Source organism: Oikopleura dioica, chromosome 1, assembly GCF_907165135.1.
Source record: "Oikopleura dioica chromosome 1, OKI2018_I68_1.0, whole genome shotgun sequence".
NCBI lineage: Eukaryota > Metazoa > Chordata > Appendicularia > Copelata > Oikopleuridae > Oikopleura > Oikopleura dioica.
The window spans coordinates 1,221,849-1,639,407 of NC_137291.1; the positions used below are offsets into that span (position 1 = coordinate 1,221,849).

At 40.3% G+C, this 417,559-nt stretch overlaps 112 protein-coding genes, 10 long non-coding RNA genes and 1 other non-coding gene across 136 annotated transcripts; 60 read left to right on the forward strand and 63 right to left on the reverse strand.

The window, feature by feature from the left end:
* Positions 1 to 12,612: 12,612 nt before the first annotated feature.
* LOC145710989 (uronyl 2-sulfotransferase-like) lies at positions 12,613 to 19,862 on the forward strand. The gene is made up of 11 exons (XM_081788704.1): positions 12,613 to 12,733; positions 14,296 to 14,365; positions 14,465 to 14,672; positions 15,650 to 15,756; positions 16,258 to 16,428; positions 16,925 to 16,963; positions 17,156 to 17,175; positions 17,314 to 17,377; positions 18,299 to 18,396; positions 18,828 to 18,909; positions 19,433 to 19,862. The coding sequence occupies exons 1-11, from the start codon at positions 12,723 to 12,725 to the stop codon at positions 19,574 to 19,576; spliced, it is 1,014 nt and encodes a 337-aa protein (XP_081644830.1). The 5' UTR covers positions 12,613 to 12,722; the 3' UTR covers positions 19,577 to 19,862.
* Positions 19,863 to 23,407: 3,545 nt separating this feature from the next.
* On the forward strand, positions 23,408 to 26,750 carry LOC145695857 (solute carrier family 28 member 3-like). Its single transcript, XM_081772891.1, has 9 exons — positions 23,408 to 23,587; positions 23,715 to 24,077; positions 24,125 to 24,334; positions 24,375 to 24,720; positions 25,192 to 25,316; positions 25,358 to 25,652; positions 26,136 to 26,385; positions 26,426 to 26,502; positions 26,546 to 26,750. Exons 1-9 carry the CDS (start codon positions 23,441 to 23,443, stop codon positions 26,713 to 26,715), a joined length of 1,983 nt encoding a protein of 660 aa, XP_081629017.1. The 5' UTR covers positions 23,408 to 23,440; the 3' UTR covers positions 26,716 to 26,750.
* Positions 26,751 to 26,778: 28 nt separating this feature from the next.
* Positions 26,779 to 27,943, reverse strand: LOC145699733 (uncharacterized). Its single transcript, XM_081777005.1, has 5 exons — positions 27,735 to 27,943; positions 27,482 to 27,657; positions 27,198 to 27,439; positions 26,925 to 27,157; positions 26,779 to 26,880 (listed from the first exon to the last, which is right to left on the reverse strand). The coding sequence occupies exons 1-5, from the start codon at positions 27,877 to 27,879 to the stop codon at positions 26,789 to 26,791; spliced, it is 888 nt and encodes a 295-aa protein (XP_081633131.1). The 5' UTR covers positions 27,880 to 27,943; the 3' UTR covers positions 26,779 to 26,788.
* Positions 27,944 to 31,234: 3,291 nt separating this feature from the next.
* Positions 31,235 to 31,704, reverse strand: LOC145711358 (uncharacterized). The gene is made up of 3 exons (XR_014135160.1): positions 31,672 to 31,704; positions 31,555 to 31,628; positions 31,235 to 31,374 (listed from the first exon to the last, which is right to left on the reverse strand). It is a non-coding gene; the product is annotated as an uncharacterized LOC145711358 (long non-coding RNA).
* Positions 31,705 to 31,876: 172 nt separating this feature from the next.
* Positions 31,877 to 34,024, forward strand: LOC145708119 (uncharacterized). The gene is made up of 5 exons (XM_081785745.1): positions 31,877 to 32,622; positions 32,784 to 32,978; positions 33,143 to 33,223; positions 33,285 to 33,407; positions 33,453 to 34,024. The coding sequence occupies exons 1-5, from the start codon at positions 32,446 to 32,448 to the stop codon at positions 33,585 to 33,587; spliced, it is 711 nt and encodes a 236-aa protein (XP_081641871.1). The 5' UTR covers positions 31,877 to 32,445; the 3' UTR covers positions 33,588 to 34,024.
* Positions 34,025 to 35,241: 1,217 nt separating this feature from the next.
* Positions 35,242 to 35,732, forward strand: LOC145711346 (uncharacterized). The gene is made up of 3 exons (XR_014135157.1): positions 35,242 to 35,328; positions 35,373 to 35,447; positions 35,491 to 35,732. It is a non-coding gene; the product is annotated as an uncharacterized LOC145711346 (long non-coding RNA).
* Positions 35,733 to 37,383: 1,651 nt separating this feature from the next.
* On the forward strand, positions 37,384 to 43,813 carry LOC145711242 (uncharacterized). Its single transcript, XR_014135138.1, has 3 exons — positions 37,384 to 38,448; positions 40,337 to 40,419; positions 43,733 to 43,813. It is a non-coding gene; the product is annotated as an uncharacterized LOC145711242 (long non-coding RNA).
* Positions 43,814 to 43,956: 143 nt separating this feature from the next.
* LOC145705043 (uncharacterized) lies at positions 43,957 to 45,607 on the forward strand. The gene is made up of 5 exons (XM_081782494.1): positions 43,957 to 44,073; positions 44,900 to 44,985; positions 45,027 to 45,110; positions 45,157 to 45,318; positions 45,573 to 45,607. The coding sequence occupies exons 2-5, from the start codon at positions 44,925 to 44,927 to the stop codon at positions 45,605 to 45,607; spliced, it is 342 nt and encodes a 113-aa protein (XP_081638620.1). The 5' UTR covers positions 43,957 to 44,073; positions 44,900 to 44,924.
* Positions 45,582 to 46,315, forward strand: LOC145711186 (uncharacterized). Its single transcript, XM_081788917.1, has 3 exons — positions 45,582 to 45,734; positions 45,777 to 45,959; positions 46,020 to 46,315. Exons 1-3 carry the CDS (start codon positions 45,669 to 45,671, stop codon positions 46,194 to 46,196), a joined length of 426 nt encoding a protein of 141 aa, XP_081645043.1. The 5' UTR covers positions 45,582 to 45,668; the 3' UTR covers positions 46,197 to 46,315.
* LOC145705100 (thrombomodulin-like) lies at positions 46,271 to 47,118 on the reverse strand. The gene is made up of 4 exons (XM_081782556.1): positions 46,874 to 47,118; positions 46,757 to 46,830; positions 46,484 to 46,712; positions 46,271 to 46,286 (listed from the first exon to the last, which is right to left on the reverse strand). Exons 1-4 carry the CDS (start codon positions 47,116 to 47,118, stop codon positions 46,271 to 46,273), a joined length of 564 nt encoding a protein of 187 aa, XP_081638682.1.
* Positions 47,119 to 49,822: 2,704 nt separating this feature from the next.
* Positions 49,823 to 51,345, forward strand: LOC145705166 (uncharacterized). Its single transcript, XM_081782625.1, has 6 exons — positions 49,823 to 50,015; positions 50,093 to 50,530; positions 50,570 to 50,744; positions 50,785 to 51,005; positions 51,045 to 51,176; positions 51,219 to 51,345. Exons 1-6 carry the CDS (start codon positions 49,823 to 49,825, stop codon positions 51,323 to 51,325), a joined length of 1,266 nt encoding a protein of 421 aa, XP_081638751.1. The 3' UTR covers positions 51,326 to 51,345.
* Positions 51,346 to 52,551: 1,206 nt separating this feature from the next.
* On the forward strand, positions 52,552 to 54,377 carry LOC145710844 (ammonium transporter Rh type A-like). Its single transcript, XM_081788548.1, has 3 exons — positions 52,552 to 53,385; positions 53,477 to 53,962; positions 54,006 to 54,377. Exons 1-3 carry the CDS (start codon positions 52,618 to 52,620, stop codon positions 54,327 to 54,329), a joined length of 1,578 nt encoding a protein of 525 aa, XP_081644674.1. The 5' UTR covers positions 52,552 to 52,617; the 3' UTR covers positions 54,330 to 54,377.
* A 1,641-nt stretch (positions 54,378 to 56,018) lies between these two features.
* LOC145705234 (uncharacterized) lies at positions 56,019 to 57,056 on the forward strand. Its single transcript, XM_081782696.1, has 4 exons — positions 56,019 to 56,117; positions 56,159 to 56,386; positions 56,761 to 56,900; positions 56,948 to 57,056. Exons 1-4 carry the CDS (start codon positions 56,070 to 56,072, stop codon positions 57,054 to 57,056), a joined length of 525 nt encoding a protein of 174 aa, XP_081638822.1. The 5' UTR covers positions 56,019 to 56,069.
* Positions 57,057 to 58,834: 1,778 nt separating this feature from the next.
* On the forward strand, positions 58,835 to 59,246 carry LOC145695572 (uncharacterized). Its single transcript, XR_014133752.1, has 3 exons — positions 58,835 to 58,908; positions 58,950 to 58,997; positions 59,109 to 59,246. It is a non-coding gene; the product is annotated as an uncharacterized LOC145695572 (long non-coding RNA).
* Positions 59,247 to 59,355: 109 nt separating this feature from the next.
* On the reverse strand, positions 59,356 to 61,279 carry LOC145705276 (uncharacterized). The gene is made up of 5 exons (XM_081782735.1): positions 61,263 to 61,279; positions 60,702 to 61,036; positions 60,491 to 60,655; positions 59,905 to 60,440; positions 59,356 to 59,777 (listed from the first exon to the last, which is right to left on the reverse strand). Exons 1-5 carry the CDS (start codon positions 61,277 to 61,279, stop codon positions 59,388 to 59,390), a joined length of 1,443 nt encoding a protein of 480 aa, XP_081638861.1. The 3' UTR covers positions 59,356 to 59,387.
* A 1,972-nt stretch (positions 61,280 to 63,251) lies between these two features.
* Positions 63,252 to 64,254, forward strand: LOC145711320 (uncharacterized). Its single transcript, XM_081789041.1, has 6 exons — positions 63,252 to 63,297; positions 63,342 to 63,511; positions 63,556 to 63,665; positions 63,709 to 63,958; positions 64,003 to 64,063; positions 64,106 to 64,254. Exons 1-6 carry the CDS (start codon positions 63,252 to 63,254, stop codon positions 64,252 to 64,254), a joined length of 786 nt encoding a protein of 261 aa, XP_081645167.1.
* A 246-nt stretch (positions 64,255 to 64,500) lies between these two features.
* LOC145705286 (uncharacterized) lies at positions 64,501 to 65,864 on the forward strand. Its single transcript, XM_081782746.1, has 2 exons — positions 64,501 to 64,741; positions 64,789 to 65,864. Exons 1-2 carry the CDS (start codon positions 64,501 to 64,503, stop codon positions 65,862 to 65,864), a joined length of 1,317 nt encoding a protein of 438 aa, XP_081638872.1.
* Positions 65,865 to 65,924: 60 nt separating this feature from the next.
* On the forward strand, positions 65,925 to 67,028 carry LOC145711001 (uncharacterized). Its single transcript, XM_081788716.1, has 3 exons — positions 65,925 to 66,244; positions 66,287 to 66,742; positions 66,782 to 67,028. The coding sequence occupies exons 1-3, from the start codon at positions 65,976 to 65,978 to the stop codon at positions 66,960 to 66,962; spliced, it is 906 nt and encodes a 301-aa protein (XP_081644842.1). The 5' UTR covers positions 65,925 to 65,975; the 3' UTR covers positions 66,963 to 67,028.
* Positions 67,029 to 70,669: 3,641 nt separating this feature from the next.
* On the reverse strand, positions 70,670 to 71,786 carry LOC145702784 (uncharacterized). Its single transcript, XM_081780092.1, has 4 exons — positions 71,436 to 71,786; positions 71,172 to 71,391; positions 70,931 to 71,062; positions 70,670 to 70,889 (listed from the first exon to the last, which is right to left on the reverse strand). The coding sequence occupies exons 1-4, from the start codon at positions 71,634 to 71,636 to the stop codon at positions 70,825 to 70,827; spliced, it is 618 nt and encodes a 205-aa protein (XP_081636218.1). The 5' UTR covers positions 71,637 to 71,786; the 3' UTR covers positions 70,670 to 70,824.
* Positions 71,787 to 71,827: 41 nt separating this feature from the next.
* LOC145702978 (ubiquitin-conjugating enzyme E2 variant 2-like) lies at positions 71,828 to 72,507 on the reverse strand. The gene is made up of 4 exons (XM_081780317.1): positions 72,362 to 72,507; positions 72,224 to 72,317; positions 72,067 to 72,172; positions 71,828 to 72,020 (listed from the first exon to the last, which is right to left on the reverse strand). The coding sequence occupies exons 1-4, from the start codon at positions 72,439 to 72,441 to the stop codon at positions 71,881 to 71,883; spliced, it is 420 nt and encodes a 139-aa protein (XP_081636443.1). The 5' UTR covers positions 72,442 to 72,507; the 3' UTR covers positions 71,828 to 71,880.
* On the reverse strand, positions 72,454 to 73,297 carry LOC145702879 (uncharacterized). Its single transcript, XM_081780206.1, has 3 exons — positions 73,060 to 73,297; positions 72,750 to 72,970; positions 72,454 to 72,704 (listed from the first exon to the last, which is right to left on the reverse strand). The coding sequence occupies exons 1-3, from the start codon at positions 73,127 to 73,129 to the stop codon at positions 72,480 to 72,482; spliced, it is 516 nt and encodes a 171-aa protein (XP_081636332.1). The 5' UTR covers positions 73,130 to 73,297; the 3' UTR covers positions 72,454 to 72,479.
* A 124-nt stretch (positions 73,298 to 73,421) lies between these two features.
* Positions 73,422 to 77,745, forward strand: LOC145702519 (uncharacterized). 2 transcript variants are annotated; one of them, XM_081779788.1, is made up of 17 exons: positions 73,422 to 73,802; positions 74,133 to 74,193; positions 74,273 to 74,375; positions 74,416 to 74,579; positions 74,659 to 74,782; positions 74,829 to 74,909; positions 74,951 to 75,081; positions 75,795 to 75,999; positions 76,044 to 76,106; positions 76,329 to 76,426; positions 76,472 to 76,683; positions 76,724 to 76,797; positions 76,842 to 76,925; positions 76,965 to 77,097; positions 77,144 to 77,253; positions 77,294 to 77,378; positions 77,480 to 77,745. In XM_081779788.1, the coding sequence occupies exons 1-17, from the start codon at positions 73,697 to 73,699 to the stop codon at positions 77,494 to 77,496; spliced, it is 1,851 nt and encodes a 616-aa protein (XP_081635914.1). In that variant the 5' UTR covers positions 73,422 to 73,696; the 3' UTR covers positions 77,497 to 77,745. The 2 variants fall into 2 exon arrangements, with proteins under 2 accessions (XP_081635914.1, XP_081635990.1); XM_081779864.1 differs by having other exon boundaries at positions 73,432 to 73,802; positions 77,294 to 77,372.
* Position 77,746: 1 nt separating this feature from the next.
* LOC145702682 (uncharacterized) lies at positions 77,747 to 79,101 on the reverse strand. Its single transcript, XM_081779978.1, has 5 exons — positions 78,699 to 79,101; positions 78,538 to 78,654; positions 78,199 to 78,491; positions 78,034 to 78,127; positions 77,747 to 77,991 (listed from the first exon to the last, which is right to left on the reverse strand). The coding sequence occupies exons 1-5, from the start codon at positions 79,039 to 79,041 to the stop codon at positions 77,780 to 77,782; spliced, it is 1,059 nt and encodes a 352-aa protein (XP_081636104.1). The 5' UTR covers positions 79,042 to 79,101; the 3' UTR covers positions 77,747 to 77,779.
* An 89-nt stretch (positions 79,102 to 79,190) lies between these two features.
* LOC145705422 (uncharacterized) lies at positions 79,191 to 79,883 on the reverse strand. Its single transcript, XM_081782899.1, has 2 exons — positions 79,639 to 79,883; positions 79,191 to 79,598 (listed from the first exon to the last, which is right to left on the reverse strand). The coding sequence occupies exons 1-2, from the start codon at positions 79,843 to 79,845 to the stop codon at positions 79,191 to 79,193; spliced, it is 615 nt and encodes a 204-aa protein (XP_081639025.1). The 5' UTR covers positions 79,846 to 79,883.
* Positions 79,884 to 79,955: 72 nt separating this feature from the next.
* On the reverse strand, positions 79,956 to 80,680 carry LOC145705216 (uncharacterized). The gene is made up of 4 exons (XM_081782672.1): positions 80,525 to 80,680; positions 80,431 to 80,488; positions 80,203 to 80,388; positions 79,956 to 80,162 (listed from the first exon to the last, which is right to left on the reverse strand). The coding sequence occupies exons 1-4, from the start codon at positions 80,572 to 80,574 to the stop codon at positions 79,995 to 79,997; spliced, it is 462 nt and encodes a 153-aa protein (XP_081638798.1). The 5' UTR covers positions 80,575 to 80,680; the 3' UTR covers positions 79,956 to 79,994.
* A 112-nt stretch (positions 80,681 to 80,792) lies between these two features.
* On the reverse strand, positions 80,793 to 81,669 carry LOC145705205 (uncharacterized). Its single transcript, XM_081782662.1, has 5 exons — positions 81,599 to 81,669; positions 81,473 to 81,562; positions 81,237 to 81,435; positions 81,007 to 81,192; positions 80,793 to 80,968 (listed from the first exon to the last, which is right to left on the reverse strand). Exons 1-5 carry the CDS (start codon positions 81,655 to 81,657, stop codon positions 80,801 to 80,803), a joined length of 702 nt encoding a protein of 233 aa, XP_081638788.1. The 5' UTR covers positions 81,658 to 81,669; the 3' UTR covers positions 80,793 to 80,800.
* Positions 81,670 to 81,881: 212 nt separating this feature from the next.
* LOC145697847 (uncharacterized) lies at positions 81,882 to 82,514 on the forward strand. The gene is made up of 2 exons (XM_081775059.1): positions 81,882 to 82,033; positions 82,078 to 82,514. Exons 1-2 carry the CDS (start codon positions 81,923 to 81,925, stop codon positions 82,330 to 82,332), a joined length of 366 nt encoding a protein of 121 aa, XP_081631185.1. The 5' UTR covers positions 81,882 to 81,922; the 3' UTR covers positions 82,333 to 82,514.
* LOC145697836 (secretory phospholipase A2 receptor-like) lies at positions 82,440 to 84,866 on the reverse strand. Its single transcript, XM_081775050.1, has 4 exons — positions 84,745 to 84,866; positions 84,316 to 84,703; positions 82,676 to 84,273; positions 82,440 to 82,635 (listed from the first exon to the last, which is right to left on the reverse strand). Exons 1-4 carry the CDS (start codon positions 84,854 to 84,856, stop codon positions 82,472 to 82,474), a joined length of 2,262 nt encoding a protein of 753 aa, XP_081631176.1. The 5' UTR covers positions 84,857 to 84,866; the 3' UTR covers positions 82,440 to 82,471.
* Positions 84,867 to 85,284: 418 nt separating this feature from the next.
* Positions 85,285 to 86,963, forward strand: LOC145705450 (uncharacterized). The gene is made up of 9 exons (XM_081782930.1): positions 85,285 to 85,382; positions 85,424 to 85,552; positions 85,598 to 85,753; positions 85,930 to 86,009; positions 86,079 to 86,292; positions 86,331 to 86,398; positions 86,442 to 86,645; positions 86,692 to 86,779; positions 86,821 to 86,963. Exons 1-9 carry the CDS (start codon positions 85,289 to 85,291, stop codon positions 86,961 to 86,963), a joined length of 1,176 nt encoding a protein of 391 aa, XP_081639056.1. The 5' UTR covers positions 85,285 to 85,288.
* A 240-nt stretch (positions 86,964 to 87,203) lies between these two features.
* Positions 87,204 to 89,029, reverse strand: LOC145705468 (carbohydrate sulfotransferase 11-like). Its single transcript, XM_081782952.1, has 7 exons — positions 89,005 to 89,029; positions 88,648 to 88,878; positions 88,455 to 88,604; positions 88,054 to 88,414; positions 87,697 to 87,840; positions 87,430 to 87,653; positions 87,204 to 87,385 (listed from the first exon to the last, which is right to left on the reverse strand). Exons 1-7 carry the CDS (start codon positions 89,027 to 89,029, stop codon positions 87,222 to 87,224), a joined length of 1,299 nt encoding a protein of 432 aa, XP_081639078.1. The 3' UTR covers positions 87,204 to 87,221.
* Positions 89,030 to 89,298: 269 nt separating this feature from the next.
* On the reverse strand, positions 89,299 to 97,410 carry LOC145699144 (uncharacterized). Its single transcript, XM_081776399.1, has 6 exons — positions 97,110 to 97,410; positions 95,994 to 97,040; positions 95,841 to 95,916; positions 90,234 to 90,488; positions 89,702 to 90,187; positions 89,299 to 89,660 (listed from the first exon to the last, which is right to left on the reverse strand). Exons 1-6 carry the CDS (start codon positions 97,369 to 97,371, stop codon positions 89,471 to 89,473), a joined length of 2,316 nt encoding a protein of 771 aa, XP_081632525.1. The 5' UTR covers positions 97,372 to 97,410; the 3' UTR covers positions 89,299 to 89,470.
* A 460-nt stretch (positions 97,411 to 97,870) lies between these two features.
* Positions 97,871 to 100,997, forward strand: LOC145705490 (arylsulfatase I-like). The gene is made up of 6 exons (XM_081782976.1): positions 97,871 to 98,086; positions 98,131 to 98,183; positions 98,257 to 98,555; positions 99,561 to 100,004; positions 100,043 to 100,645; positions 100,717 to 100,997. The coding sequence occupies exons 1-6, from the start codon at positions 98,048 to 98,050 to the stop codon at positions 100,995 to 100,997; spliced, it is 1,719 nt and encodes a 572-aa protein (XP_081639102.1). The 5' UTR covers positions 97,871 to 98,047.
* A 74-nt stretch (positions 100,998 to 101,071) lies between these two features.
* On the reverse strand, positions 101,072 to 102,895 carry LOC145705509 (uncharacterized). Its single transcript, XM_081782990.1, has 5 exons — positions 102,769 to 102,895; positions 102,487 to 102,706; positions 101,950 to 102,276; positions 101,408 to 101,701; positions 101,072 to 101,229 (listed from the first exon to the last, which is right to left on the reverse strand). Exons 1-5 carry the CDS (start codon positions 102,871 to 102,873, stop codon positions 101,072 to 101,074), a joined length of 1,104 nt encoding a protein of 367 aa, XP_081639116.1. The 5' UTR covers positions 102,874 to 102,895.
* Positions 102,896 to 103,217: 322 nt separating this feature from the next.
* On the forward strand, positions 103,218 to 106,582 carry LOC145695903 (uncharacterized). Its single transcript, XM_081772956.1, has 11 exons — positions 103,218 to 103,396; positions 103,471 to 103,709; positions 103,756 to 104,040; positions 104,183 to 104,353; positions 104,392 to 104,662; positions 104,710 to 104,808; positions 104,852 to 105,038; positions 105,082 to 105,239; positions 105,278 to 105,649; positions 106,279 to 106,400; positions 106,442 to 106,582. The coding sequence occupies exons 1-11, from the start codon at positions 103,252 to 103,254 to the stop codon at positions 106,481 to 106,483; spliced, it is 2,091 nt and encodes a 696-aa protein (XP_081629082.1). The 5' UTR covers positions 103,218 to 103,251; the 3' UTR covers positions 106,484 to 106,582.
* A 352-nt stretch (positions 106,583 to 106,934) lies between these two features.
* Positions 106,935 to 107,467, reverse strand: LOC145705530 (uncharacterized). The gene is made up of 2 exons (XM_081783012.1): positions 107,116 to 107,467; positions 106,935 to 107,014 (listed from the first exon to the last, which is right to left on the reverse strand). Exons 1-2 carry the CDS (start codon positions 107,465 to 107,467, stop codon positions 106,935 to 106,937), a joined length of 432 nt encoding a protein of 143 aa, XP_081639138.1.
* Positions 107,468 to 107,716: 249 nt separating this feature from the next.
* Positions 107,717 to 109,155, forward strand: LOC145699186 (choline-phosphate cytidylyltransferase A-like). Its single transcript, XM_081776453.1, has 8 exons — positions 107,717 to 107,872; positions 107,919 to 108,161; positions 108,232 to 108,330; positions 108,373 to 108,444; positions 108,492 to 108,665; positions 108,709 to 108,761; positions 108,805 to 108,944; positions 108,985 to 109,155. Exons 1-8 carry the CDS (start codon positions 107,824 to 107,826, stop codon positions 109,022 to 109,024), a joined length of 870 nt encoding a protein of 289 aa, XP_081632579.1. The 5' UTR covers positions 107,717 to 107,823; the 3' UTR covers positions 109,025 to 109,155.
* Positions 109,078 to 109,905, reverse strand: LOC145705540 (uncharacterized). The gene is made up of 4 exons (XM_081783023.1): positions 109,748 to 109,905; positions 109,520 to 109,671; positions 109,296 to 109,476; positions 109,078 to 109,252 (listed from the first exon to the last, which is right to left on the reverse strand). The coding sequence occupies exons 1-4, from the start codon at positions 109,837 to 109,839 to the stop codon at positions 109,078 to 109,080; spliced, it is 600 nt and encodes a 199-aa protein (XP_081639149.1). The 5' UTR covers positions 109,840 to 109,905.
* Positions 109,906 to 110,996: 1,091 nt separating this feature from the next.
* LOC145705567 (uncharacterized) lies at positions 110,997 to 113,066 on the forward strand. Its single transcript, XM_081783052.1, has 7 exons — positions 110,997 to 111,168; positions 111,208 to 111,479; positions 111,666 to 111,997; positions 112,040 to 112,184; positions 112,351 to 112,698; positions 112,749 to 112,842; positions 112,890 to 113,066. The coding sequence occupies exons 1-7, from the start codon at positions 111,127 to 111,129 to the stop codon at positions 113,064 to 113,066; spliced, it is 1,410 nt and encodes a 469-aa protein (XP_081639178.1). The 5' UTR covers positions 110,997 to 111,126.
* Positions 113,067 to 114,908: 1,842 nt separating this feature from the next.
* LOC145699177 (plasminogen-like) lies at positions 114,909 to 117,715 on the forward strand. Its single transcript, XM_081776443.1, has 9 exons — positions 114,909 to 115,270; positions 115,480 to 115,557; positions 115,772 to 116,127; positions 116,173 to 116,266; positions 116,316 to 116,431; positions 116,975 to 117,188; positions 117,246 to 117,368; positions 117,410 to 117,501; positions 117,643 to 117,715. The coding sequence occupies exons 1-9, from the start codon at positions 114,938 to 114,940 to the stop codon at positions 117,674 to 117,676; spliced, it is 1,440 nt and encodes a 479-aa protein (XP_081632569.1). The 5' UTR covers positions 114,909 to 114,937; the 3' UTR covers positions 117,677 to 117,715.
* A 26-nt stretch (positions 117,716 to 117,741) lies between these two features.
* Positions 117,742 to 124,165, reverse strand: LOC145705588 (uncharacterized). Its single transcript, XM_081783074.1, has 5 exons — positions 124,008 to 124,165; positions 121,893 to 121,998; positions 119,889 to 119,942; positions 118,538 to 118,893; positions 117,742 to 118,060 (listed from the first exon to the last, which is right to left on the reverse strand). The coding sequence occupies exons 1-5, from the start codon at positions 124,163 to 124,165 to the stop codon at positions 117,811 to 117,813; spliced, it is 924 nt and encodes a 307-aa protein (XP_081639200.1). The 3' UTR covers positions 117,742 to 117,810.
* A 4,307-nt stretch (positions 124,166 to 128,472) lies between these two features.
* LOC145705609 (uncharacterized) lies at positions 128,473 to 134,880 on the reverse strand. The gene is made up of 7 exons (XM_081783096.1): positions 134,807 to 134,880; positions 134,525 to 134,729; positions 134,392 to 134,479; positions 134,232 to 134,341; positions 134,135 to 134,184; positions 128,670 to 128,955; positions 128,473 to 128,623 (listed from the first exon to the last, which is right to left on the reverse strand). The coding sequence occupies exons 1-7, from the start codon at positions 134,838 to 134,840 to the stop codon at positions 128,473 to 128,475; spliced, it is 924 nt and encodes a 307-aa protein (XP_081639222.1). The 5' UTR covers positions 134,841 to 134,880.
* Positions 134,881 to 135,300: 420 nt separating this feature from the next.
* Positions 135,301 to 136,794, forward strand: LOC145697057 (uncharacterized). The gene is made up of 5 exons (XM_081774205.1): positions 135,301 to 135,447; positions 135,575 to 136,212; positions 136,254 to 136,372; positions 136,416 to 136,554; positions 136,616 to 136,794. Exons 1-5 carry the CDS (start codon positions 135,328 to 135,330, stop codon positions 136,680 to 136,682), a joined length of 1,083 nt encoding a protein of 360 aa, XP_081630331.1. The 5' UTR covers positions 135,301 to 135,327; the 3' UTR covers positions 136,683 to 136,794.
* Positions 136,795 to 136,884: 90 nt separating this feature from the next.
* On the forward strand, positions 136,885 to 137,605 carry LOC145697064 (uncharacterized). The gene is made up of 4 exons (XM_081774216.1): positions 136,885 to 136,962; positions 137,020 to 137,160; positions 137,206 to 137,407; positions 137,452 to 137,605. The coding sequence occupies exons 1-4, from the start codon at positions 136,928 to 136,930 to the stop codon at positions 137,587 to 137,589; spliced, it is 516 nt and encodes a 171-aa protein (XP_081630342.1). The 5' UTR covers positions 136,885 to 136,927; the 3' UTR covers positions 137,590 to 137,605.
* Positions 137,606 to 140,387: 2,782 nt separating this feature from the next.
* Positions 140,388 to 141,516, reverse strand: LOC145711093 (methanethiol S-methyltransferase 2-like). The gene is made up of 5 exons (XM_081788821.1): positions 141,348 to 141,516; positions 141,178 to 141,291; positions 140,995 to 141,125; positions 140,575 to 140,952; positions 140,388 to 140,532 (listed from the first exon to the last, which is right to left on the reverse strand). Exons 1-5 carry the CDS (start codon positions 141,370 to 141,372, stop codon positions 140,389 to 140,391), a joined length of 792 nt encoding a protein of 263 aa, XP_081644947.1. The 5' UTR covers positions 141,373 to 141,516; the 3' UTR covers position 140,388.
* Positions 141,517 to 142,591: 1,075 nt separating this feature from the next.
* Positions 142,592 to 144,049, forward strand: LOC145701132 (uncharacterized). 2 transcript variants are annotated; one of them, XR_014134256.1, is made up of 5 exons: positions 142,592 to 143,018; positions 143,068 to 143,184; positions 143,234 to 143,602; positions 143,647 to 143,907; positions 143,951 to 144,049. XR_014134256.1 is itself a non-coding variant. In XM_081778363.1 (5 exons), exons 1-4 carry the CDS (start codon positions 142,922 to 142,924, stop codon positions 143,562 to 143,564), a joined length of 348 nt encoding a protein of 115 aa, XP_081634489.1. In that variant the 5' UTR covers positions 142,592 to 142,921; the 3' UTR covers positions 143,565 to 143,602; positions 143,647 to 144,035. The 2 variants fall into 2 exon arrangements, 1 of the variants encoding a protein (XP_081634489.1); XM_081778363.1 differs by having other exon boundaries at positions 143,234 to 143,332; positions 143,530 to 143,602; positions 143,647 to 144,035.
* Positions 144,050 to 144,202: 153 nt separating this feature from the next.
* On the forward strand, positions 144,203 to 145,751 carry LOC145708123 (uncharacterized). The gene is made up of 4 exons (XM_081785760.1): positions 144,203 to 144,430; positions 145,121 to 145,364; positions 145,412 to 145,585; positions 145,627 to 145,751. The coding sequence occupies exons 1-4, from the start codon at positions 144,371 to 144,373 to the stop codon at positions 145,701 to 145,703; spliced, it is 555 nt and encodes a 184-aa protein (XP_081641886.1). The 5' UTR covers positions 144,203 to 144,370; the 3' UTR covers positions 145,704 to 145,751.
* Positions 145,741 to 147,613, reverse strand: LOC145705618 (arylsulfatase B-like). Its single transcript, XM_081783109.1, is given in 4 exon segments — positions 145,741 to 145,926; positions 145,965 to 147,226; positions 147,266 to 147,407; positions 147,476 to 147,613. Coding segments are annotated over 4 exon segments (1,728 nt in total).
* A 1,504-nt stretch (positions 147,614 to 149,117) lies between these two features.
* On the reverse strand, positions 149,118 to 153,001 carry LOC145711016 (uncharacterized). Of its 2 annotated transcripts, none has more exons than XM_081788730.1 (8): positions 152,839 to 153,001; positions 152,623 to 152,702; positions 150,570 to 150,819; positions 150,395 to 150,523; positions 150,210 to 150,351; positions 149,799 to 150,165; positions 149,479 to 149,752; positions 149,118 to 149,432 (listed from the first exon to the last, which is right to left on the reverse strand). In XM_081788730.1, exons 3-8 carry the CDS (start codon positions 150,755 to 150,757, stop codon positions 149,228 to 149,230), a joined length of 1,305 nt encoding a protein of 434 aa, XP_081644856.1. In that variant the 5' UTR covers positions 150,758 to 150,819; positions 152,623 to 152,702; positions 152,839 to 153,001; the 3' UTR covers positions 149,118 to 149,227. The 2 variants fall into 2 exon arrangements, with proteins under 2 accessions (XP_081644856.1, XP_081644855.1); XM_081788729.1 differs by lacking the exons at positions 152,623 to 152,702; positions 152,839 to 153,001 and adding exons at positions 151,201 to 151,590; positions 151,802 to 152,077.
* Positions 153,002 to 153,138: 137 nt separating this feature from the next.
* Positions 153,139 to 154,083, forward strand: LOC145711017 (EF-hand calcium-binding domain-containing protein 10-like). Of its 2 annotated transcripts, none has more exons than XM_081788731.1 (4): positions 153,139 to 153,270; positions 153,490 to 153,587; positions 153,633 to 153,775; positions 153,871 to 154,083. In XM_081788731.1, the coding sequence occupies exons 2-4, from the start codon at positions 153,492 to 153,494 to the stop codon at positions 154,022 to 154,024; spliced, it is 393 nt and encodes a 130-aa protein (XP_081644857.1). In that variant the 5' UTR covers positions 153,139 to 153,270; positions 153,490 to 153,491; the 3' UTR covers positions 154,025 to 154,083. The 2 variants fall into 2 exon arrangements, with proteins under 2 accessions (XP_081644857.1, XP_081644858.1); XM_081788732.1 differs by lacking the exon at positions 153,139 to 153,270 and adding an exon at positions 153,331 to 153,419.
* Positions 154,084 to 154,374: 291 nt separating this feature from the next.
* On the forward strand, positions 154,375 to 156,909 carry LOC145705797 (centrosomal protein of 78 kDa-like). Its single transcript, XM_081783292.1, has 6 exons — positions 154,375 to 154,774; positions 154,821 to 155,142; positions 155,454 to 155,654; positions 155,863 to 156,212; positions 156,276 to 156,434; positions 156,477 to 156,909. Exons 1-6 carry the CDS (start codon positions 154,396 to 154,398, stop codon positions 156,566 to 156,568), a joined length of 1,503 nt encoding a protein of 500 aa, XP_081639418.1. The 5' UTR covers positions 154,375 to 154,395; the 3' UTR covers positions 156,569 to 156,909.
* Positions 156,910 to 156,938: 29 nt separating this feature from the next.
* LOC145711193 (uncharacterized) lies at positions 156,939 to 158,986 on the forward strand. Its single transcript, XM_081788926.1, has 7 exons — positions 156,939 to 156,972; positions 157,475 to 157,627; positions 157,710 to 157,877; positions 157,918 to 158,158; positions 158,207 to 158,456; positions 158,543 to 158,674; positions 158,766 to 158,986. Exons 1-7 carry the CDS (start codon positions 156,942 to 156,944, stop codon positions 158,829 to 158,831), a joined length of 1,041 nt encoding a protein of 346 aa, XP_081645052.1. The 5' UTR covers positions 156,939 to 156,941; the 3' UTR covers positions 158,832 to 158,986.
* A 379-nt stretch (positions 158,987 to 159,365) lies between these two features.
* Positions 159,366 to 163,978, forward strand: LOC145696335 (uncharacterized). Its single transcript, XM_081773360.1, has 6 exons — positions 159,366 to 159,528; positions 160,491 to 160,915; positions 161,379 to 161,755; positions 162,009 to 162,291; positions 162,753 to 163,033; positions 163,077 to 163,978. Exons 1-6 carry the CDS (start codon positions 159,450 to 159,452, stop codon positions 163,087 to 163,089), a joined length of 1,458 nt encoding a protein of 485 aa, XP_081629486.1. The 5' UTR covers positions 159,366 to 159,449; the 3' UTR covers positions 163,090 to 163,978.
* A 14-nt stretch (positions 163,979 to 163,992) lies between these two features.
* On the forward strand, positions 163,993 to 166,918 carry LOC145696347 (tyrosine-protein phosphatase non-receptor type 1-like). The gene is made up of 10 exons (XM_081773371.1): positions 163,993 to 164,098; positions 164,263 to 164,342; positions 164,386 to 164,557; positions 164,606 to 164,800; positions 165,012 to 165,225; positions 165,268 to 165,439; positions 165,480 to 165,729; positions 165,976 to 166,041; positions 166,368 to 166,469; positions 166,652 to 166,918. The coding sequence occupies exons 1-10, from the start codon at positions 164,053 to 164,055 to the stop codon at positions 166,774 to 166,776; spliced, it is 1,422 nt and encodes a 473-aa protein (XP_081629497.1). The 5' UTR covers positions 163,993 to 164,052; the 3' UTR covers positions 166,777 to 166,918.
* A 178-nt stretch (positions 166,919 to 167,096) lies between these two features.
* On the reverse strand, positions 167,097 to 167,821 carry LOC145705826 (uncharacterized). The gene is made up of 3 exons (XM_081783326.1): positions 167,526 to 167,821; positions 167,310 to 167,486; positions 167,097 to 167,269 (listed from the first exon to the last, which is right to left on the reverse strand). Exons 1-3 carry the CDS (start codon positions 167,707 to 167,709, stop codon positions 167,097 to 167,099), a joined length of 534 nt encoding a protein of 177 aa, XP_081639452.1. The 5' UTR covers positions 167,710 to 167,821.
* A 739-nt stretch (positions 167,822 to 168,560) lies between these two features.
* Positions 168,561 to 169,520, reverse strand: LOC145705837 (homeobox protein Hox-B9-like). Its single transcript, XM_081783337.1, has 5 exons — positions 169,399 to 169,520; positions 169,213 to 169,318; positions 169,044 to 169,172; positions 168,674 to 168,813; positions 168,561 to 168,621 (listed from the first exon to the last, which is right to left on the reverse strand). Exons 1-5 carry the CDS (start codon positions 169,506 to 169,508, stop codon positions 168,561 to 168,563), a joined length of 546 nt encoding a protein of 181 aa, XP_081639463.1. The 5' UTR covers positions 169,509 to 169,520.
* Positions 169,521 to 172,414: 2,894 nt separating this feature from the next.
* Positions 172,415 to 180,989, reverse strand: LOC145705858 (uncharacterized). Its single transcript, XM_081783360.1, has 9 exons — positions 180,780 to 180,989; positions 180,394 to 180,739; positions 175,944 to 177,496; positions 174,054 to 175,409; positions 173,710 to 174,006; positions 173,132 to 173,664; positions 172,993 to 173,059; positions 172,720 to 172,951; positions 172,415 to 172,672 (listed from the first exon to the last, which is right to left on the reverse strand). Exons 1-9 carry the CDS (start codon positions 180,928 to 180,930, stop codon positions 172,480 to 172,482), a joined length of 4,728 nt encoding a protein of 1,575 aa, XP_081639486.1. The 5' UTR covers positions 180,931 to 180,989; the 3' UTR covers positions 172,415 to 172,479.
* Positions 177,907 to 178,994, forward strand: LOC145700159 (ceramide synthase 4-like). The gene is made up of 3 exons (XM_081777416.1): positions 177,907 to 178,117; positions 178,499 to 178,617; positions 178,798 to 178,994. The coding sequence occupies exons 1-3, from the start codon at positions 177,921 to 177,923 to the stop codon at positions 178,992 to 178,994; spliced, it is 513 nt and encodes a 170-aa protein (XP_081633542.1). The 5' UTR covers positions 177,907 to 177,920.
* LOC145697603 (ceramide synthase 2-like) lies at positions 179,199 to 180,208 on the forward strand. Its single transcript, XM_081774824.1, has 4 exons — positions 179,199 to 179,455; positions 179,671 to 179,791; positions 179,833 to 180,027; positions 180,068 to 180,208. Exons 1-4 carry the CDS (start codon positions 179,266 to 179,268, stop codon positions 180,117 to 180,119), a joined length of 558 nt encoding a protein of 185 aa, XP_081630950.1. The 5' UTR covers positions 179,199 to 179,265; the 3' UTR covers positions 180,120 to 180,208.
* Positions 180,990 to 182,497: 1,508 nt separating the features above from the next.
* LOC145702293 (uncharacterized) lies at positions 182,498 to 183,870 on the reverse strand. The gene is made up of 5 exons (XM_081779515.1): positions 183,839 to 183,870; positions 183,504 to 183,755; positions 183,315 to 183,430; positions 182,859 to 183,269; positions 182,498 to 182,788 (listed from the first exon to the last, which is right to left on the reverse strand). The coding sequence occupies exons 1-5, from the start codon at positions 183,860 to 183,862 to the stop codon at positions 182,650 to 182,652; spliced, it is 942 nt and encodes a 313-aa protein (XP_081635641.1). The 5' UTR covers positions 183,863 to 183,870; the 3' UTR covers positions 182,498 to 182,649.
* Positions 183,871 to 184,075: 205 nt separating this feature from the next.
* On the reverse strand, positions 184,076 to 185,838 carry LOC145710594 (uncharacterized). The gene is made up of 5 exons (XM_081788380.1): positions 185,641 to 185,838; positions 185,396 to 185,598; positions 184,549 to 184,935; positions 184,352 to 184,505; positions 184,076 to 184,311 (listed from the first exon to the last, which is right to left on the reverse strand). Exons 1-5 carry the CDS (start codon positions 185,747 to 185,749, stop codon positions 184,103 to 184,105), a joined length of 1,062 nt encoding a protein of 353 aa, XP_081644506.1. The 5' UTR covers positions 185,750 to 185,838; the 3' UTR covers positions 184,076 to 184,102.
* Positions 185,839 to 189,404: 3,566 nt separating this feature from the next.
* Positions 189,405 to 192,622, reverse strand: LOC145711189 (uncharacterized). 2 transcript variants are annotated; one of them, XM_081788921.1, is made up of 9 exons: positions 192,190 to 192,285; positions 192,056 to 192,115; positions 191,843 to 191,998; positions 191,647 to 191,780; positions 191,126 to 191,488; positions 190,918 to 191,080; positions 190,629 to 190,696; positions 189,604 to 189,747; positions 189,405 to 189,552 (listed from the first exon to the last, which is right to left on the reverse strand). In XM_081788921.1, the coding sequence occupies exons 1-9, from the start codon at positions 192,206 to 192,208 to the stop codon at positions 189,469 to 189,471; spliced, it is 1,191 nt and encodes a 396-aa protein (XP_081645047.1). In that variant the 5' UTR covers positions 192,209 to 192,285; the 3' UTR covers positions 189,405 to 189,468. The 2 variants fall into 2 exon arrangements, with proteins under 2 accessions (XP_081645047.1, XP_081645046.1); XM_081788920.1 differs by lacking the exons at positions 192,056 to 192,115; positions 192,190 to 192,285 and adding an exon at positions 192,422 to 192,622.
* Positions 192,623 to 192,640: 18 nt separating this feature from the next.
* On the reverse strand, positions 192,641 to 193,709 carry LOC145711196 (uncharacterized). 2 transcript variants are annotated; one of them, XR_014135131.1, is made up of 4 exons: positions 193,573 to 193,709; positions 193,488 to 193,527; positions 192,995 to 193,238; positions 192,641 to 192,793 (listed from the first exon to the last, which is right to left on the reverse strand). It is a non-coding gene; the product is annotated as an uncharacterized LOC145711196 (long non-coding RNA). The 2 variants fall into 2 exon arrangements; XR_014135130.1 differs by having other exon boundaries at positions 193,488 to 193,698.
* A 699-nt stretch (positions 193,710 to 194,408) lies between these two features.
* On the reverse strand, positions 194,409 to 208,907 carry LOC145711188 (uncharacterized). Its single transcript, XM_081788919.1, has 11 exons — positions 197,637 to 208,907; positions 197,310 to 197,590; positions 196,868 to 197,142; positions 196,372 to 196,827; positions 195,916 to 196,298; positions 195,428 to 195,872; positions 195,190 to 195,381; positions 194,974 to 195,146; positions 194,805 to 194,934; positions 194,632 to 194,761; positions 194,409 to 194,586 (listed from the first exon to the last, which is right to left on the reverse strand). The coding sequence occupies exons 1-11, from the start codon at positions 208,872 to 208,874 to the stop codon at positions 194,481 to 194,483; spliced, it is 13,809 nt and encodes a 4,602-aa protein (XP_081645045.1). The 5' UTR covers positions 208,875 to 208,907; the 3' UTR covers positions 194,409 to 194,480.
* Positions 208,908 to 209,203: 296 nt separating this feature from the next.
* On the reverse strand, positions 209,204 to 211,850 carry LOC145705878 (uncharacterized). Its single transcript, XM_081783383.1, has 5 exons — positions 211,761 to 211,850; positions 211,452 to 211,711; positions 210,416 to 211,149; positions 209,753 to 210,359; positions 209,204 to 209,705 (listed from the first exon to the last, which is right to left on the reverse strand). The coding sequence occupies exons 1-5, from the start codon at positions 211,848 to 211,850 to the stop codon at positions 209,204 to 209,206; spliced, it is 2,193 nt and encodes a 730-aa protein (XP_081639509.1).
* Positions 211,851 to 213,092: 1,242 nt separating this feature from the next.
* LOC145705911 (uncharacterized) lies at positions 213,093 to 215,581 on the forward strand. Its single transcript, XM_081783415.1, has 5 exons — positions 213,093 to 213,362; positions 213,407 to 213,781; positions 214,798 to 215,133; positions 215,181 to 215,479; positions 215,525 to 215,581. Exons 1-5 carry the CDS (start codon positions 213,152 to 213,154, stop codon positions 215,579 to 215,581), a joined length of 1,278 nt encoding a protein of 425 aa, XP_081639541.1. The 5' UTR covers positions 213,093 to 213,151.
* Positions 215,582 to 216,537: 956 nt separating this feature from the next.
* On the forward strand, positions 216,538 to 216,939 carry LOC145695449 (uncharacterized). The gene is made up of 3 exons (XR_014133725.1): positions 216,538 to 216,586; positions 216,636 to 216,721; positions 216,773 to 216,939. It is a non-coding gene; the product is annotated as an uncharacterized LOC145695449 (long non-coding RNA).
* A 1,133-nt stretch (positions 216,940 to 218,072) lies between these two features.
* On the forward strand, positions 218,073 to 218,933 carry LOC145711312 (uncharacterized). Its single transcript, XM_081789035.1, has 3 exons — positions 218,073 to 218,477; positions 218,523 to 218,606; positions 218,761 to 218,933. The coding sequence occupies exons 1-3, from the start codon at positions 218,405 to 218,407 to the stop codon at positions 218,913 to 218,915; spliced, it is 312 nt and encodes a 103-aa protein (XP_081645161.1). The 5' UTR covers positions 218,073 to 218,404; the 3' UTR covers positions 218,916 to 218,933.
* A 1,406-nt stretch (positions 218,934 to 220,339) lies between these two features.
* LOC145711190 (peptide chain release factor 1-like) lies at positions 220,340 to 222,772 on the forward strand. 2 transcript variants are annotated; one of them, XM_081788922.1, is made up of 5 exons: positions 220,340 to 220,733; positions 220,810 to 221,536; positions 221,574 to 221,967; positions 222,042 to 222,401; positions 222,451 to 222,772. In XM_081788922.1, the coding sequence occupies exons 2-5, from the start codon at positions 221,334 to 221,336 to the stop codon at positions 222,628 to 222,630; spliced, it is 1,137 nt and encodes a 378-aa protein (XP_081645048.1). In that variant the 5' UTR covers positions 220,340 to 220,733; positions 220,810 to 221,333; the 3' UTR covers positions 222,631 to 222,772. The 2 variants fall into 2 exon arrangements, with proteins under 2 accessions (XP_081645048.1, XP_081645049.1); XM_081788923.1 differs by having other exon boundaries at positions 220,810 to 221,531; positions 222,451 to 222,768.
* On the reverse strand, positions 222,773 to 224,188 carry LOC145711192 (uncharacterized). Its single transcript, XM_081788925.1, has 3 exons — positions 223,282 to 224,188; positions 222,963 to 223,198; positions 222,773 to 222,922 (listed from the first exon to the last, which is right to left on the reverse strand). The coding sequence occupies exons 1-3, from the start codon at positions 224,076 to 224,078 to the stop codon at positions 222,828 to 222,830; spliced, it is 1,128 nt and encodes a 375-aa protein (XP_081645051.1). The 5' UTR covers positions 224,079 to 224,188; the 3' UTR covers positions 222,773 to 222,827.
* A 293-nt stretch (positions 224,189 to 224,481) lies between these two features.
* On the forward strand, positions 224,482 to 226,288 carry LOC145711191 (uncharacterized). The gene is made up of 6 exons (XM_081788924.1): positions 224,482 to 224,638; positions 224,678 to 224,856; positions 224,898 to 225,094; positions 225,135 to 225,362; positions 225,417 to 225,493; positions 225,877 to 226,288. The coding sequence occupies exons 1-6, from the start codon at positions 224,585 to 224,587 to the stop codon at positions 226,267 to 226,269; spliced, it is 1,128 nt and encodes a 375-aa protein (XP_081645050.1). The 5' UTR covers positions 224,482 to 224,584; the 3' UTR covers positions 226,270 to 226,288.
* A 166-nt stretch (positions 226,289 to 226,454) lies between these two features.
* LOC145711318 (uncharacterized) lies at positions 226,455 to 229,011 on the forward strand. Of its 2 annotated transcripts, XR_014133668.1 has the most exons (5): positions 226,455 to 226,895; positions 226,938 to 227,022; positions 227,076 to 227,336; positions 227,787 to 227,846; positions 228,388 to 229,011. XR_014133668.1 is itself a non-coding variant. In XM_081789375.1 (4 exons), exons 1-3 carry the CDS (start codon positions 226,481 to 226,483, stop codon positions 227,320 to 227,322), a joined length of 747 nt encoding a protein of 248 aa, XP_081645501.1. In that variant the 5' UTR covers positions 226,455 to 226,480; the 3' UTR covers positions 227,323 to 227,336; positions 228,388 to 229,011. The 2 variants fall into 2 exon arrangements, 1 of the variants encoding a protein (XP_081645501.1); XM_081789375.1 differs by lacking the exon at positions 227,787 to 227,846.
* A 65-nt stretch (positions 229,012 to 229,076) lies between these two features.
* On the forward strand, positions 229,077 to 231,240 carry LOC145705478 (lysosomal protective protein-like). Its single transcript, XM_081786567.1, has 7 exons — positions 229,077 to 229,214; positions 229,448 to 229,843; positions 229,888 to 230,087; positions 230,132 to 230,404; positions 230,452 to 230,649; positions 230,694 to 230,825; positions 230,869 to 231,240. Exons 1-7 carry the CDS (start codon positions 229,196 to 229,198, stop codon positions 231,052 to 231,054), a joined length of 1,404 nt encoding a protein of 467 aa, XP_081642693.1. The 5' UTR covers positions 229,077 to 229,195; the 3' UTR covers positions 231,055 to 231,240.
* Positions 231,241 to 231,763: 523 nt separating this feature from the next.
* Positions 231,764 to 232,546, reverse strand: LOC145695567 (uncharacterized). Its single transcript, XR_014133781.1, has 2 exons — positions 232,041 to 232,546; positions 231,764 to 231,997 (listed from the first exon to the last, which is right to left on the reverse strand). It is a non-coding gene; the product is annotated as an uncharacterized LOC145695567 (long non-coding RNA).
* Positions 232,547 to 233,089: 543 nt separating this feature from the next.
* LOC145711195 (E3 ubiquitin-protein ligase NRDP1-like) lies at positions 233,090 to 234,949 on the reverse strand. 2 transcript variants are annotated; one of them, XM_081788927.1, is made up of 4 exons: positions 234,684 to 234,949; positions 234,562 to 234,642; positions 233,983 to 234,520; positions 233,090 to 233,712 (listed from the first exon to the last, which is right to left on the reverse strand). In XM_081788927.1, the coding sequence occupies exons 1-3, from the start codon at positions 234,752 to 234,754 to the stop codon at positions 234,352 to 234,354; spliced, it is 321 nt and encodes a 106-aa protein (XP_081645053.1). In that variant the 5' UTR covers positions 234,755 to 234,949; the 3' UTR covers positions 233,090 to 233,712; positions 233,983 to 234,351. The 2 variants fall into 2 exon arrangements, with proteins under 2 accessions (XP_081645053.1, XP_081645054.1); XM_081788928.1 differs by having other exon boundaries at positions 233,096 to 233,575.
* Positions 234,950 to 235,111: 162 nt separating this feature from the next.
* LOC145695308 (uncharacterized) lies at positions 235,112 to 235,559 on the reverse strand. The gene is made up of 2 exons (XM_081772307.1): positions 235,342 to 235,559; positions 235,112 to 235,295 (listed from the first exon to the last, which is right to left on the reverse strand). Exons 1-2 carry the CDS (start codon positions 235,525 to 235,527, stop codon positions 235,134 to 235,136), a joined length of 348 nt encoding a protein of 115 aa, XP_081628433.1. The 5' UTR covers positions 235,528 to 235,559; the 3' UTR covers positions 235,112 to 235,133.
* A 163-nt stretch (positions 235,560 to 235,722) lies between these two features.
* On the reverse strand, positions 235,723 to 237,013 carry LOC145702884 (uncharacterized). The gene is made up of 6 exons (XM_081780180.1): positions 236,782 to 237,013; positions 236,678 to 236,739; positions 236,481 to 236,568; positions 236,142 to 236,440; positions 235,985 to 236,102; positions 235,723 to 235,925 (listed from the first exon to the last, which is right to left on the reverse strand). The coding sequence occupies exons 1-6, from the start codon at positions 236,939 to 236,941 to the stop codon at positions 235,750 to 235,752; spliced, it is 903 nt and encodes a 300-aa protein (XP_081636306.1). The 5' UTR covers positions 236,942 to 237,013; the 3' UTR covers positions 235,723 to 235,749.
* A 307-nt stretch (positions 237,014 to 237,320) lies between these two features.
* Positions 237,321 to 238,110, forward strand: LOC145705942 (arylsulfatase B-like). Its single transcript, XM_081783448.1, has 3 exons — positions 237,321 to 237,496; positions 237,578 to 237,647; positions 237,689 to 238,110. Exons 2-3 carry the CDS (start codon positions 237,608 to 237,610, stop codon positions 238,108 to 238,110), a joined length of 462 nt encoding a protein of 153 aa, XP_081639574.1. The 5' UTR covers positions 237,321 to 237,496; positions 237,578 to 237,607.
* A 528-nt stretch (positions 238,111 to 238,638) lies between these two features.
* On the forward strand, positions 238,639 to 239,339 carry LOC145705963 (arylsulfatase B-like). Its single transcript, XM_081783471.1, has 2 exons — positions 238,639 to 239,055; positions 239,094 to 239,339. The coding sequence occupies exons 1-2, from the start codon at positions 238,729 to 238,731 to the stop codon at positions 239,337 to 239,339; spliced, it is 573 nt and encodes a 190-aa protein (XP_081639597.1). The 5' UTR covers positions 238,639 to 238,728.
* A 170-nt stretch (positions 239,340 to 239,509) lies between these two features.
* Positions 239,510 to 240,251, forward strand: LOC145696760 (uncharacterized). The gene is made up of 2 exons (XM_081773849.1): positions 239,510 to 239,628; positions 239,667 to 240,251. The coding sequence occupies exons 1-2, from the start codon at positions 239,516 to 239,518 to the stop codon at positions 240,235 to 240,237; spliced, it is 684 nt and encodes a 227-aa protein (XP_081629975.1). The 5' UTR covers positions 239,510 to 239,515; the 3' UTR covers positions 240,238 to 240,251.
* Positions 240,252 to 240,293: 42 nt separating this feature from the next.
* On the forward strand, positions 240,294 to 241,333 carry LOC145696751 (uncharacterized). Its single transcript, XM_081773838.1, has 5 exons — positions 240,294 to 240,422; positions 240,465 to 240,532; positions 240,604 to 240,791; positions 240,834 to 240,978; positions 241,037 to 241,333. The coding sequence occupies exons 1-5, from the start codon at positions 240,327 to 240,329 to the stop codon at positions 241,284 to 241,286; spliced, it is 747 nt and encodes a 248-aa protein (XP_081629964.1). The 5' UTR covers positions 240,294 to 240,326; the 3' UTR covers positions 241,287 to 241,333.
* Positions 241,324 to 242,019, reverse strand: LOC145696771 (uncharacterized). Its single transcript, XM_081773861.1, has 4 exons — positions 241,999 to 242,019; positions 241,678 to 241,866; positions 241,493 to 241,639; positions 241,324 to 241,452 (listed from the first exon to the last, which is right to left on the reverse strand). The coding sequence occupies exons 2-4, from the start codon at positions 241,755 to 241,757 to the stop codon at positions 241,347 to 241,349; spliced, it is 333 nt and encodes a 110-aa protein (XP_081629987.1). The 5' UTR covers positions 241,758 to 241,866; positions 241,999 to 242,019; the 3' UTR covers positions 241,324 to 241,346.
* Positions 242,020 to 243,871: 1,852 nt separating this feature from the next.
* LOC145705994 (uncharacterized) lies at positions 243,872 to 244,458 on the reverse strand. Its single transcript, XM_081783505.1, has 3 exons — positions 244,229 to 244,458; positions 244,082 to 244,185; positions 243,872 to 244,036 (listed from the first exon to the last, which is right to left on the reverse strand). Exons 1-3 carry the CDS (start codon positions 244,320 to 244,322, stop codon positions 243,872 to 243,874), a joined length of 363 nt encoding a protein of 120 aa, XP_081639631.1. The 5' UTR covers positions 244,323 to 244,458.
* An 82-nt stretch (positions 244,459 to 244,540) lies between these two features.
* On the reverse strand, positions 244,541 to 244,996 carry LOC145711395 (uncharacterized). Its single transcript, XR_014135176.1, has 2 exons — positions 244,809 to 244,996; positions 244,541 to 244,768 (listed from the first exon to the last, which is right to left on the reverse strand). It is a non-coding gene; the product is annotated as an uncharacterized LOC145711395 (long non-coding RNA).
* Positions 244,997 to 245,150: 154 nt separating this feature from the next.
* On the reverse strand, positions 245,151 to 246,832 carry LOC145706041 (solute carrier family 35 member B1-like). Its single transcript, XM_081783557.1, has 5 exons — positions 246,472 to 246,832; positions 246,223 to 246,430; positions 245,836 to 246,168; positions 245,561 to 245,743; positions 245,151 to 245,517 (listed from the first exon to the last, which is right to left on the reverse strand). Exons 1-5 carry the CDS (start codon positions 246,550 to 246,552, stop codon positions 245,192 to 245,194), a joined length of 1,131 nt encoding a protein of 376 aa, XP_081639683.1. The 5' UTR covers positions 246,553 to 246,832; the 3' UTR covers positions 245,151 to 245,191.
* Positions 246,833 to 246,924: 92 nt separating this feature from the next.
* Positions 246,925 to 249,368, forward strand: LOC145710301 (uncharacterized). The gene is made up of 4 exons (XM_081788040.1): positions 246,925 to 247,095; positions 248,504 to 248,781; positions 248,941 to 249,115; positions 249,160 to 249,368. The coding sequence occupies exons 1-4, from the start codon at positions 246,993 to 246,995 to the stop codon at positions 249,351 to 249,353; spliced, it is 750 nt and encodes a 249-aa protein (XP_081644166.1). The 5' UTR covers positions 246,925 to 246,992; the 3' UTR covers positions 249,354 to 249,368.
* Positions 249,369 to 252,418: 3,050 nt separating this feature from the next.
* On the reverse strand, positions 252,419 to 253,806 carry LOC145710942 (uncharacterized). Of its 2 annotated transcripts, none has more exons than XM_081788656.1 (4): positions 253,693 to 253,806; positions 253,199 to 253,508; positions 252,911 to 253,155; positions 252,419 to 252,784 (listed from the first exon to the last, which is right to left on the reverse strand). In XM_081788656.1, exons 2-4 carry the CDS (start codon positions 253,506 to 253,508, stop codon positions 252,611 to 252,613), a joined length of 729 nt encoding a protein of 242 aa, XP_081644782.1. In that variant the 5' UTR covers positions 253,693 to 253,806; the 3' UTR covers positions 252,419 to 252,610. The 2 variants fall into 2 exon arrangements, with proteins under 2 accessions (XP_081644782.1, XP_081644781.1); XM_081788655.1 differs by having other exon boundaries at positions 253,592 to 253,748.
* Positions 253,807 to 254,505: 699 nt separating this feature from the next.
* On the reverse strand, positions 254,506 to 255,523 carry LOC145706050 (uncharacterized). The gene is made up of 4 exons (XM_081783569.1): positions 255,518 to 255,523; positions 254,967 to 255,445; positions 254,696 to 254,862; positions 254,506 to 254,651 (listed from the first exon to the last, which is right to left on the reverse strand). Exons 1-4 carry the CDS (start codon positions 255,521 to 255,523, stop codon positions 254,506 to 254,508), a joined length of 798 nt encoding a protein of 265 aa, XP_081639695.1.
* Positions 255,524 to 257,855: 2,332 nt separating this feature from the next.
* LOC145711198 (uncharacterized) lies at positions 257,856 to 259,582 on the forward strand. Its single transcript, XM_081788931.1, has 3 exons — positions 257,856 to 258,374; positions 258,966 to 259,387; positions 259,436 to 259,582. Exons 1-2 carry the CDS (start codon positions 257,879 to 257,881, stop codon positions 259,106 to 259,108), a joined length of 639 nt encoding a protein of 212 aa, XP_081645057.1. The 5' UTR covers positions 257,856 to 257,878; the 3' UTR covers positions 259,109 to 259,387; positions 259,436 to 259,582.
* Positions 259,583 to 268,590: 9,008 nt separating this feature from the next.
* Positions 268,591 to 269,529, forward strand: LOC145711007 (uncharacterized). The gene is made up of 2 exons (XM_081788721.1): positions 268,591 to 269,109; positions 269,151 to 269,529. The coding sequence occupies exons 1-2, from the start codon at positions 268,653 to 268,655 to the stop codon at positions 269,507 to 269,509; spliced, it is 816 nt and encodes a 271-aa protein (XP_081644847.1). The 5' UTR covers positions 268,591 to 268,652; the 3' UTR covers positions 269,510 to 269,529.
* A 2,029-nt stretch (positions 269,530 to 271,558) lies between these two features.
* Positions 271,559 to 274,172, forward strand: LOC145706122 (uncharacterized). The gene is made up of 4 exons (XM_081783644.1): positions 271,559 to 271,801; positions 273,371 to 273,582; positions 273,742 to 273,799; positions 273,843 to 274,172. The coding sequence occupies exons 1-4, from the start codon at positions 271,559 to 271,561 to the stop codon at positions 274,170 to 274,172; spliced, it is 843 nt and encodes a 280-aa protein (XP_081639770.1).
* A 4,073-nt stretch (positions 274,173 to 278,245) lies between these two features.
* LOC145711067 (uncharacterized) lies at positions 278,246 to 279,488 on the forward strand. The gene is made up of 3 exons (XM_081788793.1): positions 278,246 to 278,757; positions 278,803 to 279,302; positions 279,341 to 279,488. Exons 2-3 carry the CDS (start codon positions 278,992 to 278,994, stop codon positions 279,447 to 279,449), a joined length of 420 nt encoding a protein of 139 aa, XP_081644919.1. The 5' UTR covers positions 278,246 to 278,757; positions 278,803 to 278,991; the 3' UTR covers positions 279,450 to 279,488.
* Positions 279,489 to 282,268: 2,780 nt separating this feature from the next.
* On the forward strand, positions 282,269 to 283,211 carry LOC145711221 (uncharacterized). Its single transcript, XR_014135135.1, has 3 exons — positions 282,269 to 282,691; positions 282,734 to 282,946; positions 282,989 to 283,211. It is a non-coding gene; the product is annotated as an uncharacterized LOC145711221 (long non-coding RNA).
* Positions 283,212 to 283,402: 191 nt separating this feature from the next.
* Positions 283,403 to 284,045, forward strand: LOC145710876 (uncharacterized). Its single transcript, XM_081788583.1, has 3 exons — positions 283,403 to 283,572; positions 283,617 to 283,817; positions 283,858 to 284,045. Exons 1-3 carry the CDS (start codon positions 283,434 to 283,436, stop codon positions 284,025 to 284,027), a joined length of 510 nt encoding a protein of 169 aa, XP_081644709.1. The 5' UTR covers positions 283,403 to 283,433; the 3' UTR covers positions 284,028 to 284,045.
* Positions 283,841 to 284,611, reverse strand: LOC145710877 (uncharacterized). The gene is made up of 4 exons (XR_014135095.1): positions 284,568 to 284,611; positions 284,384 to 284,527; positions 284,296 to 284,343; positions 283,841 to 284,224 (listed from the first exon to the last, which is right to left on the reverse strand). It is a non-coding gene; the product is annotated as an uncharacterized LOC145710877 (long non-coding RNA).
* Positions 284,612 to 284,764: 153 nt separating this feature from the next.
* On the reverse strand, positions 284,765 to 286,360 carry LOC145700588 (uncharacterized). Its single transcript, XM_081777886.1, has 6 exons — positions 285,949 to 286,360; positions 285,545 to 285,765; positions 285,396 to 285,499; positions 285,229 to 285,353; positions 285,060 to 285,183; positions 284,765 to 285,013 (listed from the first exon to the last, which is right to left on the reverse strand). Exons 1-6 carry the CDS (start codon positions 286,288 to 286,290, stop codon positions 284,835 to 284,837), a joined length of 1,095 nt encoding a protein of 364 aa, XP_081634012.1. The 5' UTR covers positions 286,291 to 286,360; the 3' UTR covers positions 284,765 to 284,834.
* Positions 286,361 to 287,384: 1,024 nt separating this feature from the next.
* Positions 287,385 to 288,837, reverse strand: LOC145706141 (uncharacterized). The gene is made up of 7 exons (XM_081783667.1): positions 288,722 to 288,837; positions 288,552 to 288,682; positions 287,866 to 288,507; positions 287,769 to 287,824; positions 287,628 to 287,716; positions 287,507 to 287,587; positions 287,385 to 287,442 (listed from the first exon to the last, which is right to left on the reverse strand). The coding sequence occupies exons 1-7, from the start codon at positions 288,835 to 288,837 to the stop codon at positions 287,385 to 287,387; spliced, it is 1,173 nt and encodes a 390-aa protein (XP_081639793.1).
* Positions 288,838 to 290,767: 1,930 nt separating this feature from the next.
* LOC145706164 (uncharacterized) lies at positions 290,768 to 295,760 on the reverse strand. The gene is made up of 9 exons (XM_081783689.1): positions 295,728 to 295,760; positions 295,598 to 295,661; positions 293,672 to 293,996; positions 293,354 to 293,613; positions 291,900 to 292,150; positions 291,622 to 291,701; positions 291,261 to 291,578; positions 290,943 to 291,223; positions 290,768 to 290,897 (listed from the first exon to the last, which is right to left on the reverse strand). Exons 1-9 carry the CDS (start codon positions 295,758 to 295,760, stop codon positions 290,854 to 290,856), a joined length of 1,656 nt encoding a protein of 551 aa, XP_081639815.1. The 3' UTR covers positions 290,768 to 290,853.
* A 1,170-nt stretch (positions 295,761 to 296,930) lies between these two features.
* On the forward strand, positions 296,931 to 298,844 carry LOC145708929 (uncharacterized). Its single transcript, XM_081786625.1, has 5 exons — positions 296,931 to 297,066; positions 297,591 to 297,697; positions 297,739 to 298,026; positions 298,072 to 298,532; positions 298,576 to 298,844. The coding sequence occupies exons 1-4, from the start codon at positions 297,033 to 297,035 to the stop codon at positions 298,387 to 298,389; spliced, it is 747 nt and encodes a 248-aa protein (XP_081642751.1). The 5' UTR covers positions 296,931 to 297,032; the 3' UTR covers positions 298,390 to 298,532; positions 298,576 to 298,844.
* A 621-nt stretch (positions 298,845 to 299,465) lies between these two features.
* On the forward strand, positions 299,466 to 302,440 carry LOC145706175 (mannosyl-oligosaccharide 1,2-alpha-mannosidase IA-like). Its single transcript, XM_081783699.1, is given in 7 exon segments — positions 299,466 to 299,851; positions 300,182 to 300,304; positions 300,348 to 300,849; positions 300,891 to 301,458; positions 301,535 to 301,888; positions 301,951 to 302,097; positions 302,140 to 302,440. Coding segments are annotated over 7 exon segments (1,794 nt in total). The 5' UTR covers positions 299,466 to 299,845; the 3' UTR covers positions 302,234 to 302,440.
* Positions 302,441 to 303,901: 1,461 nt separating this feature from the next.
* Positions 303,902 to 305,321, reverse strand: LOC145706192 (gap junction alpha-6 protein-like; the record flags this gene model as incomplete). Its single annotated transcript, XM_081783724.1, has 7 exons — positions 303,902 to 304,001; positions 304,046 to 304,280; positions 304,324 to 304,454; positions 304,600 to 304,683; positions 304,723 to 304,858; positions 304,901 to 305,084; positions 305,121 to 305,321. Coding segments are annotated over 7 exons (1,071 nt in total), but the record flags the coding sequence as incomplete, so codon positions are not given.
* Positions 305,322 to 309,377: 4,056 nt separating this feature from the next.
* Positions 309,378 to 310,607, reverse strand: LOC145700834 (uncharacterized). The gene is made up of 4 exons (XM_081778162.1): positions 310,452 to 310,607; positions 310,026 to 310,164; positions 309,758 to 309,986; positions 309,378 to 309,650 (listed from the first exon to the last, which is right to left on the reverse strand). The coding sequence occupies exons 1-4, from the start codon at positions 310,540 to 310,542 to the stop codon at positions 309,444 to 309,446; spliced, it is 666 nt and encodes a 221-aa protein (XP_081634288.1). The 5' UTR covers positions 310,543 to 310,607; the 3' UTR covers positions 309,378 to 309,443.
* A 714-nt stretch (positions 310,608 to 311,321) lies between these two features.
* On the forward strand, positions 311,322 to 312,613 carry LOC145700844 (uncharacterized). The gene is made up of 5 exons (XM_081778172.1): positions 311,322 to 311,473; positions 311,514 to 311,644; positions 311,689 to 311,880; positions 312,196 to 312,381; positions 312,464 to 312,613. Exons 1-5 carry the CDS (start codon positions 311,448 to 311,450, stop codon positions 312,490 to 312,492), a joined length of 564 nt encoding a protein of 187 aa, XP_081634298.1. The 5' UTR covers positions 311,322 to 311,447; the 3' UTR covers positions 312,493 to 312,613.
* A 1,743-nt stretch (positions 312,614 to 314,356) lies between these two features.
* LOC145706214 (beta-1,4-galactosyltransferase 1-like) lies at positions 314,357 to 316,121 on the reverse strand. Its single transcript, XM_081783739.1, has 6 exons — positions 316,020 to 316,121; positions 315,858 to 315,979; positions 315,496 to 315,665; positions 315,050 to 315,456; positions 314,727 to 315,006; positions 314,357 to 314,568 (listed from the first exon to the last, which is right to left on the reverse strand). The coding sequence occupies exons 1-6, from the start codon at positions 316,105 to 316,107 to the stop codon at positions 314,421 to 314,423; spliced, it is 1,215 nt and encodes a 404-aa protein (XP_081639865.1). The 5' UTR covers positions 316,108 to 316,121; the 3' UTR covers positions 314,357 to 314,420.
* Positions 316,122 to 316,177: 56 nt separating this feature from the next.
* LOC145700823 (uncharacterized) lies at positions 316,178 to 318,194 on the reverse strand. Its single transcript, XM_081778151.1, has 7 exons — positions 318,025 to 318,194; positions 317,639 to 317,880; positions 317,380 to 317,597; positions 316,736 to 317,335; positions 316,539 to 316,689; positions 316,363 to 316,494; positions 316,178 to 316,320 (listed from the first exon to the last, which is right to left on the reverse strand). Exons 1-7 carry the CDS (start codon positions 318,134 to 318,136, stop codon positions 316,234 to 316,236), a joined length of 1,542 nt encoding a protein of 513 aa, XP_081634277.1. The 5' UTR covers positions 318,137 to 318,194; the 3' UTR covers positions 316,178 to 316,233.
* A 132-nt stretch (positions 318,195 to 318,326) lies between these two features.
* LOC145706256 (uncharacterized) lies at positions 318,327 to 321,056 on the reverse strand. The gene is made up of 6 exons (XM_081783742.1): positions 321,035 to 321,056; positions 320,723 to 320,944; positions 319,201 to 320,375; positions 318,979 to 319,158; positions 318,674 to 318,935; positions 318,327 to 318,629 (listed from the first exon to the last, which is right to left on the reverse strand). Exons 1-6 carry the CDS (start codon positions 321,054 to 321,056, stop codon positions 318,412 to 318,414), a joined length of 2,079 nt encoding a protein of 692 aa, XP_081639868.1. The 3' UTR covers positions 318,327 to 318,411.
* A 335-nt stretch (positions 321,057 to 321,391) lies between these two features.
* LOC145695743 (glyceraldehyde-3-phosphate dehydrogenase-like) lies at positions 321,392 to 323,654 on the reverse strand. Of its 3 annotated transcripts, none has more exons than XM_081772760.1 (7): positions 323,420 to 323,654; positions 323,092 to 323,349; positions 322,735 to 322,922; positions 322,479 to 322,639; positions 322,241 to 322,426; positions 321,736 to 321,838; positions 321,392 to 321,610 (listed from the first exon to the last, which is right to left on the reverse strand). In XM_081772760.1, the coding sequence occupies exons 1-7, from the start codon at positions 323,458 to 323,460 to the stop codon at positions 321,483 to 321,485; spliced, it is 1,065 nt and encodes a 354-aa protein (XP_081628886.1). In that variant the 5' UTR covers positions 323,461 to 323,654; the 3' UTR covers positions 321,392 to 321,482. The 3 variants fall into 3 exon arrangements, with proteins under 3 accessions (XP_081628886.1, XP_081628885.1, XP_081628884.1); XM_081772759.1 differs by having other exon boundaries at positions 322,184 to 322,426; positions 323,092 to 323,346; positions 323,420 to 323,652; XM_081772758.1 differs by having other exon boundaries at positions 322,184 to 322,426; positions 323,420 to 323,651.
* Positions 323,655 to 325,015: 1,361 nt separating this feature from the next.
* LOC145706272 (sodium-coupled monocarboxylate transporter 1-like) lies at positions 325,016 to 327,479 on the reverse strand. Its single transcript, XM_081783743.1, has 7 exons — positions 327,199 to 327,479; positions 326,313 to 326,959; positions 326,066 to 326,268; positions 325,724 to 325,956; positions 325,507 to 325,641; positions 325,226 to 325,469; positions 325,016 to 325,178 (listed from the first exon to the last, which is right to left on the reverse strand). The coding sequence occupies exons 1-7, from the start codon at positions 327,443 to 327,445 to the stop codon at positions 325,016 to 325,018; spliced, it is 1,872 nt and encodes a 623-aa protein (XP_081639869.1). The 5' UTR covers positions 327,446 to 327,479.
* A 280-nt stretch (positions 327,480 to 327,759) lies between these two features.
* LOC145706337 (alpha-actinin-2-like) lies at positions 327,760 to 328,962 on the forward strand. The gene is made up of 6 exons (XM_081783748.1): positions 327,760 to 327,954; positions 328,002 to 328,106; positions 328,155 to 328,459; positions 328,603 to 328,684; positions 328,739 to 328,820; positions 328,862 to 328,962. Exons 1-6 carry the CDS (start codon positions 327,760 to 327,762, stop codon positions 328,960 to 328,962), a joined length of 870 nt encoding a protein of 289 aa, XP_081639874.1.
* Positions 328,963 to 329,524: 562 nt separating this feature from the next.
* LOC145711334 (olfactomedin-like protein 2A) lies at positions 329,525 to 330,761 on the reverse strand. Its single transcript, XM_081789056.1, has 7 exons — positions 330,696 to 330,761; positions 330,423 to 330,515; positions 330,277 to 330,377; positions 330,092 to 330,233; positions 329,850 to 330,046; positions 329,745 to 329,810; positions 329,525 to 329,700 (listed from the first exon to the last, which is right to left on the reverse strand). Exons 1-7 carry the CDS (start codon positions 330,708 to 330,710, stop codon positions 329,604 to 329,606), a joined length of 711 nt encoding a protein of 236 aa, XP_081645182.1. The 5' UTR covers positions 330,711 to 330,761; the 3' UTR covers positions 329,525 to 329,603.
* Positions 330,762 to 330,804: 43 nt separating this feature from the next.
* On the reverse strand, positions 330,805 to 333,952 carry LOC145706559 (uncharacterized). The gene is made up of 4 exons (XM_081783980.1): positions 333,625 to 333,952; positions 332,397 to 332,970; positions 331,520 to 331,829; positions 330,805 to 331,449 (listed from the first exon to the last, which is right to left on the reverse strand). The coding sequence occupies exons 2-4, from the start codon at positions 332,625 to 332,627 to the stop codon at positions 330,908 to 330,910; spliced, it is 1,083 nt and encodes a 360-aa protein (XP_081640106.1). The 5' UTR covers positions 332,628 to 332,970; positions 333,625 to 333,952; the 3' UTR covers positions 330,805 to 330,907.
* On the reverse strand, positions 331,856 to 331,941 carry TRNAY-GUA (transfer RNA tyrosine (anticodon GUA)). The gene is given in 2 exon segments: positions 331,856 to 331,891; positions 331,905 to 331,941. It is a non-coding gene; the product is annotated as a tRNA-Tyr (tRNA).
* Positions 333,953 to 340,661: 6,709 nt separating the features above from the next.
* Positions 340,662 to 343,924, reverse strand: LOC145706716 (72 kDa type IV collagenase-like). The gene is made up of 7 exons (XM_081784186.1): positions 343,813 to 343,924; positions 342,423 to 343,773; positions 341,872 to 342,382; positions 341,617 to 341,833; positions 341,444 to 341,579; positions 340,963 to 341,278; positions 340,662 to 340,920 (listed from the first exon to the last, which is right to left on the reverse strand). Exons 2-7 carry the CDS (start codon positions 343,580 to 343,582, stop codon positions 340,750 to 340,752), a joined length of 2,511 nt encoding a protein of 836 aa, XP_081640312.1. The 5' UTR covers positions 343,583 to 343,773; positions 343,813 to 343,924; the 3' UTR covers positions 340,662 to 340,749.
* Positions 343,925 to 344,108: 184 nt separating this feature from the next.
* LOC145708907 (DNA damage-regulated autophagy modulator protein 1-like) lies at positions 344,109 to 348,992 on the reverse strand. The gene is made up of 8 exons (XM_081786636.1): positions 348,875 to 348,992; positions 347,095 to 347,247; positions 346,841 to 346,891; positions 346,554 to 346,705; positions 346,103 to 346,305; positions 345,766 to 345,959; positions 345,581 to 345,718; positions 344,109 to 345,158 (listed from the first exon to the last, which is right to left on the reverse strand). Exons 2-8 carry the CDS (start codon positions 347,147 to 347,149, stop codon positions 345,040 to 345,042), a joined length of 912 nt encoding a protein of 303 aa, XP_081642762.1. The 5' UTR covers positions 347,150 to 347,247; positions 348,875 to 348,992; the 3' UTR covers positions 344,109 to 345,039.
* A 961-nt stretch (positions 348,993 to 349,953) lies between these two features.
* LOC145708727 (uncharacterized) lies at positions 349,954 to 355,609 on the reverse strand. Of its 2 annotated transcripts, none has more exons than XM_081786531.1 (10): positions 355,384 to 355,609; positions 354,594 to 354,947; positions 354,486 to 354,552; positions 354,300 to 354,394; positions 354,041 to 354,258; positions 353,859 to 353,999; positions 351,042 to 351,094; positions 350,687 to 350,999; positions 350,555 to 350,648; positions 349,954 to 350,359 (listed from the first exon to the last, which is right to left on the reverse strand). In XM_081786531.1, the coding sequence occupies exons 2-10, from the start codon at positions 354,817 to 354,819 to the stop codon at positions 350,136 to 350,138; spliced, it is 1,431 nt and encodes a 476-aa protein (XP_081642657.1). In that variant the 5' UTR covers positions 354,820 to 354,947; positions 355,384 to 355,609; the 3' UTR covers positions 349,954 to 350,135. The 2 variants fall into 2 exon arrangements, with proteins under 2 accessions (XP_081642657.1, XP_081642585.1); XM_081786459.1 differs by having other exon boundaries at positions 349,955 to 350,371.
* Positions 355,610 to 355,664: 55 nt separating this feature from the next.
* Positions 355,665 to 362,512, reverse strand: LOC145708625 (uncharacterized). Its single transcript, XM_081786355.1, has 6 exons — positions 357,458 to 362,512; positions 357,252 to 357,418; positions 357,027 to 357,209; positions 356,274 to 356,984; positions 356,040 to 356,229; positions 355,665 to 355,996 (listed from the first exon to the last, which is right to left on the reverse strand). Exons 1-6 carry the CDS (start codon positions 362,427 to 362,429, stop codon positions 355,866 to 355,868), a joined length of 6,354 nt encoding a protein of 2,117 aa, XP_081642481.1. The 5' UTR covers positions 362,430 to 362,512; the 3' UTR covers positions 355,665 to 355,865.
* Positions 362,513 to 363,806: 1,294 nt separating this feature from the next.
* On the forward strand, positions 363,807 to 365,526 carry LOC145709018 (gap junction alpha-4 protein-like). Its single transcript, XM_081786739.1, has 8 exons — positions 363,807 to 363,954; positions 364,027 to 364,195; positions 364,239 to 364,316; positions 364,786 to 364,841; positions 364,890 to 365,004; positions 365,048 to 365,122; positions 365,182 to 365,364; positions 365,410 to 365,526. The coding sequence occupies exons 1-8, from the start codon at positions 363,884 to 363,886 to the stop codon at positions 365,500 to 365,502; spliced, it is 840 nt and encodes a 279-aa protein (XP_081642865.1). The 5' UTR covers positions 363,807 to 363,883; the 3' UTR covers positions 365,503 to 365,526.
* A 1,830-nt stretch (positions 365,527 to 367,356) lies between these two features.
* Positions 367,357 to 368,399, forward strand: LOC145709129 (myosin light chain 3, skeletal muscle isoform-like). Its single transcript, XM_081786846.1, has 4 exons — positions 367,357 to 367,513; positions 367,664 to 367,780; positions 367,908 to 368,126; positions 368,172 to 368,399. Exons 1-4 carry the CDS (start codon positions 367,480 to 367,482, stop codon positions 368,303 to 368,305), a joined length of 504 nt encoding a protein of 167 aa, XP_081642972.1. The 5' UTR covers positions 367,357 to 367,479; the 3' UTR covers positions 368,306 to 368,399.
* Positions 368,400 to 368,470: 71 nt separating this feature from the next.
* LOC145706568 (uncharacterized) lies at positions 368,471 to 369,825 on the reverse strand. The gene is made up of 4 exons (XM_081783990.1): positions 368,980 to 369,825; positions 368,883 to 368,937; positions 368,777 to 368,841; positions 368,471 to 368,734 (listed from the first exon to the last, which is right to left on the reverse strand). Exons 1-4 carry the CDS (start codon positions 369,040 to 369,042, stop codon positions 368,471 to 368,473), a joined length of 447 nt encoding a protein of 148 aa, XP_081640116.1. The 5' UTR covers positions 369,043 to 369,825.
* A 375-nt stretch (positions 369,826 to 370,200) lies between these two features.
* Positions 370,201 to 371,367, forward strand: LOC145709240 (microsomal glutathione S-transferase 1-like). The gene is made up of 3 exons (XM_081786955.1): positions 370,201 to 370,349; positions 370,942 to 371,089; positions 371,129 to 371,367. Exons 1-3 carry the CDS (start codon positions 370,263 to 370,265, stop codon positions 371,335 to 371,337), a joined length of 444 nt encoding a protein of 147 aa, XP_081643081.1. The 5' UTR covers positions 370,201 to 370,262; the 3' UTR covers positions 371,338 to 371,367.
* Positions 371,368 to 372,539: 1,172 nt separating this feature from the next.
* Positions 372,540 to 390,317, reverse strand: LOC145709348 (uncharacterized). The gene is given in 7 exon segments (XM_081787064.1): positions 372,540 to 372,924; positions 372,986 to 373,272; positions 373,319 to 374,179; positions 374,226 to 378,061; positions 378,064 to 389,708; positions 389,796 to 389,957; positions 390,280 to 390,317. Coding segments are annotated over 6 exon segments (17,028 nt in total). The 5' UTR covers positions 389,939 to 389,957; positions 390,280 to 390,317; the 3' UTR covers positions 372,540 to 372,668.
* A 6,031-nt stretch (positions 390,318 to 396,348) lies between these two features.
* LOC145706621 (monocarboxylate transporter 9-like) lies at positions 396,349 to 398,094 on the forward strand. The gene is made up of 6 exons (XM_081784046.1): positions 396,349 to 397,043; positions 397,104 to 397,203; positions 397,244 to 397,532; positions 397,571 to 397,699; positions 397,747 to 397,939; positions 397,983 to 398,094. Exons 1-6 carry the CDS (start codon positions 396,868 to 396,870, stop codon positions 398,092 to 398,094), a joined length of 999 nt encoding a protein of 332 aa, XP_081640172.1. The 5' UTR covers positions 396,349 to 396,867.
* Positions 398,095 to 398,114: 20 nt separating this feature from the next.
* Positions 398,115 to 400,187, reverse strand: LOC145706662 (solute carrier family 22 member 15-like). The gene is made up of 4 exons (XM_081784092.1): positions 399,919 to 400,187; positions 399,309 to 399,874; positions 398,435 to 399,186; positions 398,115 to 398,394 (listed from the first exon to the last, which is right to left on the reverse strand). Exons 2-4 carry the CDS (start codon positions 399,567 to 399,569, stop codon positions 398,115 to 398,117), a joined length of 1,293 nt encoding a protein of 430 aa, XP_081640218.1. The 5' UTR covers positions 399,570 to 399,874; positions 399,919 to 400,187.
* Positions 400,188 to 405,808: 5,621 nt separating this feature from the next.
* On the forward strand, positions 405,809 to 407,151 carry LOC145711425 (replication factor C subunit 1-like). The gene is made up of 4 exons (XM_081789117.1): positions 405,809 to 406,397; positions 406,437 to 406,774; positions 406,842 to 407,058; positions 407,102 to 407,151. Exons 1-4 carry the CDS (start codon positions 405,809 to 405,811, stop codon positions 407,149 to 407,151), a joined length of 1,194 nt encoding a protein of 397 aa, XP_081645243.1.
* The last annotated feature ends 10,408 nt before the right edge of the window (positions 407,152 to 417,559 follow it).

The window sequence follows — 417,559 nt, forward strand, 5'->3', positions numbered from 1 at the left end:
TTTTCTTCGCCACCTGTGAACTTGACGCAAGAAACGGTATCCTTAGCTGTAGTAGGGAGGGACGATTGACACGTACCCCAACGGGATCGTCAGTTCTGTTGGCAAAATACGAAAGATTGGGACGGCTTAAGAGACTCGAGTGGATATAGATTGTTATCTCCTAAATTGCTCTCGGAAATATTTAAATATAGTTGTTTTTATCTCCATTTTGGTTTGGTATAAGAAGTTTTCTTAACATTTCGACAAAGTCTCTCATTAAATCGAGTAATTTTCGGTTGAATGACCGTCGATAATGACGAATTCAAGCTGCGAAAACGCAAGAAAACGAGGTTTTTTGAACGAAGAAAAATGGTACTTTGAGAGAATCGATGACTACTCACGATTTGGCAGTGAGATTTGACTAATGGAAGGACTCTTTTTGGAGAGGAGCTCTCCAAAGTGTTTATCGAATTAGCGAGGATTGAGGAGTGGGAGTTATGCGCCACGGTGGGAACATCTTGAGTAACTGTTCTAAATAGTTGGTCATCGAATGAGGACAGTTTCTTTCTAATCTGGACTTGGTGAGAGTGCCGCGTCACCTCGGACAGTCTCAGACGCTAGAAATAACGTGAACCTGACAGTTTCAAAAGAGGACACCGACCAAAATTTACTGCTTTGTGAACAAAAAAAAAATTCTTGCTCAAAAAGATGTTTTTCAACAAAGAAATAAAATTTTTAAAATGGAGATTTTTCAAATTTGATTTTTATTTTAAAGACTTTAAAATATTTATTAATTCAAGGCGATGGCACTTTATTAGCCCTAATTGAGCAGTCTGAAGGAGAAAATCAACCTGTTGTTATTTTAATTTTGGGTTCACAACATTCTTTGAATTCATGGCACTTTTTATGCACCTTTCGACTCTGAAAAAAAATGCGGTAAAGTTCGGTTCATTTTAGAGCTTTCAAAATCCCTTGTTTTCGCCGACCCGACCCTTCACCTTTCGTTGTTGAGAGTTCTTTTTAAAGACATGTATTAGCAACGTGGCTAAAAGTAGACCAAAAATAGATAAAGAGGACAGCATGGTTTGATGACACTGGAGCTTCGAGTACTTTTCACTTTCCGTTTGTTTTTTCATCACCGCAATAGATCGAAAAAGGGGACGCTTTTTTGAGTGACTAAGGCGAAAAGAGTCCTTTCTATTTATTTTTACTAAAAACATTTTTTATTTTTTAAAAAATAAATAAATATTTATTACAAAATTTTGAGTCGAAAAACTGATAATTTTTATTATTCGAAATCGACCAAAAACGGGATGTTTTCGTGCCTTATCTGATTTTACCCGAGAAAGTTCAAGCCAAAAAGCGACCGGAGTTATCCTAAAATTACAAGTATAAATTGCTCATTACGAAAAGTCACAGATTTCGGAAGAACCCAGTCTTTGTGCTTGATGCAACGTTTGACTGATTTCTTTTTAATGGGCGGCGTGGTTGACTCTTTTCGAGCTCCCCGCCAATTGTGGCTGGAACTCTCCGCTTCCTGCTCATACAATACGCTCTCATTCGTTTTTCATTTCGAAAAAAAAATATCATATTAAGAAAATTAAAAACTTAAATTTAAAATAAAAACAATATTTTATAAATTAAAAAAAATATTTTAATATTATATATAAATATATAATATAATAATAATTAATTATAATATAATATAATTATATATAAATATATAATATAATTATATAATATTGTTATAAATATAATTTTTAGATATTTTTTTTAAATTTTTTCTTAACTTTTTTTTCTTTATTTTTCTATTTTCTTTTAATTCAATTTTTAAATTTTTTTTTCTAAAACTAAAAGGCAAGCAATCAGCGAGTGAAAATGGTTGAGCGCAGCTGTTAGATCACATTTCTGATGAAACATTTGGTTGTGCAAATTAAGCAACCGCACGTGATAGTACGGATGGACAGAATCTGCCCAACGAGGTTTGTAACTGTTGATTTAGGCGAAGACTTCTCAAAATCTAGAATTTTATGGCTTTGGGAAAGACGCCTCTAAAATTTTGATAAGAAATATATTCGATAAATTTTAAAAGCTACGAAATTTAAAAATATCGTCTCTGAGGCTTTGCATAAGAAAAATTTCCCTTACATGAGGTCTTAAGTTTGTTGAACAGAATTTTGAAGGATTCTAAATCAAGAGTGTTCAGATCCTCACGGAATCACTTGATCTTTGCCGATGTCAAACATGACTTCTTTGACTCTTCTGTCAACCCTGGAATCCTTGTCGGATGACTTTTTCGAGATTTTCTTAATCTTGAAATCTTTAAATCATGATAACCCTAACCCAAAAAAGTTATCCAATGTTCAACTTACTTTTTCGCATGTTTCCGAGAACGGAGAATTCAAGCTGAAGAAAAGAAAATCATCTTTTCGGGGGCAAAAATGCAGTTGACAGGATGATTTGGCTCAACAGAATTTTTCAAATGCCTAAGGTACCTTGCGTCGTACTCGGCGATTTCCGATTACAAGGTGGCAGATATTTATAACACGTCAAAAACGGAATTCCCAGAACAAGCCTTTCTTACGAAGGAGTCGAAAGTTTTGTGTAAAAAGAGTTTTATCATTGCCAAAGACTTCGTATATTTTAATTTTACCATTTTTTATGATGATATTTTTCATTATTTTAGGAAAATTGGGGGTTTTCGATGAAAAATTCCGTGAAAAAAATTTTCAAAAATTGAAATTTTAGCTTTTTTAAGAAATAAATAAAGGTCTAAACTTTGTGGTTCCGAAGTAAAATAAGGGTGTCACAATGTAAAATTTTGAAGAAAAAGCTGCAGCCAAATGGCTATTCTTGACATCTACTACCTTAAATCGGGAATAATTTTTTATGATGGTGTTCTATTTTAGGTAAAAAATCTCTATATTTAAGGGTGCCCCCTCTTTTTTCTATAAACATCTTAAAAATCACTTCCGTAAAGATGCGAAGAAATCTAAGCCCGAGTTGTTTAATAAATTTTCTCAAAAGCGTGCTCGAAAAATCTTCTCAAATCACGTTTTTCGCGGAAGCTTTAGAAAATAACAGTCAGGTTATTCAAACTGATAAGAGCGCAATTTGTGAACGGAAACGAGCTAACCCGACGATTTATGTTCGCCACGAGGGTCTTAATTTAGAAGGAGGGCGTTTTTGAATTGCAAATTTGATGAGTTCTAGGGCATGCTATGTGAGTTCTTGAGCCACTTAAGGGGGTAGATATCAAGAATTGCCATTTGGCTGCAGTTTTTTCTCTTAAATTTTACATAGTGACACCCTTATTTTACTTCGGAAACAATAAGAAAAGACCTTTATCTATTTCCTATGAAAGCCAAAATATAAAATTTCGAAAAAAATTTTTCTTAGAATTTTTCATCAAAGATTACTAACTTTCCTAAAATACTCATTTTGAGGACAGCTACTAGACTAGGATTGTTGTACCTCAAAATCTCAAGAAATTTAAATATTTGGCTTCAATAGAAAATAGATAATTGTCTGAAATGATTTTCGAGCATAAAAATTAAGGGGGTCACTATGTTAAAATTGGAAAGTAGACTGCAAAGAAATTCTTGATATATACCCCTATAAAGGAAAAAATATTGTTGAAAAGATTCTGTATTGAAAAGAAACCAGTTTCGAATCAATTATAAAATCTTTTGCTGACCTTTTCTTTCAATCATCCAAAAAAAGCTGTCTAGAATTTTCAAATCTTACAAAATCCACCTTTTTTAAAAGAAAAAATTGTCCATTTTCAGCCTCAGCTGGACGACCCGGTCGACTTTTTCTGTGCTGATTTTGCGCAAAATTCATGAAAATTACACGTGTCTTTACGGAAGAGAAATTAAGGGTAGACCTTTCGACAGGAGCGCGGGGCCGGGCGTGGCGCAGAAATTAGGAAAGAAGATCAGACGTTAGAAGGGGCAATTTTTACTCATTTACGGAAACGAATAAATGAAAATGATACTTTCAGCAGACCGCAGCGTGGAGAAGTCTGGAGATGAAAAGGAGGGGAAATAGAAATCGCTCTCGGAAGATATTAGTTGGCACGAAAACTGCGCTTAGTTGGTGAATATATATTACAGTAATATATTTGGAGAGGGCCAAACTCAGGACTCACCTTTTGCTCTTGAAATTTTGCTGATTTAACCGCTTTTTCGATTTTGGCTATCGAGTAAACTCCCTTATCGAAAGCCATAATAGCTGCGGTAAGAGTTGTTGTTGAAAACGTGGGAGATATGATACGCTATCTTTGGTGATCCTTGTTCATTCGCTCGGGCAGTAGCACCCTCTAATGATCAAGTAAAAGCTCTTTTGATAAGAGGAACTTTATTTGTACTTTAGAAAAGGACCTTGAAAGGTCATTTTTCGAGGCTTCTCTAGGTATGCAAATCCTCCCCTTTCTTTGGCCCTTGTTATTTTCTTGAGGTCCCTAAAGCTTATTTTGAAACTCCGCTGATCCTTCTTTTCTTTTTAAAAAGACGTCACTTGCAACTTGCAAATCCCTCCTTCTGATTTCACAAATTTCAAAGTCGCAAAAAGTCAAACTCCAGTAATTATTCCTCCTCAACGTCATTACATAGTACGGTACGCATGTAGAGAGCATGTGACATGTGACATTCTGCATATTGACATTTGTAAGTTCTAGAAGTCGTTTCTCATCTTGGCGGAGACATCGCTGGAACATCTTCTTCCGAGAGAGGATGACAGGGCGGAATTATTTTTATTAGCAGAGGGTTGAATAATTAAGAAATTTGCTGGCAAAACTAGTCTCGATTTAAAAAGACTTAAGGACCCCCCGTCAGCTTTTTTCGAAAAATCTATCTTCGGAATTTTAAAATTCTGACCCCGGAAATGGATTCTACGGGTCAAAAAACGATTTTGACGCTTCATTTTTTGGGGGTCTATCTCGACTCTAACACCCTCAAAATCGCATTTGAAAATTGGACTTTTCGCCGAAAATTGACGAATTTGCCCCAATATTGGCAAAAATATTGATTTTTCTTGGTCGAAACTTCATCACATCAAGTTTTCGTAACAAGTTCAACCTTAGGACGCATTAAGGTGGTAGAAACAGCTTTTTTGAAAAAAGCCGATTTTTGAACAGCGCCCTAGCTCAGCCAACCTTAGATTTTTAAATTCTCTCGTCAATTTTAGTTAGATCTATCTTAGATCTAAAAGCATCTGTTTTGAAAATTATTTTTTGCTAAGACAGTTTAGCGCTAGAGAGCGAAACATCAACCCATCTCGTCAAAAGTCCCGATTTTTGCTCATTTTCAAGCACAATTATCTCGAATCATGTGATGGACCGAGAATTTCAAATTTCATTTTGAGATAGTTCAACCCTTTTTCTAGGAGCATCTATGATTGAAATTGCCTTTTTATAAAAATTGATAATGCAATCAAAGCGTTTGAAAATCGAAAGTCGAAAATCACGAATTCGTGAAAATCAAGGAAGAAAAATTCGAAAACCCGTTAACATTGTTAAATATAATTGTTCTTACGAATCAGATAATTCAATAAATATACGGAATATGCTTTCTTATCAAAAAAAATCGTAAAAATATGATTTTGAACGGTATTTTTTCACTGAAAAAACTCGCGCATCAACGCGCAACGCAGGATTCAATGAATCTAAAATCGATTTTTTCTCGATTCTGATTAGCGAACGAAAAAAGTTATAATGATAAGATTTGTTGTGCATGAGCTAAGCTTTCAGAATCGACAAAGAAAAATTTGTAAATCCTACATTCAAAAAAGCTGTTTCTACCCCCAACCAAAAATATGGTGTTTTTAAAAATTTCAATTTTTCGAACGAAAAAGCTGACGGGGGTCCTTAAGGGTGTCCCAACCGAGTTTTTTACTAGTTCAAATACATTGTTGGGGATACCCTTAAAAGTCATTTTGGGAGACCCTTCAGTTTAAAGGTCGTAGCACCTTTTATTTACGGCTTTTAAATCCCATCCTAAACCTCTCTCTAGCCGGTAGCAAGTAATTTATGCGCCTAAGTTTCGAGTGTCTCTCAGAAAAATACAGAAAACGACACGAGGACGACTTCCGTCTATTCACCAAAAAGAGAGTCAGCCTCAAAGTTCATTGGGTTTTGAGAGCTTGACTTGGTGATGTTTGAAGATTGGTCTCTTGAATAATGAGATCGGGCGAATTGAATATGTACGACCACGAAAAGATAAGGGCGTATAATTACTTCCAGAGGTCAACTTGAAGTTTCTAACGAATAAGCTTCAAGTTTTTCAATAAAGAACTCGAAAAGAAGGTTTCTTAGAGAGAAGAAATTGCAGTAAAAATCAAGATTTTGTTAATTTCACACCTTTTTTGAGACTTCGTGGTCTCAATTTTGCGGTGAGAAAACACCATTTTGCTAGAGCACCACAAAATGCCAGCTTTTCAAAAATTGATTCGAACACCGGCTTGGCCAGCATACGAATTAAATTTTTCAGAAAATTAAATTGAATCTTCGCGAAAGAATTTGTCTAATTGGATTTTCAGAAGTGCATCGTGAGTCGTTATCAAATCAAGCGAATAAGAAAACGACGATAATTTTTATGGGCGTCTCGACGATAATTGATCATTGGAAGAAGACCCTCGAAGACAGACTTGAAGTGTTATGTAATCAAGAAAACCGTGATAACTTCAAATTTGGGCGGTTTGTTATTTCTTAGCTCAGCTGATGGAGCCCTCTAGGAGATCGGCTGAGGGTCCACGTGGTCCAGCTTGTAATGAGCCCCCGTTATCTAAAGCACTCTTCCTTCTTCGCGGCGTTTATCGGTTGTTCTCTGTTTTAGAAAATCATCAAAGAAATCACCAAATTTAAAATTTCATAAGAAATTATTTCAAATTTTTTTTTCCTTGATCTTTTAATCAGAACCACTCATTTTTGAAAATTGATATTGAATCTTGCCTTTGAAGGTGAAGAAATTCTTCAGGTAAAATAGTTCCAATTCTTCAGAGACTTCCAAGGCGCGGGAATGTTTTTCTTGAATTTGGCGGTTTTCGCGTTCAAAAGGAAATTAACATTTTTCGGTTTTGACGGAACGTTTCTTTTCCACGGTGGATTTCGACCACGGCAATTGACCTACAAAGGTAAATTCAAAAATTGACCACATTGGTTTGTTATTCGCGGAAAACAACAAACGGTTGTGTTGAATGATTTGCATTATTATAATTTTGAGAATTTCAGAAATCAAAAATTCAGCATTTTAAGTGTTTCCAGAAAAGCTGAGGTGGCGAATAAGCAGATTTTGGGCCATTTGAATTGCTGATTATTCGGAAAAACTGAAGATATTCTGAATAAATTTCCAGCAAGCCATTATTTACAAACTACGAGCGCTGACTCAAGCTTAACATCTGAAATTCCGATCGCGCGAAAACGTGGGGTAATAATTTTCCACGATAAGAGTCCTTCATCTTGCCCAAAATGTGCATCGCGCCTCATTTGACCTGTTCAAGTATTTTCTGACGCACGAAACCTAACGAGCCTGTTTCACCACGGCGCCAGGGCTAATGGGGTCAGCTTTTTGTTGCCACGAAAAAAGAGGGGCAAAATATTTATCAGCAAAAATGAACCATTTTTGGCCGAATTCTAAGGCATTATTACCGGAATTTTTGGGTTGGGCGGATGGTTTTTGACCATGAACAGGAGAAGATCGGTATTTCCGTCAGCAAGAGGGTCTGAATAGCACGGAAATTCCGGTATCTTAGTTCTATTTTTAAACTTGTTTTCGAAAAATATTTTGTTTTTTTGAGGTTGTCTGGAACCGACAAAAAAAAATTTCGAGAAATTTTGCGTGGGCGGCAACTCGGCTGCTGATAAGCCGGTTTGCCGAATCAAGGTTTCTGATTGGTTGAAAATTTCCACGCAAAATTTGTCGAAATTTTTCGTCGGTTCCAGACACCTCCCGATTTTTATCGCAAAAATTGGTTGAAAATTCTTAAAAAGGTCAAAAAAACGAGAAAAAGAAAAAAATGTCAAAATCAGCATTTCTAAAAAAAGCGTGAAATTATTGCTCGTTTGTCGATTACTCGTCAGCTCGGGCCAAACACTTCAATTTCCTCGGGAAAGAAGGTTAGTGTATCCGATAACGCGACATCGTGGCATAAATATTGAAGAAAACGGGGTCATCTTTTGGTCTGTTTCTTGAGATCATCCTGGCCATGGTTTGTCATCGATCCAAAAATTACCTTTTTTCTAAAAATATTTTAGCTCATCTGTTCTCGAGGTCCAAACATTATTTTTAAGCTTTTTTGGGGAGGGCTAAAGATTGTAGCTAAAGACTGTTGATGTCTCCCCTTGGCTGATCTGGAATGAGTTCGATTATCTGGAAATATTTTGAGAAAAACTTACGCCGCACTTGATAACTTCATAATGTTTTTCGGGATGAGGGGCAGTTCCATATCTTAGCCCCTCACTTGCCGACATCGATTTTCAGAAGAGACATGCACAAGTGCAAGTGTTAATTTTTCTTTTAAAAGATTTTGTTGGCCAAATTTTTAGGGGAAATTTCCATAATTTTAAGGGTATCTGCATATAATTATATTTTGAATCAAAAATTGACGATTTGCTTTTGATAACTTAAGGGTATCAACAAGATGACTCATTTTAGCTCTAGAACTTTTCATGCGCTAAATAAAGTTAATAAAATCTTATTGGTTCCTAAGGGTATACTGGGAGAAAACGCTGTTTTAAAATTGCGACAAGCCGATGGAGCATCCTTAATTCCGGCTTCCTGAAAACCTTCTTCCCCAAAATCTTACGCGTTTTCCCCCGATCCAACGTTCAATTAGCCCTACCGTACCCAGCAGCTCCAACATTCGAAGCGGTTCTTTTTGATAAGACCCTTGTCGCCTTAGTGCGCATCCTCAGACTGACGCGGCGCGGTGCGATTTTCTTTCAATTTGTCGCCTCTTGACTTGAGCACCAATTTTTATATCAGCCGAGGAGAAAGTAACAGTAAGCGCCTTTGCTACGCCAGAATTTGGCTGAGACAGAGCTTTTTTAAAAGCGTGCTTTCTCGGAAAAAACTGGTAATGGAAGCCTTGAATAATAAACCGTTAGTTTCACATCAAAATACAGATGGAAAAATGGGCAAAATGAATAAGATTAACGATTTGGCAATGTTTGTATTCGTCAAAATAGAAACACGGGACAAGAATATTTTTTAAACAAGGGTGTTGCCCAAAAACATTCCGGCACAAGTTACTTGACTTGGCGGATCCAGGAAGTTATGTTTTTTATGACGACAAAATGGAAAGGTCGCGATGTTTACGACTCATGTCAGGGGTTAGGGTTAGTCTTACAAGTAGGGCTTTGAAGCTTTAGCTCCAAACAAATTATAAGGGTTGAAAAGAACAGGCAAAAGACATAGATTAATTTGTTGATTTTTTAGTTTTGAACCAATCAGATTCTCGAAAAATCAGATGAAAAAAGGGGGATGAGTGAAGAACCGACAAAAATCCTAATAAATTTTGCATCGAAATTTTCATTCAATCAGAAGCTTTGAATCGGATCACCAGCCAATCAGCAGCCGATGAGCCGCCCACGCAAAACTTGTCGTAATTAGTCGTCGATTCCTGCCGCTACCCCGTTTTTAGCCAATAACAGTCAATCAGACCCCATATTTTTCTAATACCAATCACAAGTGAAAATTTCTGTCCGCGAATTTCCGTATCAATCAAGTCTTGATTCACAAGAACATACTTAGCGCCGCATTTCCGTAAAACAACTCGTAATTCAAACCCTTTTAGATCACCCCGTTACTTGTAAATCGGTCATCACTTGCTCCGATTCGCTGCAATTCATCATAATCCCACGTTTTTCCCAGCTGCATTTTCGAAAAATAACTCTCACCTTTGAAAACCCCTTCTTCAATCTTTGTTTTGAGGAAATTTCACGAGAAAATTGCAAATTCGAAATTTCTTAATAACAGGGATTTTTTTAGAAGACAACTTCTTTTAGAGGACATTTGTTAGAACATTTTCTGGGCCGAGCAATTATGGTTTTTTGACTTTTTTTGTCAATTTCTGCGAAGTTTGAAATGGACCTCTTTGGAGCGCATCTGATCACTTCCGCAATTTTGAGTTTGATGGAGACTTCCTTCTGATGGACTTTTTGGAGAGTTCGAATTTAGAAAAACAGAAATTACGGAACTTAGATTTCAGGTGAAAAATAAAGAAGAAAGTGGATATTTAAAATATTGCAGTGCTGAAGAAATTCTCAAACGAGAAAAAATATTTTTCGAGCCGAAAAATTGAATGTTTGAAAAATTTTATCTTGACTTGTCTTGTCACATGTTTTTTTCCTAAAATATATTTGACCTTCTTGGTAATTCTAGACACCTTGGCAAAGATTTAAAAAAAAAGGTATTGTCACAACATTAGAAACACAGATAACCTTGTGATACCAAAAGATAATTCAAGCTCATTATATGATTCTCCGAAAATAAATTTTTCAGCAAAATGCGCCATCGGGGTTTTCTAATCATCAATTAGTGGTCCCTAACAGAGTTGCAAATTTTGTGAGCTCAGCTCAGCAATTTTGAGACGTGGGTCAGCTCAGGTCAATTGCTCTTCGAAAGCAGCCAGCTCAGCTCAGTCTTTTGAGCTGACCAAGCTGCAATTTGCAACTCTGGTCCCCAAATAGTACCAAAAAATAAAGTATAAGGTATAAAGTATCCAAAGAAAAGGAGGTAGTCTACAGGGCTTGTATTTTTAGGATAAATGAGAAAAAAACTTATTAATGACTTTAAACTTTTTTTTAGCTTTTGAAACTCATAATCTTTCATTTTGCAAAAAAACTTATCTCCAGGCAATTTTCTTCGTGTGAGAAGTCGCGAACATTATGTAATTATTATGTTTACGTGAGAAAATTGCCCTCTTCTAGGAACTTGGCTGATAAAACCGGGTGTAAGTTAGTTTTAGCGCAGCCAAAATTAAAAAAATAAAGAAGTTCTTATAGATAAGATTCGTAATAAAATAACAATACGGTAAGGCAATTACAAAAGTTACCTCACGTTTGGAGGATCAAAAGGGTTCGACGTGGCTCCTCGCTAACAGGAATCGCCGAATCGGCTTCGAAATGGGAATTGAGAGCGCTTTGCTGGGAACGTGCGCGGCGACGAATAAATTTTTGACTTTTTGAATTCATTATTAGTTTTAATTAGCTAAGCGGTTTTCTGCTTAGCTTGACTAGACGGGACAGGTAGAAGTTCTTCATCTTTTCAAAGAAGAAAATTTTTTCTCAAAAAAGCCGTTTTTCGGAAGAAAAAAAAAATAAACAAATTTTCTTCTAAATTTTTCGAAAAAATAATTGAAAAAAAATTTGAAATTTTGACTTCCACCTTGACCATTATTGATAATGGTGCGTTATTGTAACGTGACGTAAAATATTTCCAAAACCCCGACGAACACCAAAATCCTCTTTTGGCGCGAGACGGAATTCTTTGTTTTGAACACGTTTCTCAAACCATGGTGCTTGTCCTCGCTAGCCAAAGTGGCCATTTGAAAACAACGCGACTGGTTGTTGAGCCTTAATCGTCTCTTTTAGCGAGAACGAAAAAGTTTCATCTTTGACAAAATCATTGTGAATTGTCAGTCAAACAGAAAAGTTCAAATTTTAGAAATTATATTGCCTTTCTTGAAATGCGCAATGTTCTTTTTGTTTTGGGTCATTATTCTAAACCACTTGCACTATCTTTAAGGCCACTGCATAAAACTCTTTTAGTGGCTGTTTGTTGTTTTATTCTCATTGTAGTTCTGCAGCACGGAGTGACACATAAACCTTATTTTTGCCATAAACATGTCAAAACGGGGTTTGACCCCTCGGGTTTGCTCGTTCCTGGCAGAGCCATTTTAACAATTTTCGATTTTAGGGAATTCTAAAAGATCAATTTTCATCAGAAAAGAGTTCTGTTGCTTTTTAGTTGATGTACCCAATTAAGGGGGTGGTGGTCGAGAATAAGACCCGGTTTTTCTAAAAAATTCAAAAAGGATTCAGAAAATTGTTCGTGAAGCCTGTTGAAACGAAAAAAATTGCCTCTCACTCAGTTTCAGACCATAATTTTGACAAAAGAATATAAAAGTAGAGACAAAAATCCGCAAAATTCACTTTTTGGGGGAACTTTGAGCGATTTTTTCTCGAATTTTTTAAGGAAAATATAACCTAAACTCCACGCTATTGCATCGACTCAACCTTTATCTCTTCGAAAACTAAAGAAAAATATTCGTATAAAGGTGGTTTTTGCTCAATCTTGGTCAAAATGAACCCTTTTTCTCCTCCACCACCCCTTCAAGCTACATTAAATCAGGTACCTGAGGTATATTTTTATGTATATTTTAAAATTTCAGTTTTTAGCAGAAAAACTTCAATGGGTCTGATGATGTAGTTTCTGTTCCGAAAATGTCATGCCTACAAATAAACCAACTCATAAAGTACCCCGTTAATTTTGAGGTCTTAGGTCAGAAATCGACCCTGCTCTCTGTCACCATCGCGCTCGCGCTTTTCGAACTCACAAAAAACGTGACAGCGCCACCTAGTCCGTTGCGGATTCTAGGGCGCGGCGGCGCGGCGGAGGGCAAAATTTGTCGGTAAGCAAAACGGTCGAATATAGCGGAAAGAGCGCGAGAAAAAATACTCAGAAGACAAACTTTTATTTTTTTGTAATTTTTGAGAGAGACTTAACGATTTAAAAGAACCAAAAATGAAGATTTCAAGGATCGGTGACATGTTTTTTGACTAAAAATTTATCGGTTATAAGGGGAGGTAGCTAGAATTCTCGAAAATTTCGAAAAGCATTAAGAGAAGGGTCATCAATTTTCGGATTTTTCGAAACTTAAAAAAGCTGAAAAACCTAATTGAATAAAAGAAAATCGATTTTTCGGGTGAAAAGAAAAAGGTTCAAAAATTCATCAAAATATATAAAAATAAATTTTGTTGAAAAATTTAGTTAAAAATCGGGTAAATCGAGGGGGGCATTTTTTCGAAATTTCATCAAAAGGATCGATTCTTTTCAAATCTAAATGTTTGGTTCTTTTTCCGAAAAAATGCCTTAATCGCAGCCTTTGCTTCATCCATAGCTGTTCTAATGACAAAGATAATGCGTCAAAACATCTGCCCAAAATTTCTGGCTAGAACGTGCTGATGACTTTTTTACAATGCGCAATTTTTTCAGCCCCCTTTTTCGAGGGTCTTTCAAATCCTTTCATCCCAAAATTGAGCCCCTCGCTAAAACCCCTTGCGTCTTTACGTCACGTGGCTTGATCCGCCGTTCTTTCCGGCGCATGGAATCGTTATCATTTTTTGCTTCTTTAGGGGTTAAATGGCTTCAAAGTTTATTTTGCGAAAAACGAAAAATCCACTGTCCCACGTTGCATAAGCCATAAGCGGGTAGTTATGTGATTGTTGATAACAAAGGGAATAGAATGCTGAGGTACAAGAGAATGAAGCTGATTACAAACTAAGTAGGGGATTATCCCCTTTCTTGATAACATAATAAATGATTTTCCTAGCTGTCTAAATTCAAAACTATTAATAGAAAAACTATTTTACAAACGAAAGAGACTGTACCCAAAATTAATGTTGCAAAAATAGAAGGTTTTTGATAAAAAAAATTGGAATACAATTGGTTCGGAATTTTGAGCGTGTTGTAAAATCGCCTGTTAATAAAGTCCCACCCTTAATATGATTCAATTGATCGTGCGTTCGGATAAACAAAGAGGATGAAAAGTCACAAGAAATTTGAAACTGCGGGGCAGATCCGACAAGAAGAACGAACTCTCAGAATCTGGGTTCCGATTCGCCGAAAGGCCAAATACAGCAATCTTATTGGCGATCAAAGATTATATTTGAAAAATGGTATTTTCTTTATTTTCACCTCGATATTTTGGTTTAGACTAGAAATTGATATTTTGTATCAGAAAACCGAAAAAATGCGATGCAAAAATGAAAAGTGATAAGATAAGGACTGAGTTAGATCGGCTCGCATGACTGAGATAATTGCTACTTCTTTGGTCTTAGAACTTAAAAATAGGAAATTCATAACGACCTCTTCTTTTTTTGAATGTTTTCGAATGACGAGAAAATTCCAAAGAGCAAAGGGAAAAGGAAGAAAAACAGGATTTCGAAAAAAAGACTTTTTCAGAGTTATTTTTGTTTCGAGTCAGAAAAAGGGATCTAAGAGGGTTGGAATAATAAGGGTCATGCAACGTGGTAGAGGAATTGATTTCGGAATCTGATCATCATTTTTTTGATTTTTTTCAAATTGTCATCGAAAAAAGCCTTTTGCCGATTCTTTTTGGAACTTCAAACACAAAATTGACCGATGGCGGTATCGCACACCACAAGGTAAATCAAACAAAAGTTTTTCGAAAAAAAATTTTGTTGCAAATTTTTCTTTAAAATTTTTAAATAAAAATTCTTGATCTAATCTCTCGTTTTCTTTAGAATATTCTTGACGGAGCAGATTTGACTTCAATCATTCCGGCGCGATTGGAATATGCAGCAGCAGCGCGAAATCCCCTTCCAAATCCGCGTTTCATTTTCCACAATAAAATTCCAAAGTGCGGATCGACCACCATGGCGAATATTCTCGCAGCTTTGGAGACGACGAACAATTTCAATCTCATTCACTATCATCCCTGTATCAAATCTCGTAAGTATCGAATTCTAGGGACATTTACAGACATTTAAAGACATTCAAGGTCATAGGCTATTATTCATAAGGATTTGAGTCATAGGCTAAGACTCATATAATGAGTCATATGATATGACTTATCATAAATGAATCATCTCATATGATATGAGTCACAGTCTATGATAATATGACTCATTTTATATTTTAAATTATAAATGAGTCATATGAGTCATAGACTATGAATCATATGAGCCACATACGTAATGGACATCCATTTGCCCTTTTAGACATCATTACATCAAATGACATTTCGAGTTAAAAATAAAATAACCGTAAAATTCTCATGTTTAGTTAATAATTGATGACATCGTGAGTTCATTGCTTCTGATACGTTTTCGTTACTTTGTTTTATTTTCAGCAAACTGTCCTTGATTATTATCGCAAACTTGAGCGACCTAACACACAACAAATTTAATCTGGGTTTGGCCATGTGCTTTGTTTTGCGAAAAAACACGGTCGGTTTTCTAACGGGAAACTCGTGTTTTCTAAAACCAAGTTCGTCTTTTATTGAGTTTGACTACGGACTGACCACGTTGTATATTCCTTATCTAAAGACCTCAAACGAAACGGGAGAAAATTTTTGGTGGCAACGAGAATTGGTGTTTGCAAAAGTGGCTAGATAGGAGAGCATAGAAAAAATTGATGACTTTTCAAAAAAAGCTTTTAAAAATTTCTTTATGAAATATAATTTATTTCATTATTTTTTCAAAAAAAAATTATAAAATATCAAAATTATAAATATCAAAAAAATTTTTTTTTAAATTAATTATATAATAATTTTTTTTTTGGTTTTGATTATATTAAATTAGAAGTTCCATCCTTAAAAACCCCTTTTATCCTCTTTTTTGTCATCCGACCCGTTTTTTTATTCAACGTGAAATCGGCCCCGTTTTAAACCGCCATCAACACCCATTTATCATAACGATTTTGTTCAGCTTGTGACAAAGCACTCGACGGGCGGAAAAACAGCGATTACCTGGCGGACGAGCTTGCGCCCGAAGTTGAAGAAGCCTCAGCTGAAAGACCACTGGTCCTGGTCAAGGTAGGCATTAACGACTTATCCAGTTGAGAGACGAGCAACAGTTGTTTTTTCTTTGCGGGATTCGAGATTTTTATTCTTCTTTTTTTTAAACTTTCGGCGTTGGAATTTGCATCAGCAAAGAAAAAACTCGCCTCAAAAAACGTAATCAAACATTTTCAAAACCGCGCACTTAGATTTCTGGTCAAATTGACGCGCTCAGAACCGTGGTAAAGGCTCAAATACCACATTTTTGGGTTATAAAAAGATGGACGCAGCTGATTTATTGAAGACGTTTTTGATGAGAATCGACTTGTCTTCTTGATACTTAAGGCTCTCCCAATCCTAAAGGAATTATTTTTCAAATAGTGATTTCGAGGTGATACCCTTAAGATTTTTTAATAATTCAAGAAATTTTTTTTTCTCAAACAAATCTGATAATTCGAATTAAAAATCGGGGGCCGAAAAAAAACCGCCAAACTGGTCTTTTGACACAAAAAAAAACATGTTAAATATCTTGTTCAGCATCATCATTTCACGAATTTCACCGCTTACGATTTGGAACAACCAACGATGATCAATGTCGCCCGGGATCCAGTCAATAGGTTTGTCAGTTCATTCTATTTCAGACGCTTCGGCTTCAACAGAAACGAAGGGGTCAGACGAGAATTTATTGGAAGGAAGAAGCAAGAAATGGTAAGAAGAAAAATTTGTTGATCAAGATTTTCGACTCGAAAAAAAATGAAAAAATTGATTTTCGACTCGAAAAAAAAAATCCGATTTTCGACTCGAAAAAAAATGAAAAAAATTTTTATTTTTGACTCGAAAAAAATGTAAAAAATTTCATTTTTGATTCGAAAAATTGTACTAAAAAGTCATTTTTTTCGCTGTATAAGCACTTTTGCGTCTGTCAAAACGGACTTCTTAAAACTTACAGAATCACTTTATCGACCTGATCTCTAGAAAGAGAGGCGCTAGAATCTTTCGAGAAAGATAAGGAGCTTCTAAAAAGTCTAGCTGGTCTTTAAACTTTTTAATCCACGTGATTAGTTTTGATTTTTGATGTTGCACCAAGAGAGTACGTAGTTGGCCTAATTGAGCGAGCTAAGGAGATAAGCATCAGGTGCGATTCGTGATTCTGGATTTATCGGAGATAAGCTTTTTCTCTTTCAAAAAAATGATATATTTTTAGGGACTTGAAGAATGCGTTCTCAGCGAGGCGCACGAGTGCAGGAACGGGCATAATACTGAACCTTTTTACGAAAAATATTTTTAAAAATTTCATTTAGATTTTTTCTTGAATTTCTGAAAAAATTTTCTTAAAGATTTTTATAAGAAATTTTCCTTCTTGATTTTTATCAAATTATTTTCTCAAAATCTTTTTCAAAATTTTTAATAAAAAAATCAGTAAAAAACTCGAAAAAGCGAAGCAGGATCAAATCAAGGACCGGTTCAAAAAAGCTTACAATCCAATTTCAAAAACAAGGAGAACGAAGACGTTTTGTTTATAATTTGTGACTCAGTCTTGCTCTCATAATTAGGGATTCCCTAATAGGGAAGATTCAATTTTGAACCAGAAATAGCCTTTTTGGAATACATCTGCGGAAGCGACAAATTCTGGCCGGAATGTGGAAATATTGCAAATGTAAGTCAAAATTTTCATGGAAATTTTTAAGTCAATTTTCGACAGTAGAAATGTAAAAAATTTTTCACAAGAATAAAACGTGCGCGAGTCATATTTTCGCATATTCAAAAATCAAATCCGTCATCATCAAATCATTTTTTCATCACCTGGTTTCTCAGTACTTGAAAAATCAACTCGATCAATGAAAATTTGATAAGAAATAAAAAAAAATATCATCCGTTAATTCCTTTTTACTCGTCATTGGTGAGCTTTGCGTGGATTAAGGATGTCGACCCCAGATTCAAGAAAATTTTCAAATTTTTGGATTAAGAACTAAGCCTTTAAAAAATCTTCTATAACGTAAGCTAAAGATTATTTCTGAAGTCAGAAGAGAAATCAATCGTTAACCTCAAATTTCTCTCGTAAATTTTCTTTGAAAATTATCATAGTGAGACCCTTATTTTCGCAATTTTCGCGATTTTTTCTTTGAAAATATGAAAGAATATTTCTCCCTTTTACAGATTTTTTTCGTCAAAAGAAAGCTTTTCTTATCAAATAAAAAACCTCTTTTTCAGTGAAAATAAGGGTGTCACTCTGAAGAATCAGAATAAGGCGAAAAAGAAATGAATCGATAATCAGTGGAAAAAACTCGATTAGATTGAACGCGTCAACTTTCCGTCGCACCGTTAAATTTCATTGTCACCTTTTTATTCAAATTATTTCATCAAATTTTCAAATTTTTTTCTTGAAAAAGTGATGACATAATGTGAAAATTTGGCTCTGACGCAATTTTTCACTTTTTCAATTCAAGTCCTTTTTTAATTCAATGAATTTTAGAAACAGATTTGCGACGTGTTTTTAACTAATTTTTTTCCACCGTGTTGATCAAAATTGATGTCGTGAAATAATTTTCTCCGTTCCATTCGTTAATTCCTGTTTTAGCCAAAGTCGCGCGAGCGTGCTTTAGAAAGAGCGAAGAAGCACGTTTTGAACGAATACCTCGCCATCGGAATCCTCGAAGATATTGAAAACACACTCACGTGAGTATTACACGAAAAAGATGAAATTTTATAATCAAACAGCAAGTTTTGTTTATTTTTGAAGGATTTCAAGAAAAATAGAAAAATTAGGAAATATTTTTTTTTTATTTTTATTAAATAAAAATAATAATAAATAAATAGTAAATTATTTTAAAAAAATTTGAGAATTTTTATTATTCCCAAAAAAAAATTGAGAAATAATTTTTTTTTAAATTAAAAATTTAATTTGAAAAAAAAAATGGTAGAGATTTTTCTATGGTTATATAATCACGCTTCAAAATTCTTGAGGCGTTCAAGGAATTTTCAGCTGTCCCTCAGGAATCTTTATGTTGAGTCATTTCGGAATTTTTTCATTCTTCGTTCTCTTTTCTCTCTGTTTCCCGTTTCCTCATTTTTAACACCGTATAATCTCATTTCCTGACTTCTTTTAGACTCTTCGAGCGAATGGTGCCAACAGTTTTTCATGGAGCACCGGCGGTTTACCGTGCAATCGGGGAGACCATCACGAACCAGGTACGTTCATCCCGTTTTTAATCCCTTCTCTTGCGCGACCAGAGCGCGAATTAAAAGAATTGGTTTTCTGTGACTTAACCTCTTTTTTGCGAAAATCACTGTGAAAAAGCTTATAAAAGAAGAAGGCCCTTAACCTTTTTTGGCGCCCTTGGAAAGTCGCCGAATGTCGTTTAATGTCGCCTTATTTCGCTGAATGTCATCGAATGTCGCCAAATGTCGCCAAATCTTCCTTTTTCTAATAAAAATACAGACATTTGAAAACTAAGTGGCGTCATTCGGCGACATTTGGTGACATTCAGCGACATTTGGCGACATTCGGTGACATTTAGCGACATTCGGCGCTATTCAGCGACATCCAGCGATATTTAGCGACTTTGCCAGTGTCGCCCACCTTTTTTTGATAATTTTTGGAGAACATATTTCTAGCCAATAAAAAATAAACATTTTTTGTAGCAACCAATCAAAAATCTTCTCAAAATTTGAAAACCTCTCTTTTGCTTCTCTCATTTTAATCACGCTTCAGACTTCGACTGCTAAAAAAGAGCCCGTCTCCGCAGAAGTCCGGGAAAAGCTCGAAAAGGGCCCACTCCGCCACCAGGTCGATCTCTACAATTTGATCAAAGCGACTTATGAGCAAAAACTCCGCGATTTCGGAATCACAAAATAATCTGCTAAAACTAAAGAAGTAGAAATTACTCAAAACACAAAAGAAAAATTAACTGTACATTCATACAACTGTCGATTAACTGTACATATTTCAATATTTAAAAAAATGAAAATGTTCTTGATCGGGATGCCCCGAAATGACCTGTGACATTTTTGAAAATCGTTAACCTCACGAAGAGAGGTTGTGACTCATTATTTGCCTGTATGTCTTTTTTTATACACAAACTTAATATTTATCAATAAAAAGCATTTCTTTCCTTTGGAAAGATTTCTCTGTACAATCTTAATTTCCGCCATATTTCTTATTTTTTTATTGAATTTGCATTTAAGGGGGTAGGAACAGCTTTTTCCGAAAAAGGCGATTTTTGACCGGCGCTACAGACAAGAGAATCTTACATTTTCAAATTATCTCTTCAGGTTTAGATAGATACATCTTAGTTCTAGGAACATCTCTCTCGAAATTTGCTTTAGTCATCAAATTTTTGAGTAAACGGGCTCAGAAGCAGCTCATCTCTCCGAAATTCTCGATTTTCGCAAATTTTTAAACACGTATATCTCGAGTCCCCTGATAGTTAAACAAATTTCATTCAGATTTTTGTGAAGCTCAACCCTTTTTCTGGGAACATTTATGAGGAAATTCCGTGAACATAAATAAATCTTATGTTTTCTTTTATGTAGCTGCAGTCCAAAATCGAGGAAGCTATTTCTACCCCCTTAAGAGATTTTTTTAAATTTTCGTAGTGGCTAAGACAGAAGAGTTAAGGTTAGGTTTTCCCGGAAACGACTTTTATTATTGAAAATTCGAGCAAAAATCGTTCCCTGAAAGTTGTAGCGAGCCTGTCGATCGGACACCTTCATATGACGAGGGTTATTCTTAAGCTTAGGGACGGAATTATGCAATAAGAATTGGTACAGGAACAATTCTTCTAAAATTTGGCCAAGATTGGTATGATAACCCTAACCCTTGATCCTTATCCAGGGGGCTACGCACCCGGGACCACCAATAGTTACTCCCAACCCCTAACCCTATCCCCTAACCGAGAAGAGGTTTGGTATAATACCCATTCTAGCTATATTATAAAGAATTGGTCCTGTACCGATTCCAATTGGAGTGCACGCTGTTGGATTTGGTAATCCTAAGTCAGTGACATCATCAAAGTTGGGTTCAATTCCCATGCCAGGGACTTCGATGTTCACAGGATTAAAATTCCACATCAGCGCACACAACGTTTTTTGTGCTTTTTGTGCTCATGTGCTGAGAAATACGCTGGCTTTCTAGTATTTCTCATATAACGGAGAAGGACAAAAACGAGCATCTCGGAAGTTTGGACTTTCCCCTACCCTCGTCAGTTGTTTGTGCGCATTTAGCGTCTTGACAGCGCCCGATCAAGGGGATCAAGTGGAAAAGACGTTCTCCGAGGAAATTGGCATTTTTAAAACTTGATCTGCGCTGCCGAAACTACTCAGGCGGATAAACAGGACACATTTTCTCTCTCTTCAGACGCCGTCATAAAAATATTGCTCTTTTCAATTAAATATTTTTGGGGTTTCTCGAGTTCAGAAAAAAAGCAAAGAGTTCGGTTTTTTGAAGAAAAAATCAGTGGAAAATTACGAGAAAACGTGGTTAGCTCGTTTCAAACGAACAATTTTGGTATTATCTTCGGTCCATTTAGGGCGCGTCCAAATAATGCATCCGCTTTGTCGACAGCTTACTTAGTTCATACGTCCTAGCTCAATTCTTCTTACAGTTGTCATCCTCTCTTCCCGTTATTCTTCGATTGACGAATTTTTAATGATACAAAATGATGAAAAAAAGATGAGAGTTCCGGTGAAGGCTTTAAATTAAGCCGGCCGCAATATTTCTTTTCGACGGAAAATGAGCTTCTCCAGATAGTTTTGCGGTTTTCTTTGATGATTGGAGCTTGGTTTGAATGAAAATATTGATTTTGATGGGGGAGATAATCACTCATTTTGACAAATATAAGAGAAAAATTTTTATTGAATCCTTTTTTTATTTTTAAATTTAACCCTCACCCTAGCACTAACCCTAACCCTAACCCTAACCCTTACCAAAGTGTTCTTTTTTAGACGTAGTAGAAAGCTATTGTCGCAGAGTTTACCGAATCTGGCTATTATTTTCCCCGAACGGGTACTACGCATAAGCCAACATAGAAGTTATTTTTAAGTGTGCCCGAAAAAGATAATCCAAGACCGAGATTATGAAAGATGCTTTTGATGGCACTTTTTTCATCTTTAGATAGTTTGTTCTATCAAGATAACCAGGCGAAATGAACGAGTCTCTCTTCAGAATTGACTTCATAATTGATTTTCTTGGACGGAGAATTGCTTGTTGATCTTGATCAATTTTGATAGTCATTTGAACTACTTGTGTAGAATGGCTGAGAATGTATAGAAATAAACTCTCACATGAATACAAACAGAGCAATAAGGTGACAGATAGACTATTAACAATTCATTAATGAGATGATAAAAAAAGATGGCTAATTAACGATTTGAGTGTTTATTCGGAGATGACGAGTCGAGCCGACAAAATTTCGGTCTAATTCTATAAATGGAAGTGAATTTTTGATTTCCAATAAGATAATGTATTTTGCCTACCCTAATAAAAAGCCTTATCCATGAAATCAGTTTCATATTTTGGTTAAACCGAAAATTTTAGGACTAAACTAATTTTCGGAAGTGAATTCTTGGATTGCCAATAAGATTGCTGTATTAAGCCTACCATCCAATCAAAACCCTTTCCATAAAAATCTGTTCCAAAAATTGGTTCTACCCAAATTTTACGAAATTCAAATTTTTCGAATTTTTTCGAAAATTCGGGAAACACAATCGAGTTTTTCTGCCGATTGGTGCCACATGCCTTAAAATTCTTAAAACAAGTATCTTTAGCCTAACCTTAACCCTTACTCAGTAAGCTTACTGTATCAAGGAATAAAAGATGATTCCATCCAATTCTTTGTTTGATCCGCATCACAGTCGCTCAAAAGAAAAATCGCCCCATCATCGTTATCTTTTTGCATATTGAAGTCATACAGTAAGATGGCGCTCTAAAGAAACTGCGGTATAAATATTCTCGGAGAGGGCATGGTGATAAAGTGTACAAAAAAACTCCGATGAAGTGTGAAGCATTTTTCCTTCTCTTTGGATTAGGAAACAGTTTTTACGTCAAAGAGAAAAAAGAAAATGAAGATTTTTTCAAGGAAATTATTGAAAAAACGATGATTCGTTCGTTTGAAAAAATTTTCAATCACTCAAAAAGGTTGATCGAGTCCGACGAAATTTGCATCAAACCAACAATCGCTGGTATATAGGAAATGAAGAAGATTCGCTTGTTCTTCCAATGAATGAAAATGCAGAAGAAAATGATGGAGGGGAGCTGTATTTTCTTTTACTATAAAATTTTATTTTCAATATACAAAGTTTATCTATTTTTCCTGTTTTTCTACCTTGGGTGGGGGGTTGGTCAAGGGGGCGTAGCCCCCTTGGTAAGGGTTAGTGGCAGCTCGAATGATAACCCCGACAAACCCCCAGACTACCAAATCAGCGACCCTGGTTGAGGGTCCCGGGGGCGTGGCCCCTGGGTTAGGTTAGGGGTCGCTCGAATGATAAACCCCGACGAGCAGATTAGTCGGCGAATTTTGAGCTTCAGATGGAGACAACAAGGACATCTGAGTTGAACTTCGAGTTTTATGAAAAAGTCAATAAAGCCTCAAAATCTCGCGGCAGCGGAAAGAAATGCTCGTTGTTTGCATTACGAGCATAACTTTCTTGGTACACGACAAATATTCACTACCGCCCCAAATAAAGGAACCCCAGATTTTTTGTTTTATGAAATTTTAAAGAAATGGAAGGAGAGACAAACGACGCTTACGTCACTAGTTTTGATGATGTCGAAATTAATGATGACAGAGAAAGAGAGGGCCAAACAGGAAGTGAAACAGAGAAGATGGAAGAGGAGGATATGGATGCTTTCGAGTTCAATTTGATTACGGTAAAATTTGGCGATGAAAATTTTTTTTTTCAATAATTTTAAAAATTTTCTCAACCCTAACCCTAACCCCAAATCTAACCCTAACCCGTATCCAAGCTCTAACCCTAACCCTAAAATACTTTTTCAGGACTATCAAAATGTCGAAAAAGAAGACAAAAATCTCATCTTTTACCTCGTCATGCCTTTTTTGAAACTCGCCATTTTCATCAGCAATCATGCTCGTTTCTTCAAAATCGGAATCGTCCTTACCCTGATCGCTGGATTCATCATTTACACTGGCTTTGCCCTTTCGATAAATTTCGGAGAAGCATTGATTCCTCTCGTTCTGGGCTGTCTGGCAGTCTTTTTTATTTGCTGGGACAAGTTTATGCTCAAATATGAGGACAAGATCGGCGATTGGTACACGACTTCGACGAAGAATTCGCCTACTTTTTGGCGGCTTCTGAAGATTATTTCGGGCCTAGCTGTTTGTGGAGTTCTTTTAGGTTTGGTAAGGCAATGTCTGTTATATTTTAGCAAATTCGGTAAATGATTTAGCTTGTTTACGACATTTTCTTCGCCGAGGAAAAAATCAAGGAGAAGAACTTGGTCGCCTGCGCTGGAATTCTCGTCTACTCTCTTTTATGCATTCTCATGTCACGAGCTCCGCACAAGATCAATTTCCGAACAGTCATTTGGGCCTTTGGAATTCAAATCGTTTTCGGCATCTTTGTTTTGAGAACTACAGCTGGTTTCATCGCCTTTGACGTAAGTTTCTCTCCATTGCTTCATTTTTCATCAATTTCAGTGGCTTTCGAGTCAAATTCAAAAATTCCTCGACTATTCGAAATGCGGCTCCCTCGCTGTTTTCGGCAATTCGGAAGGCGATATTTCCTCTTTCGCCTTTTCCGCCCTTCCGACAGTAATTTACTTTTCCATGGTCATCGCGGTCCTGTACTACACTGGAATCATGCCGTATTTCATCAAAAAAATCTCCTGGATAATGGAAATCACGTGCGATGTCAGCGGCCCGGAAGCGATTGTTTGCGTTGGCAATATTTTCGTCGGGCAGACAGAGTCCCCGCTGCTGATCAAGCCCTTTATCAAGAACTTAACGCAATCGGAACTTTTTGTCGTCATGGTTTCTGGACTAGGTAAGATAAGAAAAATCTCGGGGCGCCCTGGGAAAGTAGCAAAATGTCGCCGAATGCCGCCAAATGTCGCTGAATGTCGCCGAATGTCGCTACTTTTTTTGAAAACAGGCATTTTGAAAGAAAATTGAGTGGGGACATTCGGCGACATTCGGCGACAGTCAGCGACATTCGGCGACATTAGGCGACTTTCCCAATGTCGCCCAAAATGTCTGGTAGAACCAAGAGAAGGAAGTGATTTCAGGGATCTGGGTTTTGATTGGTCGGTTGCCCAAATACAGCTAGCTCATTGGTCTTCAGAAAATGCACTTCCTTTTGATGGTTCTAGCCGAAATGTCCTCAGACTGTAGGAAAGAAAATAAACTTAATGGTAAATAAAAATCAAAAACAAGATTTTCGGATTCTTGGCTCTTGTAGAATTTGTTCTTTTTCCACTCAATCATGCCTGTATCGCCCCGTTTCAGCTGTGTTTAGCCTCGATTGCTGGATCAGTCTTCGGCCTATTCGTAAACATGGGAATCGACTCTACCGCCCTGCTGACAGCCTGCGTTATGTCAGCCCCAGGCTCGCTTGCTATCGCAAAGATGGTTTATCCAGAAGTAAATTCGTGAAAAAAAATTTTCGTCTCAACAATTTTCAGCTTCAAAAATCGAAATTTCGCGGCAAAAACAGCAAAAGCGATGAAAAGCAAGAGCAAACAGCAAACAACGCCCTTGAAGCCGCTTCCGCCGGGATCATTGACTCGATCCCACTCGTCGCTGCTATTGCCGCGATGCTTATTGGATTCCAGTCGCTGACCTTTTGGCTCAATGATGCAATTCATTGGATGGGAGAGTCGGTTGGATACGACAACTGGAGCTTTGACATTCTTCTCAGCTACATTTTCTACCCTTTCACGATTCTTCTCGGGCTCGAAATGTCGGAAGTTTTCTCTGGTAAGAAAGAAGCATTGCTAAGCCTAACTTAAGGTGGTAGATATCAAGAATCGCCATTTTCCGTCAGACTTTTTTCCCAAAGTTAAAATAGTAACACCCTTATTTTTCTTTGAAAACCAAAATTTTAGACCTTTATCGATTTTTTATGAAAGCCGAAATTTCAGATTTCAAAAAAATTTTTAACAAAATTTTTCGTCAAAGATTGCTAATTTTCTCAAAATCGTCATTTTTGCAACAATCGGAAGTGCCAGATTTGCATTGAAGCTTCTCAAAAACTCAATAAATCTAAATTTTTGGCTTTCATAGGAAATAGATAATTGCCTGAAATAAATTTTGAGCAGAAAAATTAAGGGGGTCACTGTACTAAAATTTTGAGAAAACACTGACAGGAAATCCGATTCGTGATGTCCACCCCGTTAAGGGTGTCAACATTTTTTTTGACGAAATCGACGTGAACACCCTTAATGGTAACGAAAATTTTAGTTGCCCTGATGGTTGGCCAAAAAACTTTCTTCACCGAAATCGTCGCCTACACAACTCTTCAAGAAAACATCGAAAACCGCGAAAAATTTCTCCCAAAGTGCGATTGCGAAGGAAATGTCATGTGGCTCTCGGAAAGGTCAGAAATCTTGACGACGTACGCGCTCTCGGGTTTTGCCAATTTCGCCAGTATTGGTATCGTCATTGGTGGTCTCTCTGGCATGGCGCCTCAAAGAAGGGGGATGCTGTCCAAGTAAGAGGGGGGAAATGAAAGGTTGTTGTAGTGATTTTAGGCTTGGAATGCTGGCTTTGTTGACCGCGACGATCAGTTGCATGGAACGAGCTTGTGTCGCTTCGATTCTTTACGCAGGTTTGCTCGATCTTCAGGTCAAACACCTCATTTCATTATCAAGAGGGTGAGAATCCCTTTCTCTGGGGCAGCCAAAATCTAAGAGGATGCGAATTCGTCGACAACGAACTCGGTTCCGGCTGCGGAGTCAGTTGCAATGGAGTGTTGATTAATTCGACAGAAAGTTGCGAAGTCTACGGCCCTGCGGGAGGACAAAGATCCTGCTTCGATTGAAAAAAAAAATATTTTTGTTAGAATAATAAATTATTGAAACGACATGTCTTTCTTATTTCTGATTGGCTGATTTTTATTGAATGTTTAACACATCGCTGTTTTGGCCATCGACGTAGCTGGAGTTTTTCATCAAAGTTTTTGCATCTTTCGACTCGACCCAATCGACTGAAAATTTCCATTTCATTCTGTCGGTTTTCAAAAGGGCTTACTTTGTTCGACGCCATCCAAATCATCATCATCTCCGTCCTCGTTGCTCTTCAGGCAGACCTTGATTCTAGCGCGCATTTCTGCCGGCAATCGCGCCAATTCGGCTTTGATGATTTCTTCCTCTTCTTCAGAATCGTAGTCTGGTTCGGTGTTCTTTCCAGCTTCGGGAATAAGGCCTCGAGCTCGCTGTTCTACGTATCGGGCGCGTTTTTCTAGAGCTGATTCTTTTTTCGACCTGAAATTTTATCGAAAAACGAAACAAAACCCGCTCTTACTTTTTCTGAGCGTCTGGTTGCCAAATACCCCCAGTTCGATATGTCTTGTAATCTTCCTCCATCTCTGGCGGTTCATCATCTTCGCCATCTTCTGGTTCTTCAACGATTGGTTCGGAAATATCGACAGGCTTTGGTGGTTCTGGATTGAGAATGCCCTCGTGCTTCAATTCTGGCGGACTCGAGCCGTGAACCTTTGGCCAGGTGATTTCCCCAGCGGTTTGTTTTTTCATCGAAACTTCGACCTAAAAATGATTTTGAAAGGGAACGGACTGTTTAAATCTTGCCTTGTTAGGAGACATCGTTAGAAGTGCTGTTTCGATTTTGACTTCATCATGAAAGTCTGCGATTTTCAAGCTGACCAGTCTCTTGAACCATCCAAAACAAGCAAATATCGTCAAATCTGAGCCAGAACTCTCGGCGTACGTTAAATTTGGATCGCATGTTTTGACATAAATCGTCACTAGAATTTAAACTAGAGAAAGCTTCCAGAATTTTTGTAGTCGAAAATTCTTTCAAAAAAGCAATCTTGAAAAAAACCTGTGATTTTTTCAGTTGATTGAGAAAAATCCCATCTCGGCATAAAGTTCGGATGTTCTGGATTTGGCGGTGGACCGACATTTAGTCCAATTTCTTCAAGAGCTTTTCTCAAAGTTGGTGTAACTTTATCTCGAATTCGGCCCATTTCTTTTTTTTTCTTTTGATTTTTTTTCTTTCTTTTGGTTTTTTGTTCGTTTTATTTTGAGCTACAGTGAGTCGTAGTGATAGTGCGTCAGCTGTGAAAATCCACAATTGCCGCGGCAGATCTCTATTTTTGGCAATTGACGCGATTTTTCGAGCTTTTTCGAGAAACAGCCCCTCTCTCGATCCAAAATACCAGCTCCAGTTCCATTTCTAAATTGAATTAGATGAGCACCACATCATCTGAAACATTTCCTTGGACACGCTTATTAATTCAAAATTCCAACTTTTAACTGGTCCACTAGCTGGCGTTTTCTCTATTTATTCATCTCAACAACCTTTTTTTCGCAAAAAAACAAAAAGATGAAAAAATTTAGTATTTTGATCCTCAATTTTATCAAAAATTCAAAAGCACAAATTCAATGGGCTCCGAATTTTACGACTGAAGACATAGAAGAGAAGAGTGAATCATCAAAAATCGTAGCAACCAAACCACTAGCGATTGAAAACTTTGTTGAAACTGTAGAAATGCTGGAGATACAACAAGAACTCTCGGAAACAGGAAGTTTTCAGGGAATCGCCCAGTGTTGGAGATGTACAGAAGCGACTTCATACGAAGGTATGTTTTTGTTCAACAAGGGTTGCCAATTTTTGAATTTTTTTCCGAAAAATTTTCAAAAAAAATGGCGATTTTTCTCATTTTTTTTGAGAGAAAATGCACTTTTGGATTACCAATAAGATTGCTGTACTTGGCCTCACAGCCAATCAAAATCCTGATCAGGAAAATAACTTCCATTTTTTGGTTCTACCAATTTTATTGTCAAAAAAATCATGCATTTTTATGATGAAGTTGGTTGCCGCCGGGTAAGAGTTTGTTTCCAATGAAGTCTTCTCGGCGGCGGTCGGGCTACTGGAATAATGAAATGCGCAATGATCTGGTCCAAATGCGCCATGTATCCGTTCACGGTGCCGAACTTGGTCAAGAGAGCTCGTTTTCGCGCTGCTGGGATTTCAGCATTTGCAGTTGCTATTGAATCGATCAGCTCGCAAAAATCTTGCATGCGTCTTAAAATCACGGTTCTGGAGAAATTCTAAGCGTGAACGGGTTTTTATTGAGAGCCGCGTGCGCCATAATCATCTGCAATTTCGTCGAGTAGATTTGCAAGGTCGAGGTCGTAGACGAAATCATCCCTGACTTCATAAGAGATGCCTCTCGCGACTTCAAGCGGATCTGGGCTGGGCTCGGCAACCTGTGTAGAAAACCTGAGTCAGGGTCAGAAAGATCTTTCAATTATAGATCTTTCACACCCTGACTCAGGCTTTCTACACAGGTTGCCGAGCCCAGGGTCTGGGAATGAGCTCGTATCAAGCTCATCATTTCCGGTGTCCTGGGTTCCTTGGTCTTAAAATACAGTGTTATCCTTTTCCCTTTGAATAATCCCACCTAAAGCTTGTTCTAAAATCATCCTCGCACTTTTTTGAAGCGTCCAAGCAACTAAAAATAAAAGAGGGCAAAACTAGATCATTGCTTTTTTTAAAAGTACTTATGAATTTCTTCTTGCAAATATTCCCCTCGATTGCAGCCGACTCAACATTCGAGAGAATCGAAGCTTGTTCCGCTCGTTCCGAAACATGAAGAATTCCGTTGTGTCCTCGGGAAAGGGTTGAACGAATCGCTTCGTGGACATTTTCGTCGCTGGTTAAAAATCGGCCCATAAAGATCAAATTCAACAGTTTTCCATCTTTTCGCAGTTTTTCGCCGACTTTTGGAAGGTTCAAAAAATCGCGATTTTGTCAACTGACCTTTTTTCTTTGCAGATTCTAGCGTCTCTGTTTCATCAAAGTCGACACTGTAACTTGCTTCAGAATCAGCTGTCAGAATTTTGAATCGAGCCATTTTTAAATTTATGACAAAGTTTCATTTTTTTCTTCTGGAGAGCAACCAACCAACGCTTCTTTATCGATTTCTAGAGCTTCAAAATCCTGTTCAGATTGCGCCACTCACGGAAAAATCGAAACATGCGCTGAAGATGCAGAATGCTACATCGAAGCAAGAATCAGATCTGCTTCTGTTCGTCGGTTTACCACCGGCTGCAAGCTGGCTAATGCATGCAACGATTTGAAGAATCAGAATTTCCGAGGGCCGAAGGTTTGGAATCAGTGCAAACCGGAAAATCATCAGGAAGAGAGCGATGTTTTTGGAGAGTCAGTTTGTCGGCAGTGTTTTAGGAACAGAATTAAAGACATTTTTAGACATTTTTTAGACATTTTTTGACATTAAACCGACATTTTTCAGACATTTTTGACATTTTGCCGACATTTATGAGACAAATTGGACATTTAAAGACATTTACGACATTTTCAGGCATTTTTTAGACATTTTTAGACAATTTTTTGACATTTTCAGACAATTTTAGACATCTTCTGACATCTCAAGACATTTTGAGACATTTTGAGACATTTATAGACATTTTCTAGAAATTTTCAGACATTTTAAGACATTTAAAGATAAAATATAATTCTTTCGAAAAACCTTGATAATCCTGTGAAAAGACCATGTGTTCAAGAAAAAGACGCCTCAAGATGTTTTCAAACAACAGGAGAAAATCTCGGAATCCCCAACTGGGACGATTTTGGGACGACTTGGGATGTTTTCGGCAATACGACGCGATGGTTTTGGACTTCAAATTTGCCGAAACGACAGTCTGAAAAATAAAAATTTCTTTCTACTTCTGTAAATAAAAGAAAATAATACAAGCATTTGTTGATTACTCATTCTTCGGGTCAGAGTTCATTTCCAAAATTGAGTTAAATTTATAAAGAGGATGAGATTTTTCAAGGTAAGCAGAAAATGAAATCTTCAAAATGAAAGAGTTATTTTAGCTTTTTGTTTATTTTTTCGGTGTTTCCTTGAGCCAAAATTATCAAAAAGGGCAAAAAGGGGAGAAAGGAGATCGAGGACCTCCTGGCCCTGCAGGAAATTGTCGAAATTTTCTCAAAAAAGATGAATTTTGAATTTCTTTTGACCAATCAAAAAGGCCATAAAGGCACCCAAGGAATGATGGGCGACGAAGGAGCAATCGGCCGGGATGGTGCTCCCGGATTGCCTGGTGATCCCGGAGAAAAAGGTTTCAAAGGAGAAGTCGGTCGTGAAGGACATCAAGGAAAACAAGGCCCGATCGGAAGAAAGGGAGAAAAGGGCAAGCCGGGAAAAGGAAGAGTCAAGAGAAGAGAAATCAGGGAGCTGGAGTTGCTGGTTATTGAACTGGGCTATCAACTTGAAGGTGAGCTACATTTTTTAAAGATGGCATTCAAATGCAATAAAAATTGTTTTATTAATTTTATGACAATAATAGTAAAGCAGGACTATCACATTTATTGGTAACTGTAATTATATTGGTGCATTTCATAAATTGTCATCATATTTCAAGTCCAACATCAAAATTATTTCGTCACAATTTCTTCCCTCCAGGCATTGATGTCGTTCTTATACCGCAGTCTAAAACAGATAAGCAATTGGTATTTTATATGCTACTCTAGTTTTGAGTAAAAATATCAAGGCAGAAATTTGGAAATAATTATTTCTTGAAGTCAGAAAAAAATTTTTTTTTTAGATTATTTTGTATAATTTATATAATACATATAATTTTTAAAAATATTAAAAAGCTTCATTCTTTACATTTTTTTGCGGTGAATTTCCCTTTTACGAGTTTAGTTCTTGACGCTCCATTTTATCTTTTCCTTCCTCTCAATCTAAAAGATCATTTTATAATGGGTCAATATGCAAAAAAATAACTCATATCAGTTGCTAGAGAGTCGTCCAAAAAAGAGGTAGCTTTTGAATGGTTTGAGTTGGAAAAAAACAAGTTTTACGCTCGAATGAACGAACACAACTTTTTTTAGGCCCACAAGGCATTCTAGTCGAGCTAGAACAGATAAACCTATTCGGTCGTCTTACCCTCCCGTGATGGATGGCTTACTCCACATTTGAGCGCTCTTGGTCGAAAATTTTGGCGCGCGGGAGAAAAAAAGGAGGAGAGGAATTCATTTACCGCAAAGAAAATTAAAGATTCTATAAAAATTAAAATGACTTTTTAGCTCTCGGCGTTGACATCGACCCAATCGACTTCAACGAGTAACAACCGACCAAGGAAAAAATCCAACTCCTGACCAAAAAATCGAATCGAAAATAAACTCTCACGCATTTTTTTTACTTGAGAACTCAATTAAAATCTTGCATCCGCGCTTCAGCTGCTTCCAGCTGACCAGATGAGTTTGCGGTTCGGGGGAGCATTTAAATCGCAATTTCTCACATGATTTGGCTAATTTCTATTTTTCAAAAATGAGAGGATCGAATTTAAATTTATTAGTTTTTGGAAGTTTGGTCGAAGCGTTGCATGGAGGAGGTGACCGGAGTGGACTTGTCAAGAAATCGGGCTCTAGAATTAAATTGCATTTTTTCGAGCATGAAATAATTAGAGACGAGACAAACAAATTCATTTTGAAAGAAATCATACATAATTAAAAAGCCCGAGAGCAGTTTACTTCTCAAAAAGTATGTCGAAATGCGATGATGGTAATCGCAAATGACTGCTTTCGGGACTGTCCATTTGACAGCAGCTCCAATCGATGTTATGACAACTGTCTCGCCGTCTTCAAGAACGTCCTAGCAGAGAGCAACTGCGATGGAATGCATCCATCTCATCACGTCGACCCTAAGCCGCCAAGGCCGACTTATGCGCCAACAGTAAGTTAAGCTTTTTTCGACCCAAGAATATGCAGTTATGTTTTTTTCTTTATAATGTTTTATTTTTGGCTGCCATAAGGAACGACATTTTATTGACGCAATTGTGCCTAATTCTTTGAATCGTCAATTCTCTTTTCAAAACCTAACCTTCCCTTTTCCAGATCCGACCGACGCGAACTTACCCATCTCCCCCGAAAACAACTCGACCGTCAAAATACCCGCAAGATCAGCAAGGCTGGACAACTCGCCCCGTCCACAACAACGGACCCATGCACAACAACAACCACAACAACGGCTGGTACAACAACAAGCCCTACACAACTCGGAAGCCATACTACACCCCTCCCTATACCACCAGGAAAGAGGCTCAGATCGGATAAGATCGGAGAAGAATCATATTTTCGGCTCATCGATTATTCCGAATTCATCACGTCCTAGTAAAAATACGAGGAAGTTTTTGAATTATTAAGTCGCTCAAGATCATGTTTTGTGGAACGATCGTCCTGAGTCTCTTTTTTAAAGATATCCTTATTATACTGACATGGATGCCATGTATGGCAGAATGGACAGCCAGCAAGAAATGACGACGTTTAGGGTTCAACTAAGAATCCACTTGAAAATCTACCTGAAAAGTGTTCAACCCTTGCAAGACTGAAATTCACACAACAACCTCCACAGCGACAACAACGACAACAACAACAACAACGACAAGCGTGCCCCTGATCCTCTCCGGCGTCCAAACACAATTCCCGAAATCTGAACTTTCTTCTCGCGGCTTCAAAAAGGCACAGTAAAACAGACGGGACAAAAAGCTAATTTCTGACGTTAAGTATTTCTCAGCTGATTTTTCGACAGGACGTGTCGGTCAAGGACTCAAGGAGATTCCAGCGGGCGCGCAGAACATTTTCGTCGGTTGTTTCAACCAAAAATCGGGGAATGCTGAGTTCCAGGGACGGCTCGATTGATGCTTTGTTATATTTTATTCTGCGAAAATAATGAGCCTTTAAACCAGGTTGGCGTTTTTGGCGACGAAAGCCTTTTCTTCGCCAGAAGCTTCCCTTACCAGCAGCAGACCACAGCCATCCCCGCGAACGGATTTTACAGTTACTACTCGAACAATGAAATCCCCGGAGAGCCCTTTGGTTTCGCCGCCTCGCCCGACATTTATCTCGGACCGTTTGACTTTTTCGGATCGTGTTGCGAATAAGCGTATTTTTCGTCGATATTAATTTTGCGAATAAGGTCGATTCTTTAATTTGAATCTAATGACATTCTCCCTGATAAGGTCTTGCAGACTATCCAAGTTCAAAATAGTGACCGTCACTTTTCAAGAAGATCGGATTTCCAGAAAAATAGACTGTTGAGATTCTAGAATTTTTTGGAAGGAATTTGTACAGGATTAATTATTCTATAATATAAAGCTAGAATTGGTATGATACCAAACCTTTTCTCAGTTTGGGATAAGGGTTAGTGCCCCTAACTTAGGGGGCAAGGAGTACCTACTTGAGGTCCCGAGAGGCGTACCCCTTAATTTCTTGGTCAAAACTTCTCCTTATCAGCTTTTCTTAGCGAGTTTAACCTTAGGACGCATTAAGAACAAAAAATATGGGGTTTATAGAAATTTCCATTTTTCGAAGGAAAAAGCTGACGGGGGGGGGGGTCCTTAAGGGGCTTCCCGGGGGGGGGGGCGTATCACCCTTGGTAAGGCTTTAGGGTTAGGGGTATCATACCAATTCTAGCCAAATAATAGAAGAATTGGTCCTGTAACAATTCTTTAAAAAAACTCTTTATTCTTCAAGAATCTGTCGAAAATCTACATCCAAAAATCTTCAAATCAACTTGAGAATCTATGTATTTAGAAAGCCTCTGATTATTGGATTCCGAACTTATTGCCCCCTCTTTTCCTTTCAACTAATCAAGCTAGCTATTCAAACTATTCGCAACGCGCGGCTAAGACTGTCAAATTCAAGCCGGACGATGGGATTGTCCGCCCGCTCAGCTCGAGAAAAGCCGCATGTCACTTTACATGAGTAAGCAAAGTTAATCTGTCATTTGAGATTTATTTTTGAAAGACTTTCCCTACTCGTCTGGATGGCGATGTGGCTCGGACACTGCTGCTAATTACGAATCCGCCACTGCGTTTAAAAAAGACTTTGTTCTTGAAGCCTGGTACAATTGATTCTTCTGAATAAAAAAAATAGCATTATTCAAAAGAAAAAAGTGTTTCAATCATTTTTGATTTTGATTGGCCGGTAGGCCTAATACAGCAATCTCATTGGTTATTAAAAATGGACTTCGATTTAGTCCAATTTTTCGGGTTAAACCAATTTAAAGAAGTTATTTTATGGATTCGGGTTTTGATTGCCCGGTAGGCCAAATACAGCAATCTTATTGGCTATTCAAAAATGCACCTCAATTAATTGCTTTAGCCCAATTTCTTCGTGAAAAAAATCCCGTTTACGTGGTTTCCTAAATTTTCAAAATTCTGTAAATTCAAATGGAAACATTCCTTGAACTCAGTTGTTTATTCCCCGACCTCCAGCGCCCTCTTGTCCATTTTTCAGGACAGTATAAAAACGGACTTGCATCTTGTCGTCTTCAGAAAAAGAAATATAAAAAATGAATAGACTATTTGGACTTTTATGTCTTTTTCAACTCGCCGCTGCAAATTATCTTCCTCTTCCGCCGCCAACTTCCGACGAAATGGTAAAACTAGAGATTTTTCAAAAAAGGAGTGGGAATTTTTTAAGGCTTTCGAGGAAAGTTTGATTGATTCGATGGCTGAAAACGATCTTCGCCAGTCTGATCCGACCAAATACTACCAGGTGCGTCCTTATTATGGTCAGATAGATGATGAAGGTATTTTAGATGCTTGGAGGGTTCTTTGGAGTGTGAAAAGAAGAAGAGAAGCAATCTGAAATCCTTCTCGAACAATGCAAATCTTATTCCTCCTCGTTCAAATAAAACTAGACAAATGAAAGTCGCTTAGATGGGTTACTTTCGTGTCAAATCTTTCCAACAAAACAGGTTTTGTTTTCAATTTTATTGAGCATTCTATTTGATTCAGTTTATGATAAAAATAATTCACACTCTTTCTAGCTCATTTTTTGTTGAGGGCAATATGTCATCAATTAGAGTCTAATTAGACGATGAATAAATGACAAAGAGTTTATGTGTCACCAATTATGTCAAGAAACTATCGAACTTCGTTTATTATTGCAAAATATGGGTCGATTTTCCACCCTGAATTGCTTTTATTAAGCAAGATAAGAATAAAAAAATAGAGTAAAAAAATAAAAAAATGACGGCTCAAAACTCACGTGTCTAAGAAAAATTTCAATATTGCTCACAAAAAAGTTTAGTATTTGACAATTGACTGATGCTATAATTTGTTAAAAGTATCAAAAAATTTGAGCTTCAAATCATACCCTATTGATGTTGACAGCCTTAAGGTGGTAGATATCAAGAATCGGATTTCTTGTCAGTGTTTTCTCAAATTTTTAACATAGTGACCCCCTTATTTTTTCTGCTCAAAATTTATTTCAGACATTAATCTCTTTCCTATGGAAGCCAAAAATTAGGATTTCTTGAGCTTTCGAGGTGCTACAATGCAAATTTGACACCTCCGATTCTCGTCAAAAAGCCCATTCTAGGAAAGTCAGCAATCTTTGACGAAAAAATTTGTACAAAATTTTTTTGAAATTCGAAATTTCGGTTTCCATAGGAAATAGATAAAGGTCTAAAGTTTTTGTTTCCAAAGTAAAATAAGGGTGTCACTATTTTAAATTTGGGAGAAAAGTCTGACAGAAAATGGCGATTCTTGATATCTACCACCTTAAATAGAAGGCTCATCAGAATCCAGCAAAACAGGAAGAATAAGCTGGCTAAAGTTATCAGCAATTGATTGAACCCCCTGATCGTTTTCAAGTCACGTCCACAGATTCTGCCATCGGCGGGAATTACTGAAATTGAGGACTCAGCTTTTTTTTAAGGATATAGCCTATGAAATTGAACTTTCATAGCGACTAAATGCGACGTCGGATCATTTTATTTCTTAAGCAATTCTATCTAAAAATGTGCGCAAAACTCGATTCTGGTACTTTTTTAAAAATTTTAATTTCAATTTTTCTCTGTAGAGCGTTTTGAAATCTTACGATCGTGATTTCTCGAAACTTTTACATTAAATCGCTAAAACCAAACCAGTGACTGTATTGACAGAATGCAAAACTAGAACATTGTGGCTGAAAAATTTTCAAACTCGGCCAAATTTTCATTCTAGTGTTTTCCTCTTTCTTGCTCTTGTTTTTCTTCCATGCGCGCTTTTTTTTGTTCAACCAATCAGAGCGCTCTTTAAAACGCGCACTTTCTCTCGGAAAAGAGGAGTCGAGAGATTGAGCACCCAGCGCAGCGCTTTTTACATTACTCACGCGCCGAGGAAGCCTCACGGAAATGGCTCTAAAATCGGTTTTTGTCGGGATAAGAGAAAACCGAACCCACAATTTTGTAGATAAGGGTCTAGAGTACCTTTCTATCGAAAAAACTCGACCGATTTAATGTAAAAATTTCGAGAAAACGCGATCGTAAGATTTCAAAACGCTCTACAGAGAAAAATTCGAATAAAAATTTTAAAAAAAGTACCAAAATCGAGTTCTGCGCACATTGTTAGATAGGATTGCTTTTGAAAATAAATGATCCGACGTCGCATTTAGGCGCTATGAAAGCTCAATTTCATAGGCTATATCCTTAACTTACCGTTTTCAACTGTATTTTTCAGAAGAAATAAACTTTTTTTTCCACAGAAGTTTTATATTTTTCAATTTTGTCAAAATTAAAAATAACTCCAAGCAAAAGCTGAAAAAAAAATAGATTTTTGGAAAAATGAACTCAGCAAGAAAAAGTTGAATTGATTAGAATTGTGGCCCCGCGGCGCCAAAAAACACTGAGGTTGACTGCATTCAAAATCTAGCCGCCTTGACTTATCTCCGCCGCGTCACGCGTTAATTTCTCAAGAAATGGGACATGAGTTCATCCAGTCGGTTTGTGACGCAGAGTACAAAGTAAATTTTCAAAGACGAAATTAATACAATAATAAATATATATTTCTTCGGACGTCATATTTTCGTCAATAAATAGGAAATCATCTGTAAACTTCTTTAGTCAGAACTTTCTGCTTTTTTTACGTTTTTCGCATTTTATTCGTAAGTTATTTTTTTAATTTTTGTCGTTTTAGATAAAATTGTATTTTTTATGGACAAAAAGAGACCTGTAACTCACTGTTTTGTTGGACGTAAACCCAAATAAAAATGAATTTTCGGATAACCAATAAGATTGCTGCATTTGGCTTCCCGGCCAATCAAAACCCTGATCCAGAAAATCACTTCCATTTATGCTTATACCCTTAAATTTTGCTTGTTGTCTCGCAGACATTCTTAAATTAATCCAAATTTCATCCTGTAATATCAATTTTATCCGCGCGATGCGAAAAAAAAGGCAAAAATAAGGGTTAACTTATTCGTAATTTTCAGCGAGTATTCTTGTGCCGGTTTCTAAAGAAGCTGGTTTGCTCGGTGATTAGGCAAAAGAGTCGACAGCAGCATCAATCGCGAGCCCCCCGGCACCGTCTGCTCCACTGTTAACTGCTTAGTTCAGGGGAATTGCAATTGGCGCTCAAGATACCAACTTATTCTCCCCGCTGAAGCCTGACTAGTTGACTTTTCTATCTTCGACACTGAACTTCAGAGTCATTCCAGAGAGCAGCTTCCAACTGTCAAGAATCGTTTTCAACAACTTCTTGAAAAATAATCTCAAAAAAAGAGAGAGATAACTGTAAGTTGGCTTAATTTTTAACCTTAGTACGATCTCGAAAATTTCATTTCCGAGCGAGTCTTAAGGGTACTACCTTCAATTTCACAGCTTAACTTGGTCATTTGGACAATCGAAGGTAGTACCCTTAAGTTCGTTTCCCTGAGAGTTGTTCAAATTCATTCGAATAAAACATGCTTATCAAGAGCCGGTCTTTATCAATGACACTCATACAGTCATCCTGTATTAGGCTTGATTCTCAAGTAAAGAGACAATAGAGTCGAGCGAACTGATAGATAGGTATTTTGGTAAGATAATCTCCAAAATAGCCAATCTAGGATATAAATTATATCATATTATGGAATAGACTAAGATAAGTCCATTTAGTATTAAATAGACTTGACTTGTTTCTAATGTTTTATGTAATAACAAATTACGACATTGACTTACAACTTGAGTACATAAAAAAAACCGCATGTGTCCGATGCGATTACAGTTTGTTGCCAAATTTCCGGAGTCCAAATTTCCGGACACTTTTCAGATTTTAAGGGGTTTTAGTGGGACACTAACAAATTGACGATGACCCAAATTTCCGGACTTTTTTTTCAAATTAAGGTGGTAGAAACAGCTTTTTTGAAAAAAGCCGATTTTTGAACAGCGCCCAAGCTCAGCCAACCTTAGATTTTTAAATTCTCTCTTCGATTTTAGTTAGATCTATCTTAGATCTAAGAGCATCTGGTTTTAAAATTATTTTTTGTTTCGCCAGTTTAGCGCTAGAGAGCGAAACATCGACGCATCTCGTCGAAAGTCCCGATTTTTGCCCATTTTCAAGCACAATTATCTCGAGTCATGTGATGAACCGAGAATTTCAAATTTCATTTTTAGATAGTTCAACCCTTTTTCTAGGAGCATCTATGATGGAAATTGCCTTTTTATAAAAATTGATAATGCAATCAAAGCGTTTGAAAATCGGAAGTCGAAAATCGCGAATTCGTGAAAATCAAGGAAGAAAAATTCCTTATTTTTTCCTTATTTTAGAATATATCTACTACAAAAAAAGTCTTTTCCTTAGTTCTTTAGATTTCAAAGCTTGTTTTGCTGTCCAAATCATTTGAAAAAAGTCAAAAAATCATAGCATGCATCAACACGCAACGCAGGATTTGATGAATTTCATTAACTAAAGTCGATTTTTTCTCGATTCTGATTGGCGAACGAAAAAAATTATAATGAAAAGATTTGTTGTGCATGAGCTAAGCTTTCGGAATCGACAAAGAAAAATTTGTAAATCCTACATTCAAAAAAGCTGTTTCTACCCCCTTAAGAAAAAAAATTGACGGTAGCTCATATTTTTTCTTCGAAATAAGGTACAAGAGGTTTAATACATCGACTTTCTTGTGTTTATCCTTGAGTTCTCCTATCAAACCCACTTTGTCGTCGTCTTTTTTGCGCTTAGACGACTTCTACACGGGTAAGTGACCATGTTTCGAAAAATTTTAAGGATGCTTGGTGGGACATTATTTTTTCATAGGAAGGCCAAATTTCCGGACATTTTTCGGAAATCTGGGGACAAAATTAGTCCGGAAATTTGGAAACATACTGTATAATTGTAATCTCTAGAAAATTCATCGTCAAACGCATCAACGGAAATTAAAAATGGGAGACTGAGCTCGGCCTTGCTATCTAGAGTCTAGATTCTAGAGTCTAGATAGTCTAGAACAAAGTCTAGATTCTAGACAAATATCTAGAGTCTAGACTTTGTTAAATCTAGACATTATTTGCTCTAGATTCCCAAAAATGGAGGTGCTCCAATTATCCAGTCTCGTTGTTTTGACCAAGCACATCTTTATTATTTTCAAGTAGAATGGGATCAATTTTGTTTTCGAACGCTTGTAGAATTTAATTGAATTTCTAGTTCACCAATGGAAGGCCTGCGAGTGAGCAAACTCTTCATTTACGATCCCGAAAAGCAGCATCATCAGGGCGTCTCTCCGCAAGGTAGCGATTCGGCCGACCATTATTATCGTTTTTATTATTGTACTTCTCTGGTCGCTAAGACTCACTTTGTATTTCTTCTTTTTTTGTTGCCGGCGGATTTTATGACAGGCGCTTTTAGATTTAGACAGAATTTTTATGAACACATCAATCTTTATTTTTGAAGCTTTTTCTCAATATTTTCGCTATTTTTATCATTTTGATACCCTTATTTATTTTTGCTCGTGCTAATTTTTATTTTTGAAGCGACACCCTTATTCTTGTTTCTTTTTATTTATTAATTTTCATAAAATTACTATCATAATTTTCAAAGTTTTGAATAAGGGTGTCACCAAAGAAAAAAATATTTCTTTTGAAAAAAAAAACGATTTTAGAGACTCATCCCCTTATTTTCCAGACTCTAAATTCTAAAGTTTTCAATAATTTTTAAGAAATTCCTTTTTCTATTTATTAATTTTTGGTTCGGAGGAAAATGTCAACATTCGTGTTGAGTGAAATAAGTTAATCACTGTCTGACAGATAAATTTTTGCCTCGGCAGGTCCCATAAAACAGAGAAACGCGCCCTGAACACTTGGCCGCATCCATTATTACCAAATTACAAATAACAACTCACAGAGAAATCCAAAGATCCTTTTCAACAGTGTTGGAAAAAACCCGCCCGCGAACCCCGCGGGGGCGGCGGGCGGGGGCTGCGGGCGCCCGCGCCCCCCGAACCCGCAAAAAATTTCGGATTTGGCCCCCGCGCCCGCCCGCGACCGCAAACAATTTCTGATTTGGCCCCCGCGCCCGCCCGCGCCCGTACAAAATTTTTTCAACCGCCCGGGGCCCCCGGGCGTTGTTATAATTCCCTTCCCTCGCCTTGAATTGAGCTTGACGGCCCAAATTTGGTGCCTTCGGGCCGTCTCAGCCCTGTTCCATGATTTTTGAATTTAAGGGGCTTGACGGCCCTTCGGGCCGTCTCAGCCCTGTTCCATGATTTTTGAATTTAAGGGGCTTGACGGCCCTTCGGGCCGTCTCAGCCCTGTTCCATGATTTTTGAATTTAAGGGGCTTGACGGCCCTTCGGGCCGTCTCAGCCCTGTTCCATGATTTTGAATTTAAGGGCTTGACGGCCCTTCGGGCCGTCTCAGCCCTGTTCCATGATTTTTGAATTTAAGGGGCTTGACGGCCCTTCGGGCCGTCTCAGCCCTGTTCCATGATTTTGAATTTAAGGGCTTGACGGCCCTTCGGGCCGTCTCAGCCCTGTTCCATGATTTTGAATTTAAGGGGCTTGACGGCCCTTCGGGCCGTCTCAGCCCTGTTCCATGATTTTGAATTTAAGGGGCTTGACGGCCCTTCGGGCCGTCTCAGCCCTGTTCCATGATTTTGAATTTAAGGGGCTTGACGGCCCTTCGGGCCGTCTCAGCCCTGTTCCATGATTTTGAATTTAAGGGCTTGACGGCCCTTCGGGCCGTCTCAGCCCTGTTCCATGATTTTGAATTTAAGGGGCTTGACGGCCCTTCGGGCCGTCTCAGCCCTGTTCCATGATTTTGAATTTAAGGGGCTTGACGGCCCTTCGGGCCGTCTCAGCCCTGTTCCATGATTTTGAATTTAAGGGGCTTGACGGCCCTTCGGGCCGTCTCAGCCCTGTTCCATGATTTTGAATTTAAGGGCTTGACGGCCCTTCGGGCCGTCTCAGCCCTGTTCCATGATTTTGAATTTAAGGGGCTTGACGGCCCTTCGGGCCGTCTCAGCCCTGTTCCATGATTTTGAATTTAAGGGGCTTGACGGCCCTTCGGGCCGTCTCAGCCCTGTTCCATGATTTTGAATTTAAGGGGCTTGACGGCCCTTCGGGCCGTCTCAGCCCTGTTCCATGATTTTGAATTTAAGGGGCTTGACGGCCCTTCGGGCCGTCTCAGCCCTGTTCCATGATTTTGAATTTAAGGGCTTGACGGCCCTTCGGGCCGTCTCAGCCCTGTTCCATGATTTTGAATTTAAGGGGCTTGACGGCCCTTCGGGCCGTCTCAGCCCTGTTCCATGATTTTGAATTTAAGGGGCTTGACGGCCCTTCGGGCCGTCTCAGCCCTGTTCCATGATTTTGAATTTAAGGGCTTGACGGCCCTTCGGGCCGTCTCAGCCCTGTTCCATGATTTTTGAATTTAAGGGCTTGACGGCCCTTCGGGCCGTCTCAGCCCTGTTCCATGATTTTGAATTTAAGGGCTTGACGGCCCTTCGGGCCGTCTCAGCCCTGTTCCATGATTTTGAATTTAAGGGGCTTGACGGCCCTTCGGGCCGTCTCAGCCCTGTTCCATGATTTTGAATTTAAGGGGCTTGACGGCCCTTCGGGCCGTCTCAGCCCTGTTCCATGATTTTGAATTTAAGGGCTTGACGGCCCTTCGGGCCGTCTCAGCCCTGTTCCATGATTTTGAATTTAAGGGGCTTGACGGCCCTTCGGGCCGTCTCAGCCCTGTTCCATGATTTTGAATTTAAGGGGCTTGACGGCCCTTCGGGCCGTCTCAGCCCTGTTCCATGATTTTGAATTTAAGGGGCTTGACGGCCCTTCGGGCCGTCTCAGCCCTGTTCCATGATTTTGAATTTAAGGGGCTTGACGGCCCTTCGGGCCGTCTCAGCCCTGTTCCATGATTTTTGAATTTAAGGGGCTTGACAATGGCTGGGAACTCTAAGTTGATCAATCTCAGTTTTGTCCCCAACCCCGCCCACACCCATCGTTTGAAAAATTCAAATTATCTTAGTTTATCACTCTATTATGGTTTTTATCAAAAATTATTTTTTTTATTTGCTGATTTCTGAACCCGCGGGGCTTGCGGGCGCGAGGGTTACGGACGCCCTCAACCCCCCGGGCGCCCGCGGGCGCGAAAATCTGCGGGGCCCCCGCCCGCGCCCGCCCGGCCCCGCACGAAATTTTTGAGTTGGCCCCCGCGCCCGCCCGGACCCGCAGGAAATTTAGGAATCGGCCCCCGCGCCCGCCCGCAACCGCGGAAAATTTTTAAATCGGCCCCCGCGCCCGCCTGCGCCCGCGGGAAATGTTGCGGGTTTTCCAACACTGCTTTTCAAGGTAATCTTTCCCGGAGATTTTAAGGACGATCCTCTATTCAATTTTTTCTTGGACGCCTTCGTCAAAATTTAAGAGGCAGAAGCGAAAATAAATGATTTTCTTGATCAGGGTTTTGATTGGCCGGCAAGCCAAACACAGCAATCTTATTGGTTATCTAAAAACATTTAAATTTTTTGTTTTAGTCCAATTTAGTCCGATTTTAAGGCCAAAAAAATTCGATTTTTCAACTTTGGAAACGCTTGTTCCATAATATTTTTTTAGGAACAGTTATGGAACGAAAACAAGAAATCGCGAAAACTGAGCCAGAAGAAACCCATTTCCCCAAAACAGAGCCGGTTTCAGGAAAATTGTTAGATTTGTTCACTCAAAATTCGAAGCTCGAGTAAACTTGTAATACCGTGCTAATTCGCGTGACATTTTTCTGTGGTCGATATTAAAAATCAGCGAAATTGAAAATGAGGTTTTCTAACACTTTCAAAAGACGAAGAATCACGAATTCAAGAAGATCAGCTGACCCCGATCGAAGCGTCGGAAATTATCCAGTCGCTGATTGAAAATCCTGGCGCAAATTTTGGCGCCACAGCGAAAAAGTTTTCTGTAAGGTAGGGTCGGCAAAAATATTTTTCCCTCGAATCGCTCTGAAAGTATCACCATCTGATTCGCGATGGTCAAAAACCTCTCTCAGCCAAAAATTACTCATATCCGACATCATCGTCGCCAGTGAGGTCGAAATTTTCAAAAATTGGGACTTTTTCAGGGGAAGACACTTCAAAAATTCAAATTCACTAGAAAACAGTCTTGTATTCTCAATCTGATATCAAAATATGAAAGAACAGGGTCAAAAATATATATCAGAAAAAGGAGAATATATTTGATCAGAATTAACCGTCCATTCCGTAGGTTTATTTTGTCACATGCTCATTATATTTTATTAAAGAGTTGCCTTTGGTTCAAAATATCTCCTTCAAACTTGTCCCATTCCAAATTCCGATATGTCCAGAAACCACGTTTTCAGGCCCCCAAAGCTGACTTTTAAATGACCATTAAAATAGTTTCCCACATCGGAGAGAAAACGAAGCATACCATGAGAATCAGCTCGTCGAGCTCTTTCTAAAGAGATATAAATCGTCAATGGGACAAGAGGTCAAATTTTTTTGCCGACCCTACTGTAAGGAAAGTTTTGACCTAGATCTTATCTTTTAGTAGAGCATAATGAGTTAACCTTGACGATAGTCTGTCAGTCAATTTACAATAGATAAGCCTTCTTTCGAGTAGAACTGGCGCTCAGACACCGGATGATCGGAACTTTTTCTTGCCAAGTTGACCGTCAACGAGATAAAATCGTAATTACGTCACATACTTGAGCTTAAGACTTGGCCCTTTATTCTAATGAGAAATATTCTTTTGGCTCAAAACTTCATAAAACAGATTTCATAAAACAGTGACTCACTCCATGGTCTACGACATCTACCAAGACTGGTGCAAACGAGTCAACTCCTCTGCCGGATCTACTGGTAATTTTCGAATCGAAAACATCCAGAAATTAAATTTTTAGTGAGCAACGAAGATAGCACAACAAGTTGTGATTTTCAACTCGTGGACGAGCACATTTTAAAGATCTTCGACGGCTCTTCTCAAGGTTCAGAATTTTCCCCCTTTCTTCGATTTGGAATTTCATGTTCTAGAGGAGTTGACAGCTCAATTCATCCGAAATCAAGCGATGAAAATAGCGAGCCATCTTGGTTTGAGCGATTTCAACGCCTCTTCAAACTGGCTTGCTCGATTTCTAGAGCGGCACAATCGATCCTCGGAATCGTTCCTCAACGAGTTGCGCCGGAAAAGGACTGGTTCTTCTCCTTTCCTCCTTCTTTTTCGGATCGAAAAGAACCTTGAAACAGAGAAAGCCCTTTGTCCGACTTTCCTTTGGCGAGAAACACATCATCTCGAAATTCATCATCGCGAATCCAAAACTTCCAGTTCGAGCCTACGCCGAGCACTTTTCGAGTCGATTGCGCACTTTCTTGCTCGTCATCCTTCTGTAACACTTGAAGAAACTGCCAGGTAAATTTTTGAAAACAAACAGCGATTAGATTTTGTTCAGATCTTTTCGAAGAAATGGGCAAAAAATGTGAATAGAACGCACATCGCCAGAATCAAGCAAAACTTCAAAACTGCCGAGCAGATTTTGCACGAAGACATGGTCGCTTCAATCACGGAAGATTATCATGAAAGCTCTTCAAGACCGACAATGGTTCCGCAATTCGTAAAGAAAAGCCAAAAACTTTCTTATCAAAAAAATTCCTAGAGCCACGAAAATGATGAGCGAAAATTGGGAGTTCCGCTGACCCACTGCCCAGTAATCAAGAAAAGAAAAAATTCGCTCTTACAAGCTGATCAACCGTCAACAGTGATCCAGACGATTTCAGACGACTCCGGAGATGAACAACAAAGACCAATCTTCAAATACGGACAGCCATATTCTCAAATGGTAAGATTTGGAAAAGAAAGTCTTCTTTATTCTTTCTTCTTTCTTTATTCTTGATTTCAGGTACAAACGAGCCCTCCAATCGACCAACAAGCGGCTCAAATACTTCGCTGTCCACAGTGTTCCATCATTCTCTCCTCTCCTGAAGAATTCTGGGGGCATCTACGCGAAAACCACTATTCAATCCTTTACTCAAACGCCTGCCAGCCTCTTCTTTCCCCGGATTCGAAAGGAATTTAAAACGAAATTCAAGGAAAAAGACAATCAAGAATATAGAAAAAAATCGCTGATAACTAACACAGAATTATTTACAATTATGCAAGCAACTGCCTAAATCACTTCACTTTTTTTCTGAATCAACGCTGCTATACCTAAATTTTTAAAATAAAAAAAATTGTAAAAGTCATTATTTTTGACTACATGCATGAAGATTCTATTGTGAGATAAAAAATGGGATAAAAAGAAGCATAAAATTGAACACAGTTCCGATTTGAGAACTCGTCGTTGTCTCCATCTGAATTTCAAACCGTCGCTCGGTGCATTTGTAATCGCGGATTTCCCCATCAATCACCACATTTTTACAAAACATGTCTTCGCCGCAAATGTTCGGGAAGCTATCACAAATCGATCCTTGAACGCAAATGTCTTCGACAAAAAACCAACCAGGCTGGTCACAGTGGCACTCGAAGCTTCCATCAGTGTTTTGGCAGCTGTTTCCGAGAGGACAAGGGTTGGAGTTTTCGCATTCGTTGATGTCTTTTACGAGTTTTTCTCTTTTATCTAAATTGGCTCGTTCCTGCCTTGGAGAAAACTCAGTCCTTGGCAATGTCCACTTTCGGATTTTTTAAATCCAGCTTTACATTCACAGGTATAACTAAAAACATCATCACCCCCCTTTTTCATTTCTCAAAAAATACCTGGCTGGTCCAGTAAACAAGCACTTTTCCGTCGCAAGATTGCATGGATCATTTTTGCATCGATTAATCGCGGAGCACGAGAATCCGTCTCCTTCGAAATTCGCGTTGCAAGTGCATTTTAGCGAGCTTGCTCCGTTTTGGCACTTTGCATCAGGGTGGCATTGGTCGGGATTAATAGCGCAAAAGTCGACAAAGTCGTCGATTTCGAGGGATTCTTCGACGGCTTCGATGATGATTTGCTCCATTTCGGCGAATTGATCCGCGATGCTTTCATGAGTTTTCATGATAAGATGCATCAAAAACTTATTTAGCCAAAATTCTTGATTTTTTAAAAACTCTGGTTATTGTGTTCCGAAATATTTCTTTTGTAAGCATTTGGATTGAATTTCATTTCTTCGTTTGATCTTGTCGGATAAACAGGCATCCAATCTTCGAGGGTGCCGGAAATGCCCTTCGTGAAGTAGTCGTAGGCTCTGATTGCCGAGGTAGATCCTTAAAACGATGCAAAAAAAAACGGATAAAAACGCTTACCAGCGACGTTGAAATAAAGCTGATCAATAGCAATTTCCGGCCTGTGAATAAAATCCACATAAGATTTCCCCAAATCTCTGACGAAGCCGAAAGTAAAGTCATTTGCCAAATCTCGATCGTAAAAAGTATAAAGAGAAGAAGGCTGTGACGTCCATTTTTGAAGTGGAGGATGTCGGGAAGACAAGGAATCGTGGTGGTAATCGATGTCGGTGAAAATGTGGACCTGTTTGATTGAATCGGGGTCCCAGTTGACGGCGGGATCTGTCATGGTGAAGATGATTCCGAGCAGCGGATCTAGAAATGATAATTAGACATTTTTCTGAGAAAAATGTGGAACCTTCTGGAGCATCACCGCCGCCATACATATCGTTTATCTTCGAAAAAGCTGAATCGAAAGAGCTTCCAAATGAGTACTTATCAACTTCTTTCAAAGCCAGTCCAGCCTGATAAACCTTGTTTGTCGACGATGTCATCTCATTTTGATTAAAAAATCGGTCGGCGAAGAATGTCATACCCATGCGAAACTCAAAATCGGCGTATTTGGGTCGTTTCTTTGAAGATTATTGAGAAATAGAACTTGATCCTTGAACGCTTTCTTTGCATCGTTTTGATATCCCGTGTAGGAGCCAGTTCCGTCGATGAGCCAGACAATGTCGATCTTTTTCTGCTCGCAGCGAAATCCGCCTTCAGTGTTGATACAGTCTCCCGGGTTCGAGCAAGTATTCAAATCAGGATCGACGCATTCGTTGACGTCCACACAGGCCGAATCTCTGAGTTCGAAACCGTCGGCGCAAATGCAGTTGAATCCGTCGATCGTTTCTTCGCATTTGTTCAACCCATGGCCGCAGGGAGGTGGGTTTTGGAGGCAGTCGTTTTTCGATGGACACGGGTACTTGAAGTTGATCTTGACAAGATCGGCGGCGGAGAATGGCTTGTGAAGATCAACAGGAGCGAGTTGACTTGGTCGGGAAGGGTGGTGGATGTTTGGCAAACCATCGCTGTCAAATTTCAGGCTCAATATATATATATATATATTATGGTATGATATATATTATATATCCCTGAGCTACTACTACATATGATCGATGAGACTTTTATTTCATGATTTTATCCTCAAGTAAAATTTCCATTTTAATCGTGATCGAATGATCTTATGGTTTCTCTAGTATAAAAAAATTGGATTTTTTTCTGATTGATTAAATTTAAATTCGTTTTGAGCCCTTATCAAGATACGCCGGGTGATGAAGAACTGAGTGGAAATCATAATCGACGTAGATTTCCTTTTCATCAAGAGGAAATTTGTAAAACTCCGTCGTTTTCGCAAATTTCTCCGTGACGCCCATGTGAAGATCTCTGTGATATCGGCTTGATTCGTGGGTGAAGCCCAAAATGTGCATGAAAAGATGAATAACTCCAGTTCCGTTGTTCATTTTTGGACAATCTGGCCTCATTTGCAGCGTCTGATTCCCTCGTTTTCCCAAAAAAGCAAGGCAAGGAAAATCCGGTTCCAAATTTTCGCCGATTTTGAACGCGTTTGGGAATGATTCCAACTCGGATTCGGAGATTTCCAAGAATTCAATGCAGGTGTTCTCCTTGAATTCTTGCGCCTGTTTTCTTACTTCTGCGATAGCAGAGTCGCCAAAAAAGATGTTTTCATATTCGTCGATGTACGCCGTCTCGTGGAAATTTTCCGAAAAACAAAATGGAACGATGTACTTTTTGTACTTTTCGTCCCAATGGTCATTCCAAAGAGGGATGTTTAGATGATCTAGAATTTGGCTGGGCAACCTGCTTGAAAATCTGAGTCAGGGTCCAGAAGGAGCCCGCGAAGGACCCTGAGTCAGGTTTTTAAGCAGGTTTCCGAGCCAAAAATCTGGAGTATCAGCGCAGATGACGTCACTTTTGAGCGCGGGAGGGATGGACCATCCGTTCAGCTCGAGAAATTTAGCTTGGCAGGGTTGAAAGAAAATGTCGTCATGGAGGACTGATGAAGGAAATTGAGCTTTGCTGGGCTTGAAAGTGACAACAATAAATAAGGTGGTCACAGAAAACTATACTAAAATTTCTCTACACTTTCTTCGATTTTTAGCCCTTCCTAAAGAAACAGCAAAAAGGAAATTTGTCGATCTCATCATTTTACTCTACTGACAATTTTGTCAAAAAGCTTAATTTATACCCCTCTGAAGACCACTTCAGCTCCTTTTCAATCGTAAATTGAGCGGCTGAAATCTGCATGAATTGCATGGTCAATGAATTTCATCAATAGAGCTGAGCATTTTACGAGAGCTCTTGAAATACTTATTATTTCGACCAAAATAATTAACAGTAATTTTATGTTTTCACTCGATTTTCCTTCGTGAGAAACGAACACATGGTCCTCCTTGATTCCAAAAAGCGATCATTTCAGAATAATTTAAAATGAAGATTTTTTTATCTTTCGCGAGTTCAATTTTCGCTCAGAACTGCGTTCGATATTTCGTTCCGGGCATAAAAACGACTGATGATTGTAGAGCGGTGTGTGATTTGTCAGAAATTTGCCACTGCTACTCGCTAGAGAAGTCCTATGGAAATTGCATTTTCAAGAACTCGGATTATACTGATGGATGTATTGGTAAGACAAGATGACGTAAAAAGAAGATTTTCTATATAATAAATTATTAAATATTTTTTTTTAATTTTAAATCTTAGAAACGCTGACTTGCAGAGAAGCAGATGCTCATTTCGACTCAGAATGCTTCTACAACGGTCCTGAAGATGGGCCAATCAAACCCGGCTGGATCGGAGTCTGGGAAAACACTTACATCACTGAAGGCGACGTTCCGAAATTCGAGGAAATTTCGGCGATCGACTCAAATTTGTTTGCAGAGTACATAGCTGTTCCGGTCGATTCAGTCGGAAAGTGCTTCGAAATTTGTCGACTTTCGTCAAGCTGCTCTTGCTACTCGTTTTTGAAGACTGGGGAGATGGAGACTGGACAGTGCTTTTTCAAAGAACAAATTCTAGAAGACCCGGAAAAGGGGTTCGAAGAAGGAAATTACATCGACGGAGCGGATTTTATCGAAAACGATGCGAGATTTATGTCCGGATGTGTCGATTTTCAGGAGCCCACAATTGGCCGAATTTCAGGTCGAAAAATCTTTCCTTTTCATTAAATAAAAAATCAAGGGGGTGATGTTTTCTGCTCACTGACAAGCCGACCATCAGATGTTTTTGAGAAGCTGATAAGTTATCTTGATTGGATGTTCTCTCACAATGTTACTTACCAAGAGATGGTCGACTGGGCCCTCAATTACTTCAAAAATGTCGCAAATGACCGCGTTTTTCTCATCGCTGCTTACAGGTTTGATCAAAAAGGGACCACTGTTCCGAATAATTTTCAGTACAAAAGATGGTGCCAACGCAATGGTGACAAAAAACTGCAGCTTGAATCCGGACGGAAAGTGTTTTCGGCAAATTTCTCCTGATGAGAGCCAGGAATTTCTCGTCATTGATGTCGAAATGAAGAAAACTGAGGCCTCGCCAGACTGGAGAGATATTATGTGGAAGATGAGATCTTCGGACAAGCATTTTTCCGATGAAAATGGCCTCCGAGTTGATCCAGGTAAAGCAACTTTTGAAGAACAAATTTTCAGTTTTCCAGGTTGTGAGTCGAGTCCGTTTTTCAATTCCTACTACGAAACAATCCGGGAAAAATCGACAGTCTACTCTGCTATCAGTTGGTGTGGAAGCTCGGTGAAAAATCACATGAGCGAATTCGCCATCGGTTTTACTCGTAAGACTTTTTCGTTATTTCCGCTTTTCCTTGATTTTTCAGCAAATTACTACACGATTTCGCCATATATCAACTACGACCGAAAATCTGCCAATTTCCAAACAGTTTCTTTTTCCACATGTTGCTGGTCATTATTTGTCAGTCCTTGAATAAAAACTTATAAAAAGAGGCAAAATTATTTTCTTTTTAACTTGAGAATCTCAAGGTTATCTCATTGTTGATCATTCTGACGAATGAACCGTGCAAATATACCGGTAAATGATATTTGTTTCTTGCACTTTCAATTTACAAAAGCTTTGAATCTATCAAAATCAGTTGTCTCTTGCGATTCCCGAAAATTGCCGATGTCGTCTTCAGAGTCCGACTATTCAGCGGAAGAGTTACTCGCTGATCCGGAAAAAATTTACCAGTCTTGTAGAGAATGCGGGTAGAAAACCATTTTTGGTAATTTTTAACTTTCAATTTTAAGTGACATGCCAAGATATTTTCATGAACATCTTATCGAATCATATTACCAAGAGTTCCGCAGACACGACATTTGCTCCGTTAAATTCTGCGATCCATGTTTTCAAGAAAAAAAGGCTTTGGGATGGGATTGTGATTCTTGCAGGAATTATTTGGACGATGATTCTATATCTCAATACGTAGAAGATCCAACATACCCAGCAAGAATGAAAAGAGGAGAGGTCAATGCTAAATTTTTAGCTGTTACCAGATCTAAAAACGCAGCAGAATCAAAAATTATTTCTTTGAATAGTGAAATCGCGAGGCAACGATCTGAGTTAGCGACACTCACGAAAAATTATAACATTTTACAAGATCTGTCCAAGAAGAATGAAAATCTGAAGACTCAGGCACAATCAACAAACCTTTCCTTGAGCACCGAAGTGAGAAGGCTAAGATCTGATATTGATGTTCTCAAAAAAGAGCAATCAACGCATCCAAGAGTTATCTACCAAGAATGAAAAAACTCAAAATGATGAGATATGTAAGCTTCGACAAGAAATCGACGCTCTCAGAGCAAAACAGAAAAAAGATGATGAGCAGAAGAATAAACTGAAATTTTTCGGGAAAGAATTCGAGGAACTGTCGAAGAAATTTACAAATTTTCTTGAATAAAAAATTGAACTCGTGATTTAATTGTTTAAATTCCGAAGAATAGCCTTTGGATAGCAATCAGCAATTAGCCTCGCAGTTAGTGAGCCATATCATTGCCTTGTGATCTACGCTTGTACGTCCAATATCTTCTCTGCCGATTGCGATCATAAAATCCTTTGAAACAGTCAATAATAGTAACTGAGCTAGAAATCAGATTTGATGAGCAGGGTATATAAGCAGACGTGATTCTCAGTCATCATCAAAAAACAAAAACCAACAAAAAAAACACTTCCAAAAGCCAAAAAAAACTTGAACAAAGCGGAACAAGAAAAACGAAAAAAAAATGACAAAAGTGCAAGGAATCCGCGCTTTAGCCGGAATGGGCCTCGAAGGCGCCAGCGTCCTCAACGAAGAAAAGAAAGCTCAAGAGCCGAAGCAATCAACCGTCGTCACCGTCGACGCAACCAATCCGGCGCAAGAGAAAAACTCCGACATCCAACTCTCTGGCACCAACTTTCTTCAACAAGCCGGGTTGCAGCCATCTGATTATCTCGGCCGCTTCAAGGAGAATTCCTGGCAATTCTGCACGACGCTGGTTCTCTTCCAGATCATTTTCATCATCCTCTTCGCGATTTTCGTCGACTACGATTCGCACGTCTACAACGATGAAACCTACATCAAGCTTCTTCAAGGAACTCCAGCAGAACAAGCCGAAGCGAAAGAGTTCTTCAAGAAATCCGACGAGCACCTGGTCCGCGACTACGCTTGGTTCCAAGACGTCCACGTGATGATCTTCGTCGGTTTCGGCTTCCTCATGACTTTTCTCAAGCGGTATTCCTGGAGCTCCCTTGGCTTCAATTTCCTCTTCGCAGCCTTTGCCATCCAATGGGGAATTCTCTGCCAGGGCTGGTTCTTTGAAACTTCTTCTCATACCGTCGACGCTACTGCTAACCACTGGACGAACTTGAAGAGCATTTCGATCAACATTCATTCGATGATGGAAGCGGAGTTTTCGGCGGGCACGATTTTGATTTCTTTCGGCGCTGTTTTGGGTGTTGCTTCTCCGGTTCAAGTTCTTGTGATGATCTTGTTCGAAATGGTCTTTTACAAGGTAACATTCTAGAAAAAAAAATTTTTTTTTTAAATATGAAATTGATCATTTTTTATATTTTTTTTTTGCCTCCTTCAATCTCATTTTATAGTTGAACGCATGGATTTTGCTCGATATCTTCAACGTTACAGATATTGGTGGTTCCATGGTCATCCACGCTTTTGGCGCCTACTTCGGTCTTGCTGTCGCTCGATGCCTCTTCAAACGCGGCCACATTGACAATCCAGCTGAGGGTGGCGAGTACCACTCGGATATTTTCTCCTTGGTCGGCACCGTCTTCCTCTGGATGTTCTGGCCTTCTTTCAACTCCATGCCCGGAAGCGAAGACGATCCCGGCCGATACCTCGCCGTCATGAACACTTACCTTGCTCTCTGCGGCGCTTGCATGATGACTTACGCTACTTCGATTTGGGCCACTCCTCACAAACGAATCACAATGGAGCATATTCAGAACGCTACGCTTGCTGGAGGAGTTGCTATGGGTTCTGCTGCTTCGATGCCTGTCACGCCTTTTGGAGCGATTATTATTGGCGCTGTTGCTGGTGTTGTTTCCACTTGTGGATATTCTTTCATCAAGGTAAAAAACAGCCATCAAAATAAGACTATATCATCATTTCTAGCCCGCTTTGGCCAACGCTATCAACCTCCACGACACTTGCGGCATCCACAACCTCCACGGTATGCCAGCCATCCTCGGCGCAATCGCCTCCGTCATCCGTTGCGCTGCTGGGTACCACACAACCGACTTTGTTTCTGGAACAGAAATGGCGAATTTCCAGCTTGCCGGTCTCGCCTGCACTCTTGGAATCTCCCTCGTCGGCGGAACCATCACTGGAATGCTGATGAACATCCCGCTTTGGGAACAACTCGAATTGGAAGAATACTTCGAGGATGGAAAGTACTGGGAAATGGAAGTCTACCAAGTCCCTCAAGAAAAAGAATAAACTCTTATTTTCCCTCATTCTCTGTTTTTTCCGACCATCTTAATTTCGAATAATAAACAAAAAATTAAACGTATTCTGAGAGTATTTATTTTTCTCAAGTTGCAATTCAATCAAGGCGTTTCTGAGTAATGAGATTATGAAAGAGAGAAAATATGAGGAGGATAAATATAAATTGGAAGAAGATTTTCATCAAGGTCAGCCAAGAATAATGAATTACATAAGTAATTAATTACGTGCTTTTTTTTAAAGTTAACGAAGTATTATTCGAATATGTATAAAGTGTGACCCATCAAATTGATGCTCAGAAGATTTTGAGTCATCTCAGTATAGATTCATTCAAAGAAACAAATCCAACCGCGGTCAAACCGATTGCCAAAACTACGAAAAAATGCATAATTTATGATTTATTTAATATTTTTTTCAGTTTTAAGCGGTTAATTTGACCGTGGCCGGGATTGATTCTTCTCTAAGATGATAGGGAATCTTCTGAGAATCAATTTGATAGGCCACAAGTTGCCCATACTCCCAAATTTCGATAACTTCCGGCTCAAGAATCGACCGGAAGTGAAGATTTCTGGAATTTTAAAGGGTTCTTGAAATTTTCTTCTGATTCTGAAAAGGTATGGTGTTCTGGGGTTTATACATGTAATCATAATTTATATGGCAGAAGTGGGCTGGAAAACTTCGTTAACCTTAAAAAAGCATGTCTTAGTAATCTAAAAATAATCTCTTCGACCGACAGTCACAGTGTATTCCCAACAGTACGTTTGACTAACAATTCAAGTTAAAAAGACAGCATGATTATTTAAAATAACATTAAAACTCAGTCTTATGGTGCCTTAAAATAACATTTTCTAGAGTTTTTTGAGCTCAATCTCACTTGCTTTGATCGTTGGATTATGCGCTTTTGGCGGCTATTTAAACCGCCTTCGTGGAGGACTCTGGCCCCATCGCCCCGATGACAAGCCAGAAGACTACTGGTTCAACCACATTCTTCCTCGATTTGTGGTCGGAGCTGGAGCGAGTTTTATTTCAATTATTTATCTAGACTACAGAGTTTCTATCGCTCTTCTTTTTCAAATCTGGTTTGGCTGCTACTCGGGCTGGGGATGCTGGTTTTTCGTAAGTTCATCAAGGAAAACTAAAATGGGATGTCTGTAGATCGAGAGCACGCACCCATGCGGCCGAGCTTCAGAGTTCGACTGGCTACTCGGCCGTCAAGATGTAGAAAACTGGACTCTTTCCAGACGAGTTGTTCTGGACTACGCGGGCATGGGAGTTCGCGGACTCCAGTGGACAGCGCCAGCTGGCTATTTCATGTGGCAGCGAGGATTCGGATCTCTTTTCCTCGTTGGTGGCTCTCTCATGGCGCCAGTTTATTTTCTCACTCAACAAGGGCCCATCGGCGGGACGGAAATTTCAGAATGGACTTGGGGTGGATTTTTATGGGCGTTTATCATTTTCGGTTATATACGAAACGTCTCCCTTTTTGGCACTCCTTCTAAATACCAACTTTCAACAGTCGAATTCAGAAGACGAGATATTCACCGAACCGCACTCGATTTCACATTCGGCCGGTTTTACAGAACCTGTCGAAGAGAGTTCAAAACCATCAGGAGAATTTACAAGGAAGGAAACAACTAAACCAAGACAAAAGAGGGAATAATTAAGTTGACTCCTCGAAAGGTTTTTAATACTACGCTTGTCTATAGTTTGTGTCTCATTTTCACCGCTTCGACGATGTTTTACGGTCTGATTGTACAGGAGGATATGCGCAACAAGGGCCAAGTACCATTCTTACTCATTTTTCATGGCGATAATTTATTCAGACGCTTTTTGGAATTCTTACTTCGTCGATTTTCCTTCTTGCTGTCGTGGTACACTACGAGTCAAAGGACTATTACATCAGAAAAATTCATGCAAAGATCACTCCCTCTCGCTCCAGAAGCAGTACGGACTCATCATCAGTATCCGAAAATTCTGGCGTTTCAATAAGGACGAGGAATTTTAAGGAAAGTGGGACGAGTATGATTCGAAGAATAGATCCAACTGCACAGGTTCATTATTCGCTTTATTTTCTATCCCGAACCCAAACCAAAATCAAGCCAAAGCCAAACCTCAACCAAAGCATCAGCCCGAACCCAAACCAGAACCCAAACAAAAACCCAAACCAAACCCATACCAAACCAAACCCAAAACCCAAAACCCGAAACCCAAAACCTAAACCCAAACCCAATCAAAACCAAAACCCAAACCCAAACCCAAACCCAAACCCAAATCCAAACCCAAACCCAAATCATTACCCGACCAGAACCCAAACCCAATCAAAACCAAAACCCAAACCCAAATCCAAACCCAAATCCAAACCCAAACCCAAATCATTACCCGACCCGAACCCAAATCCAAACCCAAATCCTAATACTTTCGTTAGATGTACGATACAGTCAGTTTCGCGAGTGAAGAAGAACTGATGGCTGAGCCTGTTCAAAGCGGATTCATTGTTTCCCTCCATAATTTTCTTTGGCAATGGACATTTCCTGGTGTTTTCCTCGTTTTTGAAGCTTTTCTCCGGTAATTCAATATTTGTTTGCTGATTTTTATTTTGAATTCGAATTCAGATTTGCGTCGATTGTGAATATTGTTTTGATTCTTGGGTTCACTCTGTTTTCATTCGTCAAGAATATTCATACTGATAGACTTCTCATTTCCGGCTGTCCAGCAAAATAAAGATAAGATAAGAGGAATTCAAATGAGTCATTAAAAATGAGAGTCCCAGGCAGATATGAGTTTCCATTTTAATTTTCTAAACTAGTCCAGACAAATAGTTCCATAATAGAAACTACTGTATAATTCAGTCTGGCTCGGCTGTCAGATTGCCTCTAGGTGCATTTACCCTCGAACAAAAGCATCTGGAAAAGCAACTATCAATATTAACAAAAGCGCGCCCCAGAATAAGAAATTATTGAATAATTAATCTGGCGAAGATATAAATGATCATACAGTTTTTGATCTGCAGAAAATGAGATTTTTACAGTTTTTACTTTTTAATGTCGGTTTATCAAGATCTTATAATTTTGACAAGATTATGGATAGAAATATGCACAGTTCAGCAAGCTGTAAGAATTCTTAAGGCGGTAGACGTCGATAAACTAAATTTTCAAGAAAATTGTTAAGGGGACACCCTTAATTCTCAAGAAAAACAAAGGCTTTAGGAAAATTGGCTTTATCGACGTCTACTCCCTAAGGGAGTCTCCCTTAAGATCTTTCCTCGCTCATTGCTTTAGTAAGATATCTTCTAGCAACTGGCTATTCTCCATTTGCAATAATGATGAAACAAGGCTACCTGAAGAAGAAGCGATGAGAAATGAAAATTAGAAAAGAATTTATAATAAATGTTGTTTTATTCAATTCTTTTGCTGAACAATTTTTTGAAGAAGCTTTTGGTTTTCTTCGTCTTGACAGTTTCCGACTTAGTTTTTTCTTCGAATAGGTTCATTTCTCGTAAAATTATTTCGTCGATCCAATCGTCTGGTTTTCCAGCGATGGGTGTTTCCGATCTTCTTTTATTCCTTTTCTGAGCGTTTTGAATTTGCTTCCATCTTTCATTCGAGAGGGAAAGGTAAACCCTTGGGCATTCTGCTCGCACTTGTTCTTCGAGTTCCTTTAGGGGGTAGACATCAAGATCGAGGCTTCCCAGAAGCGGAATCTCGATTTCACGTTAACATATCGTCGCGACACCCTTAAGGGGTGAACGAGCGTGTTTTCCTTGTGTTGCCCTCCACAAACTATCGAGCTGCAAACTGGTCAAAAAATATTTCAAAAATCTTGAGGGGATCAATCCGATATTCTTGTTTGAAAAAAGTCAATATCACTTGACGGAGGGATTCTTAGAGAAGAAAGTAAGTGAAATTTAAGTAAGAAAAATCATCTAAGAAATCGCGTTTTTTGATGTCAACCCCCTTGAGTCCCCAAACCTTGCCGGTTAGCAATGATTTTCTCTCCATTTTAAATGAAAAAATATCTAAAAATTCGGAAAGACCTCTCCTTTTTTCTATCTGCCACAATATCCCGCTAACCTGTTTGACATTTAAGCTAAAATACAAGCCGGGTAGAAAGCTTGTTTTCATCAAATTCATGGGCAGTATGGAAGATCAGAGTCTATGCTACAAATCCAGTTATCGAATTTTTCATCAACTCGAATAAATTAATGTCACGCGCGCCTTAATTCGATGTTGAAATTTGTGATTTTTGAAGCGTTGGTTTTCATCAGATTTTTTTGGTTTCTTGATATCGGGCTTCTCGAGATTTTCGAAAAAGAGAGAAAATATGGTTCATGCTGTGAAAAGATATTGTTTTTGCCAAAGGTACTTTATGCTGTTTTCCGCTAGGTTGATGAGTTTTTAGATGCTGTCTCCGAAGAACTCAGTGCATGGTAGGAATGGGTCCTTCATGTCTGCTAGACAAGTATTCGCGTAGGTAGAGTTTTCGACCCAAAAATAAGCTCAAATGGACAAGGCGCTGGAAGAACGAGACCCAAAAATGAGAAGAGGACCTCGACAGACTTTTTCATTCAAATGCTGTAAGTTATTCTTGTCTAGAGTCTGACAGTCATTCTTTCAGTCCATATTCGCATAAAACTTCGGTCGAGGAGGAAAAACAGCCGCACAGGTGAACCAAAGTTTGAGTTGAAAAACATCTTCAGAAACAATGTTAATAGAAACAACTAATCAAAAAAATATATTATCTGCTTTTTTGAACGAAAATAACAATCCTTTTCAGCGAGAAGCACAGGCCTGAGCGGAGAAATGCAACGTTTTAGCTCAAGTTTTTAGGTCCAAAATTTTGTTTTCTCATATTTTTTTTTGTTCATTTTTATTGACTCTGGACCTTTTTTCTCAGCACACGAGACGTTTCTGATATGTTACTGTAATTCACCTGTTATTTTGATAATTCTTGGAGTAAAATCGAAATTTGAAAAAAAAAATTTAGCTTGATTTAAAATTTGAAAATAGAAAGAGACGATGAAGACGATGACAACAGACATTTATTAAATATGAATTAAAAGCTTTGGGAGTTGTAAAATTTGGCTAGACTATTTGGCAATCTTCTCATTTCGCAGATTTCGAGCGCTTTCTCCAGCACTTCATCTTCCTTCAGCGCCCCTGTTACCGGACAAAGTTCTTCAACTGGCTGACACTCTTGTTCCGTCTTAGCCTCAAAGGCCTCGTTCACGTGATCGACGATCGCATCTGCTGCAGAAATCGCACTTGAAGCTTTGACGATTTCGATTCTAGCGTAAGTTGGTCGCTCGAAGCTGACTGAAGCTGCTCGCAGGGTGGCGTTCTTTCCGGGAATCTGTTGGGCGCCGAAAAGGGGTTGAGAGTCGACAGGTTTCGCGTCGAAATAGGGGATGAATGTTCGCATGTGTTCGATTGACCGTTGTGTTCTCTAGAAAGATTTTTATATTATATTATATTATATTATATTATATTATATTATATTATATTATATTATATTATATTATATTATATTATATTATATTATATTATATTATATTATATTATTGACTAGTTACCTTAAAAACATCCGCTTTGGTCCAACCAGAATTGATCTTCGTTTCAAACTTTTCATCCAACTTCGGTTGACTCGATTCTTCCGTCGACTTTACAAGTCCGTTTTTAAACAAGGTCACTTTCTCCGTCATTCCATGAATCTGAATCACCCCATCTGCATACGGCGTGTACTGGGCCATGCCGATCGGTGTTCCTCTCGGGCCGTGGAAAACGATCTCCGGCCACAATCCTGGCTGGTTCCATTGGCAAAGATAGGCGGCTTTGAATTCGACCAAGCGATCCGTTTTGACTTGACAGAAATCGTCGATGCTGCCGGTTTTGTAGCCGCAAGCGTTGATCAAATAATCCACGTGAGTTTCCTCCTCTCCATGGGAGATGGTGTACGTCCCATCTTCGTGCGCGATGACGTCATCGACGGTGGTCGAGCAGAACACCCGGGCGGACGGTAGCTTCGACAGCGCCAAAGTAGCACTGGCAGCTTGGCGGGGAATGCTCCAGCCGAGCTCGTTCACCATGACAAGAGGGAACTTCAACTGATCTTAAATTAAAACATTGATTATCAAGGATTTCAGGATTTGATCGACTTACCGAGATCTACATTTTTGACGACGGGAATGAGCCAATCTGTGAGATTTGCGGGCTCAATTGGTATTTCTTCGGATCTGAGAGCTTCGCAGTCTGCTTTCGTGAAAACTTGGTAGTAGTCGCTTGGGTCTCCAAGGACCATGTTTTCGGGATCGACGTTTACGAGCTCTAGAAATATGATAAATAAGAGGGTGGCTTTGAAAAACGAACTTACTGTTGTAAAGCGTCTGAAGCATTTCCAACCGTTTTAGGATCGTCTCCGGTTGGCCAGGATCTCTCTTTGGAATCACAATACAAGTCGGTCTATGATTCAACACATGCTTGTACATTCGCACCGTTCGGATGCACTCGTGCAGGAGTTGCACGCACTGGTCTTCTGAGATCTCGCGGTACATGTTGCCGCCCGCGTGCAGGTGGCAAAAGGGAGGGCCGTTTACCAACGATGATGACTTTTCAAAGAGCGACACTTTGAAGCCCTTCTCGGCGAGGCGGATCGCAGCGGTGGTGCCACCGACGCCGCCGCCGATGATGCCGATGTGTTTTTCGTTGCTGAAAAATAGTTGAATTTTCACGTCGAAATCTTTCATAAGAGTCAAAATTTAAAAATATTTTGAAAAAAGGCAAAAAATTTTGAAAAAACGCAAAAAAATTTAAAAATATTTTGAAAAAACCGAAAAAAATTAAAAATATTTTTAAAAATGCAAAAATATTTTTAAAATTAAGGGTGTCGACCCGAAAAAAACGATTTTTGTCGAAGTCAAAAATTCTTGCTTACCTGTTGATAATCACCATTTTTAATATAAAAAAATTTTACTTTGAAGAAATTTTTTTTTTCAAAAGTTATTTTCTGTCTCAAGATTTTCTCAAGTGAACTTTCTATCTCTTCAAGTTTTCTTTATATAGCCAAAACCGGCTCAATCTAAGTCGGTCTGGACTATTCCGTCTCTGTCCATTACGTCTGTCCTGAGCAACCCTCCGCATAGCCCAGGCCTGATTAAAAATTGAGCGAAGATTCGAGAAGAGATTTTATGTTGAAAAAAGTGAGCCCGAATGTAAAAACGGAGAAATGTTACGTCATCGTTGGCGTAAAAATCTCATACCCTCTATATTTGCCTCAGGGCTTTTTCATGGTGCGATCCGCTAAGAGGTCAAACTTATGATGAAATCTACAGAATAGAATGTCCTGGGCAGCAGTCTGCCGAACCCATTGAACTCTAGCGGAGGGTCGTTGTAATACGAACTATTTGTTCTGTTGGAGACAGTCTTCAACAATCGTCAATGACCACAAATTTTTTCGACGGTACTGAATATGTAACGAATGTAACGAATGTAACGAAAACTCATAAACATGTCTTTTTCTCGTTACATTGTCAGTAAAATTCTAGAGATTTTTTGTTTTTCTAATTTCACCCCCTTGAGTTTCCTATATTTTTACCCGCGGAGCGGGCGTTTTGAATCATTCAGAGCGGGTATGGAAAACGAATCTACCATATTTATGCTATTCTGTATCCTTTTTGGCTTTTTTTTGCTATTTTGGGTATGTTAAATTGTTGTATTTAGTAAAATTCCCCAAGATCGCTCTTTAGAAACAGTTTCTAGAATCAGCTAATAAAAAACAACATGTCTTCGTTTTCGTTACATTGTCAGCAAACTCGTTACATTCGTTACATTCGTTACATTCGTTACATATTCAGTATCGACCAATTTTTTTGCTGAACTCTCCGATAAAAAATTATCGAAATTAGCATTGTTGATTTTCTCTTAAAATCTTACCTCATGAAAACGATTCTCTACAAAAACTGCCCTCATTTTTCGTGAACGCTATTTCCGCACATTTTATACCGTGAAATAACAAAATATTTACTCGATATATATTTTCGATGGCCCCATTTTTTCAGAAGACTTCATCTGCTTATTTCCCAAAAATTATGCAATTCAGGAATTCAAGAAGCAAAAACAGCTATCCAGGCTTGAATGAAGAATCATGAACTTTGATCATCGAGAAAAAAAATACATCATATCCAAATGTACTCCAGTCATCCTGGCTCGTGATTAAAAATGAATACTGTATCCGCAAGTGCTGCTTATTATGAAGCTATCGGGATGAAGACATGTTGATGAACAGTAGCCTTATTTTTTCATAAATATTTACTGTACAGTGGCAGGTTTCATTACACAAAGGGGAGTATATAAAGCTGGTGAAAATAAGGAGAGGGAAAAGAAATTCTTTGAAAATGCGATTTTTTAAAAATATGATTGTTCTTTCTTCCTCTCTTGTTTTTGCTCAAACAGGTTCAAGAACAAACATCCGACTCTTTACCTCATTTTAGGCGTCGACCTGTATTCCTGCCTCAGAGCCGCCAATTTCGACCTGGAGCTTTCCAACGAGTGCTTCGACAACGCTTATAACCGAGCTAGTCCAAAAGGCAGGAAATCAAAAGATGCTAAATAGCTTACTGAAAGAGTCGAATTCAACATCTTTTTTGTAGATTTCCGACAGACGCGATTGCCTCTTTCCGTTCTTTTTAGCTCAAGAATTCTCAGATATTGAGCTGTCAAGAAATTTGATCAAAAACTGTTTCTTTTCTTTTTTAATAAAATTGTTATGAGACTCAAAATATTCATATTAACCCTAACCCTAACCCTTTCCTGTGAGAAAGATTTCCCTCTTTTTGAGCGTCGTTAAAATCCTAATCCTCTGCCATTTCAAAAGAAATCCGGCGTCTCTTTTTTTCCAGCTCAAAAGCGAGTCAAAGAGATAAAGATGATTTTGTTCCTGATCCATTTTCATGCTGTTTTCTCGCTGATGAGTGAGTTTTCTTCTTTTGTAAGCAAGGTTTACTAGGGAATTTAGACGGGCGCGATGCTTGGTTTCCTTCATCAGAAGGCTTCGGGTACGAAATCGATGAACAAGCAGGGACAATTACTTTTATCCTGGAGGATCTTGACCCGATGCCGTATTATCTTGGAATCGGATGGAATAATTACACTCACGACGAGAGCTACCACACCAAGACCATGACGGTATCTCGAAAACCTGAGTAGAAACCTGAGTGAGCTTTTTTCAGAACGCTGAGCTTATGATTTGGGATGGAGGATCAAAACATGCCGGTGAAAAATATTTGGGATCAATTTGGACCTACTTCGGAATTGAAAAAATTGGCCGTCCAAGTTACGAGTAAAAAAATCCTAAAAGAAAATAATCTAAAACCGGTATTTAGCGATGACGCGATGAGCCACTGGACAAGGACGCCCGGATCTTCGCATCCCGACGGCAAGCCCCGCTGGAGTCGAAGTCTCAAGCGCCCCGAAGGATGCAGCAAATGCATCGAAATCAAGAAGAATCAAGAGTACTGGGTCATGTCGGCGCGGGGCAAAATTTTCGACGGCGAAGCTGAAGTACAGAAGCAAAAAGATGATCCAAAATACGCCGCTTGGTCGAACTGGCCAGGCCCAAGAGCTGGTTATCATGTTTGTTTTATCTTTTTTTTCCTACTTTTTTTGACGATTTTCAGTACGCAAAGACGCAGCGCGAAAAAGTGATCATCTGGAAAGAACATGACTTGGACGACTTGAGTAAATTGAAATTTTTATTGATGGTTTTTGATTGTTTCTTAGATCACATGACAAATCATCACCCGGACAACTGGAATCAACGAGCAAGCCAAATTGGCCAGAAAGATTTGACGAATATTCCTCAGAATTCTGCAATTATAATTTCTGTTTTTTCAAGTCTCCTGTTTTTCTTGGGAATAAATTTACTCTAGAACGCTTTAAAATTGCCTCTGATTATTTTTTTTTATTTCTGATCGTTTGCTGTATGCCGAAATATTTGCCGAAATGCTCAAAAAGATACTTACGGATGTACTAATAATCGGTCCAGATTTGGCAAGTGACATAAATTTTACGGCTTGAGTGTATTAAATATTAACTCTGTTACTAGGAGAAGTGCTAGAAGCCGTATATAAATGCGCAAATTTTCCCAGAGTCAGCATTTTTTGAGAGCAAGAAAAATGAGCTCTGTCCGCGAAATTAACTCGTGGCACGATGCTTTTATTTTTTGTGCAAAGCCGGCTTTCAAAGATGATTTGTGGATTTTTATGATTTTTGCAGCGATTCAAGTTTCGCTCGCTGGCGTGAAGCTGCTTACCTTTTTTATTAACAGAAGACTTTCGGAGGAAAACAAGGACAACGTCGGTGATGCTCCTGCTAGTGGTGGGATCTCGATTTTGGGTGTAATATCGCTTATTGCAGGTAAACGAACTCAGATGATGAAATCTTCCTCTAAGGAAAAATCTAAGGCTCCCTGATTCTCGCAGTCTACTGCGAAGATGAACCAACTGAGAAAACCTTCAACATCTTCAAAGCTGGCGTCTACATGAACCTCTTCCTTTTCGCAATTACCCTGGTCTTCATCTGCGGCTTTCTTATCGCATTTATCCTTGATATTTGCACGAGACGCCGCGGGCGCGCAATCACTTTTCGAATGTTTCTCAGTGGAACTTTGATTTTGTCGATTACGGCTGCTTTTTTTGGCGCGACTGGTTTCCTTGGCCTCAAATACGTCCAAGACGAGTGCTCCCTAGAAGTAGAGCTGTATTTTCGAAGCAATTCTACCGATATTTATCTTGACCAATCAATGCAATTCGCCGCGGAAACCCTCGAAGGCAGCTATACCAAACCGACGAAGGAAAGTCTTTACTGGAATTACCAAGACAGGATGATTGGCGAGCCATATATTTTCGTCGTCGATGATACTGAAATTTCCCACGAGCCATTTTACGTTTCCTCAGTGGTATTTAATACGACCGACTCGCGGAAGAACATCATGAATATGCTTGTTCAAATAGCTCGCTACAGAGAAGTATCGACGGGAAAAATTGATCTGGTGGTTGAGTCGACTGATACGACATGCTTGGAAACAGGCTTGACTCTGGTCGGTGGTCTTTTGGCTTGCAAGATTCGATTTTCGACTTTTCAAAACGAAACTGCAAGATATGAAGAATCAACAAACGAAATCATTGAAATAAATAGCTGCGCTTATGAAGAATCGGAAATTTATTGCAACAAGAAATCTGCTTCCTTTCCTCTTTGCTGCGAGCAATTTGAGTCAAAATACACGGACGGTCAAGATGGAGATTGCTGGTGTATCAATAGATTTGACGATGCCAGCTGTGGTTTTGACAAAAATCTGCCACCAAGTCAGTGCCAGTATCGCGCGAATACTCTTGATCTGGAAATTTCTGATCAAAAAAATTACTATTGTGATGTCCTTGGGCAGAGCAGAAATGGATACTGTAAAAAAGAAAACGGAGCGCTGGTTTGGGACGCTTCCTGTAAAGATGAAAAAGATCTCGATGCGAAATACAGTAAGTAAATGCTGTTTTTTTTTGTTTGAGTCATCATTTTAGACTGTTGCAAAAATCTTGAAAGTTCCTATTCTTTCACAAGAACATGGAGAAAATACAACGAAAACCAAGAGACTGACATGACACCATCAACTTGCAAGCAGTTCAATAACTGCAAAACAGCAGATCAATTCTTTGGTGGATGCTGTGACAGCTCCTCCGGTGGACACTCTGATTGTAAATACTGCAAAGACGTAGATGAAACATCAAGCTCAAATCACAAGAGAGATTGTGGATATTCTCATTGTTTGACTAACGATAAAACGGTGGAAGAGAAGAAGTCTTGCTGTCTGGAAGTTGAAAGAGTTTTCGGATTCAAATTTCGAAAAGATAGTGAGTGCGGAATCGCGTAAGTATTTTTTCGATTTATTTTTTTTAACTATCCGATAAGAATAAATTATGACCCCTGCGTCGATGAGACAGACAGTCTAGCGTGCAAAGGAATCACAGACTATTGCAAATCAACAGACTTCTGCTTCCCTGACTGCTGCACTGGGCTAAAGTTCGACTTTGCCAACAAAGACACGATTTCTGACTCAATGAATTCCGACTGTTTCCAACTTGCTCCTGAAAGAATCGAATCCGCCAACGATGTCAAGGAATTTCTCGGGCACTACATTTACCATCACACTGGAAAATTCTATGGGCGAGAGTCTTGCAGCGCGGTAAAAGGAATCATTGATCCGAGCTGCTGCAATAGCGGATTCAGCTATCACGTCGAAGATCCGTGCTATTGTCATGGAAGGAATCCGTTAAGTTCAAGATGCGCGAGAGTTGATCCGGCTAATTGTCTTCCTGGAAATTCTGCTTACCCGCAATGCTGTTTTGAAATCGGCGCATTCTTTGCGTAAGTTCTTTATTACTTATTCTAACTGACCCTGTCTAGCCCTGATCACTTCTGCACCTGCCGACAAAATCAAGATCGATTAAGTCTTCATACTTGCAGTGATGTCCAAACTTCTGAACCCTTTGACTTTATTGAAAAATGTCCGAACCCATGCGCAGGTTATAACGCCCTTTTGACGGACGGTTCTGGAATTTGCAAAGAACCAATCTTTACTGTTTGAGAAAAACCTGAAATTCTCTGTCTTGCAGCTGATCCTTGATTTTCTACAATAAAATTTATTCTTTTATCTCTCGCTATTTGAAACAGCCTATCTCGATTTCAAGAGTTATGTAAACGATTAAATAACGTATTGTCCAAAGTTTGGACTCCAAACCGTATTGACAAAATGAATCAAGTTATTCGGAGTCGTAAAAGTGCCTCGTAAGAAATTCGCTCTAAAAGCGCATACAAAGCAAAAAATGCCGAATAACTCTTCTGAAAACCCTCTTGAAATAATTATGAGAACTATGCGACAAATAAGACAAGAAAACCAACAAACAGCGCAAAATGTTCAACAAATGCGTGAAGAAAACCGCCAAAATGTCGAATTGATAAGGCAAGAGACACGAGAGCTATCCGAAAGAATCAATAGAGTAGAGGAAGCTCAGGCAAGTATCAGAGAAGAAATAGCTCAGCTTCGCCGTGACAGAGATAGTCCGTGGAGCTCTTCAACATTCGAACGAAATTTCAGCAGTCCGCAAAATATTCCAGACGCCGTCCCTGAAATGATTCCTGAGAACATAGAAGTTCAGTCGGTAAATCGCGCTAGGTTTGATGCTCTTGAGTTCGAAGAAGATCCAAATTTCGACCCACGAGGACAGTTCCGGCGAAGATCCGAACTCATGGATCAAGAAAATTCCGAAGACCGAAATAATTTTTATAAATGGTCATTTTTTATCTGTTTTTTTCAATAAATTATTGCTAAAATTCAATGGACAAAATTTAATACAGTATTTGCTCATTCGTGACAAAAATCTTTCTCGTTTCAATTATTTACTTGGTTCCTGTTTCTTGAACTTAGAACTGGAACGAATTCAGTTTGAAACATGTTTTGAACGAGGATTGATAAGAATAGCAAAATTCTAGTGTTGAAGATAGTAAGGCTTTACTTAACGCGCGAGCGCACAAAATTTTTTTCCCGGTGAGCGCACGGCGGCCCGAACTCGGGGCAACCCCCTTTTACTGTTCTAGCGCAAAATAAGGTAGTATGGAAAAATGTTTCGGTAAAACTGCCGAAATATGGTGAGCTTATTTTCTGATTAATATTTCGGTAACAGCCGAAACTTTTTTCACTTTTTTCCACTGTTGTCATAAAAATATTTCGGCAGGCTACCGAAATCAAAGAATCTAAGTTCCCCCGACCACGGGGCTTCGCCCCTTAGGTCCTAAGATGCCGGGGTCTAGTCTAGGGTTACTTAGGGTTACTTTCAGTAACCCTAACGAACCCTAGCCTATCCCCCTCGGGTAATTTGTTCCGTCATTTTTGCAGGTGCCCCCTAACCCTAACCTTTATTTTAGCAAAATTTTAGCAAGATTACGTTTTTTTATCATCGGCTTACTTCATTTTTGCGAAATAAAGAATGAACCCAGAGATGATCTTCTGAATATGAGAACAGAAAATAACTCGAGATTTTTGAGGTGAAAATTGATAAGGCACACTCATTGAATGCACATACCAGCGCAAATCAGGATGATAATGGAAAAACCTACCGAAATTTTATTGCTCAAAAGACATCAAATTCTGATTTTTGTTTCGGCTCGTACCGAAATATTTTTCCTAAAAACGGGTCTTATTTGTATAATTCTTTCGGCTGCCTGCCGAAATATTTATCATATTTGACCCCTCGAAAGTGATTTATATTTCGGTCGCTTTTACCGAAACATTTTTCCATACTACGCAAAATAAATCTACTCTTAAATCAAAATAACACTTAAGCAAGTACTATTAGAAACTTATAAACAATTTTTAAAGTGAAAAATAGTAATATCAAAAGTTAAGCCGACTTGAATCCGATAATAACTAAAGTATCCATTCTAAGAGTTTTATGGTTGCAAAAACTGAGAAATATAAAAACTCTTTGTAAATCTAAACTTTTGTTTCTCCGGTAAAGATTCGGGTTTTAGTAAATATAAGAGTTTGACAAGTTTTTATGAAGAAAATAAGAAAATCTTAGAATTATTGTGTGTTTTTGCCCAATGTTGACTTTTCGTCTCAATACTAAAATCAAAAATGTTCAGAAAAATTTTTTCGACCTTAAAATCGTTTTTCTCGCAAAATTTGAGCCCCATAAAGACGGGGTCTCGAAAATTATTGTTCACGAAAAGTAGGAGAAAATTGTGGATAAGGGGCTCTGCCCCGAGTTCGGGGCGCCGTGCGCTCACGCGTTAAAAATATAATACTTCCTCAAAAGATTCTGAGCCGAGATATTATTAAAAGAACTATGATAAGAAATATTGACATCTACCATCAAGAGGTAGGTCGATTCGAGTAACAGAAATGAGTAGACCTTAATGATAACCTCGTGCTATGGTCATAAAAAATATTTACGATGCGAATCAGTGAAGAGAAGACCGTTAACCTCAAGCTTTTGCCAAAGTGAAGAAATTTAAGAAAACAGCAAAATGCCTGATTGGCAAGACTTAATGGATAGAATTGATGATATGCGTGGAGAAAACCTAAGCTTTCGAAGAGAAATAAGAAGCAATATAAATAATCTATCTGATAGGATCTCGGCTCTTGAACGCGATCTTCATCGGAATGATACTAATACTTCATAACTGCAACCTTATTTCAAGATAACGAATATTTCTTTTGAATAAAATCCATTGATGAATCACTGCTCGTGCGATTTAACTAAGCAGGCTTGGCAATCTTATCATAGGGTCAAGGCTCGAAAAATTTTCCTCGATATTTATTCAGTAAAACAGGTCAGAGTCAGAAATTTCACGCGTTCGTTGAAAATAGTTAATTACGAGTTAAACCGTTTGAGAGCAATTTTCGCCCCGCGTGCTCGTGTGATAACTTCTCGTAAAAAAATTAACGATGTGCGTCAGTCAAACAGAACCGTTAACCTTTTGCCAATGTAAAGAGATATTCAAATACTACACCAGGATGTCTGAGAATTCCAATCAGTTAGAGGCCGTCATTAACAATTTAGAAGAAATGCGTCAGGAAAACCGACAATTTAAAGAAGAAACAACGCAAAATATTCAAAATATTTCTCAAAGGATAACATCCATCGAAAATGAAGTGGCTCAAATTCGCCGTAATACTGGTAGCCCCATTTCGTCTTTAGGTTCAACATTCCAGAGCGGCTTCTCAAGCCCAGACCCAGAGAGTTGGGTCCTTGAAAATCCCTCTGGACCTGTTCTCGAAGATATAGAAGAGGACACTGGTATGGAGGTTTCTGAAAGTTCGGTTCAGGGAAGTTTCAAGATAACTGCTTTGAAAAGTGATTGGATAATTCTGCTCTTTAAATTTTTACCTAAATTTAAGATTTGCTAACTCTAAGGAGGTCTCTTGAAGCTCCATCAGTTAGAAGCTTTCCCATTTCAACAAGACCCGAATGATAATCCAGCAACGAGTGCAACTGGGAGCGTAGAAAATGACCGGCAACAAATAGCGGATCCGATAGAAGACGAAGACGTTATGTCAAATGATCAAGTTAATATATAGTTAAAAAGAGCACATGATCAAATGATCAAAAAAATCGTTTTTAAATAGTTAGAACTCCGAATGGATTATAATTTATAAATCATATCAAAATTGTTCGTGGAATCCTCATAAAAAATTATCAAATTGCCCTAACCCTGCTTTACTGAATAAATTTTAGTTCCAATGCTTGTTTTTGTAAAAAACGCGTGTCTGTTTGAAATGTTGAATTCTAGTTTTATTTGGTTCCTGTTTCTTGAACTTAGAACTGGAACGAATTCAGTTTGAAACATGTCTTTAACCAGGATTGATAAGAATAGCAAAATTCTAGTGTTGAAGATAGTGAGGCAAGAAAAAGCATCTTTGAAAAACAGCTGTTGCGTTGAGATGGTCAAAGATGGCTGGATGAAACAGGGATAAGTCTAGAAGACCGTTCTTGTCGGACGAGATAGGTATCTTAAAGAGGAGTAAAGAAGGGGAGGATTGAGGGAAAGTACCTGAAGGAATATAGGAGGCACCGCGTAAATAACTTCTGAGGTATTTTTTCAACGAGGCAAAATGGTTGTCGAAAATGTCGAAAACAAAGAAAAGAATGTAGAGCAGGATAGAGAATCTGTCCATATTTGCAACTTCCACAGGGTTGAAAAGGACCAAATACCTAGAAATACGCCCTCAAATAATGACATGATCTGCCGATTCTGTAAATGATTCAGAACTTGAACTACTTTCAACCCTTTCCTATAAGAATAACAGCGTAAACGATGATAGTTTTCACGATTCCTTCAATCATCATGACTGTAGTTGTCTCTGACGGAAGCGGCAGTCGTTTTCCATCGTGACAATCAGAGCCGTGGATGTACTTGACCATGTGGTGGTTCAGGATCCCCTTGAAAGCGAAGGACAAAACCCAGTGAAAGACACTTGCGGACTCGAAGACGCATAAATCGCCTTTAACATGCTGTAGAATAGGATTATATCAGGAAAATTCTGTAAATGTCTAACCGTAAACCAAGGAAAACATGGCAGATAGGTAATCGGGTCGTCTTGAATCGTCACTCTTGTCGAATTCTTCACGTAGAAATTGAAGAAATCTGCGAATGCCCTATTCCCCGCTGCTGGCGCGCCGAAGGTACAGCAAGCGACAGTAAGGTTGTCGTTCCAAAGGATTTCGTTTTGAATGCATAAGTCGGCCGCGTTTATCATCGCTATCGCTCCACCAAGAGAATGGCCGCAACATCGCACGGTCAAGGAGTTTTCTGATTGAGAAAGGTACTTCGAAATGGCTTTCAATGGGTGTCAAAGGAATGGTATTGCCAATACCGTATTGGATTGAGAGTAGAGCGCATCCGAAATAATCATGCATTCTAGGAACGGAAGGCATGAGGATCGACAGGTGCTTTTTAGCAGTTTTAATTTAGCCTAAGAGGAGGTATCTTTTGAACTATGATTACATGAAGGAAGAGCCCTCTGGCGGCTGTTTCAGTTTGAAGACGGTGCGATCTGTCATTTGCCGCCGGACCTCGCCGAGGACCGTTTTCATCGAGTAGCTGGAGTTCCACGGCCGCAAGGAGCTGATTTTGTTGATGTCTTGAAAGCAAAAATAAGAAAGGTAGAGGATTTGAGTAGTTATTACCGATGTTTCCACTCTTATCATTGACGCAAGGGAGGTTGATTCGATTGACAAAGGTGACGACTGGAGGCTGCGAGGGGTAGTTCTGGCCGCAGTGGATTTTCAAGCACTAAAATGAGACAATATTAAGACGAGGTAGAGCCTCAACTTCACTACTTACGTAAATTCGATTTTCGAAGGGAGTCTTCATTGGACCAAGGATCGTTCCGTTCCAATTTGTCAGGGTCATATCATCATCATCTTCCAAGCCCCAGCTAAAGAAGAGATACCGTTACGATGAACGCTTCTTTCTCTGTACCTGACAGTTCCATCCCCTCCTTTTTGACCCTCCTCGAGCTCCTCTAACAACCGAAAATTACGAGGCACCGTACACGACATTCAACAATAAAACTCTAGATAAAGAAAACATCAGCTTCTTATTTCTTCAAAAAAGGCAAAAAAGATGAAGAAAAAAGAAAGACACCCATTCCTTTTAGAATAATCGGCCGCATAGTTAAATATTTTCCAAGAAATCCAGCATGAAGACGAAGTCGGTTTCCAGGAAGAAAATCGCAACGAGTTAGTCGGAATCGAAGATCGTTGTAAAGATCGCGCAGTGAGAAGCCATCTTCTGTTGTTGCTTGAGTCCCCCGCCAGAGAATCTAAAGAAGAGCGGCTCAAAAAGACCGGGGCAAAACTGGGCTTACCCAAAGTTCATTGTCGATCGTCTCGACCAGGTAGCAATCCGTGTCTTCAATGGGCGAGTGAACATAAATCGGCGCAGTTCGAATGATTTTCAGAAAATCAATCAAAGCTGCGTCTCGGGCGTCTGGAAAGCGAGAGGGGTCAGGAGTACGATGCTCGCGAACGCAGGAGAGTAACTCGTCGACATCGTCTGGGCTCAGGTAGGCGAACCAGGCTGCGCGCGCTAGAATCAAGAGGGTAATGAGGATAACTTGGGGGTTTCTTAGGGTTTAATAATATTGTTTTCAAACTAAATATTCTTTGACTTCCTACCTAACTGACCAATATAATGGCCCTGTGGCATCCTATTCGCCCTTTCTCTTCTGGTTCTTCTGGTAGCCATAATTACAATCTTTATTTATCCAAAACGCGCCAATGTTAGCTCATCCGATGTCTCATCTCATTTCTCACAAGAATTCAAGGCCTCTTTTGTTTTCTTCTTCTGTCTCAAACGACCATTTTCTTCGTCCGATTTCTCAATTTTTTCTTTCTAAAAAAGTTAAAAGTAATTTTTCAGAAAGAAAATTCTCTCTCGGTCGAAGATTCTAGAAAGCAATTACACAATCAGAGAACTGTTTAAAAACTCAGTTTTTCTTTGAAAAAATTTCTCTGTACTCAAAAGCCTTTTTTAGCTTTCCCTTTTTCAACTTTTTTTTTTCAATTTTCGATAAAATTGGTTCGTTCTCGAACGCGCTCACTGATTGGCCGAATTTCACTTCATTTCTTCTTTTTTCTCCGAAAATCAATTCTACCCGTTTTCAACCCTTTTCTCCCTATTGCGTAATCCCATTTTATTCAACAGTTTTTTTTCTGCAAGAGAAAAAAATTTGTCTGTTCAGAATTTTTATGACTATCTCTAGAACATTTGCTTTATTTTTATCTGCTAAAATGGGTAATTTTGTTAATTTTAATGGCAAAAGAGAAAGAAAACGGGACAAAGAAAGTCCGTAGAAGACCAAGGGGCAAAAGGGGAGGTCGAAGAAGGTCCAAATCGGGGTGGGATATTCCTGCTACAGGTACTCTAGAATTTCCCATTTATTTGAATTACAAACGCAAAGGAGCATTTTTATTATTTGAATTTCAAAAATTAGTGGTATGGGGTCTTTTTCCTGGCCAAAATAGTTGAAATAAGAGTTAACCAATCAAATATCTCGATGAGAATGTTTGTTATCAGCTGGACCCACTGTAGTGCTTTGATTATTAGTCTAAGTTAGGGTACCGAAGGAGGTTTATCGAAAATCCACTCTGAATAGCTTTATATCCGAATCGTTGGGACTCCCAACTTGGGAGGCCGTTTTTCATAGAAAAACTACTTCGTTTATGACGGTATGAATTCTCGTTTTTAGATGTCGGAAGGATGAGTGACTCGACGCTTTATGGGGAAGACTTATCATTTGCTGATCAATTGTCACGGTCCAAAATTGTTTTCGTTAAATATGATATTTAAATTATCCTTCCATGATCCTTTTTTGACCTACTAAAGCTAGTTGGAGAAACTAATCGAGTTTGAAAAACGCGATAAAAGTCACCCCGAAGATGCCCTCGTTCTAGAGCCTTCTAGCGGCTGGCATCGATACATCGTCCACCAGGTACCTTCCTCATCCGCTTCAATTTCTACATCTTCCAAAGGCCGTGCTGCTTTTCGCGAAATTATGCTCGTTCTCGGTCGGAGAGGGCGCTAGAAGACGCCCTGTGATCTGCTTCGCCGCGAAATTCAAGAACAACGGCCAAGAAAATGGACACTCCAACTCGGCAAGCTCAAGAAGAAGGCCGAATTATGCACCGCCGAGTTCAAGGAACAGTTTTGAATGATCTTTTGCGCCTGAAACCGCCGTTTTTCTAGCTTTTTCGACCAGTCAAAAAACTCATTCAAAGAGCTGAAGCAAAAAAGCCGGTCGACGAGCGGCTCGCAGCACAGCTTACTTCGCGGAAAAACTTGCTTACGGCGTATTCGCGAGTTCCCGAGCTCAATCCCCACGCCCCTTCCTTTGTTCCCGTAAGTTTTTGACGCCGTTGATTGCTTTTGAGGCTAAATTCTTCAGGTTTTCAACACCAACACAAACAGCTCCCCACATGTTCCCATAATGCCCGTTCCACAGCTAAACAATCTTCTCAATCTACAGGTAACAGCTTCCTAACGTTTAAATAGGTATTAAATTTTCAGGCATCTTCTTTCACTCCTCGTCTGCCGTTCCCGCCGGAGCTGCTCAGTCAACTGCTGCCCAACACGATAAATTCACTTCCTGCGCCTAGTCCCGTCGCCCTCTCTTCAAGCCCAACTGTCCCGATTCAAAGGTAAAACAATTTATTTACAGTCAAACACAAAGAGCTCTGCAGCTATTTACACGTAGACAGGTTCGTGATCCTCAACATGAGCCTCATTTTGATGGTTCGCGAATTTTTGATAATCTTCTTGTGGCAGATTAAAGCGTACATGTTTTTCAAATTGAATTTTTTCAGTTTTAATCCCTCTACAAATCGGTTGAATCGCGAGTTTTTGATTCGCTTCTTCAATCTTGAATCCCTTCTCAATCCTTTGAGAAGTTCTAGGGCTCAATTGCACGTTGTTTATGACGTTTTTTGGGTTGTGGTAGTAGTGAAGATTTTGGGTAAAACGCTCTAGTGCTTCCAAAGTATCATCAAAAGCTGTTTTTCTCGTGTTTTTCGGCGAGGAAAGTATTCTTTTTCGCTTTTCTTTTGGGCTTTTCTTCTTATCTGCGCCCTTTTTCCGAGGAAGATCTTTTGAAGTCGGCATTTTTTGTACAATTTTATTGGTTTTTAAACGTCTCAAGGAACACGTCTTGTTTTTATAATGCAAAGTTTACCCCCGACCTTGATTTTTAGGAGTTCTTATTTGACTCTTGTGGCTTTTTTATGGAAAATTGTCACCTTGACATTTTGCTTGACGTGTATTTTCGAATGAACCTCGAGAAAACCCGCGTGAGGCAAACTTTCCGCGGTATTTTTCAGATTTGTTCTAATGAAGTAAGCAAAAAAACCTCTTTTAGAAGCACGGACCTGTCGCAATTCGTGAGTACGTTCAAAGAATTCGTCCCACTCTCGGAGCGAAAAGAGAGCTTCTCGCCGCCGGATAGCATTGATGAGGCGCCCTACTCGCCACCTTCTCAAGTTCAATCTCCATCTTCACAAACCGACTCCAAGCCTAAAGTACAGAGACCTGCGTATGTACCGCCGCATCTCAGAAATCGCAAGGTAACGAACAAGATGCCCAACTTCCTTTACCCTTTTTTATTAAGCCTGAACAACCGAAACCTGACCAAAAGCGTGACCTAACCGAGGACGAAAAAGATCGTCAAAAGGTAATTTTCCTCTCTTTTGAAAAATGACTGTTCAGTTGGACCCTTTCTAGGTTAGGGGCTAGGGTAAGGAGACAGGTAGTAGTTACTTGGGGTTCCCGGGGGGCGAAGCCCCCTCTGTTCCGTCTTAGGGAGCTCCCGGAGGCCCCGGGCTGCCCCCTACTACCGACTTGGATATTAACATTTGTGAACCTGGAAAATTTCCAATAGTAACCCGTTCTTTAGAATCGAGAGAGAAAAGAAAAAGCGATGGCGTTGAAAAATGAAGAAGAAAGACCTGCTTACAGTAGCTTCAAGCAGGATCGAAAGACAAGAAGAAATAGGTCAGGACGTCTCTTAGTCGGTCCTTTACTTCCGCTTCATTTCAGCTTCACGAAAAATCCCCAATCAAGGATGGATATGCCGCGCGAGCGCTCCCCAGTTCGATCTGAAACGCCTCCATCCAAGCCATTCACACTCGCCGACGATTACGAGTTTACTTCTGACGAGGATTTGGATAGAGACTGGGCAGATGATGAGATAGAGGACTCCGTTCTTGAGGAGATCTCTATTCTAGGGCTTAATTTGAAACGTTCTTACGGTCGGTAGATCATAAAGGATGGTCGTTGACTTTGATTTAGATATCGTGATACCGAATTATATGCTGGAAATATACGACTTTCCGAAATCAGTGAGGACAAGAGATCTTATTGCGGTACGTTTCATTTTACATACTGCATGATAACGTTAATTTTCAAGGCATTTTCTACGACATACGATGGCTTCAGCGTTAGATGGATTGATGATACTCATGCATTGGCGATCTTTAGATCTAAAAATCAGGTAGAAATCTTTCTCATCTCCTTTTTCACCCGATTCTAGTGCGAAGAAGCTCTCGCTCGAGGCGGGAGCGGCGAGTTCCGTGTCCGAGAACTGTCAAAATCTTCGGATGTTTCTCGAAGAAAAGCCGCTAGTGTCGCTAAAGAGCAGCGATGGGAAGCATCTTCTAATGCCGGTTTGAACCAGCATTTCTTCGCTGTCGTTTTAACAAAAAAATCTAGTGAGGCCAGAGATGAATCCCACGGTGGCGAAGCGAATGATCGCCGCCAACTTGGACTCGGTGATAGCGAAGCAGATCAGATCTGCGGAGCGAGAAGAAAGAGCGCTCAAGGTGAGCTTCATTTGAGACATCTTTTTGAAGAGTATTTTAGGGTGAATCATCTTCTCCTGTTCAACAAAAACCTAGTCGATCTACTAGCAGTCATTTCGTTCACAATCCGCTTACTGTAGGCCCGGGTCGATTTACTACGTAAAAACTCTGACAACCAAGTATTAAGAGGTTCTTACTGGGCTTTTCGACATCTTTTAAATCTTTTTAAAATCGACCCAAGACTCAGGTGGACCACAAAGCTAACGAAGGATAAATTCTTGTGAAAAAACACTCTTTCTATTACTGAAAATAACTTAAAGTTGAACTGTTCTCTCAACTTCTTGACCTTGCTTATTGAACTTCGAAAAAATCAACGAGGAAAATCGCTCCAAGCGAAGGATTTCCAAGTTTCTTTTTCGAATATTTCTGTTTCTTACGAGCGTGTTTCTTTCAAAGATCCGCTTTTTATTATTCTGAAAAAATATTCAAAATATAGAAAAAATCAGAATTGAATTAAGAAGTTTATTGGTTTATTTCTTCAGTTTTATTAAATTTCATCAAAGAGCGAATCCAGTTGGGCCTTAAGTTCTTCAGTTTCTTTTTTCTTCTCCGCGTGGCTCTTCCATTTGTAGTTGCTCTTGGTTTCTACCTCTGGTTCCGCCGCTTCCATGACGACTCCCATTTCCTCCTCGGTCAGGCCGTCTTGCATTTCAACGAGCGACTTGAGGCGGTTGTCTTCTTCTTCCAGCAGTCGGCGGACTAGGTTCCAGGTAAAAAGAGGATAGAAAAGGGGGGATTTACCGAGAGCAATTTGGTCGCGATATCGCATGTCGTTGAAGCCCTTGCATTCCTCGCAGTCTTCAGGAGCTTTTCCGGCCTCGAGATCTTCGTACATCTATAAATTTATTGAAGAAACCCTCTTTTTAGAGCTTGTCTGGAAAAAAATGACCCAAAGTCCGTCTTTACCTTGTTTTCCAGCGATTTGATAGTCTTTGCTTTTCTCATAATAAGCGACGACTTCGCAACTGGTCCCTTGATCTTCTTAACCATATCCGCAATTTCCCCCTCCATTTTTCTGATCCAAGTTCTCGTCTCCTTGTGGTATTCGTCCAACCATTCTTTATACTTTGGAAAGTTTTCATCAGCTTTAGCCAGTTTTTCTTGGAGTTCTTTGTAGTTTTTCTCGAGAGATTCTACTTGCTCGAGGTCGATATCGTCCATGGAATCCATGCAGATGGGCTTGTAGTCGTTGATTTTCGCTTGAATTACAATTTTGTCACTTTGAATTTGAGTTGACAAAATTACCTGTGATATCCTTGAGCTCGTTTCTAGCCTTCAAGTTCAGCACTTTCTCGATCTTCGCCGCCTGGAGTCTCAAATCGGCGAAATGTTGGGGGCCGATCAACTTTTTCACCCGTTCCACTGAAGAAAAACGTTAATTGCCAAATTGTTTAGTGTCAACTTACTGTAAGTATGCGGCGCAGAAGAAATGAGCTCGGCCTTTTCAGCAAGATCGACGACTTCGTCCACTTTTGGCTTGAGTTCCTTGAGGTAGACATCGATTTCATCAAGCTGCTCTTTGATCAAGTCAAAGTCCAGGGGCTCTCCAGCTTGTGCTTTTTCGACTCGAAGAAGTCCATAGAAAACTGCTTCGGCCCTGGTTTTCAGCTCCTCTGCCGTTCCATTTACCCGCTGCATTTCTTCTTTATGATAGTCGAGTGCGCCATCAAACCAGAAGTTTTTCACTTGCGCCGCGACTTTTGTAATTCGCTCCATTCCAACTTTGAAGAGCTGCTCATCATTGGCCATTTCACCGGCGTATTTGATCGCAGCAAAAGCTTTGTCTTGCTCAAGAATTTGATGACGAAGATTGCTTTTTTTGGTCTATAATTTTTAAAACTCAACTTGTTAAATTGTCCAAAATAATGGCTTTTGAACTGAAACAGGTTAATTTTTTTTTAACCAAGCCTGAATTTTGACTTCGTTTCTGACAATTTCTTCAGCGCCTTATCAACCAAATCATTATTTTCCGCTTGAGATCCGTCTTCTTTGATGACTTGGTACTTCCCCGGCTGCTTGATTAAATTCCCCTCCTCGTCGTACTGCGTTTCAAAGCTGAAAATCGGCTTGTCATTTCGCAGCGCGTCAAGAGCGCTGATCATCAAATCCTTCGCTTCCAGTGCGTATTTTTTCCCTTCTTTTAGTTGTTCGCGAATTTCGAGTGCTTCTGGCCCGGTTAGGTTGCCTGTTAGTTCTTGGGACCAAAGCGTGGTTGTTTCGAGCATTTTCTCGGCAAATGCTGCTTTTTCAGCGTTCCAGTGAGAATAGATGAAATTGGTGTGATCTTCGAGGACGTCCATTTGATCCTAGAATCATTCTTTTTTGGGAAAAAAGGAGCAAACCTACCTTTGCTTTTGTCAACCCTTCTTTTGCACAACTCATCACGCCGTAAAACAGCGCAATATTGAAAATTATCAAGCCAAAAAAGCCCCAATAGTCGAATTTTTCAATGATTTCAACTTCCTCATCTGTTTTCTTATTCGTTTTTACTTCTTTTGGCTTTTCCTCTTTTTGCTTTTCTGGTGCCGAATCTGCGGCTTTTTTCTTTCCCATCTTCGAAAATTATTGAAAAAACTCGGAATACCGGTTGTGAGGCGAAATCATGCCGGTATGACGCAGCGCCGAAGCACTGGTGATTTTTTGACCCGGAGAAAAAATGACTCCAACGATATATTTTTGTGATCTTTGTTTATTGTAAAGTGCTAGTCAAAATTTTGTCGGCATGCAAATGGCTGCTGTCGTTCGCAATTCATATCATTGAGCACTTCTTTCTCCCAGCCAAAAGTCGTGTACAAAGCGACGCATTCTTCCTTTTCGTTGACGAATTTTCCTGAAGGCTCGTATTTTCCCCAAGGAGGGATGAACGCACCCTGAAAATCATGAAAATAAGGCAAAAAGAGAAAAACAGACCTTGAATTTGTAGTCTTTTGATTCTCGACCTTGGCTTGTACCGTCAATCCATCGTTGTTGAATCTCCTCTGGTGTTTTTTCTCGAGACATTTGCAGATATTTCTCAAAGTCCTTTTGGGAATTAAAATAGGCAAGGGACATTCCGTCAGAATCGCAATACTCAGCAGCGTCATTCCATTTTAAATTCTTAACATGTTTCTGATTTTCTTCCTTTTTATATTTTCAAACCTGATTCACAAAATGAAAGGTGAAATTTTGCTCGATTTCTTCAATTGGTTCCGTAGATCTAAAATTTTCAAAAATTGCCCGTTTGACATTCTACCTTTTGAAACAACCCAAGCTCAGGCCAAAAAATGATGTGGCAAGCTTCATTTCTCGATTTTTTTTTGCTGGAAATGGAGCTGAAACTGTATTTGCTCGCTTCAAGTCCTGATTGTTTGCGAATTTTCGTTGTTTTTTTTATAGACGTCTGATACGATACTTCTCCGGGGCAGAGCACTATCACGTACCGACCTGCAATTTTGACAACTGGACAGATATGAGTCATATCATATGACTAGTAAAAAATATGAGAGATCATTATTTTATTCGAGTTTTTTTAATCAAAATTTTGTCGGCATGCAAACGGCTGCTTTCGCTCGCAGTTCATATCATTCAGCACTTCTTTCTCCCAGCCAAAAGTCGTGTACAACGCGACACACTCTTCTTTTTCACTGCCGTAGTAGCCAGTTGGCTGGTAATCGCCCCACGGAGCGGCGAATTTTCCCTTGAAAAGAGTAAAAGAGGCGGTCGATTTCGGCAAACCTGGAATTTGTAGTTTCTTGATCGTCGACCCTGGCTGGTTCCGTCGACCCATCGTTGTTGGATTTCTCCTGGAGTTACTTCTCGAGACATTTGCAGATATTTCTCGAAGTCATCTCTCGAGTCGAAATAAGCAAGAGACATTCCGAAGGATTCGCAATACTCAGCTGCATCATTCCATTTTAGGTACTAGAATCCCCGTTTTTTCAATCGGAAACTTGACGATTTCAAACCTTGTTGATAAAATGAAAAGTAAAGGAGTCCTCTTCATCTGGCATTTCTGGCCATGGTTCGGCTCCAGATCCTTCACTCGGCAACAAGCCGCCCATGAGCGTTTTGTAGGCTCCGAAATCTCCTTCTCTTGCTTCGATAAGCGCGAATACTAACGCGTCAATCGTCTCTTTTTGCTCCGCGATCTGTTCGGTCAGCGAGCTAAGTTGTTAAAAAATGCATAAAAATGATGTTTTACTTAATAATTTCAGGATATTCATGAGGCAGCGGGCCATCAATCGAGATTTCAGGAAGCTGGAAATTGTTTTCTTCGATCAATTCGACGTCCCTCATCATAATTTATGCGCAAAGAAAATTTTCTTACATGTTATCAGTCGGCATGCACGCCAAGCCAAAGCCAAAAAATGACAAACCAAGCTTCATTTTCAAGTACTTTTTCACTCAGAATGGAACTTAAACTGTATCTGCCGGCTTTTAGCGATACCCATTTGTTTATTTTCATCACATGATTTATTGAAAACTTCCAGGTTGATTTTGACCCGAGAGATGGGTCAGGCAAAAGAACTCAAAAATCGGAATGGTTCGATTACGAACGAACTGACTTTTGAGTTTCTAATCGATTTTTTGGTTTTATGGTTGGCCCTAAATCGAAAAGCAGAGATTCAAAATTTTGTATTTAGCGAGAAAAATGAAAAAGAAGGTTTTTTTAAAGGAAGCTTGCAAAATATGCGGCAAACTCCTCAATGCCAACAATCTCAAGAGACACGAGATGATACATACAGGCGAAAAACCATTCAGTGTAAATTCACTTCCCCAAGCATTTTAAATATTATGATAATTTAGTGTGATCTTTGCGACTACAAAGCTAACCAAAGAGCTTCCATTGAGAAACATTTGAGACATGTTCATAAAAAGATGCCTATCGAACAGAAAACTCCGAAACTCCAAGCAAGGGAGATAATAAATCAAGTCGTGCATTATCGAATCGATGAGGAAGGCGAAGATGGAAGCTTGAAAGAAAACTGGGTGCCAATATTCGAAGTAGAAGATTACGGCGATGTCGTCGAATTTGAGAAATTCATAAGCAAAGATCGTTGAAAAACGATTATCATCAAAAAAACTCTCTCGATTTTCTTACTTCGAAATCTGCCTTTGAAAGTCCATCGATGGTGCCCTGCAGAAAAACACGACGCAATAAATAAGAAAAATATATTATACTTTATTGTTATCAAAACTATTATAATGCCGTCATAAAAAATAATAAACTCATTTGATCAAAATTACCTGATTCGGATGGATCAAGAGAAGCAATTCTGAAAACGTCGTCCTGCTCATCTGGAGAATTGATCGAAACCAAATTTGCTCCTTGTCCTTCGCAAAATGATTGAGCTGCCTTCCACCCTTATTTTTTCATGAGAAAGGTCATTAAGAAAATGCTCACCCTTCTGATCAGAAGTACTCATGATGCACTTTTGCGAGCTTTCCAAAAACGTCCATCCGAAATCGCATTCTTCATGCGGCAGCGCTGTTGGCACAGTATTTGGATTTTTAGTCGTCGAAACTTGCACTGCTGGCTGCATGCAGATCGGATATCGTTTTTCAGCACAGTTGAATGCTCTCCAGAGCCCAGCCATTTCATGATTATCCAGGCCGGCAGCAAGTTCGACGCAAAACTTGTACGGATTATTTTCTGGCTCTCCATCGGCAAAGTTTTTGTAGCTCACGCTCGTTCCGGAATCCCAATCAATGGGCTGGCCGCCTGCATATGGCAATCCCAGCCCAAGCCAGCTCGATGCGAGTTGATGCTTGACGATGAATGCATTTTCCTCGTCGTTGAAAATTTCAACGAGTCTTGATCCGAGACTTTCGCAAAACTCGGCCGCCTCGTATTTTGTCAAATAAGTCGTGTTGCCGTTGTAGTACTTTGAAAAACTGTAGCACATGCCATTTTGCTCGTTCAAAAATGTCGTCATGTGCCAATCGTCGGATTTGATACATGTCAAATTTGAAGTTGGAGCTTCCGTCGGTCGAAGTTGAGCAGGAGCATCCATGAAACAGCCAAAAGCTTCAGTAGTCGAGCAACTTTCGGCCATCCAGTTGTCCGAAGTTTTCAAGACATCGAGATACGCGCAGGTGTGAGAGTTGACATTGCATTTTGGCTGATCATCCGCCCAGTAAGTAAAGCTCGGGTTGGAGTTGAAATCTGAATATTGCAGTCGACAGTCTCGTACTGGATCTTGCAGCGGCATTTCATCGTGAATGTTTGACAGATCCAGCCACATTCGCGTGACTCCTGCTTCCGCCCACTCATGTTGATACTGTGCGAAGATGTCTGCTTCCGCTTGGCTTTCGATTCTGATCTGTTGAGCTCCGAAGCTCTCGCAATATTTTTTCGCTTCATACCAAGGAAGGTGATAATTGCCATTGAGGAAGAATTTGTAGCATTTATTTCCAACATGACTGTCTCCTTTGTCCTTTATCTTCTGAAAGGTCCATCCTTCTGGGCAAGTTTGACCGACTGGTTTTTGGCAAATGACTGATTTCGGTTCATTACACCATCGAGCAGACCAAACAGCAGAACTGGTATCCTCAGCTCCCGGCTCAAAGCTAGCACAAGTCGCGGCAGGTGTTTGATCCAACTGACTATCTGGCGCGCCGTATTCCCAGTTGAGATAACCAGAACTATACTCCCCGGAGATCCAGGAAAAACGATCGGGCTGGTTTTGTGGGGCATTCAAATTGTTCAACCCGATCCAGGCGCCTTTGTAAGTCACAGAATCGCCCCAAGAATTGATCGCTTCTTTGAGTTTCTCAGCGATAAACTTATTTTCTTGCTCGTTTTTGATCGTGACCAAATCGCCGAAATAATTGTTCCCGAGGCCTCCTTGACAGTAGCTCTGGCCGAGTTCGAATTGTCGCTGAGTTGTTGGCTTGGGAAAGATGATACAGGATGGTTCACCGGTTCCGACGTCCATTTTGAACCAATTATCGCCACGGCAGTCGGCGACGCATTGAGTACTTTTGGCTTTGCAGATGAAGCTGAAGAAAGGAGTTGAAAACAGCGTGGAAAGATCATTTTACCTGGCAGTCTTGGTACATTCATTTTTGACCCAAAGGCCTTCCCCATCCCAAGGCATTGGAAAATCAGGGAGGTTTTCCGTGAAAAGTGCAAAAGTACACCTCTTGGACTGGTCCGAGTTATTTTCCATTCCCGGCGCCCAGTTTTTGTAATTATACGGTTTCGTAACATCTCCGTTTTGGTTGGTGTTGACCCATTCTAGCGTGTTGAACTGTTTGAGATTATTGAGCCCAATCCAGTAGTTTCGGAATCCTCGGTCTTTCCATTTCAGCGTATCGTAAATCAGGCGCATCTCGTTTTCGCTGTGAAAATCGACAAGATCAGCGCCAAAAGTGTTACAGTGAGATTGAGCAGCATTCCAGCTCTTTTCCGGAACTCCATCGATTCCCCCTTGAAAAAGAAATCACCAAAAATCTCCCTTGAAAAATTACCTTCAAAGGTCTTGTAAGAATTGTCACCGATGACGATCCAGTCTGACGGACAAGGCTCAGCATTTGAAGCAATAAAAAGCGTATTTATTACAATCAGTCTTGTGACTACCATTTTGACTGATTTTTTTTCGTTGAATTGAACTTTGTGAAACGCCCAAGTGCAATAAATAAGATAGAAGGTGTGACAAGTAGCACTTTTTGTTGACTAACTCCAGCGTGTTATGTTTCATTATTGACATGAATACTGGCTTTCATTTCTAGGGCCTCTTCTTCCTGAAAGAAAATCTTCCATCTTTTGGAAGGATTTTTCTCCTTTTCCAATCTAATTCGAGCTTAATTTCAGGCCTCTTTGAGTCAAAGTTACGGTTATTCTTCTAGAACTTTCAGATTGCCAAAAAGCCACTTCTTCTTTTCTTCGATCTCAGATAAAATGTCAATGCTCACGACACGAAAATGGCAAAGGGATTATATGTTATGGTTCTCCTCCGTAAACTTACGTCTTGCTCTCAGAGTATTTCTCCGCACATAATCAGTTGACTCTGCCATGAAAAAGCTCTCGTTTTTGTTTCTTTCCGGAGTTTCATGCTGGTGGTGGGACTATGATGACGGGTACACGATCCAAGACAACGAGTATTCAGGTTTGAAAGAGATGTTCTTTTTAATAATATTTGCGCCAAAGAAAGCCCTTGCTTCGACAAATCGCACCGTTGCCATGAGGAAGAAACCTGCGTTCCCGAAGGACAACATTTGTACGAATGCTGCCCGGACGACTGGAATCGTTTGAATGTACCGTGCAGAAAACCAATCGGTAGATCTCTTCCTTGATTTCTGAAAAAAAAAAGTTCTTCTTCAGAACATCCTTGCTTTAAAAATCCTTGCAAAAATGGAGAATTCTGCTATAGGAAGATTTCCCAAGGCGAAGAGAATCATGATTACGAGTGTATAGAGGAAGATGAGGAATGCCACGGCGTGGTTATGTGCGAGAAACCGATGTCAGGCTCTTGTTCAGGTTTTTTCATTTTTTTTCTGCTTTTCGGGCAATTTTTTTGGGTAAGCCTCATCTGCCCAGAAGCCTCATCTGCGCAGAGTCTCATTCTCCCAGAAGCCTCATTCTCCCAGGCTTGGCAGATAAGGCTCCTGGGAGAATGAGGCTCTGGGCAGATGAGGCTTACCCAATTTTTTTAGGAAATAATCGGCAAAAGCCGAAAAGAATCATCGTCAAGACCATCGATGATTGCTATAATATGTGTGCTGCTGCAGACAATGTAAGAGTTTTTTAAAAACATATGAAATGGAAAAGAATTGTCTTAACCCTAACCCTAAACCTATTCTAGTGCTCGGGATTCGATATCGATTCAAAAGGAGGTTGTTATCTCGCTAAAAAACCCTGCGATGAAAACGATCTTGAGGATTTACCTGGATTCGAAGAGCAAACAAAGGAAGTCAGCTATAGGGAATGGATTTATGATAAATATTATGGCTACTCTTTCACTACACAAAGACATCTAACTTTCACATATTATTCAATTGACAATTGCAAGGCTCCGAGTAAGTTTTACTTGAAATCTTTCAATCAATTTTTTAAGAGAGGTCTGAAAAATGCGATGAAATCCTCAAAAAATCAGCTCAGGAACATGCTTTGGAAATAAAAGACGTATTTGATGGCAAAAATAAGAGATTCTGACTTATTATTTTAGATTTTGACGATGATGGCTTCTCAAAATCAACAATCAAAGCTCGAAATCGAAGCTGGAATCTACGAAAACCACAAATCGTTGATGCAAAATATGCAAGATATTCATGAAAATACGGAACTTCTGAAAGCTTCTTTGGGACTCATGGCGGTTTTGTCCTTTGCGGTTTTCGTGATGATGTTTTTCAGGCTGAAGAGACAATGCTACGTAAGCTGAGATCAGAGCGGATTGCTTATTTAATTCTTATCTTCAGGGTGGGCCAGCTCGAAGACTTTCATCTCTCGTTTCAATTTCACCAAAGCCGCGAGCTGCTACTGCTCTCGAGATTCCGGCTAATCCAGGTTTGTGCAGAAAAAAACAGCGGTTTTGATCGCTTTTGAAGAAAAACTCGGGGAACATCATCAAGAAGGAACTGGGTCAATTCCGACTTACTCCAATCTCCATACGACGAATGATACGGATAATGACATGGCTGGACTGACTGTAAGAGGCTTTTCGAACAAATACAAATCTTTCCATAATTGAAATAAACTTAAAAATGGGAAAAACATTGTTCGAATTGAATTTTTTTTATTTTTCAGAGAATTTCGGAGGGGAACAACTGGTGGTTGGGGTACAGCTTCATTTTTTAAAAAATATTTCTTTCAATTTTGCAGAATCTGCCCTTTCTCTTTTTTATGTCTTCATAATTTCACACTTAGGCGGTAGTCAGTTCCGTAAATAGCGTTTCGAATGGAAAATTGGGAGATCAATCAGTATTAAGAATCTTTATTTTTGAAGAAATCAATAGCAAATTTCATGCAGGTACGATTGATTCATGTACAGCTCAGGGTGGTTTAGATTACTTCGCGCTTTTACAATATTTTCAAGACTAAGCACATCTGCTTCCGAAGCACTGTTGACATAGCGCATGCATTCTTCCGGGCTATATCCGAGTCCTGCCAAATCTTGAAAGAATAACCAATAAACCAATTTTTCCTTATCTCCTTACCCATGAAATAAATCATATAAATCTTCTTGGCAACGTCTTTCGGGACATTTCTCCAGTACCAGCTTGGATGATGCTTGGCCATTGGACTGTTTGCGTATTGTTGCCGAAGAACTGGTTTGATGTCTGCGATCTTTTCCCAAGCATAGTCATATTCTAGATCCACATCTTCAAGGTGCAGAATCAAGTCGTATTCGAAATGGCACGGGCTGCATTCCCAGTGAACTCTAGAATTCTCCGTAGAATTAATAATGACTCAATTAAACTTACGTTCTCCAATGCCTGTTATTCACAAATTCACTTGGATTCGCCGCCCTGGAGCTCGCGAAAGCCTCGAAAGAGCACGAAAACTGCTCGGGCTTTTCATAAGGCCCTTCAAAGACCCGGATGGACGGAAGAAAATAGCCCTGTCGTCTGAAAAAATGAATTAGGAACGATTTCCGCCGTCTGTATTTTGTTTCTAAGTTGACGCAAGTTTTTTGAAAAACGAGCCTTTTGCACAAGTGCCCCGGGTTAACTCCTAAGCCGAAGAAAAAACAGCTTGGTTTTGGATGTCTTGTGAACTAAATTTTGAACTGTGCTCTCATAAAACTATTTTCAGTTAAATTTGAAAAAAAAATGTCTTACCGTGGATTATGTTTGACATGAAATTTGTCTCTCCATGCAGAAACCAGTCTTTGAAACGGATTTCTTGTGTTCAAAACTTTCAATTTTGAAATTTTCTTTGCGAAGCTATTGTCCGCATAATCATCCGGATGCAATCTTGGGATCTGAGCTCTTCCATGCTTTCCGGTCAAACTTGCGAGGGCATTTTGCCAATTGGTCGTTCCGCATTTTGGAGGAAGACAAATCGTCAGGTTCAAATTTGGTTCGTGGAAAATATCCGTGTGGCTTTGCCGGCGACCCTTGATGAAGCGAGCTTGGTTCTTCTTTTTTGAAAAGCTTGGGGGATTGCATTGAAGTGGCGTCTCGTCATCTTTCGGGAGAGCTGAATGTATGAAGGGATGAAAATAGGCTTGAGAAAGAACCTTTATTGAGATCATATATCTGCTCATGTAATTTAAGCAATCCATCAAAGTCGTCTGCATCAATTAGGTTTTGAATTTTTCGGCGCATTTGACAGGTTCGACGAAGGTACTTGACGCGATTCTTCATTTTTTCGTCTAATTTTCTCCATGCTAAGAATCAAAATAGCGAATTCATAAGGAGAAAATGCCGTACCTTCATCATGATCAATTTTTGTCCCAGTGAGCTCGATTCCCTCCATAAAATCAGTCGAATTGCCATTTTCATAATCATCTACATCATCATCGTCTTCGTAAATGTAATCGTCAATTATCTTTTGCTCAATTTGCTTTTTCTCATATTCTTTGTAATAACCAAGACTTTCCTCTGTTTTTGAAAGCTGTTCAGCGATGAACTCCAAATCATACTCTTTTGCAACAAAAAAACCTTTATTCGGTTGATTCAAAGAATAAACTCATGCTTGTTTTCAGCAATTTCTTTCAATTTTTCGGTATTCTCCTCCAAAAATCAACCTTTTTCCTAAAAATCCAACAAGAATCAGTCCATAAATGCCCTTAACGGTGCTCAAAATCTCCATAAAACTTTCTCTATCTTCTTATTTCTTGAAATTATTAAAGCCAATCTTCAAGTCTCTACGAAATTGAGAAGGAACCGGCGATAAGGGTGTCCCATCTGGGATGTCAGCTTGTCGACATTGATGTGACACGGCGGAGCGCTACATTTTTCTGCTGCGCCGGTAAACCGCCAAGGGCGAACAAAGAACTAAAACGCTAGTTTTAAGAACTTCTCAGATTTCAAAGAGCAATAAGCTAGCTTGAACATTTTTCTTTAACAACAAAAAGAAAATACCGATGTCTTTATTTTATTGAAAATAATTCTCAGCGTCATCCCTCACAATCCTTTTTATAAGGATTGTTCAGTCAGTTAAGCAGACAAAGATAAAGCGAACTGTCTTGCAGTTCAAATATGCAGTAAAGATAAGGAAAGTATAAAAATATAGAATCTTTAGTGGTCTCTTTTAAAGCTCGAAGACAGGCTTCTCGCAAATAAGTGATTTATCATCAATGAGTGCTTTTTCACCATCGGCACATGGATTAGGACAAGTTTCAATGAAATCGAATGATGTTTCTGAAATTGTTACATCGTTGCAAGTTTTGTCTCCAGTATCCGAATGTTGATTTAATCGACACGTGCAGAAATGATCAGAGCTAGAATAAAAGTTATTATGCTTTCTTAGCATTAGTCATACCCAAAGAAATCTCCAATATCGAAACAGCATTGTGGATATTCTGATTGTCCTGGCAAACATTCCGAGTGATGGACTGTGTTACATTTTGTATTTTTATCATGAGAAGAATTATCTTTGCCATGGCAAAAGCATGGATCGTCAACGTGATATACATACTCTGAGTTACAGCAATCTTTATTGATGATTCCTCTGACAGAGTTGCACTTCGCTCTCTTCGGAACACTTGTTCTCTTCCCGGTCTGATGATAAATATACTGTCCAAGACTGAATTCAGATTTATCGGAATCGTGTTTTGCAGAGATCAGCTCTGAAGCAAGTTGGAAACAGTCGCTGTCGACAGATGCATGAATGGCGTCATCGGAACCGAAGTCAAATTTGAGAGCCCCGCAGCATGATGGAAAACAATCTTTTGAAATATTACATTCATTTGTCACGTCTCTGCAGGCGAGACTGTCAGTACTGCCCTCGCATGGATCGTATCTTATCCTTGAATAAAAATTAAGATTTGATGAAAATCATTTTGAAAACTTACCATTGGTCGCATAAAGTGTCTTCCTTAAAAGTAAGGGAGAAAGTTTCTTTCGCTTTAAGACAGCATTCTCGTTTTTCATGAATACTTCCGCTATTGTAACAATGGCTATAGCCGCATGCAGAAGCATGATCGGCCTGTTCGTCCACGTCAACAGTTTTTGATTTACAATAAGAACAACCCTTATTTGTGCTCGTGTCACAGCATCCTCCGAAGAAATCGGCGTTATTGTTGCATTTTGAAAATTTTTGACAAGCAACTGGAGCAGGGGTCTGGATTCGCTTAGCGAATTCGCTCATGAGCGAAGCGAAGCGAAGCGAAGCGAATTCGCTTCGCTTCGCTTTCGCTTTTTCTAATTTCAATTCGCTTCGCTTCGCTTTCGCTTTTTACCAAAAATTTTCGCTCAAAATTCGCTCAAAAGACTTCATTTCCTGAAATGATCAAGGAGAGATCTCCATCTGCTTTACTTCTTTCAAAGCAAAAATTACGCCGCTTACATCTACATCTCGTAGATAATTGTTATTGATGATAATTACTTCCAGATTTTACAGCTGCAAAGTTTCATAAAAAGGCGGAATGATTTCCTTTACCATCAAACCAAAAAACAAACAACAAAAATGACTTTTATTGTAAAATGCAAACATTGCAAATTTACTTGCAACCGAAACAGTCTTCATCGTCATCTTGTCGCTGACCACTTTATGGATAAAACAGTCAACGCTATGAACCACGTAGAACTCGACTGGGAGGATTTCGAAATGGACATCTATTTCAAAGGTGTCCGAGAAAAAAACGGAGAGCTGCAAATTCGAACGTTCTGGGACTGCGATAACAAAGACAAAGAAACCTTCCAGAAAACCTTCGAACCTTTCCAGAACTTCATTCTACACGAAAATATCTCCGACGCGATAGAAATTTCTATGAAAAAATCAACTGAGAAAAAAGCTGCGATCAAGCTTTCGAATCTTCTTCAAAGCGTCAATTCAGCAAAAGCCGCCATCAAGGACGATCCTGAATGTCAAATCTGCTGCAACGAAATCGACGAAAAAAACTTCGCTATCTTTATCACTCCAAATCTCACTGCCTGCCACACAAATATTGCTCACTTTGTCTGCAACTCTTGCCCATCAAATTTCACTTCTATCCCATCTTGTCCTTTTTGTCGAACAAATGGCAAGTTTGTAACTCTCCGAAAACCTCTCGAATAAAAGAATTATAATCTCAAAAAACTTTAATGATTTCTTCTTTTTAAAAAGGATTAATTCGATAAAATACTGGCTTCTGATTGGCTTAGGGACCAATTTTCTGGAATCGGCACTTATTTAATTATTATTAATTACTTTTCAAGCGAAGTTTTTTTTAACTGTTTATTTTCATAAAATACTGGCTCCTGATTGGCTGGGAGTCAAATTTTCTAGAATCGGCTGAAGTTTAGTTATTATAAATAACTTTTCAAGCGAACTTTTTTTAACTGTCTATTTTCATAAAATACTGGTTCCTGATTGGCTTAGAGGCAAAATTCTAGCATTAGGTTTCAACTTGTTATTATGGATAACTTTTTGCGCAAAATTTTCCAAACTGTTTATTTTTATAAAATCCTGTCTTCTGATTGGCTGAGAGCCCAATTTTCCAGAGTCGGGTGAAAATAAGTTATTATAGATTATTTTTTGCGCAAAATTTTCGATAATGTTTATATTTATAAAATCCTGTCTTCTGATTGGCTGAGAGCCCAATTTTCCAGAGTCGGGTGAAAATAAGTTATTATAGATTATTTTTTGCGCAAAATTTTCGATAATGTTTATATTTATAAAATCCTGTCTTCTGATTGGCTGAGAGCCCAATTTTCCAGAGTCGGGTGAAAATAAGTTATTATAGATTATTTTTTGCGCAAAATTTTCGATAATGTTCATTTTTATAAAATACTGGCTTCTGATTGGCTGAGAGCCCAATTTTCCAGAATCGGGTGAAAATAAGTTATTATAGATTATTTTTTGCGCAAAATTTTCGATAATATTTATTTTTATAAAATACTGGCTTCTGATTGGCTGAGAGCCCAATTTTCCAGAATCGGGTGAAAATAAGTTATTATAGATAACTTTTTGCGCAAAATTTTCTATTATGTTTATTTTTATAAAATACTGGCTTCTGATTGGCTGAGAGCCCAATTTTCCAGAATCGGGTGAAAATAAGTTATAATAGATAACTTTTTGCGCAAAATTTTCTTTATTGTTTACTTCTATAAAATAATGGCTCCTGATTGGCTGAAAGCTCAATATTCTTCCATAGTTCTTGAATTGGATGAGAAATTTCCATTTTTTGCGCAGAGTTTGTTGCCATATTGATGCTCCCACTTATTTCGAGAATCTAAGAATTTCTTTCATGATTCATATTGCGCAACGCTGGTCCGGATTGCGCGCCGACTCATACTCGATAAGGATGAAAAGGGAAAACCACTCTTAGGCTTTGCGCAGCCTCAGATTGCCTTTTTCACTCATCTCAAAATGCTGAAAGGGGGGAAAATCAATTTTCCTCCAAGGAAAAAGCGGAGAGCTGAGCCAGAAGAGATTAGCTCCGACGAAGACAATGAGCAAAATCCGGATGAACCCGGAACTTCAGAGAAAAAAGACTCGGTAACATGGAAGAGTCTGGAAAATGAGTACGCTGTCCAAAAAGCTCGTAGAGATCTCGACAAAACGAAGTTCCATTTCGACGGGGGAATTGAAGGCAAATTCGTCAATGGCAAGTACACCGGCGATGTGCGATGCCTTGATCCACGGTGTAAAGCGAAAAAAAAGGAATTCATCTGCCAAGATACCAAATCGCGCCAACCAATTAACTTGAAGAAACATGCTAGTAAGCTAAGCTTCTATAAACACTTGCGCATTTTTATTCTAGTCACAGTTCATTGCGAAAACAACCATGTCATCCTGCAGAATCAAGCCCCAATTACAAGTTTCGCGAAACCAAGACAGGTTCAAATCAAAAAAGCGACAAGGAAAAGCTGACGGAGATGGAGGCGACCATAATCTGCAAAGAACATCTTCCATTGACATTTTTCGCGAAGTAAGAGTTCTTTTTCTTCCTTGATTTCAAATTGCGCAATTAATAGGGAGTCCCTGAAGGCTTACAGGGCCCAACTTTTGAGTTCCGTCAATGTCGACCCGCAGTGTCTTGACCAGCTTCACTCCTCTAGCTATCACTACATCAAAGAGGACATGAAAAAGCAACAAGAGATTCTCCGAACTGTTTTGAAAAAGGAGTTGCCAACATTGCTTGAACAAGGTTTGTCGTTCACAAAATAATTTTGCGCAATCTTCTATTAGGTTTCTGCGCATTACAAGCCGACCATAAATACATCAAGTCGCGGACACATGAGGATAAGAAGAACGGTATGGCAGTTCTTGTCACCGTGAGCTGCGAAGAAATCTTCTCATCATTGATTCTGGACTTCCGCGCAACTGATTCGACATCCTATGAGTCCACAAAGAACGATTTCGAAGAAATATTAGACGTAAGTTTCTGAGCAAATTCTGCGCAAAAGTTCTAGGAAAATTTGCGCAGAATATGCTGTTCAGTCTTGCGCAAAATTAAAACAAAAATTAAGGAATATGGCTTGTTGCCATTATGGAGATCCAAGATGGTCGCCCTCGTTGGAGACTCAAAATTCGCCAAATTCGAAGACGACTCCGACTTCATGGTGGTCTGTCTCCTACATACCATCAATCGCATCGTCGACTCCATGGAAGAGAAGGCGTACATCTTTGGCATCTACAAGGAACGATTCAAAGCTGTTGACAACTTCATTTCTGCGATCGCCAAGTTGCGCAAGCCTCTTGAAAGTTCCTCTGAAGATTGTCCACGAACTGTGAACGCGTACCTGAAGAAACTTTCGGAGCAAGGAGTTCCCGCGATCGACAAGAAAAAGATTCTGAAAGGACGAATGCGATATCCTGAGAAGAAGCTGACAGACGCTGAAATCAAGGAAGATTCATCGGTCAAAAAATTTCCGAAGTTTAGAGTAAGGCTGCGCATTTATTTATTAAATTCTCATCATCTTCTTTTAGGACCATTACCACAGCATCCGTTTTGGCGCAAAAGCTGAGAAATTCGCAACTCTTTCGGCAAACATGCGCCAAATTGTTAGCTTGAAGCTGAATCCACCGCTTGGATATTCTCACCTTCTTCATCAAGTCTCGCTCCCAGAAATTCAATTCATCGAAGCAAATCATTTTTTGCTCAAAGAAATGATGTTTGTGCTCCGGCAAACTGAGAGGAATGATTCGAAGGTATTATTTTTGCGCAGATCTTTCAAAACTAACAATTCAAATAGGTTGTGCAGAGTCTGGTGATATACGAAAAGCTGATTATCTTCCTTGTTGGCGCAAAAATGCTGCTCTCGATCACGGTCAAGAACGCGCAGAAATCGTCGACAAGTTGGCAAAGACAGCGCTCCAGAAGACTCTCCGTCTCATCTTCGGGAAGTCTTATCTACCAGCCCACAAGAAAATTTCTAAAGACGGAAAGGAAACCTTCGTGGAAGCTGAAATAAAGACGCTTCATCAAGCTGAGCCTCCGCGGATTTCGAAGCCTCAGATCACGTCGCTCTTCCTCTACTGGCCAAACCGAAGAGTTGACCTCTACCGAGCCTGTGAAGCGATTAAAACAAGAGACAACGAAGACTTTTTCTACCAAAACAAGTTGATTCTGGAGGAAGCCGTCACCGACTGGCAAATAATCGCGAGAAACGAGATCCATCAACTTGCGCAAAAATTGCAATTGGGAGAAGAGCCGGCGACGGCAAGCCAAGTGACAAGAGCGGTAGCCAATCTAGATGTCTACGATCCACGAGATGCAGTTGCGCAAACTGAACCAGCAAGGCGATCAGAGATGTCTCTTTGGGAGAAAGTTGAGAAAGAAATCAACGAGTACTTCAACGATGGTGATCACTGGCGAGCTTGGCTGTCTGCGCAAAATGTCGACTCTCCCAATTCAGAGTCGGTGTTGTTCGAATTGTTCTGGCGGGATCAGAAGTCAAAATGGCCAATCCTCTCAGCCATTGCGCAAAAGGTAGAGAAATTGTTTTTAAATTTAACAAATAAATAAGTATGCTAACATGCCCGTTACGAGCGCGGAAATAGAACGAAACTTCTCCACCATGAGTTACGATTTGGAGAGTGGAAGATCAAGTCAGAAGGCTCAACACACCGGAATGGTAAATCAACGAGCAAACGCAGGCCCATTCGAAGAAGCAATCAAGGAAATCAAGAAGAAGCAAAACAAAAACTAGTTTGCGCATAATTATCACACTGAAAAATTGAAAGAATAAAAGATTTACGATAAAACGGCCGTTTCTTTTTGCGCAAAAATGTCTCTGTTGTTTGTTTGTTTTAAGATCACTTATTTTTAAACGAAAATTTCAATTTTATTCACTTTAAAAATTTCTTCAGAAATTTTCGCTTTTTTTCGCTTTTTTCGAAAAATTTTCGCTTCGCTTCGCTTTCGCTCACGAAATTTTGATTCGCTTCGCTTCGCTTTCGCTTTTTTTTAAAAAAAAAAATTCGCTTTCGCTTCGCTTTCGCTTTTGATTTTTGGCCGAAATCCAGACCCCTGACTGGAGTCATATCAAGACTTTGCTCCTCTCCCCATTTATACCATTCATGAGATTGATAAAGTCCAATACAACAATCTAATATAATCGATGAATAAATAGAAAAACATTTATAAAGTTTTTGATATTATAAAAGAGGATATTTTAAGAATTACCAAATGTTTCATCATCATTTCCAGCATTTTTGCATGTATCCTTGTAGTCGAATTTATCATTTGAATCCTTACTGCACCAGCCTGTGGTTTGTGCTCCGCAATAATACTCTCTTTGATCATCATTGTCAAGATTAAGAGTATTCCGTTTGTAAGAGCAATCTTTGTCCTTGTTAAATTGGCAGCTTGCATCAGAAGGATTATTGATACAGTGGCAATCATGCCATTTGCCATCAGTATAATCAGGTGTGAACTGATTGCAACAAAGAGGGTAAGAATCTGATTCAGCATTGCATTCAATTTCTTCTTCTTTGTGCAAGCATTGTGTCCGACCAACAATTTTTTGAGTTGCTTCTTCATATCTTGTGAATTCTTCTTCAACATGTGAATATCGGATTTTGCAAGTCAAGAGCCCATTAATTTCAGTAAAACCTTTAGCTGTCTCGAAACATCGCGCATTTGTTTCACTGAGAGCAAGTTCTCCATCGACGAATTTAGCTGTTTTGATCTTCATATTCAGAATATCTCCCCGTGAGGTTGTTGTATTATGCACAATCGAGACAACATAATACGATCCATCAACCAAGTCTTCATCTTTCTCTTCAAATATAACTGGTTTGCCTATTATTCTATCCTCATAACTAGCGTACAAGCTCTCAGCAGTTGGCTTTTCATCGGTTCCGAAAAGATCTTCTGCTGCATAATTCTTCTCCAATTGAAGGTATGCCATAGGTTGTTCTCTCAGCTTAAAAAACAGGTTGACTTCGTCGAAGCATTCATTCTGGACATATTTGAGACCCATGATACCAGTAGCACCAAAGAAAGCAGCAGCGATGGAGAGAACGATAGTTCCACCGAGGAACATTCGGAAAGTGATTGATCGACCACGTCGTCGAGTTATGATATCCAAAACGAAAGCAATAACAAGACCACAAATGAAGATCAAAGCAACAGCAAAGAGGAATGTGTTCAAATAGACACCCGCCTTGAAAACGTTGAAAGTTCGTTCATCGGGTTCGTCTTCGCAGTAAGCAGCAAGAATGAGGGCACCTTAAATTCCGTTTTAAGATGGCCTTCAAAAATTTCAAAAAGCAACTGAAGAAAAGAAATCGAACTTACCAGCAATAAGAGTCAAAACACCCATGATGGAAATTCCACCGCTAGCTCCGTCGTCTCCGACATTTTCTTCATCTTCGTCTCCGCTTCCAACTTTCGCACCTCTAGCCCATCGGTTGATGAAGAAGCTCGTTAGTTTGAGACCAGCGATCGAGACCTGGATTGCAGCAAAAATCATAAAAAGCCACAAATCATCTTGAAAATTTGGCTGCAGACAAAAAATGTAAGCGTCCTGCCACGAAGTAACTTCGCGGACAGAACTCATCTCGATTTAGTGTCTTTCGAAAAAAAGTAATGAGCGACTTGTGCCACCGACGATCGTTTTTATGCATTTCTGTCTCTACTAGCAACGCCATAAATAACCAAGATGTTGTTGCAAGCGACTGCTGTAGCAGTCGAATATTTGTGCAAACATTCCGAGTTCTTTAGTCCCACTCGACCTTTGACGCAAATCTTCTTTTGATACAACTGCATTTATTGCATCTTATTCTACCATCTTAGTCGGTTTTCTAAAGGATTCCAAGTCCTCAACTCGAGGTAAAATTCCTCAATGATTCTTCTTCGCGAAAAAACGCTCACTAGAAGGTTTTAGTTGAATATTTCGTCAGCCTTCATAACCAAATGTTTTCGTCTTTAATGAGGCAAGGTGGACGAATCATGCGTGAAATCGGAATATGCTCTAACTTTGTCATGGGTAATTTTATTCGTGGCTTATCATCCCCTTCCCACTCGATCAGTATAACTTCCAGGATATCAGTTTCTGTACAAAGTCAAATGAGAATATTCCCTTTTTTATTTTTTCCGATTTTTGTAAAAGACTAAGATTCGAGAATGGAGAGGACTATAAGAAGTTACAGCCAAATATCGTGTTTGTGCTTTTTGATGATGTTGGTTGGGCTGATTTGGGGTTTAATAATTTGAAGATAACAACGACTCCTTTTATGGACAAAATGGCCAGACAGGGGACCAAGTTTACTCAGGTAGGTTTTCCTTTTTTGATGATGAAAAATTGGTCGATTTTAAGTCTTATTCGACCCATCGCTGCTCCCCAACCCGCGCTGCAATTTTAACTGGAAGGTATCAAAATCAAAATTGCATAATTTTATGATTCGCACCATTTGTTGATCTTTTAATTTTGTTTGTTGCTAAGATATCCCTTCCGCTTCGGACTGGGAATGGATCCAATTCCTACGGCTTCCAACTTTGGACTCGACGAACGCGAAAAGTTGCTGCCTCAATATTTGCAGGAAGTCGGCTACTCATCGCACATAGTCGGAAAATGGCATCTTGGATACTGCAGGGAAGCGTATCACCCGCTATCGCGGGGCTTCGACAGTTTCTATGGCTGCCTGAACGGACAAGTCAACTATACTGATCACTTGACAACGAAAGCTCTTGACTTTTTCGATAATCGCGAGCCGGTACTGGCGGCACAAGGACTGTTTGAAAGTAAATACGATCCTATTCATAGGATTACTGTACTCAAATTCCTGGAAATAGCCTATTTCAAATAGGGTTACTTTACTAAGTAAAGTTGAATAGTATTCAATTTTGATTATTTCAAATAATAAAGCAATTTATTCAAGAAATTTTTAAAGCATTATTTTGAAAGGAATATTAAAATTTTTCGAAAAAAATGATGCCCGAAATTCTAAATTTAGAAAAAATTGGGTTCAATATTAGATTTTGTATCAAAATTTATTATGATTTTTTAGATTTAAAACGGATTTATGTCAAAATGCCCTTATTTTTGATTTTTTAAATATTTTAATTTAAGGGGGTAAAAACAGCTTTCTCGATTTTCGACTGTCGCTAAATCTAAGAAAATCATAGATTTATTTATGATAGCGAAATTTCCTAAAAAATGCTCCTTGAATAGGGGTTGAACTTCATAAAAATGTAAATGGAATTTTTTAGCTATCACGTGACTCGATATATTCGAGGTTGAAAATTGGCTAAAATCGAGATGAGTCGCTTTTGAGCCAACTAACTCAAAAATCTGTTGACTAAAACAAATTTCGAGGGACATGTTCTTAGATCTAAGATGGATCTATCGATACCTGTAGAGAAAATGTGATAATCTAAAGTTCCCTTATCTGTAACGCCAGTCAAAAACCGCCTTTTTTCAAAAAAAGCTGTTTCTACCACCTTAAGATTTTTTGCCATTTTTGATAATTTCTAAGAAAAAAAACACATGTCAAACAGAAAAATGAGTGCATAAAATTTCGCAGAGTAGAATTCCCAGAGGATTTAGGTGACTAAAACCATTGGTTCTTGAAGTTCTACTTCGAAGTCCCAACTGTAAATATCTTCGACTGGTTAAATTCTATTTGCTGAATAAGTCCGGCTTCACAGCATTATCTTTTTCAAGATGTCGCTTCCTTAGCAACAAATCTTGCCCGTCGACGCGCAAGTGATGTTTTTATTTACGCTTCACTCCAATTTTCAAACAAGATACAGGCAAATGGACGACGGATTTGTTTGGCCAGCGTACGATAAAATTACTTGATCAGAGTGACGAAAATGCCAAATTTATTTATCTTGCCTTCAATGCTCCGCATGAACCCACCGATGCCCCGGAAACAATCAAAAGGATAATTAGACGGGCTTATCCTACAGTTCCTGAGTCTCGAGTTGAGCATCTAGCTGCAGTTCATCACATGGATATCTGGCTTTCAAGAATTTTTCATCAATCAAGAAAGCTTGAAAGGGAGACCATCTTCATCGTCCAGTCCAGGGTGCTCTTTTTCCAAATATTTTCATTCCACTGGCAGATGAACACCCTGAAAAAGTCTGATAATGGCGGAGCAGTTCGAAAATACACCTGGAAAAGTGGGACCGAAGAGCCAAGAAGCTGCAACTTTCCATTTCGTGGGTCAAAAGATACGATCTTCGAAGGTAACCAAAATCGATTTCCCCCGACCCTCATTTTTTAGGAGGAACTTTGACACCGACTTTCGTCTATTCTTCGAAAAGAAAGCTCCCGAAAAGAAGCCGAAGCCAATTCTTCCATGTTGTCGACTGGCTCCCTACAATTCTCAGTCTTTCCAACTACACTTCTCCTCTTCCGAAAAATCTAGATGGAGTTGATCAGTCAAACCTCATTCTTTCCCAAGAAAACCAGGCGAGTAAGAGGAGGAAATTCATCTACGCCGTTTTTCACGAAAGAAACAAGGATGGAGAGTACGAAATGAAGTACACGGCCAGATTCGGGAATTTCAAATTCAGCACGATTGTCCATCGAAGTGTCGGGACTTACGAATGCTCCGGTGGATTTGAAAGCCCGTATATTGATAAGTATATCAAAAAATTTCACCCCGACCCAAGTTTTTACCAATCTCTCTTATTAAATTCAACAGTGAGATCTGACGAGCCCTTGGGAAGAGATCTGATCAAAGCTTACTCTCTCTATGATTTAAAAACGGACCCGGGGGAGTTGATTAATTTAGCAACCCCGGATAAATTGACGAAACAAAATATCGTAATGATCAACCGAATCAACAAGTGGGCGATGGCAGAAATCCAGAAAGAAGTGCGCCGCCCATGAAGGTGTTTATAATTATAAAGCCATCTAGATTGTAATTGACCAAATTGATAAACACGAGCACAGTGACATCACCCTCGAAATCGATCATTAAAAGGACGAAAAAGGCAATTTGCAAGAATCTCTACAACGGCGATGAATTTGCAATGAGATTGGCCAACGGGGACATAGAAGAGTTCCATCACAACAACACTGAATACCCCAAAATCAAGTCCATCATCGGATCAAAATTTTGCGAAGACGAAAACGACTTCAAAACCACTCTCCTGAAATTCATCAAAAACGATCCAAAAAGAGTGGAGCTGCAAAATGCCATGCTCTACCTCAACGAAGGCGTTTTTCATTGAAAAATATCTGTAAAAAACTTTTTGATAATTTTGCATTTTTAATACATTTTTTAAATAGAATGATGATTTAAAATTTATTCTTCGGCAAGCTCAAAACTAGTAGCACGAAGTTGCATTTCAAGAAGTTCAGCTTTTGAAAATGATGGTTTACTTTTTTCTTCTATTCTTCTTTCTGGTTCTTTTTCTTTTATCCTTCGAGTTGCTAGGGGAATGTTTTGTACTTCTTCTAGCCCTAGAAAGAGACTGTAAGATGAATTGTACAATGATGACTTCTACTAGCAATTTCTTCATCAAGGGGCTCTGATTGGTCAACCACAGGGCGCGAAATTCAAAAAGAATCGTCGCGCTCCTCGACCAATCAAAGCCACGGGATGAAAAATTCATTATACAGAGACGCGTCAGTAGCTTACCTTCATATTCCGTCACTTTGACATCCGAAATCGCCTCGACCAAATTCGAAACAAAATGTTTTTTCTTGTGTCTATTCAAATTCAAGTCAGCAATCTGCTCACTTCTTTTTAAATAATCTTCCAAAATATAATGCAGGATTTTCACGCAAGTAATCGCCCCATTCTTCGCGTTTGGATCTGTGTAAACAGTTTCGAGGAGTGTGCGGGACATGGCGGCGAAATCGAGGTAGAGAGTGTGGCGAAAGTTGTTGCGCACCATTACGTGGAAATTCGTGGTGTTGTGATGAGCGAGATCTGAAAAAGAAATGATATTAGTTGAGAATCAATGTTTTCTTGGCTGATTTCAAGTAGGCTCAGAAGAGCTGTGCCCACGAACCTGTGAAGAAAACCTGAGTCAGGGTATGAAAGGCATAAATGAGTCATTTAAAATGACGAAGCCGATTCGCGGCTACGTTTTTCAAAAGCCGCTGCGCGGCTTTTCATTATAGCTCTTCAAAACCGGACACAGGTTTTCTACTCGAATTGCCGCGCAGAACCCTTACCTATAAGATCATTATTAGCATATCTTGCCGGCGTATACTCGAGCCCACAAAACATCGACGACAGCAAATAGCCACAAATCGTCTTTTCTCCAACACTTTCAATAAACATCTCTCTCACTTCTTCATACGGCCTCCCGTGTTCCAGCAGCGTTTCAATCGTCATTCCCGTATTTTTCACGTTCAAGTCTAAAACCGGCGAGCGAGGAAGAATGTATTCGTCCATGATGACTCTGAAGAGCCCGTCGATGACGACGACTCGGGCAATTTCTTCTTCTGACTCTTCTGTCACGATGAAATCCATGTGGACGCCGCAATATCGAGATAAAACTAGAAATCAAAATATTTTTCCACTCAAGTAAACGAATTTGACTCACTTGCCTCGACAGCCTGAGTAGAAAACCTGTGTCAGGGTCTGAAAGAGCTGAAATGAAAACCCGCGCTTTCGTTTTTAAAAAGCCGCTGCGCGGCTTTTCATTTCAGCTCTTTCAGACCCTGACTCAGGTTTTCTAAGCAGGTTGCCGAGGCCGATTGACTCACGTGGTTTATATTTTTTGGCCAGCCAATTTCTCCTCTTTTTCTCGGCGACTTCCTGGGGTCTGTGAAGATTGTGGCTTTGCAGAACAGAGTCGATATAAGCTGGATCGGACTGCAAAGAATCGAGAATGATTTCGTCCGTGATTGAAGTCGTCACTTTTTCGTTTTGAACCAGCCGTTTTGGGGTGAAGTAGCATTTTCCGTTACGATAAGGAAAACGAATCTGAAACGAATTTACTCATCAAATAACCAAAAACCATTCAAAAATTAATATTTAAAACTTACATTTGTTCTGATCGCTGATCTTGCCAAATGCTGATTTAAATGTTCTAGCTGCGAATTCTTGATTCTTCTGCAAATTCTCTTTGACAGATCTTTTCTTGAAAGCATTTTTCTTTCTTCTCTTCTTGAAATTCTCACTGGAGTGATTCATCGAAAGGCGCGCTCCGCCAATCAGTGCGCGTTTTTCAAAAGCTTGAGAAAAATGTGAAAATTTGAGGAAAAACGAAAAATGGAGAAAATGAGAGAATTCTATGAAGAAATAAAATGAAAACGAAGGTCTCTAGACCGGAGAATTAAGTGTCCCCTCTGTTGACTGTTAAAAATACTTAAAAACTGTTATTTTTCTTCTTATAAAATGTTATTCTGAACTATCTATGGTTAGAAGCTCCCATGTTCTAAGAACGACAAGAGTAATCCTTGATAAATTGTTAATAAAACTGTGAAATATAAATCTAAACATTTCTAAAATTTCAGAAAACCCAAAATATGGGGCGTAAAGATTATCGAAAAGCGGACACAATCGTCAAAGGCCCCGGAAAAGCCGCGAAAAGACAGCAAGATCTTGGTATCTCCAAGAAGGCGACCCCAGTTTCGTCTCGAAGACAGAAGAAGAAGCAAAAAGCTCTTTTAGGTGAGTCAAAATATTTGAAAAACGGTTTCTCCATTAGAATGAAAAAACGAACAAGACCTAACTTTACTATTAAGCGCTGGAAGAAGAAACAAAAAATGAAGAAATCGCCCAAAAGATTGAAGAAACTCCTGAAGACGAAATCGTAGCCGACGAAAAGATGCTTTTCGACGATGATTCTGGAGATGAGGAGATGCCAGACGATTTCGGAGTTGGATCGGATGATTCCGACGAGGATCTCGATGATGATCCAAAAGACGATGATGAAGAAGATGACGACGAGAACCTGGAGAATAATTTGGAAGAAGTCGAAAAGGTACAAAGTTAGGGTTCAGCCGTTGACTTATCCTGGCAACTTGTAGTTCGTTCTTCCGTCCGGCCAAGAAATCGAAAAAGAAAAGTCAGCTCCTCTAGACGTCGCCATCATCAAGAGCAGAATCGAAGAAAACATTGCGGCGCTCAAGAACTTCAAGGAAAAACGTGAAGATGGAAAAACGCGAGGAGAGTATTTGGAGCTTCTCAGAAGTGACATCAAGTACTACTATGGATACAACGACTACTTGTGCGAGCGATTTACGGAGCTGATTCCGCTCGATCAGCTGGTGTCGTTCTTCGAAGCGAATGAGGTTCACAGACCTGTAACTATCAGGAAAGGGATGAAGAGAACGTTCTATGGGGTGTAGGGCTGCTGATAGGGAAACTTTGCTGTTTTTGACTAGTCTTTTAAATAGTATATACTGGACATACGCTGAACTCAGGGCTAAGTTTCGCTTGTTTTCATCCTTTGAAAGAACAAATACGCTGAAATGTCGCCGTCGAGAGTTAGCGCAGGCGCTGATCAACCGAGGCGTCAACCTTGATCCTGTTGGAAAGTGGTCAAAAGTTGGTCTCGTCATCTACGACTCCGCCGTTCCTATCGGTGCGACGCCCGAGTACCTCGCCGGTCATTACATGTTACAGGTAAGCGCCACTTTAAGATCAGCACTTCAAGTTTATAGTCCGCATCTTCGTTTCTCCCCGTCATGGCCCTCGCCCCACAAGAAGGCGAAAAAGTACTGGACATGTGCGCTGCGCCAGGAGGCAAAACGACTTACATTTCCCAGCTGATGAAAAATACAGGAATGGTCCTCGCCAACGACAAGAACAAACTCCGAATGAAAGCCTTGGTCGCGAATGCTCATCGTCTTGGTTGTTCGAATGTAGCCACTTGCAACTATGATGGAAGGAGTTTCCCGACGATTCAAGGCGGTTTTGATCGGGTTATTTGCGGTAAGTTGATTTAACAGGGCCGTCAACTACCGATATTTGCCTTTTAGATGCTCCTTGTGCTGGTACAGGCGTGATCGCTAAGGATCCAAGCGCGAAATTATCGAAAGAAGACAAGGATGTCCGAAGAATCGTTCATATCCAAAAAGGTACCGGCGCATTATCTCTTGTCGCTTAATATTTCGGCTCTAGAACTCCTCCTGGCGGCGATAGATTCAGTCGATGCAAAGAGCAAGACCGGTGGGTACATCATCTACTGTACCTGCTCCCTGTTGGTCGAGGAGAACGAATGGGTGGTCGACTACGGGCTCAAGAATCGAAACGTAAAGTTGGTCGACACCGGACTCGATCTTGGCGAAGAAGGTTTCACGAAATACAGGTAAAATCGGCTTGAGGGGGTTCGAGCTTATCATTTATTTTAGACAATGGCGATTTCATCCTTCGATGAATCTGACAAAGCGTTACTATCCGCACATCAACAACATGGACGGCTTCTTCATCGCCAAGTTCAAAAAGACGTCGAATGATATTCCAGAAAAGAAGGCCAAGCCCGGCAAGAATGATACTGTTCCTGGAGATGGTAAGAAATCACTCGTATTCAACACTAAAATGAACTAGAAAACGATTACGAAACAATGTCCGACGACGGGGAAAAGACTTCCGATCGCGATTCTGGAGCCGAAGTTGATGAGGAGGAAGCTGCTCCTGCTCAATCTTCCCAGCGAAAGAAAAAAGGCCTCAAGACGAAGAAAGGGCAGCTGTTAGTCAGGTCGAGCAATAAAGCTCCCGTGACGAAGCCAAAAGAGCAAAAGAAAAAGCCGGAGAGAGAAGAAGTCGCGAAAAAGAACGAATCGAAGCCAAAGAAGGAGAAGGAAACAGAGGTGAAGAAATCTAAACAGAAAGAAGTGGAAGCGAAGGAATTGAAGAAGGAGGAGGAAAAGGCGGCTGAAAGTATGGAAGTTGATGGAGAAAACAGTGAAAATAAGGACCGTTTGCATCTTTGAAATTTAATCAAAAACCAAGAAAAGTTGCTCTGGAATAGTTTTAACAGGTTTTTTTTAACGTTGCACCATTTTTGTGGAGCGCTTTTCAGTGGGTTAGAGTTGAGATATTTTGGTTATCTCTTTTGCAGCATGTAGGGGACGGTCTGTAGTATGTTAAATAAGCTTTTTGTGTCGGTAGCATTACTGGTGGTGGAGTAATGACGTCATTCATTGGGAATTCGCGGCAAAGCGCGAATGGTGGGAGAAAATTTGAAAAGTCCTTAAAAGCACCAGATATGTTTTTTATCATACAGGGATGTTTCCTACATGTATGCGAAATAATCCTGATAGTTTTTGGTGCCAGCACCAAGGTTGGTGCTAGAGTAATGACGTCATCAAGATTTTTTCCTATGATTTTAGTGTATTTTGGATGTCGTGATTACTCCACCACCAGTGATGGTGCCGACACCAAAAGCTTATTTAACATACTACAGACCCTCCCAATTAAGGTCCAAAAGAGAAAATTGAAATATCTTGAATCTAACACCATCAAAAACGCTCCACCAATTATGTGCAACGTTAAAAAAAACCTGTTTTTTTCATGTGTAACTTGAATTGCAAACCAAGAAAAGACAGAAACTCAAAAGAAAGGCCGCGGCGGAAAGCGCAACAAAAACGGCTGGCAAGACGTTTCCAACATGACAGAAGCTCAAAAGAATAAATACTTCCGTTCGAGAGCTATCCGAAAGTTCGCCAGAGTAAGACATTCAGCTTTTTCGCCCATTTTACGATTTTTTAGCTGAAAGCCGAAAAGAATAAGCAAAAGAAGAAATCCAAGTAATTGCTGCCAAAAAGCTTTGTTCACCTGCTCTGTAATTATTTGTTTCACACTGAAAGAAACCGAAAGTGACAACGAACTAATAAATTTTCTTGAAAGAGATATGTCCGAAAATTTTCTTGCCAAATGGATATTTTCAGGTGCAACTTTTATTTCAACGAAATTATTCATTCAATTTGATTACTTGACTCTGACTCCTCTTCGATTAACCTAAGAAGATCGAACTGAAAACTATAAGACATACAAAAAGATAAAACACAACGAGGAAGATTTTTAAACATTTCGGCATCGGTTCTTTCTTTTCTTCGTCGAGATAGGCATTGGGCTCGGCAGCCTGTGTAGAAAACCTTAGCCAGAATCTGAATGATCTAATAAAAATACCCAAAGTGTCTGTAGTCACAAATCTATTGAAGGTGTTATTTGGGCGTCTTTTTTTTTTGAGGGATCTTTCAGATCATGGCTCAGGTTTTCTACTCAGGTCGCTGAGCCCAGGATAACCAGGAATTGTATTGCTTCGACCAGTATCTTTGTAACCTAGAATGATATGTCCATCAAAGTTGTCAATTGTTATTCTTAGTTTATGATCATTTTACCTGTCTTTTTTTCTCTGGAGTCTGTATTTTGAGGAAACTTACCAGGGATTTCTTTTGATTCAGGAGCAAAGGATTTTGACGCTTTTTCTTCGGCCCCAGAAAAGGTTGATTTACTGATAGTTAGAAATCGCTTTTTCTTGAGAATTGGTTCTGGAGAAACTCTATTTTCAATCGGGACATGAATGGGTCCAGAATCAGGGAAACTTGTATTCGAAGCTTTCTCAGACTGATGTGGAGCTGGAACATCAGCTGAAAAATTGTTTGTTGGGGAGTGTAATGAAGACATAGGATTTGAAGCAGCTTGGTCGCTGAAGTAATATCCTGTCATGCTTGGTTGAGAAGAGTATGCGCTCCAGGGGTCGTCTTTTGGCTTTTCCTCCTGAGAGTTTGACATCGTATAAACTAATATTCTCGACCATGAGTAAATAGAGACTGAATGAGGCTCTAGAAATCCCAAAAGAAATGCCCAACGATGCACTTTTTATCAACAGACAATCATAATTATTACAAGTCCACTAACGAGTTCGCTTATTGGCCGCGGACTAAACACTGACCTTTCGAGTTGTGTAATCCGCATGTCCCGTGAATTTGTTTACTTGGTATACAGAATCTTCTACCTTTGGGCCGTCCAAATAACGCGCCATAATATTTTCAAAATTCCAGTCACACAAAGCGGTTTTTTGACAAATCAACTTTCGAACAAAAGATTTGCTTCAATTCAAATTGAAAAGAAAGAGAGAAATTAAGAAGATGGAAGGAAAGTGCCGAGACGCGCAGAACAACGACTGGAAACCAGTTGGTAAAAATCAGCAAAATTGAAATTTTGGTCCACAAATTTTTTTAAGTCAAATATGAAAATGTTGGCCCAGCGGAGTTTTTTGACCCGAAAGACTTTTGCAAGGGCGAATACAAACGAGTGACAAAAGAAGAAGCCCTCGCCGGCGCCCCTTGCCGAGTCTATGCCGATGGCGTTTACGACGTCTTCCATGCTGGTCACGCCAGGCAATTGATGCAAGCGAAAAATTACTTTCCGAATGTGACGCTGATCGTTGGAGTTTCAAACGATGGGCTTGTTCACAAATTCAAAGGCAATCGAGTTCAAAATCGTCAATTTTTTCGAACTCAAAGTTGAACTCAGCATTTGAACTCGTCAAAAAGGCCAGACTGTTTGTACAGACGAGGAAAGATACGAAGCAATTAGACATTGTAAATATGTTGATATTGTCCTGCCCGACGCTCCGTGGACTTATTCAAAAGGTAGTTTTTCAACTTTTTCGCTCCATAAAATTTCGTCTCTAGAATTCTTCGACAAGCACAAAATCGACTTTATCGCCCATGATGAAGCTCCTTACACTCTTGGTGGCCAAGACGGTAATCTTTTTCTTCGCTTTTTCTGTCCTCTTCTACGTTCTCTTTAGATTCGTATGCATTGCCAAAGAGTCTCAACATGTTCTGCCCAACTGAACGAACCGAAGGAATCAGTACGAGCGATATGATCACCAGAGTCGTGAAAAACTACGATGGATACATCAGAAGAAATCTTTCCAGAGGATACAATAGGAGGGAACTCAATGTTGGCCCTGTCCATTCTGGTAGAAAATTTAACTCTTTTCGACTAAAATGGTCTTTTTCTAGCGAGGCTGAAGACAGAAAATGTCATCAAAGAAGCAATCGAGCAAACTAAAGAGGTCGGGAAAATTATCATCATCGTCGATTTTCTAATGATTCTAGATTTACACGAATTTTAAAGAAGCTCAAGTGAACAGAATCAGAAGTTTCCTCGAAATCTACGTTCCGCATGTGCCAGATTTTGTTACAAAAGGACTTGACGCCATCAGCCCTCAAGGTTCACCCCCAGGTTCACCGAGAAGGTAAAATTTCCCCTGTTTGTTTTTTAACAATTTCGTCTAGAATGTCAGTCTCAGAAGATGCCTCGAACGAAGAGGAATAATCATTATTATTTAAGCAAAAGAAATAAAATCCTCAATTTCGAATGATTTTCTTTTATTCGGGTTTTGCTGATTTTTTCTCTTTATCTCTTCTCGATTTCTCCGCCTTGGCTCTTTCAAGCTCCTTTTCTTTCTGTTTGATTCTTTCCGACCGATTTCGCAAAAACCAGCAAATAATCACGATCGCTCCAAAGATAAAGAGACCCGTCAAAGTTCCATAACCGATATTTCTAAGGAAAAATAATGCTTCAAGCTGTTAAAAAAGATATTTACCTAAGGGTGTCTTTTGAAAAAGCTGCTTTTCGCTTTGGCAAATTTTCAGCAGTTTCATTTTTAACTGGAACGTAGTAAAGAAAATAATCGCCGCCGCAGCATTCGAAAAAGCCGATATTGCCGACTTCTGGAAGAGTTTCTTCGGAATTTTCGTTGAAACACTTGAAGTGAACCGGATAATCTATCAAGATATCAATCAAAAATTAGAAGAGTCTCAGATCTACCTTGAGAAAATGTCCATCTTTCCGAATCGAGGTCGAGGGAGAAGCAATTTTCACATCTATTGACCTCTTGGCAGCCGGCTACTGTGCACTTTTTCCAACGAATTTGACCCTTTTGAGTTCTATCGCAAGTTGCAAGCGTATCATTCATATTTCTAATAACGGTGTCAATGTGATACGAACATATATTATATTATATTATATTATATTATATTAACATGTTTAAATCACCTATTTTCCATTCGGTCTTCGCCATAAGTGTTAATTTTATGAATCGTTTTCTCGATCATCTCATATTTTGGAAAAATCATCAGTTCTGACATTTTCTCTTGAAATCAAGGAAGAGAAAGATCTTGATCAAATTTGCGAAAACCTATTTCTCTCGTTTGGAAAATGACTTTGCTCGATCGTAAACATTCTCAGACCTCACCAGGCGCGACTATAAAGAGGCCCCCTCTGTCTCATCGGCTCCAATTACTCTTTGAAAAATTTAATGAGCCAGGACCAGGCGATTTTCGGAAATTATTCAAAACCTCCGGCTAGAAGGAATTTCAGGATCTTGTTTTGAAAATTGCTTCTGTCAGCGCTTTTTTGAAGAATGATCATGACAGATGGGCGACGGATGAAAATTGAGTTAGTGAGGGATCAACGATTCTATTCAAAATCAATAGCAGTATATCTTAGAATAAGGAAAAATGAGACTTACAAAGCAAAGCCTTTATTTCTAATAATAAGATTAATATACTTGTCGCAAGTTTTTTCAAGATTGAGAAATGAATTCGACTCCGGATTTGCCATCAACTTTGCATATTGCTCGTTGTTTGAGAGAAGTCCTTAACATAAGGAACAGGGACACAGCAGAAAAGACATAATTACCTTTCATGCAATTTGTGTAGATGATATTCAAATCGTAAATCGTTATTGGCTTCCCAAAAGCAGAAAATACAAAGTTTAAAATCAGCAATGTGATCTTCATTCTAGATTGCTCTATTTTATTAGCCCTATTTATACTCAGACGGCTTCATGAAATAATTATTCGATAATATTTTGAGTAAAGGCCTTGCTTAGATTTGTGGAATTATTTTTATTCGCGAGAAAAACAAGGATATTGACAACCCCGCATTTCTTTTGAAGAACGATTTTCGACCAAGAAAAATCAATATTTTTGCAAAAATTAGGGCAAATGCGATTTTGGGGGTGAAGGAGTCGCAATAAACCCCCGAAAAATGCAGCCTCAAATTCATTTTTTGACCCGCATAATCCATTTCCGGGGTCAAAATTTTAAAATTCCGAAATTTGATTTTAAGAAAAAAGCTGACGGGGGTCCTTAATAAGTAATTTCAAATTAATTTTTTCAAACTAATTTGTCTAGGTAATATCATATCCTATCACAAGGAGAAAATTCATCCTCGTATTTTCGCAAAAGAAAATTGTCCCCTAGCTCGTAAATTCTTGAGCTTAGAGCAAATTCTCCTAGTGACCGCGCACAACCGTCTAGAAGCAATGCTACTAAGTCAAATAAGGCCCCTGAGAACGGACAGCTACTCCTACTACCATCACTTTTGGTCATTTATGTTTTTCAAAGAGACACAATTTAAATTTCAGCTTTTATGGAAGTCGAAAATCAGCTAAAAATTGACGATTTTTTACTTGTACGATTTCCCATTTTTCCCGTTTTAATTTTTTTCTAGAGCGTTTTTGAAGAAGAACCCACTGCGAAAAACCCGTATATTCTCGCTTCGAAAAGCAAAAAACTATTCATTAATCGCCATAGATGCCGAAAAACAGAGAAAACAGTCGAAAATGCGAAAGAAAGCGTTTTAGTTTGGAAAGAATTCATGGCGGAAGCAGATCAGATTTGCCACAATGAAGCGTATGATTTTGTTTTTGGGCATCTTTTTGGGGACGAGTTTTATTCGGATGGAATGGTGGGCGATTTTCTGTTCGAATTTGAAGAAACAAGGTAAAAAATAAGTCGAAATCGGGGTTAAACCTATTTTTGGAAGTGATTTTATGGATCAAGATTCTGATTGGCCAGTAGACAAAATACAGCAATCTTATTGGTTATCCAAAAATACATTTCCATAAATTGGTTAAGTCCGGAACTTGAGCTCTTTTCCAGCTAAGCTTGTCAAAAAACGCTTTTTAGCGAAGAAAAACTTGAAATTTCAACGCGAAAATCTTCGCCGCCGAAAATTTTGGTCAAAGACTTTTGGGAAGAGACGTTTGTTCTTCATGCTTCCTTGGTCCAATTCGACCCTTCTCTTGTCCAATTCTCTCTTTGCTTCCATTCACTTATCAACAACGAAGAAAAACGATACTCTGGCGGCGAAAACCGACACTTTCAAGTCTCCGCTCTTTTCCTTGATTCTAGCGGTGAAATTCTTTCCCTAAAATGGAAAACCATCAAACCAAAAGAAAAACTGATTTCCTTCCCGATCGAAAATCTGGACTCAGTCCATTCAATTGAGCTCAGACAAGGTCAGAATTTGCATTGAAAGAAGGTGAAATTTTATTTTCTAGCTTCCGTAAAATTGAATGGACCGGAAATAAGTTATGGACGATCAAACAAGATCTTTATTGATGGGCATTCAGAATTGCAAATAGCTGGAATAAAGATCGAAAAAGCAGACGAAGTTGTTAATGCTCATAAAAAGATTCAACTAAGGTCGGATTTTATTATTTTTTTTAGAATAATCTTGCCTCAAAAACCTGTTCAGATATCCTGACTCAGGGTTTTCGCGACGCGGCTTTTTTTAAAGCGTCGGGAAAGCCCTGACTCAGGTTTTTAACGCAGGTTTCCGACTCCCTGATCTTATAAAATCCATCAAAAGTTTCAGCAATTCAGCAAGGATACCCTTATTACCCAACCAATCCGACTCATTCACAGTCTTTGGAAGTTACAGTCAGCCAAATACAACATGTTCTCACTGTAGATGTTCCTTGGCGAAGTCACATGACTTCATTTTCCAGTCAAATTCGAGCGAAAAATTTGTCGATTGGAAAATTGACGAAAAGAAGGAGCCAAAAGAGGTGTTTATTTGGTCATCAACCGGTCAAAATGGAAATGAAACGATTTGTGGACCGGTTCATAAGATGAAAATTGACTCAATCGCGCTGGAAATTACCATGGCTGGAATTTTCTTCTCAATTTTCATTCTTTCTGTCGCCATTTTCGCCTGGTAAGCGACGAAAAATTGGAAATTTCTTTTTCAAAGGAGGTTTTTTTCAGTCTGTTTCGCTACGTCAAAAAGGTCAAAAGAAAAACGAAGTGTCAAAAGCCGAAAATCATAATTTACGAAGACGATTGTCGAAAAATTCAAAAAGTACCATTCATATCATTTTTTGAACTCCTTTTCTCATTTTTTTTCAGGATGAGAAAGAGTCAGAACTTCTGGATATTCTGCCGGAATCGTCGAATTTCATCCCGGTTAATCTTCAGAAGCTGATTTGGGGAATGTCCTCCTCAGAATCTTCGCTGGAAGAAATCAGCTCACTTTCATCTCATTCTGCAAACAACGATTATGTTGATTTCAATTTCGCCATGTGAATAAAATCAAAAACAAAAAACTTTTTTCTTCTTTGCTGACTTTTTTCCTTGAAATTTTGCGCGAAATTCCTCGTAAAGCGCTCCACGATCGGGATAACCTCTGACCCCCCTTTTTGTTGCCCTGAGTTTGTTTTTGGGGACTTAGGGCCTTTCTGTTTGAAAAAGGTTGCATCAGTGATATTTGTCGCCACCGAGTGTTCATGCGTTGTCGAGTTCAATAAATACAGGGGAAAAATCAACAAAAATCAAGAAATTTTCCGATTTCAAAAGCTTTTTAGATAATAAAAAGCAAGAAAAAACTCCTTTCTTTCCATCAACATGAAACTTTTCGTCGCGATTATTGCTGCTTCTTATGTGAGTTTTACAAAAAAACACGGTCTCATTTTTATTTCAGGCTCAAGAAGGATCTGGCTCACCACTCGTGCCTTTTCCGATCCCGGTCGGTTCTTGCTTCACTTGCAACTCGATGACGTTGGATGAGTGCAACCGAAACGGTCGCGTCGAACGGTGCATGGACAACGAGCAAGTCTGCGAAGTCGAGGTCCGCTCCCGCAACGGCAGCGTTCGAGAAATCATCATGGGCTGCAAGTGGGCCAACGCCTGCCAAGACAACAAGGTTCAAAACTTCGCGGGGCCAGATGGCGACCGGGAATTTGCCGAGTACCAATGCAAACCGTGGTCTTTGAACAAACCGTCCGTCTGCCGACAATGCTGTAATGGAGACAAATACTGCGGGCTCAAAGTTCTCAGAGAAGGAAGAAACGGATACGGGCCAAGAACAATCCGCGGCTGGCAGGAAAATTTGGCCGAGTCTGAATATTTGGTCGAAGTTTAAAACTTTTCTGTAATTTATAAAATCTGCTTTCAAATTGAATAAAATCCCGAAAAAAATCATTTCCCAAAAAAAATCCCGAAGAAAATCACGAAAAAATCGGGATAGTGTCTGGAACCGACAAAAAAATTTCGACAAATTTTGCGTGGGCGGCTACTCGGCTGCTGATTGGTCGGTTTGCCGAATCCAGGTTTCGTATTCGTTGAAAATTTCCACGCAAATTTTGTCGAAATTTTTTTTCGGTTCCAGACACCTCCCTAAAAAATCCCCGAAAAAAAATTCCGAAAAAAATCCCGAAAAAATATCATGTCCATTTTTAATTGAGAATCTTGTCGATCCCTTCCTTATTTGCGCAGTCTGACCTTCTGTAAATAAACAAGATTCAGTACTGCTCCAGAGTCTGGAGATGGCTCAAAAGAGAGAAAAACTAGAAAATGAAGCTTTTAAAAATGTTCTTGTTCCTGGGTGCATCCCAGGGGCAAGATACAGCCTGCCCAGCCGGCTGGACGCCCGGAAAAGATAAATGCTTCAAAGTCATTCCAGGACGAGGCGTGAAACTGAGAGACGCTGGTATTGCTTGCAAAGGACTTGGCGGCGATTCTCGCCTGTTTACGCCATCTAGCCCGAAAGAAATTCAAGAAGTAAAGACTCTCGCGCAGAAGCAAAGCTTTGGTCTCAACTGGGCGCAGATGTACGTCTGGGTCGCCTACAAATTGGAAAATTCTAGCGCTCGGAAATTTCCTCCACAGCTTCAGTTTGGGCTCGGCAACCTGAATAGAAAACCTGAGTCAGGGTCTGAAAGAGCAAAAATGAAAAGCCGCGTAGCGGCTTTTTTTAGAAACGAAGCCGCAAAGCGGCTTCGCCAGAATTTAAATATAAGATTGAAAAATAATCTTGCGAAGCCGCCTTGCGGCTTCGTTTCTAAAAATGCCGCTACGCGGCTTTTCATTTTTGCTCTTTCAGACCCTGACTCAGGTTTTCCATTCAGGTTGCCGAGCCCAGGATTCAGTATTTTACCGGCTCGGATGCCCCCGAAGCTATGACTGATCCGGGCATGGCCCGAGTCTGGATCCGAAAAACGAAGTCGCTGTTGAACGCTGGTCTTGTCGCGAAAAATGATATGAAGTTCATCCGAATGAACAAGGGGCAATTTCAGCTGACGAGTCCTTCGTTGAAGTCGTTTTTCGGAAAATCTCTTTGTGAAATTCCGAAACAAAAGATCGTCTGTGGCGATTCTAGATATTGCTATCAGCGGGAAAGTTTGCTCTGCGACGAGATTAAGTACGATGGAGAAATGGACACGACGGAGATGGGGTACAAATGCGCAGCGTGGAATGATGAAAGTGTTTGGCCACATGCCTACAAGGAAAATGTGAGGGAAAAAGGGGAAGGTGTCTGGAACCGACAAAAAATTTCGACAAATTTTGGGTGGAAATTTTCAACCAATCAGAAGCTTGGACTTGGCAAACCGGCCAATCAGCAGCCGAGTAGCCGCCCACGCAAAATTTGTCGAAATCTTTTTGTCGGTTCCAGACACCATCCCGTAAAAAGGATGAAGGAGATTGTTATCACTGATTTCAGGGGGCAACGCATAATTTCTGTCGAAATCCTACGAATGATGAAGATGGTCCTTGGTGCTACACTGATAGTCCTGATGAGAAGGAACAGTTTTATTTGCTAGTAACTCTAACCCAAACCCTAACCCTAACCCTCCAACCAAGGCCTTAAGGGTGTCAACATCGATTTTCGCATTTTTAAGAGATACCCTTACTCAATCGATGTTGACACCCTTAACCATTGTTTCTACCTATCCCGAATTCCCCAGTCCCAAGCCCCCTTTTTGTTCCGAAATTAACACTAAGAGAACTGTTAAAAGTGGGATAGATGCCCAGTTCCACAATGCAAAGAGCCCGAAAATGAGTTTCTCCGCGATCAAGCTGCTTGCGGAAAACGACCATTGAAGCAAGACGCGGAAAGAATCATTGGAGGCCGAGATGCCAAATTGGGAGAAATCCCATACCAAGCTCGCTTGAGATACAAGCAGCAGCTCAACTTTGGAGGACAAAGGACAGATCATCAATGCGGTGCGACGATTATCTCGAGTTGTTGGGTTTTGACCGCGGCGCATTGCATTCCGACAGAGGATTGGTTCACTGGAGGCAAAAATGTTGGTCAAGGTGGACAAGATTGGTTCAGAGTCGATGTTGGTTCGAGATTCTTCTACTCAGAGTAAGACAAACAATCGAAAGATAACCCGCTGATTAGATATTTTAGCGCTAATCTGGATGTCATCACAGAGCACCCCGAAAAATTCGAAGATGCCAAGACCTTCCAAAGCTTCCGTGTCAAAGATGTCATCATGCATCAGGTCTTTATCCCCGTTTATTGTGGCAAATACTGACAAATCACAATTCTAGCGATACAAGCATCCAAACAACGATTTAACACTCATCCAACTTTTCCCGAGCAAAGAAGACGGTACTTGTATTGTCTTCGACGATCACACTCAGCCTGCCTGTATCAATACTGACAAGTATGAATCAATAACCTAGAGCAGAGTCACCTCACCCAAGATTCATCAATTTTCACCCCACCTCACCTCACCTAAAAATCGGCTTTCACCCAATTTCACCTTGGTTCACCTATCATTCACCAAAAATTTTTCACCTCACCTCAACTGAAATTTTCAAAAATTAGATTTCACCCAAAGTCACCTTTAGGGGAAATATGGTGAAAAGTTTTCACCTCACCTCACCTCACCTAAAATTTTCGAAAATCGGCTCTCACCCAATTTCACCTTTGTTCACCTACCAATGTATTCACCTTAAATTTTTCATATCACCTTACCTCACCTGAAATTTTCAAAAATCGTTTTTGACCCAAATTCACCTTTAAGTGAAATTAGGTGAAAATTTTCACCTCACCTCACCTAATTTTTTTGAAAATCTGCTTTCACCTTAGTTCACCCAAAGGTGAAGTTTGGGTGAATCTATTTTACCTCACCCTTAGGTGAAGCTGAAAGGGTGAATTTGGAACTCTGACCTAGAGTCATCCTTGTTTTCATCTTTTTTTTAAGCTTCCGATTCGGAGAAGGCGACAAATGCTCAATCTCTGGCTGGGGCGATACAAGCGTCGAAACAGAAGGAATTCAACTGGCCCACACGCTGCAGACAGCGAATGTCGACATAAAAGACTTCAAAAACTGCGCAAAATCGTACCGTGATGTGAAGCGATATCTCAAGCCAAAAATGCACATGTGCGCTAGCGCTCCTGGAGTCGACACTTGCCAGGTAAAATTGAAAAATGGACTTCTCTTGCAGAGAAAAAAGGATTTAAACAAACTTCAGTCCGACTCTGGAGGACCACTTGTTTGCTACAAAAACGCCCAGGAATGCGAAGGAAACTGCGAATTCGTTGGCGACCGAGGATATTTGACCGGTGTCGTCAGCTTTGGAAATGGCTGTGCAAGGGTAAAATCTTCATAAAAAAAATCTTCTAGGAATTTTTTCAGGAAGACTTCCCTGGAGTCTATGTTCCTGTCTCGCAATACTACAACTGGATCAAGAAGGAGGTCGAAAGGGCAGGACCAAATCCTTACGAGAGAAGGAAAAGTTTCAAAAATTAATTTATCAAAATTTTTTTTTGGCGAAAAATTTTCTATTTTTTTGAAAATTTTTTTTTCGAAAAATTTTCTATTTTTTTCGAAAAATTTTTTTTTTCGAAAAATTTTCAGAAACTTGAGAAAAGAATGGTCTGTACGGATCCAAAATGCGTCTAAAACTGCACCTTTTTACACAAATAAAAAAATCGAAACCGAAGTTAATTTTTTGAAATCAAGGAAGAGAACATATATTTACAAATTCCAACAAATTGGCGACAAGAATAATTTATACACAGAAACAATCGAAATTTTCATCCCGAAACTTCATGCTCCTTGTTCTTCTTCTTATTACTCACAATTTTGATCAGCAATGCGAGAGGGATGAGAACGCCGACGATTCCAAGCCCAAGGAGGATCATCGATCGGTATTCTGCGAATTTACTTTCTTCTTCGGTAAGGACTTTCATTTGACGATGCTCGGTGTCTTCGATTTCTTGAGTGATTGAGTACATCATTTGATCGTTTTGATTGTTTTGGAGGTTTTGTTGGCGCATTGGTCGTCTGAAGTTTTAAGTAATTAAAAATTTCGGACTAAACCAATCTTTTGAAGTGAATTTTCGGATTACCAATAAGATTGCTGTATTTGACCTACCGGCCAATCAAAACCCTTTCTTTAAAAATCTGTTCTAAAAATTGGTTCTACCCTTAAATTTCAACCTTTTTTGACCAAAATTAATATTTTTGAGGAAAAAATTTTGATTTTTAGTAAAAAAAACGTCAAAAAGAGTGAAATAAAACTTTTTTTAGAGTTGTTTTAACCCTCGAATAAAAAATCTTTCTAAAGACGGGGAGATAAAAATTGTGCTTTTACGTACACTCGAAATGGTCAGTTTCAAGAGTCGATCCAGATCAGAAAGAGTGGGTCTCTTGACTGTTCAAAGTCGCGAAAAGTGCGCGCAAAGGGCATCACAGACAGTCTGGAACAACAGCATTCATCTTTCAAAATTCACCGCAAAAATTTTCACCCCAACTCGTTACCTGATCATTTTTTCGCCAAAAACTCCAACTGGGCTTCTCAAATTGTGTTTTTGTTGAAAATTTTGCTGCCCTTGTTGTTGCTGTTGATTTTGATTATTCTGCTGGGAGTTTTGTTGTTGTGAGTGCTGCGGTTTTTGTTGAGAAATCTGCGGCTGTTGGGCTTGAATTGCTTTCACAGGTCTGCCCATTTGGCCTTGCACTTCTGTTCCTTCTGTGCTGAAATCGTATTTGGAGCTAAGTTGCTTACCTTGCAAGTGCATCGGCACGCCTCTTCTCAGCGAGCCTTCGACGCCGAATTTGTAAATTATTCCGCGGTCGTTTCGCATCATGTCTACCACGGAAAAAGCGATTTCGACCTGAAAACTCTCGATTAAAAATCTTTGTCTCATTATTTATAAAATGTATGCGAAAGCGCAACCTAATAAAGAAACCCCAGCTCTCAGGCTGCAAATTGCAGTCTCGCAATGCGAAAAATTGCTAGTGAGCCTAAGAGATTATGGTTTTCTAAGTGCGCTCACGATTTTTCAAGCATGCTCTTATTTCGTGAAATACAAGCTCCGTGTCAGCTCATTCCGCTTTTTTCTTTCAAAATCGTATTTGTCTTTATCAATCCTCGAAGTTCGAATCCGCCTGTCAGTGGTTCATCGAGCTCGGAGAAAAAAAAAAAGATTTGTGACTTCAAGTTTTGACAGGGGCTATTCTAACTGTCAAATAGAGGCCCTAAAGTTTAGATAAAAAAGAACGCTTCTGGATCCTTAATTTTCCCGAAAATTATACCAATATATTTGATTATATTCAGAGTCGTAAACTTTGCTTTATTTCTACTGAGCTGAGCTGAGCTGAGTGAATATTTCTCTGACCTAAGCTGAGCGGGCTTTTTTGAGAAATCATTGAGCTGAGCTGAGCTGAGCTGGTCTTTTACAGAAGTCATTGAGCTGAGCAGACCGACTTTAGAGCTTAGCTGGTTGAGCTGAGCTGTTTTTTTACTGTATTTTTACTACTAGAATAATGTTATGATGCTCATCTGAGCTGAGTGACAATTGTGCGAGCTGAGCTGAGCTGAGCTGATCAGAACAGAGTCATGTCCAAAATCATTGAGCTGAGGTGAGCTGAAATGAGTGGTAATTGTCTGAGCTGAGCTGAGCTGAGTAGACGAGATCATTTATGAAAATCACTCGTCGCTCAGCTCACTCAGCCAGCTCAGCTCACTCAGCTTACCAAAACCCCAACTCTGATTATATAATATTATATAATATAATTTATTTTATTCAGAAAATCTTGAAAAAGAGCTAGAAAAACTCGGAAAATTGTCTTCAAAATTCTCTCCTGGGAAAACGTGAAAGAAGCTTACCTCGTTCGTTGAAGAGACGTAATTTGGAGGGCGTTTGTCGCCACAGTGAAATTGCTTTGAATAGGTTCTCGCCGCACGCTCGACAGGTGAAGAAGCCATTTCGAATAATTCTTCAATCAACTGCCTCTTTACCGACAATTTATTACGTGCAGGCAATTAGTGACGGGCCCAAGAAAAAGGAAGGACACGTTAAGTTCATTAATCGCTACCGATTTGGTCCCGTCAACCCCTATTGGGCCAGAAAATGGGCTGAGTTCTAGCTCCCGCGAAAAATTGTTTATGAATTTATAATTTGCAGACTTTGGCTCACAGACAGGGTTTTGGTTATTACAGTTGCACAATAGCAAAACTTACAATATCCAAATTGTTTGGTAAAGTATTACAGTATTTTCTTCCTGTAACTCGCCAAAAAAAATTTCTTATCAAAAGATAAAAATGCTGTAAACAGGAGCACCTTATGCTCTTTCCACGTGATCAATTTTTTTTATCAGTGCTTTTTTTACAGAATGTATCGTCTAATGAACCTTATCAGCGATATACATAATTTATCACGTGTTTTACAAAATATATCTCGGCGAAAATTTCAAAATACGCGGAGATTAGTGGAAAAACACGAAATGACTCGTACGTGGCTGCGAGGCTCAGCTCCGGAGGAATTTGAAAATAACAACTTGTTGTTCAAAGGTGCTCTGAACAACGCAACTGTGAAATAAAACAAAAAAGGGGAAAATAGTATCTTATTAAGGGCGTCAACATCGATTCGATCCAAGTTTTGAGGATCATTTAGGTGCCTTTCTTAAGGGTACTACCTTCGATTTCCAAAATGATGAAGTTGCGGAAATCAAAGGTAGTACTCTTAAGGGTGTCCCCAACGATTTTTTTAAAACAGGCTATACTTTGAGCTATTTTTTATAGAACTTTCTGAAGGCTTTTCGGCTAAAAGAAATATACTCACTATTATTTAGACCCTTTTCTATGCCATAAATTTGGCAGAATTTTGAAATTGTAATCTTTTAATCCCCTACCGCTTCTTCAAAGAGTTCTGATTTTTCTATTCTGACCAATCTTTGAGATCGTTTTTCTCGAGTTCTACAAATTCAATTTTTAAATTTCGAACAGATCCTGATTCCTTGAACGCTCCTCTATGCCATAAATTTGACGGATTTTTAAAATTTATCTGTATGCATCTGATACGATGCATTCTTTGAAGTAACGATTATGCTGAAGTTTGAGCTCGATTCTAGCGCTGTTCCTGAAATTCAATTTTTCTCATTTTTACAGGAATAATAGTTTGATCTATTTTCAGTCTCCCGGTTCGCTCATATTTTGCGTTGATAAGACCCTTAATCCCTTTTTCCGGCGCCAAAGTGCAGGTGTTTGCGACTTTTGGCGCACTGTTTGAAAGTGAAAAATTTGTGCTATCGTATTGATATAGGTATCATTGAATAGAGAATTTTTCAAGCTCTCAGAAAATATACAGGTCGATATATAAAATCGAAAGTTTGAAAATGACACTTTTTACAGTGCATTTCTATCGAGCCGTAATGCATTAGCGCTGTCATAGAAACAGCAATATCTCGAGAATCAGATGAGATATTTCAGATCTGAAAAAAGTTCTAGAATCAGCTTCCTTTAATTAACTGAAAAAAATTTGGTCATCAGACTAAGATTAGTCGAATCCGATCGTTGGGGACACCCTTAATGAAATAGTTTTTCATAAAAAAATTAACCTCTTGACACCCTTATTTATTCTGCTGATTTTCAGGCATATTTGATGAAAGCCTACTGATTTTCCAAAAAAAGGTCAGAATTAATGTTTCTCAAGAGTCGATTTTAATTCAGCTAGTTTGCTTAAAATTCAAGCACCTGTCAGCTAAAAGTCCCTCTTTTTACATCATTTTATAATTTTAAACCGCCCTAAACATCCCTATCGTGAAAAATTTAGGGGTAACAGCAGAATGTTTATGATTTGATGTGAGATTAGCGAGCGGCGAAACCATGTTCCTGTTGATCGCCATCAACTATTCGCACTTTGTTGCCTTCGTGACATCCATCTACCACGAAGCCGTACCACTTCAGAATGATTTTGTGTCCAGGCAACGTTTGCAAGCTAAAAACAGATATTCAAATGAATATTAAAAAAAGCGTTTTTAAAAAAAGAGCGTCGAGCAACCAAAATTCAGTTACAAATATCAGTTATTAGCTATTTTGTTTAAATTTATTATTTTATATATTTTGACTGAGTTTTTCTTAAAACTTTTATTTTTTTTAAACAGACTTCTTACTGGGGAGGTGTCTGGAACCGACAAAAAATTTCGACAAATTTTGCGTGGAAATTTTCAACCAATCAGAAGCCTGTATCCGGCAAACCGGCCTATCAGCAGCCGAGTAGCCGCCCACGCAAAATTTGTCGAATTTTTTTGTCGGTTCCAGACACCATTCCTTCTTGCTACCCCTATTTTAATGTGAAAAAGTACAGTGGATTGATAAAGAATGCAAATCTCGTCAGAACAACTCATTCTTCAATAACTGCTGAGCTTGTGAAAAAAGAAAGACCGTTCAGTTACTTTTGGAATGCAGCGTGCGGTCAGCCAGTCTAAACACTTCTGAACCCACAGCTGAAGCTATAACCTCCGCAAACCAGACTGTCCCTCTTTCAATTTCTGCGAAATCTTTCTTTAGAAAAAGAACTGCAGCAATTGAAGTGAACGGCCTCTAGAAAAAGCGAAAAGAAGGGGGTCCAATTTGACGACATTTTCGACAATTAGGCGTCTTTCGAAAGTTGAATGCCGTAGATTTCGGAGGTTGACGTGTGGTAGCGGGTTTTTGGATGTTTCTTGCATCAGAAATTTTGATCAAAAATGGGGGTGGGGGGAGGCTTATGCAACCATATTAATGGTAGACTCCATTTTTATCCTGTAGTGTTTTTACTGAAAATAAGCTCTTGTTCACACTCACCCTATTTTCGAACGAAGGGTACTTGAATCAAAGGTTCTTTTAATTATTAACGAAACGTCATTTTTCTAGTGCTATGACGTCACCTATATCATGTGACTTTTATTCTAGGCGTCGAAGTCTAAATTGAATAAAAACTTAGTTTTATTATGGTAAATATGGCCTGTCAAAAAGGGTTTTTAAAGAAAATGGACGAAAATGAATATTTTAAGAAATAATAAAGATTTCAACACGTGACTGATTCTTTAAGAAAACAACGCTAGAACGCGCTGACGTAAGCGTAACATGCTCAGCCCCCGCATAAGCTCATTTAGTCTCATCGTTCTTTAACAGGTTAACATTGCCGTCCGTTCGGTTAGCGCTTCTTGAAGAGAAGAAAAAAATTCTTGAGAATTCTAACAGAAAAAAAAATCTCGAATCTCGAGTGTCCGAAGAATTTGTCTGTCAGACGCAAATAGACGTTACATTAATCTACCTCAAATTCCAGAAGATAAAAGAACCCCGAGAACAGGGTAACACGAGAACCAGTTCTACTCGAAGCGCATGCTGTTATCAGTTCCTTATCATAAGCGCTTACGAAAACGAACGAGAAGCACCTAAATATCGAGGTGCTTAATTTTTGATAGACCGTTTTTTCGGAACCTCCGAGAAGTACTGTAAATATTTACTGCTTTTAGACCTCGCTTTTCGAAATTTTATTTCAAGATAATTTTAGGGTCACATTTCTTTTTTGTCGCTCAGACAAAATTAAAAAAAAATCAGACGTTTTGTCTGTCAGACAAAATTGCATTCCAATCCACGATTTTTTTGGCAAAAAAAAATTTTTCTTAGAAATTGTCTGGGATTTTTTTTTTAATTTCGAATTTTTCTTAGTTTCGTTTTGAGTCTTTTTTATTTCAAGCTTTTCTTCGCAAATCTGCAGAAGGTAAGCGAATCGGATCCGATCAGAAAACAAAATATCCAGATCGAGCATCTGAAATAACTCTGGATTTCCACGTGGATAGGTCTATTTTAGAACCGATCTTATTTTAGATAGAAAAGGGTTTGCGGGATCAGGGGATTGCTCAATTAGTAGATTACGAAGCGGGGTTAAGCCGCCAGATCATCTTTTCGTCGCCTTGATTATTGAATGAAAAAAACGATGACCAATAAGCTGAAAATTACCGTAAAACGCAATTCATGCCGGTGTTGATTTTCTTCGGGAAATTAGGTGTCTGGAGGATCTCTTCTCGGCCAGGCTGTACTTTGATGATCTTGTCGAGGATTACATTTTTAAAAAATCTCAAGCACCAATGCTTGATTGAAAACACACATTTATACATTCATCTAGTAATTAAATCTTTAGTATTTTGGCTCAAAAAGCTCACTGTAAAATCCTAAAAGGTTATAACTTATAAGGAAATAAAACAAGGTCGAAATTGAACATTTGAGAGGCTTTGAGCTTTTGTTATTCCTTTGCTGAAAGCTGTACTTTATCGTTTAAAGTTTAAATTTTAAACATTAACCTAAATAAAATTATTTCGCTGACAACTTTTCTCGGAGCAATAATACCCTTTTTGAAAAGGAATTATTTTAATAACATCATTTATAAAAGGTCATTAACCTCAATAAAGTATGATTACCTTATTTCGGGGATAAACTGACCTAATTTAACAATTGATTTAAATAAATTATTTAAAATAATTGTGAATAATTCAGAATAACGGGTTAGAAAATCATTGAAAAAGTGAAAAGGTCGACTAAGAACTTGAACACAAAAGCAGTAGGGTTGACTTTTCTTTGCAAATCTTTATTTTGTCAATGCAAGTCAAACACAAAAATATTCTTTTTGCCCTTTTTTGGGCAATTGAAAACCCTTTTTTAAAAGCGATTTTCTGATAATGGACGATAATCAAGAATTTGAGGATAATTCGGGGCTGAAGAAATTCCGTAAAACAAGTCAGACGAAGGATTCAAAAATGTGTAATCCATTCCTGCGGGCCGCAATTGAAAGGTTTTCTAGCGCCCTTCAAATTCACCATCGGCGTTCCGGCTTCATACTGACTGTAATCGCCAGTACTAGCAACCGGTGAATTCGCCGGTGGAATTTGAAAACCCGAGCCCGTTTGACCAAGAACCATCATCATTTTGTAAATCTTCATTTTTCTTCCTTTCTTTCTCTTTTTTTGTGATTATAGTTGAGACAAATGAAATACGAGTGTAGATTTTTATTCTTATTATTTTTTCTCGAATCTGCTGAATTGAAGTTATATTAGAGCAGCGCAGAGCGCGAAATTCTAGAATCGCGCATTCTCAGAGGGCGCGCGCGAGCCCCGCAGCGGTAGTACTTTTGCGAAAGACGCGACGCTTCCTGGAAGAACCATTCAATTTGATACAATTGAAGAAGTTTTGAAAATTTCGAGTCGAAAATTTTAGTCGAAATTTTCGATTATTTTAAATAATAATTAGATTTTAAAACAATAATTAAAATAATTAACTATTTAATTATGCAAAAAAATTGTTAAAAAAATCATTTATACTGGGGATACCCTTAATAAACGAAACCCAAAAATAATCAGAAATTATGATAATAACTCCTACTTCGTAAAGCTTTCCTCAAAAACTGTAGTTCATCTCAAACAAGATTCCCGAATGACGTCATTTCTAGGAGCACTTGATTTATACAAGAGTTTTTGAATTTCTAAATCATTCTTTTTTGCACCCAAAATCCCGTGATTCGTTTTCTTTCACTGTATACTATTGGCGCCGAATCCCAGATTCTCAATTGATCCTTTGTTTGACTCATTCATCCCTATGGGAAGCGCGCGTCACTTCCGTGCGCCGATTAAATGCGTCATAAAAGCCTTATCAGTTCCGCGCACCGCTTTGATGTTGCACTGATATTCTCATATATGATGGATCATGATGATTCCCAAGGATGACTCATTTCAATCTTTGATAAATCAAGATCAGTCAAAGCATGACTCATCGCGCTCTTACCGCCAACACACCAACAAGATTCTCCAACCAGATTCTCAACGATGGCGATAACGAGTCACTCAACAACGCCACCTTACTCTGTACCCCCACCATTCACTGACTATATAAAGCCTGTACTTCACTGTCGACATATGAGCTTATCAAAGACCTTCAACATCGGTCTAATAAAGCGCTATATAAACAACAATCTCTTTTTATCCTGCAGAAGCCAGCATTATTAGAAAAAGACAGGGAGTACACAATTATCCACGAGGACTCAGCAGAGTCCAAGTGGACTCAAGCCCTAAGGAGGCTTTATTTCCTTATTATATACCGTCTTCAATACCAAATTTGGAAAATTGATGAGAGAGAAAAGAAGGAATTGGAATTCGTGACTTTGAATAATTGACAGAGTCTCTAAGTGGTGGTATGCGGTCATGTGGGTATTATACCCGCGTTCACTGTTCCCCCCGAACGTGGGTATTTATACCCACGTTCACTCTTTCTTCCGAACATGGGTATTCGATACCCACGTTCACACTTACTGGCGAACGTGGGTATTTTCCAGGCGTTTTGAGAACAGTTCTGTTCTAGAGCCTCATCTGTTTCGATGAAGGCGGGAAACACACCGATTACCGGACGTACAAAAAGGTTCATTTTACAGCTCTAACTTGAAAAATTTTGGAGAATCCTTCAAGACCGACTTGAGAACCAGCTTCGGCCGCTGACCGGGCTGTCCTGCACTCTTAACGCTGGACTTGTCTTTTTGAGGTTAAAAGTTAGATGAATTTAAAAAACTTTTTGCAGGCAAATTTCTGACCTGGCCAGATTTTGTACCCTTATGAAAGCCCGCAAAATTTTGAGTCGATTCGACCAAACCGTTTTTGAAATTTTCTAGAGAATGACGTCACAAATGACGTCAGAAGGTCCCAAATACGCAAAACTTTGAGTCTTATTTTAATTGCCTTCCCGATAGAATTAAGGAGTTTTCTACAGCTCAGATGAAAGCTTATTAAAAATTGAACTAAGGTTCTTGAGGGTTTAAAAAAAATTTTGAAAAACTGGGCTCTAGAATTTCGCGAAAAAAAATTTTCAACCAAATAAAAAAATCTTGAAAACCTTAGTTCAGTTTTTCACAAGGATCAATTTGAGCTGTAAAACACCGAAAAATTCCTTCAAAAAAGCCTCTAAAAACTGACTCAAAGTTTGGCCGAAATCGCCATTTTTGCCAACTTCATACGTCATTTATGACGTCATCGTCTGACGGTTTAGGCCCAAATCTAGTCCAGTCAACTCGAAATTTTACGGGCTTTCTGCTAGCTATGAAAATAGGCAAAGTCAGAATTTTGCCTGCAAAAAGTTTTTTAAATTCATCTTATGTTTCTAGAGCAAGTTATTTTATATACCACCGTTCAAACAAAATTTCATTTATTGAACGTGGGTATTTATACCCGCATTCGGACATTTGAGCGAACGTGGGTATTAATACCCTCGTTCGAGAAATCACTGAACGCTGGTATAAATACCCTCATGACCGCTTACAACCCTCTAAGTAGCTTCTTGGACGATAAAGAATTCTAGCGGTGGAAAAAAACGTGATTGAAACTGTGAGAAAAATATCGCTGGAATTTCGGCTCGTAATATTACTTTCTAGCTCGATTTCGTAACAGTTCAATTTTCAGGCTTTTTTATTAAAATTTTTCATTTTCATAGTTTGCTGATTGTTCAATTTTCACTCAAAAATGAGTGTGAAAATCTGGCCCAATAGAACGCAGGTTTTAGCGATTCGGATTAGTCCTTCAAAACACAAAACATAACCAAATTCGCTAATTTTTAAGCTTCCGTTTCTAAAATAGAAAAGAGCATTGACCGAGAATCGTTTATTTTCAACAAAGATGAGAAGTGAGAAATAGTCAGTTTTTAATGGTCATCTTTGGTTATTGCGCAACAAGCAAGACGAGCGCCAGCTGCACCTGTTGAAGCTTTTTGGGTTTAGCAAAGATATATATTCAGAATTTTCAAAATTCAAAGAAAAGAAAAGTTTTTGATTGATTTTTCGAACCCTGGCCTGGATCGCGGTCGGGATTTCCATCATCAGGCGCGGCATGGAGGACGATGCCCCGGTCGCCGATGAAAACTGGACTTTCTTCGTCTAGAGAAAGTATCTTTTTGATGATTTTTTTGCCATATAATACAGAGTTGCAAATTTTGATTAATTTTTCTGAGCTGAGCTGGCCTATTTTGGAGGTCATTGAGCTGAGCTGAGCTAAGCTGGTCTTTTTCAGAGGTCATTGAGCGGAGCTGAGCTGAACAGACCATTTTTAGGAGAGTTGAGCTGAGCGGACCATAATTAGAGCTGAGCTGATTGAGCTGAGCTGAGCTGTTTTTTTACTATTTTTTGGGAGTAAACTTGTATTAAAATCATTGAGCTGAGCTGAGCTGAGCTAAGCGATAATTGTCTGAGCTGAGCTGAGCAGAATAGATCATGTTCAAAAAAAATTGAGCTGAGCTGAGCTGAGTGAAAGCTGTCTGAGCTGAGCTGAGCAGATCAGATCATTTTCCAAAATTACTGAGCTGAGCTGAGCTAAGCCACTGTTCAACTCACTCAGCCAGCTCAGCTCACTCAGCTCAGCGAATTTGCAACTCTGATATAATATAATATAATTTTTGTTCAACCAAGAACAAGATGGTCATTTCTAGGGCTATTTCTAGAGCACGAATCTAAAAATAATGTCTGCACGGCTTGAACCATTTCCTGATCAAAAATATCAATCGTCGCTGCGCCAGCATCAACCAAAATGTTTCCAAGGTCTCCAGCATGTCTAAAAATAAACTGATCCGGATTTTTTCCGACTACAAATAATGTACCGATCTGGGAGCGCGGCTATTGGAGGCCCATGAATTTGATCGGGATTGGAAGCAAAGTGGCCACCCGTAGCGGCGCATTTGTCAGATGGATCGCTAGACGAATGGACGTGGAAACCGTGGTCTCCGTCGACAAAAGCAGGGTCAGAGGAGAAAATCGTTCCGTTGATATGAACTCCTCGGAGACCATCAATCATGGTTTCTTGCAAATGAATCGTTCCGTTTACTTGAACTTGGCCAGGAACAAAATCGCAGCGGTATCTTGACAAAGCTGGAAAAGCTCCGTCATCTATAATTTTAGTGAGGCACGTGGCTTTGAAGAAATAAAACAAGGTCAATTTGAAAATTTGTTTTGAGACAGAAATCCTCGACAGAATTTGTGTTTATTCTGGCAAGGCTAAAAAACGAAGAATTAATGATCTTGTCATGCAAAAAATGACGTTCCCTGACAACTGTCAATCAAGGACTTCTTGTAGTGGTTTTCCTACTGTTTTCGCTTCGAAATATGGGATTCTAGCGCGCGTGGTCGACGTAATTATGCTCAGTGAGCCGTGACGCGCCCAACGCCAAGGCTTTCACTCCATCATACCTTGACAGCTCGCCCCTCTCTATTCCAGCGTTGGCGATATGGCCAACGCCGAGTTCATACGACCAAGTCTAAGTCCGTGCCACCGATGGGTGGTGTCCTACACTATAAAAACGACTGAACCTCTATAATTTTATCATTCTTTTCCCTGACTTCACAGGTATAACATAAAATATAATATATATATTTTACTATTTTCTGCTCACACCTATCAGGGTTAATAAACATATTCGAGATTGATTCCCGTGTTCCAATTACTTTCAGTATAAAACCACCATATATTTTGGTGACTGAATTAATCGGTACGCCCAACAAGAGAGATATAAAAAAGATACAAGAGATAAAACATCCGTAAATTTATCAATGACGATCCGTGAATACATACTTATTTATCATTTTTTATTCGATAAAACGGGCATTGTTTTGAATCCTTAGGCAATTTTACCCGATTTTCTCGATTAGTATGATAATAAGTTTTACTTCCGGAATAAAGTTGATATTTTTTTAATTCGAAAAACGGAATCTCATTGCTCTCAAATCCGAAAATCGAAAAAAAATCACCTCAACCGGAAATCAAACTGATGATCAAATCCCTGAAAACGACAACTTAAAATCAATGTGTTCTTCATGATAATTACCAATCAAATGATCGCTTATCTCAGAAGAAATCATCAAGGTCGTCATGTTCCAAATCCTGAAAGAAGAAATTCAAAGTTCCTTGATTTTAATTATCATTCCGGGAAGACTTTAGATTTGAATTCACATAGAAACTCATTCCAAAGAGGTGCCGAAATTCGTGTACGGTTCTGCTATGCAAATGAACCTCGGCCCATGGAACTGGTCAAACGGGAAATAATATTGCTCAATCTTCGAAATATTTCTCAGCGTGCTACAGAATGATCTATTCTCATTAACAGAATATAATAGGCGCTAATGATCAATCAAGAGTTTAAAGCTCAAAACATTCACAGCTCTGCTCGAAGCTCGAAAAATCGTCTTTATTGCATCTAATGATATAAAAAGAAGATATCAAAAATTATGAGACGAAGAATTAACCAAGAAATGATGAAGAAAAATGACGGACATTTCATCACAAGCGCAATACAAATTTGGTTTAAAACAATCTTGCTTAATGGACTCCGATATGCTGCTCATCAATTTTGGTTGCAGTAGAACAAGCATCCGCTCAGATGTTCCCGCTCTTCTACTTGCACCTCTTATCAAGAACCGTCAAATGTGCCACAAAAGTGTGCAAATTTCGACTCACTCATTGAGGCCACACTTCAATCTTCATCACCAAAGTAAAGCTGAACCTGCTCGTCGTTCAGAACCTCACATGTCCAATAATGTTAACGATCCCTGCTCATCAGATGTAATCAGAACGGAAAAATTGAGACTCTGGTAGAAATTATTATCTTACGTATTAACGGAAAGATGATCTATGCTCCAAAAAATGCCTTTCCAAATCTAAGATCTTTAGCTCTTTAAATAGGCAAATTAATAAGAGTTGATTTATAAGTGGATCAGAAAGAAGGCTATCTCAGCTCTAAGAAGCTCTTAGATAGAAACTGGACATACAAATTATGGCTACTGCTCGCAATGCCTGTCTACTCACGAGAAGTTTTTAACTCAAATATCACAAGCTATCTTTTCTCGTGATCAACTTGTTCTCCAATAATTGCACGTTGACGATTGAAAACGATACTTGCACATTGCTCACGCTAGAAATCATTAGCCAGTGCAACTGCTCAGAAGGTTTTTCGTCAATCATGGAAAGAGTCAGAACGATCACCTGCTCGTGTGATATACGCGTCTGATTACACCGCTCAAAGAACTTCGTCGCTCGCTCATAAGGACAGAATATTCGCTCAATTACCCTTAGAAAATGTCTTCATATATCAAGTCGATTATGCACAAACTGATTGCAATTAAATATCCATTCACGAAGAAAAATATCGGCGTCATATCAGTCTGATTCGACCGCTCAAACGAAAGACTGCCTTAAGAACAGAATTTATCAAGGAAGATGACGTGGCCGAATCACAAGGGAAAGTCCTAAAAGACGAAGTTAAGAACAAGTCTAAAGTTAACTCTCATAAAGATCAACCGCTCCTTGTTGATAGAGATGAGATCATTCCTGCTCAGAAGAATGAAAAGTCAAAAATTAGCTCTCATAAAGATCAACTGCTCCTTGTTGATAGAGATGAGATCATTCCTGCTCAGAAGAATGAAAAGTCAAAAATTAGCTCTCATAAAGATCAACCGCTCCTTTTTGATAGAGATGAGATCATTCCTGCTCAGAAGAAAAGAAATTCAAAAATTAGCTCTCATAAAGATCAATCGCTCCTTGTTGATAGAGATAAGATCATTCCTGCTCAGAAGAATGAAAAGATGTTAACGAGTCATAAAGATCATAAAGAGCCAAGTGATAGAGATGACTCAGCTCACGACAACAATTGGAAAGATCGTCTCCGCTCATGACGATAGTGTTGTCCTGTGATAAGCTGCTCGACTAATCCTTATAATGGTCTAGAAGTTTCGCTCATAACTCGACCTGTTCACAGATAGCTGCTCGACTATCTCGCTCTCAAATCGTCACATTTTCACGACGTGGTGGTGCTCAGATATGCGTTCCCATTATCTAGCCACCGTTCACTCATATTTGGATTGCTCGCTCACTCTGTAGTCTAAAGACCTGCTCTCACGACATGCATGTCAAAGGTTTAATTGGTTCCTCACAACTTCGGCGGTTCAATGCACAACTGGAAATTGGCTCACTAGAATATTAACTCCCCCGATCAAGCTCAAATGGGAATCCAGCTTACTGGTAATGCTCAACCAGACCGTTATTACGAAGTTTACATGCAGGCCTCTGTGGATTTTTGTTCTCATGACCCAGCTAATGTACTTATTAATTGGCCACACGATAAGTACCTCTTTTCTGAACTTTGGTCCAGCCTTCTGCAGATGTTTGGCAATGGGTGCAGTTGCCAAAATCACACACAGAAAGTCCATTTATGAATAATTAGGCATCTAACTCACAGGTTCCGCTCAAAGCTTTGCTCAATAGCTTTACATATTCTTAAGAATAGGGTTATTACTCTTTATCAATTCTAATTCACGCCCTTCTCGTAGGCCATATAAATCCCTATTACAATACTTTCACGAAGTTAACCTTGCTCAAGTAACCTATCGTTCTGTTCGCAGCAATTTTGCTCTATTGCTCTACTATTTTAATCACATGCCTAAAAGTTTATTGGAAGCAATATCGCTCACTTGCTTCAAAGTTTATCACAAGAGAGTATTTGTTATTCATATTTGCTTAAATATTCTAATCACAAGCAAATTATTCACAATCTCACAGCTCTGTTCACAGCTTTATATCACTCATAATGTAACACTCTCTTCTTGTTGGAACTCGCTCTTAGTTCTATATATAGTCTGTTAAGTTCTACTAGATTACTGGTCCGATAACAGGTACAAATTAACGATCACCTGCTCGTGATGATCAAATGCTCAATAATTGGCGCTCATTAACGATCTCCTGCTCGTGAAGATCATCCGCTCAAAAATAAAAAGGGGAAAGAAGTAAACAGAAAAATACCCATCACAATAGGCCCGATTCACGACTTTGACTACTTATCACTGGTCACAAATGTTCACAAGAAAAGACATCGGAATGACCTCACAACGTCCGGAAGAAACACTCGATGGCGCATTCTAGCCTTAAAAAAAATGGTTCTGAACGGAGTACTGGTTGGTCCAATACTCATTTTTAAAAGAGAAAAAAATCGAAAATGACCTCTCTTCAAAATGATTTCTTCGTGCTCAACGACGCTCCTCCAAAGCGGCTCATTCAACGCTTTATCATTCCTGCTCTCTTTGATGTCACCATTCCAATCCACTTCTTACCGAACTCAATTTCAAAAGAAAACTTGCAATCGCTGCTCGACTTTTTGCAAGAATTGAAAAACGAAGCTAAGTCCCTTAAAGATCACTTTCACTTTGATATCAACCACCTCCAGGAATTGCTTTTTGAAAATCATGACAGTTTGCTCAACTGGATAAGTGAGACAGCAATTCTCTATCAGCTTTTGGTCGATAAAAACACTCGCATCGAATTGATGAGACAATTTCAAACAATCTATGAAAAACGATATTACACCTCAAGGATCGCTTTCAAATTTCTAGAAGCCGATTCAAAATCGTTTTCCGACCAGCTCGAATACGCGAGAACTCACATCAAAATTTTCACAAATGATCTTGCTCACAAATACTCGACTTACCGAATCAATCATGCAGAAACTTCACATTCGGAATCTCTTCAAGTCGTAAACTCCATCCAGCACGACTCTCTACCAGAAAATGTTTTCGACTTCATCGAAAATCACTAAATTTCTACGCTCAACGGACGCTTCGCTTCAAAAATAAAAAGGGGAAAATATGTAGTGGTTTTCCTACTGTTTTCGCTTCGAAATATGGGATTCTAGCGCGCGTGGTCGACGTAATTATGCTCAGTGAGCCGTGACGCGCCCAACGCCAAGGCTTTCACTCCATCATACCTTGACAGCTCGCCCCTCTCTATTCCAGCGTTGGCGATATGGCCAACGCCGAGTTCATACGACCAAGTCTAAGTCCGTGCCACCGATGGGTGGTGTCCTACACTATAAAAACGACTGAACCTCTATAATTTTATCATTCTTTTCCCTGACTTCACAGGTATAACATAAAATATAATATATATATTTTACTATTTTCTGCTCACACCTATCAGGGTTAATAAACATATTCGAGATTGATTCCCGTGTTCCAATTACTTTCAGTATAAAACCACCATATTCTGTCCTTGTTGAGAGCTTAGTAATTTTAGTAAGAAACTTACTTGGTAGGCAAAGATTTCGATATGAATCTGGATCTTCAAAAACGCCAGTGCTAGGATCAAAACCAATCAATTTTCCTAACTACATGAATTGACCAACCTCGGATCGCACGATGCTGCCTGTTTATGGCGTTTTCCATCAGAGCATTTTACGTCGTAAACTATTGACTGATCAACCACCTTTTTCGTTTTCAGAAAACCGCCAGGGATCTATTATTTTGACGCTTGTACAATGTAAATGATTGAAATCCAGATTTTACCATTTTGCTTTCAGATTTTCTATCGCATTTGTTTTCAACGCAAAATGGTGTTTTGTCCTCCTCGTCACGTGGTGGTGAAATTTCGTATCTAAGAAATTTTTCCTCTTCAATCTTCTGTTTTAACCGTTCTTACTTGTTGATCTTGACCTCTCCATTTTTCTTGCACTTGGCCGTCGCGAAGTATTTGTTGAAAAGCTTTACTCTGCCTTCGCCACAAAGAAATTTGCACCGAATTTTCTTTCCTTTCTGCTTGCAAATCCAGCCATCTCCACTCTCCGTCGATCCGAATTCGTCAAAATATGAGTCCAACGAACACTTTGGCTTTTGACCCTCAATACCTTCAATCAATTTATTAATTCTAGAGCTGATAATTTATTATTATAATACGAAGTATATTTTTCGGCATATTTTCTACCCAAAATAATTGGTAAAAAACTCGAGATTTTCATGATTTCGTATCTCTTGTGACTTGAAATGAACCCCAAACGACCTCTTTCTCGGCAGTTTACGATCATCAGCGGTCATTGTTTAGCTTAAAAGCTTTGTCATAAAAATCATCATAATGAAATTTTATTGGGTTAACCAATGTTTATGATGTGGCTCTTCTGCAGACTCAAGTATGGTTGAAATCATGGGAGATTTTGGCGAGAATTTTTATATAACTTTTGTTTCAATTTTTGTTCTTTGCAAACTTTTCCGCGAAAGTGCCTTGTCAGTCAAATGCGGGCCGCGATCGGAAACATTAGAAACGCAAGTGGCATTCATCTTTGTTGTTGTTTCATAATCAATCTGACCAAAAGTGCTTAGTGATGGGAACCTCGCTAGAAAATCGGCGGTTTCGTGACCTTTTCCGTTTTTCTATTTAACCCTCTTTTGCATCAGAAAAGACATCTCACTCAGAGACTCTCGAGGAAAAATAACTACTCCTACAAAAAGATGAAATTGTCAAATACTCTTTTTGCAGTCGCTCTTGCACAGTATGATTACGACGGATTTGACTATTTAGCGACTTCAACCGGAGATGTTCAAACAACTCCAATTTCAATCGACCCTAATGTAAGTTTTTTTCTGATATTTTTCTGATATTAAAGAGACGAGTTAGCTAGAATCGATTTTATCGCCGGAAATTGCCAAGAAAACTTGAAAATAGCGCTCAAATCGCTGATTTACGGCTTCTTTTTAGTCATTGAGCGCGCTCAATTTCGACCTGAGTGAAGACCTAGGCCCCGAATCATCCGAAATCCTCTCCGTTCTCGCATCCATCTCCGGAAACGACGCTCCTCAAGGTCCGAGAGGAGGATCACTCGGTCGATCCCAAGGATTTGATCCTCGGCGAGTTCCACCAGGGTTCAACATTTATGACTACGTCGTCAATGGACAGCTTGATGTCCAGGCATTTCGAGCTGGTCTTTTGGCGGCGATTCAAGCTCAGAGAGAAGCAGAATTGGCTGAAGAAACAACCACTACTGGCACCACAACTACCACTTCAACAACAACTACAACAACAACATCGACAACATCGACAACGACGACGACAACTACTCGAAGCACTACAACTCCTCCTCCATCGCTTTCCTTCGAAGATCTCCTCAGCCAAGTCGATCTTTCCAACAGCCAAGCCGGCAGTCTACCAGACGCCTTCAATTTCGAGGACGACGCAGCTGCAGAAAAAGCCTTCGGAAATCGACCAAATATTCTCCCTGAAGCGGCTGAGAAAAACTTCGTCGTTCAAATTCCTCAAACTTACTGCCCAAAATGCGATGGCGTCGACTACGCGTCTTGCAGCGCTAGTACTTACGAAGCTTGCAATAATGCTCAGAGGTTCGATAATATAATCAATCTTCGTATTATGAAAATTCTAGCGCTTGTTTGGTCCAATATCGATATGTAAACGGCGCTCCACTCTACTGGTCCGGCTGCAAGTCTGAACAACCCTGCATTACTCAACAAGACGAAAACTTCCTCGGCGGCGCTAAAATTCGTAAGCTCTCTTTATCCCATTCTCTTCATAATTTTTTTGAAAGATGACAAATGCAAATCCAATCGATTTCCCTCTCGCTGGCTGAACGGAGCAGAATGTGCTTTTTGCCTACCAGCTGGTGATCCACTCAGCAACGACTATTTCCAAAGCGGCGGAAATGTTTATAAAACAGCAGTTATCAGGCTAGGGTTTTACTTTCCTCAGTACAATCCGTCGTTATACAAATTGAAAACCATAAATAAGCGCCGTCCTTTCTGATCCTGAACAATATTTGGACCCCGCTGCAGGAAGCTATCTCTTCAATCTCTAATGAAAATCCACTGCGAAAGAAACAGCGTAAGATTCTCGGAATCACTTACAATTTTACTGTAACAAAGAACTTTTTAATAAAAATACAGCGAGGCAAAAAAAATCTGTCTCATTTCCGTCTGCGATAAATTAACTATACAATGCGGAGAGCGCGCAAATAGTGATAAGCCACTTGAAAAAAACTTTTGTCACTTTTTGAGAAAGGTCACGATCAGTTTCTAGCGCTCAAGAATTCAAGAGAAAAAAATGGGGGATCATATCGTTTTCCAGGACAAATCTAAGTAAGAACGACAACAGGGCATTCTGAGAAGGTTAAACCCAGCTAACACTAATTCTAGAGAAGCTCGACCAACCCTAGATGCTCTCTTTAACGACTCGAAGCTCGACGAAATGGCGCAGCTGATCATGCTCCAGCAGCAAAATCCACCAGAAGCTCAAGAAACTCGCGTCGGATTTTTCTACGAAGACACTTTTGAAGGGTTCGAATTCATCTTTCTCTTTTTCAAGTGACATTTTTTGCTTAGACCAAAGCCGAATTACATCAAACTGGAGCTGAAATTCAACGACGATCGAACTGAGTTTACTGGCAGCGGGTTTCATTTTGCGAACAACCAAGCTTTTGAAGTCGTAGAAGGAGCAGTTAATAAAAAGACAAAGTATTGGAAATTCATTTGCGCGTATGAAAGTGGAAGAAAAAAGGCCACAGGAAGAAAAGAACTTGTTCAGGTAGAGATCAGAATCGACTTCAAATCACCTTTTGGTATGTTTAGTTCTGGGGCTGGTCGCATGGAAGAGTCTGGTGCGGCGGATACCACGAGCAGGGCCATGAATATCAAGATAAGAAGCTGCAGGCTTACGCGGAACAAGCTTTTATTTTCCCTGAACATGAATCTTTCGAATTTCATTGAATAAAGTCAAAACCAAAAGAAAGAAAATCTTTATTTTTTTTAGTTCTAGAAAAGAAAATGTCGATTCCACGGTTAGCAGTTATTTTTTACTTTTTAAATTGTTGTTTGTGCGTATTGTTTTGAACAGTTGAGGAAGCTTGAAGATGCAGAATTGAGAGAGAAAGAGTTCAGGAATAATTTATAAACAAGCCTAATAATAATCATTATCTTTCAAAATAACTAAGTCCAGCCCGAAACGAGTCTGTTTTGCCGTTCCACCATGAATCTTGAAAGCTCATTTCCCTGCATTGTCGATAATCTGCAGTAAGTGTCGTTTTCTTTTGCTTTTTGTAGCTTTGGGAGCGAGATCCAGTCTCCGGCCCAGTTCCTTGTTTTTAAGTTCTTTCAATTGTTCAATAAAATTTCAAATCTGAGCTGGACGAACAGTGCAGAAAACCTGAGTCAAATTTTGAAAAAGCTTAGATGAAAAACCGCAGAGCGGCTTTTTTAAAAACGAAGCCGCGAATATATTTCTATTTCAAAATTTGATATAGGAGCTTTGCGGCTTCGTTAAAAAAAAGCCGCTACGCGGCTTTTCATTCAAGATCTGTGAGAACCTGACTCAGGTCTTTTACACAGGTTGCCTAGTCCAGTTTACAATTCTTTAATTTATAAGCTCGCAATTTTTGCAAAATTGAAAAGCGCTTTCCTGAAGGGTCGGAAGCCATCTTGGCAGGCATCTGCAAGCTGCTCAGATTGATACTTTATCACATCAGCTCGACGTTGCACGATGTCTAGCCCTATCTCGTCTATTCTCGCCCAGAAGGTTCTGTTGAAATGCTCGTACAGCATAAAATCGGGATAGTTGATCACGCGCACCAATTCCTCGTGATACTCCTTCGCCTCTTGGCTGTGTTTTCTTCCGCTATTCATCGGCAAGTAGGCGAGCTCGGACGGCGGCCAGTTGAGCTCAAATGACAGAAGAGCCAGACCAAGATCGAAATATTCCATGATCAGGATTAGGTCAAAATGCCCGTGGATTTTCTCTTTACGAGGATCTTTTTCTTCTCTTCCTTGATTTCAATTCGGAAAAGATCCCCCTTCCTATGTAAGCTTTGACAACGTCTCTATCCAAGTTCATCGTCGCCACTTCTGGTCCAAAGAAGCTCCACAGCTGAGGCCTCAGAAAGTGCCTTTTCCACATGGAAGGGTCCTGCAAGAGCATGGATTTTTTGTAGAAATCAACTGGGTCTGATAAAAGCTCGTAAAGAAAAGAAATGCGTTCTTTTTTTTTATTCTCCTTTTTGAAAAGCGAAGCGAAGATAGTACGAACTTGCTTTCATAGCGGATGAGTTATTTTAGAGTCTAAAATTTATACAGTCTCAGGAGGTTTAAAGAAAAGATAGAGAAGGCAATCTTTTTCGATTAAGGACACCCCTCTCCTCCCCCAGGAAAAAGCTGACGAGAGGGGGTCGTTAAAATGAGGTTTGACACAGGTTGTCATGTCCACATAAGTAAATTAGTACTATTGTTAGTAAAGAATTTCTCCGCTTTCCTTATCCCCCATGTTTGGTTTGAAGTAGTACTTCCACGTGCTGGTCATGTGAGTGGAAGGGTGTCTCAAAATCGAGATCTTCTTTGCCGTTGGAAGATACTCGTCCGCGAATGTGAAATTGTACGTCATATGATTAGCGACGAAATCATATTGTTTTGACTTCTTCTGCCAGCCAATAATTCCAAGTCCGTCAGGATTCAATGGCTCAGCTAAATCCGCCTCCCCGCGAGGAAACAAATGCGCTAAAGATGCAATCAGCCCATGCCGAATCAAGTCGTATATCAATTCTCGTCTCTTTAAATTCAAGCACTTACATCCTTTATTTTGACTTGTCAAAAGCATCGACTTATTGTGAGTGTAGCAGTAGCGGGAGAATATTGTTGCGAGCGTCGAACTGCCAGTTTTGTATGTTTTCAGGAAAAATACACTGTCGGCTTTTTCGGTGGTCAACTTCTTTAAGGGGGTAGAACTAGATTTTTCGAAAGTGAGTTATTTTCTGGGGCCACTTTAAATATTATTTACTTAAAATAAAACCTGTTTTTACTTATGATAACGAAATTTCCTCAAAGATGTTGCTAGAAAAAGAGTTGAAATGTCTTAAAATGAAATTGGACATTCTTGGCTTATCACGTGTCTCGAGATATTCGAGGTCTAAAATTGGGGGTCTGGCAATTTGGGTAGAAAGTTAGGATTTGAAATAAAATATTTGATCCTGACTCAGGTTTTCTACACAGGTTGTCGAGCCTTCAATAAAGGATGTTTTTGTACTGGGGGTAATTATTGAATTAATTATAAAGTTCACTAAAACCACTTTCCTGGTTGGCTCGACGAACTTTTTTGCGGCAATCTTTTCGAAGGAGCCTTTGCACGAGGAAATTCGTCGGTGATCCATTGAAAGTCGAGCGACAGCACTTCGTATTCTCTTATGTACAACAAGAGCGATAAAAAGATGCAACAGGCCCAGGGAAGATATTTGTGGAAAAACTCCCACCTCCCCATCACTGAAATTTGACGATCTTTCAATTGCATTTTAAATTTAATTTCTAGTTGCAATTTTCTACCGCAACTATTGCCCGAGGCAATATCGCTGTACGTTTTGTTTGGGACCAAAATAGCAGCCAAAATCAGTATTGTTCCTTGAATAGGAATAAAGATCGAATAACTTTAAAGAAAACAAATTACATATTATAGAATATTAAAGAATAATTGAAGTGGGAATGCTCCGAAGCCGATTCGCGGCTAAATTAAAAAAAAAGCCGTTCGATTTATTCATCTTTGTTCAGTGATTTCTTTGAGAAAGGGCAGCTTTTCAGGAAAGGGATGAAAGATGGAGTCCTTTTCATGTATTCTTCGTAAGTTGGTCCGATTTCAGAGACCAAATCCGGCTCTTCCAAAAATTTGATCGCGAACTGAAACTCGACTGAAAATCATTCATAAAAAAATTTTCAAACCAAAATGTAAGAAGCAATAAAAGCAGCGATGAAGACCCTTCCAGCGGTAAATTCAACGATCGAAAAGAGCATCATGAAGAAACCAGTCATAATCGGGTGCCGAACGAGTCGATAATGCAAAATCGTCACAAATCCATCAGGCACAAATTTGAGGAGATTCCCCATTCCAAGTCCTTGTCGGAGGCCGAAAAGCTCGAAATGGTCGATCGCAAATGTAGAACTGACAAGCCATAAAACGCCAATTACGTATCCTCCGATCATGAAATTTTTCAGCATTTCTGGAGGCTCGAAAAGAACAACAGGCATTGATTGCCAATTTTTCAGAGCCTGGTGGAGAAAGAAACCGGATTGGAAGCAGTAGATCGGTCTTTCAAGCTCCTAAAAGGGATAATGATCAAGAAATATGGTCAAAAATCGCACCTTGGGCAAGTTCAGAATCTGCTTGAAACCTGGTCTGGCAAAAAGAGAGTGGAAAAACGCCCATAAGCCGAAGAAAAGAGCGTTGTTCATCATTTTGTCGCCTGTTTGACCAAAATTTGTTGATTCGTCATCTTAATTTTTTTTTCGAAGTTATGGCCTAACTTATCGATTAGAGGTAGTTACCGATTGAATAAGGGAAGATTACAGAAAGAGCCGGAGAGAATTTTTGAGCATTGATGAGGAAAAACGTGAAGGCAAATATTGACCACAGGCCGTAAATATATCCAGCCAAAGCGACTTAAATTTTTATCAGTTGAGTTAAACATTTGAAGGGAAAAGCAGTTATTTATTACCTGGAATACTGATTAGTCGAATCATTCAATCAGTCTTCTGTAATTTTATTTTAGTCAGTTGTCACTTCTCTTGCCTGTGTAAATAATGGTGACTGAATAAGCACAAAGGTCGAGGGGAGTGTCAGGCTCTAGAAATACCTTAAGGGGTGGTGGTCAAAAATGAGACTTTTTTTGACAAAATTAGTGGGCGACATGGTCTGAAAAAAAATTTCCACGGAAAATTGTCGAAATTTATCGTCAAAGTGGAGCTGAAATCGCGTTTTTCGAAAATTTTGAGAATTTTTTTCGATTTTTGCTCCTTTTTGGCCAATTTTCGGGGCTTTCCTCCAATTTTCATTCATCTTTGTACGGATACACAATCACAATAACCAATTATTCCGACGTATCACTTTAATTCTTCCTCTTTACGAAGAACTCGCTCAAAATAATGCGCAAATAGTCAATCATGTGAATCGATCCATAGAATGAAAGTGCCTAAAAAGTGCTTCAAATGAAAATTGTGATCAGAAATGATCTGGTTGATATTTCTTCTTTTCAGAGAATTTTCACTCGCTGGTCAAAATGGAGTCGATCCTGCTGCAGGCTTCAGATTTAAAAAGTTAAACGACACGGTTCTCAAATGTCCAAAAGAAGCGACAAATGTGGAACCGTTTTTGTACGAAGGATACGACTACGCTTTCGTTGAAGGAGTCGATATCGCGCCATACAACATTCCAACATTTGATCGGCAGTGGAGAAAAGGACTTACTTGCTATTATGCGTCGAGCTTTCTGACAACTAATCAGTGAGTTTTTTGCATAAATAAATTATATAAATAAATTCTTAAGACATCACAAAGCAGTTTGCGAAGAAGAAAAAAGCTTGGAAATAATCAATTATCGAGATCTCGATACAGACAGGGCTCAAATCAATTAGTAAAAGCCTGAGTCAGGTTTTGAACACAGGTTTTAACACAGGTTTCAACACAGGTTTTGAACACAGGTTTTGAACACAGGTTGTCAACACAGGTTTTCAACACAGGTTTTAAAACAGGTTTTCAAAACAAGTTTAAACACAGGTTTTCGACACAGGTTTCAACAAAAGTTTTCAAAACAGGTTTCAATACAGTTTTCAACACAGGTTTTGAACACAGGTTTTCAGCTAAGGTTTCAACACAGGTTTCAACACAGGTATCAACACAGGATTTCAACACAGTTCTATGAAACAACTTCGTTTGCGATCGTTTTTTGAGCCCTTTTAGCCGGAGCTGTTCTTTGGCAAGTTCGAAATTCGATGGATTTAGCCGCCGACGACAGCAATATTTTTTTGGTACATGAATAAAAACAATCAGTTGCGGTACGCAGAAAATGGGGAGCGAGAAAAGGTCCCGAATTTTCTAACAAAAGCGATTTCGATCTGCAAATTGAACATGGCGAAACCGTTTTGGACGGAATGGCATTGGAGTAATGATGAACGGGGTATCTGCCCACCATGTGCGGAAAAACCTTATGACGGTGCAGGAATGGTTTTCGGCGAAATAAGAAAGAATTCAAGAAGAAAAATCGAAAACCTCATTTTCAGGAAATAGAAAAAACATGCTTTATAGATACAAAGTACGGACCTGTTCTCAACCAGGCGCTTGTATAGGCCTTGGTGAGAAAAAACACGAGTGCAATTATATTCCTATGTGCCGTAAGTAATTATAAACAATATTATTACTAATTTCTTGCCTTATTTTCAGCTCAACATAAGCCCTGGGAAGAATGGACTCAATGCAGTCCAAGCAAATTCGAAATTTCACAAAACGCCACTGCTCCTGCTACTTGGACGAGAACGAGAGTCAGACCGTGCAAAAAATGTAAGTTATTTTTTTTGAGAGAATTTTCCATGCTCAAATTGAACCATAGATTGCGACAATGGAAGACGACAATTTGGAAAACTCCCAATTTACGAATTTGAACATCCAAATATCACGAAATTGACAGATATTGAAAACTGCACCGCAGGTTTGAAAAAAACTTTGACAAAAATATGGAGCAAAATTATGAAAAAAAAACAGGTTTTTCGGTCAAACAGACTGCAAGTTCAAACGAACATCGTGTTTTTTTATTGAAATGAGTAAGTAACACGACAGATTAGCGTTACTGAATTATAAATTTGTTGCGAACTATCCGCTTAATATAATATGAATCTTCGAATGAAGTTCCATTCCCTCTCGATTGGAAAAAAGGCCGATGAAAAGAGCTTACACTCTGAATATCGAGGACAAGTTCACCGTAAGTTTATCGTTTTTTTTTAATTTTTTTTTAAATTTTTCTAGTACAATGAAGAGCTAGAATTGGAGCGACTTTTCAATCAATACGAAGATTTTGGGAAACAAGAGATTCCGAGAATTGAATTGAGGGGAGAAAAAGAACACGATGCAAAAAGTGAAAATGGATTAAAACTGCTTATTATTTATAATCATTTGGGCAAGTTCCATCCATTCAAGAGCGGATATTTACTTAGTTGTCGGACTCGTTTTTGTGCTAATATTATTGCTTTTCATCATGATGATCTTGACGAATGCAGTAGTGGAATTGTTAGTTTTTCATCAAAAATACTGCATTATTCAACATATTCAGCTACAAAGGACTTCAATCGACCAAAAACAAGGAGGAAAACCAGCGACTTTTAAAATCACCAACTATCTCTCTTCGAGAAATGTAAATAAAGACTTATATGATGAATTAAAATTTATTGAGCAAAAAAAAAAAAAATTCAAATAATTTCCAAAAACACTTATTCAGAAAAAATGCATGCAAAGCTCTTTTGTGTGAGGGGTCATCTGCCATGCTGATTCATTGTTTCTATCACCCCCTTTCATCCAATATATTTGCGCGTCTGAACACAATTCCCTCTTTTTTTTCTGCCTTTTCAACAGTCTCAAAGGTCACAGAGATTTGCTCCTCGTCAAAAGTTTGTGAATATAATTTGAGTCGGCGCCGTTTGTGATTGTCGGGGAAATTATCAAGTTTCAAAATTTGTAAAGAGAGAAGAGGAAAATGGGGTTTTTGAACAAACTGTTGAGAAAAAAGACGCAAGAGGAAAAAGACGCGCTCAAGGTAAGATACAGTCTCCCAAGCAGGGCTGGATATTTTGAAATCAGCAAAAATTTCAAATCAATTTTTGTGTGAAATCTCATTTCTATCTCAAAATTTTGCACCATCTCAACAAATCTCAAATTTCAATATTATTGCAACTCCCTCGTCATAATTTTTCCATTCTTGAGATTGCTGAGATCTCGAGATCTCAAATCTCAAAATTTTGCAAACAGCGCAAGGGCCGCGGACAAACGTCGCGGGCTTAGAGCAAGACTTGTGATTGGTTCAGATGGACCTGAAATGCTTGAGATCTCAGAATTTCAAATTTCATTTCATTGCAACGCGCGTATCCAACTCGCGCCTTTTTTTGAGATAATTGAGATCTCAGCATTTCAAATATCATAATATTGCAAAATCGAAAATTGAGATCTCAGACAGAAAATTTTCTGAGATTGCATTTTTGAAATGGATGAGATGATGATTCATGTTTTTTTTCGGGGTTTGAGATTTTTCTTGATTTCAAAATATCCAGCCCTGCTCCCAAGGGGATTAGCAAGTTTTGATCTTTTTGCCGATTTAAGGACTCCTCTTGAAGATTTGTCTGGTAGACAAAGTGTCTAACAGACTTTTGCCTTATTTGTCTTGAAATTTGATTGACTATTTTTTCTCCGAAAACTTGGTTTTGAAGTTTTAACGAGCCCATTATTCAAGCCCGCGGAATATCCACCGATCGGAACAAACTGGAGCAACTGGAAAATCTGGGTTGAAACGAGCGACGAAAATGCTGTTGAAATGACACCGGATTTCTACACTCGCCTTGGCCGCTCTGGAATCAAAATCGACGACGAAAAGTATTACACAGTCGACGAAATTCTCAACCTTCGATTTGGTAATCAAGCGATGAGTGTTCAGCGGGAAAAGAAAGCGTTTGCGATTGCGGCTCTTTTTTCGATTGGTATGTTTTTTTCTCCCTTTTCCAAAGAATAATCGACGAAATCGTAGTCGTTGCTGACAAAACACACGAAATTCTTCACATCGGAAAAGATCAACGAAACAGGTTCTGGCATCCAAGAGACAAAAAAGCGCGAAGAGTCCAGTGGATCAAGTCGAACGGCGAGGAATTCGACCTTCAAGAGGCGCTCTGTAATTTTTTCGCCGAGCAAAATAACAATCTGGGTAAGCTTTTTCCTCGAATTACTCAATTTTCATCAATTTAGGAGCGGAAGATGCAAAACTCTTCTCGTACGAAGAAAACGAGTTCATTGTGCGAATTCTCGGCGAAACTGTTTATTGATACTGAAAATTTTGGATGAATAAATTTAGTAGAATTCTTATTTATCAACAGTCGATTCAAAATAATTCAAATCTGTTTCTCGAGCTTGATTATTTGAAAAAACAGTTTTCTTTCTGAGTTTTTCGTAGACGAATGTTTCTCTTTTTCTCCAAGGTCGCCAAACTCCGTCGATTGGGAGTGCAGCAGGGTCGGATGCTTCTTGTTGGGGCTTGACTTGCTCGTCCTGAATTTTTAGGAAGCAAAACTTTCAATAAATCTTACGTAGTAATCAGCTAATTTGAGAAGAAACTTGTCGACCAACTCTGGATACGAATCCGAAACATCATTCCTTTCTCCTTCGTCCTCCGTGATCGCGTAGAGCCTCACCAGTTTATCTTCTTCTACATCTTCGAGCGCAACTTTGTCCGGTTCATATTTCAAATTCTTTTTTTGCGAAAAAGAGCAGCCCCAGTGACAAGGGCGGCCGGTAATCAGCTTCCAATTTTCTGAACGGATGGCGGCTTTGACGGTCACGTCGAAAGTCCTGTTCGACAGGACTTGAAATTCCCGGCTGTCGAGTTCGCGCTTTGCCCTTTTGAGCGGATCCATGAAGTTGAGGAGGTGGGAGCGTTTTGGAACGGGTCGTAAATGGAAGAGATCTTGAGCAACGCCATCGAGAGGCAGCGTTTCAGGAGGAACTTCGCAGCCAGCAGATCGAAGGAGAGTCGGAAGCCAATCGGTCACGTGCATGACGTAAGGAAAGGACTTTCCCTTGAGACTTTCTGGCAGCTTGGGCGAGTGAACAAAAGCTCGACTTCTGATTCCCCCTTCGAAGATATTCCCCTTTTTTCCTCTCAAGGGCCAGTTTGAAGCTCCTTCTCTTGTTTGACCGCCATTGTCAGAAGTGATGATCAAAAGTGTATCTTTCCAAAATCCCTTTTCCTTCAGCGCTTTCACGATTTCCCCGATAAAGTGATCTACGACGGCGATTTTTCTAGAGAGCATTTTTCGATAATGCGTCCAAGGTGTTTCCTTGAAAAGGGTCGAGAACTCGGGAAGCCATTGCAGCGGACCGTGAACTTCTTGGAAAGAAAGAAATTCAAAAAGGGGTGTTTCAGGATCGAAATCATCGAGTTTTGCGATGAAATCATCCGCAATCGCCTTTGTCGAATAAGTGCCGTTCAGATCGAATCTTATTTTCTCGGTTCCATTACTGTAAACTTCCCTAAAATCAAAACCAGCTGGTCTGTATATTTTTTTCTCCATAAGTTCCATCTTCTTTGGCGGTCCTTCAATTTCGCCTCTGTAACACGGGGAGTAGAGATAGCAGTTGTTTCCCGAGTCGTGATAAAAATAATCCTGTGAGCCGAGATAGAAGCCGAAGAATCTGTCGAAACCTCGATTTTGCGGGCAATGATATTTGGTATAAAATCCAAGATGCCATTTGCCATGCATTGAGGTTTGATAGCCACACTGTTTGAATGCTTCAGGAAGGAGAGTCTCGGACAAGGGAATTGCTTCTGGTTCATCGGGCTTTATCACTCCTTGGGAAATATCATTTTTGGTTGAATTTGGCTTCGGACCTGATTGAAGACCATATCGAATATTGTACCGGCCTGTCATTAGAGCTGCTCGAGAGGGAGTACAGGAAGGTTGATTGTAATACTTGTCGATATGCAGTGCATTTTTCGCGAGGTAATCAATATTGGGACTTTTGACATCGGGGTTGACATAGCCTTTGTTCGCATTTTGCAAACCTGTCATCGTGAATTACCGATGCTCAAAAATAACATCCTTCAATACTGTCCTAAATCATCAAAGCCCAAATCATCGATGAGAATAAAAATAACATGTGGCTTTTTCGCGAAACTTCCGTGTCCAAAACATTCTCTAAGAAACAAAAATATCAGAAAAGGCAGAAGTTTTCGCATCTATTTTGATTTGACTAGCGGCGAGGGGTCTTATCATGCGAAGATTGCCAGATTATTCCTGACCGGTAATTTGAAGCAATCGAAAATTCATTATTTAAGGGTGTCAAGAACTTTAAAAAAAAATCAAGTCTGCTTGGCGATCAGAATTCTTGATATCCACCAATTTCGTTAAAATAATTCTAATCTGGCAGGCTAAAAGCATTCACGGTCAAATTTCGATGCAGTCAACGACAACGATGACATGCGTATTTGTGCTTATATTTCGCGCGGACCATCAGAAAAATAAATATTCCTGTCAATATTCGCCGTTCACCCTCAGATAAAAAGAGGTATAAAAAGGATTATTTGTTCATCCGCGGGGGAAGTGTCTTATAGAAACAGTATCGAGCGCGCCTAATCCAATTTGATATACGAACAGATACTCGATGCATGCGAAAAAGTATACAACTCTTCCTCAAAATAATATTTTTTATTTTGACCTTGTAAACCTTTCTTGTTCATTTTTGACCAAAAAACGATTGCACCAGAGATTCTTCATCATGGATCATGAGCTGGACCAATATGAATGTTTTTAACATCTTATTAAAGAAAATAAGTAAATTTGATTTGAAAAAATGTTAAAACGGGAATCAAGGAAGAGTTTGTCTGGAACGGTTTTCGCCACTTTCATCGAGCAGAAAAAGAAAGAAACGGTTCGACAGAAAACAGAGCCAAATGATCATTTATTCTTATCCCCAAAAATACCGCCTAAGAAAGTGCCACTTTAATTTATAGTGAAAAAAAGATCGTAGGAAAACACTCACGCGCCTCATTATTAAATACTACCTTTCAAACTTTTGAAACACTCACTCAAATTAAACAAGCGTCAGAATATGGCAAAGAAGGGTAGCAAAAACGGTATGTCTTGCGTCCGTGAATATTTCATAGAATTATGAATAAAGCTATGAAGTTCGCGCCGCGAACACATAGTTCCTAAACATATCATACTGTCAGATCTCGTTCGAACCGAAAGAGAAGTGGAAAAATGAAAAGCCCAGACGCACATGACCACGATTTTAAAAGAGTTCATGACTCCGCCCAGGAAAGATTAAGAAAATACCTCTTCTTTTGTTGCTTCTAAGGGACCTTGAAAAAATCTGAAAAAAGCACCGTGATGATACGCACGAGTTCAGTTACGATACAAACACAGAAGTCTTCAGCGTCCGATTTTTATTTGTAATCGCGCCTGTTTTTCTCATCATCTCCCTGCTCTGGCTAATGGTCGATTGGAAGGGTTATCTTTCTGCTAAATTTCGGCATACTTTTCATCGAAAGGTATTTGGACGAAAAATCCTTTGTTTTTATGAAGATTTTAAGGTGAGAAGATCGGTTTTGAAAAGCCCAAAGCTGAGAAAAACGGTAAAGCATTACAAATTCTAGACTGTTTTCTTTTCATATCTGCTCAATTTCATCAATAAAAGACTTTCATCCAACCATCAAAAATGGCTGAAAGAGCGAAAGTATTCATGTTCCAATAATAATTTATTAATCTCCAAAGACAGTCAGGGAGAGATCAAAAGTAAAAATGAAGAAAATGTGAAGAGTAACTTTGTCTAAATGGGAGAGAGGGGCTGTTTAGAATTGCACGTCTTTGGACCAGTCGTTCTGAGAAGCAGCTTGAGCATATCCTTGATTACCAGTTGCGCCGTAAATTTTTCCTGAAGCGGCTGGAGAAGTGCTCCCGCTGCCCATCGGCTTTGGCTTTTTGGAATCGTCGATGACGCCGAGATTCGGATCCATGGGTTTTGTTCGTGAGGGCATTGTGACTCCACTCGTTTTTCTAAAAGAATATCTTCAACCAAGGCTATTATTGAGGTCTTTCTTACCGAACTCTTCGATCAGGCAAAACTCCTCCCATGATTTCTTCCTGAGTCGGCGGCTCCTTATCAAATCCTCTCTCGATCCAAACGCTTTCGAGTCCGCCGCCTTTCTCTGGAGCAAACGTCTTGCCTTCAGTAAACGATCGTTTCAAAAGACGAATAAGAAGCTTTTCTTTGCGCTTGTTCGATTGAGACTCTGAGTATTCTCGTTTCGGTGGAGTTTTTTGTGCTGGAGCATCTTCAGTGAGGTCGATTGGGGCGCTATTCTTATTGACGACTTCTAAAAAAACATGGTAAGAGATCAACAGATCTTCTTGGTGACTTACTTGCTGGTCGATGTCCAGATTTGGGCACAACAACGGTCCCTGGCAGTGGCGGTGGTGGCTGATTGAATATTCCAGTAGGCCCACTTGGTGGCTGAGCCGGACTTGGCGGAAATTGAGGCAGCGTTGACAGTCCTGGAAATACAGGCGCCCCTGTGTATGGATAACTTGGCCCGCGCGGTCCACTGTGCGGTCCGTTGTGAGCCGGCGCGGCGGTCCGGTCCAAAAGCTGCTTCCGCAAAAGATCATTATTTTCGTTTGTGAGGCGGAGGCGCTCTTCCAGATCGGTAATTTGCGTTTTGAGATGGTGGGAGCTTGCTTCAGTCGCGATTTCCATCGTTTTCGTAAAGTTCTGGCGCTTTTTCTCGGCCTTAACGATTATCAGTTACTAAAGAAAAGTGATGGTTGGCTTACCTCTTCGAGCTTCGAAGATAATTCTGCGCATTTCTGCTCATACTCTTGTCTTACGAATTCAACTTCATCTTTCCAAGCGTCAACGGTTTCGCGAAACTGCGTTTCTCGGCGCTTGAATGTTTCAATTTTTTCTTCAAGCTCACTTAACCATCAGTTATTTCACTTTTTTTCGATCATGAACTAACCGGATTTGCTTGGTCTTCGCTCGCAAATCTTGAATTACAGTCAACTTCTCCCCTCCTGAAAGTTTCTCTGGATCATCCACAAGCAGCTTTTCCGCCGCACAGAGTTCTTTGATCCTCGCTTCCAGTTCCCTGAATCTATCGTTTTAGATCCTCAGAATCAACAACAGGTACTCACGCAATCTTTTTGCCATCAGATTCGTACTGAGCAGCCATTTCGACTTTGAGTTCTTCGATTTGCTGCTCTTTGATCGCTGCTCGCTCCTCTTTCATTCGAATCTGCTCATCTTTCAGCTGAATGACGCGTTCTAGCTCGGATATTTGACCTCTCAGCGAAAGATTTTGCCGGTCATCATTGTCGTCCATCGTAAGGGGTACATCATAGTTGTCGTAGATTGGATCAATCGCTGGCACAGGGACCAAGGCTTCTTTAAAATGAAAGTTAGGCAAAAGAAAATGAATAAGTATCACATCTTTAAGAAGGCTAAGATCCTTCGATATACGTTAATGGGTTTGAGTGATCTTATTGAAGTCACATGATATCGAATTATGCCATCTTCTCCATACTTTCCTTAGGATTTTTGTGACAGGCTTTCTTCCTGAAAAGCCCGTATCTATAGAAATTTATGTGAAAGAAAGCAGGCTTAGTTCTACCCGCTAGAGAGCGAGGATGAAAAATGAAGAAACAAGATTTCGGTCGAAAGCCCCTGATTAATGACAATTCCATCATTGAGGGTAAAATGGAGAATAAATGTACGAACAGCAAGATATACATATCCTAGAAGGAGAAAAGTAAAGATAGAAATTACTTGTCGTGGAAATATCTGAAGATCGTCGTTCTGGCGTGCGGCTGCGTTTCGATCTCTTTCGACTTCTGCTTCGCGATCTTCTACTGCGCCGATCTCTACTTCTCGATCGAGATCTTCGTCTTCTCCTGTCCCTCGAACGTGAGCGCGATCGACTCGATCGCCTTGATCGTCGCCGGTCTCTTTCACGAGATCGCGAGCGTGAGCGAGATCGTTTTTCGCGTAGGGACTTTCTGTATTCGCTTTCTTGTGGTGGAGCGATACCGGTTGGTGGAGGAATTCCAGGTGGAAAAGCAGGCGGAAAACCGAGGGGAGGAAAGCCGGGCATTCCGGGAGGAAAACCTGGTGGTGGTCCGGCTGGTGGATATCCTCCGAAAGATGGAGGTGGTACAGCTGAAGAAAATCAGTTATAAATGGAAAAAACAGTGAGAAATGGCCAACAAATGGCTTTTGGCTCAGCAAACTGAGTAGAAACCTGTCTCAGGGTCCTGATGAAGTTCGTACAAAACCTCGGCTTCAGATCTCAGAGTCAGATTTGTGCACAGGTTTCCGCCACAAACGCCAATGGTTGGCTTGAAATTATTTTTGCAGAAATTTCAGAAACCTGGATCAGAAGCTGTAGGAGGCGGGATAGAGCTTTGAGCCCGTTGAATTTCTTCAAAAAGCTGCTTATTTTCGTCGAAAACCTTCAGTGTCAAGCCCCCATGAGTAATCGATGAAGAAGTGGCTGTTTGTTGCTGCAAAGTTTCAACTTTTTGGTGATCAGAAGACTTCTTTCGCGGAACTCCGGCTTTGGGCAAGCCGAGAACATCGTGTCTTTTTACAGTGTTAGCGAAATTGAACACGCACAGGAGGCGTATAAATCAAAAGATAAGTTACAATGAGCGAAAACTGAAGAATTTCGTAACGCACGCGATATTTGGAGGCGGCGCCGGTGAACATAATCCGTTGATTTTTCGTTAGGGGCCAGTCGTCAGCGCTTGCGCCGATTTCCTCTAGCAGTGAGAGCATGGCTTTGCAAGGTTCAAATAGAAGGGGGGTGGTCCGGGTGGCGGAGCCCCCTGGGTCAGGATTAGGGTTAGGGGCAGCTCGAATAATAGCCCCCTACTACCGGTGGATCTTTCAATACAATCTCTAGTTGTCGTGGATCGTGAACCTTTAGCTTTGGCGCATTTGGACGAGCAGAGCAACGATCCGCACTCGCGGTATTTCTCCTCTGGAGCAAAGATATTTTCATTGAAAGAAATTCGGCAGAGAAAGCATGTTGTCATGCGTGCCGGTTTGGCTCGCTTGAAGCGAGCTGCGGACAGTTGCTTCCTAGAGAAAGAAGATGTTTTCTCGCTTTTTGAAACAGACAGAAAAAGGGGAGTTGAATGAAAGAATGAGAATAAGGGCGTTTTTTTCGATGGTAATTTTTTGACTTACACAAGTTCATCTCGTTTGAAGTCGGAGTATTCTTGGAAGTAGACGTTTGCGTCGAGCTCCAATGATTCGCATATTCTTTGCTTGGTATCGAAAATTGACAAAAAACGTGGTAAAAAGGCATTTTTCGCAAGAATTCGGAAATTCAAGAGAAAAACAGAAAGAAAAAATTTTGCCCAAAATCATGCCGAAACGGGCAGTTTGCGATCCTATCCTGACTCGTTCGTTTTTGCATTCTTCGGAGCAAAACTGTAGCTGCTTGTATTTCTGCGAATATCCGAGCTCCGGAAGAACGAACTGATCTTTCATCTCCTCCGTCAGAAGATCGATACATCCCGAACAGACTGGCCCTTTTTTCTGCATTTTCCCGCCGATTTCGATCAAATCTAAAATAGAGAAAATATTTAACTCAAATCATTTGATTTTTCCAAAAAAATGGTAAAAAATTCTGGTCCAATCAGATTACTCGGGCAAAATAAAAAACTTTTAGCCACTAAAATTTCCCCTATCGCAAAACTAAACGAATGTAACTCAATTTTTTCAATTTTCTAGATTCTAACTAACCAACATTATTATTTCCCCTCTTTCTTCAGTTACAGAAAGGAACCTCTGAAAAGAGTGAAAAAAAGTTTTTCTCAAAAAACCACAAAGGTAAGATTTGGGCGCCACTAAAAGTTCCCACGGCGAAGCGCTGCGCCAATTGGCTCAAATTGAGCTCAGAAATGCAGAAATTTGTGAAAATGAACTTGATAGAGAAATAAATGATTGATAAGAAATAATTGACATCTGAAATGATAACAGTAAGTTGAAATTAACTTGAGAAAACTTTAATTCGTAAAAGTTTCTACGTAATTTTTAAATTAACTTTAGTTATGTTGTCTCGAGAGCAAGAAACACTCGATTATGTGAAAGAACACAAGCTAGAAGGTCTGATGACCCAGCTCATAGAGCTCGCCACTTATCACCAGGTAAACGGATCAATCGTTAGAAATTCCCCTCAACTTCATTTCCAGCCGACAGATCTGCGTCAATTCATCATTGAGCAACTGAAACTGATCGTTGAAGCTCGAGAACTCGGAGTAGAACCGCCAAGTTTGTTGGACGTCACCAATTTTGCCTCGATTTTCGGACTTATCGACATTAACAACCGCGGAAAGTAAGTAAGAATGAAAACTTTGAGCCAGCAAGGTCGCGGCTAAATTATTAGTTTCTCGAAGCCGCAAGCTTCTGTTTATTAATTTATACTTTCAGAATCAGCCGTGAAGAAGCAATTTCGTCGCTGAAAAAGCTCGGAATCGAGGAAGAACTCTTCATCGGCCTGAATCAAATAAGCGTGGATGTCTTCGTCAAAGAAGCGCAAGAAGCTTTCCAGAAAATCAACTCGAACTACAAGCGTTCTCGTTAATTCAGAAACTGTTTCAAAATTTTTTTATTTTTGTATGAAAATAAAGTATTTCTGTTATTTTAAAAATCGTATATTTTATAAAAAAAAGCCTATTTCTAGCAAAATCAAAATCAGATTCGATGAGCTCAGGATTCCTGAGTCAGGACTCTGTATATAATATACAGTTATACTGTACTATTTGCTGTAGCAAACCTGTTATCCCCAAAGAGCTTCAATGAACAGCCGCGAAGCGGCTTCGCCAAAACAAGGATTTCGATTGATTTTATACCTAAGTCAGATTTTCATTATACTTTGGTCTGTTCCTTCACATTTCCTCGGATCGTCAAACCCTAATTGCAAAAAATCAGACTGTAGAATCGGAATTAAATGCGATGGAGTTTTCTTCAACTCGAATTCGAAAACGCGGCGTCACCGATTTCCTCACTTCCTACGAACACAACTGCATTCTCCAAGACACGATTCCACTCAAACTCGTCAAGGACTCCTATCAATCGAATTGCCTCGCTCTCGACGTTTCAAAACTCAGATACGAAGATTGGTCGCCGCTTTTGAATTCCCTCGCGACGGCGAAGACGATTCAAAAAATCCGCTTCAGCTCGAGCTGGCTCAATTCGAAGCCAGTTCCTGTCATTCATCAAGAAGCGGCACAGATTCAGACGCAAATTGCAAACTCGCTGAAGAAACTGTTTTCAAAGAAAAATGACCTGAACGAATTGAGCTTTGAGCATTTCCCGATCAAGGGCGCTTCAAGTAAGTTTTGCCAAAAAACGATTTGAGGCAGAAAGAAATCTTTTAGTGACTGCTCTCGGCGAAGCTCTTCTCGGCCAATTCTGCGAAATTTCGTCCCTTTCCTTGCGAGATTGCTCGATTGGCGATTTGGGCTACTCGCGATTGCAGAATTTTTTGCGTGGAAACTCGATTCTTCGAAAACTCGACGTTTCTTCGTGCGATTTGAGCGCCGTCGCGATGAGTATGATCGTCGATACGCTGAAGAGCCAGTTCATGATGGGACACGGAAAGAACTGGGAAGAGAACTTGCGGGAGGAGGAAAGAAATGTATCGAGCACGTATTCTTCTGGATTACAGACGATTAAAATAAACAAAAATCCAAGGGAGGGGTCTATTTCAGCGCCTAAGCTCGGCTTAAGCTTGGCAACCTGTGTAAAAAACCTGGGTCAGGGTCTAAAGGATCATTAACGAAAAGTTTGTTGCGGCTTATTTCAAAAATATGCCGCAAAAATACCTTTCGAATGTTCGGATTCCGGCTACGCGGCTTTTCATTCACGATCATTTAGGCCCTGACTCAGGTTTTCTACACACGTTCCCAAGCTGCACGGCTGTCTAAGGATAAACAGTCTGATAATTACTTCCTCGGCAAGAATAACAAAGACTATTTTTCTTTGCCAATAAAAGACATCCCTTTAAAAAGAATCGGTTCATCTGTGGTCGCCCTGTTTTCCTCGATCAGCGAAGACGATATCCGCTGCCTGGAGCGAGTAGAGCTGCGAAACTGCGGAATCCCATCGAACCGCGAAGTCGACTACGCGCTGAGAGAACTCATCGAAAACGTCCCCCAAAAGCTGTCTGTTTTCGATCTCCGCCAAAATCCAATTCTTGACAATGATACAAGGTAACTTTCTGTCTCCGGGAAAGGTCGAGGAAATGTGCTTTTAGCCGGGCGTTGGTGCAGCTTTTGATGGCGACACTGATAGAAAATCACCCAAATGATGATTACGAATCTTTGACGGGATCGAGAACAAGCTTTTCGCCGAAAAATAATAATAATAATAAGATTGCCTCAGGAACTGATTGTTAAAATTAGCATGGTCTCGGTATAGAGGGCACCTTTCCCTATCCCTTATATTGAACAACCAGTTTGAAGCAAAAATCAACACGAATCTGAAGCCAAGAAACCTCTCCGCGACCTACGAAGTCATCCCTGTCCCTTCCGCCAAACAGAGCAAAAGAAAACCCAGCGCGGCGCACAAAAAGTTCCCCAATTCAGCCGAGACCGGCTCGGACAGCGATTTATCCGATGATTTCGAATTGGAAGATATGGAATTTATTGATCTTCCCGGGTCGAGTAGTTCGAGTCCGAACAAGGCGGAGAAAACTGATTGGGAAAAATTATATAACGAGGAGAAAGAGAAAAGGAAAGATGAGGAGAGGAAGAATAAGCTTTTACAAGGTAAATCTTACAGTAACTGAAAGCTACTGTAGTTTACCCTTGCTCGTTAACAACCATTTTTAGATAAATTCCAGCTTATGTCAAAACGAATGACCGAAATGGAAGAAATCGTCAGCGCAAAGAACACCGAAATTCGCCACTTGAAAGAAGATCAAATCGGCCACGTCCTTGTCGACGAGAATTTTCTGGAAAATATCGAAGCTACTTTTAGCAAGTTCCAAGGTTTTTCTTTATTCTTACGATCAGGAACTTACTGCTTTCTAGGCTTTCTTCAGCGATTGAATAATCTTGGAATCTCAGAAATCCAGAACTTACCGGATTTTCAAAATCTAATCGAGCTCACTTCCGATCAATAATTGCTTACTATCACTTCATTTCATATTCACAGTCCTTGCAGTCGAAACCGAATAATTCTTACTGTACTTCCCGATCTCATTTCAACCCTAAAAAACTTCCACTGTTAAAAACTTTCAAGTACACATCACTCGACCAGTCCTAATGTTTTACGAATGCCCTAAAACATTCCAAAAATCTTTAAAAAAAAACGCTTTGAACACCTCACCATCTAAGGAGAGGGGATACGATATTTAAGTTATTTTCACTCAACTTTCATCTTTTGTTTCCGGTGTGCTTTTTTGTTTTTCATTTTTCAGTTCAGCTTTTTTCTCTATTTTTTATTCTATTTTATTCTATTCTATCCGTTATTGAATACTTTTTCTTCAGGAAAAAATGTCTTGGAGGGTCGATGTAAAGAAGCCCAAGAAACTGAACTAGGATCGACAAATGCCCCCGAAATCCGGATCGGGTTTTCATCGGATTTTCTTGAGCTCTGATTTTTCCGATCGGGTTTTTGTCGGGTTTTCGTCGGGTTTTTGTCGGGTTTTTTATCGGGTTTTTGTAGGATTTTTTTCGGGTTTTTGTCGGGTATTTTTCGGGTTTTTATCGGGTCTTTGTCGGGTTCTCGTCGGGTTTTCACAACACTGAAGTTAAATCAAATAAATTGAATCCAAATCGGCGAAAATGGACATAATTTTTGGCTAACAGAAGTTTTGGTGCTCTCTTTAAAGAAACTGATGAGTAGATACGATGAGAAACCCGACAAAAATACCCTACAAAAACCCGATAAATGACCCTACAAAAACCCGATTTTCTAGGGTCGCCAAAATTTCAACGTCGGGTTTTTGTAGGGTAGGCGGAATCCAACAAAAACCCGACAAAAACGTCGGTTTTCGATCGAGTGTCGGGTGGGACTTGTCGATCCTAGAAACTGAAGAAGCAAAAGCTTCCGACATTTTTCACAAGAACTGTGGTTGTTTGGGGCCTCACAGAGGAGCAGAAGACGGCTGAATTTGTCAAGGATCATCTGTGCACACAGGGAAAGATCGAAACGATAACAATTATCAAGAAAAAACAAGGTACAAATTACACAAATCGGGGAGGAGTACTGTCAAAAGCCCTCTTTTTCAAAGACTGACTCATAAAACCTTCATTTTTTAGCAATCAAGGTTCGATTTCGCCACCAAGACGACGCGATCAAAGTCCGATCGAACAAAAAACTCTTCAAAGAATGGCCAAATATCTACTTGAAATACGGAAAGGATGAAAGATCAGTTTCCATCGCTCCAAATCTTGACGAAGAACTCGCTGATTTAGCCAATTTAGCAGGTTCCGACAAAAGAAAAAATCTAAATTAAACAGTTTTTAGGGTCATTTTCTTTCGCCTCGGCAAAAGATCAAGAAAATGCTTCGACAAAGTCGCTGGAAGATTCGCTGATGCTCGACGACGCTGAGGAAATGTCGATCGCAGCGACTTCTGTGACGGGCTTGTCGGAACGAGGGGCGTTGATGAAGAAACTGCAGAAGCATTCGAAGATTCAAGAAAGCATGCAGGAAGAAATGGACGTTGCCTCGATGATAAGCTCGAAGATTAATGCACTGCCTCCAACGTTAGTGACAGAGAAGGCCTCTTTTGATTTCAAAATTATTCTTTTAAGATTCCACGAATTCACAGTCCCAGAAAACGAGCGCATCAATTTGGAAGAAATTCTCGCCGAAAAACTTCTCGATAACGAACTCATGGACGGAATCTCAACAGCGATAAAATGCCGCTTCGTCATTCTTTCTCCCGTCGCTTGGGTTCCCTGGATCAAAGCGCATCTTGGACTCGATTCTGACATGGTCCACGTGATCAAGGATCAATCCAAGATTTTCATCAGACTTTTTAGCTGGTCTGAATCAAGACAGGTACTTGAAGTTATATATTTATGAATATATGAAGGCTACGTGGCCTAAGTGACAAACAAGGCCACTACAAATTCCCTTTTTTCAAGATTGACGATGCATTCGACGGGATTCTTTTGGTAAACCACAACGACGCAAAGCCAGATTACACATTCGAAGCCAAGAAATTGCCAGAAATCAAGTTCAACGTCCCTTCCAACGCGAAAAACAACACTTTTGACAGGAAACGATCTTCAAAATTTTCAAATATTAAATGAATATTTTTTCGAATGAAAATTTTCACACAAACATTCAATAAAAAATCGTCAACAAAGCGAGCTTCGAAATCAATTCAGAAACACTCTTCGTCAATCCTTCGCGAAATTCGCTGCCAACTGAATTTTTTAACTATTTTCTTTCTCGATTCTTTTTTTTTTCATTTTTTCAGCCATTTATTTTGCCATCTTTTTAGTCAGCAAAAAGCGAGCTTTTAAAGCTTAATTCTCCTTTCTGTTCCTTTAACTCACTGATAACTATTTATAATAAAACTTCCATTTACTACGACAGTTTTTAAAAATATTTCTTGTGGGAATTTTGTAGGGGGGCAAGAAATCAATTTATTCGGGATGACAGCGCAAAGTGTCGAAAATTATAACAAAAAAAAATCGATTTTCACAACATTTTTTGTGATTTTTGTGAAAAAAATAAGGGTATCACTATTTTATTTCCGGAAGAAAAAGCTGCCGGAAAATGGTGATTACAGATGTCTCCCTCCTTAAAAAATAAATTGGGCTCAATTCTCATCTTTTACCAAATATTCTCCCCGCGGGCACGTCGATTGCAGCGAATCCCTTGAATTTCAACCCTTTTTCGTTGTCATCGCCTGTTTTTCTTCTTCCGCCAAAAAGAAGATATTTATTTATTTTAAAAAGTGACAAGTTCAGCAATGTCTTGAAATGAAGTCCACGAAGTTGCAAGTTTTCGTTTCGTAAGAAAAAAAAGAAGAAAAAAGGGTTGATGAATCAGAGATACGCAAAAGAAGCGAAAGGAAATTTGAATCGCAAACGCTTTCCGAAATCTGTTGTTATTGCCCATGGTAAGTCAAATGATCACGAGGTTCCTCGATATTTAATATTTTGGGGGAAATTGACAGGACTCCGGAAACTTTCGAAATGAATACGACTCGTGCAATGAGGGGAATATATTTTCCAATCATAATTTTAAGCCATCCGATGAAGATTTTGACTAGGCGGAAATCGCCCGTCTGGGCAAAATTAAGCTCCGGAATTTAGCATATGCGGAGTCTTCAAGTCAAACCACGAGACTCAAATGACTTTTGAAAGACCATCACATGAACAATTTAAAGAGCATTCCTGTGGAAAAAACCTGAGTCAAGGTCTTGAAAGAGCTTTGATTATATAAAGAAGAGCCGCGTTATACCCTAGGATCGACAAGTCCCACCCGACACCCGATCGAAAACCGACGTTTTGTCGGGTTTTTGTTGGATTCTCCCGACCCTACAAAAACCCGACGCTAAAATTTTGGCGACCCTACAAAATCGGGTTTTTATAGGGTCATTTATCGGATTTTTGTAGGGTATTTTCGTCGGGTTTTTCTTCGGATCTACTTATCAGTTTGGTTAAAGATAGTACCCGAAATTCTGTTAGCCAAAAATTATGTCTTTTTTCGCCGATTTGAATTCATTTTACTTGATTCAACTTCAGTGTTGTGAAAACCCGACAAGAACCCTACAAAGACCCGATAAAAACCCGAAAAATACCCTACAAAAACCCGAAAAATGCCCTACAAAAATCCGATTAAAACCCGACAAAAACCCGACGAAAACCCGACAAAAACCCGATCGGAAAAATCAGACTTCAAGAAAATCCGACGAAAACCCGATCCGGATTTCGGGGGCATTTGTCGATCCTAGGTTATACCAATCTTCTTTTGATTTTTGCGGCAATTCTGTTAAATCTCTTGCAGAACCCTAACTCAGGTTTCTATTTTCCCTATCTTCTGTCAAATGAGCATTCATACAATAATCTTGTCTTTTAGCGCGAACAAACTCTGCGAGTTCAACGCCGCGCTCGTCGCCAAACAATTCGCCGATGCTGATTGACGGGAGGAGCCGCGATGGATCACCATGCAACTCTCCGCGCCACAATCCATCGATTCGCAGCGTCATTTCCGTCACCAACAAAGATTCAAGCTCAGGAAGAGGCGTAAAGAGAAAATCAACGGATCTGGACCAGCCGCGGAAAAGGGAGAAAAGCTCCAAATCATCGAAAAAGAAATCGAAAGAAAAATCGAGCAAGAAGAGCAGCAGTTTTCATAACTCAAATAGTTCAAAAAGCGAGAGTAGAAATGGCCGTAGTGGCGGGTCGGATTCGAAGAGCCACAAAATGCTCAAAGAGATTAAGAGGGAAATTAACATGGACTCGCCGAGCAGTAGTAGATCTCCTTTGTCGAATATTTCTCAGGTAAAGAAGAAACATCTAAAAAAGGGTCGAAATTTCAACTAAAAAGCTACGCTAGGGAATCTGTGTAGATACCTGATAGTCAGGTCCTGATTCAGGATTCTTATAAAAGCTGGTGCAAATAGCAGCAAAAGCTTATTTAACACACTACAGACCCTCCCCAACAAGGTGCAAAAGAGAGAATCGAAATATCTCGACTCTAACACCTTCAAAAAGGCTCCACCATTTTTGGGCACACTTATAAAAAACCTGTTAATTCTACTTTAGTAGAATTAACTGAAAACCTTTGATAGAAATTCATGTAACTCAGGACCCTTACTCAGGTTTTCGCATATCGTGGCGCCCAGGTTAAACTTCACCGCAAGATTTACCTCTTACAAGAGCCTTTGCGGTGACTTTTAACGAGACGGTCATTCGGGTTCGCATATTTTCTATAGATAACTATCAAAACTCATACTTTTTTCAGCTCGCTGAGCCAGAACACTACACCGACAACGAGTCAGAGCCAGATCAGCTGCCATCGCCACCCGGAAAACCGGCAAAAGCCGCCGCTCCCAGTCGTCCCGTCCATCAAAAGCCGATTCCCGAAGCGCTCCAAAAACTTATCCCCCTTTCATCCCTGACCACTCTTACACCGTTTCAAATGGCGAATCCAGATCAATCGAAGATTTTCGGAAAACCGGTTGATTCCAACGCCGATTCGAACACTCGACAGAAAATTGACTTTCACACCCTCGCCACGGGAAAGTCCGGTTTGTTGACAAACGAGTTTGAGTCGAACGGACATGCGGGAGAAAATGGAATGGATGGAAATTATACGTCAGACTCGCTTGATTCTCTCAGGTAATTATTTTGCCACACATCGCGATTCAAGATGTTTTAAATTGATCCGAAATTATCATATACGAATCCCATGGGAGGAGAGAATTATTTGATCATTATGATAGAAGAATTTCTCTTCCATTTATATTCATGCAGTGATTCCTTTTTCTGATTGATTTTTCTTGCTTCTCTTCCCAAGTTGGGACGAAGATTAGTTGATATTCTTATCTGTTCATATTTGATGATTCTTCCCGTTTCTTATCGTAAATTCTAGCGATCTCGAACACATCCCCGAAGACGATCTCCAGCGCTTGAGCCTGACCTTCCTTAACCGCTACGCTGCCGGCGACCAACAATGGTGCGAAGACTACCCGGAGCACGGGATGCCTTGTCGCAAGTGCGGCCAGAAAGGACACACGGTCATCAACTGCACAAGTCCGCCCAGTGAAAAATGCGTCCTATGCGGCGCATACGATCATCATCATAATTACTGCCCAGATACGTGCGAATTGGAGTACAAGAACTTCGTCATTCCTTGCTTTCATTGTAGACAAGCTGTAAGTAGATCGAATTAAAAATTGTAAACAGAACGACCACCCTAGGGCTTAGGCCGCCTAGCTAGAGCTCCTAAGTCAGAGCACAATACGGTTAAAAATTTCAGCCCTTATAATAACGTCTTTGCGCCTTACTCCCAGGCATTAGGCGGCGTTTTACCGGCTCTCGGACAGTGGAAAAAATACACCCGGCATTCTGTGCTGGGATAACTAACAGGGGTGCCCAGTTTTCCTTCCGCTCTGATTCATGACAGATGCCAGCTATGGAAATACGGGTACATCAGGGTAAAGACAGGGGAGACCAGTTTGGTAAAAATTATCACGATCGTATGATACGTATCAATCCGTCAATCGCAAGCCATTATTTTTTGAATAAACCATCCAGATTAAATGCATTCCTTGTGACTCTCAATATTTAGCGTCTAAAAATCTCCATTTTTTCCTGTATTGACAATGATATTTAGGGGCATCTAGGGCGCAACTGTCCAGATCACTGGCGTCAATTCCACCGGACGACCAGTTCCAAATTCACCCCGTTCGATAACAGCGCGAATGCGAAAGTGCCGTCGTGCTACAACTGCGCAGGGCAGCATTACGGGCACGAGTGCACGCGCGAACGCATCAGCACGCACGGGCCCGTCCTCAAACCCACCGTTACCAAGCGCCTCACCGAGCACCAATCACAGATCTTTGACGAGAGCGGCAAGATCAAACGCGAAACAAGGAGGAGATCTAATAATAAGAGGTAAGTTCATGGTTTAAATCAACCCTTTACTCCCTTTTTTCAGAAAGAACATTTAATCCAACCCTCGCCGAAAACAAAGAACTTCTGCCCGATTTTATCTGCGTCGATTTTTTCCCTACTCGAATTCTTATTTTCTGTATCTGGTGCTATTTGCTCTTCCCAAATGCATTTCAGGCACACACTGCCTTTTTATTCTTATTTTCAATAAATAATTATGTTGCATCCACTGTTCAAAAATTCTCTTTCTCCCTTTTATTTCTTGAGTTCAAACTGAGTCGCTTTTTTATGATATTTTCTAATTCGCGAAGGAGTTTTTTCGAATAAAATATGCCTTCGCAGAAAAAATATGGGTATTGCTGGATAACTGGATGTTGGACTTGGCAACCTTTAAAGAAAACCTTACCAGTTTCCTGAAAGAGGCTCTTTCAAAGAGCTTAAAGCGCATCATTTGAATATGAATCCGTCAAGCTCTTTAACGACCCTGACTCAGGTTTTCTACTAAGGCTCGTGAGGCCAGAAGTATAGAGATAGTTTCTCTGTTTACCTGTTACTGTTACGTTATAATTGTGACCCCTCCCCATTTATATAGTATTTGCTACGACGATACTTTTTCCGTCATGATTCTCCTCGAGCACTGGTTTGTTAAATGATGATTATAAATGATCCTCATTTTCCTCCCGTTCTCATTTAGAAAAGATAGAGAATTATAAAAAGAGCGACTCATTTTCTCCCGTAAATTGAGTAATTATTAATTTCCAAATATCTCCTCCAGTCTCAAAGTTTTTTCTATCTCTTGACGCAGATACCACTTATATCTAAAACAGAAAAGTTTCAAATAAAATAATCTTGCCTTCTCTTTCAAATTTTCTGTAAGCAACCAAAAAAGTAAAACTACCAGTGTCCCTGATTTATTGATAAAAAACCCGACCTGAGTTTTGATAAAAAGGACTGTAGCGAATTTTATATTTTAGACCTCTGGTCAGTCAGATAACCTGGCTGGAAGTAAGCGAACACGAGATATGATCCAGCCCGCCGCCCAGGTTGACGGGCGGGGGACAGGAATGGGTTAAATGAACTTTAGGTAATACCTGTGGCATTTGCCATTATCTGGGCTCGGAAATGCACCTGAATATTTCGAAAGGGATAGGGATTTTTCTTCTATGAAGGGAGATTTTTTCCAATGTCAGATCCTAATTTGATAACTTTTTTTAACCTTGAACAAGAAGAAGACTCAGAAAATGACGAAGACTTATTCAACTTTCGCTCACTTTTTCGCCACATGCATGGAGAAGCCAGGCGGCTATATAGCGTTAGTTTTCTCCTTGGAATCCCCCTCTTATCCGTAAATTAAGGGCCTCTCCTGTGATATCGCCCGCTCGGAGCGCAATCTCCGCCTGAATCGCTACAGTAACGTAAGCCCGTACGATTCGACACGAATCATCCTTTCGGAAGTAGACGGCACCGACTACATTAATGCAAACCTCGCACATTCCAGCGCAGAACCTCAACTAACCTATATTTTAAGTAAGTTCCGAACCCCGGTTTTCCGATTTTTAACCTGTTTTTTTTCAGCTCAAGGCCCACTCAGATCGACAGTAGATGATTTCTGGCGAATGGCGTGGGAGAAAAACGTGACAAACATTGTGATGCTGAATAAACTCTTTGAAAATGGAAGGAAAAAATGTGAACAGTACTGGCCAGAGCTCGTTGGATTGTATATGAATTGCTCGGCCGGGCCGGACATCACTTATAAAATTACGCTCAAAGGTAAGCTCTACTGAAAGAGGGTGCTTTGACCCGAAAGAGTCAAGCGAACACCGGGCTGGCCCAGATTTTTTCTCCTGTTGTCACAACTCGGAATTCTGTCGAGCGGCTGGACTCTAGCCCACTTCCGTATGACATTTGAATGTCAATCCAGTTAGACTGGTTCATATTTTTCCATTTCACCCTTGTTTCAAATCATCAAATTTCCGTTCAGATGAAAAACACGACGAGCACGATCGCTTCGTGGTGCGTCAATTCGAACTCGAGCGGAGCGACTCTTCTCAAAACTCGACGGAAATGAGAACCATCACACAGTTCCATTACATCGCCTGGCCGGATTTTGGCGTCCCAGAAACTACCAGAGACTTTGGCGATTTCTTCCATCTTTTAAATAAACATGATTGCTTCAGTTCCGCCTCACGTCCTAGGTAAAGATTTAATCAAGGGAAAAAGCATTTATTCTGACTTAGCATTGTTCACTGCTCCGCTGGAATCGGTCGAACAGGGACGCTAATTCTTGTCGATTCATGCCTCAAGCTTTTGTCGAAGCAGAAATGTGACAAGGTCGAGCAAGCCGATCTCATTGACATGGCATATCGCGAAGTGCTCTATCTCCGACAATTCCGCGCTGGTCTCATTCAGGTAGACTCCTTTCTCGACTCCTAACTCAATCCACTTTCAGACAGCGGATCAACTAGAATTCTCAATCAGTTCAATCGAAGTCCTCTACAACGAGTACTTGTTAACTCTCAACGACCAAGTTGAAAATACTCCACCACCAACAACAACTGAAGATGCTTCAAACGGAAAACCGGAGGAACTTTCGGGCAAAGAAAAAATTGACTTTTCCTCATCATCAGAAACAACAGAAACTTCAGATGAAGAGCCAGCTACTTCAGAAGCTACTGTCGAAACTCAAGATGAAATTCAAGGTAAGAAATCTTTACGTTCACCGGGATACCTGCTTCTTATGGACAATTTATGCAGATCCTGACTCAGGAGTCCTGACTGAGGACTCCCACACTGTAGCTCTGCAAGTTTTCCCCGAAATCTGAGTCAGTAGGCTCCTTGCTTTAGCCCCTGACTCAGATTTCGGACACATATTGAGAGGGAGGTTAGACTGAGAGTCTTTGAAACGGGTATATAGCGGTGTTTATAATTTTAAATTTTTTGTTCAGGTGAAACTTCAATGACATCTCCACCCTGCGAAGCTGGCGACTCTCCAAAAAGAAAACCTGAACAGGGTAAAATTCGAAAACTTAACCCAAGTAGTAGTTGATACGAGCTTTTACCAGCACCCAATCAAAAAGTCACAAACTGAGAAATAGTCCTCCCTCCTTGTTTTTCTCGCTTCCTGTATCCTTCATGGCCTTATCAGCAGTTAATACAGTTTATTTTCGTTTACGGGTCTTCCTAGATCGATAAAAATATAAATGCGCTTCTCTCCTTACGTACTTTGCTTGCCCTAAGCTTCAAAAATCAAGAAAAAAAATAGCGACTCAATCTTACAACTGTCGAAATTGAAAAAAATAACGAAATAGTTTTAAGCTTTAACACTAATTGATTTTAGAGAAAATAATGGAGCTGCGAGAGCGCGTCGCCATGATCAAGAACAAAATGAGAGAGGTTGACCGACAAAGAGAAGAAGCAAAAATAAGGAGACCTAAACTCTGTAAGTCAGCTTGACCGGCATAAGGTTTCTTTGAGCTTCAAGCTCAAGCTTTCTGAGCGAGTGGAGCCCGTCGGCTCAATATAAGCCAGCTCTGATTGAGCTGAGCTCGCTCAAAATGCTCGATCTTAGCTCAAATCCGCTCAAAATTAGTTCGTTCTCTTTATTAAACTCCTTTTTTGCAGTTATTGCGATTGGCGTCGGAATAGCAGTCGGAATCGGCGCGTGGTACTGGTTCAACGGAAAAGAAGCGCCTTCAGTATCTGATGCAATCGACGAAAGCTACGTTTCGGTGGAAGTTGAACTCTAGAAACAACCCTCAGCTGCATATTTATTCGCCAACACAACTCGACATTGTCTTCAATCTCCTGAATTTTTTTCTTTGCACAATTCTCAATTCAAATTTAACCTGATTTTTACTTTTTTCCTTTTTCGAATAAAAAAAAGAAGGCTTGAAATTTTAAGGTTTTTTTACCCATATTTTCCTACAGAATCTCCATCTGATAACGAATATCTTCATCCAATCCTCTAATTGGTCCTTTCTGATAATTCTCTAAATCGACCAATCAAGGGATAGGATGAGGGCTTTCGTTGTTCTAGTATGGTTCTGTGGAGCTGAATTTGCGTTTTTCATTCTTGTTTTTCTTTATTATCAGCTCCGAAAGTCAGAATTCTCATCATCAGCGAATCCAGTCGATCAAAAACAGAAACAGGTTTACCAATCTTCGACAGAAAAGCGAGCGCAAACATAAGCAGTGCTTGGCAAGTGATGATCATATTTTTTCCTGGAGCAATTTCGCAGCCTTTCAAAGTCGTTTATTTTCAACTTAAGTTTGAAACTACCTGAGAGGGCGAAAACATGAAGTGAAGAAAAGAAAAAGGCCATTTTCGTAAAATCGCTTGGTGTCAGTTTTTCGATTTGCTTTTCTTGGGCGGAAGAAAGGCTCGATCCGAGATTGAGGATGAATTCACAACCCATAGCACCGACGAGGCCAAGGAGGATGGAGAGCAGCAAGTTTCCTAAAGCGAATTCACCAATACGCAAATGGATAAAAATACCATTATAGACGACGAAACCAATTTCCGCCGCATAAAGAACTTTCTTCGCCCGGAACAGTTCTTTGAAAAACGCCAGGATAAAAAGCGAAATTTTGTTGGAGCAAAGTTTTTCAAATGCATTTTCAGGAGTGAAGCAAATCAGCCACCAGGAGACGGAATTGATAAAAATCGTCCGTGCGGACATGAATCCAGATAAAATCGGATTTCTTTATTTTTCTTCAGGAAAAAAGCTTATAAATCGGACTTTTACTGGAAGAAAAATTTCCTGAATGTCAAAAAGTTGAGCAAAACTGAATTTCCACCAGCAACAAGAAGGAAGAGAACGAAAGAAATCAATGGAAACTTCCTTTTTGACGTTATTTTCTGACGCGAAATAGTAATCCGAACAAAAACACAGTTCCCAACGCCTCCCTGAGAGAATCCTCCGTCCAGGATTTTTAGCCATCTTGGCAGTCAAGATTCCATGGGCAATTTCCATTGGAAGCATCACCTTATACCGTTTTATTATTGTAGAAAATAGGGATGTACTTTCCTGGGCTCGGCAACCTGAATTGAAAACCTGAGTCAGGATCTGATAGAACTGAAATTAAAAGCCGCGTAGCGGCTTTTTAAAAGAACGAAGCCGCGAAGCGGCTTTGGTAATATAATATTACCGTTTTTATCTATGAAATATTCACGTTCGTTCTTAAAAAAAGCCTCTACGCGGCTATAAATTTCAGCTCATTCAGACCCTGACTCAGGTTTTCAACACAAGTTGCCGGGCCTAGGTACTTTCTGTTTGAAATCGCTTTGAAAACGAGTTCCTGAGGAATAAATCCAACGAAAACGTCGCATAAGGGCGTCACATAATCTTCAAATAAATCGTCCAAAAGCTCCATCTCTTGATTTTTATCAAAAAAGAGGGGCGTGCAAAAGAATGATAAGAAAACGTGTCTTATCGCCTTGTGGGTGCTAAACGATTCAATAAAATATCCCTTCATTATTAATTTAAATATTTTATTTTCTCAATAAATGTACAGAAAAAAGACCATTTTTTTATTCTTCATAAATTTTCGACTCGATTGATTTTCCTTTCTTTTCTCTTTTCCACTTCATTCTTTTGAAATGAAAAAAGTGAGTCTTCCTTGATTTCAACTTTTGAATCTTACCTTCTGTTTTGAAACCAGATTTTGACCTGTCGCTCGGACAATCTAGTGATGTTTGAAAGTTGAACTCTTCTGTCAGCAGTGAGGTAAGGATGGAGGCAGAATTCAGCTTCAAGCTCCATCAACTGACGGGAATTGTAAGGCTAGAAATATGAAAAGTTACTTTTCCTGATTTTTGGGCAAATTTTGGTTATTTTTGGTCGAATTTCGGAGAGATCAAAATTTCAATTCGAAAAAAATGTGGGTAGAGCGAAAATTTCGATTGTGTAAATTTTTGACTCAAAAATTTGACCAAATTTTTGTCAAAATTTTGGTTGCTTATATTTTTATTCAAATCGCCTTTTCTCAATTTCGGCAAAAAACAGATACTTACAGTTCTCTTCCGGCGACCACCAGCTTTAAGCCATTTTTGAGTCGGATCTTCTTCTGAATTCAACTCTTCATTTTGCGCTGTTTCCTCCGCTTTTTGCTTTGGTTTTCGTTTTCTTCTTTTGTCGGAGCCCTGAAATTTCGATTATTCAGAAGAAAAATATTGCTTTTACATTTAAGCTTCCAAAATTGGCAATTTGGTAAAGTTGCGCGATCGGCCCCGTCGGCAGCAAATATCGTTCCAGCGCCGAAGGAGAAGGCTGACTCTCCCAGTTCGAGCTGAAAAAGTTCGCGTGAAAAAAGTGATTGCAAATGAAGCACCTGAAGAGAGGTGCATTATCAGCTCGTAAATAAAAAACCTCATTTGCGAGAACTGCGGCAGATAGTTTGTAGGCTGCGGAAAGGGATGGACGGGGGGAAACGAGGCAGTGGCGGGATTGATTGCAACGTTCGCGTTTTGGCCGAGCATATTTTGCGCGTCGAAGATATACGGCCAGCAACTGTGGCAGAGTTCATTTTTTAGTTTTTACACAACTTTTGGTCTTTCGAAATATTTTCGGACTGTTAGCGATTTTAACGGTTTTTCTTAAAAAATAATCAGAATATTTTATTTAAGGACCACCCACCCCCGGCAGCTTTTTCCTCCGAAAAATTGAAATTTCTAAAAACGCCATATTTTTGGTTCGAAATGCGTCCCCAGGATAAACTTGCCTCAAAAACTTGATAAGAGGAATTTTTGACCAAGAATAATCAATATTATCGTCAAAATTAGGGCAAATTCGTCAATTTTCGGCGAATGGCCCAATTCTCAGATGCGATTTTGGGGTTGAAGGAGTCGAGATAGACCCTCAGAAAATGAAGCCTCAAAATCGTTTTTTGACCCGTAGAATCCATTTCCGGGGTCAAAATTTTAAAGTTCCGAAATTTGATTTTTTGAAAAAAGCTGACGGGGGGGGGAGAGGGATATTTATCTTAATAATCAAATCTTTTTTTTTATCATATTTATCGAGTATGTAAAGTACTTACTGACAAGAACGATTCTAGAACTCTGGCTTTGCGCCATATGCTGATTGAACCTGTGACTGTCCATTTTCGTGCCCGGAAATAAAAGTCAATAAAACAAACGACGCAATAAACAAATTTTATAGTTTGGTCTTCAGCTGCTCTCTTAGCTGCGCGAAAATTGGGGAGCACTTTGCAGCGAAACTCGTTATCAGATTGTTAAAAAATCATTAGCTCTGTTAGCAACTTGTAAATCAGCAATTCGCAAGTGGAGAAAAACGGTCAGCTGGTGCACCATCAAAGGGCCAGCGAAATCTTCAAGGGTATCATGCCGACGGCGTTATTTCAAGGATTTTCATTACGACTTTTGGAAATTAGGAGTTTGAAACAACGACGAGAGGTTCCTTTCATATTTTGTTATTTTCAAGTTGACGCGTGAACTACAGGATATTTTCTCCTGGGCAATGGACTCATTGATAATATAAAGTATTATATTAATAAAATGACAAAATGCGTTATTATAAACGAGCCGTTGGCTGCCAAAAACTAATACATTGATTTATAACAAACGTAACAGATAAAAAAGAAAAATGCAAGAATATTGAAAACGTCGTTTATAAGAACTGCGGCGATTTCGGGACCAGCCCAATCGATACTTGATGTTATTTCACTCGCACAAGTTTTAGCCCATATTTGCTGGCCAATAAATTCAACGCATCTTTCGTCATAGTCAAGGCATAAACATGATGGAGGCACACCTTTAATTCATTTACATTTTTGGAAAAAATAGCAAGTAGGTTAACCTACTTGCAAATGCAATTACCATTCACCCATTTTTGGTCGTTTGGAAGAAAAAAACAACAGGAAAATTTTTCTTGTATTGTTTCAACCAAAACTGCATCGTACACAGGATCGCCTAACATTAATTATAATTCCGCATAAATCGGTTGCTCAAATATGTTTACCAGTGAACGAACCTACAAATTCTGTGCTTCGGTAATTTAAGAACATAAGCTGAATACTGTCGACAAATTTCTTCCAATAATGAAGATGAATAAAAAGAAATGACTTGAAATATAACCGAATCTCTTTATAACACTGGATATTTTATACCTGCAAACCACCAAGTCCAAGAAAAATTAGAAGACAAAGTAATACCTTATAACAAGGATGTTTCACATTGAAGGACCTTTCATTTCTAGAGCAGGTGATCATTCACTAGGCATTAATTGGGCCAAACCAAAATCAGGAAGTATAAAGATGGGAAGTGACAAAAAAGGAAGTAATACTTTTGATATGGGTTTTTATTGGCCGGTAGGCCAAATGCAGCGATCTTATTGGTCTTCAAAAAATGCACTTCCTTTTTTGTCGCTTCCTATTTTTATACTTCCTTTTTTTAGTTTGTGCCCATTAATTTTCCCTTTATGATTGTCTCTCGATCAACAAGTAAAGGCCCCCCGTCAACAATTTTCGAAAAATCAAAAATCGAAATTTCATAATTTTGACCCCAGAAATGGATTTTCGTATTCCAGTAGTATTATGATAAATTTTTTTATGCCCTAATCTTAATTTTGCTTCTTTAACAATTCTGAAGATAGTCACCAGTTGACGGATAGTTAAATTTTTTATAAACTTGTAATTTCTAAAATAAAAGAAAAGAAAAAATTCGTAAAATGCATTTAGAGGAATGAAAGGCCCTACAACAATAACATTACAAATCATCACCATGAGCATACTTCATTTAATTTTATGGACATGATCAAAGTTTGATCTGGTTACAGTATTGACTAATAACTTACAAGAAATGGATTTTTCTGTCGATTCGAGACACCACCCCACAACTAAAGATGCTATTTTTTATGTTTACTCATTGCAATAAAATTTTCCTTATAATTCCGATCCAATGGATAATCGGAGTAATTACGCCCAATATCAAGACGATTTTCATTGATGTAAAATTTTCTTCGTAATATGCTGGTAAAGTTTTGCTAGCACCAACTCCAATTTTTTTCTCAATCGCATCAATGAATATTTCATAGTTCATTTTCGCAACTGTAAAATACCAAGCTACAAATCCTAATTGCAAAGCTGAGGTACTGATAGAAAGAGCAAAAATTCCATATTCTGCATTGTCATCCACTCTTTCAATACCATCGTGAATATAATCCATCTCTTTTTTCAGTGTGATACAGTCTAATTCTTCGGCTTGAAGGCCGAATTACATGTCTTTAATTCCATCACAAAGAATTTTTAGATTTTATGTAGTTACATAGATGGTGCAGTTGAGTGGTTTTTTTGACTGTCGACTAATTTTCGGGTTACGCCGTCACCAAATTCTTTTGAAAGATCGAAAAATATTCGTTATATCTGCATTTCGAATTTATTGAAGATAAATAAATGTTAGTCACAATATTTACAGTTAAAAACATTTGCTGAATCTAAACAAGGTGCAGCAAACTTAGAATTACAACCAAAATTGTAGCAATGAAGATTTTGTATTGAGAGCACGCTGTATCAGGCCAGATTTGCTTCTCGACAGGAGTTACTTTCGCATTCCATTGGCCGAAAATATCCCAGAGCATGTAGCAATTGATGATTTTTCGATTGACGCATCGCTCAAAAGTCGAAAAACTTCAAGAAAAAATTAATATTTTCGATCAGAAAATCAGGAATCTTACCGACAAGGACTGTCACTCGGCTCATCCCTTCCATCATCTGCTTCAACTAGGCAGTTATCAAACGTAAAAATGATTTCGGCAACTGGGCAGAAATCTTTGCCAGCCCGAAGCGCGTCTTTTGTACAAATCATTTCATCGAGTTCGAATCGCAAGTCATTCTTTTCGTCATTGTTCCAGAAAGTGAAAATTTCAGGGGTATCCTCGCAGTGCCCTGCGCGTATTTGAACGCATCCTTAATTTTTTGTCTCTGTAGAATGAGGGGGTTAAACTTACTGTCAAAGGAAGAATATCTACAGGAGCTTTCTGGATTGTCTGTCAGGGCACAGGTTTTAATTGCGTCCTGAATATCAGATTTTGAGGATTTTTCACAAGATGAAAATGTCCTTTTATGACTTATTTTTAAAAAACTTACCGTAATAGAGCCAATCTCGCAATTGACCCTTTCTTCGATCAATTCCTCGAGCTCCGGATTCAGTCCAGTTTCTTTCTTTTCCGGAATTCCTTCCCGCAACTTCACTTTTTTGATCGGCCGCCTGCTGATTTTAATCGGCGCTTTTGTCGTTTCCTCTTTCGGCTCCGTCGTCGTTGTTGTTTCATCTGTAGTGGAGGCTGTTGTCGTTGTCGTTGTCGATTTTGTCGTGATTCGATATTGTTTTGCTGGGGGAACATAAACTGTTGTCGTTTTTGTTGTCGGCTTCGTCGTCGCTGCTGGGGTTGCTTGATTGTTTCGAGGAAGACCCATCGATTCAGGAACGGTGAACGGGTTGGGAGGGATGTAAGGAGTGGCTTTTGTGGTTGTTATTCTGAAGATTTCCTTTGGATCAACGCCGGCTTTGATTTTTTCGATTTCGCGCTCGAGCTGCTCGAATGTGATTTCTTCGTCTTTTTGACCGGGAGAGATGTTGGAATAAGGACGCGACGGTAAACTCGGCTTGCCTGTATTTTCTGAAAAGTGAAAGATAGCTTATGTAGTTGACAGATAAAACGTACCTGGGAGAATATTTTTCTCTCGCATTTGATTGGATAATCCCGGCAAAGGATTGTAGTAGTAATCGGAAATGTCGAAATCGTAGTTTTGAAAGTCGTAGTCCAGTCCAGGAAGACTATCATAATCATCATAGTCGTCTAACCCCAAGTAGTCGTTCACAATGTCAGCTGGTAATCCTGCGTCATCGGAAGCGCCTGCCGCTGGCTGGGATGCTCCGTTATTGCATCTTACCCAGCCGATTTGGGGGTCGTAGCACATTCCGCCGGACATGACATCGTTGATTCCGACTTCGCTTTCCGCTAGAGAGCAAAATGTGATCAAATGATTGATATGAAAATTAGAAAACCTTTTGTTGAAATCGTAGAAGCTGTCGTTGTTGTCGTCGTTGTCGTCGTAGTTGTCGTGATACAGGGCGGCGGAGGATTCATCTCTAAGTACAGTTGAGCCGCCAGTGCTCCTTGATAACCAGCATTGTAGTCCAGCGCCACTTCTGATTGTTTATAATTCGAGCGCTCATTGTAGTAACGATCGTTAATATCCGGCCCACCAACAAGAGCGCCAAGGAGAACGTGCGGATTCGGATCAGGGCTCGTTTCTGCTACTTTCGTGCATGCAACTGGCTTGGGAGGACAAGAACTGGCTCGGTGGTGATATTTTGTCGGCGGATTGCGCCCCCAGCCGACGATGTAGGAGCGAACGTCTTTTCCGAGAAAGTAGTCGATTTGCGACTTGGCGAACTCGCGATAGCGGCAACTATTGATTCCGAGATCCGCGGCGATTCCACAAACAAATGCGATATTTGCCGCGTAGCGATTTGGTCCCCACTCTGCCAGGAAAAGCAAACCTTTTGGGGTGAAAGCTTTTCCGCTGTCCTTCATAAACTTGTCGCAAAACCGCTTGATTGGAATATCATAATCAGCACTGGCAGTCATGTTCTTGAGCAAAACTTGCGCTCCGATCGTCACGTCGTCCCAGAAATAAGCAAACGGATCAGCGGTGGAAAGCGCGAACTCTTCGTACTTTTTCTGCGCCGCTCTGAGATACCAACTGTCAGAAGTAGCGTAGTAAATCCAAAGCGCCGCCCAAGTTAGTTCGTCGCCGAAGCCAGAGGATTTGTAATACTTTTCAGCGTCTGGAATCGCTCGGTGGTAATAGTCGCGATATCGATCCGCGAATTCGTACAAGTCCCGAGCGTGTTTCAGGCATTTCGCGGCGAATTGAGGGTCGTCTTCTTGGAGCAAAATGCTCGCCGAAGCTAGAGCCGCCGCTGTTTGACCAGCTAGATCTGTTCCCGGCCGCTCGTCAGTAATCGCAAATGCTTTTCGCGCCCAAGTGATGTCTTCTGGTCTTCCCCAGCGCTTGTGGTCGATTTCTCCGATGCCCACTTGTCCGTAGAGCTTGTACTTTTCCGGATGACAGTTGATCAGGTACTCCGCTCCGTGTCGCAGAGCCTTTTTCAAATTATCCAGCTCTCCCGCCTCTACGTATTGTTCTCTGTACTGGACTCCTCCCCAAGCGAGCGTGGTCATACTGTAAGCCATCGGAAAATTGAATTTCATGAAATCACCGGCGTCGAAATAACCACCAGTTAAATCTTCGTTGTCATCGCCGAAATCTTGAAGGGCAGCGTCTCCGCGCCAGACGATCCGGGAGTCGCCTTTTTTCCCGGAGCGTTGGGCTTCGTAGAAGAGAAGAGAGAGACCTTTCATGGAATAACGAAAACGCTAGCACGAAAATCTCTAGATGCGGCGCATTAGAGCCCTGGCGCACCAATTTCGTGCTTCCAGAACATCAACTTTTTTCTCTAGATCTACCGGCTCGCTTGACAAAAGTTTCATTTCGACATCATTCTGCCTCAGCTCCGGCTGGGTAAGAGAAATTCTCCAACAAAGGAGAGGTCCGAGAGCGAGATTTTTACGGTCAGTACTGTAATAACTTATTACTAATAAGGATAGGTTACTAGAGATCTATTTCTCACAATATTTTTAGACGAGGGAGAAGAGCTGCGATGTTAGTAACCAGCGGTGGAACTGAGATCACCGTCATGGATTACTATGACGAGGACGGAATCACGGACGACAAAAAATTAGTGCCTTCTCATTCACTCACTTTAAGCCGAAAAAGGCTGGTTGAATCTTTACACTGTTCTGGCCACTTATCAATCCCTCATTTAAAATGGTTCATTTTAATAAAAAAAACACGTTCCGCTGTTTACCAAATGCTTCAAACATTCGTCATTCCATTCCTATCAACTCTCCATAGTCAGGTGCAAAAGTCCCCATCGCAAGCAACTTCTGCCCTACTTTCGAGTCTCCCACTGACAGCGTACTTTTGTCTTCAATCAGTGTTCCTTCGATTTCTAGCGTTAGCACTCCAGCGGCGAGGGCTGTAAATCCAGCGTTAGTGTTCAGCGTAACCGTCGAATGTTGGTAGTCGCTTCGGTCATCGAGAAACTCATCGAGCGGATTCGGACCGGCGACGACAGCGCCGTGCAAAATGTGAGGATTCGGGTCTTCCGAGTCTTTCTGCGCCCAGCCGCATTTTGCCGGTTTGTAGGGACACGAACTGGCCTTGTGGTACGGCCGCTGGGGGCCTCCGTTCTTCCCGTAGCCGACGACAAAGGATTGCCCGGTGTTTTCTCCGAGAACGTAGTACAGTTGCTTTTTCGCGAGAAGCCGGTATACATTCGGCCGGATGTTATTTTCCGCTGCGATGAGGCACAAAAAGCAGGAAGACGTCGTTGCTTCAAGAGTGCCCCATTCTGTCAGGAAAAGAAGCCCCGCCGGTGTGTAATCCGCCCCGCCACCGGGCAACAATTTATCGCAAAATCGAATGGTTGGGCCCCAATGCGGCTCAGCTTTCGTCAAACTTGCCAGCATCGTGTGAACAGCGATTCGTTTATCATCCCAGTTGTAATACTCCATCGGCTGGCGCTTGTTGAATTTTTTCATATGAGCAGTCGCTTTTTTGATCCAAATTGGCCGGGCCTCTCGATTTTGAACGGCCTTGGCGATCCAGAGCGCTGCCCAAGCGAGTTCGTCGTGAAAGCCGTTGTATGATTTGTAGCGATTGGCGGCGTCGAGGATCGATTCGTGATAACTGCCTTGGTACTGATTGGCGAATTTGTAGAGCTGCATTGCTTTTTCCATGCATCGGCGTTGGAATTTCTCGTCGAATCCGCGAAAAACCATGGATGTTGCGGCCAAGGCAGCGGCTGTTTCGGCGATGAGATCAGAGCAGGGACGCTTGTTCGTGCATTTGAACGAAATTTCGTCGAAAGCTTCGAGCATATCTTCCGGTCGCCCCCAGTACTCATTCGTGTCTTTTGTCTGGCCGACTTGGCCGTAGAACTCGAAGGGGTTAGTGTGGCATTTGATGAAGTAGTCTGCCGCCCATTTAAGGGCGTCCATAGCTACTCGATACTCGTTCGCCTGGACGTACGCTTCTTTAAACTCAACCACACTCCAGGCAAGAAGAGTCATCGCGCTGGCCATCGGGAATCCGAACTTGACAAAATCGTGGTCGACGAAATATCCACCGACGAGATTTACTTTGTGATATCCTCCGTCCGTCAAGCCGGAATCTTGGCGCCAGTCGATTCGTTTTGGATGCATGCTGAGTTCTCCGCTTCGCTGGGCTTCGAAAAAAAGAAAGGAGAGGTGGATAGCATGGGCGACATCGTGGACGTATGGAGGGGTGGTGGTCGTGATGACGGAAAAGGCAGTAGGGTTTGGTGGTGGAGGAGTGTTGACAGCGACGTTTGCGCCGTTGAAGACAGGGTTTACTCGGCTAGAAATCCATTGTTACTAATTTCTTCTTGAAAAATATTTTTTTATTTTTGAAAAATTTTTTTCTTTTTGAACAAAATTTTTTTTCTATTTTTTTCTTTTTTATTTTCCAAAAAAAGAAAAAAATATATAAATTATCCCTGAAGTGTCAAAATTTTCGCCTCCAAGAATCACCCTTCACTTCCTCTCCCCCTTTTGTTTCCTGAAATAATAAACTGTCATAAAATAAGCGCAAGCAATTCAACCGCGAAAACAAGAGGCCTTCATTCTATTCCAAAACGTTTAAAATTTCAACTGCAATTTTACAGTCTGCGAGAATCGATGTAACAATCGTACGAGTTAGTTTACACGCGTGTCAATATTGAAGTTTCTCGTTTTTAAGCCGACTGCGCTGGTCCCAGTCAGCAGAGATCTTCAAATCAGACATGAGCGACTTTTTCTGGAGCGATTCTATTTGGCTTCCGCCGGGAATAAAATGGACCGACTTAGAGAAATTTCAAAATGATGGAGGAAAAATCCCAGTTTTTGAAGATCTGTATATCATTTTTCCACTGTCGATAGCGATTCTTGTGCTAAGAAAGACCTTAGAGAAGATTGTTTTTAAACCAATTGGTCACGGATAAAAGATTTTTTTAAGAGAAAAAAATTAACATTTAGGTCTTCGAGTTTGATGAGCTTTTAGGGTCAGCACTGACCGCCGATTTCCTAGGTCAATTTGGCCGGTCATTTCGAAATAGGCGAAATCCATGGTCCGTTTGTTCGGTCGGGTCAGCTTTTGGTCGACCAATCAGACCCGATCAGGTCAATTTTTTGGTCAGTGCCGACCCTAGGTGAACTTTGAGTTTCACCAAAAAATTTTTAAAAATTCTTATCAATAATTTTAAAAAATATATTTTAATTTTTAAAATCATTGATAAGAATTTTTAAAATTTTTTGGAGAAAACATGAATAATATTTTTCAACTGGGAAGAATTTCTTATATCATTTTGTTATCCGTTAAAAGCCGCTATTTTGGCCTGAAAGACAGAACCCGCAAAACGAATGTGCCAAACGAAATCTTGGAAAAATATTTTCTTTCAAATCAAATCTTTCAAGAAAAAAATTTGAAAGAAGAGGACAAAGGTAAGTTCGCTTTTTATAAGCAATAAATTCACGGAAACGGGTCTAAATTCCAAGAAAACATTTCCCGATCAAATATTGAAATAAGCCCTCGCTAAGTTAATATCTTTAAGCGGTCAAAAGCGGTAAAAACTTTCAAATGGGCTTATAATTTTATGGCGCCATTTTTCTTAGATTTTTAAGCGCGAATTCTTGAAAAACTTGGAGAATCATGGGACGAGGGGAAAATCGAAAGATGGTTTCGAAATCAGCGAAGACTAACAATCAAGCCGAAAATTGGGAAATTTGGGGAAACCATGTGGAGAGCCGTTTACTACATTTTTGCTTTCAGGGATGTTCAGAAATTTTTTTTATGCTTGCATCTAAGGCCCTCGAACTAAAAATTGATTGAAAATCGACAATTTAGGAATTTCGCATGTAATTTATCAACAGTTTAAGAGTCCTTGCCTCCATTCTAGTGGAAAATTCTTGTGAGGGAATTTAGTTCTCTTCAAATACGGTATTATTTGAAGTGCTGTATTTGCTCACTCTGAGAGGAATGTTTAATCTTTCTTGAATCATTTGAACAACAAAAAGCGCAGCTACGGAACTAGCGTCGTCATCAACAAAAGTTGGTTTTGGAACACGATCGAATGTTGGGAAAACTACCCGATGCAGGAGCTCACGCCCGATGTCCAGAAATACTATTTTCTTGGCTGTGGGCATGCTCTGTCGCTTTGTCTGACCTTGCTGACGGATAATGTGAGGAAGGACTTCAAAGCGAAAATTGTTCACCACGCGGCTACGCTTAGTTTGTTGGTGTTTTCTTATGTTTGTGGGTATACAAGAGTCGGAGCGCTCGGTAAGCATTTCTAGAGACGCATATCAAAAACCGTAAATTTTATTACTCTTGTTCATGTTTTATCTTAAAATTTTGTCTAAGTTCGAATAGAAAATACTACCATAAAAAATCTTAGCAGCGAATGAAAAAGTTGTGACTAACAAATGTATTTGGTCCTTGATGAAATTTTAACGACGAGAGTCTCTTGTAGGAAAGAATGACAGCCAATTTTTTAGTTATGTGGCTCCATGATGGTTCTGATTTCTACCTCGAAATCGCAAAATCTCTCGTTTATCTCAAGAAACAGTTCCTTGCGGATATTTTCTTCACAATTTTCGCCCTCGCCTTTTTCATCAGGTAAAAACCCCCTACTTCCCCATCTTTATCATTTCTCTCAGCCGAATCGTGTACTTTCCCTTTGTCGTGATTCACACAACTTTGGTCAAACCCATCGGTCTTTTTGGCCTCTTTCCTGGGTACTTTATTTTCAACGCTTTGTTGGGTACTCTTTTATGTCTCCACCTTTACTGGTTTTATTTAATTTGCGACCTTGCTTGGAAACTGATCAAGGGAGACCAAATTGCGGATAACAGGTACTACCAACAATTTTACCAAGCTCCCTGACCCGTTCAGATCCGACAATGAAGAATCTTCATCAGAAGACGAAGCAAAAAAGACCAAATAAATGACCAAAAACTCGACCAATCTTCCCGAATGATTCATATAAAAACATATGATGATGTATTTATAATTATTTCACTGTCAATCTTTAGATTAAATCTTAGGCATCAATTCATAATAAAATATTATGCAACAAAACAAAACGAAAAGAAAGATTTTTGAAGAGCAAAAACGTTGAAGCCAAAAATTCCGTCAATCAAAAACAGTCTTACGTATCAGCAGGATCTGGCAAAATTCTTAACCCGATTTTTCGACCTCTTAATTCTTTGTTTTCTTACCTTGATGGTGTTGTATCGAGAGTGTTGCCAGTTCCGTCTCTTTCCAATGTTGTTCCGACTCTTTTCAGCGCCTCTTCTATCGTCTCAAAAGTGTTGATCAGCTCAATCAACAGAAGATCCGAGTTTGGCGGCCCGTTGGAACCATCAGGCTGCGTTCCGGTGAAAAACATTGACACTTCGCCTTGATGAGTTTGAAGTCGACCATTGTAGTTTTGATTTTTGAGGAGATAGACTTGTCCATCCGCGCTGACTTCGGCCACTTGAGCGTCGAAAATCTCAATCGAAGTGACAGGAGAAGTGAAAGTCAATTTCATCAGCCATCCGAATCTGATTTCTCTTTTGATGCCTAAAAATTGGTCAGCTTGGCCTTTGCCGGTTAAAATTACCGATGGTAATTTTCGCAGAAAATCCTCCGGGCCAAAACTGCGAAATATCATAACTAGTCGGATTTGTCAATTCTGCCTGAGCGTCTGTTTCTCTTATCAGCCCAAAGCTCAGCGCCAAAAAAGCGACTTTAGGGAAATTTGAAAATTTCATTTCTTCCTTTTCTTTTCCATCACTCTTTTTGAAAGAAGGCAAAACAGGTAAATGCGGAATTTGTTACTGACTATTTGAAGAATGAATGTCAAAAGTAGATTTGGCGCATGTTCCTTGCCCGCGGCGCTTTACAACTAATTCCGGGCAACGAATCACCCGCCGCGCCAGTCATCCCCTGCCGAGACGAGTGTTATCAGTGCTCCGTCAAGGGACGTAAACTCGCTTGAAAACTCATTATCTTTAATTTTAAATTGAAAAAAAAATAAAGAATAAATTATTATTTTAGTAAAATTTTAAATATTATCAAAAAAATAATTTAAATTTTTATTTAAAAAAAAATTATAATTGAAATGATAATTTCAAAAAAAATTTTTTTATCGAATTATTTTTTTTAATCGTGAATGTCGAAAATGGAAAAGTCAAGTTGAAAATCAACGTTGAATTCACCGAAAAGAAAAGACAGAAAAGCTCCTTTTCGAGCGGATAATCACGGGCTCAAGATTTTTAGTAAATGCTTCTGACTTAACGACTCTGACCTTCGGAAGAGCATAATCGTTCTGTCTAAGCGCTCATATTTCCAACAGCTTCAAAGAGAAGAAACAAGGTAAGTAACGGAAAGAAAATTCGGAAATTTACAAAAATTGAAGAAAAAAAATGATCGACTTTCAAAATTTGCTAAATGGAGAATCAAAATTCGTTTATTACAAGCAATGGCAGATAAATATTGCTATTGGTGTTTTTTGCGTTGCTACGACTATCTGTAGGTCTTTATTTTTCAACCCTTTTGGTGACCAAATAAGTTACGACTGTGATGATCTGGTGGATGCGATTCGGAGGGTACGAGAAAAACGTAATTATGAAAAGAGATCAGCTTCGCCGAAAGCTTCAAATCGTCAATGAAAGACTTGAGAAGGCTGGATCAGCTGTGTCTTACGGTAAGATTGAGGCTTGACATGTGAAGATAACAGTTTTAGAGAAGAAGTATTTGGATATTCGGGAAATTTTAAGTGAGCTTAGACTAAACTGAGCTTCGAATGAAATATTGCTTCGTGTAAATTTTCATTGAAAAGTTTTGACGGAATAATTTATAGCGATTGGTTAATTGTGAAAAATATATCATCGTTAAAATCGGATTTGTCCACTAGACATCATTTTATATGATCGAAAATTTCTCATCTTGAAAATTCAGCGAAAAAAAAAATCACGATATTTGAGAAGCGTTTTTATTTTCGGAAAATAAAGCTCTTCCTTGTTTTCAAAACTGAAACGACAAAGTTGATCATAAAAACATCCTTCCATTAAAACGCACTTCCATGTGAAAATTGAGTTCATTGCCGCGGAAGACATCTACCAATAAACATTTTAGAGCGACGATATCCGCCAAGGCCCATTGTTGGTGCTGGGTTTGAAAGAAACGTCTGGCAGAAACGATCGTCGGGGGTTTCAAGAGCATCGAGGATTCAAACTGGCTCGGATTATTTTGAAAGAACTTCGGATCGAAAAAGAAATTTATCTGTTATTCAAGAATAAAAAAAATTGATAAAGAATAAAAAATAAGAAATTTTTTAATGATGATTTATTAAGAAATATTTGTACAAAAGTTAAAAAGACAAGCCTCTCTTTGACTATTCAAAGATGGCAATTGGTAAAATAGCAGGTAAAAATGAGCAGGATTCACACAGCTTTCATGATATTTGAAAAATAATCTTCACGATAAGCTTAGTTTGATGGGATGTAAGCATGAGGATTGTCGGAGTTGGGATCGTTGACGACAACGGTTCCTCCTTTTTGGGGCTCGCATCGGTTAATGACGGTGTCTCTCCAGGTTGTCACTTGGTTGCCTTCGAAATCTTCAAGACTGAACAAAGGGGATAAGGAATGATTCAAAGGATTGCACAGGAAATTTAGTGGTCTTGCTTAAAACTTACGTGAATTCGCAGCATTCTCGTCGAGTATCATCATACGATCGTCGGTGTGGGTATCTTCCGCAGCACTGATTCTTTGCCTGAGAAATTCCTTCCAAAGGACAGTTGTTGACTCGATCAGTATGATCAAAGGTTCCACCGCCAGAGATGGTCTGGTAAGCGGCATTGTTGATGCAATAGGATTTGTTGTTTCGAAGTGGCTCGGTTAGGATGCCGGCATCGCAATTTTGCTTGGCTTGGACGACGGATTTGACGTATTCCAAGTCGCAGAGGCACAGATTTTCGCCAGAGCTCTGAGCGTTGCCGGAAGAGCAGTCGATCATTCGTTCGCCGGTGGCATCGGTGGTGAAGACGGCGGTGTAGGAGAGAGTGGTGTAGTCGGCGGAGTAGTCCAAATCGATGCATTTGTAGCATCTAGGGGAGAATGAGATGAGGTGGGGAATCATAAAGTGGTTTTACCTGTAGAGAACTGAGCAAGCTCGGTCAACCATGTCCTTAGTTCGTCCACCACCGAAAGATTGCGGATTTTCGGGACCGTTCGCCCAGCAGTAGCAGCCATAGCTCGTGTAGGTATCCTGAAAAAAATTATTTGAACGAAAGGGTTACGAAAAAATAAGAAAGATTTTTCCCTTATCTATAAAAACAAACCTCGATGGTCTTCAAAGTGCTATCGTTGGCAGGCTCTTGTCCGTCCAGCCCATCACCTCTCAAGTAAGAGATCATGGCGGCGATGGGGGCAAAAGTAGTGGTAGCTTGATCGGTGGCATCTCGTCGGATTCGACCGCCGAAGTTCTCGCTGACCCAGTTGCCCTGAATGTTTCGCTCGATTGCGGAGTCGAATCTGTCGGCGAAAGATTTTTCCGCAGCGGCGAGGGAGAGGAGGGAAGAAATTGTCAGCTTCTGAAAATGAAAAAAAAGTAATGAAAAAGACAATCTTCGTTTATGAATCCTAATCTCTCTTTTGATATAAAAAAGTGTCTTACCATGATATATTTTTTCAATATCATACTGTGTGTGTGATGATGAGTGCTATTAATCGCTGAATATTTATACGCGCTTAAGCGTTTTTATGATGGCGCTGCGGAGCAATCGTGAGCGCTCAGTGCAGCGCTCGCGGTTGGGAATTTTGACCGGCGACCTTTTGCCAGGTCAAATGAGAAGCGGAAACGGACATTTCAAAATTAACTCAGGAAGAAAATTTTATATAACAGAATTTTAGAACCGACTTTTAAATAAATTTATTGGTATTACATGTCGAAAGTAACATCGTTCTGCAGTGCTTCATTCATTGAAAAAGAGCTGGTCAGACTGAGGGAACTCGAAGCAGCGCTTATTTCGCTCTTTTCCGACTTTGATGCGTCAGAAATACTCGGCCAGCGCTGGAAAAGAAATGTAGATTTGAACTTCTGTCTGAGCGGCAAAATCAGCTCCTTGATTATTACGCCTTTTGGAATTACTAGAAAGGGTTGAGAATTCTTTTTTCTTGAAAAGGATACCTTTGAACATGTTTTCTAATTTTTCATCGTTGGCGATAATGTCGACGGAAAAGACATTTTTGACGAGTTTTCGAAAGTCGGGAGGGAGAAGGCAATTGGTGATGATGAGGCAATGGTTGATCACTTCTTCCGGGAGGATTGTGTCTTCATCTCTCTAATGAATAATATATGGGATCAATGGATTCTTTGAAACATACCAGAACATGAAAAAGATAATTGAGAATCCACATCGCTTGGTTTTTAAATTCGACCAGATCCAAATTTTGAGCCAGTTTCACCATCTTCTCATAATTCCCCAGCACCTTCAGCAATTTCAATTTTCTTCCGTTTTCGTCCAAATTGATGAGATTATCATCAACTTGTCGGTTTAGAAATTTCATCGCCAGCAGCATCTGCGGCTCCATGTCATAACCAGCGAGCATGGGGAGCATTGACATAAGCTTTTCGAAATCGCTGGTGGAGAGGAAGAGCGTTTTGCTTTTGAAAATGTAGGAAAGGAAGGATTTGAGAAGATCACGTGTATCGAGGGTTTCAAGCTCGGAGAAAATTGCAACGATAGTTATCACGGCTTTTTCAAATGACTCCTAAAATGAAATAAGTGGGAAGACTCTTTATCGGTGAGGGATTTACGAGGGATTTTTGCTTGGCCGTGATTGGCTGACGGGAAAAATCAGCTCTGTGATTCGCTAGAAAAAAGCCATAAGGAAACCCTAACCTTAACCCTTTCGAATTCGCTGGGCTGTGATTGGCTGACGCGAAAAATCAGGCCTCTGATTCGCTGTAAAGAAGCCATAAGCTAACCCTAACCCAAACCCAACCCTTATCCAATCCTAACCCTAACCCATAACTAAATCTTACCCTCTCTTTTGTATCAGGTAATTCTTCGTAATTACGATGTATTATTTAATTTTTTCTAGATAATTTTCTCAGAAAGTAAAAATATTGATAATCTTTCTCTAATCCAATCTTCGAGACTTCAAATTAAAATAAATTGGAGAAAATCTGATTTCGATTTCACGCTCAATTTTGAAATGAAAAAATTACCTTGTCAGATCTATTTTCATTTTGAGTTTTGAGCATCATCCACAAGTCTTCTTTCAGAACTTTTCTCAGCGATAAATCTTTCTTCAAATTCTTCTGAATAAATTCGCACAAAGAGGCGAATTGTTCCCAAGACGAGCAAATGCAAAAGGCGTAGAAAAAAGGGTTGGGGCTTCCAAGAGAAAGAAGGAGCTTCGAAATCGGCCCTAGAATTTGATTATTTTTGAGAAAAATTAATGAAAAACTACCATTAGAATTTTTGTCGATTAAAACCGCTTCGGAGGAAAATGCATATGCCAAGGGGATCATTCCAGAAGACGATTTCAAGTTGACCAAATCAGGATTTTGTCGAAGCATCAAACGAAGTTCCTTCGGGGGGCCCGGACTATGTCGTCGAATGTCGTCAATGTCGTCGAATGTCGTCAATGTCGTCGAATGTCGTCAGATTTTTCTTCAAAAATGGAAAAAAAATCAAAATTTTGAAAACATATCTGTTCTAGAGATTTATTTCTAGAGATTCATTGACGACATTCGACGACATTCGACGACATAGTCCGAGTCGCCCGTTCCTTCTCTCTTCGATCAATTGCCGCTAGATGGACTGCCGCGCGGCCTGATGGAAAAATAAAGCCGGAATCCGCCGTTTTTATCAAGCCGAGAATTGATTCACTAAAAGAATTTATTGAGGGGATAATAAGCCGTTTTAGACCAATCAGATTTTTGCAATCGGCGTGTAGGCCAATCAGATTTCAGAGAGAAAAACGTTTCAAAAAATAATTTTTTTCGCTCATCTTTTTACCTGTCATAATTTTCCCAGTCATTCAATTTTTCATAAAGAACTCTTTTTGGCTCAAATTCTTCGTCTTCATCCTTTTCTAGGTTTTTCATTTTCAATTTTTTTCTGAAAAGTACAACGATGATTCAACAGCATTATTCATCAGCTGTCAAAGCCACAGTCATTTCAATTAAACCTTGCTTATCAAAGAGCCTCCCGCTTTTAGGAGCTTTGAGCCTTATCGGCGTCCTGCTGAGTTCGTCCTGCTCATCTTCATTTTCCGACAAATTGGCTTTTTCGCGTCTAATTGTCGATCTTCTCGAGGGAAGGGTGAAAGGAGACTTGAATTCAAAAGTCGACTTCCGCATCAAAATTATTTAAAAAAAAACAACAAAGAAGACTTTATTTTCGCCAGAGATATAAATAAAATAGTAGCATTATTCTAGAGCTCAATAAGAATTGATTTGTCTCTCAACTTGAGAGTCTGTTGAATAATCATTTAGAAGAAGATAAATTCAATTCTTGGATTTTATCGTCGACCAAAAACCGCTTTTTGTTCTTCTTGTTTAACACGGTTACGATTTGGCACGGAAAATTGAAAAGAAAGCAGAAGCTTTAGAATAGGGCTCGCCATGAAATCTTGAAGTCGCGAGCGAGTATGTTTTTCTGATTCCCCATGTTCTAAAACCCAAAAGTCTCCATATAACCACACCCTTAAACTCAGCCAAAAAAATTTTAGAGCGAATTTTCGATAAAAATGGCTCTTTTTCGGGGTCTCATTGCTTAACCGAAAAAATAAACAAAGAAAACCTCTCAAAACTCCTTATATTTGATATTATTTTTTATCAATCATTTAATTTTTTTCGGTAGTTTACTTCGATTCTCCCCAGATCTGAGACTAGACTCTTGTAGAATGAAGCCTTGCGCTTCTTTCAAGTACTTTGCCTGGTCGGGAAAACTTGGGGAACTCGAGATATCCAAGGTTTTCTGGTTAAAATTAGGCCGAAAAACTGTGAATTTGAGGGATTTTTAGTAGGATTTTATTGGGATTTCTGGACAAAATCTTGATCCCAACTTCGTAAATAGCTTATTTAAAAGAGCAGAATAAGTTATCCTCGAAAAATTGAAAAAATGTTGAAATTTCCGGAGAAATGACGTGATGGCACGTGATCGAAGTCCCAAAAACAGGATTTTGGACCTAGCTCTAGAATTTTTTCCCCAAGACTTATGCCTAACAGAGACATATCATTCGAATCAGGAAAAAACGGGGATCATTTTAAGGTGCAATTCGTAGGGGAGAATTGACATCGACTTTTTTTTGGCGAGCCCTACTTTAGAAGAGGGCATAAGTACTAGCCCGCCATTAAATTTGATAAGCTCGCGCCAGATAAGGCTGAGTTCTGCTTATTCGCCAAAATAAGCGTAATAAAAGAGATTCAACAGTCGATATAGAATAATAAACATTTAACATGGGTATCATCTTGGAATTAAGGGGAGGGTCGTCAATATTCGGATTATGGAAAAACAAAAAACCGGGAAAATATGATTGAATGGGAGAAATTCGAATTTACCAGTGAATAGACAAGGGTTGGATGAATTCACCGGCAAAAAGTAGAAAAAAAGTTTGCACGCAAGATTCGGACAAAAATGCCGTGAAATTAGGGCCATTTTCGCAAAAATTTCCAAAAATTCGTCATTTTTCAAACAATTTTCTCAATTTCAACCCCTAAAACTTATTTTTATCAGATAATTTTATGCTTAAGAGACTCGGCAAAATCTTTAGATTCCAAAAATGTATAATTCATATGCGGAATATATGTATAAATAAGAATTTAATTATATAATTATTAAATAATGGTCACCCCTGAAAATCAATATTGACGCCCCCCTGAGGTCTAGATAATTAATTTGGTGTTACAAATAATTCAATAGTTATAAGTTACTCTTTGCCAATTATTGAAAGTTCAAGACAGAAAATTGGAATTTATAGGTTAAATTTTATACCTTAAAGATAAAAAAAGATAAAAAAGGTGGTTTTGAAGACCCGATTAATTTCTAATTTTAACAACGGTGCGCAAGAAAAACGTGCTCTAAATGTTCTTTTTTGATATCTGTGTTTTGCCTAAGGTTCTTTTCTCTTATCTACAATTTTCGGAGGTACTGATGGGTTTTATCAACGAATATCGCAAATCCGCTTTCCAAGGGGGCAAGGATAATTCTTGATAAAGAAAAAATACATCCGATAAACGGGCTTAATTTTGTTTGTATGAGGACAGCTCAGCGTTTTTTACCGTATTTTCTTTACTCTTCAAACTTCCGATAATTTGAAGAACTTCCGCGTTTTTCCCAAACAAGTCTCATTTTTCACGAAAAATGGCTCGAATCCAAAAAAAAATTGCGACAATTTTTGCCAAAATTTTGGTCAAATTTTAGGTTTCCGCAATTTTCGACTCGCCATCAGATTTTTTTTGCTAAAAATTCGGTTGATTTTCAAAATCAAAAATCTAATTCGATGAAAAATTCGTTTGAAAAAGCACTGGGGTCAAAATTCTTCACCAGATTTTGGGGAAAATTCAAACCGCAAAATTGACCACTCCCAACTGTGTCGACATTCCTTTTAGACCCCTGAATTTACCACAAAAGAGTCCCCTTTCGAACGGCTCATTTTTTGTGTCGAAAAAGTTCATGAAAACGCATCATTATCTTCTTCCGCCAAATCCTATTAATGCCACGAGCAAAGAATTTTTTGCGTAAGAGGAGATTGAAAACTCAGTCTGGAGATTCGCGTCAGATTAATGGGATCAGTTTTCTTTCGGCGAGCACATAAATATGGTATTAGAAGTTTTGAGCTGCGAATTCGATCTTCATCCTTTGACTTTGGCTCGTCATAATCGCCGGAAAAATTGGCCCAAAATTCAAGATATGGAGAAATGAAAATGACAGAAATATGGTCTTCTGCTAAAATTTGCGCCGACCGCAAATGAAAAGAAGCCAGCTTCAAGGGCTTCAAAACTGGCCAATTTTAAAACCTCCACTTTTGAAAAGCGATATCATATCTTGCGTAAACTAAAACGTGTTTCAAATACGGAATTCTCGGGCTTTTCTCAAGGTCGTAGAATGAAGGGACTCGTAAATTTCTCTCAGCCAATAAGAAACAAGTATTTTCTGGTTCAACCAATCACAGGCGAGCGAATCTCCCAAAGGCTCCAACTTTTTGAGCGGATGATAAAAGCTGATTTATTTTTAGCTTTATGCATTTATTATGATCTTCAGCAATATCGAAAAACGGACATCGTTGATTTTATCTTTTCAAGTGGAATTGAACCGTCGTCTCGTACTTTTCCTCGCTGTGTTGCCTCTTGGAATTATCATCAACGTGGCGCGGCTTAAAATTGAAAATTCGAACAATTGAAGATGGCGATTATAAAATGCTTACCTGCCAGTGAGATCCGTTATTCAACGGGCGAAAGGGAAGTCCATCGCCGAGTTTTGTTTTCACCGTGTCCATGGGCAGCTCGGGACCGCGCACTTTGGCGGATTTGGCCAAAATTAAGGGTCGTCCGGCTTTTGTCCGCGCCAACTACAAGAATGATTGGCGTTTATAATTGGATTAAATTAACGGTTCATCAAATGACCTTCCAATTTATGAACACTAACCCTTACACTAACCCTAACCCTTACGTTAACGCTTACCCTAGCCCTAACCCTAGATACTTGAAAATCACTTTTGCGGAGCAAAATTCTAACCCCCATATTTCTTGTGCTCATTAGATAGAGCAACTCCTAAGGAGTCGAATGGTATAGTTTTTAGGGTCTGAGTCATCACCTATGACGTCACAAGGGCCCCCTTTGAAAAATGGGCATGTCCCCCTGTATCTCCGAAAATTTTCAGAAATATATGGAGATTTGGGCATCGTTAGAAAGCCCAGCTCAAACTGGTTATGAGCACAAGGTGTGCAAGAAAAAATTTCGACGAAAAAAAAATTTTTTGGGACAAGAACTTTTCTCAAAAAAAATTTTTTCGGAATTTTTTATTGCGCAACTAGTGCTCATAATCAGTTTGAGCTGGGCTTTCCAACGATATCAAAATCTCTTTATATTTCTGAGAATTTTCGGAGATACAGGGGGACATGACCTGACATTTTCAGGTACTTTAAGCACTAGAATTTGAGATATTCCGTGGCTTGGACACATAAAAATTGTACCAATCGACTCCTCAGAACCTGCGCTACAAGATCAGCACAAAAAATATTGGGGTCCCGATTTTGCTCCGCAGAAGTCATTCTCATCTATCCTAAGCCATTCCCTTAACCCGTTAACAGGGGCGTGCAGGTTTGACCTGCACGCGTGGAAACGGGTAGCCAATCACAACCTCGGATCCTTGATTTCACTCAATCATCGACAGGCAAAAGCGTAGGCGAAATCGACCACCCTGTTAACGGGTTAAGTTCATCTACTTACTTGAACAGGAAGCCCCGAGGAAGGCGGAAGAGGCGCTTGGAAGTCCTCTGTCAATTTTCTTTCTAGAGGTCAGAAATTTTCAAAGAGGCTCTAAGTACTAAGGATACTTGCATCCTGGAGTACACACAGAAATTTCCCCTTACCCCAAACGTTGAGAGATATCTCTTATCGCTACTTGCAAGGAGTGTTCATTTTTCTGCGGCCTTATCTCGCAGCTTCTAAAGGGGCAATTTTGAAAACATAAAATTGGACTTTTCTTAAATTCTTATCTGACCGTTCCTTTCTCGAGGCTTTTGGGGAGTTACAACGGTCAAACCTTCAGTTGCTTCTTTTGACTCGAATTCGCCATTTTCGCAAGCGTCTACTTTTCCAGCTATTCGCAGTCGGCTTCGAAGACCGTGGAGGAGTTCTTCTCGTGGAAGACTTTTCGCGCTCGGGTTGGCGGAGGACCCCTTCAAAAATCATTGAATAAGGAAAAAAGGGGATGAAATAAGGACCTTTAGGGAGCTGGTAAAATCGACAAATGCTTCTCTCGAGCGATCAGATCTCGAGTTCAGTAAATCGGAAAGAGCTTCGTTTTGGAGATCGCAGAATTTTTTCTTGAACAATTGAAGCTTCCTGTATTCTTCCGTTTTTCGCTCCCGGACGTACTCTGCGGTCGCGTGTTTGAGCTGCTTGGAGCACTCTCGTCGATTGAATAGAACGGCGATGTCTTCGGGGGTGTTTCCGTTGTTGTCTTTGACGAGGAAGAGGGTGCGGTCCAGGCTGGAAAAATGTTCGCAGAGGGGCCAGTTGCCGTTCTTGGCAGCGACATGCATGACGGTGTAGCCGTCTTGATCTTGGAGATCGAAGTTGATTCCCTTATTTTAGGTTCCTTGAATGCTTAATTCGTCTTTTTTATCATTAACCCAAAAAATCAGCCGAAAAAAGTGGTCTAAAAATCCAAGTTACAATTTTTCTTCACGTAAACAAGATTTTTCTGGTTTTAAGTGAGCTGCTTAGCATGTTGGAACCGGACCTGGATGTGTCGTTTGTCGGAAGAAAAGTGCGGTTTCGTCAACTTTGAAATTGTCTCCTTGCTGGCTTTTGTCAGTTTTCGCCTCAGCGGCGCGTTTTCAGCAAACCAAAATAGGGCGTTTCTTCCGTTGTTGTCTTTTTAGAGGGTTTTGATCAGTGAAATCGAAGAGGAAGAATTCTTCTTTTCGAACCCTTTCCTACGGCGAGTGGGGAAAAACCATGGTCGAGGAGCTTTTGAATCACTTGATAATTGGCCTTTTTCGCAGCTCGGTGGAGCGCGGTTTCGCCGTTTGAGCCAATTACTGTACTGTTGTTCTGATGCGCCAGGGACAGTTCCAACCAACTCACATCGCCTGAACACAATCATTTATAAACAAGAAAACTTTCGACTCGAAAAAAGGCCTCGAAACCTCCTTCAACAGCGTAAAGAATGTCCTTCCTTCGGACATTTGCGGCTACAATGTTATTTGCTTTGAATTTGGCTCATTTATGAATTTGGGAATTTACTGACAACATATTTAAAAAGAAATCTTTCGAACCAAGCCTGTGAACACAGAGCTCATTTTTCTGTGCTCAGCAACAAATAAGCCAAAACTGGCTGTTCAATTATTTTTATGAGTTGGTCAATTTTTCAATCTAGAAATTTTTTTTTCTCTTTCAAAAAATTAATTTTTTTGATCAAATTTTTTGAAAATTTGTTTTTCGGAAATATTTTTTTAAGAATTATTTTTTTCAAAAAAATTCTTCTTTCAAGGCTTGAACCTTAATCTACGTACCTGAATCTACAGCAGAGTGAATATCCCTGCAGTATTTTTGCCTCATCAAAACATGTCTTGTGAGTATTTTTCCGTCTTCCGTCATTTTTGTCTCGCTTGAAATTCAAAATTTTTAGAATTTTTAGGATTTCATAATAATTTTCGAAGAAAAAGCAGAAAAGAGTGAAAGTAGAGTGGTTGCCCTTGGATCTCAGGAAGACAATAAAAGACAAGAAAAGATGCTCGTCATTGGTCTATTTATTCAAAATTCCATTTTTCGTGTTTGGACAGAATTGATTGTTTGCACACTGAATTTGGTTATCTGAATTTATCGATAATAAACTTTTCCAAGCTGCGGAACGAGCGTTTTCTAGTCGATTTGGTCTGTTGAGGCTAAAAATAAAGGTAAAAAATAATTTTCGACTCAAAATTTTAGCCAAAAAAAAATTTGATTTTTTTGGAATTTTTATCGATTTTTTGACTAAAAACTTCAAAAAATCGTCGATTTTATGATTTTTTCTGAATAAATTAATTAATTTTTTTTTAATTCATCAAAAATTTGGTCAATTTTTTTTACTAAAATCGATTTTGTACCTGAGCAAAGAAGAGTCAAAAGCTTCAACATTTTCTTCTCCATACTTTGCTTTCGTTTGTTTTCTCGGCTCTTGTGCTGGCAGTTTTTGTCGTTGTTGTTTTCAATCGAGCTGGAGGACGATTCGAGAAGTTCCACGTGACTGTTGTAGACGAATAGATCGTCTTCGGTCTCTTCCTTGACCTGGCTCAATCGGAAGCCCGAGGGGCGGCGTGACGCTACATTGTTGCAGTACTTCAAATTTGTCTGAAATTTTTGGTCATTTTTGAAAATGCTTCAAAAGAAAAACAACAGATTGTCGATTGTTTAAATTTTTATAGGAAATTTAAGAAATTTGGTCAAAAACGAAAATTATCATTATGACACCCTTATTTATTTTTTCAAAATTTATTTGACTAAAAATCTGGCAAAAAATTTTTGGGCCTAAAATTAACGAGTTTCTTAATTTTCAATAAATTTTTCAACCCAAAAATAAAAAAAAACAAGCTGACCTACCATTAATAACTCTCAATTCAGTGCGAGGCGCAAATTCAGTCTGAAACTCTCTGACTAATTGAGTCGCTATTTTTGACAATCTCACACTCTGACTGCTCTCAGCCCGTTTCTCACGTGACTTTTGTTCTTTTTTTTCTTTGGCTCTTCCCTGGAAAGAGAATTTGACTTTTTGAAACTCCAAAAAGCGGTTGTTTTTGAGTCTGTTTTTGAAAAAAAGCTGCGACAAGGCGTGGAAGGTTTTTGTTCTGCGCTGCTTTTATAGAGCATTATCATGCGCCAAATTCATGATTGACGCCTTTTTATAGCGCTTATTACTGAAGTTGATTTCGTACGAACAATCCAGTCGACATTGCCCATATTGATTTTTTTTTGCCAAATTACGTTTTTATGGAAATATTATTTAATTTTGAAATATTTTTCTTTATTATACAGAGTTATTTTCGGGGCGTTCATGAGTCGACAATTTTCGGCCGACATTTTTTGTCGCAAAACCCTGGTAAATTTAAAAAACGTCCATGAACGGTCGAAGTAATTATCTCGACATTATTTTTGAAAATTTGAAATACTGAAATCTGATTGGCTGCCTCCCAACCGGTATCCCCGAATCCGTCCCTTTGATTGGTCGAAAATTTTGTGGAATTTAGTTCGGAAAATTGTCGATTTTGTTTGTCGAAATTCCTTATTTTCTACTCCAGATTATATAAAGGAAAATAAAAATGGGTGTGTTGTTTTTGAGTTTAGGCTATTTTTAACACTCTAACTTAGATTCATCAACTATAATTTATTATTCTGACATTTATGATGAGCCCCTCTCGTAAAATAAAACTCTCGAATTGGTTTCACCTTTTGACCTAGTTGACTCAAAAACTCTTAAAATAGGGCACTCGGGTTTTGTAGAATAAACTTGTTCAAAAGCGAGATTCTGTACACATGTATTTACAGCGGAAAAGTACGGTAAATTTATTAAGTAAAGTGATCAAGTCTATTTTTGACTTAGGGATTGTAAGGCTCGGGTTTGACGCAAGGAAGTCGCATTTCGATTCGCTTGTTGGCCAGGACGAGTCCGCAATCTTCGGGTCGGCATGCGCACTCGTGGTAACTGAGAAAAAATTCTAGTTTTTTGAAAAAAGAAAATTCTTTTTACCCGTCTTGATTGAAGCAATCCTGAGTTTCGTCACAAGCGTGCGATCCTGATGCGCATTCATCGATGTCAATGCAGCTCTGAGTCTCTTCTACGTACTGGTATCCACAAGGACAGACGCAGACGAAATCACCTAAGGAAAGACCGTTGCGAAATGTTTCTCAAAGTCACTTTACCGTAAAGATTGCAGCAAGCAATATTCTCGCCGCAAATGGTCGGATCGACGTCGCACTCGTTGATGTCTTCGCAACTGTCGACACCGTCGCCTTCGAAGCCGGAATTGCAAACGCACTCCGCATCAAGCATCTGAACAGTGATAAAAATAGATTTAGGAGAAAGTGGCACCTGTCCGAGAGAGTTAGTAGTGACTTCGCACTGGGCAAGATCATGGCAATCGCAAGGTACTTTTTCGCACTCTCCAAGGATGTTTCTTGTGTAGCCCTTTTTGCAGACGCAGCGGCCCTTGTCGCAGACTTCCAAGCGGCTACAGACTGGATCACAGTAGGGGAAGCACTCGCCTGAAATTTTCGTTAGAACATGTTTGTTTTTAGAAATTCATACCAGTAATGTAGTCCTTGTAATAACCGGGCTTGCATTTGCACTCCATGAAGAAACAGGCCTGGTTGGAGCCGCATTCTTCCTCGCAGCACTCATTTTTGTAGCCACTTCCGTGCCAGGGATCGACGCAACCGTCGCAGATGTAAGAACCGTCAGTATTGAGACAGATTCCATTGACGTCGCAATTATGAAGCTCTAGAATCGAGAATGAAAAGGTAAGAAAGGAAAAGAATGAGTGTACCTTCCGTGCATTCGTCGATATCCTCGCATTCCAGCTCGTCTCCTGGCGGATCGACCGGTCTGTAGCCATTTTTGCACTCGCAAGTTTCTCCGTCAGCGCCGATCTTTTGCTTTTCAGGGCAAATTGGATTGCATTGTTTCCCATTGCCTTCCCATCCCGTCTTGCAGTAGCACTCGTAGCTGCCCTCTGTATTCTTGCACGTCGCGTTTTCGTCGCAATTGTGACTCTCATCGCCGCACTCGTTAGTATCGCAGCATGTTGTGCCTGTTCCGTGGTAGCCTTCCTTACACTCGCAGCGATAAGGCTCTCCGTCGACAGCCATATTCAAGTCGATGCAGTTGGCGTTGCTGGAACACATGTTGTCGGCGGAACATTCGTTTGTGTCGCCACAGACGACGTCGCCTGTGGATGAGATCTTTGCTTCTGTTCCTGGAGCGCAAAGACACTAAGAGAAAGATTAAAAAAAACATTTCCAAGAAAAAAAATACCTGGAAGCTTCCAGGAAGATTGACACATTCCATGCCGTTCGAGCAGCCAATCGTCTCGCACTCATCAACATCAGAGCAGCTTCCATCCGCCTTAGCTTCGTATCCTTCCTGGCAAATACAGATTCCCTGTCCATTCGATCCGAGAACACACATCTTGCCAGTTCCACAGCTTGGTTCGCAGACGGCAACATTATCTTCGCATTTGTCAAATCCGTTTCCAGTCGTTCCCGGCGGACAAGTACAGCTGTAAAGATCCTGTGCAGATGTCAGCTCATCGCAAGTTGCGGTTGGATGGCACAGGTCGATCTCGCCGCAGATGACGGTTTTTTCGCAAGTTCTGCCGTTTCCGGTGTAGCCAGTTTCACAAGTACAGAGATAGCTTCCTGAGAAAAGGGCTTTTCAAAACATTTGATTTCAAATATTTCAGATTTGTCTGGAATTCGATGAGCCCTGTGCCTGATAAATTTGTACAGAAAGCCGTTTCCGCGCAGTCATGCTGTTTTGTCAGACACTCATCAATATCGATACATGTTGAAGTAATCGGATCGTGCTCGAATCCGGGTGGGCAGACGCAATCGTATCCTCCGGGATAATTTGTGCAAGTGTATCCAGCATCGCAAACGACAGCCTTGCACTCGTTGATATCCACGCAAACGCCATCAACATCGGCTTCATACCCAGCGGCGCATTCGCATCGGTACTCGTCGCTGTCCAGGTCGTAGACGCATTGTTCGGTATCGAGACAATCCTCGGTGCAGCGGACAATTTCCTTCTTGGAAACACAGAAAAGTCCGTTTCCTTCGTATCCAGTTGGACATTCGCAAGTCCATGAGCCCTCGGTGTTTTCACAGATAGCGTTTGTTCCGCAGTTGTGAGTGGTGTCGCTGCATTCATCACGGTCCTCGCAAATTCCTGAGACAAAAATCAGCATTTATTTTTTCAGACTTCAAACCTGTATCAGGATCGCGAGCAAACCCATCTGGACAAGTACAAAGATAGCTGCCCGGCAAATTGACGCACAGATCATTTGTGATCCAGCAATCATTCATAAGATTGTCGCATTCATCAACGTCCTCACACTCGACAAGTGGATCTCCATCGTAGCCAGCTTTGCAAACGCATGAAGACTGGTTATTTTCAATAACGCAATGTGCGTTGATGCCGCAGTCGGGGCACTCTGGCTTGCAGCATTCGCCGTCGCCGGCATATCCTTCGTTGCAAGTGCACCTTAAAATATTGATAAAGACCTTATTTCGAAAATTTAGCTAAAATGTTAATCCGGCGTTTTATTGAATAATTTTGCATAATATATTTTTAGCTCTCGTAGAAGAGAAACTCTTGAAATATATACAAATATAAAAAATCAAACAGATATGGTTATCAATAAAACTTACAAATACGAGCCAAAAGTATTAAGACAGTCCGCGTTCCCATCACATGGATTCGGATCAAGAGAACACTCATCGACATCATCGCAGATGCCAACTGCGTTCTCAGTGAAACCATCAGCGCATGGACAGAGGTAGCTGCCAGGGAAATTTTCGCAGTCCGTATTAGGTCCGCAAAGATCCAGGAGACATTCATCGACATCTTCGCATTTGCCATCGGCGTTGGTCGTGTAGCCGTCTGCGCATTTACAATAAGTGAAGAGACCGGTACCTCCAGTTGGCAAGTCCTTGAAATAATTTCGTAGTAAATTTAATAGTAAATAGAGTAGAAACCTGGGAAATGATAACACATCTGCCATTTTCGCCGCAATCTGGGCATTCTGGCTGGCAGTCTTTGCCGTTCCCAATGAAGCCATTGACACAAGTGCATGTGTAGCTTCCAAAAGTATCCTCACAGAGTGATGATCTATGACAATCATCGGTCTGATCTTCACACTCATTGATGTTGATGCAATCTGCGGATCCGCTATTTTCCCCTTCGGGATATTTGAAACCATCTTTACACTTGCACTCAAAGCCGCCAACATTGTTGACACAATCTTCTAGAAGAGGATCACATGAAAGAACGTCTACGAGACATTCATTGATGTCGACGCACTCGAGCGGGTTCGACCCAAAGACCTCTTCGAAACCATTGTTGCAGCGGCATTCCAAGTCGCCATCGGTATTTCCAGGATTATCAGCAAGAGTGCAGTGAGCGTTTGGACCACAGGTTGTATTAGTGCAAATTGGGTGGCAGAAGCATCCGTTGCCGAGGAAGCCATCTTTGCATTCGCACGCGAAAGAGCCTTCAGTATCAATGCAGTCAGCATCGACGTCACAGTTGTGCAGATCATCGACGCATTCGTTGATATTGACACAATCTCCATCACCTTCACCTTTGTAGCCAATTGGGCACTCGCAGGTATGCGCTCCGATGGTATTCACGCATCTTTCCGGGATGAGGTAGCTATCACAAATGTGAGCTCCAGTTTCACACTCGTCTATGTCATCGCAAATGGTAGCAGGATTTCCTGCGTATCCAGTGTGACATTCGCATGTTGGAGTATTTTGAATGAATGAGCAGAAAGCGTTGACTCCACAGACGGGGCAAGTCTCGAAGCACCTGAGCCCGTCTCCAAAGTAATTTTCCTTGCATTCACAGTCGTAGCTGCCGTAAGTGTTCTCACAATCAGCGTTGACATCGCAGAAGTGAATTCCCAGATCACACTCGTGAATGTCCAAACATTCTGATGTCTCATTAACAGCAGCAAATCCATCAAGGCAAGGGCAATCTTTTCCATTTCCATAAGTCTCTCCTGTGCAAGAGCATGTGTAACTGCCATCAGTATCGATACAGTCAGCTCTTGGATGACACCGGTGGTCGTAATCACACTCGTTTATATTCAAGCAGTCTCCAGTCGTGGCCCTTACTAATCCCAACATCGGTTCGCCACCAACAGCATATCCGGCCGGGCAGCCGCAGGCGTAAGAACCAGCAGTATTAATACAAACTTCAACAGGAATAGCATCGTCGCAAATGTTCTGCGTCGGATCATCGCACTCATTGATATCAATGCAATCACCCGTGGCATCGCGCTCAAAACCAGGGTTGCAAAGGCACTGGGTTTCGAAAATTGTTCCGGCGGATGTTGAAGTCATTGTCGTACAGAACTCGTTATCGCCACAGCCGATAACTGGGCAAATCTCGTGGCAAATGAATCCATTTCCTTCGAATCCAGCTGGACATTCGCAGTTCCACGAACCTGGGAGCTCAATACAGTCGGCGATCGCAGCGCATCCGTGAAGATTGACATCGGCGCACTCGTGAATGTCGATGCAATCAAAGCCGTTTGTATCAAATTGATATCCGTCTTTACAATCGCATGTATAGTCGCCATCACAATTGTAGCACTCTGTATTGGTACCGCAAGAAGTAAGTGGCTCTCGTTCACATTCATTGATATCGATGCATTCTCCTGAAGCGTCAAGTTCATATCCAGGTTTGCAATTGCATTCCTTGTCTGATCGGTCCGGGAGAACAACACAGTCCGTATTCACTCCGCAGAGCTCGCAGTCTGGTAGACAGTCGAATCCGTTTCCGATGAAATCTGGTGGGCAGCTACACTCATATCCGCGGAAAAGAGTGATGTCATAGGGAATATTGTCGCAAATAGAATTCGGACCACATTGATGAGTTTGATCTTGACACTCGTCGATGTCTTCACAATCGCCCGCGGCATTCCGTCGATATCCAGTTTTGCAGCGGCATTCAAACTCACCATGTGTGTTTTCGCAGTATTCAGTGATTGTACAGCCGGTTACGATCGTATTATCTTCACATTCGTTAATATCTACGCATCTAGTGATCTCTAAAGTATCGGGGTCGAAGAAAGGGGCAAAGCCTTCGTCGCAATAGCAACCCATAGAAGCATCAGGCATCACTGCGCAGTGAGCGTAGTCAACGCACTCTGGGCACTCAACACAAGAGTATGATCCAATGATGTTAACACAGATCTCTGTGGCGTCACAAATATCAGTAATATTGCACTCGTTTATATCAATACATCCAGCAACAGGGTCGCCTTCGAAACCAGGCCAGCAAGCGCATTCAGCTGGGCCAATTAAACTGCCATCAACGATACATTCAGCGTTGTCGCCACAATCAGGATCGCAGTCTAGCTCGCAAGGAAGTTGCGTGTGGAAGATGCAAATATCGCCTGTTCCAATGTACCACTCATCGCACTCGCAGAAATAGCTTCCCTGCGTGTTGGTGCACTCGGCATTGATGTCACATGGATCAATTCCGGTTTCGTTTATGTCGCACTCATTAACATCTACACAGCTTATACTTCCATTAGTAGCAACTTGTTGTTTATAGCCGATTGCGCATGGACAGACATAACTTCCAAGAGTATTGTAGCAAACTTCCGTAATCGCGTCACAGTCATTCTTGCTTGAATCTTGGCATTCGTCATCATCTTCGCATGTGACAGTGCCATTAGCATCAACAAATGTCTTGAGGCCATCATTGCATCTGCACTCAAGTCCAGCTCCATCATCTCTTGGGCCACAATATTGCTCAGCCGTACATGTCTCCGCGCATTCAAGTGGGATCCACTCGCAGTCACCGTCGTGGCTTAGTCTATCAAAGCCATACGGACACTCGCAGGAGAAAGAGCCAATTGTGTTCTTACAGATGAGGGGCAAATTGCCAGCTTGCGGTCCTCCACCTGTAGTGAAAAGAGCATCGCAATTGTGATCGCCAGTACTGCACTCGTCAACGTCGTCGCAAATTGGATTATTGCTCGCGTCAACGCCATTTTGTTCGAATCCTGGTTCGTTGCAGATACAGCTTGGCTCCCAAATATGTGGGTTGTGAATTGGATCGTTGATGAAAGTGCACTCTTGGCTGACAGGATCGCAAGTTGTCGGGCATTCGATTTTGAAGCATTCATATCCGTTTCCGCGATAACCAGTTTTGCAAGTGCAGTCATAGCTCGCAGTGGGGAAGATGCGGTTGTCACAGTCAGCGTTAATATGACAGTGATGGATATCTAGAGCACATTCGTCAATATCTTCGCAATCTCCCGTCAGCTCATTGAGCTGACTACCGGCTGGACAACAACATGAAAACCCAAAGAGCTCATTTTGGCACTCTCTTGGAATGCCAACTTGAATGGAACTACAGTCATCTGTCTGTTCTTCGCACTCGTTGATGTCAACGCAGCCAGCAGAGAGATCATTTGGATCAGCAAGTCGGAAATATGTATCGTCGATGCAAACACATTCGGGATTGGTCAAATCGTTATTGCATTTCATAAAGGGTCGAGCGGAGCAATTGGGGCAGTCTGGGTAGCACTTGTGTCCAGGATTAGCAGGATCGCTGTCCCAAAAACCAGCATTGCAAGAGCAATCGTAGCTGCCGGGAGTGATTGTATTGTCACATTGAGCATTCGGGTCGCAAGTGTGGGTATCATCAGTGCACTCATTAATATCAATGCACGGAACTGTATTGAGCGTCTCTACACCGGTAGGAATGCCGTATTCATACCCACTGGGGCAAATACACTCATACGATCCAATCGTGTTATCACAAATTTTGTGATCACCAGCGCAATCGTTCAATGTTGGATCACTACATTCATCAACATCTTCACATCCATCAGCAATGACACCAGTGGTGATCCAGTCGTAGCCAACTTCACACTCACAAGTGGCGCCTTGATTTGCCGCGGCGATGTATTCCATTTTGCAAACGGTATGGGGAGCGTTATTGCAATCGTCCGTGCACAGACAAGAGTAGTTATCCTCGCAAGTGTAGAGCTGACCGCTTCCGTCAAGACCTGGATCGCTGTCAACGCACGTCTGATTGTCAAAACAGTGATGAATGAACTCTCGGCTAAGGTCGCACTCATTTATGTTTACACAATATTCAGTTGTAGTTGGATCAGACGAGTCGAAATCAACAATAAGCTCGTATCCTTCAGGACATTTGCAGTTATAGCTACCGAATGTATTGTCGCACAGCGCGTTGCTGTCCGTGCAAATGTTTGTAGTATCACATTCATCGATATCAACACAATCTCCTGGCGCAAGTTTATCACCTGGCGCAGCTTCGCTTCTGAAACCAACATCACAAACGCAAATTAAGTCATCTTCAGCGACGTTCATTTCGCAATGAGAATTTTCGATTCCGCTGCAATCGTCGCAGACGAGAATGCATTCATACGAGCCCATCGTGTTTTGACAGAACTTCGCGTCGATGCAAACATGGTTGTTGGAGGTACACTCGTTGATATCAATACAGAGGTCGGGATCATTTTGATCAGGTTCGTAACCATGTGGACATCGACATTCATAAGATCCACTGAATTCGATGCAGTCATACAGGGCGCAATCAGGGTTGACCGAGGTATCGCAATTTTCTGTCGATCTACCACAAATCGTTGCGTCGTCACATTCAGGAATGTCAACACACTGAGTCTCGAGCGGATCAGCCGATGCTTTTTCATATCCAAGTTGGCAAACACATTGGGTTGGTTTTCGGGCATCCGCATGATCTGAGACTTCGCAGTAAGAAAATGACCCTGCATCGCCACAGCCAGCTTCGCACTCGAGACAAATACAGTCAGCTTTGGAGACATAGCCATCCCCGTCAGTATCCGTCGCGCAATCACCCTGACAGTAATAAGAGCCGTCAGTTTCGACACATTCATCTACATCGTGAGTGCAAGTATGCAGATCTCGAGTACATTCGGGAATATCTTCACAAACTCCATTTACAAGCTCGTATCCAAGGGCGCATTCGCATACGTAGTATCCAGGGTAATTAATGCAAATTCTATCTTGAGTATAGTCGCTTCCGGAATTGACTGATTCTTCGATCCGCACTTCGGCTACGCAGTCCCACTTGATATCAACATATGCTCTAACGGAGTCACCAGTAGAACTGTCGATGCAATCAGGGATGAAAGTCTGTCCATTAACGATGAATTCGCAAGATTCTTGACCCTTACAAGCAGCATTGATGTATGGAATGAGATTGAAATCGTTGTTGATGTCGCAAGTTGGACAACCAGAAGAAGAGAAACAGCAGGTTTCTTCATCCCATCGACCGTGAGCAGCGTAAGTTACGGAAATTGTTGATCCAGCGGGGCACTCAAGGAAAACAGACGGATTCTTCTTACTGTAGCACATGCTGTCCACGGCTTGATATGCTGGAACTGGGCGGAGCTCTCTTGATTCAACTACCTGCAAACGGGCGCCAGATCTACTGAATAAGCTTACAGCAGAGCGACCAGGTCGACTAGGCATGGGCATGATTCCACAAGGATCTTGTTCTGTCTCACACTCGTTGATGTCAATACAGGTTGAGTATGGTATCAGTACATAATCCCCATCTCGTTCCCACTCGTATCCTTCTTGACAGTCGCAATCATAGTAATTCATGCTGTCTGAATATCCATTCGCATCAACAAGAGTCGAATCAGTGCTTAGTAGATTACTATTACACTTGGAATAATCGCCATGTCTTGCTTTGCAATCAGGGCAAATTGGACAGCCACACTTCGCATCACCTTGATCAAGGCTAACTTCTTGCCAGGAGCCAGAGCTAGAACTGAGCCAGTTGCATGATTGATCCGCACCACAAGGATATCGGCCAGGATAAGTTGTTGCATCGCAGATATCTATCTTGACACATTCTGTTTCCGCTGCATTGTACTCGTATCCTTCTGGACAACGGCAGAAAAATGATCCCATGATATCGACACATTCTTCATCTGCTGCAGTGCAAGTGTGCTGATCGGTAGCGCATTCATCGATATTGTAGCAAATAAGACCATTTCCAGATGTTCCTTTGGCTTCGTAGCCGTCGATACAGCGGCAGTCCTTGACTGCTGAGCCGGCAACGCCTGTGTCGACGGTCATAAAGCACTCAAGAGTATTTGGATCAGCTAGAGGTGCGTAAGTGCCGCAGAAACTTGTATCGGTGCAAATGGGATCAATGCAATCGTAGCCACCGTCAGTATCAGTGCAGTACTCCATACTATAACACTCATTATCTGAGTCGACAGTGCACTCGTTGATATTTGTGCAAGTGACTGCATTTTCTCCGACACCAACTGTCCATCCGATCAAAGTATTTCCAACTATGTTATCACACTCGCAGTGATAGTAGCCAATGTCATTGACACACTTTGATCCCGTGACAGTCAAATCACATGGATCATTGTCACACTCGTTTATATCAACACAGCCAAGTGCTCCATCGTACTCGAATCCAGACGGACAGATACAAATTTCTGTCGCTGCATCTCCTATGATCTGAACCTCGCACTCTGAAGGTGGGTGATTGGCTACAGTCGAATCAACGCAAGTGTCGACGCTGCAAAGTTTCAAACATTCGTATGATCCATCAGTATTAATGCAATGCAGTCCACCGAGTGCTGAGCTGACAGAAGTTCCATCTAAGAAAGTGACTGAAGTCAAAGAGGCCCAATCAGGATTGCAAGCATCGGTGTCTCCATCTTGAGGATCATTCGCGATGCCGTCTTCGCACTCGTTTATGTCTACACACTCAAGGTAAGGAGTAGCTGGATCTTTTTCATTGTCGTAATATCCTTTTGGACAGTAGCAATTTACTCCCCCATCGAGATTTTCACATTCTGCTTCGATAGCTCCAGTGATTGCCCCACCAGCGTCGGTAGCGTCACAATAGTTAAGCGTTGAGCACTCATTGATGTCATCACATATTGAGCCATTAAACTCATATCCTTCATCACATATACATTTTTCTCCTTTTGCGGTTTTGTCAGTGGAGGGATCCACGTATCCATTGTGAATTCCCATCAGATAGAAAAGATTACCATCATGATCAACAACGCATCGACCATGATCCCCGCAAACCGTATGATCAGTACACTCGTTATCGCATGTGTATGATCCATCCAAGTTGATGCAGTAATCGGCGCTAAGACAATTATGAAGAACTTGATTATTATAGGTTATTTCATCACATTCATCGATGTCAGTGCAGCTGTATTGTTGAGTGATTTCATCGTATGATAAATCATAGCCAGGAAGACATGAGCAGTAAAAACTCCCATCAGTATTGGTACACAGTTGACTCTGGTGACCATGGTCATCAAGGTTATCAAAGTTGCAGTTATGAGTGATTCTGACCGTGTCGCTATCAACATCGAGTCCTTGACATTCATCGACGTCTACGCAGCTAACATCACCAACATCCTTTGTTTTCCAGTCCGGAGAAAGAGCACTTCCGGCATTGTAAACATATCCCGTTTTACAGTGGCACTGAGGTCCCGCTGTTGCGTCGAATTCACAGTACGTATGATCTCCAGTACAATCGACGCCAGCTGCACATTCCCAAGTGCACGAGTAACTTCCTTCGTTATCAGTGCAAAGACTGGCTGAAGTACATTCGATAGAAACATCATTCCATAGCGGATTCGCGACAGATGTAGTCGCAGCTTCATTATTTACACTATCGGCGCACTCGTTGATATCGATGCACTCAATATCTGGGCTTGTCGGGTCGAGTCCAGTGTTCGGATCTTTCATGTATCCATGAGCGCAATCAATGTAGTATGATCCAAGTGTATTGACACATTTGAACGGAGTTAATCGATGATCGTTTTTATTATTGACGTTGATTGTCTCGTTTTCCGACTCAATTTTCACGCAGATGTTATCAGCAGTAGCAGCGCCATTTGTATCCTCGATGTTTTTACAAAAGCCGACGTTACAATCGTTGTTGACTGTATCAGTACATGTAATGTCGGTGAAACCAGTGTACAGCGCGTTTGTGTTGAAACAGTCCCAAAGACCGTAAAGCTCGTCAGCTACACAATCAGCTGAACACTCATCAACATCGTTGCAAACGCCAGCATCAGTGTCTCGTTTGTAACCCTGGATGCAGTTGATTGTCACTCCGATCGTTCCCCAAGACCCGGTTTCTCTCCTTCTTCTTGATGACTCGATGTTTCCGGCCTCGTACTGTGCCCAATACTCTTCCCAAGTATGGACTCCATCAACAGTGCCGTTCAATCCCATTACACAGCGTTCTTTGTTTTCAAAGGTCGCAGTGCATGGAACTGGCTCACACTCCGGCGGGTAGCAATTTTCTTGAAGATAGTCCCAAGTGTCGTCCAAACATTCGTAATTTGGTGATCCGTCAAAAAAGCACTTGTAGAGGTGCGAATTGATTTCCCATTTGAAGACATCTTGACACGTGATTTTCGGATCTTCGGAGCATTGATCAATTGTTCCACAGATAAATGCATCAGCATTATTCGGATGTTCAAAGGAGGACTGGCATGTATGTGCCTCTGGGCAATCGCAGTCCAGATTGAATTCCTCCGTGCAAATTTGAGTACATTCAGAAGGATGAGTGCATTCCCAAAAATTCGCCTTCATGCATGTTGTCCCGTGAGGGCAACGGAAGATACAGTCCGATTTCGAAAAACAATACTCTTGCTCACAGCTCCAGCCGACGCCTTCACCTTCACAGTCCCATGCGCAAATGTCGGAAGAAGCTGCTCCATCGCAGGTGAGTACGGATGGATCTGGCAAAACCCAGCCAGGCGAGCCGGGCTTGACATAAGGACCTCCAACTGGGCATTTGAGGCCAAATGCATCGCATGGATCTCCACTGCAAGTCTGACCAGCATCAACTGAGCAATCCTCTCTCTTTGTACACAGCCCCGGGCCGTTGTCACAAGTCATGTCACATGGGCATTCAAAGCACGTCGCATCACCTTGTTCGTCAATTTGAACACTTTGGGCGGTCTCACACGCACAAGAGTACCCCTCTTCTTCATCTACGCAAAGAGTGCATCCACAGGAGTGGAAATCATCTGCGCATTCATTGACCAAGAGGCATTCTTTCCCGTCAAAGTCGTAGTAGAAACCGCCATTTTTGCAATTGCACTTGTAGTCTCCGTGGTAGTCCCAAATTTTCCTCGATTCCAAGTGCTCCTCGCAAGTGTGATCAGTTCCACATGAGTGAAGAGAGCAAGGATCGGAAGGGCCACAGATATGAGCATCATAGCCAGATCCAGCTGAAGTAACGCCAGCGATCCCACAGCACTGAGTGTCGTAAGTGTTAAAATTGCTATCTACTGTTTCGTCAATGCAATTGATTGAGCTCCCACAGAGATATTCCGTTTGAACTTTTTTCATGCACATTATTGCGCTTGTGGGAGAATTGGCTATTTGTTCGATAGTCATTCCGCATTCGCCACTTGCTCCTCTCGTGTACTCAATTGCGTATTCTCCGGTTCCAGTGTCAAAAAGCGCAGCGTAAACGTCTTCGCTAGCACATTGATCCAAGCAAAGTTTAAATTCGTTCTCGACAACATCACCGGGCAAAAAGTCATCCAAACAGAGATCCGTTCCCCATTCACCCGGATCGTTATGATTCGGCAATCCTCCATAATAAACTGGAGTCGCAGAGGGCGCAGATAGAATCAAGGAATCAGCGCCATCAGCTTTTATGCCAAGAAAAACCCGGAAAGTTGGGACTGTTTCAGACCATGAAGCATGTGGAGTATTTTGAAAATAATCGATTGCTTGTCCAATCCCGCTTGTTGAAAAGCTTTCCATGCCAGTTCCAAAAGGCAGTGTCATATCGTATTGGGCGCAGATGCCTTCGAGGTCATCGATGTCATTTGGACCGCTGTTGATGTTTTCAATAATTGCGTATTTGTATCCCATCAGATCAACAGTGTAAGTCGGATCCCCTCCAAAGTTGCTATACTCAAAATGGTGATAAGAGTTGACAGCGTCTGCGAGACCAAGGTTTCCGTCCGAAATCGCAAGGGGAACTTCTTTGTCAAGTATTGCTGGGTCGAGAGGAAAGGCTCCGCAAGCAGAATGATCTAATGATGACATGTCGAGGATTTTTCCAAATTCATAGTTTGGGTTCACATATTGCTTCGGCTCAAGACTTTCGCAGTCAAAAAAGTGAAATTTGACTTCTGCGATTCTGATTGCCGGATCAGTGACAACCAAAAAGACGGCATCAGTCACGATCGAATGGTTAGTTGAGCCAACGCTGATCTCGTATGTATTTGGCGCATCTCCTTCGCCGCTCAAGTCCCATCGAGTGTCCAATATATCGCCAAAGCCAACATCATTGATGTGTGCATAAATCCTGGTTCGGTCAAATTCGATTTTTGGCCCTCTATATTCAGCTCCTGGCAAATTACTTGGCTCTGAAATTCCGCCGAACTGGAGTCGATCAATTGTTGATTGGTGAAGAGTGATTTCAACACGATCGAAAAGCATCTTTTTCCGCGTTACATAGTCATCTTTTTCGAAAAAATAAAAATTAAGCTGAAAGTCATGCGAATCAGGAATATCGGAAGCTTGGTATGATTGGTTGAAATGATCAAACTCAAAGAAAGTGTTTGGGTCGTCGTCGAAAAGATGATCTACTTCGTACTCTATCGAATTGTCGGCAAGAGTCCATTGTTTTATTTTTCGATCTCCAATGATGTCGAATCGAATGGCTGCATGATTTTCCGGGTCCTTATCCGCCCACATTGGAGAAATCCACATTCCCTTCCAAGTCTGGTCTTCAATGAGGGAGGAATCAGGATAGCAAGGAGGAGCTGAACAACTTGCTCCTCCATTCACCCAATTGGTCGGCCAAACTTTTCGAAAACCCACTGGCATTCGCTCTCGCTCAAGTCCCTCGCAGTATCCAACTTCGACCTCCGGCTCGCCACAAGTCCATTGTGCTCCATCCCAAACAGCGTTCACTGATTTATCCGCGCATTCGCAGGTCGAGCCACCCATTGCTCCCTCAACACATGTCAGGCCATAATCAGAACAAGTCGTGAACTCGCAATCATTAACATCAACGCAACTGTATTCATAACCAATGGTTGTCGTGTAATCTTGAAAATCATTGATGGCTTCTCCGCTTGGATTGTCGTAAACATAAGTAAAGGGGTCTCCTTTTTCAAGTTTTGTTCCAACAGGACATTCGCAGGTGTAATACATGCTGTGCTGCCCGGATTCTAATATCCCTTCAAAGTATCTTAAAATCGGCTTTTCTTTCGTCAAAATTATTTTTTACAAAAAAAGCTTAAAATGACGGGCGACACTGGTTATGTCGCCGAATGTCGCCGAATGTCGCTAAATGTCGCTGAATGTCGCAAAAAATCGCCGAATTTCGCTACGTATCGTCAAATGTCGCCAAAAATAGAAAAAAAACGACATTCAGCGACATTTGGCGACATTTAGCGACATTTGGCGACATTCAGGGACATTCCGCGACATTCAGCGATATTCGGCGACATAACCAGTGCGCTCCAAAATGACACATAGTTTTAATGAAGCCTGTTCCTATCAGATGTCACCGGCGTGCAAATTCCGTTTCCACATGGCCCTGGGTCCAAAGCACAGGGGTCAACATTCAAGCAGAAATCGAGGTTGAACTGCCATTCCAAGACCATTGGGTGATCCGCATTTACATTTCTCGATTGCGAGTTTCCCTCTGACTTGTCATTAGGAATTCTTCCACAGCAAAAAGTGAATGTCTGTTCTCGCAGATTTGCTTCAGGGTTGGAAGCGGTAAAGGTCGCATCGTCGCAGAACTGGAGCGAGGAGCAGTCTGGTGTTGGCTCGTCACGTGATGCGCACATGATCGCTTGGTAGCTGAAATCGTTGATCCAGTAGCTGCAATAGGCACCTTCATTTCCAAGACCATCGAAAGTGACATCCATGATGACTCCTTTCTCAGCAGCGGCGGCAACACTGCTTCCACTAACATAATTCAACCATGCTTGATCAAAGCCAAAACTCCCATCTGCACTTCCGCCCCATTTATCACTGAAATAAAAAGGCATAAATTTCAAAAGAAATAATCTTAAACTCACCTAAAATAGAGACCCTCACTGCATAGTCCAAATCCACCAGTTTCTTCAGAGCCTTCTGGCGAGCCCGACGGGCCAAATATTTGTTTCTTCGTCCCCATCACTCTCACTTCCGTAACAGGATTATTCTGAGATGATGTGTGCTCGCCGAGTTGCGCGCCAAGGACCCATCCGATGAATTGCGTGTGAAGGGTGTCTTCTTGAACAATTTGAATCGCGTTCCCCATGCTTCTGTATTTTTCAACCCATTTTTTGAAGATTCGATAGAGGGTTCCCATTTCAATTCCATTGTCGCCCGAAAAAGGGACCATCGTCATATCAGAATAAGCGGGGTACATTCCATAAGCAGCACATGCCGCTTTTGCTTTCGTAACGCTGTCGATCGCTTCATCTGATTGGATAAGAGCGACTTTGAGGTCGGCCATGGATTTATCGTCTTCGAGGCAATCATCGGTGTAAAACACGTCTACGGCGGCGCCTGCGCGATTGCATGGACCCTCGGTCAGCCATTCGGTTTCACTCGGGCCTCCGTCTTCTTCGAGAAGGGTGTAGACCGGTGTATGGTCAGCAAGAGGAATAGGGCTACCATCAGCATTTATTGCACTAGCGCCTTACTTTGGGCTCGGCAACCTTTATGGAAGGCCTGAGTCAGGATCCCGATTAAACCCTGAATCAAGTTTTCCACACAGGTTGCCGAGCCCAGGCCTAATCGAAGACACATGTTCAGGACATTATTCGAGATGTCACCAATCATTGCATTTTCATAGTTTGGATTCGCAAAAGCAATCAGCTTTGAGACCTCTTCCGACGTTCCAGTAGACTCAATTGCCGGGTTCTCACAGTCGAACACGAATATTTTCAAACTGCTGATTTTTACCTTTGGGTCGCGGATTCGGACCTCAATGTTGTCTGTGACCATTGCGTAGAGACTTGATCGATGCTGGAGGGTGAAAATTTCGGTGTTGGAATCATATTCGCTTTTCGCGTATTCGGCGTAATCTCCGTTGCTGTCTTTTGCTACGAGAGTGATAGCACCAAGAGACAGATCAGCCTTCGCTCCACTGTAGCCGGAATAGAGAACGTTGGACAAATCAACGAATGTTTGTTGATCAGGATCTACCACCGTCAATTCAACTTTCTGAATTAGCATCCTTTTCGGGGTCTTCAAAATTTTGTTGCTGAAAAACTCGTATTTCAAGCTGTGAAAGTCGTCAGCAGGTCTGTCTGCAGCGGTGAAACCATCGAAGACAAGAGCAGTCGCAGGATCCCCGTCGGTCAAATAGGTGATCTCATCTTGCGTCAGAATTGCATCTCCACGAACAGTAAGTTTGATATTCGTTTGACCATAGGCAGTGTAGGTTCTGTCTGCTCCATTTTCATCCAGCCCGGTCACGCTCTCCCTAATATTATTTTTTTGATTCTTTTTCAAAATTTTTAGAATTCATAATTTGCTTTTTGAAAAAAGTGAAGGACGGTCCATAAATTTTTCTCAGATAAAAAAATGGGCTGACGTCATGAACCGACAAAAAATTCGACAAATTTTGCGTGGGCGGCTTCTCGGCTGCTGATTGGTCGGTATGCCGAATCCAAGCTTCTAATTGGTCGAAAATTTTCACGCAAAATTTGTCGAATTTTTTTTGTCGGTTCCTGACACCCGCCCAGAAAAACGTCTTTCAGAAAGGAAATGCATTTCTTTTCTTACCCATTTATATCAAATTCAGTAAACCGCCAACCATTCGACGACTCCAAATTTTCCCAAGTATCTGTCAATTCCGTTTCATCTGGTAGAATCGACGCATCTTGAGCGAATGTTCGAGTAGAAGCACAACTGCCTCCGTAACTCGTCAATGACTCGAATAATGTACATTCATGATGTTTGCCTCGTCTTGCGATGGCCCCTGCACATCCAATATCATTAAGAGTGTCCGGGTGATCAGCTGATACAAGGAAATTATTGAGTATCTTACTTTGGATATGAAAATTTTAACAACAATGAACAACTTTTTTTTACAAGATTTCTTCTGAAAATGACTCTCTTAATGCTCTCTTTTCGTATCCAAAACTGATAATACAGCAGTAAAAATATCCTGCTGGATTTCATTTCTTATTTTTTCATAGATATCTCTCTAATTTCGAATGCATTTCGGCGAGCGATGGAAGCGCCGAGCATGATAAAGATCATTTGACGATGTTCGAAGCAAGATCCAACGGGAATCCAGAATATTTGGATACAACGAGAATACCCCTCATCAACGTTCTCGATGAAAATATCGAAAATTTTGAAGCACCCAAATTTTTGGTTCTGAGTGCGTTAGGGAGTTAGATGTATGAAACATTGAGACTGTAAGGGGTTATCAATGATAACTTATTACTCGAGCTGACCCTAAGCTAGGGTCTCCCGAAAATTAAACCTAACCCAGAGGGCTAGGTTTCGCCCTCGGACCCCGTTTGAGGTTTTGAGTCCCTAACAATACCAAGTTCCTTAATAGATATTGGAGGGCTTAAATAATAGGCTCCAATCATCGCGGCTTTGGCATGGTTCCCCTCTACGATACTTGATTTTAGCGAGAAAAGCCCGAAAAATTGGATAGTTTGCCAGAATTTGGACATTTTTGTCTTTTTAGTTATAAACTTATAATAATAGAACTACTAAAAACTATCCAATTTTTCGGGCTTTTCTTGCTAAGATCAAGTATCGTAGATAGAGGCTATGTCATAGCCACTATGATTGAAGCCAATGATTTGAGCCCTCCAATATCTTTTGAGTAAGTTGGTATGGTTAGGGACTGAAAACCTCAAACGGGGTCCGGAGTCGGAGCCCCTATTTTACGCATTAGGTTGGGGCTCCCGGGGGCATAGATAATTTATCTGAGCTTAGAACTTCTGCCCAGAATTCCAGATTGGCTGCACATCATTCAATTTTGTTTGCGTTCTGATTCAAAATAAAACTTGTGTTTGTTTATGATGTTCCAGAAGCCTCGTTTGAGAATCACGCCGTGTTCCCTAAACGCCGAACTCAAGATAAAGATAATCAGGATCCCGGTAAAATTATCTTTTTTTATTGCAAACGGTCGAAAATACCAGAACGATTGATCAAAAAATCGTAATAATTTCTTCAACTTTCGAGATTCAAACTTCGCTCGGATTCATTAAAAAGCGCCATCTGTAGTCATTACTGTATTTGATGCGTAAAAGTTAAGTATCTGCATTATTTGCACAATTGGCATGCTTGAATATCTCACTCGCATTTGGAGAAGTGTAACGACATTCCTGCGCAAATATTTTCCGTCCAATAAAAATCCTCACCAAGCATTTGATTTTCTTTCCACTTCAGAATATTTTATACATTTTCATTCGATCGATCTTTTTTGAGCCGAAAAATGAAATTTCCGTGAAAAAAATATGTCAAGCAGAGAAATCGAAATTCTCATCGACCCGGCAGATGTGTGTCCTTATAAAGATGGTGCGCCAGAAGCATTGCCCGAAGGAAATGAATATTTCTACGGATGCGATTCTTGCTGTACAGAAGAAATGTACAGTCAGGTAGAAGATACGGCCTCAATCGATGTCTGGGCATTTTCAGGGTGCTCGAACGAGACTGAAATTGTCAACCGTAAGTCTTCGACTCGTGACTCTTTTTCAGTCTTGAATCTTTAGATGAAGAATGCATAAATCTCTCCAAACAAATCCACCTCGACCTGACATGCTCGCCCAATAATTTCCTCTGGCTGAATCCAACAAAAAACGCGCTAAAAGATTATCCCCTCTGCGCTGATTTCTGCTCCGGCTGGTTCGATGCTTGCAAAAACGTCCCTACTTGCACCTTTAAAGATCACAAATACTGGCCGAGTCCGAATTTCTCCCAGAAATGCGAACCTGATGGCGAAGACATTGACCCAAATTTTTGCCGGGATTTTGGAACGCAGTTTCCGGGAGCGAGGACATTCTGCATGAATTTCTTTTCTGAAATGGGCGAAGAAGTCATTATTCAAGCACCAGCGAGTGGGTTTTGCGTCGATCCATTACAACCAGGTGAGATTCTTTAATTTGAAAGATAGAGAATAGCGCGTCATCATGAGATTATTCACGATTTGGATAATGAATTGATGAGGAACAGTCTCAATTCAAGCGTAACGGACGATATTTTGATACTTTTGTATATTTCTTCAAAGGAGTAAGTATGGTATCAAAGCCTTTCTTGGTCATTCAAAAAGGATTAGAATAACAACCCTTGCCCAATAACTTATTGGTGTAACGGTCTAAAAATCAGCTTACCCTTATCTCTTTTAAAGGCTTTAGTTTTTTCTTAATTATGAATCGCCAGGTTCCAGCGATCATTTTGATGGTAATATCATCCAAATTGGCCAAGATAAATGGATTTTAGGACTAGGCTAATGTCCCGGATTACGCACTAAAATTGTTCTAGCGCTCGGAAGAGGGTGATTACTCCATCAATCAGCCCGTCGTTACTCTCAGACTTTAGAACACGCTTTGTTCTACTAGAAACAATTCACAGAAGTTGATTGTGGCCGCCGTAGCGAGCACCAAGTGCTCAAGAAGCATCAAAGAAGGGCCAAAAAAGTGCTATTCAAGCTGTACTCAAACCAATTGACCCTCAATTTTGCTTCTTTTTTCATACTTCTTGAGCCCTTGAAGCTCGCTGCGGCGGCCACAAACAACTTATGTGAGTAACGAGTTCAGAGAGTAACGACGGGCTGATTGATGGATTAATCACCCTCTTCCGAGCGCTAGAACAATTTTAGTGCGTAATCCGGGACATTAGCCTAGTCCTAAAATCCATTTATCTTGGCCAATTTGGATGATATTACCATCAAAATGATCGCTGGAACCTGGCGATTCATAATTAAGAAAAAACTAAAGCCTTTAAAAGAGATAAGGGTAAGCTGATTTTTAGACCGTTACACCTATTGGCAATAGGCTATTGGCAATGAGTAACCCTAACCCTTATGACCTAAGGATCCCTAACAATAGGAAAGAAAATTCAATCTTTATGTTTATTTTCGATCTTAACTCAATATATTTTTTAGAAAAAACACTCGAACACATCCTGGCTGAAAATGAGATCAAGCTGCAAAATAATCAGAGCTACCCCGTTTTCGACTGCCAACCCGGAGAAACTGAGATAACTTGGTGGATGTGGCTCTTGATAATTCTCTTCGGCGTCGGGGTCATTGGCGGTGTTGGATATTTCTTTTACTGGTTTTTCGTTTTGAGGAAGAAGAAGGAATCTGACGAAAATAATCGAATCGATATGTACGCAGATGCAGATGCGAAGGAGGAAAATATGGAAATGGGTGAGCGCCAAGCTGAGCAGGAAAATCAAGCTTATGTCCAGGACGAAAATGGGGAAGGAGACTCTATTGGTGACGATAAAATCCGATCGAGGTCTTTTTGTAACAACCTCTTTTAGCAAACGACCTTCAAAGCCAAGCCCCAAGCGTCCAGTCCTCTCAAAACCCGACGATTCCTCCCGCCATGACTCCAATCAATCAACTACCTCAACAGCCAATGATGCAGCAAGCTCCTCCCTATTCCACGATGCAGAGCATTCAACCGATTCCAATGAGCACTCAGCAGATGATGTATGGAAATCCATACGCAAGCATGCCGTATAATCCGCAAATGCAGATGAATCCGCAAATGCACTCGCAGATGAATCCTCAAATGATGAATCAACAAATGTATATGACGAGTCAAAGTGCCTACCCGGTAAGAAAAATTTTCGCAATTTTCGAGTCGAAAAACATTTTTAAGCCGCAAAAAACGAAAAAAGGAAAGAAGAAAAAATCAAAAAAGAGTCCGTATATTTGATTCCTTGTTGATTTCTTTCAGCCAAAACTGTAAATAAATAAATAAACAAACAATCAGGAAGAACAGTCTTACAAAAATGGAGAAAAATATAGACACTTTCGTAATATTCTTTTCCAGCTCATTTGCTTGAGGAATATTTCCTTGCTGAATGATGAATCTCGTCACTGGGAATTAAATCCGTGGCGTATAAAACAAGCCCGGTTTTCTTTCTAAAGATCACAAGTTTTCATTCCAAAAGTCGAAAAAAATGCGAAAAATGAACAACAATTTCACCGACCACTCGATCCAAAATATCCTCTCTTCGGGGCAGAAGCAATTTAAAAGAAGCCGTAGCTCGCAAAAGTACCTCCAACTGACTGAAGAAGAAGCTCAGCCAGGATCAGCTCTCAGGGGAATGCTGCAATTTGCGATGAAGTTGATGGAAGAAAATGAAGACATCATGAAAATATAAGATTCAATAAAAAAATCATTCTGCAAAAATTTTTTCCGTCTCGCCATTTTCAAAATAAATGTTGAAATAAAAAATTTTTTTTTTTGAAAAATGATAATTTCGATAAAACGCATGTACATGTCGATTTGCTCAGAAAGTTTGTTTTTCAACGAAGTTGTGAAAAAAGACGCTTCTTTTTTTCCGGCGCCCCGCAAATCAAAATAAGAAAGAATGTCTGGCGTTTTTGTGATTTGCACTTATAAATATGAAAAAGAGGAGGATGATGAATTGACGATTGTGGAAGGGGAGAAGCTCGAGTTGGTGGATGAAGTGGACGAGAATGGATGGGTGACGGGAAGGAATGAAAGGGGGGAAGAAGGGTTGATTCCGATGGATTTCTGAAAAAGGGTCGAAATCAAGATTACTTTCGGACCAATTTTTCGAGAAAAAAAAACAAAAAATAAAGAATTAGATATTCACTCTGATCATTGAAAATTTTTCTTTTCTATATTTTGATCTTGAAACAGTCAATTGATCCCGAGCTCCCCACCATCCACCGATACGAAAACCGCTGCGTAAGCCTTCAACAACTTTTCACCAATTTAATTACTTGATTTTTTCTAGCGCTCAACCTCAAATACCCCTGCCCGAGAAGCAACCTGAGTCTGAGCCGAAAGAGTCGGAACCGGCGAATTCTGAAAAACCCGAAGGTTTGAACCTCGAATCGTTGATTTTTTTCATGATTTATGAAGAAGCTTTAGAGCATGATTTTGACATGACTTTGCCGAAAATTCGAGTTCCGATGGATTCTGACTCGAGTTCTTCGTCGGATGATTCCGAGGGGCAGAGAGACTTCGAGGCGCAAATTTTGGGAACAAAAATTGAAGAGAAAAAAGAAAAAGAACAAGAAAATTTCGAGAGAAAAGAAAGCGTGAAAGGTAAAAAAAGAACCAACAAAAGATCGTCTTTTGGAATTTTTTTTAGAATTTGAAGAAAACGAAGCTCCAGATTTAAACGAAATTCCAACTGAAAAAGAATCAGCAGAAAGTGAAGAAAAAGAAAAACCAGAAATCGAGCGGCAAAAATCATCAAACGAGCAGTTTCAAACAAAAAGGCTAAGCTCAAGCAGTAGCAGCTCCAGCAGCACCGATTCTAGCGTCGATTTCGACCCTGAAAAAGAACTGATGAAAACATCCCTAGTCTTTGTTTTTCAAATTTAACAGTTTTTTTTTAACTTTTTCAATGAAAAACCCGATCAGAATCAGAAGAATCCGGAGAAAAAAAGGAAGAGCAAGAAAATGAGTCACCACCTCCGCCGAAGCCTAGAAGGTTGAGTTTGGCACCGAGCCCGATTCAGTTACGCGCGCAGAAGACTCTTTCTGTCGACAGTCAGGGCTCGATCCTGACGCAGGTACTGTTTTCTTTTGACGCGAAAATACGGAGAGACAATTATCTAGGATAGCCAGTCGAAAGAAGAATTTGCTCTCGACGAAAACTCAGCTGACGAAATCGACGAAATCAAGGAAGACAATGCTGAAACCCCCGAAATAGAAACAAAAGACGTTGAGAAATCCGAAGAACCCACAGAGAAATCAAAACCTATCGCCAAAAAAGATGCGGGAATGGCCTACCGAGAGGTCAAAAAATACTACGGCCTCGTCAATACAAGAATCAAAAACGAGTTGAAATTGCAAAAAGGCGACAAAGTGCAAATTTTATATTTTTCCGCCGAAGCTGACGTTCTCGAAATTCGAATTCCAAGGACAGACGAAAGCGGCAATTTTCCTAAGGCCAATTTCAATAAGGAATAGAAATTCCAAATTCTTACCTCCCATGTATTTATGATCGTTGGAAAGAGCGTAAAAAGTTACGTCAGAAAAATATATTTCTAGAGGCTGAGTCATCACAAATGACGTCATGGCGGCTGGTTGAAGTTCCAAAAGCCCAAAGGTTGGGTCCCCTCTCATTTTTTTTCCACAAATGGAAAATTTGAGTTAAATACAGGAAAATGATCGCCTTGACCTACTCTAGGTGAAGAGCTATATTTTTCGGAAAAAATTTTGAAAAAATCGAAAAAACAAATTTTTTTCTAGAGTTGGATCTTTCATATATAGCTCTTCACCTAGAGTAGGTCAAGGCGATCATTTTGATATATTGAACTCAAATTTTCCATTTCTAGAAAAAAAATGAGAGGGGACCCAACGTTTGGGACTTTTGGAACTTCAACCAGCCGCCATGACGTCATTAATGATGACTCAGCCCCTAAAACTATTTTTTTCTGACGTAACTTTTTACGCTCTTTCTAACGAGCACAAAAACATGGGGGGTTAGGATTTGGAATTTCTATTCCTTATTGAAATTGGCCTAAGAAATATTTGAATATCGAGGAAAAAATGGTCAGATACGATGCTGGCTCGTTTTATTCCGTTGCTTTTTCGTATGAGCCGAATACCGACAAATTGCTTAGTAAGGAGCCTCCGATGAAAAAAATGTTAGAAAATTAATTTTCAGAGTTAGTCAGAGACGAAGAAATTCAAATAATCCACATTCCAGAAGAAGGAAAATATGTTACTGGCCAAAACAAAGCTGGAAAAGGTACGAAATCCTTACCTGGGAAACCTGTGCATAAAACCTGAGTCAGGGTCATGGAAGACCATATAAAGGTCCTCTTTTCGGACCCTGACTCAGGTTTTCTTCACAGGTTGCCGAGTCTCGAACAAATCTTCTTTCTTTACTTTATTTATTTCAGAAGGCCAACTTCTTCTGGAAGAGCTCGAAGATAGCCTTCTCAAAGCAGGTCGAGTTCCAGAAGGCGCAAAAGAACCGATAAAAACGAAAGAAGAGGAAAAGTCCCCGCCGAAAAATGAAAAACCGAAAAAGAGTCGGAAATGTGTCTTACTGTAAATATGTTTTTTTTTAATCATTTGCTTCATCTGTAAATAAAAATAATGATTCCCAGAAAAAATAATATGGGCCGCGGAGGGCGCAAAAGAGCGTGGGAACATTTTTCTCGTCCTCCGATGGAAACAGATTTTCAAATTGCGCGCGCTTTTTTGATCAGAATTTTCTAAAATAAGAAAAAGAAATGAAGAGAAGAGGAAATTTAAATTTTGAGAAAACATAAAATATCTATCGAAAAAAAACCTTATTTTTCTTATTTTTAACATTAACTTTCAAGAAAAGAATGTTCCTTCGAATTCGAATTGTCCGTCCGAATGTCCGATACCGAGCTCGTTTTCAAAAAGCAATTCCGAAAAACCGCTTCGACGGAAATCCGCTAGAATCGCCGCCCGAAATGATGGAACGAGAAAAAGAAGCGAGAAAAGACTCAAAATTTCAAAGAAAAACGAGAATCGTCGACTCCTTCATTCCATTGGAAGGCACTCCTGGAGCACAGAATCATCCCCTTTTGCAGAACATGATTGACGAAAAACCGAAGGAGGAGTTTTCGGCGATTGACGAAGAAAGATCCAGGCAAATGGAGTTCAGAAATTCAGGTTTGTCTTCTTCCTGGGCTCAAAAACCTGTATTGGAAAGCTGAGTCAGGGTTCTGAACAAGCTTCATTAAAAGGCGGCTTCTTTTTTTAAGCTTTTCCGGAGCCTGACTCAGGTTTTCTTGGCAAGTTTCAGATTGCCCTTCTTCATTTCTTTTTTAGATTACGGCTATTTGGTGACAACAAACCGCGGTCGCGCAGAAAACTTCGACTACAACGGCAACTATCGAGGAAATCAGCACATCCAGAGTAATCTTTACTGGAAAGAAGCGGCAGAAATCGAAGAGCAAATGACGCCAGAGTTGATTCTTTCAAATTTTCGACGGCTCCTCAGCTCGCTGGAAAATGGAGATTTCGAGACAGATGAAAAAAGGGTGATTTTGAAGGCTTGTTTGGAAGAAATGTGCGATTCCATAGGTTCAAGGTCGTAAAAAATGTCAAATAATCATCAAAAATGTAAAATGAGATCGTCTAATATGGCCTTTTCGACCTCTAAAAAAGCTCTTCTGAAAACGAAGTGATTCTCCCGACCGATTTCGTCAATCGTCTTCGACTCTCTCTATCTTCGATTGGAATTCAATTGCAGCCAACTGAAATCGACGAGAATTCGAGAAAATGCGTCGTTTCGAATGTGATTTTGGACCACAAGTTTTCGTTGTGCGAGAGAAAATTGACCGATTATTTGATGAAGATTTACGAAATCATTTCGCTGTCGCAAGTTTCTCAATTAGGAAAGGGTAAAAACCGGTACGACATGGCCACACCTCCTAACAAAGGATAGAAAAGGACCAACTTTTTGACCCACTTTTTGGACCAACTTTTTGACCCTCTTAAAAAGACCTCTTATCAAAGCCCGATGCAGAAAATGTAAAAGAGCTCAATTCCTCGATGGAAAACTTCCTCAACTTCGCCGATTCCATTTCGCAAGTAGACGTCATCATCGACCTTCAAAACTTTGCGCATCGCGTTTTGAAAAGTCCCCCGAATCGGCCGTATCATTGCTCGACTTTTCCGAAGCACTTTCTTCTTCATCTCTTTTCCAGCGAGCAGGAATTCTATCAAGGAGAAGCGGAGCTATTCTACGAAGCGTTAGGGAAAGGATTCGAAGTTGTGATGAATCATGCGAGACAGAAGTTCAAGAGTAAAGAGGAAAGGAAAGAATTGAAGGTTTTGGTGTTGACTCCTGAAGGCGCAAATATCTCCTCTCTTATTCAAAGCTTCTCTACAGGTAATTTTCTTGAAGATATCAGATTGAGGGTGGAGAATGCCTCTCAAAGTCTTTCTTCTTAAATATAGAATTTTAGACCCAGATGTGGACATTACCTGTTTCAAAACTCCAAAGCTCCGAAAAACCTCCAAAAATCGCATTCGAAAGGGCCAAACTGAGAAAACCCAAGAATCGTCTTCCCTGATTCTCCATTTCGATGATTTTTTCGCGCTCTTGGCGGCCTCACTTTTTGAAAACGCACTATTGATTTCCGAAGACAAGTTTCAAAACATCTTCCCGTATCATCTGAAGCGCGGCTATTTGGAGCCATACTCTGCGTTCATGAGTTCCGCCAGGGCGAAAAGGGACGAAGCGGAAAAAATCGAAAACGCGAGAGACGAGTGGAGAAGAATGTTGAGCCCAAAGTTCCGGGAAAAAGTCCTCTTTCATTTGATTGACAGATATAAGGGCATCCGCCTCGATTACTTTAAAAACGAGCTGGATGTTCGACCCCAGTTTGTTGACGATTTCTGCTTTTTACCCTACCAAACTGTGAATAAAGATGGAAAAGCTATCACTAAGTGGCTTTTCTTTTCGATACAGTAATAAGTTCCAGTTTAAATGAAAATTTCAGATATGATTCGGGCCGGAGGGAGCCTTTTAGTCAGGCGATTGTCGACAAAAGAAGGCGAAAGAATTGTAAATTTGGCAAAGAAAATCGCTGAAAAATGTCCTCGAACTCAAACTATCATGAAAGACTACAGCATCAATCTTCCTTCTTCAGAAAATCTGCAAATAATCAACGATTTGGACCATCAAGTAAGGCATGTTCTTTGTCAAACGTAAATAATCTTTCTGTAGTGATTTGAAAGAGATGCTGAAAATTGAAGAAGACGATGATTTGAAAGAAATGTGTCGCGAAGAAATCGAAGGTTTCACATCAGAAATCACCCAAAAGTCTGAAGACATCTTCTCGTCCCTCGTTTCTTCTCACCAATCATCTCCATCTTCAACACAAACAGTCGTCTTCAGCATCCACACAGTCAAACAAGAAGGCGGCCTAGAATCGGGAATAACAGTTCGCCACATGGCCGAGTTCTACGAGAAGTTTTTCGAGTACCAAGACTGGGAGATCTTGAGCTACAAGGAAGTCCCTTACGGGGGATCAAATACAAAGACGCAGGGCGATCCAATGGAGCTGGTCCAGTTTACTGTTCAGGGAGAAGGGGCGCTCGAAATTTTGGCCAGAGAAAAGGTATTTTTTCGAAGTTCCTTTAGTGCGCGAAACTCTTCAATCCCTGTTCAAATCCTCTAAAACAGCTTTTTAAGGGTATCCACCAGCACAAGCGTCAATCGTTCAACACCAAAATCGGCATCAATCTGAAATTCTCCGTCGCTGTCCACTGCCGCCCCCTGATAACGAAAGAAAAGCGCTCGAAAGAAGAAATAAAACGAGATTTGAGAGTGATTTCTACGCGCGGAATTCGCGGCGGAAATGCAGATGGCGGAGTAAGGATCCGATTGAACCTTCACGATCCAGTTTATGGGCTGCATTTGACTTACGATGGGGTGGGAAACAAGCAGCAGAATATGAATGAAGCGGTTGATGTCATGAAGAAGAGAATAAGAGAGCTGGAAGAGCGAGATTTTCAGAATACGAAGGCTGAATTGGAAAATGACATCTCACAGGTTACTAAAATATTCGTCTTTTTAGACTAATTCAATATTGTTTCTTCAGAAAATCGTCCGGATTTACGACCATACAACGAATAAAGTAACATCGGCATCAACTTCAACTGTTCTTCTTTCTGATTTCCTTACCGATTTCGAGCTTTTATCTGAAATTCACGAAGAGCAAAAAGAAGAAGAAACAAAAGCTCTTTTGAATGATTTTCTCTGCGAAATAGAGCAGCTGTGACAAATTTCTAGAATTTATACTTGTATATTTCCTTGTCACCTTGATGCAGAACTGTTACAGAATTCATGAAAATTTGAATTGAAGAGACACTTTTGTAGCCAATATCGTTCGTTAGGAATCCTCGGTTGCGCACTATTTTCATATCCTTTTTCAAAAGTCTTCAGTTGATAGCCTACTAGACTGTCTACTTTTTTTGTTCAAATTCTGACTTTTTCCTTGATATTTTTCGTGTTCAAAAGCAGCACATTATCTCGTCCCCCAAGAGCTATAAATTCGTATCCAATCGAAACAACTAAAACAACCTTTTTTCCTGATCAAATTTTTCTTCAAACCTTTGAACGGAAAAATGATATCTAGTGTTTGAAGAGCAGTCCCATCTTTCGCACTCAAAATTCGAATCTCAATGTCGGATCTTTTGCACTGGCTCAGATTTGCGATTATGACTTGATTCCCCTTTTCGCTAAATTTTGCGTCGTAGACGAATTGCGTCTCCGTCAGTTTTTGCGACCAGAGAGGGAACTTTTCGTCTAGTTTTCGGAAAATGATTTTTGGTGACCACGTGATGTCTCTAATAACAGTCGCATTTAGACAACTTAATACTTTGGTTCAACATATATTTTCTTATATCTAAGAAGTATCTAAGAAACCTACCGTTGATTAAAAACAGTCAACAATGAGTCGTCATAAAAATCGGCCTTGATACTCGAAGGAGAGCTTCCATACAATTCCGGCGCTAGAAATTCGTGTTCTCCATTCTCCCAATACAGCCGTGTTATATTTTGACCCACGATAATTCCGAATTTTTCTTGCAACGTCACAGAATGCACCAAATTAACCACCTTGGAGAATATTTTTCGAAACTCTTCTTTGAGAATGTCGAATTCCAAGAATGTGATAGTCGAGTTAAAAAGCGAAAAATGCTGCGTGATGATTTTTTGGTCGTTTTCGAGCACTTTTATTTGCATCACTTTTCCGGCGTTGTGCGGGAATAGAAATCGTTTCGTGACTTTTCTGCTTTTCTCGTCCCAGAAAGTCAGGAATTTTGAACACGTAATTAGGCGGTTTTCAGTGACTGTAAATGCAGATATGATTTTGGCGGATTCGAGTTCAGGTAGCCAGCTCAGTTCCTCGTCTTTGTACAGGAACAGTTCCTGGAAAGTGCCCTTTTCCATGTTCAACCTTGAAACTTCCTCTGCGTCGTGAATTTTCTCCGCGATTCTCCTCGACAATTCCGACGGCCGAGTCAGCTTCACATTCGCTCTCTTCATATAATCTCTATGAAACGGGCACACTTTTCTTTTGTACTTCAAGTACTTGTGCCACAATCTTCCGCTTCTGCTCAATTCTTCAAAAACCGGGTCGACTTCTTCCATCTTTGAAAGATCTTCGAATTCTAGTTTCTCGCAAATTTGAAGCAAAATGTGCTCGAAAGGCCAGAGACAATCCATCCTCTGAGCTAAAAACTCTGAATTATTTTTTGATCGCGAAAATTACACTCTTGATTGTTGTAATCAAGGTTTCCAAGCTTGGTCCAGGCCTTGACGGCCCCCGGCGCCAGAAATTAAGTCCACGAGCTGGCAACGCGCCAACTAGGACACGCGATTTGGCACCCTGGATCATCATCAGCAGCATTTTGATTGCTGAACAACATTTTTATTGCGAAAAAGTGACGAAACTGATCATCAAATTCATTATCATTACCAATAATTGAAAATTTGATAAATATCTCATCCTGGAATTTCAAGCCAATCAGAATCTTGGTATTGGCGAAACTGCCAATCAGAAGTCGAAAGCCTTCCTGAGCAAATTTCAATGAATTACCCTTTTTAGAATCTCTTTCTTTCAGAATGACAATTGTTACGAATTCTTGGAAACTCTCTAGAATCTCTAGAACATCCTCAATGTTGTTCCCCCAAGAAAAGTCTCTTCAGTTTATAAGAACCTCCTCTGGAGCATGTTTGATCAGCTAGAACCGTTTATTATCGACAATGGATCCGGCACGATAAAGGTAAAAAACTTGAAAAATAGGTTGATAACACCAGTTTAGGCCGGATACGCGAACTCAGAAAATCAGTCAGGACCTCCCATAGAATTCCCCTCAATTATCGCCCGTCCAAGGCATAAGGGCCTTGGTCAAATCGGAGCCAAGCAAGCTGCTATTTTCGTTGGTAATGAAGCTGATAAGAAGCGAGGTCTTTGCAAAGTGTCCTATCCAATTGAACAAGGGTAAGAATACCGTTTTACTGTTAAAAATTACCCCTTTTTAGTTATATAAAAAGCGTGGACGATACGTATCTGATGTGGCTAGAAGCGCTCAGAGGCGTTCCAAACGGACTGAATCAGATAAAAGACAGAGGACTGGTACTGACGGAGCCGCCGCTCAATTCGAATAAAAATAGAGAGACCATGGTCGAAGTTGCGCTTGAAAAACTCGTCGCCAAAGCTGTTTCACTCCAAGTTCAAGGTTTTTTTTCAAGAATTCAAGGGTGTTATTTTGTTTGTAGGTGTATTGTCGCTATATTCATACGGACAAGTAACCGGCACAATCGTGGAAATCGGCGACGGAGTGACACACACGATCCCCATTTTCGACGGGTTCTGCATGCCACACGCTGTCAATCGAGTCGACAACGCCGGCCGCGATCTCACAACTTATCTTCAAAAGCTGCTCATGGAGGAAGGAGTCAATTTATCGTCATCTGCCGAGTTTCAAATCGTACGAGATCTCAAAGGTACACTTTCTTAGTCGTTTGAAATCTAAATAGATGATAAACAATGTTATTTAGAAAAATACTGCTTCGTCGCAAGTAAAGCTGGAGCTTCGGAAAGCAAGCCGCAGAAACATGTTCTTCCAGACGGAACTGTAAGTAAATCATTTTAGAGTCGATAAAGTTTTTAAGTTTTATTTTTATTCATTTTGAAAAGATCAGAAAAGTCTAGAAGTTGCCATCTTTGTCGGCGGACATAAGAGCTAAGAATAAAAACTTTTCATGAATATAATCATTCAACGATTAAATTCACAAAAATTTCTTCTTATTTGAAATTCATTTTAACGAAATATAAGTAAATCGATTTTCTTCGCGCTTTTATTCTGTCAAAAACAGCTGGATGGCGCTAGAAAATAGCAGCTGCTTGAAATTTCAGTTCTATTCAAGAACATAAACGATTTATCACAGCTTCTTACCTAAGAAAAATGAGACATCAAACCCAGACCTGGATTCTTACCCTCTCTAATAAAAATTTCAGACGATAACGATCAACGAGCAACAAACTCGCGTTCCTGAAGTCCTTTTCAATCCCGAGCTTGTCGGAAAAGATCAACCAGGCGTCCACTCCATGGTAGCGGACACAGTCGCCAAGGTAGACGTTGATCTGCGCACCGATTTGTACAAGAACATTTTCCTCTCCGGCGGTAGCTCCATGTTCAAAGGAATCGACAAGAGACTGCAAAACGAGGTGCAGAAGATAATTCCTTCCGAAGCAAAAGCTGGCGTCATCGCGAAAAAACACAGATCCTGCGCAGCGTTTATCGGAGCAACGATGGTCTGCTCCCTGCCAAGCTATGACCACTCAAATTACATCACAAAGCAGGAGCTTCAGGAAGCTGGGCCGTCCATCATCGCGCGCAAATGCTTTTAAATTGACTCTCTGTATCTACTTGTACAACTACTGTACTGCTTGTATACTACCCTTTGTAATCAATCCTTATTTTTTCAAATACATATTTTATTCTTTTTACTCGAAATGTCTTGTTCCTTACTTCTTGTCAAATGATAGGCGCTCCAAAGATCCCTAAAAGCTCCGTAAAAATTAATTATAGAAACGAGGCTACTTTCAATGTAGAAAAAACATGAGCTCGCGTCGCGAATTACGGGATCCGGGCGCTCCTCCTCTCCGGCGATCACCCCGAAAGCGCTTTAACGAAGATTCTTCTCGACGAGGAGATCGGTCTCGCAGCTATCGATATCGTACTCCTCCTAGAAGTAGAGGCAGAAAAGAGCCTGAAAACAAAGAGGAAAATTGCCTGATAGAAAAGACGAACCATGAAGCCGAAAAAACTTATTTAGACAAGAAACTCGAAGAGTATTCGATCAAAACGGACCCAGACGTGAAAGAAAAGACCGATATCTTTTCGGACAAATTCGACGCCATGGCGTTTATTTACAGCGACGTGGATCCACCGCACTTTGATGGGCAGGCGCGCGCTGCCGATTGCGTCGAAATGCTCCTCGCCAAATGGGATCGGGAAGACGGACTTGTGATAGGTACTCAATTATTAAGCGATCATTGCTTATTCGGTATTCAAGATGAAAACGTCGGAAAGAAGAAGAGAGGATGGAAGAAGGAGGAGAGGAAGATTGCCATCAAGAACAGAGATGTGACAAAGCTGAGGTTAGTTCTTGAGCCCATTTTTCTTCCATCATGAATAATGAATCATTATCAAGAGAGATGTCAAACGAAGCAATAAAAGCGAAGCAAAAACAAAAATTCGAAAATCAAAATCGACAAGAAACCGAAGAATATTCTTCGGACACCGATGAAGTCGACTTGGATAAACTTGCTTGGAGCATGACTGGAAAAAATCTTCCGAAGCAAAGATGGGAGGAACTGTATGGAATGAAAAATCAGCAAGATATTATTGAAGAAAAACAACGGAGGGGAAGGAGAGGATTCCGAAGACATAGAAAATGACGATTTTTCTTAAGGTAAGCTTTAACACGGAAATTATTTCAATTTTGACCGAGGCGGACATTGGCTTCAATATTCAAAAAATATTTTGATAAAATAAAAAGCTGATGGTCATCATGTTGTTTTGTCTAAATGGTCGATATTGAGGGCCTTCATGTTTTTATTCTTATGAATTTTTAAATCTGTTTTTATTATTCTTCCTCTGAGAATCATCTTAAATTCGGAGCACCTATTTCACCGATTTCCCCTTTGAAAATACACTCCCTTTAGCGCCACATAGTTCTTTTTTCCTTCACACTTTTCGCGTTTATTTTCGTGCTCGTTTGGTGAAAGAGAATGAGACCAGAGAAAAATAATATGAGCCAAAGTTTTCTTGCTGAAGTTTATCCTTCTGTCAGGGCTTTTTTCTTTTCTTTTTTTTTGTGAAATAGAAGATTTTTGAAAGCTCGAATAAGACGTTATTCTAGCGGGTTTGGGAGCGATGTTGATGGTGACGACGATTTGTTTGTTGGCTTATGCGGTTTCTGGTACGTTTTTTGAGCTTTTATTATTAGGCCAGGATCAGGATGATCTTGATTTATGTATTGATAAGAGAAATAATTACCATGAATTCATCATGAAAAAGGAGACTAGACTGAAATCAAATCATTGATGATGTTTCTATCATGATAAATGGTTAATTTAATGAAGATAGATCAACCACTGTAAGATGTTATAGTCGTCATGAATTTTTCATCCACTTTGTGGATTTTTTGGGACTAAACCAATTATTGGAAGTGAATTTTTGGATTGCCAATAAGAATCTTATGCTGTTTTTGGCCTACTGGCCAATCAAAACCCTTTCCATAAAAATCTGTTCCGAAAATTGGTTCTACCCATTTTTTGGGATATCTCGCCATTGGACGAGAAATTCAGAAACATAATCATCGAAATTAGAATGTATTTGACCTCAACAAGTCGCTCTTTATTCTCATTTATCATTCATGAATGGTTACCCATTTTTACAGAATATGAAGCCAAATTAATTAAAATTGATTTCGTCTTTTTGAATTTAAAAAAGTTGTTTAGTTGTGAACGCGATGTCGGCCGCAACGTCAGAATGAACAGACCGCAAGTTGTATCATCTCATCATGAGATTCTCATGCATTTTGAATACTCGATTCTGTTTATAACACATCAATACAGACTGCTGTCCTATAAATACTGAAGTTCTTGAATATACTGTCTACTTGATTTCTTTCTCGGGCAATTAACTTGCAGATTTGTTTTTTGGTTTTATTGGCACTCGAAATTAGGTTTGCTCAATTGACCAGCTCTTCTTGTCGCAGAATAATCCAGATCTAATTAAACATCGCTGAAGTTTAAAATTGTCGCTCAAAAATGACATGAATTCAGGAAGACCGAATCCGGCCACTTTTCATCAACCCATAGAATCTGTGGCACAGATTTTCCTGTCTTTCAGTCTCAAAGATAGTTGATAAAAATAGACTGATATCCGTGTTTCCCATGAAATCTTTAATTAAAGATTTCTCGATAATTTTAGCCCGGCTTTTTTTTTATTCCAGAGCTAAGGAAGTCATCCTCTCATTTCCTCGCGAAATTTTGATTATCACGTGCTATAATTTATTCTGAATTTCCTTTCGAAAAAGCTGCCATTGAAAATAAAAACAACGCTCGTATTGAGCCATCAGACACACTCAGAGCCCCAGACGTCTGGAACATTCTTCAAGAGCATCTTTTTTCTGCCAACGCAATCGCGTTGCTTTATTGCTATTTTTTAGATACTTGGTGTGAAAATACGCTTTTTCTCCTGCTGGCGTGATTTTTATTTGGCCATTTTCGGAATCATCAATTCGAGAATAAGAGAAACGGGAAAATGAAGCTTTTTGCATTTGGTGAGTATTCTTTGATAACAAAAATATTGAATAGATTAAGAGTCAAAATTCTGAAGATCAATTGATAAAAAATAAGGGGGTCAATACCTTAATTTTTAGGGAAATAGAGGAACAGGAAATCAAGGATTTTAACACTCCTTAGGGTTAGATGCTTATCTTGTCAAGATTAACAGATGATTAAATAGTCGAGTTACCTCTTATTTAATAAATTGAATGACGAATTTTTCTTTCAGCCGCTTCGGCTTCGGCCTTCGTCGCCAACAATGTCGTGGAGATGGAGCACCACCACTCGAAAAAGCTCACTACAGCTGCTGACGCCGATAAGATCACCTCCCTCCCCGGCCTTGACAGCCTCCCCGACTTCGACATGTATTCCGGCTACTTGTCTGTCACCGATACGAAAAAACTGCACTACTGGTTCGTCGAATCTCAGGGTAATCCAGCCACCGATCCCGTCGTTCTCTGGCTCAACGGCGGCCCTGGCTGCTCTTCCATGGAAGGCTTCTTTGCCGAGCATGGTCCTCTTCATCTCAACGACGACGAAACGATTTCGATGAATCCCTGGGCGTGGAATATGAACGCGAACATGATTTACATGGAAGCACCCATTGGAGTTGGATTCAGCAAAGGTAAAGCAAGGAGAAATTATTCTTCGACATCATTATTCTCTCAGGATCTGCGGAGGACATGAAGCACATTTCTGACGACACCACATCTTCTGACAACCGAGACGCGTTGAAAGTCTTTTTCAAGAAGTTCCCACAGTACCTCCCCAACGGACTTTACGTCTCCGGTGAATCCTACGCTGGTATCTACGTTCCAACTCTCATTTCCAAGATCGTCGATGATGATGTTCTCAGCCCTCATTTCAAGGTACACCCCGTTTCTCCTTCTTATCTTTTCCTCATGTCCTTTAGGGAGCTGCTATCGGAAACGGTCTCTACTCTTGGGAAAAGAACCAGCAGTCGATCGTCTACTTTGCCAAGTATCACGGACTCATCTCCACAGCCAACTGGGCTTCTCTCGTCAAAAACTGCTGCACCAACGGCGACGAGTCCAAGTGCGATTTCTTCAACTACCCCAATGACTCGTGCAAGAACGACGTCGAAAGCGTTGTCAATCTCACCTGGTCCGGCGGCCTCGATGTCTACAATCTCTACGCTGAATGCGCTGGCGGCATTTCCAAACAGGTAAATCGTCTTTCCCTTTCTCCCGTATTTTCAACCTCTCATTCAAGAAAACAATGGAAAACATCCTCTCCAAGTCGACTTTGAACATGTCGTTCACTCCTCGCTTCGATGGTCCACCATGCACCGACGACAACGCACTTGAGAACTACTTCAACACCGCTGCCGTCAAATCCGCCCTCCATGTTGACTCTGACATCAACTGGGTCCTTTGCGCTGAAGATCTGGACTACCAAACAACTGTCCAGGTATATCTTGTTTCCGATTCTTCTTTTATCAAGATTTTTCTTAGGATGTGTCTCAATACATCGAACACGCAATGAACACCGTTCCAGACAGCAGAATCATGCTCTACGCCGGTGACGTCGACATGGCCTGCAACTTCCTCGGTGGTGAAATGTTCGCTGATGCTCTCAACCTCCCTGTAAGATCATTGATCTTCTATCAATTTCTTATTCTGTTTGTAGCTCGAGGAGAAGTACAGCGAATGGACCTACATCGCCGCCGACAAGACCAAACAAGTGGGCGGTTGGTACAAAAAATTCCACCGACTCTCGTGGGTCACGGTCAAGGGCGCCGGCCACATGGTCCCCACCGACAAGCCCATCCCCGCCTATGACATGTTCCAGGCCTTCCTCAACGGCGACCTGTAAAGGGTCTTTCGAAGGCGAATCTTCCTTCTTTACAGTTCTTCATCGAACGGTTGAATAGACCGCATTTATGCCCTACAATCTTACTTGTCCTTTCTCTTGTCTCTTTCAAGGAAATTGATCTTTCATTTCTTTTCTTTTTCTGAATTCAACGATTCTGAATTATCAAATAAACTCTTCATGGAAAATGCTATCTCATATCCCGTCAATTCATTTTTCAAGAATCAAAATGAGTCAAGTTTTTTCTTCATCCAAATTATTAATTCAAAAGTCAACTACTGTCTATAAATCGACAGATTATTCAATAAACGCACCTTGAAGCGTAAACTTTTGAACTCATAAAACTACTTGCTCTCCTATTTTTTCACAAACGAGTCGAAATATGAGCAGAGCAAATCCTCCTCCAAAGCAGTCGCTTTCTTATCCAGAGATGGATATTCGCTTTTTAAATAAAAGCGAGTTTCCAGAGTTTTTTGATCATAAGAATGAAAACGAGATGAAAAACTATCAGCTTTTATTTGTAATTGCATTCATTCTCACGGCCGCTTTTAGCATCTGGGTCAGTGTCTCCAAGAAAAGAGATAAAAAAGGGAAAAATTGATGGTTGACCCAGTAAAAGATCTACAAACTCGAGCTCGAGCAAAAACGCACTGCGGAGCAGCTAGTATTTTGCGACGCTGGAAAAGCTCCAGTCTCAAGGTATCGGAAGAAATTAAAACGACAATGCACGCTAGAATCAGCGGCCGAATACAAAAATGGAAACACGATCACGAAACTGTAAACAAATAAAGCTCTCTTTTCCTTTTTACTTAACTGTACAGAAATTTGTAAGGCACACATTAAAGTTGTTGATTAGTCTTCTGAGGAGAAATCGAAAAAAGACCATCTTCAAACATCATACGCTGTATTTTCTGCATCATATCGAAAGCATGAACATATGTTCCATCTAAAATGAGCAATGGACTCTAGTTTCAAGTAATAGTTTTAACCTCTTTTGGTGATCGTCTTGTTAAACCACTTCTTTGTGTGGAGATGTTCTTTCGCGCTGCCGATCGGATAAGCTCGAGGATGACTTTCGTGAACTCTCACGTTGTTTTCATTCTGTATTTCTAAGTCTTCATGATGCTCTTCATATTCTCGGTCCTCGATATAGTTTTTGCCACTTTCAAGAAGTTGAACATCAAAAAGCATCTTTTCAGACTCCTCGATTTTAAACGGAAAAGAAGCCATCTTTGTTGTGGACGAGGATGCAAATGATGTTGTTGATGTGGATGCTTTCGATGAAATCGTTGTTGAAGTCGACGTTGACTTTGAGGTGGTTGTTGATGTTGTGATTGTCGATGTCGTTGATGTTGACGTTGAGGTTTTCGTTGACGTTGTCGTTGACATTGTCGTTGACGTGGTCGTTGACGTGGTCGTGGGCGTTGACGTTTTTGTTGTCGACTTTGTCAATGGCAAGATCTTTTTGATCTTCCACTTGCATCCTGTAAAAACATTAAAAGGCCCTACATTCGTATGGCAGTTGCAAGTTCTTTTCAAGGCTTATTGTTTTTTCAACTAAATTGAGAAAATCACGCCGAAGCCCGTTCCTTTCATATTCTTGAGTTTCTGAATCGCGGAAATTTTTCGCAAAAACCGTGCATTTTGAAAACTCAGAAAGGCCGTCTGGACAGTTCCATCCGCCACAATTCCGAGAAGAAACGCCATCCTTACAGTAGAAAGCCGTTTTGTCTTCGCACTGGTCACGTGACTCGACGAAGAGTGCGAAGTTGTGGTCGGCCGATTCTGGTGATTTTTCGTCTCCTCGAGCTAAAAATATTATTTTTTGGGATCGAAAAAGGACGGTTCTAGCTTTTCAACGAGAAGAAAACTTACTTGATTTTAGGTAAAACACGAAAGTGGGTAAATACAGCATTTTTCTCATCATCATCTGTCTTGGCGAATTTTATTGCGATAAGCTTGAGTAAAAATCTTTCTCTATAGTTTTTTCCGCCAGAACTGGTTTTGATGAAAAAAGTAAAATGAATAAAAAATCGTTTTGCGCCGTAATTTAAATTGACCAGCGATGTTTACGTGAAAACCACGGAAAGTATAAAAAATTCAAGTGAAATATTCAAATAATACGGATCAGCGGTGAGGTTCACAAAAAAACACTAAACAAAAATCGGAAATTATACTTTTTCTTTCTAAAAAATTATTTCCTGCTGGAATATTCAAAGCGGATAAAAGCAAAGATAACGACTTTCTTTAAGATTTATTTTTGTTTTCAATTTACAATTTTCAAAAATTTTTTGTTGAAGAAAATAATTTACAGTAGGAATCCGTTTTTGAGTTTAATTTTCCGAAAAGTGCGATCCATCATCGCTCTCCACCCCTTCCATTATTTCGTTGATTTCGTTGATTTCGTCTCTATGTCTTAGCCCGTACAGTCGGGGATAGTTGTTTTCGTCATATTCCTGGTTGAAGTTTTCGTGAATTCTCATGGCATTTCTTGCTTCTTCGATGAGTTGTTCCCCCTCGCCCCCTGGAAATTCATGTTTTAGCTACACGCTGTAACTACTGTTTTGCAGCACTAGAATCAACATCGAGGGATAAGATTGACTGATGGACAGCAGGGTTCTGAGTGAAGCTCGCAACGCGCGCATGACCAGGAAAGAACCCCTATTTTATTATTATTTTATCAAATAAGAATTCAGAATCTAAATTTTATGGGGGATGAAATGAATTTTTGGGGTGGCGTCTGGAACTGACAAATTTCGCGTGGGCGGCTTCTTGGCTTCTTATTGGCCGGTTTGCCGAATCCAGTCTTCTGATTGGTTGAAAATTTTCACGCAAATTTGTCGAAATTTTTTGTCGGTTCCAGACACATCCCCAAATTTTTACATAAATTTCATGATAAGAGGTGATTTCTTGATGATTTGAAGTACTTACAGTCACTGTCATCGTCTTCATCTCTTCCCCACCCGCCTTGGTGCCGTCTAGGGCTTATTGATCGTCTTCCTCGTCCATAGATTCTTTCATTTATTCTCATTCTCTCAATTTTCTGACCAGAATTTTCAACCACCCCATATTCGAATAAGCAAAGTAATAGTTGAAAATCCTTTCCTGTGCTTGTTTTTTGATCATTTCATCTTTTAATTTTATTTTGTTCTGTAAGTATCCAACGCATTCAGAATGGTGGTTTTCTAGTTCTTTTCGCATAATCGTTATTTCGCAGAATTCGCACTTCACTTCCGCGACGCATTCATTTTGGTGCTTTTTTGTGCTCATTTTTTATTCATGGCAAAGTCGTTTGAAAGGTCATTTTTGAGCACCTTCCTTATCTCTGAATTCATATGTTACTGGATGTTTGCAGGCTTCGAATTTGCAAGAAATCGTCAGTCCATTTAGGGCGGCGAGGAAAAATTTTGAAGGGGGGAGGAATCGGGATTCGCAAAGATGGGCTTTACAGACTGGGCAATCGGATGATCTAGAATTGATTAAAAATGGGAGAAAAAAAATTGCTCCCACCTTTCGAGCGATTTTTTGAGGCAATATTCGCAGAAAATTTGACGACAACAAGGAGTTTCTTTAGGATCTCCAATTATTGACCTGAAATTTAAGTAATCCTTATTTCAAAGAAAAATTCTTACATGCAAAGAGGGCAGAGAAAATCTTCTTCTGTCTGACTCTTGAAGCCTAAAACTTGACCTTCCACGGGCATTTTTTCGATTTTTCTCTGTTTTTTCTTGTTTTTTTCGTTGAAATTTTTGAAAAAGAATAAAAATGAAAAAAGAGCTTCTCTCAGTCTCGATACGATACGAGTTCAAACAATTAGTCACTCTTTGTCTAAGCAACCAAAAAATGGCGACGATGGTTTATTTTTATAGCGCGAAGGGAAAAATCGCCAACTGGGTCAGTCACGGTAGTTTTGTTGAAGATTGAGAGGAGGATAAAAAATGGGGGTGAATGGGCGTTTTTGAATTTGACCTGATTGATTTGGCTTGATAACCGTTTTGAAAAGACAAGCAAAAACAAAATCATTTGCATTAGAATTTTTAGCATTTTATTCGTTGGGAAATCAAGTCAGGAAACTGTCAAAGTTAGTTGCAGTCATTATTTTCGTAAATTTTTCTGTTGTAATTTGCTTGAACTTGCATCGAAGTCGAAATGGACTGGCAGTCGTCATCATCGTCTTCTTCTCTCGTCCAGCCAAGATAAGGCCACTCGTAGATTCTTTCGTTGATTCTCAATCGTTCGATTTTCTGTGAAGAATTTTAACTCATCAAGTTTTCTTTTTCAATTCCTTACCTCTGCTTGCGGCTTTTTTATCTCATCTTTCATTCCGGATTCGATGACTTTTTGTCCAAGAGAGTCTTCAAGTTGTTTTATTTTTAACTCTTGGTTCTCAATTTTTTCTTCAAGTTTCTCAGTACATTTTCTATAATCAAGAAGTTGAATTTCTGCATCAGACACTTTCGATAGTATCATTCTCATATCATCTTTCAATTTATTGACTTCTGCTTTTAATTCTGTTTCGTCTGACATCGAAAAATTTTAGCTTCGATTGTCTCTCGCGATTTCTTCTGTAAGCTGTCGAAATAGTTAATATTCAACAAGCCATCGATATTGAAAATCATAACCATCGTATCGAGCATAAAATTCTAATAAATTCAAAAAAATGCCTCATTCTTCAGATTCAGTCTAACCATCGTTTTATTAAAGAATAGTCACGTGGAATCGATAGTTAAATGCACAGTCGGGAAAATCAGTCGGCAGAATCAATTGAATGTAGTGCCCATCTGAATTCGTCTCTTTCCAGTCGTATTCCTTTTGGACAAATCCGGCGTAAGCATCGATCACGAAGCATTTTGCCTTGAATCGTACATATTTTCCTAAACAACGATTTGAAGCCTCTTTTCTCTGTGACGCTCTTATTCTTGATAAACCTTACCTTTGTGGAAGATGGAAATGTGAGTGGTCCATTGAGGCAATAAAGTTCGCTCTTCCTTCTCATTCGTAATTATCATCATTGATTCTCCAACTTCTAGAATATTCGCCGAATGCCCTCCCTATAAAACCTGTCAGCAAATTTTCTTTGTTTATCAAACCTTGATTGTGAAATCCTTCAATCCATTGTCCATCGCCTGCAAAATGAGCGCCATGCAGCTCCGATCAAATGGCTTCTTTCCTCCATGAGTCGGGCTGGCGTCGATTTCGTTGAAATGGCCAAGGCAGCCTTTGTCCTGGAGAATTTCTATTTGCTTCTTGTGGAGGCCAAAAGAATCGGTGATTTCTTGATTGGTCCGGGTTGAAGATGAAGTTCTACCTGGTCTTTGGGTTTGATCCGAATGAAGAGCCATTTCTGAGAGTTGCCGGAGAAATTGGGCTTGCGGGTCATCAGCTCGATCTGATAAAGATTTTATTTTCTGTCTAAAAGCTGATCTTACTATTTTGTTGATTTTGCATTCCTCGTTTGAGTTGCTCAAGTTCATTTTTGAGCCATCTGACTTCATTTTCTAGTGCTATTACTCGTTGCTGTGATCAATTTTTTCAACCCTTACCCAATCATAACCCTACCCTTACCCTCAACCTTACCGGAACCCAAGCTAACCCTAACGAAATTTTAATATTGAAAAATATTTTCCTGAAGGACATCATTTCTCTGAGACTGATCGTGATATCCGGAATCCGAAAGATTTCCCTGCCCTAAAATCTCTTCTTATTTCTCTTTATTGCTGTTTTTCATACCTGGCTCGTACCAGTACCGACTGTCGTTGTAAGACATAATGCTTGAAAAAGTAAGAAATTTGTTTTTCAATTCTTGATCCTGCTCAGTTCGTATATTTGAACAAGTTAAATATTGAACTATGATGCCATTTTCCCTTGTGAAAATTAAGATTTTCAGCATCTTTCAAAAAATATTTTGTTATAAAAATGATGAATGATGAATGCTCTTGAAAGTAAATTACAGAGCCGTCGGAATTTTAAATAACCCGACGCTTTTTTTTCGCGAGCTCCCAAATATGACTCCACAAGCCCCTAAGCCGTCTTTATTATCTCCCCATCACCGCCACCGGGACAGAAATATAACTACAAAAAGAGAGGTTGATAAAAATAGATCCTCAGAATTTCGAGTGGCAAGGGAAAATAAATGCGTTGAATGAAGAACTTGATTTTTCTTTTTCTTTCGATAATTATAAGAGATTGCTGCGGGCATGGAAGTTTTGAGAAGAAACCACATGTGATTTTTATAATGATTGACGATTTGGGATATGATGACTTAGGGAGCTGTGCTCAAATTTTTCATAGGGCTAGGGTTAGGATAAGGGTTAGGTTTTCATCTACCCTAGCCAGTGAATGTGTTTTTTGAGCCGAAAAAGGATACGTCAATCCTGATATCAAGAGCCCAAATATCGATTTTTTGGCAAAAGATGCTCTTCATTTGGAAAAGTACTACAATCAGGTTTGCAGATAAAAAAATCCCCTGAGCTAGTGTCCGAGAAGCAGGTTAAAAAGAGTCCTCCCCGGAAAAAATTATTTTTAGCCGTCTTGTACCCCTTCAAGGGCAGCTTTTATGACCGGCCGATACAACATTCGCTACGGCCTTCAGTCCGGTAATCCATTTTCGTCAAAATTCCGTCAAAACCCTATTCAGGCGTGATCAAGCCCGACGAGCCAGAAGCCATCCCTCTTTCTGAAACTCTCCTGCCCAAAGCTTTCAAAGAATGTGGTTACAATACCTCGATGCATGGAAAATGGCACTTAGGATTTTACACGAAAGAGCATTGCCCGCAAAACAGGGGTTTCGACCGTTTCTTTGGCTTCTATCTCGGCTCACAGGACTATTTCTACCACGATTCGGGAAATGATCGAGGCGAGAGTGACGGACCCTCGCAGCATATCGGAAAAAGAAATGAAAAACAATTTCGACCGTCTGGCTACGATTTTCGGGAAGCATACAGTAATGGGACGGAAAAAGTCAGATTTGATCTGAATGGGACTTACTCGACAAAAGCTATCGCGGAAGACTTTATCGCGAAATTGGATGATTATGATCCCCAGGGTGGTTTTCAATGACATTTTTTTTCATCAAAATTTCAAGAAAGAAATGTCATTTTGACCAGAGTAGACCCCACTTTTCGAATTTCTCTCCTTCCAAGATGTCCATGGTCCCCTCCAATGGCTTCACGAGTATTCATCCCTTTTTGAAGAAAAAGACTGGACCCATAATCGCAAAATTATGTCGCGAAAAATAGCGATCGTTGATCATTACATTGGAAAAATCGTCGCTGCTTTGAAAGAAAAAGGATTTTGGTCGAATACCATTTTGGTCGTCACTTCTGATAACGGCGGGCAGACGAAAGAAGGAGCGTCGAACTGGCCCCTCCGTGGGAGCAAAGGGAATGTCTTTGAAGGAGGGATAAAAGCAAGAGCGTTTATTCACAGTCCGATTTTGCCGAAAAAGTTGGTGGGAAAAAACTTTCCGTATGTGATGCACGTGACTGATTGGTACCCGACTCTGCTGAGATTTTCAGGATGTTCAGGAAGAGTTCTCCATTTCTTCTTTTTCTTTCCGTATTTTTCAACCAATCAGAACTCTGAAAAGTTCCCGATAAAACCCTCCCACTTGATGGCGCTGCTCAAGATATTTTCCACCTCGAGCCGAAGCTCAAAAGATCTCACATCCTCCACTTCATGGACCCCCTCAAAGTCGAACGAAGAGATGTTGATGTGAGACCATTTCAAGTTCTGAAAAACAGGACCTTCGATGTGACCGTCAAGGCCGCGATCAGATCTGAAAGTTGGAAGCTGATCACGGGCCGCCCTTGTCACTCGGGCTGCTCGTTTTCCGGGGAAAAGAATGAGAAATACATCATGGAAAGAAAGCCGCTGGAGGAGGTGGAGCCCGATAAACTTGTCCGTCTGTACGATATGGAGAATGATCCTTTCGAAAACCATGATGTTTCTGACTTCCATCCCGAGCTTGTTGATAAGTTTCTGCTAAAACTTGCTGATTATTACGTAAGATCTTCTTTCCTCCATCTCTCTATCGATTCTAGGACGATCAAACAAAGCCTCAGCATGAAAACCCCGACGAAAACGCCAACCCAAAAGATGGCGTCTGGCGTCCTTGGCGACAAAACGACCACTTTGTCTATCAACCATTTGTAGGGACGAAACAGCAGGCAAACTACATGAAAGGAACGAAAAGCTACAAAGAAAATTTTATCAGTAATTCTGCAGATTCCTTCAAGATTTATGCCGATAAACTTGATCATTTTGAAATTATCTCTGATGATGCCTAAAAAATAAATTGGCAGATAAATTTTCTATTGCGAAATCTTCTCACTCGAATTTATGCGTATCTTTTTCGTAAAAATGTTACCTAATTATTACGATTGACAGGTAAAATCATGAGAGTTCGCCATACGCTTCCTGTTCAGAAGAATTCATTGCTATTTTTTCTGTCAGAAAAATCACCATGAAAATTTTTTTTCCACTCGCGATTTCTGCATCGGCTCTTCCTCAGGCAAGAAATTTTGAGCTTGCCAAATGTCTTGATTCTTGTGATTGGTTCGATTCAAAATGTCAACGGTAAGATAGTTTTCCCCCAAATACTTCTGCATTTTCAGTGAATGCTTTGGTTGGGAAAAACCTGAATTTGAGCTGGCCCAATGTCTGAACGAGTGCAAATGGTACGACTACAAGTGCCAATGGGCTTGCTTTGGATGGGGAGAAGAAACAACAACAAGTTCTCCAACAACGACTAGGCCGACAAGAACCACGACGACGAAAACATCAAGAACTACAACGACTCCAGCAACGACTACTCGTTCAACTACAACTCGTTCAACGACAACTCGAGCGACCACGACTCGAACGACGACAACAGCTTCAACGATCATGACATCAACTGCGCAATCAACAACAACAAAGGCATCCACAACAACTTCCACACCAGCGGCGACATCATCAACTACATCAACAACAACAAGAACAACAACAACGACAACTACAAAGGAAACAACAACAAGTGCCTCTGGAAAATGCGAAGATGGAATCTACCCTAACGAAAACGACTGCTCGAAGTTCTACCAATGCTCCAACGGAATCCAATGGCCTGACCAAGATTGCCCCCCTGGACTGCTTTTCAACCCTGAAGTTCTTGTCTGTGATTTCCCTCAGAATGTCATTTGCGAATAAAATCTCTAGTCGGTCTTGATGTTGATTTTTTCTAGATATCGAACAACAATAGAAAGGAATTTTCAGTAAATAATCAGTTTGAGCAAAAAATGTTCGGCAAAAAGAAAGAGACGATTCCAGACCCCTCCGGCATGATAGTCAACCCTCAAAATGTAGAACCCGGTCAAATTCAGGGTTTCCAAGTGGTAAGAGAAAAGTTTGAGAGAATAGGTTCTCAGAGATTATAGATTGATGTTGATGCGACTGTTCCAACAACGGGATTTTTCGAATTCAATAGCTGTGGAAAAGCAACTCTAGGAAAGTTTCTTTCTATTGGCAATTCGTTCTTTGGTCCGCATTCTAGAGCGACTAGAAGAAACTTAAGAAAGCCGCGCCTTTTTGGTCCTTCATTATGGATTTTCAGCGGCTTGGGACAATGATTTATCTTCTTATTAAACCTGGATATGAATTTGCAAAATCTACTGAATGGCTTTCCTGGGTTATTCTTCATCTTGTTCTGCGGCTCGTCGTTATGTATTTTAAAACACCAACGATCGGGCTTGTTAGTTGGAAAGGTAAAAAAAGAGGAAAGAGAGGAGATTTGTATGCAATTTTAGCTGCAACCGGCGATGAGGGACTAGTAACGGTCGATTTTCATTCGAAAAAGATAAAAGAAGCTGGTGGAAAAATGCAATTCGCAGCGGCAGCGAATTGGCTACTGATGTTTCTGGGCCAGGCTGTGTTCTTTTTGGTCGCATACGGGTAATTTCTTCTGTTTCTAGACTCTAGAATCTAGAGGCTTGTCAACTTATTATTTTAGCGATTTCACGATTTTTCCAACAATCTTCGTCGTAACAATTCTTATCGATATCTACTTGCACATGTGCGAAGTTCGCGCCGCCGCGTTTATGAAGAACAAGGGCCAGCATTGGAGAAATGGCTGCTCAGCTCTTTTCTGTGGAATCGACAATCAAATCGACCCGGACACTGTTGTTCCCCTCGACGACCCGCGAATTCAAGATGCTCTTTCTCAGCGAAATCAAGGAGGAGTACATCCTGTTACTGTTTAAACACTCAATATTTTTCGTATTTAATTTAATAAGCAAATTTTGCGATAAAAAAACTGTCTTTTATTGGACATAAAAAAGAATCACTGAAAGCAGGGATAATGTCAGGCTCAAAGTTCTAGCTGAGTCTTCGCTGTTGTCATCTTCAGATTGATGCTCTTTGCATTTTCTAGAGATATAATGAAGATCGAAAATTTCTATTTCTCAACTTGTTCTCGAGATATCGGACAAGAGTCTCAGGAAAATCACTAAAGAATTCATCCACATCGAGATTTATAAGCTGCTCGTACTCGTTTTCCGCGGAGAACTTGTAGTCGAACAGTAGATTGTCATTTTTGAAAGTGTACGGGTGCACCCTAAATTGCTCATTGACGAAATCGATTCCGATGATTACCCGATATTATGATCGTGCGCCGCTTGAATGAGATTTGAAACGTAAGAAATATGATTGTCCGCTGATTTTCCAACAATCATAGTTTTATCTGGCCCCACTCCGTAAATATTCAGCTTGTCCAGCTCCTCCCAAAATTTCCACTCAGTCCAGTCGAAGGTCGAAAAATCATCAGGTCGATATCCAGGAAGGCTAAAAACTGATGAAAACAGTCAAAAAGACACTTTTTCATACATTGTTGATGATTTGAAGAGATAAATCAAAAATTAGAGTTTGAAATTATTTGTCGGTTTCCGGACAATAAAATGAAAATGAACAACTTACATATTTGCTCTATTGAACAAGTAAACCTTCGACAAGTTTAAAAGAATCATAAAAAAATCATTATAAGGCTTAATTTCAAACTCATTTCAATGGCAGATCCGTCAGGTTTCTCATTTGATTCAGCGACTCCCAGCTAAAAGACTGAACGAAGCAGGGATCCGTCGGCTTCGTGTATCCTTTTTCGATCAGAACTTCGACTATTGCTTCTTCCATGTCGTAACGAGTCCAATCAATATTTGTCTCGAACCAGTCAGGCTTTTTTGTCTCTGGATAAATTCCGATTGTTCGATTTGCTGATTTCGCGATTTGAACATATTCGTCGAAGGATACGACATTGTATTTGAAGTTGTACTGAAAAATAACCCTTTGAACCAAGGACTGGTCATACCTGCTGATCACGTGAGCTAATTGCCTTGACTTTTAGGGATGTAAGTTCTTCAAAAGTAAAGTCAATGGAAAACCAGTCGGTTTTCGTGCCAATTTTTCGCCTTCGATCTTTAAATTCTGGTCGATCAGCAACATCCGTGACGGAACTTTTCGGAATTTTCGAACATTTTTTTCAAGATTTTTTAAAGAAAATTTTGAGGTTGTTCCTTAAAAATTCATCGTGGAGGCAAACAAATTTCAAGTCCTTCGAAACCGCCAAATCGCATTCAATAACATCTGCTCCTTGTTCAATCGCCGTTTCGTAGCTCCCTCTTGTATGCGCTGGATAAATTCCAGAAGCTCCTCGATGCGCCACAATCAGCGGCCTCCCATTTTCGATTCCGTCGATTCCGTGGTCCCAGGCGTACTCGCACGAAACGAGCCCGAATAGGAAGAGATTGAGCATTTCTCTGGTTTGATCTTAATCAGGAGAGAAAAAAGGGGCAAGGCTGGTCATAAAAGAATGCAAATTTGACTTGCCCCACTTTGCAAATAAGTTCTTATTGAACGAGATTCAAGTACTTTTCATCTTTTGAGCTTTTCAAACAAAATCAAAATTCGGAAAAACTGTTTTTTTTTTCAAAAAATCAACAACTACAAATATGAAAATACGATATTTTATTGAAAAACAGATAAATGCAAAGAAAAAAAATTAAAATTTCATCAATTGTCTTGGCCAGAATGCGCAGAATTTCGTTTTTCATAAATGTTGAAGTTTTCGTTGAACTTGAGTTTTGTCGGTTTTGGAGAGCCGCTTTGATAATTGCTTGAATTGGGCTTTCTAACTGATAGAAGAAAGGCTTTTTCTACTTGTCAGAAAAAAGCCGGTCCTGTTTTCATATCCAGCTGCCCAGCCAGTTGGTTTCTTTGAGAGCTCGTTTTTATGAAGATTTGAGACTTTTGATCGGATAAAAAATGCTCAGAAAAAACCATAAAAAATTCTTGATTCTAATCCGATGACTGCATCGTGTCTTTTTAGCATCTTCGAAGCCCAAAGCGACACTGCAAAAGCAACATATAATTTTCCCGCGGTAAAGAAAAACGCGCCAAAGGATCGGGGCAAAAGATCTCCAAGCATAATCGACAGAATTTCGTGAACTCCGCTTTTTTCTCGGTAAAATTCATAAGCTGCGAGGACGTTGTTGTAAAGACACTTGATGATGCTGCAGTTGAAAATGCACCACGAGTCTCTGTTTTCGGATTTTTTAGTCGAAAGAAGAAATTCTACATTTTTCGTCTGAAAATCCGCTCCTGGAAATCGGAAAGACGTAAACGACGAATGCGAGGCAAACAAGAAAGAGGATGGACCTGAGAACCTGCGGCAGAAAACTTGAAAAAGAATCGAAATTCTTCGCTTTTGCCATTTTTGTCTTTGATGAAAAATAAACTGATCCGCAGTGCTTTTTGTTTTTTGGTCAATGAAGTTGTTCTAGAGATTGATTTTTCTTTAATTTTGATTTTGCAGAGATTCATAGTAAGCAATTGTTTCTTTCGAAAACTCTTCTTTCCATCCATTTGTAGTTCCTGAGCGAAAAATGACGTCTTCGTCGAATTTCATCCCTTTCCTGTCGGCTGCTGTTTTTCGTGTTTCGCGCGCTTTTTGAATACCGCTCTAGAAGAAATATTTTTTACTTGAATCGAGATGTTAATTAATCACCTTTTCGGCAATTTCGGACACGTCAGAATTTTTGATTTCAAGGAAATCCAACAGTCTTGCTATTTCTTTTTCTTTATCCGCCATGACATCCTCAAATTTAAAAACTAGAAAAAAGTCTTTTTCAAAAATCGCTAAAATAGAACTAACATTCAATTTTGAGTTGAGGATGTTGCTTCGCAAATCGTTTCCATTGTTGATTGTAGTCCTCTGGGTGGCCGATGTAGTTTTTTCCGTCGAACATGAATCGAGCAAATTTGTTGATGTCTTCGTCAATTTGGTTTTGTTTTATGTACGCTTCGAGGAAAGGAAGTTTTTTGAAGAAATGAAAAGCGGAGACGGCAATAGCTGGAGTATTTCGCTCGACAAAGATGATTTTTCCCTTGAAAATGAGTTAATTTTTTCGTTCAGAATCAAGGGTTAGGGTTTGAATTAAGGCTTATTTCTATGAAAATAACTCTTCCTTGTGCCCAAGCGGAAAATTTCCCGGGTGAACATGGCAATGTGTCGTATGAACAAGATCAGGGTTTCGACGAATCGCAGCAATTTGCTCGTCCAAAGCAGCAACATTTGGTGTAAACTCCATTGGAAAAAAGAAGACTTTATCATTTGGCAAAAGCGCTTCCAACCTCGTTACCCCGATTGCGTCCAAAATCGACATCATCAAATGACACCCCGATTTCGGAAAACCTAAAAAACGCTGAAAAATGGTTACGCTTGCTTTTTTAACCTAACACCGTCACAGAGTTTTCAGGAAATTCAGTATTCTTGAGCTTTTCCATGCCTTCTCTTGTCGCTGTTGCTGAGAGAAAAAGGTCTCCATTGGACTCAAAAATTTCTCCAGAAGCAAGTTCTTTTTCGTAAAATTTTTTTCTCGCTTCGAAATCCAGCCGCATTTTTTTACACTTTTCTCTTCAGTTTGAATAAAGATACAAAGAGCACTTTTATTTGTCGGCAAATATTGCTGCCCTGGGCGTTTTTTTTCAAGCGCCATAAAATTAGAAAAGACAACTCTGCAAAAATATTTTCAGAAGACAAAAATGGCGGAATGATTTTTTAAGCTTATATATTTATTTTGAATAATAAAGGAGAAACTATACAGAGTTCGAAATTCTAAATACTTGATTTTCGCAAGCTATCCAGCGAAAAAGTCTTTTCCATATTAAAAATCATATTTTCATCTTCTTCCTCTTCGCTTTCAAGCACCAGCGGCTGCATTTCCGCCGAAACTTGATTTTTCGAACTTTCGCGTTTTTTGAAAAACAAGTCGAGGCAAATTCCAGCCATGACGATTCCGGCGCCGATTTTCTTTTTCAAATCGAAGGAATCGCCGAAAATCAGGGCTGAACCGAGAAGCGTGAAGAATTTTCGCAAGGTTGTGATTATTGAAGTTGTCAAGGTGCCGAATTCGACGACGCAGAGAAAAATAAACATTTGCCCTTGAAAATAAAATGAAAAAAAAACTCCAAATCTCATTCTTACCAAGACACGAGCAAACAGCCATGACACAAATCTTCCAAATGACGCCATGATGAGCCGCCATGAATTTAAAAGCCAGAATAATTTCGAGCTGGATGAAAGTAAAGGGGAAAGAAATTATTGCAGCCCAGGAATTAAGGGTGTTCATCAGTTCGATCGGGCTTAAATTCGTCTTTTTAAGGATCTCTAGATCAATTTTAAGGGGGTGGAGCATGCTCAAATCTCAAGAAAAAAGGAAAAATAATCATTCTCTTGAAAAGAAGTTAACATAGTGATACCCTTAATTTCGAGAAAATCAATGAAATAAAAGATCCTGTCCTTTGGTTCATCCTTCAAATCATTCCTGATCTTCTCCTGAAAAGCAGAAGTCACACCATCAAAAACTAACGAAATCGCCAAAAGCAAGTCCCCAAAATAAACTCCTTTCTTTTCTTCTTTCTCCACATTCGAGTCTTCATCGTAGATAAACAGCGAAATTCCGATGGTGATCAAAATGACAGAAATCCATTTCCAAATCGAGTGGAATTTCTTTGCAATCAAAGCGCCGAAAATAATGACGGGAATTGGCCGACAGCTTTTTCCCAGAACTTGAGCTGGATAGCTTACATATTCTGAAAAGAAAATGAGATATGGACAAATCGTTGTTGACACCCTTAAGGACTTACGGAGCGATTTATTCGTGCATAAAATGGCTGCTGCGTTGCTCACAGAAGTCGCTAAATAATTCTTCGAAGTTTTGAACACGTGACATTTTCTTTTGCAAATCGAGAGGATAATATTCGTTATAATAGCATTTATACAGCAAGTAAGCCAGGTCAGAGTCAGCATAAACTTCCAGCTTTCTCCGTCAAACGGAACTTTTGTCACCGCTTCCTGTAAGCTTCGTTGGAGTTGGTGGAAATAAATTCTAGTACCTGGGCGATCCCGAAAGCAAGGTAAAACCCGACGATTCCGAAGAAACAAGCAGAAGCCAAAAGAACACGTCTTTTCTCCATTTTCTCTACGAACGATTTGAACCATGAAAATCAAGCGTGGCCGCGCCGCGGGGCCGATTCAAGGGCTCATACTCTTTTTTTTACGATTGTGCTTTTCTGTTTTCAAATTGACCCTCGATTCAAAGCATAAAGAATTGTTAACCCCCATCGACCGAAATGTCAATTTTGGACATCGAACATCTTCGGACGCCTGTAACTCCCTGTAATCATTGTCAGATCGCAACAACCAACAGTTTTATTCTTCTTTACAAGCAAATAAATTCATTGAATAAGTTTAATAATTAGTTATTTTTTTTCAAAAAAAAAAAATGGTAAATTCTGCGAGTTGCGTCGAAATCAGTAACGACTTCTGCGTGGGTTCGTCATTCTGAGTCGATGACTCATTCTGCTGACAGCGAAAAAAAATGAAAATTTTCTAAAAAAGAGATCTCTCGAAAAATATGCTGCGCGCTGGGAAAGTTCTGCTGCCGGTTTTGAGAAGAAAAGGAGATTTAGCAGAGTTTTATAAAGTTTTAAATGTTTCGAAAAGTTCGTCATTAAAAGGTACGTTTTGAAGCTTTTTAGGCCTATTTAAGGGATCCCCCCCGATCTCGCCAACTTTGACCTCTATCTACTTTTTTTTGAGCTTACGTAGGAAGCTGGTTTTGGGCGCATTAGAAAGCCTGCTTCGAAAGGAGCAAATTCTGGTGGAATCAGCTTGCCAGCAAAACATTCGCTTATGCATTAGAGGCCGTCAAAGTGATTAACATTTTGAAAAATGGCCATTTTAAGTCATTTTCAAATCGTATCTACTTTTTTTTGGGCTTTGGGATTCAAAATCTTTTTCGTTTATCAAAAAGTATAGACGCTAATCTTTATTTTTTGGTAGAATCAGCATGATCGGATAAGTTAATAAAAAAATTCTAGTTGTAAAACTTTTTGAAACCATTTTTGGCCTTATTTGGGTGTTAGAATGCTCTCTAGCGCTAACAATTGGCCGAAAATTCTAGTGCGGTTATTATATTCGTAATCTTCACATTCTAAGCTTTCGAAAGAGTCCTTGTTTGTGCTATTTCGATGACAATGAAAAATCGAAAAAAATTGCGATTTTCACGCTAAGTACAATTTACATGCATTTTCCCGAACTTTGGGAGCCAAAATTTCGTGGATGCATTTAGGTAAAGGGGTACTATCATATATCAAAATGATCCTCAGAACACGAGGAATCTAATCATAGGCAATAATGACCGGTGCCAAAGTTTTGAAAAATCGGGGGGTGATCCCTTAATAAGCGAATTCCATAAGGATTTTCTTCTCCCCCTTAATTTAGTAATCTTCCTAATTTAGGGTCCCTTAATCCGGATAGCCCCCTTTTTAAGGGTGTCACAATCAAAATTCATTAAACAAATACTGTATTTCATCTGTTGACTGAATATCATTGTGACACCCTTTAAGGGGCGGGTCGACGAGAATCGGGATTTCCGTGACCAAAAATGGGAGAAAACCTGATAAGATAGGCGAAATCTGAATTTAGTGGCGAATAGAAAAGGGTTGAAAAAATTAACCGGCGAAAAGTAGAAAAAAATTTGGCAAGAAAAAATCGGTCAAAAATCCCATCAAAGTGGGGCCATTTTCGCGAAAATGCACTAAAAATGGTCATTTTTTTTTACATTTTTCCTAATTTTACCCTCTAAATCTCATTTTAATCAAATGATTTTAGGCTCAAAAGATTTGGGAGAATCTGTAGATTCCAAAAATATAAGTTTCATATCCAGACTATGAGTACAAGCGAAATTACGATCACCCCTGAAAAAATTCTCGTCGACCCCCCTTAAAAGGAGGCTATTCGGATTAAGGGGTCCTAAATTAGGAACATTGCTAAATTCAGGGGGAGGAGGAAGATCTTTATGGAATTCCCCCTTTGAATATACCCCACCTTGCTATTTTCTTTCGTAAAATCCCTTTCTTTCAGAAATAGCGACATCTTACTTCGACCTGGCAAAACAGCACCACCCAGATCATGGAGGAGAAGAAGAAGTTTTCAGGGCGATTCACAAAGCCTATCGAGAATTGAAAAAAGTTCACAAAGGAGGAGCGATTGATTTCGTCGAAGCAGAACTTTCAAACCGAGTCCCGCCAGAAGATGCCAAGCTGATTTTTGGCGATGAAGATGAAGGATCGTATTGGGAGAAGAAAAAGGCGAAGATTAGGGCGCTTTTGGGAGAACAGAAATTTGCGATCAAGGGAAAGGTTAGTTTTTGGCTCGATTTATGGCTCAAAATGTAAGCTTTCTTTTTCTTATAAAAAAGACCTGTCTAACCTTAAAAAAAGCATACAACCCATCAATACCCCCTAACCCTAACCCTCCAATCTTACCCACTGCCAACTAACCGATCCACCAATTCTCAGGGCGATCCTTGGTCCGGCTTTCTCTACCGCGTTCAAGAAGCACCACACATGACGGATGGTTTTTCCGAATTCTACTGCCTCTATCTCCACGCTGCTTATAATTCTCAAGCGCTGAACACGACGATTTTAGAAGTTATTGATTATATGGTCGACAAGACTTATTTTATCCATCTTGGTTTGTTTTTAAAGCGATTTGGTCCTCGGAAATCCCATTTTTAGACGAGAAAAAAGCTGATAAATACGAGTACGACTGGAACGACGACGATGACGATTTCATCCTTATTTCGCTCGACGGAATTTACAAACAAATCTACATCGGCCGAGACATGCCGATAGAATACGGCCGAACAAGTTTATCCCTGCAGCCAATCATTTCTGAAGTGGTCGAAGATTTTCAATATTATCTCGAATAAAATGTTTATGATTTATTTTCAAAAAATAATGTCACCGAAAGAATCAATATTAGACAGTTTAATCCTCTTCGTTCTCTTGAATGACAGTCCACGTGACTGTCTGCCTTCGACAAACATCCCAGACAAACACCTGCGTTCCTCGATCATTTGTCCACACATTCTTTTCTGTTTCAGCAAGAGCATTGTTTACGAAAATTTTGCCATCTTTGTTCTTCGTCAATTTTGTTTTGAGTGATGACGGAGAGGCAAGAACTTTGAATTTTCGGTTGTCGGGAGACTTCAGTACCATTTTATGGATGCAGCTTCCCTCGACCCTAAGGGGATCACTGTGCCAAACTCGTTGCCAAAATGATCGCCCAGGATTCAGCTCTCTTTTTTTGTGTTTTTATCATTGACTTGGTTTTCTTAAGGACCCCCGTCAGCTTTTTTCGAAAAATTAAATTTTGGAATTTTAAAATTTTGACCCCGGAAATGGATTCTACGGGTCAGAAAACGAATTTGAGGCTCCATTTTTTGGGGGTCTATCTCGACTCCTTCACCCCAAAAATCGCGTTTGAAAATTAGATTTTTCACCAAATTGACTATTTTGCCCTAATTTTGGCCCTAAATTTTGATTTTTCTTGGTCAAGAATTCCTCTTATCAAGTTTATGAAGAAAGTTTAACCAGAGGACGCAGGGAACAAAAATATGCTGTTTTTAAAAATTTCCATTTTTCGAAGGAAAAAGCTGACGGGGGGGGGGTCCTTAAATTGAAATACACACTTTTCTGAACACTTTTCTGAAGTCTGCCTCGGCTAAAAACTGAACGCTCCAGCCATCAAAAGCAGTTGGGTATTTGAAAACATACTGAGTTTTATTACCGATAACACCGAAAAGACTGAATTCCGACAAAGAGAGTTGTTGGTCGTAATCGATTCGAATGTTGACCTCTTTCATTCCAGCAGCAACAGCTCTAAGAAATAAGAAAACATCTGATTCCGAGTTTGGATCTCTTGAATCCGTCTCTATTTTCTGAAGCATCCTTTTCTCCGTTAGTTTACGAAGCTCGTCAGCAGTCAGGATTATTTTATTTTTAGGCTGTTTTATCGGTTTTTCCAGATGTTCTTTTATGGAGTTAAGCTCTTTCTCGATTCTTGGTAAATGATCAGTTAGTGGATTTTCTTCTTGAGCTTCATTGTCTCTCGGAGGTTTGATATAAGACGGTGGATCAGGCAGTTCATCATTTTTGTAGTCTCCACAAGAGCTCTCAGACATGATTGATTTACTGTCATCTCCACTCGAGCTGGCCTTTTTCTGAGATCATTGAGCTGAGCTGAGCAAATTTTTTTTTAAGGTGGTTGAGATGAGGTGAGCTGAGCGGACCCTAATAAGAGCTGAACTGAGCTGGTTGAGCTGAGCTGAGCTGAGCTGATTTTACTGTGTTTTTAGAAGTAAAATTGTGTTAAAATTATTGAGCTGAGCTGAGCTGAACTAAGTAATAATTGTCTGAGCTGAGCAGAACAGTTCGAGCATCATGTTCGAATTTCGAACTTCTAAAATAATTGAGCTGAGCTGAGTGAAATTTGTCTGAGCTGAACTGAGGCTCAGTTACTGAGCTGAGCTGATCAAATCATTTTCAAAAAGCACTGAGCTGAGATGAGCTGAGCAGTCATCTCTGCAAATTTGCAACTCTTGGCTGAGGAAGTTCCATGTTTTTAAAGTCGCCCAGCGAGCTGTTTGTAAGGGTTGATTGTATGTCGTCATCGTTTTCTGGAGCTTCCTGTGAGTTCATAAAACCTTCGATTTTCTCTTCAAGCGATAATTGCGATATAACTGGTGGTTTATCGTTATTTTCAGTCGACATTTTATGGTGTACGATTTTTTTGCTGCGTTGCAATAGCAAGGTAAAAAATCAATGAGTTCCCTTTAGCCATATTTGCCCAGGGCAAAGAAAACTTCTTGTAAGGCTTTCAATGTAAGCAAAGCAAATTGAAAGAAGAATCATACATGTAAATTCATAATCATAATTGCAGAACTTGCTTATATTCACTTTTAAATTAAAGAATTCAATTCATGTGTTTTGGCAATAAATAAAAGTGACGGGAGAAATTAATCTACTTTTTAGATAACAATCAATATTCAAAGCAAGACCAGTTAAAGCAAAGAAATGCAAGAGAAGACGATTATTTTCAAGATTCTTATTATTTCATTAGGAAAATTGCTTTCAAATTATTTTGTACATAAATCCTCTAACAAACAATCTTGTTTTTAAAGCGCAAAAAGCCTTGACAATCATCTGGTCCACGGTTATCTATATTTCCTTTTATATTTGGTACGGTTTCAAACGTAAAAACAGCTTTTTCGACTTCGGATACGGCAAAAGACCGAGGAAAAATCAACACGGAGATCTTCATGTTCGTAAGTTTTTGTCAAGGATTTGTTGTTTTTATTCGAAATTCGACCTCCTGGAGCCGGAGTTAGGCAAAAGCGAGGCCAAACAAGCATTTAAACCTAAATTTTTTAGAATTCGAGCTACCAAATCTTGTCAATAATACTGATAGTGACCCTGAATTGACAAGAAAAATGCTGAGAGATGACGAAGAACAGATGTGAGATTAAAAATAATCCTTTCTTTTGCAATAAAAATATCCAAGAACTTGTGTTTTGATATATGCGACATAATAAATAGGCGGAAAACCAGCGTCTTTAGAACTCGAGCTGGCAGGAACTGGGCATTACCACCAACGAGATAGACATGTTCGGGAAAGCCTTGCATCAATTAATCAAACAGCTAATGTTATTTCTGGAATTTCATCAGGGTTAGGGTTGGAGGTCAGGTTTAGGGTTAAGAATTCAGAGAAAAATGCATTTACCAACCCAAACTAGTAGAAAATGAAGCAAAAAATGATGAATTAATTGTTTATTTAAACGGAAAATTTCTATAAAAATAAATTCGTTTCAAGGTGAAAAAAGGATGAGATGTCAAATTTTTTTTGTTCTTGTGGATATTTATTTCTATCTTTTGTCAAAAAATAGAGTTTTCAGTTGTCGAGAGGAAAGTTTTTCAAACAGTCAGTTTTGCCATCTTTTCCTTCTCATCATTGTCGGGAAATAAAGATGAGAAGAAGACTTGAGGAGACAACAAGGACTCATCAAAACTTTCAGAAGTTACTAGTGGGCCTAACTAAAGAATGGGAAATACAGTTCAATTTGAAATTTGATAGCAAGGAAGAGAATGATAAACGGTAATGCGATATTTTGATGGTCTCATGATGTTTTCAAACAGGGACGTTGGTGGGTTGAACGGTGCTCTTCTTGATTTTGCCCATTCCCTTGACGAGTCCCTCAGCTTTGAAGTTGTTGTCTTTGATTTCAGCGACGCCGAGATCGATGTTTCCGTGCATTCCGCCCATGCCGCCATGCTTGAGTCGGACGGTATCAGCGTAGATCAGCTAGAATTTCTTTTAGAATGGATCTTTTCAAGAGTTAAAATCCTAAAGCTAGCATTTTTCATTCAAAATCCATGGCTATCGATTACCAATAAATTCGCCCCTTTCAAAACGATCGTAAAAATTCACCTTGTCCTGGTATGTGAAGTACCAATTGACCAAAAACGAAAACTTGAGCGCCATAAAAAGCGCGAAGAAAACGACGAAATGGCACGCCACCGCGGTGTAGGTCAATCCGTTGATAAGCTGCTTGTTTCCAGTCGTGTTCATGGTCGTGATGTTGGGGACAGAGGTGTTTTTGTTGTAGCTGACGATGGTTTGGGTGAGAGCGATGCAGGAGTACAGCTCCAAGATCATTCCAAGAAATCCCATTCCTGAAAAAGAGACGTTTATATCTAACCGAACGGCTTTTCAAACCATTGAAAAATGAGTACAATGTCGGTTTGTGCTTTTCACCAGCAGCGATGCCAATGGCGAAGATGACGCTGACCACTGCGGCGAAAACCAACGAGATGATGAAGTGACAAGAGCTCTCGTGAACACCGCATTCGAAGAGCGGGTTGACGTCTTGAAGGAAGATGTAGGCTGGAATCGTGAGGACCCAGGCAACGGTGGCGAAAAAGAGACCGATGGAGGAATAGATGACGACGTTGGCGACGGGATCGCGGTGGAAGTGATCCGCGGCGTTGTACACCCACTCCCAGAAATTATGCAGCTCGCAAACCATCTAACAGAAGATCATTAAAAACTTGAAAATTGAGAATTTCGCGCAGATTTTCATAATTTTGAGAAATAATTAATGAAACTTACTGTTGATTTTTCGGTGCTTTTGCGGTTTTTAGTGCTTTTTTTGTGCTGTTTTTTAGTGATTCAAGTGCTAATTTTTTTTCTCGTCGTTGATGATTTTTTACCTCTGCAGAGTAGCGTTAAATTATCGAAAAAAATAAGAAAATTCTACAAGTTCATAACTCTCTCTACAACTGATTTTCTCCACGACTTGGGATGGTTTATATGTCGGATAGATTTTACGATCCGTATCACGATGAAGTTTTTTTTTTGTTGTTTCATCATAATTAGGACTTGGTCATAAAATCGGCCCGGATTAGGGATTAGAGGCGGATCTTGTTTTATTGGTACCAAAACGAGATTTTGGAAATTGGTGATAAGAAATCATGATAAGGGAACAAACCTCGAAGAACAAGGGAAAATCCGCAGTGATATATTTTATTTACAATTAAAAAAAACGCGTCGAAATTGAAAACTATACAAATTCTTCATTTTCTTTTTCGCTGAAAGCTTCGCATCTTCTTTCTGTTCTCATGACTCTGAGAATTTCATTGTCGCAATCTGAATTATTTCAAATCTCATTCTTCCTTTTTTCTCACCGAAATGAAGCCAATCTTGATATTTCCAAAACAAGAAGCAAAATTTCTCCACGATTTCTTCTTTGCTTTTTCCTTTCATATGACTCCAAAAGTCACAGTCTTTTCCGGCAATGCTTTCGGGGACTTTTAGCCTGTACTCACCGCAATTTCTTCTTCCTCGCTGATGAACAATATTCATCATTCGAACGAGTTTTTCAGCCGGTGTCAGTTTTTCTGTCGAAAAAGAAAGAGTAGAATTAAGCTTGAGAATTGCAGATTGGATACTGGCGTCGACTTGTGGAATTTCGCATGTCTTTTTGGGTTCAAAAACTCACTGGCCTTTCTTTTATTCTGAAATTATCAAAGAACCCTTGACTTGAGGGAACACTTGTTTTGCGGTCCCGTCCGCGAGGTTCTCAGCATGGTATTTTGAACAGGAAATTCATTTTCTTCGCCCACATCAGTGCACTTGCAGTTTTTGCCTTTGAAGCAAACACCCGTTTTCACTTAGAAATCGTTCATTTTCATGAAAATATCCGTTAATTTTCACCTCCTCCGTTGATTTCATGAATTCGGACGATCAGTTTTGGGTTTGGAAAATTTCTGATTGGTTTGGCTCCTTCGATATAGCTGAGTTTTGAAGAAAGGTATTGAGAAATTTCCCGGTCCAATCGGCCAAGGGTGTTCTTTGCATTCCCATATTTCAATTTGAGGTAGCTAAAAATCAATTTTCTGACATGAAAGCAAGATTTTCGGAAAAGGAAAGTTGGCGGTCTCTGATTGGCCGAATCAAGACATACGGCCGTCTAATTGGCCCTTACCTTAAAATTCTGAAATTCGCGTAGAGAATATGTTTTCTGTTTGCCCTTGTTCTTGTCGAAATTTCAACCCTTTTCGCTGAAGCCATCATGTGATCACTTTCCATCTTCCAGGAATCAAACTCAATCTCAGTCACTTGATTTCTTATTCTCTCCAATAAAATCTTGTCCGTTATATTTGCTGTAAAAACGACCGTAAATTCAGTGATTTTTCGATAGCTAGAGGTCTGATAAGGAACACAAAAATCATGAAAAAAGCCTGATGAAATCGACGACTTAGGGTACTCCTGCCAGATTCCAAGGACGAGTTCGCAAGTTCCAGTTTCTAGCGTATTAAAAGCATGGCAGCCGGCAGTGTTGGAGCAATGAAGTTCGCAGGGAAGACCGTCTGATGGGATTTTGTAAAAAGTATCGTAAGGCGTGTCGATTGGACGAAAATAGTAGTTTTTTGTTGGGGAGAATCCATCTTGACTCAAGTTTCCCTTTTTCGCATTTTATCATGAAATCTCATGAAAAAATTTTTAAAGTTTTCAAAATGCGATTCCTGAATCGACGGGCATTCTTTCTTCGCAAAAATCTCTAAAATCAGCAGCCAGAAAGTTCTCATCTCTTGATTTTCCTCTTGAAAACGATCTTTTTTGTTACTCAGAAAGTACCTTCTTAAAGAATGTAAGAAGAGCTTAACAATGCAACGTGCGGATGCAAGTGAGGGATCCGTTGTTTGCGGCGGCGAAAATGGCGCCCGCGGTCGTCGCCAAATCGGTTTACTCAAAGCAGCCGATTGAAGATTTCCACTCGTTTTACCGTATCAAATCGGGCGAAAAGTCAAGATTCGAGCATTTGAAATTAGTAGTTGTTTGATTCTTGATTCTTTGATTGACGGTCTCGTGAGTCATTAAGGACAGCAAACTCTAGTGCGCTAAAGATAGAGCTCTGGAGCGTACTAATTGATGCACGATAACCTCAATATATACCGAGTGTAACAGGGCTGTAAGCAACAGTAAAATAATCCATCAAAAAGAAACCAAGCAAACTCAAATTATGAAAGTCATCTTTGCCTTGACAATCTTCGCTTTCGTTTCGGCCGAGCACTTTGAAAAGATCCGAATGGCTCGATTCGAGAAGCTGGTTGGCTCCGAGGTCGATTTGGCCGGTCCTATTGCGGTTGCATCCAAGGCCGACTGCGTTGGTCTCTGCCGATCTGCTTCGATTTTCATTAGCCCGACAAGACAGTACGATGCCCAGTGCGATTTGCCCGATGTTTACCGCAATGGACAATGCTTTCTTTCTGGAATTCCGTCTTTGCAAAAATTCAACCTCGACAAAACCGGCTCTCGCGCATTGTCTTGCACGTACCTCTGCGCTTTCATGTCCGACTGCATGTTGGTGCAGACGGAGACGCGATATACAAGCAGACGAACCTACAAGACCTGCTCGTTTTTCAATGGATACGTCCAAGTGGAGAAAACACGGCTCTCCGTCCAAGTTGAGATGAAAAAAGACATCTTTGATGAATATTCACGCATGTAACTGTAATTTCTGCTCGTTTACCAGTACTTCATTACTAACTACAGTGAAAACTCAAAAATTGGCCGGTTTTAGATCCAAATTCCAGAAAAAAGCGGCCAAATTTTGAGTTTTTTACCGGATAGCCAAGAGTCCCCTTCAAAGAAGCAAATTTTCGAAATTTCGAATGATTTTCACATTTTTTATGAATTATTTTCAAATTTTTGCTTGTTTGAAGTCATCTTTATTAAAATTTAGTCATTTTAATTAATTAAAACACTTTAAAAAAGCTAAAAATGCTCAGTAATTGCATAATTTGGGCGCAATTTTGATGCAATTTTTTTTTATTTTTGAAAAAGCGGCCAATTTTTGAGTCTTTTTCAGATTCAAAAATCAGTCAATTGCGACCAAAACGGGCCAAATTTCGAATAGGCAAATTTTGAGTTTTCACTGTAATTAAGACAATAAAATTCAATAAACTTCAATCGAAAGAACTTAAACGCGGAGTAAATATGGTTTAATTTAAGGAGGTAGTCCTCGGTTTGGACAAAACCGGAATCTTCAAAATTTCTTTACAGATTCTAAAAGCTCGTGAGAAGAGCTACAAATTTCGTAATAATCATTTTTTCTAAATGTTAGAGAAAAGCCCCCAAAATCGCACTTGAAAAGTGTGATTTTGATGAAAAATTTCAAAAACTTGAAATTTTTTGACAATTTTATCCAAAATTTTAGCTTTAATTTGATTTTTGATGACCTTAAAATTATAAAAATAATTAATAAAATGTCTGTTATAAAGATAATAAAAGATAAATCTTCTTTAAAAAATTTATTTTTTCAAGATTTTGAGAGACAACTTTTGCTCAAAGGTTTTACATTATGACTTTTTAGAGTTTTTTAATTTCGTTTGGCAACTCTAGACGAAGGAATAAGCTTCTTAAAAATAGTTTTGGTTAAAATTTATTTCAATATTTTCATGATTTTATGTGTGTTCGAAAATAGGCAAAAATGACGATTTTGCTCGGGTTGAGTTATAATATGGCACCCTAGCTCCTAAAGTGGTCAAGAAAAATATCTTTTGTGAACTGGCAACTCTATAACAGGGTTTGACCTTTCTACCCATATAGTTTTTATCCTTCAACTACAGCCCAAATTTGCCTGAGCGCTGTTCAAAAAGTGCCGAAATCGCGAAAAGCAGGGACTACCTCCTTAAATGATTAGAAATGATTAGAAAATTGGCAATTGTTGAATAATGAGAATTGTTAAATAATGAATAGATCTCGTAATCAATCGTAATTTCAGAGTCACGAGAGCGCTTTTTTGCCGGTTTCCTATCCTCTTCAATCGAGAGACCATTTTAACATCTCCTTTTTTTATTTTCGAGAAAAATTTTCAAGAAAAAGAAGCTGCGGATGAATCTATTTACGACGCATCCAAAAGAATTGACGAGAGAAGCGGTTGAGGAATGGCTGGAGGGTTTTAAGAAAAAGTTGAAAAGAACGACAAGTAGAGATGATTTGGACAGACTGATTTTATCGGTTGAGAGAGCCGAGTTTGAAAATTATTTCCATGCTTATTGGGAGGAGGTTGTTTTTGAAAATGGAGAAGGAAAAGTTTTTTGTGGTGGCGAAGAAAAAGAAAAATGGGCGATTACTGCATTCCAAAGAACGATTCTGAACAAAACTCCGAGTTTGGAAACTCGAAAAATCGCTCGATCAGAATTGAAAGAAGAAACTGGAGAATGGATTTTCCACAGATCTTTCAAATCGATTTCTGAAGGAGGAGAAGCGATTGTTTTGGAAGAAAAGTTTGATGAACTCGAGGTGGCGGTGAGGGTGCAGGCTTTTGACTCGGCGCTATTTGTAGGAAAAGAGGAGGAGTTGAAATTTGAGATTCATCTTTCAAGTGGTAAGACTAATCATTAGGCGAAATCACTAATAATTGAGCATTTTTTGAGGCTTAGTAGTGTAAGCATATCATATGCCGCATATGATACAGTTTTAGAAAGCCCAGAAGCTGGGGATCATTTTGACTATTGATACCAGGGGGTTATCTTGTACCCTGAGGGCATTTAGGTACCTCCGAAGACCCAAAATCTGGCCAACTTCGGAAATTTGCTTGGAGTGGCCTTTTAGAGCCAGCGACTATGCTAGAATTGTAGCCCAGGCTCTGACGGTCATTTTGAGATAAAGAAAAGTACTGAGACCCGGGGTTCCTGAGAAGCTAGAGGCTCTTGAAGTTGGGGAACTCGACAAAAAATGAGTACTTTTTCATAAAAAGTACACCATTTGTGTCACAAATGCCTCCCAAAGACTTTTTATCTATGATTTTTCATTGAAAAATGTTTAAGAAATCCTTTGAGGTTAGGTTTTTAAATGATCCCCAGCTTCTGGGCTTTTTAAAACTGTATCATATGCCTACCCCACTAAGCCCAAAAAATGCTCAATTATTAGTGATTTCCTCTACTAATCATTTTATTTTCTATTTTTTCATTCTTAGGTTACGCAATCGCCGAAAACGAACAAAAAGATGACGTTCCCGTGATCCCCTTTCATTCAAACATCATCAAGAATTATTGCAACATCGAAGTTTACTCGAGCAAAGACGAAAAAATGAAGATTGCCTCGGATGGATCACGATAATGGAAAAATGCGACTGTAATCTTCGAAGCCGACTGAAAAATGACGATCTTAACTTGGAAGAACGCAAGAAAATAGCAATTGGAGTGCAAGACGGACTTGCTTATTTGAAGAGCGTCGGAATCGAACATCACGACAAGAAGCCCGAAAATGTTCTCCTGAAACATGCAGAACCAAGATGGATCGATTACGGAACTTTGGCAGAAACGACTGGAAGAAGGAGCTACCGCGAACTGGGCTACGCGCGGAGAGGAAGCAAATATAGATTCAGCAGATTTTTATGTAAGTTTTAAATTTGTTTATTTGAAATAATTCTCCGTGATTTTTAAGATGCTGGTTCTGCTGCTTTTTCGGGAAGTTATGAACTTTGTCGTCAAACTGGAGGAGAAGGATCGCCGCTTCATATTTTGATTCTCTGCGACTGGAAGTCTGCCTGGAGTCTTCTTTTTAATCCCATCGAAGAAGAGGAGCGGAAAAAGATCAGAGAGAGTTCGTCTTCTCAGTTATAAATCTTCTCAGTTATAATCTTTTTTAATATAAAACTTTTTCGTTATAATCTTTTTTAATATAAAACTTTTTGGTTATAATCTTTTTTAATATAAAACTTTTTGGTTATAAACTTTTTTAATATAACGTGTTATAACAAAAAAGTTATAACTGAGAAGTATTCGATCTCAAAAATTACCAATTTTTAAAAAATTCAAAATTTCAAAAATTCGAAAATTCAAAATTTCAAAATTTCTAAAATTCAAAAATTCAAAATTTCTAAAATTCAAAAATTCAAAATTTCTAAAATTCAAAATTTCTAAAATTCAAAAATTCAAAATTTCTAATAAATAATACTATTTTTCTTTATTCTTTTATGGCACGCGGAGCGTGCCCATCCTTTTTCTTTATAGAATGTGAGACGTGGTTATTTTGGAAGCTAGGGGTGGGGCGGGGGAATTTTTACAAGGGCAAGTTACGAGTTTACCCGGTGCATAATTGATGATTTTCAAAAAATTATACTTTTTCACTCATGGTATATTTTCTACTCATAATTGACTTGCGGATTATATGAGGTTTTAAAAAAATGCTTTTAATCTTTATAATGGAACATTTATCTTGATTTCACTTTGTCTCTGGCAGAAGACTGATGATTGTCTTGATAAATGTTCGGCAAGTGCATTCAAACGCGGCCCGGGGAACTTGTCCTCCCAGCGATTGTACCTTCATAAGTTCACGATGCTCACGCATCATACTCGCTACCATCAAGGGTCGGGATTGTCTGCTCTTCTGGCTCTGTCCTTTTCACAAGTATTGTGACCCTCCCTTACTGCTTCTTCAAGCCCGGCGCTGGCCTGTATAAAAAGCGCTACTATCTCAAAAACTCTCTTCTCGCGGCGCATCACAACTGTAAACATCTAAAAATTAGATCGATCTGTAACAATTTCGAGTTTGGATTAGACTCGACTTCTTCCATTTTGTGACCCGGATCAAGGGCGACCGATAGTTCCAGTGGCATTTCGAGCCCTCTTGCCAAATACTTTCATAAGAGGAACATGATCGGCCACCAAAATTTCAATCATCACGGGCGAGAAATAGTCGGATAGGGATTGACTTGAACTTTGTTTTATTTTGTGATCCTCCAAAGTGGGTTTTGCTAAACAACGCTCAGCAAAAGTAAAAGTTCTCTTTTAAAAAGGGAACTTTTTAATTTACCACGACAGAAATCATTTTCGAAAAGATCAAAAGATTCTTCGTAAATTGGCAGGAACGGGTTTTTGATTGGTTTAATTTTTGTATCTTGTGATCCTTTGAAGTGGCTACGATCAGACAAAAAGATGATCAGCCAGAACAAGTTCCATTGCCACAAATGGATGTTTATGAAACACCACAACAGAAATCACCTCCCGAAAGTCTCAGAAACGGATTTTATGTGTTTTGTGGCCCTAGATAAGAGGATATAGAGCAGACAATGTAGCTGCAATGACGCTTGAAAATCGACAATGCTCGGTCACCACCAGGCCAACCACCGATTTATACCCGGCAGGGATACTGTGGCGAAGCCCAAATTCGTTTTGGGATTTTTAGAAAGAACGTTTAATTTATTGTGACCCGGAATCAGAGGATACCGAGCTGATAAAATTTCAAAATTCATGTTTCGAAAAGCGACAATGCTTGCCCACCACGAGTCTCATCACCGACTTGTTCCCGGGAGGGGTGTAGGGCGGCCCCGTTCGAACTTCGTTTTGGGATCGCAGTTTTTCTTTTTAGGTTCTTTCGGCCTTCAGACTTGTTTTGTGTTGTACTAGAAGTTGTCTCCAACGTTTTTATTGTGACCCGGAAGTAGAGGCTATAGAACTGACAGCAGTTTCATTCATTTTTACAGGGGCTAGTTACGAGTTTACCCGGTGCATGTTTGATGATTTTCAGAAAATTAAACTTTTTACTCATGGTCTTTTTCTACTCATATTTAAGCCACGGTTATTCTGGCGCTAAAAGGGTCACAATATAACAAACTAATCTCTGCGTGCGATAAACATCCCAAAAAACAGGGATCCGAGATTTTGTCGTCTGGACGATCGCCCACTTTTCAGGCGCGATTTGAGTTATCGCGCAGGAGCTAAAATTCCAATCGCGCGCTCAAATGCTTAGCGTTTAGGCACGATGGCAAAAACTCGCTCTCTCGGTAATGGGGCGATGAATTTCGATCGCGCAGCCCTATCAGGCCGACAAAAAATACTCGCGCGCTCATATCCACAGCATTCAAGCGCGATGGTTTAAACTCGGGAAGAAGCTGCTGATTCTAGTGGTGATGTTCGTTTGGGGTTTAGGGTAGAAGATTGGGGTTAAAATGGGGTTTGAACACCTGCGGAAAATTTGCGCGAAAGAACATTTGCGCGGAAAATGCTGGCCGTAACCCTAGCTAACCCTAATCCAAATTCAGACCAGGTTGAGACCTGGAAAATTCGATTTCGGCCAAATTGTGATATCGACCCACCAATCGAAAGCTCATGAGCTGCTGATTCTAGTGGTGATATTCGTTTGGGGTTTGCGGAAAATTTGCGCGAAAGAACATTTGCGCGGAAAATGCTGGCCGTAACCCTAGCTAACCCTAATCCAAATTCAGACCAGGTTGAGACCTCGAAAATTCGATTTCGGCCAAATTGTGATATCGACCCACCAATCGAAAGCTCATGAGCTGGTGATTCTAGTGGTGATATTCGTTTGGGGTTTGGGGTAGAAGATTGGGGTTAAAATGGGGTTTGAACACCTGCGGAAAATTTGCGCGAAAGAACATTTGCGCGGAAAATGCTGGCCGTAACCCTAGCTAACCCTAATCCAAATTCAGACCAGGTTGAGACCTCGAAAATTCGATTTCGGCCAAATTGTGATATCGACCCACCAATCGAAAGCTCATGAGCTGCTGATTCTAGTGGTGATGTTCGTTTGGGGTTTGGGGTAGAAAATTGGGGTTGAAAAGGGGTTTGAACACCTGCGGAAAATTTGCGCGAAAGAACATTTGCGCGGAAAATGCTGGATGCAACCCTAGCTAACCCTAATCAAAAATCAGACCAGGCTGAGACCTCGAAAACTCGATTTCGGCCAAATTGTGATATCGACCCACCAATCGAAAGCTCATGAGCTGTTGATTCTAGTGGTGATGTTTGTTTGGGGTATGGGGTTGAAATTCGGGGTCAAAAAGGGGTTTGAACACTTGCTGAATATTTGCGCGAAAAAACATTTGCGCGGAAAATGCTTGCCGTAACCCTAGCTAACCCTAATCCAAATTCAGACCAGGCTGAGACCTCGTAAACTCGATTTCGGCCAAATTGTGATATCGACCCACCAATCGAAAGCTTATGAGCTGCTGATTCTACTGGTGATGTTTGTTTGGGGTTTTGGGTTGAAAATTGGGGTCAAAAGGGGTTAAAGCATTTGCGGAATGCAATCGACGCCGACAGTTTCGGATTTCACTTTTTTATTTTTTCCAATAAGAAAACTTTTTTTTTGTGACTCTTGAAAAAGCGGTTATCGAGGCATGGAAAACGGCGTTTTCAAATTCTTGTTGCACAAGAAAACCATGCTTCGGCAACATAGAATTAATCACGATTATTTCTATTCGCCACCAGTAAGGGATTAATGACGAGTGACCCTTTCGTAGCGGCTGTTCGATCGACCTTCGATCGAAATCGTCGAAAATTTTCATCCACAAGCAGAAAATTCTTTTCTGGCTTTTTGGGGTTTAGGATTTTCTAAAGAAAGCGGTTTTTCATGATGTGACCCAGGACAGTCCCTACATTAGATCTTCGATTCACAAGACAACAATGCTAAGGCACCATGAAGCTAATCATACCTCCCAAAAATCAGCGAGAGCTCAAACAGGAAAGCGTGATATTGTGATCATTCGTAGAGGCTTCCAGCGTGGTTTCAGGGGAATCAATTCGATTCATAAATGCACTATGTTGAAGCATCACGGTTACAATCATGCGACATTGTCGCATCGACAACTAAGTCAGGCTTTCGGGTTTTTACAAGGGATTTAACTATTGTGACTCTTTTTCAAAGCAGAATGAGACCAAAAGGTCAATATAAAGCTGATAAAAGTAACATGGAAGTTCACAAGCGCAATTTCAATTCGCACTTGAACCCTAACCCTAACCCTAACCCTAACCACGGAACGAATATTATCAACTCCGAAATGTTTGCTAGATTAGAGCGGGATGTAAAGAATTATTCTTTCTTTTATATTGTTGCCCTTTTTCAAAGTGGAATGAGACCAAAAGGCAGACTAATTCATACGTCTACTATGAGACCGCATCATAAATGGAATCATTTTTCAAAATTGGAAAAAGGTTCTTGGGCTTTTATAATGAGATATTTTTGTGTACCCTTTCGAAAGCAAAATGAGACCGAGCGGAAAAGACATTCACAAGCACAATTTCAATTCGCACCATTTTCATAACCATGGAACGAATATGATGAAGTCCAAAGTATCGCATATGCTAGAGTGGGTTTGAATCTTAGACTTGAATAACTCCATTTTCCTACTCACATCATTCCCATCTTCATATCATCACTGTCTCCTGATTTCGATTAATCTCGATTGTGACCCCAATTAGTGGCTATGCGGGTGGTTATGAAAACCTTCATAACAAGAATTTCTTTTTTCAAACTCAACTTTCACAAAATAACCATGGTCACCCATCACAGGAATGATCATAAATCAGCCGGGGATTGTATCTGTGAAATTTTTGCGAGATGTTTCGTGACTCTGAAAGTCAATCTGCTTGCCGATTTATTCATAAGGGGAGCTTGAATCGACACCACAAAACTCATCATTTGTCGAAAAATACTAGTAGGGAATGGGATTTTATTTTAGTTTAGGCTTGATTGTGACCCATTTGATAGTGGCATTTCTAAAAAAGAGATTTGCCTCAATAAACAAATCTCGATTGAAAGTGAGAAAAAATATGGCTATTATATCCACAAAAAATCTTTTGTCGGACATCATACCATCCATCATTTGCCAAAAAAGAGTAAAGCCGGGGTTGATTTTTCTGGGTGCGCTTCGATCGCTACGGTTTCGTGGTTTTGCGTCGATCCCTACGGTTAAAAATGACTCATGCCTAGGAAGGAACGATAGGGTCTGCAACTTTTCATAAAATATCTAATGGGTTACGGATTTTCTTTGTTGAGTGATCGTCTGTTTTTACTTTGTTTGCTCTTTGATGAGGGGTGATTTTAAAGAATTGATTTTTGCTAAATTTATTTTTGCCTTTTTTGGTTTTTTGCCAGAAAATGACAAACTTTAGCAAAATATTTCCCGAAATGATAAAGTGCCTACCATCCATTCGACGAAAAACCGATAGAATTTGAAGAAAATTCAATAAACTATTCACATAAGCATGTGAAATGCTGCATGTCTTTGAAAAGTATTTTTTTGTTCGCGTGCAGACAAGTTTCAGACCCTATCTTTCCTTCCTAGTCATGAGTCATTTTTAACCGTAGGGATCGACGCAACCGTAGCGATCAACGCATCGTAGGGATCGACGCAAAACCCCGGAACCGTAGCGATCGACGCGCACCCGAGTTTTCTTTTTTACAATTAAGAGGTTGATTGTGATCCATTCTTAGCGGACTGCATTTCCGAAACAGAGCAATTTACAACAAAAAACAATTTTTGCAGCATCACAAAAACATGGCCATTTTGAAAAAGGGATTGAAGGTTATTGTGACTCTCAAAAGCGGCGTTGACGTAAGAGCGAAATCCAAAATAACCAAAAACTGCACATGTCTTCGCATCACATTGCTCATCGCAAAATACAAGGAAAAAAGCAAAGGGATGAATTTTTGATTCATTGTGATCCTCTAAAGTTCCCCGTCGACTCATAAACTACCATGAAGTTTAGCTCTTGTGGGAGAAAGCCCCTGGGCCCCCTTCCCCGTATCCCGCGCAAATCACTGTCGGGGAAGTCTAGAAAATTTCTTAACCACTTGCTTGGCGGTTTAGAAGAATCTCGAGATTCTGAAGAACAGAATCTGGAAAGTAAACGGGTCTGAGCCAATGAGAGAGCCGACAAGGGTTTGCGCGGCTTCTTCCAAAATTAGGCGCGCTCAGAAATGCCCATGTCCCGGGCCAATATCTCCCGCCACATGTCTTCAGACATGGGCAGATTCTCCTATCTCCCTTTACTGCTCAACTTCATGGTACCAGTGATTTGCGCGGGAAAGGCGTTTACCAGGTTCGGACTTTCTAAAACTATTTTGAGCAATAAAGATAGGCTACTTTTTCGGGATCTTTATCGCACGCAGAGATCAGTTAGGGTTAAATATGAGTAGAAAAGAGACCATGAGTAAAAAAGTATAATTTTCTGAAAATCGTCAAACATGCACCGGGTAAACTCGTAACTAGCCCCTGTAAAAATTCCCCCGCCCCACCCCTAGCTTCCAAAATAACCACGTCTCACATTTTCTAAAGAAAAAGGATGGGCACGCTCCGCGTGCCATATAAGAATAAAGAAAAATAGTATAATTTATTAGAAATTTTTGAATTTTTGAAATTTTGAATTTTTGAAATTTTGAATTTTTGAATTTTTGAAATTTTGAATTTTTGAATTTTTGAAATTTTGAATTTTTGAAATTTTGAACACACAGATCGGTGGTTACATTTGTGGTGGCTGAGCATATAAGACTTTTTGATCAACATGGAACTGCTGTCAGTTCTATAGCCTCTACTTCCGAGTCACAATAAAAACGTTGGAGACAACTTCTAGTACAACACAAGAAGGCCGAAAGAACCTAAAAAGAAAAACTGCGATCCCAAAACGAAGTTCGAGCGGGGCCGCCCTACACCCCTCCCGGGAACAAGTCGGTGATGAGACTCGTTGTGGGCAAGCATTGTCGCTTTTCGAAACATGAATTTTGAAATTTTATCAGCACGGTATCCTCTGATTCAGAGTCACAATGAGTTATGCGTTCTTTCTTAAAAATCCCAAAACGAATTTGGGCTTCGCCACAGTTGCCCTGCCGGGTATAAATCGGTGGTTGGCCTGGTGTTGACCGAGCATTGTCGATTTTTTAAGCGTCATTGCAGCTGCATTGTCTGCTCTATATCCTCTTATCTAGGGCAGGGATCTAAATTTTTCCCGAAAATCAATTGCGACGCAAAATATTCAGGAAATTGCGATGCGATTGCGATTTTTTCGCTAATTGCGAATTTTTCGCGAATTGCGATTTTGTCGCGATTTCTGAAATTTTAGTGAAAAAATCACTTTAAAAGGATTTAAGACTATTTTTCGAACTCAGGCTTTTAATTCAGCCTTCAAAACACAGAAAAAAGGCTCTGAATCAAACAAAACTCAGGTCAGAACATCGTGGGAGCAATTTGACAAGACCGAAATTCGCAAAAAAATCGCATTTTGCGAAATCTTGACGAAAACTGAGCTGCGATTGTGATGCGATTGCGATTCGGTCAGAAAAGTTCTTGCGATTGCGAATTTTCTGCGAAATCTCGCATCGCAATCGCAAAATATTCGCAAATTGCGATTTTCGCGAAAAAAATTAGATACCTGATCTAGGGTCACAAAACACATAAAATCCGTTTCTGAGACTTTCGGGAGGTGATTTCTGTTGTGGTGTTTCATAAACATCCATTTGTGGCAATGGAACTTGTTCTGGCTGATCATCTTTTTTGTCTGATCGTAGCCACTTCAAAGGATCACAAGATACAAAAAATTAAACCAATCAAAAAACCCGTTCCTGCCAATTTACGAAGAATCTTTTGATCTTTTCGAAAATGATTTCTGTCGTGGTAAATTAAAAAGTTCCCTTTTTTAAAAGAGAACTTTTTACTTTTGCTGAGCGTTGTTTAGCAAAACCCACTTTGGAGGATCACAAAATAAAACAAAGTTCAAGTCAATCCCTATCCGACTATTTCTCGCCCGTGATGATTGAAATTTTGGTGGCCGATCATGTTCCTCTTATGAAAGTATTTGGCAAGAGGGCTCGAAATGCCACTGGAACTATCGGTCGCCCTTGATCCGGGTCACAAAATGGAAGAAGTCGAGTCTAATCCAAACTCGAAATTGTTACAGATCGATCTAATTTTTAGATGTTTACAGTTGTGATGCGCCGCGAGAAGAGAGTTTTTGAGATAGTAGCGCTTTTTATACAGGCCAGCGCCGGGCTTGAAGAAGCAGTAAGGGAGGGTCACAATACTTGTGAAAAGGACAGAGCCAGAAGAGCAGACAATCCCGACCCTTGATGGTAGCGAGTATGATGCGTGAGCATCGTGAACTTATGAAGGTACAATCGCTGGGAGGACAAGTTCCCCGGGCCGCGTTTGAATGCACTTGCCGAACATTTATCAAGACAATCATCAGTCTTCTGCCAAACACAAAATGAAATCAAGATAAATGTTCCATTAAAACGAGTAAAAGCATTTTTTTTAAATCCTCATATAAACCACAAGTCAATTATGAGTAGAAAATATATCATGAGTAAAAAAGTATAATTTTTTGAAAATCATCAATTATGCACCGGGTAAACTCGTAACTAGCCCTTGTAAAAATTCCCCCGCCCCACCCCTAGCTTCCAAAATAACCACGTCTCACAATTTCTAAAGAAATAGAAATTTTGAATTTTAGAAATTTTGAATTTTTGAATTTTTGAAATTTTGAAATTTTAGAAATTTTGAATTTTCGAATTTTTGAAATTTTGAAATTTTTGATTATAATACTTTTTGATTATAATACTTTTTCGTTATAACAAATTTCGACAGAAAAAGTATTATAACACAGAAGTTTATAACCAAAAAGTATTATAACAAAAAAGTTTATAACCAAAAAGTATTATAATGAAAAAGATTATATTGAAAAAGTTTTATAATAAAGAAGAATTAGATTCAAAAAGATTTATAACTGAGAAGACGAACTCATCAGAGACGAGTTAAAGGTTTGTTCAATTTGTTGTTTTCTTGACATTTGAAAATTTTCAGAAATTCAATGCGGCGTGGCTATCAAAAGAAACTCCAACAAACGATGAAATCAAAAGCTTATCAAAAATGATTTCGCTAAAAAACGCGCCTTCCCATTTTTGCCTGAACGATCGAAACTTGACAAAGTCCTCTGCGATGGCCAATCTCAAACAGAAAATGACAAAACAAATCAATTTCGACTTCAAAAACGTGACGAAGAATGTTTTGAACCAAAAAGAAAGCAATCTTTGTGTCCCTATTTCAGTCACTACTCTTTTGAGATGGGCCATCAAAAATGATTTAAGAGTTGATGATTGGAAAATGGAAGGTGCGTATTCTTTTGAAAAAATCTTCACAATCCTGACGATGGTGATTTATCCGCGCAGTTTGGCTGGACTCAACCTCAATCCGAAGTTTGAAGAACAAGATTTTCAAACGAACGAAATTGCGTTGCTTCTAAAAAGATTGAAATTTGAAACTTATTTGAATAAAAGTGGATGGGAAATGATAACTTATGATGGTGGAAAGTTTGAGTTTGAAAAAGGTAAAAAATTCAAAAAAAGTCTAAAAAATACAAAGTTTCAGTGCTCCTCCATCACAACTTCTCAAATTTCACGCGTCCCCTTACCGTCACTGGTTCCTACCTGAGTCCCGACGGAGAAGTGTTTTTCCACCAAATGGTGCTCGACCGAATCGAAAACTCAAAATTAATTCTCCAAAACACTCTCATTGGGCATTCTGGCACTAAAATCGAAATTCCTCAGGACAGGCCATTCTACACCGATTACTACGTGATGACAGATTGCTACGACCGCTACAAAAAATATGAGTATCACGGAGACAAGGGCGAGTTTATGACTCTGGCGAGCGAGCAGATCAAAAATATGAAGAAAGAAACTTGGTATCTTCTCCCACAGGCGTATTCGATCATTCTCAGAAAATAATAAAAATCAATTTTCCAATGTTTGATACTTAAACACGTGGATAGGGATCTCCGCCCTTCTGTTTTCTTGGCTCAAGAAATTTTCCGTCGAAAAATAAATTTTCTTTTTCTAATTTCTGAAATAAAAGCCCTTCCTGTATGTTTTGACATCACTTCTTGCAAAAGCTGATCATTTCTTCTCAAATATTTTCCCCAGAAAAGGTTAATTAGGGCTTAAAGTTTGGATTTAAGGGTAGGGTTTAGGGCTAGTGTTGAGTAATGTATTATTTCCCGGCGTGTCGAGGGTCAGGCTAAAATCTCGGCGAGTCGACGGTGTCCCGTTAAATGCTTTAATGAAAATGGCCTCAAGTGACTAGAATGGCCGCAATGGCTAAAATATTCAATAATGATAATAATGATAATGATAATAATAATAATGATTCCTGATTATTTGTTTTTGATTGACAACAATGATTGGTTGATGTAATAAAGAAGCACACGATTATGCCCACCCAAAATAATTATGCCGGCAGAGCACCGGAGATAATGTAGCAATTGGTCAATCATCTGAGGCTCAAGTGGGATTTTAGAATAGCAGATAGTATGATCTTCAAAGAGCATCAATGCTCAATTAATCATTCATCCTTTAACGAACCGTGTTTCGATATGATATCGAATGTAAAGCCGGTGATATACTTCCAAGTTGAAAGTTCCATCAAGAGTTTTTATCATAATTGAAGTTTCTATCGGGAAGAGGGGGAGCCACAAATAACCCCGATAGAAACGGTCAAGTTTTGATAAATCAAAATTTTCTCGCAGCCCACAAAATGCGGTTTTCCTTCAAAACGGTTCAAAATCAAGGCTTAGTATAAACATGTCTAATTGTTTATTCACACATTATAAAAAAAATGAACAGAAGAAGAATTGCTGAAGAAATTTTAGTGCTAGTTGAGCTTGAAGAACTTTCAATATTTTTTTCATTGAGGTTGAAATTAAAATTGATATCAGCGTCGATCTTGAAACTGATTTCGATTGAAGGATGTTTGCTCACATCATAATTTATGATTTGAGAAGAAATCGTTGGCTCTAGAATTGTTGAATTTTCGCGTGGAAGAATGCAAAGCCCCATGATCAAATTTGAACAATTCTCCGGCGCCCAAAGAGGAAGTGAATCATTATTCTGAAAGGCGAGTTTTTAGACTTTAAAATTTAGACTTTCTGGATTGCAAAATTTCATCTAAGGTAAAGCCCTTACCACTGAAACACATCTTTTCTCCTCGTCGAAATCTGGCATCGCCGCCCAGAGCAAGAACTGAATCGATTTTCCATCCATCCTTCTCCATTTTCCATCATCAAGATGAACTCCTAGCCAAAATTTTTCATTGAAACCAGTATTGTTGTTCACGGGCATGAAACTACTCAAAGCGTAGTTTTCTTCAAAAGTTGTCGGCATCGGCAAAGTTGAATTATGAAGTTTTGAACAGGTGTTTTCTACATTTTCTTTGTTGTCTGCGGGAAGAATATGCCCACAGGAGGAGTCAGAGATTGGGACAAAGGGGGTTCTACAACCAGCGATGATCTCGAAGGAGGATTCTTGAGGATAAATTGCTTCTTCCTCAATTTGATTTTGATGCGGATCAAAATTTTCTTCAGTTTGATTTTCACTTTGAATCAGATGAAAATTTTCATCCTGAGTTTCTTTCAATTCTTCAGAAAAAGCTTCGAGGTCGACGTTTTCATTCGTCATTATCGCTTTCATCAAATCTGAGTCCTCCACCCCAGATTTTTGACCAATGAAAGCGATGAGATTCAAAAAGTCCGTCCCGTTTTCTCGTGATATTTCTTTGAAGATTTCTTCGATCTCGACCCCTTTATTGTTTGATAGCTGAATTTCTAGTGCTTCTTGAACTTTGAGCATTTTGGTGATGTCTTCTGAAGACTCCAAGCTCAAGAAAACAGCGCTCATAACCGCCATTGAGCTTCGAAACTCTTCAATTTTCTCCCAATTCTCAAATCGCCCGATTTTCGGGGGAAAATCAACAGGAGCGCGAATGGCCTTTGGATCTTCGCGATGAGTTTGGCAGAAAGAATACCGCTCTCGTATTTTGAAGTCATCGTCAAGCTTCGTCGGCTGTTGTTGAAGATTCACGACGAGAAAATCCTGCGTTTCCGACTCGAAAACGTCGTTGTCTGGCAAAGGCTCTCCCTCCCACGATCCCCAATTGTCTATTTCAAGGGCATTTCCGTGTCGATCGACCCAGTTTCCTTCGTCTTCATGATCCGAGTACCCGAGCCAAAGCTTTTCGAGACCGAGGTCTTTTTTTCTCGGCGCGCTGAGTGAAGCTTTCAGAAACCAATTTTTCTCATGAGCGAGGAAGACGGGAAGTGTGCCATTGATTTTGGAACAATTTTCAGAGGCTAAAATTTACTGTTAAATTTTGAGTAAAAAAAAAAGAAAATATCTAAAAAGCCGAAAATTTAAAAAAAAAAATTTGCGATTTTTCGGGGAAAATTGGATTTAAGATTTTCCTTTTTTTGACCAAAACATTTTGTTAAGGACCACCCCGCCAACAATTTTCCTCAAAATATTGAAAATTTAAAAACAGCCATATTTTGGCTTCTGAGTGCGCCTGGAGGTTAAATTTATCATAAAAACTTGTTGGGAGCACTTTTTGTCCAATAAAAATCTAAAATTTAAGCAAAATTGCGACTTTTTCGTCATTTTTTGTCAAAAAATCTAATTTTCAAACTCGATTTTGAGGGTGTTAGAGTCGAGATAGACCCCCAAAAAATGGAGCCTCAAAATCGTTTTTGACCAAAAGAATCCATTTCCGGGGTCAAAATTTCGAAATTCCGAAAATAGATTTTTTGAAAATTGTTGACGGGGGTTCCTTAACCAGAATCTTTTAATACCTGTAAAAAAGTCCACTTTTGGAAAAAGCACAAAACAAGAGCCGTGAAAAAGCTCTCTTGCTCCAAAATTGATATCAAGAAAAGGAGCTGGGCAAAAAGTCATATTTTCTCTCTTTATCTTAGGTCCATGGATTCAATATTCTTCGTATTTTATAACATAAAGTTAAGAGTTCAGCAGAAAACATTTCCGGTTTTATTCATCATTTGCCGCGGCTAGACATCGATTTTATTTGGGACAATGTTTGGAAATTTAGTCAATTATCAGCTAATCGTCCTTCTGGCGCTAGATCAAGAATTGGAAGAAAAATAATGATTGATCAATTATTTTACAACTTTACCATTTTCTCGCGAGAACCATTTCTAGCTGGGCGAAATGCCCTGCGGCTTCATTATTCTCCGCCGGGCTTAGTTTCGATTAAATATTTTCGATTTACCAAAATGAACGATGATCAACTTTTAAATTTATCGAAATGGAAATATTTGTTGATTTTAGTATTTTCACTTTCAGTGAGTTATATTATCAAAGAGAATTTAAAGCTGAAGAGAAGTTTTGATGAAAACTTTGGTTATGAAGAAAACAGTTATAATCAGGCGACAGGAAAAGGGATGAGAGCTTCAAAAGCAAGGATTTTGATCAGGGATTTTGGTCAAAGGGTAAAGGCAAAGGTTACAGTTAGGGTTAGGGTTAGGCTAACATTTTTCTGGGCTTCAAATATGCCGAATTTAATGATTACTTGAACAAAAATCTGATTGGCGTACGAATTGAAAGTAAACATCTGATTGGTCTAAAATTGGTCAAAATTTTTGGTCAAAACTGTCGAATTTGGGTTAACTCCTAGATTTTTTATTCAAAAATTATCCTTTTCCATTTTAGACACCCTTTATTTTTGAGTCTTTCTCCTCAGCTAGCATCACTATCATTTTGCTAATGGGATTAAAATGCCCCCCCCCCAAAGTACGTCACCTCAAGATTCCCTCATCCTATTATCAAGTCCGATTCGACCAAGAGCCAGAAAAAGAGGAGCAAGAGATAGAAGAAAAGCTCACGTTAAAAACAGAACCGAAATCAGAAGAAAACAAGAAAGAAGAAAAAGCAGAAAACTGCGATCGAGATGTTCGTCTCGGAAAAAAGGGCGAATTCGGCGTCTTCCCGTTTATTTCTTTTCCCGGCAGCGGGAACACGTAAGTTGATAATCGTTGACCGTAAAATTACATTCCGCCGTGAATTTTGTTGTCTAAAAAGTGCGGTTCTAGCGCTTCTGAATTTTGTCGAAAAGAGAATATTTGACAAGAAGGGCGGCGCTTTCGAATTTTTGAAAAGGCCAAACATATTTTTTCTAGCTGGACGAGACTGTTGCTCGAAGATGTAACTGGCATTTATACAGGAAGCATCTATACCGTAAGTTGAATGATTTCCCGACAAAGGCAATGAATAAATTAAGGATAAATCGCTGAAAAACGGCGGTTTCTTGGGCGAATTCACCGAACCGAAAGATGGAGAAACCCTTTTCCAAAAATCGCATATTCTCAACAAGCAAATTTTCCCCGCCGCCGAAGGAGTCCTGTTTCTCATCAGAAACCCGTACGACGCTGCTGTTGCTGAGTGGAAACGAGTAAAAGGGCATGGGCATACTTCGGTAGTAAGCGAAGAAATTTTCAATCCGAAAAATCAAGAATGGAGGAAAAGGTCGGAATTGTATTTGAAGAAGTGGCTTCAATTGTTGGAGGGAACGATGAAGAAGCATACAGGAATGGCTTTTTATATTTGGTAATTGATATTTTTTTTTCAAAAAGGGTGTTAAAAACAAGGTTGGGCAAAATCAGACTTAACCAATTTTTGGAAGTAAATTTTGGAATTACCAATAAGATTGCTGTATTTCGCCTACCGGCCAATCAAAACCCTTTCCATAAAAAATCCAAAATTGGCTCTACCCAAAATTATTGAACAAAGGGGGTGGAAAAGGGGGCGGGGTCCTCTCAGCCAATCAGAGCCCAGAATTGCTTCCATCGGCGAATCAGAGACGAGAAAATTCCCCACCCCCTCAAATCTAGAATGAAAATTATGAAGCCATATTCAGAGGAGAAAAAGATCCCAATTCACGTCTTCTACTATGAAGATCTAAAGAAAAACGCAACTTTCGAAATGGAAAAAGTCCTCGATTTCGTCGAGGAAAAAGATTATTACACTGTTCAAGATCGTACCAGGCGCATTGCTTGCCTAAAATCGGTAATTTCACGATATTTTTTCAATTTTTCCAATTCAAAATTTAGCTGATGGAGCAGAGCGAAAAATTCCACCGCCCAAAAGCGCCGCCTTCTTTTGAATACTTCGGCGAAAATGCAATTCGAATTGGAAATGAAAATATTCGAAAAGCGCATAGTCAGTGTTTGAAAACCCGCAACATTTTCCGCGGGCGCGGGCGGGCGCGGGGGCCGATTCCAAAATTTTGCGCGGTTGCGGGCGGGCGCGGGGGCCGATTCAAGAATTTTGCGTGGGTGCGGGCGGGAGCGGGGGCCGATTCAAGAATTTTGCGCGGGTGCGGGCGGGAGCGGGCGGGGGCCCCGCAAAAAATCGCGCCCGCGGGCGCCCGGGGGGCAGGGGGCGCCCGTTACCCTCGCGCCCGCGGGCCCCGCGGGTTCGAGGGATATGAATCTGCGAATTATAGAAGAATAACTCTCAGAAAAAAACCATAATTAAGCTAAAAACAAAGATAATTTGACTTTTTAAAACAATGGGTGTGGGTGGGGTTGGGGACGAAACTGAGATTGATCCACTTATTGTTCCAAGCCTATATCAAGCCCCTTAAATAAAAAAATCAAGTAACGGGGCTGAGACGGCCCGAAGGGCCGTCATGCCCCTTAAATAAAAAAATCAAGTAACGGGGCTGAGACGGCCCGAAGGGCCGTCAAGCCCCTTAAATAAAAAAATCAAGTAACGGGGCTGAGACGGCCCGAAGGGCCGTCAAGCCCCTTAAATAAAAAATTCAAGTAACGGGGCTGAGACGGCCCGAAGGGCCGTCAAGCCCCTTAAATAAAAATCAAGTAACGGGGCTGAGACGGCCCGAAGGGCCGTCAAGCCCCTTAAATAAAAATCAAGTAACGGGGCTGAGACGGCCCGAAGGGCCGTCAAGCCCCTTAAATAAAAATTCAAGTAACGGGGCTGAGACGGCCCGAAGGGCCGTCAAGCCCCTTAAATAAAAATCAAGTAACGGGGCTGAGACGGCCCGAAGGGCCGTCAAGCCCTTAAATAAAAATCAAGTAACGGGGCTGAGACGGCCCGAAGGGCCGTCAAGCCCCTTAAATAAAAATCAAGTAACGGGGCTGAGACGGCCCGAAGGGCCGTCAAGCCCCTTAAATAAAAATCAAGTAACGGGGCTGAGACGGCCCGAAGGGCCGTCAAGCCCCTTAAATAAAAATCAAGTAACGGGGCTGAGACGGCCCGAAGGGCCGTCAAGCCCTTAAATAAAAATCAAGTAACGGGGCTGAGACGGCCCGAAGGGCCGTCAAGCCCCTTAAATAAAAAAATCAAGTAACGGGGCTGAGACGGCCCGAAGGGCCGTCAAGCCCCTTAAATAAAAAAATCAAGTAACGGGGCTGAGACGGCCCGAAGGGCCGTCAAGCCCCTTAAATAAAAAAATCAAGTAACGGGGCTGAGACGGCCCGAAGGGCCGTCAAGCCCCTTAAATAAAAAAATCAAGTAACGGGGCTGAGACGGCCCGAAGGGCCGTCAAGCCCCTTAAATAAAAAAATCAAGTAACGGGGCTGAGACGGCCCGAAGGGCCGTCAAGCCCCTTAAATAAAAAAATCAAGTAACGGGGCTGAGACGGCCCGAAGGGCCGTCAAGCCCCTTAAATAAAAAAATCAAGTAACGGGGCTGAGACGGCCCGAAGGGCCGTCAAGCCCCTTAAATAAAAAAATCAAGTAACGGGGCTGAGACGGCCCGAAGGGCCGTCAAGCCCCTTAAATAAAAATCAAGTAACGGGGCTGAGACGGCCCGAAGGGCCGTCAAGCCCTTAAATAAAAATCAAGTAACGGGGCTGAGACGGCCCGAAGGGCCGTCAAGCCCCTTAAATAAAAATCAAGTAACGGGGCTGAGACGGCCCGAAGGGCCGTCAAGCCCCTTAAATAAAAAAATCAAGTAACGGGGCTGAGACGGCCCGAAGGGCCGTCAAGCCCCTTAAATAAAAAAATCAAGTAACGGGGCTGAGACGGCCCGAAGGGCCGTCAAGCCCCTTAAATAAAAAAATCAAGTAACGGGGCTGAGACGGCCCGAAGGGCCGTCAAGCCCCTTAAATAAAAAAATCAAGTAACGGGGCTGAGACGGCCCGAAAATTATAAAACGAGGGGTCTGTCGATAGCTTAGAATGCAATGAGAAAGGTAGATTTCTCTGTTTTGAAGAAGTTCTATTGACAATAATATTCGTCTGGATTCATAATTCAAATCGGCTGATTTTCCAGTCAAAGATTGCCAAAGCGGTCTTTATTTAAAAAAACTGGCTCTTTATTCATAAATCAAGGAAGGGGGCTTATTCATTTAAAATGAATCATTTTACGCAAAGTTTTTTTTGATGAAAACCCAACATTATTAACTAGGCTAATTCAATTACAGTCGGAGTCCAGAATAAGGGACACCAAGATAAGGGACTTTTTGGCTCTAAATGCCGAAAATCAGCGGCAGAAAAATCCAATTTAAGGGACTTTCTGAGATTAGTAAGCTTTTTCGGTTAGCTGAGAGTCAATAAATGGTATCAATAACCTTGATTTCAACCAATTTTGCCGCAAACTGAAGTGATTTCCCTTTCAGTATATGGTTTCCTCTTTCAAAAATGTCATAAATTCCACAAAAACAATGACTTCAGCTTATTTTGCCGCAAAAAATATACTTTGAAAAAATTTGGCAGCGACATATTTTTTGCTTTGATGACCCAATTTAAGGGACTTTTTTCGAAAATTTTAGAGCAAAAAAAGTCCCTTATTTTGGACTCCGACTGTAATGGTGAGCCCCGGGCGCCCGCGGGCGCGAAAAAAATTTCCACGGGCGCGGGAGGGCGCGGGGGCCAGATCAAAAATTTTCTACGGGCGCGGGCGGGCGCGGGGGCCAAATCCGAGATTTCTTGCGGGTACGGGGGGCGCGGGCGCCCGTGGCCCCCGCCCGCGGCCCCCGCGGGGTTCGCGGGCGGGTTTTTTCAAACACTGCGCATAGTATTCTTGAGAAATTAAATTTTCCACTGTTCAATGTAAATGATTATATTAAACGACTAAAATAGCTTCATTCTTGTTATTTTAAAAATAAAAAATATAAATAAATAAAGTTTATACATGAAAAATAAAGATTGACATATGAAATTTCCAGTTGTTTGTGAGATTTATCAAAATTATGCCAATTGTTTACAAAAATTATCTTGAGTAAATTTTCATAAATAGTTGGCATAATCTGAATATTCCCCCAGTTAATTTTGCAATTTCCAACTTTACAGATCTCTCTCTATATATGTCTTTTTCATTCTCATTTGTATATCTCGTAGATTTCGAGCATTTCTTCAAAGACGCATTAGATTCTCTTCTCGCCTTTACTAGAGAAAAAAATCTACAAGCGCCTTTTTTGAAAACTCCGGGGAATTTAAAACTGGCATGAAAAATGAAAAGAGGAGGAGTATTTATAGCCCAGGAAGAATTCTCCTGAGAGAAAATGAGAAGTCGGAAAATACTTCGAAATTTTCATGATTTTCAAGTTAATTCGTGAACAAAAGAGACGATACAAGTAGGTATTTGATGGATCTTTTGCCTCTCGAAAATTAGGGAACGAAGATGTTAATTTAATAGAAGGCACCATTGATGGTTGCGATTGAAGCGGCGTGTACTCAGTATATTTTATCGCATAGACCGGAAATGAGTTACCACATTTGCTCTCCTTAAGCTGCCGGCAAGTTGATTTCTTCATCAAACCTGAAAATGAGCTTTTGAGATGGTCAACGACCGATTTGACCGACTTGTTCATGCTGCAGAGCAAAGTGACTTCTTCGATTCTCTCACGGCAGAGCAGAAAGCCCAGATCCACGACCTCCAAGATGAGTAGAATTTTATTTTCTAAGAGCTTCAAAAATTGAGATCAAAAATTTAAATTAACTTTTAAGAAATCTTGAAAAGGAGATAGAGTCGGCCCAAGAGAAGCTCTTCTCGCATCCGATTTACGAAAGCATCAATAGTGTTAAAGCCGTGCAGAACTTTATGAGACTGCATGTTTTCTCCGTTTGGGATTTCATGAGCCTCTTGAAGCGACTACAGCGGGATTTGACCTGCACCCAAACGCCATGGACACCACCAAAGAATCGCCCAGTGGCTTACATCATCAACCAGGTAAAAAACTTTAATAGAGATCCTGGGTGGTCAATCAAATTCTAGATTGTGCTCGGCGAGGAATCTGATGACTTCGGTACCGGTGAAGTATCTAATGCAATGTCCCACTTTGAGCTTTACATGAAAGCAATGGTCGAAGTTGGAACAGAAAATGTTTTTAACTAACTTAAATCTAAGAACAAGGCAGTTAAAATCACTTTGAAAGACCCGATCGAGATCACCAAGCTCGTTTCAATGATTGAGGAAGGAATGCATTACGAAGATGCTCTGAAATCACATGAGCGCATTTTTGGCGAAATAATCCCAGCTGCAGTTTATGATTATGTCCGCGATACGCTTAGGACCGTCGAAAAAGGAAGCACCCACGAAGTCATGGCATCCTTCCTGTTCGGCCGAGAAGAACCGATTCCAAAGATGTTCCAGTCAATCATCGACAACAAGATCTTCTCCGACGATAAAACACTCGAGTGCTTCCGACTCTACCTGCAAAGACATATTGATGTTGACGGAGACGACCATGGCCCCCTCGCTTTTGCTGCTCTCAGGTAAAATCGAAAAGCATTCACAAGCTTATTATTTCAAGTGAAATCTGCGGCACTGATGAGAAAAAGTGGGAAGAAGCAACCGCTGCTGCGAAAAATGCAATCAAGATGAGACTCAACTTTTGGACGGGAATTCTTGAAACTTGTTGATAAAATTTTTCCTTATTTGACAAATCTTGTTGAAATACACTTGCAGTAAATTATTAAATGCTTTTTATTTGCCGTTATTTTAAGCAAAGAAAAAAAATTGGGAGTCACTTAATAGCGCCGCCTTCTGCCGCCCGGTCCTGCTTCAAATTGCTCTTCTCGAAGATTCTCGGCGTTTCAATGAAGATTTTTTTTTCTTATTAAGGACCCCCCCGTCAACAATTTTCGAAAAATCTATTTTCGGAATTTCAAAATTTTGACCCCGGAAATGGATTGTACGGGTCAAAAAACGATTTTGGGGCTTCATTTTTTGGGGGTCTATCTCGACTCTAACACCCTCAAAATTGCGTTTGAAAATCGGACTTTTTGACGAAAAAAGACGAAAAGGTCCCAATTTTGCTTTAATTTCGGATTCTTATTGGTCAAAAATTGCTCCGAACAAGTTTTCTTGATAAATTGAACTTCCAGGAACGCTAAGAAGCCAAAATATGGCTTTTTTGAAATTTTCGGTTTTTTGAGGAAAATTGTTGACGGGGGGGTCCTTAAGACGTTTATTTTCGTATATTTGAAAAGTCTGACCACTAGAAAAATGAAAACTAATAATTTAGGGTGTTCTCCATATTTTTGCATAAAATCATCAATAAATTTAGCACGCGACGGGCCAGAGGCCCTTACGCGCGCATTTTCTGGTAGAAAACTCATCAAGTTGGCGGGGCCCAACTCTCGCTCTTGTTCCGATCACTTAGTTTGGCCAGGATTTGGTCAGACGAGACCCGGTTTGTACCGAACTGGGCGGCGCAGGGCGCTATTCAGTACCCCCCAAAAAATTATTTTTGACGCAATATCCCGATAAAATTCTTTTTGGTATCATTTTTTTAATCGACATTCTGAACTTTGTTGTTAAAATCTTCATTGAAGTCGTTGTTGTTGTCGTTTGAGTATTTTCGTGAAAATTATATTTTACTTCGAATTATTACGAACGATCTTAACGGTAGAGGTATTACACAATTCGCTAAAAAGCCGAAGATCAATCGTAAAATTTAACGTTCATGTCCAAGTGTTAAAGAAACAACGTTTATTGTGACAAAAAGCCGCTAGCAGAATTTTCCAGCTTTTTGTAGAATGAAATTCTTATTTTTTCTTCTTTTTTATAAGAGACTTTACGCCGAAATTTTGCCCAAATCCCAAGAACAGATCATATTGCAAAATCTTATCCATCAAGATTATAACAAGCTTATAAGCCCAATTTTTCCGAGGTCTTGCTTAAATTTCGTTTAAATAATTACAATATTGGTAGGTACGGGGTGTTGACGAAGGATGGAAGTAAGGATCTTGATCGGATCCGAAGAGTATGTGAAAAAACGAGAACAATGTTACGACGGTATGGTTACTTTTTCACTTTTGATGAAGGTCTGATGGCGAACATTGCATTCAATTGCCGTGCTGAAATTGGAGATCTTGATTTTATTGACGCTTGCATTGACTGGGTTGGAGCGATTTGGTATAAGGACTGGTTGAGAAAAGATTTTTTACAGATTCAACTGAGAGGTCAAGGTTCTTTATGAGAACTTTATTCTTAAAAATCAATAAGTAATCAATAAATCTCATTATGATTGTCAACAATTTAAAGAATAGAGACGCCGCGTATTCTGGGCATTGCGATAAACAAGGCTCACCCCTTCAGGAAAAAGCTACTTTTCTTTTTATTTACAGTGATAACCCATTTTAAGGCCCACCATTTTAAGGCCACTTTTTTGAAAAATTCCCAAAAATTGTCATCCTCGAAAAATCCATTATAAGGCCACTTTTGATCATCTTTTAAAATTCTAAAATTAGAGTTTAGCGACCATACCCTAACCCTGAACTTTCGCCGCTGAAATTGAGCGCAAAGAAGGGGTTTTTTAATTGTCATCAGGACTAAATTGAGTCTGGAATGATCTGAGCCATATTTGGTCCTCGATTGATTCGAGAATCTAGCGTGACAACTGAACGTTCTTGTAAAATATGGAGCCGGTCTTAACAGAATCTCAATTGAAATTTTTGTTCTTCTGTGGAGAGGCAGTTGGAACTTCCTCAACTTGAGAGAGCAAAATTCAGTCAATGATTTGTCTTTGACCGAAGAGGTTCTCACTAATCTGAGTTTAATTTGTACTCTTTCCAGAACACCAAAAGCCAATTGGCATTTGTTTCAAATTAAGTTGAAACTTTTGATAAAGTGATCAAAGCTGATCTCCCGATGAAAAATCTTTATATGTTTTTCTTAGTTCCTAATAATATTAGGCTAATTTCTATTTCTGCACGAAATTAGCAGGCAAGAGACGACAATTTTCGGCAAATGTCTGTTTTCTGCGCAAAAAAAAAAGAAAAAATAATCATTGTCATCCGGCTCAACATGAAAAATGTCCATTTTAAGGCCACTTTTTAAATTTGCTGTCATCCAAAAATCGGCCTTAAAATGGGTTTTCACTGTAACAAAGTCGCATTATTTTTCTTGAAAATAACGAAAAAACAAAAAATCAAAATATAAACGCAAAACAAAATTGAAAGCTAAAATAAAAGTAGCTTATTTGAAGAAAATTATTTTCGAAAAGCAAAATTTATCCACCCCTCTTTTAGACGATACCGATATTTTCAATGTCGAGCATATTGTTGATATTCAGACAATTTATTCAGCAGAACCGAATCTGATGTCGATTCTTGGCGATCTTTATCCATTTGACTATGGTGAATTTAATGCCACAAAGAATTGCTCAAAAATTTTTGCATTTTCAGAATATTTAAAATGTATTCTGTACTTATTGGTGAGCAAAAATGATAGATTTTGGGTTTTACTGGCTTTATTAAACCAAACATGTACCCATTATTAAGTGAATTTAATCTTGTCCAGTTTCAATCGATTTTTATGGACTTATATCTTTCAGCTTCTGTTCAAGTCGCAACGCCTCCTTTGCAGATTAATGTGATGCTTGAATTGGTGAGTTTAAATGACCTCATTTTATCTGAAAGCGCGATGGATGTGACGATTGTTCTTCATGCAAACTGGATGGGCAAACATTTGACAGCAAATAAGAGAATAAAATTTGATAAGACTCACGTCTGCAATGGGATTTCAAGAAACAAAATTTTTCCACCCAGATATCTATTGATCCTTCTCTTATCTGGACACCGCCAATTGAAATCGTCAACTTGGACTTATGGAGAAATAATGGCCAGAAAACAGATTTCAGTTGTACAGTTGATCATATGTAACGTTATATTTCAGATTTTTTAAAAATATTCTTCAATAGCGGACGAGTCACGCAAGCGTATAAATGCGGGTTGTAACTGCTTGCGAGATGTCTTCAAAATTTTACCCATTTGATGTTCAAAACTGCTCCGTTGACTTGGCAACCCCTTCACAAACTCAAGATAGAATTGTCCTCGATGTAAGAGAATGGAAGACCGAAAATGGTCATCGTTACGATCAATCATATAAATTTCCGTTTTCAATCGGTTTTAATGTAAGTTTAATCACAGACTATTGACTACGGACGAAATTCTAGGAGACGAAAGTCAAAATTCTAGAAAATACATTCTACGATGGGAACCCAGAATGGGAGCTTCTTAACTACAAAGTTGATGCAGTGTCTCTTCGCCGAAATCGATATGAGAATTATACAAGTGTAAAAGTGACCTTTGTATTTGCTCGTAGAACCTCCTTCTACGAACTGACACTTTTTTTGCCAATAGTTTGCATAAACTTGCTTGTTTGTGTTGGACTCTGGATTCCAGCCTGGGTTCCAGATAAGAATCCTAATTATTAACTTTGACTTAACCTGTTGCCGAGCAGTAGGCTAAATAATGCCTTCTTTGCCAAAAGGAGAGCCTCGGGGCGTCTCAAAGCAGCGACACTGCTAGGCGCTCGGCAACGGGTTAAAAATATTACAAAATGCTTTCTGAACTCATTATGTAGTTTCCAGCGGAGAGAGCATAGGATTTCAAGTAACAATGTTGCTTACAATGATTGTCTATCTCGATGTCTTATCAAGCTCAGTTCCAATTTTCGAGGAACTTGGTAAAGCTCCAAGGCTGTTATTTCTGTTCCTGCTCACTGTGATTGGCAGTGTTTTCGCTCACATAATGATAAGTCATTCTCGATCAGCTTTTTCATAATTTTAACTGTCAATTTAGCTGTGAGTTTATGGTGCCAGGAGAAAAAAGAAGACAGAATTTTTGAATTTTCGAAAACTCAAGCTAAATTCGCTCTATGCTGCGCCCGTTTTAACGAAAAATTTATCCAGGGCGAGTACAATATTCCTCATGTAATCTTACAGAAATGCAATGAGGATGAAAAAAATGACAATGAGGATGACAATCTTCATCGCATTCGAGGTTTTTCAGAACTTGAACTTTTCGATTCTTAATTTTGTAGAAAATCAAAATGCGGATGAATACCATGATGCTTGGATTTTCTATGCAAAAATGCTTTCTCACTTTTGGGCCTTGATTTTGACTGTAACGATTATAACTGTGACATTTGGTATCATCATTGATCTTCATGTTCAAAGTTCAAATGCGTTGGATGAAATTTATCTCAGCTAAACTTAATAAATCTATAACTCGACGTAGTAAAAGCGTTTTAATTAAAAGTTTTTCGCGTTATCTTAGAGCAACGCGCTGAAAAATTAAATTTCAGAGGAAGTCGTCTGTTTCCGTTCTATTTGGGATAAAAGTTTAACAGTTGATTTCTTCATCGGATTTTCGCGCATTTTGATCTTCTTTCACCAAATCATCGTAAGCTTTTTATGGACTTTTTATGGAGAAGTTTTTGCTTTCTTTTTCAGTGTCTTTGGCTCTTGAATGTCCGATCCTGGAGGAGCATCTGGAATAACAACGGATACCGCGGTTTCTCGAGAAACTATGAAAATTATGTTCATACTTCAATGCACATTTTTTACCATTTGTCTGATGATTTTGAACAGGCGCTACTGCATTTACCGCTTGACTCATCTGAATCGCTCTCTTCGCTTTATTGCGATAGTACTGCCGGATCGCATAGATAATGCCGATGAAGACAATAACGAAAATCGTCCCAATCAACCCTAGAAATGATTCAAGCGACGAGATTTCTCGTCAACTTACATGGAGCTAAATCTTCAAAATCGTCCAAATCTCCCATTTTCTCTCCGAAAAATGGGAGAGGTCGGCAAATATCGCATCTCAATGCGTTTTTTATATCCTTTTGTAAGATCTTGATTTCTAAAGAAATAAAAAGCGAAGAGTTCATAACCTCACATGCAAGAAAAGAGCAAGAATTAGTCAGAAAAGACTCATTTTATTTCATTTTTGAGATAATAAAGAGGGAAAATGTACAAAAAGTGTCGAAAAAGGGGGCAAAAGTCCATTTGATTACTCAAAATCCATGGAGCAGGGGAAACGCTCGTCGACGATTTCTCCATCTTCGCAGCATCGCTGTCCCTTTCGGAAAAAGTGAACATGCGGGGCGCGGCCGCAGCAGCCGATTATCGGGCCATAAGCTGATAGACCGCGGGGTTTGTAGAGAGTCATGTCTGGTCGACCACCGGCTTCTTAATTTCCGAGGTCAAAAACGACAGCAAGGAAGGAAACACTCACCTTGAGAAATCGCTTCGAGCTTCAATTTCGAAGGCTGTGAAGCTTGATCAGCGGGTTCTACCAGCGCTTGCGGGTTGATTTGCTCGACGACGGTGTATGTCAATGTCTGCTGCTCCTCGGGATCCTGAAAGAAAGCTCTAAAAAGGTGAAAAAGGGGTGAAAAGTGTACGTCGCGAATGAATTGGTTGACGTTGTATGAGCAGACTTCTTGAGGATTGAACTTTGGATTTCCCCAGTGATGATGATTTTGGATGCTCCACTCGGACTCGTATTTTTGTAGCTTCAGTGCGAGATCTTAGGCAATTATAATTTTTGTTGATGGAAGGGAAAAGAAACCTTTGTCGCATTCGCACCGAGATCGCTCGCAAGTTCCTTGAGGATCTTTGCAGAAAATCGTGATTTCTCCGGTTTCGACGTTTTGGCTCCCTCCGATGTTGTATCTTGAAAGGATTTGAAGAGGAATTCTTAGATTTTAACTTTTTTACCTGACAGGATTGGTCTCATCACATCGTTGTCCAATCAGCTGTTGATTGAAAATGCAGTTGTAGCAAGTCGTAAACTCGCGGCAGGATTTGTCAATGTTGTCAACAGGAACTCCGTACCCGGACCATTGCTCACCAGCTGCTCGAGGGAAGCACCAGCATCCGTAGAAGCAGAATTTACCCATGAATTTGTTCTTTTGGAGGTACAGCGTCAAGTATTTGAGCTAAAAAATGACAATGAGAAACGTCGGGAAAATCAGAAATGTCAGTAATGTCAGAAAGAAACTGTTTTTGAGGCTATTTTTAGATCAATATTTCCGTCAAATTTGTCGATATTCTTGATATTTCTGATAATGTCGACAGTGCTGACAATGGTGACAAAAAATAATGTCTAAAAATTTACATACCTGTAAGTATTTCATCACATGATATTGATCCATCGGACTCAGCCCCGACATTCGCCCTCCAACTCGCTGGATTTCGTTGTTCTCGATCAAGATGTTTTGTTCAGCTAGCTCGTCAAAAACGATCGCTTTGTCGGGAAAGTCACTTCGGTAGATGTTGATTGCATCGTCGATGTAGTCCTCAAAGTTGAGCCCGTCGAGATCCATGTGTTCCTTGAGCATAGCCGCGGATTCTCGAGCAATGTCTTTGAGAAAAATGCTCTTTTTCAAAGGATCAACTCCAAGATTCAAGTTGTCATCTCCTAAAACAGCGCCAAAGCTGCTGAAAGCGGCGAAAATTCTCATTTTTTTCTCAAAAAATCGAAAATTCGAAAAACTCGAAAAAAAAAATCGAAAAATAATTCGAAGAAAAATTCGAAAAAAAAGTGACAGGAAAAATGGACCTAATCGGGATCCTTTTATAGGCGCTTGGCTCAGAACAAAATTGCGGTTTCTCGGCAAACGGTCTAAAGAGTTTTTTATGGTTGGTACGCGATTGTGGTCAGCTGCCGACGCTTCCAACGTGTTGAGAAGTACGGTAATTCTTTGAATGCGATTTCTTGGCCAGGGAACTTCCTTTGTGGAGAGTTTCAGAGTCTCTAAACTTTATTTTCTAAACGACCTTTTCCTGAATGCAAATTCGTAAATTACCTTTTTTGGTCCCGAATTGATTATTGAGAATTTTAATCAGCAAGAAAAAGAGCTTATCAAAAAGCCGTTTATTGATTTTGCCGACAATTAGAAACTCACACTTTCATTTTCTTCTTTTCAGCGCTGGGAGAAAAATGGGCGAGGAAAAATACTGCGATTTTAATTTTTGGGGAAGAAATGCAATTCGTAAGTGAAGAAATTTGACTCGAAAAAGCATATTTTTCAGCTTGTAAAAATATACCGATTCTGATTCTAGCGCTCAGCATCGTTTTTATAGGAATGGCTTCTTTTTGACTTAAGGGTGTCAACAACGATTTTCAGGAAAGTTTTGATAACCAAATTCGACACCAAATTTTTCAACGGGAATTTTTTCTCAACTGAAAAGCCAAAATGAGCTTCGATTTCTTCCCTGTCTTTTATTATTTTCTACCTTTATGCGCATTCATTCAAAAACCACCTCTTCTCAAAATGGCTTCTCAAAAATTTCCCCTGTCTGAAGGAAGAAAATTGTCATAAAGAAGATATAAAACGAACAAAAACGTAGGACAAGTCATTCTTCTCAATTTCTCCTTTCGATTCTAGCGTAAAAACGCGATCTGCGATGATTTCAAGGACACCATCAGCTCGGCGAAAGAATTCATCGAGACCGCCGAAGAGTCCAACTTTGAGCCAACGATTTATCCGAACTGAGAATCTTTTGCATCCTGATTTTTGTAATAAATGATGAATTTTATTATAAGAAAGAGTGTTCAGAGAAAAACAGGATCAGATATCGAGCCTCGGTTGCTCAAACTGGCTTCTAATGCCCTAGTTGAAAGTTCAAAATGAATTCTTTGAAAGACAATTTTTCTTGAAAAAATTATTTTTGAACTTTTCCTGAACCGTTCCGCGTTTAGATCGTCTGACATCCTCGAGGTGCTTCGAGCGCTCCCGTGCCTCGGGTCGTTGTTTACTGAAAATGATGCTTGAGAAATTGAAATTCGGATGATTACCTTTTACGTTGTTTGGAGAGCGATTTGATGATTTCCTGAACTTTGCCAGCTAGAACGAAATCACTCTTTGCTTCATCTTCTTGCTCTCCCTAAAAATATTTATCAAAAAGAAGTCTCAAGAAATAAATTTTGAGATATTACTTGATCTTGCTCGTCCCGTTTTGTTCTTCTGATTGTCTTCTTACGCTTCAATTTCGCTAGAAATACTGCTTCAAAAGATCTTACTTAAAGAACTAACGCTTTGTTTCTTCTTCCTTATTCTTGTCGACAGGAGGCTCACTTGTTTCAGATGCAGGGTCCTCTTCATCATTTTTAGTCTCAGTTTCAGTTTGATCGGGCTGTTTTTCTTGAGCTTCTTCTGGCGAAGATTTTTGGAGCTTTTTTGATTTAGACTTGGATTTTCTTTTTGCGCTGCTTGGTCTTGATTTTTTAGTTCGCGATTTTGATTTTCGAGATTTGCTTTTTTTCTTAGAAATATTTTCATTCCCATCCAATACAGTTCTTTCTTCCGCGATGGTTTCTTTTTCAGCGTCTGGCTCAATCGGACTTGCTTCAATATCTTGGTCTTCAGAAGATTTTTCGACAGTTTCGACAATTTCTTCCACAATTTTTTCTACTTCAGAAGTCAAAGTAACTTCTTCAGGCTTCTGCTCGGTTTCTTGCTCTGGTTTTTCTTCAACATCATCATTTTGAGGCTCTTCTTCTTTGATAACAGGAGTTGTGGATCTCTCTGAAGGTTTTAATTCTTCATCTGGTTTGGCGGTTTCTTCTTTGATTTCTGGAGCAGTTTGGGTGTCTTCAGATGAAGTTTTCTTTGTCGATTTCTTTTTTCGGCGGCTCTTTGACTTTTTCTTTTCAGGTTTTCGTTCATCAAGTGCGTCTTATTGAGAAATGAAGGGATAAAACTGATTTCAGGAAACTAACCATTTGACTGAACGTCATTTTGAGCCGGCTGTTCATCATATTTTTGCCATTTTTCAGAGCAAAGGGAATCGGGAGCATCCACTTGAGTTTTTGGAATATCCGTCTCGGAAGCTGGTTTATCATCAATCAATCTTGAAATGTGCTTTATTCTGACTCTCTTATGTTCTTACTCTTTGGTTGATTTTCTCACACGCCTTTTACTCTTTCGTTCATCGGCTTTGATGGAAGATCTTTTAACCCTTCCACGGGAGGCTCCCCTCGATTTGCTTTTTACTCTCTCCGTCATATTTGATTATCGTAATGAAGAGCTTGTCTTTGGAGTGGAGCGTTTCCGGTTAGGATAACGAATCAGATTCAGAGCATATTTTCTATGTATATGGTCTTCATGTAAGCAGTCTATTTCTAATCAGAAGAGCATTCCAGATACTCCGATTAAATTTCATGGTTGTTTACTTTAAATTCTGGTTAGGGTTAGATGGCTTAAGTATTTATAATAGAGACTAACAAGCAATAAGCAGATCGTTTCCTAGACTAGGAAGCTGGAGATCTCCGTCATCCATTCATCAAAACCAGTAGATCGTGTCCATCTTTCACTTTTCACGACAAGCGAAATATAAAGAATTGACAATCTCTTTTTTGCTTAAAAGAAATCAAAATGATCATGAATTTCATATTCGTAATATAAATTATTTTTATGACTTGCTCTGAATATTTGACTCAAGAGAAAAATTATTCCATCAATGATGACATCTTCAATTTCTTCATTAAATGATGATTCAAATATTTCGTTCAGTACACTTGGAAATTATCGGGATCTTGATACTCCAAGCCCTGTTGGATTGACAGAGCAACCAAAAATACACCGAAGAACGAGATGTTATTCAGGAAAATTAAGACTCTTTCTTTTAATTTTTGGTGCAAGAAACTGATTTTAAATACTCAGTCCTCAAAATATTCTTAAAATTATCATTCGATTCGAAATCATCAAGAAGTCTTCTTATTGGTACCTTTGGCTTGGTTATTTACATTGTATTAGATCTTGCAGCAATAAAAGATGAACTTGAAGTGTTAACGACAGCAAGTTCTATTATATCTACTGAGTCGACAGCTCCTGCTTTGGCAACCGATTATTTCTCAGCCCTTTTGCAAACTGAATCAGCAATTGGAGGTCGTTTTGATTTTTGGGTAACGCGCCCTTCAGACGCTCAACAGACGCTCCTAACGACAACAGCTTCAAATGAACCGACAATTTTACCCAAAACTACGACTGCGCCAAATATTCCAGCAACCAAAAATGCCACTTCACATTTAAGTGTCCTCAGTGTGACCGCAGTTATGGATAAAAGACTCTCTTATACAAATATGATAATGAAATGACAAAGAATATCCATCAAAAGTGACATTATTTCTTGGATGATTTCAAAAAACTTTTTGTGGGGCCGGAAATCGTAAAAAAACTGCAAGTGCAGTTTTCTTCAGCTCGTCAAGACGAGTCGTATGATGGGTCTAACTCCTGATAACTCTAAGGATTTATCGGTTTACCGGCTGGTTACCGGAAAATACGTTGTCACCGGCCGTTTTTGTTCTAGAAGTGATAGACTAATGTTTGACACCGGAAATTGTTCCTTATAGTCAGTTCTCCTGCAGCCTAAAAGATGAAGGTTGTATCAATTCTCTGAAGAGAGTTGTCACTAAAATACTATTTTTGGCGAAAATGGGACTAGAAATTAGGAACGTGCAGCAACAACAAAATTTTAGTAAAAATTACTGTTTTAGTGATAACTCTCTTCAGAGAATTGATACAACCTTCATCTTTTAGGCTGCAGGAGAACTGACTATAAGGAACAATTTCCGGTGTCAAACATTAGTCTATCACTTCTAGAACAAAAACGGCCGGTGACAACGTATTTTCCGGTAACCAGCCGGTAAACCGATAAATCCTTAGAGTTATCAGGAGTTAGACCCATCATTCGACTCGTCTTGACGAGCTGAAGAAAACTGCACTTGCAGTTTTTTTACGATTTCCGGCCCCACAAAAAGTTTTTTGAAATCATCTTGGTGCTTCAGCAATTCTTTGCCTCTATTTATGTTTAGACAAAAAGAAACATCAAAGAGGCAGCTAATTCATCTCAACAATGACGATGAAGTAGAAAAGCGAATCGAAATTTGACGATTTGAAGTTAAACTGCCCACTCAATATAAAATAAATACATGATTGGTGTTTGTTTATTAGGTACAGATTTGATAATTTACAAGTATACTATAACTATACATTTTTCGTTGAGATATTGCATTTTCTTTATCAGAAAAGTTTACGAATAGCGCCTGCACAATTTCCTGATTGGTCTTAATAAAATAATAAATGACGATTTTGTCAAAGGAGGGTATTACCTTTTCCAAATGAGGAATAAACATTTACAGGAACCAAAATATTTCCCTCCTCAAACGGGCAGCAGGCAGATTTCAACGGATCGTACAAATACTGGCCGTTGACTTCTCCAGGGCAGCAAGCATGGATCAAAGTCGAGTAGGGTTTGGCCTGTGAAATGACTTTTCCGTTGACTACCTCGCAGGGCCCGCAGCATGCATTGTAGGGAATCGGGGGCGGATTGCCATTGCATTCTTTTGACTTGCAGCCGAGACATTCGGTCAGACAGACATCAGAAGTATCGCTAGAAATATGAGAAGGGAGAGGGTTTGTTTTCTTACCTGATCTGTCCTTTAACATCTCCAAAGATATCAAACAACTGCCTCCTCACATCATCAGCCGTCATTCTTCCATACGAGCTGAGTCCGATTTCGAAGTTAAGTTGAATGTCTTGTCCAGTTCGGCCGATGTTCGCGCCGATATTCGTCGTGATATTCCCCATCGGACGGCCGATTCTGGCGATTGAGCCAATAATGGATCCCGAGGTCGAATCGTCGAGCTCGCGTCCAGTTTGACCTAGAACTTTTAAAGGAGGGAGACTTACCATTGGAAGTGGGTCGGGCCAGAGAAACTGGTCGTGGAACATGTTGACAGAGAAACTAAATGAAGCTGAGGAAAATGAGGAAAGAAGAAGAGGAGTACCGTTGCATAGCATTTGGATCCTTGCAGCTAGGAGCTTCAGATCCCCATCGAGAATCGTAGTAATCTGGATCGTACAGACACTTTTAAAAGGTTATTTTTTCGGGGAATCGACTCAAATCGATCAAAAAATTGGTCAAAAAAAACGAAATTTTGATCAAATTTTAGATCAACTAGATCGAAGCATTCGGCCGTTTGGCCAATCCGATTTCAAGAAAAATTTCTCGAAATTTTCGACTCGAAAAATTTAATTTTTCTTTCTTAAAATTTTTAACCAATTCCTGAACAGTTTTTCTGTCACTTCCATCCGCCATCTCATGTTTCGGCAAACATCCATATTCTGCGAAAAAGTTCCAGCTATCAAAATCTTCTTTCAAACTAACATATCCATTCCAAACTGCTCTTCCCCCTTCCTGCGGCTCAGGACATTCGGTTTCGAATTGTTTAGAGCAGTGCAATTTGCCATTACCGTCAGCTGGAATCACCCAGACGCCGGGAGAGTCGATATTCGAGCCGCTTAGGAGCTCCTCAGCTAAAAATTAGAGAGTTAGAAGATGGTTCAAAGGAAGTTTATAGTTTATTTTTGGGCGAAATAAACTAATCGTCGGAAGGAAAACTTGATCAAACAAGGGCGGAAACCACGTTAATCTTACAACATTTTTAAAACGTAACATCAAAACACCGCTCTAAAAGGGAAATGAACCCGTGTTGCCTTATCAGTCGCGCAGCGGGGTATGATAATGTACTAAGGTTATAAAGGCATTTGCGGTGGAAATATTCTAGATGCGTCAAATTGATACAAAATGTTTTAAATAACGAGAAAATTCTTCAAAACGTTATTTTTTACTGTTTTATTACTGACTTTTAATTGAAAAAAAAAACTGTAAAAACTGGAGTTGACCGATCAAATCAACAAAAAAATTGTGATAAAAATTCGATATTTTGCGAAATTTTTTTTTTCCGAAATCTGATTGGTCTACCAATCGAACTGAGAAATCTGATTCGTCAAATTATTGGCAAAACTTTGACAAAAATTGCCATAGTTTTTCGCTGATAAGGTTCAATTTTAAAATCTCAGATCAATAAAATAGCCAGTTAAAATCGTTGGAAATAAGGGTATCCTTTTGCTAGCTTGTAAAAACCTCCCCCCGAACAATGCTCGCACCTGTTATTTTTAGCCCATGTTCCCTTACGCAAGAAAAATTGTCAAGAAAAAAGGAAAATTATTTATTGATGCGAAAAATAATCCTAGTTCATTCCACGCTTTTGGGTTGAGGCAAAACACGTTTTGGGTCGTTTGCGTATTTTCCCCAAAGCTGGGCACGCTCCGACGCAAAACAAATCGAGCTCGTTTAGAACACGTCAGATAACATCGGCTCTCTTCCATGAGCTCCGTTTTGCGACACGCACTGTTTCCGGAATCGGCTCTATTTGGATCTCCAAAGAGGAGGATTAAAGGAAGCAGATTGGTTTATCGATGTTTTTAGATGAGCAATATTATCGAAGACTTCTTCCTCTTAGAGAACCAAATCCGGGTGGGCAACCTGTCTAGAAAGCCTGAGTCAGGGTCTGAAAGATCTTTAATGGAAAGCCGCCACGCGGCTTTTTAAAGAACGAAGCCGCGAAGCGGCTTCGCCAAAATTTTTGACATGCCAAAATTTTTGACATGTTGCCGAGCCCAGAACAAAAAAATAAAGCTTCCCTTATTTTCAATCCTCTTGAAAAAGAAGCTTACCATCAGCATTAACCAAAGACGAATAGCACTGTTCGCTCTCTTTTCTTCCAGCATAGATGCCGACGCTGACGTCTTCAGGAACCCAATCAAGTTGATGGTATTTTATCCAAATCGCATCGCGCCCGTCTTTTCCAGTTACGTAAGCAACTTGGTGACAGTTTTCTTCGTCCGAGTTGAATGGATTCAAAACTCGGCAGAAACCGACGATGATGATAGAAGATGACTCGAAGGTTGAGTAGTCGGGGGATGATCGAATGTTACTAAATAAATTATTTAAAATAATATTATATAATATAAATTATATTATATAATGCTCACCTTAGGATTTCCTTCTGTTTCGTCCCCACACTCCACTGAACCTTCCCGAACGAAGCCTGCTCCTTCGTCCAAAACGGCGCTAGAATCAAGTTTCTCTCAACATGATCAGCATGATCTCCATCCGGCGTATCAATCGAAACCGTCCCGTCAAGTCCGATCCAAAGACTGTCAGTTTCGAGGCCGAAAAATTTTCCATCTGGGACTGGAATTTTCACGGCCAAGCGTTCTAGAGCTTCATCAGCTCGCTCGAACTTTCGCCTGTCTGTTAGACCATCTTCTGTTTTCAGAAGTCGACTTCCAGTTTCTGCGCTTGCCAAAGACGCGACTTTTTGAGGGATGAAAAAATCAACTTACCATAGTGACACCCTTATTTTTTATCTCTGTTTTTTCATCACCGCTCCTGATAAAAAGCTCCCTAACCTCATCGGTTAATGAAACCAAAAAAAAAATCTTTAGAATTTCAAAAAATCTATTCTTTATCAGAATAAATCTTCAGATCAAAAAATCGCGATATTTCATAACGCGAGCTCACTAGCGCCGGATCGATACGCGCGCCCTGCGCGTTTTCAAATACGCGTCTCATAAATATGATTTTTAGAAAAATATTATTAGAAGCTGTTGGAGGTGCAAATATGCGTCTTTCATTTTTTGGAACATGGGTGCCGCGCCTAGGATGAGGGAAATTATGTATTTTAAAATTAAGACTATGGAAATTTATCTCTTTTTTCTTCAATTTATTTTAGGCAAAGGAGAATTGCTTTTGCTGTGTTTTTGACAGGTATAATTCTCTGATCAAATTCGCGGAAGTAAACTCCCTCTTGCAAGTAGCTTGGCTGACCACTAGAAATTTTTGATTCATTCGAAATTAAGGCTGTTTTTTACCTGCACCAAGGAAAGCCACTTTTTGACGAGTTGAATTGATGTTGTTTGAACCCAATGTTGATGAAGGTATAGAACAATTTTTCACTAAGGAAAATAATCAGAGTCCCTTTCAACGAAGTTCTTTACATTTTATCAGATGCTTTTCTCACGGTCCAGGTTTTGTCGAACCAATCGTTTTCTAACACTCGATATTTTTGAAAAATGATGCGTTTATCTTCATTTTCGGACAGTCGTAATCTTTCGAATTGCCATGGAAAACAATGACACGTCCTAAGTCATCGAATAGCTCGTCTTCGCAGAAAAATCTGACAGGGACATCTATCTCCTCTGCTGAAAAGAGCGTGAATTTAATAGTTCGAGCTGAATTCGACTCACAAAGAAGCGCGCAAAAAAGAAGACCACTTTTCTCAGTTGTTTTTAAAATATAAATTTGATTGTCTTCTTCTTCTTTTCGCTTTTGAATGTACTCTGGATAATTTGTGTTATCATCATCGATCCAAAAAGCCGCTCCACCAAAATAACCAGGGTCAAAATGTCCGAAATCGATGCTTTTCCAGTTCAAGATTCTGAAAGGCTTCGTCGGAAGAGTCATTCCTCGATCTTCACAGGACTTTTTCGCATCTTCGAAATGAAATCTCCCCGCTATGAGCTGACCGTCAAATACTGAAAATATCTGGTGATGAATAAATTTTATTTTTGCTTAAGGACCCCCGTCAGCTTTTTTCGAAAAATCAAATTTCGGAATTTTAAAATTTTGACCCCGGAAATGAATTCTTCGGGTCAAAAAACGATTTTGAGGCTACATTTTTTGGGGGTCTATCTCGACTCTAAGACCCTCAAAATCGCATTTGAAAATTGGACTTTTCGCCGAAAATTGACGAATTTGCCCTAATTTTGGCAAAAATATTGATTTTTCTTGGTCCTCTTATCAAGTTTTTGAAGCAAGTTTAACTTGAGAACGCATTACGACCGAAAATACGGTGTTTTTCAAAATTTCCATTTTTTACGAAAAAAGCTGACGGGGGGGGGGTCCTTAATCATTACTTTCTCCTTGAATGTCTGCTGAAATGTTGAAAATTCTTTCTCCCGGTTCCGTTTCATTGCTTTTCTAAACGACATTAGCAAAAATTCAATTTTCGTAAAATAAAACTTACGATTTTTTCATTGGCTTCACCATAAGAAATTCAAAATCATCAAAATCCTCCATTCTTGGTATATCATTGTCGTCCGAAAGATACAGCAGAGCTCCGATAAAAATACTTAAAAAAAAGAAAAAAAAATAAATGATCGTTTGCTTACGCAAGAAGCAGAAAAACTGTGGAAAAAATTTCGAAAAAATGTCTTTTTCTGATCATTTTGAATCCTCAAATGGTATTTTTATGATATTGTTCTTTATTTTGCTTGTTTCACGTAAATCAATCCATGCGAAACCTAAACATATGTTTTCTTCAAGCTCCTGTGCTTATGATATTGAGCCTATTGAGCTTATAATCAGAGTTTCAAAACACGCGTGTGCGTGCGCGCACGCGTGCGCGTGCTTGCGTGTTCTCGCACGCCCACGCACTCGCACGCGCATTTTGAAAATTGTTGTGCACGCGCACGCACGCGCACGCGACGATTGAGATTGCGCACGCGTGCATGATCGTGCGCGTGCGAAAAATCTGATAAATTTAGGCTTTTTATAATTATTTAGGCCGAAATAATTTCTAGAGTATGTACAAGAATAGAAATCTTCCGTATTTTCTGCCATAAAAAGCAATTTTGACTTGGTTTTAGGAATAATATTTCTAGAATTTGCATCTTTCGTGAGTAAAAAAATGAAAAAGGCCTAAAAATCGAAAAAATCAACAAATTTTATCCCGATCTGCGCACGCGCAGGATCATGCACGCGTGCACACGTGTTCGAAAATTGCCTCTGCACGCGCACGCACGCGCACGCGAAATTTCGGAAGCCCCCTGGGTTATGCCTTGGGTGGGGGGACTCGGGGGGCGTAGCCCCTGGGTTAGGTTCAGGGTTAGGGGCCACTCGAATGATAACCCTCATCTGTTTTTCTAGGTGGTTGCCGACCCCAGGTCTACATTTCATGATTCTGAACAAAACTGCACAACAGAGTAAGACAAAAACAAAGCAAGATAATCTCGCGCGCAATCCATTTTCTCTCCTGAGTGCCTTGCTCCTTTCTTCAAACGTGGCAGTTGTCACGTTTTTGGAAGTATTCCTCATTCAGGAAAGCGTTTAATACTTGAGCACTTGAAATCAAACGCGATTCGTCTCCGGCGCAGGTGTCACTTTTTTGTTCTTTTTAATCCTCTTTCTACTTTATAAACCGTCGAAAATGCAATTTCTTTGAAAAAAATGCGACTTTTTCGAGCATTTCCGTTGTTGGCCTCAATTCTAGCGCAAAAACCGGGAGAAGAAATAATTCACCAAGGAAGATCATTTTTCGTCGGTCAATCGAGAATCAAGTCAATTGATCCAATGGAAGTGAACCCTCTTTTGCCAAACGAAAAAAGTGAGTTTTTAATTATAGAGATTTTCGGCCACCTAAGCCATATAATTAAATGCGTTTTGGCGCTGGAAAATGAAGGATTTTAATTCGGGGTTTAGAAAAAATATTCAAGCGCTCTCAAGAATTTTGATTGACTTTCTGAATATTAAGAAAAGGGTGATGACGACCCTGACGATGAGTTTATTGGTAAAGTGACAATTTTTTTTATTCATTTTTTATTTTATTTTTATCTTTTTTTTTATCTTTTTCTTCTTATTTTTTATCAACTTTTTTATGAAGCCGTTTTTCGAAACAAAAATTATTAACCAATCAAAAGTCTTGATTTTTTGATGCAGCAAATAAAAATCAAGAAAAACGATTGGTTAATAATTTTTCAGAAATATCAAATTTTCATGTTATTGAAAATCGGTTTTCCACAATTTTTATAAACATTTTTTCTTTTTTACCTTTGGATTTGGACAATTTCAAATCTTCCTTTTTTTCTTATTTTTTTATACTTTGTCCTTTACTTTACTGAGATTTTTCAGGAGATTCTTTATGTTACGAGCGAATAACAGCAGGGATTCCTCCTTGTTGCGATGACATCAATCTAGAGTGCTATGGGTGCAACCCTTTTTTGATCGAGGACGGAATCGTAAGTGCTTTTCTTGTCTACGGAACCTTATCGTCGTTAAGCCTTGCTTGGAGCAGCCAACTGACAGTCTTCAAACACACAGTCGGGATTGCTTCTGCGACGCAAGCTGCATCATTTTCAAAGACTGCTGCGTCGACCATCCAATCACATGCAAACATCTTTACACCTCGACCACCACACAAAGATCTACCACTACCACGTCCACAACAACCACCACAACAACAACAACGGCGACAACAACGACTAAAACAACGACAACAAGAACAACCACGACGACGACAACGCTCGAAAAACCAACTGAATCATGGATTTTTCGACGACTTTTCAAGGTAAGCGCGGATTTTTCAGCTTTGATGAGTCATCTATGATTTCAGATTTTCAACGACTTGAGCGCTGAAAAATACTCTTCTTCCCCAAAAATGTCTCGGATGAAAAAGAAGATCCTGCACGTCTACAACTGGCTGCTGAACGCTGAACATCGTTGTCGATTTTTTATCGCCCCACTGATCGAGGATCCAGATGATGGGTCGATCACCGAGTATAACTATTACTGGAGCGTGACGGAAGATACCAGTCAGCCGATTAGCGGGAGGTTTGCGACGCTTGGTTCTGCGTTTCAGAAATATATTGGGGGCTATTACTGGGATGCTCCTAGGAAACGGTTGATAAGAAAACGAGCGCTTATCTCTTGAAAAAAATCGTCAACTGAAAACAAAGTAATCTGAGAAAAGGAATCCAAGGCTGCGATGGAAAAAGAGTCACTGGTGCACCGCCAACGTTTCAGAAATTCGGCAAACATTTCAGAACCAAAAGGCTGAAAAGAAAAACTTCAAAAGTAAGCTCTTCTCCAAAACGCTCATTCATTAATTTGAATTTAGATGATCAAAAAGTTTATGGTCCGTAAACCGTAAACTATGAAGTCTTCAGATTTCAGACAAATAGAAGTTTCTCTCAAACTGTACATAAAATTATATTTTGGTTGAAAATATACCATTCTGTTCTTATTTGATTGACTTGTTTGCTTTAATTTCTGATTTTCGCACATTTTAAAATGTCTTACAGGAAATAGAAGAAAAAGCAAATATTTTGTTAGACGATTTACAAAGCATATTTTTTCCACAGAAAAGAAGTGTTGAAGAAAATTAAAGAAGAAAGAGAATAATTTTCGAGTCAGCAAAAGTCAAAGTCGGTCAAAGGTCACGACAAAAGCAGGTGCCACGTCCCCACAGTGCGCCCAAATAATCTTTATCATCATATATTGTTGGCTCATCGGCGAAGTATCGCTCCTGGGCACGGCGCTATTCTCAGTTGCCAAAGTTGTTAAAAAAATTTCCTTGAAAAAAACAACTATCAAGAGAAAATCAAGAAAAGAAAACGAAAAAATGAAATTTTATTAAAAAAAAATACATTGAGGTTTGTCACTTTTCTTTTTATAAAATTGAGTTTTTGATGAAACAGAATCTATTTTTCTCTTTTTGGAAAATTTTCCGTCGAAGATAAAAAAGGTCAATATTTGACCGAGACCTGAAAGTGCTATTGACTTGAGTCTTTTGTCTTACTAACTGTGTGCTGTAAATTAGCAATGACAGAAGCTTCAGCAGATAGTGTCAATAAATAGAGAAAAATAGTCGCGAGCAGTAAACAGCTGTTTACGGGGAGAAAAAAGAGGGCCACTGAGAAAAATCAAGAGAAAAATAGGTAGAAAAAATTTTCAAAGGGGTCCCCTTAATACGATATATTTCGAAATCGGCCTTTTAGACAAAAGTTCGGCCTGTTTGGTTGGTTTTTTCCGCGTTTTTTGACTTCTTTTTTTCATCTCTTGAAAAAATCCGTTCGCGATCGTCATATGCGTTGATTAATAATTAATCCCTCCTTCAGAAAAAAAAATCAAATTAGAAAGAAAAAGAGTCGATTAGGTCAATTCCCAGTTGGCTTTTGGCCAGCCAACTGAGACGCTTCTCGTTCTCTTACTCTCGCGTTTTCTCTCTGTAGCGCTTTTTCCTTTTTGGAACCTTTCTGAAAATAAGATTAGATAAATAAAAGCTAAAAAATTGGAAAAAATGATTAGAGAATATCTCAGAAATTGCAATAAGAGAAAATGATCAATCGAAAATGCGTTGAATAAAAGACAGTAATTGTCAAGGAAAAATGACAGTAAGTTTGATTCAGTAAAACTGTTTTTTTTTTGTCCTTTTTACGCATAATTTGACCAAAAACTCGATTATTTTTTTTGCCGATTTAATATTTGACAAAAATTTTGTCAAAATTTTCGCAATTTTTTGTCCATTTCGCCCATTTTTTTCGTGAAAAATGCTTTTAATAACTTCTTCTTTTCAAAAAAATTGAACAAAGAACGCCATGAGCGTCATTTTCTTCATTTTTTCTTCGAACAAAAACGAATTCTCCCCATTTTTCTTTCAAAAACGCTGATGCAGGTTTTCGCCTTTTTTCATTCTTGAGAGATCTTATCACTGTAAATTTTAGTTGAGCAAAGAAACAAAGATGAATTTGAAGCGACAATTCTCATGGAAATACTTGACCTTTGTCTTGATCTTTATCATTGGCTACAGCACCTACCAGTCGACAAAGAATATTGAAAAGTTAACGGTAAGATTTTGGCCACTTTTTGATGTCAAATCGAAAATTGTAGAATGAGTTGAGAGCAGAGCGAAAAACAATTGAAAAGCTCAAGAAACAAAACCAGTCGGCAGCGATCAAAGATGACGAAGCCAGAATCAACCCGAAAATTCTCAAAAGCCCTCCCGCAGAAAAGAAAGATGAAAGACCTGTTCAACACGGTCCAAGCGAGTCTGAGAAAGAAGTAGAAAGCGGCTACGAATTTGGAAAAGTCTTCAAAATTCCCCAAAAACCATATGATCATACTCGCGGTACTCCGTCAGATCCAGTGTTGATCGAGAGAAGGGATTTTGTGAGAAACATGATGAAACATGCTTGGAATGGGTACAGAGAAAAAGCATGGGGGTTCAATGAGGTTCAGCCGCGCTCTGGAACGCCAAGCACGAGCAATATCTTTGGAAAAGCAAAAACAGGTGCTACAATCATTGATGGACTCGATACGCTATGGATCATGGGGCTGGAGAAAGAGTTTGAAGAAGGAAGAAGATGGGTCGCTGAAAGCTTTAATCTGAGAAGTACACCTTCCTCCCCTTTCTTTTTCAATTATTTTTTTTAGTTTCAAACTCGATGCTTTCTTCCTTCGAAACCGTCATCCGTTTCCTCGGCGGGCTGCTTGGCGCGTACCATATGTCCGGGGACTACCTCTTCGCTGAAAAAGCAAAAGAAGTGGCAGAACTAATCGATCCAGCTTTCAACACTCCCTTCCCCGCCGCTCACTTTAATCCCGCAACAGGAAGACACGACGGAAACAATGGACGAATTCTCGCAGAAGTCGGGAGCTTCCATTTGGAGTACTACGATTTGGCCTACGCTACTGGCGAAAAACACTGGTGGGATAGGGCTTATGGCATTCGAAAGCTTCTCCACGATGTTCAAAAGAAAGACGGGCTGATTTCGAATCGACTTTCTTGCCCGAGAAAAGCTGGTTCGGACAGCTGGACAGTCAGTCCCAGTGGGAGCTCGTACTCATACGGAGCCGAGGGCGATTCGTACTACGAATATTTGATCAAATCTTACGTCCAAACTGGGTTGGAAGATGAGCAGGCGAAGGAGATGTATTTTGAGAGCCTGGCTGGGGCGAAGAAACATTTGCTGAAGAATAAAGGAACGATTCAAAAATTTAAATTTTTGATTTTTCCAAATTTTCAAAATGAAGGTCAATTTTTAAATCGTCAAAAGATGGTCATAAGTTCTTTCAAGACTATCCTGGAGGAGTAAATACCATGCAACATTTAGCTTGCTTCGCAGGAAATGCTCGAAATTGATGTTGAACTGCCAAAAAAGGCCTTATTTTTCAATATTTTTCGAGCATAAAAAAGGTGGAATGGTTGCATACGGAGCAAAATTCGCCAAAAATCCTGCCGAAGATCTAGAAATCGGAGCATCTGTCACCACCAGCTGTCATCTCAGTTATCACAATTCTCCAAGCCACATCGGGACCGAGCGATTTACCATGCTCGGTGGAGTCGGCCCCGGAAGCCCAGCGTACTACATTTTAAGACCAGAGGTGGTGGAGAGCTATTTTTACCTGTGGAGACTTACAAAGGAAAATTGGTTTTAACAAAAACAAGAGAGTGAGATTTTTGATCAGTAAAAACCGAGTTGAAGGAAGAAAGATTCCGAGACATGGCCTGGGAAGCCGCCCAAGCCATCGAGCAATACTGTAAAGCAGAGTACGGATACGCCGGTTTAGCAAATGCAGGTTCCTCAAGACCGACTCAAGATAATCTTCAACGGTCGTTTTTCCTCGCGGAAACTCTCAAGTAAGTTCTCACTCTTTTGCCCTTTTCCATGCCTCATTCTAGATACCTGTATTTGATCTTTTCCGAAGACGACCTAATTTCGCTCGATGAATTTGTCTTCAACACCGAAGCCCACCCGATGATCATCACTAGATGAGCCCTAGAACTCTTGAAACCCTAGAAATCAGCTCAAGAACAAACTCTAGAACAAAAACAAAGTACTGTAGAAGAAGGAGATCAGAACAAAAACCAAAATCCTGTGCATTAAAAAGAAAAATACAAAAATGCTGCTCTGTAAATTATTTTCTCGACCAAAAATTAATAAAATTAATTTCAAATAAATTTGAAATTTTCATCTTATCAGAATTTTTTACCGCAATTCAGCTGAAAAAGGTCACGCTGCGTTAGAGCTCGGGCGAGGCCGTTTTTGGGAAGAAAATTATGAAAGCCTAAAACAGAAAAATAATGAAAGTTTCAGTTTTTCTTTTGCCTTTTGCGAATTCTTGCAGGCAGAGCAGCTCAGTTATAAATCTGAAGAGTTCGAGAAGAGGTGGAAAAGATGATTTTACGAAGATTTCGGAGAAGGTGATTGATTGCGTTCTTGGGGCGAAATATGAAGAGAATTTTCATGAATATGTTGCTGATCAGAGTGAGTGGCTCATGATGCTCAGGATGAACTGTGGATCAGGAGAAATTCAAAATAAAGATAAAAAGATAAAAAAAAAGGCTTTTCCTCCCCAAAAAAGGGGAGGTGTCTGGAACCGACAAAAAATTTCGACAAATTTTGCGTAGGCGGCTACTAGGCTGCTGATTGGCCGGTTTGTCGAATCCAGGCTTCTGATTGGCTGAAAATTTCAATGCAAAATTTGTCGAAATTTTTTCGTCGGTTCCAGACACCTCCCCCTTTTTGGGGCCCTAACCCTAACTCTAACCCTAACCCTATCCGAACAAAAATTATTGTTGAATTTACGAAAGTTTGTTCCTCTGTCAATTCTCTCGACTGCTACAAATGTTGGGAGCAGAATCTCATCTCCGAATCTGCCTTTGACGAGCTCTGCTATTTCTACCAATTCGAAAACTGCCAGTACGAAAATGACTTTCGAAGATTTTTTCGAAAGGCGAAAAATTGTCTTTCGCGAAAATTGAATCTCAACGAGCTGATTCAAGAAGAATCGATGCGAGAAAAAATTATGCTCATGGATTTCGAGCTTGGTTCAGCCCGAAACGAGCAAATTCCGAGGAACGAAATAGAAATTCCAGAAAAAGATGTTTATTTCCGAAGCTTTGGAAAATGCATAAAAGTCGACGAGCAAGACCTTTTGAGGTTTCTACAGACAGCGCAATTCATCGAAAAATGCCTTGGAAAATGCGAAATTTGCGAAAATCGAGAAGAAATTTCAAAATGCGCTAAGTGCTGGAAAAACTCCTTGAACTTGAGTTCTGAAGCCTTCATCGGTAAAATTGCTGAATGAAAAAATTTTCTTGAGTTTTTAGCATTCTGCCAACTTCCCTACAAAAACTGCGAAAATCTCAAGCAGAACACGTGGACGCGCCAAATCTCGGTAAGACCGATTTTTTCGAAGCATGTTTATTGAATCACTGACCTTCTTTTAGAAATGCATCGACAAGGTCGCGCGCAAGAAACAGAAAAACTTCAATTATCTTTTGATTAACTGGAGATTTCATGGTTAGCGACTGACTGTTTATTCTGTAAAAAATATGAAATACAGGAAGGATGATTTCTTAAATACGATGACTTTGATTCTTGTCAATCTTTTTGGAGCTTCAAAAATGCCGAAAAATCACTAAAAACCCAATAAAAAAATCAAAAATTGAGGCTCCAATCCTTAATTTTCGGTGAGTTACTTGCTCTTCGTTGATGTTGTTCTTGCTGTTTTCTTGTTAATCTGTTCTTTGAAGAGCTCCTTAAAAATCTCATCAACGCGTCATTCAATCTTTCATTTTTTACCGTCCGCTCGCGCTACCAGTTTTCTCGGAACCGCTTCCAGTCGAGGCAGAAATTGGTTCGAGCGGAGAGAACTGGTCTTTTGACAGTTTTCTGATGCCAGAGTTCGGCATCCCGTGAATTTCGGGAATCGACATTGGCGGGGGAATGGGAGGAAGCGACATAGAATCGTGAGTCGAAGAAAAGCATTCAGAACCAGCTTGGGTTCGATTTGGGTCTAAACCAGCGCCGAGAGAATCTTGAAAAGAGGTGTTGATTTGGGGAATTTTTATTTGCATTACCGAAGTAAGGGGGTGAGGGATCTTCTTGAAACGCTCGCCTGATTCGAATCCAGCCGATATACCAGAGCTCAAGGACGTTGATGATGCAGGTGATCAGGCCGATGATGTATTTGTAGTTGAAGAAAATTGTTCTGAAGATGTCAGTTTTAGATAATTTTGAAAACCATAATGACGAAAAAAATTAAAATTTTAAGCATTATCTGGTTCATTTTTAGGCGAGAAACTTTGATAATGATAGAAATATTCTTCACGTTTACCAAGATTAAGAATTCTTACTTTTCTGTCGGTCTAGAAACGAAGCAATTAACTTGATAAGGACATGGATCAGTTGAGCAGACGAAGATTTCCGGAACGATAAATCTGAAATCTCACTATTTCTCTAGACCTTCATAATTCTACCTGTAGGGATAAACGAGCCACTGAACAGTCAAAAAGCCAAAGTCAACCATAGTCCGAAAAATGATCTGATAAATGTAAAATCTCCAAATTTTCCTCTCCATCGACGATTTCGCCGCCGCATCGCTCCGATACTCCGCTGAAATCAACGGTGAAAATCAAGTCTCCCAGAATTCGCTACCTGGGATGATCATGGTGTTGAATCGCGCGTATTTTCGCTGCTTCTTTTGAAATTTCTGAATTTTCCTGAAGCTTAGACCGTTGTTAGACTCGGAGAGAATGTTTTGGCTGAAGGAATCCATGCTTTTCTGGTCGCTTTGGTTGTTGTTGCTTTGGTTGATCTGCGGTTTTGTGTCAGTTTGAGCCTAAAATTGACGATTTTCGAAAATAATTTTTTCTACTTTTTGAATTTTCATAGCATTCTTTCGCTCTCGATCTTCATTTTGCGCCCTTGAAACTAAGTGAAGGACATAAACGAGATACAGACACGCAGGAATACAGCAGCCAAGGAGCTGAAGTCCCCAGAGACGGACATTGGAAATCGGCGCGAATTGATTGAAACAGACGTTTTCGCAACCGACTTCTTTCGTGTTGCATCTTTTTTATTTTGACAAATAAAATAGGTGGTGGCCTAAAATGTCGTCCAGTTGCTGCATGTGCGGCCTGAAACGGCTCTCCTGTTCCTGCATGTGTAGGCCTACAACGTCTTTCCTGTTCCTGCATGTGTTGCTTAAAACGTCTTTCCTGTTGCTGCATGTGTTGCCTAAAACGTCTTTTCGGCCCCTAGGCTAATATCTGTTTTCCTGTCTCATCGTTACGTAAGAAGCCGAGTCATCGTCGAGGCTAGCTATTACTGCTATTATTGGGCTGTTAGGCGACGTGGTTTTCCAAGCATCTCTCGACTCACTCATTCATTTAGCCTAGGGGCCTAAAAGACGTTTTAGGCAACACATGCAGCAACAGGAAAGACGTTCTGAGCAACACATGCAGGAACAGGAAAGACGATTTAGGCCTACACATGCAGGAACAGGAGAGACGTTTTAGGCCGCACATGCAGCAACTGGACGACGTTTTAGGCCACCACCTATTTTATGATGAAAATGAAAAAGGGTAGGATTTTTAGAAATTTTACTTATTCTATTTCTAGAAAAAAATTGATGAAATTAATAGAAAAATCATAAAACTTTATTTTTAGTAGTGAATTTATACTATTGCTTATGTATTTAGGTGATTTTCATAACCAAACATCCTCAAGCATTGCTATCGTTAGGAGACTACTGCTAATGTTCTCAATTGAGAAGTTATCATTGCACTTCCTGTATTTCTGTCAAAAATTCCTGAACTCTTTCTGCTCATCACTCCAGGCCCTCTCCGCAAAAGTCAACATTGTCAGTCGAAAAATTACAATAATCGTAGCCCAGTACTTCCCAAAAATCGTCGAGTGCCGAGCCGCCTTTTCCAGCAGCGGGTCAATATACCGCCAAGTCATCCTTCCTTCTTTCTCTTTCGATTTCTCTACGACTAGATAGTATCTGGATCTCCCTCTTTCTTTTTGATGAAAAGGTTAACAAGGAGTGCGATTTAATAATTATTGAATAATTTGAGCGGGGTCAGTTGCGCGCGATTAACACTTTTGCTTGGCTCAATGTTCAAGTTTAAGACAGTTTTTTATTCGATAAAAAGAAAGAAAAAAAAATGCTAAAATTTTTATTTTTTGAAAAAAGTCAAGTTCGCGCGATGGTTTTTTCAGCAGGAGCGATCGAGTTTCCATTCAAAAGTCGGTCCATCGAATTGAGCTCTAGAATACACGTCTGGTTGAAAGAAGAAAATTAAGGGTATACCTTTGGCTTCCTGAATCATCGCACAATTCGAGCAGAAACAGTGGAGGCAAACGTCGGTAACAAAAGAGCCGGGAATCATCTTTTTCTTTCGAATTTGGCTTCTCAACAATCCTCGAGTGCACTTGATCGAGTTTGAAGAAGGAATAAATTATTGAAAAATAATGCGTTTTCAAAACTCTTTCCGGATTCATTTGGTAGCAAAATCGCGATCCCCATGTTTCTGGCTCATAAAGGTACAATAAAAATTTTGGATTAAAAATTTGGGGCCTTAATTTTGAGGAAGTATGAGGAAGCGACAAAAATCCCGACAAATTTTGCGTGGAAATTTTCAACCAATCAGAAGCTTGGATTCGGAATAACAGCCAATCAGAAGCTGAGAAGCCGCCCACGCAGAATTAATTGCGATTTTTTTGTCGATTCCTAACGACGCCCCCTTATTTCTTGCTTTTTTTCAATTGTGCCCTTTCCTTCTCCTCAACTCCCTCGATATTCTTCCCCGCAACAATCCAAGGCACACAACAAACTGACCCCAAAATCGACCAGTTCCCGAAAATATCAAACAATCCATTTTTCCATCCTGCTGGGGAACTTGCTGACGCAGATCTCGACATCACTAAATTTACTTCTCTGTTTTTAAAATTCTGCTTATTGAGAATTTCGACAATTGAAATAAAAAAAGAAAAACTCGATGTGTTTTTGTTTCCATGGAAAATAAATCTCAAGATTATTCTTGATTTTCAAGAGCTTTAAGTGTTCACTAACGAGTTTGCCCCATTTATTTAAAAAAGCCTATTTGAACTTCTTGCCAATAATTTGATCGCTAATCCAAATCATTGATAAAGTCGAAATTGAATGACCCACCAATTATTCTAGCGCTAGATAGATCCCATAGTCAATTATGACTCGTGAATAAGTAAATAAAGACCAACACGAGCACCACGTTGCTAGTTGCTGGTAATAACAATCGTAATTTAAAGCGGAAGGGTGTTTCCAAAGTATGAGATGGAACAATCAGTTTTGGGATCAACATCTTATAAAAAAAACTTTCTGCTTTTTCAGGGCATTTTGAACGTACTTATTATGGCAGTCAATTAATGTATTCAGATATAGACTTTTATAACAAAACAAATAATCAGAAAAGAATGAATTTTGTGGTAAAAGTTTTTACGCTCGAAACTTTATGAATAAATTTTTTGAACCATGAAAAATCGAGCGTTTTCCGTCCTCAAACATGAAAAGAAACATAATATTAAGTTACTAACTAAAAAGTAAAGTGCACTTAAAATGAGTCAGAGAACGAGCTACAGAGATCGACCTGCTACAGAGAGTCCTATTGGAAGTACAAATTCAAGTTTTTCTTCAAGACTTCCCTGGTTACCCGAGGAACAAGAAGATAGATGGTGGAAATTCAGATATTGCAAATTGAAGATTCCTTTTATGACATTAGGTGCAAGGCCAGGTTAAAAAACATATTTTTTAATTTTAAAATCCTTATGAAGAAATATATAAAAATCAATCAAAAATTGACCCTTTAAAAGTGTGATTATTCTTACATTTTCTTTGGTAATCTATTTGGTATTACGAGATCAAGCAACTCCAATCACAGACTTTACATTGACGAATTCATCATCAATGACATCAACCACAATACCGACAACTACGACATTAACAACTGAAAAATCGTCAACGACTACGACAAATACGACAGATATGACAGCTACGACAACAACGACAACTTCGACTGAAATATCCTCTACAACTACGACAAATTCGACAACTACGACAGCTACGACAACACCGACAACTACGACTGATATATCCTCTTCAACTACGACAAATTCGACAACTATGACAGCGGAGACAATAACGGCTCATACGACATTTACGACAGCTACGACAACAACGACAACTTCGACTGAAATATCGTCTTCAACCTCGACAAATTCCACAACTACGACAAATTCGACAATTACGACAGCTACAACAACTACGACAGCTACGACAACACCGACAACTACGACTGAAATATCCCCTACAACTACGACAAATTCGACAACTACGACAGCAGAGACAAATTTATCGTTTCGAATTTATCCTGATAATGAAATGATAAAGATTTCTCGAAATGAGGCATCGGCAAATTGCACTATAAAGGGCGAGAAATTAGGGAAGGACACGATCGGTCATCTTGCATTTTTTCGCGACGCAACTGAGTATAATCAATTTCTTAGAAGCATAAAGCTAAATCAAGTAATTATCTGGGTAGGATACTCAAAACAAAAATTTACAAATGTGTGCTTCAATGAGGACGGAACTAAAGCATCGTATATGCCAACAGCTTTAGAATCAGACAATGGTTGCGCACAATGGCATGGCGGATTCGTTAGCGGAATTCATATTGTTGGATGTGGCGGCCCTTTTGGTGTTATGCGGTCATGTGGGTACTATACCCACATTCGACTCTCTCTTCGAACGTGGGTACCGGTACCCACGCTCAGCATTTTCGGCTAACGTGGGTACCAAGCTTTTCGAAAATAAATCAACTCTAGAAATGAGAATACTGAAAAAATGTGGTTTGACCAAGTCATGAGTTTACTTACAATTCATCCGCGGAGCGGACACTTCGCCTTTTTTTATAGTTCAACTGTCGTTTTTGGTATGAGATTCTTACTCTACGACTGATTTTAATTTGGGAGAAGCCATTTGTCAAAGAATATTCTTACTACGATTGCCGTTTTGAAACAGTCTGCAGTTGACTTTAACTCAACCAAACCCAAAATGAAGCATGGAACCCAAAAGTTTTTGATAAGAGTTTATTTACAGCATTAAAGATTCAGAATCTTTCGTCGATCAGTTTTTCATCATCAATGACATCAGCATTTTTCAGCATCCACCTTCGTTGACAATACCATCACAGCAAGACTTCGCGTTCGCATCGTAAAGCAAAAACGGCTTTGACTCACCTCCGCAGCACTGCAAATCTGCTTGGTAATCACGATTGCGAGTTCCTCGAGAAGCAGGGCAGTAGACACGGTCGTCAAAGCCACTTGGAGAATAGAAACTGTGGTTTTCTTCGTTGTAAAATTCGCGCTAGAACGGTTTTAAGGCCTTTTCTTTTTCGAAAACAAAATTTTGTTTTTGGAAAAATATGAGTCAACGCTCCACTTTCGTTAACCAAGTTTTCCCTCAAAACAAACCTTATCAGCATGTTCCCGCGCAAATCGATGGTCGCACTCGCAAATTGCCCTGGCACACGTGCCCGGCTCATCTCCACATTTGTAGTTACCAAGTGCATCGACCGTTTCCGAGTAACGAACGAATTCGCCGCGACACTCGTCCCCGAATTGCATTCTCGTGCATTTCTGGCAATTCCGGTATTCTCGGCAAGTTCGGTCGAGTTTGTCCATTGGTGGCCCGCCGCCAGGGCTAAAAATATTAAAAAAAATAAAGCTTGAAAAAACTAACCCGCTCATCGGTCGATCACCAAAAAACTGACAATTGCATCCGTAAGCAAAATACGTTCTCGTGTCAAAGTCCGGATTGTACCGGGTCATCAAGCCAAGAAGCTGACTCCATCTTCGTGGTCCGAGAAGACCGATCGACGCTAGAATAAAGGGTTATTATGCTGAAACGATATTTAAGAGAATAACAATTATTAATTTAAAAAAAATAATCAATAAAATTTTGTAGAAAAAAATTTCGGGACGAAAATTTTGAAAATTTCGACCTCGAAAATTAGGAGCCCAAAATAATTCGACAAATTTTGCGTGGGCGGCTATTCAGCTGATGATTGGCCGGTTAGGCGAATCCAGGCTTCTGATTTGTTGAAAATTTCAACGCAAAATTTGTCGAAATTTTTGTCTATTCCTGAAAAATCGGTATCTTTCTTACCAGTTTCAGTATCCGGCTCATCATCAAGTGAATCTCTTGGCCCCATGAGCATCTGTCCCACGGCTAAGGAGTTAATAAAAAATTTTATCATTCTTTTTTCAACTTCCTTTTCCCAAAAAAAGAAACACGAAAATCTCTATTTTTCGAGTCGATAATTTCGACCCTTTTGTGGTTTCTTCGCTTTGTTCAAGGGTTTATCATGATTGCTTAGAGGGCGCGAGTGATCAATGCAGTTTCTCATTACTAAACAATTTTGATGAATAAAAACATTCTTTCTTCGAGGACCGGAACGTGAGTTTTCGTTTGCTTTGGTCGAAAACAGAGCGGAGAGGATACAAAACAAGAAAGGAACATCTAATTATGAGCTTGGCGTGTACTTACGCCTTGTTCAACAAATTGGACAAACAAGCTGAGTTTTCTTTATCGAGTTAGTTATTGAACAACCACATTGTAAAAATGTAAATTAGCCGCGTGTCCAAGCCGCAATTCTTTGAAAACTCATTAAAAGAATGAACAAGCAAATGACTCAATTCGAGTCGAAAAACTTGAGGATCCAAATTTTGTCAGAGCAAATATGCATCTCACTGGAGAGTAGTGATCATTGTTGACATAGAACTAGTCCTATTTGCAGTTTTTACGATCGGCCCATTCCAAACCAACTATCCAAGCAGCTTGCACACTTTCCAAAAGATCAAAAACTTATCGAAGATTTTTTAATTATCAAAAATTTTTAAAAGAGAAAAAGTATCAAAATAGACCCTGAAATATGTCATCATCAGAGGAAAAAGTCAAAAACCTAACCCCAACCCTAACCCTATTACTATCATAAGTTATGAATCATACTCCTAAAAATCCTAACCCCAACCCAAAAAATTTTTTGACTTTGACAAGATCGATGTTAATGGAGAAATCGACTTGAACCTGAATGTTACTGGAAAAGGAGGAGGTCAAATTGCCGTCATTGTTATTGGCGTTTTAGTTGCTGTAATTTGTATTATGCTTATTTTATATTTTTCTTGCAGGTACTTACAGAATAATTTTTCAAAATCAAAAGCGCTTTAGAAATGGGTGTAAATGCTGCGACAACCTTTGCTGCAAAGGAAGATGCCATCATAATCAACAAAAAGCAAAGCAAAAAGAAGCTGATGTCGACGGGTTAAAAAGACACATAGAAGATTTACAGCGACACATTGGTAAGTGCTTACGATCGTTATGATCTATTAAATTTATTTTCCAGGACGTCTGGAGTACCAAGTTCAAACAACGCAACCAGCGCTAGAATATCCTCTCGCGGGTTCAGGATTTCATCAGTTTCAGTCTCCGATGAGTTCTGCTGTCTACGCCGGTCAAAATCTTCAAGGGTTTCAGAACTTTACCCAGCCGCAAGGCCAGATGCAGATGCCTCAGAATGCTCAAAATGCTTATAGTAGTGAGTGCCAGCTTTTATTGTCGCGTATACTGAGTTTTATGTCTTCACTTTTTTCTTTTTTTTTTCAAAGAAAATCTAGTTGATTTTGCAGAGACCATAAACTAACATTCTAAAACATAGGTCTATATTTTTAAAAGGAAGTGTTGAGTGAGCTAATGATTTTAATCCCGTCACGAGTTAAAGACCAGTGTCCACCATATAGTTCCACTAGTACTAAAACCTCTCCTATGAATCATAGCTATAGCTATGATCATATGATCATCATCAATAGATTCTACCAAATTTTTTTGGCGTATTCAAATGCGACATCTTTAGGAACTTCGTCTCGAGCCGCTGGATCAGACAATTATCTTATTCAAACCCAACCCAAAAACTCCAAGAAAAAAAGCTCCAAATCAAAACAATCAAAGAAAAAAGCCTCTACTCACCAAAACAACAGAATTGTCGAACTTCAATCATCAAATTCAACCTCCTACCCACCTCCTACAGTCAATATCAGAAGTAAGTCCCGTGATTCATCGCTTGATTCATGGGAAAGCTAAAGAGGGCAAATACCACAGATCAGCGATTTACGCATTTTTAGTGGAGCCAGATCGCTTTGTTGAAGTGTAGCAGTGCTTGAAGAATACCTCCGTCTGAGTGTTTAAAGCTTAAACATGTACAAAAATTTTCGTTGCCTTTCTATTTCTGTTCTAAATAAAATGAACCCTCACCACTTCGGGATCATAAGCCAGATGCTACTTGATGAGGGAAAATAATCACCTAATCTTTGACACGCTTTTTTTGTTAAGAAAATAAAACGGAAAGTCGATAATTTAGTCAGAATAAGAAATGCCAACGGTATAAAAACTCAAAAAAACGATGTTCTGGAACCATTTCAAAAAAATGAGAATTTGCATTCTTTTTATCTTTTCAAGCGTTCTTTCTTCAATAGACCCGGATTTGTAAGTCCATTTCATTATTTTTTCTATCATTTTTTAGCTTGACCGACTTCAACAATAGTCTGAAAAAAGCGAGAGTTCGATACATCAAACGAATGCTGATGGAGCTAAATGGCTACACAGGAGATTATGGACAACTAGACGGATATTTCTGAAAAACATTTATTCTTCAAATAAATCCGTCAAAATTTGTTTTCGTCTCGAAACGTTTGACCTAGATAAAGAATGAGAAAAAGAACATCTCGCAAATTGCAAATTGAGCATATTTCCCGATCTCCTGACGATCATAAAACGATACTGAATAAGAGATGATACAGTATCATACTGTATAAATAGCAGAATGGACAGCCACTTCCAGTCGTTTCTCGAAATGAAATTGAGTTTTCTTTTTCTTTTATCAGTAGCATTTGGCGGAGAAAACCCGGAAAAGTAAGCATTGGCAGCCATAAAAGTAATTTTATAGGGACCATAATATAATATAATCTGGTGTCGCAATTAATCTTTTTAGCATGATTGAATTCGAAGAACAATTGAAAGAAGCAAAATTTCATTACATAAAGAGAATGCTGATGGAATCACTTGGCTTAAATGGTGATTTTGGAATTCTTGCTGGGAAATTCTGAATAAAAGAAATTTTTTAAACAATTTTAATTATGTCTTGCTGCAAATTTGAAAAAAAAATCAATGATGTGATATTTTATTTACTATGTTTCTTTTCAATTCGATGCGGAAGAAGCACATTTCCAACTACCTTGTTAAATAAGAAAATTAATTAAAGATGAAAGCGAACGCTTCAAAATCACAGGTATAAACTTCAAGTAAGATGCTCCTTTGAGCATATTTAAAAATGAATTTTACTCTATTTTTTATTTTCTCTGGTGGCATTTTCGCGAAATATTTGGATAAGTATACTTTAAATACTGACTTTATTTCTGAGTTTTTAAAGCATGGAGGAATTTGAATATCGACTGAAGGTGTCGAAATTTCACTACATCAAGAGAATGCTGCAAGAATCACTCGGTTACAATGGGGATTTTGGTATTCTCGCTGGACATTATTTATAATTTTCCTCAAATTCATTGAAAATTTTTGAATAAAACAATAGTTCTAAATCTGGCAATATAAATTTATAAGTGACTATCTCAAAAATAACAATAAAGCAAATTGGCAACTATTGACTACGAACAACAAACTCTTAAAAGTTATAAATAAAGAATGCTAGTCTTCTTATAAGCCTTCAAACAAGAAAAAAAGCATTGAATATTTTAACATTCAGAATGAAAGTTCACCTTTTTCTTTTTATTTCAAGCGCTTTTTCGGCTGTTCAAAATGACAAGTAAGCTTTTTTTCTTTTTGTTTTATTTCTTTCTTTTTCTTAAAAAATTTAAGGTTCTATTACTCTTTCAAGAATAATTTGAAAGCAGTAAAGCTCTATCATTTGAGACGAATGATTATTGACAAACTTGACCGAAGTGGAGATTTTGGTCGTCTTGCAGGATATTTTTGAATAAAACGAACCTTATTTTGTTGTTTTTTATTCACAAAAGCTATTTTTTGGCAGGAGCGTTAAAAATTGTTTGAAGAGGAAAAATGATCATTTCAAGTTTGAGGTCGAAGCTGTTGAAGTGTAACTTTTGCCTTAGGTCGGCCATCGTTTCCTAGGTCGACGTCGATCATCGTATGCGTTGGGAATTTATGGATCGCTTTGACGGTGTATTCCAGGGAGTTAAGGCCGTCTTCGGACATTCTAGAAACAAATTGGAAGAGAATAAATAAGGAAGCGAACCTTGAAAGAGAATTTTTCAGGAGAGAAAATCTTTTAGGGTTCGGTTTATTTGATGATTCATGATCATGCTTGATCATTTTGAAACGAGCCGTTGTTGGTGGAGGACGGAGAATTTTCATGTTTGCGAAACGAATTCTTCACATGAGCTCTTTTTTTTCCTTTTTCGAAGATCTCCTAAGATATTGGGCTCATTCCTGTTAAACATATCATCATCTTCGCCTCCCCATCCCCAGAAGAGATTTGAATAGCCGTTGAGTTGAATGTACTGGTCCGTCGTCATCGATGTTATTCCTCCGAAAATGGCCGCGTATAAAAGCTTGTATTTGAACTTGTCGATGGCAACGGAGATATGTCTCGGCATTTCGGGACAACGGTACAGGCATTTATCGTTTTCCAAGACTGAAGGTCAGGTTCAAACGCAGTTTTTCCGAAAAAAGCCTACCAAGATCGACATCATGAAAAACAAAGCATTGCCAGTCGTATTGCTTCATTGCCTCCACAAATCCAACATTGAGCAGTTTCGCACGATTGAAGGAATTATCATCGACTTGGTTGACGACAAAAATTTGGTAGTCCAGCTCTTGTCGCTGGAGAGTCTTGTGCATGTACATCAAAAAGTAGCGCAGGTGAATTTCTCGATTTCGATAAGGAATGACGATCGCGACCCGATTTTTTGCCTTGCAATAGGCTGGGGACCAGTGGCCGCCGGACTTGAGAGCGGGGGAGTCGGTGGCGATCTCGCTGAAGGACTTTGGACCAGCGGTTTGATTCAGATCGACTTCGAGTTGACCCCGGAGTTTTGGAGGAGTCTCGAGACAGGATTGCCAATTTTCGGGGTAGTCATGTGTTCTGGAAGAAATTAACATGAATTTCTTTCGTTTGACTTACTTTTCGGGCTTCGGGAGGTGAAAAATATTGTTCGTTACATCTTCTAGAGCTGTGTCGATGAGGTAGGAAGATATGGTGTCCTTGACCAATTCGTATTCCTCGGCGTCCTTGATTCCTTCATTTTTTGATTGGAGTTGCATCACAAATGTCTGGACAACTTGTTTGATCACCTTGATTTTTAAACTAACGCTGATGTCTTGATGTAGTTGTGGTATTAGCAGTTCTTTTTATTTTTTACATGATAGGCTAAGATCATTATAATCAATTGAATAAGATTTTTAAATCATCATATAAGTAATGGAAAAGAAACATTGTGGGTCTTCATATTAAATGTTTCTAGAAAAAAGGACTTGTTAAGATACCTGAATGCTCGCTAGCTTATTTTGATCTTCATTGATAAACTCCCAGACATCGCTTGAGAGCTCTTTGACCAGAGTTTTGTAGTAGTTCCCGTCATATGACGCATAAAATGGGATGGTATGGCCTTAATTTTCTCGATACGCCGATGATGAAGAATAAAGTACCTTTATGAAAAATGTACAAGAGCGGAAACTGAAAAAAGACCAAGACGTAAAAGATCTTTCCAATCGTCAGGTTTGCTGAATCCTTCATTTTTCAAGCATTCTAGAAAAAGGGCATGTGATTCGAAAGTTTTTATATTTACAATTTTTATGTTACAGGTTTGAGTATACAGTGGTTATTGAGAAATTTAATTTAAATATTCTAAAGTTGATGATTTCAAGTCGTTTTTGACCTCCGAGCGAAGCAGCAGCAACAAAGTTGAAGAATCCTCCATTTTCGCATAATATAAATCAGGGTCAGGAACTAAAAAATCGGATAATTGAATTTTTAATTGATAAGTTTTACCCAAATAAAAACGGCTGCGTCCCATAGAAGATCGACTTCTTGCCAGCAATGCATGTGTCCCTCGTCAATGTCATTGACAGGGTGACCCTTTAGCTCTTCCGGCTCATCGCAGATTATTTGATTCAGGACGGTCTAAAGTTCACATGAGAAAAAAAAAAGCGGCAAAGAACACTTACAGTCGCGGAATGACGACCATCAAGAAAAGAGTTCAAAAAAACAACCATGTGACAACCGCAAGTCCAGGGATTCTTGTCGAGTTGGACGCTCAGATGGTCGGAGTTTTTGACCCAGTTTACGTGAGGGATTTTGAGATGATTGTTGTTCAAACTAGAAAAAAATTTTTTTCCTCGGATTGTTGTCCTTAATTTCTTACCTGAGCTGATGAAGCTTCTTGTTGTAGAGAAAAATTTCCGGATCAAGTTCTTCAATTTTATTTTTCGAGAAATCTAGCTCTTTCAAGTTGTGCAGTTTTGTGAAAGAAGCTGATTCGACGCTTGAGATAGTGTTTTTAGCGAGATCGAGTTTTTCGAGATCGACGAGATCGTCAAAACGGTGATTGTTGATCGACTTGATTTTGTTGTTGCTCAGGTCGAGTTCTTTTAGGTTTTTTAGGCCATCGAATGATTCTGGCTCTAGGATCGTTATTCTGTTTTCATCCAAATGCAATCTCCTCAAAGTCGAAATCGAGGTCATCCCTTTTGTCTTCACCAAAACAATCTGATTTGCCGACAAACTCAGCGTCGAAAGGCTCTTGAGTCCATTCAGTACTTCTGGCGGCGGAATCATCGCCAGGGAGTTGTTCGTGAGCGTCAAAACTTCGAGCTTCGAGGATCGCTCGAAGACGTTGCTTGGAAAGGAATTGTCGGTGAGCTTGTTTGAGTCGAGTTTGAGCGTGTTCGCGGCGGAGAGAGGCTTGAAGGCGTCTTCGTGGATGAGCTTGATCAAGTTGGAGGATAGATCGAGAATCACACAGCTGAAAATCGAGCATTGAGGAATTCTAGAGGAGATCAATCGTACCTAGAAAGATGGGCAAGAACACGAGCCCCGATCGCCTTGATCTGATTCCCTTCCAAATTCAAGAATCGAAGCTGATTGAGGCCCGAAAATGCGTCGCCAGCAATCATCGAAATATTATTATGCGCAAGATGGAGCCATTCTAGCTGTGAATTTTCATAAAGCGCTTTTTGACGAATCATTTGGATTTTGTTGTGGTCGAGGAAAAGCTCTTTTAGTTGCTGGACGAAAAACTGGATGAAGGGTTTTTTGAATGGTTTACCTTGGCGCTAGAAATTCCGTTTGTTGGGACTCTGGTCAGCTGATTGTTTGAAAACGTCAATGTCTTTAACTTCTTCTGGTCCGCAAATGCCCCGTCAGCGATATCTACTAGCTGGTTGTTTCGGAAGTTGACCATGAGAAGATTATTTTTTGAGGGAAAGGCATTTTTCGGAATTCGCGTTAGCTGATTTTCGGATAGAGTCAGATCTTGTACGAACCATGGGAGATTTTCTGGTACTGCATCTTAATTTTTAATTGCTTTAGTAATAAATTATCTTTTTTGTTTTATTTTCTTCAATTTTTCAAATCTTAAAAAGGCCAAATTTCTAATAAAAATTTCTGTATTATGATTTTTCCTTTCGAACTTCACAAATAGTCCCGTTTTACCTAATTCTTGATTGCCACAATTCGCCGTTTTATCATGATCATCGCAGGAACAAACAAGTGGGCACTGGCCATTTACAGTAATAAATAAGCAAGTTATAAAAAATATCATCATTTTCAGTCGTCTCTACGTTGCTTCTTGATCTTGATTTGTTTTCTCTAAAAGTACCATTTCCCAGATTTACTGGAAGAATCGAATTTCTCCGGGAAAAAAGTGCAGCGCACTTGCCGCCCCAGGGCACGTTCGAAGACCCAATCGCGCATGAAAATAAGGGATGAAGAAAATACAAAGGTCAATTGAAAATTTTAAGGGAAGTGTTTATTTTTGAAAGAATTGTCATTTCTTTTTTGATTCAGGAGGAAAGTTTTCGTCTAGCGGTGAAATATTTTCTAGTTGCAGTTCATTTGGTAGCTGCCGTCGATGATTCCGTTGAGTTTTTCTTCGGTGAGCCAGATTTCTCGGTCGAAACCGCTGCATCGGATGCTGTTGCATGGCATCCAATAGTAGAGGTTGTCCGAGTTGTTTTTGAGACACTTCAAGCTGAACTTGAACATTCCGCAGTCGGACTCGTAGCGGATAACTGACAGCTTGTCGAAGGTCTCAGCGTCTTAAAATAACAATAAGTAAAGAATTCTCTCGCTTCCTTTTAACCTGTTGAAGCAGGGTAGAATTCTCTATCAGAGTCGTTCATTTCCGTCCAAGATCCAACAGCCCACATGTATTGCTCGAATTTGCCGCCAATGATCGAATGGCAGAAATCCACACCACCTTCTGGCGGAACTGGTGGCAATGGAGCCTGAGGCTTGGTGCAAATAAAGGAGCATTCTTTGTCCGAATGACCGACGTCGATGTAGCCATGCTCGTGGCTGACGAAAGCGTTCAAATTCATGTTCCAGTTGCTCAATCCGGACATCTGAAGGAGAGTTAAGAAGGGGTCGTTTTGGGGGGGGGCTTACGTAAGAGCAGGCGTTGGAAACATCGAAATGCATCCAGAATTCATGACCAGTCACTTGTCCCATTCCGGAAATGAAGTCGAGGTGGTCTGATCCAGCGACTTGTCCGCCAATCGATTCACAAGCGATAGCAGCGGACTCGTATGGGACGGGGATTTGTGGAGGAGTGAAGCACCAGCCATCCTAAAAAATGTCAATTTGCCATCTTTTGATGTCAAAACTTACATTTGAGCAATCCCAGTCGAAATTTCCACCGATCGAGAATTCAATATTTGTGGTAAAGAAGACCTCAATATTCTGGCTGATGAAGACTGTGATCACATTTCCGAGGGAAGCGACCACATCAGCATCAACGAGGACAATTTGAGCGACGAAGTCGACGTCGAGCAACATTTCCGCGATGGAACTTGTGAAGAACTCAAAGACAGCTTCAAACTCGCCGTAGAAATCGTTCCAGTTGAACTCCATCGTCAGCTGAATGAGTATTTTCTCGATGACACCAGTGAAGCCGCAGCTCTGGATGAACTCGATCATGACGTTTTGGTAGGTGTTGACGTGGGTGATCAAGTTGATGTTGTAGTCGATGTTGACATCGATGTCGAGATTGAAGTCGGCAAAGTTGATCGTCGTCAAGTCGATGAAAAAGTTGCCGCTGTCGAAAACTGGGCAGAAAAGTTGCGAGTAGCTGATGCCGAAGGTAGCAGTGAACTGCTGAATGTACAGGACATTGTTGAGGGTTGTGGCGAAGAATGGACCGTAGCAGAGAGCAGAGAGTCTGTCCACGTGATCGCCTCCGTAGTTGGAAATGATGTAAGAGCAGAAGTTCTCCAAGTAGTTGGGGTAGCAGATCTGAGGAGATGGGGATCCGTAGCCGGATTTAGGAGATTTCGGGGTGCCAGACTTTCCATAGCCAGATTTTCCCTTTCCACTCTTTCCGGATTTTCCAGTTCCGGATCGGCTAAATCGAGGCTGGGGAGAGTCGATTTCTCTTCGTCTTCGGCCAGATTTTCCTTTTCCGGACTTTGGTGTTTTCGTTTTTCCAGATTTTGGCGTCTTTGTTTTTGGGGTTTTTGTCTTGGGAGTTTTGGTCTTGGGTGTTTTTGTCTTTGGTGTCTTGGTTTTTGGCGTCTTCGTTTTTGGTGTTTTGGTTTTAGGGGTCTTTGTTTTTGGGGTCTTGGTCTTAGGAGTTTTGGTTTTTGGGGTTTTTGTTTTAGGGGTTTTGGTCTTGGGGGTCTTCGTCTTAGGCGTCTTTGGAGTCTTGGGAGTCCATGGAGAAGGTGGTGTTGGTGTGTCGCAGTGGTTTCCCAATCCGGACCAGGTCCAGTCAAATCCAGAAATGAGCGTCGCATCAAATCCAAAGAAGGTCAGGTAGGATTCGAACTGCGCGACCAAGCAGGTAACTAAATGACTCTTGAACGCAAATCATCACTGCTGACAGGTAATGATCATTAACTGATTTTATGCTCCCGGGTAATGTCCTGGGTGTGAGCTCCCAATAAATCGTTAGAAAAATGAAAATTCAGCAACTAATTGGCTTTCATCATTTTTATTTTATTGTTATTTTACCGCTAGCTTTTCTCTCTCACCAATGTGGCCTTGACATTTTTATGATGTTAAACTCAAAAGTCGCTGATTATCCTGCAATCAATCAATTTTCGAATATCAAGAAGCCGCAGTCGAAATGTTAAGTCGGTTCAATAAGCGTCCAATTATGTCGAGCAAAAATTCCCTCCTCGTAAAGACTTACTTTCACCAGCAGGAGAACAGTCAGCTTCAGGAATACAGACCCCAGCCCGAGTCTGAATATAACCATCATCACAGAAGCACCCTCTGTAGCAATCAGAAGACATTTCCATATGCTCCATTCCACCGCAGATTTCACGGTCAGTGCCGCATTCCTGGTAGCTAGAATTTTCTAGACAGGTGACCTCGTCGACGAGGGACCATTCCCAGGCCTCGGCAACGGCGACTTTTCAAAATGTTCATAAAAAATTTTTTTGGGAAATCTTTTCTTTAACCAAATTTGAAGGCAAATTTGTCTCTAGAACATTTCCTGAGCCGGCCAAATAAGTCAGCTTCATCTCTTTTTAAAAATCCCCCGACCTGTTCTGCAGCAAGTCAGAAACAGATCTGCTCCGTCAAGTCTTGACCTAGTCGGCTGACGGCAATCGTAAAACTTAACTATCGAGAAAAACCGAAGCTATACTAAGTAGGGGCATAAAATTCGATCTTGGGCGAGTCGGGTTTATTCGAGTTAAAAAATGGATGCGTCGGAAGAATTTCGATGATTGGACGTTTTTGGACTTGGTTTTCAATGAAATCAAGGAAGACAATTGCGGAAGTAATTTTTACTTTCATCTGAGCAATTTCCTGATCAACAGAGCTCATCAAAAACAAAGAAATTTCAGATTCGTGGTCGAAACGATCAGACAAAATCTTTATTCAATTCAAAAAAATCAATTCAAACAGACATCAAAAAACACAAATCAGCAGTTAAATTCTCACAATCAGGCAGTGTCTTCTAGAATTTCTTTGATGGTTGATTTGATCTTCGTTTTTTCCCTCGATGCAGCATATTGAAGAAGATCAACAACTCGCTGCGAGTATCCCCATTCGTTGTCGTACCAGATGATGACTAGAAAAAATGTCAAATTCTAGCGACAATTTCTTGTTTTAAAGGGATGACGGCGGAAATTGAGGATTTTGGCCGACAAGAAAATCGATTTTCTGAGGCCCTATGGAGCAATTCTTGAAACTTACTTTTGTAAAAAGTCGAGTTCAATTCCATTCCAGCCGCTGCATCAACACTCGAGCTGAATGGCGTCGTATTGTAGTCAGAACTTACAAGCGGAACATCAGTGACCTGAAAAAGGCATATTTATCGGCATTTGTCTAATTTTGGAATTTTTTTTTTGGAAACAGAGATTTCCAAGATTTTTTCCAAAACAAATTTTGGAAAAAAATTTCAAATCAAATTTTAAGGGTGTTGAAGGCCTCCCGGCCTAACAAAACCCCGCTAAAATGACAAAGGGGCCCGAGAGCTTGATTTTTACGGGGTTTTTTTAGGCCGGCAGGCCTTCAAGTTTCTTAAAAATGCATTTGAAAAAAAATTTCCAAGAGTCGTTTTCGAGGTTTTGAAATTCCATAAAAATGAGTTCCAATTTTAGATAAACGCCTATTTATCAGACCAAAACTCAGTTTTTTTCACCTGAACGACGTTTTTCAAGTCTCCAACCGCCGAATCTTTGATCGTATTCATAATCACCTCGTAGCTCGTTTCTTTTTCCAACTTGACGGTCAGATCGACAACGGACACATTCGGGGTAGGAACTCGAAACGCCATGCCAGTTATTTTTCCAGCAAGTTCGGGAATCACTTTTGTGCAAGCTTTTGCGGCGCCAGTCGTGGCAGGAATGATGTTTACTGCGCCGCCTCTAGCATCTCGCCAGCTCTAAAATTGAAAAATCGAGTTATATATTATATTATATTATAACCTCTCTCACCTTTTTGCCTTTCGCAGAACCATCAACAAGTGTCTGTGAAGCGGTGTATGAGTGAATAGTCGTCATTAGCGCTTCTTTGACGCCAAAATTGTCGTTTATAATCTTCACCACTGGCGCAAGACAATTCGTAGTACAGGACGCATTCGAAATCACCCGCATTTCTTCAAAAGAAAAAGTTGTCTGGAGAATTTTTAATTAATAACGTCATCGAGCAGCTTTTTTTCTGCACTCATTTTTCAATCTGTCAAAGTCAAACCTGGAGAATAAAGCTGATGATTAACGCCAAAGACGAACATGGGCGCATCTGGACTCGGCGCGGTGATGATCACTTTTCGGGCGCCGTTGTCGAGATGAGCTTGACATTTCTCCAGACTGTTGAAGACGCCTGTTGACTCGATGACGTAATCCGCTCCGACTGACGCCCAGTTCAGCTCGTTGATGTCTCTGAAAACACAGATTTTTCGGTAATCATTTTGAATAATTGATTCTGGATATAAAGGATATCCTGCATAAGGAAGGTTTAAAAATTAAGAATGGTTTCTTCTTTGATCATTTAAATCTTAGTCGGGTTTTCTCCAAAAGAAAATTTCTGGCGAAAGAATCTTTTTCTTACCTTGTTGAAAAAACATGAACCCTTTTTCCATTCAGCATCAAATCGCCATCCTGTGTCGGCTCGACCGATCCATTGAAGGTTCCATGAGTCGAATCGTACTTTAGCTTGTAGCACATGTAATCAATCGGCCCGCAGTGATTGATGGCGACGATTTCGATATTTTCCCGCTCTGCTAGGATTCTAGTGACGCACCGGCCAATTCTGCCAAATCCATTCAGACCAACTCGGATTTTTGATGAAGAAGGATCTGTTTTTCTGCTAAAAAATATTAATTCTTAAATAATTAAAAAAATAATTATTTTTAAAAAAATTTAGTCAATTTTGTTACCTTTCGAAAACTTCAAAATCGGTTCTCTCTTGAGGCGGCATTTTTTGAGTAATTCAGTTATTTCCGCTTTGAAGTTGTCTTTCTTTTTTTTTTCTCAGGAAAATAGGCGTGGCGAGGTGAACGAGACACCAAAGCGTTTTTGAGAGCAGGAGTAATGGGAGTGTCGTAAAAAGAGACGCAATGAATTTCGAAAATCAAAGAAAAAGGGTCAGAAACGAGCGACTTTTGCTCTCGAAAGTGAGTTCATTCAGGGCTACAGTTATACTGGAACAGTATTCCGAAAACGAATTTGCTTTTGGTACAAACCAAAAATGCAATATGCAGTGGCTTGATAATGACAGTATCTGATCGAATAGTGAATCGAAAATGAGATAAGTAATCTCAGAATACCGTCTCTTCTGTTTTGCAATGAGAAAAATATCGTTGTTGAATAATTGATTTTGTTGAAAGATTGCGCCCGCTTGAAGCTTCTGACACCACCAAGTGCCGATGGAACCTTTTAAAGAGGGGGGATGGAAGAAGTGCATTGCTAAAAGAGTCTATTTTTGAGCAAAGAAGAAAAAACTGATGAGAATTTTGAAGATTGGATTGATCCTACAAACTGTTTCCTCGCTTCCAGCTTCGTTTAATCCCTTCAACTAGTGAGTAATCAAATATTGACTTGATAGGCTTAAAAAAGATATACGAGTTTCTTATTGGCTGAGACGGCCCATGAATCGTAATTTAACCTTACGCCGCCAATTAAAATTTCACCCCCCGCCGCCAAATGTGCCATATATGGCACATCATCTTTTCCGTCGTCCTAGGCCCCATATAATGGCCGAACCCGAACCTTAGCCAAGATCCGAACTCGAACCAGAACCCGAGCTCAAAAATGAACCCAAACCCAAGCCCAGACTATTGCCCGAAAATGAGTAAAAATGGAAGAACCCGAAATGATGACGGAGAAGAAAATGTGTTTTGGAAAGCCCTTGTGCCATATATGGCACATTTGGCGGCGTAGGGTTAAGGGACCTACCGTGCTCGAATATCCTTGAAAATTAGACTTTAAAATTAAAATGCATTTTTGGATAACCAATAAGATTGCTGTATTATGTACCTACCGGCCAATCAAAACCCTGATCCATAAAATCACTTCCATCAATTGGTTAAACCCTAAAAATTGGGGTAGAACCAATTTTTGGAACAGATTTTTATGGGAAGGGTTTTGATAGACCGGTAGGCCAAATACAGCAATCTTATTGGTAATGCTAAAATTCACTTCCAAAAATTGGTTAAGTCCGAAAATGGCTGTTTTTCATGTTTATTTTGTAGGCTTTTAATTTTTCTGAGATTAAAATCATTATTTTTCGGATATATTGATAGAATCATCGTTTCCCAAATCAATTTCAATTTCAGTATGTACGCAGATGCAGGAGCTCCACTCCCAAAGCAGCTTGAATCTATTTATGAACTCGATCCTACTTGGTAGAAAAAAAACCTCTTTCGCTAATTGTAATTGTCACACTCTTTTTTCCTGAGAATAAAAAAAAAAGAAGAAGAAACTAAATAAAAATCTCATTTAAAATATATTTATTTAGCAAATAGAAAAATATTCTAGAAATTTGTTTGATCTTCATCAAACGGATTTTCGGTTCGTGTTTTTTCTTCGTCGTCAAAAGCGACATTTCTGACGGAAAGTGGACTTTTGTCGACTTCTTCGCGGGAGAAAAGACGATCCAAGGCGGGAAAAAGGACGATTTTCGGCAGTTGATTCGGGCTGAAAAGACGAGTTATGAAGATGAAGAGGAGAGGAATTGATTGTACCTGATTTTCTTGACCCTGCAGATGATAAAAGACACTAAGCTTCCTACGACCAGATTGGTAACCAAGCCAAGTGTGCCAAGATAAAGATAGCTAATCGCATAAAGTTGAGCGACAGCTGGATAGTCTGAGTCATCAAAATCAGAGTCGCACCAAGGATCCGAGCTGTTCGAAGTGCAGGGGAAGTCAGAAGGGTAGCCTTCGCATTGAGATATTGTTTGAGGCGTTATTCTTGCCCATTGCGGGTCTGAATGTTTTCTTCACGAAAATAAAAGGGGGTGAACCTGTTTTGTAAATGGTCGAGCCAATATAAGTCCAAACTGCGATTCCAAGACCACTGAGAAAGCCGACTATTGTGCCGATTTCCTCCGCCCAGGGGTTGAAAAATCCAAGAATAAAAACAGCAAAACTAGTACCACCTAAAAACACATGTTTTTGATCAAAAATTAAGTCATTCCCCGTGGTCAAGCAAAGGGCTTGTTTCTTAGAAAATTAACTTACCCATCATTCCATTAACACTCAGCGCAGCTTGAAGAACGCCGCCAAGATTTGCCGCAATATAAGCAAATCCGATGCAAGCGATTCCAAACAGAACCGTTAAAAGTTTCGATAGGCGGGTGAAAAAGACGTCACTCTTGTGAGGCAAACGGGGCTGAATGAAATCGGTAATGGCGACTGTTGTCATTGAATTGATTCCGCTCGACACGGTCGAAAGTGTTCCTGAGAACGCACCTTTAAAAACGCTTCAGGAGGACTTTATTAAATTAGGGTCACGGGGCTCGGGCAAAAATATGGAAAACCTGAGTCAGGAAAAAAAACAGATTGATTCATGAAGCGATTCCTGAAACATAAAGCCCGGCAACTCCAGGAGTCGTCTTAAAAATCACAACTGATAAATATGGCACCAACTGATCTGTCGTATCAACCCATCCGGCAGTATAAGGATCGCAGCAGGCATTATACCTAAACATAGAAATTCCAACCAACATTGCAGTAACGACAATCGACGAAATCAGCACCCAAGCGAGGTAAATCGAAATTCTGAGCTTAATATTTTTTGCGAATCAAGGAAGACTTTCTCTTTTCTTACATTTTTCTTATTCTTCACCGCCAAGGATCTCTGAACCATACTTTGCGAGCAGCAGAAGCTATTTCCCCAAGTTCCAAATAAGCCGCCAATAATAATCGTCCAAAATGAATGGCGAATTCGCGGGTCCCAGTCGAACTCGTCAAATACCCAGTTTTCTGAAAGCTTGTACGGCTCGCTGATGTTTTTGAAGGAGCCAAAATCGACGGAAGCTTTTGAAATGATCGCGACGTAGCCGGAGAGCATAATGCAGATTTGAAAGGTGTCGGTCCAGACAACAGCTTTGAGGCCTCCAATGCTCGTATAAAAGATGCAAATTCCTCCAATCAGCCAAACGCAAAGCCACTTATCCAACCCAGTCACCACTTCCAGCGCCGTTGCTGGAGAATAAATCACGATTCCGACATAAAAAATATTCTGCGCAATGAACTCAATCGTCATTAGTCCTCGAATGACTTTTCCATTCATCTTCGAGGTTTTTCCAAAACGACGTTCGAGATATTCGTAGATGGATGTCAAGCCCATGTCTTTGAACATCGGCCCGAAAATCTCAGCGGCGAAGATGGAGCAGAAGAGGTAGGTGATGATGAAGTAGATGAACATCGCGTTGTATTTGTAGAACTCGACCGGTGTTGTCAGAATTGTGATGGCTTTATGAATGATTCAGTTTATTTCAATTCGAAAAAAATCGGAAGATTTGCTGAATCCAAAGCACCATAAATACTCTTTCAATATTGGAAAACACCCAATATTTTTTCCGAAAATAATTGAAAGCTAACTCACAGAAAAATGGAAAGCTGTATATGCCGAAAATTGTGGGCCTTTTTTGTAAATATTATCAGTCTCTATTGAAACCATAAATTACCTATCTTTTTTCTTTATTATAAAAAATCATTTCCTGAGAAAAACGTCGTCGCCAAACTCATCGCAATCGGATAGGGTGAAACATTGCCCCCACCCATCATGTACTCATCTGCATTTTTATTCCGATCCTTCCAGGCAAAATAAATCCCGATCACCGTTGAAACTCCAAGAGTGCAGCCGAGAATCAAATAATCCTGCCATTCGAATGTATCCGTCGATTTCGGTATCTCTTCCGTTTGCCAGCTACAGTACTGCTCTATACTCTCTGCCATTTCGATGTTACGAGACCATAAAAAAGAGCTCTTATTAAACTTTTGGAAACAAGTGCCGATTGAAAGTTTGCACGATAAGAGAAAAAAGAAATGTCAGCGGTCAAATATTAAAAGTTCAAATAGTGATTTTTTATGCAGAAATCACAAAATTATCGCGTGGCAGAGAGGCAAATTTGACTTGTCACTTGCGCGTGTTCTCTTTTTACTTACAAAATAGTTCATAAAACAACTTTACAACCAACATTTATTTAGATCAAACCGACAGCTAATCATTTAACTTCTTACAACGGAAAAGAGATAAATTATCTAAGATAATGAATTCGGAAGAAGCAGAATCTATCAAAGAGTTTTTCTCAAAGGATTTCTCCAATGTTGAAATAAAGGACATAATTTCGAGCTCTGATGATGAAAGCTCTGATGAAACAAGCTCTCAACAATTATATAGCAATGCAGAAGAATGGTCATGCGAGGATAATCTTGATCCTGGATGGGAAAAACAGCAGCGAAGAGTAAAGTTTCAATAAATTAATTGAGAGAGTAAAACCGAGATTTACAGACTTTTGCAGCTTGGTGTAATTCTCATCTACGAAATGTCGGAACAAACATCGAAGCTGTCGATGTTGACTTCCGTGATGGCGTCAAGCTGATGCTTCTTCTCGAGGTAACATTTATTTAAATATGTTATAATCTTTTCACTTGTCAATCCCAGGTAATCTCTTGCGAGCGACTTGGTAAGCCGGACAGAGGAAATATGCGATTTCACAAAATCGCTAATGTGAACAAAGCTCTTGATTTCCTTAAAAGAAAAGGTATTCGATTGGCATCCATTGGTGCCGAGGAGATCGTCGACGGCAACGTCAAAATGACCCTTGGTATGATCTGGACAATCATTCTCAGATTTCACATCCAAGACATCTCTGTGGATGATTCTTCGGCCAAGGAGGGTCTCCTTCTTTGGTGTCAGCGAGAAACCTCGACGTATAGTAATGTTGACGTCAAAAACATCGATAAAAGGTTTTCAGAATACAGTTAATATAAGATGAATAAATAATATTTCCGAGCAAAATGAGATGAAATAGAGGGACAGCTTGCATTTTATTTTCAGTAGAACAATCTAGATAAATTCGAAAATTTTGCTTTGATAAAAAATTTTCTAGCTGGAAAGATGGACTCGCTTTCTGTGCGTTGATTCACAAACATAGACCTGAGATTCTGCCACAGTTTTATGATCTTAAAAAGGTACTTTTAAAATCTGATGGCATCTTTATTCTCCTTCATAAAATACTTGCTCAGGAAGATCCGTTTACAAATCTCAACTTGGCCTTCGATATTGCTGAAAAACACCTCGACATCCCAAAGATGCTCGATGCTGAATGTAAAAAACATATCTTATTGACTATTTGATTCAATGTTAAGATCTTGTCAACAATCCAAAACCTGATGAGCGTGCTGTCATGACATATCTTTCCAGCCTTTACCATTGTTTCAATGAGAGGCAATATCAATTATTGAATTAAATTATCAACCTTATTTTAAGTAATCTCAATAATAATAATAGCGAAAATTTAACGAAGGTAAATGACAATGGTTCCAAGAAAAATGATACCGACGAAAATCTTATGAATGAGAATTCTGCAGCAAAAATCATCGATGATTTTAATGAACTAAATCTGAACCCGGATTCTTCGGTGCACCCGAAAACGATTCAAAAGGATTATTTAAAGTCGACAGGAGAAAGTTTTGACATTAATAAGAAAACAAATTCTGGAATGATAAATAAAAAGACGACGGCTCAAGAAGAATTCAAAAAGCAAGAAACCTTGGAAAAAAAGAATGGTTCTTTCTTGATATGTTTTAGTAATTATTTATTTTTCTAGCGTTAACTAGAGAATGCAAAATTTGCTGTGAAAATTTCGACGAAATCCGTTTTGAATGTGTTCTTCTTTGTGGACATCGATTTTGCAAAATTTGTATTCAAGAGATGCCCCAGAAGTTTTGCCCTGTCTGCAGAAAAGGTTACAGACCGGAACAAGCTATCAAGCTTTTTGACTAAGCTGACTGTCTGATAATTAAAAAACGAATCGTGAAGTGAAAGTGTATTGAAAAGGGCAGTATGAAAAAAAGGAATATTTTCAAAGGCGAATAAACAGAGAAAAAATCATACAACGAAGTCGAGATAGTAGACCATTTGGCGACGATTATTCCAGACGAAGAGAGCTTTCTCGCGCATGTTGTATTGCATTTGCACGATATGACTAAAATAAAAAAAATTTCGAAATCGACGAAGAGAATTATTTACTGATAGCTGTCTGGGTACTCCACATGAATATCTCTTGTTCTTCCGCTGATTGTATCGATCGCGTATCTATAAAAAAGAAAGAAGAGCATTCTTTTGAAAGTTTACCGAATAACACCATCTTTCTTCCCATCAGGCTCGGTCGCATAGAGGACACCACACATCATGAAGATATGCCCTATCTGCTTTGTCGTCGTAGAAGTTTCGATAATTTGCTTGACGCTCAAATCCTTAGGGTCGAGGAGCTGAAGCTTCAACCGCTCTTCTTGGTGGTAGTCTTGTGGGCTTACTGACGGGTAGATCACCTTAATTTTATTTTTTGAAAACCAGTAGGTAGATGAAAATCCTACCCAGAGACCCCGTTGATCAACCGAAAGCGTAATCCAACTATGCCCTTTCCACGTAAAAGGCGAGTCAGAATCGTAAATTGCGTCGGAAAGATGTGTCCAGGCGACCATCTCCTGATCCTTCAGGTTGTAACTCACGATATTGCTGAAAACAGAAATTCTTCTCAATAAGCTCATTTTTTCCTTACCGGGTAAAAGCCCGATTGTAGTAGAAATGCTCATTGTAGACCACATGACCAGTTCCGATGTAGTAGAAGGGGAGAGTGTGGCGTTTTCGATACCGGAGGTCCTTAAAATGATTAAGAAAAGGGATGAAGAGGGGGGAGGGACAAACCCTGAATCGTTTGGTATCAGAAAACTCCAGAAGATGATTTCCATAGTAAAAATTCGCGACATAAACGGCTCTTCTTCCACTAGAACTTTTCGGCTTTATTTCGAGATGATCATTTATAAATTTTGAAAGAGAGAAAAAGTGGTATCTTGAAATGGGAATGATCAATTAGACGGGTAGGAAATCATTCAAATAAATCTCTCATTAGGACGCCTGTGGCGGTATAAGCGAGCCGCCACCGGATCTCATGGATCATCTCTCGCGCACTCTGAGTTCCTTTGGATCCATCATCCACGCGCCTTCGCGGCGACCCCATGTGTGGAAAACTTTTGCCTGTCTTCGTGTTTTACAGACAATAGAAGCTAAAGAATCTCTTATTTCCGACTTTTTCGAAAAAAGGGAAGTCTAAAAGATAATCTTCTAATGATAGCCAAGCTTAAAATTTATGATTTTCGAATCGAAAATTTTTCGATACCTACCTCCTTATTTCAATCAAAATATAAATCAAGTCTTTTGTAAAACAAATCCTTTCTCACATTATTCAGCGTCCATGTGCAAAGGCTGTTGCTGATTTCTCGCCGCGACTTGTCATCTCGTTTCCTTTTCGTTTGTGACATCACTTGAGTGATTGGTTTTGGTGTTGTTAGGAGAAGCGTTGTTGGTTTTGAAGTTGGAATGGAAGTTGTTGATTTTCGCGTCGTTGTAGTTATAGTTGTTTTCTTTGTTGTTGTCGATGTTGTCGTCGTTGTCGTAGTCGTGCTTGTCGTGGTGGTTGTGGTCGTTGGTTTCTCTGTTGTTGATGTGGTTGTCGTTGAAGTGGTCGTGGATGTTGTTGTCGTTGTTGTTGGCTTCTTTGTTGTCTTGGTTGTAGAAGTCGTTGATGTTGTTGAAGTGGTCGTTGTTTTGATGGTTGGTTTTGAGGTTGTTGTAGAAATCGTTGTTGTTTTTACAATTTGAGACTCTGTTGTTTCATTATCTTCAATGTTTAATCTCCTCGTCGTAATTTCATTGTTTTCATGAAATTTGTTTACTTTACAATCGGTTGACAAAATTATACGTTCTTTTGAGTGATTTTTTAAAGCGAAATAGATTTTGCTAACCAATAACTGAGCTAAGCGAAACATCCATTTCAAATAACTTTGAAGTCATTTTCGGCTGATCCGTCGAGTTTTTCTCCTCGATCCTTGGCATTGTTCTCGTCAAAATGCCAATTGTTGCCGGCGCAGCTGGAGGATTTTTGGTAGGCGTCACGATTTCCGGCTCTTCAAAAGGGATAACGGTTGTGGTTTCTGTTTTCGTTGCTGTTGTTGTTTCAGAAATCGGCGTTGTTGTTTGCTTTTCTTTTTCAAATCGCGTCATTTCTGGAAGCTCAAAAACAGCACTTGTCACGGATTCTTCATTTTCCAGCGTCTGAAAAAAGAGGGATGAGAAAAACTTCCGTCGAACCGGATTCGAACCAGTGACCTAGAGATAACTGCTAACCCTCTACAGTCTCCCGCTCTGCCAACTGAGCTATCGACGGGCGGAAGTGCTAATTTTATGAACCATTAATATACAAGATATCGGCTCGACACAATTTCAGGAGTTAAGAAGATTTGGAGTGACAAAACCTGGAGCAACCGAAATTTTCAAACCGATTTTTAAGGGTGTTAGGGGCCTCCCGGCCCCCTCAAACCCTGGCGAAAACCCGGCTTTGGGCCCGGGCTTTCTTTTGACCGAGTCAGATATCCTTAATTATGACTTTAACACCCTTAAAAATCGGTTTGAAAATTTCGGTTGCTCCAGGTTTTGTCACTCCAAATCTTCTTAACTCCTGAAATTGACTTTTGCCCAAGATATCATATTTAATCCCCCTCTACAAGATTTAAAGAAAATATGTTTATTTTTTTGTCAAAAAGAAGTTCCAGAAAATGCCATAAATAACTCTTGAAACAGCGAAAAAACATATTTATGGTTCCTGCTTCAAATATTTAATACCGTTGTTTCCGCCGTAGTCGTAGTCGTAATCTGCTCGTTTTCGTCAGCTTTCTGCTTCCGCGCGCTTTCAACGAGCTCTTTGAACTTGCTCGACTTGTTCTCTTCCTCGATGATTCCGACAAGATTGTCGAGTTTTGACTTGAGAACGGATGTCTTGTCCAGAAGGTTTCCGGAAAAGGACTTTTCCATTTGGACCATGGCGAGGACCATGTGGCTCATTGTGTCGTGCATTTTGTTGAAAGAAATTGAGGTCTTGAAATCTTCGAGCTCGGTTAACACTTCTCGTAGTTCCTTTTAAATGAGTTTTCAAATATAATATAATATAATATAATATTGGATTTTGTCTTCAAACTCATTTCTTGATCGTTGCACTGTCGTCCGGCAAACACTCTGTTTTCACTGGAGGATCTTCGCATGTGCACTGACAGTCGCTCCCAGAAGATATCGCTTCGACGGAAAAGAAGATTTGAAAACCCTTGCCATTCGGGCACGGCTCTCGCGAATCTTCATGCAATTTGCATCGGCATTGGCAATCACTCCCAATTCCATTCGATTTAAGGGCGTCAACGGATATCTGAATCGACAGTTTTCGACTTTTTCCCATTAGTTTAATATTTAAGCTCATAAATAACCCTCTTTTTTATTCCCCAAAAACCGTTGACCTTGTTGAAAAGCTCAAAGGATGATATCACGCTTTTGGATTAGCAAGGACACGGTGGTAAAAAGTTGTGGTCTGTAATTGACTACTGTTTTTGCTTCATTTTATTTTGATTTGATAAATCACAACATTATTTGAGCCGAGCGATCAATCCATAAACGGCTGTAATCATCATAATTTAAACACTTTTGTCAGACTTTGACGTCCGCCGCCTTTGTTGCGTGTTTAAGACTAGCCATTATCGTTAAAATCGAGGCAGGCCACTTCAAAAGATCTTTTCGAGTTAATCTACTACCGACGAAATTGAATTAAGCTCATCAATGAATCAGCAAAAAAGGAAACAATTATGAAAAAAAAACAAAGTTTTTCCACAAAAAAATTGGATGGAAAATCCAAATCTTTTAAAATTTTCTATCAAATTTAACGTCCTTTTATATTAATTTCACTTTTTTATCAACGAAATTTTCTATCAAAAATCAACATATCGACTTTGTCAAGTTTTTTGCCTCAAAAATAGGATAGGACTTGCTTTTTAGGCAAAAAAATTTAGATGAGTTTTTCATTAATTACCTGATTAAAAATTGCTATAAAAATTGCCGCTTTTAAAATTCTTCTCATTCTTGCCCTTCTTTCTTTTTTCTCGATTCTGTCTTCAAAAATTTTCAGTTTTCATTTTTTTATTTTCTTTGTCAATTTCATTCTTTTTTCGATCCTCTTTCTTGTTTTTCCTTCTCGAGCTTGTTTAGTTTCTTCAGTAAAAATTATCGGCGGCGCTGTTTTTTTATCTCTTTTTTTCTTTCTACGGCGCCCTCGGAAAACAACGACGGAAAAACGGTCAACAGACGGGCTGAGAGGAAAAAGGGTTGAAAAGGTGATAAGGTCACAAAATCGCTGGGCAAAAGAAGGACTCCTTTTTTTGAGGCTTTCAAGGGAGGTGCTTACAAGCGACACTTTGTGACAGATGCTCTCGCCAAAGCCGAAACGGGACAATGTCAACAGCTAAGGCCCAGTGAGATTAGCTTCAAGGGCAGCTAGCGTTGTTTTATGATTTAGGGGATATCGGCAAAGGATTATTTTTTGACTCATGTTTAGGCTCATGTTTATTTTAAGCTTTTAATATTTCGCCAAGAGATTTTTTTATATTTAAAAGAACTGGAACCCTAACCCTGAGCTTGCTGAGCTGTTGTCAAAATGGAGCTCGCGTCTTTCAAAAGCAACTGAGCTGAGCTGAGCTAGCTAAGCTGAAGTCAAAATTTAGCTAGCTGAGCTGAGCTGGCTTTTTTTAGAAAAAATGAGCTGAGCTTAGCTGACTCTCTTCTCGAAATTGCTGAGCTGAGCTGAGCTGAGCTTAGCTGTAGCTCAGGTTACTTAGATAGGTCAGCTAGCTAAGTTCAGAAAATTTGCAACTTTGAAGCTAACGCTAACCGGAACCCCGACCTATACGGCTAGGATTCGTAGCCCTAACCCTAACCCCTTTTTTCGACCATTCTAGCGCTCTTCAATAATATGTTTTTTTTTCGAAGCTGTCCCGTGCAGACCAGGTGGCAATCATAATTACGTTATAGCACTTCTCTTCAGAGAGCTGTGACCTTATGAAAATCACCATTTCGCCCAGCTCATCTGTCAACGCCGGAAATCTCGAGTGCGACCACCCTCAACTACAAATGTCAAATCGAAGACATTGATCGGTTGCGTCTTGATTCACAGCCAAATATTTTTCGTTTTATAATCTGAGTGAAGATTTGGAAGAGAGGCAATTTATCATGTCTTCGCAGGTTTTCTTCTTGCTTTGCCAAGAAACTCTTCGCTCAAAACGGTCAAATTATCCGCTTTGGAAGTTTCCAAATTTTCTTGTAAAACAAAAATTGACTCAGTTGTCGAACTGTCAGGAAAAAAGTCGTGACGACGACTCTCATAAACCGGGTTTTTCGTTTTTATCTTCAGAATTGTTTTTCTTTCTTACTCGAGATCAACTTCGATGGTTATAGAGGAAGAGTTCGAGAGCAATTCAAATGGGCAGCCCAAAATCAAGGTGATCAGAATTCGAAAAAAAGGAATAATGTAGATTTGAAAGTGTCTCGACTGCCATTGGATTGGCGTTCTAAGACAGAAAGATGATAAGGTCTACTTGTGCCCAGAAGAAGTTTTGTCTACGAGAAGCGTTCACACACGCAAACGCGACTTGAAGGAGGGGTAGTCGTGTTTAACAAGCTTTTTTTCATTACTCAAAACTTGAATATGATCACCCCATTTATTCAGAAAGAGCCGACGATGAAAAAAGTCGCCAGAAAATTGACCCTTGGAAAGCACGGATTCTCAACGCCCGGTCAGCAACGTTTTTACCTTGGAAATGGTTCAATCTTCTGGATAACCATCATCCTTATTAGTAATTTTCGTTAAATATAGTAGATAAAACGCTGTTTTTCCAGCGAATTGGTACTCTCTTCAAAGGTCACGAGGAGTAACGACATTTCTTACTTCGACTTGTCACCGCAACTACAAAAAATGCGTGAAAATCACAACAATGGATTACTGCGGCCATTTGATGAAGGAATGCCACGAAACCGAGATGTTTATTCTTCCCGAGCCAATTTCAAAGATCGACCATGCAAAGGCTGAACCCTTAGTTTTCTCCGAAGAAGAAAATGATCTGAATTTCCTCCGATGTCAGAAGAAACAGTTCTACGACCAGAATATATGCCGCCATCTTTGCTCAAAGACACTCGTACTTGAATCAACGCTGGCTAGTCCAGTTTCTCCTTGTGAATCAATTTGCTTCGAACTGACTAAATCAAGTAAGGGTGCCGGTGAAATCTGCCCAACTCAGAAATATTGCCAAACTGGCTGTCCGTGTCCTTTTTATGACTGCGAAAAAATGGAGTCGCGACAAAAAATGATTCCTGTTTTTGAAACAAACTCAACAGATAGTATCAAATCGGGGACTTTCAATACTGAAACAAATACAGGCAGTAACATGGAGTTGATCACTGCCCGTTGGAATGAACGAGAAAATGAAAAACGCTTATTCTTTAAAATAAGCTTTTCCGATTTTGATGAGAATTTTCAAACAATCAATACTTCTGACTCGTTCTTTTCTTATGAACGTTTTTGCTGACTCTTTTTTTAAATTAATCTCAAATCGACAAAAACGCAAAGTCGATGGGTGCAACTTTTTTAAATGGCGAGCACTATTTGGTTGATGCGATTGGTAGCTTGATGAGGCTGAGAGAAAATGGCGATACACCTATTTTTATCCCGAATCGGCATAAAAAAATGTAAGTAGAATTTTCATATTTTTGGCAACTGATTGGCCGGTAAGCAGAATCCAGGATTCTGATTGGCTGTAAATTTCTTCGAAAAAATTGTCTCGATTTTTTTTTGTCGGCTCCTAACTGATCCCCCTTAATAAATCTAAGAAAATGATTTTCTCGTCTGTTTAGAGGTTTTTTTGTATTCCATTTTGGATCCTCGATTGGAACTCATCACATTGAGATTCGTTTAAAAGAGAACGACAAGAAGATCTTTCCCGTGGTGGCCATCTGAAAAAGGTCTTAAAATAATAGAAAGTCACTAGTAATTGTCTTTAACATGATTTTTGACCAGAAACAAGTTCTCCGACTGCACGAAGCGATAAATGCTTTTATTTTGCTCCAGATTACCATTTGAATCGATTTGAAGAGGCGCAAGGCTACATCGCGAGCAACCATTTCAACGCAAAAATGAGTTCAGTCAGCTTCAATGACATTTTCTATTTGATGAGTGTGACGATGGGCGACTATTATATAAAACTGTCCAAAACAGTCGCACTTAACCGTTTAAGAAAAAGTGAAGAGCTAGAAAAAGGATGGAGAAAAGATGAAATACAGCTTCCGCCAGAATTCAGAGACTTGGATCCTGTCCATATCATCCCTTTGATAAGAGTTCAAAGAAGAATACTCATTTTTTTTGGGTTAAAACAATTGATGGAAATGATTTAGTGGATCAGGGTGATAATTGGCCGGTCGGCCGAATACAGCAATCTTATTGATACTCAAAAATGCACTTCCATAAATTGGTTAAATCCCCTATTACTCAAAAAATCTCAGCAATATGAACAAGATATTGTTTTTGAATTCAAAATAGAAAGATATGGGTAGACTTCTTCTTATTTTGGTCACAAGGAGTGTTGTTCTATCAAATTCACTGTACTCATTGTTGTTGGAAGCTGGCGGAAAATTTTTAAGGAGGGGGTCGACGAGAAAAATTTTTTCGCTTTTTCAAAATTTTGGTTATTTTTTTGGATTCCTTAATAAAAAAGGAACATTTTTCGTCTCCAGCTTTTTTGGCATTGACCAACTTTTTTTACCAAAATTTTCGTATCATTATCAGTAAAAAATTCCAAGTCTCGGCGCTTTTGGTAAAATTCTCCGAGAAAAATGAGCAAGAATGACGATTTTTAGGAAAATCGCATATTTTTAGTGAACAGAAAAATTTTTTTTTAATAAAAGCAGCCCGTTTTATATTGCCGCCGTCGTATTTTAAAGGGTTTCAACTTACTATTAATTTAATTTGACGAAGAAAAAAAATCCCGTTTTCGAGATTTTTTGGTAACGAGTATTCCCCACTTTGACTCAATTTTTTGAAAATTTTTTCGAAAAAATTTTTTTTCTCGTTTTCGCCGCTGTATTTTTCAAACACTTTTCTTTCCCCCTGAAAAGTCAGAATTCGCCTATCTAAGCAGGTTTTTCCGGATTTTTGGTTACAGAAATCCCGATTCTCGTCGACCTCCCCCTTAAGCTTGGGAAGCGAGTGGATTGGCTCTCTTGTTAAATACGAAGAAAAATCTATCTGTTATTCAAGGTTGTTTGCTTTTGATGATCTCTGGTACACAGACCAAGGTGGATTCAACAACGACGAATGCGAGTATTTTGGAAATGGAATCATCCACGAGGAGAGAATCTTTGTACAAAATTATGTTTTTGATTCACTATTTGAATTTGTGTTTAACTTTGAAGAAATAAACATGGACATTATCCAGAGGGACGCCAGAAAGAAAATGCACGTGACGAGCAATCCCTATTTTGCGTTTCACGACGATGTCTTTCCCGCTTTCGCGAAAAATGCCGCCTCTCAGCCTCAATTTCCTCATCCAAGTTTCTACCACCAAACGATCATTCCTGACAACTTCTTTTCTTCGTTAGAAGAAATGACGCATATTTCAACCATTGAAATGAACTCGAATCGTAATGAGAAACTTCGATTTCAAATTTATTATCAATCTATTTCTTCCGTTGCAGTAGAAATAAATATTCTTGAATGCAATTTTATTAACGAAGAAACACTTTTTCATTTTGGAATCGGCAAGAATGGCTCGTTTTGGATCGAATCTGACTTTTTCAATAATCGGTTCATTTTTAGAAAAAGTTCATCTGAAATACAAGATTTTGAGCTTTATTTCAATTCAAATCATTTATTAGAGGCATCTTATATCATTGTTTTTGAGGTTAACTTTGTTGAGGGGAGATAACAACGAGTTAAATAAATTCCTATTAAGAACGGGAACAAAAAAATGATGAATTATTCGAGAATAAAGATAAAAGGACTGGAAAATAATAAGAAATCAAAAGTCAGAATATTCAAAATGGACGGCAAAGCAAGAGTGAAGAATTTTATTTATATTACTGAAGTTGTCTCTCAGATTAATGTTATCCCATCTTATGAGAAGCCTTATGCGATTTTACCTAATTTCCGAAATGGCGAAATGTCAAGAATAAAGGAAATATCCCTCTGAAGCCCAATTTATCACGTAGAAAGCTTTAAGCACTCTATTTATTATTCTAGAAATGCAATAGTAAATGATCGGTTGCATATATTTGGAGGGAACGATAATCAAAAGAGAGTAATAACAGTTTTATAATTCATTATGATATTTTAATTATTTTTTTATAGATCGCAAGATTAGACGGAACTCAATTTTTTGAATTATCTCTTCGCCTTCCTGAAGAAAGTTCAGGATCGCATTATGTTTTAACAATTGAGGAAGGCAGCAAAGGTATCTTATTGTTTTACTTTAATTATTTTACTTGTAATGATGCTCATTCTTTAGCGAAAGCTTAAAAAGAAAAGAACATTTCAAATTCATTTTTTCATATATATTTGCGATTCATCTCAATTATGATTGTATACCGTGGTTTTCTATCTTAAGAGCGCCCAACTTAAGAGCGTTTTTGCCAATATTTTCCATATTTTGTCATCTGCAAAAATTCCAACTTTAGAGCGTTTTCGGTTATTTTAAATTAATAATCAGAATAACGTCTATTTCAACCTGAAAAAATCATTAAAAAGTTGTTTCTGGCGCTTTTTCTTTGGTAAAATCATTGACTCTGATTCAAAGATCAAAAATATTTTATCATATGTAGCCTATATAATATAGGTAAAAATGACCTCGGATGCATTGTAAGAGTTCTGAAAAGAGTTCTTTTTAGCATCATTTTTTCCCACTGTCATCCTTGTTTGATCGTAATTTTTCCAACTTAAGAGCGTTTTGATCAACCCTTGTCATCCGAAAAACGCTCTAAAGATGGAAATCGACGGTGTTTAAGTAATTATTTGTAATTGTATGTGCCACATTTTCAATGAATCGACAATAACATCGACTTTTAAACCGAGGGAGGTTCATACAGATGGTGAGCTTGGCTTCTACAATGATCGCTTGATCGTGATCGGAGGGTATTATGCATATGGAGTTGTTGAGGAATTGACTCAGAACGGATGGAAAATTCTTAAAAATATGAAGCACCCGAAGTAATAATTGAAAAAAGACATGTTTATTGAAATAATATTTAGAAATATTTATTTTTTTACTGCAGTCGGACTTCCTTCTGGAAGTCTTTTGACTATCTCAGGAATGCATTATATGAGACGGAATTATTATCCAGACCCGGAACCAATACAAGAAATCTGGCGATTACGCAGAAACGAATGGTCTTTAGCCGGTTCGCTTATTACAGTTAGTGTTTTTTAACGTTTGATATTTAATCAAGGCATTTATCAAGGGGAGAGGCGATTTCAAAAAAAAACTTTTTATGTCGTTTTTCTAGATCAATATAATTTGTTCAACTCCAGGCTTAATGATGAGGCCTTTATTTTGTTATTGCTGTTTGTAACTGCTTTCTAGTTCCATTAACGCCAAAAATAGTATAAAGTGATGATTATTAAAGTATATGCTATGACCCTCATCTTTTAGCCAAGAGTAGAACGGACTATAAATAACGATTTTCGGCTCGAAATTTGCCCATTATATATGACGTTTGATTGATAGGATGTATCTTCAACATCGGCAATTTTATTTGAAGGCTCCATTTTTATTTTTCCAGGATATATGAGTAATGGATGGCAATCGTATGACCTTCCGATACAGAAAATATCTCTAGGTCAAGGTCCGCTATTACTAATAGCCTATTAGGTATTAATTTTTCCAAAAAAAGTTTAAGAAAACTAATAACATCTTGTTGAGGCAAATTTTGTAGCTTGAATAAAGATTCAAATGAAGAAATAATTGGAACTCGTATTATTGGAAAACAATTTCGTCATGCTAAGAAGCCCTTTGTTTTTTTATCGCCCGTGAATATATTTTAGATCTGTCATCAGTTTTCAGCAAAATAAAATCAATTTAAATTATTTCAAAAAGAAAGATAAAAAGATTTTATCATTTTTTTATATTCCAGTCAGTGAATCAGAAAATCTTCTTCCCGAATTCGGTCTTCTGAAAAAATAAGGCGATGCCTTCATCAGTTCTGGACTATGAAGCGAGTCATCGGAAGAGATGTCACTGTAGCAATGTTCACCGCCTTTTCCTTCAGTCACTTTTTCTTCATTCTCGTAGTACTGAATACGAAAGGAAAATCAAAGGCTAGTGCTTTGCCATACCGAATTTGTAGCTCCACAGCAATGAACGAACTCCTCAATATTTCCGACAATCGTTCTGCTTCTTGTCCCATCAAGTTTCGCATAAAACAGATCATTCACGAAGAAAAAAGAGTATCCATCATCGCTGCCTTCGAACGCAGCTTTAATTCTGCTTGAATATCGCAGTCCTGGAATCCCGAGTCTCCGAGTTGAAATTCTTTTCACAATTCGATTTTCCTTCTCATCGAAAATTGAGATGAAGCGGCCAGCGATCAAGTAGGTGTAGCGGCGGTAGTCGTCGTTTTTACCTGTTCTTCGGTTGATGGCTGCAGTAAGTCTAGTTTATAAGATTATTTTTGAAACTCAAATCAGCCCTTTCGGCTCGGGGTGAGTTTGGTTTTCATTAAGAAAAAGATTCAAAATTCATACGATCGAAAACGCACTATGCTTAATATTTTGAAGACAATTATGGTTTTTCAACATCAAATTCGGCCGTTATTACCTCATATTTTTTGGAAGACCCAGTTCTGTTATAGACTTTGGAAAGCCGGGGAGAATTCTATTTCCATTGTACTCCCAATATTGAGCTCCAGAAAAGAATCGGACATTACCAGTCGACCAAGGAAGATTCAAACCATCTAAACATTTTCAGATCTCCTTTCAGAGGAAAAGAACCTGGGACCATGTAAACCGCATCAATATGCGAAGGAAGTCCAGCCCAGTAAGATTCGACTTGAAGAGGTCCTCGCATTGACCATTTTTGATCATAAAAATGATGCTCTCCCGTAATTCGCCACAATTCACGACCCTTGAAGATGAATGTCTCGGATCCCCATTGAAGAATCGAATCAAAATCGCCATCGCAAAGGGAGTTATCATCGTAATTCGGTCTCTAGAAATCTTCAACGAAAATTCCGTGTCATTTTTTACCTCGTTGTCGTCAATGTCCGGCTTATAGGTAGTTCTTGATCTTGTTGTCCATCTTTCTGTGGTGGTAGATCTCGTTGGTCTTGTCGATTGTCTGGTAGTCGTCGTTTCCATTTCCGGGAATTTCGTCGGATGAGTCATCCTTGTCGTCGTTGTTGGCCTCGACGTCCCCGTTGGAGGGCCGTAGAGCTGTTGAATTCCGTAAATATCATCCGCCGGCATTTTGAAGTTCTTCGTGAAATGGTACGACGGATACATCACGGCTTCTGGATTATTCGAGTGCCCAAGACCAAGGCTGTGTCCAAACTCATGAACTGCGACTAGAAAGAACGAGTACTCCCCGCCATCGCAAAAGCCCCACTCTCCATCGTTATCATAATTATCCGTTGTCGCGCACCAAAGAAGATTGTCCGTTCGACCTACTGTTGTGCAACTACTGTAACTGTTTGATTGAAAAATGAAGGGAAAATGGCAGCGTTTTCCATTCGCATTTCCTCCTATAGCATCGTTTGGGCTGAATAGAAGTCAGGAAAGGGGGAAATAATGGGACTTACTGGGCGGGGCAAAAGCCATATCTATCCTTGTCCTCGTATCTTCGATCTGGACTGCACCAGAGATACCCATCTGTTCTCCCGTCAGTTGTGCAGGAATGATAAGTCTTGCCCTGAAAATCAAAAGGGAAGTTACAAGCTTCTCCTTCCGCATTTCCGCCATATGTATAAAGCGATCCTTCTCCACAAAATCCCCATTTTTTATCTTTGTCATAATCGTACGTCAGCGAGCACCAGGTAAAATCCGTATTTTTGTACTTCAAACAGCTTCGGTGCTCGATCCCGTCTTTTGAAAACGGAAACTTGCAGTAGTAATTTCCTCCTTCCAGATGTTTCCCGACAGCCTTTGTGATTCTTCCTTCCCCAAGCGTCCAAAATTCATCCTCGTCAAAGTGCGCGTCTCCTTCGAGATCATTTGGGTAACCAGGGTCGTTGAAGAAAGCATGGGCGAGGGTTCCATGTTGCCCGTCGAATGGATAGCCATCCCAATGATCTCCGCGGCCGAATGAGATTTTGATATCGGCCGAGTCGTCTGCTGGGCCGAGATTGACCGGGCGAAGGTTGGCGACTTTCTCCCACTCGTGGAAAGCTTTGTCTACTGTATCATCCTGGATCTCGATCGGGAGATCATTCGAGTAACCGAACATTGAGTAAGAAACTGTATTGCCTGGCCAGGCAGGGCCGCCGATCTGGTACTTTGCTGGACCAGTGTTTTTCGAACGACTTTGATTCTGACTTTCGAAATCGGGTTTTCCGCATCTCGGTTTTTCAAGAACTTCCATCAGCTGTTGATCCAGTATCCCAGTTTCTCTCAAACCATATTGCTTTTGAATTTTTTTAACTATCCCTGGAATCGAATTTTTAGCGATTTGAGCATTCTTCTCTGTGTAGCCAAATCGCTGAGCGAAATCAAGGAGGACTTCCTCTTCCGAAAATGATTTTGAAGAAATTCTTCCTGGCGGCTCGATGTTTTTAAAGTGTTCCATGCTTCCAGGATTCAACCGGCCTCTCTTTATGTGAATCTCATCTTGCTTCTCTCCTGGCGGACCAAGATGCCCAAAATGAAGCTGTTTCGGGACCCAGTTTGGCAGGTCTCTGTTTCTAGCAGACATGGCGATCGGACCTTTTCCCGACGACCGAAAGTAGTTTGGCAAAGTCTTCATTTTGTCCTCCAGCAGAGAAACTAGCTCATTTGTGAGGGATCTGTCCCTAGAATCAACAGAATCGGCAACACGACTGATTTTTTCAGAAAGCGAAAGTTCATGAGGAATTCTAGCGATGATTTGGTACTGCTCAAAAATCAGCTGTTTTTCCGTCTCGGAGTAGTTTTTGATCACTCTTGAAGCCGAAACCCCTTTAATTTCTTATCACTTTTCTCATCAAATTTTTCTACCTGGAGCACTCGGCTGCCACTGACTATTTATGGGAACTTTTGGACGATCTCTGAAAGATCCTGGAGCTCCTCCTCTTTGGCCATCTACCGTTGCTTCTAGAAGAAGCAGATAAAAAGATAACTTCATTCTTATTCTCAGAGACTCAGAACTTGACCTGAGGTTGGCCCCTAATTTGTTTGTTTGGGCACACAATCATCGTGATCATCAGATGATTTTAGGATAAATTATTTTAAGAGAATCTGCAGAACATTATTTATCCAAGATTTTTGAATCAAGAATAAAGAAAATTGATCTTTTGATTTTGTTTTTATTTCAGAACCGCAGACAAGTCGTAACGATGGGTCGAAATTAAAAGGCGTTGATCTTCGAATTCGAACGATTGAAGTCGGGTCAATTGGGAAGGGAAAGATGAACGACGAAAGATGTGTTTTTTTTCAGAAAAGAGTTTAAACAAAACATAAAGGAGCAATATTTATACAAGGTTGAAATTCCAAAGGATAGAAAGGTTGAAATTGATGAAGAAACAAAAAGAGCAATAAACCTTTTTTATCAAGTCAAATCCTGATTTTTACGAGTGACATTACTCATAAACTAAAATTGATAAAAGCAATTAAAATTCCTAAAAGTGAAATTTGGAAACAAAAAGAAGTGAATAAGCAGGCAAGCAAGTTTTTTTCTCGAACTTTGCGATTTTTTCGTTTTGAGCAAACTGCTCAGGGCTTCATTTTTGGCCAAGCGATGAGCGGTATTAGAGCGGTGAGCGAAATTCCAGCGGTATATGAGCAGAGTGATAAATAAGAGCAGATAAACCTCTATTTGCTTCGACGCGAAAGCGGATTCTCGACTCTTCTCTATCACTCCGCTCGTTTACCGCTCCGATTTCGCTCAACGGTCAAATATCGCTCATCGCTCAGGAACAAGTGAAACCCATGAGCAATTTTTTAAAATTTTTCAATTAAGAACTTTGATGGAAAAAAATATTTTACGAATATTTTTTTATAATAGTGCCTTGATAAAATAAAAAAGGGAAAAATAAAACATTATTTATATCATGTAAGAATATAAAATAGTAAAAGTCGTATTAACATAAAATAATAAACATAATTATCTGGCGGCTGGTGGAGCATTCGTGTCTTTTTTGGTGGAAAGGAGAGTTTGGATCGTTTTTGAAGAAGTTATTTTTTATCAGTATTTTCTACGAGTTCGGGGGAGTGCTTTTTTTCTTTTCAAATGGAAATGTTTTGGGCGGGCAACTCGCCCCCGGTCAACAGGGCATCCGTCGTTTCCTTTGAAGCGTCGTCGTCGCTCCAGCCGTTGCGACCAGGCACCTTTTGCGAACACGATTCTGAACACACATCTTTAGCGAAAAACATCACTTTCTCAGGCGGCGACAGAGGGGTTTAAGATCACTCAAAAGCTGAGAATTTTTCTATTTGGCGCACTACTATAAGAACCAGCCTCAAATGAATGTAAATTTTCGTGATATTTGCACCCTTATCCATAGTTTTTGGGGATTTGAAAAGGTCATGTGACTTCAGATGATACTGAAAAGGAAAATCGAAGGTCTGTCAGGGCCAACTCGCCTTTTTCGTGGCTATTTGAGGTCACGTGACCTTTCAAAAGTCCTTGAATCCTCAGAAAATTGTGGAGAAGGGTCTTTTTAACCAAGAAATATACACAAATGTAAACCACAGTTGCTTCTACTGTAGTTTTTGGTCTTATTTCTTTGTCGGATGGATGTGGGGAAAGTATGAAAAGTTAGCTTACCATTTGGGCTGCTGGGGATTTGCGTAAATTGCATCGATTGTTTGATTGCAATGGTCGTCTTTGATCTGCCGATCAGCTTCACTTCGTGCCGGTACGTGTAAACATACAGAAGATAGATGAAGCAAGAGATCCACTCCGCTAAACAAGCGCTTGTTGAAAAGGTGATCAAGAAAGAGTTGCCCTACTCATTGAAGAATACATTTCCCAAGTGTAGTAGCCCTCCGTCATCTTTTCGTAAGTGATGTTGTTGCAGCCCTGGATGAGTTCTGTGACGGTTTCCATCTCGCCCTGCGCGTTATATATGTGTTGCTTGACGACCATGGTGATGATCAAGACAGCGATGCAGACGAGGATCAACCCTGTCAGTAACAGACGCCACCTGAATAGAGAATCGATAGATTGGGCGAAAAGCGGACTCTTTGTCCCAAAACTCAGTTTTCTGCTTTAGAAGCCTAGATAGGTAGAATGGTGTTTCTATGGCAACTATTCCCATTTTCCACCGATTAAGTGATACTTTCGTACCTGTAAATTCTCTTGAAGTAAGCACATTTAGTCTGAAGCGAGCATGTAATAAGCGTGGTGATGCAAAAGTAGAAGCCGCCCAGGATGAAGCAAAGAAAAGCGCCGGAAAAGTGAATGTCAGCGGCTTGGTTGACTTGAAAACAGCCGATCAGCACCAGTCCCATCACGGACATCATTCCCATCCAGTAAGCGATTTGAATGAGCTACAAAAAGGGATTACTTTTGAGGGAAAACAAAGGGAAGAAAACAAACAATCCGACCTGCTTATCGATTGCTACAAAAACGAGAAGCCGCTTGCGGCTTTGAGTTAAAATTGAAGAAGAAGCCGCATTCTACAGGCTCAACGCGGCTTCTTTTCTTATGCAAAAGTGAAAGGACTGAAGAAAAAGCTCTTGGCATCTTCTCCCAGGAATTGGCATCTTCTCCCAGGAAACGCGGATTAAGGACTTACCTTATGTTTTGGAATGACGAGTTTCCAGACGTTGTAGACGTAGTGGACCATGTTCCCGAAGGACCATGCCTGCAGAATGCATAAAAACGCGAAGAACTGAAGCTCTGGCTGCTCGGCGCCCAGATGACTGATCTTAGGGACACGGTAGATTGACTGTACAAGGGCTCGCTCGTATATCCTTAACTTATTAAAGACGCTTGAGAAGAGGCTCTAGAGGTTCTGAAGAGACAGACAAAAGTTTGTCTCGAGTTTTCTTGCTGAATAATTGACCCTTTTTCGAGCCCTTTACAAATGACAGTTGACCCATGAGACGAGGAACAGGGATGAGTAGCCAATTACTGTAAATATGGTTCTTCATTGAATCTTATTAAAATCGCCAGTTCGGGGGAGACGCAATTTAATTAGCCAGGACGCGAGCTTTTCTACAGGGGCAAAATAACAACAGTATAATTGATTTCGCGCTTATTAACTTTCTCGGGAACTAATGTAGAAAAAAAAACGAAGGTTTCTTGTAGAAATTTTGATGATCAAAGAACCATTCCTGTAAAACAAATATAAAGAATAGGTAAGAGGTCCGTCCAATACCAGTTTCCCATTTTCTTCTTAGACGATTCGACATAAATTGTCCATTTTCCGAGTTTCGTAAACGAACTACATGCGATCCGATGACATGCGACAGACTACACGCGTAAATCTGAAAATACGTTAATCAAAAAACGGCTTATTTGGACAATAAGAAAGACGCTTGAAAAAAAAAGAAGAAGAAAGAAACCGCAGGTTCCGCCAGAACAGACGCCGCAAATCAATGTTTATGAGCACAACCCACTCATATTTATTGAACCCAAGTTCTGGGCTCGCAAACCTGTGCAGAAATCTGAGTCAGGGTCCTAGTCTGGGGCCAAGACTGTAGGCTTGGAAACCTGTGTAGAAAACCTAACTCAGGGTCTGATAGAGCTGTGACGAAAAGCCGCGAAGCGGCTTGTTTAAATACGAAGCCGCCTGTGCGGCTTTTCGGTTCAGCTCTTTCAGACCCTGACTCAGGATTTCTACACAGATTGCCGAGCTCAGATCAAGACCCCTTAGAAAGACTTCAGGGAGACTTTGTCTGTATTTCTTTCGTAACGAAAAATTCTCGATTGTTCTTATTTTTTTAAATCGCCTAGAATCAGGGATTTGTGTTTCTCGTCGCACAAGATGTTAATTTTAGCATGTTTCAAATCTGGCACTTGTGAGATCCGGATCTGAAGCCGAGAGGCATAAATCCATCAAAGCACCCGATCAACAAACAATTCAATATTCTCGTCTTTTCTTCTCATTATCCGCCTTTTTATCGGCGACAAAGACCGATTTTCGAAGCGCAAATATGAAAATAGACAAGTGCGGTTGACACTTACACGGTTTTATGCTTGATATGTTTCTCAAATAACACAATTTTACAAGTTATAAGCTAGCAGCAGCCTCTTGCCTGTCACTGAAGCCGTGACTAGTTGATGAGTTTCGAGTCAGATGACGAATATTGCCAATAACTCTGGCTGTCTGCAAAGAATAAGGCTGAACAGTCCATTGACATCTGACTTCTCGAAACGCATCATCTACTTAAGGCTCTGGGGCAGGGTTAATTGCGTAATGGAGGGTTCGATTGAGTTTGAAGTTGAACTAATGTCTCTCAAATTGTCGCTAGAATTACTGTACCTCAGCAGAACTATCGTTTAAATTTTAATAAAAAGCTAATACTGGCATTAACTTGGCTCTTGGCTCCAAACCGTTTGAAGAAAACCTGACTCAGGGTCCTGAAATAAAGGCTTTTCCACGTAGTTTTCGAGACTCTGAGTCAGGTTTTCTCCAAAGGATGCGGAGCCTCGACTTGGCTTGAATCATAGAATTCTCTTTGAAGACAGTTTTTATTGCCAGAAAAGGCAATATAGTTTTAACGCTTTATTATAAATGGTATCGCGCCATATTTGCGCGGAATGTGAAAACAAAGGAAAGCCGATCGTAAAGGCCTTAGAATCAACAAAGCTAAAATAAGTTACATAATTGTCAGGCCTTTTTCAGTCCTCAAAAGTTCAATTATTAAAACACATTCCTAAGGTACCAATAGGCTCGGCAATCTGACTCAAAAAGACTGAATCATGTCCTGAATAGACCCTACTGAAAAGCCGCGTAGCGGCTTTTTCCATCAACAAAGCCGCGAAGCGGCTTCGACTGAACTCTAACTTTCACTCAAGTCTTTTTTGACGGACCAATTCGCGGCTTTTCTAGAAAGCTTTTTCAAAACCCTGACTCAGGTTCTGCCCAGTTTGTCTCAATTTAATATTTACCACAAATCTTCACCAACTGATTTTCAGAACAAAATTCTCCTTGAACAAAATATTCTCTTTTTCCCCTTTATTTTCTCTGCAATATTTTCTATTTTGGCTATTTTGAATTTGAAGGTGGATATTTGAAACGCGAGGTGACTCTGTCTCGCGGTGAAATGGCTTTTGGCGTCCCGAAGTGGTGCGCTGAGCCGATCGGATTGGCTCAGCCGAGACCAACCCTACCGCGCCACTGAGGGGCCCTGGAGCCCAATTTCGTCTCAGAATTCTGCCAGAAAACGGGGAGCAAAGCCCTGTCCAGGGTTAATGAGCCACTTGAGATTCCTCCTAGCAGCTCAATTTTTTTTCTAGATTGATGACTGAAATATTCAGTCTATTATTGTTATTAATTATAGTTAAATTAATTATAAATATATTAATTTTATTTTTTTTTATTATTTATTATAAAAATATAGTAAATATAAAATATATTAAATAATATTTAATTTAATTTAATAAATATAAAATATATTAAATATAATTAGAAAAAAAAATAAACTAATTATTGAAAACAGATTGATACTATGCTCCTCATTGTGTTAGAAAATCTTTTGAAGGAAAGAGATTGATTATCTAAATTATTAAAAAACCTCATACTTGCGACACGGAGCCGTCGATATTGATCATCAACACCTTGTTTTTTCTTTTCCTATTTTTTTCAAAATCGAGAATGTTAAATTTTCAAGATCTTTCGCTGCCCGTGACGATTGGAGGTCTTATTCTATTGTTCTTGTAAGTTCCTTTGGGAGTTCTGAAGATACTAACAGTTTTGTTTCTAGCGCTGGAGTTTGTGTCGAAACTTGTTACTTCTATCGTTTGAGAAAAAGGTTGAATTATTTGCGAAGAGATGAGTTTGAGTGCTACAAATAAAATTCAAAGTTCTTTGAATTGTTTTTTATTTTGAAAGATATTTAATAAAACAGCAAATATTATATTTTAACAGTTTTTGAAAAATAAAGCGACCGAAAAATATTGTAACTAGTAGCTCTGATTTGGCTTCATTTTTGAGTATACGAGCATTGTCGAGCCGTGTTTATATATTGTCATCCCTCTCAGCAGGAGATCAACATTTGGATCGATCTAAGTTTCCATAAAATTGTTGGTCAAATTTTGCCTTCTGCTTGAACGAGCCATTCTGACTACAACAAATCAAAACACCACGATTGGAATAAAATTGCAGTAAATTTTTCAAGTCATCATCAAATAAATGAGAACATAGAGTTTATTATTGCGACAGTCCCAATTTCAATGAATGAATTTCGCGATCAACAGCATCCAGTTCAATTTCAAGCTGATCCTTTCGTTGTCTCGCTTTATGTCTGCTTGCACCATCAGTGCCAGAATCGAGCATGCGGAGGGAGCGAGAAAGTTCGGAGCGTTTTTGTTTCATTGATTTTAATTCGTGTTCCATCGAGTCGTATTGTTTCAGACGGCTGGCGAAGCGGTTTGCTACAGTATTTACTGAAAGAAGATTCAATTCTGTGCTCTGCGATCCTGTCTGGAAACCTGAGTCAGGGTCCAAAAAGCGGCTTTTCCAAAAAAAAGCCGCAAAAATCATTGTCAAACGGTCCCACGCGGCTTATCCCTTCAAGCATTTTCAGGACCCTGACTAAGGTTTCTACTCAGGTTTTTGACATTTTCTACCTTGATTTTCAGGCCAAGCATCAGAAGTCACAGAATTCTCCCGTGGTGATCGTTTCGGGCTTCTCGTCGCCAAGTCCCAGTTCGAGTGCGATTTCTGAACAAGTTTTCATTTTTTAATTACAATTTTCTAACAGTGAGTCCAGTCGAATTTCGCTGAGAAGTTGATCTGGTCGACAATCGAGAAATCTGAGAAAGATTGGAAATTGACTTCGTTTTCGACAAATTCGTCCGGATCGAGTTGCCAGTAGTCGTTGTTGTTTTCGTCGAGCGGCGGCTTTCGGCGAGCGAAGATAGGGACATTCTAGAGCCATATCGCGGAAGATAATTTGGGACTTCTTGCTGCTTTGGTTTCTTTGGGCTGCCAAGTTGACGATTTGGGTATTTTGGAGTGGAAGGTGAATTGAGGCTCAAGTTGTGCATCGAAACTGATGATGAAAGATCAAGCCTAGATTGAAAATACAGTCATTCTTACGAATCTGTTTAGTACCTTGGAGACCAGTAATTTGATCCGCGCAAGTCTTCGCTTTCGTAGCTTGAATCGTTCGAAATTAGGTACCCGCTGAAGTCAGAATGGTCATTTTTGGTCATCAATTTTTGTTGTTCTTTCAGCCCAAAACTGATTAGGTACACCAGGGACTACTTTTTAGTCCAAGAAAAAATAATTTTTTTTTTGAAAAATTTTCCACGTGACCATTTTCTTAGGAATAAATCATGTTTTTTGGCTCCCATTTGTAACCCCATCCCACCCCATCTTTGAAATAGGTACAGATCGAAAGAGCGTAAAAAACGCTTTCCAAATATGTTATTCATCGAACGGCCAGAAGCGGCCGAAAAATTCTAGAGCCAAAAGAAACCTGAAAATTCAAAATTTTCGTCGAGCCCCGGTGTTCGAATCCCGACGATGACACTTTTTTTCGGAGCGTATTTATTCTGTTTTTTCTTCAAAAAGAATACTTTTGGACCGAAAACTGAAAAAATTGACATCTTGAGGTCGCTAGAGAGCATTTCCAAAAGAAATTAATTCAGAATAACTTCTTAATCTTCTAAATAGTAGAAATTAAGAAAAAAAAAACACCATAATTTACAGAACCGGAAAAAACACCAGGGAAAAATATTCAAACGGGTGCGGGTGGGGTTGGGGAAAGGGCTTCTGTCTTCTCATCCCGGCCAATGTCAAGCCCATTTTTAATTGAAAGCCAGGGAAGGGGGCTGAGACGGCCCTTCGGGCCGTCAAGCCCATTTTTAATTGAAAGCCAGGGAAGGGGGCTGAGACGGCCCTTCGGGCCGTCAAGCCCATCTTTAATTGAAAGCCAGGGAAGGGGGCTGAGACGGCCCTTCGGGCCGTCAAGCCCATTTTTAATTGAAAGCCAGGGAAGGGGGCTGAGACGGCCCTTCGGGCCGTCAAGCCCATTTTTAATTGAAAGCCAGGGAAGGGGGCTGAGACGGCCCTTCGGGCCGTCAAGCCCATTTTTAATTGAAAGCCAGGGAAGGGGGCTGAGACGGCCCTTCGGGCCGTCAAGCCCATCTTTAATTGAAAGCCAGGGAAGGGGGCTGAGACGGCCCTTCGGGCCGTCAAGCCCATTTTTAATTGAAAGCCAGGGAAGGGGGCTGAGACGGCCCTTCGGGCCGTCAAGCCCATTTTTAATTGAAAGCCAGGGAAGGGGGCTGAGACGGCCCTTCGGGCCGTCAAGCCCATTTTTAATTGAAAGCCAGGGAAGGGGGCTGAGACGGCCCTTCGGGCCGTCAAGCCCATTTTTAATTGAAAGCCAGGGAAGGGGGCTGAGACGGCCCTTCGGGCCGTCAATCCCATTTTTAATTGAAAGCCAGGGAAGGGGGCTGAGACGGCCCTTCGGGCCGTCAATCCCATTTTTAATTGAAAGCCAGGGAAGGGGGCTGAGACGAAAGCCAGGAAGGGGGCTTCGGGCCGTCAATCCCATTTTTAATTGAAAGCCAGGGAAGAGGGGCTGAGACGGCCCTTCGGGCCGTCAAGCCCATTTTTAATTGAAAGCCAGGGAAGGGGGCTGAGACGGCCCTTCGGGCCGTCAATCCCATTTATAATTGAAAGCCAGGGAAGGGGCTGAGACGGCCCTTCGGGCCGTCAATCCCATTTTTAATTGAAAGCCAGGGAAGGGGGCTGAGACGGCCCTTCGGGCCGTCAATCCCATTTTTAATTGAAAGCCAGGAAGGGGGCTGAGACGGCCCTTCGGGCCGTCAAGCCCATTTTTAATTGAAAGCCAGGGAAGGGGCTGAGACGGCCCTTCGGGCCGTCAAGCCCATTTTTAATTGAAAGCCAGGGAAGGGGCTGAGACGGCCCTTCGGGCCGTCAAGCCCATTTTTAATTGAAAGCCAGGAAGGGGGCTGAGACGGCCCTTCGGGCCGTCAAGCCCATTTTTAATTGAAAGCCAGGGAAGGGGGCTGAGACGGCCCTTCGGGCCGTCAAGCCCATTTTTAATTGAAAGCCAGGGAAGGGGGCTGAGACGGCCCTTCGGGCCGTCAATCCCATTTTTAATTGAAAGCCAGGGAAGGGGGCTGAGACGGCCCTTCGGGCCGTCAATCCCATTTTTAATTGAAAGCCAGGGAAGGGGGCTGAGACGGCCCTTCGGGCCGTCAATCCCATTTTTAATTGAAAGCCAGGGAAGGGGGCTGAGACGGCCCTTCGGGCCGTCAAGCCCATTTTTAATTGAAAGCCAGGGAAGGGGGCTGAGACGGCCCTTCGGGCCGTCAAGCCCATTTTTAATTGAAAGCCAGGGAAGGGGGCTGAGACGGCCCTTCGGGCCGTCAAGCCCATTTTTAATTGAAAGCCAGGGAAGGGGGCTGAGACGGCCCTTCGGGCCGTCAAGCCCATTTTTAATTGAAAGCCAGGGAAGGGGGCTGAGTTTTGAATACTCTCTAGTGCCACCAAGATGAATTTTTTTCGAATTTTTGAAGTCAAAATTGAATTTTTGAGGGTTGAAATAGTACTGTTACAAGGTTTTAAAAAGCCAATAATGTTTTAAAAAAACCTTACTTTTTCGAATTTCGATGACCTCTAGTGACCCCAAGATGAACTTTTTTTGAGTTTCTGACCTCGGAATAAAATTTTTAAGGGTTGAATTAGTACTTTCACGTGTAGTTAAACCGCAAATAATGTTCTGAAAAAAACGCATTTTTTCGATCTTTGATGACCTCTGGTGACCCTAAGATGAACTTTTTTCGAACTTTTGACCTCGGAATCGAACTTCTAGGTACTAAATTACTATAGTCCCAAAGTTTCATCGAAAAAGGGATACGTTATCGACCACTTATTTTTTTCAGCGGGTACCTAGTTCGAAATCATATCATTTTCATAATGCGATTGCTCGTTTCTCCGGTACAGCTCAAGTTGTCTCTCCAAATTTCGAATTCGCTCTTCTTGTTCACCGATTTTTCTCTGTTGCTCGATCCGCTGGTCGGTCTGATTCTTTACCTACGGAAAAATTACAGTCAAAAAACTGCTTTGAATCCTACCTCATCAAAAAGCTTGACGATCAGCTTTTCTTCTCGCTCTCGAAATGATGCTTCTTGCTCCCGATAAGCCTCGGCAAAAGCCTTGTCTTGGTTCAGAATTTGTTTGTAGAGACCTTCAACTTCTTTTTCTTTCGCAGCAAGTCGATCTTTTGTATGCGCCAGGTCCAGTTCTAGCGCTCGAGAAGAGGTGTTCTCCAGCTTTGATTTTGTCATATTTTCTTTAACAGAATTTTTACAATAATCAAATTCTCATTTTTACCTTTTTGGAAATTGAATTCTTCGAGTATTACTTTTTCTGATCTGCCCTCGGGCGTGTTCGGCCTCGTATTCTCCAAACTGTCTGATTCGTATTCACTGAACAACGCGCGCTCAGAATTATGTCGATAACATTAATTTATTAAAAAGAAAATAATCAGAAGAAAATCGATCTTTTTAGCTGACGTACTTGTATTGCAGAATTGGAACATCTGCCAGATTTTCACTTATAGGTTCATCCATAATTAACCGAGGACCTGAAAATTATCGTCTTCGGCCAAAGAGGTTCTGTTCTTACTTGTGTTGGTGGAAGAAATGCCACTTTCCCGCTCCATTCTCGTCAAAATCTCGTCCAAATCGCCTTCTTCCTGAAATCTCTGAAGCTCTTGATTCGCCGCCAAATCAAGAATTATCCCGTCCGTCATTTTCAACTTGTCTGATTCGCCCTCGGGCGTGTTATCCTCTGCTCGAGTGCCCATCGAGCGCTCACTTGATATCCTCTCTTCAGCTTTGGACTCGGCCATTTTTTTTCTCTCTCTCCTTTTTTCGACAAAAAGTAATGTTCAGCTGCCCGCGCGCTCGAGGGCGAGTTTGATGGGTCTCAGGGGAGGAGAAAGACGATTATGCGCGATGAGCTTGTTTTTGAGATGGTCTGAAGATAATTTTTAGTTGAAGACTTTTTTGTCTAAACTTAGGCAAAGGATGCATATCTTTAAAATGTTAGTGTAAATTCATGATAGTAAATCATTGATATTCATCAGAACGAAGCTTCCTAAGATTCTAGTAAATTATCGCTTCAAGTAATCGACCGCTTTATATTTTATCAGATTCTGAACAATCTGAGGACTTCTGGAAATGGCGCTCTTCTGCCCACATTGAGGGCCCCTCAGTAAAAAGGCGAAACCAATCAACAATATAGCCTTAGTTATGTAAACGAATAAAATTATCCTTTTTGATTTGTGAGAGTTGGGTTGCCCTATAAATTGATGAAAACATAAAATGAAGCTTGAAAATGTTCTATTTTTGTGATAATCTCAAAATTTATCATCATTTTCGTCCATCCAAAAATTTGAACAATATAAAGTTACCTTTAAATAATTATTCTTTCTCTTTTACCAAGAAAATTTGTCTCTGCCGGTACGTTTTGTCGCAGCGATCAAAATGGAAATATTTTGACAGTGCCTTCACATAAGCATCGATAATGCGCTTGATAAATAATGCACGGATGGGAAAAATTATGTCTACATTATAAATGCAAAATCAAGCTGGCGGATAATTTGTGAAAAGTAAATAAGGCCTGTCGCATCATACCGTGACGAATGTCTCACTGCGGGTCATCAAATGCATTTGATTACAAGGAAGACAAATATAGGCGCTTATCATTTTATTTCCATAGCTTTGCTACTATCAGTCAGATCAAAATAGTTTGTCTTTTCGCACTTCATACATAGCAAAAGCAGTTTAACAAAATGAAAACTGGCGGTCACTTAGAGTGCCGCTCGGTGAAAAATGAAAGAAAATATATAAATAAAGAGTGAACTTTTTGAAGAATTCAGGGTTTCGGATTTGTCTAGAAGAGGAGGAATGAAGCGAAGAGGGCTAGAAGTGTGGTGAAAACTCCTGTTGCTGCGGCCGCACTTGTTGTTGATGTTGAGTGGGTTGTCGATGGTGGAGCAGTTGGGTTGACGCAGTTGTCTTCGCCTGAATTTGTGGTCCAGAGAATGCTGGAAAAATGTAACTTTACCTTCAAGGCAAGGTCTTTGGTGACCCTCGTTGCAGTTTTCTTCGGAGCAAGTCTGCTTGCAAGTTCCATATCGTCGACCTTGAGAGTCAATATCGTCGAGCTCGTAGCAAGTTGGATTGCCAAACATCTCTTTCACGATGAATGGGGAGCAACCCTTGTAGATTGACTCGATGATAGTTCCATCTGCGTTCTAGAAAAATTTTCATAAATTGGAAGATAATTCTTTTTTCTTACGTAATGAGCTTCTGTTCCAGTGTAGCAGCTAGCGCAGGCGTAACATGGACATTCAATCGTATCCACAGGTGTTTCTCCGCAGCTTGGGAGGCCGTTGACGGTTCCGTCTTCGTACTCGTTGTAGTTGCAAGCGTAGCAGCTGTGGATGTGCTCGTCCTGGTCGTCCTCGAATTTTTCGGCGACGGGCGTCATCTGTGCGTTTCCGAAGCTGTTTTCGTAAGAGATCTGGCAATCCTTGAAGTAAGTTTGACCATTGGCACCAGTGAAGTCGAAGCACTCTTCTGTTGCCTTCGATCGGGAGCAGCCTCGTTTGAATCGGAACTGGTGGACGCCATTCGAGTACCAATCGGTTTCGATTTCAGACATGCAGAAAGGCTGTTCATTGTCGCAGACTTGAATGGCAAGTCCAGTTGGATCGTCGGAGAGACATCCGGGATCACCGAGACCGATAGTGTTGTTAAACTGGTCGACAGTGACGTCGCACTGGTAGCAGCTGATAACATCACATCCTTCATCATATCCGGGAATGCAGGGTCGCTTGTGCTCTTCGTTGCAGTTTGTGCCCTTGCATGTCTCTTTGCAGACGCCAAGAAGTCGTTGTTCGTCGGCAGGATCGTTGATGGCACCGCATTCTTGGCCGAGGAACTTGTCGTTGAGCACGAATGAGGAGCAGCCCTTGTGAACTTGTTCTCGGTAGATATCGCCGGAGTCCTAAAAGAAAAATAAGCCGTGTTAAAATTTATCTTAACTTACAAAATGAGCGTTGGTTCCAGTGAAGCAGCCTCTATTGGCATAAAGAGGGCAGGCTTTATCAGCATTGCCGATAAGCGCAGGTTCATCACCACATTTACTGTTTCCAGAAGTATCTCCATTGTCTTGCTCGATGAAATCGCATGTGTAGCAAGAGTCTTGAATGTGCGCTGGGTCAGCGGCGTCCTAAAAGAAAGTTCTAGAAAATATATCCTAGACCTTCTTTACCTGGTATTTGAGAGCAGCGTCAGTCATTTCCTTATTGCAACCATTGCCCTCGCAGTCGCTGAAGCAATCTTTGAAGAAGTATTGACCGTTACCGGTGACAGAGTCCACGCATTCTTCAGCAACTTTCTCAGCAGCACAGCTTCGCTTGACTTTGTAGTATTGCTCACCTAAGATCTGTTAGAAATTGATATTTTGATGAAAATAACCTGTAATAAGCCAGTCAACAGCGATTTCAACCGAGCAAACTTGAGCATCCAGAGGACATGGGAGAAGGTAAGTGTCACTTGGAGTGTCAGTGAAGCAATTAGCATCACCGATACCGATGGTCTTGTTGCTAGAATCGACAGTAGTTGTGCACTGGTAGCAGGAAATCGATCGCTCGGGAGTTCTCGAGTTGCATCCATCAGTGTTGCAGGTCTCTTTGCAGGTCTGGTATTTGTCGGTTCCGAATTCCCAATCGTAGCAGGGGATGTTTCTGTTGTCAAAAGTAGAGCAGCCTTTGTAATCTTCTTCGAGTTCATTAAGACCCTCGGTGTGCCAAGAAGCAGCAGTGAAGCAAGCGGCATTCGCGTAAACTGGGCACTCAACAATAAAGCCTTCGTTTGAAACATCTGGCTTTTGGCATTCCTCTCGAGATCCACCGACAATTGCCCCGAACTGATCCTTAGCGTATGTGCAAGAGTGACACTCGAGCGTTTCACCGTTTCTCGCATCAAAGAGAGACATGACGTAATCAGACTCATCACGATCATTACATTGCTGTCCAGCGCAGTAAGACATGCAATCCTTCCACTGCATCATGCTTGTCTCTCCGACAGTGCATTCTTGTGGTGGTGGTGCAGCTTTTGGAGCGCATCGTCGGTCCATTCGGACAAGCTGCTCACCCTTGAGGTACCAATCAACAAGCATTTCGGTTCGGCACTGTCCGGACTCGCACTCGACGAGCATATCGGCTCGTGGATTGTTAAAGCAAGCTTTGTCGCCCTGGCCGTAAACATTTCCAAGATGATCAAGAGTGACCATGCATTCGTAGCATTTGAAGCTGTTATCTGGCTCTGTTGGTGGAGCATGGATGGAGTCAAGGTTGCAATTGGCAGAAGAGCAGGTTTCTTTGACAGCGTTGAAATTGTCGCCACCAGGGAGAGCGCCGGACATGTATTCAGGGTTGTTATCATCATCAAGTCTAAAGGAAGAGCAACCCTTCCAGACTTCTTCCAAGTTTTCGCCATTGTAAGCATGGCTGTAGCTACCAGTGTAGCAGGCAGATCGAGCATATCTGGGGCAGCTTCCCTTGAGAGAAGAGCTTGGCTCCCAGCAGTTTCTGTTTCCGGAAACAGTCCCATCTTCATTTTCAAGGTATTTGCATTGGATGCACTCGTCGATATCGGCGTAGTCTTCCTCGTCGTCGAAAAGAGAGCCAATGGACTCAAGATCGTTGTTACAACCTTCTTCCTGGCATTGAGTGAAGCAGTCCTTGTATCGGAATCCGGAGGTTTGAGATGCACCAGTGATGCATGGTTGGTTGGTATTGGTAGGAGCAGGGACACATTTTCGTCGAATCGTCGTTTGTTGATCTCCTCGAGCGAACCAGTCGACAAGAATCTCAGTCTCGCAGGTGTCGGATCCGGTGGGACACTCAGTCAGAGAAAGTCTATCTGCGTTGTCGAAGCAATTAGGGTTGCTATTTCCAATGAGATTTCCTTGAGCATCAATAGTAGCAGAACACTCAACGCATCTGTGCTTAGTGCTGAGTTGTTTGGTGTTACAGTTGCTCGAGCCACAAGTGTTCTTGCAGTTGGTATGGTCAAGTCCGGAAACACTGGTGCTAACACACTCATCTCTGTTGGTATTGAGTGGGAATGGAGAACATCCACGGAAGTCCTCTTCGATTTCTTCACCGTTACCAGAATATGATTTGTGGAAAGAAGCAGCACTGTAGCAAGCAGCATCGGAGTATTTGGGGCAGACCCTTGATGGAACTGCGGATGGGTTGCTTCCACAGTCTTGGTTACCATTGACGGTTCCTTCATCTGATTGAGTGTAGGCGCATTGTCTGCACATAGCAACATTTCCAGTTGTGAACTGATCCTCGATTTCTTTAATTCCGCTGTTGCAGCCGGCGTTTTCAGTTGGATCACACACGGAAGAGCAATCTTTGTACTGAATCAACTGGGTAGATCCGGTGTAGCAAGGAGGAGCGGTCTTTTGAGTAGTGCAGCCTCGGATCATTCGGTAAGTCATTTCACCCTTTGCGAGCCAGTCGATTTCAAGATCGGCCTTGCAGAAGTTCCCCTCGGGACACATCTGGAGGAACTGAACATCTCCTTCAAAACAGGCAGTATTGCCAGATCCGAGAACTTCTCCTTCCTGGTCAAGAGTTACAGAGCAAACTTGACAGAAACTTCCATCGATGGGACCTGGGTTCTCGCCGATGGGATCGGGAACGATGTGTTTGTCGTTACAGTCATTGCTGTTACATGTTGTCTTTGAAAGGGAGTATCCAACGCCGTCGATGATTGAGGTGACTTTTTCATCCTCTTCAAGGACGAAAGCGGAGCAGCCCTTGTAGGTCTCTTGCTTGAGAACGTTATTGTAGTTGTGGTTGGCGCTTCCAGTGAAGCAAGCGTTAGACATGTAGTTTGGACAGTCAGAAGAGTCTTTCCATGTATCATCAAGGCATTCCCTATTTCCATTAACAGTTCCATCATCGAACTCAGTGTACTTGCAAGTAAGACACTTATCAACCTGTCCACCATTGTACAAGTCACCGACTGAGAGGTCATTGTTACAGCCACTTCCCTCGCATTGAGCGATGCAATCTTTGTATTTCAAGAATTGTGAGTTTCCAGAAATACACTGGCCATTATTGTTGTCAAGTTGGGCTGGGCCACAAGATCGTCGAATCTGAGCAAGCTGGTTTCCATTTGGCGCCCAATCGATGATCATCTCATCTTGGCAGACACCGGGACAGGCTGTAAGGGTGTTATCGGTGAGTTTGTCGAAGCAAGAAGGATCGGAAGCACCAAGAAGCTCACCAGTATGGTCCATGGTAGCAGTACAGACGTGACACATGTTGTCTTTGTTGAGTGTGAGCTCGTCGGTGTTGCAGTTGTTGCTGGTGCAGGAGTTCTTACAAGTAGTGAAAGAAGTTCCACCGCTGAAAAACTCATAGCAGGAATCATTGTTTGTGTATTCAAATGGAGCGCAGCTTCTGTGTTCATCTTGAGCAATCCCGGTTGAAACCTCATGTCGGCCAGCAGCGTGAATGCAAGCAGCATTTGCATATCGAGGGCATGTCAGAGTTGGAACATTGCTTGATCCATCAATACCTTCGCCGCAATTGGGAAGTCCATTGCCATAACCACTATCATCAACGATGTACTCGCAGGTGTAGCAAGAATCAACAGCGCCGACATCGTACTTATCAGAAACGGATTCAAGGTCAACATTACATCCGGATCCCATGACAGATGGATCGCAGAGGGCGGTGCAGTCTTTGTACTGAATGTAAGAAGATGATCCAGTAAAGCACTGAGTTTCAGTTTTTTGAGTTGTGCACTTTCGATCCATAGTGTAAATCATTCGACCCTTTGGATCCCAATCAGACAGAAGCTCGGTTGCGCACATGTCGTCTTTGTTGGGACAGGTCTGTGCGTAGCCACGGCCATCAGCGAAACAACCCCGGTCGCCAAGACCAAGAGTCTTGTTTGCACTGTCGACGGTTTCAGAACATTGCTGACAAATCGCCCAATTACCAGAAATAGGCATCGGTGGATCAGTGACTTGCTCGTTGTTGCAGTCTCGACCACCGTTGCAGGTATTTTTACAGTAGCCTTCGAAGCTGTTTGGAATTTGGTCACATTTTGGCGCGGTTGGTGATCCTGTATCGATCGCGAAAGTCGAGCAGCCTCGAGTGGATTTTTTCAGAAGAACTCCAGTAGCGTCGTTGAGACTTGTGTAAGAAGCAGTGAAGCAGCTTGCCGAAGCGTAAAGTGGACAAGCGACGCTGTCGACTTTGTTGGTGTTGTCAGGACAGCTCGGGTTACCATTGACAGAGCTAGAGGTCTCCTCGTAGTCGCAACTTTTGCAGCTTTGCTGAATAAAGTCTTTCTGATCTTCAGACTGAGGGAAAAGAGCAGCGACGCCCATGCCAGTATTGCAGTCATCGCCATCGACGTCGGGATCGCAGTTCTCATAGCAATCCTTGATCTGGTAGGCGACACCACCAATTGAGCCCTGGAGGACGCATCCGTCCTGAACAAGATCTTTCTTGACGCAGCCTCGTCGGATGGTGTAAAATGGTTCGCCGTTCCATGGCCAGTCGACTTCCATGTCAGTCTGACAGACGTAGTCACCGTCGGCGGGGCACTCCTCGGACATGGCATCATCAGCATCGTCCCAGCATCGGATGTCGCCAGAGAGGGTATTGTTGAATTGGTCGACGGAAACGGAGCAGGTCTTGCAGCTGTTTCTCTTGGTGATGATCTTGACGTTGCAGTTGTTGGTCTTGCAGGTCGATTTACACTCGCTGTAAGCGCCGCTATCAGTGACACCGGATTCGCACTCTTGGATGATATCGTCAGTTGCTCCCTCAGCAAGATCGAATCCAGAGCAGCCACGATGATCTTCTTCAAGGTAGTAATCATTTCCTTGCTGTTGCTCGTAAACCCATTCGTGTGCATTAAAGCAAGCTCGGTTAAGGTATTCTGGGCACTGTCGAGATTCGATTCCAGGATCTTCAGGATTCTCGTAGCAATTTTCGTTGCCGACGACATTCCCGTCACTGAGCTTGACATAGCTGCATTTTCTACAGGAAAGGTCGGGTTTTGCATCAATTAGGAGGTCAGGAAGCATGTCAGTGTACATCTCAGCGCCGTTGCAGTGGTTGTTATTGATGGTAGGGTCGCATCGGCGAAGACAACTTCGGTAGAGAATAGGAGGGTGGGGAACGATGTTGTCATTTCCTCGGCAAACGGTGAAGTCATCGGCTTGGGGGTACTGGATATCGTTCTGAGGAACGCACTCTCGCTGGAAAGTAACCAGCTGCTTTCCATTGAGTCCCCAATCGTATGAGACGCTCATTCCACACTTATCGTTTACATTTTGGCATTGCTTTTGGTAGTCTTGGCTTGGATTGTCGATGCAGTCAAGATCTTCAAGGGGCAGGGGTTCCCCCATGTGATCCAAACGCGTTCTGCATTGATAGCAGGATAATGCGTTTGACACAGTGGCCAGCGAGGACCAAAGTGCCAAATTTAGACGCATCTGAAAAGTATTTTATGATTTTGAAAAATTCCAAGAAAAAAAATCAGCAAAGATTTCAGAAAATCTTTTACTAAATTTCGATCTCTTTTACTTACCTCGGTTTGAAGATTTGTGCCGGCATTCTCCGTCCGGTTGTATTTATACCGCCGTACTAGTTCCATAAAGTAAAGGGCATCCGGTGCTATCGAAAGCAAAAAGTCGCGAAAACGAAATTCCGGTTCAAATATCAAACTTGCGCCAGCGCTGCAGCGATAAGTTTTACAAGTCGATAGCATCTTCTATCGCGTGAATAGACAGCTAAAATACGAAAATACAGTGGATAAGAATCGCCAGGAATGAGCTAGAATGGAACGCTGCCCTACATCGTAAGATTGCGAGATTTTCTTAGGAGAATTTGAAACTTTCTGAATGGAGACGTCATTCTAGAACAAAAAAGGAAGAATAACCATAAGAAAATCGGGTTAAACCAATTTATGAATGGAGGGTTTTGATTGGCCGACAGGCCAAATTTAGCAATCTCATTGGTCATCAAATAATGTACTTCCATAAATTGGTTGAGTCAAGTAAATGCGATATTTTGTCTTTCTGGCTGAATAATGCATCCGATTTCAAAATTTCGGCCGAAAATTCATTAGGAAAATTTTATATTCAAAAGTGTAATGGAATCTTATATCGCGTGGAAGGTCTTTTATGCTTCGGTTGACTGCTTTCCATCCACTTTGTTAAGAAAATATAAAGTTACCCTACGAGCCGTGCTGATTACCTTCCACAAAAAGCGCATCGAGAGAAAAAAACTTCAAGGTAATAAATTTAAAATTTGTTAATTCCGATATCTCTATCTTCTATCAAATCGCCTAGATAATCAAAAGTAAACCTGCAGAGTCTTGCACTTTGCCATTTGCATCTTTTGAGACAGGGCTCAATAAAAATGAAACGCAATAAAAATGGTTTGCAGCTTTGAAAAATCATAAAAATCCAACCTTTTTCGGAAAAAATTCTTGAAATTTTTAGCAAGAGAAAATTGTCTTTTCGTGAAAGAAGGCCTTTATTGAAGGTAAATTCTAAAAGACAAAAATGATTTGATTTTGAAACGCAAAAGATTATTATATTGTCTTTTGAGTGTAGTATTTTCCGTTCTCAAGTCCGCGCTCAGCGGGAGAAGGTCTCTCCTTCTTGTCTTTTTGATTTGGCGAGAATAATCCTTTTTGGTTCAGCCCCAATTTCGGCTTATTATTTGTGACATCTTCGGCGGCTGAATTTCCTCCACGCTTGTTAAATAATTTCAATTTTCAGAAAATTCAAAAACTCAGAAAAAAAATTTAACAAAAAAACTTCAAAAAGAAGACTAAACAAAAAATTCCAGCAAGATGAGTTTTGAAGTTCTCGCTGGAATATCAGAGAAGCTTCTGAAATATTCGACTCCGTTTGGCCATATGTGGTGAGAAAGTAACATTAAAATGAATCGAATTTTGAGAGAAACCCTATCCCCAACCATAACCCTAACCCTAAGGAACGCATTGACATTTCTTTGCCGGCTTCTGCCCGCTACAACGATAGGAGACAACGTCTACGGGGATGAAATGTCCGATTTCGACTGCGTCACCACCCAACCAGGCTGTCCCCAAATGTGCTACAACCTGTTCGCCCCGATGAGTCACGTGCGCTACTGGAGTCTTCATGTAAGAGAAATCCAAGATCAGCGAAAGTGAGAAAATGGTTTAGATTTTATTCCTCAGTTTCCCGCCACTTATCTTCAGCTTTATTGTTGCTAACCACTCTGCCACTTATGCTGCAATTAAGGTATCAACATATTTCCTGACAGCGCAATTTTGAACCCCTTTTACAACACTCATCAACTAAGCGCTGTTTTCCAGTAGATTTTCGTCCCGAATTTACTCGATTATAGGAAGTAGGGGGCAGGGTTTGAAAAGTCACAAATTTTGGCTGAGCCTGAGCACGATTGAGCAGCCCCGTGCTCAAATTTGCTCATGCTCAGTGCTCTGAGCATGCTCATGCTCAGACTTTTCAAACCCTGGTAGGGGGTCAAAGTCGGGCAGCTCCTTACCCTTACCCAGGGGGCTAAGCCCCCCCAGGACCCTCCTTAAGTTAAACAAGGGGGCGACGCCCCCGGGACTCCCCCGTTAACCCTAATCCGGGGGAGGGGGGGGGGGGGGTTCGAAACTGAAATAGCACTTTGAGGGCCACCCCTTATTTACTTTATAGGTCAACCTAGGGTAGGTATAGGTCAACCTAATTTCTTCGAATTAAGAGTCGCTATGACGATAAAAAGAACAACTCCGACTACACCGGCTCAGAACAATATACGTATGTTGTCATCCATCCTCAAGCATGATGTTGTTTTTTCTTGTTTAGGAAAGACTTTGCATATCTGAACAAAATGAAAAAGAAAACTCGAAAGGATCTTGTTGAAGAAACCACGGTCGAGGTTGTTTGGTCCCCAAGTTTGCGCCGTTGGTACGTTATTCAGGTAAGAAATCAAGGCCAGAACATGATGAGAGGTCTGATTTTAGTCATTTGCGAAGATGCTGTTGGAGATTTTCGGCCTCGTCGGGTTGTATTATCTTCAAGTTCAACAGACAAAGACGGTGAGTTTTTTCATTCTTGAAATTCTGAAAAAATCTTTTGAAAAAAAATTTGTTTTCAGACGAATTTGCTGAAAGTTTGGGTCGTTCCTCAGCGATATTTGTGTACGTTCGGCGCTGACGTTCAAAACTACGCGTGTTCGCAGGACAAAGAGGTGCCCTGTTGGGTGTCTCGGCCTTGGGAGAAGACCATCTTTTTGCTCTACATGCTGAGCATGGGATTGGTTGCTATTATCGTCATCATGGTGCGCTCCTTCTCTTCTTTTTTTTATTGAAATATCTTTTTTAAGCTGGACTTGGGATACACCTTGAATAAAATCACGACCAAGCGGCTTCGAAGAAGAAAACAGAGAAAAGCTCTTTTGGAAGCGGCGACTGAATAAGACCAAAAATGCAATCGAAAAAATCATCATTCCTGTTGTTTTACTTTGCTTTACTGCCTTGTTACTAAATTGAAAAATCATGAATTAAATCTGAACTCGCCCGAGTGGATTTTTCGCCACAGCTGTCTTTTGACAAATTTTGTTAATTTTTTAAAACATTTTTAATATGAATAAGAACTTCTTGTTTAGAACTGAAAAGAAAACATTTCTTAACCGGAAATGAGTGGGCACATGGGTACATTGTACAATGTACAATAATTACCAATGAATAAGCCTAACTAATCGGCTCATTACTGAAATCTCTCGCCCTTGAATCCTTCTTCCGAAAAACCGATCTTGAAATGATCCTTTTATTCATTTTCCCATGCATTTTTTCTTTCATTCTCAGAGAAGAAAACTTGCTTTTCTCCGGGCGGAAAATTTTTTCGGACAAAATTTGTGAAGCAATGAGTCAATTTATCGAGGGAATCGAGTGCAGAGATAGAAAGTTCAGACAAACTCAGTGCCTGGACGGAGAATGCTTTTGCGTCGACGAAGTTACTGGAGATGAGCTTTTGCCAATCAGGTTTTTATTTTTCGAAATTCTAGTATTTCACAGCTTGGAGGGTCTCTGGCTCATCGCTCAATCGATGGTCGAATTTGTGAATGTTGGAGTTTCTTGCATTCAACAGTCGAAACCAATTTTTCTGAAGACGAGAATTTAGAATAGAATTTTTAGTAGAACTTACCAAAAGTTTTTTATCGTGACTATTGTGATCTCCATGAAGAAAGGATGAACCAATTGTTGCGATTCTAGGAATCATATCTGCGCTTGAATGTTGAGCAGAAGTAAATAAAAAAAGAAAATTCACAAAAATAATTTTCATTTTTTTTTTCTCGAAACAATGATTTTTGCTAGCTTGATATTGGTCTTTTATTTTCTTGATTATCAATTTTTTATTCAAATCGCGCCACAAATCACCCAACTTTAAATTTATTCAGGCGAATTCCAGATGATGGTCGGCGTTACTTAGAATGCAGTCGAAATCTGCCATGCTTGGACTTTTGGTATGGGAGTTCAAAAAACGATGTGGTTTTTGAATGCGACGCAGGGGGATCTTATACGAGCACGCTTATTGATCTCCAAACTGGACGAATTTGGGCGATTTTTGGGGAAGAAAAAGAAGCTGAGGAAGAAGAAGAAGGGGTCGATTCTAGAGTTGGTTTCGCTGAATATGAAGAAGAGGAGGAAGAAGAAGTTGAAATCGTCGAGGTTGAGGATGATGGTGGCGTTACTCAAGAATGGGATGCTTACTGGGATTTTTACTGGGCATGAGACCATTCAAATAAACCGAAAGATGATAAATCTGTTTGTGATTTTATTCAGCAAGATTCTTTATTACTGTGCCTTTATAAAAGTCTGTTTAAGGACCCCCCGTCAGCTTTTTTCGAAAAATAAAATTTCGGATTTTTTAAATTTTCACCCCGAAAATGGATTCTACGGGTCAAAAAAGGATTCTGAGGCTCCATTTTTTGGGGGTCTATCTCGACTCTAACACCCTCAAAATCGCATTTGAAAATTGGACTTTTCATCGAAAATTGACGAATTTGCGCTAAATTCGGCAAAAATATTGATTTTTCTGAAGCAAGTTTAACCTAAGGACGCATTGAGAACCAAAAATGTGGTGTTTTAAAAAATTCCATTTTTCGAAGGAAAAAGCTGACGTCCTTAAAATGATAAGAAATCCCTCATTCTGCTTAGAGATTTGTCTGTTTACGAGTGCATTAGTCAGGTCCCAATGATTTGTAACAAAGTGGACAGGAAAGATTTCGCAGCTAATTTACAGTTCACACGCTTGACGACCTCTTCAGCACTAGGTGTCGATCCCAATCCGGGCCGCGAGCTCTTCGTGAAAGTCAACTCCTCAGTTGCTTGCTCGACAACTTCTCAACCTTTCTTTTTTTCGTCTTTTTCAAGAGTCGAAGAAATTACAAAAGATGGCCCACGAGTTTACTGAAGAACAGATTGAAGGTATTTCTTTCAAATTTTTTTTATAATTTCGAAAAAAAAATTCTAGAGATTTTCTTTTTCTCTATTTTTTCGATGAAAAATGGTGTTTTTCAAAGAGGAAAAATTTTTGTCATCAAATCAAGAGGGAGAAAATTAGCCATTTTTGTTCAGAATTCAAGGATGCCTTCGAACTCTTCGACAAGACCGGCGAAGGAATGATCAAGTACGGCGAGTGCGTCAACCTTGCCCGATGCTTCGGCTACAACCCATCTGAATACTCCGTCCTCCGTAAGTCAAGAAGTCAAAAGTCAAAAGTTTAGACAGAGTTCAATCTCAACGCCAAAGTGAGAACATAACCCGCAACCCATCCTTGTCACCACGAACTCATCAAAGATTGACACTTGTTCTTGTTTAGTCCTCCTCTGCGGCGGTGACGAGGAGAACTTGCCAAGCAAAGAAGACATGGCCACCAAATCGCTCTCCTTCGACGACTACTTGCCAATTCTCTGGGCCATTTCTAACTCCACCGATCCCGGAAGCTACGAGGACTTTTTGGAGGGTCTCAAGGTCTTCGACAAGGACGGCAACGGAACTGTCAACTCTGCCGAACTCCGACACGTCCTCACCTCTCTTGGTGAGAAAAATTAAGATTATCAACCTCCTCAATATTTTTTTTCAGGTGAAAAGCTTACCTCCGCCCAGTTTGATCAGCTCACCGAGGGTATGGAGGGTCCCAACGGCGCCATCAACATTGAGGAGTTCATCAAGAAGATGATGTCTGATTCCGATGAAGTCGAACCTGCTGCTGAATAAAGACATTTTATATTACAGCATCTGCTTTGAAATCGCTTGGGGAGCGACTTGAAGCTTTTTTTTGTAAATCGGAATAAAAATCACACAAAATTTTCTTCCAAATGTTTTTTGAAGTCTTTTGCTTTTGTCAAAATAATTTTTTTTTATTTGATTTTCTGAAAAGATTCACAAATGGCAATTTTTGATGCAGTTTTGGTTAAAAAATTTTTTGGTCATTGGATTAATCAAGCACAGTTTGACCCCACAGTCGAGGTAGAGATTCTGATCCGTAGCAGTAAACGCAAAACTGATGAAAGAAAAGTGTGCCGAGCCGTTGACGGAATTGTTCGATGTGAAACCGACGTATGATGATGGGTTGCAGGTGTCTTTGAGGATGTCGAATTTGTAGCCGGTTTTGTCGGGTTTTTGGTAGACCGTGCATTTCGTCAGCTTAATTATTCTGATAGGAGGGAGAAAAGGGATATCGCTTACCTGGAAAGAGTAGGATGTTGTTCCAAGATTCAAAGTAGTGCTTACTTTTCCACTTATTCTTTCACCTTAATTAATTTAAAAAGCCTAATTTAAAAAATTCATTTACCGATCGTTATTTGTTTTTTCGGACCCCAAAGAGACATGGAAAAAAGTGAATCGAGCTTAAAATAATAATAAATCGTTTGAAAACAAAACAACCCAACCTTATTTGTGTCGCCAACAAGAAGTGGCGTAGAGCTGAAATTTACGAGGAAGCTGTTGCTCATTGTCGTAACGTAAGTGTCGTAATGGCATTCGGCGTTGAAATTTTTCGATTTTGTCAAGACTTTTTTTTGGAAAGAAAAACATTTTTTTTTCTATAAAAAACTTGTTTTTTCTCTCCCGTTTCCTATTCCAGTCGTCAGGAAAAACTTGTCAAGCCCATAAACCGTCCATCTCGCAACAATGCCCGTCTCATTCTGCGACCAAAAAGTACCACAATCGCTCAGTGAAAAATTCTCTTCAAACCAGCCATCTTTTGGCGCGGTTTTTCCAATGCAAGAGCCGATTCTAAGTCGAATATCCTTCCACTGGGCTGCATGAAGATTCGGAAAAACATGCTGGACATGGACGCGGACAGTGATTTTTTCTGCGTTACATTCGATTATCTCTTTTTGGTAGACGCACTTCTTCTGGATTGGGTGGTAGATTGATGCACCAGGACAGACGTTTACTTTTTTGGACATTTTTAGCATGAAAAAGAGGGGTTTTGAAGCTTTTTCTTGAAAAATTTGTTTTTTTTTTTGAAATCTTTTCTTGAAAAATTTGGGCTTTTTCGAAATTTTGGATTTTTTTTTCAAAAAATTTGCGAGAAAACTTGATAAAATCCTCGATAAAGGAGGCCTACTTGCTAAAATATCCGTTCCTCCTTGACAAATTGATGCTAGATCTAAAAAATGCGGTTGCTGATGTTGAGAAATCACCATTTGAGCTAAGAAAATCAACAGTTTTTTCATTTTTTTTCTCTATTTTTTCAATTCGGAAGAAAATCAATTGAGCTGTTTTTCAGGAAAATGCAATTGCTTGATCTTGTGTCCTTTAAAAATACGAAATGGTGGTTGCACCACACCTCCACCAAATTGCGTTAATACTAAGCTGAGAAAGACAAGCCGCTTTTGAGTTTGAGATAACATCTCAAAATGACAGATAATGGTCATTTCGCTGCGATCTGTCAAAATTAACAAATTGCAAGCTGACAATTTACTATTTGATGAAACCGAAGTATAGTTCCTTAAGGACTTTTGAAAGGAGTTTTTCTTCAAAAGACACTCTTGAACCTAATCGTTTCCGTTCCCTAAAGCATCATTCGAAATTTGGCCGCCAGAAAGCACGATATTTATCGAAGCTTTGAGCAAATCGTAAAAGTAAACAAAAAAGACGGTGAAAAAGCGAGCCACTCCCCTTTTTATTTTCATTTGAAAAGTCCTCGAGAAAGAAAAAGAGAAAAATGTCGGAGTTGATTTCCTTCGAAAATCCAGTTTTCAAGTACTATGCTTTGGCAGTTGCGGGGACTGCGATAAACATGTTAATCAAGGTAAATCCCTTAACTTCTCAATGCACGTGGTCCAATCATTGGACCACGGCGACTTTGACCCCCTGTAATTCCTGTTGTAGTTATCTGTTTGACCGAAATTTTGTAATGTGAGCTGACAGGACAAAAACGAACCACTCTGTGAAGTTTCGAATGAAAACTCAAATGTGGTGGCGTTTCGCGCCAGATTTCTCTTTTGCTCTCTGGTGAAAAATCGGAACGGATTTTTCGATTAACAATTGTATATTTTTATAGAAGAGGGTTTAAGCTTTCTAGCAATACATTTACGAGCTTTTTTACCCGACGGAAACGTCAATTAGAGCCAAAAGTCCTGAGCGCTGTTTTTCACACTCTGAATTTGGCGCGCCGCGCGGGGCTAGATAATGCATTGTGGTCCAATAATTGGACCCCGTGTTTTGAGCGCTTAGTCGCGCGCCCGTGTATTGAGAAGTTAACATGTTTTTGAACAGAAATAAGGGCCAGAAAAGGACTAACCCTTACCCTAGCACTAACCCTAAGCCTAACCCGTACGTTTAACCTTACTCTATATCCTTACTCTATATTAAATCACTTTTTCTTAATAAAAAATTTTAAGGCCCCACTCACTGCGCGACAACGATTCAAGCACGGCGCTTTCGCGAATCCCGAAGACGCAAAGAGCGCGAAACAAGACAAACCAAGAGTCAACGAAGAAGTCGAACGAGTTCGCCGAGCTCATTTGAACGACCTCGAAAACGTCCCCGGTAAAGTCCTTTTTATTTTCCTTTTCAAAATTTTTCTAGTTTTCTGGGCGCTCGGTTTCATTTTCGTCCTCCTCGAGCCAAGCGAATCCTCCGCTCGAAATCACTTCCTCGGCTTTTTGGCTGCCCGAGTGGCGCACTCCTTTTTCTACCTCTGTCAGATTCCTCAACCGACTCGGGGCCTCGCGTTTTTCGCCGGAGTGGGCATTGTTGGATCCATGGCTGTGCAAATTATTCAACGAGCTCTCTAACAACATGAATAAAAACAAAATTATTGCGTCTTTTTACAGTTTTATTTTGAAAAGTTCAAAATCATATATGACTTTTTCGGCATTATTGATAAATAATTTTTGGCTCAAAAAAAGACAATTTTGCCAATTTCCTGATATGATTAGCCATCCGGCGACTTTTGTGCCCAAGTTTGTAAAGATAACTCTTCGCCAAATCAAAGAACCCTTCGATGATCAAACAAAATATAAAGATGCCAGCAATTATCGCAACTAAAATGGCATGATTCCAAGCTAAGGTCAGGTCCTTACCAAAAAGAACATCGATTTCTAGGTGAATCGAGCCGAGGTTTCCATTGACACCCATAGCTTTTTCTGAGTTCAGATTCGATCCCGTCATTTTTTCTTAATAAACTTAGAGCTGGATGATTTTAAGATCAATTTAACGTCTCTTGTCCCTTATTTTCCAAAGTTCAATTATTTCTAATCAAATTAAAAGCCAACTTTAATCTAAATAGAGCTTTTTTTCTTGGAAATGTTCATTTTTTATTTTCTTCTTTTCTCTTTTTGTAAATTTGATTTTCTGAAACTGTAGCTTTTTGGAAGTTAATCCAATTTTTGCTCATCTTATATCTCCGGTCGAATCTAAACTCAATTTCTTTTTCGAGGCTATTCATGACAGCATTGCTTCAATTTCATACTCTTCTGACTCCGAATTCCATCAATGCCGAATCGGGCTGAATTTAGCCTTTGCTAATCTTACGCTAATACGAAACATATGCGACGTTGAAAATATATATAAGAAAGGGGCAACTAAAGATAGGCCCGAAATTATTGATGATCAAAACTAAAAAAAGCATTTTTGGTGAAATAATTATTCGAAAAAAAATGTTCGAAAATGATTTCTTTCTGGCTCTTGGAGCTCAATATTCAAGAGATACCCTTAATTTTTTTGCTCAATATTTGTTCTCTCTCTTTTCATTTTAAAATATCTCGTTGGAATTCGATCCTTTTTATTTTTCTCTGATTAAATTTCTTTTTTTAACCTCTGAAGTGTCGTCGAGAGCACAAAATTCTTGGCTAGGGAACCCGAGGGATCAGGAATATTACATTAGCATACGTATAATTATTCATGTGAAAAATGCTTTTAGCAAAGAAAAAAGGAAGAATATGTATAAAACACGGTAAAAATGGAAATTCCATTATGGAAAAAAAGACATATGAAATTTTTGATTTTTTGATCGATTTATTGAAAATCGAAATATGCAGAGAAAAATAAAGAAAGAATAAAGTTTGAATAGTCAGAAGTCATAAGTTAAATTTTCCAGGAGCGAAATTTTCAAATTCCGCGGTGTTTAGTTTTTCCATTTCTTTTGCCATGGTTTCTTTGAGCTCCATTTGCCCTTGGAGGTTTTTGTTGCTCGTGAACTCGAAGCGGCGCAAGAGTTGTCCGGCTGGAGAGTGAAGCCATCGGGGCAGAAGCAAACGCCGCCGTTGATCGTGGCTTTGCAGTTCTCGCAGTTGTCCGCGTTGGCGTCACAATCGGCGACTCCGGCGGAGTTGTCGACGTTGAGCTCGGTGTGGACGCGGATTTGGGTGCCGGAAGCAGTGCTGAAAATGATTTTAGGCATTGTTTTCATTTTTTCTCTTTTGATTTTGAATAGAAACTTACTTTGAGCCTGGGCAAGAAGCGTCACTACACGATCCGGAATTCAAGTCACAGAGCGAAACCATGCAGTTGAAGTAAACAACATCGGAGGCCAAGTCACCAAGAACGGAATCAGTGACCATCAATCGGAACTGATTAGTGCCAGACCATCCTTCGGAAATAGAAACGAATCCTTCTTGACCGGATGTGAGGCAACCGTCAGTGACAACGTCGATGACATTGCCGGCATTCTCGTCGTCGGCGTTGTAGGCGTCAGAGAACCAGCATCGGTTGGCTTCAAGCTGGAATCCCTGAAAATAGAGCTTGTTAAGATTGATTCGAAAAATAATCTTTTACCTCTGGAGCGACCATTCCAAGATCAGAGATTATCGAGCTGCTGCTGATGACTTGATCAGTTGGAGCAACGGTATGATAACCAGCGTTGGTGTATTTGGCGACCATGACATTTCGTCCTTCGACAACATTGTCCATCTTCTGCGCAGTGGCGAGTTCTGTGTAGCTGCTCAAATCAATTGGATAAGAGCATTCGAAGCTGCTCCAGAACTCGGCGACATCTCGCTGGAAGAAGTCAGAGACCATCTTGTAGCCCTGGATGCCGGCGGTGTAGGTGACATGAGTGGAGTTGTATGAAGTAGAGGCACCGCATTCGGACTTGCTTCGGTTGATTCGGAAGACGTATTCTGCTCCAGCATCGAAACCGAGTCGACCTCGGCAGTTTGCATCAGCAGCAATGGAGGAGAAGTCATCGACCTGCTCGCCGACGACATGAATGTCCTTGAGCATGAGGCCAAGCTTGTTAACGACACACTTGTTGACGCGCATGGTAAGGCCAGCGCCATCGCAAGTTCCGGAAATGTAATCCGCGACATCGATGCTTTCAACTTCTGGAACCAAGCTCATGTCGCACTCGCAGCCGGAATCGCCACAAGCAGAGAAGGATGAAGCGTCACAGCTTGAGAGAGTCTCGCAGACAGGAGCAGCTCCGACAGAGGTGCAACCAGTGATGCAGACATACGAGCAATCTGGACTGAAGGCCATCTTCTTGTCGAATGGAGAGCCTTCTGGTTTGGCATCGCAGACAGAAGTGTCGGCTGGCGGAAGGAACTCGACGACAGGGGATGTCCAGCTGATACCGGTGTCTTCTGCGACGGAAGGATCGACAGCGGTGAAAACGAAATTGGCGCTGACAACGTCACCCTAAAAATTGAAAGCTTGAACCAAAGTTTTAAAGTTTAATTTTTACCTTGACGACAAGATTATCGAAAATACTTCTTCCATCACCAGGAGTGAAATCAACTGAAGTCAATCCATCTAGATTCGGACTGGCAGGGCCGGAAGTAACGACCTGATCACCAAAAGTGACCTTGATGTTCCATGGAGTAGCGACGAAACCAACAATGGGCATGATCTCACCATTGGTATCCTTCATAGCGAAAGAGAACTTCTGGTAGAAATCGAGGCCGAGAATCTGTGGCTCAGTTGGCTCAGAGAGAACGAGAAGTTCAGCTGGACTGGTGTAGACGACGGCTTCGAGGGCAGCATCAGCGGCAGCTTGCTTGGCAGCGTTCTTTTCCTCGGCAGTTTCAAGATCGTCGAGTGGAACATCGAGAGCTTCTTCGACCTTCTCGAGGAAGTCTTCGATGGATTCACCTTCAGCGATGTTATCGATACCAAGGATGTCAGCGAGGGTTTCTGGCATCTCTGGTTCCTCTGGTGGTGGTTCTGGAGCAGCGGCAATAGCAACGCTCTCGTCAGCAGTGGCGGATGGATCAATCTCAGTCTGGGTAGTGTTCATGACATTGTTGACAATGGCACCACCGCTGCCAGCGATTTGAGCACCAAGCTTGTTGTTCGCTTCAGCACCATTAGCAGTGTTGGAAGATGGATCGATTTCAAAGCCAAGAGTCATGCCTGGAGCATCTTCTTGTCTTCGGTTTCGGAATCGTGGGTTAACATCAACGTTGATGACGTCGTATCCAAGTGCAGCTCGTCGTTTTCTTCGCTGAGCACCAGTCTCAGAGATGACATTCATGAGTCGGATCTTGCTTGGATCGATTCCGAGAAGAGCAGCAATGTTGGCAGCGAGGTTACCGTTATCATAGAACTCATCCTCAGTAACTTCAGTCATGACGCCAAGTTCGAGGACAAGAGAAGAAACGACTTCCAAATCGTATTCGCTTCCTCCAGAAAGGATCATGTAGAATAGCTGATTGTTTCGATCGTGGTAGTTGGCACCACCGTGATTGTAGATAGAGTCAGTAAGTCCTGGGTAGAAAGATGGATCCGGCTTAGACCAGGAGATTGAATCACCCATGAGAACGGCATTAGTGGCCAATGAAAGCTCGCCATCCTTGAAGAAGTTCAATCTGTTTGGTCGCTTGGAGTAAAATTTGATGAGGATCTTGCAATCAGCAGGAGCATCAGCGAAGTACCATTTGGCCTTGAGCGGAGTAGTCGACGAGAAGTAGTAGTCGTACTCTTGACCACAAGCGACAGTGCTGTGAAGTGTCATCAATCGGAGAGAGCAAGCGTAACCGATGCAGCAAGAATGATCACATGGACCGTTGATGATGTCAGCGTGACCATTGGCAACAAGAGCAAGAGGAGTCAATCGTCGGCTCATCTTGTCATTGTCCATCATGTCGTAGACGAGATCATAATATCGGAAGTCGGAAAGAGGACAGAACCATGCAGGACCCTCTGGTCGATAGTCGCAGTTTTCGTTTCTAACGATACCTCGCTCTTGAATGACATCATCGATTGGAATCTTGGAGCCATCCATGGCTGTGATGAGTGGCTTTGGAATTCGGTAGTCGCCAAGGCCATCTTGAGTATCACTGTAAGTTATAGATCCGCCATCAGCAGTTGGTCGAGTCACGCCATCCCATTCATATTCAGATTCAGCAAAGAGAGTACCGGGAACGTCGAAAACACCACCATCGATATCCATTACCTTGGCGTGCTTGTTTGCATCAGCATGGAGATCGACGCAATCAGCAATGTTGACCTTGTCAAGTGTAGGTCTGTCGAAGTGAACAAGATCTTCATTATTGACGTTTGTTTTTTGGTTGCCTCCCAGAAGCTGGATGGGGAAAGTCCAATCCATAGTCTTTGGATTTGTATTGAAGAGGAAGTCTCGGCCGCCGCACTTGGCATTGTAGTTGGCGAAGTGGCAGTCGAGCATGCAAGTAAGACCGTGATTATTGGGGTCTACATCAGCAGCGAACATCTCACAAATCGGGAATCCGTTTTTATCTGCATGGAAATCGGGGAAGAGGACAGCAGCGTGGTTCTTGACGATCTTAGGGTTCAAAGAGCCAGCATGTTTACTGAGCTCCATGTCTTTGTGAACATCCGCGTCGTAAGCACAGTCATAGAAGTCAGATTTACCAGCGAAGTAAGTGTTCTTGACTGTGTTTCGCTTGTCTTGTCCAGGTTTGATGCTCACACCGTAGAAACCGACCTTAGCATCGACAACGACAGAGTCTTCAACGATGTGGTAATCTTTTGAAGAGAGCCATTGGAATCCATAATATGCGATCTTGTAGAAGTAGTAGCCTCCATACTTGGAGCATGTGTCTCCTCCGTTCAAGTTCCAGTGACCGATCGCGCAAGAGTGACCCATGTTGTTTGAGTAGCTGAATCCATTCGTATTGAAAGAGCACATTTCTGAAACATCGCAAGACTCTCCATCAGTCTGGAAGCACGAACCATCAGAACCAGTACATCTGTTGCCGGTAAGAACAGTATCGGTAGAGCCCTGGATGTTCACACAAGATGGAAGTTGATCTTCTTCGAAGTTGACGTTTGTGCCGGAAGCGAAAGCACCCTTGTAGAGAGCAGTAGCCTCGACGTTTCCGATGACGTTGTTGGTAATGACAGTTCCGGCACCATCAGATCGAATGGCATCATCGACGACGCCCATGATGATGTTGTTATCGATGACAAGATTGTCCGTGTCAAAGAGAGCGGCGACGGCAGTGTGGTAAAGGTCGTGGAAAGCACATCCCTTGACGAAAGAAGCCTTTCGACCAAGAGCCTCATCAGCAGTGGTGTCAATGCCCCAGAACATGATGGCAGCTCGGTTATCATCATAACTGGTGTAAGCGTACTGACCCATACCAGTGAATTGAACGTTGCTGAACTGACCGTAACCGTGGTGTTCGTAGAAATGGGCTCCGTTCATTCGAATCCAGTTCATAAGAACGATTCTTCCTCCGACCTTGTCGTCTGTGGAGTCAGTACCGTCGATCTTGATAGATCGGGTCAGGAGTGTAACTTCAGCGGCTTGGTTGTAATCCACACCGTTTATGGTTTGAGTGGATGTAGTGGCGCCAGTGTGTCTGTGCTCAAGAGCTGGGAAGATAGCAATGACATTTCCGCTGATAGATTGAATAGTCACGTATTCAGTGTGTCGATGCTCGTAGGAAGTTGACGCAACAGCGATCTCATCACCTGCCTTCCAGCCGGCGATGTCACCCATGACGGTGATAGCACTTGCGCCAGCGTTGACGGTAGTCATTAGCTGAACCCAGGTGTTGGCTGGGGCACAACCATACATTTCAATACCACCAAAACCTCCCATGGCCTTTGGACCAATTGGTGGATTTCCTGGAGTAGCGCCGTAAGACTTGGAACTCTTATCACCGTTGATTTTGATGACAACTTGGGTGCCACATGGAATTGGGGCATCTTCAGAACCGATTACGATCTTTCCGTTATTATAAACGAAGGTATCACGTCGTTTTCGGCCAATATCAGCGGGATCAGTATGGGAGTTGATCAAGAAATTATCAGCTTCAATGGTAAGTGTATCGCCTTCTTGAAGAGCGGCAGCTTCGATCTCGAAAGTACCATCAACGATTGTTTCACCGAGTTTGACAGTTCCACCGGAAGCAATGAATGCAGATCGGTCGAATTTGACGTGCTGAGTTTCTTGAACATGGAGTGGTGCGAAATCGTCCTGCATTGCGCATTCGATAAAATTGCACTCTACAAGCTCACCTTCAGCAGTTCCTGGCTCTGGTGGTGGTGGAATGCAATCTTTGTAGAAACACTTGTAGAATTCTGGTTTGATCAAAAGTTCTGTCCGAAACTGAGAGCGTCGCCATCTAAACCTGGTGACTCGGTGTTCCAGTTACCATTGAAAGTGTATCGGACAGAGTAGGGCTCTGTGACATTTTCAACATGATAAGTGTATGGATCAACAGAGAGCGGATCAGCTGGCCATTCTTCGACCTTGACTTGAACGTCGTCGTTTCGAAGGGTAGCAGTGTCGACTTTTTCTGGGAAATCGTGTCGGATAGTGAGCCACTCGCCAGTTTCGAAATCATCAATATCACCCGTGAAGGAGATATTTGAAATGTGATCCATGTTGGCGAAGTGCATTTCGTACTCTTGATTACCATCAAGGAGAACCATCCATCCGTTTCCTCTTGGTCGGCAATTTCTGAAAGGAGACTTGGCAGTTCCGTGTTCACCAGTGAAGACGGCTTCCATTCCTTCGAGAGAGTCAGGCTTGGCAGAATTGAACATGAATCGATGGGGCTTAAAGAATTTTCCACCACCGGAAGGTTCGCAGATCTGAGCTGGGAATGATCCTTCAATGGCGTATTTGCCAGAAGTATCGTCAGAGCACAAGTTCTTGTTGTAAGCATCTGATTTGGAAATAACGTAAGTACCAGGAGTTCCTTCTGAGAAAGAGCCGTCTCTATCCAAAACAGCTGCTTCGTGCTCCCAAGCGTGGGTCATTCTTCTATTCGAGTTGAACCAGCTGACCTTGGAGAACCAAGTGATAGCACCGCAATCGAAAGCGTTTGAACCGTAGCAAGGATCAAAAGCGACACATCGTCTCTCAGCAGCATCAGATGGGATTTCGGCCGAAGCGAGATCAGGTGTTGTTGTATCGTAGTTGTAGAAAGCAATATCGTCGACAGTGAAGGCAAAGAATTTCCATGGGGTTTCGATACCCATATCTCCGCAGGCCTTCAGTTCTGGGTCTCCATCCAAGTGACCGATGACAATGTTTCGTTTGAACATGGAGATCTGGTCTTCCATGCCCTCTTCGCCATATGTATGAAGGAAGGATTCTTTACCAGCCAAGTTCGCGATCCAGTTGTTGGCAGTGATCATATTGAGGAATTGAATGGCACCACCAGTGGCAAACTCAGCTCCTCGCTCACAATGCCAGGCGAAGAAACCGAAAGTGTCGTCTGGAATAGGGCCGTTTTCGTTTTCAGCGGGAAGTTCTCCGAATTTGATGGCCTTTGGAGTTGGATCATCGCATTCACCAGAAGCAGTTGGGGTAAGATCGACGAAGATCCACATACCGTATTTACCCATTGAGTGAGCAGTGTTGTTGTAGAAAGCTCCGAGAGGTCGATTCTTGACACAGAAGTTCTGGTATTCTTCCATTTGAGCAGAAGGTCCAGTTGGCTCGTCAGATGGATTGAACCAAAAACCGAAGTGGGTTCCACCAGCAGCTCGGTTACCATAGAAAATATTGTTTGGATTTGGAATCCAGAAGACAGCGGGTGTAGAATCGATATTGAGAAGAGATGACGATTTCTTGTTCATGATACCCAAATTGTATCGCAAGATATTGTCTTCTTCAACAGCATCTTCGAGGAAGAAAGCGAGACCCATGACATTGTAGATGACGTTGTATTCGACGGTGAGATTATGGACACCGTGCATGGTCAAAGCTCGGTTGAAAGTATTGTGAATACCGTTACCACGGACGTAAGATGTTGGAAGAGAGCCAGGAGTATGGAAATGGATCGGGTATCGAGCAAGATTGAAAGCCTGACCGGCATGAGTGAATTCAGTGAATTCGATCTTGGCATGAGATGGCTTGTGCAAGAAGAGGATAGCACCAAATTGATCAGATCCGGTCTCGTGGCCGTATCGATTCTGGAAGCACGTTTGGGTACCGAAAGCAGTTCCGACTCCAGCTTCGCACTCGTCGAGCTCTTCGGCCCAGGATTCTTGGAAGTCACCTCTGAAGAGAATGTTTCGGGTGAGAAGACCGACTTCAGCTCGAGTGCAAATAGTTCCAGCCCATCCCCAACCGAAAGTAGAACCAGCGGGGCCTTCAGAGCAAACAGCAAAATGACGGTGCTCAAGAGCTTCAGTAAGAGTTACAGTGTAGCCATCATCAGAGACGTCAGCAATGACGCGTTTCTCGCTTCTGTGGAAGTTCGTGATATCACCAGTGGCCGCAATGATAATCTCGTTTCCGACGAACCAATCGTCCTTGACTGGATGAGTGAGAGTGATTTGACTATCGCCAGCTTCAGCAGTGACATCGAGTTCAGTCCAGGTAGTGGTCTTTGGACAACCGTGGAAGTCGAGAGAACCGAATCGGACAGCAAGTACCTTCGCTCCATAAATTGGGAGATTGATGGATCGTTGATGACCATAAAGTTGGATCATTGCATTGCCCTCACAGAATGGCTCCTCTTCAGTACCGATTTCGAAGCTACCGCCGTTGTTGATGACACCATATTGCATATGAAGCTCGATTCCGTCTTTTCGATCCCAGATGAATTTACCTCCGTCAACAATGAGAACAGCGAGAACAGGAGTAGTTTCATCAAGAAGAATAACCTGACCAGCTGGGATGACGATGATTTCCCCTTCTTGAGGCTTGCAGCTATCATCGGAGCAGCCCCAAGTGTATGGCGAAGACCATCTATCAATGTACCAGAACTGAATGTCGGACTCAGCAGCGGAAGTATCAGCAACAGCTTGACCGGGTCCACCAGCAATAGTGACAACAGGCATGACTGGTTCTTGAACTTGAGTTCTGTCGAAAACTCCAGTCTCGCAGACGATTTCTGTGTCACTAACAGAAGAGACAGTGCAAGCACTATTTGCAACAGTGACAGTTGTATCAGCAACGCTCGATCCGAAACCGGATCCAGTAATGGTCAACTGAGTACCACCAGCAGTTCCACCTCGTTTTGGATTGACACCAGAGATAGTTGGACTCAAGCTTTCGTCGACTGTGAAGAGGTTTCGTGCAAATCCAGCAGCAACGATCTCGCTTCCGTCAGCAGCATCGACAGCCACAACGCTAAAGAGGTTCGTACAGTTAGACATATCAACAGGAACAGTCATGAAGACAGCTTCTGTGTTGGAAACCGAGATCTGCTCAAGAGCAGTGTCACAAAGAATAGCCGAAGTTGCTTCAGAGAAACCAGCACCAGAAAGTGTAATTTCAGTTCCACCACCAGCACCGACAGTGTTGGGTGTGACAGAAGAAACGACAAGAGCGTAGGTCACATCGACGATATCAGAGATACCAGAAGCACCTCGAGTATTCATCTTGTATGAACCGGCTGGAAGAGGAGGCATCGTAACGGCAAGATCACCGCTGAAGTCACCTGAGCAAGTGAGAGCCTGTTCAGTGACAATTGTATTAGGAGCAGTTGGCTGTTCAATAAGACTGCCGAAGTGATCAGCACGGCAGGTAATTTTCCATGCGTATTCGTCGACAGATTCGGCTTCGTCAAGATTGATTGCTTCAAAAAGCAAATCGCCCTTGTTGCTTGGTCGGGCTCGCCAGTGAAGATCCCCTTGTCGAAGTGCCCATCTTCCAGGTCCAAAGAAATCTGGATCAACAACAAACTGAGCTCGTTCTTGATCTGGCGTCACAGCATCGGCTTCATTCGCTCGCATGATTTTATTGCCTTCTGAGTAGAGATACTCATAATCTTGATCATCATTGAATCTGATTGCGTAGATGTTTCTGCTAGCATCAACAGGGATGAAGTCAACACCGCGTTCTTCTCCGTGGCCGTCGTAACATCTTCGGGGATTGTTCAGTTCTCGAGCGCTTCCGACAGATCCGATCCAACAGTTTCTGTAGCTACTAGTTTCAAAATTGTCGATCTTATCGAGGTCAAGTGGTGCCCAACTTTCGATGATGCAGTTAGTCATATCTTGAGATCGGAGTTCCACACAAGATGGAACGTTGCAGTCGACGCGTTGATAGTCGAAACCGTTTTTTTCAAGACCAGTGTAGCAGGTTGGTCCATCTGTGCTCCAATGAGGGTTTCTACAGAAATTATCGGAACCGTTCCATTCTGAATCTCCAGTGGTATCCCACGGAAGACATTCGTGACCGAAAAGAGTCTTTGACATTCTACCGTTGTAAGTGTATCGACCTCTAAAATCGACCTCATCGTCATAGCAATTGTCAAAAGTATATCTTGTACAAAGAGGTCGCTTATCGATGTCGCCTCCATCTACATCAGCTCCCCAAGTGTTACATGCACCAAGTTCAGCTTCCGTCAGAAGACCATCACCTGCTTCGTTGACAGTTGCGCAGGTCATAGCACCATCAATTCGAATCCAATAACCGCGAGTAGTTGCGCCTGCGGTATTGATGATATCGATAAGATCAAGACGATCTTGTTCAGTTACAACGTTGAAAACATGTCTACGATCATCAAGACATTTTTGAATGGCGTCTTCTGGAGTTGTCTGCGCAGTTGGACGTTGGAGATTATGGCATTGATAACCATCACCCCAGTGGCCTTGTCCCCACCATTCGTCAACATTCGAATCGATGCAAGAGCAGGTGTATGAGAATCCATCAGGAATACACTCAGCATTTTTGTCACAATGATGATTTCCACTGGCACAGGGATCTTTGTAGACTGAAAACTCCATGTTCGTGTTTTCGCAATCTAAGAAAGAGCCAGACACAGTCACAGAGTCACCGCCGACGACGGCGCTGGCATCACTAGTACCAGTGATGGCGCTGTCTGATTCAGCCAAAGTAATTGTGACAGGAGAGTTTGATGTGTCCAAAAACTCATGAGAAACAAGCAAAGTGTATGCTCCAACACCAGCAGGCGCTGAAACAACGATCGATGAAGCAGACTCGACGGTCTTGTAGGCATATTTCTCAACAACAGCACCAAAGTCATCAGAGAAAGTGACAATCGTGTCTTCATCGAAGCCAGTTCCAGTGATGGTGATTCTGAAACCACCATTTGATCCACCAGAAACAGGGGAGACAGAGACGACTTCGGGAACGATTTCAACAGCAGAGTCGACGAAAGTTGCCGCTCCGACAGTTGATCGCCAGGTGAGCTTGTGAAGACCAGCGCCAACAGCTGGAAGAGCGCAAGAACCACCAGAGCAATCAAATGATTCTCCATCGATACTACCAACAAGGGCATCGAGATCAGAACCAGTGACAGTGACAGAAGCCTTATCAGCTGCAACTTCGACAGCAGTGACTTTTGGAGTCATGGCGTCCGATACGGCAAGCTGAGCGGAAGATCCCCAGTCGCCAGTAACAGTAAATTCAGAAGGTCGAGATACGTCAGAAACGTCGACAGCTACTTTCTGGAGATGACATGTGACTTCATCGTAGCTAGCAGAAAGAGTTGTGCAAGCAAATGAAGCGTTTGATCCTTCATATCCAATGCTGAATGTTTCGGAGCTTTCATCACAGGCAAATCCAAATCCAGAAATTGTGAGCTCAACATCTCCAAGAAGTGAGATTGGAGCCGGGCTGACAGAAGTGATAGCAGAATCCATATCAAGTTCAAATGCTTCATCCACTTGAACAACAGATGAGAAGGTGTCTTCATCAGTGACAGCGTTGTAGTCAAGGAAGTACACGTCACCCATGGTAGCGATAGAAATGCGGAGCTTGTTGTCCTTGTAGATTGAAAGTCCTGCAGATGGGTCGATAGTGCAAGTGTACTGATTACCAGATCCACTTCCGGAGCAGGGGTATGATCCTTCGTTGTTGAAAACTTCGATTTCAATATAACTTGCGCAGCTGTCGACGTCATATGAGTCGAAATTGACAACAACTTCAGCGTTTACTGGAGTGCTAGAATGCTCAAATGGAGCCTGAGCATTGATTGTGAAGTCAACGATTCGTGGTGTGGCAATGAGTGAGTAGAAAACGTAGTGATCAGCGTCGACAGAGGCCTCGGCAGAAGTAACTCCGGCGACAGAGTTGCAATTTCCGGCAGGTTGATTCTTTCTCTTTCTAGCAGCAACGTGGGCAGCTTCGTTATCACCGATTGTAACACTGACTCGGGCGGCCTTATCGGTGGCACCAACAACGATAATTGTTCCAGACTGGAAGATTGTAGCGCCGTCAATGTAGCCAGTTGAGTAGTGATAAGTTCCTTCGGCGACAAATTGGTGGATAAACGAATTCTGATCACCGTAAATTGGTGGTGACCACTTGGCACCTCCAGTGCTTACGGATCCAGCTTCGCTTGTTCTCTCAAACTCGAATTTCGGAACAGTTCCTCCGATTTGGATATTCCACCACCATTCGATCTCGTCTCCGACTTCGATGGTTGTGACACCGGACATGCTACCAGCGGCATCCATGATTCCGCCGGCACCAACAATAAGTCGATGGCGGGTGCTGACTCCAGCAGTCTGGCAGACGATCTGATTGTAATCGGCGGATTTGACGTCGCAAGAATCTTCTCCGACCATGACGGTTACATCATCAGTAGAGCTCTCGCTGTGGGCGAAACCATCACCGTTGATAGTAATCAATCGGCCTCCAATAAGTGAAGAGAAGGCTCCGCCAATTCCTCGGATCTGAAGCTGTGTTGAACCAGAAACAGAGTCTGAGTAACCAACGCCGCAAACATCCACCTTGATATCAGCAACAGCAGCGGCGCTCATTGCAGAAGTCCGAGCGACGATTTCAGTATCAGACCAGCTGAGGACGGTGGCAGTATTATCTCCAATCATGACGGAGCTAGTATCGTCGTCACAGCTGGAGGAGAAGCCATTGCCAGTGAGAGTGATTGTCTCGCCACCGATCACAGTAAGCTCAGACTGCGAGACAGAAGAAAGAATGGGAGTTGGACCAGCACAGCCTGGAAGACAGTCGGTATGAGCAGCTGTTCGGCAAACGAGGGTGTCGTAAGTGACCTCGAATCCAGTTGAGTCGCAGTCGACGACTTCGCCGTTCATGCTGACCTGAACAACTTGGCCAGCTCTGAAGCCAGTACCAGAAGCAGTGACGATTTGACCACCATTATTGGAACCAGTTGTTGGAGTAGACGAAGTGACTGAGCTCGAGACAGAGACGAAAACGCCTGATGGGGCGTCACCATTCTCTGGAATGTGAAGAACGACCTCCCAAGAGCCGACTGGAACTTGCCCAACAGTGCAGGTCACAGATGACGCGGTATTTGAACAATCTGTAGATGCAACACCATCGATATGAATGTTGGCGTTCTTGAGTGTTCCAGAGTAAGAGTTCTTGTTGAAGTTGACCGTGATTGAGTCGCCAAGGGAAACAGCGTCGCCATCAGCAACACTCACACTTGTGACGGACACAGTGTGAGCGTTCGAGTATCGGAAATCGCAATTGTCGCAAGCTGATCGCTGACCATTGGCAATCACGACAACTTGAGGCTGATCGTGAGATGTGGCGGTCAAAGATCCAGGGAGAATCGGAGAGTAAATACCAGCTCGTGTTCGTTCTTCAGTTCCACTTCGGAAATTTTGATGACGGCCGTTTGTGTTGAGAGTGAAGCTCTTCAGAGCGAACATTTTCATCTGACCATGCTCGTAAGCCTGAATTCTGAATCTTGGACCCCATTGAGCAGAGCCGTATCTCGAAACGCGAACTTTGAGTCCGTCATCTTGAAGTTCAGGCCACGTCTCGTGGAGAGCATCTTGAATAGTGTACTGTGAGATGTGGGAACCAAAAGGTAGAGTTAGCTCGGTAGGACTGTCTCCGTAGGTGATTGTCATTTCTCCTCGGGGGTCTTCATTGATGTATGATTTTCGGAAGACGTGGACGTGAAGAATGTGTCGAACGTTGTTAGAGTTTTTGTAGTTGAATCGACCGTAAAGGTATTCTCGGGTGATATCTTCCTGGAAACCGTAATCATTTTCGTCCTGAACGGCGATGTTAGCATCCCACACATTAACTGGAACAGGAGACATGCTAGTCCAATCAGCTCCTGTCGAGTCTGTAGCAGCATCGGAATCAGCAGCAAGAGTAACATCACTTGGTGCCTTGATCTTAATGAGTGGAGAAATATATCCATTCACTGGATAATCATGATAATCGTTCCAAGTGAATCGATAAGCAGATCCTCCATTTCTTGAATATTTGTCAACATGGATCTTCCAAATTGCAGTTCCGCCCTGTTTGAATTGAGGTCGGGTAACCTGCATCTCATATGGTTCGCGCATCTTTCCGAGAACGAATTCATCGACGAAAATAGGCATGACCTCATCATTTCGAAGTTGAATGTGGTAGATTAAGAACTGATCTTCTGTTCGAGTGTGATCGTATCCTTTGTAAGCGATATGGCTGTCGATGAGGTCAAGAGCGTTCCAGCATCCCCACTGCCAAGATTCTTCATTGTTTGTATGGCCAGCGATTGGAACATACGCCCAGTTCTGCCAGTGTCCAGTGCTTCCATCAGTTCTAACATAGGAGTAGCGAACGTAGAGCAAGATTTTATCGATATCTCCTCGATGAGCAAAGCAAAAGTCTCCTGTTTCGAATCCATTAGCTGGACCAACCTGTTTATTTCCATTCTTCTGAGCATGATGGTTGAAAATGTCCCAATGATGAGTTCGAAGAACTCTCTTTCCGCACCAAGCACCGACAGATCTTGTTCGATGCCACTGGTCAGGCCAGTAGTTGTTCTCTTCATAATCGTTCTGGAAATGAATCGGGTTCATGGATCCGGTTTTCGTGCACTCAGCCGAGAAGTATGGTTCCATAATATCTCGAACGGTATCTTCGAATGTTCCTGTGTTGTCTTTATCGTAGCCAGCAAGGGTGCCAGTTTCGACACAATAGTCATCTCCACAAATTTCCATTTGGAATCGTGGGCTGACATCATCGTCGAAGGACTCGCCATCACCAAGACCAACGCCATTGTCCTTAAAGTCAACATCCCAGGCAACGTTGATCCACTGTGCATCACGGTTTCGATCTTGCTCGAAGTAGATATCTTGTCGGGCGTCAATGTAAGCAGCTTCGTAGAGCTTCTCATCTCTATCTCGTTTGAGATCATGCCAGGTTCCCGTACCATCTTTTCCGAGGTACTGGACTCCGACATAGGCGTAACCAGGTCCACCACCATTTGCCGCAGAAACAGAAATAGGGAAAGCTTCTCCCTTTGAGAGTGTGTAGAACGGAGAATGCGCATCAGGAGTATTTCTGCACTGCTTATCATTCTCGCCGCAAACAGCGTAGACATGGCCGATTCGTTCCCACTCTCCGTTCGATTGATCTTTCACAGTCGAAGCTGTTAGGTCGTCATCAACGGCGAAAATGAATTTATAGACACCATCAAGAGGAGCAACAAAATTTGTTTCTCCTCGGATGCTCCAATGTTCCTGATTTGGTGAGTACTCTCCATAAAGGTGTTTCTTCGAGTTTGAGAATTTTCCTTGCATCAGGAGACCGTCCAAATCTCTATGAGCAAGATGATCCGCTAGCTCATATTCAGCTGTTGTTCTTTCCCATTCCAGCTGATAATCGCCTGTGTGACCTCGCAAAACTTTAACGTCGAACCCTCGATTTCCAAGGAAAGGGCCTGTCTTTTGATCGCATCGTCGAATTTGACAGTTTCTCCAGTGGCCTTCTGGAGTTTGACAATACGGCATCGCGTTGTACTGTGGAGTTGGATTTCGACAGAAAGAGCCTTCGGCGCAGACTCCATCCCATTGTCCGGTAACAGCAGTTCCATTGTAGAAATGACCACGCCCAGAGAAGCAATCGAGTTCCTCAACATGGTTGTCAGCATTGAAGTAGCCACCAAAAGCGTCGGTTTCTGGAGCCCAGTGTGCAGCGATCCAATCAGCAGTTGTCGCGAATTCTTTGTCAGCTCCAACTCTATCTTCGCCGACGTAATCGTAATGATCGCAATCGTCTTTTGTTTCCCAAACCCACGCCATGCACTTGGCGTCACGTCGGCAGAGATCTTCGCACTTTTGAGCACTTCCTGTTGCTCGTGAAAAGTATTTGAAATGAGCGTACTCGAATCCATCAAGTGGGACGAATTGTCTGTTCTCGTACCATGATCCTTCAGCTTCTTCACCAGCAGCGACTCGGCAAGTGATCTCAGTTTCGGTCATCGTAAGGACTTCGCAATCGACACCTCCGACTTGAATACTTACAGTGCCGCCTTTTCCGTCACTGGTAAAACCAGTACCAGTGACTGTAAGAATAGCTCCACCATTGACGGAACCGATTTGAGGAGAAACTGAGTTGATTTGAGGGTAGATTTCGAAGGAAGTTGGGAGAAGATCTTCATTTCCGAACCAATTCTGGTATCGGCCGTGAACATATGCTCGACCCTGGTGATGAGTCTGATAGGTGAAGTTGTAAGCACCTGGAATAGGAGCTTTTGGCAGCATTTGGATGATACCGTCGTTTCCATTCTTAATCGAAACCTGCATCTCATGAGAGATACCGCAGTTTTCATGAGTTCCGCAGTTTTGTCCATCGTTGAGGAAGATCTTGAGCTCGGATTTGAATCCATCGTTGTCATCAACAACCTTGGGCTGTTCGTGAAGACGGTTAGCGTGGAAGTCCTCGTCGTCAAGTCTTGCAACGACGTCGGTAAACTGTCGACCCCAGATTTCTGTGATACCAGGAATGCAGTAGAATCGAACTTTGATGTCTGGGCATTTGATTGTTTCGATAGACTGGAGAGCGTCTTCACATCGAACACCTTCGAATGGAGAGAAGAAAGCAGTGTCGCATCGGCCGTCAGCATTGACATTAGCGGTAGTAAGGAACTCTTCGTCAAGTTCGGTGTTCCAGGCCTGGATCTTGACTGGCGATGTGCAGTGCTGGAAGTCAGCTCGGTTTCGAGAGTAGATTTCGGTGAATGACTCCTCTTCAACACCATCTGATGGGTTGTCAATGTTGTACCAGCTGGTCCAGAAGGCACCGTCGTAGTCCCAGCTTCCTCGTGGTCGAGCTGGAGCAGAAGCAGATGGGTAGAAATGGTAGACTTTTGGAGCGTATCCCTCTTCGATGTTCATGTGACCAGCGTTGAGAACGTCACCGTCATCGATGGTCATTTTGATGTACCATCTTCCGACGAAAGGAACGGCGGGGAAGAGACAGACAACAAATTGAGCGCCGTTGAGTGGTCGACCGTGAAGGGTCAACATACGGTCCAAGTGACAGTCGACTCGGTCTCCTTCTCGCTCACCCCAGATCTTGTAGTTTTCACCCTCACCGGTTTCCTCGTTGTCGGAGGTGCCGCCGAGATCGATCTGCTGGGATTTCAGGTTGTCACCATAGATGGTCAAGTAGATTTGACCAAGTGGCGATCCGTTGGAAGGAGCGAGGCCGGAAATTTTTGGTGCTCCTCGGACAAGAGCGCTCGTTCGTGGCCGCTCTCGGGCGATGTCGACATCGGTGAACATGTCGGTGACGAATCGATGCTTTCGCGGCTGACGATCAGTGTCGATCGAAAACGTAATCGTATCGTAATCGACATATCTTGCGTCGTCTTCAAAGAATGCTCCGCGAATGAAGTACTCGCCGTCGTTTTCAAGGTCGGATGGAATGCCAAAAGTACAGCTAAGGTACCAAGCGCCAGGCTTGGTCAGAGGAAGAGGTTCTTCATTTTCGACCTGAGATGGCCAGAGACGGAAGTTTTTCTCTTGAACCAGTTCGCAAAGAAGCTGGACGGTGTTCAGCTCATCATCGCGGTTTACAGCTTCAATTGCCCATCTAGAAAATTTACTGAGAAAAAAGTTCTCTAAGGAGAAATCGAAGATTCGACGAGTGTCACGTAACATTTTGTAAAGCAATTTTTACCTGTCAGAATCGGCAAGTTGCTTGAGTTCGGGCCCGTAGATCTCTACGCGATCGTTAGGGTGGTAGACTGGGTACTGCACGTTGGACAGCGGTAGATAAGCCGCCCGGGAGAGCCCCAGCAGTAAACTGCTTAAGACTATCATCGTCAAGAGTTGACTTTGTCTAAAAGGAAAATCAGATTTTGCCCTCGAAGGTGAAAATCGCTATTTAGGTCTGAAATTTTTAAAATTTCAAATTTTTTATTGAAAGAAAAATATTTTTTTTTTCATAGAAACGAAATATTTTCAAGTTATCCGAGTTTTAATGATTTATTATTGGTGTGATTAAATATATTTTTTTTTCGTTAAAAATCTAGAATTAGTTATTTTATTAATCAAAGCTTTTTTTTCTCCTCCTCGAAAACCCCTGATGAGTGATTTTGATATTTCTCTTATTCATATTTTATTACAAAATATTTTTAATTTTTTCGTAAAAATGGATGTACCTCTCTCGGCGATGAAGTTCTAAGTGATCAGAATTCAGAGTATAGGCGAAAGCCGTGGCGGTGGTGGTGGCGCTCCTTTTGGCCCGCACATGATAACGGGGCTCGGCTGATAAGCAGCTACGAGCCCGAAGTATTTCTGATTTGACGTTTTGTACCCAACTGACTTTTTTAAACGATAATTAAGGGTCACCCGGATTAAAACGAATCGATAAATTATCATCTTGTTTGAAATTTACGGAAAAATAAACGATTTTGAAGGAAAAAAAAGGTTGATTTTTATTAAAAATAATTTTTCTAATTCACGAATATCTTCTTGAATCCCTTATTTTATTGTCAAAAAGAATGATCTTAAAAAATTTTTAAGAAAGAAATCTTGTAATTCTATGTTTCAAGAAGACCCACCCTTATTATCCGCTTCAAAAATTGATCCCTCGGTCAATCCTTTTAGCATCTTTTGATCCCACGCCGAATATTCTAGCGCCGATTCTGATTTATGGACCGCGCGACATGACATTTCCCATGTTTCGATAAGATGAATTAGATGCTTTTCTCGGGCGAAATCTTGCATCGCGCATCTGCGTCCTCCAAATGCTTTGGAAATGGCGTTGTCGACCATTGTCACTTTTGATAAAAACACATATCAACTCAGACGGCGGCTCTATTTTGGGTGGCGAACGCACAAGTTGCCGTGCTTGGAATTAAGCCTTATCAGGAAGACTGATAAGCGGCCTTGTCCGCAGCCTCATTCTAGAGTATTCCAAATTTCCCTTTGAGTTTTATCATACGAACATAATTATTTAAGGGGGTAGTTATGGTTTAACTTGATCTTTGGTCGCAAAAATTACTCGAAATAATATTTGAACCGGCAGAAAATCGAATTTTTGGCAAATTTTCTTAATTTTTTCGATATTTTTTCAAGAAAATTTCTGTAAAACAGCTCAAAATCCGCAAATTTATGATAAAAAAAAATCAAAAAACGAAGATTAAATTCATCGAGAATGAGAAAAAACGAAAAATAAGGGTGTCACTACGATAAATCTTCCGAATCCCCGTTTTGACCGGTGTTATCACCCGAGAGTCTAGTACCACAAGGCAAATTCTAGCGCAGCGCTGAAGATCTACTAGACTACGTCCTGCATGAATAACAAGCTGTAAGAATTTTCAAGAATCGCGTTCGAGAATGTCACGGGACTCTCTTTTCAGTACACTGAATTTAAGTCCACCCCCGGGCTGATAATAAGGGCTTGCGGTTTGAGCTTGTTTATCTTGAAGGGTGCTTATTTTTAGGTTGAAGGGCGGCTTTTCCTGAATCCAGAATTCTAGCGAACAGACTCGAATAAACAGAAAATTGGGAAATAATGCAATCAAAAACATGCAGTCTTGCAGCCAATTAACGAAGACAACCTTCAAAAAAGTCAGCTACAACGGCATGGAAAGCCTCCACTTACAGCAGATAAGGGCTTATCAGAAAGCCAAATTGGTGCACCGCACCGCCAGGGCGGGGCCATTACTAAGGACCACTATCTCGCTGTTTTCTTATCATTTCAGGGTTTTACAAAAAGCTTTTACCGCGAAAATTTCTTCCAAAAGGATCAGAAATCAATTCTTTCAATGCGAAAAAGATGATTTTTTTTGATTGGAAATAAGTGATAAAAGAAAAAAAAATGACGCGCTCTTTATGATGAGTTTTTATTGCGACAAAGATAAAATGAAAAATATAAAGTACTTCGGAGAGAAATAATGATGGATCAGTGTTTTTCTATTTCTTGCGATAAGACGAAAAATAGGGATGAACGCGACATACAGATCGATGCGGACCTTAATTGTTTACAAGCGAAGCACCCGATTGTTCAGGGCATTGGAGATTTTGTGAATAAATACGATCCTACTAGGAAGGGGTCGTCAAAAATGATATTTTTTTTATAAAAAAATTTTCAAAGAATTTTTATTTTTTTTTCTTTTGATGATTTCTGAAAAGTGAGAGCTGCAAACTCGACGAAAATGGAATTGCCGCCTTCGATTTCACGGATTCAGAGTGCCTCGAAATCACAGTTGGCCAATCTTAAGCCGAGAATGGCCCGAACTCTGATGAGTACGATGAAATAATTTACACCGTCACTTATGAAAAACGCGTTGCGGACGATTTGGTCGCTCAATATGACTTAGAACAAGTCCAGATTGCTTATGCTGTCGAATGTAAGGGCGATCGATCTAGAGAAGTGGATGCAATCGGCGTTTCATTGGAAGGAATGGATGTGTCTGAGTTCGAGGATACAGTGGAGTCACCAGCGGGTAAAGTCGACAAAGCGAACATGCCCGACATGACTGTTGATGGAGCGCAATTCAATCCGAACGCTGTGTTTCCTCCTGGAAAAACAATGAAATTAGATTTTTCGAATGTCTTTGAGAATCTTATGTAAAATTTGATGCTATGAAAAATTAACTAAACTAATGGTTTTCAGGCAATATCGAATAGACAATTGTCAGTCAAACGGAGCTCCTTTCGTTACAAAAGGGTGTCTTGAAGAAAACTGGGATCAACTTGGCTTTGATATAGGAAATTGCTCAACAGAGCTTTTTTCTGTTTTATAAAAATTAATTTTAATTTGAGTTCTGAAGACTATTGAACGCAAAATAAGACAGTCGATCGATGACAATAACAATCGCGCCTGTTTTAGCGGTAAATTCAAAGAATCTGATGGAGATTTCTTGCGAAGGTATTTTCAAGAGTTTGAAACTGATAGAAATTTATTTCTCAAGTTATTTTTTGCAACAGCTGCCAAGGAAAATCAATTGACTATGGCAAACTAGATTCTGATGATTATTACCAGACGTTTATTGGACTATCGACCAGAAGTCTCAGCGAGCAAGATAGAACTTTGTCTCAAAAATTCTTAATCCAACCTTTTGATGATCCTGTTTTGATAAAAATTGATAACCTCGAAATGGTATGGACGATGATATAGAGATATGGACACAATTCAATATTAAGTTGGTTGAGCGAGAAAGAATACTTGGAACCGAACTTGAGAAATCTATAGCGACAAATCGAGCTAAAGATGTCGTGAAAGAAAATGGGTTTTTGTCATTCATTCTTTTCTTGTTAATGATTTTGCTCAATTAAAACTGACATTGACCCTTTTTTGTTTTTATTCGCACCGTTACCGACTGTAAATTTCGGATTTTAAAAGTTTTTCTTTGTTGTCTCCCAAAAATTCCAAGGGAAGATCTTTTTCTTTATTTCAAGCAATCAGACTGACGATTCAACAAATCGATCAAATTTTGACCGATTTAAAACTCGGACATCCTCAAAATTTCCCTCCAAACATCCCTCTCCACAAATTGCCGGCGAAGTAGTGCGTGAATAAATACGGCAATTTCACGAACGAAAGGCGGCTTGAGCCCAATAAAACCCAAATCGGAAGCAATTTTCGTGTTCGCGAAAGACGCTCGAGCGACAAGCGGAAATTTTAAGTTGTCTTTTTTCTTGTTCTTTGAAAATTTTTGGCTCATGAGTTTTTCTTTTTTTGGTAAAAATACTAGAAGAAGATACACAAATAGATAGAGCTCAGGAGCGAGAAATAAGTAACATTAAATTTGGATAGGCTTGAAAATTCAAATTTCTTTTTTTAAGAAATTACCAATTTTTCGTCCTCGATATCTTCTTATGGTCTTAGTTTTTCATTATATTTGCATGAAAAAAGTCCATGAATGATTCTTGTCAGCCTTGGAACTTCTATCGCCAAGATCTCCTACCGATCAACCTGATAGTTCTGGGTATCCTTTCAAATTGCCGAGCAAGGTGGCCATCTGATCTGAACTAGTGACTCTTTTCTAGACCCGGTCAGATTCTAGCGCACCTGTCCGATCAAAATCGCGAAGGACGACCACTCTAGCGCCGCTCCGAGCCCTTTTATAAACCTCGAGAACAATTCAAATTTCATAAAAAGCACAAAACAGTTTAGAAAAAAACTTAAAAATGCTCAACGAAAGCCTAAACGAAAAATTGATGAACAAGATGATTTCTATTTTCAGCTGCGGATCAAGCACTTTTGAAAAATTCGAAGACGAGAAAAAACTTCCAGAGACGCCCGATTTTGGAATGAAACGAAGATCTATTCATTTTTCGATGATGCTTGATCATTTGACCAAGCTTTGAGTTCCTTCCTTTTAGTTTCACTATTCATTCTTTATTTATATTTTCTGTAAAAAGACAATACAAATATCATTTTTATTTTTTGCTTATTTATTGACAGGATCATTTGGGTGAGCAGCTGCCCATCTTCGTATTCCGTCCATGGTTCCAGCCACGGCTTTAGAATCGACAGGGTCAAATCGATAGGTGTATCTGGTCAAATAAGTCACTGCATTCTTTGTTTCCCTAACTCCAGCGCCCTTCTTGTCTCCTGAATTCAAGGCATTTTTTCTGACAAGAAGATGGTTCCCGACCTATGTAACTGATGACGACTTCTTCATGGTTCCGAACTCGCCATAAATCGTAGTCACCTTTGTTGAATCCTCTTGAAGCTTATTTTAGCATCAAAAAAGAATATAGAATAGTGAAATCAAGGTAGAAAAAGTGCTAATTACAGTGACTCACGAGTAAAAATCATTTTTACAAGTACATTCATCGGATATATTATACAAGGGATCATTCAGATGTTCTAACGTGATTAAATTCCTATCGTCGATGTAAAAAGCAATCCCAATTTTTATCGCATCCCCAGCGAGGCATTCTTGTCACGGTTATAAACAAGAAGTACTTGAAAATAGCGAAAAGAGAAATTTTTTTCGAGTTTTTATCCGAAGTTCCTATATCAATCGTTTGTCCAGCTGGGCATCTTTTGAACAAATAATATTGCGAATAAACGAGATCTGCATCGTTAAAGCTAAAGTATTTCCCAACTTACAAATCTTCTTCAGAAAGAAGTCACCTCATTACATAAAAATCAGCTGTCGTCTCATTTTTAATCGTCGTGTACTGATTTCCCATCGTCTTCTCTCGCACTATCTGTTATTAAAAGAAGAAAAATAGGCCGGAGGATATTTATCTTGTTATTTCTCTGCCAATGAAAAGCAAATATTAATTGCAAGAGTCTCTTATGACTCAATTTCGAAATCAAGGAAAGTCAGCTTCTTTTATGAACCCATTTAAAACCAAGATTTGGGGAAACTATCTTCGTCTGAACTTTGAGACAAAGGTCATTTTAGCTCAACGAGCTCCCACGCCTTTTGAAATACTTATCACAGATTGAATAATTTACGCCTCCTATTTCTATTTCGAAGAATGAGAAACCACGTAATAATGTCCTCAGAATCGCGAAATTCTTACTTTATCTACATGTGTATGTAGACAAGGCTTAGTTGCTCTGGGTCTCGCCCACATTTTCGAGCAATTTTCTTGAGCTCAAGACACAAGGGACACAACTTTCTTTCAACCAGTTTGAACTAGACAAAAAAGACGTGCTTGGCAAACGTATTATTTTTTTATTGATCTTCCGCTTCTGAAAATAAAACTTTCCAAAAAACTGAGAGAGAAGAGAATATTGTAGATGAAACGAGAAATCGATGGAAAATATTCTTTGATAATCTGAAACGGGTCATAAAAAATCAGCTTTGTATTCTGAAAAATGTCTGCTTTTATGACTCGAGAAAAGTGTCGTTTGTTTTATAATAAACTTTTTATGTGTTGGAAATGCGTTTACTTTTTGCGGGATCATGCCAAGGGATACTGAACTTAAGGGGATAGATATCAAAAATCGACTTTCTAACAGTTTTTTCTCCAATTTTCAACTAAGTGACCTCCTTATTTTTTCTGCTCAAAATTTATTTTAGGCAATTATCTTTTTCCTTTGGAAGCCCTTAATTAAGATTTCTTGAGCTTTCGAGGTGCTAAAAGGCAAATCTGAAAATAAATAATGGTCTAATTTTTTTTGTTTCCAAAGTAAAATAAGGGTGTTACTAATTTAACTTTGGGAGAAAAGTCTGACGGAAAATGGCGATTCTTGATATCTACCCCCTTAAAGGCTTTCTGCTGCTAAAATAAGGGTATCCCTTCGAAAAGCTTGGATCCTGGCGAGTCAGTCCCCTTTGCGGATCATCCCCTTGTTCTGACTTCCAGCTGAACTTGATTCAAAGTCTCGTGATTGTCAACTGGATGATGATTGGCTCGTTTTTCTGCGAAAAGCTTATTTCAAGACTTGGCTACCGATTAACCCTAATGCTTGGTGGATTTTTGATGATGCTGGGAACGGGTCTTTCCTTTTGCGCGACGAAGATTTGGCACTTGTACATTTCGTATGGCTGTATTGCTGGGCTTGGGATTGGATTAAGGGACGAGGGGGCGATAGTTTTACATGAGAATTTTGTGAATTACATTCCGGTGTTCAATATTTACCCAGCTTCGTTTTCTCGATAATCGACCCTCGGATAAAAAGTTATTTGCCTCACATTCTTATCGCTGGACGATACTTTGACAAGTACAGAAACATCGCGCTAGCTCTCATTACCGGAGGAAATACGATAGCTGGTCTCCCGCTGCCTTTTCTTATCAACGGCCTTATCAATAATTTTTCATGGAATGGAGCGATGCTGATTTATGCTGGAATCGTTTTTCACGTCACTCTTTTCGCTCTTCCCTGCATTTTACCGGAATCGGACGCGACAGAAAGGATTCTTTCGGAAATCACGGAGAAGATGGATGAACCACCTTCAAAAGAGACAATAACAAAAATTGGTTTTCATATTGCCGAATCTTCGCAAAGGTAAGTGCTTACTGAATTACAAGTTGACAATCTTGGGCTTAATTTCTCAAATTTATTCAGCATTCATGGAAATCCATACGGGAGTTATTTGCAAATAAGCGACAATATAACAGAAAGCAACTTGATTAGTCAACGATCCGCTAGAATCATCAGAGATAAGGTTGGTCCATAAATCAACTTATCATCCATATCTCCCTCAGCTTGATCCTGACATAACGACCTCCCGCCTGACAGTAGCTGACTCAATGATCCTCTTCACCGAGTCGCGTCTTCTTCCCCGCAAGTCAAAAAGCACTACTCCTGGTCCAAATTCAGAAGAGACCATTTTCGCTCAGTTCAAGAATCGCCGCTTCACTGCCATGTTCATCTGCGACGTTGTTGGATTTTTCAGCTACATGATCATCTTCCAGTATTTCATCGACAGATTGATCAATGGAATAAATCTTGAAGTCTACGAGGCACTTTCTTGTATGAGTTTGATTGCTATTGGTAAGATTGTATTTTTGATGATTTTTTTACTCGTTGAGGAAATACGGTCTCGAAAATCGTTTGCGGCATCTTGTGCGATCGAAAAATCATCAGTACTTATGGCATGATGGCTTGGTCACATGTCATGTCAGGAATCATGGGACTCTGCATCAATTTTTCAACAAATGGTAGGCAGGAAAAGATTATGTTAAGTCCTGACAACCCTGTTTTTAAGCTTCGACTTCCCTTATCTACGGTGCTTTGATGGGGATTTCTATCGGCCCCTTTTCCCTAACTCCCTGTACATTTGCTGACCTGGTGCCTCCAGAAATGCTCGCTCCTGCCATGAGCTTGCTGACTTTTTGGGAAGGAATTGCGCTTTTTCTAGGCCCCCTTGTTGGAGGAATGATTTATGATTTCTCAAAAAGGTAAGAGATTATTTTCAATCAAATTCATTTTCGCGCCTTTTAGCTACAATCTGGTCTTTTACGTCGGCGGGTTAATAACGCTGATTGTCGGAGTGATACCCTTACTTGCATCGTTCAATTTTAAAAGAATCTGTTCAAAACGAAATTCAAACTGATAAATATATTCAAATCATTTTTACAGGGTTGAATTGTCGAGCAAAGGTCGCTTCGCATCTTTGTCTCGAAAAACAGTGTTTCTTTTGGAAAATTCTAGGTCGTTAAAGTCAGCCATTGACTGCATCATCGGCCGGTTCTGTGTTTCAGGAAGTCTGAGAGTCAGATATCCAGCGAGGAGGCCAGCAAGACCGAAGAATGTGAAGGAAAAGCCAGGAACGCTCTCGTCGAGGCCGAAAATTAGGGGAGAAACAGCACCGCCGATTCTTCCGCCAGCAGAAGATATTCCAAGCGCTGTGGCTCTAGAATCAGTGTTGCGAGCGAAAATAAGGGTATTTGTACCTGATGCAAGTTGGATAAAGCTCTGCAGTATACACATAAACAATCGTAAAAGTCGCGGAGGAGCAGAATTTGCCCCCAAGAGCCAGCCACTTTGAAATTTCTTCCGTCCAGCTATCGCATTCTATTTTCCCTCCAATCTCGCAGTCGTTTTCCATTATCTTTTCTCCAGAGTAGCAGCCCGAGTTCAATTTGACCATCATCGAGCCAACGCAGCTGAGTCCCCCAACGACGAACAAAAAGCAAAGAGAACCTCGACGACCGAGTTTCGAGCGGAGAAAGAGCGGAGCGACAAGTTTTGCAAAAGCGTCGAATATTCCACAAAGAGCGTTGTTCATGAAGATATCACCAGAGAGACTTCCCGCGTTTAGCCCGAGCCCGTAATAGACCATCGATGTGACGAACCAGTTGAAGCACATGATCAACGTCAATTTTCGCAACTTCGAGTTTTTAAACAAATCCACGACGCCATAAGATTCACAAGCAACAGAGCTTTCCGGAGCGAGGAATTTTTCTTCAAATTTATCGAGAAAATTCGTGTCTATCGATCCGTTTGTTTTTGCTGACAAAGCTGCCAAGTTTTCTCTTGCTTCTTTGACCATTCCTTTTGAATAAAGCCATCTTGTCGAGCGAGGGAGAGCAAAATACATTGGAATAAAGGGGATTCCAACCCAGAGAAAGGCGATTTGAACATCGTGCCAATCCCGGTTGTAGTAGCCGATTATCGAGAGAACCACAATTCCAAGCTCGAAAAACTGGGTGAAAGGCTCGAAAAGGATCTTTAAGGGTGTCAACAACGATTTCGAAAAAGTTTTGACCTCACTCAATCGTTGTTGACACCCTTAATTGAGCGACTCATATAAGATCTAAGCCATGCCTGAAGATGTTGAGAGCCAATAAATGTTCTCCAAGAAGGCCCAATCTGTTCAATCACATAAACATAACTAACCACTACGCAGGCATGAGCAAAAGCCCCCGCGAAAAATCGAAGAATCGTGAAACCAACTGGTCCTTTCACAAAGACCAGCAGAAAATTCGTCGCCAATCCAAGCGTAAATGCAAGAAAAAGCCCTCGTTTTCGTCCGATCCGGTCAGAAATCTTGCCAAAGACGATGGCGCCGAAAAGCAGACCAAGCATAAAGATTGAAATGGAAAGTTCTGAGGACTTGATCTACGAGTTTTCTTCGCAGAGCCAGTTGAACTCGGTGACGGCAGTTTGTGTGAATGGATTTTCGGGGGAGAAGACAAAGCCACTCGTGCAGATTTCGCATTTTTGAGGAAGATTCTCGCTAGAATTCGGTGCTGAATATGCTCGGCATGGATTTGAAGGGGTCACTTTTTCTATTTCTTTGAACGAAAGGGATGAAAAAGCTGGGTTTGAAGGGCGGCAGCGGTAGTTTTGAGGTTTTGCGTTGAGTAAAACTGAAGCATTTTGAACGCAGCCTGAATATTTTTCGAGTTACTGGGAAATGAATTTTCTACTTTACCGGAAAAGATGATAGAAAAAGAAGCAAAGAAAAAGATCTTCAGCTGATACCGCGATATCTCTGGAAGTCTTGTATAAATTTGATCAAAACCACTGTATTCCTTCTTCATTTTTCATCCTCTCTATTTTTTCTCCCAAATTTTGCAGCTCAGCGCTCACGATCTAAGCAAAAACAGCCTCCGGCTCAGAAAAAAAATAACACAAAAGATTACTTTTTTTCAAACGCTGAGAGTCATTAAAGCTTTTTGTTTTTCGCGGAAATCTTTTTTCAATAAAAGTTCCGATGAATCAACGGAAAAAGAAATGGAAAGTAAGGAGGCATGCCCTCAGGAATAAGATCTGACATTGAACAGAATACAAAAATCCTTTGAAAAGATTCGTGGAAGAAAATGAACTTATTATTCACTTTAATTTTATTTATGGGCATGAAAAAAAAGAGTCCACTAAAAACAGCAGTTTCTGATCCAGAGTTGCAAATTTGGCTTCATTTTCGCTGAGTTGAGCTGAGCTGAGCTGAGTGAGAAATTCTCTGAGCTGAGCCGGCCTATTTCGGAGCTCACTGAGATGAGCTGAGCTGAGCTGGCCATTTTCAGAGGTGATTGAGCTGAGCTGAGCTGAGCAGACCTATTTTAAAGGAAGTTGAGCTGAGCTGAGCTGAACAGACCCTAATTAGAGCTGAGCTGAGCTGAGTGAGCTGATTTGATCTATTTTTTACTGTTTTTTAGTAGTGAAATTGTGTTAAAATCATTGAGCTGAGCTGAGCTGCATGATACTTGTCTGAGCTGAGCTGAGCAGAACAGATCATGTTCGAGAATAATTGAGCTGAGCTGAGCTGAGCTGAGTGATTATTGTCTGAGCTGAGCTGAGCTGAGCAGATAAATTCATTTACGAAAATCAGTGAGCTGAGCTGAGCGACTGCTCAGCTCACTCAGTCAGCTCAGCTCACTCAGCTCAGCAAATTTGCAACTCTGTTCTGATCCATAAAAGATCAAAGAAAGTTCTATGCTGAACCTCTCAGCTAGTCAAGTATTCAGCTTTGATGAACAATATTGTAATAAATGCAATAAAATAATGACGCTAGTAAAATCTTGTTCAATAAAACGTTATAAATTCCTATTTAAAAAAGCTATTTTCGAAGCCGTTCCAAAAGAACTTCTTCAGAAAATGGAAGAAACAATTTTAAGAGAGATTTTTCTTCGTAAAAAATGGGTTCTTGTTCTGTTTTATTTCGCGCTGACACTGTAAGTTCTTTTAAGAAATATCTTCTAAGTAGAATCGAAGGTTGGTGCTTACCAAGCCGGTGTTGAATGTGATCTCTGAATATCACTCTTCTGGTAAGTTGAAAATTATTCGTTTTTAACGAAACAAACGTTCATAGATTTAATGAGCCAAATAACAGCAGAGGATCTGGACGAGTCGACTTACCAATTCCTTCAAAGTGGTCCAAAGCCTTTTCCATCCTCCAAGATTAAGCGTAAAGCTTGGCTCGGCAACCTGTGTAGAAAGCCCGAGCCAGAGTCTAAAAGAACTTGAAGACCCTGACTCAGCTTTCTACACAGGTTTCCTAGCCAAGGCGAAAAGTGACCGGAGACGATATTCATAACATAACAGTTCTCGCGGCAGGTTCGGGTGGCAAGGTCTTTAAAGCTGGGCTCGACAAGATGTTTTTAATATCGGAGTTAGGGCCTATTAGGCTCCTTAATTTGGGATGATGTCTGGACTCGACAAAAAAATTACGTCAAATTTTGCGTGGGCGGCTACTCGGCAGCTCATTCGCCGGTATGCCGATTTCAGGCTTCTGATTGGTTGAAAATTTCCACGAAAAATTTGTCGAAATTGACGGTTCCAGACACCTCCCCCTTAATTTGCCCTTACTTTATATACAAGCATAAACGACCTTCATTCTTGTTCTTTAGGCCCTGAATCAAGCCATATTGTCGAGCCTAGGTTCAAAGGTTTCGAGGTAGTTAATTTCTTCATGACGTATAGTGAAGGAACGGACAGCATTAAATATCAATTTCACATTCAAAATCTTGAAAATGTAATGAGATCTCTTTTATACGAAAATCATTCCTCTCAAGCGGAAGAAATTTGCGAAGAAAAAGGAGCATCTCTTCCTTGGTTTGAAATTGCAAAGTCAAGTTCGCTTTCTGAAAAACCGTTTTGGGTCGAATCTGAATGCGATTTTCTCAATCAAACTATTCAAGCTTCCTCTGACATAAGGTGAAATTATAGACATAGTACTGTTACTATTCAATTTTCAGCAAAACGGTGCTTGAAACTCTTTTGAGAATTTCCTTCAAGAGAATCAAATGTTGGTTGCTCAACCGGACTCGATTCCCAGCATTCCCGCATGTCTTTCGCCTGTTCGACGACATCAAATCGACAGTAAAAATGTATTTACTTGATAAAAACTCAATTAAAACCTAGCGTTTCGAAAGCAATACCTCTGCAAAAACAGCACAGACGAGTTCGGAAGAGTAATTGTCTTTCATAGTCAAGAAATTTTATGTGAGCTGCAGAAGATTAATACCACTCATATTCAAAAATATAAAATTTTGGGCTTGTCTTTTGGACTCGAAACTGTCTCCACTCGAAATCTTTTTACTCGAAATCTTTTCCCATCGAAATCTTTTTACTCGAAATCTTCTCTGGTCGAAATCTTTTTCCTCGAAATCTTCTCCGGTCGAAATCTTTTAACTCGAACCTCTTCGAGTAATTTTAATTCGAGCCCAGAAGATTTCGACCGGAAAAGATTTCAAAAATTTTCGTTTTTTCTCTTCAAACAAGATTCACGCGGAGCGTGGCATCTCTTCGTACAAGGTTCACGCGGAGCGTGCCAATTCTTCCAACAAGATTCACGCGGAGCGTGCCAGTTCTTCCAAAAAGGTAACTAACCTAACATACCTGTCTTTTCCTAGTTTTTATGGCACGCGGAGCGTGCCCTTCTTCCAAAAAGGTAACTAACCTAACCTACCTGTCTTTTCCTAGTTTTTATGGCACGCGGAGCGTGCCCTTCACTCTCAAACAACTTCATCTTCCAACAAGGTTCACGCGGAGCGTGCATTCTCTCCACGACGACGACTTTCCAGCATACCTGTCTGTTTCTAGTAACTATGGCACGCGGATGCGTGCCTATCTTCTTCCCCTGAACGAAAATTTGAACCATGTATATACTGGTAGCTAGGGGTGGGACGGGGGAATTTTTAACGATTTGGCCTGCAACTTTTTTCCGATTTTTCAAATAAATATCTTTTTCGTTCGAATATTATTGAATTTGAACCATGTATATACTGGTAGCTAGGGGTGGGACGGGGGAATTTTTAACGATTTGGCCAGCACTTTTTTGGCGATTTCTCAAAAAATTATCTTTTTCGTTCGAAAGGCCCCTTCCCACCCCGATGTTTGATTTGACAGACAAACTTGTCTCCCTCTATATAAGTTGCTGCTTCCTTTGGCAGAAGGTCGCATGCATCTTGTTTGACATTCGATACTTATTTTTCATCTTTTGGCAGAAGACGAATGATGAGTAACGAACTTTTTAAAATAATTCGGGTACTGTGAGTTTCTCTGTCAAATCAAAAATATGGAATTAAAGTACTTATTTCTTGGCAAAATCTCTATTAATATTCGTCATCGGGATATTACTGGCAAAACTCTTTGGCAGAAGACTTTCACTGGTTGTATCCCTTGACATTATTTCTATAAAGATTTGCTTCGAAAAAGTCCGTTCTCGGGTCGCGTTTTAGAAAAGGCCCTCTTTCCCCCGCGTTCAGCCCACGCTTTCGATTTAGTTTGTAAGCGCGCCAAGTTTGAATGGCCAAACATATCATAATTATTTTTGAACATTCTAGCGACTGAAACAAGAGGTTAAAGAAGATTCTTCTTTTGTTGGATAAAGAGAAGCGAAGTTCATCTTTTAGAAAAAGTAGGTTTCGTTTAATTTATTGTTTTTGATTGCTGTTCAGATGACAATATGCACAAATCATTGGGAAGTATGCAAAGCGATTAATGGAGCTTTTGAAGTTTTTCAACAAGGTGAATTTCTTTTTAACGGTACGTCTGCAATAACTCTTGTTCTTTATCAATACAACGACTGATTGATAATGTTTGAGTCCTGTTTGTACCACTAGCAGATACCCCGTTCCATAATTTATCGCTTCTAGCCAACACCTGATTTTCTCTTCTGGCCAAGTTCGCCGTCAAAGCCAACGCCTCCGACACCAACACCGCCAATATTGACTGAAGAACTGTATATAACATTTTCTTGTATTTGACTATTTCTTTAAATCTACCTCTTATTTGCAATTTTGTCTTTCTTTATTCTCTCTTTTTTGCTACAAGTTTATGTGTGCTTTTTAATTGATCATTCTTGCGATCTCCGGGACTTTTTATTAATAAAATATTACATGAAAACTGTCCACGGTGGAATTCACTATCTCATTTTCTTTTATACTTATGATTTTTTCTAGAATGGGATTACCGCCGTGGCTGGCTAATAATGATCCGTTGAGTCCACCATCCAATGTTGCTTCCAATTCTTCGACATCTACCTCTGGATTAGAGCGTTTAAATTTACTGTCAGGTGCCAGTTCTCAACGAAAACGCCGGCCATTCGACCACCTTGGTCTCGTTGAGATACCTACGAAGCGATTTGATGGATTTCCTCTTATTTGTAATCGCTATCAAAACAAGGACAACAAATGTGCTTCTCCTGGCAGTGTCAACAATCCAGCAATTGAACGACCGCATCTTCATGCAAAAAGAAAAGTTCTTCACCCGCTAAATAACTCTGTGCCCACCACGAAAATTCCGACAAAATCTGATGTTTCCGACTATAAGTCAAACGAAACTCCTATTGAGGTGGTGGACTCTAACGCAAATATTGCTGGCGCGGAAGTCATTTGCGAAATTTCTCTTCCGGCTGTTAATTCTGCATCTTCTATGCAGAATTCTATCGATTCTCCACTTGAACACGATCGTAAATCAATTGAAAATCCTCTCAATGAAGTAAATTCATCGAGTATCGATTCCGTTACTGCTGTAAATACTACAATACTCGAAACGCAGTCTCTCCCTGCTCCTGAACAAGTTCAACTCGAATCTCAATCATTAACAGTCCCCTCATCTACCTCTGAAGGCTTTGTCGAAGTCTCAGAGACTAGCCCTACTGTCTCTCCTGCTGATCCGGAAATGGTTGCCTCTGAAAATGTCGCGTGCTCTCCTTATCAAGTACTTCCAGTGACTCTTCCGCTGATGTGAACTTAGCTCTTTCACTTGCTGATTCATCAAGATTTCCTACTCCGACACCATCATGCCGCGAAAAGACTGAGACGAATAAAGCGTCAAATGTTATTTATCGACATATCGGCCGAGCTACGAATCCTAGCCAGAAGTCTTTACCTAAAGGCTCTCCCAATTGCCTAAAGAAGCTAACATTTGTCGCTACTGGAGACGGAGTTAGCCTTAACCGCGACGAATTAAAGGAGCTAATTGTTAAGTTTGGCGGTAAGCTTACTACGCAAATTTCACGTCAAACAGACTATCTTATTGTTGGTCCGAATAATTCTGGGCAAAAGAAAATACTTGATGCCAGCGAAAAGGGCGTTAAGAAGATAAGCGAGGAACAATTCTTGGATCTCATTCGTTTCCGGTCTAATGGATCTAATAAGCGCCCTTCTAGCAGCCGACCGCGCGAGACATCTGATACACGGGAGTATGTTCCTCCAATTAAATATTCTTCAAATCGTGCTCAGCTTCTCCTCGAAAAAAAATCTGTATTGCTCACAGATGGCAAATCTATAGAACAGTAAGTGCTTCTTTCCTTAAAATTCTACAAGTATTATAGGGTTTCTTCGGCAACTGTTTCTCAGGGTTCTTCTTTTTCCGGCATGGAAAAAGCAGTGTATTGGACGGATAAGTACAAACCATCTATAAACGATCTTTTCGGGCATTCTCGTAAAGACAGCGCTGTTAACAAGCTTCGTGAATGGCTGCAAGAGTGGCATGACAACCGTGTTCTCGAAAGCAAAGATTCCTCTTATCATCCAAAAGGCTCTCCTGGTTCCTATCGCTCTATTCTTTTAACTGGTCCGCCGGGTATTGGAAAAACAACTGCTTCTCATGTGGTGCCGAAGTCATTGGGAATGCGAGTCATCGAATTTAACAGCTCCGACAAGCGAAATCGAACAAACGTACAAAATGATGTTGCGAGTTCAGTGGATTTTGCTCATATTCATTCGATGCTCGATCAATCGGCTTCCTTCTCATGCCCTGGAGAAGTATGTCTTATGGATGAAGTCGATGGAATTGCTGGAAATGAAGATTTCGGCGGGTTTAATGAACTCAAAAAGCTGCTGAACACTTGTCGTATCCCTATCATAATGATAGCAAATGATAGAGGCAATCCCAACATCCGAGCGCTGATTAAAACCTGCTATGACCTTGTTTTCCCAACTCCTTCTGAAACAGCAATTTTGGGTATCTTTTCTTTGTCTATTTCTTGTTTTTATTTATTAGGGAGATTGTTTCATATTTGCCACAAGGAAAATCTCGATCTGCAGAAGAGTGAACTTACGCTTATTGCAAGGTCGCACAATTACGATTTTCGAAGAATACTTAATACTGTGTTTATGATGTCAGCTGACAAACGTCGCATTAACCTCAAAGATGAATCGATGGACAATATTGATCTCAAGAAGTTTCTACCGCTTGATGGTCACCATACGCGCCCTAAAAGTCCATTTGACGCTTGCAAAAATGTTTTCGATGCCAAATTTTCTCTTGATGAGAAACAAGAATTGTTCTTCAGTGATTACAACCTCCTGCCAAATTTCGTTTATGAAAATTACGTCAGGGTGAGACCAAGTGACGCCAATGAGATTGTATGACTTTTTTTTCAACAAGTGTTAATATTTATTTTAGGAACACATGCAACTCATCTCAAAGTCTGCGAGCGCCATTTCGTCTTCCGATTTAATGAATCCCCTGTCAACGACTTGGAGGCTTTTGCCAGTTATTGGCGCCTTTTCTACAATTATTCCCGGTGTGTATCTTCGAGGCTCTTTTGGATACAATCGCATGAAATTTCCCGCCATTTTCGGAAAGCAATCTACTGCTCAGAAGAATCGTCTGATTGCAGGTTTGAACTTATTTTATTAAACAAATAATCAATTTGCGCTAAGCTGAGCTCTTGGCCCATCTTTCATACAATTCCTCTCGCAAAATGGATTAAGCAGTCGCATGGACCTTATTACGTGCTTCCTCCCATCTTTCTGCGAAATCCTTTGCCTTCCACTCGTTTGCGAATCCTCAAATCAAATTCCACGGGGAGGGAGTCCAAATCGTCAAAGGAATGCTAATCGACAATAGGTATATATATATATTATCCAAATGATATTTTTTCATTATAGAATTACAAAAAACGACATGGACAATCTCCTGGAGCTAAATCATTGGCCGAATCAAAGGCATTTGCTTTTTCGTGTATTACCTTCGGTCAAAAGCTCCCTGACAAAAATTTGCAATAAGTCGGAAGGAATATTGCCCTATCTTGTCGATACTAATGCTCCTCAAAAGAAGAAAACCTCGTCGCTTAAATCCATCTCTTTGGCTATCGAGAAAGAAGGGTACTTTCGTTTCTTACTTAAGTTTTTCTGAAAAAATACTTGCTTAAGAGAAAACTCTGCAAATGCAGCGGATTCTGGCGAAAATATATCAAATTGGATGACGAAAGCGCAGGCAAAAATGAATGAGATGACGAAAACTAAAAAGTCGGCCGTAGAAATACAGCAAAAACGAAAGAAAGAAGAAAGAAGACAAAAAGAATTGTCTTCCATGGAAAAGTATCTGAAAAGAAGAAGCAAAATTTTGAATGATGAACAATAATTATTTTCTATTTAAGTTTTATTATTTGAATAAATTGAAATCATTATTAAAAGCTTCACGGTGAATTCAAATTCAAATGAATTAATTCATTTCTGTCTTATTTCGTCTCTACGACTGTCGATGGATACCCTTAATTACACCACTGCAGGTTAATATCATAAACTTTCACTCATGTTATCTAAAGCGACTTGCTCCATAGTAAGAATAAACTCCTGCTTTGCATCAAGTCGATATTTTGAATCTACCCCTGCATTTATATTTTGCGTGTATCATTTACAGATAAATCATAATTAAATCTGTTTCTTTTTATTTGATATTTAATCACAGATATCCTCGATTTTTTTCTCCTCGATATGCTCTCTTCTTATTCGCTTTGGGAGGACGACTTCCTTATTCGAATATTTCGTTGGGTCGTAGCACCAGAATGTGCTAAATTCTGGCTTCTTCTGGTTGCGCTTTTTGCTTCCCGTTCCTTTCGTTTTTTCCTTTCAAGTTTCGTTTCATTGGCATAAATAACCCGTTCTCGTTCAGCATTCTTCGCCATCCTCAACCACGATTCGTAATAATTTTTATGGAATTCACACGGAGGGGTTCCTAAGATGCGTGTTAAATGTCTAATCGACGTTAGTATTGAATTGAATTTACCTTCCCACGGGCCTAAGTTGCCTTTCATGACTATTATTGTTTCGTATTCCATGCAGCAGGGTAGCTTTCGTTCCTCATCTTCAGCGTCTTAAATATAATCTTGCCGTTTGTGCCAAAAGAAAGAGGGCTTATCTTCCCAACTCGATATTAAAGCTGCGAAGACAAGTCCGAATCGGATGCTTTGTTATTATGAGCCTCACCGATGTCTACGTTCATTGATGCTTCGACGTCTTGCATATCGGCTTTCTCCAAAACAACTTCGTTGCGAAGATACCCATTAACATCAGCTTGTTTCTTTTCTCTCGCGTTTGTGATGAGTGATCCAACCGCCGGGTCATCTTGATTTTTTCCTCGTTTGAAACAAAATTTATCATACCTTGCCATAACTGGTCGATTGAATCCATAGATGTTTGCGACGCATTGATGATCGGGTCTACATTGGCACCCTCGTTCATACTGATTTAATTGTAAGGCTACGGTAGGTGTTCATTTGAAAAGGTACCTGCTCAATGAAGAATTTTTGTCCGCCGTGGCTGACGTCGATGGCCGATCTAAGGCTTCTGCAGCTATTTCACTGTCATCTATTCGGGCGTTTTCTTTTAAAAATTAAACCTAAATGACTGTGTATTATTTTTACCAAAATAATCGTCATTGAAGTCATTGTCGAACTGGGAGCTCCAAAATCTGCGTCTTCAGCGGCTAATTCAGAGCCATTTTTTCTGTCGTGTTTTTCTAAAGGCATTTGTTACGAAGGACTTCGATTAATCCTTACCAAAGTAACTGTCATCGAAAATCTTGTCGAACTGGGAGCCCCAAAATTACCAGATGCAAGAGATCTCTGTGACATATTTAAAAAATGAATCCGAATGAAGCAGTCGCTCTTGTGACAACTCACCTCGTGTCAAAATTTACTTATTGCTCGCGCCGTCTTAAAAATGTCGGTCAGACTTGCCTCGATATTTCATTGACGCAACAACGGGTTCGAATCGAATCATTAACATTATTTAGTTATTTTTATTTTTCGTTAAGGGGAAACGAAGATAAAATTAAAAAGACTACAGGGGCTTTAATTCCTTCATCTTATACGGTCTTTTTTGTTTTGTTAGGTTCGATAGCAAACTCATAATACCAGCGCTTTCTTGGGAATGCTCTTCGATCTCACTAATCATAGTAATTGAAATCATCTCTCTCGTTAAAGGCAAAACGAAAACAAATTTAAAAGGGGGACCATAAGGCCTTCTATTACCCAATCTAAATATTTTTTAAAACTTTGCTTGGTGTGATAAAATACGTATTAAATCGAAGCGGGTTTGACACACAAGATCGCTACAATGCTTAACAATCGTAATTCACTTTATTGTAATTTATTGTGATAAGCGCAGTTCATTGTGCATACAGTAAAATTATTTTCATCTACTTCTTGTCCAATAGTTGGTGCACGTATTCGTCTTTATAAAAATAATTTTATCTAAAATAGCAATTATCGAACTAACCAAAACTTTGATCATCGAAACTGTCCAGTGAATTTTGTGATGCTGTGCCTTGATTCGCTTGAGTACTAAATTTTCTGAATAAAATTGATTAAGCTTAAAAATATCACTTTTGTTCGTCGAGATTATGTTTTTGTGTAGTGTTTTCTCCAAGCACCGCTGCGATGGCATCTTAATAGCGTAATTTAATTAAGGCCATGTGATCATCTTGAAACGTATATCAATTTTACCCATTTGAAAGCTGTTTCGTGCTGCAGCGGAAACACTTCTCTGTACTGTAGGTCAGCATAGTTCTTCTGTTTATGACAAAACCTATTTTTATCCGACTTACTAATCATTGACTATTGCTTATAAATATTGCTCGAGGGATGCTGACCAAAGCTTGTTGCCTTGTTCTTCCATGATTCTCGAAGAAAACAAAATCTCTGGTGCGCTGCTTGGAAAAATACTCTTTTGTTGCTGCCACAAAATTAATTTGTGTTTGCCTGCAAAGTGCGCCATCTAGGTAGCCAATAGAATTTGAGTAAAGAAGAAAAATTTGCTCTCTTTTCAAGACGAGCTGAGAACCATAAACTTAAAAATTGAAAGATAAAACAAATATTTAAGGGATTTTAACATAATCGATAACTAAGATTATTTATTTCTATTTGTGAGTTTGATAATATTCCTCATTAAAATATCATTCTGACATTTTTAAACACCCTGAAAGTCATGCACCTTGCATAATGGCGGCAAATCACCATTTTATTAACGTTCCATTTGTTTCTAATAAATATAGCACGCGGAGCGTGCAATAAAATGATCTTTTAATCTAGCTTTTTTATTTTTTTTTTTTAACTGTAGTTTAACTCGTGCGATTATTGCTCTACAGAAAGCTATTTTGCCCTGCTTTATTTTCGATATCGGCTTTGTTGAAATAAAATTTTTTCGAAATATGAATCTATGACAATCTCATTGTTGATTTTAAAATTTGCCTTTTATTTCTAGTTTCTAAATTGTCAGTTTTAATACAGGGCAATAATATCTTTGCTGGTAAATTTCTTTCGGCAGGTTGGGCAGGATTCAGCGCGGGTTTTTATTGTCTTGTCAAGACAGGCTCTGCAGAAGATATGTCCGCATTTGATGGTGTGCCGCTTGACTTCCTTGCCATCGTATTTCCTCATGCAGACTGAGCAGCTTTTGATTGGGTCTGAAATTCGTAATTAATTTTTGATACATGACTTGTTACTCTTAAATTTATCGTTACGTACCTACGATATCAAGCTCGTCTCCCATCTTCTCGTAAATATCTGGAATCGAATTTTTGATTTGGCGTAAGCCCGCTTTGCATTTTTCGACTTCCCTTTCGTGGTATTTGAGCCTTTTTTCATAGACTCCTTGAAGTCGATAGACCTCAATGAATCGCTCTGTTTCATTGTCTTTTGATATTAATAAAGTATGCCTTTTATTAAATCAATTCAAAAAATATTAATATCATTCCTGTTTGCGCCGCTTTCTTTGCCTGATTGCAGCATCCCGGGCGGCAATGAAAATTGAAAACTGACAAGTCGTTCGCTCCGCAACTTTTTTGCGGACAAAAAAGTTTTGCATCTGACACTTCTTCGGCGTAGTTTCCGCTTATGTCGTACCATTCGACGCTTTTAATGGTTATTCAATGAATATATGACTTTTTTTTTATGTGATTCATAACCATGTCAATTGAGGCAGTACGTCGCATTGTCATTTGTCATCATGATGAGCGTAACTGAGGCGCATTTTTCTGTTCCGGGACCCGAGCGATCGTACTCTTCTTGTAGGTTACAATTACAAGCCAACATTATATCTGCGTGTTATTAAAAAGTCTGATTTTCTTTGGTTATTCGGCCAATATAATTTTCGTCAATTTTGATAAATTGATTGGCCTGTAACTGTGACCTGTCCTGTTGCGGGAGCTAGAATTTCCATTTGACACGCACCCACATTTCCTGGTGAGGCTATGAATTCTGGGCCTATTTTGAGACGATGCATTCTAAAAAAAATAAAGTCTTTCATTTAATCATAAAGATCGGTTAAATTTTTTCCAGATCGACTTTGCTGTTATAAAATAAACTGACCAGAAAAATATAGACTAAGAATTAAAAAAGTCTGGCACACTGTCTCGAAAAAATGTAGGTCAGGCGGTCGCCCTTATTCACTCATACTCTTTTGGTTTTCACCATTAAGAGACCCGTCTCAGGTGGCCGCCTGGGTTCAGCGGCCATTTTGTGATTCATTTTGATTCAACGCAACCAAATTTGAGTTTCAAATTCTAAAATTTTTAAAATGTTGATAAAAATCGCTGTGAGATCTATTCTAGCAAGTTCTAGCTATTCTCTTTTATATTACGCTTTTGATGGACGACTCACAATCTATTTTCTCTTTTATTTTTTTTCTAGATGCTATAGGCGATTTATCGCGCTTATTTGCGATGCGCTTCTTGTCAAGTCTAGAAACTCCTTTCTGGGCGGTCGTTATGGCGCGCGCGGCTCGAGTCGCCGCTCTTCGGAAATGTTGGTCATGCGGTTTCGTCCTGGGTTCTCCTGTACGTCGCTCTTATTGGCTGTTTGTTTCCGGCAGTGAAACCAAAGAGAACTTTTTCGGAAGATAATCTAGAGAAATGACTGATGAAGATTTTTTCTGATAAGCCTATTCCTTACTGTCATCATGTCTTGAAGTTTATTATTCATTAAATTCTAGCAATTTTGCATCTTCTGTTACCGTATTTTCTTTTTAAATTCTAACCTAAATCCTGCAACAAATATTTCTGTCTCCTTTAATCTTATATATCGATTATTTCCTTGAAAATATCACACGACATTATTATTTCTTTATTACTATAATCAATTTTTTAATTTTGAGTCAAATTCAATTCCTCAGTCCTTCAAGCGAAGTACAAAATTGGGTCGTGAGAGTAGGCGACCAGCGTTAATTTTTTTCAGGTCTTACTGTTAGTCTTCGTTGATTTCGGGCTTTGATGAGTCGAAATAAAAAATACTCCCATGTCGGCGGAGGCGTTACGAATTCTGACGATTCAAGTGAAGAAGAAGATAGAACCTCATCGTTGTTACAAACACGAGTAATTGAAGACAATCATTATTCCGTGTTTGTTATATATTTAGAGAACGACTTCTAACCTGGAATCGTCTGCCACAAAAAAACCTTTAAAAAGAGGCCCGCTGTCGCCTGCTACTCTTTCGGTTTACTGAAATAGATTTGCACTTGCTCAGAAATTTATCTAGGATTCTTTACGTCCCAAAGCTAAGAAAACATCGGCTCAATCAAAAAACGACAAGAAGAATGAAAGGTCGCAGCGTCCAATGTCCACGAATCCGTCGTCCACACAAGACTCGACTCCTAAAAGAGCTCATTTGTCGTCAACTTCTTCTGTGGTTTTTTGTCGAACATTTGGACGTATTAAGAATGTTATTTAGGTTTCCCGTGGTACAGCTAAGAAGATCGTTGCTGAACCGAAAAATGACCATGTTGCCAATTCTTCTGGGGCAAAGTCGCCGTTAGTGACAAACTCGCCCTTTAAAAGGGCCTCCACGTCGACCGCTTCTTTGCAGGTACTTTGAAGGTCATTTGCCTTTTTCTGAATAAATTTTCTAGGGTTCTTTCCGCGAAACAACCAAAAAAATAGCACTTGAAATGAAGAATGACATGCAAAAGACTGCAAAGCAGCCCTCGAAGGTCAACATGAAAGAAGCGCGTGCTCGTAGACTTCCTAAACCCGATTTCGAAGGATTTGAGGATTTATCGATAACTCCAATTAAAAAGGTATTTAAATAAATGGTCTTGCTTCAAAGTGTTTTTCTATAAGTTTATTGCACGCGGAGCGTGCTCATTTGAAACAGTTTAGTGTGAATAAGATTTTTGTTCTTCAAATTGAGTGAATGAACTGAGTTGATAAAAATTTCCATACTTATTTTTGTTTTTAGGCTCCTGTTAGTCAAACAAGCGTATCTGGGACGATTTCGAAGAGAAAACCTTTACCAGCAGCGAATATCCCTTCTTCTGGTAACCAAGCGATGGGCGAAAAGTCGGTCACTTTTCCTGATATTGATGCGAACTTGTCTCATACGAATTCATCGCGAATGGCCGACGCATTGTCTGAGTTGTCAATTAACCGGGTGACTGCGAGCGCTGACGAAAGAACTCACGAATCGGATGGAGAATTTATTGGTGAAAGTCGATCGACTCTTGACAAAGGCCAGAATAATGGAAAAGCCTTGGTTCTGGATGTTAGCACTTCACTGCACAAGACACCCGGATACCGAAGAGCGAAATATAATTCTACTATTGCTGTATTATCGAAAAATCGCAACGCTCTCATGTCATCTACATCGAAAATTATGTCATTAAGCGATCAAGTAGAGAAAGAGAAGAAAGAACAATCTGTTCCCGATGCGGTTCCGCTCCCAACCACCCTGCCAAATGAAGTTTTGGATTTTGACCTTGATCAAAATCTTGCGAGCGATAACTTCTCTGGACATAAAAATGACTACGAACCAAGCGATCTTCCTCGAAACGCTGATGGCAATGGCACGGGCAGCGGTGATGGCAACGGTACGGGCAGCGGTGATGGCGGAGCTACGGGCAGCGGTGATGGCAGAGCTACGGGCAGCGGTGATGGCAATGGCACGGGCAGCGGTGATGGCAACGGTACGGGCAGCGGTGATGGCAGAGCTACGGGCAGCGGTGATGGCAGAGCTACGGGCAGCGGTGATGGCAGAGCTACGGGCGACGGTGATGGCAGAGCTACGGGCGACGGTGATGGCAGAGCTACGGGCGACGGTGATGGTGAAGAAGTTCATCCATTTTGTAGGCCGCTGACTAAAGATGAAGACATGATTCCAGATCCCGATGACTTTGAAAATGCCGCGGGAAATAAAGAAGGCGCTGTTGGCGGACGCAATCAGCAGATAAAAATCGACGTAGATGTTCCACGAATGAGCATACATTCCTTCATATCAAACCAGGGAAATCCGTCATTGTATATGGTGTTTCATGTGCCAATTAAAGATCTCCCTGATTCAATGATAAACCAGCGACAGCCCAAGCAGAGAAACACGAAAACTTGGCATTCTATCAAAAATAAGCGTCGACAAAACTGGGAGAAGAAACAGAAAGAAGTTCAAAGGTGCGAGCCTGCGACAACAGTACCGCTTTACTTTCTTTTCCAGCGAAATAGGATCACCCAAAAGTAAGAATAGTTTTTGTTATATTGGTCTATGGCTGCTTTTAGTGTTGACGGAAGCATTTCGTACTCGATGAAATGCAGCAAATGCTCTGCGAGGCAGACCTTCTACGCGCCAGAAATCTTATTCATCAAAGGAAAAAAGAAAGGAGATTTCGATGTCAACCCAGACTACAGTCATTGCTTCTTCGATACCGCTAAAACAGAGCCAATGTCGACCTTCTGTCGCCCACCGCAGCCACAATATCATGACTGTAGTGGTTTATCATTTGATGAAGCAGGAGAGGAAGTCTACGAGCGTAATGTTCTGGTAAGTTTAACATTTTTTTAAAATTTTTTAACGCTTGATTAAAGAAACTGGTGCACGACGTTGGGTTGGGTGTGAAACCAGACATGCTGAAAACACTCACTGAAAACGTTCAACGAACTTTTCCCGGCTGGAGTCCAAAGAAAAGTCCAGAAGTATATGCTCGCACCCTAACGCAATCCAGATATCGTCTAAAACAACGGATCTTAGATGATTTTAAAACTCCCGACGATCTTTGCAAGTTGGTGCCGCAACTCTACTCCGACCTTCCTCACTTGTTAACGACTGACAAAAACAACATGATGGAATCACGATGGCCTTTATTCCAGTCCCGAAAATGTCTGATCGGTAAGCCGCGCAAAATATTCCTTTTCTATTTCTAATCTTTATGCGAGCGGAGCGAGTTTATCGTTTTTTTTTAGTTGGAAACACTGCCATTTTGAAGAAGCTGCCGAAGCGGGCTTACCAGCTTTGTATGATCGACGGGACATTTTTCGTGGCTGGCGCCTGGCGCCAACTCATCACATTTTCGATGTCCTTTCCCGATGGAATGGGCAATGAAAAATTTGTCATGGTAGCATCAATCTACATGCTTAGCCAGGCCGAGGAGGATTACAGGGAAGTCTTCGGCAATTTGTGGGATGTTTTGTTCCACAAGTTTCCTCAGGTCGCGTCCCATCTTTTTTGCCAAACGGATGCCGAAGCGGCTCTCTACAACGGGTAATTTATAGTTTATCTATTATTCTTAATTATATTTAGAATAGAGAAGGGCTTTGCCGACCGTGGAGTCCAGGCATACGTTTTTCTCTGTACCACCCATACGGAGCGTGCGAATTTCAGACGCCTCAAGAAAATACTCCGTTGGAAAGAAGCTCCGCCTGCTGCGAGGCTGTGCCTCTTTCTTCTAAAGATGCTTGTACGCACGTTTGCATTAATGCCTTTTAATTGAATGTTTTAGCAATTTCTGCGCCCCGATTTAATTTACTCGGTGATGCAGTATTTATTCTGCGTTTTCTCAAGAGTCCCTCATTTTGGCCGTCGGCTTGCGTAAGTAAAATGATGTCAACTTGGCAATTTAAGTTTTTAGGTTTTTCATCAAGTCCTTATGCCATCGAATTATCCAGCATAAATGGGGAAAACGATTTTCATACTGGAGGCTGATGCTGATTCTCCGACACAGAATCGACGGGCTAAGACTCAATACGAATCCTTCGGAGAGTCTAAATAATAGTCTTAATTCTGCGTACCGGGCAAAATTTGGAAGAGTAAGTATAATCAAATTGATTTTGTAGTTTTGTTTTTTTAGCGTCGCGCGAATTTTCTTTCCGATCTACAAGTTCTCTTTGAATATTTCGAGGCCTCTGGTTCTAAAGCCTTGAAGGGTGAATTCATTGAGTATTACGCCGATCCTGCCTACAAAAACCGGAATCAAGCCCTCATCAAAAAAGTTATGGAACACTGCGAATCCATAGATCGCGTCCCGATTGGCGAGCCCGTTGGCAAAGAATGGTTTCTCACTTGGATGGATATCTGCTTAGACTTTTATAAGGTAATATTTTCCTATTGTTGTTTTTGCTTATTATATTAAGACAAACGAAAAGAAGAATAGAAGGAAAAATCACCGTCTTTACGAGCAGATGCAGCGTGAGAATCTAGTGGCGACACTTGAATCCACTTGTGATTTTTCTGTCAATCCGCCCCCTCCTTCCGTGACGAACGAGAATGAAAATAATATTGACAATGACGACGCCGACATGCAGGTCAATGATGTCGACCCTAATCGCCCGGAAGTCCCGGAAGGAAGCAACGATATCTTCTTTGGAGACACGGGATATAATTGCCCCGAGGGGCCCATGTCATGGCAACCGCGCGAACAAACTGCTCACATTGCGCCAGAAATTAGCATGCTTAGTGTCCGAAGAGAAGTTGAGCGTTACAACTTTCTGCAGAATTTGCATTCGAACGATGCAAACAGTGAATCTACTCAACTTGGTCAAAGCGTTCAACGCCCTTCACCTGGTTCCCAAACTGCGGCTTCGAATAGCCAATTGGCGTCCACTTCTGGCGGCGCTATTTCTCAATTCCCGCAAAACAGCGC

Coding starts and splice junctions, on each gene's coding strand:
- LOC145710989 (XM_081788704.1), top strand. Junction 14,673..15,649: donor TCATCCCTGTATCAAATCTC/GTAAGTATCGAA, acceptor GATTTTGTTCAG/CTTGTGACAAAGCACTCGAC. Junction 15,757..16,257: donor GACCACTGGTCCTGGTCAAG/GTAGGCATTAAC, acceptor TATCTTGTTCAG/CATCATCATTTCACGAATTT.
- LOC145695857 (XM_081772891.1), top strand. CDS start 23,441: ATGGAAGGAGAGACAAACGACGCTTACGTCACTAGTTTTGATGATGTC. Junction 24,335..24,374: donor CTGGTTTCATCGCCTTTGAC/GTAAGTTTCTCT, acceptor CATCAATTTCAG/TGGCTTTCGAGTCAAATTCA. Junction 25,317..25,357: donor CAAAGATGGTTTATCCAGAA/GTAAATTCGTGA, acceptor AACAATTTTCAG/CTTCAAAAATCGAAATTTCG.
- LOC145699733 (XM_081777005.1), bottom strand. CDS start 27,879: ATGGGCCGAATTCGAGATAAAGTTACACCAACTTTGAGAAAAGCTCTT. Junction 27,658..27,734: donor ATCAACTGAAAAAATCACAG/GTTTTTTTCAAG, acceptor TTTAAATTCTAG/TGACGATTTATGTCAAAACA. Junction 26,881..26,924: donor TTTGGATGGCGTCGAACAAA/GTAAGCCCTTTT, acceptor GGAAATTTTCAG/TCGATTGGGTCGAGTCGAAA.
- LOC145708119 (XM_081785745.1), top strand. CDS start 32,446: ATGATGGTAATCGCAAATGACTGCTTTCGGGACTGTCCATTTGACAGC. Junction 32,623..32,783: donor GGCCGACTTATGCGCCAACA/GTAAGTTAAGCT, acceptor TCCCTTTTCCAG/ATCCGACCGACGCGAACTTA. Junction 32,979..33,142: donor ACACCCCTCCCTATACCACC/AGGAAAGAGGCT, acceptor TCTCTTTTTTAA/AGATATCCTTATTATACTGA.
- LOC145705043 (XM_081782494.1), top strand. CDS start 44,925: ATGGTCTACGACATCTACCAAGACTGGTGCAAACGAGTCAACTCCTCT. Junction 45,111..45,156: donor CTTCGACGGCTCTTCTCAAG/GTTCAGAATTTT, acceptor TTCATGTTCTAG/AGGAGTTGACAGCTCAATTC. Junction 45,319..45,572: donor GTTGCGCCGGAAAAGGACTG/GTTCTTCTCCTT, acceptor GATTTTGTTCAG/ATCTTTTCGAAGAAATGGGC.
- LOC145711186 (XM_081788917.1), top strand. CDS start 45,669: ATGGTCGCTTCAATCACGGAAGATTATCATGAAAGCTCTTCAAGACCG. Junction 45,735..45,776: donor CGACAATGGTTCCGCAATTC/GTAAAGAAAAGC, acceptor AAAAATTCCTAG/AGCCACGAAAATGATGAGCG. Junction 45,960..46,019: donor GACAGCCATATTCTCAAATG/GTAAGATTTGGA, acceptor TCTTGATTTCAG/GTACAAACGAGCCCTCCAAT.
- LOC145705100 (XM_081782556.1), bottom strand. CDS start 47,118: ATGGAGCAAATCATCATCGAAGCCGTCGAAGAATCCCTCGAAATCGAC. Junction 46,831..46,873: donor TTGTTTACTGGACCAGCCAG/GTATTTTTTGAG, acceptor TGATGTTTTTAG/TTATACCTGTGAATGTAAAG. Junction 46,713..46,756: donor AGGACTGAGTTTTCTCCAAG/GCAGGAACGAGC, acceptor AACTCGTAAAAG/ACATCAACGAATGCGAAAAC.
- LOC145705166 (XM_081782625.1), top strand. CDS start 49,823: ATGAAGATTTTTTTATCTTTCGCGAGTTCAATTTTCGCTCAGAACTGC. Junction 50,531..50,569: donor CACAATTGGCCGAATTTCAG/GTCGAAAAATCT, acceptor TAAAAAATCAAG/GGGGTGATGTTTTCTGCTCA. Junction 51,177..51,218: donor ATTCGCCATCGGTTTTACTC/GTAAGACTTTTT, acceptor TTGATTTTTCAG/CAAATTACTACACGATTTCG.
- LOC145710844 (XM_081788548.1), top strand. CDS start 52,618: ATGACAAAAGTGCAAGGAATCCGCGCTTTAGCCGGAATGGGCCTCGAA. Junction 53,386..53,476: donor TCGAAATGGTCTTTTACAAG/GTAACATTCTAG, acceptor CTCATTTTATAG/TTGAACGCATGGATTTTGCT. Junction 53,963..54,005: donor GTGGATATTCTTTCATCAAG/GTAAAAAACAGC, acceptor CATCATTTCTAG/CCCGCTTTGGCCAACGCTAT.
- LOC145705234 (XM_081782696.1), top strand. CDS start 56,070: ATGTTTTACGGTCTGATTGTACAGGAGGATATGCGCAACAAGGGCCAA. Junction 56,118..56,158: donor ATATGCGCAACAAGGGCCAA/GTACCATTCTTA, acceptor TAATTTATTCAG/ACGCTTTTTGGAATTCTTAC. Junction 56,901..56,947: donor GTTTTTGAAGCTTTTCTCCG/GTAATTCAATAT, acceptor ATTCGAATTCAG/ATTTGCGTCGATTGTGAATA.
- LOC145705276 (XM_081782735.1), bottom strand. Junction 60,441..60,490: donor CGTCAAAAATGTAGATCTCG/GTAAGTCGATCA, acceptor TTTTAATTTAAG/ATCAGTTGAAGTTCCCTCTT. Junction 59,778..59,904: donor CCAAAGCGGATGTTTTTAAG/GTAACTAGTCAA, acceptor AAATCTTTCTAG/AGAACACAACGGTCAATCGA.
- LOC145711320 (XM_081789041.1), top strand. CDS start 63,252: ATGATTTTGTTCCTGATCCATTTTCATGCTGTTTTCTCGCTGATGA. Junction 63,298..63,341: donor TGCTGTTTTCTCGCTGATGA/GTGAGTTTTCTT, acceptor TAGGGAATTTAG/ACGGGCGCGATGCTTGGTTT. Junction 64,064..64,105: donor ACATGACTTGGACGACTTGA/GTAAATTGAAAT, acceptor ATTGTTTCTTAG/ATCACATGACAAATCATCAC.
- LOC145705286 (XM_081782746.1), top strand. CDS start 64,501: ATGAGCTCTGTCCGCGAAATTAACTCGTGGCACGATGCTTTTATTTTT. Junction 64,742..64,788: donor TGTAATATCGCTTATTGCAG/GTAAACGAACTC, acceptor GAAAAATCTAAG/GCTCCCTGATTCTCGCAGTC.
- LOC145711001 (XM_081788716.1), top strand. CDS start 65,976: ATGACACCATCAACTTGCAAGCAGTTCAATAACTGCAAAACAGCAGAT. Junction 66,245..66,286: donor GATAGTGAGTGCGGAATCGC/GTAAGTATTTTT, acceptor CTATCCGATAAG/AATAAATTATGACCCCTGCG. Junction 66,743..66,781: donor GAAATCGGCGCATTCTTTGC/GTAAGTTCTTTA, acceptor GACCCTGTCTAG/CCCTGATCACTTCTGCACCT.
- LOC145702784 (XM_081780092.1), bottom strand. CDS start 71,636: ATGATAAACGCGGCCGACTTATGCATTCAAAACGAAATCCTTTGGAAC. Junction 71,392..71,435: donor CATGTTTTCCTTGGTTTACG/GTTAGACATTTA, acceptor CCTATTCTACAG/CATGTTAAAGGCGATTTATG. Junction 71,063..71,171: donor TTACGCTGTTATTCTTATAG/GAAAGGGTTGAA, acceptor ACCCTGTGGAAG/TTGCAAATATGGACAGATTC.
- LOC145702978 (XM_081780317.1), bottom strand. CDS start 72,441: ATGTCGTGTACGGTGCCTCGTAATTTTCGGTTGTTAGAGGAGCTCGAG. Junction 72,318..72,361: donor GGAGGGGATGGAACTGTCAG/GTACAGAGAAAG, acceptor TCTCTTCTTTAG/CTGGGGCTTGGAAGATGATG. Junction 72,021..72,066: donor TGATAAGAGTGGAAACATCG/GTAATAACTACT, acceptor TTTGCTTTCAAG/ACATCAACAAAATCAGCTCC.
- LOC145702879 (XM_081780206.1), bottom strand. CDS start 73,129: ATGGCTACCAGAAGAACCAGAAGAGAAAGGGCGAATAGGATGCCACAG. Junction 72,971..73,059: donor CCATTATATTGGTCAGTTAG/GTAGGAAGTCAA, acceptor TCTTGATTCTAG/CGCGCGCAGCCTGGTTCGCC. Junction 72,705..72,749: donor CGATCGACAATGAACTTTGG/GTAAGCCCAGTT, acceptor GCTCTTCTTTAG/ATTCTCTGGCGGGGGACTCA.
- LOC145702519 (XM_081779788.1), top strand. CDS start 73,697: ATGGCAAAAGAGAAAGAAAACGGGACAAAGAAAGTCCGTAGAAGACCA. Junction 73,803..74,132: donor GTGGGATATTCCTGCTACAG/GTACTCTAGAAT, acceptor TCTCGTTTTTAG/ATGTCGGAAGGATGAGTGAC. Junction 74,194..74,272: donor TTATCATTTGCTGATCAATT/GTCACGGTCCAA, acceptor CTACTAAAGCTA/GTTGGAGAAACTAATCGAGT.
- LOC145702682 (XM_081779978.1), bottom strand. CDS start 79,041: ATGGCCAATGATGAGCAGCTCTTCAAAGTTGGAATGGAGCGAATTACA. Junction 78,655..78,698: donor TTCTGCGCCGCATACTTACA/GTAAGTTGACAC, acceptor GTTTTTCTTCAG/TGGAACGGGTGAAAAAGTTG. Junction 78,492..78,537: donor CGAGCTCAAGGATATCACAG/GTAATTTTGTCA, acceptor TTGTAATTCAAG/CGAAAATCAACGACTACAAG.
- LOC145705422 (XM_081782899.1), bottom strand. CDS start 79,845: ATGGGAAAGAAAAAAGCCGCAGATTCGGCACCAGAAAAGCAAAAAGAG. Junction 79,599..79,638: donor AAGGGTTGACAAAAGCAAAG/GTAGGTTTGCTC, acceptor GAATGATTCTAG/GATCAAATGGACGTCCTCGA.
- LOC145705216 (XM_081782672.1), bottom strand. CDS start 80,574: ATGAAGCTTGCCACATCATTTTTTGGCCTGAGCTTGGGTTGTTTCAAA. Junction 80,389..80,430: donor CCTTTCATTTTGTGAATCAG/GTTTGAAAATAT, acceptor AAACATGTTAAG/AATTTAAAATGGAATGACGC. Junction 80,163..80,202: donor CAAAAGACTACAAATTCAAG/GTCTGTTTTTCT, acceptor CATGATTTTCAG/GGTGCGTTCATCCCTCCTTG.
- LOC145705205 (XM_081782662.1), bottom strand. CDS start 81,657: ATGAAGCTTGGTTTGTCATTTTTTGGCTTTGGCTTGGCGTGCATGCCG. Junction 81,193..81,236: donor CTTTTCATTTTATCAACAAG/GTTTGAAATCGT, acceptor CGGGGATTCTAG/TACCTAAAATGGAATGATGC. Junction 80,969..81,006: donor CAAGAAACTACAAATTCCAG/GTTTGCCGAAAT, acceptor ACTCTTTTCAAG/GGAAAATTCGCCGCTCCGTG.
- LOC145697847 (XM_081775059.1), top strand. CDS start 81,923: ATGAAAAAGAAGGTTTTTTTAAAGGAAGCTTGCAAAATATGCGGCAAA. Junction 82,034..82,077: donor CAGGCGAAAAACCATTCAGT/GTAAATTCACTT, acceptor ATGATAATTTAG/TGTGATCTTTGCGACTACAA.
- LOC145697836 (XM_081775050.1), bottom strand. CDS start 84,856: ATGGTAGTCACAAGACTGATTGTAATAAATACGCTTTTTATTGCTTCA. Junction 84,274..84,315: donor GAATGTACCAAGACTGCCAG/GTAAAATGATCT, acceptor TCCTTTCTTCAG/CTTCATCTGCAAAGCCAAAA. Junction 82,636..82,675: donor GAGTACTTCTGATCAGAAGG/GTGAGCATTTTC, acceptor TGAAAAAATAAG/GGTGGAAGGCAGCTCAATCA.
- LOC145705450 (XM_081782930.1), top strand. CDS start 85,289: ATGAAAAAGCTCTCGTTTTTGTTTCTTTCCGGAGTTTCATGCTGGTGG. Junction 86,293..86,330: donor TGACAATTGCAAGGCTCCGA/GTAAGTTTTACT, acceptor CAATTTTTTAAG/AGAGGTCTGAAAAATGCGAT. Junction 86,646..86,691: donor GGCTGAAGAGACAATGCTAC/GTAAGCTGAGAT, acceptor TCTTATCTTCAG/GGTGGGCCAGCTCGAAGACT.
- LOC145705468 (XM_081782952.1), bottom strand. CDS start 89,029: ATGGAGATTTTGAGCACCGTTAAGG. Junction 88,879..89,004: donor GATTTTGAGCACCGTTAAGG/GCATTTATGGAC, acceptor AACCGAATAAAG/GTTTTTTTGTTGCAAAAGAG. Junction 87,386..87,429: donor TTATATGATTTATTTCATGG/GTAAGGAGATAA, acceptor TATTCTTTCAAG/ATTTGGCAGGACTCGGATAT.
- LOC145699144 (XM_081776399.1), bottom strand. CDS start 97,371: ATGAGTTCTGTCCGCGAAGTTACTTCGTGGCAGGACGCTTACATTTTT. Junction 95,917..95,993: donor AAATGATGATGAAACATTTG/GTAATTCTTAAA, acceptor CGATTATATTAG/ATTGTTGTATTGGACTTTAT. Junction 90,188..90,233: donor GACACTTTATGCGACCAATG/GTAAGTTTTCAA, acceptor TTTTTATTCAAG/GATAAGATACGATCCATGCG.
- LOC145705490 (XM_081782976.1), top strand. CDS start 98,048: ATGGACAAAATGGCCAGACAGGGGACCAAGTTTACTCAG. Junction 98,556..99,560: donor GGCACAAGGACTGTTTGAAA/GTAAATACGATC, acceptor TTTTCAAACAAG/ATACAGGCAAATGGACGACG. Junction 100,005..100,042: donor AAAAGATACGATCTTCGAAG/GTAACCAAAATC, acceptor CTCATTTTTTAG/GAGGAACTTTGACACCGACT.
- LOC145705509 (XM_081782990.1), bottom strand. CDS start 102,873: ATGCTTTCAAGAAAAGATCTGTCAAAGAGAATTTGCAGAAGAATCAAG. Junction 102,707..102,768: donor GATCAGCGATCAGAACAAAT/GTAAGTTTTAAA, acceptor AATTCGTTTCAG/ATTCGTTTTCCTTATCGTAA. Junction 102,277..102,486: donor GGCCAAAAAATATAAACCAC/GTGAGTCAATCG, acceptor TTTGATTTCTAG/TTTTATCTCGATATTGCGGC.
- LOC145695903 (XM_081772956.1), top strand. CDS start 103,252: ATGGGGCGTAAAGATTATCGAAAAGCGGACACAATCGTCAAAGGCCCC. Junction 104,809..104,851: donor AATCGTTCATATCCAAAAAG/GTACCGGCGCAT, acceptor TTTCGGCTCTAG/AACTCCTCCTGGCGGCGATA. Junction 105,039..105,081: donor GAAGGTTTCACGAAATACAG/GTAAAATCGGCT, acceptor CATTTATTTTAG/ACAATGGCGATTTCATCCTT.
- LOC145705530 (XM_081783012.1), bottom strand. CDS start 107,467: ATGTCAAACTCTCAGGAGGAAAAGCCAAAAGACGACCCCTGGAGCGCA. Junction 107,015..107,115: donor TGAATCAAAAGAAATCCCTG/GTAAGTTTCCTC, acceptor ATATCATTCTAG/GTTACAAAGATACTGGTCGA.
- LOC145699186 (XM_081776453.1), top strand. CDS start 107,824: ATGGAAGGAAAGTGCCGAGACGCGCAGAACAACGACTGGAAACCAGTT. Junction 108,762..108,804: donor CAATCGAGCAAACTAAAGAG/GTCGGGAAAATT, acceptor TAATGATTCTAG/ATTTACACGAATTTTAAAGA. Junction 108,945..108,984: donor CCCCCAGGTTCACCGAGAAG/GTAAAATTTCCC, acceptor AATTTCGTCTAG/AATGTCAGTCTCAGAAGATG.
- LOC145705540 (XM_081783023.1), bottom strand. CDS start 109,839: ATGTCAGAACTGATGATTTTTCCAAAATATGAGATGATCGAGAAAACG. Junction 109,672..109,747: donor GAAGACCGAATGGAAAATAG/GTGATTTAAACA, acceptor CACCGTTATTAG/AAATATGAATGATACGCTTG. Junction 109,477..109,519: donor AAGATGGACATTTTCTCAAG/GTAGATCTGAGA, acceptor ATATCTTGATAG/ATTATCCGGTTCACTTCAAG.
- LOC145705567 (XM_081783052.1), top strand. CDS start 111,127: ATGGAAGTCGAAAATCAGCTAAAAATTGACGATTTTTTACTT. Junction 111,169..111,207: donor AAATTGACGATTTTTTACTT/GTACGATTTCCC, acceptor ATTTTTTTCTAG/AGCGTTTTTGAAGAAGAACC. Junction 111,998..112,039: donor TTCAATTGAGCTCAGACAAG/GTCAGAATTTGC, acceptor TTTATTTTCTAG/CTTCCGTAAAATTGAATGGA.
- LOC145699177 (XM_081776443.1), top strand. CDS start 114,938: ATGACTGATCCGGGCATGGCCCGAGTCTGGATCCGAAAAACGAAGTCG. Junction 115,558..115,771: donor ACACTGATAGTCCTGATGAG/AAGGAACAGTTT, acceptor GAGAACTGTTAA/AAGTGGGATAGATGCCCAGT. Junction 117,502..117,642: donor GGACCAAATCCTTACGAGAG/AAGGAAAAGTTT, acceptor GAAACTTGAGAA/AAGAATGGTCTGTACGGATC.
- LOC145705588 (XM_081783074.1), bottom strand. CDS start 124,165: ATGTATAAATGTGTGTTTTCAATCAAGCATTGGTGCTTGAGATTTTTT. Junction 119,943..121,892: donor TAGTTGATGGCGATCAACAG/GAACATGGTTTC, acceptor ACCTATTCAAAG/CAATTTCACTGTGGCGACAA. Junction 118,894..119,888: donor ACGTCTCTTCAACGAACGAG/GTAAGCTTCTTT, acceptor GAGAGTTTTCAG/GTCGAAATCGCTTTTTCCGT.
- LOC145705609 (XM_081783096.1), bottom strand. CDS start 134,840: ATGAAAATCTCGAGTTTTTTACCAATTATTTTGG. Junction 134,342..134,391: donor GAAAATCTGAAAGCAAAATG/GTAAAATCTGGA, acceptor TCAAAATAATAG/ATCCCTGGCGGTTTTCTGAA. Junction 128,624..128,669: donor ATAGCCGCGCTCCCAGATCG/GTACATTATTTG, acceptor GTTTATTTTTAG/ACATGCTGGAGACCTTGGAA.
- LOC145697057 (XM_081774205.1), top strand. CDS start 135,328: ATGAAATTGTCAAATACTCTTTTTGCAGTCGCTCTTGCACAGTATGAT. Junction 136,373..136,415: donor CCTCGGCGGCGCTAAAATTC/GTAAGCTCTCTT, acceptor TTTTTTTGAAAG/ATGACAAATGCAAATCCAAT. Junction 136,555..136,615: donor TATAAAACAGCAGTTATCAG/GCTAGGGTTTTA, acceptor ACCATAAATAAG/CGCCGTCCTTTCTGATCCTG.
- LOC145697064 (XM_081774216.1), top strand. CDS start 136,928: ATGGGGGATCATATCGTTTTCCAGGACAAATCTAA. Junction 136,963..137,019: donor GTTTTCCAGGACAAATCTAA/GTAAGAACGACA, acceptor CACTAATTCTAG/AGAAGCTCGACCAACCCTAG. Junction 137,161..137,205: donor TACGAAGACACTTTTGAAGG/GTTCGAATTCAT, acceptor TTTTTTGCTTAG/ACCAAAGCCGAATTACATCA.
- LOC145711093 (XM_081788821.1), bottom strand. CDS start 141,372: ATGATTCGACTAATCAGTATTCCAG. Junction 141,126..141,177: donor AATCTTCCCTTATTCAATCG/GTAACTACCTCT, acceptor AAAAAAATTAAG/ATGACGAATCAACAAATTTT. Junction 140,533..140,574: donor TTATTGCTTCTTACATTTTG/GTTTGAAAATTT, acceptor GTCGAGTTTCAG/TTCGCGATCAAATTTTTGGA.
- LOC145701132 (XM_081778363.1), top strand. CDS start 142,922: ATGCTTTATAGATACAAAGTACGGACCTGTTCTCAACCAGGCGCTTGT. Junction 143,019..143,067: donor CAATTATATTCCTATGTGCC/GTAAGTAATTAT, acceptor CCTTATTTTCAG/CTCAACATAAGCCCTGGGAA. Junction 143,185..143,233: donor AGTCAGACCGTGCAAAAAAT/GTAAGTTATTTT, acceptor ATTGAACCATAG/ATTGCGACAATGGAAGACGA.
- LOC145708123 (XM_081785760.1), top strand. CDS start 144,371: ATGGGGTTTTTGAACAAACTGTTGAGAAAAAAGACGCAAGAGGAAAAA. Junction 144,431..145,120: donor AGGAAAAAGACGCGCTCAAG/GTAAGATACAGT, acceptor CCATTATTCAAG/CCCGCGGAATATCCACCGAT. Junction 145,586..145,626: donor CGAGCAAAATAACAATCTGG/GTAAGCTTTTTC, acceptor TCATCAATTTAG/GAGCGGAAGATGCAAAACTC.
- LOC145711016 (XM_081788729.1), bottom strand. CDS start 151,525: ATGCCCGGCTTTCCTCCCCTCGGTTTTCCGCCTGCTTTTCCACCTGGA. Junction 150,820..151,200: donor TTCAGATATTTCCACGACAA/GTAATTTCTATC, acceptor TTCATTTTAAAG/AAGCCTTGGTCCCTGTGCCA. Junction 149,753..149,798: donor ATCTGGACATCGACCAGCAA/GTAAGTCACCAA, acceptor ATGTTTTTTTAG/AAGTCGTCAATAAGAATAGC.
- LOC145711017 (XM_081788731.1), top strand. CDS start 153,492: ATGTTGTCTCGAGAGCAAGAAACACTCGATTATGTGAAAGAACACAAG. Junction 153,588..153,632: donor AGCTCGCCACTTATCACCAG/GTAAACGGATCA, acceptor CTTCATTTCCAG/CCGACAGATCTGCGTCAATT. Junction 153,776..153,870: donor GACATTAACAACCGCGGAAA/GTAAGTAAGAAT, acceptor TTATACTTTCAG/AATCAGCCGTGAAGAAGCAA.
- LOC145705797 (XM_081783292.1), top strand. CDS start 154,396: ATGGAGTTTTCTTCAACTCGAATTCGAAAACGCGGCGTCACCGATTTC. Junction 154,775..154,820: donor CCCGATCAAGGGCGCTTCAA/GTAAGTTTTGCC, acceptor GAAATCTTTTAG/TGACTGCTCTCGGCGAAGCT. Junction 155,655..155,862: donor ATTCTTGACAATGATACAAG/GTAACTTTCTGT, acceptor GTCTCGGTATAG/AGGGCACCTTTCCCTATCCC.
- LOC145711193 (XM_081788926.1), top strand. CDS start 156,942: ATGTCTTGGAGGGTCGATGTAAAGAAGCCCA. Junction 157,628..157,709: donor AATTATCAAGAAAAAACAAG/GTACAAATTACA, acceptor TTCATTTTTTAG/CAATCAAGGTTCGATTTCGC. Junction 158,675..158,765: donor CGAAAAACAACACTTTTGAC/AGGAAACGATCT, acceptor AATCGTCAACAA/AGCGAGCTTCGAAATCAATT.
- LOC145696335 (XM_081773360.1), top strand. CDS start 159,450: ATGAATCAGAGATACGCAAAAGAAGCGAAAGGAAATTTGAATCGCAAA. Junction 160,916..161,378: donor CTTTGTCGAATATTTCTCAG/GTAAAGAAGAAA, acceptor TACTTTTTTCAG/CTCGCTGAGCCAGAACACTA. Junction 162,292..162,752: donor GCTTTCATTGTAGACAAGCT/GTAAGTAGATCG, acceptor AATGATATTTAG/GGGCATCTAGGGCGCAACTG.
- LOC145696347 (XM_081773371.1), top strand. CDS start 164,053: ATGATCCAGCCCGCCGCCCAGGTTGACGGGCGGGGGACAGGAATGG. Junction 165,440..165,479: donor TCCGCGCTGGTCTCATTCAG/GTAGACTCCTTT, acceptor ATCCACTTTCAG/ACAGCGGATCAACTAGAATT. Junction 165,730..165,975: donor AACTCAAGATGAAATTCAAG/GTAAGAAATCTT, acceptor TTTTTTGTTCAG/GTGAAACTTCAATGACATCT.
- LOC145705826 (XM_081783326.1), bottom strand. CDS start 167,709: ATGTCCGCACGGACGATTTTTATCAATTCCGTCTCCTGGTGGCTGATT. Junction 167,487..167,525: donor TGGTTTCGTCGTCTATAATG/GTATTTTTATCC, acceptor AATTCGCTTTAG/GAAACTTGCTGCTCTCCATC. Junction 167,270..167,309: donor TCATGTTTTCGCCCTCTCAG/GTAGTTTCAAAC, acceptor CGACTTTGAAAG/GCTGCGAAATTGCTCCAGGA.
- LOC145705837 (XM_081783337.1), bottom strand. CDS start 169,508: ATGCTCGGCCAAAACGCGAACGTTGCAATCAATCCCGCCACTGCCTCG. Junction 169,319..169,398: donor CCGCAGTTCTCGCAAATGAG/GTTTTTTATTTA, acceptor GAACTTTTTCAG/CTCGAACTGGGAGAGTCAGC. Junction 168,814..169,043: donor GTGGTCGCCGGAAGAGAACT/GTAAGTATCTGT, acceptor TCATATTTCTAG/CCTTACAATTCCCGTCAGTT.
- LOC145700159 (XM_081777416.1), top strand. CDS start 177,921: ATGAGCGACTTTTTCTGGAGCGATTCTATTTGGCTTCCGCCGGGAATA. Junction 178,118..178,498: donor AAACCAATTGGTCACGGATA/AAAGATTTTTTT, acceptor ATCCGTTAAAAG/CCGCTATTTTGGCCTGAAAG. Junction 178,618..178,797: donor TTTGAAAGAAGAGGACAAAG/GTAAGTTCGCTT, acceptor TAGATTTTTAAG/CGCGAATTCTTGAAAAACTT.
- LOC145697603 (XM_081774824.1), top strand. CDS start 179,266: ATGCAGGAGCTCACGCCCGATGTCCAGAAATACTATTTTCTTGGCTGT. Junction 179,456..179,670: donor TACAAGAGTCGGAGCGCTCG/GTAAGCATTTCT, acceptor CCAATTTTTTAG/TTATGTGGCTCCATGATGGT. Junction 180,028..180,067: donor GACCAAATTGCGGATAACAG/GTACTACCAACA, acceptor TGACCCGTTCAG/ATCCGACAATGAAGAATCTT.
- LOC145705858 (XM_081783360.1), bottom strand. CDS start 180,930: ATGAAATTTTCAAATTTCCCTAAAGTCGCTTTTTTGGCGCTGAGCTTT. Junction 177,497..180,393: donor CTCGATACAACACCATCAAG/GTAAGAAAACAA, acceptor ATGGATTTCTAG/CCGAGTAAACCCTGTCTTCA. Junction 172,952..172,992: donor TAGATATTCTTCCTTTGACA/GTAAGTTTAACC, acceptor CAAAAAATTAAG/GATGCGTTCAAATACGCGCA.
- LOC145702293 (XM_081779515.1), bottom strand. CDS start 183,862: ATGATATTGAAAAAATATATCATG. Junction 183,756..183,838: donor TATTGAAAAAATATATCATG/GTAAGACACTTT, acceptor TTTCATTTTCAG/AAGCTGACAATTTCTTCCCT. Junction 183,431..183,503: donor GCACTTTGAAGACCATCGAG/GTTTGTTTTTAT, acceptor AATTTTTTTCAG/GATACCTACACGAGCTATGG.
- LOC145710594 (XM_081788380.1), bottom strand. CDS start 185,749: ATGCTTCGACAAAATCCTGATTTGGTCAACTTGAAATCGTCTTCTGGA. Junction 184,506..184,548: donor ATTATCTTTTTCATGTTCTG/GTATGTTTCAAA, acceptor ATTATTCATTAG/AGAGATGAAGACACAATCCT. Junction 184,312..184,351: donor ATTAGAAAACATGTTCAAAG/GTATCCTTTTCA, acceptor AACCCTTTCTAG/TAATTCCAAAAGGCGTAATA.
- LOC145711189 (XM_081788920.1), bottom strand. CDS start 192,506: ATGACGGAAGACGGAAAAATACTCACAAGACATGTTTTGATGAGGCAA. Junction 191,781..191,842: donor TTTTTCCCCACTCGCCGTAG/GAAAGGGTTCGA, acceptor CCCTCTAAAAAG/ACAACAACGGAAGAAACGCC. Junction 190,697..190,917: donor CGTTGTAACTCCCCAAAAGC/CTCGAGAAAGGA, acceptor AAAATTTCTGAC/CTCTAGAAAGAAAATTGACA.
- LOC145711188 (XM_081788919.1), bottom strand. CDS start 208,874: ATGTATTACACCTGCGAATGTCCTGTTGGAACAAAACTTGAAAAAGGA. Junction 194,935..194,973: donor CTACTAACTCTCTCGGACAG/GTGCCACTTTCT, acceptor ATCACTGTTCAG/ATGCTTGATGCGGAGTGCGT. Junction 194,587..194,631: donor GATTGCTTCAATCAAGACGG/GTAAAAAGAATT, acceptor ATTTTTTCTCAG/TTACCACGAGTGCGCATGCC.
- LOC145705878 (XM_081783383.1), bottom strand. CDS start 211,850: ATGAAATCCAGCAGGATATTTTTACTGCTGTATTATCAGTTTTGGATA. Junction 211,150..211,451: donor ACTGAATTTGATATAAATGG/GTAAGAAAAGAA, acceptor AAATAATATTAG/GGAGAGCGTGACCGGGCTGG. Junction 210,360..210,415: donor TGTGGAAAACTTGATTCAGG/GTTTAATCGGGA, acceptor GCCCAAAGTAAG/GCGCTAGTGCAATAAATGCT.
- LOC145705911 (XM_081783415.1), top strand. CDS start 213,152: ATGTCAAGCAGAGAAATCGAAATTCTCATCGACCCGGCAGATGTGTGT. Junction 213,782..214,797: donor CGTCGATCCATTACAACCAG/GTGAGATTCTTT, acceptor TATATTTTTTAG/AAAAAACACTCGAACACATC. Junction 215,134..215,180: donor TGGGGAAGGAGACTCTATTG/GTGACGATAAAA, acceptor AACCTCTTTTAG/CAAACGACCTTCAAAGCCAA.
- LOC145711312 (XM_081789035.1), top strand. CDS start 218,405: ATGGTCAGATACGATGCTGGCTCGTTTTATTCCGTTGCTTTTTCGTAT. Junction 218,478..218,522: donor GAATACCGACAAATTGCTTA/GTAAGGAGCCTC, acceptor ATTAATTTTCAG/AGTTAGTCAGAGACGAAGAA. Junction 218,607..218,760: donor CCAAAACAAAGCTGGAAAAG/GTACGAAATCCT, acceptor TATTTATTTCAG/AAGGCCAACTTCTTCTGGAA.
- LOC145711190 (XM_081788922.1), top strand. CDS start 221,334: ATGAAAATTTCAGATATGATTCGGGCCGGAGGGAGCCTTTTAGTCAGG. Junction 221,968..222,041: donor AAATTTTGGCCAGAGAAAAG/GTATTTTTTCGA, acceptor CAGCTTTTTAAG/GGTATCCACCAGCACAAGCG. Junction 222,402..222,450: donor TGGAAAATGACATCTCACAG/GTTACTAAAATA, acceptor TTGTTTCTTCAG/AAAATCGTCCGGATTTACGA.
- LOC145711192 (XM_081788925.1), bottom strand. CDS start 224,078: ATGGATTGTCTCTGGCCTTTCGAGCACATTTTGCTTCAAATTTGCGAG. Junction 223,199..223,281: donor TTGACTGTTTTTAATCAACG/GTAGGTTTCTTA, acceptor GACTGTTATTAG/AGACATCACGTGGTCACCAA. Junction 222,923..222,962: donor TATCATTTTTCCGTTCAAAG/GTTTGAAGAAAA, acceptor AGGTTGTTTTAG/TTGTTTCGATTGGATACGAA.
- LOC145711191 (XM_081788924.1), top strand. CDS start 224,585: ATGTTTGATCAGCTAGAACCGTTTATTATCGACAATGGATCCGGCACG. Junction 224,639..224,677: donor ATGGATCCGGCACGATAAAG/GTAAAAAACTTG, acceptor ACACCAGTTTAG/GCCGGATACGCGAACTCAGA. Junction 225,095..225,134: donor TGTTTCACTCCAAGTTCAAG/GTTTTTTTTCAA, acceptor TTTTGTTTGTAG/GTGTATTGTCGCTATATTCA.
- LOC145711318 (XM_081789375.1), top strand. CDS start 226,481: ATGAGCTCGCGTCGCGAATTACGGGATCCGGGCGCTCCTCCTCTCCGG. Junction 226,896..226,937: donor GGAAGACGGACTTGTGATAG/GTACTCAATTAT, acceptor TCGGTATTCAAG/ATGAAAACGTCGGAAAGAAG. Junction 227,023..227,075: donor AGAGATGTGACAAAGCTGAG/GTTAGTTCTTGA, acceptor ATCATTATCAAG/AGAGATGTCAAACGAAGCAA.
- LOC145705478 (XM_081786567.1), top strand. Junction 230,650..230,693: donor ACTACCAAACAACTGTCCAG/GTATATCTTGTT, acceptor GATTTTTCTTAG/GATGTGTCTCAATACATCGA. Junction 230,826..230,868: donor CTGATGCTCTCAACCTCCCT/GTAAGATCATTG, acceptor TTCTGTTTGTAG/CTCGAGGAGAAGTACAGCGA.
- LOC145711195 (XM_081788927.1), bottom strand. CDS start 234,754: ATGCCCGTGGAAGGTCAAGTTTTAGGCTTCAAGAGTCAGACAGAAGAA. Junction 234,643..234,683: donor TTTCTCTGCCCTCTTTGCAT/GTAAGAATTTTT, acceptor CTTAAATTTCAG/GTCAATAATTGGAGATCCTA. Junction 234,521..234,561: donor CTCAAAAAATCGCTCGAAAG/GTGGGAGCAATT, acceptor AATCAATTCTAG/ATCATCCGATTGCCCAGTCT.
- LOC145695308 (XM_081772307.1), bottom strand. CDS start 235,527: ATGAGAATGATACTATCGAAAGTGTCTGATGCAGAAATTCAACTTCTT. Junction 235,296..235,341: donor TAAAAAAGCCGCAAGCAGAG/GTAAGGAATTGA, acceptor AATTCTTCACAG/AAAATCGAACGATTGAGAAT.
- LOC145702884 (XM_081780180.1), bottom strand. CDS start 236,941: ATGCTGAAAATCTTAATTTTCACAAGGGAAAATGGCATCATAGTTCAA. Junction 236,740..236,781: donor TCGGTACTGGTACGAGCCAG/GTATGAAAAACA, acceptor AAGAGATTTTAG/GGCAGGGAAATCTTTCGGAT. Junction 236,103..236,141: donor TGAAGGATTTCACAATCAAG/GTTTGATAAACA, acceptor CAGGTTTTATAG/GGAGGGCATTCGGCGAATAT.
- LOC145705942 (XM_081783448.1), top strand. CDS start 237,608: ATGACCGGCCGATACAACATTCGCTACGGCCTTCAGTCCG. Junction 237,648..237,688: donor TCGCTACGGCCTTCAGTCCG/GTAATCCATTTT, acceptor AACCCTATTCAG/GCGTGATCAAGCCCGACGAG.
- LOC145705963 (XM_081783471.1), top strand. CDS start 238,729: ATGGACCCCCTCAAAGTCGAACGAAGAGATGTTGATGTGAGACCATTT. Junction 239,056..239,093: donor TAAAACTTGCTGATTATTAC/GTAAGATCTTCT, acceptor TATCGATTCTAG/GACGATCAAACAAAGCCTCA.
- LOC145696760 (XM_081773849.1), top strand. CDS start 239,516: ATGAAAATTTTTTTTCCACTCGCGATTTCTGCATCGGCTCTTCCTCAG. Junction 239,629..239,666: donor TTCGATTCAAAATGTCAACG/GTAAGATAGTTT, acceptor CTGCATTTTCAG/TGAATGCTTTGGTTGGGAAA.
- LOC145696751 (XM_081773838.1), top strand. CDS start 240,327: ATGTTCGGCAAAAAGAAAGAGACGATTCCAGACCCCTCCGGCATGATA. Junction 240,792..240,833: donor CGGGCTTGTTAGTTGGAAAG/GTAAAAAAAGAG, acceptor ATGCAATTTTAG/CTGCAACCGGCGATGAGGGA. Junction 240,979..241,036: donor TTCTTTTTGGTCGCATACGG/GTAATTTCTTCT, acceptor TTATTATTTTAG/CGATTTCACGATTTTTCCAA.
- LOC145696771 (XM_081773861.1), bottom strand. CDS start 241,757: ATGATTGTTGGAAAATCAGCGGACAATCATATTTCTTACGTTTCAAAT. Junction 241,640..241,677: donor GCGCACGATCATAATATCGG/GTAATCATCGGA, acceptor TGAGCAATTTAG/GGTGCACCCGTACACTTTCA. Junction 241,453..241,492: donor GTCCGATATCTCGAGAACAA/GTTGAGAAATAG, acceptor TTATATCTCTAG/AAAATGCAAAGAGCATCAAT.
- LOC145705994 (XM_081783505.1), bottom strand. CDS start 244,322: ATGTTCGACGGAAAAAACTACATCGGCCACCCAGAGGACTACAATCAA. Junction 244,186..244,228: donor TCCTCAACTCAAAATTGAAT/GTTAGTTCTATT, acceptor ACTTTTTTCTAG/TTTTTAAATTTGAGGATGTC. Junction 244,037..244,081: donor TGTCCGAAATTGCCGAAAAG/GTGATTAATTAA, acceptor TATTTCTTCTAG/AGCGGTATTCAAAAAGCGCG.
- LOC145706041 (XM_081783557.1), bottom strand. CDS start 246,552: ATGGAGAAAAGACGTGTTCTTTTGGCTTCTGCTTGTTTCTTCGGAATC. Junction 245,744..245,835: donor TGATTTTCTCGAAATTAAGG/GTATCACTATGT, acceptor AAATTGATCTAG/AGATCCTTAAAAAGACGAAT. Junction 245,518..245,560: donor GGCTGTTTGCTCGTGTCTTG/GTAAGAATGAGA, acceptor TTTATTTTCAAG/GGCAAATGTTTATTTTTCTC.
- LOC145710301 (XM_081788040.1), top strand. CDS start 246,993: ATGCTGCGCGCTGGGAAAGTTCTGCTGCCGGTTTTGAGAAGAAAAGGA. Junction 247,096..248,503: donor GAAAAGTTCGTCATTAAAAG/GTACGTTTTGAA, acceptor CCTTTCTTTCAG/AAATAGCGACATCTTACTTC. Junction 249,116..249,159: donor GACTTATTTTATCCATCTTG/GTTTGTTTTTAA, acceptor TCCCATTTTTAG/ACGAGAAAAAAGCTGATAAA.
- LOC145710942 (XM_081788656.1), bottom strand. CDS start 253,508: ATGGTTTGCGAGCTGCATAATTTCTGGGAGTGGGTGTACAACGCCGCG. Junction 253,156..253,198: donor ATTGTACTCATTTTTCAATG/GTTTGAAAAGCC, acceptor TCTCTTTTTCAG/GAATGGGATTTCTTGGAATG. Junction 252,785..252,910: donor ACTTCACATACCAGGACAAG/GTGAATTTTTAC, acceptor AAGAAATTCTAG/CTGATCTACGCTGATACCGT.
- LOC145706050 (XM_081783569.1), bottom strand. Junction 254,863..254,966: donor GCGAATTTCAGAATTTTAAG/GTAAGGGCCAAT, acceptor ATTGATTTTTAG/CTACCTCAAATTGAAATATG. Junction 254,652..254,695: donor TCATGAAATCAACGGAGGAG/GTGAAAATTAAC, acceptor ACGATTTCTAAG/TGAAAACGGGTGTTTGCTTC.
- LOC145711198 (XM_081788931.1), top strand. CDS start 257,879: ATGAATCTATTTACGACGCATCCAAAAGAATTGACGAGAGAAGCGGTT. Junction 258,375..258,965: donor TGAGATTCATCTTTCAAGTG/GTAAGACTAATC, acceptor TTTCATTCTTAG/GTTACGCAATCGCCGAAAAC.
- LOC145711007 (XM_081788721.1), top strand. CDS start 268,653: ATGATTTCGCTAAAAAACGCGCCTTCCCATTTTTGCCTGAACGATCGA. Junction 269,110..269,150: donor AAAGTTTGAGTTTGAAAAAG/GTAAAAAATTCA, acceptor ACAAAGTTTCAG/TGCTCCTCCATCACAACTTC.
- LOC145706122 (XM_081783644.1), top strand. CDS start 271,559: ATGAGTTTGGCAGAAAGAATACCGCTCTCGTATTTTGAAGTCATCGTC. Junction 273,583..273,741: donor TTTCCCGGCAGCGGGAACAC/GTAAGTTGATAA, acceptor TATTTTTTCTAG/CTGGACGAGACTGTTGCTCG. Junction 273,800..273,842: donor ATACAGGAAGCATCTATACC/GTAAGTTGAATG, acceptor GAATAAATTAAG/GATAAATCGCTGAAAAACGG.
- LOC145711067 (XM_081788793.1), top strand. CDS start 278,992: ATGATTGAGGAAGGAATGCATTACGAAGATGCTCTGAAATCACATGAG. Junction 279,303..279,340: donor CTCGCTTTTGCTGCTCTCAG/GTAAAATCGAAA, acceptor TATTATTTCAAG/TGAAATCTGCGGCACTGATG.
- LOC145710876 (XM_081788583.1), top strand. CDS start 283,434: ATGTTGCTTACAATGATTGTCTATCTCGATGTCTTATCAAGCTCAGTT. Junction 283,573..283,616: donor TTTCGCTCACATAATGATAA/GTCATTCTCGAT, acceptor CTGTCAATTTAG/CTGTGAGTTTATGGTGCCAG. Junction 283,818..283,857: donor CAATCTTCATCGCATTCGAG/GTTTTTCAGAAC, acceptor TTAATTTTGTAG/AAAATCAAAATGCGGATGAA.
- LOC145700588 (XM_081777886.1), bottom strand. CDS start 286,290: ATGAGAATTTTCGCCGCTTTCAGCAGCTTTGGCGCTGTTTTAGGAGAT. Junction 285,500..285,544: donor GATGAGACCAATCCTGTCAG/GTAAAAAAGTTA, acceptor AATCCTTTCAAG/ATACAACATCGGAGGGAGCC. Junction 285,354..285,395: donor TCGGTGCGAATGCGACAAAG/GTTTCTTTTCCC, acceptor TAATTGCCTAAG/ATCTCGCACTGAAGCTACAA.
- LOC145706141 (XM_081783667.1), bottom strand. CDS start 288,837: ATGACGGAGAGAGTAAAAAGCAAATCGAGGGGAGCCTCCCGTGGAAGG. Junction 287,717..287,768: donor AACGGGACGAGCAAGATCAA/GTAATATCTCAA, acceptor AAATATTTTTAG/GGAGAGCAAGAAGATGAAGC. Junction 287,443..287,506: donor CGCGGAACGGTTCAGGAAAA/GTTCAAAAATAA, acceptor ACTTTCAACTAG/GGCATTAGAAGCCAGTTTGA.
- LOC145706164 (XM_081783689.1), bottom strand. CDS start 295,760: ATGGAGGATTTTGATGATTTTGAATTTCTTATG. Junction 293,614..293,671: donor AAACAGAAGGAAATCCTAAG/GTGAGCATTATA, acceptor TAATTTATTTAG/TAACATTCGATCATCCCCCG. Junction 291,224..291,260: donor GATGTTAAAGGACAGATCAG/GTAAGAAAACAA, acceptor TCATATTTCTAG/CGATACTTCTGATGTCTGTC.
- LOC145708929 (XM_081786625.1), top strand. CDS start 297,033: ATGGAAGTGAACCCTCTTTTGCCAAACGAAAAAA. Junction 297,698..297,738: donor TTTTGATCGAGGACGGAATC/GTAAGTGCTTTT, acceptor ATCGTCGTTAAG/CCTTGCTTGGAGCAGCCAAC. Junction 298,027..298,071: donor TTTTTCGACGACTTTTCAAG/GTAAGCGCGGAT, acceptor CTATGATTTCAG/ATTTTCAACGACTTGAGCGC.
- LOC145700834 (XM_081778162.1), bottom strand. CDS start 310,542: ATGATAAAATTTTTTATTAACTCCTTAGCCGTGGGACAGATGCTCATG. Junction 310,165..310,451: donor TGAGCCGGATACTGAAACTG/GTAAGAAAGATA, acceptor CCTTTATTCTAG/CGTCGATCGGTCTTCTCGGA. Junction 309,651..309,757: donor CGCGGGAACATGCTGATAAG/GTTTGTTTTGAG, acceptor AAACCGTTCTAG/CGCGAATTTTACAACGAAGA.
- LOC145700844 (XM_081778172.1), top strand. CDS start 311,448: ATGCTTATTTTATATTTTTCTTGCAG. Junction 311,474..311,513: donor ATTTTATATTTTTCTTGCAG/GTACTTACAGAA, acceptor AAAGCGCTTTAG/AAATGGGTGTAAATGCTGCG. Junction 311,881..312,195: donor TGCTCAAAATGCTTATAGTA/GTGAGTGCCAGC, acceptor CGACATCTTTAG/GAACTTCGTCTCGAGCCGCT.
- LOC145706214 (XM_081783739.1), bottom strand. CDS start 316,107: ATGAAGGATTCAGCAAACCTGACGATTGGAAAGATCTTTTACGTCTTG. Junction 315,666..315,857: donor ATAAGCTAGCGAGCATTCAG/GTATCTTAACAA, acceptor TTAAAAATCAAG/GTGATCAAACAAGTTGTCCA. Junction 315,007..315,049: donor TTTTCATGATGTCGATCTTG/GTAGGCTTTTTT, acceptor CCTGACCTTCAG/TCTTGGAAAACGATAAATGC.
- LOC145700823 (XM_081778151.1), bottom strand. CDS start 318,136: ATGATGATATTTTTTATAACTTGCTTATTTATTACTGTAAATGGCCAG. Junction 317,598..317,638: donor ACGGAATTTCTAGCGCCAAG/GTAAACCATTCA, acceptor TTTTTCGTCCAG/CAACTAAAAGAGCTTTTCCT. Junction 316,321..316,362: donor ACGCAGCCGTTTTTATTTGG/GTAAAACTTATC, acceptor CCGATTTTTTAG/TTCCTGACCCTGATTTATAT.
- LOC145706256 (XM_081783742.1), bottom strand. CDS start 321,056: ATGAAGCTGACTTATTTGGCCG. Junction 320,945..321,034: donor GAAGCTGACTTATTTGGCCG/GCTCAGGAAATG, acceptor CATTTTGAAAAG/TCGCCGTTGCCGAGGCCTGG. Junction 319,159..319,200: donor TCGACTGGGATTGCTCAAAT/GTAAGTTTTGAC, acceptor GACATTTTTTAG/GATGGCTGGTGCTTCACTCC.
- LOC145695743 (XM_081772758.1), bottom strand. CDS start 323,460: ATGCCGCCTCAAGAGAGAACCGATTTTGAAGTTTTCGAAAG. Junction 322,923..323,091: donor GTTCATGTTTTTTCAACAAG/GTAAGAAAAAGA, acceptor CTGTGTTTTCAG/AGACATCAACGAGCTGAACT. Junction 321,611..321,735: donor GAACTCGACTTTTTACAAAA/GTAAGTTTCAAG, acceptor CATTTTTTCTAG/TCATCATCTGGTACGACAAC.
- LOC145706272 (XM_081783743.1), bottom strand. CDS start 327,445: ATGGCAGAGAGTATAGAGCAGTACTGTAGCTGGCAAACGGAAGAGATA. Junction 325,957..326,065: donor GTTGCCGGGCTTTATGTTTC/AGGAATCGCTTC, acceptor AAGCGTTTTTAA/AGGTGCGTTCTCAGGAACAC. Junction 325,179..325,225: donor TGCAGGGTCAAGAAAATCAG/GTACAATCAATT, acceptor TCGTCTTTTCAG/CCCGAATCAACTGCCGAAAA.
- LOC145706337 (XM_081783748.1), top strand. CDS start 327,760: ATGAATTCGGAAGAAGCAGAATCTATCAAAGAGTTTTTCTCAAAGGAT. Junction 328,685..328,738: donor AGTTTTATGATCTTAAAAAG/GTACTTTTAAAA, acceptor ATACTTGCTCAG/GAAGATCCGTTTACAAATCT. Junction 328,821..328,861: donor AAAGATGCTCGATGCTGAAT/GTAAAAAACATA, acceptor TTCAATGTTAAG/ATCTTGTCAACAATCCAAAA.
- LOC145711334 (XM_081789056.1), bottom strand. Junction 330,234..330,276: donor TACAATCGGGCTTTTACCCG/GTAAGGAAAAAA, acceptor TTCTGTTTTCAG/CAATATCGTGAGTTACAACC. Junction 330,047..330,091: donor TTGATCAACGGGGTCTCTGG/GTAGGATTTTCA, acceptor AATAAAATTAAG/GTGATCTACCCGTCAGTAAG.
- LOC145706559 (XM_081783980.1), bottom strand. CDS start 332,627: ATGCACGACACAATGAGCCACATGGTCCTCGCCATGGTCCAAATGGAA. Junction 331,830..332,396: donor CGACTACGGCGGAAACAACG/GTATTAAATATT, acceptor CTCTTTTTTCAG/ACGCTGGAAAATGAAGAATC. Junction 331,450..331,519: donor TTCGCTTAGCTCAGTTATTG/GTTAGCAAAATC, acceptor CCGATTGTAAAG/TAAACAAATTTCATGAAAAC.
- LOC145706716 (XM_081784186.1), bottom strand. CDS start 343,582: ATGAAGACTTTGCCAAACTACTTTCGGTCGTCGGGAAAAGGTCCGATC. Junction 341,834..341,871: donor CGGACATTGACGACAACGAG/GTAAAAAATGAC, acceptor GAAGATTTCTAG/AGACCGAATTACGATGATAA. Junction 341,580..341,616: donor TGCGGTTTACATGGTCCCAG/GTTCTTTTCCTC, acceptor GAAAATGTTTAG/ATGGTTTGAATCTTCCTTGG.
- LOC145708907 (XM_081786636.1), bottom strand. CDS start 347,149: ATGGGAAACTGGTATTGGACGGACCTCTTACCTATTCTTTATATTTGT. Junction 345,719..345,765: donor GGAAATGTATTCTTCAATGA/GTAGGGCAACTC, acceptor GCGCTTGTTTAG/CGGAGTGGATCTCTTGCTTC. Junction 345,159..345,580: donor AATCCCCAGCAGCCCAAATG/GTAAGCTAACTT, acceptor ATGTGTGTTCAG/AATCGTGTTCGCAAAAGGTG.
- LOC145708727 (XM_081786459.1), bottom strand. CDS start 354,819: ATGGCCGAGTCCAAAGCTGAAGAGAGGATATCAAGTGAGCGCTCGATG. Junction 351,000..351,041: donor TCAAATTACTGGTCTCCAAG/GTACTAAACAGA, acceptor TTTTCAATCTAG/GCTTGATCTTTCATCATCAG. Junction 350,372..350,554: donor TGCTTGGCCTGAAAATCAAG/GTAGAAAATGTC, acceptor ATCTTCTTTCAG/TAAATACTGTAGCAAACCGC.
- LOC145708625 (XM_081786355.1), bottom strand. CDS start 362,429: ATGGGGGAACCCCTGCCCCTTGAAGATCTTGACTGCATCGACAATCCA. Junction 357,210..357,251: donor ACGCTGCTCTCAAATACCAG/GTAAAGAAGGTC, acceptor ACTTTCTTTTAG/GACGCCGCTGACCCAGCGCA. Junction 356,230..356,273: donor CTGGAACAGAAGCTCATTAC/GTAAGAAAAAAG, acceptor AAATTTTTCTAG/AACGCAGATGGAACTATCAT.
- LOC145709018 (XM_081786739.1), top strand. CDS start 363,884: ATGAGTTTTGAAGTTCTCGCTGGAATATCAGAGAAGCTTCTGAAATAT. Junction 364,196..364,238: donor TGCGCTACTGGAGTCTTCAT/GTAAGAGAAATC, acceptor AAAATGGTTTAG/ATTTTATTCCTCAGTTTCCC. Junction 365,123..365,181: donor AAGTTCAACAGACAAAGACG/GTGAGTTTTTTC, acceptor ATTTGTTTTCAG/ACGAATTTGCTGAAAGTTTG.
- LOC145709129 (XM_081786846.1), top strand. CDS start 367,480: ATGGCCCACGAGTTTACTGAAGAACAGATTGAAG. Junction 367,514..367,663: donor TACTGAAGAACAGATTGAAG/GTATTTCTTTCA, acceptor ATTTTTGTTCAG/AATTCAAGGATGCCTTCGAA. Junction 368,127..368,171: donor ACACGTCCTCACCTCTCTTG/GTGAGAAAAATT, acceptor ATTTTTTTTCAG/GTGAAAAGCTTACCTCCGCC.
- LOC145706568 (XM_081783990.1), bottom strand. CDS start 369,042: ATGAGCAACAGCTTCCTCGTAAATTTCAGCTCTACGCCACTTCTTGTT. Junction 368,938..368,979: donor TTGTTGGCGACACAAATAAG/GTTGGGTTGTTT, acceptor TATTATTTTAAG/CTCGATTCACTTTTTTCCAT. Junction 368,735..368,776: donor CAACATCCTACTCTTTCCAG/GTAAGCGATATC, acceptor AGAATAATTAAG/CTGACGAAATGCACGGTCTA.
- LOC145709240 (XM_081786955.1), top strand. CDS start 370,263: ATGTCGGAGTTGATTTCCTTCGAAAATCCAGTTTTCAAGTACTATGCT. Junction 370,350..370,941: donor CGATAAACATGTTAATCAAG/GTAAATCCCTTA, acceptor AAAAATTTTAAG/GCCCCACTCACTGCGCGACA. Junction 371,090..371,128: donor CGACCTCGAAAACGTCCCCG/GTAAAGTCCTTT, acceptor AAATTTTTCTAG/TTTTCTGGGCGCTCGGTTTC.
- LOC145706621 (XM_081784046.1), top strand. CDS start 396,868: ATGCTGATTTATGCTGGAATCGTTTTTCACGTCACTCTTTTCGCTCTT. Junction 397,044..397,103: donor ATTGCCGAATCTTCGCAAAG/GTAAGTGCTTAC, acceptor AAATTTATTCAG/CATTCATGGAAATCCATACG. Junction 397,940..397,982: donor ATTTATGATTTCTCAAAAAG/GTAAGAGATTAT, acceptor CGCGCCTTTTAG/CTACAATCTGGTCTTTTACG.
- LOC145706662 (XM_081784092.1), bottom strand. CDS start 399,569: ATGCTTGGTCTGCTTTTCGGCGCCATCGTCTTTGGCAAGATTTCTGAC. Junction 399,187..399,308: donor TTGGCTCTCAACATCTTCAG/GCATGGCTTAGA, acceptor CCTTTCACCCAG/TTTTTCGAGCTTGGAATTGT. Junction 398,395..398,434: donor CTTTATCCAACTTGCATCAG/GTACAAATACCC, acceptor CACTGATTCTAG/AGCCACAGCGCTTGGAATAT.
- LOC145711425 (XM_081789117.1), top strand. CDS start 405,809: ATGGAAAAAGCAGTGTATTGGACGGATAAGTACAAACCATCTATAAAC. Junction 406,398..406,436: donor TTCTGAAACAGCAATTTTGG/GTATCTTTTCTT, acceptor TTTATTTATTAG/GGAGATTGTTTCATATTTGC. Junction 406,775..406,841: donor TTTATGAAAATTACGTCAGG/GTGAGACCAAGT, acceptor TATTTATTTTAG/GAACACATGCAACTCATCTC.